This window comes from Semicossyphus pulcher, unplaced genomic scaffold, assembly GCF_022749685.1.
Source record: "Semicossyphus pulcher isolate SPU_LCO1_2020_fin unplaced genomic scaffold, fSemPul1.0.p SCAF_6, whole genome shotgun sequence".
Lineage (NCBI taxonomy): Eukaryota > Metazoa > Chordata > Actinopteri > Labriformes > Labridae > Semicossyphus > Semicossyphus pulcher.
Genome location: NW_027211737.1, coordinates 22,945,855 through 23,375,669, shown reverse-complemented (window position 1 = coordinate 23,375,669; position 429,815 = coordinate 22,945,855). Strand labels below are relative to the sequence as shown.

Here is a 429,815-nt window from a genome sequence, read left to right as displayed (position 1 = left end):
GCTTATGGTTTAGGGTCAATACCCTCTTTCAATGCACGCCACCCACTTTAGATGTGACTGACTCTGTATGAATATTAAACAGATCAGTGCTGGAGAAGAGCCAAACCAGAGTGCATTACTTTACTGCATCCCAGTCCAATTCCTGTACCAGACGTCTCCAACTCATACTGGAATTTGGTGCAATCAACAGGTCTTTTATCAGAAGTCTGGTGTTATATAAGCTTGTCTGTTTTAATTTATTGTTTCAGTGTTTTAATCAGGAGTTTAAGTCTAAGGATTACAAAGTAAGCGCTGAATGATTTATTAAATTAGGTCTGTCCGGCTCATTGGAAATCTTCTCAGACATGTAATTGGCTGAACTCTCAAGATAACTACTTCTAGTAGTTTTTTTAAATGTCTCTATTAAGAGTGGTTACAAGAATAAGATAAGTAATAATAAGGAGAGACAGAAAAAAGGGAATATCCGCATACATGTCTGCTACCATTTGCTGTATTGGTGACTCACCTTAAACACCTTTACTACTGAGCGAATAAACGGAGAAGAAGAGTAAATCGTGACCAAATCTATCCCACCAATATGACTCAGCTTGTCTTATAGCACATCCATCAAGTTTATTGTCTCCACTTGCATCACAGTATGTTTAATATAACAACAAACAACTTTAATTCTGCAGGACGTTATATATTTCAAGCTGAGGTAACTTAATCTCTCCTACAATGCAAAATGATGGCAGTGTAATGAGCTCCTGCAAGTCTCCTGTGGATAAACATGTGACTCTTACCTTCATAATTACCTCAGACGCACCCCCCCCCCTCTACTTGAGTGGGTAGGGGAAGCTCTCAGGTGCCGCGTTATGATGGCTGCTAAATGCAGGATTTGCCGCACTGTGCCAGCACGAGAGATAACCAGAGACATAAAAGTCTGTCAGACATGTTAACAGCTGTACAGTCAGTGTGCAGCACGGGTTTGCGGGGTGTGGAGGAAAAGGTCAGCCAGTGGTTAATAGTGTGGCGAGGCACAATGGATGAGGCGGGGGGGCTAAAGATTTCAGGAGACTGCATAATGCCATCACCCTCAGGACAAAGATACATACATACATAAATATATGCATACACAGATATACAGATACGTGGATGAGATATACGCAGTAGAAAAGAGGGCAACTCAGATGGACTTTTAATTTAGTCTCAAATAAAGCAGCTTAACTAAATCCTAAATACGTCAACATGTGCTCGCACTAGTTTTTCTAGTCCAATCTAATCCACGTTTGGTTAACGAAAATCCACAGTACAAATGTCAGTAATCTGCAGAGACAAGATTAATTTCACATCTGTCAAAGCCGAGGAGCTTGCATTGAACTTAGACATTGTTTTTCAGTCAAAGGACAGAAGATTCAAAATAATAGACTTGATTCATCAAAGTCAGAGGGAGCAATTCAGGCCAAAAAACAGCACAGCTGGAGGAGCAAAAACGTGACTTCTATCTGACTGAATAACAGGATTTCACCGTTATCTAATCTGTATTAGTGGAATAATACTCGATATTATTAAAAGCTAAGCATACCCAGGTGTCTTTGCATTGCAAAAATGTCGAGCAAACACTAAATCATATTAGGAAATATGCAAATGACAGTAGATGAGAGAATCAATACCACTCACAAATCTGTGGGTTGATCATTGAGCTAGAGCTAGCAGATTGTTAGCTTAACTTAACTTTGATCAAACTAGCCTGGCTCTGCCGAAAGTAAACACAATTTTTCTACTGACACTTTTAAAACACTGACACTTTTAAAACTCACTACACAAACAAAATAAACACATTTTATGTTGTTGTTTTTATCTTGTTGTAATAAAAATGAAGCTGAGCACGAGCAGGCAATTAGCTTACCTTAGCATAATGAAATCAGAGTGGAGCAGCTAGCCTGGCTCTGTCCAAAGGATAAAAAGATTTGCCTACCATCACCTAAACTCTCCCTAATTAAAATAATATTGTTTTGGTAATTTGTACAAAAAGCTGATTGTAAAACAATTTTGCATTTTACTGTTATAAGGGGAGTTAACCTGCTTTATCTGTATCTTGGCTAGGGATGGGCAGATTTTGTTAGCTTTGGACAGAGCCAGGCTAGGTGCCATTTCCCCGCGTTTACAGTGTTTATGCTAAGCTAAGCTAAGCTCATTCCCTGCTGACTTTAGCTTTATATTTAGTTTAGGAACATGAGACAATATTCATGCCAAGCTAAGCTCATTCCCTGCTCGCTATCAAAGAGCGAGTTAGCGTAATACTGAAAATGTCAAACTAGCTTCTCCTTTAAAACCATACAGGATTTAAGGCTCAATAATACTACACCTGTAGGTACACAACACACGTCGGTGAATGTCACACTTCTTATTGTTTTGACCTTTACTTATAATGTGATATAGATTTGTTTAGAGAAGGGATCACGAAGCAGGTCAGCCTTATGTCAGTGAAGCTCAGTTGTAGATCATGTAGCACCACAAAACGGCAATATGTGACTGTTTTAATTGAGTGATATGTGTCAGAGGATTCAGTAAAGCAGACAACTGGTCAGCCCTGGTATCAGTTTCTTAAGTCCGAGACCTCACATTGTGTTTGGTCGATAAGATGAATCTTTAGTCCCATCGATCTGGCAGCAACCATTGCTCAGACATTGTCTACTGTCTTGATAGATTTGAGCCGTGGTGAGACGGTAAAGAAAGAAAGCACAATAACGGAACAATAGACAGAACAAGGCTGAATGCTTTTGTGTTTTACTGTATGCGATGTATGTATGTCTCAATTGTCCCAAAGCATACTCTTCTGTCTCTCTTTTCACAGGCACTGGATAAATGTTGCTGCAGAAGAGCCCGGATGTTGATTACTGCTCACCTACCATCTTAACCGGAAAAGTGTCTCACTTCAAGAATAATTTAAGAAAAGCGTATTGACTTTTTGTTCCAAAAGCTCGGAGAATATGCGAACATTTATATAGATGTGAACACATAACCGTGTATCCCATCGAAAATGCATTTCAAACTGTGTTTTTATACCAGCTGCATAATGACATTTTCAAGATGGATTACCTGATTTCAGTGCAGTAGGATTTTTTTTTGCATATAATATACATATCTCTGAGTGATTCTGCATGCATCCCGTAGTTTTATTTTCCTTGATGCATTGCCAACATAATGGCACATTTGCCAGCAGCATCATCACTCAAATGATGTTGTGACAAGGCCGACTTAATGTGATCATTACTCTAATAGCTTCTATGAGAATGCCCTGATGTCCCTTTTCTCCTGTAGTGAACTTACACAGCCTGAGTGTGTGTTTCAGTCTGCGTTTGCTGCACTGGACAGTGTTGAGCATCAGCTAAGTATTTGAACAGATGGTTCCTGTGCCGGACAATATGACCCCAGCTCCTCCGACACAGAACTGCTCCAACTGCAGCCAAGTCTTAGTGCCAGAGCTCAACGTGGTCAAAGCCGTGGTTTTGGGCCCTGTGCTCGGGGTGCTTATTGTGTTTGGAGTCGTTGGAAACATCCTGGTGATCCTCTCAGTAGTTTGTCACAGACACCTGCGGACAGTTACACATTATTTTATAGTTAATCTGGCGGTGGCAGACTTGCTGATAAGCTCCACTGTACTACCTTTCTCTGCCATTTTGGAGATTGTGGACCGTTGGATGTTTGGACGGGTCTTTTGCAATGTTTGGGCAGCTGTGGACGTTTGCTGCTGCACTGCCTCCATCATGAGCCTCTGCGTGATCTCTGTTGACCGCTACATTGGAGTCAGTTACCCTCTGCGCTACCCAACTATAATGACTAAACGCAGAGCGCTGCTGGCAATATTGCTGCTCTGGGTGCTGTCCATCGTCATATCAATCGGACCACTGTTTGGCTGGAAAGAGCCGGCACCTGAGGACGAGACAATCTGCAAGATCACAGAGGAGCCGGGCTATGCTATCTTCTCCGCTGTGGGCTCTTTCTACCTCCCTCTGGCCATCATATTGGTCATGTACTGTCGGGTTTATGTGGTCGCTCACAGAGAGAGCCAAGGTCTGAGGGAAGGCCAGAAGACTGAGAAGTCAGATTCAGAGTGTGTGATACTGAGAATACACAGGGGAAACACAACTGTAACAGAAGACGAGGCCCTTCGCAGTCGAACACATTTCGCCCTGAGACTGCTTAAGTTCTCACGTGAGAAGAAGGCTGCAAAGACCTTGGGGATCGTGGTTGGATGCTTCGTGTTGTGCTGGCTGCCCTTTTTCCTGGTGCTACCCATTGGTGAGTATTGTTGAGTTCATCTTGTCTGTGTTCCTTCATTTTGTGAGCCAAATGATGCCCAGGAACTGTGTTTCACTTGTCTGAGAAAAGCAGTAGTTGGCAATGAAATCAACTAACATTATATAAACATGTCATTAAATATAATTTGCTGAAAAGATTATGGTTTTGGAAAAAAGATAGCACTAATACAGCACCTTTCTAGACCACTTAAAGACCTTTACTACATCTCACAGTTGTCCCATTTATACACTGATAACAGAGGCAGATAACCTCCCCATTGAGATCTAATCAAACTACTTCATTCACATACATCAATGGCTTTGCCTTCAGGTGCAATCTGCGGCTCAATATTATGCCCAAAGACACACTGACATGCATACAAGAGGAGGTGGGGATCGAACAGCCAATTTTCTGATTACTTGACGACCAGCTCTGCTTCCTGAGCCACAGACGTCAACATTTTGGGAAATACATGTATTCATGTTCTTGCTGAGAGTTAGACGAAAAGATTGATACCATTCATGTGAGCACTATAAAAATGAAGCTACAATAAGCAATTAGCTAGCTAGTGATTTGGATTAGCTTAGCATAAAGACAAGAAACAGGAGGGAACAGATAGCCTGATTATGTCCAAAGATAGAAAAAAACTTGCCCTCCCAAAAAAATCTCCTATGTGTAGTTGGTTTGTTCAATACTCACTAAAACCAACGAGTATACAACAAATTGTTGTTTTACCAGGGTTTATGTGCCTATGTGACTACAATATCCAAGTCTGTCGGCTTCAGACAGGCTGGTTGCCAGATTTTTTTTACCTTCTGACAAAGCCATGCTAGCTTCTTCCCCTTGTTTCCCGTCTGTATGCTAAGCTACATAAAGGTAACTTCCTAAAGTCTCCAGATTCAAATTAGCACGAGTGTGCATTAATGAGTGGTTTTCTCATCTTAACAAATTAAAAACAGGTGAATATATTTGATCACCTGCACTCACATATTTGAATCAAACCACTCTTACAAAGCTAATTCACCTCTGCATTAATTCATTTTACAGATACACTGGATGGTGGCCAGGTTTGTAAGTGCTTAGAAGCTTAATAGTTTGATCATGTTAATTGAATTGCTCCTCTGTGGGAGCGCACTGAGGTTACTATCATTCAGACGAACCTCCTGGTCTCTCGAGCAGCGTAGTAAATGCTTTGACTTGGCCGGCCAGGTAGACGCTCTAAAAATAGCATCTGTAAATCTTTTATCTCTCTTACAGCCTCCAGATCTCGCCTGTCTGTAAACAAAAGCCCAGAAATTCAGAGACAACCTCATGTTTCCAACACAGATCATTGAACGAAGTGTAGAGACAGTTCTCGGCTCCATTCTCTCGCTTGTGTATCTGTGATCTCTTCATCATAATACCAGTCTGCTGATGAAAAGTAAGCCTTCACATCGGTGTCAGACCTCATATCACTGTCCCTTCAAGAATCACTTAGCTTTATGAAGTAAAGGCTCGAAGGGAATACACCATGCTCGACACCCATGCTCTATTTTATGTGCTGATGCCGATATGGAGGGAATGTGAGTCGGAAATCCTAACCGCGTAGATAATATGAGATATGGCAAAGCCCACGAATTTCCCTTAGGGCTCTTATTTGTTCCATGGTCTCATGCTCGTAAATATAGCTGCTACCGTTTGTCTCAGGGCCTTTTCTGAGGGAGAAATGAGCAGAGCCTTAGTTTACCAACACTCCCTTTCAAATCCTGGAGTCAGGCTACATACCGCTGCCACACAAGTCTGTGGATAATGATAGATTTATCAATGAATCACTCAGCAGTTGTCTCATATCTCACTGTTTGATTTGGTTTTGGAATAAACATTATTTTGTCTTTAAAAATACATTGTAGAAATATGATCTTGTCAAACAAAAGGTGAGTTATTTCAGCTCTGTGTTTATATGTGGATTGTCCTCCTTTCTCCTTGACATTTAAAAAGTTATTCTTAGAGGCTACGAGGAAGTGTAAAGCAATCCACTGCTAATTTAAAGAATAACTTCACGGGGTACCGACAAGGTTCAAGTGCGGCTGTTTCATTTCTGCTTTTTTTAAGTTTAAAGTATGCAGATGGCAAGATGGGGTTACAACTTTGCTGCACCTGTAACCACACCCAATAGTAATGTTACTCCTCTTTAGAACAACAAAAGTCAGATTTTCATCTGTGTTAAGGTTCTCTTAAAGCTGCGTTTTTATGTGAACAATGGTTTAGATGACTGTGTGCAGCATGTGAAAGGTGTCGCTCATATTGCCAAACCCAAAGATAATAATCCCACATCTTTCCAGGTCCCCCTCAGCACTAAGCTTTTAAGATCATTATTGTAGTTTTCAGCTAAAAACCCTGAAATCCCACACTATGCTTTCTCACTAGCTGTAAACTGCAGAGAGAAAAAAATAGTTTGTTATCATACTGGAGCATTACAAAGCAGTTATTTGTTTGAAAAATTGGTGGAGACCAAAACATGCTTAAAAGCAGAGTGGAGATTAATTTGTCAGGTGGACAGAAAGACCATTCAAGTGAATGCTAATGCTAAAGCTAATACGTGCTAAAGTTGATGAAAATATGTCCATGCCGTGTTTTTAACTTGTTTTACTGACCCCAAAAGTCTCCTACTGCTACTTTACATTTAGGATATCTTAATATCAATGGCAATTATGTCATATTTCACAAATTGGCAGTAGTTGTTTCTGTAAAGTGTTTGCTATCTAAGCTAGCGAAGGCGGGACGCCAGTTTAGCTTTTTAACGGTTACATCGCGCGTCCCATGTACAGAGGCTCAGTCCTCAACGCAACGGCCCAAAGGATAAAAACATAATCTTCTAAAGCTAGGGAAGGCGATTTATTTTAGAAGCATGTTCTGTCATATTTGTCAATCAAAGGTTTGATCAGAAAAGAAAAACAATGTCTATCTGTGACGGTAAATGATTGAAAGACCTGCCTGCCTGTCTACCTGCCTATCTGAGTGAACTCTGCCCATGAACCCATTGTGCATAAGTGGATTATTTCACAAGCTAAAGCTAGCGTGCTAAAGCTAGCAAGCTAATTGCACAACAACAGTAGAGGAAGGTAGATGGATAAAGTTAGTGATGAATTCCATGTGCTGCGCTCCCCTGCCCAATGCTATCCTCTGCATCCTTCCTGCAATATAAGTGAAGCAGTGCACGAACATTTATGTATTTGGAAGAGTAGCTTTTCAAATTGTCTCAGTTAGATATGGCTAAAGCCAGCTCACTGTTGTTGGTTTCTATGGTGTTGCCTAACCCAGCTTTGAGGTCTTCTTTGCAAGGTGCCAAATTGTCACAGAATTTTGGTGTAAATTGCTACAGTTCATAACAGTTGGAGTTACACAACCATCAGATGACAACAGCCAGTGATGCATCATGATTTTGAACCCGACATTTAGCAAAAAGCTGCTATCAGAAATATGAATCTATCAATGGTACCAGCCACAATAGAATATTTCTTTTCAGCACAGCTGTGGATATAATGTGTGAGCTGTACAGCCAGGCTCAAAACAATTTGCTCACAGATTCTCTCCCCCTCGTCTCTCCATCCATCTCGATATCGCCGTCTCAGTTTTTGAAAGCCCACGTTTAGCTGTCGGCAACAGCTCACCCAATAAAGCATTTTTACAAGACAGCTTCCCCCTTCTACCTCTGAATAAAGCTGATAGCGACTGTAGATAGAAAGATTTACTGCAGACACACAATAGGTCAACCATTTAATTATTTGATTGTTGCACTGGCAGCTTCTGGATATGTGAGGAGTCACCCACACCTTCAGTGACAAACAGGCCTGCATGTAAATTGCCTGTTAAGCCATTTTCTGCTTCTACATTAACGATTCTCACTCACGCTCTCTGCTGTGAATCCTTCCTCTAATCAAAAGCTGCCTAATTCATGGCAGCAATTTTAATAAATCCTTAACCCTGATGGCAAGTACGGAGCTTTTTTTTAACGGAAACTGGATAAAACAATTAAACTAAATTGTCTCAGGGGCATGTAAATGACTTTAATGGGTTGTTCTCTTAGTAGCTGCAGATTTCAAATTAACACAATCTTTGATGCAACCGATACCGGAGCAAGGCTTCATAAAATGTAATCTAAATCATTTTAGCAGATTTTTTTTTCCTCTAGCAGATTGACAATTTCTATTTTTAATGCATCTCAATAACTTTTGCATGAAATGCCAGGAAATTTGGGAGACATCCATGTCCTCAGAGGATGATCCCAGCTCAAGTAATCTCCTGATATATATCCTCTAGTGCCACCTCATATTTTCTTATTTATAAGACATGGATTGGCATAAAATATTTTTTATATATATTGCCCGAAGCACTGTTTCTGTTTCTCTCCTGCTTCTTGGCAGGTAGCTGTGTACCAGTGAAAGGTAAACACAGTTGAAATCAGTTTGCATACGTTGCTAGCTAACTCAAAGAGCCAGATGGCAGAGAGGACAGCGTTTACCTCATGGAAATATTGCCATTATTTTTGGGGAAATGGACAAGAAAAACATCACGGTGAAATGTAAGTTGTGTCTGGAGGATAAGTGCTTGTCAGCTGTGAAGAGCTCAACTTCTGAAGTAACATCTGCAGCTCCGCAACACTGGTGGGACTAATCGCCTGTGTGGTATTGTTGTCTTTGAAACAGCTGTGCCTAATATGAGAGTTGACAAAAGGTCATATTAGTCAGTCAAATGTTAAGACTGCAAAAGCCCTCTGGAGTGAAACACTGTGATCCAGGGAAGGCGTGTTTTCATGTGGAGAGGCAGCTTAGTTTCGACATGAGAGCTGCAAATATTTCTCTGCACCTCCTCGTTGGCCCACAGAACAGGACTGGATAACACTTAGCTCTCAGAGTGCTACTTGGCTTAAACACCAAGCAGTCAACTTCTGCACTAATGAGGTGGTGCAACATCAGGGTTTCAGGGCTTGAGGGGTTTTTCCATTTCATTTATTTTATTCATAAGGCACATTTAATACTGCTGCAGGACACACAAGAAATATATAAAACAACAACACAGTCAATTTGCAACAGGAGAGCTTAAGCTGCAGATAAGAATGTTTCAAGGCAACCCAGTCTCTTAGATGTTATGAAAGTATAACATATAGACTTTGTTTACATGAACAAAAATATCAAAAACTGGTTGTAGTTTGGTCGGGTTTAGGCACCAGAACAACTTTTTTTAGGTATAGCAAAAAGCCAATCAATCACCCAAACAGTCAAATGACATCTACTCTGCTGTTTACACCCTTGATAGGCATCACCAGTGTCTAAGTATTAAAGGCCCCAGGTGATAATTCTCGGCCACCGGTGTTCAATGCCCACCGCAGTGTCTTTTTTTGGCTGCAGGGGTTTAGTACGAGCTGTTGATCATCTATTTTCAGCATCAGGTGTTGAGTGTCGCTGGAAGGTAGCACTTGCAAACACAGGGCCTTCATTTACCATTGCATTTATAGCTTTGAGAAGAAATGGGAGCGTCTCAGCTAACATAGCATGTGTATGCTAATTATGACAAGAATAGCAAACCATTTTGTAACTCACCATTAAGTTAGCGACTGAAATTAATAATTTTCAGATTGCAGTCACAATGCTTCCTCTGCTGATTCTGACTCAGAGGACTCAAAGTTATAAACTGGACCACGCTGATTGTCACGTGCGCTGTTTGTGTGTGCGTAGCCAAGGAGATGTCAATCAAAGCATTAACTGCCACGCCTACACGGTTTAGAGAAATGGTTTTAAAAAGGTATTCTAATTATTCTCACTCTGAATATTGTAGATAGCATATATGAATATGTACTATTTCAGGGGTGTGAATGATGATCCAAGGTGGCGTTGATGGCTGCCTCTGTGTATATTTTTATTCTACTTATTACTTCTTTTTATTCTACTAATGTGTTTATTGTTCTGCACCAAAACACCAGGTCAAATTCCTTGTATGTGTAAAGGTACTTGGCAATAGACTTGATTCTGATTCAAGCTGAAGTCACCATTCAACTTTGACACAGACACAAACACCTTCTCCTGGGTGAAAGGCCTGTGTTTGTTAGCAAGATGACGTTAGCAGTGTTTTTAATTTCCCTCTGCTTTACTTTAACATTCAACCGTACCAGTACCTGTGAATCTGTTTGTTTTTTTAAAATTATATTTATTGTACTTTTTTCAGTAATGACAACACAACAGATACACATTTAAAGGTCTACACACTTTAACAAAGTAAAGAGCAAAACCAAACAGAAAATAAGAAAACAAAATAACATGTCACGGGTCTTATGTAGCAATGATATATTATAAGATATCATCTTTATGTGTTAAATCATGTTCTCAAGTGTTCATACATCTTGGTTGCTGACTTTCAAGATATTTAATATATTTTCCCCATATTCCAAAAAAGTAATAAGTCAGTTCTCCATGGCTTAACAGTTGGAAAGACTTTTAAACCAATGTCCAACTGTAGGTATCTCAGTGCTTTACCAGGACGTTGCAATACAGTGTTTAGCCTGAAGTGAGTATAAAGTAACTACCTGAAAGTCTCACTCAGGTGGAAATAGTCCAATGATAAATGCCTGAGGGCGAACAGGCAACCCAACAGAGATAATATTAAAAAAGTTTGTGTGACCTTTTCCAAAAATTGCTTAATTTTCGCGCAGCTTAAAAGACTGTTGAATGATGTGCCTTCTTCTAGGCCACATTTAATACATTGATCAGGATTATCAAAGCCATGCTACAGTGGAAAAAAAGGCTGATTTGGCAGCCCGAAGTTAATTGCCTCGTCTGACACCTACCCCCCGCAGTGGTTACAGGCTATAAAAGTAACTATAAAGATATAATCCATCCTGCACTGATGGTCGTGTTTGCTTTTCTACCTCATACAGAGGCATCACTATTAATTTCAGTCCATTTCATAAGCAGCCAAAAACTCTTCACAGGAGCTTTAATATATCAATTCTCCGTTTGCTGTGTTGTTAATAACCCCTGTGTTTATCATGTCCCGACAGGCTCCATGTTTCCAGCATACAGACCTTCAGACACGGTCTTCAAGATCACCTTCTGGCTCGGTTACTTTAACAGCTGCATCAACCCCATCATCTACCCCTGCTCCAACCAGGAGTTTAAGAAAGCTTTCCAGAGTTTACTGGGAGTTCACTGTCTGAGAATAACTCCCAGATCACACCATCACAATCTGAGTGCAGGTCAGGGTCAAACGCAAGGTCACAGCCAGTCGCTGTCTCTGGGCCTGGACAGCAGGGGGGGTCCCTGTCGCCTCAGTCCCTCCTCCTCCATGGCCCTGTCCAGATCCCCCTCCTCCAGGGACAGCAGGGAGTGGAGGGTCTTCTCTGGAGGCCACGCAGGCGGGTCTGGACCGTCTGAGACGAGCAGGGACAAAGTGGCCAAACTCTGCAGTAAAAGCTTTCACCGGACCTGCTGCTGCATCAGCGGCGGGACTCCCCCGCAGGAATCAGACTGCCCCCAGCCCCCTCCCGTTCCCACCATTAAAATTCACCAACTGTCGCTGTCGGAAAAAGGAGAGCCCGTATAGCTACTGTAATCCTTCATCCATTAGTCATGGCTGCCCTTTCAAGGTCACGGATGAGAATATGTTTCCTTTTGCTCTGTTCACATCAGGAAGGATGAGCTTCGTTGGAACAGTGGCCGCTTTGAAATGTGTGAGCTTTAATATCATCCTGTGCTTTGTCCTGGATTTAAGAACTTATATATTGAAAAAGACTATTCTCAATCCTTTTAAAGATTTGGCTTGTGATAGAGGAAAGTAAAGAAAACGTTCATCGGACTTGTAGAAAAAAGACCCTGTTAAGACTCCCCTGAAGTGGACAGAAAGAAAGTTCTTCAAGAGACCAAAAGATGTTTAAATGTTTACATATTTTATATAACAGAAGAGCAGGACAAATGTGTACAAATGTATAAGGAAAGTTTTATATATTGCATGATTTTACCAAAATGCTGCTCAGTGGTGCTCCTGTTGTCCAAAGTTTGCCTATGATGCTGTTCCTGTTGTCAAAATATGGTTTGTGTACGCTCTGTACACATCAAAAAACAAGGGACCTTGTGTACTTCCATGTCACATTACAATAAATTTGTATGACATATTCCTAACAGGGGATTCATGGGGACATTTATGGACTCTAGTTGTTTCCTTTTGGTTGATTCACTAAATATATAGCCCCTGAAAACGTCTATTTCATCTCTGCACATTCCCACAATATCATGTACCTCCGAGCTGTGCCAGATGGATGTCTTAATATACTGCTGTGGAATTTTAACTGACCTTGTGGTTGCTGACCTCAATCCTGCCCGGCCCCCAAGCCTCTTAAAAAATCCACCAGATTTAGAGATGTCAGGCAAAGTCACACACATTCTTCTCTCAGGCCGTACGCTTTCTTCACTTGTTTTTAGTTGCCATCCACAAACAGAACCTTTATCTCTGCTTCTCTAAGATCCTCTGAGTGTGTGCTGTTACCAGTGCAAAGGTGAAAAACTGAGTGCGCTGAGTGCGAGTTCAAGACTGCAAAGTGTCTCTCTGTTTACGCAGAAGCATCAAAGGGCAAAAGGACAAACCTTTGCCAACTCTATTGATTTATTTTCCCCTTGCTACTCCTCCTGTAGCACCGAGATGTACTCTCCTAGTGATGGAGGGAAGAGATGCAGCGCGCATCCTCGAGCCAATCTTTGCGTTTTAAGTTCAGTCGTGGAAGTGAAGTGGACAGCTCACCCACAGGGGAGGCACCCGGCAGCGCAGTGAGAGTGCTCGTCTGCGTCCGCGTTGTCATTGACTAGCGTGTCTGTGAACCTGTAAATCACACCACCTCTGCACGGATGCCATTAGCGGAGGAGCTAGCAGCCGCAGCAATAAACTACAGATGGCACAAATGACCTAATTCACACCTCCCTTTCTATTGTCTCCCTCTATATAGAGAGTGGTTAGATTATGAGCACAACCACAGCCGATGAATACCTTTGTGCTGTGCTTTATAAAGACATATCATCCCTGAATGCAGCAGCATGTCATGCATACCATAATTAGATCTGCAGCAGTGCAGGAGTTAGATATAGACTGGAACAGAGCAAGAGCAGCCCCCATGTACTTCATCAACACGGCCCGGTTTTAAGTTTTGATGACGACATTTTGTTTGTTTAAAGATTACTCTTCTGAGCCACGAACTTTGACCCCACATGGGAATAAATACAATCATGAACGCTTAAGTTTCTAAATTTATGTTCATGATGATTTTGTGGTGACGAAAAATCAATTTGGGGATTGTGGTCTCATGGTAGTCTTGTCTGTGTTCCAGTGTGATGGAGGCATAGCAAGTACATCTGGTGACTCATGTTTGCACACTTTTCCCAGGAGGGCTTAGCTTTGTTAAGTCTTCCTGATGCTTTTTCACTTCTCTCTAAAGCTCTCATCAGCGAGAGAAGATGTTGACATTACAGGATTCCCCCTCTCCCGTTCAATCAGTGCGCTCATCTTGCTGCGTCCTAATTGGACGGCTGTCAAACAGCCAGGGGGCTTTGCTAATCACAGAGCTGTTGTTGATGTGTGCATCCACTGTGACTTTGTCTTGCTCAGTTCGTTTTACTGGGAGCGTCCCTGTGGGTGAAGAGTCCAAGGAGCTGGAACAACAAATGCTGAGCTGAAGCCGAAGTGGCGTGTCACGACTCTGTGCCTCCACCTAGTGTCTCACTGCCTCTCTGCATTAACTCTAAATACTGCTGGGATTTGAAGATAGGTTTAACTCAACAATGTAGTTAATTCCAACATTTGAAATTGATAATACTTACATTTATATATCAAATATAACCCAATATTTTCTGCAATTAGTACTACTGGAGAATTATGTGACCAATAGGATCTTTTAATAAAAGATTTTTGAAGTTTCAGAGCTTCCACTTTGGTAAAAGTAGACATACTATAAAGATTCTCCTCAGCAATTAAATACCTATAAAAATTAGCTTACAAAATCGTTAGAAAATTTTTCATGATGCAGAAACATCCATATAAAATATATATATTTGTGTGTCATATACTTCCTGCCCCCCTTAAAAGTTCAATTATCTCAATTAGTTTGAAATTACAGATACTTAATTGTTCTATTTGTTATTCAATTCCATCAATTATCTATACCGCTTATCATGTTCAGTCCTCTTTAAGGGGGGCTGGAGCCTATTCTAGCTGTCATTGGGCGAGAGGCACCCTGAACTGATCGCCAGTCAATCACAGGGCTGATACATAAAGAGAGAGACAACCTTTCACACTCACATTGAAACCTACAGGCAATTTTAGAGTCACTAATTACCCTAACGAGCATGTCTTTGCACTGTGGGAGGAAGCCGGAGTACCTGGAGGGAACCCACACATGCACGGGGAGAACATGCAAACTCCACACAGAAAGGATCGACGTCGTTAACCACTGTACCACGATGCCGCCCTATTTGAAAAATTTCAAAAGTTAAACTACTAAACGCAACGACACCAAAGCGTCAGGTAAAAGTCTATCCTGAGTGTGTCACATGTTGCATATTGAGCCTTGATTTGCTTCCAAACTAGTACTGATGTGACACATCCCCCTTATAGGTTCACGCCTTTAAATTAAGTTATGATAACGTAAGTTCATGAATAGGACCACGCCTCCCTCACTAACTCCATCACCTGTCTTGTTAGCTGTCACACCTGTGCCACCCAAATACAATTACCTGTGCATACACATACTGTGTAAGTCTGCCTAACCCTTTCTCTCCTGTTTCTCTCAGTTCTCAAAACCTTCCCTCCCAAACCCCTTTCCTCTCCTCTCTCCTATCCCAACACAGGAACCACTGGGAGATGCTGAATCAGAAAGCACGTAGAGACGTGCCCCCACCCTGAGTCTTGACTTCCAGGTTCCTGACAGCTCCAGCTGACTCGACCCCATTCGACCCCCTTTTCCTCCCGCACTACTTCAACCCCTTCTCTTCCTACCTTACCTCAACCCCCTCTTACCCCACCCAACCTCTACCCTTTAGCAGATTACAAATAAACTACTTTTATACCGTAACAATAGCGTGGTCTTGTTCGTGAACTCGTATTTAAGAAGTGAGCTTAAAGAAACTTCTACAGTCAAACTCTGCCCATGCTTCATTGTGCTCTGTGAAGCTGAAACAACCAAGAGAAAACAAGCTTTTTGAGAGTATGGTGACTATTTATATTGTTATAACAGATCCATTAGTGTGCACATTTTTGTAGCCTAATGTCTCATTAGTATTGTAACGATGCAACATATTAAAAAAAATGTTGTTTGTAAAACCTCAGTCTTAATGAAGCGTGTAACTCCAGCGATGAGAGTAGAGATAGTAGAAAATACACTAGTCATTGAGCAAATGTATTTAGTTACTGTACACCTCTGATTTTTACTCATTACAGTCGATCAGCTGATCAGGGAAAAATAATAATTTGTGCACATGAAAGAATACAATCAGTGTTCAACTGAAAGTTAAGTACACCTTTCATGGAAAATCTGCTTATGAGGGCACACAGGGAACACTAAAAACTCAACCTTTATAAACATGACTACTATGTTCCCCTTAATATTATAGAATGATTTTCATTAAAGACCAGCTCCAGTCATGTTTTAAGACATATAAAATGTTCTGCTTGAAATAATAAATTGTGTCTGATGTTTTTTCTACAAAATTCTAAAAACTTCTCCCAAGGCATCTCCTTGTTCTACCTCATTCAAAATTCATGAATCTGCATAGACCCCGCCCACTATGCAAATTTCCAACCTCAGTCACAAAAACAAAACACCTCTCTGCCATCGTTTAGTGGCAACTTGTTGACACTTAACTAGCTTGAAATGTAGTCATTAGTAGCAGCAACATTAACGTTAGTAGTCAATAGTGAGTTTGCAAAAATGACGACGACGGTTACAGCTGACTCGCACATCACCGAAGTGGTTGCCATAGGTTACACATAATAATATGCATAGCGTCAGCCTGTCCATTAACGGTATTGGCTCCTTAGGTTTGTGACATCACAAACCTGCCAATCTGAAAATGTGTTGTTCAGCCTGTCCATGGTACACCAGTTTAAAAGCAGACGATGGTGGTGACTGCTTATGTTGTCCCTGATATGTCTTGTAGCACATGAAAAACACCACATGGAGATGTTAACAAGGTTAAACACTGGATTTACACTGGAGGGGGTCTTTAAAGTTCAATATGGTTAATGTATTCATGCATAAGAAAGAGTTGATACCATACGCTTCATTTTTATTACTTTAATCCACTGAAGTCAACGCAGAAAGGGTCAAATGCTGACAGGACCGATGATTTCCCCCAAAACCCTGATATCCTACAAAACATACATGACTGAGAGAGTATCACACTTGCTGGGAGAGGGGCAACAACAGTGCTCAACATCACAACTCAATAACCATCAAGAAACTTCCCCCAATGTAAATCACTTCACATTATAGCTCGGCATACAAAAAAACCTACACTTGACAAGGCAATGAGGAAGAAATAACCCAGTGTTTTACAGTCAAACTGAAAACCCATTGCAGTTTGGTGAGTACAATAACTACCTCGAGTGTATCTGGTGTCGGGGCAGGTAGAGGGGTGAGGGGGTAAGAGAAGAAAAACTGGATATCTGGTAATTCATTCACAACACTAACACCGAGAACAGTGGACACATCATCAGCACGCTGTGACGGGTTTCATGTACATACCGAAGAGTTTTTCATCAGGTCTCAAAGATCACGATTTCACTTCTTTCAAGAGCCTTCATAGATACAGTGTGCTATCAATATCTTACAGAACAGGCAGGCAAGTAGTTCAATTCAACAAAACATACAGACATAGCCATTACAAAGGAAAGGTTGCAAGCTCACTAACATTTTTTTTTTACCATCTGGATTGTTACAGGTGCAAAACAAAGGATGTCAGAACTGGTGAATCTGCTCTGGCTGAGAGTGGACTTAGACATCACCTGCACATATACAGCAATGCGAATATAGCACCGGGTGCAGAGAGGTTGTCGGCAAATCTCCCGTCTAGCTTCTCCCTTGTCTGAATTCTGAACAATATACACCGGTCTGATTATTAGAAGCTTGTTGCCTCGACTTCCTCTTATAGACATGAGGAGAAAACAATGTGATGAAATGGAGGAGGAGGTGTTTTATGCGAGCCGATTCTCCCCTCATGTTCAGGGCGAATCTGAATAAATGGCGATGACATCCCTAAATACCTTTTTTTTCCCTTTCAGTACCTTTTCAACAATGTGATAAAAACATAAAACATCGATTTAAAAAAAGTGCAACTATAACACAAAAGGAAGACCAAGGTGAATTGTTCAGCTGCACCAAACACCTACACAAAAAATACTGCAAACTTGAGATAAAATAGCCGTTCTGTTTGTTTGTTTGTGGGAACAATGTAACCACAGAAATTCTGTATTAAAAACAACAATCTTGCAGTGTAACAGCGTTACATCATGGACGACTAAAGGTGGTACTGCGACGCAACCACCAGCACATTCAAACTTATATCTGATGGGAAAAATTGTGTGGTTTCTAAAAATGCCCGCTCATGAAACTTAAGCTTTCTGAGGGCAACTAAACAGCTCAAACATGTGCAGCAACAATTATACAAAAAAATGTAAACAATTAATTGAATCAATAATCAAACTGGGCTTAAAAACAGCAAACAAGCTGCTTCAATTCACTTGATCCTTCCTTGAAAATGGAATATGGCAGGAAAGATGAGTCAGAATGATATAGTGCCTCTTTTTCTTGCATGAGGTGACGTGGTGGTAGTGTGTGAATAAGAATGGATGGAGTGCTTGTGGGTGGGGTGCAGGCGGAGTCAGAGGTGACCAGATGTGATGTGACAGCAGTAAATGTGGCCTCTGGTCTCGTGTTGCCCTGCGTCCCCGGCTCCGTTTGACAAAAGAGCTCAGCCGAGGCTGGTGATGTTGGCTTTTCCACCGGGGGGAGCCACGATGCGCTGAGTGGTGCGACGAGGAATGTTGTCGTCAATTTGGGCACCTTAACAATGAAGGAACAATAAGCCTTTAATGTCTAGTTGTGAAAGAGGCCAGCTGCGATTAATTGAATGTGTGCTTTCACTCACCAGACAGACTGAAGCCGGACTGGTGGAGGTTGCGCACTGGCTGTGGAGCGTACTGCTGCTGCTGCTGCTGCTGCTGCTGCTGTTTGGCAGGAGACGTCTTCACTGAGGAGACCGTGGACATCACCTTAGGAGTCACGGCCACCTCACACACCGGCCCGTCATACTGGCCCCTGGGGACTCCTCGCAACTCTGTGAGCTAAGCATACAGAACAGTTCATCAGACGACAAGCTGTGTAGCACAAATGCTACACTATCTACTAAGAAATGTAAGTTGCACCCTCACCCTGCTGCGAGCCTTTATCCTCTTGTACACGTGGTCAGAGAAAGGTTTGCGGCTGATGTAGCGTCCACAGCCCTCCGTGGGGTGAAGGCTGCCCTCCTCCAACACAATCTTACCCTGGCTGATGACAACAACAGGACCTCCACGCACCTCAGTGCCCTCAAAGATGTTATACTCCACAGCCTGGGACAAGGGGAGACGGGATCAGGAGGCAGACATTTAGCTGTCTATAAAGTCTTAAAAAATGTCCTGAAAATGTCTAAGAAACATGTAGGAGTAAAGATATCTGACCAGGTTGTGGCTCTTGGCTGAGATGATCTTGGTGACATCGGGGTCCCACAACACGAGGTCGGCGTCAGAGCCCACAGCGATGCGGCCCTTGCGGGGGAACAGGTTGAAGATCTTGGCCGCGTTAGTGCTGGTCACCGCTACAAACTGGTTCTCGTCCATCTTGCCAGTCACCTTTTGGGAAAGGACAACAAATCTCACACTGGTATCTAAATCTACACAAAGGTTTACAGTTTGCTTTATGTAAGGAATTTTGGGAATGTGTGAAGAGTGGGACGCAACAAGCTCACCACACATTTGTCCCAGATTAGGGACATCCTCTCCTCAGTGCCATTGGTGCCCTCTGGGATCAGGGTGAAGTCATCTTTTCCTATTGCACGCTGGGAAGTCTGGAAAGTGCAGTGAGCACTACCAGTCACCTGCAGGTCCCCACTGGATAAGATAGACAGCAGGAAAGTTTATGATATGCTTCATATGTCAATAAGTGTCATCTTATTGTGAGAAAGATGACATTTATTAGCTAGAATTTAGAAAGTGCATGTATGAAAATGTCTCTGCAATGCCTTCCACAATGAATGTGCTCGCAGAAAGAGGTATAGCTGGGTAAAAATAAAATGCAGCACACCTCAGTATATAGCACATGTCAAATTATGTTCCAGCTATCTTTAGGCACAGAGGAGCACCCACCATGACAACAGAGAGTTGAGGTAGTCGGGGGTGGTGGGATCAGGACTGAGCGGCGGAGAAGTGACAAAGGCTGCAGCTTTGGCCCAGTTCTTGCTCCAGTAATGGGTACCGTCCGTGCCCAGGCTGGCAGATATGGGCTCCCCGTAAACCACAGCACCTACAGGAGCAGACAGGATGATGTTAGAGTGAATGTAGAAAGCCTATCTGCAAAAGTTTAAAGTAGGGTTGTCGTGACACCAACGTTTTTAGCTTCGATACAAGAGTAGTATACAAATGATGATGCTCGTTACCTCTAAAATGGCAAAAAGAAAGTTATGTTTTCGGCACCCAACATTTTTTTATTACCAACCTGTTCATGTAATAATAGAAGGAGAAATAAAAGGCATAATGAGTAGGATATTGCTGTCTGTCCACAAAATAGACGGCCCCTTGTGCATCGGTATAAGACGTGACAAAGCGTCTGTATCAAGCAGCAACCTCCGGTGGTGAAAAATGAAGCCGATGCAGTTCCTCGAGTGGCCACTTGAGGCTGGCTCCAGAAAACAATAAATAACATTACAGCAGGTGGGAAATTGCCCATTATCACAGCAGAAAAAAAACATGTTTACAGCCTGGTACAAAAAACGGTTTTGTTATAAATAGCTAATTCTATTGTTCAAGATAACTGTACAAGGGGTAACACACCCGTTTTAATTATATCAAGCCTTAAATAATATGGCCTGGGTCACTTGAGTGTCAGGTGCGTACTTCTGGATGTCTGCTAGATGTCAACACAAACACACAGTCACTAAACTTTGCTTCACCGTGTTTGCGTTGTTGGAGCCTTTTTGGGATTTAGCCTGTTCAGTGTTTATCAAACATGTATTTAATCGGTGGCCAGTGTATAAGAGTCAGGAGTTGTTTGCTTTTCCTCAGAGAGATTACGGAAGACGGTAGTGATGAGGAGACCGGTTATTTTAAGTTTCCTGGTATGTGTTGTTCATCCGCCGCTATCTCACCGGGCGTGTGAGCGGCTTCATTTACGCAGTCAAGAAACCAATGGATGACTTCATCGTGGCTCCATCCATTATTTATACAGTCTATGGTTTGTATTTGACGACTTGGGAGTGAGAAATGTCTGATGTGACATGGATGTATAAAGAAGGGAAGAGCAGAGAACCTACAATGTGTGCTACGGCTGCATTCAAACTCATTCCTGTGCTGAGGTTTGTTTATTTTTTTATTCAACCTTTATTTAACCAGGAAGTCCCTTGAGATAAAATCTCTTTTCTGAGGGAGACCTTGCCAAGACAGAATACCAGTTACAGTTCCAATAAAGATAAAACAATAACAAACAAGAAGTACAATCATCAAATACAAAAGGAAAGGACCAAGACCGGCTCAAATGAAGCAGTTACATTTTTCAGAAACATGGACTTTTAGCATGGCTTTAAATTGTTCCAAGGGGACTAGATTTTCAAGATGTAGTTTGCTCTGCAGATTGTTCCAAGTCCACGCAACAAAGTAGGAGAAAGCTAAAGCTAGCTAAAAATCGATAAATATAAGTGACGAGTCAATTCGAAAAGATGAAGAGATGAATCGCAATACTATTTTTTAAACAGCAGAGGGCGATATCTGCTTTTGGCTTCTCTTGTTCGACGTCATCATGTCTTTTGCGTCTGTAGCTGAATAGAGGAGTAAATAAATAGTTTAACCGTCACAATTGTGATGTGCGCCTGTGTAATTGGTTTTCTACGACTTCAAAGTCAGTCTGATATCTCTTTTGTGCAGCCCTTCATCAGTGCATCAGAGCCTGTAGATGTGTACCAAATTCCAGCGGCGGCATCCTGTTTTGTCATCTGCATTTAAACTTTTAGCACGCGATGCTGCTGCTGCTGCTGTCACACAATTTATTTTGTTTGAAGATAACAGACTTAAAAGTCCCAAATAGCCTAACAGAGCATATTTTTTCTCATGAATTGTACACATGAGCATTATGGCACACTGCATTTATCTTAAAGGCTATAATTTCCTGTTTTTTTAAATAAATAAACTATACAACCTCAAAATTAAAAATGATTATTTAAATTTATATTTCTTCATAAATATGAGAAAATTGTATCGTGAACCCAGTATCGGGATTTAACCGTGAGTTGATGAGTCGTTACATCCCTATTTGGCCGTGTTTATTTGTGCTTTAGAACGTAGCTACAGTGAAACAAATGTTTTGTTTTTTTACTGCTTTGTTCTCCCTCTACTCACTCCCTCTCTCTGTTGCTCGATCACTGCTGCTCTTGCTAACTTTTATTCACAACCTCTGTCTGAAAATCTGATTGTAGATCTGCATGTAAAAGCTTTGGAAGGCTACTTTATTAAAATTCACTTAACAGAGATTGTAACGTTTAAATACCTGGTATGGAATAAGTGTTGAAGTATTGATTGTTTTGACGACCCTTGTTCAAAATGCCTCCTCTTACCCTTTTTCCTGGCAAGGGCGATGACATCAGCAGCACTCTTGCTCATCACTTTGGTGACGTAGAGAGGACAGTTGGTCTGATTAGCAATGGTGACAGAGCGATTCACTGCCTCAGCCTCCACCTGTAGACACACACACAGCCAGATTAATCAGCAGCCTGGTTTCCATAGCAGCTTTCTGACAGCCTATGTTCTCATCTATACTGTACATTGGGCATTTTTTATCAAAAGTACATTATCACAACAGCCCTCCCTCTTACCTCCTCTGGGCGGCTGAGCACGTGACCTTCAGGCCCCGTGATCCCCAGCTCCAGAATGCGCCTCTGCTCCTAAAACAAAAAAGAAAAAAAACATCATCATCATCCAAAAGGCCAACAACTGCTGACAGCGGAGACATGACCTGCTTTATCAGTGGTTCTGTTACCTCTAAGATGATGTCTCCATTCTCAGCATGCACCTGTGCAATGGCCCCAAGGTCTCTGATGACGCTGAACACCTCATAGATCTGAAAGACAACATACCGGTCAGCTCGTAGGGCAGTCATGTTCTCAAAAGACATCTAACAGTCTAAAAAACATGTACTTTGATAGACAGCTCAGCAGAGCGTGCAGAGCATACCTGAGAGTCAGAAAGTTGGAAAACATCCTTATAAGCCAAATAGACCAGGAAAGAGTTGACACCTGAAGATAGAAAACTTATGAGAGAAAACAGCCAAAGGTGGAATAAAGAGAGCAAAGAGGGAAAAACGCAGAGCAGAGGCAAAAAGTAAAAACCAAAAGGGTAAAAATTACAACGCAGAAACATTTAGTGACTGTTTTATGGTCTGTGAAAAGTGTTTTTTCCCCATCAAAGGCTCAGAAACACTTTTTATTGAAGCGAAAGGGGGAAATGTTGTACCAGTAAAGTGGAAGTTCAGTTTGGACTGCGTGTGGAGACAAAATCTGAATATGTTGATGCATACCATGATCCTTCACCAGGGCCTCCATCTCCTCTTGAGTGCCTGTGTTCCACTCGGTGATGTCGACATGCAGAGAATAGTCGCAGCAGGACTTGCTGTCCGCCCACTCCCTCCACTGTTTAAAAGCTGCAACCAGGCCAACGCCTGGCTCTTGCACCACGTGGTCAACTGTAAAACACAAACAAGCAGGTTGGATTAAATGTGCATAAGCAAACAGCTTAATTAAATCATAAGCTCGATAGCACGCACATCTGCATTGGTATTATCCCTGCAACAGGATTACAGAGCTTTAAAACACATGTCTGAAATATATGACACATACTGATCATAGTCGTCCCCCCAGCCAGGGCCGCCTTGGTGCCCTGGTAGAAGTCATCTGCTGACACCATGCCTCGGTCGGGCATCTGGAACCGGGTGTGCACATCGATACCCCCGGGCATCACCATTCTCCCATGAGCCTCTATGATCTTAACTCCCCCAGGAACAATGAGGTTGTCTCCTATTTGCCTGAAGGAGACAAACAAAAGAGATGAAGTATAGAATGAATGACGGTAACAAATAAAACTAAGACAATCTAAATTCCAAGAATCATTTTAAAAGGCTTGTATGGCCTGTATTTCGCTGCAACAAATATTTTAAAAAAGTAGCCCTGTTAATCTTCAGATGATACTTACTTGATGACTCCATCCTCCATGTAGATATCAGCCAGGAATGACTGATCATCGTTCACTATCTTTGCTCCTTTGATGAGGAGACGGTCACTCTGAAATGAAGGGACAGAATTTTACATTATCCATAAAGCACAAAAAATTCCAGCTACCTACTAAGCATAGAAAAAGAGCGAGAAATCCTCTCTTAATCCCTTTCAGCTAATAGCCACTTCCATTATTCAAAAGTCAATTTAAACCATTATAAAGGACAGTTGGAGAAAAATAATGATTTTAATATATCGTTAAAGGGGGGTATTATGCTCATTTCAAGCTTCATATTTCACTCTGTGATACCTGTGGAGTAGATCAGCATAATTTACAGTTTTAAAAAAATTCATAATTTTTCTCACACTGGTGCTCTGTGCAGGCCCTCATACAGCCTCTGCCTGCACTCAGTCAGCACTGTCCCTTTAAGAAACCCCGCCCCTACAAGCCCGTTTTCCTCTGATTGGCCAGCTCTCTGAAGCCTGCTGACGTCACAAAGTGCAGCGTGTAGAAAAAACTGTTGTTCGAAACCTGGCGTTCACAGCAGCCTGCAGACTGAGCTGAGAAGCCTGGGGATTACTCCAACATACTTTTCCTACAGATTGGAAACTTCACCCGCATTTAGTCTGAACATCCAACATTTTAACATAATATATATGTCTTAAAATGTGAAACAGCACAATAGCCCCTCTTTAATCATTCATAAATATAGTGCAATGGAAATGTGTTGTACTAATTAATTAATCAAATGGTGGAACCCAGAGTCTAGACACTACCCTTTTGACAATCAGGGGATTGAGGCTGTAAGAGCTGAGCCAACAAATAGTCTACACTTCGTTTTTTGACCACTAAAATTTGTATTTTTTTGTCTTTATTTTCTTGCCTTGATATCAACCTATATAAGAAATCCGGCAAGATCCATATATTTGAAAGGAATCATTGGACTCTGAGTGATGTTTGTTTGATGTTATGTGTCGACCCAGGAGCATTTCAAAGGACAAGAAGAGAGAAATACAAGCCTTAAAAAGGTTGATATTTTAGAACAAAAAAGAACAATGTAAGTGATTCATTAGCTCATTATTTTTCCTGGTTTGCTTCCAGAACTTAACTTAGGGTTATCCTAACATGATTTTTTCACACATAAAAGTCACACATTTAAAGGGAGGTCTATTCCTCATCCAAACATTCAAGTAACAGCACGGACAACTGAGTGGCACAATTAACTAAACCTGTATGAGATGAAAGGAGAGCACAGAAGCCTGGCCTACTTCTCCTATAGGCTTACAGGGGTCTCTGAGGACAATACGGAGAGATAATGAAGACAAAAGTGGTTTACTGCTAACCTCACAGCAGGAAATACTCTGTTTATAATGTGTGGAGTAGGAGGGACAAGGACAGCCGGAGTGCATTAGGTATAGTAGTCCTGTGGCTGTATTGACATGATCTCCCAGGCCATTACCCCCCCCTTAACTGGGTCATATAACCCTTTTACCTAAGTGGTCAGCAGTGAGCGCAGGGTGATTGTACCCCAGCTCAAAATGGCTTTCATGGTGCATTGCTGTAGTCCTTACCTCCCTAAACGAATGCATCATTATGTTGAGGCTATGTGCAGCATGTGCACTTCTCTGCCATAAATAATCCTTCACTGTACGATCATGGAACTGAATTGATTATTTGAAGTAGTGAAGGTCTCAACATCCAGCAGTGTGAGCTACAATAAAATAAATTGAAGTGTATTTACAGTACAACACAAACAGTGCTACACAGAGTCGCTAGTTTTTTTGTTAGATACACCAAGCTAAAACTTTATCAGTCTAATGCATAAAGGCATGTGTCATTCAGCCTACCCTTAGCGGTAGAAACAGGGAGGACAAAATAATAGGGTCTTCAGTAAGTATAATGCTACACAATTCAACAGCATCACAAACTGCATCAGTTTTAGCTATGTGTCCCTGAAAAAATAGCAATTAAAGATATAATCCCGAAGATTGTCATGTAAATAAATGTCTGTTAAGTCACTATCTATGACCGAATGAGGTAACACAATGGTGATTGAGCCTATGGCCCACTGATGAAAGCCTTTTCATTTGCAGTATATAGCATTATTACAGACTGGGTGTCTGTGGTGACATTCGCAGATTAGTGACGCGTTTTCCATCACCCAGCAGTGGTTGGTCTGCCAGAGAGGGTAGGCGGAGCTAAGCGGCTGCTTCTCCGGTCTCTGCAAGTGTGAGTGAGTAAGCAGTAATCTACTATGGCTGAACAAACAAAGAAAAGATCGATGACTACAGATACAACTTCAAAAATAAGTGAAAATCCAAGAAACAGAAACAACTTTGACGCTCAGATGAAGGCAAACAGTCTGAAAAGGAAAGCGACCGTCAGCGAGGAAAATCAAGAGTTACAACCGTGACAAAGGGAGCCAACTGTAGACGTCTGGATATGTAGGAAGTGTACTCCCACAGTTACTGTTTATCACCAGAAGGTGCCGCCAAAGAGAACAAAACTGGAATCTTCGAGATTATATCTTTAAGTGCAACTTACTGCTGAAGGAAGAAATCTGCATGATTAAAATATTACATCCAATTTGTGCTTATTTCACATGAACAAAAGCCTTACAAGCAAGAACATATTATGCTTATAATTATGCTTCATAGAATATGTAAAATTTTCATCATTGTTACATCAAATTATGGCTGCAACATCAGTTAGTTAACATGTTTTTTTAATGTGCAGTGCATGCCATTGTCTCAATAGCCAAATATACTTCCAAAATAACGTGACCTACAAAGATTACAACCTTTGCACCACTGCTTTTATACCTGCTGAATTTGAACAAATTCAGTTGTATTCAGTTGCTCAATCTATGTATTTTGTTAAAAGCTGTGCAGGGTAAAACTATGTGCTTCGTTCCTAACTAACTAGTGGTGTGTGATGGTGTGTCTCTGAGAGCCTGGGGGGGGCTGCTGCAGATCTTCTGCTGTCTGCATGTTGTGTCTGGTATGTCATGGCTCTGTGTTCATAACCATGCAGTGACCTGTGAGAAGGACCTGACAACCACCAACAAAACAGAGGGAATACATTTAACTATGTAGCTTAGCTTTGTATGAATAAATAATCAAATGTAAAGCAGTCTATATGCTTCAGTGCTCTGGCACAGCTGCATGATGAAAGATTAGGGAAAAAAGGTTTGGTTGGGTGCTGTCCAATGACCTACTTTAAAAAGAGGGTTTACTTATTCCAACTATCACGGCATCCCTACTGTATGCCCTTAATACTGGGCTTCCTGGGTTCAAATATGCACCATAAAAAAAGACAGACATTATATTGTAAATAACGTATTTCTAACAGTATATCACACAATTAGGTTTAAATTATCAAAGCTTATCAATGCTGCAGCATAAGAATATTGTGCAAAAAAAAAGATGGAGACTGCAAAAGAGTGCAGACTAAGAGGATGTCAGAGGATGGAGGCTGAGATGATGACAGTAAAGGAAGATGTGTCTAAACCTGTTAACTACACCCTAAAGGCAGAGGATGCTGACAGGGAGAGCTAACGCTGCAGCCCTTAATGGCAGCTACAGAGCTGCTTCAAACGAGCTCTGAGTGTTCAGTAACTAACCTTATACATAATAATAATAATACTTGAGCACCAAAGCTGCAAAACCCCTCTTGCAGGTTATCATTACCCACCCTAGACTGTCAGTATGTTGAGCTGAAGCAGGGCTGTGTAAATGAAAGGCTAAGCGTTGCTAGCTTCTGGTCTAATCCTGAGGCTCACCGCACGTTAAAAGAAACACCACCACTGAAGGATAAATACATCTTTAATTAATAAAACAATACTCACTGTAATTCGGGGAATGTTCTTCTTTCCTTGGTAACCCGACATTTTGAAGATGCCTCTGTCACAGCTGCCCCCTGCCTCTCGGCTAACGCTAGCTAGCTCGACTGGAAAACCTCAGCTGCCAATGAAAGGATGAATGGATGCTCTGCTTGGTGGCCAGACGACGCCCTGGGATATCTGTGCGCTCCTGTCTGACAATTTCTGTCGCCACTGAGGAGAGTTTGCACAGTGCAGCCTAACAAACAATCTTAAATTAACGGATATATCTTTGTCTTGCAGTCCTATCCTTGGATTTACTGCTGAAAGAGGTCCCTGAAGACCAGACAAGCACCAAGAGGAGAAGGGCCACAAAGAGGTACCGCGCATGCGCACTGCCCCGCCCTGCTCAGCTACAGCTCCATGTTTCTGTAATGGTTTGTCATCAGTTTGGGGGAAACAGGGTCAGGATCACAATTATGGGGCAGGGACCTAAACAGGTTCTTGGGGAATAAAATCATTATATTGATTAACAATTATAATTAAAATTCCCAAGCGTAAAAATATTAATATTTAGCTTTATAGTGGCTGCAATAACATGGGAGCAGTCATATAAGATAACTCTTTGCCCTGGGCTACACAATTTTACCTAAAGGCTACCTTAAATGTTGTTTCTGGCTACACTGTACGTAATATCAATATGTATAGCTGGGAAGAATTAAAACACTTTATACAACTGTGAGAATTATTACACTTTGAGCCATGTTTTTACCATAATCAAGCTCCCAGAACCTGGTATAAATCATGGCATCTCACAGGTTCCTGCCATGCCTGCGAACAAGCAAGGCTGGGTCTGTTAATTGAAATAAAAATGTGGCAATAATATCATGCATGCAATCCAGAAAGGTACATCATCTGAGATTAAAATGAGTCAGTTATCTCCTTGTACAAATAGTATAGAGAAGGGACCCTTTGTAGAGGTATACATTGGGGTTTCTGCGACTCAAAAAATTGGGGCCTGTGACTGACAGGTTGACAATTTGATCCCTGAACCACCAGGATAAATCTGGGTGGGTAAAGAGAAAGAGTGGCACCTGCCCATCGATCATTAACACCACTGAGGAACCCAGGAGCAAGAGGCTTAACTCAGACTATGGAGCTCTTTAGTGGCCACTGTGTATGTACTAGGCAGCTTCTGGATGTGTATAACTGAGTGTGAATATGAGAAAAATAATGGTGTTAATTTTATTGTCTTTCCTGCATTTACCTACAAACACAAGCAAATACATAACAGAATGTATGGCTCATTCTCCTCCATTCAGATTTTACAATAAGCTTTACAGAAGCCCATAATGATGATATGTGCATTTTATTAGTTATTATGACTTAAATAAAGCATTAAGGTCTGTGCAGTTCTACCCACTCTCTTTGTATTTATATCTCAGCCACTGTATACAGTACAAACTTTATTCAAATTCCAAAATGCTCTGTATTGCACACTGATCAACTGTACATAAGCCTGTTATGGTGACAGTTTATTGGTTAGTATGAGTTATATAATGCATCAAAGCCCGTATGTATGATGGGTGCTGAAGCTGATGATACTGTACATTATGGTCAATGGTTTTTCATATGACTCTCTAATGTCGTTTACAAACATCCAGCCAGCATCAACATACAGAATCACATCTAGTTTCTGTAAGCTCTGCACACTCTGTACACTGTTTATTGTATTATATTATGTGAAATGATTGCACAGTGTAATCTAGATAAAGTCAGAAAACACTCGTAAATGAGGCCCCTGGAAATACCTTCCTCTTCGCTTGGCTTCGGCAATTAAACAACAGCAAGAACACATTACGCACACTGCCACAATGCTATGTAATAACAATGATATAATATGCATTAATATCAACGTATAAACAAATTATACAATGTCGCAAGGTGTACACGGGGCAGATCACAGCTTAGATTAATTTTCACACCTACATCTTTAAATACCTAAACATATCAGAAAATCAAAAAAAAAACAGTCTAAGATAAATCACCAATGTGCAGTGGTGAAAGGTACAAATTTGGCACTTTGCCATCGCTGCTATGCTATGTTAAAGAATACGATATGTTGGCAAAAAGAAAGAAAAACAGCATATGGCCTGGTAAATTGCCATTTAGCCTAGGTTTCACTAGCATAGGTAGTCAAACAACCTCATTGTGAAATTTTGCAGCTACATACTACATCAGTGTTTAAGCTTTCCAACCTTCAAAAAAACAAAGCTTTTATAAGAAACCCTCGGGAGTACAACTTCTATCCTCGGAAATGTGTGGAATTTAAAAAACAAATCCCACTGTGCAGCATCATTAGTTCCCCCCTCCCCCAATAACTGCACCTTGAATGTTTACTTGAAAAAAGTTAAGGCGATACAAGTCCCCACTGTTGCAAGAGCCAATTCAATTTGTTGGTATTGCATGTATGGCGCTTATTTTTTGGTTCATACACTCTGCCTACTGAGACACCAGAGGAGAGATGCAGCGCGGGAGAAAGGCCAGATTTCTCATGACAAAACAAAACAAGTAGAGAAACTTCAACCCTGAAGCCACCAGACATCAAATCCATGTCACAAAGTTTAAAAGGATGACTAATCATTTCCATCTGTTATCTACTGGATTCAAGTTGATGACTGACAATGACAATGTTGCCTGGTGTCAAAATGTGATGGAGTGCGGCAACATCACGTCATGTGTTTAACTCTATTACTAAATCTACAATGTGACAGAATTCAATGCTGATTGGAGGAGAAAGGTGGGTTTTACGATAGATGCAGAGAGACAGCTTGACTACAGGAGGATGGTTGGGAGACTTGGGAGACAGGAGAACATCCAGGCACTGCTTCAATTTCTATTCAGTAGGAGCTGGTGGAGGCTGTGGCAATTCTTTTCCCAATGTACACCCTAGAGAAAATAATACAGAAAAGATATGAGAACATAGCAGTCGGAAAAAGGGAAAACAGAAAACACATAACCGAGCAGACTGGAATCAAATGCATAAATTGCAGAGACTAAATAGAAGTGCACTGATAAACTGACAATCTCATGGCCCTTACTGACCCTCTCCAACAGCGAATGGTGAGTCACAAATTAAAAACAACTGGCACAACCAAGTAAAAAACCTTGAGGCAGGCAGGTAGGTAGAGCAAAGCAAAGCTATAAAGACAGAACTGTGTGAATTCAGACTTACCCGATGCCAAGAGCGAGGATGTGTGAGATGAGTAAGGAAGGGATGAAAACTTTGAGGAATTCAGCAGAGAAGATGCCGCCTTTCTTCATGACTCCGCTCTTTCTCATACTGAGAGACACCGAACGTCGAGGGTGCCTGAAGTGGAACTCCCTGAAAGAAATCAACCAATTAATTCAAAGTTGTTTCAATATACTGAAGAGATTGATTTACGAAGTAAGAGTCTGCTTACTTTGGTGGAATGTTTTCCGGTCTGCTCGACCAATCAGCGACCCAGTCTACTTCTTTGTTCATTAAGATGTCTTCCTCTCTGTCCTGCTCCGGACCCTCATCCTCTGACTGCAAATGCAGGGGTAAAATAGTTAAGTTTTAGGGGACAATAAAAAAGACTCGAAATATTTTGAAATAGTGTTTTTATTGTTGTTTTACCTGACTACCTCTTGGGCTGGGCATCTCCACATCAAAAGTTATCTGACCCTCGTCCTGATCTGGACTTGGTGGCCTTTGAGGACTGAGTCAACAAAATGGGATGTAAAACAAACTTGTACACAACAGTAATTGTCAGAGCTTTAAAGAACAAACAATGGCCTGTATTTCTACCTGTCACAGGAGGAGTTACTAGGGCTGGATTCATGCTGTGCATCCAGGAGGATCTTTTCCATGTCTCCATTGTGGATAGAGGAGGACGATGGCACATGCTCTAGTCCCCCGATAAGAGTTTCGTCGCTCTCAGGCACCACTTCCAGGGTCTCCAGAGTTTGACTCATGCCAGCATTCGCGTTTATTTCGTCTGCAGCCGGTGCCACTTCCAGGTTGGTCTGCGCAGCGCCCTGGGCTCCTGTGTTCCCATTCAGCTCCAGCTCTACCCAAGAGCCTTGGCATTACAAAAGGTCAAGAGGAGGAAAGGAAAGGAAATGAAGCTGGTCGTGCTTAAAGTGCAAACCAAACAACAGATTGAATACCACAAAGAAACACACCTCTATGTCCTTTCAAAGGAAAACAGCTGACCTACATTTCCTGCACCTCTGACACCATGCATTTAAATGAACTGTTTGTGCACTGCATCCATGCTAGCATGCATGTCTTGTTCCACTGCCCCACAAACAGCTTGAACATTTTTTTTCTAGGCAGGGGGAGGTTATGTAATATCTTACGGCTGGGGGGGCTTGGGTGAGCACAGAATGTTAACCTTATGATAGCACGAGATGCCTTTAGTTATTTTTGCTGGGAAAAAAAATGTTTATTTATTTCGACGACACGAGTCGTTTAACAGTGTTTGCACATTTAAAAACGGCTTTGCCATCCACGCTGCTCTCATGAGAGGGGTTGCATAACTGTGAAGGGCTGTGTGAGACTGTTTGCCCAGACATGTCGCTGTTCCAGCTGTGATATTGACACATATTTAGCGCACGTCCACATTTTCTGTCCGAGCCAATGTAATATTACTTGTAGATATTGTTGATCAATTCAAGTTTTAACATATCTAGCTTTTGCCAGTTTAGGGTTTTAGGAGCTGTTAGTCGGCAGGCACTTGAGCTAACATCCTACTATTGTCTTCCTTTAGAATGTATATACAATTTATAAGGCGGTGTTAATTAATAAAAAGGCAACTCGACTTCACAAGGAATGAGAATAATATAACCCATTATCAGACCATTTAAAAATAATTGTAATTAAAACCAACATATATTTCGTCTTTTGTCCCAAACTTGTTTTCATTTTAGCTAGGGCCCGCCCTACGCCAATTTGTGGACGTGATTGGTCGCCATTCCATCCATCATGCACTTAACACACCGCAATTGGCCAGTTTATGGTGACGTCAAACAACATCACCTCCACCCCTCCCAGAAGAAGAGGAAATACCAAACCCGATGTAACTTTTACAATAAAATCTCTATTAAACGAATAATCTCCGAAACAAACGCAATCATTTAGAATGTATTCAGTAGACTTTGTAACGTAGATACGAAAAAACTGACAGCAGTACGTACCTTGAAGCACGGGCTCTTCGTTATTGTTCCGTTGAGCAGCAGCGGTGGACATGTTGACTACCCAGTTTTAGCATTCATCAACATGACACGCAGACAAACCACAGTATGCGCATGCGCCGAACCTGTCCAGAGTCCAGACCACAGACCGGCAGATAAGAGACCAACTGCAGGCTCCAGATCAGTGATGGGCAACTTCTGCTATTTTCATTTTCAAAGTCACCACACGTAAAATATACAGAAAGATGCCCTTAAAATGTAATAAAGTTTTGACGTTTTTAAACGAAACAAAGTACTTTTGCCTCAATATGTTTTAACTAGTTCATGTGCTAGGTTGCAGGACCTGGATGGACTCTATCTGAGTCTGTGCAGGGTCTGAGGACTGATGATTGTAGTAAGGCTGGCCCCTATCATTCAATCTTCAAGTATGTGCAAGGTTGGCTGGACTTAATTATTAATGTGAGGGGGCAAGCAGTTGTTAATGGACATGCCATTAGCAATTTCCTTGCAGATTTCTTGATGATTGGCCCACCCCTCCTTCAATAAGTGTCTCTTGGTGGATTATAAATTGGATGCAGTTTGTGTGCGGACGTTGAATAAATGTCAAATGCTGTATTTTTGTAGTCATATTTGGACAAAAGGTTACACGTGGGTCTTATTCCCTTCTGATCTGTGCTGTAAGCCTAAGTCCTAAGGCTAGCCATTGACTGCAGGGAGGTGAGGTGCCGGGATTGTCGTAAAACTATATATAATGTTGAAAATTATTTGCAAAGGGTAAATAATTAGCAGCATCTCCCTGCTCTTAAGATCTGAAGCTATAGAACAAAAATCATATCTTGGTCATTTCAATTTAACATGGTGTGATCCTCCATACAAAATATGAAGCAGTGAAATCAGAATTCAGATTTTAAATTCTTTATTACTTTTCATCTAAATTGTACTTTATTTCATTTAACAAAGAAAAACAGCTGTACAATGAACCATTTGTTTCTTTTTCCCAAAACATACCACCAACACTCTTCTACCCTCTTTTAAGAGCCCATTGAAAGAAAGAAAAAACAAAACATACAAATTAATGAAATTCACAAAAATAAAAAAGTGCATTTTGTTTAAACTCCTGTGATACATTAGACATGTATATATAATGCTGCTTCTAGTGGAAAAACCTGGTAACTTCAACTTGGACAGTTTCCTTGAGATTTCATGATCATATGTGTGTTGGGAAAGTTTCATTGACCCAAAATTCATGTTCAAAGAAGAATTAGAACAACTCAAACTTCAAAAGGATAAAATCTACTTGTAAATAAGGCAGTTTTTAATAAAGTCCTGAAAAGCTGCTTTATTTTGAAGGTACAAGGTTTTGATCACAGAGCAGCAGTTCAATTCCCCTGAGCAGAAAGTTCAAGAAACGTACTTGATTATCTTATTTCTTCTTAATGCTATAAGAAAGGCATTAGGGTTTTTTTCTGAACGTCTTTGTTGTTTACATCATAGCCTCAAACAAAAGCTAAGAAGACAATGTGAGGGGGAAGTAAAGGAGATCATTGTTAGTTGTTAGATTTTAATGCATGTTGGGGCTGTTTTTAATGAATGCTGCTGAGCATTTCTGCAAAGATGGATGTTTTAGAAAGTTTTAAAAAAGAAAAATCTGATCCAATATGAATTTTATACAGATTTATACAGATCTATTTTCTAACAGGTTGTTAGAACAAAACATTTATTATTATTTAACAATGACTAACAATATGCACTAATCTCATAATAAATGGACATCTCTCCTTGTTGATTAGTGGCTAATTGTTTGGCTCATCCTTGACTGTGGAATGGGACAAAGGTGCCACATTATACAGGTTTATACACACATGACATGAGACCAATAAGCTGAACAACCCTCAAAACACCTTGCATTAGAAAATCAAGATAAAGGTTTTAAATGGTTGCAAAAAAGCAAATTTGCAAAGCTACTAATTTGGAGAGGACATTCCTCCGAGCCCTGAGAGAGTTGAACTCAACAGTAGCGTAACACCACCCTGTGGAGGAGGGTGTTTGTTCTGGTGGTTTCCTAGTTATTGGAAATCAGCTCTCTAAAGGTTGGAGTGACACATTAACTTACATAAATAGATCCAGTGGACCAATAAGCTGATTTCATGGCTTTATCTGTGATCAAAGAGGAATTTCAAATGAAGTGGAGATCTGTTTTTTTCAGCCACTCCAGAAGAGTATTGGCAGCATGTGACTGATGATTAGTGACGCAGAGAAACAGCATAGTTAACTTCTTAAAGTATTTTCCCAAATTCAACATCCATACAACACTCGTCTGCAAACCAAGTGCTTCACAAATTCTCCTTTTCAAATAAACAAGTCCGTTTTCTCAGGAGAGAGAAGACGTCGTCTAATCAACTGACCTGACTTGCTTTAGAGATAACTTGATCGAACAGTACTAAATCAACATCACATGTTGATTCAAATGTCTTTCCCATTTAGACCCACAAAAGGCCTAATCTTTCACAGCGAGTAAAAAGAAATCATCAACAAACCCATGGCACATAAACAGAACTTAAAAGATGAAAAATTAAGTCAAAATCGAAGTCTGAAGCATCAAAATAAGAAAAGTGAAAACATCAGTTACAGTCAGCCAAATTAAAAAAATAAAACTGTTATAGTGCTTAGGACTACAGAGGTACTGACACCTGAAAATACTTGTTCTTTGGACATCCCTAGTGAGAAACAACACTTCCTTGATGTCACAAAAAGCCTAGCTTTTAAAGAAATACCTGCCAGAATGAACAAAATGACAAAGAGGTCACCTGATCAGGCAGCCGTCCATCCACAGTCAGTCTGAGACAGACAGTTAAAGAAACTACAGTGATCAGACTGTAATCCTATTGCCTTAATTTATACAAAAATAAATCTATAGTGATTATTTCTCTTTTATCAGGTACAGTACAAAACATCATAAAAAAAAAAAAAAAACTAAATCCAGAGGGTAAAGCAATCCATCTATCAGAGACGGCACAACCAGCTGGCAGCCACATACCACGAGAGACTTAGTCTACACCTAAATGGCTTTCCACGTATATAAGCTTGTGTCCTGAGCTGTATATGGTGGTCCATGCATGTTAAAGGGCGACCAGCGTGACAGACGGAAAGCTTTGAATGAATATAACTTTGTACTGGTTACTTTGGCATGATGAGCCCCCACTACACTCCCAAAACCAGGAAACCTGACAAATGTGTGAGCACAATTTGTGTGTGATTAAAGGTCAACACTGGTGTTATTTAAGATGTTTCAGGACATTATCTAGAAATAACATTTACATTACTGCTGACACTTTTCCTTAATGTTGCCATTTCTATACACAATGAAAATAAACTTACAGTTTAAGTGCTTGTGATAAGTGATCCATCTCAGTGAACACTTAGTCAAATCATGCTAATGCAGCTGAGACCAGTAACTGTTTTAAACACCTTATGCTGTGTACTAATCAGGTTCAGCTGATCAAACACAATTACATTTATCATTAGGTAAGGTATTAGAGACCATGAAGAGAAAAACTGGTTGGATGTTGAAACGATTAGGTGAATGTCTTGTCTTGTTGTTTCCAACATAAGAAGGCAGATCTTTGGTGCCTTACTTTCAGTGTCAGATGTTGCTGTATGTTTGAGTTTTCCTGCTTGCCTGTGTTACCAAGAAGCAATAAGTTTGACTTAATCAAAGACAACAAAATGTTCACTGTGATGAAAAACAAGTCAGCTTCAAATAAGACGACTTTCTTAGACTATAGACTTTCAGTAGATAAATTAATGTAAACCAGTGGTCACCTTAAGGGCCTGTGCCCACTAACGGCGGTTTTTACGCAGGCAGCTCCCACGACCTCAATTTCAGAGTGCTTCTAGCTGCCGCTTACGGTTGCTAGGTTACGAAAGTTGTCTGGGGGCACTTCTGCTTCACGCGGTAGTGTTCGTTCAGTCTGTTTTCAATTGCTCTGTGTGCTGAATATTTGCTTGTATTTAAGTACATTTTACAAAGAAAACATAAAAACGAATCATGTCCCCGCATTAGCAGCAGCTCTACACCTGGAAATTGTTCCCTCAAAAAAAAGACAGAACACGCTTCTCCTCAACCATTATTGTTGACAACGTTGATATCTGAAGTCTCGCCCCTTCTTGATTTTGGTCGGTGAGGGAGAAGTGACATTGATGAGCGTGGCGACGTTCCATAAGTTGAACTATTTTTAACTGACAGCGTTGTGAGCGCAGCAACAAAAAACTGTTCTGGTTTTGTATAGAAAACAGGCGCTGCCAGTGCAAAAAACGACATTAGTGGACGCAGGCTAAAGCTATAAACGTCTCCTTAATAATGGATCACTGTGGTCAAAGTGTAGCAGTAATGCACATTCTACACCATTTGTCGAAAATAAGCTTAAACAAGATAAAACACCAGAACAGTCCTTTAACCTCATAACCGTACTGTAAGATTCGGACAGAAGTGGTGAGTTAACTTGGCAACTTGACAAATACTTGGGGCAAATCTGGAGTGTTGACGGCTTGTGTTAGCAGGCCAGTACCAAAATAAACTTGGTGACAACAACATAAACAGAAAGAATTTCCTATCCAAACTAAAAAAACATGGAAGCTACAAAACCTAATTGGCAGCTTTGACATTCAAGTTAATGATGTCATGTTGGCACAAAAGAAATAATGAGACAAGCTAGCTAAACATGTGTATTCAACACACTTTCCCTTTGGTTTGGGATGTAGTGGAATTGCAAACGGTAGCTGCATCCCGCTTGGATGTATTGTGTTGATGTTTGCTGTTGACAGAGTTAAGTCTTGTCAATTTCAATATTAAATTCAATGAGGGCAGACTTGGGATTTAGCCAAAGACGGACAGATATCGTTTGTAGTAGAGCAGTGGGGCTCAATCAGAAACTGGGGTCCGATCGGCTCAGCGAAAGCTAGTTCAGTTTTTCCTGGAATATGTACAGATTGTTGGTGGTGGCAACAGCAATGATGTTGTCCAGAGGATGCCAGGCAGTGTGCAGGATCTTCTTGTTAAAGTCCAGACTGTCTACACTGATCTCATCCTTTTTGCGCTTCCCACCTGTGCTCACTTTGCGAGGTTTCAGGATCGATCGGGGCTTGCTGTTCTCCCGCGACGCCTCCAGGGTAACGTCCTGGCGATAGCCTCGGTCGAACATCCTGAAGAAGTTGTTGTAGGAACCGGTCATCACAACGCTGCAGAAAGACAAAGTATGTGTGAGGGATGGTAAACCTCATTATACTCATGAAGGATTATGAATCAAAACGCCAAAAATGTTATTGTTTTCTTTCATGAAGAACTACCAGGATCATGTCAAGAAAACCCCTCTGGCACCAAAGCCAAATAGGGTGCAGCCTTAAGCTCTGCACAAAGCAGATAACCACAGAGGTTTGATAAGAGTTGCTCCCTTCAGTTGAGCCAAAAGAGCCAAAAACACTTGCTTGTGTCGTGTATTTTGAATGTTTGGAGAGTTCCCAAGGAATGATCAGGAAACCAATGATGGCTTCCTCAAAAAAAATTTTTCCTTTCACAACGCTGACATCTACAAGAAAATCAGCACGTGCACCTTTTTACCCTGAGAGAAACTCACCTGTCGTTCCCGTTCCAGCAGCACTCAAACTTGTCGAAGATGCAGTCATTCTCATAGAGTGAACACAACTTACTCCGGAGATATTCATGCACCTGTTAACAGAAAAAAAGATGTGTTGTTGTCATCATCAGTTGTGTAAAAGTCAAAATAACATCTCCTCATGACTTCTGCAAAACTCCGCCCCCTTGTGGAGACACGGTAGATTACCAGGTTTAACACTGGCACAAAAATAAACAGAAGCAACAACAAATGCTATCTTAGCATGGCAAAGGTTACACACCTGATATGTCTCTACTGGCCGGGTCTCCATGTTGAGATCCCAGATTTTGACAGACAGGTAGTCACGAGTCATCAGGTAGCGTCCACTGTGACTGAACTTTACATCAGAGATGGATGAGATGATTTCAGAGAAGAACGAACGATTGTTTGGGTCCTCTGGTTCTTCAAACACTTCAAAAAAGAGAGGGATACGTTCTTAGTATACCAGTCAGCATATCCATCATTAATAGTGTGGTCACTTCAGGGATGCTGTCATGTTGTACTTGTAGTCCCTAACTTTGGGATATCCATACAGAGTTTTTCTTTACTTTTTACAAGCGCCAGTTAAGTGCACATATTAAAGATTCACAAAACTCTTCCTGCTGTAACTCAGTTTGCAAACTTTCTCTGTCTGGACAGGGATCTGAAACAAAACTGTCCTTCTTCATGTCCCACTTTCTGGTTTCACAATAATATCGAGCTCACACAGGTGTACCGTGTTGAGCTAATGAGACTCTCTTCAAGAAAGTGTGGGTCAGAGGTCAGCTCCGTCGCCTCAGAACAAACACAAAAGTCGGCCTTAATGAGGCTCAAACCAGCGACCTCTTTCTTCAAAGATGTTTTTGTAGCCGAACCAAAACACGGCTAAGATAACAGATGTTCGACACAACCTTTCACCTTCCACAAGGCTTGCAAGCTCACACAGGTGTATGATGCTTCGCTAATTAAGACTTCTCAGGAAACTGTTGGCCTGGCTACAGCAGATTTCATGACAGGTGATGTCACTCAGCTGTTAGAAAAGCTAAGAAATGTCCTTGATTTGAACAACATTCTGGTTGTCATGCATGTTGATAGGATACCATTAGCCTCATTATTGGAGCTTGTCAAGAAGGAATATTAAGGCACTCTGTATGCATTAGAGTAATCCCTTTCTAATGAAGTGAGCACACAGACGGTGAAAGCAGAACAGGTAAAATTCTCTGCAGAACACTTCAATCACCCAGTCTCTTCAAACTCGAGCAGCTCCTCAAAGCAGAGATTAAATTGGCTTACGTTTGGCGTGCTGGTCGCACAGCGCTGACGCCCTCATGTCACACAGGCGGATGGTGCCTTTGCTGCTGCTGTAGACAAAAGTGTTGCATTGGTTGGGGTGGAACTCCGCTGCTGTGATCACTTCTGTCAGCTCCTCCATGTTGGCTGGCTTGATGTCAACAATATCTTAAAACGTGGGGTTAAGGACAAAAAGGCTTACAAGACACTTTCACAACTAAAAAAAGTTTCATAGGTTTTACCAGATCAAACCTCGCCTGTTATTTCTATTTCCCCAGTGGCCACAAGGGTTTAACATACCTTTACGGGTCTGCAAAGGGAGATGGTTATAAAAATGGCGTAATAGAATAATTCTAGGGTCAAAACTGCCCCCTATGAAGGAATGCCATCTACCGTAACTGGTCATCTGAACGATTAAGCTGTCAACATTACCATTGCCTTACTTTGTTATGCACATAACAAGTAGCAATTGGCACAGAATTGACAGATACCTTCAGAGAAACTTCATCAACAGAAAGTCCTTTAGCCAGCTCATTCAGGACTAAAACATTTCTTCACACTAAAACTACTTTGGGGTCAGACCAATATATAAACTAGTCAAACAGTATTTTTGAGCCGCTGAGTGTAGAAGTTCTGCTTACTTTGGGGACATCTTGTGGCAGAATCAAATATGGAATTGTTTTACACACCACTTATTATTTTACTCTGCCAAGAGGAGTACCACCTTTTTAAAGAGCCACATAATCAGTGTGTATATGGCCAATATAATAAATAGGCTTAATTAAGATACTGACTTAACATGGATTTAGTCTCCTAATATACAGTAGGTGTAAGTGTTTTTGCAGTGACAGAGTGAAACACAGTCTGGCTGTGTCAAATTTGACTGACGTGTGGTGGGCAGGTGAATAGGATGCATGCGGGGGATCATAATCTGACAGTGAGTAACAGCTACCTTGAGGCAAAGAACTACACTAACGAGGACATACCACTCAGTATTTAAAATAGGACATAAACTGAAAAGTACAATCATGTAAACTTATGTTCGCTAAAAATAAGGAGCAAGACACCTTTTTCCTCAATCTATTCCAACACCAACAGAAATGTTTTTCTCATGTGTGTTTGCCCAAAATGTTTTCCCTGTAAAGTTAGGCCCCGCGTCCACATAGCGCCTTTTTCTGAGCACCAGTCTTTTTTCAGTTGTTCCCAATCAGGGCAGAGTGTATGTGGTCGCCTGGAGAAAAAGAGCTGCACCCAGCTCCGCCTTTTTTGTGCGGCCACTCAGTGCTTCTTCTCAGAACTTCTCCGGAAGCCGCTGCTGTCATCACCGCCGCTTTTTTTTTTCAGGCAAGCAATCAGATGGGGCACCCCTCGTCACCCTGGTTACCACCAAACATGTAGGAGTAACTTGATTTGGCTGTCTCTGTCTACCCGGAGCTGTACGATATGACAAACGAACAGTATCAAATTGCTTGTGTGTTTCATTGCCCTACACGTTGCAAGCTTGTTGTTAAATGTGTAGTTAGTTAAACTTATTGTTGTCAATGAAACAAACCCTGTGTGCAGCATTTTTTCCTCTCACGGCGTGCAGCGTTATTTCTCTCACCGCACAATGTTTCATCCCAACGCTCCCCAGCGCCTTGCCAGCGCTTTTCCGCTATGTGGACACGGGGCCTAATTGGCCTTGCTAGACACTTCTTTCTTCCACAGGAGAGATAGTTTAAGTCTACGGGAATAACACTGATGAATTAAGTCAGGACTTATTGAGGATTCTAGTTACATATAATTAAATATATAAATCAAAAGGATACTGAAGCTGCGGTCAGTGATCTCCAGGTTCCACAGGTTAATGCGCAGGTCATCTGCAGACAGGTACGTCTCACAATCACTGTTGACTGAGATGGAGTTGATATGGTATGTGTGAGCATTTGCAAACACTCGTCTAGGGCTGGCTTCTACCATCAAGTCCATCGGCATGAACACTGGAACCTGAGGGGAGGAGAAGAGGCGCAATCACTTTATTTTCAATCATCAGGCACTTAAGAGTCTCAAACAGTTCTTGTAGCAAAACAACAGATGTAGACATCACAGCACATATTGGAAAACGCATCAGTCTGGTAATATTCTACATTTTCCCATTTCTTAGACTTGGTTATACACACCCGCAGTGTCGTGACTGTGTTGAAATCTCTGTATCGTCCATCTTCTTCCTTCAAATTGTATCCCTCTGGTCTCTTGTCACGCTCACTTATTTTCCACAGCTTTATGGTTTTATCTGGAAATGACAAAGAGCAAAGATTGTGGAAAACTCTTCAGCGATAGAAGGAACCGTTTATATTTAGATCATCTGTTGCTGGAGGCCGTCTCATGAGGACAGTCGGACTACAGTGACTCAGTTTAATGAGAATAAAGTGGTTTACTAACCGTTTGTTGACAAAAGGAACTGTGCTGCATTCTTCTGAGGCAACCATCGAATCTTGTTGATCTTCTCCTCGATCTCAAGGCTTTTCAGGTAGTCGAACTCGGGCTCGTGGCTCTGGAAGGTGCTGTAAACATTGTACTCTCCTCGACACTGTGGCTGATTCTTACTCTGAACAAGGACAGACCGCAAATCAGAGTACAAGTGTTATTATAGTTATTATTATAGTTGTTATAAAAAACACACATTGACTTCAGTCACCAGAACTTACCTCTGGCTCCTGCTGAAAGATGACAACACGTCCCCCCTTGTCCCCAGTGGCTAGCAGCTCCCCAGAGTGGTTGAATTCAACAGTGGATATGATGTCAGCTGTCAATAAGGTAGTGTTATTAGAATATCATCACATTTGTTATACTTTGTGTCCTTTATTAGAGTCTAATTTTCTACTGTAGTAGGGAGTCTGTTGTGTAAATTTGAGGTGTTTTAATGGGAAAATATTTTTGCTAAACTTTTCTGGTTCAACAATTTATTTCCTCCAAAGAGGCGCAGAGATATTAGACATTAGCTCCTGCTCTTTCCCCCTGTGAGGGTTTAAAACCATGTCAACCATGGTGAAAACACAACAGAGCAATGACGCACATGTACTGTTTAAATACACTACAATGTGCTAGTGCAATGGAACTTAAAGTCCACTAAACGCTTGCTAAGTGCAGCTATTCAGCACTTTAAAAAAGGAGAAGCATTCTCATCAAATCCGACAACACAACAATCAATCCCTGTTTACAGGCTGGCACTATTCTGAGCTGTAGCAATCCTTAATATAGACTGTGGTGTTGTTCCTCATCTAACAGTGCACACTCAGCGCCTGACACGACCTGGCTCCATACAAACTCTCCTGTAGAGCAAAAGTAGGCAGAGTGAAGGAGAGTCAAATAAAACTACAACACTGTTGTAGCGTTGAGTTTACAGCCCGAGTACTGCTATGTATTGACACAAGGAGAGGCTCACATTAATACTTGTTCCCAGGCAGAGCTTACTGTAAACAGCTGTGTAGTCTTTTACACACAAATACGTCCATCATGTACTGTAAACATACATGAAGACAGTTTTGAATTTGGTCATTGGACAATGGAAAAAGGGGCTGTTACAATCAACCATTAGGCTTCCTATTCTTATGGAGGTAAAAGCTTGATTTGTCACCTTGGCTGTGAGCTAATTTTGCACTTAATTTGTATTAATTATGTACTGTGTTAAAATCTATTTACGCACTGGACGATTCAGTTACTCAGTAGCCTCTTGTAATAAAAAAAACTTAAAAACTGCAACAGCAAAGCCTCTTTCCAAAAACAGACATCAGTCATCGGTGTCTTTATTCGACCAAAAATAGGTCAAATAAATATAACCTGAGTGTGGATTATCCTTACTCACTAAAACTGTAACAGACTGACCATTAGGTCTCAACATATAAGACCCTCTGCATGGCTAGATATGGATGGAGCAATGATGGAAAGTTTCTCTTTTGACTCAGACACTATAAAATGTAACACATGTGAAGTTGAAGCAAACTGATTGCTCAACAGAGTACACACACTTCTCCAAGGACTTCCTACATGTTTAATGTTGCTTAATGCCCTTGTACTGTAGAGATAACATCTTGAGACAGTGCAGTATCACCCTCAGCATGCAAACACTAGACAAATATACTGTGGTGAATTGAAATAGATGTGACTGCTGGCATCTTGCAGAAATAATGCCAAAAATATATTAATGCGATCCCCCAATTTTACCAGTATATGATGGGCCTTTTAAGACTATCAAACCACTTATCCTTTCACTTTAGTGTAAAGACGTTAATGCACTGAAACAGCTTTTACTCAACTATCTGTTCATTATCTAAATGGATACCAATATATACTATATATACTGAAAATACTACAACCATCTACCTCTTAAATATAACAACCTGATTCATAATATTTATCTCTGTACCTTTGCACTGTTCATTGCACTATTGTCTCCTGTCTATACGTGTTGTTGTGTTTTTAATAATGTATACACATATATATATATATATACATATATACATACTTTGTAATATATATTTGTATCCATAGGCCTGTATTGTAGTTTAAGTGTATAAGTGTCTCTGTTACCTTGTCTAATCTGTCCTTGTTTTTAAGTGTAGTATGTCAATTTGTGTGTCTGATTCTGATACCTTGCACAGAGAGTGCAACCTGAATTAGCATTGATGCTCATTTTAAAACTAGCATGCACAGGATGCCAATCAATGCAGGTTAGCCACGGTTTAGTGACCACCACATGAACTTACCTTCAGCGACATCATCGTCTATTGCTCCTTTGACTTGGGAAAAGCACCACTGCACATCACTGTTCCCACCACCGGCCCCTGCACGAGACACAAACCAGAGTTTTACCACACCTCCATCCAAGACAACTTTACACGCGTTAGCCTGGTGCTAACTTAGCTAAAACAAGTGTAATGGCAAAAAGACACATCGTGACTTGTTACTAATTATTTATTTAAGCTGGTGAAGCACATCCGCATTAACAGAATATAGTTAAAGCATGTTTGTTGTGTAAAGCGCTCACTTTCACTCTGTCAGTCACACTCATTAGCATAGCTTGCTAGCTCGCCTGCGTTAGTGATCCATAACAGTGATTCAAACCCATCATGCGTGATGCTCAGGATTGTGTTTGATAATAATTAAACTGCAGTCACTCTGACAGTGTTTTCTTGTTTAGTTTTACCTGCCATGGTGAGAGACTCGGAGAGAGGGTCTCTGTAGCGGGCTCAGGCCCTGGACTGGAGCAGAGCTGACCCGGGTCGGCTGGGTGGTTCTGACCGAGGAGCCGCGGAGGAACAAACCTGTGAGTTCTGCTAGTAACTCCAAAAACCGTATAATCCTCGTCCCAGATTATGTATTCTACATGAAACCGTCTTAAACCAAAGAAAGAATACAACAATCCTCTGCAATGGATTGTAGACTTTGCACTCTACTTTGAGATTTCCCTCGCCTCTGCCTCTCCCAGCAGCGTTACACTTTCAAAATGGCGCCGCACGGGCGGCGTTCAGCAGCGAGCATCACACGGAGAGCGTTGAGCGGTGCATCATACAATTTTAATCTGAATGAATCCTGAGCTGTCAGTGACCCGGGTCTTTTTCATGTCCTCTGAGACTACATAATTTATTTATTCAAAGCGCCTGTAATTTTCAATGAAAAGTAATAAAGACTTTGTAGAAAACCAGGTAGTGGCATAAACTCCGCCCGTGTGGCTTGTTACATCGATTAAAACGAACTAACCCGCACACACACGGTTATTTTTTGGCTTCACAGCATAAAGTTTACTATATTTTACATGAAGTTTTATTTAGAAAACAAGATTTAATTTTAAAAATTGTTATATCACACCCAAACCAAGTGATTCAGTTAACAGTCACTCAGATATAATTCATAGTATGTATGGTAGCTGTGGCAGAAATAATAGAATTGTTTTAATTAATTTTTGGGGTGCTGCAGATGACTCTTTAAAGCTCATATGAGGAGTTTTTATCTGGTTATGAAATAGACTGAATAAAAAAACTATGTATAGTTTTTGTGTATATATTTTTTTAAGGCTTGAAACCGCTGGCGGGGAGTAGGTGTCAGATGAAGCAATTAGCTGCACACTGCCTTTGTTTACATTTTCCAGTGCAGAAATTTAACGTGAGTGATACTTACGAAAAAAAAAATAGGAAAAGCAGGATGACTGTTTTTTGTTAAAAAACCACCACTTAAGCATGTACAGGACAAAATCATTAGAGATCAGAAGTACCACTTTGTCCACAAGGGGCGACAAAATCAACACAAACTGAAAGTTCCTCACAGGAGCTTTAATGTTTTGGGTTGCTGCTGATGACTCTTTAAACATCAAACTCTCCCATCTGCTCCTTGCTGGACATGTGTTTAAGGGGATGTCTCTCTGGAAAAAGCAGGCCTGTTTGCTGCCAAACTAAAGTTTAGGGCCCACAGCTGGATTTACCTGCCCAAGGGCCAACGGGACATAAATCAACAGCGGACCATGATAGGCCCTTTCATTATGTTTTGACTGGTCAAAATAGGACAGCTCAAGTGTTACTATTAAAATTTAAGATGGCTCTTTTTTATTCAAGTGTCCAACTTAGCTTGACACTATGACAGAGAGAAATCAAACACAACATGAAAACCCTGAAACTCAAGCAGCTGAATGGAATTCAGTCATCACTTTTACTATTATTTACACCTTTTCCATCTGTGATATGTCAGAAAGTCTTCAGATTGACACATCCCTCTCCCACTCTCTTTCAACTACGTTTGTTTTATTTAGTTTTTGATTTTAAAACAAACATATTTTGAGCATTTAACGGCTGCTTTAAGATGACTTAACTTTAAAACTACAAAATTGGACCTCAAGATTAACTGAGGTTTTGCCTTAAGGTTCAAATCATATCATGTATCATAAGTCATTGTGTTTGTCAGGGCATTCAGTATTGCCAACCAAATTTACACTTGTCAGTAAAGTCGTAACCCTTCCCCAAGATTAGATCCCACATTAAATTACCACAAATGAATTGCCATATAGTAAACCTTGAGCCCGAGGACAACAGGGCAGTTGCAGTCCTTGCCCGCCTGATGATGGGACAGCTTTGTTGCACTATTTCATTCAGGAGAAATTAGCACCACAACAAAAAAAAAGGACACAACTGCATAAATGCATTATTTACACAAACATTTTAGTTCAACTTTATGTGCTCCCCAAGAAGGAAAACAACTTTAAAGCCTTAATCTTTCAAGAATACACAATCTTTTTTTTGCAGCTACACAACCATAAAACATGTTTCATGGCTTCATTGTGGTCATTTTGCAACTCAGCAAATATCACAGTTTCTAAATTGCACATTTAAGCTCTGTTAACCAACACATTTTATGCAAACTGGCTTTTTGAAACAAGTTTCCCTGTAGAGTTGCTAGAGTTGCTGGATCTGAAACATCCTGTTAAAAAATGCAAAAGAGCGGTGATTTCTAAAGCAGTGTGTGGATCAAACGCAGAAACAAACACGATCAGCTGTTATATTCGAGTGTGGGGCACATCAATGATTTATACGAACTGCATAGACCACAAATCCAAGCAAGCTCTTCCTGATCATCATCCTTAATGAGCATCCAACAACAGGCTTATTCTCCACCAGTCTCTTCACTTTCCCACCATAAAATAAGTGGTCCATCTGGCGAGGAGCAGGGCGCCAAACAGCACCGTGTAGCTGAACAGAACAAATTTGAGGATTTCCCTGAAAGTCCGGAGGAAGCGGATAAACAAGGGCTCCATGTCCAGAGGCTCCTGCTGCGTCTTCTGCCTGCGACCAGGTTGAGTCAGGTGTCCCATGTTGTCGCCTCGGCCCATTCTGCAAACACACAAGCTCATTAAATCATACAGTGCACACAACAGCAAAGACAGTATGATTACTGACATGTTTTATATGTTTCTTGCTCCCATGCAGTAACATTATTTTTAGTGCTTAATGTATTATTAAACGCTTTTAAGTTTAGTTGTTAAAGTTCTGCGAATTAGAGTGCAGTTTTAAAAGAGCATTGTTAATAATTTATCTTTAAATTGCACTAAATGGGCTCAGTATTGATCCGTTTATATATAGTCACAAACAATATTGAACATTTTCCGCATTCACTTCACATCATGTCCAACTGTTGATGTTTAAAGGGACACTTGCTGAATACACTCATATATATACATACAATACATGCAGATTTTTTCTTTAGGAAGTTATTCGCCAGGTACAGAAGTTACAGCTAAGCTCATAAAGGAGCCATGTTAGACTCAGAATATATCGTGTTGATAAATATACAGTTTAAGATTTAAAATGTATTAATATCTTACCTAAAACTGACAGCATGCAAACATGCATGAATCACAAACAAGCAAAAAACATGCATGTAAACAAACCATACCTTGGTGTTATTGCAGCAGGGCAGGACGTGATCATGAAGAGCCTCCTGTGCTTCCAGGCTTGAAGTCCAAGTTGGTGTGTGCTTCCTTGAGCGTTTCCAGCCCTTGTGGCAGAGGAGGAGCCAAAAGCAATAACCGATCACAGGATCTGAATCCCCTGTGGATGATCTAATGGGAGTTTAAGTCTGCAGTGCACCTGCTCCTCATTCAGAGAACTTAAAGTGTTAGATTGTAAGCTACATTTACAGTGTTTAGTATTTTCTACTGAATCAAATCCTTATATTCCAGCAAATCAACATGTAGGAAATTAACATAGATTTACCCAACTAGTTTCCCAAAATATCCGAGTGCTGTCAGCAGGTCTCCCTGTGTTCAGAGTGTAAGGCACGGAGAAGATATTGACTGAAACAGAGATCAAACACCCTCCTGCAGCACTGTTATCCTCTACCGGAACATGGAGCAAATGGCCTCCTAATTCAATCAGTGTCATGCGCTGTCAAATCACGGGCCGCCGTGGGCTGAGCTCTCCAGACAGCACAGGGCCATTACCGGCTGACCAGGGGGCCTGTTACTGTGCTAATTGCTCCTTCAGAGCACTGGATCACTGCTGATGGATACACTCCCATCCCTGCTTTTCATCTGCTTTCCATGTCCACAATCAGCTTGCTTTTCTGAAAAATACTAAAATATAGGCAAAAGGGCTTCCAATGTGACCAAGTAATTCAACACTGATTTCTTTTACAGTAGTTAAGACTTTATTTACTTTCTTTAACCCAGCAAAAGCCTTACAAAACTTTCAAATCGTCTTGTACATGACATAGGCACAAACTTCCTTAATATTTCAATCATAAATACATATGTACAACTGCTGACCTCAGTGATGGACGTGTAGCCAGGAGACAAAGGGATGAAGCAGCAAACAAGCTTTGTGTTATATTACCTGGGTTGCAAATGAAGCACTGAATACAAAGTTATATATAAAGGTGCCCTGTGGATTTTGTGACCACTAGAAGCTGTATGGAGCAATGTTTTTACAAGAAGGTCAATGCTTTGCTTATACAGTATAATGCACATGCATGATGCTGCACGACACACATTTCTGCTTACACTATTATACTATTCTTAATATTCACAAGGCGGCCATTTTTGTCTGACGTCATGCTCAGGGTGGGACTCTTGAAAGCGGTTATGAAGGTATAATGTTGCACGGATGTGTTACAGGTTTCAAAACATTATTGTAGGGAATCTTTTTATTTCATTGCTTTACTGGCAACTGAAAAGACAACAAATAGTGAAAACACTAAATGTTTTATAACCCATTAGATAGTATAAGACACCAGCTTATGTTAGCATTTAACAACTTTCTAGCTGATATTGATGGTAGTGTTAGAGGACTGTTATGGATTACAGATATGGAAAGGCTTAAAAAGGTAATGTTAGCTAGAGGAGGGCTGAATGCTAATGTTAGCTTTTGTCTAATCTCTATTTACAGATTCCACATAGAAATGTAGAATCTGTAGGCAGGGACGTGGGTTATAGGGATGGCAAGTGTTCTGGTTTTGGTTTGTAGTCTGAGTAATATTGACCAATCACGTATCAGCAGGCTGCAGCGTATGCAGGAAAAATAGTCCGTGTGGAGAGCAAAAGCAGGTGGAACATAATCCGCCGTAATGACATCCCGGCTCCCATCAGCGTGATCTGACAACGCTTTGGCTTCTCATTAATCTCTTTAAACAGACATCTGCATGCTAACAGCTAACAATCTGAACTAACTTGAGATAAAGTCCCTTGACGCGGTGTCACGAAAGCCGTTCAGCGTTTAGATTTCCCGACTTCCTCAAATGCATCAGGAATTTTCAATCCGACCTCCGTTCAACAAACGAGCATTTTAAAAGTAGTTTTCTTCTCCTCTTGAGGACAGACCTGACAAAGCTTCATTTTTACAAATCTGCATCATGATGTTGAAATTTTGTCAAAGATAAGACCCGTCAATTAAATTCAATTTTGTTAAACAATGCAGCATGTGGAAAAGGAAGTCTTGACTGGACGTCGTTTATCGCTAACCACTGGCTACACGGCCGGCATGTTCACCGTTGTCTCCAGAGGCTATATCATCGTCAGACTATGCCCGATGGGACCTGAGATTGGCTTTTGTCTCACGGAAGCTAATGGGTTATATGTTTTACCGTGACATATGGCCCGATATCCCTTCAGATTTTCACTAGCAATTGTCTTTTTAGTTGCTGATCAGTTGTGAAGTGGTGAACTGACAACAATTTGTCAGAATTTCTCTGTTTGTACAACTTGCAGCCCTGAACACAGCAAGAACATTATAGCAGTATTTAAGCTTCCCACCATCAGCACATTTTTAGAAGAAATTGGCTGCTGTGTGAATATGGAGATATCCATTGATGCACAGTTGGTGGTACTGTACATAGAACTGAAGGAAAGTATCAGCAAAGGCAGAAAAATCAGTGTTTCAAATATTATAGAGAAGGAAAAGCTTTGGACATGTTTCTCAGGCCTTAAGGATACACAGAATTGGTTCTGTGAGTAACACTGAGTGTGTAAACATAACTAAGTGAGTCCACTGGGCACCTTTAAAGAGCCTCTTGTTGCTTAACAGGCACAGACATCAATGAAACACCTGCAGCCCACCGATACAGACATAAAAACAGCAGCTGAGGTTTTCTGATGGATGGCCTGTTTGATGTGTCCAGGTGTTCATGCAGGTGTCTCAGGGGGTCTGGGATTCAGGTCGATCCATGAGGGATTTAATCCAAGTTGTGCCGTTTATGAGTTTTGTGGTGGCTATAATATACTCCATGCCGCTGTCTTCCATCTGGGAGAGGAAGCGAAGAGCGGCGATCTCTGCATATGACACCCCACCGAGGAAGAACACAAGCGTCGTCCGGTTCTCCCCCTGTTGGCCTAAAAGGAGAAGCATGTCAGTCAAACTAAACTTACTAAAAGGGGAAGGTTTAATTTTCCTGTATGTCACTCTGACATCTATTAAATTTCTGCCCTCGTTCAATTAAACAAAACACAACTGACTTTTAAAGAGGGCCAAGTCCCGTCTGCTTAAGCACCTTATTTTGAAATGTGAAAACACTCATTTAGCCGTCACCCTCCCCCTGGATTAGTCCTCTATTATCACCTTTTCAAACTGAATTTAAGGCAGGCATGTAGAAACAAGTCAACCATCCCATGCCCAAACTCGGTTCTAATTAGCACATTTCAAATTGAGTGTATAATTAAATTCATCATTCACATCAGTGTAACACCTACTACTGCCAATATAAAGAGATGGAGGAAAGCTGAAGGGAAGAGCCGGGCACTGACAGAGAGTGTTTTATCTCGCTTTGTCTTCAACAGACAAATCACAAACACTCACTGCTTCTGTGGTATTGTCAGCTTTGTGTCATCAATCTGCTGCTGTTCAGCATTTGACTACACAGGAACAAAGCCCGTGCCTTATCTACATGCAGCAGCAGGAGCTCGTTTACTTTTATTCTGTTAATCCAGCAGCAGGGCAAACAGCAGTTTGTGTCGGTCCTTACGTTTCTTATGAAGCCCAGCAGGAAGCTGTTGTCTCTCCTCAAAGTGAGGACCTGGGAGCATCTTCAGCACCTCTTCGATGCTGCGCCACCCGGGTCTGGCCAAGACCTGGGTCAGTCGGATGCTCAGTGGAGCGTAGCCACTGTACACGTAGGAGATGTCGTTTGGGTTCTGTAAGGAATAAAAAAACAGACACAAAGATATCAAAGATCTACTCAGAAATCCTTTAAATGCACAAGTTTCTTCTTTAAAATGTGTCCTTCTTTTCATAAATCTCGTACCTGTTCATTGGCGTCCTCCATCCACAGTTTAAGGGTTTTTCTGATAGTGGGGTAGTTGTTCCTTGAGCTCGTCTGTGGCTTCAAAAGACCCCCCTTCTCTAGGTTGTTCAATGTCAGTATGTGTTCATAACCATAGGTCTTCAAAAGGCAACAAAGAGAAATTATTATTAACAAAATCAGTCACCTACCAGTTTCATTTAGTCATTCACATAACGATAAATCATTCTTGACATAAAGAACACAACAGTCCCTCATTATTTTTCTTTGTTGATACAGTAGAAAAGTATGGACACACAACCAAATCAAATCATTATGACTCTACCTGGAGAATCTCCCTCTTGTAGTAGTCGAACACCTTCTGCTTGAGGCCGTTGTTGCAGACTGACTGCATACACACCAGACGCAGAATCTTGATCAGCGGATCCTTCTGTGCGATGCAGTCTTCTATATAAGTGTTCACCTGGATAGTACAATATGTTTAATTTACAATATTTTATAAAAATCTGATTTAAATCAGAAAATTTGAGTAACAAATTATGTTATACGATATGTTATGTGATAATTCTGTAGGATTTTAGTAAGCTTAGTTAAATCATATGACATAGTAAGAAATTTCAGGGGCTGGAGTCTATCCCAGCTGTCACTGGGCGAAAGGCGGGGTAAACCCTGGACTGATCGGCAGTCAATCACAGGGCTGACACATAGAGACAGACAACCTTTCATGCTCACACTCATGGACTGTGGGAGTAAGCCGGAGTACCTGGAGGGAACCCATGCATGCACAGGGAGAACATATAAACTCCACACAGAAAGGATCCCTACGTCTGAACTGGGATTCAAACCAGGAACCTACTTATATTAATTCATGTAAGAATATTTTAGGTAGACACAATAATACCTTGTCTGTGTCGACTCCAGTCATGAACTCCTGCTCCACTGTTAGATTATCAAAGAAGGCCTCAGATGCTGAAACAAGAGACATGAGTTAGATTATATATGTTGTATAATAAGAGATTTTAAAAATCCTACACTCCTTAAAACCTGGAGAAATAACACATAAGAGGTACATTTTATAACTCATCCCAACCCCCCAAAAGTGAAACAGTTATTTGGGTCATTTATAGAAACAGAATTATATGATGGCCATTAAAAAAATAGTTATAGTTCAAACATGCAAATAGAGCACAAAGAAGCTTTGTTTAAGGGAAGAGTAATTAACGCACTGGTGATGTCCTTGATCAGCTCTGCTATAGAAGTGTGGTTAGCCAGCGAGCTTCGTGCTGCCTGCATGTGAGGCAGCTGAGACACAAACTGCTTTATTTCTCCCACTGTTTTGGCATTATGGCGCTCCTGAAAGATTAAACATATCACACAGTTACTCAGCTGTTGTTGATTCATATACCCTCAAAAAAAGGCATGTAAACAATGGATTACATTTTAGTTACCACACACATTTTATCAAACACAGTCAGTAAATTAAATCAAATGTTAAACAGCTTCAGACAGTGCAGACAATTACAATGTGTCAAGGTAAGGATGCTGTTTCTCCTTTAATTGTGTTAGTAGACAAATAGATAGCAAAACTGTGCTCATTATCAGTTTACTAATGTGTGTTTTACAATCTTGAGCTGTTAAAAGAAAGCCAATTTGTTTGGCCTCGTTTAGCATTCGGTTTGAACAATTATCTTATCTCTGGGTGATTGTCATCACTTCCCTCAACTCATGGATTTCTGTTGTGACCTTTGTGGTAAAATGCCACAGAGATTGAAATCAGATCAGATCAGCTGGGATGCCTGGATGTCTGGAAGTGATCTAATATAGCTCCCTTTAGGTTGTGGGCACTGCAACTGCACTGTTTTTGGCAGGCAAATATGCTAAAGTAACAAAGACCGGGAAGACCAACCTCAAAGGCAGCTGAAATTATTTTGGCCTTCTTGCTGAGCGCTGCTCCAACAGCGTTGAAATTTTTGTCACGTATTTCTGCGTACAGTTCCTCTGCTGAGTTGAGTTGTAACTTCTTGGGCTCTGTGGGTAGATCCTTACTCGCCTCTCCTTGTTTCTTCTGTGCAAACTTCTCAGGAGGCAACTTGACATAACCTGGGAGTCAGAGGGAGGAAAAACAAGGGCATTCAGAAACATATACGCAAGCTTTAGATAACTACAGTACAGTAGATTCACACATAATAAGAAGGAGTCAAAGTTTTTCATTACCATTAGTGATTCCATAGATCTCATCAATAAGACCCTCATATGTGAGCTGTGTGGCCAGAGGAGTGAGCAGGTCGACATTACGGTCCAGGAGGAGCAGAGTATCGAACACGGGGAGGATCTGATTCTGAATGCCGGCAAACTCCCTCTTCATCCTCAGCATCATGTTGGCAACATGCTGAGAACAAGCAGAGGATTTCTTTCCTAAACACATTCACTCTTCTTCTTCTGAGATTTTATACAAAATGAATGCACCGTACTCACCCGTGCACATTCTCCTTTCCCGTATATCTGTGGGATGGTGCCGTACAGTGCCTGTAAGGTCATGAGGCCTTTGGCCGTGTGGTAAAGGCTCGTTTGGTCATTTTCTAGATAGCACTCCTGTAAGAGACAAAAGGGGGTAAAAACACATCGTGACACTTAGAAATACAATATATCTCTAAATCTGGAGTAAGCATTAAACATAAAAATAGTTCCTTTTAAGAATCTTACAAATTTGAACAATTGTTATGTTTGCGGTTGATAAGAAATCTACTCTTCCATTCATAACAACACAGAGATGCTCCAGTCGACGAGCAGCAGAGTGAGAGATGTAAATGTTGTACTCACCCTGAAAGCACTTTCATACTCCATGGACAGCAGGTCACCATCATAAGGAATCAGATCCAGGATGTACTCATCAATGTTGATGAAAGAGGCCAACACGCCCTGCTCCTTCAACCGCTGTTCACACAGCATGCTCCGTCGCGGCACAAACAAGATGTGGAAGTCCCGTGCCGAGTGCATCTTGTCCTCACTAAAGGTGACAGGACACAAGTGTGAAATACTGTTTGCAGCTTTGCAATGGGACACAAATGCCATGAAAGTACAGCACTGTTCACACTGCAGGGCTTAAAAAATATGACACATAAACAGACCTGAAGACATTCTCAGCAATGATGTCCATGAGCTCCAGTCTGGGACGAACAAAGAAGATGATGTTTTTGACGTCAGCAGAAGGGAGCCTGCCACTCTTGAGGGTGAACATCTTCTCCACTTCATGTTCCTGAAATACAAAGCAATCGCAATATGGTTGATGTCTACAACCAACAATATCTTTGTACCTGGTAGATCACTCTGCCATTATTTTGCATGCAGACAAATGTGCACTGGAAGCACTTACCTTCAGTAGAGAGTACTGAGCTATAAGTCCAAATGGTCCCGTCAAATATTCATCCCAAACTATGGCCTAAACAGAAAGAACACAATTATCGGTATGCGGAAATGTTTGCTGTCAGTGCTACCTACGAGTCTTAGCTAATGTTTACCACAAAAATTGATATGCAGCCGCCCTTAAGGAATAATAAACCTCACATACAGAGAGTACTTAAGCTACAACATATAACTATCTCTTATCCAGCAACATTATGCATTTGTTGTGCCTAAATTGACAGCTCCATGATAACACTAATGCTGGAGAACTAGCTTAACTGTCACATCTATGGATGTGCATAACGGTCGCTGTTTCGGCCATGTTTTCATTACCTTACTTCCAGCACATTTGTCCAAAAACTCCCGAAGCTCTTTTCGTGCAGCTTCTCTCAAAATGTTTAAATTAACTCTACCGTACGATAGGTGTGCAGCCATCTTTCTCTTTCAGCTACATACACAACAAATCAGGTGACCACGGCGGTGCAAGGCAATCACGTGAATCACCAAAGAAGACACAGTATCAAGATAGTTAACACCACGATGTAGCCATCGACTGCATGATACAGCAAGCGGATTTCCTTCAAGCCTACATCAACTCTTGTCCGTTAGTCTGTATATCTGATATTGGTCCAAAAGTATCTTAAATAATGGGAACAAGCTTAGCTACTTAACAAGATATTAATTCGTTTTACGCATGCGTACTGGGTTCACGTTAGACAACTTCACTGACATCAGTTTGGGGAAACATCTACGCCTCACATACTGACTAGTATCGGTACATTGAATATATTTCAGTATTTTTTTGCCAAGGCCACTTTTATCAAACTGAATACATTTACCAAAATTGAGAATTGTTGATATGGGAACGAATACGGAAGTAGAAGAGGAGAAACCTCTTGCGTTACCAGCATTGTTTTCCTGGGTGTAGGTGTGGCAATATTTCGCTGTAACTGATAAAGATGTGCTTTTGGTCAGTAAATAAAAATAATGCTTACTGTCAGTATAGTTTTCTAATTTTTTGTACGTATTTTAATGATGTTACACGTAAATTTATTTTTTTTATTAAGCAAATGTTGCGCATTTCATCAATTCTTTGCCGCAATTAATACTGAATCCACTAGATGGCGCAGTGTCTCCACAGTACGAATCAAATTGGAGGCATTCTCTTATAATTGAGGCAATGGTAATAGAACTACGCTCGTTATTTTTGGAGACTAAATTGTTGCTGTTAAACAACATACTAATCAAACTCATGTGACTGGAAGGATAGTGCAAACTAATATTGTCATCATATAAAGAACGGGAAGGAAGGCTCATCAAGTATTATTTTTTTCTACCCAGTTTCTGAGGGTCCATAATTATGTGGGATAAAAATAACCAGAAAATAAAGAGCTAAAAGAAAAAACACACACAAAAAAAACATCTTGTTGATTATGTAAAAATACTATAGAGCGCAGTTAAAAATCACCACAGCCAATGCATAATCTTTGAAAAATGCTGCATGGATATCAATAAGGCTGCAATGATGATGAGCCAAATTTAGACACTACGCGCTTTTATAGAGACTATCGGATCAGGTGGTGACTATCCACTTAAGCATCAGCGTTATCACTTCAGATCCAGGGGTTTCCTTCCCAGGGTACCAAGGGCTTTCCATCCTCCACGCAGGATAGAAGACAAGTTCCCACGCATTGTGGAGGTCCGCTGTGCCTCTTGCAACAGACTACTCCTCCAGGCAAAAAAAAATAAAAGCATAGGTTTTTTGGTGACAGGCACCATGCGCAATGAATGACTCTGTGGTTGGATCCGAGCGCTGCACAGAAATTTAGTCCGCATCATTCCCTGACAGCTCCCCGAGAGAGAGAGAAGCAGGGCTGGATTCTCAGGTAGGATACTATATGATCTCCTTCGAAGGATTTTCCAACATTACATCATTTACATTAAATCATCGTCAGGTTATTGCGTTTGGAGAGTGACTTTGAGCAGTGATATTTCTCATTTCAAGTTGAATGACTGCAGCATTTCATTCACAAGACAGAGGGAGTGGAAATGATCTGTGATGAGGAAACACATTTTATTGCCTGTATTTATTAATTTGATTGCACATATTTTTATTGTCTTTATTAGCCTGAGTCATTTGCATGAGAAAACTGGTGTAGAGAAACTCAGTGTGCTGCTGCTGCTAATTAATCCATGAGAGGTAGACAATATGTAAATGAACATTTGATTGATTCCTTTGTTTAAGGGAAAATATGTCTCTGAAACATTGCTCTGCAGCATAATGTTAATGCAGAGGCGTTGATAGAGCTTCTGCTTTTGAATTGTTGCATTGATTTTACTACAGCATGCTTTGGTGTTGTGATTATGTCCTCAGTTTATTCATGAATGGCTGATAAATGTAACCCTTGAAGTAGCTCCAGAGGCTTTGCTAAATCCCCCTTTAGATTAATTAAAACATGACTGCTGGCTGGCTGTGTTCCTGCTTCCTTGTTGCAGATCTGATATGAGATAACAGACCTGGTAAGTCATGTGGGAGATTGTGTGGTTGCGGTCCCTGGGCGTTGCTGCAGGATTTTTAGGAGTGCACACTGGGGTTTGATGTGCCTGTAGACTAGGAGGAAAACACGAGTGATGCCTTCAAATGCTGATGTGGGCAGGGCAGCTCTCAACTCCAGCTGTGCCACAGGACAGGTGATACGATCGCCTACTTGTTGTGTTATTACCTCATCCTGCAGCCGTGGGTTATTACGCTTTGTGGGTCAGAGCGGTGTGTGTTGTAAACAGACTTATTGGACCAAACTGGGTTCGTTTCTTCTGGTTTTAATATGTAAGGAGGGCAGAAAAAAAAAAGAAGCTGCCTCTCGGTTCCACCATCTCCAACTCCTCCTACAGACCTGAAGCACGGGGGATTAAATGGGGGAGGGGAGAGAAAAGACTGAATGAACAGTCTGAGAGATATCTGCAGCTGCCTCCTCTCACATGAGCAACCACAGTAGTGATTGGACGACACCCTTCTGCTGGTACCTCTCTCTCTGGGTTTCTGTCTCTCTGCCAGCCCACTGTTTTTTTTCTGTCCAGAGAAAGGCAGGAATTAGACGAGAGGCAAAAGGGGAAAACTGACTCTTAGGACTTATTTCATAAAATAAGAGAGAATACGATATGAGGAGCAGTAGGAAACATGGGTGTTAGGGGAAAAGGTTAAAAAAGATGGAGGGATGAAGTAAGTGCTCTGCTCACTAACTGCATTATTTAAAGCTGAAGAAAACACGCCAACTGTACCCATAATCCCATGTCTTCATCTTGTCGTCCTCTCTAACCATGCTGTCTTTTCAACTGTGAATAACCATCCTGCATGCATCATCTCTCACAAATTGCAACCACGTTTATCAATACGAGAGGATCTTCTATCACACTATCGCTGCAACAATGGCCCGCTCCGCATGGGCTTTGAAATTTGGCACAGGTATCGTCGACTACAAACAAATACACACACGCTCACACACACACACACACACACACACACACACACACACACACACACGCAGCTTTTAATCATTGTGATTCTTCTGATCTTGCTGTTACCATGGCCACAGTTAGTAAAGGTGCATGACTCCATGTTCCTCTGTGCTCTTCACAATCCATATATGGAGCACATGTTTTTACTCTACATATCTGTCCGTTTCTCCTCCCCGTCTTAGAGCGTATTTCGACATTATTCCTCCGTTTGTGGCCGAGCTCCAGCAGGGAGTGGCTTCATCTTCAAATTCTCATCAGACCGCTGGATGTGAATCGATTCACAGGCCTCTCTAAAACCGGTGATTGGATTTGCCTAAATACTGTGGCATATTGGAAAAGACAGATGTAATCAATGCGGCCCCCGAGAGAGAGAAAGGAGTTAGACATCCAGAACAGAATTTTCATTTCTCTCCTCTTTCATTTATAATCTCAGACACTTATATCTATATTATAATCACCTCTGTGCATATGCTGCAGCTGCAGCTCAGAGTGACGTCTAGATAAACAAACTTTGCATTCATCCTGAAGCCTCCCATCAGGGTTCTGCGTCTCAGAAGTTGGGCCACAGTTTATTTTAAGTGCCGCAGTGTTTCAGACTACATCAGGCTCTCTTTCGCCAACGGAGGTTTTCTAAAAACACCCAGGGGTGTTGTACCTGCTAGTTGCTGGTGGGACCAGAGGGGGGGTCGGGTATCCAGCAGCTGAACCGTGCCAGATCTTAAAAGCAGAGCAGCACAGAGGCACAGCTGAGGGATTTATAGCTACTCTGATTTGTTTCTTTATATGTTCAGATCCATGTAGTTTATCTGCACTGACCACCAGCTGCAGGCCACTCCTGGTTAGCAGGGAATAGATGCTTAGTGTCTTTACGACAGACCTTTACAGCTCTGATTTAATGCCCCTGTCTGGTCGTTCTTGTTTTCTCGAGATAAGATGGGAGGAAATTGAAGGCGCATGACTGGTCAATGCATCAGTAGCCACTTCTCAAAGTCCCACCTCTTACCTCAGAGGCAAACAGGGATGAATCACCGTCAGAGAAGCAAATTTGAGAATTACTGCAGGCTCTAGCTGGAGTGCGGTTAATTGAGTGCTCCTTGTCTGATAGATGTTTTACTTCTGTTGTTCTAAAATAAGGCCTGGATGAAACACGCCTCTGAATTACATCAAAAAGAGACATACAGGATATGGACTGCGTTGTGTTAATTTAAGAATGAAAGACACACTGCCCAGCCCCGTTTAGGTCCGTTGGACTGGGCCAACAGTGGAAGCAGGATGACAGCGTGGTAGCTTGTTGGTCACTGGATGGTCTTTCCTGTTTGTTCTCCAGCCATGCGGGACCTGGAGGCATGCCTGCCGAGAGCATGTAGATGTGTGTATTTGAAACGGTGCAACCCTCGCACGTTGGAGAGGTGAAGAGTCCTCGCAGATGGTTCCACAGATGGTCCTTGTCAACGGCATTGTCTGACTGAAAACACGGATAATTTGTCGATGCCTCAGACCGCAACAACAACAAATATACTTCCAGTTTCCTTAAATAGACGTCAGTTATTTCTCTGTGATCTGTCTGTGATCTATTCATCCAAAGATCCTCTGTTCTGTACATAAATATCCGAGCATATAAAGCATGCACTAATGCCGTAAAGAGGGGACTTACAGGGAGTGAAAAGCAATGGGGGGGTGGGAGTTGTAAATAATTAAGAAATGCTGAGTGATGTGTTCCTCCTGCAGTGGAGGGTTTCTTGGTGCAGTGCTTTACAATCTTGCCCAGGTCCAGGCCTCGCTGTGCTGGCATCTCACAGTCCCTCTGTGGAGGCTGGATGGAGTTGTGCCATGCAACTGGGAGTGGGTGGCTACCTCTTGTTTCTTTGGTGCTTCCTACCCTGTCTCCCTGCTCGTCCTGCATGCCTGGTGTGTGAGCATTAGACATCAGCAGTTTGTTATAGGACCCAATGATCAGTATAGATTTTGTGACATCCATCCATTAAAAATTGGATTAACAATCATCATCTTTTTCAGGACCAATATGTCAGATTATGGCAGGATCTCTTAACGGAAACAGAATATATTATCCTCATGAATGTTTTCATTAGTGCATAATCATCTGAAAATAAGAATCCTTTTGTCTCTGTTACCTTATAACGAGGGAGTGGATCCTCTATGAGCCTGCCATGTTTCTAAACACTGGCATTAGGTCCTTCACATTTTTCCTTCATGCTTGGAAGGCACTCATTTTCTTCATTCCAAAGGGGTTGAAAACTAAATCATGTCGCGTCTAATGTCGTTGTATCATGTTGAACTAGAAGCCATGTGATTGGATGTTGGAATGAGCTACCTAGCCCAGCAGCCTACTCCTACATCATATGTTTGGTTGCGATAATTGGTAGCGTGCAGAGGCACTTTGGTCTGCGCTGTTGTTATCGCGCCTCGAAACTGCAAAACAACTTAGAGGTTCTAGATTGATTCACGTGTGCGATACCAGGCTATAGGTCGGGTTAGCTGCTAAGTGGACAAACACTGGACTTTCTCCCAGGACGACGCTGTTCATGGCCTGTTAGAAACCAAATGTCAGTGTTGTAGTATTATTCTAGCCCAAACCATGATCTTTTTCTTACTCTAGGGAAGTAGTTTTGGTGCCTTAACCTAACCATAGTAGTGCGACTGTTACTACTTGGTTATAGGTTTAGGAAAACATCATGGTTTGGAGACCGTAGATGTCTTCTGGTTGAAAAAGCCTTCTGGCAGAAAGCCCTGAAGACTAAAGTGGAAGGAACAAGTAGCCAATCACAGCACATTATTAATAACCAAGCGCAGTCGGGCAGAATCCCCTTGGGGGTAAATGCAATTGGAAGCAGAGGGTGAGGGGAGTAGCTGACAGTTGTTTGCAATCTGAACCCTCACCATTAGATGCCACTTAATCTTACACACTGGAAATTTAGGTTGCCAACACACAGATCATCTGTAATGCACTACAGGTGTTTATGGCCAGGTCCCAGCTGTGTGGTGGTACCTATTATAAGACTGGGAATTTTACTGTGTATGAAAACTGTTCTTGACATTACACACACAAACTAAGAGACCACATGTGTCGTCATGGAAAATCAAAAGCAACTGGTTGTCCTTTTCTTTCTTCATAAAGGAAACCATGTGTGACTCACATAATGATTTAACGTTTTGTGAGCTACGACATGCTTTGTTTTTGTGAAGGTCTGTAGATAGGTCATGACTCAACAATAACACTCTAACACTCATTAATTAAACATTTCTAAGCTTTAGTCCAATTGTAAATGATCATGATGACTTTGTCAGTGAGATTTATATTATTTTATATCATATATTTGACTCAAATAAATCTGTGTTTATAGAGATTTGTCTATGTAAGTAAAGAAGGGACGTGTTTCTTACCCGATCGTGAATGATGTTCCAGATCTCCACAGGAATTGAGCTGAAACTGTCGACAAGCCAAGCCTCTCCTGTCTGAGGAGCTCGGGCTGTGTTCGGTTTCATAACACATAAAATAATGTGGGTTACCGCCAGACCAGATGGTAGAGGAAGAAAATTTAGTAAAAATAACATGTTGTTTTCATTCTCTTCTTTAAACCTGATATTAAGAGGTTTTTGCAGCTTTAACTTAAAGACAGTTTAAATTGTCGACGATGTAAAAAAACACAATATAACATTAATTTTATATGACAACATGACTATTATTTCCAATAGATGAATCCTTTTAGTGTTGCTCGGTGTAGCCACATTGTTAATGGTTTCACAACATGATAAATTATGAATGGAGTCACACCAGGCAGCATGAGTCTTGTAATGGCTATGTTTAAAAAATGTTACAGCTGAACACTGTGAGAAATGTGTATGAGTTGCAAGGTAATTGGGCCCTTTTAATAGGAAAAAGCAGAGTGTGTTGGAGCTGATTAAACATTAATGGTCACAAACTTGGGGGAAAAAATGTGTATGGTTTCACCAGTATTATTAAATCACTGGTACGATGGATATCCAGTGCTGACATGAATATCAATTTGTCATCTAGTTAGCATCAGCACCTCGGAAAGTGGTTTTGGAACAAAGTGCTGATGTGAGGCCGCAGGGACTCTGCAGGGGCCCACGGTGAGGCTTGTTGGGGAACGAGTCGGTGGTTTGCTTCAGCAGAGCTCTAAGGCGACCTCCATTACACGTAAGTGAGTTTTAGCCTGAGGCAACAAAATATAAATGGAGGCCTGATTAAAGATAAATTAAAGTGAAACCAATTGTGGGTCTTTGCATTGATCTGTGCTTCTCATTAACCCATTTTGGAAACGACTTTCTTTGGAAGGAGGGCGAGGGAATTGTTGCCCTGGAATCCAACGTCTTTATGTTCAATACATTTACAAGTAGGACACAAAGAAAAATCAAATAGACAATTAATTTCCTGTTGGTTTACAAATTAACTTTACACAAAACACATTGCTTTTACACGTCGTTTTTTGCTGATCTCAGCGCATTGAAGACAACTCTCTTCCCTTTGTCCCCACCCCCCCTTAAGCTCTCACTCAGTGCCGTTTCCATAATGATCCATGTTGGCTCCATCCATCAATGCCCCATTGCCTTGTTGTCACTCCTCGCTTTATTCAGCTCTCGTTTCCTCGGGCAAGAAGCAGAGTCTCGAGAAGAAAAAAAAAACCTACATCAGGCTGTAACAAAGTGCTCTCATTCTAGTCTACTCCGTCTCCAGTCATATGTTCTGCAGTAATGACTCATGCACCTGCTATTCAAAGTCACACAACAACATAAATCTGTGCAAGTGCCTGATAATAAGACTTAGAAGCTAGTCACTCATGCTGAGCGCTCACTTCCAAGTATCCAAGGAGAATGCATCACCGTGTTTCTAAAAATGGATGGAAAGTGTGTAGGGTGTGCTCTGGGAGTTGTGTGCGCATACATCCCTGAAGATGTACAGATGCAGATTTGCACTGACTTTCCTTTCAGGCCCCCAGGAGGAGATACAGGCTTCTAAACTGGTCCTCTCCCACCCCCATATGAAACCCTATACAGTCGACTGTCTCCCTTTGGTCTTTCCTGTTGTCAAATCACACGTGCTCTTTTACTACTCATTCCCTAGACGTGATTGTGTTGTTGTTTGCACAGTTCTGGGCATCACTTTGCAGGCCGCCACGTCTGAAAGCTTCGTCACCAGCGCTCTGTGACATTTTGGAAAATATCTGCAGCTCCCTTGAGAAGGACCCACCACCTGACTGAGTCATTTTAGATGGGAGGAAAACACGCACAAGATGACTGTTGCACCAAATCAGAGCCCCAGATGACGCAGATTAGTTGCATTTATAAGATCAACAACATGGAGAATGACAGTGTGAGGATCACGATGATGTCATAACTGCAGAATAACAGGGCTCAATATGACATTTCGGGCGAGACAGTCCATTATAATTGGCCTCGGATACATTTTTGAAAAGCGTTTGAGATGTAAACCCCCCCTGACAGCGCAGTAGATGAAACCAAGCTGTTCTTTTCAATGTCGGACGCATCAAAGCCAGCGCTGGCAGCTCTTTATGCGAGAAGTGTGTGTACGATCCTTCAGACGATCTCCTGAATGCTAAGTGGATTGTCACCTCAGCAGAGTCCACTTCTGTGATGCGGTAACATCCAACCCCCCCCCACCCCCCCGGCAGCGGATCGTTCCGACTTGTCTGAGTCAGTGATTACCCAGCCCAAGTCTGACTGCCTCCTCCCATCTGTCTCTCCCCCATATCTACCTCTCTCCAGGACAATCATGTTAGACAAAAGTGGGATAATTCCTTTTGGCAAGTGAGGGCTGAGCGTATAGGATATATATCGCACAGTCAGAGCGATGACTGAAGCGTCAGACTGCTGCTGAAAAGTGGAAAAAGACAAACGCTCCCTGAGGACGGTGTTGCCACTGTTTGCTGGATGCAGAGTCAGAGGGAGAAGCCCACACCCAGAGTGTCTATTGTTAGCACAGTGAATTTGTTGTTATTCTGTGCATTCTGCAGGTTGTACAGCAACAATTTAGAGCTCAAAAGATATGTATCCTGACATACGCAGCATAATACAAGCAGCTGAATGAGGGAGGCAGTGGCGCACCCCTCCCTTTTGCTGCCTCTTTCACTTTCTCCGAGGTTTTATTGTGCTGCGAGAAGCTGACGACAAGTGAAACTTATTGATTTTCCATTTAGTCTTATCATAATGCTTTCCATACTGTATCTCTGCTGTTCTCCTCATCCTGCACCATCACAATTCTTGACGTTTCAGGCGCAAGAGAGGATTTTCTCTCCTCTTGTTGCTCCTTTCCGGGATCCCGCTGGTCCTCTCTGACTGCTGGTACTTCCCCTCAGGCCCCTTCGGGACATACACTGCTGTGTCCTCCGGCCTGTGGCAGCTGCAGCACTGTCGCCCTGTGTACTGTCTGGAAGGGACTCGGGCGCACACACACACACACACACACACACACACACAGACTCAAATCAGTGATCTCTGTTTGTATCATCTTTAGCATGTTAGTCTGGGATTAAACAACATTATTGTGTATGATATGGATACTGTTGACAAGCCCCTCTCAGCATCAGTGCCGGGCTCAGCTCCCAGCCTGTTTTTACACCATGTAGACAAACAAACAACGGCAAAAGCGTACCTCCTGTCATCATGTTCTTAAAATGCAATGACAACACAGCCATCCATGAAATTAAAAATCTAGTTCCAGTGACACGGCTTACTTGAGATCTTTCACTGATCTCTCTCTCTCTCTCTTTCTTCCCTCCTCGTAACACCTGACCACCCTCCCACTCCCACCCGTCCCTGGAGAAAGAATAAAAGTGTCTGAGAGTTGGAAAAAAAACTCTTAGCTTCAACCACCACACCATGAACAATCAGAAATGCTGGAGAAAAAGACTCTTAGTCATCCCTGTCAGCATAAACTCACCTCCTCCACCTCCTCCTCCTCCTCCTGTATGGTAGCATAATGGAGGCACTCCTGCTATATAGAACCATCTGTTTCTTTGAAATGTGTTGAGGCACAAACTGGAAGAAAATCCTTACTGCTGCTAAAATAATTGGCCACGACTCCCTCAATTTAGAAAGCCCATATAAATTTACACACTGCACCACCCAGTAAGCGTCATTTCATCAGTGACCGCACTGATGTCTAGGTTGGCTCGCTTTGTCATAAGCTTTCTTCTGTTTGTAATAATCTCACCGAGCAACGCTGTGCGCCATGGTTGTGTCTTTGTTTTTCCAGGTGTCCATTTTTAACTGTCCTTGGAAAGACTTTAAGAAACAAACTTGGGAAGAGATGATGGCCCTACTTTGGCTGTTAACTTGGATTTAGTTGCTATTTCAGGCTTGATATGTAAATTTATAGGAAGCAAGAAGAGGAAGGGGACAGAGAGATCATCACTTTTTCTGAAGCTTGATTTTTGTCCAGTCTTGTGGTTGTTGTCCTTAGATGGTCACCAACGTCAGGCCTTCTTCAATCTCGGATCTCTTCTTCTTCTTCTTCCTTCTTCTTCTTCTCTCGGTTTTTTTGGTGGATCGCAAACAACTTTACGGTGCATACCGCCTCCTACTGTACGAAAGTGTGTAGCATCATATCAATTACCTACTTCAGATTCTGGCTATGAGCCGTGTGTTATATAGGAAGGTAATAAGCGCCTTCCTGACATCTCTTATTCCCTCTTCCTCCCCCTCTGTTCCTATAATTCCTGTCAGGCTCCACTCCCGCCCTGTTGTTCTGACTATCTCATCGGCTATAGTCTGACGACGATATAATATCTCGGGACAGCGAACATGTCGGGCGTGTAGCCGGCGGTTAGCGATAAACAACTTCCGGTCAAGACTTCCTTTTCTGCGTGCTGCATTGTTTACAGAGAATAAACAGTTTGTCTTGTGATTTACTTTAATTCACGGGTGTTACCTTTGCCGAAATTTCAACATCATGATGCAGATTAGTAAAAAGTAAAATTGAAGCTTTGTCGGATCTGTCCTCAAGAGGAGAAGAAAACTACTTTTAAAATGCTCGTTTGTTGAACGGAGGTCGGATCGATCATTTCTGATGCATTCGAGGAAGTCGGGAAATCTAAACGCTGACCGGCTCTACACTTGCCATCCCTAAAATCCACGTCCCTGTCTACAGATTCTATGTAGAATCTGTAAATAGAGATTAGGCCTTCTTTAGCCCTACATCACTATGTTTCAAATGTAGCGAGTGATCAGTACCTAGAGACTGGTCAGCACTGTCTTGGCTCATAAATCTGTACAAAATGTCCTTTTTGATGAGATGGAACTAGTGTATAGTCAGCACTGCATCAGATAACGATCAAGAAGAGCGCAAATGTGGACTCAAGACTCATAACTTGCCAAAAGGTCAGAATCTAGTCATGACTTTAAGTGATTAATGACTAGACTTTACAAAACCATTCATTCCCAGCCAAATTAAAGATCTCAATTCAGAGTTGGCTTCTTTCCAGGAAATTAGTTTAAGACAGTTTGGGTATTTCATGCATCTCTGTCTGTCTGTGTTTGTGTCTACCTGCAGACTTTGAGACTGCGGCATGACGGACACGGTGATGAGCAGCAGCTCTGATCGCTGGGCGTCCAACGACAGGCAGAGAACAATGCACGCCAGGTAAGCATGATGCAAGATTTAAGTACTAATAACTTCCTCTATGAGTCTACCAACCTGACACTTTGTCTCCTTTGCTCCACCTGCATCCCTCTGTTGTGTGATCTGTGACACAGTGAGAAAGAGCAGTAAGCAGACAACTCATTCTTTCAGACATAACATTAATTTAAAGCAGGTATTCAGATGTGTGATTGGATATTAACTGGAGGATGTGTTTGGCTGACAGGGGTACCTGGAGCATGCAGCAGGGCCCTGGTCCTGGTCCAGACCTGACAGATGAAGAGAAGGAGATCATAAACAGCGTGATTGCCCGCGCTGAAAAAATGGAGGCCATGGAGCAGGAGAGAATCGGGTAAGACATTGTAAAACAGGTGTATAGAAAAGCAAAAACACCTAATGATGACGTGCATGCAACTTGACCTGTAATAATTAATGTTGACATTTTAAGTCATCATCCTGTGCTGCTGCAGGCGCTTAATAAACCGTCTGGACGACATGAAGAAGACTGTGGCTGGAGACGGACTGTCCCGCTGTTTGCTGTGTGGGGAGCAGCTGGGCACGCCAGGGGTCAGCTCAGTGGTGTGTGAGGACTGCAAAAAGGTAGCTAATGATGAGTCAGCCAATTATTACAAGGCAAAATAAAAAACACTGCAAATCACAGTAAAGTTGAGAATACATTATAGGTCATAGTGTACGAGCTGTGCACTTGTAATGACATCGTAAATGGCGATCAACTTGGTTTTTTTTACCCTGTCATGTAGAACATGTGTACCAAGTGTGGTACACAGTGTAGCAGTAAGCCCCGTGCTGTGTGGCTATGCAAGATCTGCAGAGAACAGCGAGAGGTGAGTGATTATCACCAGTGAACAAATGTAATAAATAGATGTGTTACAGGAAATCTTGTAACACATTTTATATCTGTTTTCTCAGGTGTGGAAGAGGTCTGGCGCCTGGTTCTTCAAAGGTTTTCCCAAGCATTTCCTGCCATCACCCATGCCATTATCCAAAGTGAAAGAGACAGGTGCCCAAGAGGCAGCAGAGCCCCAGGGGCAGCAAGCCTCCGAGGCCAGGGAGGCAAAGAGCCAACCAAAACCTCCAGGTAACACAACTAAGCATTTCCCCTTCAGCTTTAAATGTATTAATTTTTATTTGGGCAACTTTAGAGGTCCTCATCACCGTTTTGTTAGACGTCTGTCACAAACAGTTGGCTTACATTATGTCTCTTTTAGATCTGAGACAGAGTCAGGCTCCTGCCTCTGAACAGCAGGTTTCAGGCAAGTTTCTTATAACAAGGAATCTTTAAAAATGCATCAGCCAGACTACCCAAACGGCTTTGGGATTTCTATTTCTCAGCAGAGCTACCTGTTATTTTTAAAGTCAAATTGACATTTAGATTCCCCTCCCTGTTTGTGGAAGGAAGAAAACTAAATACTAGAGATGTTTTGCTTTTTTTTTAGGAAACTATTGCATATGGTTAACAAGGGAACCGGAACACAGAAGAGAGGACTTAAGAGCTAACTTTGACCTTAGGGCTAATGCATTTCTAAAACTTTCATACAAAAGAAACAGAAAAAATACAAGGCTTACGCTATATGATGAAGAACTGGGAAAGCAGTCCAATAAGGCAAACATATACAAAGAGGAGAAGAAAATTAAAAGTACAAGTACAAGTTCAAAATCCAAAAGGCTGAAACACTTGGCACAGGGATTAAAGACAAACCAAAACCTGATAAGGTTGGGCTAATAAACAGGCACAGGTGAAAACAATCAGAGTGGGGCTATCAATCACACAGGTGGGAACCATGCAACGTCAGGAAGCAAGTGTAGGAAAAGAGGAGAGGCAGGTAAGACAATATAAATTAGGACACGATATATGAACACTGAAATGAACAAAACATGTTACATAACCACAGGGAAACATGACAAACCGTGTTTTGACATGTCTATTTTCCCCATGGCAGACTGACATCTGATTTAATGTGCTGCTAGCAGACCTGCTCGCAAATACCCCGTTGTGTGACTGGAGAAATAGGCCTACTTTTTTTCCTCTTTCAACTAGTTCATAAGTGTTTGCTAGTAGCCATTTAAGCTAATTTGTTTTTTCACAACATTAAACATTTGGGAAAACCCATGTTTGCGCTCCACTCAGAAAGCTAGCATGGTTAGCTAACTAGCCTCCGTTGAAATTAGTAAGCTAGCTAACCCAGCTTGCACATATTAACCCTGTTTTTCATTGTTATTTCAAAATGTGCTGAGTCACTGGTAGCTCCAATACATTCAGTAATGTGTTGTCCCATGTTGAACAAAAAGGGGGGTTAGCTAGCAACAACCCAGCGCTAATACCTCAGTGTACTGCATGAATTCACAGAGTAATGTAGCTGAAATCGCAGATGTGACATTGCTCCCCATTATATGTTTGAATCTGAAGTGATACAAACTATTTAGGTGCCCTCCAACCCACATGCTACACAACTTTAATTACCGTTATCAACACTGGGATTTGGTTCCTAAAATTCACTCCCTTTGCAGACATTTATGCCTCTTGTTCATTACAACTTTGACCAGATAGGTACACTGTCAAACATCCACCAGGGGTACAGAATATATATACATTTGTCTCCTAGAAAAAAATAATTTTGAATTCAGTCCAACTTATAACTATTTTGCAGGTAGCCCCCCCTTTAGTTTCCGTAGATCAGCATCTGAGTACAGGTCGTCTTGCATCCCCGCCTCTCGTTGCTCTTTCTATCAGACCTTTTATCTGCTTCCCAAATTCTGCAGCACCGCCCACTGTTGCAGAGGAGGGGGGGATGAACAGCTCAATTAGTCTGTCGGAAGGTGCATGCTGTGACACGGGATGAGCCTCCAGGTGGTGCTGGCATGATGGGTTACAATGCATCACTTTCAGCGTGATTACCTGTGCAATGTGTTTTCACCACAATAGAGATTTTAAAGCTTGAGCAGACAGGAAGACTATATGGTTACCGCATGTACAGTAGTCGGCTGCCACAGCTTGTTGTAGTGTATGTAGGTCATTGCCTTTGCAACGAAAAAGCTGCAACATCAAAAGTATCCGGAGAGACTAGGGAGTATTACAGATTCCACTGCAGTAGGAGCCTGAAGTGCTGTGATTATTCTCTTCTCCCTCATGTATACTGTGTCTGTGTGTTTACTGTATTATGCTTTTCATGCTTATTTTTAGGACCAGAGCAGCAAGGCCGTGCTGGTTACCCACCTGTGGCTCCTAAACCATCAGTTGGGCGCATGGCCACGGGCGGGGCCGGCCCTGAGGAGGCGGGGCAGGGCAGCCCTGTGGTGATGAAGAAGATGGTGCCGGTCCAGAGCTCCAGACCTCAGCCAGCTGCATCAGCCAGCATGGCCCAGCAGGGTGAGGGACAGCTAGGACACATCTTCTGCTTTAGACCCCCAAGGTTTTCATAAATATTGTATCGCCCTAGTGCGGTAATTTTGTGCAGTCTCAGCTGATTTAATGTGGTTGTAGGTCCAGTAGCAGGAGATGGAGGGGCTTACTCTGCTGGTGCAGTTCCTCCAGAGCAGAGAGCGCCCCCTGCAGGAAGAGATGACAGGAGGCAGCCTGCAGCCTACAGTGCTCCTCCTGCCCGGCAGCAACCTCCCCCAGCTGAGGAGGAGGAGGAGACCAATGACTATGACTCTGATGAAGCCAGTAAGTGCACCATCTGCTCACTCTTCTCATAGAGTAAGGTGTCTGGTTTAATTTCAGCTCATGTTCAATTTGACACGAGTGATTTCTCTCCCCTCATTTCAGGTTAAATAACAACAGAAGGGATATTTTTTCTTACTGAATCAAAACATATTGTCATGCAGAATACAGTATTGGATGTTGATTGCCTTAATTTGGCAGCATCTCTCTTCCTCTTTGAGATTCTGAGTCATACCGTGTTGATGCTTGATTTGGGCCCTTTAGTCTGCTGGTAATAACTCATATCTATAAATCACCCAATAGTCTAAGCACGTATCATTGTGGCAGCATCTATTGATCAGGGTTGGAAATGACAAATGATAAGAACCATTTGTTATCTGAGCATTATGATCAATATGAGAGTAGGATGTGAATCAAGAAATCGATAGTGATTCACAAGCAGTGTAATCTTACACTTTTTTTCATACATCCCATTTCCCATTAATAAGAATGGTGCCGTGTCATTCATGTTCTCCGCCTGCAGCGTCAAACGGCCCTTTTTCTCTTTCTGGGGAATTGGCTGTTAATTTATTTTATTGAGGTCTGGGGACATGGAGCTGTGCAAATAATTTGAGATACAACACGGCTAACAGGATATAGATTCCCCTTGTGTTTGACCCAATCCCCCTGTGTCGGGAGTGAAAATGGCAGAAATAGCAATGATTTCATGAGCCTGTTCTCTGTGGAGATTTGATGGTGAGAACAGTAAAGTCCTGTGGTGCTTTCGGGAGCTCAACTGGTTGGAGCTGTATGTTCAACAGAATCTGGTTGGGCATGCTTAAATAGCATCCATCCATCCATTATATATACCAGTGGTTCTCAACTGTTCTAGCCTCAGGACCCACCACCCCCTCCTTAATGACAAATCACGACCCAAATTTCAGATGAATGAATTTTCAATTTAAAATGCAGTTTGGTCCTGAGATGGAAAGAAACATCACAGGATGTTGACAACACAAAAGACAAAATGGTGGCAGTGCATAAGAGGGGAATATTCCCTCTACAGAAATATGCTAAAAACTGCAGCATAAATGCAATATTTTGTAGGGCCCATTGAGTTTCAAGAGTCTTATTGTAGCTGGGGTTACCCAATCAGTGAACACATAGAGTGTGACTGAACTACACTACTACTGCACGCATGACATAGGAAACCCATGTCCTTCAAAATAAAAGCGCAGCATCGACTTTTTGTCACAACTTTTTTTATTCCAAGCACACATCTGCAACCCACCGAAAACAGCTCAGCAACCCACTTTTGGGTCCCGACCCACCAGTTGAGAACCACGGATCTATAATGCTTACCCTGATGAGGGTCGTGGTATATTAATATAAATTAATATAGCATTGGTCTCCCTTGTTTGTTGATGAAATATTGCAACATTATTGGATGTATTGCCATGAAATGTTGCACAAACATATATGAGCTCCTCAGGTTGAAATGCTAAAAAATATTTGCTCAGTTTTCATCTAGCGCCATCATCTATTCAAAATCCATCCATTCATTATCTATACAGCTAATCCTGTTCAGGGTCACAGGGGCTGAAGCCTATTTCAGCTGTCATTGGTTGAAAGGTGGGGTACACCCTGGACTGATCGCCAGTCAATCAGGCCTGACACACAGAGACAGACAACCTTTCACGCTCACACTCACACCTACGGGCAATTTTAGAGTCATAAATGAACCTAACGAGCATGTTTTTGGACTGTGGGAGGAAGCCGGCATACTCAGAGGGAACCTACCCATGCACGGGAAGAACATGCAAACTCCACGCACTTCATCCGCACTAGTTGTGAGGCAACAGCGCTAACCACTGCACCACCATGCAGCCCCGATTCAGAATCATTTAACTTTTTTCAGTGACGAAATTCCTGCAAAACTAATGACATTCAAATCAGCTTCAGCCATACTTTGTGTTAAGTGTCAAATGTTAGCATGCCAACACACACTAAACGTGAAACATTATACCTGCAGGGTGCTGGTTTAGCTCAGTTGGTAGAGCAGGCGCCCCTTGTAAAGAGGTTACAGGTCTGACGCACTGATCGCAGGCCCGACTCCCGGTCTGTGATCATTTGGTGCATGTTATCCCCCACTGTCTCCTCCCTATCTCTCTTCAGCTATGCAGTCCAATAAAGCCAAAACAACAACATTATACCTGCTTAGCATAAGCATGTTAGCTTTGTCTTTGTGAGCATGTTAGTATGCTTTCATTAGCACATTTAGCTCTTAGCACAGTGTAGCCCTGCAGAGCTGCTAACATGACCGTAGCCTCTTTAATGTTGTCAGAGGAACATTGTGTCCTTGGAGCAGCTAGTTAGTGGTGAATTTCAGCCCAGAAAAGTTTACATATAAAATTAACAAAATGACATTTGATCATTTTGTCCCCTAAGAGCTCTGCTAGGCGATGAAACTCCTCCAAAGAAAATGTGTGTGGGCAGTCTTTTTTCCGCCTTACCCAGAACATTATTTTCTGAATGTCTTCCTCTGAGACTCGAGTGTTTGTTTGATTTCTTTTATATTATACGCCCTGCTTTGTAATGCATCCTCTTTCTCCTGCTTACTGAAGGTAAACAAAAGGCTGTGAGTGTTTCAGGAGTGAAAGTCGAGACTTATTTGTACATTTGTTGCCCATCCTTTACATTCATTCAGATCACTGGTACTTATTCTCGCTCCTATTTGCACACTGAGTGTTTCTTGATTACAAGTGCATCGCTCCCTGTATTTATACTCTTAATTACTGAAGTGCAGACTTGCCGTCTCTCTGTAGTCTAATGTAACGACTGGTCTGGGTCTCTTTCAGCCACTCTGGGCTCTCTAGAGTTCAGTCTGCTCTATGAACAGGAGAGCAACAGCCTCATCTGTAGCATCCTCAAAGCAAAGGTACCACTCTCCTCCTCATTCTCACACACAAAGGGACAATTACAATCAAGTGCTTTATGTTAAAATGCTCCTGAATGGCACTTTAGCTTAATTGCTGTTCTCCATGATGTGATGGTGGTGCTGCTCTGTTTCTCCTCAGGGACTGAAGCCCATGGACTCAAATGGACTGGCAGATCCTTATGTCAAGCTTCATCTGCTGCCAGGGGCTAGTAAGGTAGAAGACATACCTTTCCTACATAAAGCTTTTACTTCTTTTGAAAGATTTATTACATTAATATCCTGCTACGCCGAGGAGGAAGGGTGGTGATTTTTAGATCCCTGTGGTTTGATGAGAGGCCTCTCTGCAAGCTCAAGCCTGACACCTTGTGGTTTGATGGAAAAAAGTTATCAAATGTGTAAAACGAGGATATCCAGAAATAGATATTTAGACATTTAAGACAAAGTAAAAGTTGCAGTGAAGCTACAGTGCCAGTGTAGTGTAGTAATACAGTGATTGGCTGGAAAGTAGGGCATGCCTGAAAAAATTAACTCTTTTTGAATGGAAGCAGCTCCATGAAGATGCATGCTGTAATAAATAACCCAATCCACAGATGTGTACGATCTTGTTTGGTAACTTGCCTCAAGATATTTCCATTCCCATGTCCTGATCTACCCTGCATCCAACAGTCTAACAAACTGCGCACAAAGACCCTGAGAAACACCCGCAACCCTGCGTGGAGTGAGACACTCACCTACCACGGCCTGACAGATGACGACATGCAGCGTAAAACCCTCAGGTGATGCACCTCAGACAGTCGAATCTAAATCCCTCACTTTTCTGCAGCAGCCCTGTATTTGCCTTTCAAAATGAATATGACCTCAATGAACTCTTTTAAAGTTGCAACAGGTAACTGTGATTAAGACCCTCTTTTGATTTCCGCAGGCTCTCCGTCTGTGATGAAGACAAGTTCGGGCATAATGAGTTTATCGGGGAAACCCGAGTGGCGCTGAAGAAACTGAAGATGAACCAGAAGAAAAACTTCAACGTGTGTCTCGAGAGAGTTGTCCCTGTGAGAGAAATTCAATTACATTCAAACGCTGTCTTGTTCTACTTGTCTGAATCTCTTATTGACCTGCTGTAATCTCGTTCCACCTCGCAGACGAAGAGGACTGCAACAGCCGGGGGAGCCAGAGGCATCGCTCTCTACGAGGATGAGGCAATATTTTTATTTCCAACATGTCCAAACATGACAGATTCTTACAGAAGTTCATACAAACCTTATCATTAAACCCACTGAACTGTTCTCCCCCCCTCTGCTCTGTGTCACTGTAGCCAGGGAAGGAGGGCGGGGAGGCGGAGGAGCGCGGTCGGATCCTGATGTCTCTCATGTACAGCACACAGACCAACCGTCTCGTCGTGGGTGTCGTGCGCTGTGTTCACCTGGCTGCCATGGATGCTAATGGCTACTCTGACCCATATGTCAAAATGTAGGTGTGGGGTGTAAGAAGTACATTTAAATGGTAAATTAAGACTAGAAATAACAGAAAATTAATTTTGTGTGTGTGCAATTCACAGCTGTCTGAAGCCTGACATGGGGAAGAAAGGAAAGTGCAAAACCCAAATCAAGAAGAGGACTTTAAACCCAGAGTTTAATGAGGTTTGTAAGAGAGGATGCAATTCATGAACACAAGAGTAATATAAATAATGTACTTCAAGTAATTATCTAGACGATTTTCATGTAAATAAATGTTTGTTAAGTCACTATCTATCGCCCAATGAGGTAACACAATGGTGATTGAGCCTGTGGCCCACTAATGAAAGCCTTTGCATTTGCAGTAAATAGCATTATTATGGACTGGGTGTCTGTGGCGACATTAGCGGTAAAATCAGAAGCGGCGCCCAGTTAGTGACACGCTTTCCATCACCCAGCAGTGGTTGGTCTGCCAGAGAGGTAGGCGGAGCTAAGCTGCTGCTTTTCCGGTCTCTGCAAGTGGTGCGAGTAAACAGTAATCTACTATGGCTGAACAAACAAAGAAAAGATGGATGACTACAGATACAACTTCAAAAATTAGTGAAAATCCAAAGAAAAAGAAACAAATTTGAAACTCAGATGAAGGCAAACAGTCCAAAAAGGAAAGCGACCGTCAGCGAGGAAAATCAAGAGTTACAACCGGAGACAACCCTGGACATCTGGTTAACTGTAATCTCTATTTACATAACGTGGGTTGCCAGGAAGGCAGGTGTTCTTGTTTCCATTTGCAATGCTTGTAGTCCGAGTAATGTTGACCAATCACCTATCAGCAGGCTGCGGCGTATGCAGGAACAGTCAAAGTTCCTGCAAAAGCAGGCAGAATGTAATCTGCGGTATTGACATCCCGGCTCCCATCAGCGGTGATCTGATGACAATTTGGCTTCTTATTAATCTCTATAAACAGACATCTGCATGCTAACAGCTAACAATCCGTGATAGACCTAAAATCGTAAGAAAAATTCCTGACGAGTCTATATCGTCGTCAGACTATAGCCGATGGGATCCGAGATTGGGTTAACTGGGAATTATGTGCCTGCAATCGCCTTTTATCTTCTTAAGGTGCCATCAAATAGAACAAAACTGAGAACTTTGACATTATAACTTTAGAAACATCAACAGGATACAACCTGATTTCAGAACCAATTATTTGCGCAGACTCTTTGGTTTGAATAAAGCTGGGTGTCAGATGTGAAAATTAATGATATACATAAATACAGTTACATAGATAAGCTTTTGTGTAACTTAAATGCAGCTAACTCAGAGTTTATCAGTGAATGAAAGAAGTAACTGTTAACATGCTTTTAATCTAGTAAAAGTGCACTAATGAAACACATTGTGCAACAAGAGTTCATGATAAATCCTACATTCATTCATGCATTTAATCATCATGAGCCATGAAGGTGAGTGTATCATTTGTACCCTACGCTTGGTTGTGTCTTTGGAAAGGATGACTCACTGTGCCAATTCAATTTCAGGAATTCAGCTACGACATCAAACACAGCGAATTGGCCAAGAAGACTTTAGACATCTCCGTGTGGGATTACGATATCGGGAAGTCCAACGACTACATCGGTAAATATTATGACAAGCTTAATAAAACAAACTGTCACCTGCCCACCACCTGCCTTTCACACCTGCCTTTCTTCCGCCCCGACAGGTGGCTGTCAGCTCGGTATCACTGCCAAAGGGGAGAGGCTGAAGCACTGGTACGAGTGTCTGAAGAACAAGGATAAGAGGATCGAGCGCTGGCACACCTTGTATAACGACAATCACACTGCTAGTGATTAACCCCACACAAAGCATGAGCTTAAACCTCCCTACTTGGTTTGCATTCATCTCTTAACGCACTTTTATTAAATTTAATCTATTCTTTCACTACCTGACCATCACACAGGCTTACTCACCTCCTCCCCCCCTGATGTTGTATACTCTTCTCTCCTGTCCTCTTATTAACACTTTCTCTGCCTGTGCTGACACTTAATCTGCCTCTCGGACAAATCACTAAAAGAATTAGAGATTACATCTGTCAATGAAGAGCTGCACAAGGACCATCATGCCTGTCCGTGATGTTGTGTAGCTGAACTTGACACACTTTTTGCTTGAGAAAACAACGTTTGAATAATTGCACTGGCACAGAACAAGAATAGCAATATGTTATGGCATATGAGGTCAAAACAATGGTTTAAATTCATAAAAACCTTGATTGAGCTCATGCTTAAAGTTTATTAAACTGTCAGGATATCCTTTTTTTTTACTTTGTCATGTGTCGACATCATGCTGTAGTGTGAACTGTAAGCGCATGCCAAGCCACAGATGTAAGGAAACATGCAGTTGCACCTTCAAATATTTCCCCTGTGCCCACCGTCCTCGGCATTTTGTATATTCCCATGAAGAAATGTTTACATACTGATACATTGCTCAGGTTAGGATAGACATCTGATGTACAGATGAGTCATACGTCAGTGGACCATGAAATAGAGGAATCTTTCATCAGTTGCTGTTAATTTGTGATTTAAACTTATAGCACACTTAGTTTAACATTAGAGATTTTAATGTAGGCTTAGTTAAGCTGTGAAATTTGATTTGTGGGAAGTATTAGCTGTGATCAGACTGAAAAAGTGAACTTTTTTTCTTAGTTATGGTAACAATTGGCAGGAAAAAGGCGTTTCCTCCTGCTACCTCTGCTCCTCAGAAGCTGGCAGTTCACTCTGACTTCTCAGAGGTTTTCTAATGTAGTGTTTACACAGAGCGCACACGGTCAGGTGTCTTACAGGTTCCCCCTTATCAATTTGGCTGCTCCTCTACCCAAGGAGAAAACATGGAATGGGGTATGTCATAAGTATGTGCAGCTTTACCTGCATGCACTGTGCTTGTGACTCTGGTGTGCCTGGGGCAGCCGTGGCCCGCTTTCACCCCAACGCACCCTCTTGCACAAAGCAGGGCTCTTTTCCTTCGTGCCGCACCCTTATCATCCGAGGCTTTACCGGTGTTAGCTCACCAATCACAGCAGATCAAGGAAAGCACACCTCAAAAAATGGAATGACCTCAATTTATACAGCTGTCTGCAAGTTATTCCAATGTCAAAAGAAAGACAAAACAAAAGATCCTATGCATGAAATGTCTTGTGGTTCAAGATATATATACTTTGTAAGAAATTAATGCTATTGTAATTCCATTAATGTTTACACTCTTGCCCATAACATTCCTGTTAATACTTTATATACAAGAGGCCATATTCTGCATGACTATGGTGTAATCTGAATAAACTGGTGTGATTGCATCCACAGGATAAACAGAAAATCAACTGAGCACATCAACAAAAGACTTAATGCAACTGAATCAGTAGCAGCAGTGAGAAGACTCTCGCTCTTTGAATGAGACTTCCTGTACATACACACTTTAATCTCTCCAGTGTCTTGTTTTCTCTGCACAGCCTCTATACCTGCCCTGTGGCAGTAATCCAAACACCCACCAGTAGCATCACACACGCTGTCCTATGTTGTGCTACTGCTGCAGTGATCGTCAGATGATGACAAACGTAAATTATAATCAATATTTTTTTTTTGAACAGGCTTCTCTCTGAGCTACACTCGCAGCTGTCTCCTACTTGATTCTGCCGGTTCAGTGGAATGTTTCTTGGTTTATCTCTGTATTTGTACATAGATAGTGCATGCACTGGAAATATGTATGTTTGCAAATAACTTTGCATGTAAAGATTTTGCAGAGAGTTTACACAGATCAATAAAATATAATGAAAGCTTCCAAGTCTCATGAGTGTAAGGACTTATTAGAGTCAAAGAATGTGTTTGCTAAGTGCTTTAAGATCGATATAGAAGATGAAATAAGAAGACACAGGAGAAGCCACACAGAGGGACTCATGCTGGTGATTTACCAAGAGCAGTCCAAAAAGCATCTAAACACACAGAGCCTTTCATAATTCTTCAAAGAGATGGACTATTTTGTGTTGGTCCAGTGCAAGCAAAAATATTATCTCAGGTCTGTTATTTCTATTATTTTGTAACGACTTTTCACACACCTATTCAACACCTGCACTATACTCCCACAGGTTAAGGCAGCTCTGCGGCTTCCATTAAATCAGGGTGGGGATATGACTAATATACTCTTATACGTTGATAAAAATGCACCAGATCAAATAGGCGTAACTCTGGGAACCGTGAGAACCCAGTAGTTGATTTACCTTAACTGAAAATACCGTTGTACTCTGAATGCCAGAGGAATTAATCACAAACTGAACCTGGGTCTGGGTCAGATTTCACACACACACACACACATACACACACACACACACACACACACACACACACACACACACACACACACTTTCAATAAACCTCAAAAGTGAGGAGTGTCTAAAATCTTACGAGCCTCCATGCGGACCAATAAGAACAGAGTTTATAATGGAGGCACACACGCCTTCTGCCAGCCCAGACAGATGCCGGCTGGTGCAGATGTGCATGCATCATGTGCAATGCTACAACTAATGTGGAATAATTCCTCCATACAGACAATCATTTTACGCTTCATCTGGTCTTAAACTGTACTGGTTATACCCCCATTTTACATTGAGATGCACAGCAGGTGTCTACTACAAGTTCTTCTCGCCTTATCATCGCTTATTTTATCAAAAGCGCGGGATGTGATTGGATCAGATCTCTCCTGTGTCAGATCCAGTCCTGCAGATGACGGACAGACGCGCGTCACGTTCCTGCGAGAAGACACAGCCGGCGCGCGCTCTCTGTACGTCACTCTCTGGTGCGAAGATGATCAACTAGTGACCTGTGAAGTGAATCCCAATCCTGTAGTCACGGAAAGATACCGCGCTTTGTGCGACAAAAGCAGCACGAATGGGCAAGAAGTCATCCAAAAGTTTAATTTAAGTGCTCTGTTGGCTCCGGATGCTCCGTGCGCCCTTGGCTCATCTGGTACGCAAAAGTTTTCCAGGCGTGCACGAACCGATGGGAAAGAGGTGAAAACTCGGAGGACACGCGCCGTGATATTTCCAGGGACGCTGTGGTGCGGCCATGGAAGTAGAGCGTCTGCATACGATCAGTTAGGTGAGGATGGTGAACACTTGTGAATTATTCATTGTGGTTCCCCACTGATGCATTTGGCTTTTGCGCTTTAAAGATGGCATAAGTGGCCAGAGATGACAGGAGGAATGATTAACGGGAGCTATCTCTTCATTTTGGTATGCATACATTACGCTAACAGCCATAGGAAGCGTTGGCTTTCTGAAGAATGTAAAATACACACCTGCACCGGAGGGGAATTTTAGGGGGCCTCTCCAGCTGTTCGACCCTAAAATCCACCTCAAGCAGTACTTCCTAGATTTACAGTAGATTCATATAATCAGAGCTCAATTTATTATTATTATAATTTAAAATACTACTATGTACATAGACATTTTAGAGTGACAATGTACTGTATCAAAAAATGGATAACTTTTGCTTTGAATTGAATTGAACAGATTCTCAACGTATAATTTGGCATTTTTGGGGACGTGATGAAAATAGAACAAGAAATTTTAAGAGAAATGTGAATAAAGTTAAAGATCTAGCTATATTTTTTATTATTATTATTATTTTATTTTACTTTCTTTATGTTTCTTGATCCTAAATCAGTGTAGTGATCTCTTCATGCTTTCATGCAAAGTGCCCTTTGATTAAATTCAAATCTCGCTCTCCTGCACAGGGATGTTCGAGAGTGCGGATAGATGCTGCCGTGAGCACGACCACTGTCCACACGTCATCCCAGCATTCACGGTGAATTATGGCGTCTTCAACTCCAAATTCTTCACCGTCTCAGGCTGTGACTGTGACCAAAGGTGAGCCTCAGAATTAACAACCGGGACATCTAACACTGAGTCTGGGGTTCCAAGTATTCACGCCTCTGGGGAAAGTCCTGCACTGCAGTAATTGACACCTTTCCCTGACCTGTACGGACGGTTATGTAGGGAAAGACCTGCTCCAAGACTGAACTTCTGTCATACTGTAAACCTCACAGTTGTTCCTAATGAAAGTGTGCTGCTCTCTGAAATGCTAGTTTCATATCCTTTTGTCACTTTGCCAACAAATACAGATTAAGTAGAGGAACCTGGGGCCGTGATATATTACTATTCATCCAGGAGTAATAAATACATCACTGCTTCAGCCCTGTGGATAAACTTTTGATGTCAGGCATGAACACGTTGCACAATATATATGTGTTTGCAGGACACTGCATTCCTCTGTCTATTATTTCAAAGCTGCTGAGTGTCTGTTTTTATCACCCTTCTTATACAGTGCTGACAGGTGCACGTGTAATATGAAGTAGTGAAGTGACTGCCACACATTTAACCTCTCATCTAAAATGTTATCTATTGTTATGAAGTGTTTGGACTACCCAAAATGTGTAGACAAAATGACACAACATTGAAGGACGTTTGCTTGACCTTGCTTTGTGCCTTTTTTTTCTATGTCTCTCCAGGTTCCGACAGTGCCTCCTCAGTGTGAATGATACCATTTCCACCATGGTGGGCTACAGCTTCTTCAGCATCATGCAGGTTCCCTGCTTTGAGCTCAGAGAGCAGAAGCGCTGTACTACCATGTCCTGGTGGGGAATGTAAGAGATGCATGTTACAACCATAAAACTTGATACCTGTTCAGTGGAAAGTGCAGGCACAGTTCAAATTGGTAGTTAGATCAGCAGATATGCCTGTGCTGCCTGTAATAACATGCCTGACACTCTTCCAAACCTCACAGGTTCTCACAGGGCATCGTGCCACACCTCTGCTCTGTTTCCAAAACTTAATCTAAACTTAGTTTACTACCAAGCTATCTCACTGACAAGAAATGATTGATGGTTAATCTTTTTAAGCCTTGATTTCATTGACAAACCTCACTATAATAACTATAATTCAAGAGTAAGTGATCGACTATGAATTTCCACTATTACTAGGTACAAACTACAAATTACAAATCCTTCAAATTACAGATCATATCCCTAATCGCAATAAGAAGTCTGCATCTTCTAACTTAATACATCTGCAAGAAATGAGGTGTGTGTATAGCGGAAAGTACAGTATGTACAGTTTCCTGGCTTTGTTTTGACTTGCATGTTTACTCTCCATAGGTGTAAAGCCGCCAATGTGGCTCCATATGCCGTCTACAAAAGCCCCCTCCCTTACAACAGCTCAGACACTCCGAGCAAATACGAGGACAACACTGACAGTAACAAGATGATAATTAATGTTACCGAAAGCCCTGTGATCAGCACAAAGTCACCGAGGAGTGAACATAGATGCAGCTCAAGAGAACCACCCAGAGGAGACACCTTTCACCGCAGAAGGAAGAAGGGGAAAGGATGTAAAAGACACAAGAAACTGTCTACAGCAACACCCACGCATTTGCCCCAAAAATCAAAGGCAGACACCACTACTCCTTCAATCTGTCTTTTTAATGCTTCTAGAAGTAGCACATTTGTGTCAAATAAAAAAAGAGCTGGAAAAAATAAGGGTACCAGAAAGAACATGTCCACTTCGGCCACACAGAAAAGCCAGGCTCATCTGCACGTGACCACAAACTCTTACCCACAAACATCTTCAACACAAAGCACCCCATCATTGACGCTGAAGCCTCTACTTCAGCCACTCGTACCAACAGTCACCTCAGCTGTGACCAAAACCACGAAGCGTCCCAAAAAACACGGTCGCTGCTGTGGATCCAGGATGCCTCTGATAGGTGACGCTTTGCAGTCTCGTTGTAAAACATGTCAAGATGGGAAACACAAAAGGACAACTCACACGACAACTGTTGCGCCCTCAACAACTACATATGTATTACCAATTAAAGCGACAATATGTACGAATCTCCAGCAGAAAAAGACAAAGGAAACAGCCAAACAAGAAACCTTGAAAGCACCCCGGAGTAGACACACATCTAAAGCCCCAAAGCCGGCGGCTTCTGCTCATACAGATGGCAAGCCACAAAGGCCGATAGATTCCCAGCTACTATCAAATCACACAAACCAGGAGTCAAAGGGCAGAGCCAAAACACAAATCACACCTGCAGGGGGAGGCCTGACAGGTGAGTGTAACACCTCTTCTGTGGCCTTTTTGCCGCAGAAGATATAACTTATCGTAGGTTGACAGGATTGCTCATTTTGAATGCAGCGAATTCTTAAAGTAAAATTAGACTGTTAACCTTTTGCAGAGCATCCGTAGGCGTTTAAGTTATATAAATAAATGTGGGTTTACTTAGATTAATCATGAAATACATCCTGTTTGTTTTTTCTCTAGCAGACAATCACTTCCTGTGTGAAAGCCTCAAACATCTTGACAAATGTAAATACAAAATCCCTCCTTTGGAGAAGAGGTATGACCTGCAGAACAAGGAGTCGAAGACGGCCTACCACTGTGATTGCACCAGCCGGTAATAGTATACAATTTATATATCCTTATATGCTAATCTCATGGCTGACAAAATAACTTGATATTAGGGTAACAATATATGAGAATTTCATACTATACACAAATCTGGGGAATTACTGTTGACAAGCGGCCATTATTGCAGTGGCGTCTCCCTACATCATCTGCACGTTTGATTTGAAACTGTCCTAAGAAGTGAACAATTTTATACTTTCACTGTAACTTTGCTTTTGACAACCATGTAAAAGACATCAGGAAGAACCTGTGAACTTAATCAGCTGCTCTAACAGTCGTGACAAACTTTAACTTAAGAAAAAAGTGCACAATACACATGCCTTTACGTCATGAAGAGTCTCCTGTATGAGACCTGACACCCAGACACTCACGGGCCCTGCAGAGGACTAAGATACTCTTTAGAAGTGGAGCAAATATTATAATCATTATATAATTATTATTATAATTATTACAGTCATTTTGGCTCTCTCACAGTGACCTGTAGATTGCATTTTGTTGTTCATCACCAGGTGATTAATGAAAATGATCTTGTATATAAGGTTCCTCAATAAGCAAGTTGGCATAATCAAGTAAAAGCTGCATGTAATCATTACAGACCAGTTGCATTAGCAACAAATGGAAAATACCTGCTTAATGAATATCTATAACCCTCCCAGAAAATATCACAGCTTCAAGCTATCAGCGTGTACAGATTTGTACAATTATTATTAGTTACAATTACCCTTAAAGGAATAAAAACAGAAGTGAAGCAGATACGGTAGAATTATGTTCCATAGATAAAGTAGATTCAAATAAAACATCTTCACGAAACGAACTTCACACCTTTGGACCTTTTTTCTTGTGTGTTTTGGCTACAATACCAATACTTCAGCACAACATTATTATCACCCCTGGAAACAGCTTTACAACGTAGTTGACTGACGCCAAGGACGTACACGCTCACACAGCTTTCGAACCAGTCCAAACTGAGAGCTTTTACCCCCATAATCCATTAAGAGAGTGTTTTGCATTCCTGCGCTGCTTCAAGGTTCAACCTGCAGGGTGCAGTGAGATGAGGTAACCACGGTAACTTTGAGCGAAATGAGAAGTCATGTAGACGGTTTAAATGAAGCACAGGAGTGATTTTGTTTGAAAGAATAAGGCTGTTATTGTGGTGGCACCATTGGAAGTAGCTGATTCCAGCAGGGTCCATAGCTTCTGCAATGATAGGGGAAGTAAAAAGGGTGGTAATAAATGAATACAGCTCCAAGGTTGTGAAATGCTGGATATTCTTTGAATAACTTGGATTTTCTGTTCTAATTTAGTTTAGTTTAGTTTAGGACAGGTGTTTCGAATAACACTAACAATTGCTCTGTGTAATTAAGTGTCCCAGTAAGCCGTGACAGATGTTTTGACATGACTTACTAGAACCATTAAAGGATTTTATCGTGAGTATGGTATGTAAAACAAACAGTCAGGTGCCAACAGTGAAACCAGTTTGGCTTGCTGGGAGCAGTCCTCCTGTTCATAGTGGTCACTGAGAGATCCCTTTTCCAATGTGCGTTCAGTGTAAGTGACAAGGTTTTTTAAAGATTATTTTTATGGCCTTTTATGTCTTTATTTTTAGAGAGGACAGTAGATTGTGTTGGAAACAGGGGAAGAGAGAATGGGGGATGACAGGCAGCAGAGGTTCCGAGGGTGGGAGTTGAGCCAGGGGCCGCCGCATCAAGGACTGTAGCCTGTGTATGTGGGCCGCTGATTTAACTGCTGAGCTAAACCGGCCCCCAAGTGGCAAGTTTTTATGTGGCCTTAGCAGTCTGAGATAGACAAATCAAGCACGTTTCTTGTTAAGTTAGTGTCATTTTTAGATCCCCTTCCCTTGCCTTCTTTGTGTTTCTCTGTAGCAGTGGAAAAGTCATAAAAATGTTGTTGTTCTAACTTAGACTGCTCAGTACAATACTTTGAATACATTTGCAATGGAAAAAAGACTGGATTTTGTCCCAAATCCCTTTATTGGAAGTGGGAAGGATCTCTTAGTGGCCAGTTTGAAAAGAAGGAAAGACTACAGCAAGCAAAACCTGTTTAACTAAACGTTAATAATTATCCGACTATTGTTTTAAAACTGTGGACCTACCCTTTAAATGAAACCGAGCCATCTGTCATTAGTTACACCTGCCTGCTTTGAAATGATAGCAGGCTATTTAAATGTGCTTATGTATTGTGACTCCTACTACTGTTTGCATCACACTCGCATAGGCTCCAGCAGCACATGTATGGTGTGACTATTATTCCTCATTCCTTTCTGCAGCATGCTATAATAAAGGAGGAGGGCCTGCCCCCTCAGGCTACTCTCTCTTCCTTTGTCTGTGTCCCTCTGACTCATTCATAAATACATCACCCTTTATATTGTGTCATTCCTACCCTGTTGTTCTCTGCTTTATCTCTGTATTTGCGTTTATAATATACTGTACTTGTCTTTTTATCTGTTTTACAGCTTGGCTCTGCAGATTGAAAGCTTCAGCCAACCAAGTGTTCTCCCCATGCTGATAATGGATTTTGTCTCTCAGTTCTGCTTTAAACTGCCAAAGGAGAAAAAATGCCACAGGAAAAAAAGGTTTTAAGCTCCTATACGCTTTTTTATGTCAATCTGAGACAACTTTTGGTTACAGCAGTGCCAGCCTACTGCCTTATGTGTTCACTCAGTTTGCTAGTGTAACAGATTATAAGGTCTGGTTCTGTTTCTGATACTCTTTATGTTTCTTTTCTAGCTGTTCTGGAGGCTTCACTAAAGCCTCTGACCTACTTCGAGCACTTAAGAAGATAGAGGAAAAAGACACTGCTGGGGTGCGAAATTCAGTCAATGTCAGAAAAAGAGGGATTCCTGTTCGCCTTTCTAAGCGATGCCTAAGGCTGCAAAGAGAAGCTCATATCATGGCACAACTCACAAGATTATAGAGTAAGCTGCAATGTGCTGCAACAATGAATTTAATAAGCTTTACGTTTCATGCAGCATTTTCTTTTTCTGTCTGATGGTGTAAAATAGCAGCGAGTTAAGAATCGTCATGGATTAAAACTCTTGAATATTGTAATATATTTGTAAGTATGCCATGGATGTACATTTAATATATTTATAAAGAAGGGTACGACCAAACTGCATCCATCAGATTGTGCATTTCAAATGTAATAAAATGGTTTATTTTTTCTTCCTGTTTGGATTTAGTGATTGATCTATAATCATGTGTCACGGACGTTTTCACAAAACATCACAAAGTGTCGTTCTGTTTTCTGCACCGATTGATTTAGTAATGAAAAAAATGATCATATGTACTCCGCCCTGCTTTCCAAAAATAAAACCGTATCCTGCCAGTAGTGATAATCCTAAATGTCATAAGCTCAACAACTTGGTTTATTACGACTATAGGAATAAGGAAACAATGGCTTGCCACACATCTACATTGATATCTATTCCTACCTCACAATCTGTAACATGACCAGTAGCCGATATTGTATTCTACAAAACATTCCCGAATATAAAACATGTTGTGAAGATTGCAAGAGGTTCTATATGCACCTCATCTGCCCTTTCATTTCATCAACTCCTGCTCTCTTACAATGTATTGCATCATTATTTTACTGTAGACATGTAGACTATTTCATTTAAAAGGTATGAGAAAAGGAATTCCACTAATTCTGTTGTTTGAAATTACTTCAAAGTCCCCCCTCCTGTTTAAATTCACAATCATCAGAACTTAACCCCCCTTAAAAATGCTACAAGACTCATATTTCAGGAAATAGGGGCACCAGTTTTGTGGAGTTTTTCTACAGGTTGCATAAGAATGTTATAGTCTGATGTTTGAGGATGTAAAATGTCTTTGCTTTTTTGGTTTCTCTTTTTTATTTCTGAAATGTATCACTCAAAAGAGCTGTTATAATATGTTTTTATTGGTTTATAATAGCCAAGTATGCTTGATGTAATCTCTATGTTTTTACTTCTCTGGCTCTCTCCTGCCGGTTCAGGTTCATTTATAATGAAATAATGGCAATTTAATTACATTTTATGGCTGTCATTATTAACTTTAAGGCTTATCTCCGTTAAAACTAGTGTTTTGTAAACATATAATAGATACAGGTGGCCATGATTCCCTAATCCAACCTGCTTCCTAACCGTAAAGTTTGTCATTATATTATAAAACTTAAGTATATGCTAATTGTCCATTGTCTTGTCATAACACTAGAAGGTTGTGTTGGGCACCTAAATGAACTCATGAATTCTTGACAGCTTTCATTCTGGGCCGCGGTGCATTGTGGGTGCAGCTAGTTGGCCTTGGAAACATGGCGTCGCACTGACAGCTGGGAGACGCTCATTATCTTCTCCAGGCACTGGCACACCGGCTGGGCCGTTAGCGGAGTTGTCTGCTTTGACATTTTACCTGCAAAATGTGCTTACTACAGATGCAGCCTTAGTCCTGAAAATGCTGTTGTTTTGACGGTGCGGCGCAATAACGGATTTAGTACGGGTGTCACGCCCACTCTGCTCCGTAACGTTATAACGATACCGTACGGTAAGTTAGCTCCGCTTTCAGCTAACTAAGCCAGACAGCTAGCAGCTACTGTTAGCACGACACAACACCACCCATGTTATGTGAAGAGGACCTGCCTGTACTGCCTGTTCACTGCTTGGCTGTCTTCCGTTAGCTGGCACCTTATTGCTACAGTCTGCCAGGTCAAACACCTCCGTCAGATAAAGCGGCGACAGTAACGGCAGTAATGTTATTGTAGCTCGCTAGCAGGCTAGCTAGGGCGTTTCTGTCATTCTGTCACTGAATTTTTAATGTTCGACCCCTTTGGCATCACTGTCGGAGGAGAGAGCGATGGGCTCCGGGGCTGTAGATTCGTCCCAGTGGCTTTCGGTAAAGGAGGAGACCATTTTCCTCCACGATGGACTCATTCGGGTTACAGATCTGGCCGAACTGCCCAGTGAAATTGGAGTGTCGGAGCAGGGGGACACCGAGCAAGAGGTGGGTGAAAGCCATCTCTCACACACACGCACAAACACACACAAAGGTTTATATATAGAAACAGTCGCTCATTTGTTTGATGTGTTTGTCTTTATGTTTATTATAATGTAAAACTGTGTTTTCACTATCAGCTGCCTCACAGCATCAGTGATAACGGAATCGCTAACGTTTGCAAGTTTCCAGCCCTACATGTTATTGACCCACTGTCAAGGAAACTTCCGTTATCAATCCACTTCCTGCCTTGCCTTTCAAAATAAAACTTATGCAACCCAGACGACCGTAATGTAAACACGGATGCAGCAATGTGTGATTCTAAGCAATACTACATTTGTTTAGTTGTTTTTTATTGTATTTAAAAACTGAATCTGCATAAGAGTTACAAGTGTTAAGTTTAACAAGTGTTAAGTTTACTAATTTATAAGTAGTGCCAGTGCAGCAGCTTTCCTATGAATTTTTCCTCAAATTGCACCGAACAGTACATTTTATTCAAGGTGTACAAATGGCAGTGTTGAGACCAGAGTATTCTGTAAGAATATGTGTTCACATGTAGCTGATAATTCATAGACTTTCCAATGTTGAGAAGATGACACAGCTATTGTGGCATTGAGTAATGGACCTATTTTCAGATGTTGTAGAATCAAAGTGTAACACACTGATAAGTAATGAAAATGCTTTTGCTAATTCCTGTTACCTGTTATTTTGTCATATAGGGAGAAATGGTTTTTAATTCAGAGCTTATTTATTTTATTTTTTAATATGGATGTATTTATTTTGATCGGGATTGCGGGCTTTTATTTTGAAGGCAACATCTCGAAATCGGGTTTGTACGTGTTGTTAAATCATGAAGACTTTACAGTGATGCAGATGGAAACTTCCACCTATCAATGTTGCATCCTCTCTAGCCTATGAAATAGAGCTAGAACTATATGTATCCATCATTCTGTGGAGTATATTTGCTGCAGTCCTCCTGTAACATGTCCATGAGCTGGTATCTAATGTCTATTTAGCAGTAGATAATGATTAATATCAGACATTGACTAAAAGTGATGACTAACTACTTTAATTAATGATAACTTATGTAAGCCTGTGTGAATAGTACTGGTATATGATTTGATATTATAATAGCTGTATCTTTGCTAGCTCTAAAAGTTATTTCAGTGTTTATGATATAACCTTTATATGTAATCAAACATGCTGTAAAGTGAGTCTCATGTATGTAACTTTACCTGTACAAGAGTTGACACCACCAATCAACAATCTTCCATTCCAATTCAATTTCAACATATTCATGCTTGTGAATTTCTGGCGTAACACAAGGTATTATATTATTTTAAATGTAATGTTACAACATATTGGCTTTATTTAGAGTTTGTCTGTATGGTGGTAGAATTGGCAGGATAGCGCAATTACATACATGGGGGGTACGCTGAGATTGGTGTAAGCTTTTGTGCTCATCAAAAGATACTGCCTGCTTGATTACATTTTCACAATGAGCGGCGTGGTGCATTCAACTGTACAAATTCAGCTGGTTGTATTACTGCAGCATAACCTCTCTTGTCCTAACCTATTGACCAAGATTTTAGATGGGGCAATAAATAACCAGCTTGTTATTTACCTTCTCCAGTTTAATAAAACATAATTAGCACTAGTAGTACTAGTGTTAGACACATAACAGCTGCCTGTGGCTCCTCTACTATTCAGATTAGCCACAGGCCATTTATTTTGGCTGATACATATGTCCAATTAGCTGCTGTGACAGATGACAAACCACTGGTTAATTCATGATTTTTTTTTCTTTCTTTCTTTTTTTAAGCACAACAACAGACATGCAGTGACACAGCCTCTAAACATTTTCTTTTTTAAGTCCGCTCTAAAACAAGAGCAAACAATGTGGACGTGCTGGTAAAGGCGTAAAAATACACAGGCTGTTTCTAAGTGTACCGCTACTTGGTTTATTGGGAATTGAGGGCTGTTTTGTATTGTATAGTGTGGTAACATTGGTCCAATGTTTGTTGCAAATATTACCTTTGTATGTGTATCACCTCTAAGGTTCTAAATTCTAGTCATATTCTAATATATGTGAGGCTCACTAGGTCGACACGCTAATTTAAGCTTTTTGGAAACAGGGTGATGCTTATCTTATTTAAAACATGTACATTTTAACTTAATATTATGTTGAATCAGCAACTTTTAACATGTTTAAAGCAAAGGTGAAATAGAAATAGAGTAGTCATGTTTGTTTGTATAAAGCGCCTGTGTATAGTAGGTGGTAACTCATACCAAAACACAGGTCTGTCTACTTGTTCTTGGTTAAATACTGATTATGTGCTCTCCTGGTCCTCTCTGAGTCCAGCTTTAGGACTGACTGTGTCATTCAGTGCTGTTTTCGTAGGTGTTGTGATGCCGACTATTTTTATCCAGTTGCAGCAGTGTTTTGCGGAGAAGCAAGGTGGAGAAGGCCCTGCATCCAGTAAAGGAGTGTTACTGTAACATTAGTAGCATTTCTGAAATTGAATCAATACAAATTGTGCCTGCTAAATGGTATAATGGATTTTTTTTTCTGGTCCATGATTCTGGGACCACAGAGTGTAATCAATATCTGAAATGCTGCCTAAGTGCACATGAAGCACATTGTTTCACTTGTGATAGGCTATCCCAAATGTGCTTTGCTGTCTCTGACCACTATTTTATAGTCCAAGGAACTGTACAAGGGTTTATTCTGTGGAAGTGATCCATTGTTAATGCTGTGGATAAGTTATACCGATAAAATACAGGCATAATAATAATGAGCTTAGCTTTAAACCAAGCTAACAATAACTTAGTGCGCCAAAATGTTGGATGTGTCTTAGCCTGTACTAAAATACACCTTGTTGACAAACCTGTTGTTTTTGACTGTGCTGAAATAGCCCAGATTTGTGTGTGTGCACCATGTGAGCAGATGGACTGTGGCTAAAGCCGAATTTTATGCTCAGGTAAAGTAAACACTGAGATGCCACAAATTCAAATCCATGACAGTAAAATTTGAATGCTCCACTGCTGTGCTCTTCTTCTATAACTTGATTGTATTTCTGAGGAAACATTCCCTCTGATGTGAAAAATTCAATTTGTATGAAGCCAGACCAGGCACAGAAATACAGGGTGTCCTCTGTCTACCATTCAAAATGTATTCTTTACCAGACCTTGCGGATAAATTGTCACTATTCCGGCTGCTGTTAATAGAAATTAATTTTTTCTTCTTTTCATGCTTGTCCTGCAGATTCTAACATTTGAGACGAAGAACCCGGTGGAGCTTGCTGAGCGTCTACGTGCCGTCTGTGGGAATCAGAGCAATGCATATGCACGGCTGCTGGAGTACCGTCTCAATGCTCTCCGTGGCCTGTGGGGGGCGCAGCGGCAGCTGGCCCTGGAGGAGCAGCAGGAGCGAGAGGGGACTGGAGGGGCTGATGAGGAGACCTTGGCCTTGCTCAAAAGACAAGGTCTGCTCCAGCAACCCGAGCAGGCGCCCTTCACCTCCCGTGTCGGTCTGCTGCTGGTCTTCCCCCTCTTGCAGTCCCAGACTCGCAGCGACCCGGCGCTCTGCGGCGTCACGGCAGAGGTACTGCTAGCCTGCCTCCGGGACTGCCAGCCGCTCAGCCTCAGCAAAGAGCCCGCTGACTGCCTCAACGGCCTGGAGGGGCTGCTCTGCTCCTGGCTGGAAGATGGTGCCCAGGAGTCCGGCCGACAGCAGGGGAAGGCTCAGATGCAGATTCTCCACACGCACAGACAAAGAGAAAATGCTGCGGCCGCACTGGTGGCACTCGCCTGTGCCAGGTGAGGCAATTCAGTCTTTCCTTGATGTCCCACCTTTCTTAGGATCCATCTGCTGGCTCTTGTAGACAACCAACAATATGCAGTAAAGGGCTACTAGAGTAGCCAAAACTGTAAAGAAGGCCTGTTGTTACTTTACGTTACAAGAATTCCCTATGAAATAAAATGATTGAGAAAGTATCTGAGTAAAACATTACTAAGTTACATCATTAGTAACTCAACTCACAAGCAGGTCATTTATTTCCAGCAGCCAGAGCTAAAATAGGAACACTACTGACCAAGTGATTACTTTCTCTCTTCTGTCTTCAGAGCACATGCTGAGTGGTCCCTCCTGATTCATAGCACAAATCTGTGCTTTGAATGTATTATAAAGCAGTCGCTGATTATTCAGTCATTGATATTTGTATATATGGTTTTATATGTGAGCATGAACAGACTTCCTGCTTTCTGCTAGCATATTGTCTATGCAGTACTTGGGTATTCAGACCTCAAACGAGTATTCATTTGAAGTCTACCCTGTGCTAGCGCATGAGCTGCTAGCGTTCTTTCTAAGTGATTCTTCTCCTGCTGTAGCTTGAGCCATTGTTCTTAAGTGTGTGAAATACATGGTGGTGCAGCAGCAGAGGGCCCTATAAACAGTTACACACATAATAGTAGCTTTCTCTAACCAATTTATTCCTCGTTCTTTGTCAAAACCCCCAAAAAAACTCAATTACAAATGAATAATTTGAAACTGAAATTGAATTTGATCGGTTTGATGTTCTTGTTGTTTTCCAGCCAGCCCACAGGAGAGCAGAATGCGCTTGTGTGTTTTTTGCTTTTGAGTTTTTTTTGCATTTGTGCTTGAACTCTGGCTTCTGCTGGTGACAACTGATCTTGACTTGTCAAAACCAGAACTCTCCGCTCTTTGTTCAGCCCCTGTTGAGCCTGAGAGCTCATTGTTGTGGGGAACCATCCAGCCCCGGGTGCCTTTTCACCGACAGTGGAAGCTAATTAAAGAGCTATGAGCTATACTCCCCCTCAACTCTGAATGCGGTCGGTTTGTAAATTCACTGTGTGAGAGGGGTTAGCCTGCAGAAAGACTGCGCTGCCATGTGCTTTGATATCAGTAGATGAAAAAATGTTTACATAAGGAGGCGTTAAAGGGGTCACAAACACATGACCCGTCAGTGTTTTTGGTTGCGTGTGGATCATGTAAACACTGAATCAAATATATATTTCTGTACAGCAGGAGGTTGACTGGAAAAAATAGCAGCTCAATAGAAATAAGTGGTAAAAATCAAGAGTGATCACGTTGTTTTCTATCCTACGGTTTATGCCAAGAAAAAGTCTCAAACTGCAGTTACAAACCTAATTTCTTCTGCATCAGAAAATGCCAGAAAAGCACTTCTGTAGACCCCTTCTTGCATAGACCATCCCCCTGAATATTGAATCACTTGAATGTGTTAGTTGATAGTTCAGTCTTGGATGAGGCGAAGCAGTAAATGAACACTGCACAAACCTAAGTAGGTTGCTCATTACACCCTGCAGAGAGTCGCAGTGTCAAACAATCTTTTTGCTGCATTCTAATGGAAAATACTCTTTTATTCAGATTCGACATTTTGATTCCCGTCAGATTACATCGGGTCCCCTCCATAATTCAAGCCAAGTATTATTCCACTTACAGTTCCAGAGCTGCTTAACAACGAGCTTTAACTTGTGTTTCGCGCTGAGGCCTCCTGATTAATCTGCCAAAACTCTTCTCCAGGGGATCTCTGAAGACCTTCATCCACACAGTTCACCTGCTGCAGAAGCAGACCGATCTGGGCCAGCTCCCTGTGTCAGATGTCCTTTACAGGTAAGAGCTTTACTTTAGTCCACCTAAAATATACTTCTTACTGACTTTCCAAACGTATAAAGCCTCTGTATCTCTCCTGCCCCAGACTTTTGCTTCTGGAAGGAGGCCCTGGCTCTCCATCCTGCCTCCTCGGGGGCAAACACAGTGTGTCCTGGGGTTTTGAGGACATGCTGCCAACACCTGATAATTCTGCTGGAGGAGCAGAGAGTAAAGGTAAAAAAAAAACCCTCATAAAACCTTTGTGTGATCAGCCTCCCTTTATGTAAACCAACAAATATGAATAATGGCTCACAGCAGATGCAGTCCTCTCGTGTGGTTTGGATGAGTTATGTCCTGTAAACATTTAGTTGTCTGGCTTGCGGGTTGTAGAGAGGACAGTGCTTGTCTTATTCCCTATCATTATACTGCCCTGCTCTCTGATTTATTTATTCACCTTTAGATTATTTATAATGCATTTTCTGTGAACTGTGAAAACCCCTATGAAAATGGAAGGAGGAGAGTACACACCCTGGTACAAGGCTCCTCTGGCCTACTTCTACTGTATACAGATGTACAGTGAAGAGATTAAAGCCTATGTTTAAACTAAAGAGAAGAGCTTTGACTGTGAGAGGAGGGGAGAGTGATGTTCACCCTCCAGCAATACATCATCTGACCTTGCACATGTACGGATCAGGTAGTAGAGCAGGTTTGCGTATTTACATTTAACGCTGACCGGACATGAGATCAGTTGTAACTCTTGAAGACAACCTGGCAATGAAACATTAAACAAGGCAAACACATTCCTTGACCTTGTTTAGCATCGTTCTTTTCCACACCGACTCTCCGCTTCTCCGTTCCCCTGTTGATACCGCTCCCCACTCTTCATTTCATTATTGTGTCATCTATCTGTCATTAAGCCTACATTGAATTCTTTTTGTCCCTGTGCCTCGCAGACACTGACCTCGGGCGCTGTCTCGCCACAGACGGGCTATATCTGTATACCACCAACTCCTCTGGGAGAGGACTCAGCAAGCTGGGCTCTGGTTTACATGGGACACTGAGGTAATGTGACACTCTTTCCCGCCTGCCTTTTCTGTATCTGCAGCATTCAGAGAATAAAAAGAGAGAATGACAGAAGGAAAGAGGGGAAACACTAAAAATATCCCTTATCAAGTACCTATCCCAAGGCAACAATGCTGCTGCTTTGTTTCCACTAATATCTGCAGTACACATTCACATCCTTCCTAACTGTATTTGATGGATTGGACAGAAGGGGGTCTGCTTAACGTCTACGGATAAATTCAATGTTAGTTAGCAAAATGACCCCTTTGGCAAGCAGGGGACATCCTTATTTCACGGTCTGTTTTAGAATTGAAACAACTCAGAGTTTTGTATGCTAGAAGTATGTCTGTTTTGTCTGTGGAGGTTCTCTGTCATTCAGGTCATAGTAATTTGAAGCTAAATCCAAAAGGGCAACTTTGTTGAAGTTCTTGAACACGTTTCACCTCTCATCCGAAAGGCTGCTTCAGTTCTAAACTGACTGGTGGACGGAGCTAGACATATAAGCCTCTGTAGGTCATTAATGCTAATAGATGTGTAATCAAGGATGAGTCGTTAACCTGAGATGTTTTGAATGCCAACCAGTGTTGTTTGTACCCTCTGGTGTTGATGGGTCCTCAGCTGTTTGGGCGGAGAATTCAACACTGCATTGTAAGTGTGTGATAGGTGGTGTCTTAGGTCACCACCTCTGTTTGGGGATGGTTTTTCCACCTTAACATAGATGGATTTCTGGACACCTCTTTCAAACCAGCAATCTCCTCTGGTCAGGATGTGTACCTCAATGTTTCCGCTACATACACTGCCGCTGTTTCAGATTTCTATAACGTGTCCTGAAGTCACACCTAGACAACTGCAGAGATTTCCGCTCTCCTCGTTGAGGAAGAGCACTGAAACAGTGACAGGAGTCACAGGACGTATGCAGAATCAGAATCATATGCAGTTCTATTACACAATGTAAACAATCCAGGTGCCTATATCAGCTCAGTATCAAACTTTGAGCTCCCTGGTGATGTCCCTCCCGCCAGCTGCCACAATATCGTAGCGAAATGAGGAGCTATTGTGTATTTAACTCTGTACGTCCCTTCTGTAAAGTCATTGATTGTCGCTGTTTATAAAGCTTATAAAAGGTGCAGATGTAATTTGCTAACGATCAATCGTTTTGATATGATGTACACGTACCTGGGTGGTACAACAAAACCCTCTACCCCCGCTGCTGAAAAAAATCCTAGAGGAAACACTGAACCTCACTGAACCTTTAGATGCAGGTGGACAGCTGAGTCCTGACCTGAGGAGCTGGCTCTCCTATGCTGGGCCATGCATTTGTGGAGGGGTTGTTGTCTTTCCCCGATGTACAGGTCCCTGCATTCCTCATTGCACTGAACTGCGTACACTACATTGCTCTGTTTATGTCAGGGTGTTTTGTCCTTTGGGTGGACAAGCTTCCGTCAGAGTGTGTGTTCGATGGTTTGAAGTGTACCGGAATATTGTGTTTGTTTCTCAGATACTCCAGACAGGCAGGGAATAACAGTGCTGTGGCGTTTGTCGTTCTCTTCTTTCCTGTTGGAGCCGTGTTTCTTCATGGTTTTCCTTTCAGATGAAACGTATTCGACCAAGTCCAGTTGCCTTTTGGATTTAGCTTTGTATGTCTGTTAACTTTATTCCATGTGAGAAAAGACTGTTTGGAAACTAAACATTTCTGCTAGAAATGGCACTCGTTAATAACAACTGTATCACTGTAACGTACAGCAATTAGCGCAATGCTTACAAATAACTGGATTTGTAGAACCAACAGAGTTGCATGCAAACACTTTTTTTGAGGACCAACTCTAGATGAATTGTCATTGTGAGCACTGAAAAGGCTCATGTGATGTGATAATGTGTTGCTACTTAATTCATTTTACATCTTAACAATGTAAAGTGGCTCAAGTGGGTCCATCATCAAGCAGAAGAATGAATACTACACAACACAGAACACAGAAATAGCTGCCCTGTCTCTGTGTTTGTGATTGTGCAGGGGTTTTGTGTACTGTCGAAATGAAGAGTTGGAGCCTGGCTGGGTGGTGTACAGCAGCGGGCGCCTCCTCCATCGTCCCTCCTCCTTTGATGCCAAGCCTCATCAGTTGTGCCAGGTCGTTGATCCCTTCACCCTCCAGGTACCGTGTGCTTTCTTTCAACTATTTTGAATTTAATATTTAACCATTGAGTAAATTCACATCATTAGTTCAGTGTGAGTCTCGCATAAAGCTTGTTTGTTTTCTGATCACACTTTTATTACATCGTTATGCAACATTTAATTAATGATTTGATCATACAAACAAGGCCAGAGGCTCACAAAGGGGCAGCCTTTCTCTCTATTCAGGATGCAATAAAGCGAAAATGCAAATACAAAAGATAAAGAGATAGAGTGGGGGGCTAATAAACAAACATGTTATAATTTATATTAAGACAGGGGCTATCAAAAAGCAATTTTAAGTCTTATTGCGGCCATTAAAACCCAACCAGTTCTCAAAAATGCAGTCGAAACTACAACTCTAAGCAAAGCTAATTTAATGTGCCATTTTCAGGTGTGCCAGATTGTGCCCATGCCAGCCCATCACTTCCCCGTGGGCAGCAGCATGACCACACTTCACCTCTGCTCAGACGGAACCTACCTGTACTGGGTCTGGTCTCCTGCCAGTCTCAATGAGAAGACGCAGAAAGGCCACTCTGTCTTCATGGATGTCTTTCACCTGTCTGTGAGTACTTCATGCCCTGCCGAGCAAAGTACTTTCAGTTTGTATATGCCCGTGTTCCATCTTTGATATCTTCTTTCCCTCTGTCCACCGTGCAGACACAGACAGGGTTGTGCGTTGCAGACATCTTGCAGGAGAGGGTAATTCTTACTCGCAAGGAAGGCGAGTCTTCAAAGTGCTTGAATGAGCTTCTCTTGAGTCGAATGTCACGCTTCCGGGCCTCCCATTCTGCCACATTGGCTGCTCTAACAGGCTCTGCAATCACCAACACTGTCAAAGAGGAGCAGTCCGGTAATCCATCACAAAAACTCATAAACCCAGTCTCCCTAAAATCTTATATGTGGCATTCATGTGGATCGTGTGGTTATTAAGATACATCTATATTTAACTCTTACAGCTGTGAACACGAGCTGCGGACTCCCTCTGAAGACCCTGAGAAGGACCCCTATGTATGTGTGTGGAACCTATCTGGTCATGCTAGTCTCACCTCCTGGTGTATCTGGGAGCTCTGCAACACGCTCCCTGTTTGGAGGAACCAGCAGCCTGTCGTCTCTCAAAAGTAAGAGCACACACTGACCATGACTTACCCCAGTAATGATGTGATTTAGCTTTTCTTAAAAAGGTTACGGAGATTGTGATGATTTATTCCATACAGTGTTGTCCGAAATGAGTTTATTCACCAAACGTAACTTTTCATTTTTGCTCAGTATTAGCCTCCAGCCTGGTTTTCAACCTTGCTGACGGGCAGTTCAGCAGCCGCGCAGACCTCATTGATGCTCCTGGCAGTTCTCTAGGCAGGGGAGCCCAGGTGGCTGGACTAGGTGAGTTTAACCTCTGTCACATTCTATTATAATAGCTATTAAAGTATTCTCACACAATGGATGCTATTGTCATTAAAGGAGAAATTCTCCCCTGGAAAAAGCCACTGTCAGTCAAAGCTGGTATTCTCTGTAATCGATAGAAGCAATAGTATTTGAAATTGGCGCCATAGCTGTGGAGAAAGTTGTACAAACAGCTCGTGGTTTCGCCCATTCTACATTCCTACAACACCCAGCGTTCATTGCGCCCCTCCCTCTGAAACGGCCCAGAGAGAGATGCTGGACTGAAATACTACAGTTTTTGCTGCAGGCAATGGCTCAGAGTGGTACAGAATCCGAAATACAATGAGAATATACCGGTGGGTGGTCTAAAAAAATTTGGGGTCTGCAGTCTACATTTCAAACCTGACGATTTTTAACAAGACATGACATCGGAGGCGGGCGTCCTAGATTGAGGAAGTGTAGTTCAGCGAGCTCCCTGGCCTCCGCCAGATGACACGTTTTACGTAGTCTAGCGGAGGTTTTCCGGGGCCCTTTGGAGAAGCAGATAGCGTCCTCCAAAGGCACAGAGTGAAATTGCATTTTTTTCCTACCATAGTGGCATTAGCTCCTCATAATAGCATTAAAGGACTGAGGTTGAAAATCAGCAAACTGGCCCTTTAAAGTGACATTTATTTATGTAATCTTTTGCTTTACAGGAGCATGTTATGATGCACTGAACAACTTGATCTGGACCTGCTCCAGTGATTACATAGATCAGTGGTGCAACCCTGGGAACCAAGCCTTTCATCATGTGTGCCATAGGCTCGGTGTCAGCCATGTCATTAAAGAACCCAAAGGTAGATTAAGATTGTGAAATCACCTGATGCTCTTTATGTAAAGTCCAATCAGAAATGTTAACTTCTAAAAAACGTGTCCTTTCACAGAGGAAACTGTGGCCACTGGTGAAGTGATCAACCAGCTACTTCATCACGTAGGTGCTATGTGTATCCACCAGCTCAACCTGCTGGCGGCCAGCAGCAACAGCCTGCCCCTGGGGGCGCTACTTGGTAAACAACACCCCATCGAGGCCCGTCACTTCAGCAGCATCTGTGACATCATGGAGAAGGCCATGGTCAATGGAGATACCTGCATCATCCGCTGTATCTTGGTGGTGTTCCAGGTCAGTATGAGATGCAGCTGGGGACGGTTTTGCTGAAAGCACTCAGTCATTTTCTGTGTTTTTGAATTTGTTTTATGTCTACCTTCTCCAGGTGGTTTTTAAGTTTTTTAATCCTCAGTCCGAGCAGAATAGGGAGAGCGTGCGTCGTGCAGGCCTGCTCCTATGGCAGCTCCTCATGGCTCCAGTGGATCAGATAGGAGCAGAGATTCAGAAAGAGGTGTGCCTGGCCATCAGGTAAGTCATAAATAAAACTGAAGTAACAGCTTACATGGTGTTTCTATTTGTCAGTTATCACATATATATTTAAATGGCCATTCTTTGTCTCTCTCTGTAGCTCAGGCCTGAACACTTTGTATCAGGGGGAGGCTGAACTCAACAAACTGCTGAAACTGGTTTTAACTGAAGGTTAATATAAAAAATGATTTTAATATAACTGGCACTTTACTGTTTTATGGTTATCCTAATACACTGTTTGTCACGCTCAGGTGAAAGGAACAGTGGCCTGTCTCAACTCCGTGATGTCATCCTCACCAACTTGTCAGACCAGCTTCAGAAGAACAGATTTGGGAGTGAGGAAGATGACCACTACAGGTAAGTGTCTGTCCTGTTACGAAACAGTGTAACATATTTTCCCACAACCTTTGTCAGTCACTCAGGACAATGTCATGTCTTAGCTCAATTAGCTCCCTGTCACTGTAAACTTGTGTTAAGTAAAGAAATCTGTCTCTTACAGATTGAGTGATGAGTTGCTGCACTGTATCCTCAAGACGGTAGTCCGGGAATCCTGCCTCCTGATTACCAAATGTCAGACTGTCGCCCGAGATGACTTCCAGAAGCTGCTCTCCACTGTGCCAGTATGAATATCAGCTCAGCAGAGCCAAATGCCATCTGTGATGACTCAGATCACATGTTTTGTGAGATTTTTGTGCAAACTTGATATGGTATTTCCTCCCTGTAGGTGGTCTCACCTAGTCTGCGCTACCTCATGGCCGTTCAGAACCACCTCCTCAGTAACACCATCCTTATCCGTCCGGATGATAACGACGACAGCGACAGCTCCCTACAAGGGGAAACAATGAAGGTACAGGTAAACATCCCCTTTAAATACCCCTACCTCTGTGCATGTGGAGACTGCTCATGTGACTGTCAATGAGAGACCAAGTCAAAGGGAGCAATGTGTTGTTTCTACATATCCCTAACTATGGATACTGACAAAAGAATTAAAATATAACAGGGTAACACTTTATATTAATGTCCTCGTAATAAGCGTTAGTTAACAGGTAATAAGACCCTTATAAGTCCTTATAAGATGCTCATAAACATAATAAGACTATATTATTATTACTATACTATATGTTTATGAGCATCTTATAAGGACTTATAAGGGTCTAATTACCTAATAACTAACGCTTATTACAAGGACCTTAATATTAAGCGTTACAAGTGTTTCATATCCGAGACATACAAATCAGGAAATGATTGGCGTAAACTTTGTCTATTGCATGAAAGAGATTTGATCCTTGGAAGCAGAGGTTACGTAAGTGTGGGCCTTCTCTGTGTGTGTCCTCAGGAGCTACAAAGCAGTATTCTGTCCCTAGCAACCAAGATTCTGGTGGGATGTGATGAGGTGTTAGAGACCCTGCAGCAGGTGACCACAGCTCTCATTAACAGCGACATCTCAGACAGAGAAACAAGGTAAACTTTTAACCTCATCTCTTTTAAATGTACGCTTCTACTGTGTGAAAATAAATCTGTATTCAGCTGGTTGCAGAAGCTGGGATGCCTTTTTAAATCTACAAACCACTTATTTTATTATATTGCATAAGCAGACCTTTAAAGTCAGTCTGTATTGTGTGTGTGTGTGTGTGTGTGTGTGTGTGTGTGTGTGTGTGTGTGTGTGTGTGTGTCTGTCTGTGTGTGTGTGTATTTAGTGTAACTGGCAGAAATAGAACCAGACATAATGTTCTCTTGGATAGCTCTTTTGCACTATTTCACCGTGAAAGAAGATTTAGTTAAACCTGAGTAGTGCCGGAGCCTCCTCTATAAAGAATAAAAGAGTGCATGAGAAATCGTTTATGGATGCAGGTTTTTCAAATCACAGTGGATTTGTTTTACACCTTCAAATTACATCATTCCTTTGCGGGAGGGGGGTTCTGAAGAGGCTCTAACACCGTAAAATTTAATATTTGCCTTTCCTCTCTTTGTCATTCAGGTTGAAAGGCTTGGAACAGGTAACCAAGGCCACCATGCTTGGGCATCTGCTGCCAGTGTTGCTCACCTCTCTGATGCACCCGAATCTGCAGACCCTCACTCTCGCTGACGCCCTCATGCCTCAGTTGGTGCAGCTGGTCCTCTACACAAGCCAGGTTGGAACCTGTCCAGTCCAAAAGCAATTCTTGCAATAAATAAAAAGCTTTTTTCCCCCATGAGTAGAAAAAGGAGTTATCATGATAGTATATATTTTTCTTTTTTTTCCTCAGACTGCCCTGTTACTAAAGACTCAGTCTCCACTCTTCACTGAAGAGCCTCCACTTATGGGTGGCTCTTTAGGGCCGGGGGCGAAGGCATGTGCTCCTGATGACAAGTATGTCCTCTTAATCTTGTATCCTGTTTTACAATGTCAATAAAGGAATTAATGTATATATATTTTGGATTGCTTTTATGAAAGCATTTTATTTGGAAAATCTGATAAGGGAGAAGCTTATGGTTACTTGGCAGAAGTTTTGTCTGTCATAAGCTCAGTTTTCTAAAACACTTTTATTCCTTACATTAGAATTCTTGACGAACGCGAGGAGCCCGGTTTTTTGACCGGACTGAAGATCCCTGCCCCATGGGCTGCTGGGAAAACTGTAGAGACGGTGCACCCTGTGAGGGACAACTACAAGTTCAAGGAGACGGTACACATCCCAGGAGCTCGCTGCCTGTACCTTCGCTTTGACTCTCGTTGCTCCTCACAGTATGACTATGACAAGGTGACTGACTCTCAAAACACACTAAGCTGCAGGCACAGTGGCCTCTGCTTCATCCTTTGTTGCTTTTACAATCATTGTGTGCATTATTTTTCCCTAAATGCATTCTCTGATATTTTAGTTGGTTATCTACGCTGGTCCCAACACCAACAGTCGTAAAGTGACAGAGTACGGAGGGAACACTCTGGGATATGGCAGTCGCAGCGTCTTGGGGACAGGATGGCCCAAGGACCTTGTGAAGGTAGAAGAAGCTGTTTAGTAAAAACATACACAGTGAACCCAAAGTGTTCATACAGTCTTGAGATGCTAAATTTTTTCTCTTCTCTGTTTTAGGTTGAAGGAGACACAGTGACGTTTTCCTTTGAGATGAGAAGTGGGCGTGAACACAACACCCCAGATAAAGCCATGTGGGGGTTCTCGTGTACTGTCAGAGCTCAGGTAAAACCAATACACCTGTCATTACAGTTGTTTAAAGGAGCAGTTCGCCCCTGGAAAAAGCCACTATCAAAGCTGTAGTTCTCTGTAATTGATAGAAGCAATAATAGTTGAAATTGGCGCCATAGCTGTGGAGAAAGTTGTACAAACAGCTTGTGGTTTCGCCCATTCTACATTCCTACAACACCCAGTGTGCATTGCGCCCCTCCCTCTGAAAGGAACGGTCCAGCGAGAGAGGCTGTAGTGAAATACTACCGTTTTCCAGTCAAGGACATTGATCACTGCAGGTAATGGCTCGGAGCGGTACAGAATCCTAAAAACGACGAGAATATACCGACGGACGTCAAAAAAATATCCGAGTCTGCAGTCTGCATTTCAAACCTTACGATTTTGAACAAGTCATGACATCGGAGGCGGACGTCCTAGATTGAGGAAGTGTAGTTTAGCGAGCTCCCTGGCCTCCGCCAGATGACGCATAGTCTGGCAGAGGTATTATAGGGCCCATCCTCCAAAGGCACAGAGCCAAATTGCATTTTTATTCTACCATAATGGCATTAGCTCCCCATAATAGCAGGACTGAGGTTGAAAATCGGCGAACTGGCCCTTTAATAGGACTGGCAGTGTAGAACAACAACTTATTCTGAAGGTGCTCTTTGTTTGTGTTTTCAGGAGTCCTCAGAGGATGTCTCTGGAGGCCTCCCCTTCCTGGCAGACCTTGCACTGGGTCTGTCGGTGCTGGCGTGCTCGATGCTCCGGATTCTGTATAACGGGCCGGAGGTGACAAGAGAGGAGGAGGCCTGCCACGATCTGCTCTGCTCGAAGCTGCTGCAGAGGTGACACAGCTAAATGAAAATGCCACAAAATGTCTCCCAGTGATATCGATTGCCAATGTGATAAATATAGTACAATGTAAGAATTAGCACATCTTGGCTGGCAGCCAAGATGACAGACCGGTTACAGGCTTTGATTTCTCTTTAGGTGTCAGTGGCAGGTAGAAGCAAACGGTGCAATCTCTCCTGCCCTCACGCCCAGCCCTTCACCGCTGCCCCTCACTATTGAGGAGGATCGGGAGTTCACCTACCCCTCAGACGTGCTTATCCCACCCCCAGGCCTCATGCCAGGGACCTACTTTGACTTGCCTCGTATCCGCCTCCCTCCAGGCATCATGGGTAGGCTACGAGAGGTGTCTGGAAGAGCTCGACCGCAATTCCGGCCTAGCATCAAGTAAGTCTGTTTTTTGTGTGGAGGATCTGGGAGGCTATACTGTTTGAAAAGAAAATGAATATCAATGCACAAATTGCTTTTAGGGAGGTGATCAGGCCTGATGTTATGGAGGAGGTTATAGTATCCTGTGTGATAAAACATCTAAGCCTGGTGGACGCCCTTCAGTCGCTTGTCAACTACCAGTACCGGGAGGATCACGTAGAGGAGTATGACCTGGTGTGTAAGATCATGGCTGAGACTTTCAAGAAGATCAATGCTATGGAGCGTCAGCTGCAGGTGAGCTTACGTTACACAGTCGAGGTTTTAAAAAGGTTCTTCTTGCCTTTCAAGAAAGTTCTTTGTCTTTGTTTTGCATGTTATTGCAAAGCTTTAAGTACGTGTAGCCAGGAATTTGCTTCTCTGGACATGCTTACACTACCTTGTAAGGTCTTTAATCACCTGGATCTTGCTGTTATGACAACAAATTTAAGAGATCTCTACCTGGGCAGTATATTAGAATATAACCTGGATACATGGACCCATGAGAGTGATATTAATAAGAACAGAATATGTTATCAATTGAAATAAGGTTAAGGGTGACTAGAAGACCTCAGTGAAGCTAAAAAAAGTAAATCAGATCACCAGCCCGAGCGGAAACACAAAGCATAAGTCTTATTCTGTGTCTAATTGTCTCCTGTGTGGCTTTCAGAGTGTCGCAGAATTGGAGCAGAAGTGGCAGAATGAGGTAGAGGAGGCCCATCAGGGGAAGCTGGAGAACAACACTCCTTTCTTTCATGACTACCATTTCTTTGAGGTACCCTGCTCCACATACACAATTTACAGCTTGTACCCTAGACATTATACTATACCATGTTCACTAACATTTGCTTTGTTAACTGATCATTTTTTTTGTTGTAGAACAAAATTAAGGAGCTTGAACTACTTTGCTCGCTGAAGGAAGTCCCCCTCGACTTCAGTGATTTGGAAAATGTCGTCCTTGCATTGAGGCAAGTAATTAAAAGTTACCCTGGTACTAGAAACTGTCTCAGATCTCTTGAGTCGTTAACATGAAGTTCCTCTACAAACAGGGAGAAGTTCTTTCAGGAGGTTAACACCATGCACCTCAGAAATATCACCTCACTGGCCAAAACTAAAGCACTGGTGAAGAGTCTGATGAACCGCACTGAGCTGCTGCTTCATGTTACCATCGCTCCACATTGCAGAAGCCTAACCAGCACACCTGCAGGCACACCAGGTCCAGGTAAATATCGACTTTTTATATGTCTCCTGGCGACTAATTAGATCTTACCCTTGTTGGGCAGCAGGGTTAAAAGTAGAGATTTGTTCTTTAAAACAGATGTTCAGGCCTCATGTTGTCAAACACTCACAGTATTAAAATGCCTTAGAGCTGCTGCTGTCCTTGTTAAATCTCTGGGTGCAGTATTGTGACTTACACAGGGGTCTGACTATTTTAATCTCTCAGTGTTTGTCAGTTTTTAAATCCTTATTATTAGTATCAGTTCTTGTTACACAGGGGACACAATGACCGTGAGTTTGAGCCAATCCTTGTTGTTTTTTGTGCCAGCCTCAAAGTCTGTGTCAGACGCCAAGACAGTGATCCCCATGGTGAAGCAGCCAGTATTTCTCCGCAGCATGTCTGCGCCCTCTGACTTGGAGATGATTGCTAACCAGGACTTGGAGTTCACACATGCGCCACAAAGGTTTGTCTATTTTTGAATGATCAATTTAATGTTCTAAAATCCAATAAGTGAACCAGGGATAAATGTATGCCTTTACTTGTTGCTTTACCTGTAGGAGGCGACACCACCCTACGAGTCATCGCAGCAGCTCTTTTACCCTGCTGCAGTCTCTGGCCATAGAGGACAGCCGGGACAAACCAACGTACAGTGTGCTGCTGGGACAGCTCTTCGCCTTCATCGGGACTACACCAGATCAGGCTGTGAGTCTCTTACTCATAACTCCTCATTTTATTTATTGACTTGACTTGTTCGTTACTGTAGCTGCATGAGAATCAGTAGGTGGAATCTGGTCTGACATTGAGATCTTTTGCACTGGTCATTTCCGTAGGTGTCAAGCAGCAGTTTCCTGTCTGCCGCGCAGACACGATGGAGACGTGGCAGCACACGGAAGCAGGCGCTTGTCCATATGAGGGAGTTGCTCACGGCTGCTGTCAGAGTGGGTGGGGTCACCCACCTGGTAGGCCCTGTCACTATGGTACTGCAAGGTGGCCCAAGGTAAGAGAAGAGGGCTTTAAACACTAGAAACAATCCCACCCTGCTCACACACATACATACACTCACTAACCTTCTAAAACATTATTTTTTTATGGTGCACTGTACGATCATATTAGACAATTTAAACTAGATTAATGGCACCCTGAAACAATCTTTGGATGTGCCTGATTGCTCTATATTTGTGTGCCATCTGTGCAGGATTGAGGAGCTGACCTGTGGGGGAATGGTAGAGCAGGTGCAGGAGGCCTTTGGGGAGACCATGACGTCTGTAGTCTCTCTATGTGCTCGCTACCCCATTGCTTGTGCCAACAGTATTGGCTTGCTTTGCACGATCCCCTACACAAGGCAAGAGAATTTATCTTCAATTATCTCTCTATTAAACTGCCTTTTTATACTGAACCCTCAGATTCCTTACCCTCCTTTATTATCTGTGTTGTGATAGGAGTGAGGAGCAGTGCCTAGTCCGGAGCGGTCTGGTCCAGCTCATGGACAGCCTGTGTAGTTTAAGCGGTCAGAGGGAATGCAGCTCAAACGAGAAGCAGACCAAAAAACAGAAGGTGGCAACCATGGCCTGGGCTGCTTTCCAGGTGCTGGCTAACCGCTGCATCGAGTGGGAGAAGGTGGAAGGTATGTTAATGCTTACTATCTATATTTGTATTGACCCAGAAAAGGTGATCATATGCTCCGAAAATTGCATATTGAGAATGTTTTTAAGTAATAACAGGTTGGTTAATCCTTCTTTTACTCTTTACAGGAGGGTCCACAGATGCAGTGCACTCTGGTCTGGCACGGCAGGTGTCCAGCCTGCTGACCAATCACCTGGCCCGGGCGACAGAGTGCTGTGGGAATCAAGCAGCTGGAAATGATGCCTTACAGGATGTGCTCAGTCTACTCAATGACCTTTCCAGGTAACATTTTCTGGTGTATTTGTTTACATAATGTATGTACAGCATATCATCGTGTTTTTGTGTAAATGTGTGTGTATTTTTACAATGCTTGTTTTATATTCCAGGAGCCACATAGGGAAGGCTATCCTGAGCCAGCCAGCCTGTGTTTCGAAGCTCTTGTCTCTGCTGCTCGACCAGAGACCTTCTCCAAAGCTGGTACTTATCATCCTGCAGCTATGCCGAGCTGCACTTCCTCTCATGAGCGTGGAGGACTGTGGTAACGTGGCTCTGCCCTCGTGGAGCTACTCTATAAATACGCTAGATGCTGAGCAACAAGATGCTAACGACCCTGCCTCACGGATCGCTGCCTTGCTTCTAGCAAAGCTGGCAGACTACGTTGTGCCAGGTTGGTCTCTCTTACCGAGAATAAACGTCCTTAAATACCTTCTCCTGCTATTTCTTAATATTTACAATGTTCCCTTTTTACCAGGCTGTCAGACCCTACTCTCCCCGAGCTCGTCAGAACCTGACACCAGTCTGTCTCGTGCCAGTTCCAAAGGAGCTCTGAAGTCTGATGATGTTGGGGAGGAGGGGGAGGCAGTTGATGGCAAGCTGTCCATCTTCATCCACAAGAGAGAGGACCAGTCATCTCATGAGGTTCTACAACCTCTTCTCAGGTACAGTTGTCCCCAATATCTTTACTTTGTGTTTTGCATTAGCAAGCTTTGTCTGTGCAGTCTAAGACATTATGTTTTTCCATCCTCTCCGAAATGCAGCAGCTCAGAGGGACGTCCCTTTCGGCTTGGCACTGGGGCAAACATGGAAAAGGTGGTAAAGATGGACAGAGACATGACAAAGGTAAAAAAAATAACTGAAACTGAAAAAATGAGAACTTGTATTTCTGTATCTTTTTTCTAAATGCCACCTTTACCTCTGCTCTCTTATTTCAAACCCTCCCTAGAGCGGAAGCTGTGAGGTCATCACAGAAGAGGCAGCTGCTGCCCTGAGAAAGGCCAACAAGTGGGCCCAGTCTGGTCTGATAGTGAGTGTTGGTCCACCTGTGGAGACTCTTGCCCAGGAGACTGCTGGAGGCATCACCACTGGTGACAAGAAGAAAACGGCTCAGACTGCTGTCTGTAGGGACAGGAATGCTGATCTGGCAAGGCAAGTAAACACAATAACTACATTAGTGTGATAATTGGATTTGTATGCTCCTGGTTTCCTGTGATTTCTTCATCATTCAGTTAAAGGCATCATTAGGGATAATGACTCTTCTGCATGTTCATGTGTGTGCTTCTCTAGTCAAACTGTACATGTGACAGATTTGTTCTGTATTCTATCTTTGCATTGAACAGGTCGGACCCTGTTAGGCCGTTTATCAGTGGCCATGTTGCCAACAGTATGGCGGCTGAGGTTATTGCTCTGCTGCACAGCCTGCTAACTGCCCCCGAGTCCAACACGGCTCAGATCTGGACCAGCACAGCTGAAAAAGTAAAGGAATATTACTAATGTTTGTGGTTATTTATGGTAACCAATAACTATTATTGTCAGTGTAGATCATTTCTTTCTACACTGAAATGAATGATTGTGTATGATGCTGTTTAGGTTCTCTCCCGGGCCCTGATGTTCATCCCTCAGCTGGGGAAGTATGCTGAGAGTATTCTGGAGAATGGGAGCAGCAGTGGCAGGAAACTGGCTAAACTGCAGGCCATTGGCAGACAAGCTGTTGCTGCACTCTGCGCCCTCGGGGGCTTCAAAGAAACCATTAAGATCGGCTCTGAGGTCCAGGTTAGTTAAGCGAAACTTATCAGAGAGAACGCCGTACTTTCTTTGAAATCGTCATATAAAAGCATTTTAACATGTTATCATATATTCCCTGAAAAGCTTTAAAATGTTCCTTGGCATGCTTCCTGTCGTTCCTTTACCGTGCAGGTGGTAGGTAAAGGAGTGCTGGGCAGTGTAGGAATAGTTATGTCCATCAACGAGCAGGAAGGCATCGCTACAGTCAAGTTTCCGTCTTGCGAGTACAGGAGAGCTTGCAAAGCCTCAGACATCCTCACAGTTCCTATATCACGCCTCTGCACACCCAGATCTGAGGTACAACCTTGAGCATCAAACCCAACACAGACCTTATATTTATGGAGCAATATCGGCTTCGATCTCACTCGTGCCTCCCTTTTACGCTCTGCAGGCTCTCCCTCTCTACAAGCTCTCAATCACAGAGAAGGTGGTACAGGCGGTGCAGTCCATGCTGCTGCCACAGGAGGGCAGTCTCTCTATTCACACCTCTCTACCAGCTACAGGAGACGGCTCCAGCCCAGTAATGGCTGCAGTGCGTCTGCTTGCTGAGATCAGAACCAGGTATGTTAATGTAAACGAATGCTTTGATTCTGAAAGGGGCAGCCTTTATTTTAGGCTTTTTCAAGCTTTTTTAATTTGTTTTTAAAGATGGTAAAATGTTAAGCAGTGCTGCTCTTTGGATTTTGGGAATTCAAAAATGTTTTATTTTCAAAAAAGTTATAGAAGTTTTAAAACGTATTTGTAGATTCCACAAAAATCACAAGGTCCTTCTGGTTTTCAGGGCGTGCCTGGTGATGGCACAGCTCCTGGAGGACAGCTCCTTCTGTGAGGAGTTCATCCAGCAGTGTCCTGCAGCTGTTGAGGTGCTCAACCTGGTTGCCCAAGAATGCAGCCCTGGTGAGCATAAACGCTGGCCTGTGTCATTTGTATTTGGTCTGTTGTACATAATCCACTGTTGGCAGCTGTGTGTCTGACAAAGTTCTGTCACCTTTGTGCAGGGGAGCGCCTCGGCATGGTCGAGGCTCAATGTGAAAGAGTGAGAATGCTGTACAGGGACTGTGCTCGTCCTCCTCCTCCACCACTGCAGACAGACAGACGCCAGGTGGGAGTTGCCGAATTAATACTATAGCTTCGTTTATCTCTTTTATCTTCCTTTTAGTACGAATTTGTACAGAATCCAGAATTAGAGAGAAGGTGTTTCAAACGATTCTTTGTTTGCAGAGACAGAAAAGATGATAACAGAGCCTCTCTATTTAGAGAGAGCCAAACTTAAGTCTGTGAAAAGTGTTTCAGGAAACCCACAAAAATCTGAACATGTTTTAATCAACTATCAGCAGAAGGAACGATAATTACAGGATGAAATAAAATATATTGATGCAAGCCTGAACTCATAATGCACTCAGAAATCTTCAAAGACATTTCGATAAGTTAAATAGTCAGATTTTTTTGGCCCCGCTTCTCCTGATCCCTTTGATGTTCTTTTCTCATCAGCCCAAGGAGATCACTTGGTGTCCATCCAGAGTGTTCCCTCCGGTCCGCGCCTGCATGTTCTCATCCCGCCTCACCTCTGTCACCTTCTTGGCTGATCCCAGTGCTGGAGGAGGGCTGCCCAGAGGCACCTTTATCTATGCCACCTGTCCTGTACCCATTCAGGTGGGTAGATCATAGTGAAGTGCACTCCTGGATTAATATCTGCCATCTCACTTTGTCTGAACTTTGCGATAAACCTCTTTGTCTCTGCAGGCCCCTTCCTTTTATTGGGAGATCGAGATTGTCTCCTATGGAGACTCTGAGGAGGACAGCGGCCCGATTGTGTCCTTTGGCTTTGCTACAGAGGCAGAGAAGAGAGACGGAGCCTGGACCAACCCTGTCGGCACATGTCTGTTTCACAAGTATGTTCACCTGCGTATACACTCACATAGACTTCATCCTTTTCCCACTGCTCTGTCTCTGACTTGAGTGCTGACTGCTATCCTTCTCTTTCATGTTGTTCCATTTTTGTTTGTCTGTCTCCTGTCTGTCTGTGTCAGTAATGGTAGGGCAGTGCATTATAATGGCTCCAGTCTGCTGCAGTGGAAGAGTGTCAGGCTGGATGTGGCTCTACTTCCTGGTGAGACAGGAGATAAATATTTTTCTTTATAAATAATGTACCGTCTCTTTTGTTTGATTGACTCAGCTCAGAAATCCATACGGCCATGTGTGTTATGGATTTGAACATTACTCCTTAAAAGCATTGTACCTTATCTGGCTGCTCTTTCTAATAGTCTGTTTACTCGCTATCTATCTTCTTTCAGCATGTTTTAACTTATATTCACTTATTTACATTTAGCCTTTCTAAGAATGTGACTTTACGTTTTAATGAACACAGGCGACGTGGCTGGAATAGGCTGGGAGAGATCTGAGGGCACTCCTCCACCCCCTGGTCAGGCCCCTAAAGGCAGGGTCTACTTCACCTACTGCGGACAGCGGCTCAGCCCCATCCTTGAGGATGTAGCTGGTGGAATGTGGCCCCTTGTGCACATTCAAAAAAAGGTGAGTTTCTATTGATTAAAGGGACCTTTATTAACCTCTAATTTGCTCCCTCACTGATATTTGATATTTATACTGTTTCATTGTCTTTGCTACTTTACTGAAACATGTTGTCTTTAGGAATAATGAAGTTTGTCCTCCTTTTTTCCTCCCTAGAACTCCAAGATCCGTGCCAACTTTGGAAGCCGCCCATTTGCATATGCAGAAGGCCAAGCGCACAGAAACGCGGCTGACCTTTGCGTAGACCTTGCAGAGGAAATAAGTGCTAATTTTGAAGCACTGCCATTTGCTATGGCCTCCGACAGCGACAATGATGCAGGTGCAAGTGTCACCTCTGACTCTGGCTCCCATGGACCGCCTTGTCGGATTGCAGCTGTGGCAGTCCCTCAGCAGCGTATGTTTATCATCTGACATTTTATCTCTTATCCTCATCCAAGGGTTGATGCTGTTCCTTCACCTGTTTGATTTTGTATAAATATCTTCCAAAGACGAGTAGAGGATGCAGCACACTGATACAGTTTACAGTGACGTTTGCTAAAGTTGCTTTTTGTCCTTCCCTGTTGTTACAGAGTACAACAGTGACCTGTCATGCCATTACAAAGTTGAGCTGAGCTACGAGAACCTGGTCACCTCTGGTCCTGACCCTCATCCTCCTCCTATCGCAGACGATGAGAGTGATGATGAGGATGATGATGATGTCCCAAGAGTGAGTTGAGCCTCCATTTTTAACATTTCTAATCCTCTGATAAGAATTTCAAATTTTTCATTATTGATTTTGTTCTGTGTCTGACCTTAGGAGGACCACTATGCCTTGCTGGTAAAGGCCTGGGAGACCAAAGTGTTCCCAACCATCCGGAGGCGGTTTCGTAATGAGGCAGAGAGGAAATCTGGTCTGGACCAAATCAAAGGAGCTCTGCAGCTAGGTGAGAGAGGAAGACTATTATTAAATCATACACTTAAAGTCCATTGCAGCATATATCAAATCACCATAACATTAACACTTTAACTTCTTATGCGCCTTCTCTGCATGTTTTCTCCTCTTAGAATCACTCCTCTGTTAAAATGCTTGTACATTATTGCTAATAATCCGTGTGTTCTCATGAGGGCACTGTTGTAAACATAATTGTACATTAATTATCTTGTAATAAAACAGAACAAGGTGAAGTAATTATGGTGCTCGGTGCTAATTTCTACATGAAATTAATTTACTCAAGCTAATAACTTATTTAATGAATGTAAAGCATGGGGTTGATGCCAACGTTTATTTAATGAGAGATTGGCTGAACCCTACCTGAAAAAAGTTTCGGATTCTTGCACAAAAACTGATTAATATGCAGTAGGTTAAACAATGACAGCTTTGACACTGTTTATCTCCATTGTGTATTTTTGTTGACAACAGGCATGGTTGACATCGCACGACAGACAGTGGAGTTCCTCTATGAAGAGAATGGCGGCATTCCTCGCGACCTCTACCTCCCTACAATCGAGGACATCAAGGATGAGGCAAACAAGTTCACTATTGACAAAGTTCGCAAAGGTACTTTCACTTATATTTTATTTTTATTTATTTATTTATTTATTTATTTATTCGAACAGGTTAAAACAAAATAAAATTTACAATGTGCTTTGGCAGAAAAACAATTAAAAAGACAGCTGTATAACAACGTAGAAAATCATACCTTGTTCGAAAGGGTGTAGGATGAAGTTAATAAAACGTATCTAGTCCTACCCCTTTATTGTTGTGTTTATATAATTTAATCAGACAGAGCATGTGTAGGAAAACTATCACTTCACCCATGCACTTTAGGCTAAATGGAGTACATTGTAATGATACACTGTATTAAAATTTGTTGATTTGACACATTGTACTTTGCTCATCAAACTCTCTGTTTAACTGACATGCATGATCATTTTCTTACTCAACACAGGCTTGACTGTGGTCATCCGCTGTCCGGACAGCAACAATACCAACAGCACCACAGGAGGGACAGCCCTGCCAAAGTTTGCTATCCGGGGAATGTTGAAAACATTTGGTTTGCACGGGGTAGTGCTCGATGTGGACTCTGTAAGTACAAAACTCGATACTTCAGTGCCTACATTCATTAATGGAAATGTATCGATAAACTTGCTTGTGTCTGATTGTATGAGTGAGTCAGAGTGTCGTGCTTTCACAGCCAGTATCTCCCTGGGTCCAAATCCCAGGCACATAAACAGGGCTTTGAATAACACCAGCTTCAAAGAGTTTAGCATATGTATAGAAACTAGAATCTTTGAATAACTCCCCCATGATGCCGTGCCTGCAGACTCTGAGAGTGATGATGTTTTCCAGGTGAATGAGCTGGTACAGGTGGAGACGTACCTGCGCAGTGAGGGGGTGCTGGTGAGGTATTGGTACCCTATTGAGATGCTGGAGCGCCCACCTGCTGGATCTCGACGCACTGCGGCTAACGGCTTAGTCTCATTAGACAGCAGCAACATTCAGATTCACAGGTGATGTATGAATCTCTCGGGGATGAGCAGAATGTAAATTTGTCCTGTGCTCAACATAATTGTGTTTTACCACTCTGCTGCAGGGAACTGCTTCGCTGTGAGAGTGCGCTGGCTAGGTTGTATTGCCGTATGGCCTTGCTCAACATCTTTGCCCCAAAGAGTCCGCACACCTTCACGCGTCTCTTTCACATACCTGCCATCCGTGACATCACCTTAGAACACCTGCAGCTGCTGTCCAACCAGCTGCTGGCTCCGCCCCTCCCTGGTGAGTGTTAATCTATTGTGTAAATAACTCAATGTCTCAGTGAGATGTAATGACCTTTAGTGTTTACTTGCTGAATGTTATGTTCTTGTTCGTCCTGCAGATGGCACTATCAGCTCCAATTCTATCCTCCTGGCCCAGTCGTTGCTTAACAACCTCCAGGGACAAAGCTGCTCTCCCTCAGAGCTCTTCTACCAGGGCAATGCCCAGCCGATCCGGGAGTGGCTGACTGTGGCCATCACCCGTGCCTTGCATCAAGGAGAGGAGAGCCTGCTGGAGCTCACAAAGCAGATCTGCTGCTTCTTACAGGTCAGCTGTGCATTCAGTGCTTGATTTGATAAACTCGTCCCGGCATACCTGTCCAGCTTTCAAAGTCGCTTATCTCTTATATTTCTCTTGACTCTGACAGAACGCACCAGAGCAGTTTACATCTGAGGAGTTCCCTGTGACTGAGTCAAAGGTCAGCATGGATGTCAGCTTTCCAGGTGCTGCCTTTGTGATTGTATCTTGCAAGGAGAGCCAGCTGGGCTGTCGCAAAGAGTAGGTTTCTTAGAAGAGTTCAACTTCAGCAAACCATGACAAACTTGTTTTTTTTAACATCTGTTTCCTCTGAAATGATATTCTCATTCTCCTCTCTCCTTTTCCATTAGCTCCAGCCTGTACAAGGCTCCCTGGGCTCGTGTCATGGTGTACGGCCTGGGTCACAAAGTGCGTAGAAATGGTCAGCTGAATCTGATGGAGGCTGTGTGCTATCCTCTGGATGCCTCACCTACCAACACAGGCCTTACTCCCCCTCCCACCACCAACCAGTACCCCTCAGTTATCATACCCACCGATAAGGTTCACATCAGACTGGGTGAGTATTCATCTGCCAAAAGGAAATTCAGACAGGCTGCTTAAACTTCTCATACAAAATAATGTCTTAGTGGATAAAATGTGATATGATATCCCCTGGTGTTGATTTTAGGAGTGTCACCCCCTCCTGGTGCTGTACTGGTGCTGCACTCCTTGCCGCTGGAGTTTCCTCTGGCCATGGCATTTGCAGAGCAGCTGTTGACGTGGAAGCTGGGAGAGAGCAGTGAGCGATCAGAGGACGAGTTGGACACAGTGCCCTCCTCTGTGCTGCTGCAGGTGGTAGAGCTACTGGGTGGGTTGAAGACCAGTTAAAGCAACACTTATATGAGCTTTATTTATTTGCCTGTTTATAGTTAAAGTTGTTTAAATAATTACTAATAAATCTTCTGTATTGGTATTGTTGTAGGTGGTTTGCTTTGGACAACTGATCTGGCTCCCTCCATCAAAGAGCTCACCTTTCATTTGCTGGCTGAGCTTTTGCGGAAGATCCATCACTTGGAGCAGCGCAAGAGCCCTGCTGGTCTTTCCAGCTCCATTGCTCTGCTGCTTAACCCCTGCCTCGCTGTTCTCATGGCCCTGCAGACGGAACTCCGTAAGCTCTACGACCGGGAGACTCAGGGATGGACTGCAGGGGGGGCTGGAGCAGGAGGGTCTTCCTCTGGAGGCATTGCATTGGCTCTGGGGGCGGAGCAGAGTCGGTTCTCCACCTACTTCCACGCTCTGATGGAGGTGTGTCTGGCTGTAGCAGAGGTGACGCTTCCCCTCAATGTTGGCGGTTCTTCAGTGGGAGCCCTGTCCTCCACCAGCGCCCCAAACCTTAGTGACTCTTCTTCATCCTCGTCATCGTCTCCAGGCCAGACACCTCAGAGCCCCAGTCTCCTTTCCAAACGTAAGAAGGTGAAGATGAAGCGCGAGAGGGCAGCGGCTGCAGTGGCAGCAGCGGTCTCTGGCAAACGAGGAAGCGGAGGTGCACGGCTGTCAGAGAGTGACAGCGCCCTGCTGAACATGGCGGGAAGCAAACCTGAGGACATGCTGTGGTTCCACCGCTGCCTCACTCTCCTCATGATCCTCAGACATCTGGCCAATAAAGACCCACAGGGCTTAAGTGTGACCAGCGATGCAGTGACAGATGCCTGCCAGGCCTTGGTGGGCCCCACTGCCCACAGCCGCCTGCTCGTGCTCTCAGGTATCCCCACGCACCTGGAGGAGGCTGTGGTCAGAAATGCTATTCGCAGGGCTTGCAACGCACACGGAGGGCTCTTCAAGGACGAAGTCTTCATCCCCTTACAGGAAGAGGACCCGAAGAAGCCCAAATCTGGAGCTGGGGTTTCCAGCCCCCAGGATGGCAAAGCTGGCCCTGAACCTGAACGCCCCTTCCCCACCAGCGGAGGTCCAGAAAGTCCTGACAGCTCCAGCAGCGTGACTCCAGCCATGAGTGTGAGCGCTTCAGCGTCTACCAGTCAGACATCCATCTGCAGCTCCTCTCAGGGAGTCTCCCGCACCGCCAGTGAACTTTCAGTGGATCAGGAGATGTTAGCGGTTCCACCTCTCAACCCAGCCGCTGCAGCCTCAGCTGTTTCATCCCCGCAGCAGGGACCCCAGGATCCCCACACTGTTTCTAGTCAGGAGAGTCCAGTCTCCCTGTGTAGCACAGGAAGCCTGGGGAGTCTCGGCAGCTTGGGCGAGCCTGTTGACAACGCAGAAACACCGTCAGTGTCTGATGGGGGCTCTATGAACACTGTCACCTCAGTGGAGAGTAATGCAGTCATGGCCAGGCCCATCAAGGGTTATGCTGTCATTGAGGTGAGTTGATTAAGAGCACCATAATAAATCTACGCTGATAGATTTTCATTGTTTTAAGGGAGTAAACATGTCTGTGTTTTGATAATCATAGGTTCGTTCTCGAGCCAAAGTGGAAAAAATCCGTGCCAGTCTTTTCAACAGCAGCGACCTGATTGGCTTGTCCAGTCTGGAAGGTGAAGAGGAGCTAATGGAGCTGACCAATGAGGAGATCCTCACAGCCTCCAGTGTTAACCAAAGCCTGTTTGACACACAGGGAAGCTCTGCCCTGGAAGACTACTTCCTGGACAAGTCGGTCAAAGGTTTGTGATACATATTTTCTGGTTTTACACAGTGACATAAATTCTGCAAGAGTAAAATCTAAACACATCTATCCTCATGTTTCAAGGTGACAAGCTGGTACCTGGAGCACGAGATGTCCTCACGGATATCTTTAAGAGCTGCGTGCACTCAGAGCAGATGCTCAGCCTCACACCGCCCAAGCCAGTAAAAGTGTCTGACATTTACCTCAGTAAGGAGCAGATCAACGCTCAGACCCCTGGAAACCTACTGCATACTTTCTTCACCAACGTTAGGCCTCCAAAGAAAGTACTGGAGGACCAGCTTACTCAGGTAGACACACACACACGTTGAAATGAATAAATGCTGTGATCATCCAATGATCATGTTTTACAATACAATTTTAAGTGTTTCATGTAAAAGCCACGACCTCCTTCCTTGTTTTGTACTGTATGTACATTAACGTGTCATTATCATTTGTTTGTATCAGATTCTAAGAAAGTACGGCACTCCCAAGCCCAACAAGAACAAATACAGCAAAGCAGGAAAGGAGCAGCATCAAGGCAAGGTCGTGAGCACCAAGAGGCCCATCACCAAACCTCCCACCAAGGAAAAGTCTGTGCTCAACAGTGTCAGGTCAGTAATTTACTATGCAATACTCAAATTGAATTTTTATGCACATTTACACTTTGACACTGAAATATAATTACAGTCTAATTAAAGTCTCTTGCCTCTGACAGGACGGCACTGAGTGAGAAGAAGACTGTCCTGAAGCCTAAATCTCCTGAGAAATCCAGACCTGAGGAGAAAGACGTGGAAAAATCTCCTGCAAAGAAAACAGAAGGTTTCAGTAATCACACAAACTTTAATCCATCCTTTAGTGATCCGTTACATTATTTGCATTGTATTAAGTCAATTCTTTATTCTAAAAATCCACTGATAGAAATGTGAAGATTTTCTATTTTCCATAACAAAATGATCACTGTAAAGATACCTCTTTGCACTCTGGTAACCTGTGGTGAGCCACACGTCGATGTTCTACTTCCCTACAAGAGTACATTTGGGTCCTATTTTGAAAACCAGGAGATGTGATCTGCCCTCACATACCACTTTGTTTTCTTTAGTCCCGGAGGAGAAATTCCTGACACTGGAAGGCTTCCATAAATTTGCTGTTGACCGTGCCAAGCAGGACATCCGGAGTGTCTGGAGGGCAATTTTGGCTTGTGGTTATGATCTCCACTTTGAAAGGTGAGACTTGGGGAGGTCAAACTCCAATGACTAGTGCTCAGACTGCTGTAAACACTGTCATATATACAAGCTGTCCTGGTAGCAAGCATGTTGTTGGGTCTCTTCTGAGTCATCATATTTTCCAGGCAGTTCTAGCTACTTGTTGTTTAGTTGGATTGCAGAATAATATTTGCCTGTTTTTGTGAAGATAAAACAACAAGGACAATTTCTTATATATATATCCTTTTTAACATACAAACACACTATGGTATAGATATTCGATTTGTGTACTAGTATTGTTTAAATATAAGTGGCTAAGCTTTATGGGAGGTCTCTATTTAACGGCTGTCATTCCCCGTTGTAGGTGCACCTGCATAGACACTCGTCACGCCCAGAAGGCCTGCAGGAAGTGGAGCCTGGAGATGGACGTGGCCTTGGTCCAGTACATCAACAGGCTCTGCCGTCACCTGGCTATCACACCAGCCAGACTACACCCCCACGAAGTCTACCTGGACTCCAGTGATACAGCTGATCCTCGTGTGGCCTGCCTGCTCAGTGAGTTAACCCGTTTGTTACTGTCTGTTCCTCTTCTTTCAGATATTCATTTATGGCTTTACTCTGTAAATCACACTTGTTTTGTCATCATACATATTTAACCTTTATTTACGTGTGTGTTTTCAGCTGTCCCAGTGGAGAGCCTGCGTCTGCGTTTCGCTCTCCTGCAGTCCCTCAACAACACCCTGGAGAGTTTCTTCCTGCCGCTGGTGGAGCTGAGACAGACACAGACCTATCAGAACAGCATCGCAGCACTGTTATGTGAAGCCAAAGGTGAGCAGGATCTCAACACAGATCCGGATTGTTCATTTACTCAGGAAACTTTCCTTGTTAGGACAAAAATGTGTGAACTGGACTCAAGGGGATCAGATCTTAATCATCTAATTGTCTGGTTACAGGTCTAATCTTCTACGACACTAAGGTCACTGTCATGAACAGAGTACTGAATGCAACAGTACAGCGGACAGCTGACCATGCCGCTCCAGAGATTACACTGGACCCTCTGGAGATTGTGGGAGGTAATCATTCCTTTCACCTGCTCACATGTATTGTTTTTAATTTTGTGTCACTTAATTAAGACCTTTGACCTTTCTTTCTTTGTCTTTTGCATTTGTTCTTCAGGTGAGATCAGATCATCAGAGAACACATATTTCTGCCAGGCGGCTCGTCAGCTGTCCTGCGTTCCATCATCACAGCTCTGTGTGAAACTGGCCAGTGGAGGAGACCCGACCTACGCCTTTAACATCCGCTTCACTGGAGAGGAAGTTCACGGCACAAGTTAGAATTTCTCCCTCACATCTTTTTTTCCATACTGCCTTGCATCCTTGTACCTGTCAAGATTTCTTTTTCCAAACCTAACTGCAGCTTTGATTTATCCGTCTCTCCAGGTGGCTCCTTCAGACATTTCCTCTGGCAGGTGTGTAAGGAGCTACAGAGCTCTGCTCTCTCCCTGCTGCTCCCTTGTCCCAGTGCTGCAGCCAACCGTAACAAGGTAAGGGTTTTTTCAGTGTCTGTTTCACTGCGTCCTGTTCTTGACACTTTTGTTCTTTCAAACAAATCATATAAAGTATATCCTTATCTGGATTGACCTGGTACCACATAAAATCTCAATGATGGGGAAACATAAGCTAAAGGGAGATTTTGTGGTGCCATGACTAAACAGAACTGCTGTTGAGACCAGGGACACAGTCAGAGCAAAGACAAGATGACTCATTGTTTTTTGCTCCTCAGGGCAAGTACATCCTGACGCCCTGCCCTATCAGCTATGCAGAGGAACAGTTGTTGCACTTCTTCGGTCAGCTCCTGGGAATAGCCATCCGCGCAGATGTGCCGCTTCCTTTGGACCTGCTGGGCTCCTTTTGGAAGGGTCTGGTGGGCGAGCCCCTCGACCCCGAGCAGGACCTGCAGGATGCTGATGTGCTCACCTACAACTATGTCAAGAAGTTTGAAAATGTAAGGAACCACTAAAGTCTTTCCCTGCTTATAACATGTGTACAGTGACTGTAACATGTCCTCTGTTCTCGCAGGTGAGTGATGAGACAGAGCTCGAGGCCCTGTGTGCTGAGATTTCCTCTCAGCATCATTCAGGAGAAAGCCCCGACTCCCCCAGCCGGCCCTGCTGCACCTTCACCTATGTCACCATGACCGGTGATGAGGTGGAGCTTTGTCAGGGAGGCCGCAGCCTCACAGTCAGGTACAGGAAAGTTGCCTAGATGATTGTTTTTATGTTATTATAGTCTGCAGTCCTCATGTTTTACGTATTGTTTTCTGTGTGTGCTAAGCTGGGAGAATAAGGATGTGTATGCGCGGGCGGTGCGGAGTCTTCGTCTGAGGGAGCTGCTGAACGTGGAGTGTATGACAGCGGTGCGTGCAGGACTTAGCTCCATCATTCCCCTGCAGCTGCTCACCATGCTCAGCCCCCTCCAGATGGAGCTGCGTACCTGCGGCCTGCCTTACATCAACCTCGAGTTTCTCAAGGTAATGCATACGTTTGTTTGGAATTGCATCAAATGAGCAAACCTGGATTGATCACTATAAACAAAATCAGTGTTAGCTGCGATTATTGCACCTTCCTCTGGCTAGTTTTTACTCTACACATGTGATTGATATATGAATAAAGAGAGGTTTTTTAAGGGCATACTTAATTAATTCTCGTATCTTTTCAAGTAAAGTATAAGGTCTCCTAAAGAATCACCTTTATTTCTCAAAGGTTAGCATTAATCAGATTTATTTAAAGTCGTCTCTCTCACTCTGTAGGCTCACACCATGTATCAGGTGGGTCTGATGGAGACAGACCAGCACATCGAGTTCTTCTGGGCCGCCCTGGAGATGTTCACTCAAGAGGAGCTTTGCAAGTTCATTAAGTTCGCCTGCAACCAGGAGCGCATACCGTTCACCTGCCCCTGCAAGGACGGGGGGCCCGACACCGCCCACGTTCCCCCGTACCCCATGAAGATCGCCCCTCCTGACGGAGCTGCAGGTAAAGGTTTCATCACGGCTGCTATCTGTGTGCGAAGTTCTGTTCGTGCAGAAAGTGCTGATAGTGATGGTCAAAGCAGCTTGTCTCGTCTGCAACCAACAGACTTTGAACATGTTGTCAGTGATAGCACAATTGTCTTTGTAAATTGATAGCCTTGCATAATGGACAAACAAAGCAGATCCATGTAAGAGGACAGACTGTTAGATTTCTAAAGTGCGTGCTTCACTATTCTGGTGTCCTGAGTCACTATTGAAAACCACAGACAGTCAGAGAGAGTTTCCCTCTGATAAGATAAGAAGGTTAACGCTCACTTTATCACCTAAACAAGCTTATTATCGCTAACACTTGCTACACAGCTTCAGCCTTCTGCAGTAAACCTACATAACACGGCTCATTATGTAAGATAAATACCAGGTGATTTTGTCGTAATGCACCTTTTTTGTCGCGCTTCTCGTCTCCAGGTCAGCCGGACTCGCGCTACATCCGGGTGGAGACGTGTATGTTCATGGTGAAACTGCCCCAGTACACGTCTCTGGATGTGATGCTGGAGAAACTGCGATACGCCATCCACTACCGCGAGGACCCTCTCAGCGGCTAAGAGGACTTGACAACCCCGACCTCTCCAAGCGTCCTAATACCTGCCCTCCCCTACCTGTTTTACTTTTGCCTCCCTTCATCCCCACTCTGCTGGACCTTCCTCTGAGACAGACCACAGTCCCTTCTGCTCTGCTGCTTCTTCAAAACCATAAATCTATTATTGAATTTATTTTGGGTGATGCTTTGCATGTTTATCCCTGCTTCTTTTTTATCCCACTTTACACAAATACTACATTTTATGATTATGTTTGACGCATCATTTTGTGTTGAATTCAGGGAAGATAATCTGAACTACCACTGACACAGGTAACACGTGTCCGTTCTGGTTGCACTGAGTTTGAGGATGGCATTTGAAGTGGAGCTACTGTGATTTCCCCCCCGACCTTTGACAGAGGGGTTTAAGTCGAGTTCTGTGAATTTAACAACCACATGGGATGACTTCAGATCAGCACTTTACAGCTGTAAGATCAATTTCATGATATCTGAAAGCGCTTTCGGCTGTAACATTGCGGTTGAAAGCGAGGTCTCAGCAAAAGCAGTTGCTGGACTCAGAACAAACTGTTACTCTCCTGAAGCTTAACCTCGCTGCCTCCCTCCGTCTCCCCTCTGTGGGGGTGATGTTCTGAAACATGCCTTTGCTGTATGAGTCTCTCTCTAGAGGCTGACGCTGGTTATGTGTGTGGAAAAGAAAGCCCAAATGATTTTCATAGAATAATCTCACGTTTGAGACAGAGGTACGAGAAAAAGGAAATCTGTGATGCTGCCTATTTTTGACCACTTCAGCGCTGAGCAGGCAGAAGATGTGAACAAGTGCTGTACAGGATATTATGTAGTTTACTGCCTGTTTTAAAAAAATATGAACTGCTAATGGACAAGCTAACTTATGCCTATATAAACTGAATACATTTTATCCGAGTCTCCGCAAAGAGAGGGTATTTAGGTCATGTAAAAAGTCATATTAATCTATAAGTTTATGAAATTGCTCTTTGATTTCTTGAAATATCCGAGTAGCTTCGGCGGCATGGCAGGTCAGGGATACGTAAGAGAGGTTCTGATTTCCTGCATTTCAGGTTTGTGAAGCCTGTGTTGCTTTGTGAAAATGGGAAGGAGATGATGTTCTCACGAGCTGCTCTCCCATGTTGTTTGCGTGCTACTGCTACTGAATGTGCAACAACCTCGCCCCTCCCTCCCTCGCTCCCCGACACACACACACACACACACTCAGACAGCGGGGGAGGGGCGGCGGATTATTTTGAGTTCTGCCTTTTCATGATTTTCTTTTTTTAAAACAGGAAGATCAGGACTCAGCTTCTTTTTTTTTTTGTTGATTTCATCCATAACCAAATGTTTAGCTGTGTAAAAAATTAAATAGTAAAAAAAATGTAAATAGGCTGAGTTTATGTTTGACGGCAGTTTTTATGAATTGCTAATTCACTTCACCTTCTAATTTTTGTTTGCACTACTCTTCCAAGAAAAAGATTCTAAAATGAGCAAACTGGGCGATGTCTGTTGGATATCCCGTTTGTTGTGTTGTTATTTTTTAATGAATTTTGGAAATACCAGTAATCTTATCACCTTTTTGTCTTGTACTCAGATGGATTCAATTTCTTCTACTCATGGTGAAACATGTTCTCTTCTTGTGTGAGTAAAATCGCCATTTTACTTGGATAGAACTGAAAAACAACAACAACAGCGTTACCGGATTGTTGAATTGCTTGCGAGTTTGGGTTCAGTTCTTTTTGAAGGGTGACGCACCGCTGCTAACGGGGACGCTCTCTCCTCTTCTTCCTCCTCCTCCTCGTGCGGAGGGGAGGAGATAAGGTGATTTAAAAAGGACATATCCATACAAAGAGGTGTTGCGATAAAATGTGTGCTGTACATTTACTTGATATTTATTACAATTATTTATGGTTGCATTAACTTAACTTTTACTGTCTTACCTCTGCACATCAGAAACTTAACATATCTAAAATGGATTATACAGATGTAAAGAATCAGATGGCATTTGTGTCACAATAAAGAAATGTCTTCATGTACAAACAATGTTCCTCTCTTTATTAAACATTGCTCAGATTTTCTCCTTCAATTGTAAATCAGACTGTATTTGTTTTGCACTTTTAATTCCAGTTATTGGAACACAAAGTTCCTCACACAGAGCAGTGATTGGATTTAAGGACCCTAATTACTAAAGCACTTCATCATAGCTGCATTAAAAAAAGGAACCCAATCATAAGTACATGAATCTATGGACAGAGAAATAAACAAGTAAAGCTTAATTAATAGCCTGGCAATAAACAGACAGATACATAAATAAAGTTTAGGTTGATGGAAATAAATACTTTCACTCTTTTATAAATAAAGGCCAGACTTAAAAGTAAAATCCCCCCAATTTGACCCTTTTGTACACTTGAGCCCTGTTGGCATGGTGTGTCCTACATGCCTGTTACACGCCTACACACACACAATGAGCACTGAACATCGTGAATGATGCCCGTGACGCATGTTTTGTCTCCTTTAGGACATGCTTTTTATGTAAGACCCCTGCCACCAGCTCTGGTTATGTCACCGCTGCCTGGTAAACCGGACACCTTTTCAGAGCAGCGAGCGCTGGGCCAGGCCAGTTCCAGCTGGATCTGCAGCCATGACTCACAGCAGTCCCTTCAGCTCCATTATGTGCTTTATTAAAAGGAGGCCATCTGCAACTATCAATGTCTGAAAACAACAAAACACTACCAGGAAAAATGTGGAGTAATTGACACACTGCAGAGTTTGTAGTAGAGTTGTGTAATGTGTTTATCTCCCCCTGACTGAGCTGTGTTGTGGAGTAATAGTGTTTGTGATTCTGTACGGCTGTCCTCACTCAATTATGAAGAAGGATCACTAGTCCAACACATTTATTCAATGACTTTTTCTCATATTTTTAAGTAAAATGTCCCAATTTTGTTCCCTGTCACACTGTTTACTGACACAGGAGGAATCCCAGGCATCTCCCAGTGTGTTGACTGGCTGGTGTCAGTGGAAACCAGTTGACTGTCCCCTTCACACAGCTGTCTCCCCTCTTCCTGACATGAGCCTTGTTTTAATGACCCCTCCGGACCAATGGGCAGCTTAGAAAAGAGCCACGTCCCTAAAATGCCGGCCAATTAAACGCTAGGAAGTTCAAGACCTCTGCTGTGGTCATGCGACATGTGGCTGACCCATAATAGCTTCTATAGCCCAACACACGCGCTCCTATGGGCCTTAAAGGCCGTGGGGCCAATTGACCTGACTGGAGGACAAAGTTGTAGGTCAAATTTAAAACTCTGTGATTTACTCATTCATTCATAAGAGATCCAAGCTGCTCAGGGATGTGATGCTGAATGCATCATGCCCACCAAAGCACTCACTGAGGAGAGAGGAGATTAATTAGAGAGTAAGCTTCTGAGAGTAGAGCTATTAATGATTGTTGTACAGTGAATAATGTGATGGTATGGGAGAGGCTAATTAAGCTGTAGCCCAAATAATAACTTTGTTCAAACATCCCTTTGTGGAAGATATACCAGAAATACCATATATTTAGTTTGTAGACATACAGTATGTACATTTTATTTTTATTATCATTAGGGCCCGAGCACCAACGGGTGCGAGGACCCTATTGTAACTGTAGGGATTATTATTCTTATTATTATTCTTTCTTTCATTGTCCTCGAATTTTGCATTTTTCGAGGCTTAATTATTTTTATAACCTTTTGTAACCAGGAAAAGTGCCACTGAGATTAACAATCTCTTTTTCAAGGGAGTCCTGGTCAAGACAGGCAGCAGCTGCTAGTTCAGATAGAAAAACACAAAGCACAAGAGAGCAAGACAAGCTTAAGCAACTCAAATTTTGAATGAGAGATTTGTAGCAGTCAGTTTTGCAAGCAGGTAAATTAAAATCAAATTAAAAACATCCGAAAGAGTCCACCTCTACTTCTTTCATTTTGTTTTTAAAAGCATTTAACAAGATTAATTAATTGAGTTTCAAGTTGTTTTGCATTTTTTCCATGTGGCATGTGCAGAATATACAAAGAGAGCGCAGAGAGTACTGCCCGGCATTTCTTTGTGTGATTAGGGCACATGGGTAGTCAGGAAGCAGACCAAGAACTCCCATATATATAAGTATACCAATGACAGAGCCTACAAGTGGCCAGAGCAGGCCATCCTACCCGAGAGTATAATTCACAGTGATGAGTCAGAGCTTTACAGTTGGTAATGAACGTCAAGCTGTGGTCAGCTGTGTTAACCATATGAAGACACTGAGCAGAGGTATGCATATATTAAAGATAACCATAGTCTAACACAGATTAAAAGAAGTAGCAGCAAGAAGTCTTTCTTACATTAAAAGAGAAACACAACTTATTTTGAAATTAAAAACCCAGCTTGATTCAGGATATGTGAACAACTGGTAGACGTACACATTTATGAAACACTCTTTGCATGTGTGATTTAAAGGGTGCAACATTTCCATTTCTATTTCCAAAATCCACTGGAGAATGATCCAATCATTAAACACTTTATGTTACGTCGACTCACTTTATGATACAAAACCTTACAGCTGTATCTTGACTGCTTTCTGAGGGTCAATACTGGTGTCAGTAATTGGGCGTTGTAAAAGTATGGTAATAAAGTAGCATAAACACAACCAAACCAAATCAACTTTTCAGTGTTCACTGGTCCACAACAAGCTCAGTTGATACGTATGCAATCAGCTAATAACGGCCTATTTATCACTCTAGATTTGGTGTAAAAACATAGCTCAAAGAAAACATGAAGCAAAGGCCACATACTGTTGCTCAAAGCTTGTGAGGAAGACGTTCAATCTCTATTTACATCAGCAGTCATGAATGAGAGGCTGTCAAGTCTAAGGCTGAATATTCAGAAATATAATTTATTTATTTTTAAATACATTTCAAAGTACAAAAGCAGAAGAACAAAATACAACAACTTTAACAAAGTAAGCACCCTAAATACAAACACAACTTAAGTGTGTCTGTGTACATTTTATATTTAAATTATTCTGAAAGAGGTCTCTTTAGTCAAGAACTACCAGCAGAGCTGCATCAAACATACAAAAATCCCTCCAGCAGCTCCCTGTCACATTATCAATCAGTCTCAGTGCTCAGGAGAGTGTCACAGTCTGGAATGATTCGGTCTATGGAGCACATGAATAATGTTTGTTTATGGATTGAGACCAGCTGATGGAGGAACAGAGGAAAAGGTCAGAGGGACCTGAGCCATGCTAGATAACACCCAGCTGTTTTTTCAGCCTCCTCAGCTGCTCCATGCTGATGTTGTTGCCGCCGCACACCACGATGACCACCGGGCCGAGGCTTCGTGCCAGCTTCCCCTCGTCCTGCAGCCTTTTGATAATGCCGCTGTACACGGCCGCCAGGGCCGCGCCGCAGGCCGGCTCCACCAGGACCTTCTCATCATCTGCAGAAAGAGCAGAAACCAGAGCAGGTCAGTCACAAAGCTGTTTTCCTGGCTTTTTAAACCTGCTGTGCATGCTCGGGTGCAGGTTGTACTCACCTACAAAGTGTTCGACAGCTTTTACAGCCTCCTGATCTGTGACTACTTCTGAGAAAACTGTGTGCTCGTTCACCAGTTTAAGAGTCTGTGCAGACACCCTCGTCAGGCCCAGCGTGGTTGCAACACTAGAAAGCAAAAAGAAAAGTAAGTAAGTGAGAAAATGTGGGATTATGTTTAAATTTGCTATAAAACACGAGGTTGTGTCTGTACCTGGTAATTTCAGGTAGAGTAACCAGCTCCCCGGCCTTCATTGCTGCACTGAGGCTGTGTGCTCCCATGGTTTCCATCGCTACGATGGGCACGTCAGCCCAGCCGGCACGACGCAGTCCCTCCACCACTCCGTTCAGCAGACCCCCACCTCCAACAGACAACACTATCGCTCCTGGCTTCTCCATCATGTCCTGCTCCAGCTCCTTCACCAGGGACGTGTGGCCTTCCCTGGAAACACAAACACAACCATATCCTCTCATTTTTCGTCAGAATTCAACCTACATTTTTGCATCGTTAAGATCAATCTGTGCATGCTGCAGAACATTAATACTGCAAGTAGCCCATAATTTCTGTAATTAATTGTTGTGTTTAACACCTCAACAGTGACATCCAATGTGTAAATGAATCATGAATGAGTTAGCAGTGTGATAAGATATCGCATATCTGACATAACACCTCATCCAGCCCCTGCAACAGCTCTATGCAAGACCATGCATGATGAGGCAGGTGTTACTATCAGTCATTCACACATTTTATTACATTTTCTTATCACTTCTCCCTCTCTATCTCCTGATGACTTATAGATTACTATGCAAGAATGTCTGCACACAGAAATTTGCTGTAACAATTCCTGCAAGACGAGTCTTACCAGATGAGAGGGTCATCAAAGGGAGAGATGAAAATCCAGCCGGGGTTATTCGCCACAAGCTGCTGTCCGTATTCAATGCTTTCATTTAGAGCCTGAAAAAGATACAACTTTATTTCTTCTGATGGATTTATTTTCCGTTTTCTTTCTATGTATGCTGACAAACATGTACTAGGTAAAGAGTTTAGTTAACACCATACTTGAAACACATGATTATCTAACCTTTCCATGGATAACCACAGTGGCTCCCTCGTCCTTCAGCCTCTCCACTGTTGGGTTCGGTGTAACACTTGGAACTACGATGGTTGCAGGCACACCCATCTGACGGGCAGAATAAGCTGCTGCCATCCCAGCGTTTCCACCTGTTGGTCCAAAAGCAAAAGATTACACACTCAAGCACACCAATAGAGGAAAAGGGAAGTCTCAAATTAACTTCGTATTGGCTCAGTGCTTACCTGAGCAGCAGACAAAGCGCTCACATCCTCGCTCTGCCCACTACAAGAACATAAGAGAGATAACAGTCAAAAAATCACAAGGAATTAGCTGACACACTTTATGGTCCAGACTCAATCACACAAACCTCAAACACAGGACAAATCACATCATCGCAGCACAGAAGAGATTTAAATTACTCACAGTTTTGCACAGGTGCCCGATGCCCCTGATCTTGAAGGATCCTGTGGGCTGAGATGAATCCAGCTTGAGGTAAACAGAGGTCCCTGCTACTTTAGTGAGGGCCAGGCTCTGCCTCACTGGGGTGGCCACATGAAGAGGCTGCTGGGTCTTCATCTTACTGTGGAATTAAAATGCAAAGAAATGTGTTCAAGAGAGAAATCTAAATTTGTTCCCAAAGATCCTTGATGACCCATTTCTTCCAACTCACCAGTCTCAGATGGATGGATGGCAGGGTAACAGCTTCTTCTGGATATTGATGAGCCCAAACTTCCTTATTTCTTGTCTCTTGAGTCTGAAGTGCATATATAGGTGCTTGTGCTGTGGGCTTGGCAAAGGAGGCCCACTTGTGGACCAATCAGCGTGAGGCATTCTGCAACAAGACCCTCCCACTGACCGTGAGAAGAAACAGGCCGAGGATGAGTGAAATTTGTCCCATTGAATTTCATCACCAATTTCTTTTCCTTTTCTTTCTGGGATGTTTTTTGGGGGTCTGATAAGCCGAGATAGTTCCCCGGACTGCACTGGGATGACCGGAAGTATACACTTACAAATTAAAAGTAAAAAAATCAATAAAATAAAACCAAGATTCCACTTTGTACAGTCCTGATAAAGAGATTAAATTTTAATTTCTAGTTAAAGTGACAGTTAAAGCGGGTAAAAGTGAGTTTTCCACAAGCTACCGTTACATAATTTGTGACCCCCCATGACATTTCTCCCGCACCGTCCTTCGCGTGCTCTCTCCCCTCTAAAGGAGTTGCTCACCCCGCCGGCATTACCAAAAGAGTCGCTACTATTTTGGCTCCGATGGAGAACTACCAAAAGCGGGTCCGCGCGCGAGCAGCCTCCATGCGGACGGTGCAAACCTGAAAAATCCGGCTGCTGTCTCAGGACGAGACGAATCAAACGCTTCAAAATTAGATTAATGTAAAGCGGAAATATCTTTAAAATGGGCTTAGATAAAATGTACCTAAGTAGGCCTTTGTTGTACCTCAAATGAAAGTGCACTTAGTAGCTTACACTTATGGGTATTTCCGTTTTTCCTGCTTTTAATTTCTAGGAAAATATTGCTTACTTACTTTTTTAAAACCCAATTATTAATCTGACATCTATGTGCAGTTATTTTTCAGAATAAGAGTCAACATTAAAAACAAAGATTTACATAGAAAATATCACATTATTATTTAAAACAATGTGATTAATTTTAGTATTAAATGTCCGATAAAGTATTGATATACCCCCTGCAGCTATCATATTAATATGCTGCACTCAAGTTTTTGCATCAGCAATATCATTGCACTGGAGTAGCCTACCTCCTCCACTGAATGTAGGTCAGTCTGTCAAATCAGGCTGCTCATTATGTCATGTAGGAAAAAAACAAAAACAAACGAGCTGCATTGATTTATAGTACTGGTACTCTTTTCTGGACCTTTAAACAACCTGCTTAAATTAAATTTGGTCACATTAGTAGAGTTCATTTGAGTTTGAGAGAGTGAAAAGATAAATATTGTGGATAAAGTGAAAAAAAGAATGGCCCTTGCAACCAAATGGGGAGTCTAGTCCATAACTCGTACTGTAGTGGACCTACATGATATTTCAGCCTGCATTAAGTCAGACCAAAAAGACCTGTTATAGTAATAAAATGACATAGGTGTGAGGAGCACTGTCAGAGGTCAATATTGTAAACTTCTTTATGATTAAATAGTGGCTCGATCCCTTTCATTCCAGCGATTACCATGTCACAATTTTACTCTTAAGTTTGGATGCAATTTTAGAAACCAACCGCCTCGTGTTCACAATACATGACACACATCCGAAGTACAAAATGAATGTTCTTAGAGATTCTGTGCTCTCAAAACTTTCCATAGAGTCATCAGAAATCAAACTCAGTTAACTCAACAGATATAATAAGTTGAGCTGAGTCACTCAAGTGATTTTGTCTTGGTTTGCATGATTTATTTACATTAACTACTGGTGTCAGGGCCAACATGTGCTCTGTTTAGGACTGTTGCACCATCTGCTGGTGAAGAGCTGCATGTACAAGAGCTGTGTTGCTTGAAAGCATGATGCGGTTACATCAGTCTGCCTCATTTCCTGGTTTTTATGGGTTTTTATGAAGCATACTTTGAACTGCAAAATCCCTGCAGACTCATGCTGAAGTCTTAAGGGATAGGAATAATCATTTATTGATACATATCTGGAGTAACCATAGATTTTTGTCGAAGCCCTGCTTACTTAATTTATTGTATGTAAGTTATCCATAAACAGTTCTTTCTTGTCTCTGTGACACAAAAAAGAAGAATAGATTGATGCTGATAATGACAGGACAAAACAATATTTATTTTTTGAAGGGAAATACACATTTATTTATATTTTCCCAAACATATTATACATTTTATAAGCTGAAGCATGAAGCATTTTGTCCTCGCCACAGCTCACAAAATCATTTCAATCCCTTCTTTTCATGCAAAACAGAGTCCTCATCGCTCTGCCAAAGGATTTCCGGCATCTCTTCAGCCGGCTCTTCTTTTCTTTGACAGGTGGGACACTCTCAGTGGCTGACGTCTCCTCAGCTGGACTGGCTGCACTTTGGCAGACAGCTGTTTCTTCTTCAGCCGTGCCAGTAGTGTCTGTAACTCCAGCAGCAGCTGCTGCGTCATCCGAGGGAGGTGTGTTCGCGCTGCCATCACAGGAGGAGGGAGGAGATGCAGGAGGAGATGAGGGAGGAGACAAGGGAGGAGGGGCTAAGGCTTTGTCTTTAAGAGGAAGAACAACGGCCTCTTCATCGACCTTGTCTACAGGAGGTGCTACATCTTCATCGTTTGGGACGACCAGCATTAAAGTAAAGGCTTTATCCACACTAAAAAAAACATGAATGAATGAATGAATTAGCCAATCACAATACAAATCTGCCCATTAATCCAATCATGCCTCATCCAACCTTACTGATAGTGGTCACACAGTAACTTACTACGTGCTGGTGTCTCTCTGAGCCTCCATGTGGGCCATGCTGACAAAGGGATGCTTGAGAGCCTCCTCAGGAGTGATCCTCTTCTCACGGTCCATCTCCAGAAAACATTTCATGAGTCTCACAAAAGCTGTCTTATCATCCAGCTCAATGGACTCCTGCATCACTGGGTACAACTAGATATTAAAAAATAGATACAGGTTCAGTTAATCTGACACACAAAAGTGGTATTAATTCATTCTGTACAGATGAAATGGACCACGTACTGTAATCAGGCCATCCAGACTTTCAAAAGACCTTTCACATTTTTGGGGCATTTCACTGCAAGCGTCGAGCTGGTATTCCCTTGGTGTCTACAGGAGCAACATATATGAGTCAGATACTTCTTCCTTACTGTCTTTAATATTTTAAAGTGTTGTCTTAAATATGACAAAGAGCACAGGGAGGAACAAGGTTGAAATACCTTCAGCCACCACCTGGGTCTAATCCAGTAATGGTTCCTCTTAAAATACTTGTGGGTGAAGTCACCAGCGTCGAGGAGGCGGTCAGCTGGCTGGCCCAGGCTTTTAACAATATCTCTCATCTGGAGAGAGAATACAAAGAATCACATGAAGTCTCTTGTTTGGTTTGAACCCTGTATGTAAATGCCATTGCTTTAAAATCTGGATATATTTGGTTACTTACCATCTCGTACTTGCCGGTTATTGCAAACGGGTGTTTCCCGAGGTACAAGAAGGCGAGCACACAGCCGAGACCCCACATGTCTATGGCCTCAGCGATGGGGAGACCCAGGGCTACTTCAGGAGCCCTGTGTGAAGCGAAGGAGAATCAAAAGAGGTGTTAGGCACGTTGTCAAATTCAGCATGTGTACTGAAGCTTGGCACCACCTCTGTTAGATAATTTGAGGCAAAGTAACATTGAACCTACGCATAACCAACAGCCTGAGTGGTCATTCCTCGTTTGTATTCAGAGAGAGTGAAGGCCCGACTGAAGTCTACTAGTTTGACTCTGAAAGGCTCATGCACGTGGTTAACCAGCATTATATTTTCTGGCTTCACGTCAGCGTGGATGACACCAATGGCCTTCAGGGCGTCATAAGCCGTCAGCAACTGCAGAGACAAAGAAGGAAATGTAGACGGTTTATGATAATATCCAGCAGGGTGCACGCTTACGTGGATCAGGAAGAAATACATTTATAATTTTTATAAATTATCTTATTCATCTGGCTGTGTATGTTCATGCAGGCTTTACCTGCTTTGCGATCGGCCGTATCTCGCTGAGAGACAGTGGCTCCATGTGTCTGTCCATGACCAGCTGAGCGAGACTCCTGTCTAGCAGTTCGAATGCCAGACACGTGTGTCCTTGGTGCTGAAACTGGTCAAGGAACGAGACCACGTTCTTCCCGACTGGGTCAAGAACGCTCACTTTCTCGAGCATTCTGATCTGTGGAGAAATTAAATAGTTACTCAACATGGTCTCATTCAGTCAAAAACATCATCATCGTCGAAAAGAGATAATCTACCTCTCTGGTAGCGATCTTGCTGTCCTTGGTTTTCAGGATCTTGAGGGCCACTTCCTGTGATGTGATTAAGTTCACACACTTGGCAACTTTGCCAAATTGCCCTTCGCCGGTGAAATCGCAGACGAGGTAATGACTGGTGCTGCTGCACAGGATGTCGCTCTTTTTCACCACAAAGTCCTCCGATTTCCTCTTTTCGTCTGTGACTGCTGATGAAGACGCTGGACATGGAGAGAAAAGGGGGTCACAGCACAGGGTCATTGAGGGTCATTCAGCCAACACAATGCGTGCAAATACACAACTCAAGTTTAGTTATCATTTTACAGCCACATCAAGAAGACTAAAGTGGAGAATACTGAATAAAGCGTCATGACTTTTTAAAAATAAGTGGTTTTCTCAAGTAGGAAGAGCAAATGCACAAAGATCAAAAAACACTTAATTACAAGTAAAAGTCTTGCAGTAAAAATGTTATTTATTATCAGCAAAATGTACTTCAGTTAAAGAAAGTAAAAGTACTGATTATAAAGCATTATGTTAGTGTTATATTACAACATATTACACAATTTATTAACTAGTAAGCAGCATTTTGATGTAGATGTAGTTTCTATATTTGAGATTATGGTACTTTAATTTAGTACAAAATAATGCCTTTTCAAAATCTGCAAAATAACTTGTAGTTTCAGCTGTCACATCAATGCATGAAGCAAAAAACATTGAGTACACTTAAAAAGGAGTATAATATGTAGCAAGTATAAATTCTTTGCCATTACTGTGTGTTTTCATTTGTTCTTACGTGCTGTATCTGCCGCCGAAGAGCTGGATGAACTTGGATCAGGTGGCAATTCGCCAAAGAAAAGGTTTTTAAAAAAGGTCAACATTGTAACCTCTCCAACAAACAAACTATCTCAGAAGGTGTGTGCCGGGCTGAAGGCAAACTGAGCATCTGACGTGTTTTCGGTTAAATATATAAACTGTGGAGCGTTGCTGCACAGTTGGTTGTGACGACGTTTCCATTCAAAAGAAGAGCTACATTCTAAACAACACGCTGCAAGATTCTAGTGATGCTAACAGGCTTCATCATGATCTGATTGTATGTTTTTTTATGGACAATGATTATATATTTGCAGATTTCACAAATTATTTTAATTCAATTATATTCAGGAGTCAAGTATTGTCATGTCTTAAACTGAATCAACGCACATTATTGAAAATGTGACTGGGTTACATTTAAAGTGATGTTGATATATTGAAGCAATGATACCCAAGCAAAGGAAACAAGACCTTTTTATGACATATCTTTTATTTTGTATTATTTTATCTCCATCCCATAAACACAGCTTTGGCTAAATCCCTCAACATACCGTTTTAATTGAATAGAGTAGCTTGCATCGACAACCATTACCATCTCTGCTGTTGTGGTGTTGACCGGTCTTGAATAAAAATTCCAAGTCCTCCTTGTCCAGGACCCTGTTTACATTTGCTTTTAACCATGTGTGCTGGTGGACAGCTCTAAGCACCGCTGTTCACACCTGACATTAACAAGCCTCTCCGAATGCATCTTCAGTAACTAATTGTGATTGGATTTAAATTTCCTGCTTTATATGCAAATGAGACAAGACGGAGAGCAAGATTTTCTAAGTGTTTTTTAAAGCAGTCAAGAACTATCTCAACTACTTCAACACTAATAACAAAACAGCTTGCCTGAAAACTAGTGAAATACTTGACTTATTGTTAACATAGTAGTTTAAATTAGTCTTCATTATGCATTTGCAAAGTTACTGTTACATAGATGGGATTTATTTAGCTCAATTCATGTGACAAAGATTGATTCTCATGCACATCAACCATTCAATTTCTAGAAATTCTAGTAGTGATGCTCTAGTTGCAGAACAAACTGAAACCAAATAAATGAACTAAACTTTAGCGCCCCTAGTGGTAGCATTAAAAAGACACTGTGGCAGATGTCATTGCCAAACATTAACATATGTATTTCTCCTTTATGATGGCATGTTGCACTGGTATGTTGTTGTTTTTATTGCTATAGAGACAGATTTCTTGAAGCACAAGTGTAATTTATATCATTAATGATTGCTCAGCTCCATTTAAATGCACCAGCATAAACATCAGCTGGCATATATAATACCAAGGCCTCGGAAATGATACAAATAAATGGACTACAGGCATGTTCCTAACTACACCTGTGTTAATCTTTATATGACAGGAAATGTCTGCAAAACAAGGTTTAAATGTGTGTTTAAATGTTTCAGAATCCATCTGAAATGGTGTCATCACATGGTTAATGTAAGGCCATTTCACTCATTTCAACTCTGTCTTCCTCTGTTAACTGAGGTAAATACCAGACTTTGCAGCTTCTAAATGATCAATTATGTGAACCAGTTTGTCGCTAACCTTGTCTGCCTGTTGTTTGTGAACAGATAGTTTGCCCTTGGTTTACAGCTTCAGAGCTTTTAAATAAGTAACAAGAGTGAGGTTTGAGCTGGAAACAAAACTGAGCTTTAAGATGCTAAGACCGAGACTTCTTCTGCAATCGCCCCCTGCTGGCCCATAGAAGGATGCAGGTTTAAGGCCACACTGGGTACTTGCTTTGACTTCACTTCAGAAACCAAGAGGCTATGTCCAGTCGAACTAAAGCTATTGCATTGGTGTTTATATGGGATTTTATAACTGCCTTATAACTGCCAGAAATGGGTGGGTTTGCAGCCACATTCACAATGTTTGTGGAAACTTGTTAAAACCATTTTTTAGTCGCAGTCAGAAATTCCTGATACCTCTAACTGGCAATTACAACTAACGAGGCTGGAATGAAAGGCTCTTTACACTTTGCTGCTCATAATTACGATTTAACAATTGGACTTGAATGCAGCATCACTCAGCCCAGGTGGAGCACTAATTGGTCTGTGCACGCGAGAGAAGTGCTCTTTTCTCATCTTCACCTCTGCCCTTACAGTGTCTGTGAAAGCCTACGACCTTAATGTGAGCTAAATATGCATTTAATTTCACCTTATAATAGATTTGAAACACTTCTAAAATAAAAACAAACAATTCCTACTTAACTTTAAGTCCTTTTATTGTACTTCTTTTCCTGACTCAGGCTCCCACAGACCTTCATGCCTCCCTCTGCACAGCGCTCAGAAATCCGCTATGGCAACAGGGGGAAAAACGACAAGAAAAAAAGGAAAAGATTTGACAACATGGCGCACTTTCCTTGAGAAAAGTTTCTCCTGAACGCCACACAGCTCAGTCTTCGTGGATTTTCCTCGCAGTTTGTCGACACTTGCACAACAACGTGGACTTTGTGGCTAACTTTTGAACACCCCTTGAAGCAGAAACAGTGGATACAAAGCGGGGAAGGAGTGTGATGGGATGAGAGCGATAATCCGTCGCACAAACCAAAGCAGTGAGACAGGATGGAGAAGCAAACGACTCTGAAAGAAAAGGTAAATAGATAAAAATACAACTACTTTATAGACTGTCAAGCGAGCTGCCATTTTTTGCAGTTGTTGGCATGCTATTGCCTCCTGAAAAACACTTTTTAACCTCGCGTCCTGGACAGGAAATACCAAATGACCATTCCTGCGAAAACCTCGTAAAAGTTCTCTATCGATTTTCCAGTCATGCATACTGTACTGTACTGCACAGTGGATGTGTGGGCTCTCCTGCAACACACAATAGTCTACATGTAATTTAAATGTCAGTAGAAGAGAGTACGGATTATAAATAGGCTGAAATACCACAATTATTTTGCTATTGCATGAACAGCAGCTGCCAAGATCCCACAGTGGCAGTAAGTTCTTGTGAGTAAATCTACATAACAACCCATAATACAGAAAATATGTGCAGTCCAGGCTATATTTCCCCTTTGTGTTCATCTCTGTCTCTTTGTCTGCCTTTGATTTACTTAGTTAGGTGTCCCAATATTGGGGTGGGCTTTTATTATCTTTCTCTCCACCCTTCCTGCACACATGCAGTAGTCAGCCCCCTGTTTGTTGTAGCAGATGAGACAGCAGCACCCACAGTAGTCCTTCCCCTCCTTTCATCCTGCTAATCAGCTGGCTTATAGTGTCTGTTTAAAGGGAAAACCTGCATGCCTTTAGGCCCTGGAACCACTAACATAATGGATGCATCTCCTGATATTTCTTTGGGTGCAAGCCTTTTGATGCCAGCTTTAGTGACCGGTGCTGTACGTTGTGGTGAGGATCTCTCGATCAGCCTGTTTGTGTATTTCTGAGAGGTGGGATGCCTTTTTATGTGACTTACAGCTACAAATGCAGCAGTAAACCCTTCCTTTTAAGCCACTGTGAAACCCCCCCACTGGTTTATCTTGGTTATTTTGCAGCCTAACTGATCTGCAGGTGTTAAATTGGCCATTAGAGGTAGAAACAAAACACTGGACCCTTTAAAGTCCAGCCAAAGTAAAGCAGGAAGTCAATCCTATTCGTGTTGTTATGTCATAGAAAAAATAATTTAACTATAAAACAGAGAAGAGCACAAAAATGTGGAAAAGACGGAGGTCAAAAGGTGCAAAGAAGAAACTGATTGGTGCTACGATGTAAGTTGAAGTTGAATCCACTCTACAAAAGCCCTCATGTCTGCCGCTTCTACTCCCCGGGCTTCTGGAAGTAATTACCCAGCCTGCCCTATCCCAGAATTCAGTCTGAGGAGGTGTGGTGAGAAAGAGGTAGCCTATAATGGAAGCTGGCCTTAAAAACACGCAACCCGAGATGGATTTCATGATTCAGTAACACTCAGCAAACCGTCCCTGCTAACTGGACACGGCGCTCCTCTACCTAATCAATCAGGCTGCGTTGGTTGGAGTCGATATGATAATTAACTTTGCATTGAAATGGTTTAGCTGTTAGTTTGTTCAGCAGTGTAACAAGTTCAAAATGAATGTGAACAATAATATATTCAATTCCACATTAGGCATTAGGCAGTTTTAATTTGTGTTTGTAGATTTATCACTGTTATGAAGATGTCTTTATTAGTTATATTGTCAATGTGTGAACTTCTAGAGAAGAATAACCGGTAACAGGCTGTGAACATCAGAATACATATGGGCTTTAATCTTTGCTAACAGGACGCTAAAGAGGGCTGCACGGTGGTGCATTGGTTAGCGCTGTTGCCTCACAGCTAGAAGGTTCCTAGTTCCCAGTTCAAGGGTCTTCCTGTGTGGAGTTTGCATGTTCTCCCCGTGCACGCGTTGGTTCCCTCCAGGTACTCCGGCTTGGAGTGTCCAAAGACATGCTTGTTAGGTTAATTGGTAAATTGCCCGTAGGTGTGAGAGTCAGCATGAAAGGTTGTGTGTCTCTGTGTGTCAGCCCTGTCATTGACTGCTGATCAGTCCAGGTTGTACCCCGCCTCTCGCCCAATGACAGCTGGGATGGGCTCCAGCCCCCTGCAACCCTGAACAGGAAATGCGGTAAGAGATAGATAATGGATGGAGGATGCAAAAGATAAAGTCTAGTGTGCCAAAGCCTCCAGCGATTTTAACAAGTCTTATTTAATAGACAATGGTGTGGAAAAAATATCTCAATTCCAGCAACATTTGAATGTAACTTTTGATTGAATGGGTCACAAAGAACCCCGAAGACAATTTAGTCTTTTATTATTAAATTCTAACCTTTCAAGTAGACAGTGTTATTGTTTGACCTTCATCTTTTCCACCTTTTCTTCTCAATAGAGACACAACCTTCATACAGCTATGTGAGGTCAAACGATGTGTTCTATCCTCCTTGGTTTTTATAAAACTTTTTAAAAGCAGACTTTAACTTGTCAAAACAGGCAGAACAGAAAACACTAACATTGCCTTAATTTATTTATTTTTGTTCCGTGTCCCAGTAAGCCACTGAGGCAGCTTGCAGGATACCAGCATTACAGAGCTGGCCAAACTACATCCAATTCAGACATCATTAATGTTCAAGTATAATGGGAATATTAAATCGTTTTTTCTTCTTATATAATAAGTATATGTTAGTTTTGGTTCCATGGGAGAAGATGAGTAGGTTTCACTTATACTCACACATTATCAATCACATTTTAGCTGCATGTTGTAACTACTCTATCGGGCAACAATCCTGTTGGTTAAGTGATAACCTGACACTCCTCTGTCCATTTCTCCAGTTTTCAATCTTCAGTTCTCGGACATCAGGCAGATCTATCCGGTGTGTTTCCGGAGACACAGGGGCCAGGTATGGGCTCAGCAAAGCGGAGTTCATGGAGAAAGTGCAGCAGAGCAACGAGGCGTGCCAGCGCGGTGACTTTCAGACGGCCGTTCATCTGTACACTAATGCCCTGCAAGCGGACCCACAGAACTGCATCCTGTACAGCAACCGCTCGGCAGCGCTCCTCAAACTGGGACAACATCAGGCGGCGCTGGATGATGCTGAAAAAGCTTGTGTTCTCAATCCCAAATGGCCAAAGGTAAGTGTTGCTAAACAGCTTAAACTATTGCAGGCACTAAAGCTGAGGTCTTTTGTTGGAAGAAGGAAGAAAATGGAGAGTTTCCCACCCTGGAAAACAGAAAATATTGACTTTTCTGAAATGCACCAAGAAGTATAATTACAAAGAACTGTAAATCTCAACATTAAATCACGTATATCATTAATCAACAATTCTAAATGTATTGATCAGGACTTTACTGTATAGATTCAAAAGGGCAAACACTTAAAATATAACATAAACTATAAAATATAAAATCAGACTTTTCGTCTTTTCTTCAAATTTGACCAAGCATCCTATTTCCCCATGAACCTAAAGTCATTTACGTACCAAACTCACTTCTTTGATGTTCAAAATATCGTTCACCTTAGGTCAGTAATGTTGTTCAAAAATCAGAGGACATCTTTTACTGTTTTATAAATATGTTTGGAACGGTTCATGCTAGAGTTGTACTTTTTTTGCTGTAAAGCAGACAGCTGATCCGTGTCATCATCTCACTTTCATGAGCTTCCTAATCCAGCCTCGAACTCTACTTACGGAGAGTTTATACAGTGAATAAATAATAAATCCATCCCTCGATATCTTCTTATAATCATTGATCCACGCTTCTGTGCAGCAGTCCACTAAGCCACGTCCTGATGCCTTGTGTTAAGGCGATTGATCGATCAGTTACCCCTTTCCCACCAAAATTAGCACGTTGATACGGGTTTTTCAGACCCGAGAAGGCCCGCTAATAAATGCCGATTGTCTCTTTTGCCATTGCCATTGGAGTATACTCCTTTCGGCCTCTTTTCTGCTGCGTAACTATCTGACGTCACAAATGCGCCGGAAACAGGGTCGCCTTATTTCTTCTTCCCCTCGGATCTGAAGAAGCTCTCTCACCTCGCTGTCTTGCCAGTGTTGCTGCATGTTGCACGTAAAAAAGAACACATTTGCTGTTGTATGTTGTTCTTTTGTATTTACGTGGCAGCGGCCGGAACTTCAATGCGTGTCATAGCATCGTGCTGGAAAGGGGGCGGAGATTAGCGTATCGATTCGGGTTTTTGTGTTCCCATTGTTGCCGATCGGAGCCGAGGCGATAATTACCCGGGTCTCCTGCAGAGTCATTTGACCCGGGTCTAAATGCTGATTGTAGCCTTTCCCATTAGGCTAAAAAAACGGGTGTTTTTTGATCAGTGGGAAAGGGGCTAGAGGCTGTGTTTCTCATCTGGTCACAGAAAATGACCAGGAGTGATGTCAGATAAAACATTTCCCTCAGCCAATACAGGGCTTTATCCGAGTGTTTGTCCCAGTTGCTCACAGTGGATGTGTAATGTGTTACACCGAAAAGTAAAGCCTCAAAACATCGCAACTTGCATTGCAACTTTTTAGAAAAGCTGCTGTGAAATCCTGGAGGGACTGTTTTATGTGAAAGTGTTTTAAAACGGGAAATTTGGTCAATCTAGAAGTTAATAATAGCAAGAAAGAGAACAAGGAAGCACCTTATTACCTTCACTTAAAAGGACAAATGTTTTAAAATGTGTAATCTTTAAATTTTGCCTCATAAAATTGTTTAAAGTAAAATGAGGCAGTACTGGAGATAATTAAAGTATAGAAGGTAAAAAGGTAGTACCGCAGCTGTGTTGTTGTTCTGCTTGAAATTGTTTAACTGTATCAACACAAATTATTTTTCCTCTCACACATTTGAGTTAATTCATCTTCGGACAAAGTGTTTCAAATTCCGCTCACAGTTTTACTCCTCGGTTGCTTCCCTGCAGCTGCTGATCAATACAAAGTTTTTCTGGGGTCTTGTCTTTGATCTTGTCCAGGCCGCGCGTACTAACCTGCGATAGATTTCACATTACTCAGCCGCAGAGATCACTGGGCGACCAATTCCTCTCGGTGATAGAAATGCATCGATTTCATGATTTAGCATGGAGAGACACTTTTGTCTTTGAAGAGAGAGATTGATGATAATGTGGTGGAGTGATATTGATGATAATTTGTCGCTACCAATGATGCATCAGCGGCCACCTCTTCTTTGATCTGAGGTCGTGTGTCTTCCGATGCTCAGGTAGGTTTCCCCCCTCTGTAAAAATGTGTCAGATTTTATCTCATAGATGATGTTGCGTGCTTAGCTTTTCCAATACTATATTGACTTTTTAATAGTGGAAGAACCGTAAAACTCTCATGAGTGAATGTCTGTCACAAATGTTCGCTTGTTAGCATCCACTGTTTCCTATAGTTTTATTGTGTTGTGACTGATCTACAGTTGTTTTCCATTTTATTTTGTTTCACTACAAAGCATTGTCTATATAATTTAAGATCAGTGCTTCTGCAACAATAGTCTCCCCTCCACGCTGTCACTCCTCATTCTGTAGCATCTTAGCATTAGCATCGGGAGAGATTTCATAACCCTCTGAGGCCACAGAGCCCAAACTATAATTGAAAATCACTGCCAAAATCATTCTCCTTTCTGCTCTTTATATGCTATCCAAGTACAATGAGCTCTTTGTGGTCTGACTGGGGGATGGTTGGCTTAATCTCTGCAGTGCAGCTCCGCTTATTCTTGGATTTACAGCCTGACAGGTTTGATTCTGATACTGTTAGCGGAGTCTGTGTCGACGTGTAGCCTGACCTGTGTGTTTTGCCTTGTAACAGGAGACAACGGGATTAATACGTCTGTGGCATTGACAGTTACAGAGTGTACATGCTCATGGTTGAGATGAAGTTCCTTGGATGACCACTAGGGGTCAGTGTTGTCAAACGGGAAGGCTGTTGGAAGCGTTTTTTGTCTGTGCAGGACAAAAAGACATTCAAGCTATTTAATATCAAAGATTCTCTTTTAACATATAGTCAGTCCTAGGAAAGGTACATGTTCACCATGACTTCCTTTTGTGTAAATGAAGAAATGTACTTAAAGATGTATCAACACAGCCATCGTGGAGGATTGTGTGGGAGGTGTTTTTCTACTTGATTAATGTACAAGTGGAGGCCAAGGTCACAACAAATCCATCTTCCAGTTTTTCTCTCTGATATGTCAGGAAAAAAAATGCCCTAGTCTCAAACTGAAGTCTGATCTTCTCATCACATTTGATCATTCTACATCAATGTGCTACAGTGGCTATGAATGAACAGTGATGTGTATTACACCTCCTGTATTCAGGTCCTGCTGCCTGAAAGAATTGATTAGTAATGGTGGTCTTGACACTTATGGCGTCGGCCTCGGGGAGAGAGGGGGTTTGGCGTCGTACAGTCCATCTGCTGCGCCCGGATGTGTGATGAAGGAACAGGGATTAAATCACAGGAGTGTGCTGGCATTCAGATCCTGTGTGAGTACATAATATCATCAATCATACCTCTCTATGACTGCACTCCTGGATTGGCCCGTCAAACACTGACAGGCGTGGTTTTTTGCTGCCCCAAGCACCAGCGAGCAGCCCACCCTCCTGAAGCCCACAGGCAGCCTGTGAACGAAGCCCCCTGTCTAATCTGTCAGCTCTCCCTGCTGTAAGTGCCAGAAAACACATTCTGAAAGAAGAAAGAAAATGTGGGGTTTAATGACCCAAGACAGCTTCAGGCCCTTTGTACCTCACCCTCTTACTGAATATAAAAAGCTTAAATGAGAACAAAATAGGGTGTCATTTCACAGACAAGGTGTGCACACTTGTGTGCGTCTGTTGGCATTTTGTCTCGATGAGCCAGACTGGGAGGAAGAAGATGTGTGGTGTCTTATCGGGCTTCTTTTTGTGTGCATGATTAATAATTTTGAAGTACAAAAGGAACTCTTAAACTTCAGCTAACACATATTTCAGAGATTTTCCGATACAATTTTTTCCTTCCTCGTTCCGGTTCATTCTTGGACTTGAGAATTTGCTGATACCAAGTGCATATCAGTGGAAAGACACTGATAGCTAACATGATGCTTGCTTTGACTGACATTACGCTCTCTGCTGGCACCACGCTGTTGGTGTTTGTTATTGTCACACAATAATTGACCTAAAACCATTTGATATTTGATTGGAGTTGGGCTGCACGACATAAAAAAACATACATTGCGATATCTTTTTGTTCTATCTCTATTAATGCGATTTATTGTGATTTTAAAAATACAGGAAATAATACCAGATGAATGCTGTGTGTTTTCATTTCATTAAATACAAATAGACTTGTGGGCTGCAGTTGTGTTATTTATATGGTATGTCATCTACCATTTCTAACAATGTTCTAGTTTAATCACCGTGATCAGCCCGGTGACGGTAACTTATGGAACCAAAATCTCACGTCTCCTGCTGTGTGCGCGCTGCAGGTGTAGCCGCTAAAAGTAAACACTCTGAGGCACGTCTGCTCCATGAACAGTGAGTTTATATAGAAACGCTGCTGTCACAGGTAATGTCGGCGAGATTATTGAGGTTCCGTTACGCATAAGGTTGTGTGTGCGGACAGGAAGCAGGAGACGTGAGTTTTTTCGTGCTTGGTTACAGCTTACAGGCAGGTGACACACAGACTCTGCAGCTCAGCAGTCAGTTCACTCTCTGTGCTCCGGTGAAGAGCTGCACTGAAGTGAAATCAGACTTTTCTTGTAGACTAGTCATTGAAAACAAGAAACTGGAGTTTTGCACCGAGCAACAACAAAGTGGCAGTTTGACGTGTTGCTTCACTATCGCATGTTTCTGCGATGTGACTATTGCACATGCGCACATCGCAATTGTGATCGCTAAACGAAATTTCGTGCAGCCTCAGATTGGAGGCTAACTGGTTATGGTATCAGATCAGTGCATTGACTGACACACTGATATCCGACACCGTGTTTTTGTCAGTATCTGAGGCCGATACCGATGGGACGAATCGGATCAACTTCAGTACATCGTGATAGATAGACACAGAATTGTGCAAAATGGAAATTGAGTGTTTTGTCATTCTGTGTTGCTCCACAAGTGTGTTTGAGTCGTACACCAGCAGTGACTGAGGGGACAATACCCTCTGAAGATGTATTCCCTGCCTCCTCTGCTCCTCCATCTGGTCCCACCCTCTCCACACGGCTGTTCCTGTGACATGTTAAACAAACAGCCCTCTCTGCCATCACTCCCATTCTCCTGCCTGAGCGCTGACGGGAGAGCTCCCAGGGCACATAAAGACGACTGGCACTGCAGTGTCAGGGGAAGCATCTCTGCCATTTGCATATCTTCGGATTATAGGTTATGATGGTGCCTATCAAGGGTATTCTGTCTCTTCAAGTGTTTATTGCCAAAGTTCCTGCGACACCCTCATAATGACGGTTAAAACCCATCAAGCCTCGATTCCCAGATGAAGCTATAACACATGCCAGTACTTGCATACATTTTTTTTTCTTTCACCAACACGGTTAACATCCTGATAGAGGGGCCTTGGGTTTAACCAGGACAATGAGTGTTTGCATTGTGAAAGGTCACGGTGTGTGCAGTGCTGAAAGGGGACTTTAATTACAGCAGCAGCATATAATGTGTAAGGAGTGGATGCTGACACCCCAGTGAGACATAAAGCTCCTTTTTCCTGCTGTACTTGGTGACGACACTGGCTTCAGCTGCTACTGTACACGAACAAGGGAGAAAAGAATTATGTGAGTGATTCGAGGACCTCATCCTTTGCCACTCTCAGCGCCGCTCTGCTTTTCATGTGGATGAAAACCACTGGGGTGTAATGCTCCCCTGTTGGTGTGACAGTCCGTTAAACCAGCTCTCATCTGATCTCGCCGGGTGTGGAGAATAAAGAAGCTGGCTTTTGATCTCACAGGGAGAGTGGTTTCAGCTTGTGTACCTTTCTTCTGGCTTTCAAACCAACCATTTGAAATATTTATCTTGTAACATCTTGGTGACCTGTCCTATTAGTTTGATACAGGCTGAATTACTACCTGAAGCCTCACAGTGAAGCTACAGTGAAGGCGCTACAATACGTGTGTTTATATTTGTGGAGCAGAGAGCATGTATTAGGTGGCCTGTTTTTGTAAAGAATCTATTATGTTAGCACTGAATTACATTATCATTTGTGGGTATTCAGTTGTTTTCTACAACTATCCTGCAATGTTTGATGCAGGATACTAGCCATGCTAGTTAAGCAGCTTAACTAAAACTTCAATCCAGATTAAAACATCTTTAAAACTGTGAATTTTTCTTAAACAATGTTTGTGATCCGCCTACTTTTCCTATTCCGCCATAATTTGTTTTGTCCAGTTTTGCAGGTATTTAATCAAAAACTCAACTAATGGCATTCTCATCAGCCTCGGCTTTGCTTTGTTTTTATTGTCAACATCAGCATGTGAGCCTTCTCATTTAGAGCAGTGGTTCTCAACTGGTCTCGCCTCAGGACCCACCACCACCTCCTTAATGACGAATCACGACCAAAATTCCTGAAATTTCTCAACCTCTTAAATTAATTTAATAAAAAATGGTGCAGTTTGGACCTGAGATGGAGCAAAACATCACAGTATGTCAACATCACAAAACACAACAGTCAACGGTCAACAAAAATGGCCAGCAGGTAGCAGGGCGAGGAAAATATTCCCTTTACAAATCATTCAATGAACAACCTTTTTTCAACAGAAATAAAGTGTTTCATAAATGCAACTACTGTACATCTCATCAGGTTTCAAGAATGTAACTGTAGCTGGGATTATCCAATCAGTGGATACATGGAGTGTGAATAAACTACACTACTACTGCAGGCATGTCAAAGGATACCCATGTCCTTCAGAATAAAAGCGCAGCATTGGCTTTTTGCCACAACTTCTTTCTTTTAAGCACACATCTGCCACCTACTGAAAACAGCTCCGCGACCCACTTTTGGGTCCTGACCCACCAGTTGAGAACCATGGATTTAGTGCTTCTTAGCACGCTTATGTTAGCATTTAGCTTGAAGCACCACTGTGCCCAAATACAACTCAATGCTAGCCTAGCGTAGCTGTCTTTCAGTCTTCCATCCATTCATTATCTATACTGCTTATCCCGTTCAGGGTCACGGGGGTAGGGTGGAGCCTATCCCAGTTGTCATTCACAGGGCACCTGTCAATCACAGGGCTGACACATAGAGACAGACAATGCTCACACTCACGCCAACGGGCAGTTTTAGAGTCACCAATGAACCTAACGAGCATGTCTTTGGACTGTGGGAGGAAGCCGGAGTACCTGAAGGGAACCCTACGTCTGAACCGGGATTCGCCCCAGGAACCATTGCACCACCATGTAGCCGTCTCTCAGTCTTACTTAAGCTAAATATTAAAACTACAAAAATATTTTCCCTCTCTAACTTCTTGAAAAAATCTACTGTAAAATATAAATGACACAAAGAACAAAACAGCTTGATTTCTTAACTCATGTATGTTAAGGCCTCGCTATGAATCAATGAATATTTATAATCCCCCTTGATGCATATTCATGATTTGCATGATTTGGTTTGATTTGAAAGAAGTGAATGTAACTGACATCAACCTGCATACCTGCCTGTAGATATGAATAAATACTTATAAAATATGAATGCCTCTAGTTAGTCATGAGCATACTGATAGACGGCAGAGCCTCATTATAATAACGTGCAGAGAAAGTTGCTCACCGCGTTCTTAAATCAGATGTGTTGCTTCTCGCCTTCGCTTGCTTGCATGTTATTGGCTTATAGTGGGAAAATGGGGCATCTACAACCGCACGCCTTCACAGGATCCTACTTCACATATGAGGCATATTCATGATTGTAATTGTCGGAAGTAATGGCTGATGAGTGTCTGAAGTTTTCCGAGAAGCTCAAACTATTTAAAATTGAATGATGAAGCTGTCAGAGATACGAGAGGACGTCCATACGTGTTAAAATCCTAGAAAACCGAATGCGTTGAAATGATTTCTGCAGGAAAAAGAGCTTTGTTGCCAAAAACTTCTTCAGTTTTGTTATCCATAATCTCTCTGTTTGTTATCATGGCTTGTTTGACCCTCTCTGCACCACAGCAGTGTTTTTGTGAGAGAGGTTGTACAGATGCCCTTATTTTGACAGTATACGATCCCTGCTGTCTCTCTTCATGAAGACGTGTGCTTTGGGTTAAAACAAGGTCTCCCCGCCAGTTTCCCCTCTCCCACATATCGGCTGCTGTTTTCCATCGTAGCTCCGGCGCTCGCCATGGAGAGAGCAGAGTCATGAACCACTAATGAGAGGGTTCCGTTTTGCTTCTACCCAGCCGAGGCTTGAACTAATGAACAAATCAAATGAGTGGCATGTAATTATAGGCCAGAGAGAGCAGGACGGACAGAGGGCTGGCGCTATAGCGGGCACAAACCTGAAATTATTTGTCTGGAAAATCTGTGAAATGAGCGGGAGCAGTTAAAGTCTGCCTTTTTTTTCCTTTGGAAGGCCGTTGTGGCCGAGCAGGGCTGCACATATGCACGGGCCATGATGGCGGGAAAGTGACCACACGCACACACGAGTCCGCTGTTTGGATTTCAGCAGCACTCACTTGGCAGCTTTGTCATTCTTTACTCAGATGAGATGAAACTAATCCTGTGCTGCTGTTGTCTGTTTTTGATACTGCTCTCCCTCTTCTTTGTGGACAGGAGATTTCAGTGTTTCCTATCCCTTGTGGTTCTACTGCTCCTCTGGTCCCCACCGGGAACGGCACGCTGCAGGCGTAGTAACACTGCAGTGCCCATACAAAGTAGTGCCAAATAAAGAGGTGTTCTTAGTGAAACGCTGTGAAATATTCAAATATAGTGTACAATCAATACCACTATTGATTTTTAGGTGGGACGGCCTTATAAGTGGATAAATTACATATGAAATTGACCCTATCTGCAGCGGCATATAGCCTAGCTTCCGCACCAGCACTCCGGCCGGTTTCTAAACAGCGGTGCCGTGCTGACCGGCATCCCCACTGTATGTAGTATACTTACTATCTCATACAACCCCACTACAAACAGACCAAACTATCCCTTTAATATGCAATACGCTTTTATATGAGCATCTTTATGAACCTCATGTATTCAGTTTGCATCTTAAAATTTCTTTAAGTCTAATTACTCGCTCAGAATTGAACGCATCAACGCCCGACACATGCTTTTAGAATCATTTCCTACAAGCTTCTGTATCTGTCGATTTGCCAGCGACTAATGCAGCTCATGCAAAACACGTGAATTATGCCAGTAATATGGCTGATGGAATTTATGTTCAGAATTGCTCTGCTATTTTCAGTCCTCAATATGCTGTTGATGTTTTCAGCGCTTTTTCCTTTTTTGTTTCTCTTTCAATTTGGAACGCTTGATTCCAAATCCTGCTTACCCCGGTCGCTGTGACGGTGGCCAAGCGGTTTTCCTCTCTGCCACCCAGGCGCCCCACCAAATTGTAGTGTTTAGTAAAATTTAATCTGCTTTCAAGAAACACCAGACCTGCACACACAGAAAGGCGGAAAGCTGGCTGGTAGAAAGCTCTGTACAGTATATATCGTCAGTGTTCTGCAGGATCCCACAAAAAAACCCTGCTTTTCAGGGCCAGATGATGTAACGTAGTTTGATGTGTGTGTGATGACCTCCCTCTCACCTCGTGGATGTCTGACTCCAGACTGTCCCGGGGGCACGGATGAGTCAGAGCTGGGAGCTGATGTCACCCTCGTTATAAACAGTCAGGCCTATCAACACCTTAACCGGCCGTGATGTCTGATTTTAGACCATCTTCTCCACAAAAATATTGGATCCAAATTCACTCTCTTAGTGTGTGGATATTATTATTCTGGCTAATTCAGTCAGTACAGAACTTTTTCTTCTTCTTTTTATGTCTGCAGATAAGCTATTCAGAAAATTAAATGCAGCAGCTGCTTTGTCCCAAAAGAAATAAAGTGTGTCAAAGCCAAGGTAAGCACCACAAACAAGAAACTTTCAATCATGTTAGTGAATGTCTGCGCCTTCAGAATGCTTTTCCCCTCCGGATACATCAATTGATTACCGGCTTAATAGCTTTTTGCTTGCTATTACAAGGCAAGAAATGTCAAAAGGCCCAGAGAAAGCGAGCTCATTGCCATGCTCGTGGCATAACACCGTGCTGCTGATAGTGGATCAGCTTTACAAGCCCGAGGAAATGAGGAAAACAATTGCACCCTGCACCTAGCGCATAAACCCTTGGGTTATACAGATTTTTTCTTCCAGGGGTTCATCTTGTTGTCAGCCTCATATTGTGGTGGCCCCTCCCACCGGGGAGTTTGGCAATGCTCAGGCCCTGAGACTTCTCCAGAATTAGCACAACCTGGCTCTGCTGCAGGGAGGAAGCGCTCCCACTGGGGAAATGGGGTAGAGCAGAGAGCAACCTGCAAGAAGCCCATTAGTATACACTGCATAAGCATGGCAAGATGAAGGCAGAGCTGAGAGGTTTCTCCTCCGCTCTGATCTGCTTCCTGATCCGCTTGTCTTCACCTCTGAACTTCTGGTGACTAGCAGATTCTCTTTTTAACTCTTGTGTCAGTGCCAGCAGCACCGTCATATGCATACCAATATAACAATGCTAGATTAGCATCAAGTTCACCCTGCTGATGCATAAATATCACAGATGTATTTTTATATCTTTCACCTCTTTAAGGAGGTGCAAGGTTTGGTCTATGCTCGAGCCTGTGAGGAAAGTGTTCCTCTCTTAGCTTGTGGTCTGTTTCATACAGCACCTATTCATGATGTAACCCCCTTCCCAGAATGAGTCATATGCCCTGGTTCCTCCCAGAGAAATAAATTGAGGGGGATAAAGGTGCCACTAATTTTGTTTCCAGGTGGCTGACTGCCATTTTTGGAAAGAAGCCTAGCAGTAGTTTGAGAAAATCAGCATCAAATCAGTTGTTACTTTAAATCAGCAGAAAAAAAGTGGGTCTAGACCTGAATTTGAGCGTGTCGCAAACACCTTTCTGTTCCACTTCCTGTTTTTAATTTAGAGTCTTGTTATTGTCATCCAGTCAGCTTGGTGTTTCTCATTTGAATACAACTAAAACAGACACGAACCAGTTATTCTTGTTAAACCTATAATTACAATGCAGTGCTAAGAGATTCTTTTTATATATTTAATTGGGCTGAAATAAGGAAGTAAAGTTGGTTTGTTTGTATCTTTAAATGGATGAATTGGTTTTAAAATTATATTGTTGGTATAATTCTTAAACCTTGGAATAAATGATGGCTGTGAAAAGTTTGATTTTTTGTCATTATTGAAGACAATTAGCTGTCTTGTATTTTTTCAATGGTGAAGAAAAGTTTTAACAAGACAAAAAAATTATTTAGTTTAACTTCTGAGCTCTGTATGTGTTAAAGAGAGGGTATTATGCTGTTTCACAATTTAAGACATATATATAATGTTATAATGTGGGTGACGTTTTAAATCTGTCGGTAAAGTTATGTTGGAGTAATCCCCAGGCTTCTCAGCTCTGCAGGCTGCTGTGAACGCCAGGTTTCACAGTTTTTTTTCTACATGCTGCACTTTGTGATGTCACAAAGTGCAGCATCAGCAGGCTTCGGAGAGCTGACCAATCAGAAGAAAGCAAGCTTGTAGGGGCGGGGTTTCTTAAAGGGACAGCGCTGACTCAGTCGTTTCAGGCAGAGGCTGTATGAGGGCCGGCACAGAGCGATTAAAAATGAGTTAAACTGTAAATTATGCTAAGCTACTCCATCGGTATCACAGAGTCAAATATGAAGCTTCAAATTAGCATGATACGCCCCCCTTTAAACTGTCCTAGTTTCACCCAAATAGAGCTTAAGACAATGCTTAGAGTTTGCTGCACTTTGGGTGTTGTAGTTGTACTAGGTGTTGTAGTTCCTTAAAGTCCTGCTAGAAATCACAGATTAATGTCTAGTGTGCATGCTAGTGAAGAAAGGATATACAATATGGGGAGCGACATCTCTTCACAATGAGATTAGTGGGCAAAACTCCACATCACTGAAATAAGAGTGATAAGCACATCTTTTCTTGTTATTGTAAATAGAAACCGGCTACATTACTCTGCAAATGACAGTCTTCACCAGTGTAAAATGTCAGTGCACATTAATAAAACACATTTACTCAATAATACGTCACTTTAAGTCTGTCACTGTTTCATCTGGAAGCAATCAATTGATGCATCTGCAGAAAAACAAAGTGCTATTTGTCAACGTCGCTCATGTGGAACCAGAACATGAATGTAATCAGGCTTTTGTTTAAGTACGACATAATTTCGTCCATTAAGTGAGTGCTGCATGGTCACAATGTTTCTGTAATTACTGACTTAACTGGCATGTCGTACATGATTAATGATAGATGATTTCTAATAAATAATGTATGTTTGGACGACATTTTGGAACAAAGAATGTAATATGCACAACATGATGTGAACATGAGTCTGTGGTAATCTCAGATCTCTTAAGATATTAAGCAGGACCATTTAATATTCAAATCCAGCCCACTGAAAGATGGATCTCCTCTTTCTGTCTGAATGTCTCGGTGTGTAATGGCCTCCAGCCTAATCCATTCTGCTAAAGTGCTCCTACTGGATCTCAGGGCTCGTTTTTAGGCAGCTAAATTACTCACTTGTGTCAGGTTATTACAATTAGCTGTTTGAGTGCCTACGCTGTTGTCTCTTACCTTGATACGTCCCTCTAATTCTTTTTTCTCTTTAATGGGTTTTACAGCGAAACTCACCAGCAACAACAACAACAGCAGCAGCAGAATAGAAATGCCTGGGGAGATGTATTAGCTAAAAGAAAAACATGGCATGCAGGTGGTGTATTTATGTGTGCAAAGCTGACAAATGACTTCCTTGGTTATGGATATAATCTCAGCATTTGACCAGAGGCTGAGCTGTTCCAGTCAGGCGTTAAAAATCATACACTCACATATTCACAATAAGAACGCGAGTGGGTTTCTGTTTTAATGAGCCGGACAATCAAATATGCACCCAGTGACCAGAAACGCATAATTGTCTGCACAGATGAACAATCTTTGTCCTGAAGCTCCCCTTGTTGAGACAGGACCTGCTATAAACAGACTATGCAGGGATTAGTGCTTTGATGTGCTTTTGGCATATACCTCATCTGACTTCACCTGTAAAGTGTTCAAAGGGCTTGATATCAGCGGAATGTTGACATGGGATCATAATATAATTTCATCTTAACATTCCTTAAGCCATTCCTGGGTAATTCTTGCACCTTGACAAGAAGACTATCTTGCTACAAGTACCAACATCTTGGAATAAATTTGGTCCAGTAAAATAACACAGGACGCTTTGAAGAAAAGGTGTTGACTCATACAATAATGAAGCCAGAGTATGACACACACATCCTGCTCTGACTTGTGCATCATTAAAGGTTTGTATTAGAGCTCAATCGATAGAGCATTCGACTGATATGGGTATATCAAAGATATATCTGTATCTGAGAAATGTTTGATAAGTGAAGATATGAAAACTATTTTTTTTTTAAATGCGTACATTGAGTTGGATCTGGCACTTACACCTTATTATGACAGCCGTCGATGAGATCTGTTCCTGCACGCTCTTAACCTTACTGTGCTCCAGCTCTGAACTTGGCTGCTGAGCTCTGAATCGGACATTCGGGGGGTTCGATCCCGGACTGCTACAGTCACATGTCCAAGTGTCCTTTGGCAAGACGCTGAACTGCTCCCGAAAGCATAGCCCTCGGTGTATGAATGGGCACAGATCCTGATTGGAGATTGGCACTTAGGCCTTTGCCATCAGTGTGTAAAAGGGTGAATGTGACATGTAGTGTTAAAGCGCTTTGATTGGTTGGAGGACTAGAAAAGCGGTACAGTCCATGTACCATTTAACTCTTTGTTGGCACGGTGTGATGGTCAAACAGCTGTGATTGGCTGGATCGCCTTTGAATCAATCTGACTTGTCAAATTGGTTGTCCTCAATGACTTCCTCATTAGAAAGTGTGGGGGATGGATTTATGATTCAGTGAAAGTGCAGGTCTCGCAACACCCATAACAGTGGGACACGCCTGATGGGGTCATCATGTTGTTTGTCTAGCAGAGCATGCTAAGTCTCCATACAGCAACTGTAGTAGAGCATCGCAGCCGATAGTCGTCCGCACTAGAATCGGCTGACAATGTATAATAAAATTAGACCTTCTTATATAAATATATCTCTTTTGCACAGCAGCTTCCTACATAGTCCACATTGAAGCAGCTCAAAAATTCCTTTCATTAGCTGCTATATCGCGAATCAGCGATTTCTTCCCGTCTAAAATCTCTGAGTATCAGTCTCAAAGATTGCACATCAGTGGTCTCTAATATGCATGGTAAACCCATCAACTCTTGTAGGTTTCACCCTGGAGTGCTGGTCAGACCTAGCAGTTGTGCTGATGTTTTATTAGCCCACAATAAATGCCTTCAGCTTACCATGAACCTCTCTGATCATCTGCTTGAATACTTTGTTCAAGAGCTCAATACATTGTGGTCTTGATGTTGACTCTTAAATACTTGCAGCCCAAACTATCTAACATCCCAAACATTAATCTACCAGGATTTTCCTCTTATGTAGCAAATATTTTGAAGTATGTAGCAAATATTTTTAGATTGCCGCCTTTGAAAAGTTCTGAAGAACTGAAGGACCTGAAGGACCCCCCAATCAAGCTTCTTTTAAGTCTGTACAATCATAATCATTTTTGTTGACCCATTCACATGCAAAGTGAGTTTGGATAGTCGCTGATGTATGCACCTGTTTATGTTGCAATTCATATGCAAATGGTAACTTCTTCTTCTACTGTCTTAGAAGGGTTTTTATCATTCTGAACACCTTAACGTAATGTAACCGTCATGTAATCTCACATTATTTCAGGACCATATCAGTCTCATAATACTTCACAAACACCTTAAGTTCAGTTTAGAAATAATGAAATGATGAAATAGAATAAATGAAAAAGAAAAACATAAAACATTTACACAGAGATAAAAGAAAAAAAAGAATCCTTGATGATTTAAAAGCATTGACAGATTTTGTCAACAGGATTTCAGCCTTCAACTGAAGCAGCATGACTGAACTTTTTTACCTGGATATCCAAACAAAGGACAGAATCAAATACAACACGACAATACAACAATACAATTCTTGTAGTTAATGTTTTGTAACAGGGCTCAAAGATGACATATTATTTCACTTAAAGAACTGGGTGTGGCAAACAAGATAATTTCTGTTTTATGGTCAACTTTGAGGAAGTTTTGAGAAGTACAATTGATATCAGAAAGGCAGAGGGTAAGTTGGGTTAGACTCTTATGATCGTTTGATTGCAGAGGGGTGTAACAGTGGTAATCCATTTGTCTTGGGTTGGAGGTTTTCTCTGTCTTCATTTTACCATAGTTTTAGTATAGTTACCATAGCAATGTAAAGGAACTCCTGCTGGTCTACAGGGTGTTGTGTAGGCTGCTCTGCCTTTGCTTCCTTTTTGGTCCTGTATTCTTATCACCATGTTTAATCCATTCACTGGACGTACCCCAAGGCAGTTCTAAAAGGCTCAGCTCCCCAAATAAAAATAAACGTATTTCATCACTCAACTGGGAAATTACAAAGCAAAAACAGTGAAATCAAGATGCTAAGTTGGGTGGGCATTATTGTTTTGGCATGAAGAAGTCGGCACAAACACAATGCAAATGAGCTCACTATTTGTCTACCCCAATACAATGGATAGTTAGACTCACCACTTAGTCACAGCAGCTCCTTAACCATAATGACTATCCAATCTTCATCACTATCGATTGTCCAGTCGCTCTGGGGAACCACATTTGGGCGACCGTTTGCCACTTCATTTGGTCTGGTTGCACCCATTGGCAACCATGTGTCTCTGTTGTCTGGGCATAATATTCCACTTAAGACTAAAGGTTAAGCAAACAGAAAAACCTTACTAGTAAAATCCATATTGTCAGGTATTTTGAAGGTAAACAGATTTAATGTGCATCAATGAAACAGAACCAAATGAGACCAGAGAACCAAAATCATGAATAAGTAATGAGGTACTTGTGATTCTTTCTCCACTCTATAAATACACTATATCATGCTTAAGTTGTGGCTGAAAGTACAGACATGGTTAAGCAACAGTACCAAAGAAATTAAGACTGAATTGTCTTCACACATCTAATTGTTACAACGCCACTGGACTGTTGGAGCAGGTAGAGAGTCAACAGTCGATTCATTGATGATCAGCAGATGCCATTGATGCTATTTGACTTTCAAAAACCAGGTGGAATCCCGCAGGTGCAGAAAGGCCTCTTTGTCTTGATTAAGTAACACTTCATTCAAAACGTCATCTTCTACACAGTCTGGTGCTTATCTTGGTTTGTGCACATCTAAAGTGCTCAACTTCCTAATGTTGTTCAAATCACATTCTAACCAAGTCATCAGTCCAAACAAACGGTTTTGTGATTTATATTGATTTTAGTCATTCAAAACTTGTAGCTTCTTAATTTGAAGGAATCTAATTGTTGAATTAAGCTGGGAAAATTGTTCCAACCTTAATTGGGGTATGGTGTGCTCCAGCGTTCCTGTTTATTATTGATTAATGCTACCTAATTAGCGCTTGGCACCTAACTACGTTGGTTATATGATGTAAGATTGTGAAAGACAATCTGAAAGCTGTATAAAAGAATATACAGCTTGCCTTGCCTAAAAGAATATTATTAAAGAAACATGATTTGCTTGATCGAGACTTTGTAGCTCTACAAGACCTCCACACAGATGTAATTGGAGTAAAACCATGTTGACAATGGTTGTATAAATTGTAGGATCAATCAGATGCTTTCTCCAATTCACCATATTCACATGGTGGCCCTTTTCCTCTGACGCAGAGCTCAGAGTGAGAGACTCGATGCTGGTATTATATTGTCCTGTTGTATTCCAGCTGTACAAGTCATTTAAACATTTAACATTTAACAGGGAAGTTTACAATTTAGTATTTCACCTTTCCACAATTAATATGCAACTGAAAAGACAATGGTTAGTTAGGATATTTCAAGGCACAACAACATATGATAAAGCATTTGTTACCAACAAAGAAGTCACAACAGCAAACATGTTTTAGCTACGTGACATGTTAGCTAGCTTACATTAAAGGGGGGGTATTATGCCAATTTCAAGCTTGATTTTTCACTCTGTGATACCTGTGGAGTAGCTTAGCATAATTTACAGTTTACAAAAAATTTACAACAAAACAATTTTTCTCACACTGGTGCTCTGTCCCTTTAAGAAACCCCCGCCCCTACAAGCCCACTTTCTTCTGATTGGCCAGCTCTCCGGAGCCTGCTGAGGCTTAACATTAGCTAAGAACTGGTTGAATGTTAATGTTAGCTGTTGCCTAATGGTAGCTAATGTGTTTTCAAATATGTCCTTTCTTTGCTGATCAATCCTGAAGCAGGGAAATTGTAGCGATCAATCAGATTTCTTAGAGGAAAATGGCCGCTGCATGAATGTGGTGAATTATGTTTAGGTTGCCCTCTAGTTTAAAGTGAATACTTACAATCACTGAAAACTTTGTCTAACAAATTAACCCACCAGGTGTCGTGAAGAGAGCAGTGCTATGCAGTTATTTTTACTCTGGGAGAGCAGAGGTGAATCCGCCTAATCAATCACTTTAATTGTGACTGTGCAGCCGTGTGGATTTATCCACTGCCCTTTCTATCAAATGTTTCCACAAAACATTGTTCTGCAACACTGTTCTCCATTTGTCATTTGACACAATTACCTCAGGTGATGTGAGAAGAGGAAGAATTTTGTACCTGTGATTTTTCACTTTCTGCCGGCATTAACGCTTTGCTTCTTGTTGCATTGAGCTTCATTCTGTTGAGACTTTGGTTGAAAATATACAGTGCGATGGTCGAATCTTCAGCAACACGATATTCTCTCCTCTGTTGCGTCACGCGTGAATTGATCCATATGAAAATGAGGTCGGAGCCTTCGTAGTGCGCACAGTCCTTGAGAAAATCATATTTAACAATGAGCTGCAGACAGGAAGCTGTTTGGGAAACTTGTCAACAAAGGTCGGAAATGACCTCCTTGGTTTGTCAGGGTCACAGTTGTAGCTGCAAAAATGAAAACACTTAAAGGAAAATCTGACTTTTCACTTGTTAATCTCAGACTGAGGTAAACACAGACTATAATGGTTAAAGAATCGGCATCTAACACGGCACAGGAAAATAATGAGTGTTTATTTCAAGACACGCAGTTGTTAGTGAAGCCTGTCAAAACATGATTCCCTCCTGCACACAGCTGTATCCTCATTTCACTTGAAGAACATATGGGAGATATTACGTAGACTCATCCTGCTGTAGAACTCTGATCTGTTTAAAGGGCTGATATGCATTCATTGCAAAGTTGATATTCAGTGAGCGTACTGGAATGTAAAACTATTTATCTGATATTATCATAGTTTATGTCCCGGCCCTCACAAACTTTGTTTACAGATACACATGCTCAGAGTATCATTATGAAATATTGATGCATCACGGATCAGAATGTTTCTAATTACTTCCACAGTTTTCATTGACTCATAAATAGAATAAATTACGCCTTTACCCTAAGCATTGGCATGTTTATTTATGATGCAGTCTCCTTTCGATTTCATCTGCGTACTTCATGTAATTGCATATTTGCATCCGCAGTACAGCCACAGCTCTCGTTTCCCCAAGCAACACTTATGGCAAGAACATATTCATTCATGCCACATGGGATTTTACCATTACAAAGTCCCTGGTTAAACACGAACATATTATTGGCGTCTCATTGTGGAAGCATTCGGTTTTCATTTCAGGCAAAATAGGGCAACTAATGTATGTCATTCGCGCTATATATAACGCTCAATATGTGATATATCAGGCTGCAAAAAGCACCTTTGTTTGAAATTATACATCAAAGCTAATGTGTGTATATATGCTAGTTGGCATTTTGTGTGATTATATACGTGTGAGTGTGTCTTTTTGCTCACCTGGCTGTCAGCCGTCTGGCTCCTGAAAAAAAGCGGCATTTTAATGCCTCTGTAAGTCCTTGGCACAGTTATTGTACCAAAGCATAATTAAACAAGATGCTCATGTGACCGTGCAGAGCCCTCAAGGGAATTAAAATGTCTTTGGTCTGACACCCCTGATGAATAAATGGGCACGTTTGGTCAGTGAGGGCGGGAGGGAGGACGGCCTAATAGTCTGCAGAGGTCAACACAGCCACACAGCTGGACAGTACAGGCAATAAACAGATACAGTATGTGTTTGAGTATTGCCCTTTATATACTGTGCTACATTGTTTTTGGCCTTTAGATGTTGTATGAGTGTATGTCTTACAATAAATATACCCCATACTGATTTAATGTACTTATCTCATCCTTGGTGAATTTTCAAAGGTTTCAACTGTGTGGCCTTAATCCTGCAGGCATAATTCACAACAGGCTATGTTCACAGTCTCCCCTTTCATTTCACCGCCGTTCACTCCATAAAGAAGTGATGCTGGCAGAATGTGTTGAAACTGTATAGTGTCAAAACTCTCTCTGTTTCATACAATAATGAACCTGTCTCCTTCGCAGAGACCCTACATTATCTGACCTGTAATTACAAGCAGAAGTGTCTTCTGAATTGATTTTGTATTTGTGTTCGGTATTAAATGACTCACATTATTTCTACCACATGTATTGAAAATATATTTTTCAGACGTGACGTACTTTCTTTTAAAGTCTCAGAGATATTGTGATACAAAACTGATGTGCACATAATTGAATTAAACAGCTTTGCTGCCGCTAAAGACGGCTCGTTCTCCGCCTGTGCTGACAATAACAGGGATAAAGGCTCTGGCCGCATAGCTCTCATTCTGATCACTGCTGATCTCATCCCTTGATGAATCGTAACTCATTGTTTGATTGCTCTGCCGTTTCTCATCTTTATCTTTGCTGCTCTGTTATGGTCAATACCCTGGACCATTCGGTGCCATTTCACAGAGATGGTTCCATTATGACGAGCGAAATGTAATCCATCTGTGTGAGTGTGTGTGTGTGTTAGTCTGCAAATGTTGCACAGAAACCCATGCGGACATTAAACCAACAGACTGTGCTTCCAATGGAGTACAATCAAAGCACAAATGCACTTGTCCTTTATTGGTTAGAAACACTCTTTATACTTTAAACATTTAAGGGTTTAGTTGAAGTGTCTCAGCATTGATTGAATAAAAGGCCTTGAAATTAGGTCCAAATGTTTATGCCCCCCTGGAGATGAATTGTGGTATCTGTAGTGATCCTCCAATACTTTGATTCACGACGATACACCCCCCAAAACTAATAACATTCCAATCAGCCCCAGCTGTGTGCTCAATAGCAGATGTTAGCATGCTAGCATGTGAACTACAGTGGTCAACATGGTAACAATTGTCCTGCTAAACATCAGCATGTTAGCACTGTCAACGTGTTTCCATGCTAGCATTAGAATATAGCCACACAGAGCCTGAAGCATGTCTGTAGAGTGATGAGAGAGTACTTTTTAATATTTATGGCATCTTTAGTCTGATTTTGATCAAATTCCTGATCAGGATCCCACATTTTTGACAATATATTAAGTATGGGTGCTGAAAAGAATCAATTCATGTCGAAATTGCAATTCTTAATTTCTAGAATTCTGAATCGATTTGAAACGGCCAAAAAACGATTTATATAAACGTTTTTTGTTCCTATTCTAAGTAAATTTTCACCAGCAGTCAGTCTGCACAAAGCAAACCCGCTGCATGAGCTGTTTGTCTGGCTTTCTTTTTGGCTTTCGTTGTACACAGTTCCAGTTGCTAATGTTCGCTAGCTCTCAGCATTGGTAATGTACGGGGAAAGCCTTGACCAACGGCCACAGAATAGCTCTTAACTGCGATGCGTGGGCCTCTCGAGCCACCCAGTCATTCGTGACATTCTCCGCTCACTGTATTACGGGAGGCCTGGCAGCTTGAGCTTCGAAGACAAACGTGAGTGATGCTCGAATGACACACAGCTGTGAACGTGAATCTGCAGCTGCCTACACACAAGCCGAAAATCTATTTCTCAAAGAGCTGTCGAACATTATTGTGTGATTGCTTTGAAAAAAAAAAAAAAAATAGGAGTTTAACAATGTTATTTGTGTACAAATGTTTTAAATGGCAAGTTTCTGATAAATACAGAGTAAGTTAAAGTATTTTGTATTTCGTTTAACTTGAACTAATTTTTCTTCAAATGTTAAAGTTTAAGTCATTAAAAATGACAAGTACTAAATGTTTTATGTTTGCAAGTTAAAATAAAATAAATAGTTTTGCCTCTTTGTATTTCCCTTAATATTTCAAATATTAAAGCTGTTGGGTTTGAAATCAAGAATCGTTTTTGGATCGAATCGTGAGTTTAAGATATCGAAACTAAACCCGCTTCCTCACTTGTCAAAAAACCTGCTAACACTCTGCTAACACTTTGCTAAGTGGGAAAGGCTACAATCGGCATTCAGACCCGGGTCAAATGACTCTGCAGTAGACCCAGGGAATTATCGCCTCGGCTCCGATCGGCATTGATGGGAACACAAAACCCCGGGTTGACACGTTAATCTCCGCCCCCTCTCCGGCGCGATGCTATGCTCCGTCGGTAACTTCTGTGACTCCTTGTCATCTCAGTAAAAAATTCCGCCCGTCTCCATCTAAGCAGCCCCCGAACATCGTTCCAAATTTGTTGCCGCCGAGTTTGATAAACAGACTGAATGAGTAAAACAATAAAGACCTAACCACCAGAAAAGAGACAGACAGGAGCATACTCCACTGGCAATCAGCATTTATTAGCGGGTCTTCCCGGGGCTGAAAAAACCTGCGTCAACACGGTCATTTTGGTGGGAAAGGTGAAATTGTGAGATATTGAAAGATTCACACTCCCAAATGTTAGTGTTACATTATGACCACAGGGCAGGGATAGTTTTTCTGCTGGGTGTTTGGCGTCTCAAGGACACCTCAGCATAGCAGATAATGTGAATCTCTTTGCATTGAATTCTTCTGTACATGGGCATTCAAGCTGTTAGATAGGAAAGACAGATACAAATCACAGATATTACCAGTGTTAGAGAATGAATTACAACCTTGGTACTCAGAGTATCTTTTGTTACTGGCTGGTTGATTGGCTTCACTCTTTCAGTGCGTCTTGATTGGCTGTAATGTGCCTGAAGAACGTGTGATACAGCTGTCCCAACCTTTGCTCTGATCCCTCAACAGCAGGAAGGAAGGCCGGGTTTCATTCTGTTCTATAAGGGAGCTTTTATTGGATGTGGCAGACTAATAAAGAGTCTCACTTCAGAGTTGAGGTGAGGGGTCAAAGCTGGTGATAAGGGTATAGATGAGGAGGGATGGGATTTTTCGTGTGCTTGTGCGTCTTTTGGGCCCCGGCTCATATTCCACAAATCCTCATGGGGACAGAGGGGAGAACTGGACCGGGATTACAGCGCCTCGACACCGTGTTCCCGTCACTCACAGAGAAACACTTCCTGCGCTGAAAGAGTCTGAGACGGATGTGAGAGGTATTCAGGAGGGCCGTGGTGATGATGAAAGAGATACTGCACTGTGTGGAAAGATTACATTTTGCAGATGACACATTATTAGAAAGATGGACGTACCCATCAGTTTGTATAGAGCGACATCACTCAGACATCATTCTCTTTGTTGTATGCAGATAATGTACACAGACTCACATCTAACAAAAGCTATATTTTAAGAGAGAAAGTAAAGCCCCAAATTGCAGGCTGACATGTTATTGTGTTGTATAACTCTGGTTTTAGAGTCACACTCTGCTTTCTTTTGTCCTAATGTTTACAGTAGATTTCCACATTAGAGGTTATCAAGCTGTCATATTGCTTTTAGTAAATCCATTCAGTCTTGTGGCGTAGGAAAATATTATTCTGGGTAAACAACTGAAAGCTCAGTTGACCACAGGGGTAATTTTCCTCCTAATGAAACGGTAAATGAATCATTGTGTAGCCGTAATGTGCAGCAAGCCGCATTTTCTGTTTTCATTTTCTTTGTGTTTTTATGAGCCTCGTGTGCCTGTGTGCACATCTATATGCAACATATTGTACATATTTTAGTGTTTGGTGTGGCGCGGGCACATGGGGCTTATTAGCTTCATGGCTGTGTCGCGAACATTTTTAACGCCATAGATTGTGCTCCTCGGCCCCTAATGGAGGCGGTGATACATGCTCCGTATCTACGTCCTGCGGTGTGAGTGCTGCTGTTGTTGTTGTGGGGGCTACAGGCGTGTAAAGGGGGGTTGCACTAATTAGGACCTCTCTGCAGCTTTTGTGGCATTTTCATTCTGGCGGTTCCCTCGGCGGCCTTTTTTATTAAAGAAAATACACGGTCATGCATTATTCACAACACAGGTGTCAATCTGACCCTTGGCGACATCAGCCTACAACACGGCAAGCTCCGCCCACTCACAGCCGTGCAAAGGCACGAAGGTAGCTTTGCAGACAGATGCCTGCGGATTATGAGCTTTCTCATATTTGTGGGGTTTTTTTGGGGACTAATTTTCTCTCCTTGATTTAATTATTTTTCTGGTTTCTCAAACGAAAGTACAGGCTAACAATATTTGTCTGTTAATCAGTAGATCTGCAGGTGGAAGCAACACAGGGACCCGGCTGTAGTTTCCTGTTTTATAGAAACTCCCACTGAGAGCTGTGGTCATCACTGCGACAGCTGGCCTCACTGTTACCTTTCATTTGCTCTGTAATTGCTTTTTTCTAATGGAATAGAGAATAAAAGGTAAAAGCGACATAATTTTGTCTCTTCATGCTTTTTCACACGTTGTGTCCCTTACACTCTTCTGTCTGACTCTCCATGTGATTATGCAGACGGTCCTGGCCCTATTATTCCTCCTGTGAGGTCTCATGGGGCATGTTTTTTTGCGAGTAAACAGCTCTCTGTGTTTGTCTAATTTCTCCTTATTAATGTGCTTGTGTCTGGTGCAGAACTGCACCACGCTTTAATATAAGGAGGCCCTAATATGCCTTGCAGAGACTTTGCTGTATGAGCATAGGGGCGTCATCATTAATGTTTCATAATTTAATCATGCTTCCTGCTCTAGTTTGCCTATAAGGGATATTGGTTATGTGCAACTCGACGAGAGCGTGAGGCAGTCATTGATACACGACAACAGATAAATTCAAGAGAAGATTGTTTATCATATTTTTCAGAGGGATAAAGTCACCTCCCTCTGCCCTGAGTGACACTGAATCAGTACCGGAGGACGATCAATCACCTGGCTGTGGCGGCCTGGTCAATGGGGGTCACTTTGGAGCAGCTACCTGTTCACACAGCTAATGGAGGTCCATATTTGCATAAGCCGGAGTAAAGAGTTGACTGGAGCTTGGTAGCAGACAAGCTGGGCGGGGCCTTTCTCATAGCGCAAATGAGACCATTCATCACAGCTTTGTTTGCCTGTATGCACCTTCTCATGAACAATTAATGTGCTGCAGACATTATAGTGCTTCTCTGCTCCTTTCTTTATCCCTCCTTCCCTCTCTTTGTCTCATTTTCGGGAACTGTCACTGCAGCACTAACCCCTCCCGCTGATTGTAACTTTGAGTCCATTTATTAATTTTGTCTTTCCAGGCTGGAGGCTGCTATTGTTTTTCCTCGACAGCCAAGGGGCCTCGGCGCATACAGCCTTTTGATTTTCCCTCTGTGGCTTACTGGTTTTAATGTTAACTGGCTTCTGCGTCTTGCCGGTGATGCGCTCCAGGCATTTTCCTGATACCTCAGACAACATAGCAAGCTGTGTGCAATGCTGCAAAGATTCAAGCACAGGATTAGATCCTGCACTCTGCTGAGCATGATTCATCATCGAGATAATACACACGACAGACATCTGCAATGTTTTGATGCTCCACACGGTTTTTAGGCGTTTTTCTAACACACTGAACGTTGTAATCGCCCTCTGTGGTATCTTGTGTTACTTAATTGACCCACATCTTTTATGTGTGATCAATATATATTGTTGGATATTTACTTAAGCAATTTAGTTAAAGTGCCTGGTTTCCTGAGAGGTTATAGAGACCGAGGCCCACCTGGGAATAGATGCCAATATACCCCGGACAAGAGTTGTCAGCATAAATCAGCCGCCACTTACCAGTAACAAAACACATCCATTAGAACATTTCACTTTTTTGTTTAAGCAGACTACTTAATGTTGTTTATCGGTTTGCTCACTGGGGAACGATTTGTCTCAGCTTCTTCCTCAAATATTAAAGAGCAGACATGAGTTATTTCTGTGTATATGCCGGCCATGTTTTGTTCGCAGCCTTGGCTAACAGCATCATAAAAAGAGAAGTATGAATAATAGATGATAACAGCGATAGTCAATGGTTTTGGTTTCGTGCTCTTCATTTCTCACTGCTTCCATTTCCACGCATGGTGTAGCTCCACTATCGGCCATATTTCAATAAAAGTGGTAATAAGGTTAAGCTGTTTGCTCACTACAGGCTTTTGGTATCTGTCATTCAGCGTCCTATTGCCCTGAATAAACCAATGAACAGGATATAATGATTTCATCTCACAAGCTACTAAGCTTTCCAACGAATAATGAGTGTGTGTCGAACAGATTTGTACACTTCATCTTATACCTCCAAAGTCACGTATCCAAAAAAGTATTGGTTTAGAATAATAGTATTACGAATACAGCGTTGTATTGACACCAGTGCTGGGAAGTTAACATCCTTCTTTTTGCATGTAGACGTCGACAGTTCTTCATGTCTCACTGCTCTGTGTGAATCTTTCTGGATGTGAAAGATCAGACCTGAATTATGTTGTCTGATCTGGTGGGATTAGCGGACGTGTCAGTAATCCATGGTGAAACTACTGAAGTCAAATACAGACACTATCTCCTTTTTCAATCAGGGGAGACTTCACTTTCATTGAGCACATTTTTGATTGACAGGTGCATAATTAAGATGAGACATGTGAAAAGTCTTCTGCGATTAGACCCCAACGTGACATCTCCATGTATTTTTAAAGGGGTAGAGAGGCTGGGAGTATCATAGCATATCCTCCCAAGGTTAATACTGAGAGAGTAAACAACAATGATCTGCTAATTAAAGCAGCAGGAAAAGAGAGAAAGACACGGAGAGTAACAGAGAGATTAAGAGTGATCTTAATGAATAAGGCATTAAGCAGTTTTCCTGTCTGAACTTGCGCTGAGCTTCATTTGGTAAGATTTCAGACAAAAGTCCATTCTTACATGGGGGCCAATTTCCCTCGCTCGTCACGCTCAGGGTGTGAATCCAAAAATTCTGTTATAATGTTCTCCTGCTGTGTTTTTGGTAAGTCACTGAAACGTATAGAATCTGACCAATAATGATCATTTCCCTGTTTGCCTTTTGAACTAAGAAGACAACAGATAGTGAAACTTTTGAGGGACAAAGGGCCATATTTCAAAGTAAAACAACATATTTCAGCTACGGTGAGACATTAGCTAACGTTGGAATCAACCAGTATAGCTGATATTACTATTTGATAAAATTACCGTACTCATTACGATACAATTTCTAGCTTCCTACTATCAATGAATGCCTTTCCTCTTAGCTTTTTGTCAAGCTTATTTGTTAGCATAGCTGACCTTGTTAACAAGCTAGTTGGCCAACCCTGCTGTAGCTAACGGTAAAGTAAGCTACTAATTAAAACCTTTACTTTTATACTGTGTAACAAGGCCGCCAACAAGGGAGGAAAGCTATCTGGGGCCCAGCTGCTAAGGGGGCCCATGGAGGCCAGCAATAACCTTCTTCATCCTAATTATAAGCAATGATATTAGGGTTGTCGATCAATTAAAAAAAATTAACTAATTAATGGCACAATTTGCTGTAATTAATCGCAATTCATCTTTTTTTTCTTCTTAAGACTGAAGCTATATATAGCTGAAGAAACATATTTAAGTTAAAATACTGTTGTTTAATAGCATCTTTTTTTAATAGCAACAGATTCTCTCCTGTGAACCACAGATTTCCAATAAAACCCTCAAGGCCATCAAAATTGACTGTCAGCTTGAAAGCAATTTTTCTTATGTAGTAAAGGAATAATAACAAAACCATCATCCATCTTTAGCCAGGATGGATTGTTGTTGCGGTTGTCACAGCACTGCTGCGGCGAGCGAGCTGCCTGATAGGCCGCTGTCCTGTCACAATGTCAAAACGTCATTGCATCGTAGACGGGCCACACATGACGTCAACAGCTGGGTTTGCTACACTTGAGTAAATCTTTCACATAACAGAACCGGCGAAAAATCAGGATAGTAAAAAGGAAGAGGAAGAATGAAAGGAAGCTAGCAAGGGCTCAGATCCAAACAGTAATGTAGTTATAACAGGGAAGACATTTTTCATTTAACACCAAAACTAGAATTTGATCTTTCGGCTTCGTCTGTGGACAATAACGATGAGATGAGACTGACATGTTTGGGGTCATGGTGAGAGAGAAGACACTTGTGTTTAGATGAATAACTCAGGTTTGGGATGGGCCTGTTCATTCAGGGAACCAGCCATATCTGTGGACGAGCCTGCTGGGTAACACTATCAAACAGAAATGTTTGCTAGTATTTGGTTGAATGCTAACATCAGTAGCTTATGGGTTATTGAATATGTTGATTTAGCTTGAAATATGGCCTGGATTTTGACTGTTCTGTCTTTTCTGCATAACAATTGAAACGTGGAACACGGTGGAGTGATATTATGATAGTATTTAAACTTCCTGCACCAAGCTAACGTCAGTCAAAAATGACCGCCATGTATGTGATGTCACTTGGCTAATGTGATGCAAAAAAAAAATCACAGTATAAATCCAATACACTCGTAGCTACGCCACATTTTAATTACAGTTAAATATATCTGGCATAAATCTCACGCTTGCTATGTTTCTGTCGTAGGTTTTCTCTCTCTACATGCAGCAGCAGCAGTGACTGTCGTTTCCTACTCGGGGTGGCAGGACCCCCCCTCCACAACCTCTCTGAGGCAGAGTGATAAAACACGCATTCAGAGACCTTGGGAATTCATTCACATCTGTGCCTTTTCTTCGGCACACACTGTTAAACACACTGTTTGCAGACAGAGATCTCAGGATGAAACATTAACAAACAACGGAGCTAGATCTCCGTGTTTGAATTTCAACACAAGGAGCATTACCGCATTAAGCTATATTGATATTGAGACGCCATTTTTGCCATCTGTGCTAAAATACCAGAACAGAGAAAGAGTTGTTGCTGTTTCCCTCTACTGTGCTCGAGACAGATCTGTTCCTGTAGGTTTTGCGGGGAGGATAGTAATAAAGATGGATTAAGAATCATAGAGTTGTTCTAAGAAAGCAATTGATTTAAATGTCAGGGTGCATCTTGCCCCTCCCCCTTTGCTGTGCTTTATTGGATATTGTCACAGGGATTGTGTGCAGCCTGTTCTTAGGAGGCTCAGTCAAGCTTGGAGATCCTTGCAGAGGGCTGGTGTGTAAGGGACTGTGGGAGGAAGGGAGGGAGGGAAGGAGACATGGTGGTAACATCAATAATTTACAGCAGTATTGCTAGGGAAACAGGATGTGAAGGTACAGGGGGAGTCGGACCAATACGAGTAGCACATCTCTCCGAGCACGGTGCAAACGAACCAAACCTGAGCTCCGCCATTTATTTTCATAGCATTTCACAGCTATATAAATATATTGAGCCCATAAAAAAGCCTAATGATCGCATTGATTTCAAAGAAGCTGTTTTTTGTATGTCCCACAAGCAGAGAGTTTAATTTACTGGTGTGTCGGGGGGCTTCTGGTTTTATAAACCCCCTAGTTGAGAGGAAGAGAAAGGTATTGGGAACCCCAATAGAGCACAGGGCTATTTCCCAGGCCTGCTTATTAAATATCCAATCATAGCCTGTGGTGTAACGGCATTACCGCCATAAAACACCTCTTGGCTATGTAGCCGTCTGGGCAGAAATTGCTTTTGCTCGGTGGAAACTTGAGTGTTTCCTTTTCATTGATTTCTGTTGCGATGGGAGGGAGGGAAATAGAGTTTAGGCCATCATTAAAACAGAAAACACAGAGGGATTCCTATGTGCGGCACACATTAGCTGCTGCTCCGGTAGCCTCTGTGCAGGTGCTGAGCGGCCTTTATGAAGCACTCCCTCTTGCGTTTTTTGCCCGCTCATTTTCGCTGCTCGGAGCTCGTCCCTGTTATGGATAAAGGCTTAATCCATTACTGCACTGATTGCCAGTGTGATTTCTGTCACACCCCTTTCCCCGAGCTTGGGTCAATTACAAAGCGGGCAGTAAATGCATCAGTTATTCATGGGGAGATCATGATCAGATGAAGAGTAATACGTTGGATGATTACCTTTTTGATAAGCAGCGAGTCAGATTATGATTTGGATCGATGATATGATGATGAAAGTGAGATTAAGTTCTTATTTTATCATCTAACACGACTCTACCTTTATCAAACAGCTCACTGTACTAGCTGCTTTCTCGTCCTATCCCACTCCCCAGTGACTCCCTCCCTCTCTTTTGCCCCTCCACAATTTTCTCATTAGTGATTAGAGCAGAGTTTCCATTTCCAGGCTATTGACTGTGCTGTTGGAAGCAGAGAGCCCATTACATACGTTGCTCCTACTAATTGTTTCCAGTCATAATGAAGTTCCTCACAGTGGAGGAATGGTAGTTAAAGCACATTAGGTCATAGGCACGTACAATGCATTAATGTGAATACAACCTGTGTGCTGTTTCTTTACTCACTCAATCCATGATTGTTTATTAATACAGAAGTGATTCTGGTAGCCATTAATGAGGGCGTTCATTGGGCATACGTGCTGAGTGAGGTCTGATCTGATTAGTTGTCTTATTTCTCCTAAATAACAGAGCTGCGTCTACAGCCGACAGTGTGGTGTATTGTATCTGTGCAGGTTGCTGGTCAAGCATGTGCCGTGGGAGTTGAGGATTGTGTGACAGAAGTCCAATTCTCTGCCTATTCTTTTAAAGGGAGTTAACAGTCAATTCTCGCTTTGGGTCGCTCTTTGACCCAGAAAAGCACCAACGTTTCACTGATGGCCAAACAATCCATCCAGCCATTTTCAGATCACTAGTCTTGGATTTGTTCGATCTAGCAAAAGGGCAGCAGCCTTTTTTTTTTCTGCCAGTGACTTCCCCCAGCTCTTGGGGAACACCAACATATCACTGTGTGTTGGACCTGCTGTGGGATCTCCTCCTCGTCAGTCGTGTTGGGAACATCTCCAAAGCGATGCAGCCAAAAGCCTTCTTGCTTGGTGCCCACATAACCTCTGCTGAGCTAAGTCAGTGGGAAGGGTCAGGAGCCAATTTATTGGTCGTCCAAAAATCGTTGTGCTCCTTTTTGTGTTCCGTTCAGTTAGACAAGCTACCATGTAGAAATCTGTTTCATCTGTTTTTATTCTTTCAGTTGCCACAAAACAAGTAACTTAGCATTAGCAACCCCTTGGCTCAAATGTCAGCAATGTGGAAATTTTTAAAACTAGAAAGCGAAAACAGTCCAACAGCCATGCAAAATATGCAACACATTGTTTCGCATATTGTTTCAAGGCGGTAGCAGTAGGGCAGCGTTCAATACCACCAATTTGATACGACATCTTAAAACTACACAACAGAGGAAAAAGCTGCTGCGCTGAAGCAACAAACTCTGGACTTTAAAAAGAAGGATAGATATCCTTGAGAGAGCGAAAAGGCCACAAAGATGAACAATGACGGAAGTCATCGCTTTGGACAGCCAGCCCATCTCCGTGGTAGAGATAGCAGGTTTTTGCCGTCTTTTGGAGCTTTTGGATCCACGGTGTGTCCTGCCGTATCGGCACTACGTTTCAGACACCGCCTTGCCAGAGGGGTACAGCAAAGTTTGTGACAACATATGCGGTGATTAAAAACATGGTGTGACTGCTGTTAGTTTTACAACTGACATTTGAAACACTGACTTTTGTCTTTTAAGTGGATCTAAGATTTCTATTTGAGTATACTCTTTTTTTTATTTTCTTTTTATTATAATACAGCACTAAGTGGATTTGTGATTTATTTTTGTGACTGAATATTGAAGTTAAACTAAGCTGTTACATAATTCTGAGTAGACTTTTGATTTTATATGTGAGTTTTACAACAATGCCAGCTGGACTAAGTTAAATGGAATAAACTGAAGACATCTTTTATTATTGTTAATGCTTACTTTAGTTATTTTTGTAAACCAAAAAAACCCCCATTACTATTATAATATTATCTAGGCAAATACAAGTATCGGCTCGGGACTCGGTATCGACAGATACTTCATATTAAAAACATCAGATTGGGATCGGGAGCCAACAAAGGGGATCGGGACATCCCGAGAGAAGACAAAGGAGACCCTCGTCGAAGAGTAATGCATGAATTGATGCAGGGATCAATGCACAGCTCCTCATGAGTGTAAGGATTGAAGGGCAATTTTAAATTCATTTGACTCAACATTGTAATTTGTTGTTCTCAAAAGCCTAAAGGCCGTCGACATGGTGAAGTGGTCTTGGCTGCCAATTTTGTTTTTTTAGTTCACAAAAAGTTAATTTGTCATATATGAGGCATTATGTTGGATTCCAAAGAGAAATAATACCAAGGAAACTAAATGTCTAAAGGTTAAAATCCAGTTGAAAAGATGTTCCTGTGGGCCCTAGGATTTTACGACAGTCTCTGTGAGAGGAAATGGAGGCAGAATTTTATGCCAATTTTAAGCCAAAATTACATTTTGCCAAGCTCGCTGCATAAATGCATCTCTAGCTGTGCCACTCCACTCAGAGGTGCAGGCCAAAAAAGCCTTGTTCCCAACAGCTGGCAGGAGTCATCCTGCCTTATGCCAGCGTGGAAATGCAGCCCAATAACTCCACAATATAAAGTTCAGTTTTTAAACTCAGCTCTTTCCCCATTCCTCTCCTGCCTGCATAATAAGTATATATACATGCAGTTTCACGCGCGTATTTCTCAGACATTTAGCTTTTCGACTGTCTGTATATTCGGTCAGGCACGAGAACATCATGTTCACCCAGTCGGATCATGAGCCTCTGTGTTGTTCAAACACTGAGTCAAAGGGTGCCAGAGTGACAGGCAGTGTGAAATGGAGAGTGATGACACCCGTACAAAGAAGGGGTCTGGTTGAGATGACCCTTAAACATGGCACATCACACTCGGCTCCAGTCAAGTGTTTAAAAAAAGCTTTTCCTACTCCATCTCAGCCTGCTGGGGGATGACTCTCCCCCACGCTGCTCTGCACGCTCCCCTACCTGCCTTTTCAATATACTGCCGTGGCTTCAGACCGTGTCACATCTCTCTTCTGCCACTACACTGTGGAACAAGACGCATAATATGTCTTCTGTGCTGCAGCATCATGCATCATATCATGGCATATGGACCTCATAATTTCAGCATGCCATTACAAAGCATGGCGTGGCCCCAGGCAGGCAGCTTGAGTCTGCTTAGAAGTATCTGTGCCTCAGTGATCCTTCAGAGTGATTAAATGGAGTATTTTATCTTCCAAATGGTCACTGTCTTATTCTTATTCAGCTCGCACTGCACCTCTGCTTTTTCCTCCTGGTTCTCTCTTCTTTTTAAATACAGCCGTAGCCATTTCTGTTGGAGCGATGAAGTGGTGCAAGAACACTAACAAAAAGTAAATAACCAAGCCTATGAATTATAGATGGAGGGCTGGACCTCTGTGCAGGAAAGCCATACTGATTCCCTAACTTAAAGCCCTCAGTTTCAGGCCTGCTCCCTTGCTCTGTGTGTGTTTGCTGGTGTTTGAACTTGGAGCTCATCTGAAGTATCTGTATTTAGTTCGTGCTTTTTGGAAGGATGCAAAAGTAATCCCTGTATTTAGATTGCATCTTATTTTAAACTACTCTCTCTACACACACGCTCAAACACGTATGCATACACCAAAGACCGTTTCTCGACTACGCAAATGAAGCCAAAATATGGCTGCCGCCGCCGCCATGTTGGTTTACTGGAGCCTGAACTGACCAAATTTTGATGTGAGGGTGGTGCTGGAGCAGAGCGAGGGGTTGACAAACACCAAGTTAACAGAGCTTAACAGTCTGTCTCTGTGGCTAATCCATTAGCTTGTGAAAGAGCTAGTTTAACTTCGTGTTTCCCACGGAGTAGATTATTTTTCTGGTGGTGACTGACTGCAGGTGTTTTATTTATCAGACTAAAGAAGTAGCGGACTCCCTTCACTCCTGGTGAGATAGTGGCAGGTGAACTACACGTACCGGGAAGCTTAAAATACTCGGTCTTCTCATCACTACGGCCCGCTGTAATCTCTCTAAGGGAAAAGCCAACAACTTCCGACTCCTATTTACTGGCTGACGATTAAATAAATTTTTGATAAACACTGAATAGGCTAACAAGACAGGTATGGCCTGCTACTTAGTGCAAAATATATATTGATACATAATCATTAAACTCACTGAAAAGCTGCAGCTCAGACTTCTTGCACGGCAAGAAAGTTCCATAAATCACAGTAAAACAGATTATTTGTCCATTTTATTTGAGCATTTTCCCACCTGCTGTAATGTTATTTCTTGTTTTCTGGAGCCAGCCCCAAGTGGCCACTCGAGGAACTGCAGTTTTTTGCACTTGCGCATTGCCTTCATCTTTCCACATGGTTGCCACTTTGCCTACACTGACTTGAACCTTAAGTTTTTTGTCAACTAGTAGCACTGTGTTTCATGTGTCCATAAACATTGTTATGCGCAAGCACGCCTCTGACGCACTACACATCTGCCAATGATTTGGCATCATTCCACTGATCTACAGGTGGCGATAACTCACCAAGAAAGGCTGAAGTGTGCCAGCTAAGGCAGAGAAGAAGGAAGTAAACATTAAACCTAAAAATGTCTTTGCAGTAGGTGGGAGGAAGTGCGTTCAAAATGTTTGTAAGATCTCCAGGATACACAGAGTTTTGGTGAGTAACTCTGAATGTAAACGGAAACTTGTGTTTGTTTGCAAGAAAACTTTAGAGGAAACTTTTTTGTGTTGCCAAACCTTTTATTTTTATTATTTTTATTTGTTTCTCTTGATAGTGAGGGGGCTTTGTCTCAGCTACAAAAATATATACATGGCTTGAAGGTGGCCGGTTCAAGTCCTGGTACGTACCAAGTATGGAATTGGGGCAAGAGAGCTGACAGTTCCTTTCCTGGGCACTGTCGACGTGCCCTTGAGCAAGGCTCTGAATCCCCAACTGCTCGGTGCCGATTTTCTGTGTGCAGCCCCCTCACTCTGACATCTCTCCATTGATGCATGTCCATAGGGTCCTGTCAGTGCAAGCGTGTATTTCGGGCCTATGTTCGTGTAACATGGTTGTAATGAATGCAAACATTGAATTTCCCCTCGGGGATATATAAAGTACGTCTTCTTCTTCTGCTTCTGGTTCTTCTTCTATATTTTGTGTTTTTTTAAAGCTGTTACAGAAAGGTAACACATAAAGCTGATGCAGCAAACTAGTCCCATATGAATTGTGTTATTCAGCAACAGCAGCATTGATTCTCATAAGCTGAGCTTGAATAATGCAACAATAACCCCCCTAAAACACCCGTCACAATCACTTACAAGATGTTAAACAATTTAAATATTCTTTCCAACATGTTCCGTTTTTTTTTTTTACAACAGCTTATTGTTGTGTGTCCGCGGCCTCTGCCCTTCTCACGCTGGAGGCAGGATAATGCAGGAGATGGCAACATGCTGAGAAGGATGATCAAAAAGCTGATGCAAACACAGAGAGTAATTTAGAGTCACTGAAAGAAGCGTACAGTAAGAGAAGAATTCTCTGCGGCTACGGACAATTTTGCTCACTTGATGATGCAACATAAGAATTGTTTCGGCAATAAGTTTAAACTCCCCGGCATGAGGAGGGAAGATGATGTGGACAGTTCTTCTCAGTGTTAAGATGAACACGCTGGAGTCATTTGGGACTAGATTTTACCTCTTTTTATGACTCCAATATATAATGTAGTATAAGAGTCATACTGAGGTAAATGGACCTGTTTGTATAAACCGAGGTTCTTCTTATAAAAATAATAGAATCACATTTCCCCACTCTCCACATTTGTGCCATCCATATTCCTAATTGAATTCCATTACTCTGTCAATAACGCATTTCACAGTAACACAATGTGACCCCATCTGAAAATTCATTATCTGTGCACTAAACATTTTTTTGCATACATATTAAACTCTTTTGCAGCAAACAGCGTGCCGCCTACCTCGGGTCCTTCCAGCGTCTTGCTTCATTTGCATGTGCCTCATATTTGTTTTAGCCCGAGAGACTGTTGACGTGGAGAAATGCACACGCAAGACAGACACTCTCGCACGCCTGCCAGCCGCCATATCCATCCGTCTGTCATGTTAACGGCTTTAAACGCTGGCGCTTTGCATCTCTGTCATGGAGGCTAAAGGGTCATGTGGTGCCGCCCCGTCGTGCTGCCGCCCTAAAGCGATGTAGCACCAGAGAGGCTGCTTAATTATTGAAAGTATCAATGAATTAAATAGTAACTGAGCTTTGGATTTTTTATTATCCAACTTGTGATTTTTATTGGTCAGCGATGTAATGTATCGGCCCCTTCGCCCCACAGACTACAGCAGTTTGATTAGCCACATTAGACTGGATTACAATGATGAATAATTCAAGCTTTCAGTCCGTCTACTTTCTGAATGTTCTCCACATTTCTTTCATTTCTACCACAAACTCGCCCTTTGTTTTCAGCTTCCTCTAACTGGATGGAAGGATCTCAGCGTGTTTGCTACCGGCTCCACACTCGGCCTTTTCTCTCTCTCTCTTTCACACCAATTCTCACCTTCCTGCCCTTTTCCACTTATTGTTCCGCTCTTGAATGCCTTGGCTACCTTTTCCCAGCCTCCCGTTCCTTTACCAGCTGGTTGTAGAAATAAACAGGGCAGTAGTTTCTGCGTTGGCAGTGCCACTCTGATCTGTTGGGTTGTAGGCGGCATAGCTCTGCCTGCTGCTCCAGATGCTCAAAATTACGCCGTCCACACTGCAGCCCCCCCTCCCTCGGCCCCCCCAGACTGCTCGCAGCTGCCACTGAAAGGCTGGGATTTCATAGACGCTCAGTCGGCGTTTCTTCACGGGCGGCGTGCACAAAATTATTCTACATTACTGCAGTTTCAGCACACCGCGCTCTCTTTTAAAGACTATTCTCGACACATTTGAATAAGATAATGAACGGAGCAAATGTTGGAGCACAGATGGGGGTTTTAATGTTTCAGTGCCTCGTGAACACGGCCCAATTACTTAAACACAGATAAGATGTAAAAGATCCGTCACTTTTCTGTCTTACCTCGACATTCGCTGGCACATGAAGTCGTAGCTTTTGGTCCAGTGAGAGCTCCACTGAGGGGGTCATCCGAGCTTAGGGCGCCAATTAATCCTGCCACTCATCAGGAGCCTGCTTGAGAATGGCAGCGGTTTATAGTGGAATTATGCTCTGTGCTAATTAGCGGTTAGCATTGTCAGTGTCAAGGAGAAATAGTGAACTGGAGCGTTATCATGTGACAGCGCGGACAGAGGAGACTGGCTGTTAATTCTGTCTTTTACACCCTTAACGCTCAGGGGGAGTCGACCCCGTCAACATCCTCCCTCTCGTTCCTTCATTCATATTTCTTTACAAACCTCCCGCTTCCTGTTCCCCTCTCTCCATCCTTTTTCTCCACCACCCTTTTCTTTTCTTGTCACCCAGCCAGCCCTCTGGCTGTGCGCCTCTACAGTTGCCATGGTAATGATATAGTTTCTCATCTCTGTAATGTGATGTCTTATTAGGTTTCATTGGGGCGTGTGTCACTATTTTATTTCACGCACCATTTGGTGAGCTTCGGTCTCCTGTTAAAAAACCTCGCGCCCGAGAGGTGAGCAGCGAGTGCACCGACAGCCAAGTGTAAAAGCTTCTGTGTGCGTGTGCGAGGGTCCTGATGGAGAGCAAGAGGACGACAAGATTGAGTGAGACGGAGCGAGAGATATGTGGGGCAGTGGCTGCTGTAGCTACATTATATTTCTTTCTTGGTTCGCAGTTTTAACTTGCAGAACAGATACATGAATGGTAATGTGAACGGCGTGCTCGTCCCCTGGTATCTCTGTGTTTCTCTGTGTGCTGTGAGGCTGCTACACCAGGGAGGGGTTTCAGCTGCTACCCAGCAGGAGGCACTGTGTGTGTGCGCTTTCAAGCATCCTCTGAGAAAGCACTTTATTTGCAGTATAGTGTGCTTACTGTATCTCCGTATGTCTTTAGAGGGATTTGTAGATGGGTTAGCTGATGTGCACCATTGATGATGGTGATCCAGTGGTGAGAGGACTGCTGCTGCTGCCACTGCTGCAGAGACATTCCCCTCTTTATGTGTGCGCTCCCGCAGATATGCACAGTGTCTGAATAATCAATGTTTGTATTTGCAGTGGAGGACTGTGTTGTTGAGAAGACGTCCTTTAGGGTTGTCAGCAGGCCTTGTATTGTTCTCATCTGTGTGTGTGTGTGTGCAATTATAACCAGTGCTTTGAAAGGCTGTGAATAAAACAGTGGGAAGGGGGCTGCAGTCAATAGCTGATCAATATTAACCCAGATGCCACTGTCAAACACGTCAATAGAGTTTCTCCAACGGTGGTTTTATCCCCCCCTCTGTGTATTAACTGCCTTATGTCAGCCCGCGGGGCTTTTAAAATGACCCTCCTCGCCTTATCTGCCCCGTCTTTGCAGATGTGGACTTGCAGCGTCTGTTGAGCGGTGACAGCGCGGGCGGTCTGATTGAACTGGCTATTGGGGCGATAATTGCACATCACCACTTCTCTAAATTTGCACAGGATTGCGGCGGCTGAATGAAGCTGTTCTGTTTCTCACTATTTCCAAGTGCTCAACATTTCAGTGGGGGCGGGGGGCCGAGTGTGAAAAAGAGTTTCTGCAGCCTGGATGACGACGTGTGGTTTTTTTTTACACTTAAAAACTGCCGATTCTGTGGTGGAGGTGCTGAAGCTGGCACCCTATTATACTGTTTTTGTTGCAAGACCAGAAATCTTTGAATGGAAAAATTAGACCACATATTAAGACCCTTTTAAATTAAGTGTGCCGAATAATAATGAAGGAAGGGCATCGCATCGCATCTGTGTTTGATTGCCCTCTTGTCTTTTCGCTGAGGTCTATTAACATATGGTTTAATTTACTCAGTCTCCACCCACCAAACTGTGCTGAAATGCAGCTTTGAAGCCCCCTCGTAGCCCCTCTTAATAACGCTCTCAGAAACCTTCTCTTGGCTCTCTGGGCGGTGAGGCAGGTGACAGAACATACCAAATAATACCATCTCCCTGTTTGTGTTTGTGTTGAGACCCAGCATCGTAATCCCTTGTGTACAGGAAGCATTTGTGCCTGTGTGTGTAGAGCTTTAGCTAAACCATGGCTAACTAGGTAAAGCATGGTTTGTTTTTGTTCTCTTGGGATGCACTTGTTTTTTTTTTTATGTAACGTAGCCGGCCCCAAAGAGGAGGGATGTGTGCTCCGGATGGCATCTGTTGTCTTTCCTTCTGAGCTGGGCTCGGTGCCAGGCGTGTGTTTGTCAGATGGCAGCTCGGGTAAGATGCAGGCTTCTAATATATCTTGACACATTCGTTCTGCATTCTCCTTGACTGGGTCATTCGTAGTATTTTGTGACCTTGCTGCACTACAACTTGAATCTACATTCATCACCACTCAAATTAAGATGCTGCCCTCTGTGCACAAAATGTACAAACGTCCCAGCAGGAGCCGGGTCTGTTTAATCAAGCATTTCACCCATAATATGCCTTAACCTTTTAAGCAAACCTGGCTGTCCTTGAAATGATTTTTTCCCCTTTGTCTTTTAAAAATCAAGCAAATCACTTAATTTGCCCCTTTAAAAGTGAAGAAAGTTAAGTAACTTATAACTGAATATAACTTAAGATTGTGTTATGGGACATGTCGTGGAGAAATTAAGTAGTGTTTTTATTATTTAGGGTCTCACTTTAATAATTTGTGTGCACAAATAACACATTTTCTTTCGACATGCTCTCGATGCATTACCATATTTGGTGCGGCACATTCAGTCAGCCAGAAGTTTGAAGAAGCTGATGAAGGCGGCGTTCATGAAACGCTCCAGGACCCTAAAGGGGCAGGCCTGTGTGATGTGACAAAAGTCTTATATCCTGATTTAGATCGTTTCACACACAGACAATACATGCCACGAAAAACAACATTTTCTGAAAATACAATAAATGAACAGTTTTTTTATAAAGTAACTTATAAGATGGAAAGGCCTAGATGAGCTTTGGTTCAGGAGATTGAGCGGGTCAGCCACTCCCTGGATCCTCCAGTCCACATTCAAAGTGTTCACAGTGGACACATTTGTCTGTGGGTTAAAGAGAAACAGGTTTACAGTCTTGGTCATGGAGCATGTACTGCTTCATCCTGCAAAACCTAATCTCTATGTACAGAATCTACATAGAAATGTAGAATCTGTAGGCAGGGACGTGGATTTTAGGGACGGCTAGTGTTCTCGTTTCTGGTTGTACTACTTTTGTAGTCCGAGGAATATTGACCAAGCACGCATGCTGTGGCGTCTGCAGGAAAGACCGTCCGTGTGGAGAGCAAAAGCAGGTGGAACGTTATCCGCCGTAATGACATCCCTGCTCATCTGACCATGATTTAGCTTCTTATTAATCTCTTTAAACAGACATCTGCATGCTAACAGCTAACAATCCATTTTAGATCTAAAATTCTACTTGAGATAAATTCTCTGACGCTGTGTCACTAAAGCCGTTCAGCGTTCAGATTTCCCGACTTCCTGGAATGCATCAGAAATGATCAATCCGACCTCCGTTCAACAAACAAGCATTCTAAAAGTAGTTTTCTTCTCCTGTTAAGGACAGACCTGACAAAGCTTCATTGTTGTCAGACGCACTCATTAAAGTAAATCACAAGAAAAACGGTTTCTTTTCCTGTAAACATTGCAGCACGTTGAAAAGGGAGTCTTGAATTGAAGTCGTTCATCGCTAACTGCTGGCTACACGCCCGGCGTGTTCACCGTGTGCACCCCAGAGGCTGCATCGTCTCAGACTTTAGCCGATGGGATCTAAGATTGTGCAAAACTACTCCAGACTAAATAGATTGTTTATAGGGAGTCCCTTGATCAATTTCAAGGTTTCCTCCAAATGAAGATGCAACACTGTCGAGCATATCATGATCATTAGTATTTTAGTAAAGCACCATACCTCAAAACTGCTGCGTCGGAGCTGCACCAACACAAACATTGTCGACTGCTGTCACACAGCATGGAGGAAGGTTTTGATGTAGGTCACCATGACAGTGTGAAGTAGGAACATCTAAAGTTTATAAAGGTAAAAAGCACACCAATCACATTATTCTGAAGCTTCACTCCCGTTATCAGTAAATTGATGGTAAGTGAGGGAGCTGATACATTCATGTAAAAGACCACGTTGTAAACATTGCAGCATCAGCATCATTTCTGATTGTTTGATGCCAGACTGGATTCAACCTTTGTCAGAGAGAAAGAGTAAATCACTCTGTGTGAAATATGAAATTTGAAGGTGTCCATTCTCCGGCTCTCTCCTCGGCTCGGGAGAAGCAGATTTAGGTCAGGGAGATTTGGGGGTGGCAGAGCAGCTGGGGAGCTTGTTCTGGACTGTCACAGCTGCCCTGTATACCATCTGGATGGGCTGATAGTGCTGCAAAGCCTCTTTGGAGAAATGTATGGATCTGCATAGCAAGGAGCCTCTGATGCAACTCTACCTATGGAGTACATAAACCGAACTTTGGGTGACAATGGCGTGCGTATCACTTTCCTGCTTTCATCCCCTTTTGTATGCACGCACGCTAACAGGCCGACACAAATGTAACCAAAGTTAAACAGTCGGTACTTTGGGAGAGATTTCCTCCTCACCTTCAGCCCTCCCTGTCAGCTCGGTCATGCTCAGGATATCCAGCCTGCTCCTAAAAAGTCATCCCAGCGCTCCTAACTTTCATGCTCACAAGCAGCCCTTCATGCCTCAGTAATAATCTGTAGGGCCTGATGAAGACTGAACACCTCACACTGAAAGCTTTTACAGCCAGGATTCACCTGTCAGAAGTGTAATGCAAGTTTGCCTCCTCAGATATCAGCGTGTGACAGGCAGTTTTTAGCGTTGGTGTGTAAGCATCAGTTTGCCTCCTTCTTCTGCCTCTATGCAGCTAAAAAAAACTCCTCTCCGGTTCAGAGGGTTTTCGGATAAAGCGTGCCGAACAGAAATGCCTGAATAGTGAATTGAGTTGATGAGAAAATCCACTTTTTATCCCTAAATCCACTTCTTGTTGAGATGCCATTTACTGTAGTAATCTCTCCTCGAGCACCACTTGTGCTCAGCCTGTTGTGGAGCTCTCTGCCTAAGTGGAAGGTGAGAACGAACATTGCACCTCTCAATTGAGGTGGTGACGCCTGTTATCATACCTTTGATTGCACCCCTGAGTGTTAATACATTTTGTGTTAATGTTAATGAGCACATAATTCGCTCTTAATGCGGTCTACTTTTCAGTCGACGTGGGTTGTGAAGCCCACACAGTCATTTACACAATGTTATACAGCTGGTAGTTTTAGTTGGTCGTGTAATTGATCAAAGATGCTTAAATCCTGATGTTAAACTCCGGCTTCCTGTGCTGTATCAGAGGCAGATCTTATGTTTTTTCCTTTATCAATTATTTATGTTTTCTACCATTTGAAAAAAACCTTCACAGATGGTCCTTGGAGAACTTACCTCATGATTCTGTATGTTTGAATGCTATATATAGCTCACAAAGTATGGGAGTATAGCTCTACTGCATTACGTCTCTGTGCTTATCTCCACGCGGACCACACACTGTGTGTAACGAGTGTGATGAAAGACAACAAATGATTGATGCTCACAAAGCATCGACACATCTGTTGTGCTCCTCAGGGGGGATTTTTGAGGGATGCCCAGCCCCTCTGAGCGGTGCTGGGGTGTGGGAAGCTGCATTTGGGACGCAGCGTGGAAAACTCCACAACTCTCATACTCGGCTTACAGCGGCATTACATCATCTCTTGGCCTTTTTCTCCAACCACTTCAAACGGCCCTGAGGCGAGGCCTGTTTACAGGGAAGGGCGGTAGATGGGCTCCACTGGGCTTTTGGTTGACCTGAACCTGGTCTCCTTTAATTCCTGTTTTCTGGCACCTGTGCTCGAAATCTGACCCAAAATAGAAGCGACGTTTGAAGTTTAAGACGTTCAGCGATTTCAGTGTACCGTCAGTGTAAGTCAACAGCTGTTTGCAGTGTAAGAACAAGGGATGGGCTTTTACAGTGTCATCCATATTCTTTTCTTGCATCAGATTGCTTCGCTTTGTGCAGGTAAATGCTACAGTAGCTCCACAATTTTGGTGATCGCATGTTACCTGTCTACACTGTTTCCTCCTTGTGCTATTAAAATTGAGTTATTTCATTGTAGTGTGAGTTTATTGATCATGCCCTTATCACATTAGAGGATTGTCTGACTAAAGACATGGAACGTTAGCAGCAGGTGTGTAGATACATTCTTCCTGACCTGTGCATTAAGATGTTGACGTCACTAGTTAATGACTCCTCGCAGCGGCGCTTCTGACATGAATGAGGGTAACGCAAACGGACATTAATTGGCCGAAGAACTTAATCAGATATCGTGATGTATACGATTGTTTTGCAATATATCAATTATCGCAATTATCGCAGAGTCGCTGTATTGTGATATTAGAGTTATCGTGGGCCGTGTATCGCGTATCATATCGTGAGTTACCCTGAAAAAACCTGAAAAAAATCTAATGTAATCCACACCAGCTCAGCCATAAGATTTGCTTTTGTGTTGCCTGTACAGGCTTCTCCTAAGCTGTCATAGAGGTGTTAATTCAATGATAGTTCAGTGTCAAAGGTCATAATTGGTGGTGGGGCTGTACTGAGCTGCATTATATTCAGAGGTGTTTCTAATTCTCTGGCCCCCTCATGTATATATGCAGAGACGCATCTCAATATGATGTAGTTCAGTACACCACCTTTAACTCTGGCCTCAGTAATAGACATAACTGACTTTACACACTTCAGACTCTCAACAAAACAGAAGTAAATAAAAAACTAAACTTCATAAAAGCAGAATCCATGGCAGTGCTGTTACATTGAACTGCATTAGATTGTACAGGTGTACCTAATGAAGTGGCCAGTGAGTGTATATTCATTCTTATTAGTCACATCACTTTGTCCCGTCCAAACACGTATAGAACAGGGTCAATATAAGTTAACAATTATCATGTAAAATATGTGATTACTCTGTACATCTGACGTCCAAAATGAGTAACTGTGCCCTCCTTGCATTGACACCACAGAAGAAGAAATGCCATCTTCCTGTATCACAGAACCCTTAACGCAGCCTCTTGTGTTGATTTTAAAGCAGTGCTGTTTTTTATTCTGAGCACCTTCAAAGATGTTTGTAGTTACTGCTCATCTCGCTGGATCATAATTCATCCCCTTTGTGCCATGAAGCGATTCAATTCAGCTAATAATAAATGCCGCAGATAAGCCATTGTCACATTAAGTGCCACCGCATGCATCTTAATATCGCGTAGCCTTTAGTAACGAGTCGCCACAAATGTGAATTAAGTGCTCGGACAGAAGGGCATGACACAGTTATGAAATAAAATATGGTTGATTGAAGTGGCTGTTTTCCTGATGTGTTGCAGTCGGATGGTGATAGAGATGCTGTGATGTGATGAATGGCAAACAGAATGGGATGAAGTGATGAGTCACAGAGGAGTGTGTCAGCACTGAGGCCCACTGAAGGCTGGATCTGGCCGGGCTGGATACTGGAGGGGACAGAGAGGAGGGGTGATGCAGCCCAGTGTGCGGGTGGTGATGGATGAGGAGCGAGCAGGAGAAGGACGAGGCATGAAATAGAATGAGGATGAAGGACAGAGAAGTCCTGGCCGGATGGGGAGGGGGAAGGAGAGTGTGAGACAGAGATGGAGAGACTGAGAGTGGAGAAAGAATGAGGGTCACAGAGAGACTAACCTACTCTCAAAACTGCTGATGTTTGCTCCTCTCAGCTGCAGCGCGGCTTCACGCTTAAATCTGCATTTACTCAGACAATATCAGGTCAGTGTATCAGGGAAGTATTCTTCTCAGCTGCAAGACCTGTGAAGGTCAACATGACAATGAGGAAGACACTGGAAGGTCAAAATCCTCTGCTTACGCTATTAATAACTGAACGTATGCCCTGAACATTTGGAAGCAGGTTTCTACTTAATTAACTGAATCACAATGGCTACAAACTGGAGATGTTCAGATACCATTTTTTTCTTCCCGAGAAGGAATAACATTTAAAAAAAATGCTTTTGCCTTTATTGATAGGACAGCTGAGGAGCGACAGGAAGTAAGGGGAGGAGAAAGCGTGGGATGTCATGCACCAAATGTCATAGACCAGGAGTCTAAAGGCGGAGATATTCTTGCTTTTAACTACACGTATGCATGATGGCTGCTGCACGTTCCCTGCGTCTGTTCGGCGCGTCGGCTGTGCATGTCCTCAAAAACTACGCGGACGCAAGATGCACATGACCGGTAGGGGCAGTGTAGCGGCAGAGGGGATGTGACAAGGTCAACACAGCAGCAGGGACAACAGTGTCAGAAAGTTCTGAAGAACAGCTGATAGACCCGTGATTATCCACATCTGTACGATGTGTTATTACCGCTACACAGCCCCAAACATGCCTGTCAAAACAGCTGGAGACCAAGATCATTTTAGAAAGCTGCGAAACTAAATCGAAACTAGTCTGGGACTGTTCACGGAGGAACATGTTGTAGAAACGAAGTGGGGGCGGTGCCGACAGTGAGTTCTGTCCATCGAACACACAGAAGCTGTCACTTATTCTGCCGTGATCTCGGAATTAACATCATAGTAACGTCCTTGGGTGTCTCCATGTCTGTTGTTTACATCCTGCACATATGGTTGTTGTATACGGCCTGAGCTCTCTGGTGTGCCCTCTAGAGGTATCCTCCAGTAACACGCGTAGTGCAAAGACAAGTATGTGAACAATTACGTTCACGACGCTGCCGGTTGTGTACGCAAATTCAAGTATATCCCCAGGATAACCTGCGAGCAGTGCATCGAGGGCTGTAGCCTCTGTATATGGGACGCCTGCTCTACCAACTGAGCTAAACCAGCGCTGCAGAATGACATATTGGGATGTGTGAATAATTTGAGTGTGCAGTGCCAATCAGAGACAAGTGTGATAAAAAAATACAAATGCTACCGTATACCACAGGTCCTTATTAAGAGGATTTTTAGACACATCTTTCCCTCTAGTGTCCAACAGACTGTTTGAAAAGTGGATTTTTTTAAAAAAATTTTTAGCTGATTTAAGCACAAAGTCCATTTGTTTTGATGGAAAGAAGATCTCTGTCCATAATTTGGCTCCTGTTAAAATCCTAACCTAGAAACAAGCCGAGCAACTAAAGTTACAGAACAAATTTAGATAGAAATGTACAATCTGTAGGCAGACGTGGAATTTAGAGATGCCAAGTGTTCTGGTTTCCGTTTGTAGTATGCTTGTAGTCTGAGTAATATTGACCAATCACGTATAAGGAGGCTGCGATATATGCATGAAAAAACAGTCCGTGTGGAGAGCAAAAGCAGGTGGAACGTAATGTGCCGTAATGACATCCCGGCTCCCATCAGCGGCTATCTGATGATGATTTAGCTTCTTATTGATCTCTATAAACAGACATCTGCAGCAAGTTCAGCTAAAAATCCGTTCTAGATGAAAAATTAAACATGAGATCAGAATCAGAAATTCTTTATTTATCTCCAAGGGGAAATTTGTGCATTATTTCCCCCAGGATTAAATAAAAAACAGAAAGAAACAGATAAATTCCCTGACGTTGTGTCAAGAAAGACATTGAGCGTTTATATTTCCCGACTTCCTTGAATGCATCACGATCACTCCGACCTCCGTTCAACAAACGAGCATTTTAAAAGTAGTTTTCTTCTCCTCTTGATGACAGACCTGACAAAGCTTCAGTTTTACTTTTGACTCATCTGCATCATGATGTTGAAATTTCGACAAACTTAAGACCCGTGAATTAAAGTAAATCACAAGGTTTGTTTTTCTGTAAACAATGCAGCACGCGGAAAAGGAAGTCTTGACTGGAAGTCGTTTATCGCTAACTGTTGGCTACACGCCCGGCATGTTCACCGTTGTCCAAGATTGGCGGCAGCTTGACTTCCAGCTAATTTGTTTTAAGTGCTAAAAGCCCAGCACCAGATCGATGCATAGATGAGTGCATAGGTGACTTACTAATAAAGGATCCCTCATTTAGGCTGTATCTGAGACGTGTAGGATATTGTTTTTGATTGTTTTAATGATAAAAGCCACAGGTGCCTAAAACAGCCATATGAATCAATCTAGCCACAGAAATTTGTCTGAATTACTGTATTTTTTCTAGATTTCCTTTCTTCCTACAGGAGTGCAAAACAGACGGATAAGAGGCACTTTCCTTCTTTGACTGAAGATACGGATCTCTCACAGCTTTTAGGAATAATGAAGTCCATTTGAGCTGATTGAAATCATGTTTTTTGTTATAAATACTTAAAGCTTAGTTCAAAGCTACATTTGATTTCCCCCCTCAGAGACCTCTGCAACATACTTGTATGAGTATTAACATTTTATCCCTGATCGATATATAGCGATGAAACATTTTGTGCATTAACGAGGAATAATTCAAATGCTCTGCACATTATTTTCATGCATGATGAGATCTTTTCTTCCGACAAATACAGTACTCTAAAAAGGGCAGGAAGTGTTTCTGCACAGTATTTTACATATAGAGAAAGTATGTCTTACCTTCCCCAACTGACACCAAATGAATCCTTCCCTGCATGCTTCACTCTCTCCCTGGCTGCATGAGTGAACAAAAGAAGTGGGATTCAAACGAAGAGAAATACATCACACTGCGATGGGAAATCTCAGCTGCTGGTTTGATTCACAATTTTTCTCTCCACACTATCCCGAGGACGATCCAAGATTAAGCACATTCATAATCTCTACAGTGTCATAGTAATTTACATGTAATGACTTCACTGTTTCACACTGAAAATAGAAACGTCTCCTGTGTGCTTTCTAAACCGCATTTCTAATGACCTTCCAAATGGTCATCTACACTGGGAGTCCTGCTGTGGCTCTGCGCATTACTGCTGAATTGTGGGTAAATGAAGCTTTGGTTCCGGCTGTGAGCTGTCATGATGTGTTTGAGGAAAGCGGGATTGTAGTCATGCGTGCACACATGCTCACATACAGTACGCTCGCTCTCTCTCTCTCTCACACACACACACACACACACACACACACACGGATACATAGACTGTGGAGGCAAAGACAGACACATTCATCAGTCATTGAGTCACGCTGAGGGTGGCAGCTTAAAGGAAACAGTGTCCTTTCTGTCTCTTACTTTCTCTCTCATCCATTAGTTTATCTGTCACTCCTTCTCCTCCTCACTACATCCACCTCCCTCTCTCTCTCCCTCTCTCTTTTCCTGGCCATCCTAGTGTGGCCTGACCTTCCTCGGCTTGCCTTCCTGTCTTCAGCCGGCCAGCAGGGGAGAGGGCCCGGCTGTTACCAGACCAGCCAGATGGCGAGGTCTAGCCTGAGACTGGAGACTCGAACTGGGGCAGACCCACTGGCCAAACTGGTGACTGTGGCAGCAGACAGGAGCTCTGTGGGAAGCAGTTTCTGCCACCACTGCAACCCCCCCTCTGGTCAGAAATGCTAATTAGCTGTCGTTAGCGCTCAGACAGGTGAGCAGACAGTCCTGATTGTTAGCTACACCTGCACAAGTTTGTTGCAGGTGAAGGTTTGTTGCAGTTGTTTCATTGCCGACTCCCAGCTGACAGGAGGCAGAGCTGCAGCGGGATGAGGATGATTGGAGTAGAAAAGTCAAACCGATGACAAGGAGGTTTGACAGCAGGGGAGGAAGCTGGCGGGGGTGAGAGGCAGCATGTGTTGAAGAGTTTGATAGGAAAGGACTGGAGTGTTCCTGTCCTTGGAGCTGAGTCAAACCTCCCCCACTACGACTTCCATCTTCTTCTGCTACATCAGCTCCTGAGCCGCTACATGATGCGTTTCAATAGCTTAGGCCTGTTTTATTTCCGGTGGAGTGTTCCCCGCACCTTGCCCGAGGATATCCGTAAGCCTACCGTTAGCATCGCAACGCTGCGTAACCCTTGTTTCAAAGAAAGCAGAGAGCACAGCTGTTTGACTCAGCCGCTCTCAAAGCACCCGCTGCATGCAAATGAAGTCATCTTGCTGATACATTAGAGGCGCGCCTGTTATCATAGCGGTCAGGGTTAACAACAGCCCTTATTCCCTGTAACTGAGTTCTCTGCATTCAGAGCCCATAAATCAGGTGTTGAGATGAAAGAGAGGCCTGCCTGTGCTACATGGCTAATTTAAGGGATTAACACCTGTTCTACTAAGGCAGATTAATCCTAATCCTGCTTTAACCCCTTTGATCTGAAGTCAGACTGATTTAAGGAGTCGACTGATGGCCTTATCCCTTCACAACAGTGACCAACACTACAGGTACGCGATGAATCAGTGGCTCGACGCTACTGTATATATACTGTACTCACATACTGCATTTGTGCTCATTTACTTTCCTTTCTCACCCTCTGAGGGAGTCATTACTCGATCCTTTTGTGTGTAACTCCCTCCACTTCAGAAGGGTTAATTCACATTTGATGCGCTCTCGCTGGGTTAGATTAGCGAGGGCAGGAAGAGCTGTCATTGGCATAATAATCCTCGAGTGTTAAGGTATTATAGCCTGATCATTGAAGAAAAAAAAACTGTCTCGTCGAAGCCACAGTATCTGGTCTGGCTTTGGCTCAGCCGCACTTTATAAATCTACATTTTAACAACCGCATTAACCAAACGAGAAGCTACAAAGGATCTAAGAAGCAGCTAAATATTTGCACAGTTATTTGCTATTAATTGTACTCTGTTCAAGAGATCATCAGTCATAAATCACGGCTTTAATGCTGTAATGTGCGTATTATGATTACCAGATTGCGGTGTGTGCGACTGCGTGTGTGCGTGGGTGTGTGTTTGTGATGGTGACACATGGATACTTTTGATATGAGAGAAAGGAAAAAAAGAAAAAGAGACTGTGGGAGAATTTAGATAGACGTGGTGTGGTGACGATGGTGGGAAGAAAGGTAATTGAAAAAAGAGACGCATGAGTTTGGTTTTGGGGTTTTTCTAAATGAGGGGCTGGAGATGGGCGGGTCCGACCGCAGCACGGTTTTCGTGTGTTTTCATGTGAGTGTGTGCGTGTGTGTGTTTGTATTCGTGGAAGCAGATAAACACATTCGGATTCATTGTCCTGCTCCGTCTCTATGTTTAGTATATGGCCCGAGGAGGACCACACACAGGATCTCTGTGTCATGCGTCGGAGTATGTGGCAACGCTGTTATTATTGATCCTGCCACAGACGTCAAACCCCAGCGCCGGTTTAACTGCCGGCCTGATTTAAACAATATGCTGCAGCCCGTTTCATCCATGTCCAAAAGCACTGAATTATTAAACACACTCTCAAGCGAAGGTCCTTCTCTTTGCATATTGTCTTCACACAAGCGCAGTGTTGGAGCGTCTCCGGGGGATAAACAAGCCCTTCTTCATTAGTGTAATTGGGAGAAGAAAAAAGAAAAGAAGACAAAAATTAGGGGATGGATTTAAAGAGAATAAAAAGATCATAATCACATGTCTTTATCACGCTGTGTGAAGAATCCTTGATTAAACACTGTAATGTGTGAGAAGAAAGAGAGCTTTCAATGGCATTTCTATTATCACACACTTCACAGCAGACAGATAAGGGTGTTTGTGTTTTCTCTGTGGGGCTAAAGTAGAGCTTTATGGTGCATTACTATGTACACATTGAAAATATTTACTATCAGGAGGCCTTAGTTAAAGTGCTTGTGAACTGTATGCACGGCTATGTATTTAATATTTCTGTAGATGCAACCACAAATCATCAAAACTCCTACCACACGATACCTGCCAAGTTTTGCCTCCTAATTAGCACTCGGTTACACTTGTACCAGCCAAATCCATCCCATCACTCCATTAGCTATACAGGTGCTCCTCCATTAGAGCATCCCGGCTGACATTGGGCCTATACGAATGACACAAATGTTCACATAGGCAAACAATTTAGAAACACTAATGTGCATGTTTGTAGACTGTGGGAGGAAGCTGGAGAAAACCCACGCAGGCACACAGAGAACATCCACACAGGAAGGCGCAAACTAGCCGGTGGGTTTAACCACAGATCCTACTTGCATGTGAGGCTATAATGCCAACCATTCTCCACTATTGTGACCCTATAATACTTGTTTTGACTTAGCAGGGGCATTCAAATCTGCAAGTGGGAGACAAACTGAATGACAGTTGTAGACAGAAAAAGAAAAATTAAGTTTTGCAAGTAGTTTAAAGCTACAGTAGGCGACATTATTTCATAAGGATGTGGTTAAAATAACACATTTTGATCTTTGCATTTCCCCAACAACATTAAATTGAAATGATGTTGATTGCTGATCTGTGACTGTGAGTGCCTGCGCCTTTGTTTGTCAAAAAATAAGTCCGGTCTGAATCAAACAACCAATCAGGGTTAGCGTTCCACGTAACTGGCCAATCACAGCGACACTGTACAAATTAGCGTCATCCGCCTTCTACCTGACTTGTGTCAGCAGCACGCATGCAGAGGTTGAGTCAGTCAGGAGCTATGGCAACTTGCGGTGAATTTCCTGTACCTTCTTTGCTGACAGCGGCATATACTGCTAAAGAAGCAAAGAGAAGGAAGAGCTTGGAGGAGAAAAAAGCTACAAAGAGAGCCCTCAATAAAAAGAGGGATCAGAGGAGTGGGAGTGTAAGGGGCTGAAGAGCGATGCAGAGGTTGCCCTGTTCCTTCTTGACAGGTAACGGTAGCTCTTATGCTAACAGCTAGCAGTAGCACTAAGCTCCAACACCGACAGGTAAAAAGGTGGTCCACACCAAGAGTCATAACTATCATGATAACTTTAGTATTATTTGAACATTTTGCCAGCAATAAAGTGTACTTATTGGAATATCTCGTCTCTCTCTCCTTGCCTCGGTGCTGCAGAGAGACACACCGCACAACGCCTGTTTTCTAGTTGCAAAATGCGCGTGCATGTTTGCTGTAGCGGAGATGTACAGAGAACCAGGAAGTCCGGGATCTTGAGGAAAATCTAACTCAAGTTACAAATAACAAAATGCTGTATTATAAATTCTGACCCGAAGTCCAACTTTACACCGAACGTCACTAAAACCTATAAAGTAGTTAATATGTAAATAATAGCGTAGTTGGTAGAGCCCGCGACCCATGTACAGAGGCAAAGTCCCTGATGCATCGGCCGCAAGCTCCAACTTGCAGCCCTTTGGTGCACCTCATCCCCACTCTCCTCCCCATATTTCCTGTCACTCTTCATTGTCCAATCAAATCAAGGCAATGCTTACTTTCCAAACCAACTGACCAAACAAATTTGACATGAAAAATCTTGTGAGTAGAGATGAAGCAGAATAAGCTCAGATGATAATGTTATTTGAATAAGGTGCTAACTTATGCAGCGTTACTAGCATGAACAACAAAAACGTATAAAGAGGTGATAGTGAAGTGTGACACTGACATATTTAGTTTTTAACACTGAAAGATTTCTGCTATGTTGTTGTTCTAGTTGTACAACCATGTTCAGGCAATTCATCATAATAGTATCTTTATAAATATAGCACCTTTAAAAACAGATGTTTACAAGTTCTTTGACGGACAAAGCAAAGGCAGGAACTCAGAAAGATAACAGAGTAAATGTTTCTCTTCCCCCTTTACTTGCTATTTGTCAGTCCAGTTCTCCTGTACTGCAGGCCTTGTGACTGCTGTCATCTTTTCTGTCTTATAGAGAAGGGGTTTAGACATCCATGTTCATCGTTTGATACACATTTAGACCATTATTTTAATGGGCATCTCCTCGGGCAACTACTAGCAGAAATCACTGGTGCGGCAACTTAAACTGCTAAAACTGCCGATTGTATTTGCCAGCCTCTACCAGGATTGCACCCAGCTCTGTGCCCCTCACTGCAGCGTGTGAATTGGTGCTTCTAGATAGTTTAAGTGTGACATTGAACTGAGAAGATCTGCCTGCAGTGCACATCACTGAGCCGTGCAACCTGCTGATGCTGAATTGAGGCCATGGAAGAAGGAAATGTGTGTTTTCACTCTCACCTTTGAACTGTTTATGAAACTGCATCGTAAGTAGGGCTGCCTGACTGGTTCATCCCGGTTCGATTAAGTGTGTGAGTGTTTTACCTTCACTCATTTCTGCCATCAGTCCACCCTCGAGATGATCCACTCTGCTCCCCGTGGACGAAACCCAGCAAACAAATCAGATTGGCGATGGTTTTCAGGCTCCGTAACGTCAGCCTTTGCCCGGGGCCCGTTGGGTGGTCAGTGTGAGTGACCTTCTCATAGCAGGGCACCCTAACCCCCATCCATCCCTATTAGAGGACACTTATCAGGGACAGCAGCCAGAGTGACACAGTCCCAGCTGGGCTTCCCTGGAGAAAACGCTGTGCAGTGCGGGGAACGATCCCCATGGTGCACTGAGATGTGTGTGTGTGTGCGTGTGTTCTGAGTATGTGTGTGTGTGTGTTGTTCTGTGCAGATAGGACCCTGTGACTCTGAGATATGCACAGGCTCATTAATTAGAGGCTCTCATTATCCCCCCTCAGGCTCCAGACACTTAATCAACACCAAGCTCTAAGTCAGACACACGCATGCATGCGCACACACACACATGCTCTCGTGCACACACATAGTCCGACTGACACAACATCATCCGAGAATAGAGCACTTTAAAATAGGTGAATGAATGAATGCTGATGAGGGTTATTTGTTCTCAGTGATGTACGGCACAACAGAGTGGGTGGTGTCATCGCTGTTTAACACTTTTATTATTATAATGTTGTTAAGCATTTCAAAGCACATTCATCCTTCTGCCATGTCTCACTGTGGACGCAATACGTCAAACACTGCAAATTGTATTCTGAGGTTACAAATTTCCACACTAGAAATATAATAAATTAGTTTCCAGCGGCCTCGCCTTTATGAATCTTACATTTCGGTCATGGCTTTTGTAATATCTTTTCTTCCCTATTGCGTGTGCCTGTGCATGTAACATTAGGCTGCACATCTTTGTTCTTGCTGGGAAATTTATTGCCTTGAAACTCCAGCCCTTGTAATTAAAAGGCCTCTGTTTATTTAAACAGGGGACAGATAGCGCGCAGCGACCCTCCAGTGCTGTGACTTAAGAGAGAAACTGAGTGTGGGAATAAATTAGCTTCAGACATTCAGGAGAGCTTCTGGAGTGTTTCTCCTCTGTGGGGCTTTTTTAAAAAACATCTCTGTCACTTCTTGTTTTCTCCAAAGAGCCGCTGTTACCATCATGTGGCTGACGCACTTTTTACATCATGTGGACTCATAAACAGGCCGACGAGACGCAGGCAAACATTCAGCTGTGTACAAAACTGTATTATCCCACAATGCATAGGATGTTTTCATGATGATTGAGTTCCCCATTTTCAACCTCAGTCTATCATGCTATCATAGGGAGCTAATGCCTTTGGAGGACGCTATCTGCTTCTCCAATGGGCCTTGGAAAACCTCCGCCAGACTACATAAAACGCGTCATCTAGCGGAGGCCAGGGAGCTCGCTGAACTACACTTCCTCAATCTAGGACGCCCTCCTCCGATTTCTGCAGTGTTTAGCTGAAAAAAGAACATACTGTAAAAAATGTAATCATTTGTTCTGTGAGGTGCCATGAAACGCTGCCTTCTCATTCCACATTTATAACTGAGCCGTGTCTCGTTCAGAATCGTCAGGTTTGAAATGTAGACTGCAGACCCGAAGATTTTTTAGACGATCCACCGGTATATTCTCATTCGGATTCTGCACCGCTCTGAGCCATTGCCTGCACCGAAACGGTAGTATTTCACTCCAGCGTCTCTCGCTGGGCCGCAATGCACGCTGGGTGTTGTAGGAATGTAGAATGGGCGAAACCACAAGCTGTTTGGACAACTTTCTCCACAGCTATGGCGCTGATTTCAAATATTATTGCTTCTATTGACTACAAAGAACACCAGCACTGACTGACAGTGGCTTTCTCCTTTAAACATTAAACTTCACAGTTTCCAGTCTGATTTCTGACTGGTGGAACTGATTTGCTATGTGTGGGCAAATTAAGACTCTTAAAAATGAAAATGTGGCTGACTGAGCTGAAACTTGAAGCTCCTAACCAGTGTTCATTCCAGCAGAAAACAGTTACAAGGACATTTTACTAGAGAGAAATTGCCATTAAATGAAGCAATGGCTGTAGCATTCCTAATGGGTTACTATTTCCATTCTCAGTGCTCATGCAGGACTATTGTTTGCAGCCATAAATCAGCCATGTTTTCACTGTGTTTGTCAGTTGTAGGTAACATCAGTGACACTGCGTGTGACATGTGAAACAGGTTTTAGTTCTGAGATAGCCTGCGGTGTGTGCACTGTCTACAGCTAAAAACAGTTGTTATTTTTGTGCAGCTGTCTAGTTTGCTGCTCCATCGGCCAGTTTAACTCATATTTCTGAAACCGCCCCCCCATAGGAAACTGCTACGGAGGCATTTTTGAGGGCATGATTGGCAAGAACAAGAAAAGGAAGCACAAACTTTTTAAACAGCTCCAAGTTGTGGAAGAATGAATGAGTGGAGGGAGGGGGGGCGGTTGTTTCCCTCTCAGGGCTGGAGTCTGATTTCCTGTGCGGGCTCTGATTGGGAAAGCAGAGGCACGCACGGGGAGCCTGCTTCTGTATGGAGATGCCAGATGACAGACTTCACTACCAACAGACTGTTGCTGAACAGCACGCTGAAGTGGCCTCTGATTGATCTTCAAACGTGACTTTTATGAAACAATCTCTTGTGTAAAGCTGTTTTTAGATGGTGGGACTTCAGCGTGTGAGCATGTGGATAAAAGGGAACATAAAAGTAAACAGCATCTTAGTGTTTTGTTTCTGTTCTGGATGGAAGAGAGCCAACAGGAGTCTGATGCTGGCTGGACATATAGTAGGTAAGTAAGTAAGCACTTCATGGCAGAGTCGTGATTGCAACAATTAACACAAATTCAATCAATCCCTGTGCATTCTGGGTAATTTTCTTAGATTGCAAATTTGACCACTCACAAGGTCATTGTACATATCCCAAACTCACTGTTTTGTTTTGTTGCCTTTAACGGTTAGCCATCCACTTAGCCATCCCATGAGACCTTGGGTTAAGTTTGTTGACCAATCAGAGGCTGCGTTCCTTATAGGGGTGGGACAGAATATCGATAGGGCAATATATCGTCGTCCTGAGTCGTGCAAAACAATTATCTGTAGGCTGTCGCAAAATATCAATACTTTAATTTCCAGATATATGGAACTCTAAACAGATTTCTCAGCTATTTTGACTCACTGCATCACTACTTCATGACTCCTCACGGTGGTGCTTATGGCAAGAATGACGGTAACATGAACGGAAATGAATTGGCCGAAGAAGTTGACAACGGGATAAAAGAAGAAAAGAAGACAGCGGGGTAATGTCGGACAGAAAATAAGAGATGCGCCCGCCACTTTCAAACCGAAAGTCCTCATTTGTTTTCACAGTTGTTCTATAGTTCTGTAAACTTACTTTACAGACTGAAACACGTACATTGTTTCATCTCAGTTTGTGTCCAATTCTATGAAACTGACAACAAATTGCAGTGAATAATACATTAATCCTGCATCCCTTTTTAGGGGCAATATATCAATTATAGCAGAATCGCTGTATCGTGATATAACAATAATAATAATGCATTTTATTTATATAGCACTTTTCATGATACTCAAAGGCACTTTATATTTTAAAACAACTAAAGAAACACAATAACAACAAAAGCAACAAGAGGAAACACTTAAAACAATCCGCATCAGAGGTTAAAAGCAGTTCTAAAAGGTGGGTCTTGATCAATGATTTTAAGGAGGTCAGGTCGGTACAGTCTCGGATGTGTTTGGATAGAGAGTTTCAGAGGGAGGGGGCAGCTATGGAGAAAGCTCTATCACCCCAGGTTCGGTGCTGCGTTCTGAGAGGCGGAGAGAGGAGGTTTGCATCGTTGTTGTGGGCCACGTATCGTATCGTGAGTTACCCTGCGATTTCCACCAACCCACATCTCAAAGAGGCATTGTACAGTGAGACAGTAATCCCCCCAGTAGTCTCTCATCATTGAGTTTTATTAGCATAGCAGCCAAAATAAAGAGCAGAACAGCTTAACAGACAACGTGTAGATTGTCCCTTGCACATTTGGACTTTAAGAAATATTATGGGTGCTTTGAGGAATACCTGCAGGTGCACAACTTCATCCACAAATAAAGTATATTTTGTTAGAATTGTTGTAATCCAGAGCCTTTTTTTTAACTTTGCTAAAAACACTCCCCACAGTTGCAACCATTTTTTGGTATATTCATGTTCTCCAGAAATTTACTTGCAAAAAAGATTCAAAACAACACAACTTGCATTGCAGTTTTTAAAAAAGAAAATAATCCTAAAATAATCGCGGAGGGACTGAGTAATATATGATCAAATAAACCGAAATATAGTTATTGTCACACATAAGCACACAAACGCCCCTCCTCCCTGACTGCAGACCGTGCTCGACCACAGTGTCATCCTGCTTTGGATGCCAGCTGTGGCTGTGGAGGAAGTGTCCAGCATTTTGTTCATGTTCATCCATGTGGATTACTCAGTGTCTCATGGACTCCCTGTGCCCAGCAGGAGTTTGTCCATGAGGCCATATGTCACCTTCCCCTCCTCCTCCTACTGATCTTTTGTTATCGGAGTGGCCCTTAGGTGCACCGCGGACCCCGCTGACCCTGAACAGACACAGTTTATTGACCAGCTCACAGCTCCATAGAGTCCATTACCTAAAACCAATTTAAATCACAGGCTTATTGTTTAAACTGATTTCGCCTCACTTCAGTATCGACATTACTTTAATTCGAGACGACTCCTCTTGAATACACAGTAATGTAGTTACTGTAATAATGCTGTCACACATGCAGTGATGAATGTGTGGGTTTTGTGCTGCTTTAAAACTGTTTTTACTTCATGGCTGTGGCTGTGATTGTGGTCAGAGGTCTGTTGCCAGAATAACCATGTCCTGTTTCAAATTTTATTCAGCCAACTTCCACAATTAACGCTAAAAAGTCATTTCTTAGAGCCGCAGATATTTTCTCTCCCCGGCCAAGTAATGCCACACAAATATTTTTGGCAGCGTTCTGCATCTAATCGCTGTTTTCAATGAAATATTGCTCAGTGCACTCTCTGTGACCGCTGCTCTCAGGAGGAGGAAGCAGGAAAAGTGTTTATAAACACGTCTTTAGTCGTCTCCAGAGTCCAAGGCTCTCCGTCCTTTGTGAATCTTCGCTTTTATGCAAGAATTTATTTTACCATTGACATAAAAATAACCAAGGACAATGGCTTCTACTGATCGGGGAGCAAATATTCCGACAGCAGAGTGTGAGAATATTTGACTTTAGCTCATCACCTTTTCAAGTTGTGATTAGAGAGCTGATGAGTAGATGGGCGGCACTTTGTCACCTGTTTTGATGTGCCAGACAAGATTGGTGTGAAAAACATGTGAAGTTAAGATCTTAATTAATCCAGTGAGAGACTTTAGAAAGGAAATATACAGTAATATTTTACCAAAAGTTAAATTCTCAAAGGGATTACATCATTAAAATGTGATAACACAGGAGATCATTTTAAAGCTGCTTTGAGGAACTTTTGGTTTGTGTTGATTTTGGCGCCCCCTGTGGACAAAGCCGTACCTCTTATCTCTTTGCTGATTTTGTCCTGTTCATGCTTAAGTGGTGTTTTTAACAGAAAGTCACATCCTGCTTTCTTTAACAGTCATATGTATAACTATACATTTTTGCCCTGGAAAACGTCAACAAAGGCAGCGTGCAGTTACTTGCTTCGTCTGACACCTACCCCCCGCCAGCAGTTTCAGGCGTTAAATATAACTATATAGAAACAATCAATCTTGTCGCTGATGGTCTGGTTTGCTTTTGTAGGTCATAGAGAGTCATCAGAATTAATTTCAGTTTGTTTCATAACCAGTGAAAAACTCCTCACAGGAGCTTTAAGCATGGGAAGTTAATGTTCTATAACTGATATCTCAAGAGCCTTTGGTTGCCAACATAGCACGTCTATGCTGTATGGTGCATTATGTCAAATTAAATGTCGTCGAAAAATAGTAATATCTTTGAAAAACCTATGACATTTTTTACAATGTAATCAAATTTAGTTTTGACTTTTTTTTGGGATCATGTTTCATCCGCAAAACGCCGGACCATAGGTCACTTATAAAATGACTAGCACTCAGCCTTGTGGCGCGTGCCTAGAGAGAGAAGGTTTTGAAGTAGTACCTGGAAAACTGTCCTTGAACACCTCACCAAACCACAGCCCGCTTCCTGTCTGGACTGCAGCGTCACTTTTGGTGCGTAAATGGAAAGCGCACTTTTTTGCATCCGGCGGCGCTATGACCCTGCAGCCTCCTGCCTGCTCAGCTGCTCCGCTCCAAGTCTGCTAACTGCAAAGCTGGAGGAGCGCAGGGAGGGAAGTCATCTGAGAGCTGGAGTCCAGTTTGTTGCTGTTGCAGGAATCAGGATATCCTTCCAGCTCCTCACAGAAATTCCAGGAATTTTTTTTTGGAGGTTGTACCCCCACCTCCCCCTGAAAGTAATCTCGCTGCTTGTCGCGCTGTCTCCGCTGGGTTTGACTGTTTCTCCACGAATACTTCCAAAAGTGTGTTTCGGTCGCTGGAAAAACGGGATTTGACCACTGTGATGAATATAACGGCGTTTTGGCACACATTCCGCTTTCTTACCCTTTCCTCTGGATCAACGAGCGCTGGACCGACGGTGTAGACTACTTACAAGGACGACTTTGTTACGAAAAGTTTACGAATTAATTTTCCCTCATACACGGTCAGGATTGGTCCTGGAGGCGCCGACCGTGCGTGCCGAGTGAGGAGGGAGTGGGTTCATAACGGACTCGTACTTTGGATTTACGCACAGGAACCTTTCCTCCAAACACTGTCAGTCGACACCATGTGTCTCTGATTTATTCTCCGAGCTCAACTGTGGATTTAACCGGTGTGTGATTTGTGTGGACTGCGCTGTCTCTCCCCAAAATTGCCGCAAAGCTGAGACTCGCACATCACCATGCATCGCTTCTTGGAGAAAATCTGCTGCAAAATTGTGGGAAGTCGCGAGGCAGCATGACTTGCGCCCTGGATTTCTTTGAATCTACATTCCTTTCTCGTATAATATCTTAATGCTGTTCTATTTTGGTTTACAAATATGATGAAATGGCAGCCCCGGAAGAAGGTGAGTCTGGCTGATTTTTTTTTCTTCCAATTATGGCGATAAATAACGTTTGGGGGGGTTGATCACAAGTTGGAGAGAAGGGGCTCGGTCACCGACTGCTGCTCTCCCTTTCCGTGATGGCTACAAATGATAGAACATATAGATAGTAATAAACCACATCAGCACTGCACTGTACACAACTGTAGCCAGAAAAGACTTTATAACGATACACTAGTTTGTGTTCCCTTTAAACTTATCTCGCTCGCTATTTATACGTTTTCTCTACTCTTCATGGCTATAAGAGACACAGCAATCAGCTGTTGTGCTCTGCACACATACGATCTATAATGTTCTGCATATTAATGGTGCACACAGAGGAGTGTGTATGTTCTGACTTCTGTTTTGTATGTTCGGCACCTCTTAACATCAGACAGGCCTATATTCTTCATCCTGACTAATCAAGACATCAGTGCTTTATGTATCTTAAATTGAGCATCTTGAGTTGTGGGCTCAAACTGTGTTGAACCCTGACTCTCGGGTCTAAATAGAAGATGAGCTTTAGACATTAAAAGTGAAACACCTCAGTCAGATTTGTAGCCTACTTAAAAGTTTCAGAATGACCCGGCAGCCCCTCTTTCAACATCTCCATCCTTCAGAGAAGTCTTTAAAAGGACTGAAACGTGTCTTGGGTTCTTGTTTTAAGATTACACACGCGTTCCGTGCACTGATTTGCATTCCTCGTGCTTTCTCTTAATGCTCCATTTTCGTAGCCTTGGAATATTACAACATGGAAAATGTCTGAAAATCATCTGGGGTCCATAAAAAATGGTAGCACTGAAATGCCTATGGTGAGGACTTTAACCAGCAGGGGGCACTTGTCTGACAAGAAGCAGCCTTGCTTTGCAGAAGTGAGCTTTACACTGGTCTTGAGTCAAAGGAAGAAAATGAAAGGATGAGCAACTCTCCCTTTGTAGACTGTTTTGCATCACTCTGAACTTTCTTTTACCCAAAATACTTTTTTCTGGTGACCCAAATAGTCTTCTGTGTTAGAACTTGACACTTCCTTGCCTTATAACTACCCATGATAAGAGCACTGGTTACCAGTACTGTAAGTAGTTTAACCCCTACTACTGGCACGTGTGGTTGTGGTGGAAACCAACTTCAGTGTATTATCTCAGTAACATGCCATTAGTTTGTCAAAATTAATTCCTGTATGTCTTTTCTTCAACATCAAGTGTCATTAATGTGATAATCTCATCCTGTAAGATGACGTGTAAGAAAATGATCAAAACCAAGCTTCTTAATGTGGAATTATTAACACCGAAAATGAAAGCTGTGAGAATACCCCGATGATTTCCACAGCTGTGCCGTCTATCTGCCAAAAACATCCACGAGACCCCCCTTTGAGGATTAAAAGCCTTCCCTCACTGCAGGAATTGATTCGCAGCCTCACTGCAGTCGTATGTGCTCAACCTGAACAAATCATAAGGGTAACACAGTCATTCATATGTAGATTCTCTTTTCATCATGCTTTTTACCAAGGTTTTCACACCACAGCACTTCTGAGTCTCTCATCAAGGGAGAAAATAGTACCTCTGTTTTGTGTGATGTTGATTAATTAACCTTTAGGTGATGTTGGATGCTAGATGCATGATTATGAACACAAGCACTTAGAGCAGAAAACATTACAACATTGCCCCTCCACCCTTGACTGTAGTTTATGGCAAGTCCTCTGCTGTGTTCAGATATTGACCATAGCAGGACGGCGGAATAGAAACGGCTTTTGTGCGCCATATTGCACTCCTTAGAAAGTTCTCGCACAATCATGCAACAAAGGAGTGTTTGAATTTCCCATTCTGGCTTTTTGTTTATCAGCTTTTCATTCTGTCTGTTCACTGCACTTGTAGAGGAGTCGGATCAATAGAAAGTGTAGGAGAATCAAATTGATTCGGGCTGAGTGTCCTGTCCACCTCTTCATAATGGATTACACTAATGAGTCAAAATTCCACATCTGTGATGTTGCAGAGAGGAGAAAGCAATTCCCTTAATGTTGCTGGCGCAAAGCTTATCTCTTCTGGAAAGAGAAAGAGAGTAAAATCTTTTCTCTCGGGGGATTTGTGTGATTAACTTTCTTCTCCTGCAATTTTGGTGGAGTTGTTCGGACTGCCTTAGCCAATTCAGAAAAGGTGTCTGTTACACAATGTTAAAATGTTGCAGCGGAGACATTGACTCAAGGCTGGGTTTCTGATAATGGTTAGATAAGACTGTCTGCCCAGTGGTAATCATTGTTTTTGTAGAGATAGCTTTTTGGATGGGCATAAAAGCAGAGTGAAACAAAGCACAGGACGCTCCTTTCAGTTTAAAATATAGAGACGTATTTGTGAGGCTTATGAATGCTAACACGTTTCCTGTTGTTCCTGATACAAGGGGACAGGCTGGGCCTACACCAAAGGCCACTGCAGTCCAGGTTGTATTATACCCCTTTCCCACTGAAATTAGCACGTTGACGCAGGTTTTTCAGAGCAGGGAAGACCTCCTTATAGATACTGATTGTCTCTTTTCCTATTGCAAGTGGAGTACATGCCTTCCCATCTCTTTTCTGCTGTGTCACCTTCCGACGTCACAAATCAGCCGGAAACATGGTTAGTAAACAGTGAAGATGTTACCGTGGTTACGTCATTATTATATCTATTACTCATTCAGTATATTTATAAAACTCAGCGACAACAAATTTAGAACGATGTTCGAGCACTGCTCGGACGGAAACGGCCGGAATTTGGTGCTGAGATGACAAGGAGCCGCAGAAGTTACCGATGGAGGTAAGGGGCTGGACTCAGACCCGAGTGATAATTTCCCAGGTCTACTGCAGAGTTATTTGCCCCGGGTCTGAATGGCGATTGTAACCTTTCTCACTAAGGGAAAAAGCCGGGTGTTAATGGGTTTTTGACCAGTGGGAAAGCAGCTTTAGAGGAAGGTAAGCATTAAAAGATATGGACAGTAACAGGCCTGAGGGGAAGCCTTCAGGTGTATTCAAAGACTGAATAACCTACCTGTGGGATTGTTGAGAAGCTGGGTCACAGAAACACTGCTTTTTGTGTCTTTGTATGTTTGTGCACAAGTCCAGAGTGGTTTGGACATGAATTATGGATTCAAGTTTGGCTTGCCAGGTTTTGTGACTTATACAAGTCTGTATCAGACATTGAGTTTAACTGTGGTTTTTCCCTGTCCATGAATTTCTTTGTGTTACATCTGAAAAACATTCTTTTAACTGCCAGATGTGTTTTCAAGTCGTCATCGTCACCACATGTTATCTTCAGCGGAATATTCACAACCTGTTAATATGTTGGGTGGTCTCATGTTACGAAGCCCTGCTCTGAATTTAGAGTCCACATTATGCCTTGTGGCAGTCTGATCAAGTCAGAAGGAAGCGACTGTTTGTTTTTGTGGTTGTGCCAGATGTGTCTGTGGGTCCCACACAGTTGACTAGAAGCCTTCTCACCTGAGTCGGACAGGATGCCCTGCTCATGTTTCTGTGGCCAGACTCACCAGGAGCTTTGGCTTTTACCATCAGCAGGCGCTCTCTTACATCTTTGACCAAGTTCATTGGCTTTTCACCTCGGGGAGTTTCTCATGCGGCTTTTCCTCTTTGATTCAGTATTATTTATGAGCTCTCCGGTAGGGCAAAAGACCTATCTCTCCCCCCAGAGCTCCAACAGTCCATGTGACGTCCCCTGGCTGGCGGTGGCACAGCAGTTTTGGAATACATTTACAGCAAGGGAAAACCCGTCAGAAAGTGAGGAGAAACGCTGGAAGGCACACATCTGAGCCTAGAAAAACACGGGCAAGGCTGTCAGTAGGGGAAGGAATCACTTGGGAGAAGCTTAGAGTGCTGGACAAAGATTGAGCCACGTCAGGGAACAAATGAATGGAGGGTAGATTGTAGGATTGTTGGAAATAAGGAGATAGTTGGGTATTGAGGAGATGAAATGGAATTGCTGTAGACATGGTCGGAATTTGAGAAAGCGAGGGTAAATGGGAAATCGTCGGAGGCTCGAGAATAAGATGGCGCAGGAGATAGAGATTTGGAGTTCAGGAGTGAGAGGCCCTAGAGTGATGCAGCAGGGATAATTAATGATAGGGAGTGATAGCACCTGCTGTTCCTGATGCTGCGCAGTATTTACGGCCCAGCATGCCGAGTGGAACAGAATGCGGCTTCATGGCCGGCCCCCTGGCCCATCCTCCTGGGGCGTGAAAAGATACAGGATGGGGGCGGGGGGATTGGGTCAGGTAAGGAGGGGGGTTGTGTAAGGGAACAGCGACTCAGCAATACAGCTGAAATTTATGTGCTGTACTCGCTCTGTTAATCCCAGTCCGCCGCCTCCCATTGGGAGAGCCGGACAGAGATGGAGGACAGCAAGAAGAGCCTCCTGGAATGCAAGGCCTCTCCTTGCTCTTATTGTGACGCAGTGGTTTGCATTACACCCAAGCTGCAGGCAGATGCCCAGTAAGGCACTCTTGGGAATCCACTGTCAAAATTCAACAGGAGAAACAATAGGGACAATAGTGACTGGGCCATCCTGCTCTCATTAATCCTCATTTCTGGGACCTGCACATTTTACTGTGAGCAGGAGATGGATTTTTGGATAGCAAGTGGTAAATGCAGAGATTGATTTATGTGTACAACAGTCCATTTGTAATGTTTCCCTCCGAGCCTCGGAGCACTCATTTCTGATCTGCTATGGCTTTCCTTTACCCCCCAGTGCTTCTGTTTGAGCAAATGGATCTCTGTTTGAGTTTATTGAGGTCATTGTTCCAGGGGTGTGGTCAGCTGCTCTCAGGGCTCAGTAGGTGCCTGCCTCCGGGTGCCTCCGCGGGGAATAAAGTGGACCTGACTTGATGGACCACATCAATAGGAACAAATTTCCTTGTTCTATGAGGTGGAACAGTCCCCTGCAAGACTTAAGCTCTATTCTTTTCATTCTTTTCATCGGCTAAGCTTCTGTATTATGCACTAAGTCTTGCATGTACTGAAGAGAGCCAGTGTTTCAGACTTAAGCTGGCTCAAACATGTTTTGAATAAGGACTGTCAAAAGGCACCAGCGACACATCCCTTCAGCATATGGCCTGAAAAACACGAATACTTTTCTCTGTTTCACAACATTTTATCTGAGCACAGCTGCCAAAACCGCAGTCCCTACATTCCTCTATAACTCCACACTGGACTGGTTCCAGTGGGCCGGGCATAGTATCAGCTCAGTCTTCAGGCCCTGCAGCTGTCTCCATCCATGCAGTGCTGTTTGTTGTGACAGACATTTGCTGCTAGTGGGTTCTAAAGAGGGCCTGCGATCCAGTCTGGATGGAGACGTGTAAAGAGCAACGCTAATACCCCCCTGCCTCTTGCTGACGCCCCTAAATCCCACTAATTCCATCTCTTCTTTTGTCAGAGATGGGATTCATAAGCCCTTCTTTGAAGGCTCAATTTTCCAGGAGTGTGTCCATGGCTTAGCTTGAGCCTGGACTAGGCATCCCATTCCTCGGATTGATGGCCTGGTCTGGCACCCGAGTGGTCAGTATCTGGTCCTTGAGTAGATTATTGATGATTATTGAGCGTGCAAAAAAACTGAGTCAATTAACCCCTGAATCTTCATGGCCACTGATGGCACAAGAGAGAGGGAAACAGGATTAGTTTGAGCCTTTCTCTCGCCTTCAGCCTTAAAGGAGAAGGTGCTGTGTGCTTTTACAGTCCAACCGTGTAGCGGACACACACACAAACGGCCTCAGCAGAGTGCTTCTCCAGGGGTCACAGAAACAACCAAGCCCAAAGCAGATTGTTTCAGCTCCCCTCACCGTCACTCTGGTTGTCTGGCACCCCCCTCCCTTTACTTTCCTGCCATGCTGAATGTGGCGAGGGTAGCTAAGAAAGGTTTTTACTGCTGGCTGTAAAATCCTGCAGGAAGGAAGGAGAAATGGTGCCGAGCAAGACACACTGAGGGTTTTCCGTCTCTGCCTCTCAGGGCTCAGTTTAGCTGCCGTTCCCTCTTGTGAGTTCGGATTTATTTATATGAGGCTTATAGTTGGATACTGATGTCGGGCATATGTTTATAGTTGCTAAGATATGTGGGCTAGGAGCTCCTCCATACACACCGTGGGCTTGCCTCCTTGGGGAGATTTATGATTCCTGCACCCTTAACAAGGCAGACAGACAGGTGGTGACTGACAGGCACGCTGAGATACATTCAGTAATGAGGACTAGAGAACAAACCGCAGTGGTCCAAACCCCCCACACACACACCCCATCACAAATGATCTCATGCCTCATAGATTTAATATTTGAAACTATGGGTGCTGTTGCAGCCTAATTGAGCCATATCTACGTCCAGTGTAATGCTGCTTTAGCCTCCTCCCCCCTCACTATGCCTCGCTCTCGTTGTCCACGTCTTGAACTAAAAAGTGTTGTTGTTTGTGCCTTTCTGCCGCTCTTTTTCGCCTGCATTTGTGGATGTGACTTGAACTTCAATGCGTACCCAACCCTCCCGGCTCCCGTAAATTTCATTTCCCCCTTCCTTTAAAGGCGCTGCGTACAAAAACAAGATGTGAAAGATCTGTTTGTGTGGCCATGGAGTTATTTGACAACTTGTTTATCCCACAAACTGTATATTTGTCCATTTTAAAATGCTCTTTTCTGTGTTTGTCTTGGAGTCTCTTGGAAAACGGTTGTCTTGACAAGTGAGCGATATCCTTGTGTCAGATAGGACATGATTTATGGAACCTGTGCAATATTATCATCCATCAGAGATAGAGAAATACTGCACTTTCTCCTTCTTGCTTCCAGCCTGTTTTCCCCCTCCTCCAGTCCACCAGTCCTCTCTCTTGATCTATATTCCTGCGACCGGGGTCAGAGGCCACATTAGAGCTCGTATTGTTCAGCAGTCTGGAGAGTGCTCCAGTTACCACTGTGAAATCTCAAGCATCAGCGGCTTCTTAACTGTTTAAATATCCCGTACGAGGCTGAACACTGCTTCAGGGGCCCTCCAGACGCTACACAATGTCTACGGTGTGACGTTACATTACTTTAAGTAATAGCCGCCTTTATAGCCATGTAAAATGTGTTTGCCTGCTTTGCCACCTGTCTGGGTGTTCTGCGGGATGAAATCATGCTGAACAGAACATGTTAAATGCCATGAATGCTACTCTGTCTTCTGCAATAAAAACTGGTTATATGCACTCGTTCCAGCTGCTCCAATGAGGGCTGGAGAAAAGATACATAATCACTCATTGGAACCAAACACCATAACTTGGCACACAACAGTTGGTGTAACGCTTCAGGTGTGAAATTACCCTCCCAATTTACGTTTTGGATTATGTGTTAGCCTGCTCCTTTTTGTCTTCCTATGAAACATGTTTTGTACATGCAGAGAAGGCTGCTACTGCTGTTACAGTGTTTGCAGGCGTAATGCTGCAGCAGTCGGCTATCTTTGACGGAGAAGTATAGTTCAGCTGCACCATTAGGTGTGAGTGAAGCTGAGGTACAGTTCAGGTGCTGAGGTGCTGACTCAAACTGCTGAGCCTTGTGCTATAATGAACGGATATATTATACTTTACAGACACTGAATGCTCCTCGTTTGTTGCTGCAGGGCAGTGCACAGTCTTACAACAGTGCCCTGGGGACATTATTGTAACATCGCTATGCGGGCTGGCATTTGGACATGTGAAATTATCCATGCCTGAGACTGTCAGTGAACACAACTGCATGTGTCCATCAGAGTCTGACCAGCGGCAGAAGCCCTGACACAGGCTAAGCTGTCGGCCTTTAGCAGCTCCATGTAAGGCTGAAGTTGCACATGAACTTCTTCCCTGGAATCATCGGGCTTTATTTTCTCCCACACAACCGGGATATTTTATTATTTATAGCATTGCTGCGCGCACAAGCTCAACTGCGATCCTTGAAACTCATATGAATTCATATTAGGTCCTCATATGCACTCTAGTTGGTGTGAGCTAAGCTGTTGACATTTACCAACAAATCTATTTCCCTCAGCTTTCTATCACTGCGTCCCCTCATTCCTCCATCACTGCATCGAGCCGCTGTTCCTCGCTAACAGAGCGGGGCCTCAGGCGGAGCAGGTGCAGGCTGCTGTGATGGTGGCTCTTCTGACGCGCGCGCACGCATGCACGGGTACACTCAGGGGAGACGGGTTGGCTGCGGTACCACTCTCAGTGAAATGGCAGACCAGGATTGTTTGTTGGGGAGGAGGAGGGAATGCGGCTCTGTGCTGCTTGTGTTTTGCGGCGTAAGTGGAGAGCGAGCAGGTGTTTCGAAATTAAAGCAGTCCTGCATGTGCCAACGGGCTCTTGATCCCAAAGGAACCATTTTGATTTGGAAAAATCCTCTTTGCTGCAAATGTGCGGACAATGCTGGGTGTTTTTCTGCCAGTCGGTGTTTTGAAGTGTGGCTTTTTGGCGCCGTGTTGAGAAGCTAATTTAATATGTTGGTTTGGCCATGTTGCTGTGATTCTTTCGTTGATGTTATTACATGGTTCAAGACATAGAAATTACCACATGCTTCTGTTCTTGGTACGAAATAAAGAAACCTTTGTTTTATCTGAAGAGGCTCTGATAATACGTACAGACTTATAGTTGTTTTCCAAGAGTGAAACTGTGGATATCTTAATGTTGAAGTAACAGTGTGGAGAAACAGTTTGACATGTAATCTCCCGCTCTTCTTGTTTCACTGGTGTCTGTCCTCTTTTTTTCTTGTTTCATGCTGCGCTATCGTCTGGAAAATAAAACCGTCTTGACATTTGAAATGGATTTCTAATCAAAGTGAGAGACAAATATAATGGCTGCGTGATTGAGCTGTCAGTCTGATGACTGTCTGCCAGACGGTTTGGATAAAATACTTTGAAAATCTTTACTCCTGCTACAGGAGGTGTAATTAGGAACTTGTGAAAGATGTCGAACAAAAGCGAAAATCGCTGATCATTGTGCCACATTTAGGGTGCTGCTTTCTCTCATTGCACGGTGCGTGTGACACGTGTTTCCTTTGTAAATGCAGTTTGTCAGTCTTCTGAGCACCGTATGGCAAACAAACAGATGGACTGGCAGGTTGACAGATAATGGAGACGCGAATGTGGCGGGCGACACTCCTTCTGAGACACCTCTTTGACTGTTATCACAGCCACTTGTCCCCATTCCCATAAAGAGAGCCTCATTTAATTCCCCGTCCTCGTTTCCTGCCACGACGGAAACCGTCGCGCTGGCGCAGGAAGCGCTCGTCTCAGGAAACGAACGCAAAACAACACGAGACAGAGACATGTTTTTCAATCTTTCTGCTGTGTTTTTTTTCCCCTCATCAGCTATTGATGCAGAGGGCTTAGTTGTCTCAATCAGAGCTCATCTTTAAGTGCTTTCCTGTTTGGGAAATTAGCGTCAAATGATCTTGTTTGAGTGCCCGTCTCTTCTTGGCTTGCGTGATGGTGAGTCCCGGGGGGTCTGTGAGAGGATTCAGATCGGAGGTTGTCGAGGGGAGGGGGAGTTATGAAACCTGATTAGAATATGGTTTGAGTTAATTAACTAAGATTTTTTTCTCATTCCGTCTATCTACTTGTAATCTAATTACAGATGGTGGTTTCCAGTTCCTATCAAATGAAAATGTAACTGGTCCCCGGAGGAAGGGAGTGAGTGTTTGGGGAGGGGTTGCTAGAAACGATACCCCTCCCATCAGCCCACCCACCTCCTCCTCCTCCTCCTCCTCCTCCACCTCCTGGTCCCATCCTCTTGAAGCTGCTTTGAGGAGTTAACAGATGTGATGTCAGAGCAATCAGAAATCTTTGTCTCCGTCAGTCTGCGGTGCTTCCACCCGGCGCCCTGAAACTGCTGCTAAGTCTGTCGAAGACGCCGGAGGTGTCTCAACATTTAATCAATTTAGACTAAAAATGTCGTTACAGAAAACAGTGACCTGGTTTCTGCACGCGGCTCCAGACAGCTAACACCTCCTCCATGTGTTACGCTGCCGTCTGAATATAAATCACATCAAGTTTTCGCTATAAAGTATCGTGTGAATAGCAACAAAGCTACCCTTGGAAATGGTGGGCTGTAGAGCATTTCAGCTGCAGTTTGGACCCCAGACATAATTACGAACAGATGGCGGAGGACCTCTCATGTTCGTTTGTGTGTCGTCCTTCTTTCCACCGCCTTTGTTCCGCCCACTTCTCCCAACTTCTCTCTATCTCTCAAACTTCTCCGAGGGAAACTTCTTCATGCTGACATCCGCTTTTGTTTCTGCTTGTTGAATATCTGAGCAGCTCTTGTCATGCTAGCTGATTGGAAAGATCAAGAGGCGCTCTTCGGCTGCAGTCTCTTTGTATAAGACGAGTTAAAGGCCAAAAAATGCAATTCAAGCACTTCTGTCTACCCTCAGAGATGACACTCATATTAGTGCGAACGTCTTGCTTTCCTGTCTCACATCTTTTCCCTTCCTTTTTTCTTCTCCGTCTAAATTCAAACCCCTCATCTCACGCCGTCTTCCCCTGCATATCATCTGTACTCCATCTTTATGTCGGTGTCTCTGAGGAAGAAACAGCCTTTAGCTGTAAATTGGCCCATTTCTCACATTTCATTTCCGAAAGTTGAGGCAGGTAGAGATGAGTGTGTGAGAGGGGGGGAGAACCTGCAAGCCCAGCACATTGGAAGAGCTGTGAATTCATTAGCGTCCCTGGATCTTTGAAACAAGAGAAAAGGAGTTTTCTTTCTCATCAGCTAGAAATGGAGCTCTTTCTGTATTGTATTTCACTGTAAGCTGTAATCACGAGCATCTTTTTAACCGGTCCTGAAATGAAACAGAAGCAGGCACTTAACACGGAGCACTTCCGCAGCACACCAGGCTCGCTGCTTTCCTAAGTGAAGAAAAATACTCCGACTCTTCCATTATTCTGCGAATGTGTAAGTCCGTAAAAGCATAAAATTAGATATCTGTGGAGCATAAAATTAATTCTGAGACCTCTACAAAAGGTCAAAGGATATTTCCAAACTAAACCCACGATTAGCTTCTTGTATGACATACAATGTTAATGCTCAGTAAGAAGTTACCCACTGTGGAATTGGTATGTCCAGTCACACTTTAATCCAGCTTTGAAGTCCTTTAAGTCTTTTGTGACCTACTAAGGATTACGGCTGAATTTCCCATATTGTTCAGATGCATGTACATAACATTTCAGACGTCTGTGGTTGTGAAGCATTCTGCTGTGGTGCGAGTCTGTTCGTGCCTGCTGCCCCATTTTCTCCAGCCGCCCCCTTTCTGTGGTCGGAGATTAGGGGACGGGGACTGAAGCAGCCAATTACATTTATATCTTTGTCCTGCCGGAGACTCCCCACAGTCTGCAGCCCTCTCCTCAGTCTAAAAGAGCATCCTCTCTCTCTCCTCCAGCAGCCCAATTTGTCAAGATCACTCATTCAGATTGGTGTCATTTCGAGTGGGGGGCTGGTGCCTGCCTTTGGAGAGGAATGATTACGGCGAAGACGGATGAAAAGCCAAAATGCAGATGATCCTTAATCTCTTTTGAGGAGTCGCACCTCCTCTTGCTTTTCCTCACCTCTTTATCTCATGATCCCATTTCCTTTTCGTTCAAGGTCTTCCCGCTGTCCCGTTGACCTCCCATTTTTCCTCCTTGATTTCCCTCTCTCTCTTGATCTCCTTTCTGCTCTTCATTATCTCCTCTCTGTCTGATTCGGCTCCCAAACCCACCGTCCTCCCCTCATAGTCTTTCTCCCGCTCTCCTCTTTGCAGACGACTCCTTTTTAATGTGTGGACGACGCAGCAGCGACCCCATGTAAATATGTAGGCTAATCTGGGCTTTCATTAGTTTGTGTACATGAATATTGCATGACTGGTTCTCCTGTGCTAGCTAAGATTAGCTCTCAGTCTTTTCCCTTGGCTAATTGAAAACCATTATAAGTGACTGCAGTCAGGAGTCGTGCTCCAAAAAGCTCCTTTTTTTTCTTCTTCTCCGGCTGCTCTGATCTCCCCTTCGCTCCGCGCCCCGCCCGTCAAACCCAAAGCCCGCTTTTCAAATGGACACCAATCAAAGGGCTCTTCTGGGAGAGGCAGAGCAGCGTGATGGGAAATGAGGTTAAGTGCGCAGACTGACCGACCTTCAATATTGCAACGCCCTCCATATCAGAATCTGACAGGCCGTGAGAGTGAGGAAAGAGAGGGATTGGCGGGACGAGTTGTAATTGGACCAGAGAGTGGATGAAGCGTTTAAGGCTCGGACCTGTCTAGTGCGTGAAGGGTGTGGGATCACGGGTTCACCTCTGTGTTTCCCTTTCACTCCAACAGACACCCAAACAATGTGTACATTCACAATCCATAATTCATTTGGCCGATAGAAACCTAAAACAGACCGAGCATGTCGGGAAATGTCAGCGCCAGTTAATAATTTTCCGCTCTGCATTTTCTTTTTTTTTGCTGCTATAGTTGAAATCTTCAGAAGAGTGTCTGTGGGGTGCTATTTTAAACAGGCCTCTCTCTCCTCTCTATCTGATCTTGCGATGTAACTCGGGGACATGAGGAGGGGGTTGAGCAGAGTGTGTCGAGACTCTTTGGAAACAAGGTCCTCCGTGTTGCCCCCAGACACGTTCCCCTTGTCAAGCAGCTAATTTTATGCAACCCTCATCATGCCTTTGGAAGGAAAAAAAGAGACGGGAGAGAGATAGTATCTTCAGGACTGTGCCGAAATAAGAGGAGGAAATTGAGTGGAAACTCTTGCTATGAATAAAAACAAGCGGCACATCACCATGGGAGCATGTTTTTCCTGCCTCCTTCCTCTTTTCTCGTTTATTACTTTTTTCCAAAAGAGGTGATCCTGCTGTCGTCTGTTTGCCGCTCTGTTTTAATTTTTAGGTGCTGGGAGGTTGGGAGGTGTGCGCTTGTGTGTGTGTAAGGCGTTAACACATTAGCGGAGACAGATATGTATTAAAAAAATATATGTGTGTTTGTCCCAGAGCATGTTAAGAATGCCAATACCTGCGGTGAGTGTTTACCCAAAACGCAAGACCCTAACTACAATTTTCCACAGCATCATTTCTCTGTCAAATATTTGTGCTTCTTTCTGCACTTTCCTGCACCTGTGCCGTTTTTTCTACACAGTATTCTATTTTCTACCTTGACCTTGATGATGTTCTGCTGACACATTTGCGTGTACGAGCCACAATATTTTTCAAGCTGAATACTCGAGCGTTTTCTTCTTGCAGGAATAAAAAAAAAAACATGTCACTCGCGTCCGCCTTCCTTTTCCTCTTCGCCCAATTTGCCTCATTTTCCCTCCCTATTCCCACCACATGCCTGCAATGCTGCCTTCAGGAATGGAAATGAGCTGCCTGGTGGCACTGTGTCAAAGAGCAGCAGCTTGAACATTAGCCTGAATGGTCCAGCAAATGTTTGCAGATTTTTTTTATTCAAATTAGACGAGAATATTGGCTCGGGAGCCAAGGGTGCAGGGGGAGCTCTGCAGTGGACACCTGCTCTATTAACCCCGCATGATGTGTTCATGTTTGGGTGTGATTGCATGAATTATCACAAGAAGGAGATGGTATTCAGTGTGTGTGCTTGTTTGTGTTTGCCTCAGTGTGGCCCAGGAGAGCGTGAAAACAGAGAACAGAAAGTTAGATTTAGCCGCCTTTAGCATCTTATTAGTTGTTATATCTGGAGTAAGTGTGCTTTGTGTTTGTTTTCCCCAAAGCAAAGTTTCCCACTTTTTGTCTTACATTTAGTCGAACAATGAAAGTAAACCTGAGCAGAGGGAGGGCCGCTCCAGCCTGACATCAGACAGCATTATTTATGGTGTACGTGGCTGTCGCTGGTGTTTGACTTATTGCGGGGTCACAGGATGTGGGTGGATTTAGATGCTACTTTATCACTCTTACCTCGCCATTCTTAATCAAGTCACGTCCCAGCCTGTCACTGCGCTGGGTCACCTCCAGTATCTGCATCTGTATCTGTGTGTGTGTCTGTATGTGTAGTATATACTGTATACTAACAGCAATTGATAGTATTGACTTGGACCACACACACCATCTACCACCGGACAACGACTGCATCATCAAACAAACCAATCAAACTCAAGTGCTATCACAATAACCCAACAATTTTAATCCCAGCTTATGTTCAGTAAATTCCTGAAAGTTGATTCAAAGCAGAATAAATTGAAACCATCGGCCTTTGATGGCTTTTTAGTTCCTTTCATGCATCTGCTCCTCTGAAAATGAACCACCAGGCTACTGCAAGCAAGTCAACTCAAATTCTCTATTGATCTCTGCTAGTAAATGTATGTCTCAAACACTTACTGCACTCTACGAGATGCTTTAAAACAGAGTGAACCATTGAGCTTCATATTCATTAAAGGAGCTCTTCATTAATTGTGCACTGAAATCATAAAACATTGTCGGACTCACAACTGACAGGTTAAAAAGGGTCAAAATCAATGCAGCAGAACCACATAGATCGACTCTGCAATTATTCTTCCTTGACAAAAAGCTTGTGCCTACATTACCCATGATGCAATCTCTATTTACAGATTCTACATGGAAATGTAGAATCTGTAGGCAGGGACGTGGATTTTAGGGATGGCAAATGCTTGTAGTCGGAGTAATATTGACCAATCACGTTTCAGCAGGTGGAACGTAATGTGCCGTAATGACATCCCAGCTCCCATAAGCGGTCATCCGACAGCGACTTAGCTTTACATCTGCAGCAAGTTCAGCTAACAATCCGTTCTAGATCAAAAATTCAACTTTAGATAAATTCACCTGGTGCTGTTTCGTGAAAGCTGTTCAGCGCTTAGATTTCCAGACTTCCTCAAATGCATCAGAAATGATCGATCCAACCTCAATTAAACAAACAAGCATTTTAAAATTAGTTTTCTTCTCCTCTTGAGGACAGACCTGACAAAGAGAACAGAAAGTTAGATTCAGCCGCCTTTAGCATCTTGTTAGTTGTTATATCTGGAGTACGTGTGCTTTGTGTTTGTTTTCCCAAAAGCAAAGTTTCCCATTTTAAAATTAGTTTTCTTCTCCTCTTGAGGACAGACCTGACAAAGCTTCATTTGTACTTTTTACAAATCTGCATCATGATGTTATTTCTGTAAAGGCAAGACTTGTTAATTAAAGTCAATCACAAGAAAAGCAGTTTCTTTTTCAGGTTCATACCGCAGTAGTTAGCCAGAGTGAAGCCTCTGTGCAACTTACTATTTACAGTGAAACTGAGACTCACTACAAACAGATGAAGGGGCGCTCCTCCGGGGAATTTAATGAACCAAGAAATGACGGCATTTATTCTGAAGTCGTTTATCGCTAACTGCTGGCTAAACCGGACACGCCTGCTGTCCCCAGGGGCTATATCGTCTCAGACCGTAGCTGATGGTTCTGCCCATGATGCAGCCTAACAACAAACACTTTGACATTTGGGTGTGATCTACTGGTAAACAGGCTTATGCAGCATCCACCTGCTAGCATGAGATGACGTAGGAGCTGCAGCCGCTTTGTAAACTCATTTCACCACATCCCTTTTTCCATTTTTCAAACTTGTAGTCTTGAGCCCAAATTTCACTCGAGACATTTCATCAGCTATTGTGCAGCTCGGTCTGGAAAGCCTTTAAACAACTTTTCACTACTCTGCAGTCGTACCGTCCAAAAGCTGTAAACAGACTTTGATGTGTTATACTCGAGAAGTTCCCCTTTACCTGGAACAGACTTGCTCCGTGTGGTCTGGTCTATCGATGAATGTAAAATAACAATGTCATAACAAGCTGCCCTTGTGTGGATTTGTGTTGTTATGTTTTCAGAGTATCCAGCACGTCGCCCTCAGCCCTCCCTCTCTGTCCTTGGCTGGTTTGTGCTCGCTGACAGCCGCTGCCCTGTCTCGCTTTTAACCTTAGTCTAAAGCCATGACTGATGGGATTCGCAAGCCTCCTCCCTGCCTCACCTCTCACCGATGATATATGTTTGTAGCGAAATTTACCTTTGCCAGTTTGTGTGTGTGAGCGCGTTTTCTTTTTGTGTGGGTGTGAGAGATCCTTGACATTGACCTATTCTCGGCAGAATGTTGCGTTCCGTGTTTCTCCGTGCGAGGTTTGTCTTTTAATTTAACCAGAAAGAGGACGAGTGTCTGCAGCTCTCCATCACACGCGTCTCTTGAGGAAGTCTCGGCTGACTAGATATCATGTCAGGGGGGTATTAAATGTTTAATGCTAGTGGATGTAGTAGATTGCCTTCTACTTGTCCTGATTAAATATTTAGGGCCGTCTGAATGGTGCATTTGACATTGGTAGGTGCTGAGGGACCCTGTTTGAGTGTGAAGTGTGGGAACATAACTGACTGCCAGCTGTCTATTTGGTTCTGACTAGGATGCAACTGGGACCTCGGCTGAGTAAAACTGGTGGCAGACACCGAATGGGAGGTGAGAGGGGAGGTTATATTTAGCCATGTCCTTCATAACACAGCCCTGTTTCCTCTCCATACAGCACAACCCTGCCTCTGTATGTCCTTTTGAATATAGGGGACACTAGGCGAAGGTAGAACTATGGCTGGCATACAGACCCAATTTGTGTCAGCGGACGACTCCGAGCCATGAATTTCTCAGTGTAACTTGATGAAGGCGGCTAATGCTGCCAATTTAAGACCACTCTGAGACGGAGTTTACATTAACTTAAAAAATAGCGTTTCCAACTCCAGTAAAAGATCTGAAAAGGAAAGAGATTAAGGTTATTTCAGTTTCCATCTGGAAAAAGCAGCAAAGCACAAGTACAAAGACAGGCTGGGAATAAATATGTTAAAATCAAAAGAGCTGCTCGCACAGCAAATGGCATGATCCATTTACCTGACGTCTTTGTCCACACTCGGGGAGGAAGGCGGGCAAAGCAGCTCATAACGCCTCAGAGTGGATGCTGACAACAACAGTTTGGTCTTCATGAATTATCGTCGATTCTTTTTCAGATACATTATCAGATCTTTGGCTGCTTGAGATCAAGAGTGTTCAGTTCTTCAGTGGAGACGACAGACATGATGCGCTAATTGGATTTCTAGCATTGGAAACAGAACATGAAATAGCATCTACAGTACATAGATGCTCTGAGCTCGAGTTGAAAACAGCACAACAATCTTGTTATCATTAAAAGAGTTAACTTCAAAGCTACATGAAAACAGATGGGTTGATGTGATCACAGTAGCCGGTTGAAATAAATGAAGATGTGCCCAGAAAAAGAGTGTTCTGTGTGACGAACGTAATCAGCTCTCTGTTAGAGTCTGTCTAGAATATGCGCTTCTGTAGACGCTTTGACGCCACAGTGTCTGAAAACCGGACAGATGACTTTCTGTGTGTTCAGCACGCTCCCGATCTTCAGGGGCCTCTCAAGTTGCTCCCAGATCTGCTTACCACATCCTCCTCCCGTGGAAGCAGTAAGACGTGTTAAGATATCAGAAGCATATCGTGACCCTCGGGATCAACTCAGGAGACACCTGGTCGCACCGCTTTACGGCTCTGGCTCACACTGGCCGCATTGTTCAGGGAAGCTCACAATGGAGATGCATGCACACGGAGAGTGCAGAGAGACACGATGCATTCCTCTGAGGTTTTAATGTACTGAACGCTCCAGTGCTTCTTATAGCGCACGCATACATATTCACATCCACATGGGCGAAGACAAGCAAGTGGTGTGTCAACCCCGAAAAGTCTGCAACTGTGCAGATAAAGAGAAGGGAGGCAAACCTAGTCCAGCTGGAGAGAATCGCCTCTGGTCGACCGAGGGAGACGAAAGTAAGCGTAAAGCATGTCTGACTTAGCCTGTCTGCTCGGACGGCCTGTTGGACGACCCACAAAGGGACACCGGGGACTGATCAGAGGAGGAGAAGACCTCCACAGGAACCGCCTGGAGGCAGGAGGAACCTTCTGCTCCACAGTCAAACCTACTTCTGAGGAGACAAATGCTCAAAGGATGAAAGTCCTCTCCATTGATGTGAACACTGCCTGAGCTCAATAATGCCGCATGATGTACGTAGACGCTTAGATCACAGTTTGGCACGCGCTCTAGCAGTCTCTTCTTCTGTGGTGGCTGGCTTGTGTGTCGTATTTGCTGGCCACACCTTAAATGATAGCTCCAGATAGCTGCAGTACATACAGAAAATCAAACCAGCCAAACTCTGACGATCACAGAGCAGATGTTGCTCTTATGTTTTTACAAAAAAAGCTTTAGAACTCTGTGAGAGCTAAACTAATGATTTAAAGTGTGCGTTGTTGTGGTTCCACACAAAACAAGCAAATTTCATGACTGTCTGCACCCACTGTCTATTCTCCCCTATATCCCAGAGGTCTGTGGTCGCCCTATAATGCTATTTTCATTGTGTGGTTGTGTGTTTGCGCTGGTATCTGCTTGTTTGTTGTACCATTCTTGTCAGGAATGTTGTTGGGTCTCTGCTTTTCATTAGCCGAACTACGTCAGGAGAATCTGACCCATGATTTAAGGAGGAGCGGGGAGGGGGCTGGGTGGGGGGGGGGGGGGGGGGGGGGGGAATTATGTTGGCTATTGTAATCCTGTCGTGCATCTCGCTCGTAACATCGGCCTGCATCACAGTTCATTAGTGTTTCTGTGATCCCAAGGCCTCGGCTGTAGTCAGCACAAAGCACGACTGGATGTTATAAGCAGATTCTCTTAAGAGCTGCTTGTTTATATGCTAATGTGCTAACATGACTGAGTGCTTTACACATAGGATGATGCTAATCTTTTAATATCTCTAATTTAGTGTCCGATAAAGCTCTAAGTTGGCTTTATTTTCGGTGGTCACACTTTTCCTCTGCCCGCACAAGCACACACGCGCAGTCCTCAAGGCAAACAGGGACGTTGTGCCCGGTGTTTAGGGAACCTTGCTGGCGGGATCAAGGCAGGATAAGTGGTTAAGGTTTGAAGGCGGCCTTATAGGCCCTGTTATGGCTGGATGGTTTAGCTTTAATCCGATTGAGCACGCCTGGGAGACCTGATGCGGGCGGCATCAGGTCCTCACAGCCAGACAACCAGTCACACCTGCTACTCCATTTTATCTCAGTGTTCTCGCTGATTACTGACAGTAATTAAAAATTCTAATTATATCTGATTCTCTATCAAGGAGGATTTGTAGAAATACAGATTATTAGCTGGTTTTTGTTTTGGCTCAATTACCCACTTACCTCTCAGGGGAGATGTAGTGCGTAAGCCCGATGCGAGCTCTGCCAGCTCGATGACTCCACCGCGGCTCCCCCCGCCGTAACACCTGCAAGCGTTTACAACAGGTCCGCCTGTTGGTCAGTGGGACCGTGTAACGTTCAAGGGTCACATCGGTGGTTCCTTTTGAAGAGAGCTAATGAATATTCAGAAGCTACCGCCCATGTTAGGAAACAGATGAGCAGAGGAAAGTATTCAGAGCGGCATGTCATTGGGGTCGCTGAAGTTTAACCAATCAAAGCTGCAGAAAACATGAGCAGGATTCCCAAAGACGGAGAAGACTTCCTCAGAGTGAAAGCAGCGAATGGAAAACATGAGTGGCAGAAGCAATCCTCTAAAGCAATCTATAGCAGCCCATCCAACCTTGAAGGAGCTTACAATAGCCCGAGCCGTTTCCTCGGCATTAGCAGTCTTGTGTGGGATGCTGTATAATCTACCTGCCAGATTAAGATGACATGGTCATTGTCTAGAAGAGAGAATTGAATTATGGTGTGTGAAGGGGGTTTAAATGAGATTATAGGGAAAGAACTCATCCAGCATGCGTGAGATGTGCAAAGTCAGGGGCTCGGCGTACACCGACTACACTTTCTCTCTCACACGCGCGCAACACATGCTCGCACTTGTGCTCATGCGGTGTAAGCTATTTTGCATACACTCGAGCACCGACACGAGTGTGATTGCACACTTGCACATGCAGATGCACATGTGCACACATACACTTGGCCTATATTTGTCGTCCACGCTGCATGAGGCTCGTTCCCCTCCAGTTTTGCTGCTTCCTCCTGAGCAGAGATGATGATTTTCTTTCTTTTCTGGTGTTGACAGTGCATCCTCTGTGAGCGTCTCTCTGTTATCTGCTCACTAATGTGTTTACTCTTTGGTTCGCCAGGCTCTCCCTAACACAAGTATTTGGGCTAATCCCTAGGATGTGTGCGATTAGGTTAACAACTCTGCAGCACATTAAGTACATGTATCTGCTCTGTTTAAGCGCAGCTAATCTCCTAGCACCCCAAACTGCTAAGTTCCCATGATCCTCTCTCTCTATGTTTACACTTAAACTCTATCTCTTTTCATGTTTTTCCCCGGGCTCCATGTGCGTGCGTGTGTGGATTTATTTTGCACGCTCACGTTGAAACGATCATGTAATTGTGTGCATTTATATTGCATGTTTGCCTACCTGTGTGTGCACAGTCGGTCTACTCTGTGATGCAGTTTAGTTCCTGCGGATGCTGTTATCTCAGAGGCCGTTGCCGTGCATGCATCTACCCTGCAGGACAAGAATATGTTTAGAGATTCTGCAACAGCAGCTTGCCATTTATTTTATCAGCGCTGATCATCAGTTGATAGCACGCACAAAGGCTTCATAACAAGACTGATGGTATCAATTAATCACATTTGCTGTATTGTGCTCCGTCAGATAGAAAGTGATCTCATCCCTCAGAACTTTGTTGACGCCACACAGACGCAAATGCATGTGTCTGTACATCAATGGAGGCTAAATGGATTAGAATTAGCAGATGGGCTGTGTTTGCATTAGCCACCAGGGTGCTAACACAGACGGAGTCAATCTGGTGTGCAGAGCTGAGACCAGGTTGCGGCTCACTGGGGTAGAGCCAGGCCAGGACACCCTGTCTGGGACTCTTTAGCAGCAGGGGGTCTGGGAGGAGCCACAGCGCAGTCTGTCTGCATGTGTGGCTAATCTTAAAGCGGTCACTAGCACAGGTGGGTGTAGTGGAAACTTTCGTTTTAGTAGCTGCGGTTGTGTAAAGATCAAAACAGGCTGCAAAAATTGGACATTTAATTTTGTTGCTACTCCACAGAAGTGAAGAAAGGGATTATAGCAGGAACATAAAAGGGGAGGAAGAGCAGAAGGTTAAAAGTTGAGGAATGTAAGAGGAGGGAGCGGGAGGGGAGGGCATGTGAGGGGAGCCCACAATCCCGAAAAAACACTCTCAAGTGTTTTGGAGTCAATTAGCTTTCTCCCACTTATATTCCGCTTTTTCATTTCCCTTTGTTCTCCGTTCTCTCGCTTGGTTATCGCAGTCCCAAGCTCTCTGCAGGGTGCTGGTTGCAGTGTTTTGCTAGACGAGGCTCGTGTTTGTGTCAACCAACCATCACGTTCCCTGCAGAGACGGCCAAATCTGTCTTCTTTCTCGCTGTGTTCCTCGTATCTATTTCTCTCCCGATTTTCCCGTTGAAAATATATATACAGTCTGCTTTTTTCAAGGCAAATTTAGAAGCAGCCAAAAGTTTCCTTTCTCTCTATTTCAGTTAGTTCCTCTCCTCCTCCTCCAAAGCTCTGCTCTTAATCTTAATGTCCGATTTGAAAATCCATACATCCCTGTTGACGGCACGGGCTGTAAAACTTGCCCTTTAGAATAACAAGTTCTGTTATTGTTGTCTAAATGCTAACAAATGAATCTCTGATAGGTCAGACTCCAGACTGTGATTATTGCTCATCAGGATCCAGACGAATCGATGTGGACCGGCTTTCCTTGCAGAAAAGAGCAAATGAGCGGCATGATGATGTCGCCGAGCTGGTGCCACCAGCAGCCACAAAGCTGTGCGCGGTGAAAAATAATGGCCATCATTTCCCTCCTTCTTTTATGAGCAGCTCTTGAGTGAAGAATTAAGGAGCGATAGCAACTTGGCTGCAACTTCTCAAGGGTGTTTTGCAGAGAGCTACCCGGAGATGCTGACAGATACTTAGTGGGTTGTTTTAGCAGCGGTTTACAAGCGTGGCAGTTGTGGAACAAGAGGAGAGATGAAGGCTTCCTGTCCCCGGAGTTTTAAGGCTTTAGTGCAGGCTTCTATTTTAGGACGAATGATTCTTTGAGAGTGCGAGAAACAACCCTTTTTTTTATTGCACCCATTACGTGTCATCACTCCAAACTAATCATGTCCTGGAAATTGAGCCTGAGGAAGACTGCTGAGCTTGGATTTTACTCTACACTCCTTCCCCCTCCCTCTTTCCTTCCCTCCGTCTCTCCCCCCTTCTTTCTCCCACGCTCACATCGTTTTGCCTCTTCATCTCAGTCCAATCTGTAATCCCCCCCTTCCTCTTTCCATATCTGTACCCTCCTTTATTACTTTCCTTCTCCCACTTTTCACTCCTCCTGCTCTCTTTTTCTCTCCTTCCTCTCTCTCTCTCTCTGTCTTTCACTGTTAACTACTGAGCCAGGGAAAAGTGCCCCAGCCTCTCTACACTGGATTGTTTGCTCTCAGACAAAGAAGTGGATTTTCAATTAAACTGGCTGTCATTAGAAAGATGGCGACACGCTGCCGCTCCAGGACCGTCTGACTTCACACATGCTTTGATGATGGCTCATTTTCCTCAACGCTGTTCCCTTTTTTCTCCCTGATCCCGTCTGAGACACTCGAGCTGCACGTCTACGTCACTGCATCCCAGACTCCTTATAGTGGTGCTCTGGACTCTTCACTTCCACAGTCACAGGGGTGGAAGTCTGATATGTGCTAACATGCTGACTGCACCAGAGACCTGCAGTCTGGTAATTGCGTCGGCTTAATAGTGGCAAGAATGCTATCTGCACATGACAGGTGGTCACGAGATGTGGCGTGATAAATCGCCGCATAAATTACCCAGAGTGGTGGAATTGCACTTTTTGCAGAAAGGGGAAGTACAGGCATGTGAAGGGGGAGCGGTGATAAGCAACTGGATGGGATGTGTGATGTGAAGCTGGAGGAGGGGACTTAACCATGACACAGGGGGGAGCAGGGGCTTTGAGTGGTTGAATCCTGAATGCTCTGTGGGCACTTGTTATCTTTCCATACAACAGCACAAATAATTCAGGTCTGTGTGAATGAGATTGAAGAGCAGGAACACAGGAGGCCGTCGGACACACGGCTCCAGATTACACGCGTGGTCTATCCTCCAGGGGGAGGACAACACTCTTTTCTCTTTATCATGCTATTTTCATACATATTTGATCCTCTCCTGGCTGTGATTATCACTCACCACATTGTCATTCTCCATTTCTCACCACTTCCTGCATGCCCTCCCGTATGTGTGTGTGTGCGCGCTGGGCTTGTTTGTGTGTGTGTGTAGATATGCACACATCGCTGGGAAAAAAGAGGGGGGGGTAGTTATATTAGATTTGGCAGAGGCAGCACAATTTGTCTGACATGTTGAGGGAGAAGATTAGAGGGGGGAAACACAAAATGTATTCAGTATTACACTCTCATCTCACAGCTGTAGCAATTGATTTTTTAAAAGTACACATCGGAGCGCCTGGACCGCCGATAGCTGAGAGGGAGGTGTGGAGAACTGCCATTATCAGGCCAAAGACTCCAATTCACACATGTAAAAATTCCGAATGAAAAGAGGATAAACAGCCGTAATCTGTTTCCGCGGACGGAAGCGTGTCTAAAGTCATTTAGGAGGGGAGGGGGGAGACGCTGTGTATGAGTTTCTCCACCGCTCTGGCTCATTGTCCTTTACTACGCGGCCCGGCCTAAGCCTGCCCTCTGGGTCAGATTACTCACAAAATGCCTCATAGCCTTCCCAGGATTCCCCTAGTCTGAGCTTATCGTTCGTGCACACATTCAGTGACTCCGCTAGAAAGCGAGGGGTGGTGTCTCAGCGCGAGGCCACATTATGTCCGGAGCAAACACTGAACAACAAAACAGGGAGGAAAATGAGTTCATCAGGAGCGGCTAATACGGGACCAGAACCAGCATCAAAGCATCTCCAGTGAGACGGAGTTCTGCAGTCGTCTGCTAAACAAACAGAGTACAACTTCACACCTTTGACCACTGACGAGGCTGAACTTAAATTCAAGGCGCCAATCAATGTCAGCCGCTTAATGCCGTCCTTTGGCAATAAGCGCTTTCTTAATGGTTAGTCAGGATCGCGCGTACTCTCATATGAAATGATTAGTGACGCATGGCTGTGTAAGGAGAGGGAACATCAATCAAGCCTGAGAGAAAGGATGGCTAATGACACATGTGTCTGAGAGGGAGGCCCGAGGGGGCGGTGGGAGGGGATGCTAGTGGAGTAGCTGCCTTCCACTCTCAAAGATGTATTTCCTTTGTTCTCTTTGTCTCTTCTTATCTCACAACTTGTAATTATTCGTAGCTCGCACCAACCTTGCTTGAAGAGTTCACTTCCCCTTGTTCCTCTTATGAAGTCTAAAAGAAGTTGACAGGAAACTTTGGGCTTGCGTGCAGTTAAAACGTTCCCCCCGCACAGCCGAATCCCCCTGGTTCTATGATATCACAGCTCAGAGAGGTAAACATGTGTGTTTCAGAGTGTGCGTTTGTCCTGCAGTTGTGTTTTTATGAGTTCCCTCTGCTCCATGTGTGGATCCTCTCTGACGTCACCAAGAGGCGCGCTTTGAACCGTGAAGCCCCACGTATCATGTGAGCGTAGGAACAGAAGAGACTCCTCTCAAACTCTCTCTTTGATCAGTCCGGAAAACTCAAAGCAGCTCCCATCACACCGAGCCAGCGTGTGGGAACGTTTTCACACAGTATTTACCTTGATGAGGAATTGAAACTGACTTGGTGGAGGAGCGTGACCCTCCTGGGGTTGAGAACAAAGTGCTTGTGTTAGTAAACAGACGCATAAATTGCATTCTTCTGAGTAACAGCTCGCACAGCCTGTGAGCGGGGGTGTATAATTTCAGCATCTCTCCAGCTTCCCAAAGCTTCAGTTGAACATTCCGGAAATACCATCCTGGCAATCCGTCTTTGGCCACCAGGCCGAGGAGTGGCTTCCTGCTCCTCCTCTTGAGGTCTGGTGATGTGTGTACAGTTTTCTTTATGGAGCGATCAGCTGGCACTTTGTGCTGCATCCATCTGCTGACACCGTCTACGCTTGTCCTATTTAAAGCTGTCACTCAATCTACACAATACATGTGTTCCTTTGTTTGGAGGAAGCAGCGGAGGACCAGTTTGTGAGGTTTTATTGTGTTTTGAAACTGACAGTTTGATATAAGATTGGACTTTTGATTTGCTGTGGTTTCAGTGGATACTTCATGCTACTTCCTTAAAGTTATAATCTTGAAGATCTCAGTTTCGTTCTCTTTGGCGACGTATGGTGATAAACCGTAATTGCGGGAGCACACTTCCTAGATATCCAGACACACTTGTTTCATCCAGGGTTGGCTCCGGTTGTAACTCTTGATTTTCCTCGCTGACGGTCGCTTTCCTTTTTAGACTGTTTGCCTTCATGGTAAATGGTAAATGGACTGTACTTATATAGCGCTTTTCTAGTCTTTGCGACCACTCAAAGCTGCTTTTACACTACATGTCACATGTTCACCCATTCACGCACTGATGGCAGAGGCTGCTACGTAAAGTGCCCAACTGTCAATCAGATAACACATTCATACCCGTTGGCTAGGCAATTTGGGGTTAAGTGTCTTGCCCAAGGACACTTCGACATGTAGCCTGAGGGAGCTGGGGATCGAACCTCCGACCTTCCAATTGAAAGACGACCGACTCTACCACTGAGCCACAGCCGCCCATTCATCTGAGCGTCCAATTTGTTTCTTTTTCTTTGGATTTTCACTTATTTTTGAAGTTGTATCTGTAGTCATCAATCTTTTCTTTATTTGTTCAGCCATAGTAGATTACTGTTTACTCACACCGGAAAAGCAGCCGCTTAGCTCCGCCTACCCTCTCTGGCGGACCAATCACTGCTGGCTGATGGAAAATGCGTCACTAACTGGGCACCGCTTGTGATTTTTTACGCAAAAGGTCGCACCAGGCAACCAGTCCATAATAATACTATATACTGCAAATGCAAAGTCTTTCATCAGTGGCCCATAGGCTCAGTCACTATTGTGTTACCTCATTCGGTGATACACAGTGACTTAACAGACATTTATTTACATGAAAATCTTTGAGATTATCATATTAAGAGATTTCATACCCAAAAAAGTGGATACCAGCTTGTCATTTTAACAGGTTTGGTCTAATATGCGTCTTTTTTTTAATTCTTCAAGTTAATTACTACAAAAATAAGGGCTGCACTAAGGATTATATTTATATAGATTAACTTTCTTGATTAATTGATGAATCTTTTAGTCTATAAAATGTTTTAAAAGATAGTGAAAAAGCCCTAATCACAATTTTCAGAGAGCCGAAAGCAGCAACTTAACATCTTCTTTCGTCCAACCAACAGCCCCAAACAAAAAGACTCTTCACTTACTGTCATAAGTGACAAAGAGAAGCTGCAAATCCTTAAAGAAGCTGGAACCAGCAGATGTTCAACATTTCTGCCTGAAAAATAACCGAAACGATTCCTTGATTATCAACTTAGTTGGCAATTATTTTTCCTCTTTTTGTCGTTGCAGCTCTAAAATATATTTCAATTAATATCTTAATACACATTTAGATTTAGAATTTCCGACTGGCTGTTATTACAAAACATCAGGTAATGGACTAACGACCCATTGCAAAGTGTCCTCAAGCTACATGTCACACTTTATATAAGTTGGTAGAAATCATTGCATGCTACACCCTAATGCTAACTTAATTATGCCCCTCTCCTCCTCTGAGCCCGAAGCTTAACCTCATCTTAGATGGCCATGAACCATAACTGATATAATCACAGCCGTCCCTGTGTGGATGTGTTACCAGCACATTATCAGATGTAGTAAATCAGTTTATGGATTAATCAAATTTGGGCCCCACGTCTTTAAATAGCAGTCTCTCCTCCCTCCCGTTCTTCCTCCCTCCTGCCGTGGAAGCAGCTGAGCGCTCTGCCCATTTCCAAAGCATTCAGGTGTGGCTCCACCTCCGCACTCTGTTAATAAGGACGTAATGGCTCCATATCTCCTCCCAGGCCAAATTGAATTGAATCAGTTCCACCGCATGATTAAGATTGTGGAGCTGGTGGCCCTGGTTGTCCTGCGCGGGAGCACTAGCGCGGGCTAAGCCGTCCAAGTTCAGCGGAGGTCAGGGGGAGAGGTCTCGGCCCAGATCACTGGATGCCTGAAGCACCTGCCTCCGCTCAAACACACATGATCAAAGCGGCTCCGTGGGAGACCTGACTGCTGCAGGGGTAGTCGAGCTAGGAGGGAAATACTTCTGCTGCAGTCTCTTTAATACGGAAAGTTTCTTTGAAGCATGACACTGCCATTCAGTGCGGTAATTACACCCATATTGTCTTATGAGGGAATTTATAATAGGAAACATAAATCATTCACATGGCTTGTATGTATTTTTCACACAGACATAAATAGAAGTCAGAGCAAATCCCTTTCAGTATAAAAGCGGCCATCACCTCTCATCTTTCTGTGTTTTAATGATAAAGCATATATACATATAAAGAACAAAGGAGGCAGACGAAGCAATAGCACACAACCAGCCGTCTAATTAAGTATTTCTGTAGCCACCAGCCACAGATAATGAAGGAAGCGGGGGTTGCTGGGAATTGGTTTGACAGCCCTTTCTCTGTGTTTCTCCCTCCCGCAGCACCGTCCTCTCGGCCCTCTGTAAATACCATTGAGATAAATTAGCGTCACTGATAAAAACAGGCCTGCCTCACAAAAGACACCATAAGTGACGGTAATTGTCTTTCTCAGATTACATTTCTAACCTTTGTGCCTCATTCCCTCCTCCTCTTAGCCGGCCTCAGTTCTCTGAGGCGCAGCGGCATTGAGCTGACAGGTTGTGTTATTCAGATGCACCGTTACTTTGTGGAACTTAAGCGGCACTTTCTCTCCAATTTCTGTGACTGCTTGTCATACACTCCGGCGCCGCTGATGGAGAGAGTCGTCACTCGCTGTCAGAGCGGCCCCGCGCGGTGGACAAATGTGACAAACACCTTTTGGTGCTTTGATCCTCTTTGAGTCGCAGACGTCTCGGCTCACTTCTGACAGTTTTTTCACAACATTTCTGCACTTCTGAGATTTACTATGTTTGTATTTCCTTGTGTGTCTTTTGGGTGTGGTTCTCATACAAGCCATTTACAGGATTCTACCCGCACATGTGCTTTTATATTTTCGTCAACGGTTGTATTTTTGCGTGAAACAAATAAACTAAACTGTCTCAACTGGCATAATTTCCTATACTGTCTTCAGCATTCACAGCAAGCTCCATCCATTATTGTGTTCTTTTTTTTTGAGGGAAACAAAGCTGTAGAAATGCTCACAAAGACAAAGTAAAGTGATGGATACAATAAGGCGCAGAGATGTAGGGCTGGGTGAAAAGATAAAGCAAATGTGAGGGAGGGAGGGACCGGGAGAGAGGAGAGAGAGGGAGACATGAATAACAGTTTGACAGGTGGAATGAAAAAGCCGCAGAGGGTGTTTGGAGCAGTGTGGTGTAGGAGTGTGTGCGGCGCGGTGTGGCGCAGCACAGCGTTTGGGTCATACATCACACTAATACAGCAGGAGGACATAGCCTAGCACAGCGCTATGCAGAGCAGGAGGAGAGTAATGTGCTGCGCTTGCACCCGCTCCATCTGATTGAAACGCACAGCACTGAGGCTACATTTACTCACCCCCCACATGCACACTTTATAAATCTATTCGTGGCCTGTATATTCTCCCAGATAATCCCCCAAAACAGAAACAGAAAGCAGACACACGGGTTCTCCATCATGGTGGGAGGAGGGTCTACCGCATTGTGTGTGTCAACTACCTACATGTTGCTGTGTGCAGCGGCTTTGCCGGCATCAGAAACATTAAAATACTCAGACATGCTGATGGAACTGCAAAGGGTGCAATTAAAAAAGCATTAGGTCGCCGTTAGGAATGAGTTTGGCTTGCTTAAAGTCATTGATCAGGATTGTTTATTAATTTATAAAGAACGATAATGGGGTAATACTAACAACAGAGACATTCCTCTTCTATTAGCGCTCATGCTACGTGTCAGGCTAATTAATCATCTCTGTTTGGCTTTATTATTCCCTATATGAGGCTTCACACGTGGATATAAGGGCCCCACATTTGGGGTGGAGTTTAAAAGCCGCTAAAACCGTACAAAAAGTAATTATTATAGATGACTTTTCGTATAAATGTTTCAGCTTTCTCATAGTATGAAATAATCTAACCTTCATTTAACTGGGCCCAGCTCTGTGCCTCTCTGTCTGCCTGCCTTTGATCACTGAAGCAAGATTCAAAGCAATTCAGATGAGAGCTCAGAGCCTCTTTCTCATACCACTGACATTTACATTATCCAGCCTGTTCTTTCTCCTGCCCTGATAATTAGCTCCATCACTGCAGCGCTGCACAAAAAAGTACGACGGTATCTCCTCCGTAAGGATGCTATCACTGCTACGTGCTATCAGGCGGCCTGTCACACAAACTCCTGAGCTCGGCAGGTGATGGAGCTCATACCAATCACACCTAACGACATGCAGCAGCCTGACGACCGTGATGTAGTATTCATGCAACGAGTGCGACATCGCAACGCCGTCTGTGGGTGGATCTAATTGGCCGAGGGTTCAGGTCTCGGAGCCAGCCACCTGCTTACCCCGTCATTAGCATGGATAACTGTGCTGCTTTGCATTCGCTGCCTCTCACCTCCTTCAGGGAGCTCTAGTGTGAGCGTGGACCCCTTTGCTGTTGGGCCACTGTGACCTCAGGAGGCGATTAATTAAGGTTAAGGTCGAGCAAGATGATAACACCTACGGAAAACCCACGCAGAGGTGATGATGAGGAGCGTTTAGAGACCCCCCCGTCCAGCCCGCCGTGTTCTCTCACCTCCCGGCCGTGGCGCTGATTGAATAGAGTCGTCACTGATGGCAACCTCGTCCTCAGATGTGTGTGGGCTACTGGGGACCTCAAGGTCTGCCCTGGAAGGAGAATTGGATTCCCAACACTAATAAGGATCTGTCCACCAGGGAGTTAAAAAATGGATGGAGGATGTCTTTGAACGCGGTGCCTGTAGGGGTTTGAGGCGTTTGTGGTTGTGTGAGGGGTTGATAGGTTGAAGTATAGAGGTGCATCCCACTGTTGACTAGGATGCTATTTTCATTATTGTCCTGGACTCATCTTGGGCTGTGTTCATTAGAGTTCAAGGGTTGGCGTGCACCAACTTTCAGAGGGGTTGAAATTGGGGCTTCAAGGGGTATGAGAGGGCCCCTCAGGCGGTGAACTGGTCCTTTGGAGCGTTGTGGTATTTGACAGGGCAGCTGTAATTGCTCCTCAGAGACCGAGAAGAGTCAGCATCTTCAAAACGAGCACTTCTGAAAGGGATTCACTCCCCATAGGAAAGAAATGCTGCACGGGGGGAGGGAGACCCTGAGAGAGCGAGGCAGGAAGAGACGTTTATTCATTTTGTGTTAATAACTTTTATATCGTGGAGAAATGACCTCAGATGTCTTCCTTAGGTCCTTCTGCGGCATTGAAAATCTCCTGCCCCTTAACTGCTGCGTCCTTTTCCTCTTTGCAATCTTTTTCATTCCTCAAATTTATTTTCCTTTCATTTATGTCGATGGTTGTGTATTGAAAAACATGAGAGAGGAAGGCCAAGGCTCGGCGTCCCCCAGGGCCCGCATCGAGGCTCTCTCTTTTCTTTTTTTTTGCGGCTTGATGTTCAAAGGCTCCTGCAGTTTTCAGCCAAGTGTTTAGGGTGATTCTCAGTAATGGCCGTATCCTTTGCTGTGCTGGGTCATGAGAGAGGCTTGGGTCATGGGCGGATGAGGGGTTTTGGACTGTGCTGTTTGAGGATAACTAGCTTGTAATAGCCATATTCTCGTCTGCTGCAAGGAGATAGTGGTCGTTGTGGTGTAGCACTTGGGCTGAGCCTTTCTGTGTGAGGTTTGTCTGGAGGCTGTGATAGATATCCCTCTGAAATTGACCGGGGTGTCAGAAAGCACTCACTTTTGTTTGTCTGGATTCACTGAGTGTTGGTTTATAGCTGAAGGGCAGAGACAGCTGCGAAAACGGTGCGGCAGCATCTGCTGTTGTATAAACGTGTACGTGTGTGTGTGTGTATGTGTGGTGCTGGGGGTCAGGTGGGTCACTGCTGGAGTGATGGGTGTGTTTTTGATGTGTGACCTAACTTCCTCACCCTTTCACCTGCCGCCTCTCGCCTCCATCTTTCACTCTCGTACTGTTACTGAACATGATGTATCGCCTTCTAGCCCGAGAGAAGATATACGACGGTTTCATCACATCAATGGGTAATTAGTCCTCCATCTCCGCCCTGTGTAATGCAGATATATTTCCATTAATAAGAGCAGACCTTCATGGCTGACTGCCTGCAGCATAAGAAACCTGTCCATAAACAATAGCCGGCGTCCCCCTTGGGTGGGACCTGGTTGTTGACCCATGATGAACTCCTGACCAGAGCTGCCATGTCGTCCTGACTGGGCGCAGTGACGCTCTGGATTATGACAGACAGACAGCGAGAGCGGGAGACAGACTGACAGTTTGACCCAGACACAGTGGAATGCAAATAGGGGGATCTATAGAGATTATACTGCCTGCCTTTTAAAATAGCCTGGGTCCTTTACTGTGCAAGTCAGCCCCCCTAGAGAGGCCTGGTCAAAGAGATAGGTGCCTTCTTTCTTTTCATGACGCCAAATGTAGTTTCACTGGAACTGATTTGTTGTCACAAGCAAATAATTTCTCCTTTTTTTTTACAGTTTTTTAGGCACTGCTTTTTGCAGGGCTCAAACCGAGTGCAGTGGTGAAAGATATACTGTTGGCCCTAATCTTATCCTCTCTTTTGTGCGCATGCAGTCCTAAACCGACTGCCTCTTAACTACCTTTGCCCCTTATCTCATTCATTCTCTCCCACCAACCCACCCTCTCTCTCTCTCTCTCTCTCTTGCTCTCGCTCTTCCTCCTCTCTCCCTCACCTCCACCGCTGCCACATTGAAATGGTTTAATGGAAATTATTCAGAAATGGAAAGAAACGAGAAGTCCAGGGTTCACTGGTTCTTTGTCAAAGCGTGTCTGTTCAAGTCAGCGAAGGCACAGTAGCAACTGGGGCACACGTTTCTTAACTTCGCTGAAAGGCCGTTTGTTATTTGGGCAGTGTAAGCACTCTACTTCTCCTTCTTGCAGTGGAGTGTTTTATGGCTCTAGTGCTTTCTTTCCCTTTAACAATAAGGGACAGTGCCCTAAGTTCATATACTTTATTCCTTCTTTTAAAACCTCTCTCTGACTCGGGGACCTTTGGGGAAATGTATTTCCTCTGCAGCCCATCTATTAAAGGGTAGAGAGCATCACGAGACTCAGCACGACCAGATTCCCAAAATCCATTAATCACCGGGGGAGGATCAAAAAGCCTCAGGGCTACATGACATTTTATCACGCGCTGCCTTTGCTTCTCTGTTTGTTCTTTAAGTGCTTTTGAAAGTTTATTGAAGTTCTAGACTTTCGCCTTCTGTTTTTATTATAAACTCAGAGATGTTGGGGTCTTCGATATAGGGGTCCAACAATTATTCCACAATATTAGTTACCAACGAATGTAATTGTCGATAATAGTCATCACGCGTGTTTTTCATGCTGTGCGCGGACATAACGTCGTTTTCCAGAGCTGAATTTGCTGAGGGGTGAGCCATCTCGCATCCTTACTATCTCTGCTGAGAGTTACGCATGCAAAACAGCAACCAGGAAGCGACAGGTAAACAAAACAACACCATCGCGTCCTCGAGCTTCTAAAGTCTGGGAGCATTTCACCCTTAATGCTGCAAAGAAAAGCATTGCATGCAAGATTTTAAAAGCGGACCCTGCTTATCACGTTGGAGCACGTTGGTAATATTTTGAAGAGAACGCACGTTGGACTAGTTGATGATGCAGACTCGCACAGATAGTATTGTTAGCTACTCAGCTGGTTAACGTTAGCTAGACGGAGTTGGATTGTTTTTTGACATTAATAGCTATAGCAGTGTAGTGCTATAGAAAAGGATCTGACACACCTCTCTTTTAAATATCATTCAACTTAACAGTCCAAAACCACGCTGTGTGATTTTTCTCTCATTTACACTTTCAGTCCCTCACCTAAGACACTTTTTCTCTCCCTCTCATCTCTTCTTCTTCCTCCTTTTATTTAGCTGATAGCTAAATAAGAGCCATTAAGTCATTGTGCAATTAATTACCCTACTAGTCGTTTCAATAATCGACTTAAAAAAACGTACATTGAATTTTGACTAATAACTGATATGCAGAAGTACGTCTGTATGTATGTAGCAGTGAGTAAACTGAGTCGTAACCGTATCAGGATAGATATTTTGCCACGTTCTAAGCATAGCACAGCGCTTCTGTTTTTCAGCATTATTGATCTTAAATTGAATAAATGAAGAGGTCAAAGCTTTAACAATTCAGTGTACACACTTAATTGTGCAAATATTAGTCCTCTATGACCATTTACCCTCTTTTAAATGGATATGAGAGAGATTCTCGTGCATGTGCCTTGCCTATCCTCAGTGGCACAGGACATTAGAATGTCCTTCTGAAAATCTTCCTCTCCTGCTCTGTGTTGTCCCTGTTCAATCACAGGTAGCTGTGCAGCATGGGACTTTTTCTGTAAGCCTGGTGTCACTCTCCCAGAGCCGCAAGACAGCAAAGAGAGGAGGGGGATTTGTCTTGCCTTTCCCCTTCACTTATCTCTTTTGTTTGTCCCGGTTTCCATAGATGAGCAGCAGCCCTCCATTTTCTTCTCAAGCGAAACTAAGTGCTGCCTCTACTCTCGACCTGCCAGCTCCAAATTGGCAGCCTGACCTTCTTTTTCTTCCTCGGGGCGTCTGCACAAAGCCATACCTCTACCATGGGGGAAAAATGCAATTAAGAGGTGACATAAACACTGAGCACCCGTTGTAGCTGTGCCCAGGAAGGAGGAGGGGGAGGCAGCTGCCTTGGTGACACGCATGCATAGATACTGGTCTATTAATTGGACTTTACGCATCGCGGAGTGACACCGGGGTGAGCAGAATAGATGGAGAACAGCGGATGTGACGCACTGAATGAGCCTTGACAGGAGAGTGGTGTCAAACGCTGACCCGGCTGGTGTATTCATTAAACGAGGCTGCGCTCTGACCTTGTGTTTTGATTCCTTGTTGGTAATTATCGCCTAATGTTTCTGCTGTCACGACAAAGAGAATATGCAAAGTAGGGATCCTCATTTCGAGCCGTGCTCTAAATAATTGATTTGATAACCCAGAGAAATCTGCAAAAGATTTCAGCTTTGTAAAAACTGTGGACATATTTTGTAAAAGCGTAAACTTCCAACACATTTAAAAAGATTAGACGTAAATGTTTTGTGCAACTTACAGGCTTCGCTGTGCACCATCAGTGACATGATACTAATGATGCAAAACAAAACCTCCTCCATACTAACAGTGTTGAAGCTCACAAATGCCAATCAAGTAGAAAATACAACCGGCTGCCCACATCTCCTGCTGAATGATATCATGTCACTCTAATTGAGCTTAATAACTTGCGAATATCTGCAAACAAGATAGTAATTATACTCTATAAAAACACAATACCCTTTATTGTAATGTGATATGAGAATACCTTGCAGCTCTAATTTCTAGTAGAGGAAGCCCATTAAAAGAGGCACCGAGGGAGAGTGCTGTTTAATTGCCAGCTAAGGTGTGTGACATTTGGAGCAGCATATCGAATGTGGCCCAAAGTCCAAAAGGTGTGCGTGAGGGAGTGAGTAATTGCTCTGGTCTCTCCAGGCAACAGGTTTAATAAGACAATTCACGCGATGAAAGAAGGGGAGCACACACACACACACACACACACACACACACGTGCCACACACACAAACAATGAAATACTTTCACCCAAGTTTGGTGTCATGCTTTGTTTGCTTCTGTTTGTTTTTTTAATCTAATTGAGAGGATTTTGGCAGATGTGAAGCTTTAATCATTTTCATACTGTTACTTGAGAGTGGGCTTGAGACTGTTATTAAAGGAAGTGGGTAAGACGCAACATAATCTAAAAGTAATGTTAGTTTAAAGGGGGGGTATTATGCTAATTTCAAGCTTCATATTTCCTTCTGTAATACCGCTGGAGTAGCTTAGCATCATTTACAGTTCTCACACTGGTGCTCTGTGCAGGCCCTCATACAGCCTGTGCCTGAAACAACTCAGTCACCTCTGTCCCTTTAAGCCCACTGTCCTCTGATTGGCCAGCTCTCTGAAGCCTGCTGAGGCTGCACTTTGTGATGTCACAAAGTGCAGCGTGTAGAAAAACATTGTGTGAAACCTGGCATTCACAGCAGCCTGCAGACTGAGCTGAAAAGATTTGAAACTTCACCGCCTTAGACATTATATATATGTCTTTTATTGTGAAGCAGCACAACCCCCTTTTAAGACAGTGTTGTTTTCTTAAACAGTAAGACCATAGCCCCAAGCTTGAATGTATTTTAATCTGTATGAACCTGTTTGTCTCTGCTGTAAATGAACATATCCTCGTCTGAGCTCTTCAGAGAGTCATCAGGAGTGATCTCTCTGCTTGGCCGTCCTTGTAAACAGCCTGCCGCTCCACCACGTCTGTGCTTACCATGTTTGTACAGTAGATGAGTGGCTCCCTGGCCCTCTCCTCAGGGTTGTTTAGCTTTCAGACCCCTGACAGAGGCAGAGGAAACTCCCTCGGGGGAACATGAAGCACTACAGGTTGAATGAAATTCTCTGTGAACACTCCAAAGCTGTCTTCATCTCCACAGGCTCTGGAGGGAGAAAAAGCAGAGAGCAGAAACATTTTTAAAACAGGATACTTAATCCAGCAGCACAGAAAAAGCATAGCAGCATGTGGAGGTTTTTTTTTTTTTACCCAAGAGAGAAAACACTTAAAAAGAGGCGCAACATGATAGGCCGGCATAATGAGCCATCACTGGCTGATATTAGGAAGTTTATTCATAGAGCAGCACTCGGAGATGGCTCAGTGCAGGATGTTATCTTAATGCCACAACATGATAAATGATGCAGGAGGCATAGTAGCAGGAAATAGTTAGGGAATATGTTGTAGCATATATTCCCAGCACACATAGCAGTTACATATATTGCAGTAAAGAAAATATAAGCTAAGAATGAAAGTGCGTGCTCTTGTTTTGTTCTGACATCCAAAGACTAATACGGGACAATTACAAACTGCAAGTAAACACAGAACCGAATGAAACTGGTGTTAGTGTGAGGCCCTATGCTCATCTGTTCTAATTACATCAGTAAGCATGATATAATATGCTTCAATATCTGTATTGTAGTTAAGTAATAGAACATCACTCATACACAGAGCCACCTAATGATAAGTTATGAGAGTGAGTCCTGCGTAAATGGTCCAGAGGGTGTGTGTGTGTGTGTGTAAGTTATTGCAGGGCCTCAAACAGGGGCTAGTGGCTCAGTAAATGATGGCGCTGAGGTTGGCTACATCGACTGGGGTCATCACTCCCTGGGCAGCCTGATAGGTAATTCATACACCTTTGCGATATAGAGGGGGTCGGCGCCTTTTCACCATTTATCACGCCACATCTCTTCCTAAAACCCCCCCAACCCTGCTGGTCTGTGCTCAGGCGAACTGTTGCGTTAACACAGAGAAGTGGGGAGAAACTAAGCCGTCTGTATTTAGCTTTAGCCTGAGAATCAGTCCTCTTATTAGCCAAACTGTGTCCTCCAGGTATAGCCGTGGTTGAGGTCCCGGACAATGTGCTAATTTGAATGTGCAGGTTTTTGCTGATGTTCATTTGCAAAGTGGTGTTGCGGACCTGCACCTTGCTCCGGGTAATCATTAGCACGAGAGCAGAGTTTAGTATTCTGCTCAGCCGGGGCTCTGACACAGAGGCGTCCCTGGCTTCTGTTTCTATTAGTGTCCAGGCCTGCGGCTGCCCGGCACACACTTCAATGAGTGCTTTCTCAACACACGGCCATTCCTCGGCTGCAGCTGCTGCCCTCCTAACTCTCTAGCTTAGGGATAGAAATATGACACCACAGAACACCCATAGTATTCTCGTGCCCTGCCGCTGTCTTTTCTTCTCTACCCCACTCACGATTTCACATCCAATTTTCCCATCGCCCAGTGACGCCCATTCCCCTAAGACCCCCAGCTACTGCGGGATCACTGGACTCCCCTGAGTGTAAGTATGTGTGTGTGTGCTCGTATTGATCATGGTTGAGTCTCTGGGCTCCTGCTGCTGTTATCACTGCAGTGTGAAGGGCGGGGAGGAGGGAGTCTGGTAGCTTCTGGGCTGTGTGTTTGTGTGTGTGTGTATGTGTGTGATCTTACAGGATTTACAGTATGCACAACATGTTTTCACTGTGAGCTTTTTTCTCTCAGCTTTTATATCAGTAACAAGCACAACAATTTACACAATTGCACTAACCATAATTACGGTCTATTTGTCTGACAGCTAGATAACTGTCTAGCAGGAGACAGGTAACAGGAAAATATAGGAGGCATTAGCAGTGAGTGTACTCAGGATCTCCTGACTTCAATCACAAGTAAGAGCAGGGTGTCTAACGTGGTGCAAATGATGCTTATGTCACATTAAGGAAGAGTGAGTTACCTGCAGCAGACGATGTAACTCCTTCATTTCACTTAAAGCAAAGTGAAAGTGAAAGAAGCCGAGTTCTTCCCTCCCATTTCTCCCTCCTTTATCCACAGTTCCCCTTTACTGTAGCTCCCTGCTCAGTGGGTGTGGATAGGACTCTTATGATGGATTGCACCGCTGCTCCTCTTGAGTGCATGCATGTGAATAAATGGGCGCAGCGTGCACATGTTCAACCATTCCTTCCCCCTTTCCTCCACCAGCCTGTTCTTTTCCCCAAAGTTCTCCTCTCCAACCCGCTCCATCCTTTTTCACTTCGGCCGTTTCGGATACACGGAGCAGAAACGTATGCTGCGACACGCGCATGTACTTATATTCACATATGGCTGCTCACACGGACACACTCAGCAGAAAGGCGTAACACTCAAGGCCCCGTTCCTCCGTGGCCTCTGTGATTAATTACTTTTAACAAAGCAAACAGGGTCTTGCTTGTCCGGATCAATCTTTTCCCCGTCTTGGTGCGAGGTGCTGTCACCAGTAATTGCCAAACTCTGTGTAGTATGAAATGAGGGCCACTTTCACCTCTCCCTGGTCCGAAGCTAACCATAGCCTCAATTTTCTACGCTTGTGCGCCAGGCTCCCCTGTCCTCTTCCTCTCCATCCTCTATCCTTCTTCATTGTAATGCATCCCCGTCCTCGGAGCCGCAGTGCTTTTGAATAGAGCTGTGAGATGTGTAGTCATGTCTTGTCATTTTAACTCCATCGATTTAAGTGTTTCAGTAGCTGCCGTACGCTGAGAGCATGAACGGCACATAAAAAAATCAAACATCATGCCTGTTGCCATTCATGCATCCTAATTGGCACCGCTCTGCCAGGCTGATCAAACACCATTAATCTATTTGTAGTATATATTTGTTTCTAAATGAGAAAATTAATACATTCCGCTACTACAGCCAGCTGGGTGCGGTGAGCCCCATTGATTGTTGGCATCCACAGTATGACTCATAGCTCTGAGCAAGTGGTTTTATTTGGCTTGCAGCGTGTGTGTGTATGTCTTTGGACGAGTGTGTACGCGCGTGTTTTCTGGCGGTGGATCGCTTTTACGTTGGTACCGGTTGCCAGAGGAGTTTCAATTAACATATTCACTGTTTTTTTCTTCTTCCTATAAAGTGTCCACAGGTGGAAAGCCTGTGCACTTCCTCGTTTTACTGGACAGGCCATCGAGTCACGCAGCGTGCACAGAGACGGATATCAAAGCCGGAGAAGTACGGCTAACGTGATTAGCAGGCGGACACAATTAATGATGCATGGTGATGGCCAAAGAACGCGGAGGGAACTTGCTGTTTAATGAGCTTACACAGACTGTGCAGATGTGTTACAGGACCACTCAGTATTATCAGAGGCAGACACCTCCTCTCAGTAGAACTCTGCCAATTAGCCCTCTTATGGGAGTTGACTGTCAGGACTCGGGTCTAAAATAGTGACTACTTGTTGCTAAAATGTAGCATTAGCCGCATTGTGCTTGTTAAAATTTGCAGCAGTGCATGTTTTATCCCTCTGTGGGTGTGACATTTCCCGTGGAAATGGTTCTGCTGCTCAGCTCAACTACACCGGGATTGACCGATAATTCTCAAAAGGACAGCAGGCCTGAAAACGACTCTCCTCATTAATAATGAAAAATCCACACTGGTCCGACCATAATCTCGCCTTTTTTCTGCTTCTAATATTTTCCCCGGCCCTGCAATGTGCCGGAGCATGTCATATATATGATAAGTAGAGGAGCCTGTCGGCGCGGGACTCATCACACACTTAAATTGGTGCAGCATGGACTTCATATTGCAGTGTGGCCGAGGGGGAATTAGCGAGTCTATATATAAACCCGCGCCGCGTGTGTTGTGAATTAAAGTGCATTTATCTGGTAATCGCTGGGGAGATGGCTGCGTGCACCAGCATGGCAAAGCAGTGGGGCTGCAGCCACAACAGCCCAGTTTAGTGATGCTGCTGCTGCACTGGGAGACGGGAAGGAGAAACAGGTCACACACAATAAAGAGCTGTGAGCGCCTGGATGCCGCCGGACATGTGCAGAAAGAACAAGAGGGAGTCAAGATGTTCCTTCCCGATCTCGATACCAAGACTTGATTATGGCCAATAATAGTTCCCTTCTGATACCAGGGCAAATCTGCTAGCATCCAGCATTGTTGGTTGTTATAGTAACTGGAGGGGTTAATAATCGCATCAGATCGATGCACTGGAGCACTTGCCGATACCTGCATTTTTGGCGTTTCAGAGGCCAATACCGACACTGGTATCTGTATCCGAACACCTCTATCTCTGAGCCCCCTTCATGAGCGACCCTTTATCTCCCTCTCTCACCCCCTTCCTCAGTATTTCCACCTCCTCCCTGTTTTAAGTAACGTCTAACCCTTTGAGCCACATCACCATTGTCTCTCCTCACCCGGCCCTCTTCTTTCTCCGGTCCTCTCAGCCTCTTAGCGTCTTATCTGCGATTCAGCTCGCCTTTACTCAATCATGTATGACTCCTTACTTGCAGAATCAAAAAGCAGTGGGGCTCATGCCATGCTTTTCATTAGAGCCCTCCATAAAGGCTGACTGTGAGTCTTTTGAAGTGTTGCAGGACAGCTCTGGAGGAGCCACGCTGTCAGGCAGCCTGACTCCTGTTTGATGAAGCAACTTCCCAGTAAGGCCAGAGCAACCTAATGAACCCAACACAAGTGCTGACACTGACAAGGAGCTGTACCCACTGTGTGACAGTGTGAGGGGGGTAATGACTTGGTGGACTTTGTGTCTCTTTGGGGTCTTCAAACTAAGCAAGCAATCATAACCAACTCCATAAAACACCTCAGGCTGAGAAAAGCTTCTTCTGCTTGGCAGCGGATTTTTTCACACCTCAGAAAATGCCAGCTGAAACAGATTTCATTGTGCGCAGGCTTAAAGGAAGTTGCGCTCTGTACGACTTCAGCCTTTGTCGATACATCCGTTGAGATTGGCAGCAGCGTTTGGATATGAAGCTACGAGCGTCCTGCTTTGTTGTCGAGAGAAGGTCAGCTGGACATGACTTCACATCCTAATGGCTACTGGAGATGCCCGCTTTCCCATGTTGAGAACATGTGTCTCTCAGCAAGTGTTTACCGAGAGGAGGGTATTTTTCCGCCATGCTTGAATTCACTGTCAAAGCCAATTAAGTAAGTACAAATGAAGATGGAGGATGTGGAGCCTGGGGCCAGCAGAGTACAGCAGCGGGGCCAAGTAGCCTCTTCTGTCGGCACTGTGGGGCTGCACACATCAGGGACACATATGGTCAGAGCCGCTTATTCAATTGGCATTGGCTTTGCATAATCAGAACCTCAAATTTGTATAACAAAAAGTCAGTTTTAGTCGTATCACTAGCTTGTTGTTGCACTTTTGAATGAGACAGCTGTTAGCTAATTGGTAAGAATTTCCATCGTGAAAATCAAATGACATTTGAAATATTCAGCCGCTTCTTGGTTGCTAAAACACGCTCTCTGTAACATGTTGGCCTTGTAGGTTTTATGGCCACCTTTAGCTCTGTCCGGATGGAAAGCCCTTCTGTGGCCTAGAGTTTGCTCTCTTTTTCAGGTCCACCATCTGGCCTTGATTGATTAAAGCTCCTTTAAGTAATTAATGCCCACTTTAATTGAGAGTCAGCCCCTGTGGCTGTTGGGTTCGTGCGCAATGCTCAGCCAGAGCCGAGCCAAGGATATCGTCGAGAGGGGCGCGGAAATCTGTTTAGCACCCTGACCCTCTCAGCCTCACATCTCAACACTCTTAAGATGCTAATACGAATGCAAGTATGCTAGCTGCATCCATGTGACAAATCAGGCTATAAATCATCAGCGGAAGTGTGTGACGTGCTTTTTCTAACATAGGAATTAATGCGCTTGGAATGGGCCACAGGCATGTTGCCATTTTATCTGCTGCTTTATCACTTTCCATTGCTCCGTTTCCTTTGTGAAAACCGTCAGTTGTGGTGGACGTGCACGCAGCGGAAAGAAAATTGAATTCCCTCTGCCAAACAGTGTATTGTGACAGCATGTCACTGCACGACCCCACAGCATGCCACTATTGTGCTGTTTCATCTGTTTGTGATAAACGAGCAATATCAGTTTTTCCCTTCTGTTTGGCTTCGACTGTCACAAAGGATGTGCACCGCATGACACCTCCTAGATCTCCAGCCCTGACCTTCTTTATTGAAGCTTCTCTTTGACTTGTAATTGTTTTTAGAAATCGTGAAGCCCCCCCCTCCCCCCCCCCCGGCCTGATAATGGGAGACACAGTGAATACAGAGAGCTCGGCATTGATTCCACATACCTGACTATGACCTTTTCCAATCTGAAGTCCTGCGCCGGCTGCCAGTTTGATGTGAGCGGGATAATCGATTCCTCGTAGCCATGAGAGAGTACTACAATGCCTCTCACACTGAAGCATCTACAAGGCAACCTGGTTCTTACTGTTGCCACTTACTGAATAATGAAACATTTACCCTTTAATTGCCGGCTCCACAAAGAATGATCAGTTTAATTTGCTCTCATTAAAGCCATCTCATCTAATGGGCTAATTAAGGACGGAACAGCAATCACCAGAGTCTACAACGCCCTCAGGGAGGAATACATCAATGCATCATAAATATTTTACTGCGTCTACCTACATGCAGATTGTAAGGTGCCTCAGTTTGACTTGAATAAGTGCTTAACACGCACCTTTGATGTGCCTTATGTTGTTAACATAAACTCACTGTCGGCTTGACCACGGCTGTTCTACGAAAGCTCGCCGAGTCAGCACATCGGGCAAAACAAAAAAGCCCAGTTCTTCATCGATTAGCTGGATTAGTGCAGAAATCCTTCAGTCAGTGTGAGGAAAAATTATACTGTCAGTGTTTTTTCTCACCAACAACACACACACACTCTGATCGATGTAGGTCAGGGGTGCTTGCTGGTTTAGGGTTTGGGCTTATTAGATTTGGGAGATGGTAATAGACAGGCAGCTGTGTCATGATTCCATCCCAGTGACCTCAGGGCCAGAGGTTCATGTTCGGCCTGAGGCAAGGGGTGTAATGCCCCCACCTCCACCTCTGTGAGGACCGACCTCAGACCTTTTCAGTCCTGGGGGAAAGAGATCTGTGCATGCAGGGGGAAGAAGATGAAGATGGGTAGAAACTCCGTGAGTTGACTTCAGGAGTAGATTTAATTATCCTCCATTGTGCTCTGCTGTGGCTTCCAGCTCGTCATGTTGAAGGGCAGAAGGCTCAAAGCAGCAATCATTCCGTTTTACTTTTTTTTCTTCAGCCGCACTCCTAGCTAATTTGTCATGGCCGACAGTTATCCCTGGATATTAAATTAAGCAGTTGACATTTTGTGTACCCTGCGAATCGGCTGTGTCACCTTGAAAGTGTAGTGGCAGAGATTTGCAATGTTTGGCGGAGGCACATGTCTGAAACCGCGGTCGACACATGACATTTCTGGGTCACATTGAAAACCAGGCAACGACACCTATGAGCCAAGAAACAGGGCAAGGAAAGGCAGAAATCCCTTTGTTCCTGTCACACCATTAGTGCTAATCTGATCCCAGCTTTCTGGCCTGTGTGGAAAGCTGATTTCAAGTAATACATGTTTGTTGAAGACAGATGGGTGGTTTTCTTGGGGATTTATTGATGTATTTTTCCTCCGTTTGTATTTGTGTGTGTGTGTGTGCATTGTATTTGCTGCCTGCTGTCCCTTTTTGATGGTCTGATTTGGGTTCCATTATGTCGCCAGCGGGAGCTCTGTTCAGAGTCGTCGCTTGGCACCAAGCGCCCTGTGGGTGATCACAGAAACCATCTGCAGCAGGCGCCCTAAACACACTACAGCGGTGAAGGGTGTGGCACGGTTTAAACGGAGCTTACACGGCTTCTATTGATTTCCACATTTAAGAGGATCTCTATTACTGCTGATCACTGATCAGGGCACAGCAAGGCTCACAAGGCCTTAGGCTGCTGGAGCTCAGCTGGAGCATGCCGCTCAGTGAGTGCATGGTGGGCGAGGTGTAATGCTGTTTGTTTAGAGAGACAAACAGTTTAGATTTTACTGCTCTGAATGGGTGGAAGAAAACAGCTTCTACTGTCTGTAAATTACCAGACTACACGGGCAGATCTCCAGTTCCAGTACACAAAACATTTCACACATTACTTTGGCAGTTTCATTTCTTGCTAAAAATTACAGATTCAGGACAGGGTGGAAAAAGATTGGCTATGTTTAGCAAGCATTTTGTCTTGGAAGCCCTGCATACAGTACATCTCATGGAAGTGACAGCCCGTTCTCACTCGGCTTGGTCAGTAGCCCAACATGTCAAAGTATGAGGCTGGGCCTCTCGTATCATTTCAGGACACTGTCTCCTACTTTATGTAGCGCTAAAGTCGGGTTACATTGTATGAAGAGCAGGAAAGTCTGTTTTATATTATCAGTATTCTTGAGATATGGACGGGTCAAACAAAGATCAGACTTTCATCCAGTAAAAGAGGGTTCTGTTCCCGCCTTAAACAAACAGTAAATTCTTTAAGAAGTATTCATTAGTTACGCCACTCATTGGGCGTTATTTACATTATAAGTTATGTAGAAGGTTCCTGCTTCGCATCCTGTTTGGGCGTAGTGGGCCTTTCTGTGTGGAGTTTGCATGTTCTCCATGTGCGTGCGTTTGTTCTCTCCAGGTACTCCAGCTTCCTCCGACAGTCCAAAGACATGCTCGTTAGTTTCATTGGCGACTTGTAGGTGTGAGTAAGAGCGTAAAAGGTTGTGTCTCTGTGTGTCAGACCTGTGATTGTCTGGCATTCAGTCCAGGGTGTACCCTGCCTCTCGCCCATTGACAGCTGGGATAGGCTCCAGCCCCCCTGCGACCCTGAACAGGATAAGCGGTATAGATAATGGATGGATGGATGTTACATAACTAGTGCACGTACCTATTTATTTATTTACACTCAAACCATCGTCTTTTATCGAGATCTAACCAAGTCACAAACAAACTTGCACATGTTGATGCTTGTTGTTCGTCTAAAAGTCATAAGATATGAAAAGTTTATCACAATCTTCATATTGAAAATGTTACCGACTGTTGCTTGTTTATTAAGGCTTTCGTGACTGCTTTATTTTGGAAGTCTAACTGGACGTTGCATATTTATAGCAGCTAACTTGCCTGTGGAGCCTTGCATGAGCCAAACTGACGCTGGAGGGTAACTTTGATCATCGTATTTTGAAGATTAGGGCCACAGCTGGGAGTGAGAACGTGTTAGAAACAAACTGAGATACAGTCTATACTATACATTACAAATGCAACCATCTATTGAGCAAGATTTTCCCTTTCTGTGGGTTTATGTCAACGTGCATCGTATTTTAAGATGCTGGATGAGGACTGTAGTCCTCCTTAGTGTGTCGATACAGTATCTACCTCGCCATCCATTTCCTTGTTCAAATCCATTTGGTACATCTTTCCAGAGAATTCTTCCTTTAAGCCTGTTAGGCCCAGATCCTGAGTGCAAACACAGACATGCTCCCGGGGGCTGACGACACCCCTGAGGTTACAGCGTGCTGAAGAGGAGCCTAAGAGGGGGGCAAGGGCGTAAGAAGGGGCATTAATCTGCTAATAGAAAAAGAACAGCTGCTCTTGCGCCAAACTCACATCTTAATCTTGTCAACTTTCAGTTCAGCTGCTCCGACTGTGAGCCTTATTGTGAACAACAGAGCTGTCACTGACAGAAAACTGTCCATGTTTCATTGTAAGTGTCTTGTTAGAGAAGAAAGAGCATATGTGACTGAGCTGTGCATTAGCTTGTTGCTAGCGTGTGATGAATCTCAGTTCCCCTCAGTGTGGAGCGCAGCGTACCAGAGTGAATAACTTTTTTTTTTTTTGCATCATTTCCCTCTTCCGCCTAAGCATAAAAACATGAATATTTAAAGCTACATCAAACAAGCATTCATGAAATATTAAAAAGTTGGAGAAACAAGAGAAGCTTTTATCCTCTCTCTTATTCGTATGTGTTTTCCAGCCTCTCTCTTTCTCCTCGCTCTCTTTTGCACACACACATTAACACACATGCACTGACACACATGCGCGTTAGAACTCCCAGAGTTTTACCCACGGGTAGAAACGACAAACCCCTCCGCTCGATCCACTCTTCTGCGGCATCAGCACATTGCTGCATTAAGTAGAGGAGGCAGAGATGCAGGTCGGTTCAATAATTTACCTCTGGATTGAATTTCAGGCAAAAACACATGATTAGAAGTTTTGTGGGTGTCATGTTGAACAGGATGCCAGAGAGATGCGTCACATTTCAGGAGGGCCTGTTCGCAGTGAGACCTTTGCCTTTGGAGGAGTCCCACTCACATACGCGTCATGCTTTTGGCTGAAAGATGAAGCGCTGACTTGTTTCATTCTGCTGCGTATGTAATGCACGTTAATCTGTGGAGCCTCTCTCTTTCTTTCCCCCCTCTACTCCATCTCTTTCTCTTAATTTCTCTCTCTGTCTGGGTAAGAGCTGGAGGCTGTGCTAATCACTGGAGCAGCAGCTCTGAGCAGATGCGGCTGTGTTTTTAGAAAAGATCCTGTTAAGCGTGAATTAAAAAAATGTTGTGTAGGGGTAAAATTTTCTTTCCCCCATAATCACTCACGGCTATATCTTAATCAACCAGTCGGTGTTATTCCCACCGCTTTGTCCTCTGTTGGGGCCATCCTGAGCTCGCACTCAGATACTGTCATGTAAATTCGAGTGGACCTTCTGTTTTATTAGCAGCACTGGCTGAATTGACTTGTTGGATTATGCAAAGGCTGAGGTTATATCATGAGTATGTCTTTGTGCAGCTACATGATGGGTTTTGAAGGCACTAGGAGATTAATGCAAGAAAAAAAATCCTTTAAGGCTCTACGGCTCATTGATTCTGTCATTTTTGCCGTGCCTCTTTCGTTTATGCATTTATTCTCCTGCTTGTGTTTGCAGTATTTTAATGCACTCCCAGTCTATTCCTCAATGTAGGACAGGACAGGGTAAAATAAAAGGATTAAAGGAGATGGCAATTTTTTCTATGAAGGGAGCCTTCTTTTATCAATCTGTCCTCTTTTCTTTGCGGCCTCAGTCAGGGGCCGCCGCTTAAAAACATGAAAGAAAGATCTCTGGTCATATTGTAGGCTAAATCAAATCACAGGGAGAAGTGCTTTTAAATGTCTTTTGTTCCCGCGGGCGAAACGTTTGTGGGCCTCTCCACTCTCGCCCAAGCGTCCTGCCCGAACTCCACCGCCACAAGATGCGATTAATATTGAGCGGCTAGCCTGGCCTGCTCTGCCCTCATATAATAACAGTGTTAGAACAAAGGTTAATGCTTTGAATCTAATCTCTGTCCTCGTCATTTTCTATGATGTTGTGATGCAAGCGGCGGGAGGCAGCGACGTGGAGGTGGGGAGAGATTGGTAGTCAGTGGGGGTGCTCGGACAGAGGCAAAATTAATTACTGGTCTCTATAAATTCGATGTCATGTCTCATTTTCCCTAATCCTCCCCGCCTTTTTCACTTCCTCGCCGTGCTAACAGAGAAGCTTGGGAAGACTAATGAAAAGGCCTCTTAGATGCTAATGGCAAATTAGCCCTCGTGTCACATTTGGAAGCTGTGAGTGGAGTGACTGCCAACTAAGTGTGGTGGTGGACCTCCGCTGCCTCACATGTACACACATAAACACACAAAGACACCAGAAAAGAAAGGACAGGACTGATGGCTTTAATGTTTTTGCCACGCATATTGCTCATCCCTCCTGATTCCAAAGCTTTGCTGCTGTAATTGTGCGTTTCCTGCCCAGATATGACTGCTCGGAGAGACACTTTGCTCCCTCATGGGGGGGATTTAGTGGTTTGGATGGGCGAATAATGAGCTGCATCTACTTCCATCTCTCTCGCTGCTGCAAAGTCTAGACCGGAGTCACGTTTAACAACTCCCTAGGATTATTGTCTGATGAGACACAAACATACTGAGTCACAAACTTGCTTGGATAAAACATGTTTTTTTCTCTGGTGGGTCCAAACAGACATGCTGAAGAAGAGAAAAAAAAACATATTGATGGCGCTTTGGATCCCCGAGTCAGCGTCTGTTTTAGTTTTCAATCTGAGGAATGTTCCAAAATATTTTAGTCTCTTGCAGAAAGAAACAGTATGTCAGCAGCACGCAGTTTATGTCTCAGAGGAACAATGTGACTTGGATGACAAATGCAGTTAATTTTTTGTCTGCTTGAAGAGCGAGTCACGTATCCAAAACACGGCACAACTACACGTCTGATGTAGAAAAGATGGCAAAAACAGACTGCGGCCAGTTGTGTTATTGTTTTATAAGTGCGCCCTGACAAAGGGAATGCACAATCTCAAGTATTTATGGGTTTGCTTTCATTCAGCTACAGACTGACTTCAGTAAGTAGCTCTCTCTCTCTCTCTCTCTCTCTCTTGTCTTTCTCCTTGCTTATTTTCCAACACAGCCAAAAAAGAAATCCCAGCGCTCTCCTCGTGTGCAGCTCGCTCCCACAGCAAACACAAGAAAAAAACTATCAAGTAGAAAAACAATAGTTGCTCCTGAGAAGGCAGCCAGCCAGAGTGTAACATGTGCATTTATGTAAAACTTATAATCCAATTAACAAGTACAAAAAACCCAGTGATCACTCTATTATGGGAATACAATGGAGAGAGGTGCCATGTTCAGGAAACTACTCAAGTGGAAAAAATGCAAATGGCGTGAAATGAGTGTGTCTGTTAAAGTGTTTGTATAAAGCCCCATGCTGTGGCACTAGACTACAGCGCTGATGACTCTTTATTTTACCCCTCTCTCTCTCTCTCTCTCTGCAGGCATACTTCCGACAGGGTGTTGCCCTTCAGTACCTTGGACGCCATGCGGACGCACTGGCCGCCTTCGCCTCCGGGCTGGCCCAGGACCCCAAGAGCCTGCAGCTACTGGTGGGCATGGTGGAAGCTGCCATGAAGTCGCCATTACGAGGTAAGATGTGAAGTCGGCGCTTATGATCATATGTGTGATTTTACAGTAGGGATGCACAGTATTATCGGCATGTTATCGGTATTTGCAGATAATGGCTTTAAAATGACATATCGGCATCAGCAGACATATCATTTTTCTGCCGATATTTTCCACCGATAAAGCAATGCTTTAATTCTGCCTAAATGCTCCTAAAAAAGCTTGACATAGTCCCACATAAACTCTGCCTGCGCAAAGTTATCAACAATATATAAATGAAGACTAAAAAGTCACAGAAACTCGAGCCAATGAACAGAAGTTAAACAATTTTCACAACTCTTAACTAGCTAACAGTTAGCTCACATTTCACCAGACTTAACAACATCAAACACGCCCAAAATACACTCACGGAAAAGCCGGCGCTAACAGAGTGTAACATAAACATCAGTGCAGAACTAACCTACACATTCATGGACGCACACATGATAAAAAGAGCCGGTTGGCGATCACTGATGTCTCCCTAGTAGGTGTAGTAAACAAGTCCGGGCATGTCTCCCTTACTGCCATGTTTCGGGGGGATGCTGCATTCAGGTGCGCTCAGAAACGTGAGTGATCAGACCTTTTTTATAACGTGTCAAGAAGGGTGCAAGATGTCTGTGGTATGGCAGTTTTTGGCCACTACAATAAGAGTAGGCATGATGTCAGTTCCACTACAGGGGAGACTTTGTGTTCTCTGCAATTAGTTGGGAAACAGACATGTGGCTAATGTATCGGTAACGAAATCAGCAAAAAAGGTTGGAAAATATAGCATATCGGATATCGGAAGAAATCAAGTATCGTGCATCCCGAGTTGACAGGTTTTCATGTGTCACCATCTCTACATGTTTTGTCCCGCATCTGCTTGGTCGCCTGTCTCTGAGATAATCCCCACACTCTGTCAGTCAATAAGCACGTTCAGGTGACTTTACCTGTCAGATTTTTACCCGTTCAGCAGGCAGGCCATCTCTCCATGCGTCTGTCTTTCTGTCTCTGTGACTGACTGCTGGTGTCAAGTACGTACCTCCGGACTCCGAGGCCTGACGCCTGCAGCTTCAGCGTATCTTATTGTCAGTCGGGCTGATCACGCGCACAGATATCTCGTTATCTTAATGAGCATCCAACACTAATGCCATTGTTTGCGCCTGCCCCTGTGTAAGCCTTTTTTTCCAAAGCTGAGTGGATTTATAAGTAGTGCATTCAAGCCAAGATTGTTACTCAAATGTGTTCTGCCTGTTGTGCATTATAATCGGTTGTGTCGGCCAACTGCAGTGACCTGATTGCCCATGAGTAATCAGCGTGAGCCGGCCTAATGAGCCTCAAAACAAACCTGGCAGCAGTTTTTCTCCACATGACCACTGCAGAGGATTGAATATTCTTCAGATCTGAGTGGCACTGACCTGCCAACGCGGTCTTAGTCATCCCGCAGTCTTGCTTTGTCATCATGTCTTTTCAAAGAGGAGCTAAAACCTGAGCCTGTGAAAAAATGTGGCCTTGTTTTATAATCCCAAATTCACTGAACTGTACAATGAGATCAGCGGCTCCGAGGGGCTTTGTTCGCTGAGGAATCAGTCTTTCTTTGATTGAATCCAGCGCTCCTCTGAATTTTTGTGTGCAAATGCAGACGAAAAAAAAAAAATGTTGCAAAGAGACTAAAGAATGGAGAGCCCATCTGAGCGACATTGAGTATATAAGCCTGTCGCTGCAGCCAAAACTAAGAGGTTTTGGGTGCGAGCCCAGAACCGAGCATCACGGACCAGAATGGTTCCTCTCAGTAGGGAAGAACCAACATTTAGCCCAAGCCATTTAATCCCTTAATTGTTTACCTTATTTCCCACAGTGCCAGGCAACCAGCGGAGAACCTAATCTGAGGTGTGTTGAGGAGAGGTAGCTGGGTCAAAGGATTAGGGGCAATGATCCTCTCAGAGGGGCTGCTGGCACAGGGGGACGATAATCAATGTTACGCCGGCAAACAGGGAGGATAATCAGTGTTACTCAGCCTAAGTCCCCTGATAAGAGAAAGGTAGGCAAGTGCTTTCTTTCCTTCAAGGAGGAAGAGCTCCAACGTTGACGCCAGACGTGTTTATCTGCCTCATAGCACACTCGGCTTGTTGATTGGCTCACCTGCCAATTTAATCTCAGTTCAGCGATGCGGAAGGTTTCAGAAAATCACTCAGACACCCAGATATGTCTCGCCAACCGCTATAAACGTATACATACAGGAAGTCATTGTCCTCACCTGATTGTAACAACATTGTAATTACACAAGCCAATGTAATCCTGCTGTAATTAGACTTAAATCTCTTCTTCAGTTCTGTAAATACTACATTATTCCCAACTGCTGCCATGTTGCCAAGAAAGAGCTGATCGTATCTCGCTGTGATTGCAGCGCTCACTTATCTCAGTCATTTATCTCACCACAGACATCTCGACACGCTGTGATGTTTGCAGTCCTCCCAAAGCACCTTTATGATCATTTTTCACCCTAGAGCAAAGAAATCCGTCTGACGACATCCAGCATAAGCAAATAAATAAATGAGGATAGAGGAAGACAAATAATGAGCCTCAGAGAACAATATCAAGGCGTGCGCCTTCAAGGATTCACTGTGCTGTGAATTCATCAAAGCTTGCTCCGTTTCCGCTGTTAATTTAATATTATATGTAATACTCTAAATCTGAGTGTGTCATTTACAATGCAGCGCTCTCCCTGACACACACTCCCACTCCCCCTCTCACAGATCAAGGTTTCTTCTCATTATGCCGGAGTCAAGCAGCTGTTGTGCTCTCGTGTGACTCGTACAGTATTTCCCACAACAAAAGGCTCTCACACAGGCAGGAACGTGTGCAATCTCACCCCTCTCTCCTTACTGTATCTCTCTCCCTCTCTCCGTCTGCCACTTCCGATCATCCTGGAAGCAATTTCTCCTCCGCAACCATCATAGTCCATCTGTGGCGTTGAACGAGCTGTGGGAAATCAGCCTCTCACAGTTTTATCTACATGAGGCTGTGTTTTAGTATGTATGTAATCACATGGGTAATATCCCGGCTATTCATCCCCCGCTCCAGTTCTGTCTCTCGTTCAGCTGATTGGGTCCAGAGAGAGTGCAAAGGGTCCATTAGCCGTTAATTATTGGATTGTTTCCCACGTATGCTAACTCATAAGGGGGTTCTGACTTGAAGATCCCTCCTGATGAACCACAGAGGAGATGGATTCTCAGTGTGACAGTTATTGACCCAGGCGGGATCATTCGCCATTAAAAAGCTTGTCCTTTAACTGGAGGATTTGGAGCTTTGTTCAGAGTCGTCTGTCATGCTGAGGAGCCTTTGAGCAAAAGGCTTTTGATTCTGTGAGCGCCGGAGCGGCAGCTACGCCTGACATCAGACCTCCCTGAAAGGAGAGAATTATTCTGACAGAGATCAATAGAGCATCACATTATTAGTGCAAGAAGAAGAGAGGTTTTATTCTGAATTTCTATTTTTTGTCAATAAGTCCAAAAAAAAAAAGAAGATTTAAGAATTTAAAAATGAAAGGAGCATTTTAGGACTCATTTTCAAAGATTCACGTCTTCAGTCACAACCAACCGTCTTGGTGCTGAGTGCTATAGAAAGTGGAAAAGTTGTATGCAAATATATTTTATGTATTTATCCTTTATGTTAGCAGGGAGGACCCACTGAGACTCTTTTCCAGGGGTGCCCTGCAGCAATACAAGTAAAGTTAAAGATCAAATTATACACATATAAACACATTTAAAAAAAGTTATATATACAATCATAAACACATATTCATACTTGCAACCAATGACTTTATATATAGATGGACGACGTGTCTCCATCTACTCTCATTGTACGAAAATTGATGCCAAAATAGCCTCCCTGACAGGCGCTGCCATCTTGCAAAGGTGACGTCATTTAGAGCTAGAGCTGCGCAGTAGAGATCAGCAGATGAAGCTGCCGTAGCCCTTCCGCTAACCAAAACACACGCTTAACTTGCAGAAAATAACAGATCCCGCACGTCGGCGTGTTTAACAGCTGAACAGCTTTTTGTGTCGGTCTGAAGCAAACATTCACAGATATGGAAACTTGAATGACTGTTGTGATTGTTTTAGTTACATTTCTTCTCGCCGTTCCTCCTCTACTCTGCTAATCAGGAACAGATTGGCTGCAGGAGCCGGATTTTTCAACAGAGATGTCAATCATCCTTTTTACAGCAACAAATAACTAATTAAAAGTTAACTTTTGGAAATTGGATGTAACTATAATGACAGAAACCATGTTTGAACATTTATTTGCCATGTATTTTGATTTTATAGTTTGACTCATGTCCCATCTGTTAACATGGAGGAGGCGGGCTTTATGACCTATACTGCAGCCAGTCAGCAGGGGGCGCTAGAGATGATTTGGCTTCACTTTTAGGGAGCTGTCACGTCGTCCATCTTTTTATACAGTCTATGCTCGCAACCCATGCCCCTTCCAAGATTTTCACACTTTAAAACAGTTGCAATTACCTTCCTTCGATAGTTCAGACACTAGCCCTTGAAAAGCGTTACAGTGGTACCAGACGGGGCAGCCTACCTGTCATTTGATTTGATTGGTGCAGCAATACTTAAAGCCGTCTTCCCCCATTCTGTCCTACACCTTGGTATTTTTAAAGGGGCCCAATTTTGAGATCTGGTTGTGTGGCTTGAAATGTCTGTAGACAAGAGATCGCTCAAGTAAGGAGGGAGTTTGCCAATGAGTGCCCTATAAATAAACCTTATAAGTCATATACACAAACATTTACAATATCACCTGCCCTATTCTGTCGAAGTTATGCAGAGTAGTTTCATCTCATGCATATACTGGTATACTGGTTACTGCATTGTGTATTAATTTGAATAAGAAAGCATGGTAATAATCGTTTTATCATATGATTTTGTTTGGCCGTAGGGGCTCACTATAAACGCTAAGAATAACATTATTAACATATTGAAGCTTTTACTGTATTTCCTGTTTTTACCCACTGAGTATGCATCTTCAAAAACAGGACAGAGAGTACAAAGCATCCTTATTTATTCCCCCGAGGTTGCAGGCAGAATAATTCTTTGGTCCATTGCAGATATGTATCCGCTCACAAATATACTGATATGATATTAAGGTGTGGCTCTGGCTGCAAAAACAACATTAAAAAAAGCTTCTCTTAAAAGAAAAAGAGGCGGATCAATGGGGGCCAAATTGCTCTCTGTTATGACTGTTTTTTGGGTGCATGTCAATGAGGACGAGGATTTTATTCCTGCTTCATATCTCAATACGAGACTCAGTAAACACTTTAGAATTTGACTTTGTGTGCGCGTGTGAGACAACACACTCTGATGTTGTCATAACTCCCTGTTTATGAATGCAGCAGCCATGACTCCTTTTTAAAAACGCTCCTCTCTTTGTTTGATTTATGACTCAGCTCTCGGTGTCACTCTGAAGGCAATTACAAGCTATGAATGGATATTATATGCACGCACCGTCTCTGTGAGCACGACATTCTGCCAAGTGCTGGAACACAAGCTCTGCTCTTGAAAGAGCATCATCAGTTATGCTTTTGAGAGCCTGTACGGGGAAGCGTCTCGTATCGTGTGTGAGCGTGTGCGTGTGGGTGTGTCTAGGTGAATTAGCATCTGTGTGTGTTTCCAAGAACTATTGAGTTTGTTCACATACTGCGATGCTTAAATGTTTGTCTAAACAAATGAAAGAAGCGTTTTATGAAAGTGTGCGCCTTATTTTGAAAAGACACATCGCACAGTATCACCATGCAGGCTCCTGTACAGCGCTTTGACCTAATTAGTAGCATCTCAGCTCAAAATATTTGCAGATACAGAGCCATGAGGATAAAGAATCCCCCTGATACCCTCCTGTACATGCATGCAAATAGACACTGACACACACAAACACATCAATACACACAAAGACGCCAACACACACACTTGGGCGTGCCTCCCTTGCCCCCCTTCCTGTTGTTCGATGTTGGTGTCTGCCAGAGGGCTTTGTAATCTGGAGGGGCTGTGGATCCCGAATCCCGCGTGGCCCACCATTGATTTATGTCATTGTGTGCATTTTCAGCCTCTTCAAAGGTCACCTTGTGTGTCTCCTTTGCTCTGCATTCATCTGCTGCTGCGACTGTTGTGCATGAGCTGCATTAGTTTCCCCGTCACTCTTTAAACTCTATCTCAAAACCCGCTCAGCCATCTGTATTCTCTTAAGCGGCCGAATCACCCGACACAAAGAGGAGGCAGAAATATCATTTTGCCGTGTGGTTTGTAAAAACAGTTGCCCACAGTGGTTTAAAGTTGTGCTACTTTTGTAAAGCGCTGTTGGAAATTGCCAGAGATTACCCCAGTCAGAGGAGAGTGAGCAGAAAAATGGCTCATGTGTTGACTTTTTGTCAAATAGTCAGTAAAAGCCGTCACTCAGCCCGGCTACAGGCTATGCTTACCCAAGCAGACAAAGCACAACCACTACTGGAGAGAGGCAGAATCTGAATTCAGACAGCAGTCACGCTTGTCAGGGTCGGTAAACACACTTACTGCAATCAACGTCAGATAATGTTGTCAGTCACTGTGTCAGCACAAGGTTATGTTTTGGCATATTTTAGAGTCTGTTTCTGATCTCTGTCTTACTCATGTCCTTCCTGCACAGAGTCTCTGGAGCCCACCTATCAGCAGCTGCAAAAGATGAAGCTGGACAAAAGTCCCTTTGTGGTGGTGTCTGTGATTGGCCAGGAGCTGCTGACAGCGAGCCACCACACAGCCTCTGTTGTGGTGCTGGAAGCCGCTTTGAAGATCGGCACGTGCAGCCTCAAGCTACGAGGCTCCGTCTTCTCCGCCCTCAGCAGCGCCCACTGGTCCCTGGGCAACACGGAGAAGAGCACCGGATACATGCAGCAGGACTTGGAGGTGGCCAAGACCTTAGGTAAGAGGCCTGAACTGGGCAAAGAAGGAATAGAAACGTAGATTAACTAATCATAATAACAACCCACAGAGAACAGAGAACAACCCACTCTGAATCACACAGCAGACTCCTATTTTACTGGTTGATGATAGATTCAAACATACAAATAAATAAAAAACAGCTGATCTGTGGTAACCTGTAGACACAAGCTGTGTCCCAATTCAGGCGCTGCATCCTTAGAAGTCCACATTTGAAGGCGGATTGCGTCACAGCTGCACGTCAAAGGCTGTCCCATTTAGAAGGCTCCTTCAGATGGGACCAACATATGCGTCGTCCTTTTCCCGAGCCACGAAGGATCCATCGGGTGCATCCATTGTGGCCCAAAGTATCCCTAGATTCTTTTCACGCCAATTCAGACGAGATGGCGGACTCTTAAACATCAGAGGAATACACTTATGAATGTAAAGTTTTTGGTTTTAACTCAATCAAATGATTGAGCTGACGATACAAATGCTAAAAAACAAAACAAAGGAGCCTTGAAACTTTCAATTATCTTTAAAATAATAGGTGAAGTTACATGATGTTAGCTAGTTAGCCAGCTAGCTACCTGTTGCTAGGTAACAGGAGCAGCTCTATGTGATGCAAGGGTAAGGGCGGGAACAGCTGGTGACACAAACAGGTCCTGCTCTCGTAGGCAAGACTGTCTCATTTCAGTTCGGCCTTCGCCTGCGGCCTCGTGCCTACGACCAAATCACAGCAGTGCTGATATTCAGTACATCACTCCCTGTGATGTGATATTGCTAAATCACTCTATGCACAATTTTTCCTTTATTGCACATGTTTGACCTTCAAGTGCCTGACTGAGCTGCTCCACTGTAACTGTAGTTTGAAAAAGATTTTAAAAATGTATTTTATAACACAATCATTGTTGGGCCCTGGTGAGTGTTAATCAGCCCCGGGCAGCCATCAGGCTTACAACACACTCACCAGAAACTCTTAATAATTTAAGATTAATCGGCCAGCATGGAAATGTCTGAAAGTGACATATAGATCACAATGACTGTTTTTGTCCAACCAACAGTCCAAATATTGTCATATATTGACTTTTTAATGAAACCGAGAAAGGCACAAATGTTTTGGCGTATTTGCTTGATAAATTACAAAAGGTCGAATACATTATCTAAGTTGTGGGCAGTTAATTTTAGCAGTGATCAATACAATTGCACATATTTTAAACAGCATATTTTTGGCACTATCAATGGCAACGTCTTTCTGAACCATTAGATGAATCACCATCAAATTTTATTAAAACTTTTATGTTCCCCAGAGATTAATCCTGCTGCTTGTCCAATTCTTTGTTTTCATGACTAAATATGATTGACACATCAGCCCCTGCTGTACCATCTGTTTTAAGCTCATTAGCAAATGATAGTATGCTAACATCCTCAGCTAAAGGTTTAGATATGATAAACTTTATGTGTACTCATCAGTGTGATAACACAACATACTCATGTTACTGAGGCTAATAAAGCCTTTTCCTCATTCTGGCATCTTGCACCAAAATCTGAGATCATTCAAATCTGCAACAAAAAAAAAATACGAAAAGGAATGACCCATTTCTGTTCTCAAAATAGATATTACTTACTGTGAGTATGAATACTCTGCGTGGGTGTTAATATAGGAGGAAGAGAGGGTTTGAGAGGGAGACAGTGAGGGGAAGAAAAATCTTAAGATGGTGAGATAAGGATGAAAAAAAGAAAACAGAGAGAAGCGCAGACTGGCTCCAGTCCACTCACCCCCACACAGTTTGACACATGACTGGGCAGAGCAGCTGGAGATAAGGAGCTGAGGTTCTCAGGTGCAGCACAGAGACTCACGCTTTACTTTGGCCCTGTCTGTGGGGCCTCTCTGTCAGGCAGAAATAATAAGGCTTTCCCCTTTCACCCTCTGGAGCACCGAGATCAACAGAACCAGCTGTCAGGGAAGCCGCTCTACTGTGGAGAACCGAGAACGACCACTTTCCCTTTTAAGGCTGCAGCTGCATAGATGTGGTTCATCACATCCCTGTTCAACAGTGGCCGTGGGATGATGTGAAATAAACACCGGTTGCTTTGTAATCATGTAGGCTGTATTGTAAATATGCTTTGTTGGCCTCTCATCACTGCTGGTTTTCCCCCTTCAGGTGACCAAACAGGGGAATGCCGTGCTCATGGGAATCTGGGCTCGGCATTCTTCTCCAAGGGGAACTACCGCGAGGCGCTGACCAACCACCGCAACCAGCTGGTTCTGGCCATGAAACTAAAGGACAGAGAGGTAAGAGGCACACACCGAGAAATGGAAAGGATAACTATAATCGCAGAGGACGGTGAACCAAGGTTGAAAAGTGATTTTTTTTCTTTATCATGAATGTAGGAGTGGGATTCTGCTGTGCCCAGCATTCCTGTTGTCTGGCTGTTTAGAGGGTATGTGAAGGAGGAGTCTGAAGGACGGAGGGATGCTGCTGCTCTTTGTCTATTTAAAAACATGGGTGACAAGTTGGTGCGGAAAACAGAACAGATGAAGGTGACAGGAGAGGAGAGAGAGTGAGGCAGCTGAAGGAAAGGCCAATAGGAGAGCCTCGGCAGCTGCTTCACCTGATTATCAATGCGAAATGCAGATGTTTATCTGGGCCTGTTTTGGAACGTAATTCAGTTGTTTGAATATGGGGCAGAGAGAGTGAGGAGAGTGGGAGGGATAGAGGAAAAGAAAGGAGAGGGAGGGAAATTAGTTGGACAGACTGATCCACTTTCCTCTACAGTTTGGTGCCCTCTTTCCCTCATCACTCCGTCTCCTTCTCCTGTCTCTCCCTCTGCCCGGACCCTCTGCGGTCATTGTTGGGAGGTGACAGGTGCTTGTTCCAACACAATTCCTGTCACACGAGGAGAAGAATGGCCTCCGTTTCCTCCTTCATTCCTTATCCTCCCCAGCAGGCCGGTAGCCCTGCTTGTTTGTGTTCCCCGATATCAGGAAACGTTTAAACAGTCCAGTCAAACGCAGCAGCACAATGCACCGGGATGAAACTAACGGGTGACAAATGCGGCCAGAGGTCTCTTTAACACCTCCCCCTCCGCACAGTTTGAAGATGTGTGCAGAGCAGAAGTATGATGATGAGTCTACAGACACCAATGCCAAAAACCTCTGTCATGTAATGAGGGTAAAGAGAGAGATGGGTGAGAGACATGCACTGCCCTTAGTGTGTGCTCTGAGGGTTTGACTGCTGTGCTCATGGTCAGATGTGGCAGTAATTGGCTGGCCAAATGATGATGAAATGTTTTAACTTGTTAATGTATACATAAGAGTTGTTATACCCACTTTCACATCCAATGTGCAGACTAGTTTGAGCCTGCTTTTCGCCATACTTAAAGACCTAACAGTGCGATACAGGTAAAATCTGGAATATACCGTAAAATTTGGTGTATAAGACGCACTTTTAATAAATTTTTTCATCTTAAAAGTGGGCTGCGTCCTGTATACCGGTGCGACCAATTTACCAGTATAAAATGCAGAGAGAGGTTTGTTATTGTGTTACGGTATTTTACTCAGACGATGGCGCTATCTGGTTGTTAAGTGGTGAAGTCACATCTCAGCATTAAACTGTTTCCGGATCTGAGCTGCTACAACGTCTCCTACGTCTCACAGTGCTGTTTAAAAACTAACTTGATTGTTGCTAACGCTTCGTCATTGACATGCACCGTCATGATCGCCATTGCAGCCGCCACCCTCACAACAATCAACATTACTGTAGGCTGCTAGCTACCGCTAGGTACAGCACCAGGAGTTAACAGGATTGCAAACTCGACATGGTGAAAACAGATGGTAGGCTGTAATTTGTGTCTTTTTTGAATGTGTTCTAAATGAGAATACATTGAAATAGTGTTGAAAAAACTTGTATACACACGTTTTTATTAATAAATAGCTACAGAAAACATTTTACCCTCTGGGATACCCCCAAAAACAGACTGTGTTTTATATTCCTGAGGCTTACCGTAAAATATGGAATATAAGTCGCACCAGAAATACATTCAAAACACACAAATTGTCAAGTTTGCGAACCTGCTAGCGGTGCTGTAGTTGAACTACGGTAACGCTGATTGTTGTGAGGATGGCGACTACACTAGCGATTATGACGGCACATGTCCGTGACAAAGCTTTAGCTAGATTATAGCTCCATCGTCTGGGTAAAATACCGTAACAGAATAAAATACCTCTCTCTGCATTTTATACTGGTGTATTGGTCGCACCGTCATGAAGGACACAGTCCACTTTTTAGATGGGAAAAAATGTATTAAAAGTGCGTCTTATACACTGAATGTTACGATATATCATACAGTGGCCCTGAGAGGTCAGTGTGCTGCAACTTAAGAAAACACATGCAAATAGACAAAACACATGCAAAGGATTAAAAAGTGAGACGCTCAACCTGAAACATGCTGCAAATAAACATAAAATGCAACCAAACCCTGCAGGAAACACAGGTGACAGAAAAACTACACAAAAACTGCTGAGCACAGTTGGGAAATGCCTGGTGTATCACCAAAATCACCTCTAATTGTAGCTAATTTCCCCCACCACTTACTGATAGCTAACCTCATTTAGGTCATGAGTAACGAACCATGGTGACAACAGGTGTTCTGCTCTGTGCTGCGTGCAGGGTATTCGGTTCTGTTCTCAAGGAGCCCTTTCTCTTCTAAATGCTGCACACATGTCGTCAAATAAGTGAAGATGTTTTTGTGTTTCGTCTATTTGCATGTGTTTTCTTAAGCTTGAGCTCTCAGGGCCACCGTGATATCACTATGGGGCTGCTTTAATCCATTGTGACCCAAATCTTCAGGAGTCCTGTGCTGCTCACTGATGCTTCTTAGAGGAAAGCTCCCCAAACTGCACCCCATAGCTTCCACACAAACGGGCCACTCGTGAGGTGGAGGTCATTGAACACCACTAATAGTTGCATCACACTGTACACAAGAAGCCCCGATTGGCCCTGCGTGGCCCTGCCTGCTGCCCTCCCCTTCTCCCCTCTTGTTCCTCTGAAGGCCCCTTAATCAGAGTCATATGTGTGTCACACCACCTGGTCTCCCTCAGAACACACGGGGGCCTGGTGGATCGCTCATTACGGCCCGGCCTGTTGTTTTTGTTTCTGATGTGGACGTTTTATCTGGCCTTTCTGAGGCTGAGGTCACTTCCTAGAGGGCCGGGGACAGGATGTTGTTTCGCACTGGATTTCCAGTGTTTGGCCTCCAGTCTGGGAGCGTGTAGAGGAGAAAGGCTTAGACTGAATCTGTGGCATCGCTTCCAGGCCTGAGTGATAAAGGAATAAGTGCCATATGTGGATTTAAACAGCTTTAATTAGAGAATATTGCAGAATTTCCTGGAGACTTTAATAAAATGATATAGAGATGTTTGATGTGATAAAAGGACCAGGAGGAGCATGTGGCTCTGATATGACGTGGGATGTGGGTTTCGATTGTGTTGAGCTTCAGGTTTTGATCGTATGAATAAGAGCCTGAAAAGATGAAAACACATTTAAATGAACTCCGTGAACTTGTTACAGTTGGAGCTGGTGTGTGGTTTTGTGTCTGTGTGTGTTTATATCCAACTGTAGTCAGTTGGCCTCAGGCTCTTCTCTCTTTTCTGTTAGTTTGCAACATTTAGAGGAAAATCCTGCTCATTGCAAGAGTTTTTTTTCATTGTTTTGGACATCATTCCTCTCAGTTACTATGAGATTGTACTCACTGAGTTTATTGTGGACATCTGGGCATGCAGTGTTATTACTGGCAGTGCAAATACTACGATTTGTACAAACATCCATCACAGTAAACAGATCAACTTCCTGGTCCAACTTTGAGCTCCTAAGTACCGCTTACTGACCCATCATCACTCCCGGTCCCTGCGTGCCTCAGCTCAGTGAAAAGACAGTGAGAGGGAGGGGGGTTAAGGGCGCACCGGCAAAACACACATTTTCCAAACGACTTTCTTGTTGTACATAAAAGATATGAGAGCAAGCCTTCTAACTGCTTTGTATTAAGCTTTTAAATTCATTATTCATTAGCTTCACGTCTGTTTGACACAACCGGAGCTGCAGCAGAAGGAATATGTTAAACACTATCAGACAGGCAATGAGAATACATCTGAGCAACACATTGTCTTAAAGGAAAATACATATGTAATTGTAGTCAGATATTTCATGCACTTATACTGGAGCTGTAATATTAAAGGACTCAAATCTAAACCAGCTGTTCTTCCTGCAACTGGAAGCTGCAGCTTTGATACTTTGAGCCTTGATTACGTGTTAACTTCTTCATATTGTTCTAATATCATAGTTTGCTCTGAGTAGATGTGCTGCTCTGCTGACGGTACACTTGTTCATACCCGTGATCGGTCACATGCTGCAAACACAGCTGCTTTTCTGCTAACCTCTCATGGAAACTCTGTGTTGACTTAGAGCCTTTGTTCGGGTAAGCAAAGCCAGATAACTAAAAGAGACCCCGGATAGGTTGAACTTGCTTCGTGGTACAGGCCTCTGTAGTTGTTTTTATACAACCTTTTGATGATTGTATGCTCCTGTTAGCATCGTCACTATGTTCCCAGATCTCATTATTTACATGGGTGAGTAAAACCTTATCATAACAGATAGAGATGATCACTTAACTAAGAAAGTCAGACACAGTTTTAATAAAATGGAATAATCACCTAATTCCCCTAAAGGTGGCAAACACACTGTCTGTCACTAGGAAGCATAAACTGTATGCTAATGTCTTCTTATGCTTGTACTGAATTATGGCTGTGACTAACGCCCCCTGGTGGTTTGGCAGTCGCCTTAGCCCGCTGCCGGAGTATGTTTAGGTTTGTTCGCTACACAGTGTCCCCAAGACTCTCGGTGGGCGATATGGCCTAAAGATTATATCATGATATTTCACAAAAATGATATTCATGACGATAGGAAAAAAGAAAACTGAATAATGTTTTGTGTAATTTCAGGCAGCAGCATTTATTCATGCAAACAAAATAAAGTGCTTTGACAATTTCCCTTCTTTTCCAATAAACAAAGGGGGTCTGGGGGAACATTTTGGCCGGGAAAGCCCAAACTCGGTTGTTTCTGGCACATTTACAAAGGAGAATTAGGCCTTAATACCTTTTAGCCCACTCTGTACCCACCGAGTCAGTGTTCACGTTTGGCTCTACATGACAACATAGAAATACTGCTGTAGCTGCTACTACAAGCTGTGATATGCTTAGACTCTCTTCTTACTTATTGATAAGAGGTTTTTGATCTGCCACTGCATCAACCGTCCCTGTATGTTTATTTTTAAAGCGGTAAATAGTGACGCTGCCTGCTTTATTACTCTATATATGGCTATGCTACAAATTTCAATTAGGTGGTAATCTGAAGAGAAATAAAGAAGAAAAGCAAAATTTAAAAAAAGCTTTATTAAAAGTAATTAATTGATTTGTTCATTCGTTAAGCCCATTAACGTCTGCGTGGTGTGTTAGGAAACCTTTTTAATGCTTACTGTACAGGCGTCACGTCACTGCCACCGGTGTTTTCTGAAGCAGCTCGTCATGATGATGACCCGTTCTTCTTGTCTTAAATTCTTTTGCTAACATCTATCAAACACTGAAGTCTGCTCTGCGCCCCGCCTCCCCACACTCACACACTCCCGGCATGCAGGGGCGGGGCTTACACGGACAGACAGGCATCTCTCATGCTCGTATTGATTTAAAGCAGAGGCGAGTGCCTCTAAAATGAACAGGAAAAGCAATACACAACATGTTAGCCGTAACAATTGTCTTGCAAATTTACATCTTCGATATCGCAATACGACACTTTCTTATCGCGTAAAAAAGTATACCGGTATAATCTGAACAATATGATATGGCACAGCTCTACCCCAGACGGTAAAACATCATTGACCTGAGTTAACACAGCAGAGTGGTGGAAACACAAGTTTATCATCACTACTAAGTTTGTATCCATAATTAAATGAAACGGTGGTGAGTTGTAGTTGTAGTTGTGGTGACAAAACAAGCATGTCTCGAGACAGGTGCGGATTAGATGAGGGTTGAAACAGCGGTGCTCTGACAGCAAGGTTTCTTTGCTTACTGTGATTTTTCAACGACTTTGTTCACAATGTATCGTTCTGTACAGGAAAGATGAGGTGCGTAAAAATAAAAAAGTAGTGATGGCTGACACCTGGTCCTGCAGTATTGCGGTCATGCGGTCACCGTCACAGCCCTCGTACTGATACCACAACTAATACAAAGTAGTAGTGTAACTTAACTCTGTCTCTAGTCTGTACATCAGGCTGAGCAGTGGCCTGTGTGTGATGAAGGAGCAGAGGGAGACAAAAGACAGATGAGTGTTCTCCATAAATCCAGAGGCAGTACAGTACCTGGGTCCTGTTTTATCAGTGAGAGGAGCCATGCATGGGATCTCTTTTCATCCTCTCATAAAAAAGAGGGAAAAAACTCTTGTTATGGCTATGCAGCAAAAAAACAGCGAGCCTGCCTGTTTCGCTGACCAGCAGACTGTGTGACACCAATAAATCATCCTGGATCTGACCAGGAAACTCATCTGTAAAGACGGAGGAAAAAAGAAAACAAAACAGAAAGAAGGCCGAGCTTGGGAAAGACTCAAAGAGTGAGCGCTCTGTCATCCGCGACTGGGACTGGGAGCTGCGATCCAAACCAGTGAGGTCATAGGCTAGCGTGAAGTTAGTGTTTTTCTTGAGCTCTCTGCCTTTTTGGAAATATCTTTAGCAGATTTTCAGCTGTCATATATACTGCAGATAGAACATAAACACGCTGCCTCGTCTTTGTAGTTGTGTGTGATGTTTCCAACTTTTGTTTTTGTCCCAGTTTCCACACCTGGCTCTATCTAAGGCCTGCCAGTAACCATCTCTAACAAAGGCCTCCTCTGTCATTGTGAGACAAAGATGCTAAACTAGGTCTTTCCTCTCCAAACTGCCTGTGCCGTCCCCCCCTTTGTCTGTGACGTTTTCGTCTTAAATAGCAGGTTTATCCAGAGGGAGGTAACCCCTAATTTGGGGTGTGAGTATTTGGGAGAAACTGAGGCGGCTGGCGGGGATGCACTCTGTAATTATGTCTTCTGTGATGTTGAAAAGAGTCTCCGCCGCTCGATACCCCAACCCTACTTTAAAATGGAAATCAAGATCAGGGAAAAGTCAAAGAAATACACACAGTGGTTTTTCTTCTGTAGGCTCTGCTTTTCTTCTCTCCCCTACAACCACTCTCTGTCTTTAACTTTGTTTATCTTTGCTCTCTCTCCTCCGCTCGCTCCATCTGCCGAAAGGAATTTACTCAAACTTCGCCCCTCGCTCTGAAAGTGACGCAGACTATTTCATCACGGGTGTTTGTCTTGCAGCTGGTTTGGGGGGGCTGTACGGATTCTTCTGGACCATAGCTGGTGTAATGAGGCTGAGGGGCTGAGAGATGAGCCTCCGCACAAGGGCCGAGGAAGAGGGATAAGTGTGGGTGTTCCTCTTGTCAGGGTCAGGGTTTGTCAGTGTTTGTCAGCACTCCAGCAGAGGAGGGGATCATTAAGGAGTCATTAGGGTATAGACGTGTGCCTCCACCGCCTTTCTTGGGGCTCACGCTAATAGAGGATGGCAGAGGGGGGACTTGGCACCCACGTCTCTTCTCTTTAGTCTCTACAGCTTTGCTGATTAAGAAGGAGGATTTGGGGATGATTAGAGGGGCTAATTTAGCTGAAATGCTGGGCGGGGGCAGGAGGATGTGTCCGGCTAAATAAAAGGCAACACCTCTCTTTCTTACTGTGCACACTTCATAGAGCAAGGCAGTCTGTGAGTGCACTCAGCTGTTGATATTACCTTTCCAGTAAAACCACTATGAGCAGTACAGAAGTACCTGCCTCCTCATCTCCTGTTGTGCTCGACCGAGGTGCGGGGCCGGCCGTGGTGCAGCGGCTCGAACAGCACGTCCAGCCTGCTGTGCCTTAATGACACACAGGCTCTCCTCGGCCCAGTGGTTCAGAACTGCTCTACAGCAGCTCGCTTAGCCATGAATCATGGGAGATGGACGGCAGGCATCGAGCAATGGGCCATGACCAGAACTGGGAAACAAGGATTTGTGTGTGCCTGCGTGTGTGCGGGTGTTTTAATGGGCGCACACATCTGTGTTCCCATATTCCAATGTCATGTGAATGTGTCATGTTCTGTCCATGTGCATATCTGTCTCAGAAGGTTTCAGGGTGAGATGTAAAACGCATTCCTCTGAAGAATGTCGGATTTGCGTGTAAAATTTAAGAAGGATTTCCACGTTAAAGGTTTGTTTGAAGTGCCCTTGAGATTCATTGCTTTTGATTTGATTGCACACACACACACACACAGATATTCTTATGTGTGCGAGAGAAAGCACGTGTGAACCTCGGACGCCTGTGGCTCTGATTTGTGCTTGTACAGGTTGCAGTGTAATGGTGTATGCACTGACTTCCCATGCCCTGCAACATGCAGCTGACCCGGAACACTGAGCTCTGTGTGTTCATAAACATGTACCTCCTCTGTGTGTGTGTGTGTGTGTGTGTGTGTGTATGCACATATATGCAAATGTGTGTGCGCGCTCTGTGCGTTTGCTGCATTCGAGGTGACGCAGCTTTGTGTCTCCCCCAGTGGAGCATTTGGAAGGCTGTCAGAGAGATGAATGACTGCCGTTATATCGACTACTGCTCTCTGCCTCTCTGCTGCCCCCTCCCTCCCTCTCTCCCTCCTCGCCGCCCCATGCTCCACTTCTCCTTCCCACCGCCCTTCCAGCTCACCTCCACTTCCTTCCTTTACTTTTCTTCCAGCTCACCTCACCAACATGCCTCCCCCCCCCCCCCCCATCTAATTTTTCTCACTGTTTGTCTCTATTTTACAGAATCCCACACCATGTTGCCATATAATGTAGGAGAGTAGACAGAGCCGACACTCTGTGAAAGGATTCTTCTTTTAAATTGGCTGCACAGAGCTGAATGCTGTGTGGACTCCTGCATGGACTGATTAAAGCATCAATACTTCCGAAGCTCCACTGCTGATGCGACTCTAACAGGACCTTAATCTAAACACTGCAGTGCCTTGTGTAGATTGAAGCGCTCACAGTTGGGAAGTTGAGTAATTTGTCTTGAATATTACACCTTGTCTGTCTTTTACTCCCTTGCTGCTCCAATCAAGGGCAATACAGAGGGACAGATTAGATCACAAATAAACAGTGACATGGTCACAGGAGACTCCTTGGCTCTGTGATACGCTGCTGTGGTGCACTATATGATTATAGATGACAACCAACAGACACGTAGATACTGCTCATCAGAGGGAGGAGGGGATCCAAAGGGCTCCTTTGGGGTTTCCACTGCGCCACAGGACAGCGTGTGTGCAATAGAGATTTTAATCATTAAGAAAATCAAACGTCCGATCATTAATCTTGGCAGAGGGGTTTGATGTCACACAGCGAGAGGGATGAAGACTGAATGTGCCAACTCATCTTCCCCAGATAATGGCTGACGATAAGGGATGGAGCCCGATTAAAGGCGTCAGCCAGCGGAACGTTAGTTCGCACGGCTTTGATTGAAATGAATTGCGTGTCAGCGTAGCCAACTGAAACCCTCCCACCGCCGTGTCTTCCCACTGCGCGGAGTCGCCCCATTATGGTTCACACTTTGTGGAGAGTCTGCGAGTGGCCCGAAGAAAGAGGCTGCGTTGGTTTCAACCTGCGTGATTAATTCATTATCTGATCTCATCAGACTAATCCTTTTTACAGAGATGGTGAGTCCTTTTCTTGTAAATTCTGATCTCTGCCATCAGGGAAATCTAGGTGTGATTCACAGGCGACCAAATATGTATCAGAGTCCAGACTCGGGGCAGACCTCCCGGCTCTCCCTCCTCTTCCTCCCCTCCAGCCTCAGTCCAGCCTCAGCCTTCATCCAGGCTGGCCAGAGAGCCATTTAAAGCTCAGGAACTGCATCCCTTTCTCCGGGCCGATCGATAGTGGAGCTGTCAGCAAGACGAATGGAGGCTTTAGGAAGTCCATTTTAATGAAGGAGAAGGAGCGAGGGAAAGAGAGGTACTTGGAAAAGGAGGAGGGAGAGTAACTGAGGGTAGTTATGAAGGGAAGGAAGGAAAAGGGGAGAGAAAGGGAAAGAAAGGCGCAGAGGAGGAATGTGTGTATGTGTTTATTGAGCGTGTGTGTAGAACTGTGTGTGTACTGTGTAGCGCCGTCTCCAGTGACAAGGGTTGGGGAGGGCTGGACGGGGTTGATTTAGCTACAGTAAGACCTATTTCTAGCTCAGCAGTGTGAAATGGCTCCTTAGCTACAGTAACTTGTAAAGCACAGCCCAACACAGAAACCTACATTAGTGGACTGAGGGGATTTCATCTGGCCGGCACACCAACACCACATCAAGTCCTCTGGCTCATGAATCATGTCAGTAGCTCTGTGGTAAAAAAAGATATTGTTGTGACAGGGGAGGGCCACAAATCCAAGGCAACTCCCTGCACAGCTGCCCTCAACCAACACACTGGCCCGCATCAAAGATCTGTGTACGTTCGCATTAGTAGATGTCTGCTGGAGACGACGTCTAACTTGGGATTGTTGGCGTCGACTGTTTGTTCGGCATTCTGAGCTGATACTCTTATATCAATATGCAGAAAAGGCTGCATGCTAATAGGTGATTAGGAGCTGAGGTCAAAGGTCGGGCACAGCCAGTGATGAAGACCAACCATCTCCTCCGGGCAATGGCCCAACCGAACTCACTCATTGGAGCAATTACTGGCCCTGATTAGTCAGTGTGAGTGAAACGATTTATGCATAGAGCCAAACACCTCCTCCAGTCAGCTCGAGATCTACACTTCAAGAGTACTCAGTGTAATAGATGGGTATTTAAAGTTATATAAATATTCCAGTAGTCATATTGAATTATTAAAGAGTACTCAAGTACATGCAAAAGGAGGCACTGGTTTGAGATACCATACTGCAACACTGCTCCTCAGCAACAGCTCTGAGGTTGTGACTCTGCTATTTGCCCACTTCCAATCATCATGTCTGTAACCGCATGTCTGTAGGACAGCAATCTGACTTTCACCTCAGTTATAAGCTCCATCCGCAAGTAAGAAGTAACAGCGACCTTGATGTTACTTTGCAGCCCTCACTCTCAGCTTATTCGCAGCGATGGCAGCTTACTCCGTCTCAACAAACAGGATCAGCTCAGCCTTCTCCTTCCACTGACTTAAAGGGAGGACATATAGAGTCACAATTTTGGTGATGACCTGGTTCATCTTCTCTGCCGTGGTGGCGTCACAACGGTGCGTACCAACCCTGCTAAAAAATGAGGTGATGAGCGATTGATATCATTTTGAACAGTTTTCTCCCTGTGCTTAATAAATGGTTAATCATCATCTGTTACAGAGCATGCACAGCTGATCATTTTTAGTTACTTTGTCAAAGTTGTCTGTTCACCATATTGCTTGTCACATTAGATCGAGTGATGTTTGACTGGAAACACATTTTTACTTAATGGAGGTATTCAAATATTCATAGAAAAGGTCTATATTTATTATATAAAAATTGCAAGTACTCTATACAACAAATGCTGATATCCAAAACCAGTACTCAAGAATTGGAGTACTCCTGCCTACCTCTACTTATTACGCTAACAGAAAGTTCAACTGGTCCAGGCACCTGCAGACAAACACTTTATAAAGATGAGTGTAGAAGACACTACATTTAATGCCATGTCTTCTTCTTGTTTAACTGTCTGCTCACCACTTTCTGTCCCTAGTAAGGAAAAGTGGCACTGTGTTACTTGAGCTATATTGAGTAGGTGTCCTTTCAGTGGCTGTTGACAGTGAGCGATACATGACTGAACTATAGATTCAGTCCTGAGATGATCTGAGAATGTGTGTGTGATTGATTGTCCTTATATCCTGAATCACGATACCAATCATGAGGTATTTACATGAAAACATTCAGCACGATGACCAAGGAAGTTGCTACTCCAAGTTAATTCTCATGGTGCAGTATATGATGAACATCCTCCTCTCTCCTTTCCCTCAAACTGGACGCGTTGTAAAGAAATGCTGCTCCTATATGTCTGTACTTTCTCTTCCTCAGATCTTTAAAGAGTGAAGTCAGAGACAGGAACCAGATTAGCCCTCACCACTCACTCATCTGTAAAATAGAGATGAGCTTGTCCTTAGAGATAAGGTGAAATTCAGATGGTGCAGTTCAGTCTGGAACCAGTCCGTGTGTGTGTGTGTGTGTGTGTGTGTGTGTGTGTGTGTGTGTGTGTGTGTGTGTGTGTGTGTGTGTGTGTGTGTGTGTGTGTGTGTGTGTGTGTGTGTGTGTGTGTGTGTGTGTGTGTGTGTGTGTGTGTTTGGGGGAATGGTTTCTGTATTACAAGGAGCGAGGGGTCTCTCAGGGAGAGAGAGGTCAGCGCGGCTACAAGCGTTTGATGTTTGCATTATATATAGCTGCTGCACACACTGGGATGTAGGAGACAGCATTTTTGCAGAGTGAGGAAATGCTCTTCTGCAAGACTCCTTGACATCACGCCAGAATCGGGGATTATAGCTCCTCATTTTGGCTCTGCACTAGCCCCCTAACAACTCCTATACACTGAGACTTACTCTCTTTCTCTTTCTCAATCTGTCTTCCCCACTCTCATCTCCAGCTTTTGTCCCGAGTTAGAGCAGTGTCAGCATTCTTGTCCCTGTGGCGCTGTATCCAGACCTTCCTCTCTCTCTCTCTGCTGGACGGGAGCCCTGCGTCTGCATGAGGAGGTGGAATGTGTCTTTGTGGAAGGCGCTCAGAGAAAGCAATAAAATGGAGAGAAAATACGAGGCCCCAAGTGAGTGAAATGAAAGTACTCCATCTTAGGAGGGGACAGAGGCCTACGGGTTCTGCTTATGCTTGACCTTGCAGCACACACAGTATGCTCTCTAAATAACAGTCCAGACGGGCCTGAGCTGGCTACACATCAAGCTAAAGAAACCCTCTTGAATGTGCTGTCTTAAATCGAGAAAGGGACCAAGTGGAATCAAGGTTGTAAAATATTCAGGAGTGGGCCCAGAGGTGGGGACTGCTCTGCTGTTTTATTGTAGCCAGACTCAATTTCGTAAAGTTAGTAGCTAACGCCGGTGCTGTCAGCAGATTTAATTGCAGGCATTGGCTTTCGCCTGTGGCAAGGTGTGGCCATATATGGTCGGAGGGATGTGGTTCTCTTGTGTAACCTCATGCAAACATTACACACATGCAAATACACAAACACATATTTATGAGATTAGTGCTGTTTATTGACCATGGACAAGGTTTTGATTTAAAGTGCATTAATACTGTGTGTATATCCTGCATTATGAATGCGTAAATCCAGCTAAGAACTATATTTACTTTCCTTGAGACCTTGTACTTGACAAATTATGTTGTAATTTCATCTTAAATACAAAGAGCTGTTCTTAAAGGAGCAGTACGCCCCTGGAAAAAGCCACTGTCAGTCAAAGCTGGTGTTCTCTGTAATCGATACAAGCAATAAAATTTGTAGTTTGCACCGTAGTTATGGAGAAAGTTGTACAAACAGCTTGTGGTTTTGCCTATTCTACATTCCTACAACACCCAGCGTGCATTGCGCCCCTCCCTCTGAAAGGAACAGCCCAGTGAGAGATGCTGGAGTGAGATACTACCGTTTTGGCTGCAGGCAATGGCTAAGAGCGGTACAGAATCTGAAATATGATGAGAATATACCGGTGGATCGTCTAAAACATCTTCAGGTCTGCAGTCTACATGTCAAACCTGACGATTTTGAATGAGACATGACATCAGAGGCGGGCGTCCTACATTGAGGAAGTGTAGTTTAGCAAGCTCCCTGACCTCCGCCAGATGACGCATTTTACATAGTCTGGCGGAGGTTTCCAGGGCTCACTGGAGAAGCAGATAGCGTCCTCCAAAGGCACAGAGCAAAACCACATTTTTGTTTCCTTCCATAATGGCATAAGCTCCCCACGATAGCATGATAGCATTGAAGTTGAAGTGGTAACTTCATTGGTGTTTAATTCTAGCATCGTGTTAGGACAAAATGAACTCTTACCTAACAGACTGTATTTTTAGGGTTGCTATTTTGGAGGTGGATTAGTGCCTGCAGTCATCTCCTCAGGTTGCATAAAACCCAAACAACTCGGACACGTCTTCTCCAATTCAGTGGAAATTAAGCCCCTCGACCCGTAAGAGGTCAATTTTACTTCATAATGCTCCTGCAAAAAGGCCATAATTTGTTCTTACAGTGTTTGCTACGCAGATGCTGGTGTGTACTCCGTTTCGTTCTGGTGCTGATAAAGACAGCATTTGCCCGTATTTGTGTGTTGGTGTGTTTAATGAGTCGGGCATCCGTGAATATGTGCATGGGCACGTTTCTGACTTCATCGCCATTCAGGGAGGCTTAGCGTGATTAGAGCAGTGTGATCCTCTGAAGAGTTAATGATGAGAGAAGCAGTAGCTCAACAGAGGCCAATCACACACCATCCTCTGACAGCATGTGAGGGCTTATCTTTGCTCTATGTATTGTGTGCGTCTGTGTGTGTGTGTGTTGCTGTATGTACACAGCATGGGTTTCAGCGTGCGGGAACATATATGATGGGATTTCAGCTATCATTCTTCCATGATGGTGTTTGTTATCATCCACCCTGAACACCATTAGAATATGCATGATTCCTTTGTCTGCATGTTTGACATTTGGGGTTTTACGGACATACAAAGCTGAATTTATAATCATACAGCTTCATTATGCTGGTGTGAGACACGGCTCCAGCACAGGAGGAGCTCTCAGTACCTCAGGGTCTAGTTCAGGGCTGCACGGCGCACTGAAGAAGGCCGAAGGCTGCTTCCCCCTCCCCAAACTCCAGGGGACTGACTGACAGGCTTAATGACACAGTCGGGGTTACGGCGCGTCCCCGACTCATTTTCGAATGTGATTGAAGTTCGCAGTGGGTAGCTTTTCATCAGTGTTGAGCAGACAAAAGGGACCTTTTCCGTGTTGTCTTTGTACGTGTGTGCAGTTTGTGTTTGCACATGTACGCCTGCAGTTCTAAAGGGATGCAGAAGGGAAAAAAGCGCTTTATGGTTATTATCCGGGCTGTGTTGGAATCTCACGTTCCTGGAGATGATGAGTTTTGTATGGGCTTGTCTCTGGTGTGTACTCCCCTTGTTTATTGCGTGCCATATATACACAATGATGTACTTTACGACTACGAGGCTGCAAAAATAGGATTCCGTGTCTGGGTCAGTGTGTCATGAAACCAGGTTGCCTTTGTGCAGCACCCAAATTTAAAGAAGACTTCCTATCAACACACACAAAATCCAAAGAGAACATTGTCAGGGATCTTATTGGACGGCTATGACAGTTATGCAATATATCAGAAGAGTTATGTAAAGGTTAGAATGTAAATAACCCAACTTTTTTTATCACGTCACATGTTTTAAACGATATAATCTCCATTATTTTTACGTTCAAATGTACCGAAACAAAAAAACACATCCATGATCAGTTTTCAACCTAAATCTGCCACGAGAGAGAGAGAGAGAGAGAGAGAGAGAGAGAGAGAGAGAGAGAGAGAGAGAGAGCTGTTGTTGAGTGACATAGACAGGAAGCGGACAGATTGAGCTCCGTTTATGAAAACAAAGCTGTGAAATGGAAAAATAAGACATAATTTCTGATAATTTGTTGTTTAAAGCTTAACCGCTGTGAAACAAACACGCTCACACTTCAGAACAACCCCGCATTAAGGTACAGAATGTTGTTTGTCTGCAGCTGAAGTCGTGCTTCATCCTGCCGACTGTATGTCTCTCTAGTCCGACCTCCGTCACCTGCAGCTCTTATAAAGCAACGACGCAAAAAATGAATCTCATTCACAGGTCGGCAAATACAGACATTTTGTAAAGTCCTCTTGGCGTCTCATAAAGATGCACAACTAAGGTTAGTGTCTGTTGCACACATACAGAGAACACTGCAGAGAGACAGCGAGGTCACCTGGTCTCTACATTTTCATTTAGTCCCGACCTGCAGACTGTTGGCTGTGAGCTGAACACCTTAGCACAATTACTGACGCCCAGAAACGTCCCAAACAGAGTTAGAAGAAAATTCAAAAATACAGATAAAGGGCGGATTCTCTGCAGATACAAACACAACTTAACACGTCTTTTGTTTATGACTGATAATTGAGATGGTAGGCAGTATTTAAATGTCTAAACAATATTAAAGTAACAATCTCGAACTTTTTCATTTAAATAAATGTCTGTTAAGTCACACATCTATCGCCGAATGAGGTAACACAATGGTGATTGAACCTATGGCCTACTGATGAAAGCCTTTGTATTTGCAATATATAGTATTATTATGGACTGGGTGTCTGGTGCGACAAAATCACAAGCGGCGGCCAGTTAGTGACGCGTTTTCCGTCACCCAGCAGTGGTTGGTCTGCCAGAGAGGGTAGGCGGAGCTAAGCGGCTGCTTTTCTGGTCTCTGCAAGTGTTGCGAGTAAATAGTAATCTACTATGGCTGAACAAACAAAGAAAAGATCGATGACTACAGATACAACTTAAAAAATAAGTGAAAATCCAAAGAAAAAGAAACAAATTGGACGCTCAGTGTAAAAAGGAAAGTGAGGATAATCAAGATTAACAACAAAGGGAGCCAGCTGTAGACGTCTGGTTAAATTGGGAAGACTCTCATTATTACCCATTAGTGCCGATGGGAGGCGCTCAAGAGCACACAAATTGAAATCTAGTTACTTTAAATAATACTTAACATTATTTTGTGGGAAATCCTGCTCATTAAGCCTTTCAATACCGTAAACAGGAAGTCAAATGAGCTGCTTTTGTGTTCAGTGACTTCTTTTGTACCAGCGCTGTGTGCAGGAAGAAGATTAAACAACTCTTGGTACCTAACAGGTCTTCTTTTGTTGCCATGGTATCGTTTTCTTCACTCGTATTGTATCAAAGTTAAAACTTTCTGGTATCGTGACAACCGTATTACAAACTGTAATTCTTGCCGCTTTAATCATGTCCTTTTTGCTGCCTTAAGCCGTTATCATCTCATTTCTAGTTTGCTGAGAAGGGCTTTTATTTTGAAACAACTCTTGGAAAAGAGAGAGTTCCTGAGAGAGGAATGTTTCATGTCTTAGCACCTCTTAAAGAGGCACAGGGTTAGTTTCTGCTGGAATACCGTAATGTTTGGATGTTTTAAATAAAACTACATTACACAGTGAAGGTGTCAGACCATCTCTCTGCTACATCTCGTCTTATTTAGTCTCCAGCGTACATGGCAGCGTGTCCATTGGCTGCACCGCTCAGCTGACCCTTACTCGGCTCTGGTTACAGTCCACCTCAGTTTAGGCTCGAGCCGTTCGCCCCTGCAGATGTGGGATGACTCATGTAATAGTTGTTGATGTTGGCTCGGCTGTACTTGTAACCCCCTCCTCCTTCTCACCCTTCTCTTCTCATTTCCGCCCCCTTTCCTCGCTCCTTTCTTCCTAGCTCCTCTAAACTAGCCTGCCTGCCTTTGTTAAGCAGCAGTTAGGCATATGTTATGGCTGAGGAGTCTGCATCCTGTCACTAAATGGCAGCGCAAAAGTGGCCTGTGATTGCTCCATCACTCCAGTGTGAAGAGGCCAATCTAACACAGACAGAAATCCACTTTGTTTGAAGCCACAGCGGTGTTTTTCCTATCATTCTTCCTCTTGACTGCAAGGAGTAGATTTCGATTGGTGCTTATGTGTCTGCTTTGAGTCCGCTGACACTTTTCGGCTCTTTCTCGGCATACAAAGTTTCCCCCCACCTCGAGCACCTTCTTTTAGCTACATACTTGTCCTCAGTGGGGATTTTAGCAGAGCCAAATATTCCTCCTACGCTGGCAAATCCCCCTTCTTACATTGCGTGACCTGAACACAAGAGGCATTCCAGAAAAATCAGGCCTTCAAATTCCAATACAGTCCCTGCAGAGTGTTTGGTAAACATATTCCCCTCTCCGCTCTCTGCCTCTTCCAGCTCTACCTCCTGATTCCCTGAACACCTCTTTTCCCTCCATGTCTCTTTATCCACTTGGCTGTATTTTTCCTCTGAAGGATTTTCCTAAAGTAGCAGAGATGGACGTGTGTTTGTGTGTTTTTTTGCAGGCACAGGGCGGGTTGGAGGAGCGGCAAACGTGCATCTCAAATGGCTCGGGCCGAGATGCCAACTTAATTTGTGGCTGAAGGGCTGTAACAAAAGCCAATCACCCTTCCACCGTGGCTTCTTATTCTGCCAGAGGTGAGAGATACAATCAGGGCCCCTGCTAGCGACTATTTACCCTCCCTGTCAATCAGAGTCCTGTGGCGTGTGCTCACAGCTGGAGGCATCGCTGGCAGGTGGCCCAGAATATCCCGGAAAACATGCCTTAAAAGCAGCCATTATTTCCTGATCGTCCCTTCCTGTCTCATCCGCAACAAACCCCACGATACAAACTTAGCCCGCCCTTGATCTCTCATCCGCCATCATCCTTATCTCTCTGTCTGTCTGCTTCTTTGCAGTCCATATGACCTGCAATATCTGCTGTGCTGTCCTGGAAAATATCGGACTTAAGGAAAGTAATTAGGAAATTCTGTTTTTGATCCTTTTGCATTTACACACACGCACACTCACACAGGCACAGACACAGTCGCCCAGGAGGCAGACGTGTCCTGCATGGGACATGGACAGGAATGTTCCTGGGATTTGGTTTCCATCATGCTGCACTAAGGGAGCTTACCATCCTCATGCTTTTAAACCTCTGTCACGGTGGGAGGTAGTGTGTGCACACATGTGTTTCTAAGCATGTGTGTGTACGTGTGCATACGTGCATAATGTGTTTATGGATGTAATAATACAGCCCAGTAGTGAGATCCTCTTTTTACTGTTTATCAGTGGGACCAGTTCTCTCCGCCTGGGGCTAAAGCGCAGCACCCAGTGGTGCTGAAAGCATGGGGTTAGTCTGCTGTAGCCTGGGGGAGCCACAGTCTGTGGAGCGGTGAGCTGTGGAGGCGCTTTGGAGGGACAGTCCGGCCTTTTGATGCCACCGAGTGCTGGTGTTGATGCCGTGTTCTGCAGGCTGCCCAGGCCACAGCAGCCGCCCTCACCAGGATTGTAATTACATTTGGGGAATAAAGGCACAGAGGGAGGAAGGGATTTAAATGGTCTGTGTGCGCGCTGGAGGTAGAGCGAGGTGCTTGCGCTCTTTCAGTGGCATGTCATTGCAGATTTATTTGCCCAACAGAATCGGAGCATGTTCACAAGTACTACGAGGCATGATTGAGCTCACTATTGAAGTTAGAAGAGAGAGATGAGAGCCTGTTTTGATGGGGGTGGTGGTTTTTTAATTGATATTGACGTTCCTTTATTGTAAAGGAGATTGAACAGAAGAAAACATTGAGCTGGACTCAGTGGGGTACACGATTCATTAGGTTTACCTTGAACAGAACGTTTTCACACACTTGTTCCCTCACACAGGCTGTGAAGGTTATTTTCCCTTTTTCAGCTTCGACTTTCTTTAAGTAAAACATTAATAAGTCCAGATCCTCAGCTTCAAAACACCTGACACAAAATATGTGCCTGTTGGCACTGAGGCTGTCGAAATAGATACTTTCGATTCTTTTGTGATACGTGTTTTAAAACGATAAAATCTCTGTTATTTTTATGTTTGATAGTACAGAAAGGTACCAAAGCTTTACAGGCAGATTTTCAACCCAAAGCTGCCACGAGCAAAACAGAGAGAGCAGCCACCGTCGAGCAACATAGACAGGAAGTGAAGAGAGCAAGCACCATTAATGTAAATACAGCAGTTTGTTTTACAGCAACAAACTAACACGCCTACATCTCCGCACAGCCCCGCAGGAAGGCACAAGGTTTTGTTTTTTATACATCAATGTTGCGCTTCATCCTGCAGACTTTGTGTGTCTGTCTGCTCCGCCCTCCGTCAGACCTGGAGCCAGGGTTTCAGTTTAAAAAATCTGTGCTGGTCCACGTGTCCCGGAAGCTTTCGGACAAATGGGTGAAATTCCGGTCAAATATTAACTGCATTTATTTGGCTTAAAAACAATTGATAGGCAGGATATATTAAGGCGTAGAATTGGGTAGGGAAATACCTGAATCGTCCCTACCAATAATTTTGTCCAAAAATAAATACATGATACGCGAAACTGTTGCTCTTTCAACCTGGGGAGGAGTCGTGCATATGAGAGAGTTCAATCTGTCTCTGTAAACAAGGACTCCAGTCTACAGTTAAGTTCATACACTTCACTACACTGAAATTTTTTTCTAATATTAATTCATATAGCCGATTTTATCGGGATATATTTCACTGAGAAGTGTAAGCCTCCATAGCCGCATAGCGCTGTCATCACAGCGATGGCATCTCGTGCGCTCGTGGCATCGATGAGCGGGGCTGTCTGGTGATGCTAACTCGTCCTTGCCGGTAATTCCTTTGCCAAAATGACCAATAATGGTTCGGATGGCTACCGGATTTTTACCGGATAACGGAAACCCTGCCTGGATCTCTTATACAGCAACAACACAGCAGACACAGAACGGCAAATGAAGACGTTTTGTGAAGCCACTTTCACATATCATAAAGGTGCACAAGATACAGACAGACAGAGAAAAGAGAGACATTGTCACCTTGGCGCTACATTTTCATGTAGTCCCGACCTGCGGACTGTTGGCTGAGCTCCAGACCACTGCCCAGCGACAGACGTCCAGAAATGTCCCATTTTGTTGTTGATTTTAAATATTGAATACTGTATCTTTAACTTGATTAAAATGGGACGTTTTGCAGATTTGATTTCCTCTCTCATGTTCAGCACAAAGGCTGTCATCTGTGTCTCCAAACTGTCAAACTGTTCATTATTCCAGTTCACTCACAGGACAAGAAGTGTTTCTAACTCATAATTAAAGCAGAAACTCAGAGAGTCTTCTCGCCTGTGGCAGTCATCACTCCATTATGCTCTCCAGGAAACAGGAAAGCAACTTCACCTCTGTGTCACTGCAGTTGACCTCATACGGACATGGCAGAGGTGTGAATACATCAATCTGAATCAGACACGATGAGCAGTTCTCTCTCCTCCTGTAGGTCAGCACAGTTGGGACTTACACATAAAAAGAAAGGAGTAAGAAGGTAACTCATATCCATTTTGAGAATCTCACCTTTACATATCACAGAAGAAAACCACTTTAATACAAAGCATTTGAAAGCAGCCTTGCATCCTTCTATTTCACAGAGATCTGATTTGGTCCAAAGCCATTAGGCATGAGGAACATGCTGTTGCAGATGGATTAGAGGAGAGCGCCGCAAAAGCTCCGTCTGCCCTCTCGGAGAGGACGGCGAGGTGCTGAGAGTCTGGACGTTCGGTTGTCACTCTTCATTTCCGTCATTGTGTCGGGCTGCTGCAGGCAACAGCTCCGGTCAGCTCATATTGATCCGGGTCCTCAGACCTTAACCCGTGTTCTCTTATCTCTCCTCTTCTTCGCCCCTATGCCACCTTACAAATGGAATTTTTCGTGTTGCACCAAAAAGGTTGGACTGTGTAGTTTAATATGTCAGGCCTGATTTGTCCAGCTGTGTGGGCTGACAGGGACAGCGCCTCCCATCTCTGGGCCTCCCAAACGCCCTTGAATAACCCTGCCGTCCTGCGTCCTTGGATTGACTGGCCGGCTTCCTGCTGAACGCTCTCAGATGCGAGATGAGCCCTGGAAGCTCTGCTATATTTGGCACTGAGTCCTCAGACCCAGCAGGGAACCATAACAACGGCAAATTAGCTTATAATGGATAGACTTTGAAAATGACATTGTATTATCAGATTTAATTTCCTCTTTAATCCAACTCTTTGTACTGATCCCACCTGCAGGAATCTCTTTTTTTTTAAACTTTTGCTGCCAACAGGTCGTTTCTGATCACATCCAGCAGTGTCACTTTAACCGCTCCTAACCCGCATTAGTGTTGATAGAATCTGCTCTTCACATTATGCGCCTCTCCTTACTTTGTCCCTAGCTTGAGGCCTTGCAAAATGGCACACCTTGATGTTTACCTCAAACCCCCTCCTGGAATGACTTTCAAACACCACTGTGATTTCCCCTTCTGTCACCACAAGGCCCCTCAAGAATTGATTCCCCGCACCAGCAGGCATCACACAGCTTCGCCCGTGGAGATTTGACTTTAGCACAGAAATAAACAGCAGCCCTGTGCAGCCCCTTCAAGGCTTCGCTCTGATTTAGAGTACATTAAGATTCATTCACAGTGCCCCGCTTCCCCCGGCGTGCCACCTCTTCTATTTCCTCCTCAACCAGACTTAACATTCATGTGTTTATATCAGAAGGCAGGAGGGTTGTTTTTGCGTCTGAACAATGCTGACATCCTGTCACAAGGGACGGGCGCGGGGACCGAGGCGGGGGCTGGAGAGGTGGAGCCAAGCTACTGCTCAGTTACCGTTCCGCCCTCTCTCTTTTCTTCCTCGCTTAACATTTGGCCGTTTCAGTAAACCTTGTTTTGTCTAGCGTATTGTCAGAGAGAGGGTGCTGAAATATCAAAACCCCCACACCACTTGAAGGGAACAGTCAAATTTTCCACCGACACCAGTGGAGACTGGATCCAATTTCATTCGGTGCCTCTTGTGTTTCTTCCTCTCGGCTGCCTGTTTGCCACCAACTTGCACAATATAGCCTCGAACAAACACACAAGCGCATCGTGGAGCGACGACGCCCGAGTGCAAACGCACAAACACCAGAAAATGCAAAAATATGGCCACACAGAGAAGTATACAGACCCCGTGAGAAACCACACAGCTGTGGGATACATTTGGTATATTTGTGTCTCTGTGTCGGGATGTGTGAGTGAATGCACGCTGGGTCTCTGGAGTAACCACAAATGATCCACCATTTGCCTGGAGCCACAGCACTGACAAAAAAAGCTTTTTCATTAGCATTGCTTGCACTGCAGCTCGTCTGTGTCTTTAGCTCCCTTCATGTAATCCTGCATGGATGTTTCTGAGCGCGCAGTGCGTGTGGATGTGTGACCGTTTGAGCAGCAGACTGTCTCCGAGTCGCCGTAGTAGCTGTCACGAGTGCCCTTACCCGTAGCCTGACCTTTAGTGACAATCAATCCTTTGTGAACGTGTCCTGCGAAGGCTAAAGGAATTATCAAGCTGCAGGCCCTGTGGCGTCATTTATCTACATGCCGGAGGTCACGCAGGTCGCGGAAAAACAAGTGGCTCCACTGGTATCTCATCACTGTTAATAGATCGGATTAGCTCTGATGATTGATTAGAGAATCTGGTTAACAGGAAGGCAACTCATAATATCTGTGTTTGTCTTCTTCTTGAGCACATAAACAGGAGCTTTTTTTATGAGCAGGCCTCCCAAAACACCGTGAGGATGACGCCCGTGACTTTCATGAATATCATTTCAGAAGTTGGAACGGCAGAGAGAAAGGGGTCGCAATTTGGCTCCAGTTGTATTCAACTTGGCTTCACACCTATAGTGGCCCACTGAATCCTCCTGTGTGCGACTGTGTGTGTGTGTGTGTGTCCATGTATGCTCGGGATTGTGTGTGTGAAAGAGAGCAATCAGGCACAGCTGTACCTGCCCTCGCTTGGCAGAGCACTGCATTTGTCTGCTTAGAAAAGCAGAAGGTTTTGATATGGCAGAGAGGCAGTCATTTGGCTGATCTAATGGAGGCTCCCATAGGATCCGTATCTGTGTGCAAACAGCGAGCCAGAGAAGAGAGTGCAGTATACACCCATAAAACCATCTGAATATTTTATCATATCCCACCCCGCCCCCAGCCTCCACACCGACATCACCAGCCTCCTCCTCCGTGCTCCCTCTTCTCCCTCTCATTTGCACACATGCACATATATGTTTTCCTGTACATGCTCACACAGAAGACATCACACACCTCTAGAAAGCATCTTTCAGGCTTCTTTGAGAGCCTCTCTGACTGGTCTGTTCTGCCTCTGAAGTTGAGATGTTCCCTTTTTTGTCAAAATGCATCCCTGCAGGTGAATTCAGATCTAAAGACGCTCTCGCCCTGGGGATGTCTCCTGCATTCTCTTCTCTCATCCTTCAAACACAATCTTCCCCGTACCCTTTTATCTGTCCCCCTTCTCCCACCCCGCTCCCCTCCAGTGTGCGGTTCTGTTCCCTGCCAGCCAGCTCCTGTTGCTGCCTGAGCCCAGCTCGTTAAAGGAAACACTGGAGCATGGTCCTCCTCACCTTCCCTCTGCACTGCCTTTTAATTAGACAGCTGTGCATGTGTGCGCGCGTGTGTGCGTGCATGAGTGTGTGCGTGCAGTGGAATAAATTGATGATGTGTGTGTGTTTGTGTTTGTACGGTGGGCTGGAGTGTTTTTCGTCACATGAGTCATCTTTTTGAAGTGATTGGTATCACAGCGGCTTGTTTGTTTCTCTGATGTTCAACCTGGGCGTCTAATAGCAGTGTGCTCTCACACATACTGCATGTAGCTTTTGGATCTTCCTTTGATCATATTCGATCTATTTAGCTGGTTTTAGTGCTCATATAGTTGATTAATGAATTAGTCAGTCGACAGTAAACTATTTGAATAACCAGTTAAGTGTTTGATAAATCATTGAAGTTAATTATTTAGGAGAAGTTGCCAAACATTTGTGCTGAAGAAGAAGTTTGGCTGCATTTCTTTGTTATTTTCCTGTAAATTCAAGCGACTGGGTTGCTGACAGATGGTCAGACAACAAACCAGCAATATGAAGATATTAAATTTGGCTCTGGCAAGTTGCAATGAACATTTTTCACTTTTTTCTGACTAAGAGATTACTTAGAAAAAGAAATCCTGAGTCATTTTAAATAGTTAGTTGTGCTTCTTAATTTGCATTCTTTTAGTTTTTGGCCACATTCAGCTTCATTTATAATGTGTTTCAATAGGGCCTGTTGCTCGCTTACAAAACAGCAACAAGAACGGCTCCTGCCGACCTGAACGCCCTCATCCAGGTCTACCCTCCCTCCCGCCCACTACGCTCTGCCAATGAAAGGCGCCTGGTACTCCCATCACAACGGGGCCCTAAGTCGCTAACTAGACTCTTCTCCTCAGTAGTTCCCCGGTGGTTGAACGAGTTACCAAACTCCATTCGGTCAGCAGAGTCCCTTTCACCTTTAAGAAGAAGCTAAAGACCCAGCTCTTTCATGAACACCTCTGACCTTAAGATTTTCACGTAAATAAATGTCTGTTAAGTCACTATCTGTCGCCGAATGAGGTAACACAATGGTGATTGAGTCTATGGCCCACTGCCCATTTGCAGTTTATAGTATTATTACAGACCGGGTGTCTGTGGCGACATTCACGGAAAAAATCACAGGCGGCGCCCAGTTAGTGAGGCGTTTTCCATCACCCAGCTGTGGTTGGTCTGTCAGAGAGGGTAGGCGGAGCTAAGCGGCTGCTTTTTAAAAGAAACAAATTTGATGCTCAGATGAAGGCAAACAGTCAGCGAGGAAAATCTAGAGTTACAACCATGACACAGGGAGCCAACCGCAGACGTCTGGTGATTTGGGACGTATGCGTCCGCCTTAAGGTGCTGCCAAAATAGAACAAAACTGAGAACTTCGAGGTTATTGCTTTAATGATATTGATGATATAGTTAATTTTGATGTTGTTGATTATGAAAAAAAAATTGCTTTTTTATGCCCTGTGCACTGCCTGTCTGCACCTGTGTCCAATCACACTTGAAGCTGTTTGTTTGCAATGACTTTGCTCCCTCATGTCTTGATCGTTGCTTGCGTTGTATTAACTCTCAGATGTACGTCGCCTTGGACAAAAGTGTCTGCTAAATGAAATTGTAACATTGTGTAAACAAATGTGTTTTTAACCACGGTAATGAAGTTATTATATATTTCTTATTGACTGCAGTTAGTGTGTGTGTCTGCATTCCTGTAACCAACCTTTTCCCGGCTAACAGCTTAACATGTGTATTGGCACAGTGAAAGACGGGGTTGTTCCCGCCTCTGTGCTAATGAAATCAAACCTGTTTTTAGTCCCCTCTTCTCAAGGCAGAGTGACTCCTCTGCTCTCCTGTATAATCCTGTTAATGGCACTTTACTGAAGTAGGGGCTGCCCTGCCCGGCTGCAGGACATGCTGTTTGGACGGAGGGCAAAACTGTGGGCTCTTTAACACCTTACACCTCCCAGAGCCAGCCTCAGCCTCGCTCTCTCGCTCTCTCTTTCTCATCCTCTCTTACCTTTTTCTTCTTTATCTCGATATCCGAAATACACATATTTTTGGTAGTCTGGATTTATCTCAGTTTAGTTTGCTTGTGGCCATCAGAAAATTTGTAATCATACATCAGCATAAGATAGAGAGGTAGAAAGATGTACTTTATTGATCCCAGAGTCAGTGGAGAGTGAGTGGAGACAAGACAAGTGTTTCTCTTAATGATGCTTATTCGTACACATGTCCAGGTCTTTCTTTGCCTCTTTCCGTCCACTCGTACGCAGATTTCTCTCCAGTGTTTCTGAGCACAGCACTGGTCGCCTCTCCTGCAAGGACTGTCGGCCCTAATCCAGCCATTCACATCTCCATGACAACCGGGCTTGTCCCATAAGCCTCGCCGGTCTGTGATGATAGCCTTGGTTGTTTTGAGGAATATCAGAGCTCGTGGGTCCAAAGTGAAATATGTTTTTTTGATTTTCAAAGGCGTCTTCACACAGCTGCGAGGCCCGGCAGAACCGCACAGCAGCGCGGTGTTTGGCAGGACTCTAAGAAATAAAACACACCAGGGGCTCAGAGTCACAGATCTCGCTCTGCTGCGTGACATAAGGGGCTAATTATGCTAAGTACAATACATTACCTCTAGCATGTGCTATGAAAGCAGCCATTTCTCTAATGCGCTGCAGAATATAAACATACTTAGCAGAGGAGGCTGACAGAGGAGAATCAGCGAGGAATCCTAAACCGGTGTCCTTGTCAGAGGAAAGAGATGGAATAATGTTATTGGAGCCAACATTTCTGATTAACATGTCATCACACTGCCACCCCCCCCCTCCTCTGCTCGTTCTCTCCCAGGCAGAACTAGTTTACCTTTCATTAGGAGACCCTCGGTGCAAAATGTGTTTGCTGATAAGAGCCAGCGGTTTATCAACAGTTTATAAAGCACGGCGTAAGGATTAATCAAATCAGCACACATCCGGAGAAGGGCCGGACTCTGTAAACACAATCAGATCTGACTCTGCAGACGGATTGAGAGAAGTGTGGGAGAGGGAGCAGGAACAGGGAGAGGAGGGGAGAGAAGATAAGTGCGGAAAAGAAATGGAATCAAATTAGAACGAAGTCAATTCGGCAGAAATTATGAATTTCAGGCAATTATTTCTCTCCCAGAAGGAATGTTATTTTGTGATACTGGTGGGGAGTCGAAATGAGCAGCGGTGGGAGAGGGCTGCAGTCAGAAATGAGAGAGATACGGTGCCAGTGTCTGTCCCTGAGCCAAACACAGTGCCTCCTCTGTGCCTGGCAAGGCTGGCTCCTCATTATCTGCCTATCTTGGCTCCCATCTGAGGAGAAAATGCAGCGTTGCAGTCTCACTTTAGAGGGACACTGATCACAAGAGCAACTCATCTCAACTGGAGAAAGATTGCGCTTCCCTTTCTCCCTTTCCTCTCCCCGTGTTTCCCTCTGCAGCAGACCGAGATGAGGAATCCTCTCTGTTTTCAGCTCCGAAAAAGTGGAAGTTTGAGTCAGAGAGATGGAGCGAAGCTTCAAAAGGCACATGTAATTGAGCAGCTCTAGATAGGCTATCTGGGAACATGAAACAGCAACAGTTGTGACGGAGGGTAATTGCCTCCCTGGGCCTGTATAATGCCTTGTCGAGTCTTTAAACTTGAGCAAACTGCTGGAAGTCCTTATGTCAGCAGGTAATTGGTTCCAGGCATCAGCAGCGTTTTGAAAGGAAGGATAGGTAGGTGTGTGTGCTGAGAAAAAAGAAAGTATGAAAGATTCACAGCAAAGTGTCTTTATGAGCGTCTTCAGGAGTGTTCTGTTGTATTGATTTTTCCCCTCAACAATGTGCTTTGTTGTTCATTTATACAGAGGGCTCGATATTTGTATCATGTGGCGCTGGAGCAAAGAGAAAACAGCTTCTGCTCTCTGAGGGCGCATTTCTTCAAATTACATCTTCATGTATTTATAGAACATCAATGTTTTAATTTAACATGGCGTAAATCCTGCTTCCTCTGAATCCTGAAGTATCAGTGGCCAGCATTGTAACACAGAGCCATGAAAGCTGCCCCCAATATGACCCGGGTCATAAAGGGCAGCACTGTGGCCTTCCTTGTCAGTGCGTCCGTCCTACCTCTTGGCCTGCATCCAGCCCGCTTCCTGGCTGTGGGATGCAGAGTGGGACCTCAGGAAGGAGATGCTTTATTAGCTGGCCCTGCATGATTAATTGAACATCTGTTCACACAAAGACAGCTGACCCCAATTCCCAGCTGTTTACCCTCTGTATAAACAGCTAATAAGCCTGCAGTGAACGTGTCACATAAGAGGTCAAGACGGCATTTTTGTGAAGCCTCTCCATTTAACTGCTGTAACGTCTCCTTTGCAGCTGAAGGAGGTGTCCAGCGCAGTTTGTTTTCACAGGTGGACACTGTTGGGAGAATGGAAGATGAGGAGAGACAGAGTATTGTTCTCTCCGTTTCTAGCTTGAGAGGTCTTGTCAGCAGCAAGTCAGTCAGCCAGTTTGCCCCCCGCAGCTCTGGTGTGAAGCTAACCCCCCTCTCCTCTCCCTCCTGATTAGCAGTGTCTTTGTTCCGTTGGTGGTGGCACGCCATGAAGCGTGATTGCAGCGGGCAAACTGAGGGCTTTAAAACAAGCCTGCTGCTGCGCCGATCTGCATCACACTTTACCCCCCTCGTTACTTAGCGAGGATGAAATCAAATCAGGTTTTGTTTGTTGTTTGCTCTCTGAGCAGTAAGCCTCCTAAGAGATTTGGGAAATGGATTTTTTTCCCTTGTTTTTTCTCCATTTGATGTACAGTAATTCAGGCTAAAGGGACATCTAAGTGTGGGTGGGAAATCTGTGATACAAAGGCAACAAAATGACACACTGTTGATGGGATGTGGGTATAATTAAAGGGGCCATTTGAATACAGTTTGTTACCTTTCTGTTTTACTTACTTTTTGTCCATCTTTTCTCTGTCTTTCCATCCATAGGCTGCTTCAATGGCGCTGAGCAGCTTGGGCCATGTATACACAGCCATAGGGGACTATCCAAACGCCCTAGCCAGCCACAAACAGTGTGTCCTGCTGGCCAAGCAATCCAAGGATCAGCTGTCCGAGGCCCGCGAGCTGGGAAACATGGGAGCCGTCTACATCGCCATGGGAGACTTTGAAAATGCTGTCCAATGCCACGAGCAGCACCTGGGCATCGCCAAGGCCCTGGAGAATAAACGTGAGGAAGCTCGGGCCTACAGCAACCTGGGCAGTGCCTACCACTACCACCGTAACTTTGACAAGGCCATGTCCTACCACACTCACGTACTGGAGCTGGCCCAGGAGCTGGAGGAAAAGTCCATCGAGATGAGAGCCTACGCGGGGCTGGGTCACGCCGCTCGCTGCATGCAGGACTTGGAGAGGGCCAAGCAGTACCACGAGCAGCAGCTGTCTATAGCTGAGGGTTTGAAGGACAGAGCCGCAGAGGGGAGGGCCTCCTCCAATCTGGGTATGTATGCAAAACTAAGATAACTACGCTGGTTAAGGTCACCAAATCCTTGCCATGTGGTCCTAGTAAACTGTTTGATTTCTATAGTAAACACACAGCATACTGAATTATAATGTATCAATATCACTGTCTCAAAACAGAGGAAAAGATAGGCTAACTGCTGGTTGTTCAGACTGGTTAATCAGAAATATTAATCCAGAGCAATCTGCAATATTGTCGGATTACATTAAAGATAATAATAAGTAGGATTTTTCCCTGCATTTTGTCAACAACACATTCAAACTTGGCCCCTCCTCCTGGGCTCTTCGTCACCAGAAACTCACTCTCACTCTCTCTCTCTCTCTCATTCTCTGCAACAACACGCCCACCTGCCGAGTTAACACTGACAGCATCACGGTAACCTTTGTGGCAACATGCTAACCGCTGGTTACCTTTGCGCTAGCATGCTAACCGTGGTTACCGTTGCGGTAGCATACTAACCGCTGGTTACCTTTGAGCTAACATGCTAACCGCCAGTTAGCTTGTCCTACCCAGTTTGAGGCACCTGCCTGTCCAACAGAAAGAAGACCAACTCTGCATCGCTCTTTCGCCATGTTCAACGGTCTGAATGGGGCCCAGTTGCTAATTTGAACTACTCCCACACTCACCTATATGCTGTGACTGGCTCAGGGAACCACAACAGCGCCCCTCCTGAAAACGTCCCCTTTCAAAGCAAAACAACAGAATAGATGCAGAGGGAAGGGTCTCACAAGGGTCTGCACACACACTCACCAACACACATGTATAGAGGCCCATAAGTGATGATTTATATTATATTATATTTGTACTATATTTTATTTTTCTAGGACAATCCTACTTATTATACCTTTAATGTTTGATTTGCAGGATCAAAAACAGTCCTCTGTAAAGTACCAGCCTGTTCTGACTCTCCACTTTTCAAATATGGCTGCTCGGCCGGACGACCTGAGCTTCAGTCTAAGACACTGTTGGTTCCCCTCTAGCATAATCTCTGGACTCTCTCCTCTGGCATATTTTTTTTATAGTCTGTCATAGCCTGCTGAAGAAGTATAAAGAGCAAAAAAACAGAACAAAACACATGACTTTGACCCAGGGGACCAGGGTTTGAAGGGGTAATTAAGGGGGCGGGTAGTGTACTTAACTATAGTTATGTATGTGAACACATACCAAAGGCAAGTCTATAGGGCCAAAATGTATGTCAAATCAACATACAGTGACTATAACTTAAAATGTATTAATGTATTATGACAGAACAAAGAGAAAGCAGGAGAAGAGTTGGAAGCTTGTTTACATTGTTGCATTGCCTCAGGCTTGTTAAAATGCAGGACTTAAGCGCTTTGTCTGACATTCAGAATAGGATAAAAGCAGTTGGATGCCATATAAGGCCTCAGGATATTCACTCAGTAGCTTCTCTGGTGTTTTTTATGTATTGGAACAGGGACATATTCAGCACTGTTTTCTCTGCATTAAGTTAGATATGCGTTTACACAAAGACATGGTTAAGCAGGTGTTCAGGTGTCTGTACCAAAACTCACCAGGAGACACCAATAGCGACACGGAATAAGGTTTGTTACAGCAAAAACAGTAAAGTCACAGTTACAGTGTAAAGGTTTGAAGCGTGTGGCCGCTGACCAAGCTCCTGTTTGACGAGTTGGGAGAGAGAAAGTGTAAGTAATGTGTGTCTGTGCTGTTTCAGTGATAGAATCAAGAATAGGATAAGATAGGATTTTACAACTTCTGAAATGATTATAGCAACAATCATTCACATTCACATAAACTGTAGAAAGAGGCTGTACATAGTACAAAGGTTATCCTCCTGGAATTTATAATTGCATTCACTAATTGGCCAACTAGTCCATCAGTCAGGGTATAATAATGAGTTTTAATCACTGGAGAGAATCCCCTGAAGACTTGAGACCACCTTTGGTAGTAGTGTTCTCCTTAGAAGTGATAAGTGGCCGTCACAAAATACTGGAACCCTTTCACAACAATCCCAGTTTGATCTCATCACCTCTGATGGAAATCTTCTCACAGCATGTACCTGTGTATGTGTGGAGGGTATTTTTTCCTTTAAGATTCCTTGTTGACCTTTTCAGTTTAGGACAATGAAAAGTTAGTGTCCATGAGCACAGACTTTATAGTACGTGTCTTAGCACGTCCTCTGAGACAAGGAAGCACCTGGTAGTTAGCATGAACTAGTTCAGACTGGAGGTAGTATTTACTAGGTCTGCATGATATATCGTTTAACGATCACAATTGCGATGTGCACATGTGCAATAGTCACATCACAGGACGTGTGTTGGGGAAGCAAATTCAGTGAAACACCTAAAGCTGTTACTTTATTGTTGCTCGGTGCAAAACAAAAACTCCAATTTCTCATTTGCCATCACTAATCTACAGGAAAAGTCCATCTGATATCACATCAGTACAGCTCTTCATCAGAGCACAGAGTGAACTGACCGCTTAGCTGCACAGTCTGCGTGTCACCTGCCTGTTAACTGTAAACAAGCACACAACGCTGCATCATGTCGGCTCTGTTATGCGAGGTGGCTTATAAGTGAGAGTCTTGTTTATACAGACATGAAAACACTGCATTCATCTGGTATTATTTTCTGTATTTTTTTAAATCGCAATAAATATCGCAGAACAAAGTAACAGTGTTCTAACAGTTTTTTCCAATATCGTGCCGCCCTAGTATTTACTGATTGTTTTCTCAACATGGGAGTTAAGGAAAGTTTCTTTTAACTGTATTTGACCTCGCCGAACTGGATGGGGAAGGCTGTAGCTCAGAGAAAAAGCAGGTTTTCAATGATTCAGAAAATCAGATGTTCGATTCGGTGTCCTCCATTCTGCAGCTTTCTTCGGGCAAGATACTGAACCCCAAATTCCTCCTGAAGGCATCGTCAGCAGTGTGAGAGTGTGTGTGAATAGCTTACATTAGATTCTGATGGGCAATTTGGCACCTTGCATGGCATCTTCCGCCATCAGTGTGTGAAAGTGTCACGTGTGCACAGTACTTTGGGTGGTCGGAGACTATAAAGGGGCTTTAAACAAAATGTAAATGCAGTCCATTTGTCGTGAGGGATGAGAAGGAAAAGAGTGAAATGCGTCTTTCCCGCCTTTTTATCATTTGAGTCAAACAGTGTGAGAGCTTCCTGCTAATGTTCCCCTCTCTGCTGCTGGCTACATTCCTGTGTTTGTCTTCATTTAAATGAGCTGTTTACTTATTGTTGTTGATATTTATTGTTAATAAGGCCGCAGTGTTTTTATCACTTTAGAAGCAAAGGCCTGCAGTATGTGACTGTATCACCACTGGTTTATGTAAAGTGTTTTTAAGCCGCAGTATTGAAGCGTACAGTGCGTAGTGCCCCGTAGATTATGGAAGCATAAGGAGTGTCGGCCGTCTGCGTGTGAGCCAGGGAGGAAGATGGTGCGTGTTAGAGCCAGCAGTAATTTGTGAGCCCAGGAAGATCTGCGGTGATACATTGCCAACATATAGCGCACGCTGTCAGAGTATAAATAAAAAGTGTGATTTTTCGTGGGAAATCTTCACGTTTATCTGCGCTGCTCTCACCTTCACACTGGCTTGGACTTAATCACACCTTGAAATGAAAAGTGGCGTGAAGATTGATATAATAGCAATGAGGAAAATCAAATATACGATCAGGGTCTTTTGGTAATGTAATTATTATCGCCTTTACAATCCAATATTTTCTAACAAAATCCCGCTAGGATGAAATTATCGCCACGGTAACCTTGTGGAGTCTGCTCATACAATGATGAAAGGATCCTTGGGGATAAAGGTGTCCCTTTGGATATTAAAGACCCGGTGAGATACATATTACGGCCAATTCTCTTCTGTTTAATCCAGCAATTACAACCTATGCTGGATGACTTATGATAGCCATCGAGACTGTAGTAAACCTGACTCTAATGGACAACTAAAAGGCATAATAGGACCTCCCTTATGATTTATTCTTTAACCTAACGTGTAAAAGTGTGCGAGCAGAGAGCGGGGTTAATCAGCCAAACATAAATTGAAGGCGTCCTTTGACCGGCCTAATGGTTGCACTTCCTGGAAAGCTCTCAGCACAGGCACACACCTGATCTTAAAGGAGAGCTGCTTGTTATAAATTAGGGGCTGTAGTGAGAACATTTTTATGATCTCACAGCACATGAGTGCTTTTTTATGACATGTGAGGCCGCACATGTAGTCCTATCTGTCGTATGATGGCTGGTATTTATTATTAGTTGCAACATTACAGCTCTTAGAGTCCATGACGGAGTAATGATAGTGTAGTTGATGCGGTGTCAAAGACCTCCTGGAGCTGAATGAGTGGGTGGTAGCAGCCTGTTGCTCTTTGGAGACAGCCGGGACACGCTGGAGCATCATGTGGATGCTGAACCTCCTGAAGCTTCCTGCCCGTCTCAGAGCCGCCCGAACTGTTGTTACTCTCCTCTTTTCTGTTACTTTTTGATGCCTTCCTCTCTCACGCTCTATCCGTCTCTCCCCTCACCCCTACTGATTGTAATCTGCAGCTGTCAAGCTCCCAGTAATTGAAACTGACTTGATGAATCGCTTAATTACCTTTAATAGCTGATTCAAGAGGAGCTGAATAATGAAGATAACAGAGAATGAAGTGGAGGTTGTGCAGCGTCGGTCTGTAATTGCCCCATTGTTGTTGTTGTTGTTTTTGTTTGCAGCAGCGGGGTGTGCGTTGTTATTCCGTCATCGACGCCCCAAAACCTGCTTTAGCACAAGGAGATAATGCGGGCTAAAACTAACAGGATGTTGTTCGAGACTTCAAATAATGCTGCCGCACAAAGAGGGGACGCGTGATGGAGCGAAGATTAACGAGCAGCGATAAAAGGAGGAAAACACTGCGAGAGATGGGAACAAGAAGTCGCAGAAACGGGGAAGAAGAAACTTTTATTATGCCCTCTCAGCTTGTCGTTAATGGTGCGTGCAGTGTGGGTGGAGCAGCAGCTGACATGGCTCTGAGGTACAGTTGCATCGAGATGGCCCTGCTTTAATATCTAACCATGATGCCCAGCGGTACCAGCGGCCCTGGCTCAGCACACTCTGACCTATAAAGGATATGAAAATGTTGCATTCCAGCCCCATTTATTATTCATTAATTGGCTAACTTACCCCCTAGTCAGCAATATTTAATATCTGAGAGAGGGCTAAAGTGGTGGGTTCCCGTGTAGTTCACATTTCTGCTATTCATGAAACAGAATCTAAATTGTATTATTTCCTCTTGCATTGCACTTCAAAGAGACTTTGTCGGATGGCGTTTGTGTGGAAGCCTGGTCTTTGTTGTGCTCGATTCACACCTCCTCGTTTGACCGTACGTCCCAAAGAAGTCACAGAACTGTCGCCTCCATCAGCGAGAAGAGCCGGAGGTAACGCTCCTAATTAAGCATTTTTTTTCCCTCCTTCTTCTTATCCAGCGTCCCTCTGGGAATATTTCCTGCTGATGCTCACAAAAACAAGGCAACAGAAAAGAGGAAAACAGGAAGAAGAGTTCACAGAACCGCAAAGATTCACACAATGCTCCGATGCTCAAATCTCATCAGCGGTAGTGAAAGAAAGAGGGCAGAACTTCTGTGATGAATTAGCTTCAGCCCTTTTATGCTAAACTCGTTTCACACTTGCAGCTTTTTCCGTTTAAGGGTCATGTGGGAACGAGCGCTGGAATTTACATTCCAGAAAATCAGTTGTGGAAATCTGCTTTGACCAGACATCTGATTACCAGGTTTTGTAACATGTCTGACAGAAACATTGTTACACAAGATGATTCATGGTTTCTATTTTAAATGGGCCATGTGGGCCGGCTGTTGTGTTGAAATATTGTAACACTGACCCTGAGATTGGGAGCAATAAAGCGTCTTATCTTGACGGGGATTATGTCATTGTTGCGTTTTAAATAACGGCGTGTAAACAGGCTGAATCATCACGCAATTAGAAGATAAGATAAACATCCTTTATCATGACATGGTTTTATAACTACTTCATCATCATTATCATCTTCATAATAACAACAAGGATTGCACAAGCATAAATCCCTAAATTCACATTGCCCTCAGCAGGAACAGACAGGGACCAGACTCGCCCGGGGCTGCGAGGCACACAGATTATTCCGTTTTCTACCTAAGCCTAGGGAAATAGCAGTGATGTAGATATATTATTAGTCTGACCAGGAAAGCGAGCAGGCGAGTGCAGAATTTACAGAGGAATTTAGCCAGCCTAATGGCCCAGACAGGATGAATGAAAGCACGCTGTAAGGAGGAAGACGGGGAAGGAGCCTAACAAACACAAAGAAAGTGAATTCGTCTGTGATTGGGGACATCTTCAATGTCTACTTAATAGAAGAAGCGAGGTGGTGGTGGGAGTTTGAGGATGCCTGTCTTATGTCACTCCCCCCTGTAGAGGTCTTTGCTATCTAGCTGATCTGTGCAGCCTGGCCTCGAATGTCTGTTTGTTGGAAAAGCAGCAGACGCTCCCTGCCTCCCCCTGCATGGCCTCCTTCAATCTCCTGACTGAGGACGCTGCCAGCAACTGGACTCAGAGCCCTGCAAAACACTCTCTCCTCGTCTCTGTGCTTACACTTACATTTCGCTCACTGTATGCAGTTTTTATTCCGCTCAATGTGGAGCTATTAAATGAAACAAAAGAGCCATAACATTTTTTAACATTAAGCAACAGTGGTCGCATTTCAGCGACGTCAGCATGAAATGTTATCTGTCTCTAAACGGTGTGTAATGCAAAAAGAATATTGCTGAATATCGTGAGGAGGAATCAGTGTAATGTTCATGTACACTAAAGCGACAGTTGTTTTGATGAGCTAAAGGAGCGCTAAGGACGACTCGCACAGCACCCTCTCTGTGTTTCTGTTGGCAGACCACCCATTCAACACGCATCCATCCATCCATACCATGTCCCTTTTTTTATCTCCCCCCTTCCTGTCTCTCTGTCAGTCAGACTGGAGAGGATGTCTGTGTCTGCGCGCGAGGATTTGCTACCTTAAGCCCAGACTCCTCCAGCTCCGCCTCTTCCCTCCCCCTGCAGACCCCGGCAGGATCCAGTGTCTGCCTCGGCTCACTGCTTCCCCCCGCAGATCGTAACATACACTGTTCTATAATGTACAACTCGCACAGCTCAGTTAAGACACTTTGCATATTATAATGGAGTCTTTCAACTTCCATTCACCCTTTCATTTTCATCGACATGATTACACGGGAAGTCTCTGGGAAAGTAATCCTGCATATTATGGTGTAGTCATCCACTCATCATCTGTAGATGCTGCATGTACTCGCTATGAACCTTTTCAATCAGGTGCTCCCTCTGGGTCTGCCTGATGGGGGCTAACATGATGCTAGTGAAGGGCAGATATAGCTTTAGGAACCCTGGGGTGCTGCTTTGGCTCGGCTGGTGGAGGGGTGCCCCATGTGTCGACACACTGATCGCAGGTTCGACTCCCGGCCTGCCGATCATTTGGTGCATGTCATCCCCCATACTTCCTGTCTCTCTTCAGCCGTCCTATAAATAAAAAGCCAAACATAAGGAAGACAACCCTAAAGAAGAAACAAAACTTTGGCACTAGCAGCTTTTTAAATATGTTCACAGTTTCAAGATTATCTAGAAAGCGTTAAAAATTCAGAAGTTCTGAACTAAATCTTTGAGCTCTGGTAGGATGGAGTATTCTTTTTGCATATTTCCAGCCTCATTGGAACTTCCTTCAAAGACCGACTTCCCCCTTTGGTATTTTAAACACGCCAATCTCCCTGAGCTGAGGCCTGAATCGTCATCAACATTTCCACCACAATTCCAACATCCTGTTTTCTGGTTTTGTACTTCTCAAACATGGAATCTAAATTATAACGTTGACCTCATTCTATAACGTAAATGAGGAAAACAACCGAGCTATTATTTTTGGCTCCGGCTGGTCATCTCTGCTTCTATTTCTAGTTTCACCCAGCAGCATTGTTGGTGAAATCCTCTTAGCGGAGTGAAGGCGGCGGCGGCGCTCAGGACCTCCGTGGCTCCTGGAAGAATGACACAGTGATTTACTCCGAACACGACGCTATCCCTCAAAGTCATCACTGCAGCGTATCCCTCTTTGTACAGCCGGCTGTGTAATGAAAAGTGACAACACATTGCCATGCTTTTAATGTCTTTGGTTATGGGGGGATGGAGGGTGCGCTGGATGGATAGGGCCCTGTATAAATATATTTGACTGATGTGGTGTGTGCTGTATCCTGGTTCTTTGCTGTCATTATCTGGAGCTGTGTGCAAAAAGGGAATAATTGAGCCATATTATTTGATACGTTACAGTCAGGAGCATTTAGTATGGAACACTTTGAGAGATACTTTGTTGGGGTCGTTTTGATTTGGCCGGAGAGACCTGTACTGATTCCACATTTTTGTGCTTCATCAGTATTTACCAGCATGTTTGCTATGGTTTTATTTACTATCATTCTGGATACTTCTCCCAGAGGCTTCCATAATCCTCTTACCATATGGAGGGGGGCAGAAAATATTTTCTTGCCTCAAGTGCGGCTCCAGGCATAGCCCGAGGCTTATGGCAATTTTGGCTGCAGCTTCCAAGCCCAACCTCAAACCTTCGCCATTCAGCACCAGCCTCTGTCCCGGCTGCCTCATCTACCCCTGCGTCCATCGCCCGAGCCCCAGATCCATTTTTAGCCTGCAGCATGGAACATGTTTGCTGGTAATACATCAGTAGGCATTATATCCGCGGCGAGATCAGCCTCCGTTGGGGAAAACATAACCTTGGGAGTGACTTTGTGGCGAGGGCTGTCGGTGCTCTTCCAAGTTGCCTGCTGTGAATCTTAACGTGGTAACACTCTTAGGAGAGACGACAAGGAACGGCAGACCTGATGGGTTTAGGAAATATCCAAAAATTCCCAGATTTCCAAGCTTTATTTATTTATGTTGGCTGTATTTGTGCTGTACATAGATTTCAATCATTTCCAGCCCTGTATTATAGGCATTACAGCTTCTCTCTGTTCTGCTCTATAACACTGCTTGCATACCAACTCCTCAGGGCGGTGACCTGATGATTACAAGGTCAGTACAGGTTGTATTGCTCTGACCCGAGAACACAAGCAAGCAAACAAACAGCAAATCAGTTCTGGTTCTTCAGGAGGCGCTTGCTGCACGCTGCATCATGGTCTGAATTAAGTAGGCCGACGATCTTTGATGATGTTTTCCCAGAAAAATCTGTCTGCAGAAAAAGCTGTTTTTCTCTGCGTGAAACTCTCAGACTCTCAGTTCAGGTTACTCTGAGACTAATCACCTCATTTAGACGTGATGCGGAGTCAAATATTGATGATGCAGATGTCACTCTTACGGCTCGAGTGAATATCAACCTTCAAAAGTATGCGTCCACTTGTCTATGAATATGCAAACCTGGTAATGTGTCAAACCTAAATGAAGTCCAGTGGCACTTCCTGTAGAGGTGCCAAAGTGTTTTCCATTCTCATTGGCCTCATGTGCTGCTTTCTAATTGGGCCAAAAACCTGAAAGCAGCTTCCCATCAATCATTTAACCTCTGCAGTCATTTGAGCCGTCTGTTTAGTTTCACTCCCTCTGTTTATGTAGCCAGCGTTCAGGCCCATAATGTGGCAGGTTTCGGATGAAATAAATGGGAAAACACACATGGCGGTAACTAATCCCGGCGGCACCATCACAAACTCACCACAAGCCACAGAGCCCCTCTCCTTCCCTGGTTCCCACCCACTCTGGCTCCAGAGCCGTTTCCATCCCGGGTGTCCCATCAGAGGCTGCTGCACCCCCTCTTCTGTCCTAGTGGCACATTAGTCTCCATGCTGATGCAGCAGAGCAATGGTGGCGGATGGAGCTTTATGCCCTGCAGCTGGTTTCTCTGTCTCCATCCGCCAGCCTGAAAGCATCCTGTCTTCTCTCTAAGTGAGCTTTAATATTATCAATGCAATTATTATCCTTGAAAGCTGGGTGACAATGCAAAAAGAAAGAGCTGAGATTAGTAGTGAGTCTCAGAGGGAAGGAGGAGAGATACGGTAGATACGCTGTGATGTCTCTTTACTCTCTGCTGTGTATTTGTCAGTGTGGATGCACATTTGTTTGGATGTATGTGTGTGTGTGTGTGTGTGTGCCAGATGGCTGCCTGGCTTTGGGGTAGAGCTATTTTTCAGAGGATGGTATTTTATCAGAGATAATACGCTCAATGCACCGGGTTCTCCATTATTTATTGTTTCTCTGCACTTATCTCATTTTTCTGAAGTTGTTTGCTGAGCTTTCCATCAGCTCTTCAAACTCTCCCCCCACACTTTCACTTCCTCTGGCTTGCTTTCTCTTCTCTCAGAACCGTTTCCAACCCTGTGGAAAAGTTGTTGATTTTGGTGAAATCCCTCTAAGACCAAGATCATCAAAGAGCGCTTAGACAATCAAAAGATTCTATTTTAGTGTTATAATAACTGTGTCTGATTGCACTACAGTTTAATGACCATAATTCTGTGGGGGAGCCTGTTGTGTAAGCAGAGAGCAGATGGCTCAGAGAGCATATTTTAACAACCAAATGACTTGTTTTGTACATGAAGAGCTGACGAGGCACTTGAATTTACTCATTTACAATTTCCCCCTGAATGGGTCTTTAACTTTATCCTCCTCCCTCCTCTCTCCACAGGCATCATCCACCAGATGAAGGGGGACTATGAGACTGCACTGAAACTCCACAAAACACACCTGGCCATCGTTCAGGAGCTGAATGACTATGCTGCTCAGGGCCGGGCGTACGGTAACATGGGTAATGCCTACAATGCCCTCGGAGCCTTCGACCAGGCTGTTCGCTACCACCGCCAGGAGCTGCAGATCTCCATGGAGGTCAACGACCGGGCCTCGCAGGCCTCCACTCATGGAAACCTGGCTGTGGCTTACCAAGCTCTGGGAGCCCACGACCGCGCTCTGCAACACTACCAGAACCACCTCAACATCGCTCGCGAGCTCAGAGACGTCCAGAGCGAGGCCCGGGCTCTGGGCAACCTCGGCAACTTCCACTGCTCTCGAGGAGAGTTCCCTCAGGCCGTGCCCTACTACGAGCAGTACCTCCGCCTGTCCCCCGACCTCCAAGACATGGAGAGTGAAGGAAAAGTTTGTCACAATCTGGGTTATGCCCACTACTGTCTGGGCAACTACCAGGATGCTGTTAAATACTATGAGCAGGACCTGGCTCTGGCCAAGGACCTTCATGACAAACTGAGCCAGGCTAAAGCGTACTGTAACCTGGGTTTGGCTTTCAAGGCCCTGGGAGACTTCACTAAGGCAGAGGAGTGTCAGAAATATCTGCTGTCGCTGGCCCAGTCCCTGAACAATGCACAGGCTCGCTTCAGAGCCCTGGGAAACCTCGGGGACATATTTGTCTGTAAAAAAGATGTAGCTGGAGCCATTCAGTTTTACGAGCAGCAGCTGGCCTTAGCTCACCAGGTACGGCCACACATAATGGATGTAGTACTTTCATATACTATTACAATCCATCATAAAAATAGGAAATGTCATGTGGAATGTCATTTTCATATCATTCATTCACGTCCCTCATGCTGATTTTATGGTTTCGGTCTTGTTTCAGGTTAAGGAGCGTCGGATGGAGGCCTGCGCCTATGCCGCCCTGGGGGCGACCTACAGACTCGTGCAGAAATATGACAAAGCTCTGGGCTACCACACCCAGGAGCTGGAGGTGTATCAAGAGCTGGGCGACGTGCCGGGAGAGTGCAAAGCCCACGGTCACCTGGCGGCGGTCTACATGGCTCTGGGGAAGTACGCTATGGCCTTCAAGAGCTACGAAGAGCAGCTGGAGCTCGGTCGGAGGCTGAAGGATCCGGTCGTGGAGGCTCAGGTGTACGGAAATATGGGCATCACTAAAATGAATGTAGGCGTGATGGAGGAAGCTATCGGCTACCTGGAGCAGCAGCTGGCCACTTTACAGCAGCTGAGCGGCAACGAGGCAGTAATGGACCGAGGCAGGGCCTATGGGAACCTGGGAGACTGCTATGAGGCTCTGGGAGACTTTGAGGAAGCCATCAAGTACTATGACCAGTATCTGTCTGTGGCCCAGAGCCTCAACCGCATGCAGGACCAGGAGAAGGCCTACAGAGGCTTGGGCAATGGACACAGGTGAGTCTGCTTTGAATGAAAGGCGTCATGTTTCAAATTCACTTTCACACTGCAGGAAAAATACTTTCCAGTCTTTGCAAAACACACCGTATCAATTTTCCCGAGCTCTAGAAGATAATTGTATTGGCTGGGTATTACAAATAATCACCGTAATCCCACTTTGCATATTATTTTTCTCCTCGCGCTCACTATCAGGGACCACTGTAGTTTAGAGACACCTTGCCGGTGAGCGAGGCTTGGATAAGAGCCTGGTGCTAGCTGTCTCAGCAGCAGCCTAGTGGCCCTGCGCTTATCTGTATGCAAAGAAGCTTTGGCACGCAGACGTCTGAAACTGAGGGAAGCGCAGTTATTTCGAGGCAACCTCTTACATCTTGTGTCTCCTTCGCTTCTATTTCTCCTCATGCGACAAAGAGCTGATAGCATCCTGGGAGACTACGCTGCAAAATAAAACACGAAAGGCTTGCTGAAATCCTCATTTCAGAGATGATTTTCCTCTTATTGTGTATCATCAGCATGGCACCACAGCAATCACACACAGCGGTATTAGCCATGCATGAGTTCAGAGGGGAATAATAGACATCAGACACAAACCCCTTCTCCTTTTCTAACGGCTCTTAGTCAAGCACATACATTATCACACAGCATTAATTAAGCCGAGGGCCTTTATTCTTATAACGCTCCATTTGAAACGGCATCATGCATTGTGTGAAGTGCCTGAGAGTGAATAAAAGTCTGTTTGAAGACTGTGAAGGCGAATGAAATGGGATGAATGCCACTCTGTCAACACGAGCACAAGAGGAGGGAAGAGAGGATCCTTTGACAGGTGACCCATCTCGCATTGAAGGATGGTAAACAGCGCTACCCTTTAAGAACACTTTCAATTTCATATCAGCTTTGAGACATTTTCCACAGGCTACATCTAAAATCTGTATTTTATTTCAACCAAAACTGAATTTATCTGCTGCTTTGCGGACAAAAATGTTCCTGCAAAGGCCCTCCTTCTAACAGTGTTACTACAGAACAGAAAGGTATCAGACTCGATGAATCTATCACATTTTTTCCCAGCGATATGAGATAAATGTTAAAGCTTAGCTTGTCTAAAAATGTGAGGAGCCACACTCCTTCTATGCTTCACTCACTCGTTTTCTGTCTTTCCCTGCAGGGCTATGGGAAACCTTCAGCAGTCGCTCGTGTGTTTCGAGAAGCGTTTAGTCGTTGCTCATGAGCTGGGCGAGTGTGGGGGCAAGGCTCAGGCCTATGGCGAACTGGGCGCCCTGCACAGCCAGCTGGGGAACTACGAGCAGGCTATCTCCTGCCTGGAGCGTCAGCTGGGCATCGCGCGGGACACCCAGGACAGACTACTGGAGGGCGATGCCAGCTGCGGCCTGGGCGTCGTATATCAGTCTATGGGAGAGTATGAGACGGCCCTGCGATGCCACCAAAGTGACCTGGAGATCGCGGAGGAAGCTGGAAGCCCCGCACGACAAGCCCGCGCCTACGGGAACCTGGGCCTCACCTACGAGTCGCTGGGAAACTACGAGCGGGCGGTCGTGTTCCAGGAACAGCACCTAAGTGTGGCAGCTCAGACGAACGACTTGGCTGCCAAGACTCTGGCCTATGGCAGCCTGGGGAGGACACACCACGCACTGCAAAACTACTCACAGGCTGTCATGTACCTGCAGGAAGGTGAGTGAGTCAGGGGGAACAGCAGAGAGGATTGCCTTTGTTGCCTGAGCTGATAGGCTTAGAGTTTGTGAATTCATGAATATGAAATTCAGAGCCTATTTGTTGCTAAGCCATTGCCATTTTTATTAGGCTGTGTGCATGTGCGGGTGCATGCGTATGTGTGTGTTGGAGCCTTTGTGCTTATTTGTTATAAGTGCACAGGGGGATTTTGTGTGCGTATTATTCGTCTGTGTCGGCTTCTGCGCTGTAAAGGTATACTAGCATCCTTGTGTGTATGCCTGTGCAAACCTATCAGGATGCATGCCAAGGCACTTTCCCTGTTTACTGCTCGCTCTTCTTCACACCTCTATATCTACTTTCCTCAGAGGGTTCTTTGCACAGAGCTGCCAAAGGATCTTTTCACACGCTGGCTGACACACTCCTGCCTCTCACGCTTCATTGTCCCCTGCAGATTATGGTGAAATAAAAACCTGCAGCTATGCCCCTCGGAAATTCATTATGTCAGTGACAGTGCAGGGAGGGTTTGTCACCGAGAAGGTGATAAGTGGAAGCATCCGTATATATGTGAGCTGGATGTTCACACCATCAGCCTCGCCTGTGCCCGTTGACAGACCTCTCTCTCAGGCTCACCCACGGCGCTACGGCCCAAACTCTGTTTGAAATCCAGGTAATGCTCCTGGAAGAGGACAGATGTATATTTCACCCTGCAGGAAGTAAATGCAAAGGAGCAGGAATACATCTCCTCTATCTCTCCTCCGTCTGCTATATTAGAGTTAGCCGGGCCTGCAGTGACCCGCACACCCTCTGCTGGCCTGCTTGTTGAGGTTTAATGGAAACAAAGGCGACAGGCCATTCTGTCTCCACCCTGTCCTCCTGTTGTCCCCTGCACTGTCCTTGTATTGTTCCTGGGCCTGGCTGTGAAAAAGAACAGTCCCTTCACTATCCTTGACAGCCAATTATTTCTGGCCAACCTACCCAGACCGAAAAGTTGGCGAGCTTTTTTTCCCCTTCAGTTTTACTATTTTTTTCTGCTCCCACTGCTAGTTTTTTTTTATTCTTCATGCTGCTCGGCTTGTTTTTTGTTTTTGTTCGCCCAAAAAAGATTAATTGGAAGGAGGGACAGAAGCAGCTCCAGACTGGTGCAGATACTGTTGACAACATGTGACCTCCACATCTATAATATTTATAAGTGTGTGTGTCTAATGGCTAGTCTGTGGTGCACAGTAATACAGTCTGACAAAGCTGCAGTGGAGAACACATGAAGACACCAATTAGCTGCTGATGGGCAGACATAATTTCTGTCACTTCAAGTGTTCACACTACTTTTACATTACAGGACGATGCACACAGCTGTCCCAGTCTTACACAAAAGAGGCTTTTCACACCAACATGCTCTTTTCAACAAGCAACGCTACACTGTCATTAAATCAATGCCGTCATTGTAGCGACTAATGGAGGTATTAAAAGTTCTCCACGCTTCGTTAGTGGAACAACAACTAATGGGATTACAATATTAACCTGAGAAGACACTTCTGGTTTAAATGCTGCTGATGATTCATATTTGAACCTGGAAACATTAGCGGTGTATCAATCAGATAAAAAGGAGGTTGTATAAAAGGGAGGTATAATCTGAAGACAGGTTCAGCTTAATAGCAAACATGATTTTATACGGTTTGCACAGTGGTGCAGTGGTTAGCGCTGTTGCCTCACAGCTAGAAGGTTCCTGGTTCGAATCCCTGTTCGGATGTAGGGGGGCTTTCTGTGTTTGTTTGCATGTTCTCCCTGTGCATGTGTGGGTTTGCTCCAGGAACTCCAGCTTCCTCCCACAGCCCAAAGACATGCTTGTTAGGTTCATTGGTAATCTCTATTTACATTCTACATAGAAATGTAGAATCTGTGGGCAGGGACGTGGATTTTAGGGAGGGTCTTCTGGTTTCTGTTTGTGCTACGCTTGTTGTCCAAGTAATATTGACCAATCAGGTATCAGCAGGCTGCAGCGTATGCAGGAGAAACAGTCCGTGTGAAGGGCAAAAGCAGGCAGAACGTAATGCGCTGTATTGACATCCCATCAGCGGCTATCTAAGATGATTTCGCCTCTTGTTCTCTATAAACAGACATCTGCATGCTAACAGCTAAAAATCTGTTCCAAATCTAAAATTCAACTTGAGATGAATTCCCTTGATGCTGTGTCACGAAAGCTGTCAGCGTTCAGATTTCCTGACTTCCACGAATGCATCAGAAATGATCGATCCAACCTCTGTTCAACAAACGAGCATTTTAAAAGTAGTTTTCTTTTCCTCTGGAGGACAGACCTGACAAACCTGACACCATGATGTTGAAGTTTCGGCAAATGTGAGACCCGTTAATTAAAGTCAATCACAAGAAAAACGCTTTCTTTTTCTGTAAACAATGCAGCACGTGGAAAAGGAAGTCTTGACTGGAAGTTTGAGTTAATTGGTGACTCTAAATTGCCCGTAGGCGTGAGCGTGAAAGGTTGTGATCAGTCCAGGGTGTACACCGCCTCTCGCCCAATGACAGCTGGGATAGACTCCAGCCCCCTGCAACCCTGAACAGGATAAGCGCTGTAGATATGGATGGATGGATCATCTTATAAGTTTATAAAATGAAGGAGTTTTTTATATAAATGTTAAATTATACTACAGATGATTTTATATAGTGTTTAAAATGTTAGACTCTGTAATAAAACTGATTTCTGTCAAAACACATTTGTGATGCTCGGCCTTTCATCCACCTGTCAGACGGGACATAAAACTGAATGTGTCTGACTGTGACATGCCGGGACCTGTCATCATTAATGGACCCCTCACAGTGTTCAGTGTCTCTATTTTACGCCATACCTCAAACGCTGGTTCACTTAAAGTGGCAGCAGGGCTTTGCCTGGTGAGATACTGATACATCTAGAGCTCAGTCTGTGTTTGATTTCTTTGCTTTTCAGGCTCTAAACAGACAAAGTCTCGCTCCTCTACATGTGTTTAAGTGATTAACATCTGAAAAACGTGGAGGGAATTAGCCTTGCTTTCAATTATCATTAAAAATTAAACAGGCTTTCGCAAAAACAAACAGCAAGTACTCAGCTCAATTCAAATGTCAACTCTGTCTTATATCCTGTGTGCATAATCGTAGAAATGTGTTTATGTAGGATAAATTTGGTGTCTCTGTCACAATCCCTTTAATCCTCAGTATTTAGGCTACATAGCAGAGGTGTGGGGAAGACTCTCTTCACACTGAATACGTTGGGTGTTAGCACTGTAGTGGAGAAAGAGGAGACACAGCAGGAGGAGTTGAAATATCTCAGGTTCACTTCCTGTATATGACACACTCTGCTTTTCCACATGTGGTCATGATCAAAGGCTGCTGAGTTGTCATGTGCCAGGGTATTTTGTCTGCAGGACTACAGGACTTGTGCTTCTACAGTGCATGAGATTTTCTGCCTTTTTTTAACGCATGTGTATTTGATGTCTGCACGTGAAGCCAGTGTCTGAAGCCAGAGGTGCGTGGGCCTCGGGGGCTGCAGAGAATCTCTCACCCAGCTGTCAACCAGCCTTTAAAGTGTTCTCTAGTTGCTCTTCAGGGTGCAGCCAGCCACGGCCACATCCTCATGTCAGCCGCTGCTACGTGACTGTGCCTGCGGGGCGCACCAAAGGCACGCACGGTGACAGTGACAGACACTGAATGATACAGCGCGCGAGTACAGAGGGAATGAGAGAGTTAGGGAGGAGAGGAGGGATGGAGGGAGAGAAGGAGAACGGCGGGCGGGCGGATGGGAAAGACAGGGATCGGCATGAGTCATAATTCACATGTATTATTTCACTGTCAACTGGAGAATAAAGAAAACATAGAGTTGGTTGACATTCAGGCTTGATCATAAAGAACTATCACAGAGCAGCTCAGAGAAAGAAAGGTTTGTGTGTGTGTGTGTGTGTGTGTGCGCGTGTGTGCGTGCAGATGAAAGGCTCAGAGCTGGAGTTGAGATGAGTGAGGGGTGAGGCTGTCAGAGAATGAAAAGGATAATTTAGATCTGTTTCCTCTCTCTTGCTCCAGCGCCTAATGAGCCCTAAGCAGTGCAGAGTCCCCCGCAAGCACTGCCACCACAGTCAAGATGAAACAGGTAGAGAAAGAGAGCAGAGGGGGGTTGGGGGGGGGGGGGGGCAGAGACACAGGCGGCGAGATGAGAAAATGAATACAGGGAGGCAGAGGGAGAGAGGAGCACAGCAGATGCAATGGGGGAAGAGGGCAGGCAGGCAGGGAGGCAGAGGGAGGGTGTGTGGAAAGATAAGGCGAGAGGGGAGACTGTTGCAGGCTTCAAAGGCTGCCGGCGAGCGTGGCCGTGGAGGAGCCATGAAGTCTATGGCAGCGTGGTGTGCTGGGTCTTGCGGAAAAAGGCTGCCTGTTTTCGGGTCATGCGCTCTGTTCTTGGCTTATCTGGTCCGGCCACAGACTGTTTTCCAGGAATGCAGAGGAAAGCAGACTTGGACGACGGCGGCTTGACCCATTTTTTTTTTCTCGAAAAGCGTGTTCAGACCCCTCTGTCACACAAGCGAGCGTAGAGAATAGACAAATATGCAGCCTGTGTTAAGTGAGACTGTGCATTAGCAAAAGGCTATTGCAGAGTACAGACTGCCGGCTGTGCATTTAGCACCTTGTGGGTGATATGTGGCCCAGCAGCTGTCATTGTCCTCTGCGGAGTGGCATTTTCATCTCAGTAATTGGGCAGAACCAAGAACTCTGCAGGCAGACTGAGGACACATGCAAAGACGTGACATACGCCTCGCTGCTTGAGGGATTGAAAGTGAAAAACAAACTGCGCGCTCTGACACAGGCACACCGAACATACACACACACGTGTACTCGCACATTCCGACCTCCGCTGGTTTCCAACGCAACTCTGAAGTCTCTCAAACAAAACATCAACACTTCGCTCTTCTGGGACTCTATTATTAGCTCATTGGTGTGTTTGCAAATATTTGTAGACGTCTTCATGATATCGCGCAGGTTCTTTTATGCAAGCATTAAGCGTGTTTGTGTTTGCTCAGCCGGTCGATCCCGAGCATTGATTACTATGCAGTCCGATTAGTGCTATAACAGCTTCCCTCTATGGCAGAAGTGTGTGTGTGTGTGTGTGTTCAGCCCCAGTTGGAGCAGTTTCTTACAACCGAGGCCAAATATCCAAACCTGTTCGCTGTCAGAACATCAGTACCACGCTATGCTTACATCTGTTACTCTGAAAGATACCTAAGAGTCTGCCTGCTCTGAATAATTTTTACTCTCCTCTCCTTTTCTCTCATCTGCTCCCGTTTCCTCCCCCCCTCGTGACAGGCCTGCGGCTTGCAGAGCAGCTTGCTCGGCGTGAGGACGAGGCGAAGATCCGCCATCGTCTGGGGCTCTCTCTTTGGGCCAGTGGGAATCTGGAGGAGGCCCAACATCAGGTAAAGTTCCTCCTGCTCCTTCTTCCTCTTGACTAGACTCACCTTGACTCAATTCTCTTCTCCTTTCCTCTCCTCCATCTGGACTCCCTTGTAGTTAAAACTGACCTCTAATAGCCACACATCTGTTGGCTTGCAGAAATTACAAATTATGGAGGGAGGTGTGTTATAAACATTTTCAGCGATGCCCCTGTGATGTAGGAGAGAGCCCAGTGGAGAGAGAACAACAGGAGAAATAAAAAGAGTCTATCGAGCTTGAACATGGCTGCTGGCAATATTCATGGCGAGTCTGTCGGGCTTGTAAATTCTGTCATCTCTGCAGACAGACGACAGACGACTGAAGATTTTTCTGTGTGCGCGCTCTCAGGAGTCCCAAGCCTCCGCATCGTACACGCACACTCCGTCCTCTTCAGCCCACTGCCCACCTGGCAAGCATGGAATATCCCCTTAACGTCTCTCTTTTTACAGTCTGTCCACACACCGCAGCTCGAGATTTTTCCTAGCTTGTGAATCCACATGCGAGCGTGCCAGCAGCAGTGGCTGTCACGTGTGTCTGCAGGGATGTTATTCAGCTGCTTTCATTTCCAAAATCTAGTCCAAAAACATTTCTGGTATGTTTCACGCACACTACGAACATCTATGTGACCCACATAGCTTTGTGTTTCTTTTCAGTCCTGCCTCGTACTTTTCGGAGAAGTAACTTTGTCTGTTTGCAATTAACTGTAACAAGAGTTTGGAGAAGACGGACTGAACAAAGGTGGTGACTGGAGCAGTGAGTCATGCTGTGGAATTTGTGTTCAATTAAAGCAAAATATTATTCTAACAAACACATGCAACATATTTTCCGCTGCGTGTTTCCCTTCCAGTTTAACACTCAACCTCATGACCATAGTAGTGCATATTATTTGTGACTTCCTTCCAGTGCTTTTCCCACATGCACCACAGATATGTTTAAGATTTCTGCCCCTGTGCCGGCTTGTTGCCCTCGGGGTGAATTGGTGGTTGGAAAGGACGCTGTTCTCCTCAGAGCATACATGAATGGTTATTCATGAGCTGGCCTGTTGCTACAGATGACCTTGGTAAATACCCTGACCCACTTCAAACCTCATTTGTATAGGCTTGTATTGGATTTCATGAAGCCTCCATAGGTGCTGAAGGAGAGCACTTGACCTCATCTCCCTCATTCTCTTTATATTAAACCCAATTTCAGGTCAACACCCGAGCTGTGATCCCAGTGCTCGCCGTGACACACAGATTGACGTGCTCTGATTCTAATCAGCTCTGCGACGCACTCACATTCATATCTAAAAAGCACATGAATCTAACATGAATCAATAAAGGTTTTCTTATACATCACTCATGTATTGTAGATTAGCTTTTTTACCTCTGATACAATCTGAGTTCCCAAGAGAGTTGTTTTTTTTTACAAAAATCATTAGAGGTGCGTGTGCATCAAGCTCTGCTCGCGTTCGCGCTTCAGCGTGACATTGACATTCACTTAACATGTCAGATAAAAGCCATGTTAGTGTCAGTGACGCTAAAACATGAGAGTGCTATCTGAATGCATAGCAGCAGAAGAACGGAGCAGATTGTACCTGCGCCACAGCCAAGCGAGTCACTGCAGACGCAGCACATTCGGGATTGTTCCCCCCTTTCATCTGTGCCAGGAGGGGTCAGGCCGGAGGAAAGGCGCTGTGAGAAATTAGTTTCACTCTTAAAGGGGATGTCTGCAAGCCTAACAGATTAAACTAGCACTGCAGCAATCCGCCCATGGCCCTATCAGCAAAATCAGCGAGACTAGCAGCTCCGTCTAGTAGCACTAATGCAGCAGAGCTCCCAGATTCTCTGCTGATCTCCCCGTTCACTCCCTCTGACACACTTTTCCTGCATGACCTTGGGATATGCCAGACGAGCTACAGCGTATGCATATATGTATGCTCGCAAGAAGCGCACATGCTATTCTCTCCCTCTTTCTTTCTCTTTCCAAACAGTGTTAATAGAATCCATTATACCCACACCAACAACCTTTTCTCCACTGCAGCTCTTTGTCTCGTATGAATTCATGGTCAAGCAGTGCGTGCAGAGTGCTTCACCCTCTCCGCCGGCCCCGGACTCCTGGAGAGTGGCTCTAAAGCAGTCCCAGTCACCCTACAGGGCTGCAATAGGCGCAGAAATAGGAAATCAATAAAGGCTCCCATGAATCAGCACTCCTGGCTAGCTTCGCTTGGCCAGCGTGCAACACCGCCTGCCGCCCCACCTCTCCATTGTCTCACTCCCTCTCTCAATCCAGTGTCTGGCACTGAATAGAAAGGTCCAATAACACAGACAGGACTATTGAGTTCACAAAGCATTTATTCCCTTGGATTCCATCTGGACGCTGATGCTCAGGTAATGGTTTAGCTTCTCATTGCCCTTTCAAGTGTTGAGGCAAATAAGAGCTGAAGAGGGGTTCACTTTTTGGATGGTGATTCATCGAGCTACATTACAGTACTTTTCTCTGCTGAGAAAGAAGCTGAATTGGGAGGCAGCAGGTCTCATCGGGGGTGACCAGAGAGGTGGAATGCTACCATCTAGTGGCCACAGTCACTCTCCTTTCACAATCAAGTCGCACATGCCCAGTGGTATACAAATTGCTGGACATTTATTATCCGCTCTACCCTGACTCGCGTTTGCGTTGGTTACCCTGGTAGGGATCAAACCTTTCATTGATCTTCCTAGGACCAGCCTAGAATCCAAGTGTGTATTTATAGTGTAATATAAAATGTGTAAATGTTGTTTTCTCCTCAGCTCTACCGAGCATCTGCACTGTTTGAGACCATCCGCCATGAAGCCCAGCACAGCACAGACTACAAACTCTCCCTGTTTGACCTGCAAACCTCCTGCTACCAGGCGCTCCAAAGGGTCCTCGTCAGCTTAGGTAAGCTCTCCACCCCTCTCGTACCCTCACTACTTCATGCTGTTTAAGCTTTACTTATTAATCAGCATTGACCTCTGACTACTACAGGCCACCATGATGAGGCCCTGGCAGTAGCGGAGCGCGGTCGCACACGAGCCTTCGCTGACCTGCTAGTGGAGCGGCAGACTGGACAGCAGGACTCGGACCCCTACACCCCCGTCACAGTGGAGCACATCCTGGACACGGTCAACAGCCAGAGGGCCTTGGTGCTTTACTTCTCCATGGCTGCTGGTTACCTGTACAGCTGGCTGCTGGCTCCAGGAGCAGGTGAGGACTAAGTCTGTGATTTCAAATTGTGGTGCAGGAATCCTCATCATGTCTGTCTGCTACTTTACCGTTTTCTGCCGCTGACAAAGAGCATACGGCGGATAGATTTTAAACTATTAGCCGTGGTCATGCTATGTCTAGCAACATTACGCTCTGACAATTGCATCCTGAATCCATTCGTTTATGCGATTTAAAACTTTATGCAAATCTTATTTTTCCCCTTTTCTGCTTCAAAGTATTTCTCGACAAAATGCAGCGTTAGAATACTGTAATACACTTATGCAAACCCAACAGTTCTTTGATAATGCTAAATGCTAAAGCTATCAAATGTCACTTGTTTTTAGGAATGGCAAAACATGTATTAAATGGGGCGCCGTCTTAGCTCCCACATACAGAAGTCCGACATACAGAGGCTACAGTCCTCGATGCGGTGGCCCCGGGCTCCACTCCCACCCTCGGCCCTTTGCCTCATGTCATCCCCACTCTCTCTTCCCCTGTTTACGTCACTATCTACTGTCCTCTCACTGTAAAAAATAAAGCTATAAAAGGCCAAAAAAAATGCATTTTTTGAGCCAACAGCAGTGTGACAGACTGGTAGAGAGCATGCCGAGATGCATGAAAGCTGTAATTAAAATATTAAATATTTGGTGGAATAACCTGAGTCGCTACATTAGTATTCTGTTGTTTCAACATGAACATGAACTTGTTTTCTTTGCGTTATTCTGAAAAACATATTTTGGTTTTCTTAACCAGTCGTCATTTTCTGCAAATAAAAGACCTAAATGAGAATATTTTATTTTAAGTTCACAAACACAAACCAGAGAAAAACATATTTTTGCAGTGGTCTCTTATGTTTTTCCGGAGCTGTTTATATATTAAAACCGTACACATACATTTATGAACAGAAAAAAAGCCGCTTTGTCAAAGCTGCTTTCTTGTATGTTGTGCAAAATTGTACCAAACCACACAGGTGAAACAACACACACACACACACATAGACAAACTCTTGCTTGTTCAAATTAAAGCAGATAAAAGGTCTGGAGGCTGTCGCTTGTTTTCAGCTGCAGGGGTAAGAAGGCAAGCTTTAACACCAAGCCACGTTGCCACCTGCCACTCTGCTGTTAGGATTTGCCCCCTGCTTCGCCTCTCGCCCCAGAAGGCGTCTGCCAACGGACCGTGCTAATTGAAAGTGACACGGCCAAACAACACCGGCAACATCTTCGCACATGCCAAGAGGAAACACTTAGCCTTTGCACAAAGGCAGAACATAATTCCTCTGTCTCTTTTCATCCTGTCTCCTGTTGCCTTTGAGCTTTTCTGTTTTTATGGTGTTGCTGTACTTTAGTGTACCTCTTCATTTCTGTCCCCTTTTGTTGACTCGCTGAGCAACACCAGCATAGGCAGAGGGATTAAGATGCAGCTTGTTCCTCTGACTCGTGAAATTCCAGTTTCACAAAGAGAATAGGCAAAGCCTCGGGTGAATTACAGTGCGTCTCGCACGACTCCTGCGGCTGCCGTACTGTTAGTAGTTCTCCGGCTCTCTTCTGCTCTCTGCTGTAAAGAGAGGAAATGAGAGCCGTGACCTGCGTCCCATGCCACTGAAAGCCCCAACATTTGATCAAACCCAGCTCCTAGGCAACCGTATGAACTTGAACCCCCCAGCACTCGTCATACGGAGGGGGGGGGGGACTCTACAGGGACCAGTGGAGATCTTCAAAGCGCTGAATATTGCCCCAGGCTAAGAGGGAGCCACTTGCTCACTAATCGCCTGTCTGTCACTTCCTGGCATTCCCTGGCATCCAGCTGGCACAGCCTGCTCTAAAGAGTCTGCCATCACTAAAAAGGCCTACAAAGGTCCTAATTACTTCAGTGGTGTAAATTATGTTACATTATAAAGACATGAATGTGCAGCCACGCAGATACAAACCTGAATCACATACTATACTATCCATTCAAACACATTAAATACAAAACATCCATGCAAGCACACCATTTATACAGCTGACACTTGCACAAACTCACACACACACACACATCCTGTACTCCATCTCCCAGTGTGCTCACGCCCCCGCCCCCCCCTCTGATGTTCCTGCTCAGAACTCAGCTGAGCTCTCATGTCGGGCAGCAGATGGCACAGGCAGCCTTCTCTTATCTTTTATTGAACGTTATTTGTTTTATTCATTTTGCTGCACAGATGCACTACTGCACGTGGCCTCGCTCACAGCTCTCTGTCGAAATGATCCAATGTTTGCTCCTGTAAGAACGACTAATAAAAACTTATTAGAAGAACAGGCGCGCAAAATAGTCTTTTCTTCATGAACACCTTAAAGCACTCAGTCATCTGTGTCCTCGCTTCTCTGTCTCTCCACAGGCATCCTGAAGTTTCATGAGGTGTACCTGGGCGAGGGCGTGTCGGAAGGAGGGTCAGAGTTCCAGGAGGGAGGCGGCAGCGGCGTGGTCAGCGGATCCTCGTTGGAGCAGCACATAGCCAGCGCCCGAGAGGCTCTGGGAGTCGAGTCTTATTACAGCAGGTGAGATTTTTACAGCTGTCATCTTTCTATTCTAGTCGCTCATTATTCATGTCATCGGGAGTAATGAAAAGAATAGATGTTAGCACAAGCTTGTCACTGGTATTTCTCTATCAAATGAGTAACTTTGTGGATTGTGTTAAAAGTATTATGCTAATTTCAAGGTTCATATTTCACTCTGCGATACCTGTGGAGTAGCTTAGCATAATTTACAGTAAAAAAAACTTCTCATTTTTCTCACACTGGTGCTCTGTGCAGGTCCTCTTACAGCCTCTGCCTGAAACCACTCAGTCAGCTCTGTCCCTTTAAGAAACCCCACCCTGACAGGCCCCCTTTCTCCTGATTGGCCAGCTCCCCGAAGCCTGCTGAGGCTGCACTTTGTGACGTCACAAAGTGCAGCATGTAGAAAAAACAGTCTGAGAAGCCTGGGGATTACTCCAACATACTTTTACCTACAGATTTGAAAGTTCACCCACGTTTAGTCTGAACATCCAACATTGTAACATTATAAATATGTCTTAAAATGTGAGACAGGGGCGCTGGTTTGGCTCGGTTGGTAGAGCAGGCGTCCCATGTATAGAGGCTACAGTCCTCGTCGCACTGATCGCAGGTTCGACTCCCGGTCTGCCGATCCATTTGGTGCATGTCATCCCCCACTCTCTGCTCCCCACATTTCCTGTCTGTCTTCAGCTATCCTATGAATAAAGGCAAAAAAAGCCAAAAAAATAATCTTTAAAAAAAAAAAAATGTGAGACAGCATAATACCCCCTCTTTAAAGTCTGCACAAGGTTTGCAAACAGTACTAACACCACTTGCTTTCTCTATTCTGTCCCACATGGGATATAAATAATGTAGTAAGCAGCATGTTGTGATTTTTTTATTTAGATTTTTGGGTTCTTTTATGGTGTTTTGACCAAACAAATGTCCCATGTCTACTGTTACTACATGCTTGCATCTTGACATCTGCTTTTAAAAACTAAGATGAGTAAGAATTTTGCAATAGCGCTATTGCATTTTTTATCTTTGCATGCAAAAGACTAGTCTAGTACTTTTATGATCATGGTCAACATTTGACTTAAACTTAATACACATTAAATACATAGCAAATATCACATCATGCTTTCAGTCAGACAACTCACATTGTGATAGTTTGAAATGTTTAGCAGCAGAACATTGCTTGTGTTTGGTGTCCAGGCTCCGACTTCATCACTCCTGGCAGATTTATTTAACATGCAGAAATTTGAGGAGTGAGCTTCAGGTGGATGCTGCGGTGGTGGTGAGGCTGAAAGTAAGAGCGCAGTACTGGTGCAGGGCAGCAGTGGCAATGACAGAGCAGAGGGAGAGACCAGAAATCTTGCAGTCAGAAAGCTTAAGTAGACCGCCGAATTGGGAGGAAGTGTTTCTCAGGAGAGTGGCGCATGTCAGGTGTGAAATCAGTGCTCAAGCTGCCTGCCTGAACGAACTCGCAGGCGTCGCTGTCAAGTGTTTTTTAGCCGTAACCCTGATCCAAGTCTTTAACTTTGGGTATATGCTGATACCAAATCTGATCCAATAATTAAATATATGTCTGACACACTGAGATAAAAACGTTGCTTTCTGAGTTTGGAACACCATATTTTTCATGAGCTATGTGATCCAAATAAAGGAGGTCCTGCTTCAAAACTATTCGGAAGATAAACTGTAATCATAGATATGCTTAATGAATTGGGAGAACAAGACTCCTCACGCGCTTCACTTTTACTCTTATACGCAGTGAAATGCTTGCCGTGAAGAGCCTGGCTGTCATTAAAGAGAACAGAGTGTCAACGCTTGCACGCTGAGGTAGACTCAGGCTTTGATCGTCTTCATTGTAGCCGTAACCAATTTATTTAAATACTCTGAGATCGGCCCTGAGGGCGATCCTTAGGGTGGCCTCGGGACATCTATCCATGACGTTAAAGTGCTACCCTTCAACATACTAATAAGAAATTATGTCATCACTATTTTGTGGAAGCCATTTATCCTCTTTCAACCTGTTACACGCTGCTATTTCATGAGCAGAGACATAAAACAAACCCAAATCAACTTTATTGACAAAAAAGAAACACTACAGGCCACATTGTTTCAATAACAAGTGTTCTGTGGAAAGCCTCTTGTTAACCACTCTTTAGAAAGGAGCCTAAAAGCAACACGACACGCCATTAAAAGTGTTGCACAAACACAAAACAAAGGTCAACACTTAGCTGTGGAGGGGTTATTTTATCATTCGGAAAGTGTGTGTGTAGAGAGGTGTTATTCTGCCCCATTGAACCCTGTGATGACAGGCCTCCTCTACCTTCCTAAAGCACTCCCCTCTCTCCCTAGTGGGACTAAATGAGACGGAATAATGGCTCTTTGTAGAGCCAGATTGTTGAACTCACCTAACAAACACAGGACCTGACATGTAAAGGAAGAGAGAACGGTATACGGAGAGTAAGAGGAAGAATGGGCAGGAGGTTAAGATGCAATGGGGAAATCAATTGAGTCAGAATGTGGTGGTTAAAGACCAAACAAGAAGTGTAGCCAGAGGGACTCTGCAGGAGAAGAAGAGAGATGTATTGACATCCCATTGACATCCATGGGTCTACATTGTGTTTGACGTTAGCTTCGTTCCCTCTGGTTGGTGTTTGATCCATAGTGCCCAGCTGGTGCGCCCAGTGCCATCCTCCGCCACCCCGGCAGCCTGGTCCTCCTGCCCCATTACCAGCTCATTTACTACTCCAATGGGAAGCTGCACACACGCCACTGCGCCTGGATGGGCACAATATGGCACCACTTACCAGGCCATTCATTCTCCAGAGGGGAAAGAAAGGAAGGCTGCAGTCTGAAATGAGTGGAGAGAAAATGAATAGCACGGGGAAGAATGGGGCAAATGTGTAAAAGAAAGGAAGATGCGGCATTTGTGACTGTGAAAATACATATTTAAGTCTGCATCCAACATGTCTTCAATATGTCAATATGTACATCCCTGGAGAATGAATCTCAGTGGAGGCAAGGAGCTTAAAAATAGTGATGGTAGTAGTGGGAACATGAGATGATGAGAGATCCCGAGTTCACACACTGCTGCTGTGAGAGAAAGAAGCTGACATAAGAGTTACATGATATGGGTGCATAAGAGGAGCGGTCCAGGCATGATACGGGAGATGGAGGAGAAGTGGTAGTGAGTGAGGTAGTGATTGTGGGGGTTTGGGGGGTGGTTGACTCCCTACTGACTGGATCAGCATCAGCTGCATTATAATGAAAGGATTTAACTCTGCTTACCATCACAGGGTTGGACCAAGCCTGGGAAATTAGGCCAAGTGTGTGTGTGTGTGTGTGTGTGTGTGTGTGTAGGAGCAGTCAGATCAGGAGTGTGTGTAGCTGATTAATCCTCTGAGAAACAATGTAAGTCTGTGTATTGTCTTACTTTGCTGAAGTGCCTTTTTCTTGCCAAAATGTCTCTGACTCCATCTCTATCGCTCTCTCTCTTCCAGAGGATGTTCGAGCAGCGAGACGGAGAGCGAGGCGGGAGATTTGTTGGACCAACAATTTGAGGAGCTCAACAACAAGCTTAACTCGGTCACTGATCCAACAGGCTTCCTGCGCATGGTGTCCAGAAACAACCTGTTCAACAGGTACGACTTTCTTCCAAATCACCTCAACAACCTTCATCAACGAGCTCTACTTAGACCCACTTTTCCACATGAAAACAGAAAGATTAAAAATATCTGCTTGGGTAAGGAGATTCGCGGGTATTGTGGCTCATGTGTGAAAGGAGTCTTTTCTCCATTGTTTAGCCAGCGCAGAGGCAGCATGTGAATCCGTCTTATTAAATAGACTGAGTAGAGCCAAGCTGCTAAAGCCCTTATCGCTGCCTACTCTGATGGGGCCCTGCGTGTGTGCGCGTGTGTGTTTGTGTGCCAGACACAGACGTCGATGTGGTTTTAAGATGTTTGCCCTGTTTGTGTTTGCTGTGCAGATTTATGGCTGTGGGTTTTTCAGCGATTCAGATTGAAAACCACTATGCAAAGTATTCATTTACATTGCGCTGATTGGAAATGCACACCGATAGAATGTGTGCATGTGCGTGCACACACGTGTGTGTGTGTCTGGGTCATACTTCCCTGTCCTCGTCCACAGTTGAGCTGCTCTTTGATGAGAGGGTAATTCCAGCTTTAATTGAGTCTCGGTGCTCATTAAGCTCCTTTAATGGGCTGCCGGTAATAATCCGCTCATTCTTTCGGCCCCTCAAAAAACTCTGAATCATAAAGCTCCTCGTGCTTAGGAGCCTATCTTCTATCACAATGTTGGAGCGAGAGAAAATGAAGAAAACCTCATTGTCATTTCGAGTCAGACATCTTGGGGGTTGATATCAGATAATGTAAATATAGTATGTGCTATTAAACATGGTAATATTTAAGCTATTAGTGGTAAGAAGACTGTTGTATTTCCCAGATTACTCTAATTTAAGATGAATGACAAAATATAATCGACTCCAACTGAGTGAAATTTAAATATAAATAGGTGAAAGTACAATATGCAGCAAATGTGCTGTGATATCTTCATTTGGTGTTATAATCGATGCCCTATTTTAACACTGAGATCTAATCTTCAGCAGGGAGCTCTGAAGGATTACCATGGGAAGGTGGTAATGAACATCTCCTCGTGTCTAATCCCCTCTGTGTGTAATTGAATACGCTTTGAATGAATGAAAGCATAACAGGATTGATCTCTATGAAGTTATCAGTTTAAAAGAGGGAAACTCTGCTCCAATAGGACACCTGGATCTAGAAATCTGAAGCTTTTTAGTATCAAAGCTATAAACTGGGTTTAAATGTGTTCTAGAGGCGAGCTTCTCTTCCTTCTACCACCTCTCAGATCACTCTTAACTCCAGCCTCAACCTCACCCACTGAATCCAATCTTCACCTTCAGCCTCACTGCGTTTACTCTTTTCTTTTACTGTTTCCCTCCACACTTGACACTCACCTTCTCTTGGCTGATCCCGCGCCCACTCTCTCATTCTTTCTGTCAGGCTAACAAACGATTGTTTGCTTTCCCATGGAGGCTCATGCCAAGGCCTGGGAGAGAGACAGAGTGTTGGGAGTCTGGAGGGGAGCCAGTGGCCGGGGGCTACCAGAAGGGCAGGATAGATGTCTGTTGGCTGCTGCCCGGAAGAAGCTCTGGCTGGTGGAACAGATGGAGACTAGTGACAAGTGTGGCTATAAAAGTCGGCCCTGTGCGCCTACAGCACCAGAGGCTGCTAACCCCACGGCTACTATTAGCACAGTTCTCAGTATGTCATGTGTCTCTGTCTGAGCCGGGTGCTGTCACTCCTGCCACACAGCAGACATGCCCCCGACACACAGGGCTGCTACCTTCTTTCTGTTTGTTTTAGAGACATAGTCACAGGCAGCACATTAAAGAAAGTCTCCTCTTTTCTTTACATGAAGAGTGTGAGTACATGTGGAGTAAGAGCCTGTAAAAACAGGAGGAAAACAGCTCCCCTCCGCCTCTGTTGGCAAGCTGATCACATTCAACACTACTCCATGTTACTGTAAGCCTCAGACTACAACAGTGCAATACTACCATCTAGTGGATCTTTACATATTGACACAATATTCTTAGTGCCATCTGAATTCAAACGTGCGCTCACTAAAGGATTACAGCACATCACAATGGGGATCCTTTGTGGCCTGCCTTCATCTGCCTCCTACTCAGTGTGACTTATATCTGACTGTGAGCATGAAAAGAGAAAGATGGGCCTCTGTGATGGAGAGTGTTGGATCAGTCTCTTTCTCTGCTGCTTTGTGCTGCTGCTACGCACTAACTCAGAGAAATTACAGTGCCTGAGTTTGCATCTTCACAGAGCCGTATCTGATGTAACACTCTGCAGCAAGTGAGACACGACGCTCGTCAGCCGCATTCCCTGCACATCTGCAAAGCTCATTTATTGCAGCAGGATGAGTTGGTTGACACATGAGAGATCTGCCTTTGCAAGATTATAAAGTTGTTTTCTAATTGTTTTTTTCTAATTGCTAATTTATATATCTTCAAATTACCTATTGACCTCAAAGGGGCCATATCTTTTGAATGGATATTCTCATATTTTGGGTTTCACATTTTTGGATCTTTATTGTTCACAGTGAAAAAGTGAAAACTGCATAATTCCCTGTTTTTCCAGAATTACATGTTTAAAAAGGTCGCCTCTGAAGTGGGTCGTTCAGAACAGCTCCAGGTTTCTACACAGATCCTTGCTTTTGCTGAAATCGACCAATCGTCATTCACCATTGTTCACCTCAGGCTGCCTTCTTGCACTGGCCTGTAGTCTAGTCGTTGTCAAGATTTCAACTTACCATTCAGATACGTCCTGGTGATTCTGGCTCATTCATATAAGGCAGAATAACTGATCCTATAGCAGCCATGTTTTCTGCAACTTTGGAGTGACAGCGCAGTGCGGTCGCTACACGGCCACTTCAAATACTGTCAGCCAATCATGGCTCTATCAAGGTCAATCAAGGTCTGACCTTTGAATGGCAAAACGGCTTGTTTGTTTCAGGAGGAAGGAGAGACTCTGAAAAATAATTTGATTAAAATATGTATGCAATTTTTAAAATGGCACAAACCTTACCAACGTGATTCAAACACTACAACAATGATCTCACATTACACCTGATACTGTTATTGGCACTCGAAGGGACCGAAGAATGGCCTATTACTTGTGATATTTGTTGTTCTGGAGGAAAAGAAAGAGCTATGCATGCATATTTATGCAGTTTCCCAGCAGTGCATGATAAAGCTAACTGCCTGAAGCTGTTTTGGTTCTGCCGCCTGAAAAGTATGATTTACAAAATGAGAACATCATTATTTTGTGTTGTGTTTGTGCAGGAGCTGCCAGAGTATGACCAGCCTGTTCAGTAACACCATGTCACCTGCCAAAGATGGAAACTCTTCCCTGCCTCGTCGCTCCAGCAACCTCGGAAAGCCTCCACTGCGGGCACTTTATGATTTGCTAATCGCACCTATGGAAGGGGTGAGAACTACCTGTGTGGGTCATTGCCTGCCTGTCGATGCAGTTTGGTGTAGAGGGAGGAGAGAAATAGAGGCACAAATTGAATGTTGTTTTGTATTTGTTTTATTGTGGTACTAATCCTTTGGTCTGACAGGGCTTGATGCACTCCAGCGGGCCTGTTGGCCGACACAGACAACTGGTGATGGTGCTGGAGGGAGAGCTGTACCTCATCCCCTTCGCCCTGCTGAAAGGAAGCTCTTCCAATGAATACCTGTATGAGCGCTTCAGCCTCATCGCTGTGCCATCAATCCATGGCCTTGGAACCAGCGCAAAGGTTGAACCTCTCAGTACTTTTCAAGATACTATGAAGTCATCTCTAACAAGTAGCTGAACTGTGTTGTCAAGCTGCTAACGTCTTCTGTTGTTCTCCAAAGGCTCACACCCGGCGCCCCGGACCTGCTCCCTGTGGTGGTGTTTCAATGGCAGCAGTGGTAGGGAACCCTCGGCTGCCCTCCCCTGTCATGGACCGCTGGCTGTGGGGGCCCATGCCCTCTGCGGAGGAGGAGGCCCTAATGGTGGCTGAGCTCCTCGGCTGCCAACCTCTGGCCGGCTCTGCTGCCACCAAGGAGAGAGTGATGAGTGCCCTCACTCAGGCTGAGTGCGCCCACTTCGCCACCCACATTTCCTGGAAACTGGCGGCCCTGGTGCTCACCCCAAACCCTGAGAGCGTGCCTGGTGGGGCAAGTGCCAGTGTGGGAGTGGGAACAGTGGGCAGAGGTGCAGGCGGAAGGAGGGGAAGCAGTGGTCGAGGCAGGAAGGGCTCCATTGGAAGCGGCTACACCATCCCGGAGTCTCTCCACATGCAGGATGACAGCAGCGACGTGGAGAGCATCTGTGACAGTCCGCCCCTGCAGGAGTTCCTGCTCACAGCTGCAGATATTTTGGACTTGAGGTTGCCGGTCAAGCTTGTGGTGCTCGGGTAGGTTGGCTGGTTAAGAGGAACACATTTAAATAATGTTGTGATTTAGACGCTAAAATATTTTTTAATTCAAGTTTACGGCCTTAATTAGTTTGTTTTAGGTCATAAAAAGGAACATTATAGTTAAAACAAACTGGGGAAGGGGAGGTAAAAGAAAAACATCAGAAATTTTGAGATTGTAGAAAAAAATGTAAAGCTGTTTCAGCTAATTCACCTGTGTGTCATTGTGACTACAGGTCGTACCAGGAGTCCAGCAGCAAAGTGACAGCAGATGGTGTGGTTGGGTTGACCAGGGCCTTCCTGGCTGCTGGGGCTCAGTGTGCTCTCGTGTCCTTGTGGCCTGTCCCCGTCGCAGCCTCCAAAGTATTCGTCCATGCCTTCTACACTGCTCTGCTTAATGGGACCAAGGCGAGTGCCGCTCTGGCAGATGCTATGAAAACTGTCCAGAGCAGCAAGCAGTACTCACACCCCTCCAACTGGGCAGGTTAGACCTGTATTCACTTTATTGTGAATTCTACATTCCTTTAATAAAAAAGATGACCTTGTGAAGACTTGTTTTAATGCATTTTTGTCTGTGCAGGATACATGCTGATCGGCAATGACGTCAAGCTTAACAGCCCCTCGTCCCTCATTGGCCAAGCCTTGGCAGAGATTCTACAGTATCCAGAGCGAGCGCGTGATGCTCTGAGAGTTTTACTCCACCTGGTGAGACATGGAGACATTAAAAATGTCAAAATAACAGACACATACAGGTGCTCATGCTGTGCTCCCCCGGTCCTTGCAGGTGGAGAAGTCTCTGCAGAGGATACAGAACGGCCAGCGTAACTCCATGTATACATCCCAGCAAAGCGTGGAGAACAAGGTGGGGGGCGTCCCTGGCTGGCAGGCCCTTTTGACAGCTGTGGGCTTCCGTCTGGACTCTGCAGGCCCTGGTATCCCTGCTGCGGTCTTCTTTCCCACTGCTGATCCAGGAGACAGGCTCCAGCAGTGCAGCACCACTTTACAATCACTACTGGGTATGCACCTTACACAACCTCCACACCCCAGTGAATAAGACTTGCAACCTTTCAAATGTTTATTCATTTGTTGGTTATGTATTCCATGTGACAACTGTTACATATAGCAGTTCTGTCCTGTTATAACACGCCATATATTATCTGTTTAGTCATAGTGCTTCTCAGTTTGAAGTATAAAGGACGTGCCTTGTGTGTGAATGATGAAGAACTTCCTTTGATCCCATCCCTCAGGTCTGCCCCCGCCAGCTCTCCAGGCTTTGTGCAAACTCATCACTGCTTCAGAGGCAGGAGAGCAGCTCATCAACCGGGTAGGCGCCTGCAGCTCTGAATGAACACTGCTGGATTTTCAAAATCTAATGCACCACAAACAAATTGGTCATTGGCTCAAATTATAAATACCTTAGCTATTATTTAGTGTTAAGACCTATTAAGGCAGTACCACTTCCTCTGAAACCTGTTATACTTCGTACCATGAGATTCTTCCTGCACGAGAGTACCAGGGTTATATCATGACATAACTTCGTTACGTCAGGACTGGATACAAACAAACACAGCAGCAGCTCAAACTGCAGATTAAAATGCTGCAGAGAAGCCTAACTACAAGTCTTTCAAGTACAAAGTCTTAGCTACAATCTGAGTCCTGTTCTTTTGCACCAAAGCTCGTGACACCAGGGAATTAATCTTGCACTCAGTGTTTATGTGTGACATGTGACGATCACATGCTTACATTGGAGGACTAACCACTTAGTTGGGGATCAGTAGTTTTTGATGCCTCACACTGTGAATATTAGCCTCAAGGCACGCAACCTGAAAAATGCTCAGTCTAATCTATGTTTGCTCAATGCATTAAACTCTATAATGTCTTAAACATGTGTTACTTGTTGCTGTTATCCTTCTTGTTTACCTGAACCCTTGTACCCCTTTTGAATGGCCTGTGTGCATGCAATTAAAAGCCTATTCTCTCTCCCCTTCCTCTTAACGTGCGGTCTGAAGGCTGTTAAAAATATGGTGGCAATGGTAAGTGTGCCTTCACCTACCTGCACTCCTTCCCCTTCTACCCTGCTCATCCATTCTGTCCTGATACCCTTTCACAAATGTTTGTTTATGTGTTAAAGCTGCATGGCAAATTAATAATCATTCTTTTAGCACTTTCATTCATAACTTTTTAGTCGAGCAAACACTAACTGTTTTGTCTTATTCAAAATGTTCCCATTGCTGCTTCCTGCAGGCAGGTCTTAGGGAGTATTTAAGGATTTACAACCTGGTTCATTACAGGTCAAAGAAATGTTTCACGGTGGTAGAGGGGATAAAGCTATGATGTAAAAGCAGACCTTTCATAATCCAGGAGAGTTAAGTGAGAGAAAGAGACACGTTTTATACCTTGTGCACTGTTATGTCAAGTTGACAAAGGTGTCTCTGTTCCAAGCTAAGTAATCCATGGCAAAACAGGCGGGTGTGCTCCCAGCAGGGCGCGTGTAAACCCGACAAAGCTGAAACCCTTAGTGTTGCTTTTCTCTGCACATGCTCTGTTGAAGCTAACGTGAAGAAACAGCTTGATAAGATGTGGTTGACTTTATATCAGGGAACGTAAATGACAAAAGGGAATCATTTATGACAAGCAAGGAAGTATATAACTTGGATGATTTAAGATCTTGATTTGTTTTTATCTCACAAATTAATTTTAACCATAAATCACATCTCCGGTAGAATTCACCAGTTTGTTTCATTTCATTCTCCTTCTTAACCACTGCCTCTGTCTTCTCCCTCTTCTTCTCCAGCTCCACCAGGTGCTAGTCCAACTCCAAACAGGAGAGAAAGAGCAGGATTTCTCTCTCCTGCCCATTCAGGTGTCCATATCTGTGCAGCTATGGCGGCTGCCAGGATGCCATGAGTTTCTTGCTGCTCTTGGTGAGTCAAATGTTCCCGAAGAAAACTCTCCATCCCTGTAACTTCTAGAGTCCCACCCATCTGTTTTTCATATGTGTCTGTTGACTCACACAGGCATTGTCAAATTTCTATGTCCTTTTGTGTGTGTGTGTGCAGGATTTGACTTATGTGAGGTTGGCCAAGAAGAAGTGGTTCTGAAGACAGGCAAACTAGCCAACCGCCGCACCTTGCACTTTGCTCTCCAGGCTCTGCTGGCGCTGTTTGGTAAGGTCTTAGGTCTGTTGTATAGTTTCTGATCTTCTTGATATTTTTCATGCTTAACTTACTTTACTCATCTTCTCTTTCTACAGACTCCACAGAACTGCCCAAGCGTCTGAGCCTGGACAGCTCATCTTCCCTCGAGTCTCTAGCTTCAGCCCAGTCTGTGTCCAACCCGCTGCCCATGGGATACTCGAGCCTTCCTTTCTCTCCTCCTTGCCTGGACAATCAGGCGTCTGATGCCATCTCTGTCTACAGCCTCAGCTCTGTAGCGTCCTCTATGAGCTTTGCTTCCAAGTCAGAATGTGATTTCCTCGGTCATCGGCAACGCAGCGGGGCCACCGCACACTATTCCATCCACAAACATCCTCATGTTCCCCGTAGTCGCTCCTCTCCTCATGGGGCAGCTGCTGCAGTGGCAGCAGGAGCTCGAGGGGATGAGGAGGAATATGAGGGCTTTTCTATAATCAGCAGCGAGCCGCTGGGAAGTCACTGTGATTCCCTGCCTTTGCCACCAGGCCACAGCCAGCGGCACCACCGCGGAGGCAGGGGGGTCGTTGGTGGGTCCAGCACAGGAGCAGGGAGAGGCTACACTGTATCAGTATCATCAAGGGGCAGTGTCAGCACCCCCACATCTCCGGTCAAAACCAGCCTGGTACCCAGCCCAAACTCACCTTTCCAGAAGGTGGGTAAGGTAAGCAGTTCAGATACAGGGGAATCAGACCAGTCCAGTACCGAGACGGACAGTACTGTCAAGTCTCAGGAAGAAAAAACTGTCCCTCTGGACCCTCAGGAGCTGGCCCAGAAGATTCTGGAGGAGACTCAGAGCCATCTACGAGCCGTGGGGAGTCTTCAGCGGGCCGGGGCAGAGGGAGGGACAGCTGGAGGAACCTCAGCTCGGAGCAGCGCCTTCCGCTCCTCAGAAACCAGCGCATTCAGCCGTCCTAACAGCAGCGCCAGCGGCCGAGCTCAGTCCTCCCCAAGACCCAAACCCCCCTCGCGTTCCTCTTCATTGCAGAAGATAAGCTCTGGCTACAACAGCCCTGCAGTCTCTGAGTCTTCCCAAAAGGAGGGTAGCCATCCTTCGCCCACTCTGGACAGCCATGCACAGTTCAAATTAAAGTACCCAAGCTCCCCGTACAGCGGGCACATCTCTCGTTCCCCGAGCAATGTGTCTCCCAGTTCTGGTCACCAGTCCCCAGCTGGTAGTGCTCCTTCCCCAGCTCTGTCCTACTCCTCCACGGGTTCGGCCTGCTCTACATCCGCTGAAGTCCCAGACTTGGACCGGCTGAGGAGAGGAGTTATTGATGAAAAAGTCCAAGCTATACACAATCTGAAGACCTTTTGGGCTAATGCTGCAGCCCAGCAACAACAACATCTAGGTCCTGTCAAAGCCGTCCACGGCTCGTCCGGACACCTTGCCTCTGCCAGCAGGGATGTACTGAGCCTTCTGAACCTCTCTCCTCGCCATTGCTCCCCTAATGACACCCAAGACAGCCTGGAGCTGCGGGAGCTAGGGCTGCAGTCATTAGACAGGGGCAGCAAGAACTCTTCCAATGGACACCACTGCTCCAACCCAAGAAAAGTGGCCCCATCACCTACTATTTCCACAAGCAGTAGCCCTGGTGCTCGTTCTATCCGACTACCGGCTGGCAATGGATACAAGTTCCTGTCGCCTGGAAGATTTTTCCCTTCTTCTAAATGCTGAGACACTTAAAACGGTCCTATACTTTAATCTATTATTTGCTATCCTGTGTGCTGGAGGAGTAGGGCACTTTTTGAGGACCACTGTCGCTCCACCATGCTTGACTGACAGTAAGAAGGATTTGATTGGTCAGTGAGTGTGATCCTGCAGAGGCACATGAATGCTTTAGAGTCTTGTCTTTGTGCCCATAACACTGTAAATGGCAATGAGAAATACTCAACGACCTGATACTGTGTTTGTGTGTAACTGTGTGTCAGGTAGATGTAAATGCCATTTGGTATTTCCCCCCCAAAACTTTGCTGTTTGTACGGGCCAAGATGCAACAGCTATGACTGATTTCCTCCATTTAATTTTTTGTTTTTAAATTTAATGGTTATTGTTATTATTGTTTGTTATTGTTATTAATATTATAATAATTATTATTATGTTTTGTAAATTAATTCCAGTGTTTCACAATCAGTATTAAGCGTTTTTATATTATTAAAAAGTGAACAAACCTGTACCATGTAAAGATGGATAGAGTGGGAAAAAAAGATTTAATATTTTTTATTGAAATCAAAAGGGCATTTTGCCTGATTTCTTTGTGAATTGAGTGTCTGCTCTGAAGCATGGATTCTCTTGCTATTCAATGTTAAGTACCATGTATGACTTTTTAGCCCATGATTTTTTGAGATTAAACATGGAAGTTTCATGACAACCATCTGTCATTTATCAGTAAACTGTTTCAATAAAAAAAACATCATGTTTGCTTTCTTGTATTCCTAATATTTATATAGATATATAATTTCATATAGATTTATAAAGACGGATTTTGATAGATGGTAGGTAGGTCGGTAAATGTTAGAAGACCTTTTCGCCAATGCTACAGTAGATGTACAGTAGATGACAGTAAATGCTGGCAATTCCAGGCAACAGGTGTAAGGACACGTCATTATTAGACTAATGACATGAGCTCCAGGCTGGGCAGCGGATAATAAAAATCTCAAAATCTGTATTATAAAAGGGATTTTTCCAATAGCTTCGGAAATGCATTCATACAGAAGCTTAATAACGCTTGTAGTCTTAATGTGATGTAGTGAGTAATTGTTTCTGCTTGATCAAAATAGATTTAGGAAGGCGGGTTAAAAGACACCAGGAAGAGATTTTATTGGTTAGTACTAGGGCGTAGGTCCGTCAATGCTTCCTTCTACAAATCACCGCGCAGGAGGGCGGGACCACGCGCCGCGCTCAGTAGCTCATGACGTCAGCAGCAATCAGCGGTCGCTGGGCAGTACAAGCAGTATCGAAAAGAGCGAGCTACGATGGTCCTCATCAAGGAGTAGTAAGTGCTATGTTCCTTTTTAAACTGTTCTTTTTATTAACTTTCAAACACTTGTATCGTGTAAGAAAGGATTCAGTTAGACAGGGCAGTTTTTTCCGTGTTTGGACACAAGTGAAAACTTTTCATTTGTCTCTGTCAGACACACGAGGGAAGGGTGGGATTGCTCGAGAGCTTCTCTGGCCTACCGGCTTTGACAGCAGTAACGCTCAGGTGTGACAGCTGCTGTTATCACACAGCTTCTCTTATGCTCGCATTAAGTATCTCGACTCTGAACAATTCAGTTTATAGTTGATCTTTTTTGTGCGTCTAAATGACAACCGTATTGTTGCTTTTAAGCAGCAAAACTTTGAATAACTTTGTCTACGAGTTAGCTAGCTCACGATATGCTAAAGCTAGCTAACTTAACTGTATGGCATGAGAGGGTTATCTCACAGCGCTGCTAATGTAATCATCACAACATTTACATAGAAAGTCGCGGCGGATCCAGCGAAAGCCTACTCATGATTAGATACTTTGATTTGCAAGCATAATTAAGACGCTTGTTGATTTCTGTGTTCAAACCAAGCTACTAACAGACTAGCTTGCTAGCGGTAGTAGTATTTATGTTACGATAACGTTAGCCAGCTGTTAGCAGACTGAGTCAAGAAGTTGAATTGAAATTTATATCGAACATGTAAATAGAGAAATGAACTACACAAAAGTAGACTGACAGAACTAAGTAATATGTACAAACAATGAAAAGTATAATGTAAAGTCATTGTTTATTATAAACAAGGAAGCTGACTGGATAATTAGCAAACCTATACATTAATTAATTTAAAGCTTGTTTAAATATATAACATCTATTACCAATAGACCAACTATTTTCTTACAAAATACAAACTCATTAATTATTTTGGCTATTTATCATAACCATATTGACTAGTTATCTTTTTATATATATGATGTATATGTATAAGGTAGAAGATAAAATTAAAAAAGACACTAACTAACAAAATGAATAAGTAAACTGTAACCCCTGTGAACACCTGGTGATAATCAAGCTCTCCTTATCCTTGTACCTCGTGAAAATCATTTCTTTATACCTCTTTTTAAACTGGTTCATGTTTGGACATTGCTTTAGCTCCACATTCAGACTGTTTAATAGTTTCACTCCACAGATTGAAATACAAAAACTTTTCATGGTCCCCCATGAATTATTACCCCCTTCTCGATCAATGAACCCTTTTTGAATATATCCTGGTAGCAGGTTGTTTTTTGCTTTGAACATTATGTGTGCTGTAGGAAATTCCCCAAGTCAATACATTTGAATAATTTTGACTTTTAGAATAATGAGTTTGTGTATTACCGATATCTGACATTATGAATTATCTGTTGGATCAAACGAGGCTTGTAAATCCACTATCAGTGAGAAATAACATCTAAAATCACTTCAGTAAACCCGTCATAACCTTACACATACACATGTCTCAATATTGCTAGTTGCTAGACTTTTGTCATCTGTGTCTGATTGGAAATGTCAGGTCAGGATGGTGCGTTTGGATAAAGGAAAAGGTCTGTCTATTACCTCATGAACACGCATAAGTCCAACAAAGGAATGTGCCACTGGTTTAACAGATTAAAAGTTTCTTTGGTTTTGTAACACAAACATCAGCTTTAAAGCTTAAATAAAAGCGACACGATTTAACACTAGAATGAAGACAAACCCCAGCACACTTGGTAAGATCAGCAAAGGCTCAAAACAAGTCTCAATGATTTATTGAATGTTTGAAATATCTGTGCTATCTTGCTGATTATGTTTACGTACTTAGTTCTTTCATCATGCCCTGGAAGATGTTAAATCTATACTGTGTTTCTGCTCAGGTACAGGGCTACCTTTCCTGACATGTGACCAAAACATTTCACTGTATTTATGTATTGTGCAACTACTTAGTTGTGCTCCAGTGAATGTGGATTAGGCCGCATTGCCCTGTAACACCCTGTTGTTTTTGTGGATAACAGGAGTGGATTCTGGTTTAAGGTTGCTTTCTACTGAAATTCAGATTCACTGATTAGAGTTATGTAAAACCATGTTGGCAAAAGTATTGCACCTAAATACTTCTTGCATGTTTAAAAATACACCTGCATTTCAACAGAGCATTGCATTACTTACATTAATCTGTATGGTAGGCAGACAATGACATTCTGACAGTAGCATAACCTTTACTAATGGAAGAAGTCACTCACCAGCCGACCTTTATATCTACATCCATGCAGGCGTGATGGTCTTCAAAAGTGGTCTTCAGAAGTGCTGAAGTTGTGCATCCTCTCCCGTCTTTAACTTACTCTGCTCCTGTCTAGCTAAGTTTTCAAACTCTGAAACCGTCATGATGTGCGCCTTGTGCCCCTCATTGTGTTGACAAAGACGTATGGATAAATGCGTCTCAGACCACCTCCGTACGTGGCCTGAGTGATCTGATCCGAATGGGTCTTCAATCCGTCCTGGGTGTGTTGTGATTCGTTCACGAAAACCACATGTTAATACCAGGTCTGAACACCCTCAAAGTCTCACTTTGAAGTTGTCAGTGGCCTTGTAGCATCCTGTTACAACATAACATCATCTGTTACTGGGTGTCATTGTGAAAATTAACCTTAAAAGTTTATCCTTTGTCAAAGTTTGCTGTAGCTCATTATCAACATCAAGAGCACATGGGAGAAAAAGTGCAGTCAAAAAAATATATATATTAAAGCTTCGTATAGGGGTTCATGTGTCAGGTTGGAATACAGCCCTGCTATGGTTTTGTGCATTGAGAGAACTTCCTGCCTTCGGCCCCCTTTTTTCCTCTTTTGCACGGTGTGGTTAGCGGTCATTGCTTATAGCCTCATGTTCATCGGACTAAATGATGCAATTGCTTTGGTTAGAGCATGCCACTCCCTGAAACAGAGGTCTGTTGAGACATGAAGAAAGAAGTTGGAGAGTATACTTTGCATATACACGCACAAGCAATCTTATGTAATGAAGTTTCAGACACTATGTTTTCATGTTTTTTTTCAAACAGCTGTAACCTCTGTCATCAGTCTGTGTGGCACATTTGATGTGCAAATCATTGAAGCTTTCGTCACCTCTTTCCCTGCAGTCTGCAGTGTGTCGAACTCAGGACGCAAGTCCAAAACTGTCTTGTTGTTCTTTAGCAATGAGAAGATCTCATTGTGGAGGTTATTCTTAAAGCCATGGTGGAACATGTGTGCCTCTGCTTCTTCTGCAGTGGATCCATTTGGCTTCATAAATTATCTTGTTTAATAACTTTGAATGTTTTTATCCATTTCTCACAATGTAAACAGAATTTTTCTGTGCCCACCTGCATTTAAAGTTACTTTTGGAGCTTATGTTCTACTTAAGCTTGCTGTTTCCTAAAGTGTGATTATAGTCTCAGGTGAAGTTTTGCTTGTATCTAACCGCACTCTTCTCTCTTTTGCAGCCGTGTGGTTTTACCCTGTAGCGTTGAGGAGGTGAGTAAGCAGATTTGTCCTACTTATAATCGAATTGAAAAAATGAGTAATGCTGTTTGTTTATGTTCATTTTAGAGCGTCTGGGTTCTACCTAAGTTCTTATGCTTTTCACCTACGCCTTTGCTCATTATAAATACTATACTAAGCCTCAACTCCACTACAGTATCAACAACACACCTTTCTAAGTTATGCACTTTTTCTGCTAGTAGACTCTTAATCCCTTATTTGGACTTCACAGAGTCGTGGCTTACAGTAATTACAAGAAGTCTCTGTAATGCACCCTTTTTAAAAAAACACAACATGCATTATCTTCACAATGACTAATGAATGCACCATTACCTCATCATTTTGAGTGTTTGGCTTCTGGTTGCAAGTTAAGGCAACGCAGTCCCATGCAGAAAGGCGTCATTTGTAGTTGCTGTGAATGTTTTACAGGAGCAGGATTTGTTCCTTGTGTATAAAAGGCTTATGTCATCAATCCCCGACTTGCACCCTGCTGCCTTACAAGGGGATAAAAATGTCTTGGCAATAATTGCTGCATTTTAAAGCTCCTTCCAAATAATTTAAAAATAAGTGTTCTCTTTATGGGAGAAACGCTAATGAGAGCTCTGGTAGCTGAAATATAAGCAAACATCTATCCCTCTGTTGCTGTCTGCTGTTCAAACATAATAACGAGAGACACTAGTGCGTTTGGCCTGCAGACTAACAGTCTGAAATGCAAATAGACTGTCCGGTTTGTTGCTGCTCTTCTTTGTATTTTAATTTGGAAAGACAGCAGCATAATTAACAAAAATTGGGTTCCCACACAACAGGCCACACAAGTGTGCTTGCCTGAGTTCTGCAGTAGTTTTCTTTGCATGTTACATAAAAACATCAGAAATCTATCACAGTTACAGCAGGATGGCAACAAATCCTACTAAGTTTAAGTCACATTATTTCCATAATTAGGCTATAAAACACAAATCAAGTGAGAATGCTGCATCTCTTTAATTGAGACACAATCATACGTCACCAAACTGTGTTTCTCAACCTGGGTTGGACCCCACCAGAGGTCCAAAGGTAACTCTTGGGAGGTCACAAGTTTGTGTTACAGAAACGTGCAGACTTTTCTTTAGTTTTTGGCTTTTATTTTCTCAAATAGCATACATGGGCCTCAAAAAATCTTTAAAAATCCCTTCAAATGAAATGGGCTGACAGAGAACATTACTATAGGTCTTGATGAGGTACACGTTGCTTCATTTTAAGGTGCTAACAAGGGTTGGAAACTGATGTTTTTTTGTATTTTATCACATATTGTTTACCTCATAGAACCTCGAGCAGCAGGAAGTTCGTCCAGCTTTATAAGTAAGCAACTGTCTGTTTACACTAAGGTTGTGTTTTGTGTTGCAGTATCAAGTGGGACAGCTGTTCTCGGTGGCAGAAGCCAGTAAAAAAGAGACGGGTGGTGGTGAGGGCATCGAGGTACTCAAGAATGAGCCCTATGAAAAAGATGGTGAGAAAGGACAGTATACGCACAAAATCTACCACCTAAAGAGGTAAGTGCCCTTTTGTACAATCAGATTATTTATTAGTCTTTTTGTAGTGTAATAGCAGCATGCTACCAGGCGGTGGCAGCATTGCCTTGTCTTTGTTGTGAAGCATTCCAAGTTGTGCTCCTCCATCTACTCATGCTTTCCTCTAGAGCCTCTGATAACTGAGACAATATGTCTTCCTTCTCCTTTCTCTCCACTTGTATCCCCCTGTCCCCACCCTCTCTCCCCTCCGTACAGTAAAGTCCCAGCGTTTGTCAAGATGCTAGCCCCTGAAGGCTGCCTGGTATTCCATGAAAAAGCCTGGAATGCTTACCCCTACTGCAAAACCAGTGAGTCCCCACTCCCATATCACTTTACCTTTGCTCTACCCTGAAATCCTTTGTCCTCTCCATAGTTAGACGCTCTTGTTGATGCACATATGTATCATGGCCATGTGTTTTCTGTTGGTGTAAATTTATAGTGTTATTTATATGTATATGTAATGGTGATTTTTCCTCTTTCTCCATACGCCTAACCTTGATCCAGTTGTGGAGGTAGGTGCCCTTTAAATGGATTGTGCTACATTGTATTCTTTAATCATAAAAATATTCCTTTAAGTGTTTCCGTATACTCCATTTCCTTTCTTTATATTCCTGTCTTTAACGTCCAATCCTCTCCTAACTCTTTGTCCAGAACGAGTTTATGAAAGATAATTTCTTCATTAAGATCGAGACGTGGCACAAACCAGACCTTGGAACACAAGAAAATGTGAGTACCTCTGCATCTAATCAGGCTAATGCTCAGCTGGAACATCAGTTTTGAGTTTTGATACTCACTTCAAAATCACTTACAGGGATGTTTTTGTTTCTTTGTTTTCTTTGATCAGGTTCACAAACTAGACTACGGCATGTGGCAGAATGTTGCGGTTGTCCCCATTGACATTGCTGACAGAAGTCAAGTGTCCAACGCTGTAAGTAGAAACTCCTCTGTCACATTTCCAGTGCAAGATAAAAACATGTGGCGCCTTCATGTGGGGAAGCCTGGTACTTACAAAGCTGCCAAACCTAATCTGAGTTACACAAGTGGTGTTAAAACGAGGGTTATTGATTTATTTATTAGTAATAAAGGAGTTACTTTCAAACACAAAGCCTGAGGAAGGCTGTGCCGGTACATGTAGGTTGTTACTGTTTTAACATGGCCTGTCGATGTTTTCATTTTTCTTTTTCTTTTTTAATTTTTAACATATTTCAGAGGTTCGGGTTACAAGACAGCTGGAGCAATAAGACAATTTGGAGAATCAATAAATAGCAAAGTAATTACTGCTAAATAAATATTGTTACATTTAAAATTGTATGTTTTTAACAGATCTGCACTACGTTGTCTAAGATAATAATTTATTTTTACAGTCTATAGAAAACATCAGAAAATTTAAAAAAAATGTCAAGAGGATGAAGACATTCGTTCCAACTATTTAAAAACCCCAAAATAATTTGTTCAGAATTATGTGAAATTAAAAAAATGCACACTGGAGAAGCTAGAATCTACAAATGTTTAAATTGTAAATAATTGACAAGCTGTTGATGACAAAGTTGATCAGCTGATTAAATGAGTTTTAAAAAAATGATTACCGTAAAATCCAGAATATAAGTCATATCAATCCGAGAGGGAAAAAGGTTTTCTTGAGCTATTTATTAATGAAAACATGTAAACAAAATATTTAAACACAATTTCAATTAATTTTCATTTGAAACACATTCAAATTATAGCCTTCCATCTGTTTCAGCCATGTCGAGTTTTCAATGCGGTAGCTAGCAGCCTACATTAACGTTGCTTGTTGTGAGGATGGCGGCTGCACTGGCGATCATGACGTCGCATGTCCGTGACAAAGCATTAGCTAGCTTATAGCGCCATCGTCTGGGTAAAATACCATAACACAATAACACTCCGCTCTCTGCATTTTATACTGGTACATTGGTCGCACAGGTATATAGGATGCAGCCCACTTTTTAGATGAAAAATTTGTATTAAAAGTGCATCTGACACTTATTTTACGGTAATATTCCAGCTCTACTTTTAACCTATTACTCACTACTGCAGAAAAGACCTGATTAACTTGTTAGGCAATGATGAATATTTTGTATCTAGCTTGTGAACCCACAAATTGAACAGTGCTGTAATACTTGTAGGTGCTTATTGTATCTAGTGGAACTACTGGATCCGAGGCTTGAAACAGATTCTAGTATGTGTTTTATATTCTGTATTAGCTGGAGATGAAATAACCTGCTACACAGTCTCTTTCTTTCTAACAGTGGGGAGAAAGATCCAGCATTTTTCTAACTTGCGTTGATGGATTTAATTATGTCATTGTTTTCTAATTGGATATGAATATCTACCATTTGACATAAAAACCACCCACTTGAAATGTGTGCATTTAGAAAAGAAATGCACCATTTCAGCATCGCCTCAATTATGTAGCAAAATCTAAACATGACTTTTTAATGCTCCAGTTGGAATCTCAGAAATCTTATTTGAAGATGTTACACATTATTGCTGTTATTTGACAACACATTGCCTCATTTCACTCTGGCTCTGTGTGCGCACGTGTGTGTGTGTGTGTGTGTGTGTGTGTGTGTGTGTGTGTGTGCGTGGCTATTTGGCTGAGAAGCGTTAGCTTGTGTGTGTGCGTGTTTGTTTGCAGTGGGTGGTTAACGAGGCGGAGGTGTTTGCCTTGCTGGAGGAGTGTGTTGTGTCTGAGGACCCTATCAGCCCTCAGCCTCGGGCATGGCTGCAGGGCCTGGGGCGTACCTCCAGCACAGATGAGTTTGTTAGTGTAATTAAGGCTCACAGTGCTTCGTATGCCGGAACTAGACCAACACACACATGACACAGACACACTCGCTCTTATACACACACACACACTCTTTCACTTGAAGAGTTGGTCCTTTTCGTCTACCACGGCATATCGATTCACAGACCTCATTAGTGCAGCACAGTGTATTGTTATGGTGACGGAGCTCTTAGCATTAAAACAACCAAATTATATTGTGTCAGTGTGTCAGTGTGTGTGTGTGTGTGTGTGTAGGGGCTTGTATCTCTTTCCACACGTTTGGCACCCTCCTGTTGGCCGATAGCCCTGAAAAGTAGCTTTTTAGCTGCAGGCGTATCATGATTTATTTAAAATTGCTGGGCCCTTGAGCTGCTGATAATTTGAAAGCCATTTCATTTATTTGTATTACTCTTTCTCGTGCCTGCTTTATGAAGCCAGGTCTGTCATGTGTGTCATGTGCTCCTGTGCTCGGGCGTATGCACTCAGTATTGCTCAGTATTTTTCTATATGCTTTAAACATGCTTTGGGGAATAAGTGTCCACTGAAATGGGTTTTGCAGGCCGTGACTCTATGTAATACACACTGTAGGATAGGACAGGGAGTGCCTTGTTGTGTTCAGGGGAAAACACACATGTGCTTGTAAGTGTAAATGTAGGTAGATGCAGGGACATTAACTTATATGAACTGGCACCAGTGCCACCCTAATTGTACAGATGTCTACGGGGCGTTGATGCCACTAGCAGCAGTCTTTTATCTCCGAGCCACTTAAGGCTGAGTTGTGCTCTGGTCTGGCTGTCTGACATGTTCTCCAGGGGGTGGCGAATAAGAGAATAAGTGTGCTACCCTTTGGCCTTTCAGTGGCAGTGACTGCTGTGCTGCTCAGGACAAACACACCTCTGTTTCTGTAACCTACTGAATGCTCTAATTAACATGCTTTTGCTTAGTGCTTTAGTATTATTATTATTTATAATTAAAATGATACAAATACAAATGGTACCAAATGAAACAAAAAAACATGTTACTGCTCAATAAATGGTGTTGCTACAGTATATTTATGAACATTTAAATTGATAATACAGCTCAGCTTGGTGAATACTTTGTGCTATATACGTATGCTGTGTATGGTATTAATCATATTCATTGTTCTCACTGTAGGACTACAAGCCGGATGAGGACCCTGCCAACTTCAAGTCAGTGAAGACCGGCAGAGGACCCCTTGGGCCCAGATGGAAGGTGAGTCTCTTTCTGCCCTTTGTCGTGATGCTTTTGATGTCTTGTGTGAAGCACTTTAATTTGCTTTGTTGCTAAATTGTGCTATATGAATAAACTCACCTCGCCTAAGCTGTGGGAGTTAGTTCACATTCACATACAAATTAAGGGTGTAAGAAAATATCGATACACTTAAATATCCCCATATTATGTTTTGTGATACTGTGTCAATTTTTAATTAACAGTTTACTTTTTTATGTTGTGCTGTTTAAATCCCTGACAGCTAGGTGGCAGTTCAGTCATTTGACTCTTAAAGGAGCAGTTCTCCCCTGGAAAAAGCCACTGTCAAAGCTGGTGTTCTCTGTAATCGATAGAAGCAATAATATATGAAATTGGCGCCATAGCTGTAGAGAAAGTTGTACAAACAGCTCGTGGTTTCACCCATTCTACATTCCTACAACACCCAGCGTGCATTGCGCCCCTCCCGTTGAAAGGAATGGTCCAGCGAGAGACACTGGAGCGAAATACTACTGTTTTTGCAACAGGCAATGGCTCAGAGCGGTACAGAATCCGAATACGACGAGAATACACCGGTGGATCGTCTCAAACATCTTCGAGTCTGCAGTCTACATTTCAGACCTGACTATTTTGAACGAGACATGACATCCGAAGCGGGCGTCCTAGATTGAGGAAGTGTACTTTAGCAAGCTCCCTGGCCTCCACCAGATGACGTGTTTTACGTAGTCTGGCGGAGGTTTTCCAGGGCCCTCTGGAGAAGCAGATAGCGTCCTCCAATTGAATTTTTTTTTCTACCATAATAGCTCCCCATAATAGCATTATAGGACTGAGATTAAAAACTGGCCCTTTATCACTCTAACGTAACAACATCAACGGAGAGAGGAAAATGTTTGGTCCACATCCCTAGCGTACCACTAGCATTAGCGAAAATTACCACAGATGGCTGAACACGAAAGAATTAGACCGGCTCCCGCGGCGTAAGGAGCTGAAGTGTGGGCTCATTTTGGCTTCCACAACAAAGAAGGCACTGAAGAGTTAGACAATAGCCATGACGTTTGCAAAATGTGCCGTGCCAAAGTCAAATACTTGGGGAACACAACGCCCTTCACAAGATACCATCCTAATGATACCACTAATGGAACAGCAAACGGCTAACTGTTTAATGACTCGTTTACCGTTAGCCACTTGCTGTTCCATTTCCGGGGGTATATCGCAATATATTGAATACAATATATTGCGATATTCCCCCCCGGAATTGTGATACATATCGTATCGCCAGATTCTTGCTAGTACACAGCCCTAATACAAAAGCTATTAATGTCACAGGAGGCTTCGCAAAGATTCGACCCATGTTCGACCTGGTTGACTCTACAATTAGAAGAGGGTTTATACGCCGCTGTTGTCAGTCACAAAGGACCTGGGTCACAGATATAGTTTCACATATTTTTCTGCTCTAATTACACAAATAATGAATAATTTTTCCAAGGCACCGAACAAAGTACAGTACGGTCATAATAAAGTGGAACATCTGTAAATCTGTCTGGAGCAGACTGTCGTCCCCACACAGAGAGGCCAATGCCAGCTCTGAAGAAGCTACAGATTTCAATGGCAGGGACGGGAGATACTGTGCATACAACAGTTGTCGGAAAAACCCACAACAAACAAAAAGCCTCGTTGGAAATCAAAACCCATGACGTTTTTGAAAAGTGTTGGCGGGGAGCTGCTACTTGGGGGATTTATTTTCCAGCGAGACCACAACTCCCCCAAAAAAAGCCAGATCTACACAGGAAATACCTAAACACAACAATATTCATGTCCTGCAGTTACAGAATCACAGTCCAGACCTCAATCCAATCGAGAAAATGTGGCTGCACTTGAAAAGTGTTTTTCACATATAGTCGCTGTGTAACCTGACAGTGTGTAAGCAGAAGAAAGGAGAGTATCTGTGTCCTGATGTGTCCAGATGTGCAGATGCAGACCTAGTCACAAAGGGCCATGGCTGTAGACTTGAAACAGATATCAGGACTTTATTATATATTTTTATTTAATTTTCATATAGACATTAGTCTTTTCCCTCACAGCACCATCACCCGTAATAATCAGAGTAGCTCCGAGTGGCTGGAAGAGGGCTGCAGCGGGGTTGGCAGAACTGTAAGGCTGCAGTTTGATGAAGACAAATCACCTCTTTCTCAGCTCTAATTGGCTGTGATAGAAATTTCTCGTCACCAGGTCAGATACTTTGTGTGTGACGAAGACGAAGACAGAAATGGGAAAGAGACATTGATTCTAAATTTGACAAGCAGCCGTACTGTATAAAGACTGATGTCATTTTGATAGAAAGTAATAAGTTGATGAGCCGGAGCTCATCCACGCAGAGAAACTTTGTCAGGAGTTTGGTTGCTTTCCCCTGTAAACGCGCCGTACCCCGCAGCCTCACAAACGGGTCCTGCTCGCTGTGTCAGAGCACTGAGGATTTCTATTCTGCAGTGGAGCCCTCAAAGTTCACCATGGGAAACTTTCCTTAGCTTCAAGGATTTTCAAAGAACAAAGGCAGCCAAACAGCTTTAAAAAGTCTGAATAAAGAAGCACAACTTTCTATTTTGTGTTTTTAATTAGATCACTTTCCCGTCCGCTGTGGACACGGAAAAAGACTGTTTTTGAAAAGGTGAAAAAAAGAGAAAGTAGTTACGTGACAACAGAGGCACAATTTCTGCCAGCTTCTCAGAGCAATAAAACTCTTGTCTATCTCTGCATGCACACATGCTTGCATATCGGTATCCTTTGTATTTCTGAAAACTTCTGCTCCTTTGAGTGGGGCACAGAGAGGGAGAGAAGAAATGTCACCGTAAGTGTTTTGATGTAGAATCCGTTTCATGTGAAGTTCTCCTTTAGCGATGACAACTTTTCTAAACCCACTGCAAATTTAGAAATGTTTCTCATTTCCCCTCTCTCGCTCTCCTCCATGATCGCAGCATCAAACGGCAGTGGGATGAGGGTGATTGAGGCGGGTCTGTGGCATTTTCTCATGGAATGCCGAGCCAGAATGAAGTGATTAATTAAACAGGTGTTTCAGAGGGAGTGTGTGTGTGTGTTCTGGGGGCGAGCAGGTCCTAGGTGTTAATAATGTAACCAGCTTTGCACCGCGGCGCCCTTATCGCTTCACTAGCACCGTTTTATCTGCCTTCCGTGGCCACAAAGGCATGCCTGTCGGGAGCGGTGTCGCTGTCAGGGCGGAGGCAGAGAAATGGTCCCTTCATCTGGAGTTTATCCACTTTGCTCTGCCCCAACCCCCCTCCGCCTTCCTCTCTGTTCTTCTCAGGGAGGCAGAGTGCAAGCAGCGGATGGATTTAGAAAGTGTGTTGTAGATTAGGGCGCTTTTATCTGCGCACAGCACATCTTCATATTGATAATTATTTCAGCAAGCTCCATACCCAAAGCATTATGTATTAATGATTTTAAGCTTTGAATGCAGCCAAGATTAGTCTAAAATCGTATTCTGTCAGCCTTCTGCTGTTTGTACGATTATTCTCTCATTGCAAAGTTTTCACTCCGTTTTATCTTCTGCTGCTGCGTTTGAAAAAGTGACGGCTTGTAATTCTCGTCATTCTTTTGCTTTTCTTCCGCTGACAGAAAGAGCTGGTTAGTAAGACCGACTGCCCGAGGATGTGCGCCTACAAACTGGTCACAGTCAAGTTCAAGTGGTGGGGCCTGCAGACCAAAGTGGAGAGCTTCATTCACGAGGTTAGAGCGACATGTTTACACGGTGCAGCTTCACACACTCGCAGATCTCCGCTCACAAGTTGTAATCAGACTCTGACAGTTTACAGAAACAATACTATGCCTTTGTACTGTTACTGACCACAGGCAGCTTACTGTTGTTTTTGACTTTCAATGCAAATTCTGGTAAATAAATTATTAAGAGTTTTCTCACATAATTTTACATTTTCCTTATTGTAAATATACATCTCTAAAAACAACGCACTTATGAATATTGCAGTATTGATAACCGAGACCGCCATTGTCTCCCTCAGCAAGAGAAAAGGATCTTCAATAACTTCCACCGCCAGCTCTTCTGCTGGATTGATGAGTGGGTGGAGCTGAACATGGATGACATCCGGAGGATGGAGGCAGAGACACAGAAGGAGTTGGATGAGGTGAGTGCATGATTTAAAAGTAAACCTGGTGCACGATATGTGCTTATAGGTCGGTGATGGGTTAGGTACGCATAACTGTCTCCAGCCTCAGGAGTTTGCCTTCCCTGCCGTTATATTTATTATACTTCTACCAACCAAATCATTCTGAGCTTAATACCTGCATATGCCATTTTCTGCGCTGCATTTGCATGAGATTTGCGGTCTAAAGAAAATGTATCTTTTTAATGGCTTAAAAAACATTTAATTCATTCTTTTAAAGCTCCTGTGAGGAACTTTGGGTTTGTGTTGATTCTGGCGCCCCCTGTGGACAAAGCCGTACCTCTGATCTACTTGCTGATTTTGTCCTGTTCATGTGGTGATTTTAAACAAAAAAAATCACACCCTGCTTTCTTTAACAGTCATATGCATCACTCACTTTAAATTTCTGCCATGTAAAATGTAAACAAAGGCAGCGTGCAGTTAACCGCGTTGCCTGACACCTACCCCCCCGCTTCAGGCATTAAAAATAACCATATAGAAAAAAATCAATGTTGTCGCTGATGGTCTGGTTTGCATTTTTTAGGTCATAGAGAGTCATCAAAATTAATTTCAGTCTGTTTCATAACCAGAGAGAAATTCCTCACAGGAGCATTAAATTACAATTGATTGTATTTACCATTCTAGTACTGCCCATAATATTCTTCATTATTCAATATAGATTCATTTTGTTTCTTTCTTTGCAATCCAATCCAGTCAAATCATCAATTTTGTACATTTCCATGCTTACTCAGTCCGAGCTGGCCCTTAAAGCCGCACTAATCCCAATGCTGTCTGTGATTTACTGTATTTTCGTCCTAGATGCGTAAGAACGGCTCTGTGCGAGGTACAAAGGCTGCAGACCAGTAGCCAGGCCAGGTATAGGTCTGAGTGTTGCTGTGTAAGTTCTCACTGGTGGAGAGGCCAGTCTCTCAGATGCTTTCTCTGCTCCCTGTGGGTTTTCTGTTTGCTGCACGCCTTGTCTGCTGCTTTCACTCTGTCCTCTCTGGTGTTATGGAGGGGCTGTTAGTCCACTATGTTGATTGTGCACGTGTGTGCACGTGTGTGCACGTGTGTGCACGTGTGTGCACGTGTGTGCATGCTTTCACATGCAACTCCATCGCTCACTCTGAATTAGTAAATCAATAACACGAGAAATGTGTCGTATGCGTTCAGTCGTTAGGTGTTTTTGCTGACCCAGTGAAAATCCTAACGTGTAAGTGTTGTCATGTGGGTATATCCAAGACATCTGGGTAAACTTTTCTCTTCAGATGTTATTTTTGTAAGAGGTGGCTGGTAGTTAAAAACATGCACAGAGGGTCGGCTCAAGATGAGTACCTGCAATCCAGATCCTCCTCACAGAGGAACACAAGGTAAAGAGGAAAACAGTCCTTCTCTTAAATCACAGGCTTTAATTTCTGTGAATCACATTCTATGTTAAAACCTCCCCACTGTAAATATCAGTCTGGGAGCGTTTGGCCGTACAAGGAGAGAAAGGGAGGAATCTGGGCTGGACGGTCCAAAGTGGACCAGGCTCAAACATTCCTGGCTTCCTACCAACATACAGCATTTTGTTCTGAGCCCCCCTCTCTCTGATCTCGCCCAATTCAGCATGTGTTTCCCATTTTCTCTTGGAGTAAGTAAACAGGCGGGTGCCATCAAAGAGGGCTGTGGTGAGGAGGCCGACAAGTTCTGAACCTCTGGGCTCGAGGGTGAGCAGGGTCACGCTAGGACTGTACGGGACGAGTGTGATGGGCAGACGGGGGCGTTTAGGTTCTTCTCAAGACAGTACTGGTGTTTTTGTATGTGCTGGTCTGGTGCTGTAGATGTGGAAGGGGGAGGCAGGAGAGAGGGACAGGGCAAAAAAGGAAGGGGGGGGGGGGGGGAAGCTTCAAGATGGCTCCTTTTTCCTCATTAACATACAAATGGAATTCTGCAGTTGAGAAGAAGTCTGTGCTGTGATTGAGAAAACAGGGAGGGAGGATGGGGGGGAAAGGATGGAGGAGTGGGAGGGCGAATCCTCGTGCCATTTCATCAGATCTGTCTATTCCTCTGTTTAGAGCCACTGTTGGTTTGAACTGTTCCATTAAGGTGTTCGGCTATCAGATTCTAACACTAATTGACTTTCCAAAGCCATCAGCCTCAAGGTGGGAGAATTTGAAAGTGATGCTTTTATCTACCTGGAAGACAAACAAGGGGCTGGATAAGGACTGTTGGAGCAGATTTTTTAAGGAAAAGGCGAAAGATTTCAGTTCGCAAAGGGAATTATTGTATATTTAATGCACATCATGGACAAAAACTAACCTGAACTAGGGATGCACGATATTATCGGCACGCTATCGGTATCTGCAGATAACGGCTTGAAAAATGGCATCGGCAGATATGTCATTTTTCTGCCAATATTTTCCCCCTAACTCATTCCTTAATGCTCGATAATTCCGTCAAAAAGCTTGACGTAATGCTACGACATTAACTTGGCATGAGTGTGCACACACTGCCTGCACAAAGTTATGAACAATGTACAAATAAAGACTAAAAAGTCACAGAAACTCAAGCCAGTGAATAGAAGTTAAACAACGCTCACAACTCTTAACTAGCTAACAGTTAGCTCACTCATTTACTGGACTTAACAACATCAAACACCCCAAAAATATAGGGGGGTATGCTGCATTCAGATGCATTCAGGTGCACTCAGAAACGTCAGTGATCAGACACGTGACCTTTGTAAACAAGGGTGCAAGATGTCTGCTTTATGGCAGTTTTTGGCCACTACAATAAGAGTAGGCATGATATCAGTTCCACTACAGGGGAGACTTTGTGTTCTTCGTGTTGAGGTGGAAAAAAAACATGTGCCTAAGATGTCGGTATCAAAACCGGCAAAAAGGGTTGGAAAATATCAGATATCGGCAAAAAATCCAATATCGTGCATCCCTAACCTGAACCTGTCCATGAAGGGTTCCACTGAGTTCAAGCATCCACTGAACCTGCTCTCACCTGTTTAACTTCCATAAATCTGACATGCTGTTTATTTTCCTTTGTTTCCCCACAGCTTCGCAAACGGGGCGAAATAAGAGGAACCAGTGCTGCCGACGATTGAAACAGCAGACTTTAAACACCCACGATGACAGCAGCGACGGAGACTGCTAAGAGGGTTCCTTTGGTGCCACTGTCTTTTTTTTACCTGAACTGATTCAGGCTGTGGAGGAGGAGGAGGAGGGGGAGGGGGGGGCTCTGCTACCTGCAATCAATAGAGCAGATCCCTGACTTTCACCCAATCATAGACACTGAATACACTGAGGATTGATTTCTAGAACCCAACACGATCCTAGCTGATAAGATAATTTTGATCTCCTGGGCAGAGGAAGACCAGCGATCAGCATCATGTTATTGACGAGCCCATAGCCTTCTGGAGAGATATGAAGAGGAGCCACTTGCAGTACAGAGAGATATTTTTGTGTTGATTCCACAGTGACAGGTGTTGGACCAAATATTTCCTCTCATATTATTTTGATTTCCCTTTTTTTTTTTTTAGTTCATGTTCTCCAAAACATTCCTGTGCAGACGATGCCCTGTCTGACCCCTCTTTGTCTCCGTCTTGGTTTTAACTGTACACACTGCGGCTCGGTGGTTTGCATTCCCCGGCATGAGTCTGTCTGTTTGTCATACTCATGTTCCTTCCTGCCGCAGCCTCCATTAAGAGATTACTAACACCCTTGGCGCCTTGGCCCATTGTAATCCTTCCCCCATCACCCCACCTCACTCAAAGCACTGCATCTTATTAACGCTGACAATCATGCCCGTACAGGTATTCACTCTCACTCTCGCACTGTTTTTATAGAAACCCACTTAGACACACGCATGCATGTGCCACACATGAGGATATACACGTAAATCACTCTCACAGGTTTGGATACCTTTTACAGTGACTGATCACTTAAAAGCTCAACCTGGGTGGATCCACGCAAGCTGGCTCTGCTAAAGGATGTTACTTTAGACGTGTTTACACCCCCCCCCTCCTCTCACACACACTCCCTACTCTGAAAACACTCACACATAACATACAACACAACATTCACCTCCCTAGCAGATGTCCCCAGAGAAGAACCTGCACTGAAAAACAGCCACAGATGGTGCTACACCCCTCCAGCCTCTGTCACAAGCCAAACTGCAGCGCTCTGCTCGCCCCACCTCACCCAGCCCACCCCAGAGGCCCGGCTCGCTCATCTGGTCCTCCGAAAAAAGGCCTCTTCTTCTGCTGCTTCACTCTAGGTGTGTTTACAGCCTCCTAACAGCCTTACCAGAGCTCAGTCGACACCAGCACCACGCACCGCTTGCCTTAATCTTTGTACCTATCGGACCTATTACACCTACTATACCTCTGCTGCCAGCTGTTGCTCTAGCTACCTCCTTTGTTTCTGACTCTCAGTTTTCCTGACACACAAAGGTTAGCACTAGCTTTTAGCTGCTACTTGTCGGGAGAAAATCGTGGCAGACAGAGCTTTATGAGCAAACTTGTTTGAGATGATTCTTAATTTCTTTGTCGTGTAGCGTCGCGTGTCGTTCCCTCTGTTTCCTGAGCAAGTGCAATTCTTTCAGCAAGCAAAAATGTGTAAATGCAGCCTGTACGTGTTGCTGCTGCAGGTTTACATCCTCGCCTCACATCAACTGTTTGGATATGCCATATTAATGACTTTACAACAGTGCACTTTCTCCCCCAGAATCATGCCTACAGTGTTCATAACTAGTGTTACATACATTTATAGTACAGGTGGTTTCCTCATTTCATCCTTGGAGTTGTTTGTGTCTTTGCGGCGCTTCAGTGTCTTAAATTGTGCAACAGGAACTTTGGGTTTGTTTTTAGAGATCTGTTTTCCCGTCTTTCCTCACGAGTCATGACGCATGTTATAAAATCCTGTGGGTTCAATGATCCTAATGTTTTTATTTTCTGTAAACTGTAAGAGGAAATGCGATCACTTCCTCCTGAATGGTTATTGGCTTGTCCAAAGAGTGTGAATGGATTTCTGATATGTTTACATGGATTCAGCAGTTGTAGGAAAAATCGGGGAGAAATTGTCTGACGAAACGTTTTTCATAACAAAATCGTCTCAGGTGACCAAAAAGACACGAGGATCTTTTTCATATTGTTACTCATCAGTTGCCTAAAACTATTTGCTTCCTGTCACGAACCTTATCCTCTTTTGTGGTGTGATATGGTATTGTAACGTCGCCTGTTATGTCACACTTGATGAGACAGCCAGTCGGCCTTTGTTACTACACTGGGATCGTATGCGTTTGTCTCAAAGAGCAAAAGTGTGAAACAACTGCTCGTCAGTAAAATCAATGTGTTCTATCGTAATGATTCCTGCTGTCTGCTGAATAGAGCACCCAGTGACTAAAGAGAACAACCTGAATCAATGATCTGCCAACACAGCGATACAGGGGAGAGGAGGTATCCTCAAAGCAACTGTACAGTCTAATCCTAATTTATGAAATCTACAGCTGTTTAATTCCTGAACCGTTTGCTTTTAAATGTTTCTGATCAGCTTTTGAAATTCAGGGGACGTGGTGGTGAATGTATGATACATGTGCCTTTTCTGTCTGTAGATCTGTTAGTGCCATTAAGTCTACATGTTGTATCTAAATATCAAATAAATTTTGTCCAGAAAATACATTTTAGATTCAGTTGTTTGAATGTATTCAGGGAATTCTGGGAGATTTAAACCTTATGGGGAGGTGGTTAAAACGTTTACTATAGACAAAGACTGTTCAATTTCCTGATGGGGCCAAAGTGCCAAGAGGGCTGGACACGTATCATTACAGGTCAGACAAAGGAAATGTAATTTATTTTACCTTTATTGATAGGACAGCTGAAGACAGACAGGAAAGGAGAAGAGAGTGGTGGACGACATGCAGCTAAGGGCCGAGTGTGGGGATCAACCTGCGGCCACTGCGTTGAGCACTGTAGCCTCTGTATATGGGGCGCCTGCTAAACCAGCACCCTGCACCTTTTCAATCTTAAAAGAGAAGTATGTTGTGGTTTAAATAACATCATGTTGCATTTAACCTAATTTTTATTTAGTGTGAGTCTTCTAAATTCCCTCTGCTTAAAATAGAAATAACTAATGAATGGGCTAGATAGCAAACAAATAAAATGACAATCCTTAAATCAGACAGTTTAATCACCCATTAAGTTAATTAGATTGTTGTTTAAATATAGATGATTTTGCGTCTAAAATATATTTCGATTCAATTTTTACAAGTGTTGTGAGTAAACAGTAATCTACTATGGCTGAACAAACAAAGAAAAGATCGATGACTACAGATACAACTTCAAAAATAAGTGAAAATCCAAAGAAAAAGAAACAAATTCAACGCTCAGATGAAGCAAACAGTCTGAAAAGGAAAGTGAGAAAATCAAGAGTTACAACCGGAGCCAACCGTGGACGTCTGCTTATGTGGGAAGTGTGCTCCCGCAATTCAGGTTTATCGCCATTCGAGGCGCCAAAGAGAACGAAATGGAAACCTTTGAGATTGAATCTTTAAATAGAGTTAATTTTGCATCTCAAATACTTTTTATTCAGTTTGACCCTAATTTGATTAAATTTACTCGACCTAAACTACCTGTGAAGTTAAACCTTTTAATAAAAGATTTCCCAGTTTGGGATCAGTACAGTACATCTCTTTATCGCTTTATGTTATCAATGTTCAAAGTGCCAGATTGAGATTGTTAAAAGGCCAGACTCGGCCCGCGCGCTGCTAGTTGAACAGACCTGCTTTAGAGCAATGTGCATTCTAAAGAGAGAGATCTGTAGGCATCCCATTCCTTCCTTTTTTAAAACCTTGGAGCAGCTGACATTAACAAACCTAAAGATGTGCATTCTACAAGTCTTCATGATAAATAAATATAACTATCAACAACTGCATGAATAATATGCAAATTCTTATTAAACATGTAGCTGCAGCTCGATTAGCCTGAACATGTGCTGAGGCTTGACTAAAAAGTATCACGTCCCTCCTGTAAAAAGCACATCAGATGGCATAAAGAGGCCCTCAGAAGAGTTTCTGGTGACTCTAGCATGGACTCCACTCTCAGTGACCTGCAGGTCACAAGAGTCACACAATAACAGCGGAATCGGTGCTAAAGAGCAGGAAGAGCCGCCAGTCTGCCGGCTGAGATATCCGCCTTTTTTATTGTTTGCAGAGGAACGGTCACATGTGCCTGCTGCAAGGAAACCAGTCATATCTGCCCCAGAACAAGCAAATAATGCTGTTTCTAAAAGCGGAGATGGGCAGGCTCGCCCACGCACCTCCTGTTCAGTGGCAGCTCGCAGTCGTCTACAGTAGGCATGTATCCATCCGTCCATGTGTCTCCCTCCCAGAGAAGATGAAGGGACGTGTCATGAGTGAGCCCTTGTCATTTAAATAGATGAGGCAACAGATGAAGAGAAGAAACCAATCTCAAAGGGAGGCTTAAGACGTGACACAGCAGGACATGCAGGCGTGTTGCCGAGGAGTGACTCGATGCTGAGAGCTGAAAAACACTCTGCGGTTGCCAGAAGGACCAGCTCACTGCTTCAGTACACAAGCAGAAGAAACAGCATTCTTGAATGTGTCAGAATGATGTGTAAAGGTCTCCAGCACTGAGAAAAAAGGCAGCACCACTGTTTGTTTCTGCATTTCCTGCCACAAGATGACAAACAAGCGTCAGACTCGAGCTTCTCTTTTCGGAGGAAGAGGCACAGTGAACATTTAGCCCGGTTTAGCACCATGTTTATGTACAGTATGTGACCCTCCCCTGGGGGCCCCGGTGTGTTCAGGGGCTGCACGATTTCTGGGAGAGGAAAGTTATTTTTGGCGTACCCGGGACGGCAGTGATGTCACAAGTGCTTCCTCATCCTCCGGGCTCGGGTCAAAGTTAGCCGCAGAGATTCTCCTGAGTTTTCCTGTTGTTCTGAGAGAGGTGGAAGAGGTGTGGAGCCGACCGGGGGCTCTCTCTGTCGCATCCCTCCTCTTAATACAATGGTGCTTCTCTGGATGACAGATGCTGCTTAACCCAGCATGACCCATGGAGCTGTGATGGCTCGGCTGAGTGACAGGCCCATAGAGGACGCACAGAGGCTCCGCTCCACACTGCTCCAACTGCAGGACGCTGTCCCCTCAACAAGGGAAGCGACTGTCTCTTTGGGCAGCCCTCCATGTAATATATGTCCATGTGAGGAAGAGCTTAACACTATGAATTAAGGCTGGAGGAGGGCACCCTCTTCTGCTATCTTGTCCAATTGAGTAAAATATAGAGACAAATTGAGTGCTAAATCACTGCAGAGGAGAGTGGTATTGTGACAGTGCTCGAGTGCCTGTAGACTGTCCATTGTCATGGAGTCGCCTCAGCAGCAGCTCGGAGCTGCATTTATCATCACTGGGGACTCAGGGGGAGAGAGACCATGCCATCGGTTTGTCATACTTAACTTGTCTGTCTCCACTTGAGAGGACTGTAGACAGAGCCAAGAGGAGCTGGATCACAGGGGGATTAGTATTACAGTCAGAACAATATCTTGATTTCCCCCCTTTTTCTTGCTGTAGAGCTGCAGACTACTTGTTTTTAGTGCTGTTGAATATTTCTTAAGATACAATTGGCCTTTATCGGCTGAAAAATGAACACAAATCATGTTATTCTTACAGCTTGATCTGCACATATTCTTTGTTTCTCAGGGTAAATCTCTAATGATGCTACACCCAGCTGACTCCAAGATATGAAGGCGCTTATCTTGCAATGTGATACTGAGAAAAAGTGTGTTTTTTTTATAGTAACACACCACACAAGCACAGCAGCCTTCAGAACATCTCAACATGCTCCTCTCTCCTTCTCTAAGAGACAGGTACTCTGCACCGCGTCTGCTTCAAAACGCAACCACCGTCGAGCCCTGTCTCCTCGCTCTGAGGCTGCTGTCCCCTCAGCAGCAATGATTGCACATCCTCACCCCCAAATTTCCAAATATACACACATTGAATTACTCCTTCCTACAGCCTCTCAGTGCCTTGTCCTGACCTGTCTCCTGCCCTGACATACAGCCTGCTCCTCCAGGTGCACGGCCTAAGGGTAAAACAATTTCCTGTTTTACACTTCCAATTATTTCTATCATTTATAAACCACATTTAATATGTTTTTATCATACTTTCAAATAATAGATTTCAACAATTGCATTGATGATTTGTCCCAGTTTACAACTCTGAGCCTCATGTAATCTAAAACTGTTCTCTGAAAGCTTCAGCATGAAAGTGGGAAATGATCCTCCACTCGTTCCGACGCCGGCCGCTAGGTGGCACTGTGTCTGTTTGGTAAAAGTCCTCTTGGTTCCCCCCATAAATGTACACAGAGCGGTCTGACACCGAATTCTCCACATGCCCACTGTCCACAATGAAGAAAAGGGATAATATGTTGTTCTCCTTTCGCCAAAGGAAATATTCACAGTGGTGAATGGAAGTACATTTTGTTCAGTATTCCCAAATGTTTATTTTATTAAAAACAATCAGACTCTTAATATTTCTTAGGGAAACACGCATCCCTGGGTTTATTCATAATAAAAGCTTTCTTGTTGTGAAGTGGTTACAACATTCCGCACAGGAATATAAAAGTGAGCTATGAATCCATGAAAAAATCCGCGAGAAAAATTAGATCCAAGGTATCCCAAAAATTCACAACTGGCCAAATAAATCCACCCGAAGACAAACAGATGTGAGATTTACAGACAGCATAAAGACACACTCTGAATTACATAACAATCAATAACATTTCGTGATGCCTGTACAAAAAAATAAATTAACATGTATCAGAAAGTTGGTTATTTGTCACATCTGGAGCCACACAAATTATTGAGTCCTTATAATTGAGCTTACATCTCAAAGTGAAAACATATACTATTTGCAATAAGTCGTATCTCAGGCTATCGCACCATTTAACCTCACAGATAGCATGCAGGCCTACAGCTAATTAACCTATACAGTGAATTACGACATTTCAGCTGTGGAAAAATGTCCTTTTTGACAGACTATCATACTAAGAGAAAGATATTGATTATCGGAACCGAAGCCCACTATCATCCACATGATTTAGTTCAGATGGTCTTTTAAGGAGGATTTTTTTTTACCCCCGTTGGGAGTCTGATTCACACACAGGAGCTGGTGATTGTGTGTGAGAGACTCACTCCATGCAATTAGTAAAATGTATAACTTTATTCCAACGTCAATATCAGCTGAGGTATTACGCTTTCATTTCTCAGTCACCTGCTATAAATATATGTAGAGGCCAATGTTGGACTGTTGCATCGTTCAGCATAGATTTAGATTAGACGCTGTGACTGTTCATTTAGAGTTGTTAAAACAAGTCGTTCAATCGTTGAACTACAGCATTCTTCCTTGTCTCAGTAATTGCGTTACATTTTCTAGAAAAGATGTTGCAATGGCGTTAACACAGGTCCACTGAAGTGCTGTATACTGCATGGATCGATGTTGCAAGAGGTTTTTTCTTAGGAGAAAAGGTCTAAAGCAAAAACAGCGATGTGCCGAATTTCACTTTGTTTTTCCAGTGGAGGATATGAGAGTTGCAGGGATGTTTTTCCCTCATCCACACTGTTGTGGACTACAACTCTGTTGTAAATAAACAAAAAAGATCAGGGGGAGGATAAACAGACAGCATTATCTGCAATACTGCATGCAGCTCAAATCTGATTGTGGGTTCTAATGTGAAAATACTACGCCAGATGTTTTGGTCAGAACATTACATTTTAAGTGAAAGCCATTTCTATGATCTGATTTACACACAAGGCTTTACAATCCCATTGACTCAGTGGACCACCTTAAAAGCTTTTGTCCCGCCCTCGCAGCTTGCTTTGGTCGCTCTGATTGGCTGAGACCTCCTGCATGGAAGCGGCTGTAGAAATGCAAAACTTGTTGCTGGTTCCTGTGGACGCGTTGATCTCACACAGCGCCAAGCGGCAGAGCGGAGTGTGAGTGTATCTGTGAATCGCTCCCCAGTGCACTCAGACCACAGCAGACAGGACTCGGTAAACGGAGGGACGCACACGTTAGGAGCGAGACGCATTGAAAGGAACTTTAGGAAAGGCGCTTCTCTGCAAGGCGCATGACCGGCAGCGGGTGGAGGATGCTGTCAAGCCGCTCCGTGGTTGTGGAGTGCGGGTAGTGCACGCGGCGCTGCTCCGGGTTCGGGTCGCGTAAACGGACGCTCCGGTTCTCCGGTGCCTGGGTTGGAAATCCGTGATTGTGGACTTTTTATCACACTGGACTTTTGGCGGCATGCCTGTTCAGCAGTTGTCGAGATTTTAAAGGACATTTATTTCAAGAGATTTTTTTCCTGAAAGCAACAGAGGTAGTTTTAACCAAACGGCTCCAATTGGACTTTCCTTGTTTTCAGTATGGGACCTTACACAAAAAAATCGCTTTGGGACATTTGACGTCGGACTGGAATCATGAATTAGCTGACACAATTTTTTCCAAATTCTTCCAATTCTTCTGCGCTCTCCTTTTAGTTTGTTAGTGAGGTGTTTTTTCCGGCATGTTCACCCTGAAGAAACGCGCACAGGAAAAACTTTGGAATACGATAGATCACTCGTTCAGCAGAAACGGTGTTTTATATTTGTTTGCTTAATCAAAGACAAAAACAAGAACAAGCAAGTGCACGTATAAATACGGGAGCAGGAACGCAGTTTACGTGCGTAATTGGACACAGTCTGTCCTCTCCTCTCTGCGTCCTTGGATAAGTTGAAAAACAAAAACTGTTTATCCACGACAATAAGAACTTATTTGGTGAGTTATAACATCTTAAGTAATAGAAAAATCAGCTTGATCAGTAGTGTCATACAAACATTTGAATATTTTTTGTATATCTTTTTTTTTCTGCCTTTCTGGTTTTGTGGACAGACGGAAAAACAGACAGTGTGCCGATGTCTGGCAAACTGGCCGTCATGTGGGATTGATTGCAGGGGAGTATGTTTGGGCTGGAGCAGTTTGGATCTCAGATTAATAGCAGAAACCCTGGCCAGTCAGAGAGAAACATAAACCAACCGAGACTGAACATGGGCTCTCATTATAAAAGCCCGGGTTTTCACGCTGGAGGCCCGCCGGGAGCTGTGGAGCCCGGCATGGGCCCTCTGAGTGAGCCGCAAATGCTCGGGCTCAATATGAACATGAACGGGGAGCAGTATGGAGGCTTTCACCCGCGGGGCCACTCGGACATGCATGCAGGAGGAGGACTTCAGCAGCAGCAGCAGCAAGGACCCATGCATGGATTTTTTAACAACCAGCAACCTCATCAAGGGCATCCTCACGGCCACCAACCTCACCCCCACCAACCTCACCCTCATTTCAGTGGGAATTTTGGAGGCCCAGAGCCAGGCTCATCATGCCTGCATGGTGGCAGGCTAATGGGCTACAACAACAATGGCATGGGACCACAGCAGGGCTTTGGAGAAGGATTCGATCCTCTCGCTGAGGGACAGGCAGGGGACGGCTTCCCCCAGCAGCAGCAGCAGCAACAGCAGCAGCGGCCTGGTAACATGCCTGACTTTCAACATCACGGGCCTCCCAGTGGCAGCCATGCTGTCCCTGCCCCCTGTTTACCCCTGGACCAGTCACCTAACAGAGCAGCATCCTTCCATGGACTCCCTTCCTCCTCATCCTCATCCTCTGAGGCTCATGGCCTGGAGCCTCGGCGGATGCCCAACCAGGGAGCTGTAGAGGGATTAGAGTATAACTTCCCAAGTGAGCCTCCATCTGGACATTTTGATGTTCACGTATTTTCACCATCAGAATCAGATTCTCAGTTACCCCATTTTGGGCCAGGAAGGCCAGTTCCCGGTGGCAATTTCCCAGGGAACCCTGGCATGCCACGGACACCAGGTATGCAGGGCATCTCTAAGGGACACCAGCCGCCGCCACCACAGCCCCAGCAGCCTCAGCATGGAGTGTTTTTTGAGCGTTTTGGAAACGGCCGGAAGGTGCCCGTGGGAATGGAGCCGGGGGTCAATGCGAGACATCCTCTCATGCAGCAGCAACAACAGGCTGGCTTGATAGCCAGACAGAACTCATGTCCCCCTGGCCTCCCCAGACCCCCTCAGGCTGAGCCCGGCTCGACTAACCCTAACATTCTGGACGGAGGGGTCATGATGCCTGGCCAACACAACCAGTTTGAATATCCCATTCACAGACTGGAAAATAGGGGTCTGCACCCCTATGGGGACCCCATGTTTAATATGCAACAGCCCGCTCCTCCTCCCTCCCAGCAGCCCCCAAATCAGAGGCTGCAACACTTTGACTCTCCTTATATGAACATGGCCAAAAGGCCTAGATTTGACTTTCCCAATGCACATGGTGGTGAAGGCTGGTGTGGTGGGATGGATAACCACCTCTCCCCGTCCGCCTATCCTGGCCTGCCTGGAGAATTCACCCCCCCTGTGAGTGAAGGTTTCCCACCAGGTCCCCTGCAGCATCCGGGGCCAGAGCAGCAGTCTCTTCAGCAGCGCCAGAATGCAGCCATGATGATCAAACAGATGGCCTCTCGCAACCAACAGCAGAGGATGAGGCAGCCCAGCCTGCAGCAGCTGGGTCACCACGGCGATGTACCTCCTGGTCCAATGGCTCACGGTGGCCCAGTTGGGAACATGCCCCAGCCCAACTTTGACAGGGAGAATGCTGGCAGGATGCCCAACATTGATGGACAAAATCCTCATGTAACTCAGGAGAACTCCTGGTTCCAAGGGTCCCACCCACCAGGGGAGATGATGTCACGGCGTATGGGTGGAGCAGGGAATGAATCAGGGCCCCATGACATGGGGCTGCAGCAGAACGGGGCTGGTATGATGTTTAGGCCAGGCATGGGCATGCAGGAGCCCATGAGAATACCAGGAGATGGCCATGTGCAGGCCCTCCATTCCCCAGGCATGCACTCACAGTTCAGCGGCAACATGGGCAACCTCTCACAGATGCAGAGTCCAGGAGCAGGAGCGGGGCATCCGAACGCACCAGCAGAGAGGCGGCCGGCTGACTTCCCCGCACCACCAATGGGAGCACAGCCAACGTTTCCCTATGGAGGGGGTAACCGTCAAGGGCCACCCCACAGTGCTCCCCAGGGGGTGAGCACCTCACCAGGGACATATCCTCCTCAGTCAGAGTTCCCCTCAGGCCAGCGGTCGTCTGTTAGTAAGCTTGGAGCTCTGTCCCTCGGGAACTTCAGCAAAACCAGCTCTAAAGACAGTGTTTTTGGCCAGAGCTGCCTTGCGGCCCTTTCTACGGCCTGCCAGAACATGATAGCAAGCCTAGGGGCCCCCAATCTTAACGTAACATTCAACAAGAAGAACCAAAATGAGGGCAAGCGAAAACTGAGTCAGACAGAGCAGGACATTAATAGCAGCACATCTAATGGGACTGGCAGTGCTGGTCCTGAATATTTTCAGAGCAGCACTTCCCAGAACAGCCAGATGCCTGGCACCGGGAATAGCAACTCTAAGCCTGCAAGTCAAAGCCAGACGGTGCAGGGGGAAGCCAGTGCCCTCTCCCCAAATTTCAACATGGACGCTACCCCGTGCAGTGAGGGGAAGGCAACAACAGGGAGTGGGAGAGGGAGAGGGAGGAGAAAAAGAGACAGTGGACATGTGAGCCCTGGAATTTTTTTTTCCTCTGACAATGGTAACCCTGTTGTAAGTCCAGGCCAGCAGACCCCCTCGGCTGGCGTTGGGGAGAGGGGTGGGGGCACGCCCCATGAGAAACACCTCCAATCACCCTCTTGGGGGAAAGGAGGTGACCTAATGTTGGGGGACCAGGCTGATCTGATGTCGTCTTTGGACAGTGGCATTCAAAGTGTCGCCAAGTCTGACAGCAGCTCACCTCGAGTGGACTTTCCTGACGATGTCAGCACACATTACGGCAACGAGGACGAGGTGTCCTCCAGCTCAGATGCAGGAGGGGCCTCAGCCACAAAGCCTAACCGCAGCCCTATGATCACCGGCTCACCAAAAATGCAGAGGAGTGACCATGGGTTGATAAATGGACAGAAGCCCCTTGGCATGGGCATTAACAATCATACTACCTCGACACCAGACAGCTATGGACTGAATGCTGGTGGGGGCACAGGGGCCAGCGGGGTGAGCCACCCAGGCACTCCTGGGGTGGAGCAGGTACGCACCCCATCCAGCACCTCTGGCCAGGACGAAATCCATCCTCTGGAGATTCTGCAGGCCCAGATCCAGCTGCAGCGGCAGCAGTTCAGTATCTCTGAGGACCAGCCCCTGGCCATGAAGAACGGCAAGAAGAATGGCGACTGTCCCTCGCAGAACGGAGACAATGAGCTGGCAGGCTGCAGCCCGGATGCTGGGAAGGGCTCAATGGGCACTATTGACCTTGACACCCTCATGGCAGAGCAGCACGCCACCTGGTACGTGCCCAGTGACAAGGCCATGATGGACGGGTCAGAGGATGACAAGGCCATGGGACCATGGGAAAAGAACAAGAGCCAAACCAACAGTAAAGAAGGTAAATGAAAACAGTTTCATCCCTTATCCACATTTCTTCTATCTTTCTCTCCCTCACTCTCTCTCACTCTCACTCTCACACATGCAACACAGACTGCTGCAGAAACTGACCCATTTTTTCCCCAGAACTTTAATTTTTTTTTTCTCCTTAAAATGCTATTTATCTTAATGTAAAACACTGTGCAACATTACATACATAACAGGTGAAAAGCTATGCTTACGCTGGACCTTTTGTTCATATTGTGCGGAAAGCAGCCGTCTCTGTTTAACTACAGTCTTTGTATTTTAGAGGTTACGCCTGTGGGAAGATAATAAATTTAATGGTGGCAGCATTTACGTCTTTACAAAGAAAAATGCGATTTATGCGGCATTATTCTCGTTAGATTAGGTCCGTATTGAAGCATGAAAAATGATTATCAGAATGGTGCTGTTTGAAAAGCCATCTGACTTAACAAAGTAAACCTTATATTTTCTGCATTGTATTTTTAAAAGGTTCCTCATTGTTAACGCACTTCAAAAGACCAGCTCAAGAAAAGTAAACATTTCCTGTGGTTCTTTATCTCGGTTTTCAGGGTGAACAACTACATTGAGAAGATTAATAGCTTTTTGAGGATATGCGTTTGCGCAGCGGGGTTTCCCTCGCCTTGTTACGTGTTTGTTTTTGTTATTATCAGGGGATAATACAGAGCTGGAGAAAGTGGATGGATTTTAGATTGGCAGGGCAGGATTTCAAGGATTACATATCATAGTGAAATTAATACAGCCATTCAGTTTAACATTTATTTTCAGTGGAAAAAAGTTGGAAGAAAATAGATTTTTTCTATCTTATACTATCTAGTATTTAGTTTTAAAATGTAGTTGCTTATTTTTAAACGATTCTATTTTTTAAATGTTATTGCCATTTCTGTTATTTTAAACGATCCTGTAATAATATAGACCTCAACTAGCGTAAAATATTTTTGTTAATTTAGTTCTTTACTAAAAAAAAAGTTTCTTAACGTAAATGTAAAATCTTCATGATTCAAGATTTTACTGTCTGTTTTTACAAAAATCGGTGAATGGTCACATTATCATTTTATTAGTATTTTTATTTTAATGTTTTTATGGTGGTAGCTCTAAATCAAAGTGCAGTTAAATAATTTAAGTGTTACGTTGTTCAGCTGCGGATTTATTTCTCCTTCTATTTCTTCTTCTTATAATGATAATTATTATTATTATTATTATTAATAATAATGATAATCATCATCATAATAAATGGCATTTAAACTGATAATATTTGTTCATCATAAAAAAATTGTTGTATTAATGATATTTGGTGTGCCTCAATCGTAAGAAAAACAAACTGTATGCATTAATGTGCATTTTAATTGCAGAATAAGGCAAGTTTTAGCATGTGCAGATAATACAAATTAGTCGGTTATATGTATTTATTCATAAATTATTTTTTATTTTCTACGTTTCTTTCCCTTCGTTTCTACGTTGTCATTAAGAAATAATGTTACACAAAAACAGTGGGCAGAGGTGATAAAAATGTGAAAGTGCTATACCCAGTGTATGTATGGATATATAATAATGTGGGGATGCATATGTGTCGATAGCGCTCGGCGCGTCTCGAGCGCCTCTTTGTTCTGATCGGTGCGGGTGCAGAGAGGGGCGGGGGCGCGCGCGCGGAGTCTGGAGTCCAGGCGTATTGTTTATATGAGACTGAGCACAGGGAGTCGGGTAGCAACACTAATGCCATTACTTCGACAGAGCTCTGTAACTTACCTTTTCGACTGATTGTTTGCTAATATAACCTGTCACCCCAGTTATACACCAACAAACAAACAAACAAACAAACAGTGTGAATATTAATTTGTGCCATAATTATCAAAAGGTACATTCTACGTCATTAAGCTAGTTGTTTTCTATTGCTAAATTGACAAATGACAAGATCACTGAACTTTGTGGCTTTTTTGCTCCAGTGATTGTTTACTCTGATTATTTACACAAGATGTAAGATTTCTACTCTGTTATGTTTTTCAAAACAATAGAAAAACATAGAAACAAATAAATAACAGAGAATAGGGTTTAAGAAAAAAAGGAAAAGCCTCTGATGCCAGGGAGTGATGGGTCACATCATCACTTTTGATATTGATTAATGAGTAGTCAGAGCCAGCACTGATAAGAAGGCGGCCACTCTCACCCTGTTGCTCTTTTAGGTTTAATTACTCTGGAGCTGACGGCACATTTAACAAGATAGATTCATAAAAATCAGCAGAAGCAGAATAGTCTAATTTCTGCTCTCTTTTCCTCTCTTTTTCTGTCTTCTCTCCTCCTCTCCTTTCCTCCTCTCCTCTTGTCTCCCCTCGTCTCTCAGCCCTCCCTGCATGGACGCGAGGCATGCAGCTCTGGAGCGATCGATAGCTAGTTAGCACAAATCACGGCTCCTGACAGTTTCTCATTTGAGTGCTTCAGACAGCAAAGATGAAAAAAAGGGTGGAGGTGTATTTGGGAGGGGAGGGGGATTTTGAGATTGAATCTGATGCTTAGGCTACACAGAAGGGAGCAAAATAACATAATAATTTAAGATAAGTCATAGCCCACAGTGCAGTTCCATAAGAGCCAACATCCCACAGGCTTTTCACACTGCAAAAAATATCCACCCGAGCCAGTCAGTCGAGTCCTCAGCCCTGTGAACAAAACTCTTGCCTTTGGGGAGATAATGTCACTGACACTAATGTGAAACACATCAGGCCAATTCATTAGTCCATTAGCATTAACTAGATGTAGCTTTGGAAAATCTTAAAAGATCATCATGTTCATTAGGCTGAAATTATTTATGTAATTTCAGTGACAATGGAAAGAATTTTTTTCCAACTTAGAATAAGTTAAAATAACATTAGAATAATCAGCACATGATGATGTAACCTGATGAGATTTATTTTGCGGTGGAAATATTCTAAATGGTTACATAATCCTGAATTGTATACATTTTAGAGTTTATTTTTTCCAACTGAGGTGAACATGATGTATTTTTTTCTTTTGTCATCATAATATTATTTGTATATATATAAGTTATTTTGCTCTCTCAGGACTGTTGTTGATTTATGCACAGATTTTTGTCCTTTATAATCAATTAGCATTCTATGAGGTTATTCAATACGTTTATGATAAACGGTAATTAGCACATTACAGGCATGCCTTCTTTAAAACTGAAAATCCTACTGAAATGCATTTAAATTAAAATAATTATAATTATAAGTAGAACTTCAGTAGAAACAAGTTTAGAGTTTAGTTTTCAGTCGGTATCTTTACCCAGAATGCATCTGGGAACTCGTCCTCATAGTTGTGTATTTGTTGTTTTAACTGTAACAGCTTAAGAATTTAAAAAGTTGGACTATGCTGTGATCTGTGTTTTAGGTTGACTTCAGGTTGCAGTAGATTTCAGTGAAAGTAAAAGAGCTGGGGGTCAAAGGTCAGTTGGTCGTATAAGGTGAACGTTTCCATCGGCCCGTGCAGCTCCACTAAAGGTGCTCATTGTGACGTAGTGTGAACCTTCAGAGGGACCTCACATCATTTTCTTGCTAGGTGTGTTTGTGTTAGCGCTGTTTGCAAGGGAGAATTAATGAACCACAAGTCTTTAAAGATGAAGCTGCAGAAATGTAATATACATGTTCCACTAAATGTTTGACTTTTCAGACAAGAAGGTAATAAACTCTCCTGTCAGTTCACCCAGTGCATCCTCTCTGTGCTCCCTGTGCCTGTGCTGCAGTAATGGCCCCCTTTGGACCCCGTATGTAGCCTCCTCTGTCTGTGACAACATGTAGTCAACACAGTTTTACCTGCCCCGGTTAGATTCTTCTGTGCAACACATCAACATCTTACTCTCCCAGGGAGGCACACAAGCAGCAGCTCTCCTTGTGTGGTGTCAGTTAATATTATTTCCCCTTTTTAGAAAAAAAAAGAGTGACGCTCTTCCTTCTTCTCTTCTCTTCTGTCTATCTTAGCCAGAAGCTGACCGTTCGTTTGGAAACTCATGCAGAGTCTTGATAACAGGCCACCAGCAGGCGTAGGAAGTGATTCAGTTATTTTTATGTTTCTCTGTTTTTTCGCCACATACACTTGTTTTTATCAGCTCAGTTAAAACACTTCACAGCTGACCCCGTGGAATAGTTTCACTCCTCACACTCAGTAATCAGCCCATAAACAGCTCCAATAATGATCAAATCTCTCTCGCTCTGACTTTGACAGGTTTGAAAAAAAGGGAACTTGCATCTTATCACCGACTAGAAAGCACTTAAATCTGCAGAAAGAGCCGTATTGATATTCCACCATGGAGCACGCGGCCCTGTGAGACTACCTGCCTTTGACATTTCAGCGCGACAACAACCCCACAAATCACACCCGTAATTTCTATTTCTAAAAAAAGACGAAAGTGATTGGCACGTGCTTGAATGTGGAAAAAACAGCTCGGGGCAGTCTGTGTTCTTTACCTGTCATTACAAGGTGTTTCATATTGACGTTTTCGACAACACACCAAGCCTGCCGCACACTCCTGTACTACAGTAATGATAATCATCAGGATAATCATAGCAATTAGCCTTGCTAATGTTGTTTCCAAAAGTGGCAATTTTTCCTCAGGCAACTCCTGTGAGCTCACCTGGTTATTGACGGGTTCATCAGGGCCCAGGAAACAGCTAGCGTGGGTCTATAGAGCAGATTTCTGCAGATTATAACGTCAGAGCAATGATTTAGAAACGTGTGTCGTCCTGAGCAAATGTTCAAAGAGGTAAATAATGCATATGTGTGATTGTGTGTGACGTAAGAATGTGACGGCGTGCAGCTTTTGTACACACTGCAACTTGATCGTGTGGATTTGTCAGCTGCAGACGTAAAGTTTGATTTATTTCGACTCGGTGTCAGGCTCTCGGCTTCAGCCTCCGATCTCAGGTGTCTCGCTCGGCAAAACAAGCTCCCTTAATTCTAATGTGTTGAAAATATTTAAGAGCATTTACTTGACTTGTAAATAGTGCGGGACTGAAAAACGCCCATCATGCATTTAAAGTGCCTGGAATTTAAGACGGATGTTTGTGAGTGTTTGTTTACTTGCTGCGTGTGTGTGCATGCGTGTGTGTGTGAGTGTGCTCTCTGTTCCTGGGCTTTTGCACGACATTGAGCACTGGTGACAGTTAAAGGAAGCCTGTTAAAGCAGCATGTTTGTGACTGATGAAGAGAGAAAAAGATGAACAAAGGTGTCAGGCCTTTTTTGCTTTGCTGGATTTTCAACTCTTCAAAATAGCAGCTCATCCGGTGTTTTGTTTTCCCTGGGGAAGGGTGTTAGAATAAAATAAAACTTGTCTCAGCGTGTGGTAAATGTTCTCCTTGGATGCAGCAGGGAATGGAAAGCTGAATGTGTCTGGAAGATGCACAGAGTGAGGAGTCTCAAACCTTCCATCGTGGATGTATGTGACATGCATCTGAATGTCCACTCTCTTGTTGAACGACTGCACGAAGTAGACATGAGAAAGCCTCAGTTTGATATGGAAGGTGTTCCAGGTTCATATGTTGCACCTGATACAAGTGCAGCTTTTAAAAGGTGTGTGTGTGTGTGTGGTGTAGATGTTGTCACGCTGCCAGCAGCGGTTATGTTATTAGGCATACAGGTAGTCGTCAGGCACCTTTAATTTGTATTGAGGAATTGACAAATGAGTTATGACACTGGAGCAGTTTCTCCTGGGAGACAGAAGCAGGGAGTGATGGAGTGAAGGAGAAAGTCAGAGAGATGGTGAGAAGTTGCTTTTTTTTCAGAGAACATGTGTAGTTTCGCTCACGAGGTGGGTGCCTGGGTAATAGCTTCCATTTGCATTTGAGAAAGAGAAGAATTCAATTCAGCATCAGGCTTTTTTCCCATCAGTTTCATGCTCCATGACTATTGTTCATTCTCCATGTCAAGTATCCATACATCTACATCTGTTTTTAAAATGTGCCCCCCGCCCTTAATAATGTATTTAACTCATATAATAAAAGACGCAATATCAAAATAACAAATGACCTATTTAATGACACAAGTTAAAATAATCTGTTTACACATTTTCTTGGTTTTTTCCAGGAACAGAATTCACAATAACCTCATTTTTCAAAATAAAAGCCTCCGTCATACAGGTGCCTTTAATCTGAAAATTGCCACACTTTAAATGTGAGCGTGACCTTTTCCGAAAAGGTGAAAAAAACTGAAAACAAAGTGTGCCGCAGCGTGCTGAAACAAAATAGAGACAGCGAAGTAGATCAATATGTCACCGACTTGGATGACATGCTGGACAGGTCCTGGACATGCTTCTGAGTTATGAAGGAGGCACTAAATCACTTCCCATGTTCTGATTTGTGTCTGGTTTCCTAAGCACTTCTCGTGGCCAGAGGGGGAGGTGTGTTAGTGTATGTGTGTGTGTGTGTGGGGATGAGTTTGAGGGGATGGAATGGGTGTGTTAGTGGAGAGAAGGTAACGAATGCTGGGGGCAATGCCTGCCTGGGCAGGTTTTTTTCTTTTTTCCTTTATGTTGCAGGCCGGAGAACAGAGAGGAAATTCAAACCAAAATAACCCCCGTGCCCTTCCCTGAGAAATGTGCCCCCCCCTCACTCTCCTCCCTGCTCTGAGGGAAAGGTCTCACTACGGCAGTTTGGTGGTGCGGGGGTTGCAGCGAGCCTCACTTGCCCTCGGCCTCTACCCACCTTAGGGCAGAGGTACCTGGGATGATTCCTCTGTTAGCCCCAAAATACATGATGTCGACTGCTCTTCACATTAATGTACTGACGAGATGTTTTGGTGTCATAATTATTCAGGAACGACCTGCATGTCATTGTAATTCCTCAGACAGTGATGCTACAATATAAGGAACCTTGTAAGCTTTAAGGTAGCTAAAAGAGGAAGATTTTTTTTTGCTCCTTTAGCTCTCTAGTTAAAATCCGCCTTTTTTTTTGCCCCCTTACTTTGAAATCCCACTTTCCCTCCGTGGCTTGTGAAGGCTGATTTGTGCTGACAAAGACAGAAGCGCTCACACCAGGCCATAGTGCTAGTTGTTATGCTAAAGGAATCTGACCTGATGTCACACACTGTCATAGGAGCGCAGGCCTTTGGGTGTTTTTGTCAGCGAGCCGGGCCTTCTGATTGGACTGGTTTGTGTTCAGAGAGGAAGGGGTCGTGCCCTCGGGAGCACGAGGTCAAAGGTGAAGTGTCGTCATGGAAGTATAGAGCTTGGGATAGAAAGGGCAGAGGCCTGCCACATGGGATTGTGGGGCCTGGGAAATCAATGTGACGGCTCTGAGGGAAGTTGCACCATGAAGGATCTTTGAGGAGTCAAAGCGTCTCCTACACACTTTATTTTATTCTGTCATTAAAAAATACATTTAATTCAGCTTATTTTCCACTATACAAAGGTAGCTGTTTTTTAACTGTATGTTGGCTTTTACGGCTAATTGGAAAAAATAATTGCACATTCAAACTCTTATTATTAAATACTGAGAAAACATAGTCCCCCAGCAGCCATTGTTTACCTCCCTGCGTTGCTGCGTGCGTGTCGAGCGTGTGTGGTTTGACATGTAAACCCGTGTCAGGCCGTCAGCTCGCAGACACATTGGTGTCATCCAGACAAGCAGAGCTGTGCGTTGTGCTCCCAGCCTTCATGGCATTCGAAGCTCCGCTCATCTCTGTAAATCGTCTCTGGCTGTGTGTGTGTGTGTGTGTGAGACGGCTGCAAAGCCCCGCTGCTATGTGTGCGTGTGTGTGTGTGTGTATGTGTGTAAGCATCATCACCAGGCACTAAATAACAAAGTACAGCACTTGGGGCGAGAGATATAGCGATATAAGAGCATCACATTAAATTCAGTATTTACTTAACACATGACTGTGGTAATCTTTCCTGGCTGTAATGTGGTTAAGGATATTTAGGTGTGTTTGTGGCTCGGCGCAGCTGCTCGTGCTGCTACTGTTCCCTCTTTTTATGAGGTATTTTCCCCCTCGCTTGTTGATGCTAAGCACTTGTTCCCCTCAGATGAATAGGCTATTATTGAGATATTACCGTGGATATGAATTCTGCGTTAGTCAATGAACAGCCATAACAAGATAGATCTTATTATATATATATAAAAAAGATTTCCCTGCTTGTAAAATGTCACGCCGATTTGGGATTTAGACTTGTGTGATGTAGAATTTCACACTGCCGTTTCCACTCTGCAGCGAATACGCCGCCATGGATAATGGTTACAATTTAAGGCTAGTGTCTTGATTTTTCCATAAAAATCACATCCCTTGAATCCCCCGTGGCTACGCTGTAATACTGGCTGATATTTAGATCCTTTGGTGGTCAACTGCTTATTTTACAAGTGATGCATTTTTGCATAGGGTCTTAATTAAAGAGTGCATTCTAACAAACAGCAATCAGCCCATTTAGAAACACTTCAGGCTTTAACGTGCAGAAATTATTCAAAAATATGCATTTATTTTTTGATGCATTTCTTAAAACATATGAATACTTTTTTTAGTCTTTATATAATCTCATACTTGAATTATAAAATAAGTGATTGCAGCAGACTGATTTGTCTAGCTGAGATGTGTGTGTGTGTTCCTGCATGCACGTCCATATGTATCTGGGCATATGTGTGTGTGTGTGCATGTGGAGCAGCAGCTGAGAGCTGGTGTGAGCACGGCAGCAGCGGCGGCGCTGGTTGGCGTGTTGTGTGTTTTTGGCCGTGCGTGTTGTCAGTTCTCTGTGTGTCAGCAGCGAGCCAGGGGAACGCTTGGCTGCCTATTCAGGCCGGTGCGGACCCTGCTGTGCCCAGCTAGCATGAGCTGCCGGCGGGTGCTGGAGGGCACACAGCGCTCCGAAGAGGGAGTGTGAGTGGGTTTAGGAGCGAGGTGGGGCGGTGGGGGGTGTGTGTGTGTGGGGGGGGTGATACTGGCAGGGGGTGGGGGATCCGCCATGCTGAGGTGTATGACTGGACCCTCTGGCAAATGTTAGATCTTGTCACCGCCGCCACCAACGCTGCTCTAAATCCTCATTTCTCCCTCTTACACCCCCCGCGCTCTCAGCCCCCACTTACACCACGTCTCCACTCCTTCAGAGGGAGATGGAGTGAGAGAGAGAAATTCACAGAGACCGGCAGTCAGAGAGACGAAGCAGGGAACAACGGGAGGCTTGGCTGCCTGACCTTTTACCAAATCCCCCCACTTTTCCATTCCAGTGGTCGCAGCCCAGACAGGCTGGGGGGCAAGCCTGCCTCACTGCCTGCATGTCTGCCTCTCTTGGTTGTCCGAGCTGCCTGATCTGGTCTGGATCGGCCTGGGCTGGCGTCCCTGGATGTGTTTTGTTGACACTGTTTCCCTGCTGCCCCAGGGTTTGAGAAATCAAAGATGGAGTACGCAAAATTAAAAGAGTAAGTAGCAGGATGAGGAAAAGATCAGGAAAGATGAGCTTAAAAGGGGAGATGTTGCTGTGGATGATTTGGCGGTCCGCGCTGTGCTTGTCTTTCCTCTCAGGTGAGCAGCAGACTGACTGCAGTGTTGTGATCTGCAGCCTCTGTGCCGTCGACTGTGTCGTCTATCACAGCCTCTCCTTTCTCTGACACATGTAACTCAGCTTGTCAGAGCTGTTTCCTACCTGTCTCTACACTCAGCCTCCTAGTTTCCCTGCACCTTAAAGCTCTCTGATCTGTTCGCCATCCACACGGAGCAGGGCTGCGCTGTGTTTCAGTGCGGTGAGGAGGTGGGAGAATAATCGGGATGATTTTAGCGAAGGATCCATAACATCTTCACATAAACTTTCTCAGCGCTGTGGGCTTCCTTGGAGGCAAAACCCAAAGCTCACGATGCAACACCGCAGTCGTAACACGCAGCTTTCCCAGTTACTGTCGCTCTCTTTCCTCTCTTGTATTTTGTGTCTCCATCAGAACTTTTCTTCATCTCTGCCCTCCTCTCCCTCTGTACGCTGCAGTCTGTATCCCAGCAGATGAAGTGTGACGCCGCTCTTTTATGTATAGTTTAGCCAAGCACTTCCTGTCCTCGTCAATCTTCCCCTCCACTAATTTTTTCGTTACACGGCACAGGGTGATTTTTCTCCATATGTGAAGCATGCGTCTGAGCTGTCAGCATTCACTCTGTGGCACAGCACATTTTTTATTTGACTTGTAATCAACCTGTGTATGGATTTTTTTGTAAGATTGGTGCAACCATTTAATATGAAGCGCCACACCTTGGTGACACAGGGTCGATACCGTGGCACGGTCATTATGCCAGTAAATTGGGTCAAGCAGGGTTAAAGGCCAGTATTCTCTGCGCCCTTTGACCCTCTGACCGCGGGTCATGCTTTAGATTTGCACGCCTGGCTGGGAGAAAACGTGTGTGATTGTGTGTGTGTGTGTGTGTTTTCACGTGTGTATATCAGGCATGAAGAGGAGGAGTGTGAGCAGAGGAAGCTTTGCTTACAGCCTCTTTTTCAGGTCGTACTGACGGGGGGGTGGAGGAGTGTTGAATTAATTTCACAGTGCAGATTTAGAGTGGGATGTGAAAATGACACTGGTTTAATTAAAAGTGTGTATTTTAAAATGCTTCATCTGCATCAGAGAATGCCAATAGCTTGAAGTTGTTTTTCATGTTTGCACGGTCTTAATAAACCTTCTCCTCTCTGTGCTTGTCTGCAGAGTCGGAGCTGACCCAGAGTAAGGCTGCAGGCGGGGGCCCAGGAGCCGGAGGAGGAGGAGGAGGAGGAGGAGGAGGAGGAGGGAGCAGCGGAGGGAACCACCTGCAGTGCCTGTCCGTCCACTGCACAGACGAGCTGGGGGACAGTAAGGGCCGAGGGGGGCCCGTCTCGTCCTGGCGCTCTCTCCACTCTGATATCTCCAACCGATTCGGGACATTCGTGGCCGCACTGACTTGAACACAAAGCAGGAAGAAGATCACAAAATGAGACGAAGAAAAAGCTTCAGAGACAATTTACGATGATGATGATGATGACAAGGTGTCGCAAGCAGCTCCTGCCTGTTCAGGGACAGAAAGACATTTACACTCATAAAAGCAAACATGACCACACAAACACACTCGCTCACACACACGCACACATGCTAATACCATGTCTTTTCTGATACATGCAGTCACACTTTAGGACTCTCTCACACACTGCTGGACTCGACAGCGCGGGCTCTACTCGACAATGCCCACATCTGGAAAACCTCAAATCAATATTTTTTTTTGTTATTTTATTTTCTTTGTTGAAGAAAAATAAAGAAATGTCAAAGGTGGAGAACACGGAAGAAGAGGGAGCGGAAGAAGAGACGTTCTGTTGTCAGTGGCTTTGATTGTATAGCAGTGTTGAGTCCTGTGATGATGTCACAGCCTGCCTGCTCTCACCTCGGTTGTGCTAACAGCTCTAATGTGTACACTAACCTTCCGATAAATGCAACCGTTCTGCTTTCTGCCCCTCCCACATCTACAAACAGATTTCTCTCCCCGACACTCAAACGAGGCCGATTGTTTCTTTAGTAGTGGCCCAAACACTGAGGAGCAGAACCGGAGGGATTATCAGAGATAATGCATGAATGTAACTCAAACTTTTTCCAGCTAAATTTGAACCTTTATCGCTTTTAATCATTTCATCCTCTATTCTTCGTCTCACCTCTAACATCAACCTTTCGAGCTCAACCACTTCTATACAATTCAGCCACAGGGAACTGAAAACCCGCGGAGGTCAGGGGATTGTTTAATAAGGGATTGAAAAAAAAGACTATTGGTATTGCACATGTATAATAAGAGAAAATTTGCTGTGTGTTAGGCAATCTTGTAATCTTTAAATAAAGCTTCTGTTGAATTTGAATTTCTGAAACAATAGATGGAGGACTGTGACGGCAATTTACGAACTGATTTTTTTTTTGTTTTCTTTTTTTAATAATATGTAAAGTGCAGTCGTCTGTTTTCCTGCATATTGTATATATCTGTATATGTTTTATTGAGTAACTAAATAACAATAAATATGACGTTAAAGGTGCTATTTGTGTTTCCTTTGTCACTAAAAATGAGGCAAAGCAACAAATAAAAGCATGTATAGTCAAGGAATATTCATTACAGTAGAGGTGTGTGTGTGTGTGTGTGTGTGTGTGTGTGTATCCTGAGGATCATCGGTGTATTACAGAGGTGCACACGGTAGACTCAAAGTGACAGATATGACAGGGGAGTTGTGGGCTGATGCACAATACCTGACAAGCATGCAGGAGCCTGCGCAATATTAAAGCCAGAAGCAGCAACATGAGGAATAGTAGTAAACGCGGCTTCCTGGTGGATTAGGAAGCCGGCAGGATTAATTCTATGTACACCTGCTCACAACTTGTGTCACATTAATCCACAAATTATACTCGCATAATTATCGTACAGATAACAAATCAGTATTACAAAACAATTTATGCATGAATCCAAAACCATAAATTCTGCAGAATTTTATTTTCCACATGATTAAAACTGCTCGTATTTTCTGTTTTGCTCATCGTCTCTGTTGTTTGTAGCGACCCTACACCATTCTACAACCCCCTCCATCCCCCTCAACCACACACACACACATCCCTCCTCCCACTCCCCAGGCCCTCTTTGGCTCACCTGCTCTTTATTGGCCATCTGCATGGATGCTTAATGCTAATCAATAACTCCCCTGTGTGCCAGCTCTGAGGTGGAGACGTCAATGCTACCTAACAGGGCCAGTGATCAACCTGCATCACTGCTGTCTAGGATACACACACACACGCACACACACACAGAAACCAGAGCTCCCTGCAGGACCCTGTCTGTGTTATTCAGGTGTGTTTGTGCTTGCTGCTGTACCCGCCGCCTGCTGTGTAGGATTGCAGAGCCTGTTGTGAAAGAGATGCGCGCAGAGCTGCAGCGTTAGCAAACAGCAGAGACTGGTTATGTGAGAGGCTGTCATGTCACCTGGGAGGGCCTGTTTAGGGAGGGAGAGAAGGGGGGAGAGAGTGGGAGACGGCTGGGGAATAAATGCTGATTACACTGCTCACTTTGAAACCGGAGCTGGAGATTCTCTGTTAGCTTTAGTCACAGAATCACACAAATACTGCGAGTATACTGCGGGCGTTTTACGCTTGTGTGTTTTATTTTTAGACAGCTAAATTCAGCAAACATGTAAGGCACTTGGTCACAATTATATCAAGTAATTAGTCTGTCACCTCTCTATTGTTAACAAAGGACACATTGTACAAAGAGGAAGTTCACAAACACTGATGACACTGGTTTAACTGGTGTTTGGCAATAGTGCCGACTGACTTACAGGTTTAATACATCAGAAGGAATCTTATTTTCACGGGGGGCTCGGGTTTACGGATCAGAAAGGGTTCAAGTGCTCCTCTATTGTCGTCTAAACCTCAAACTGAGCTCTGTGCTTTTGTTTTGCTCATGCCAAGCTTCTAAATTTCATTGGAATCGCCACAGTGTGTGTGTGCCAGGAGACTCATGTGGCGACACACTACCTGCCTGACCTGTTTCATGGCAGGACAGGGACCCGTGCTCACAGCTCTCTGGGGTAAAATGACAGTTGGTGACTAGTTTTGTCTTCGTTTGAGACCAAACGAGTGTGACAAATAGATCCAAACTAGCGCATGACTTGGTACGCGTCATACAAAACTACAAGTAGAAAATAAAGAGTTCCCCTGTTTTCCCGAACATGCCTGCAGCCGAGCCACAGCCGTGTGGGACCTGGCGACAAAGAGGCCTTGGGATGTTGGCTCCGGTCAAGATGTATGGCGCTGGACCTCGTCCTTCAATGGGCTCCTCTGCGTGGCAGCCATATTGGGAGGGAGAGTACTGTGTGGTCGCCTGAGAACTTATGTGTTTCCCAGCCAACGCGCATCTAAAGAATAACAATTTCACTAGCCATGAAGACCATCCATGGAGCCGTGGGGGCCGCAGCCAGAAAGCTCGGCCAAACACTCTCCTCTCATGCAGCTTTCTATGTACTCCTATAAATACATCTCCTATTTGTATAGAGGCGATATGCATCTTTGGGAAAATACCACAATGTTGACATAAGAGCACCCTCTACACCCCCCTCCTTCTTTACTGCCCCCTCCCCTCTCCTCCCTCTCTCTCCAAACTCTTTCTACCCCTCGCTGAACCTTTCACTGCCTGAGAGAGAGAGAAGAGAAAGAGAGAGCGAGAAGGAGAGAGAAATGAAGGGAGACTGGGAGTAAAAGAAGTGTCTCTTAGAGGCCTCCACGGTCTTTAAGCCACTATGGTATCCACCAGAGCCCTCACATACACTCGGCCTCTAAAGGGCTTTTGTCCTGTAAAGAGGGGGTTTGGCTAAATTGGGGGTGCTTGTGGATTGGCGGGTGGGATTGGGCTTGGTGTAGTATATTTGGCTCCCACGTCTCCATCACTGGAATGGTGAACTTTTTTTTTTTTAAGCTAAGGAATTGAGGGGTGAGATGTGGAGGGGCAAAGGGGTTGGGTGGGGTGGTGGTGGGGGGGTTGGAAATCTTCCAAACAGTGCCTTTTTGCTTTCAAAGAAGGCTCCACTTGTGTAAATGTGCTCTTTGTCCCTTGGCCTATTGTTTGAATAGCATTGTGGACTTTTTGTGGGAAGCTCACGGGGGCCTGGGGGGCCTCGGAGGCCAAAGAGGGACCAAGGGGGGCTCTGGCTGAATGACTTGGACCCAGGACGATAGGGCCGTGAAGGTAGAATTAAGAAATGTTCAAACATGCTCACACTTGCATCTACACAGTGTGCTACTTTAATACATGACACTGACACATGACTGACAGTGTTTCCTCCTAACATGTAAAAGTGACTTAATTCTGATCACTCATCTAAAGTTAGGCGAGGTAAATGTTAACAGGGACCCGACAGGACTGCAGCCTGTCAGAGGACTCTCCCATTGTAGCCCCCTCCCTCTGCGCTGATAGAAACAATATGAAAACAGTCTGCCTCCCTCCCCCTATAAAGGGATTTCTTGATAGAGCTGAGTGTCTGGAGTCCCTCGCTGCAGCCAATTCATGACTTCCATCTGTCCTCGCTCTCAAAAGATGCCGGCAGGTGGAAGAGAGGCACAAAGCATTTGCATCATGGGGCTTTTTCTTCTCTATTCTGCCTTTACAGAGTCCTCGGGTCAGTCTGGTAAACTGTTTACTCGTGTTGTAAAATCATACAGTTAGAGTATATTAAAAACACAGAGGATTTAAAGGACCTGCATATGGTGCAGCATGGACGGATTCTTTTAATTTGTGTTGATAAATCCCAGATACTTTTGCATTAAAAAACACCAGCATGCAATTGAACAATGCGGTTGTAATGATACAATAATGCTGCAACAGGTGCATGTAGTTTCACAGAGCAGAAGCAGACTTAAATTCAAATCCAATGAGGATAATCCAGTGAGGATAAAGTAAGGCCTAGTAAATCTCTCCCTACCATGTAAGGACAGTCTTCCTCAACAGTTTCTGTTACTCTGCCTTTTCTGTTTGTCTTTGTGCAAATCCCCGTCAAACCACGACATCCCCTTTACTTCCCACAGCTGGTTCGATTCCTCAATTCCCTCCCGAGCTCCCCTCCACTGTCATCCACAGATATCCTGTGACCTCTCTTTCCTCCGAAGCCCCCCAGAGCAGCACTCAGGCTTTCTGCTGGAAGGTGATTGAGCATGGCACCCTGCTCCAGCCCTGTCCTGCTTTGTCTGGGGACGTGTGCCTGTGTCAGGAACCACAATTAGTGGGGCGCGTCCCCTACCATTAATCACAGAACAGTCCTGGATCTCAGCGCGGGCTGAGGACCCCAAAGCTGCGCTCACTGACAGTTTGCTCAGCATCGCCATTCGCATGTTGGCGGCCATGGATAACTCAACACGATCATATAAGATTCAACATGTTATGTTGTCATCAATGATTTTTTCGGATACGTTTAAGCACTCATTAATGGTATATTATTTTACTCAGAGGTGTCACAAGACGAGCCACTTAAAGGAGCAGATCTCCCCTGGGAAAAACCACTGTCAATCAAAGCTGCTGTTCTCTGTAATCGATTGAAATTGGCGCCATAGCTGTGGAGAAAGTTGTACAAACAGCTTGTGATTTCGACCATTCTACATTCCTACAACACCCAGCGTGCATTGCGCCCCTCCCTCTGCAGTCTACATTTCAAACCTGATGATTTTGAACGAGACATGACATCGGAGGCGGGCGTCCAAGATTGAGGAAGTGTAGTTTAGCGAGCTCCCTGGCCTCCGCCATATGATGCGTTTTACGTAGTCTGACGGAGAAGCGCCATAATGGCATTAGCTCCCCATAATAGCATGATAGGACTGAAGTTGAATATTGGTGAACTGGCCCTTTAAGTGTAGAGATTTGTCTTTTAATTTGAAAAACTACAAATGCTTTCCCATCTTAACACATCAACCTTAAACACTCCAGAGGTTTTTATACCTTTTGTCTTGGGGGGGATTTTTAGCACTTCTCAATTAGAACCACTTTACATCCTTAGACGATGCATGCAGTCCATATATACACAATGCTTTACAGTGAAGACATGCAAACACTACATGCATCAGGCAGAAAGTACCACAGATAGAGAGAGCAAATACAAGCCTGACCTTGTAAGAGAGAAAAACATCTTCAATTCCCCTTTCACTCCGAGTATTCAGATCGATACTGTGGCAGGATGTTAAATATTTGTCATCAGACGATCACACATTGATGAAACAAATCAATAGATGATAGGAGGGGATGAGACGGTGCTGTTGCTTACCTAGCTCCTGTGGGATGGGGAGGGAAAGATGGAGATTTGTGGCTCTTTGGGGGCTGACATTTGTCTCAAGGGGACTATTTTTTTGTCCTTTATTGTAAATGGGGGACTACCGCAAGGAAAAGGATGGGGGGATTTAGCATTGGGTGTGTGTGTGTGTGAAGAGATTCCCCATGTGAAAATGTGAAGGGTAGCACTGTAAAATAGAACTTTTTGTACTTGTGAAATATGCTTTTCTGTCTGTTTGCCCTCCGTCCCGTCTTTGCCCATAACACACACATAACGCTCGCAAACGTAAACATATGTGCTCGAGCACAGACACACTCTACCTCTTTCTTACGCACACATATACACACACACTACTCTGTATTCTCCCCTCTCTCTCACTGTCTTTATTTAACGCATAATGAATTTTGTGCCCGGTCTCTTTCGATCTCTCTCTCTCTATGTCTCTCTCTTTCTCTGTTCCCCTTGCTTTATAGAAACAGAGGAATGAAAAGCAGCCAGATGGTAGCTCAGGCCTAATATAAAATCAATACGCTGCCTCCAAGAGAACTGAAGAGGGGAAAAAAGAAGAAGAAGAAGAAGAGGAGTTGGTGAAAAAAAGAAACTCAAACACCACCAATGCCAAAATAGAGTTCTTTGGTCTCTCCTTTTTTCTCCACCCTCTCTCTCTTTTTCTCTCTTCTCCTATTTCTCTCTCGCTATGTCTTTTTCTCTGACACAAATGTGCGCTCAGACACACACACACTCGCACTCTTCCTCAGTGTGCTTCAACCACGCTCTCCAGCTTTGAGTGGATCTGGACCTCCGAACTTCCCCACCTATGCTGCCTCACAATACACCTTTAGGGAAGACAAGAGGTGCTCCTCATGTGTGCGTGTGTGTGTGTGTGTGTCACTGTGAGCACACAAGAATGTCAGGACATCTCATTGGGCCGCAAATTGAGAGAGAGGAGGAGGACATGGTAGAGATAGCCTTTGAAGAGGGCCATTGAGAAGTCATTAGGGTAATGATAATTGGCGCGGTGAATAAGCAAAGGGAGAAAAGGGGGAGGAGAGTGTGTGCGTGTGTGTATGTGTGTGTGTGTGTGTGTGGGGGGGGGGGTTAACAGATGCAAAGAGGTGATACGTTACAAGTTAATTTGATTGACAGCCACATGTTAGAGGCTGATATGCGTGAACAGAGATGCATTAGTGAAGTTTTAGTTGAGTCCTTGCTTTTTTAATGTGTATGTGAGAAAAATAAAGATTATAACTGATAGAAGGAGAGGAATAGAGATAGTGTGTGTGTTGTGTGTGTGTGTGTTAACAGCTCCTCTGTGTGTGTGAGGAGCAGTAAAGCCTGTCCCCTGGTGACTGGGCCTGCTTGCTGGGTGACAGATAGCCCAGGGAGAGAGGGGACACCAGGCTGTTTAGCTGATAATTAAGGGGGTTTTATCTTAATTTGAGCTGTTACTCTCTATCCTCTGCTGTGATTTATGAGTTGCTGGCCCAGCCCTGCTCCCCTGCTCTGCCCCTTAGCATTGGGAACAAGACAAAAGGAACCTCCTTCTGCTGTACACACAGAACACACACTCATACACAGTGATGGAAGATGTATCCTTTATCCAGGTGAAAGTACAACAACCAAACAGGCAAAATACTCTGGTCCAAGTAAAATCTTAAGTTAAAATATATAATTGAAAAAAACACTGAAAGTATTAAAAATGTAAGTGCTCAATTCTGCTATTATATGATGTATCATGTTTTTTTTCTACTCACACATTATTTTTTAGTGGAAAGGGAGAGCAAGAGGGCTCGAAGACCCCCCTCACCATAGTAAATCTGCCATGAAAATATTTATGGTATAATAAGTGTAATGTAAATATATGGAGACATCGATCTAACTTTTATTTTATTAATTTAGAACTAAATATAATCATGTTTTTAAATTACGTGATGACGTTGTCATGACGCAAGGGATGATAACCTTCAACCTTTCCTCTTATTTGCTTTAATTTGGGGGATCTGTAGTTGCAAGTGTTATTAAACGTGTGGGACAGCATAAACATCAGTTACTCCAACCGTGTCTAGGTGTTACTACAAGTGTCGAATCATTTCAGTGAAATTCATTAAGTTCGAGCTAAATATGGACCGCGTTACTTTAGTTATACTTTAGAGATAGTGGATGATGTTTAAGGCAACCATAATAACAGACTGCCAACTCAAGCAATGAGGATGCTAACTACTGACGTGGTGAAGACATTGTGTTGCAACAAGCTCCGGAAAATGGGGGACGACGAGCATGACGTTGAAGAAGCTACATTAATAATGTGAGTAAGCATTGTGTGCTGAAAGTGAGCTACTTATCTGTCTCGTACTGTGTGCGTCGGGCTAACGTTAGCTACAGCTAGCGGGCCGCTGCTAGCTAGCTTGAGCTGTGTGTACTGCTGTTTCCATTGAAAGTATAATGAATGTGCTTTAAGTGTTAAGCGCGAGCGGTGCTGCAGTCGTTTCTGCTCACTGCTGAAATATTTTGTAAATCAGCAGATGCTTTTTGTGGTGACTTTGGTTTGAGTCGGGATTGTTTGTGCTGGTTAAATTAGCCTACCTTCTGTATGCATTTTACAGAATTAGTTGTGCTTGTTTTGTATATTCAGTAACGTGCATTTCACTTATTCACCCCAGATAATTGAATATCGGTTTTCTGGAGTAATAATACTTGTTGTTGTTTGTTTTGTCAGAAATAATAAGCACCTGCCCACAATCCAGCCCCCCCATAGCTCCCCCAATTCCCCGGTGCAACTGCTGCTTTGTATAGGACTGTAAATAATCATTTTTATTTTGGTTTAATCTGCTGATATTTTGAAAATGACATTGATTGTTTGGTTTTTATAAATGCCTAAATTGTGGTAAATGCTGCCACAATTACCCAGAGCACAAATCAACAACTGTTGTTTTTTGCTTATTTTTGCCAAACAACACTGTAAACCTCAAAATCTTTGAAAAGAAATAAAAATAATCAGAAGGAAAAGCAACAAATCATCACATTTGAGATGCTTGCACAGCAGAGTTTAGTATTTTTGTAGTAAAAATTATCATCATTGTCATTTAAGGTGTAGCATTATTTAATTTAACTATCCATTTAAACCGTACCTGTAGCCTACGTCTTGTTGTGTAGTTTATAATCTTGCAAACAGAATCATAATATTTAATAAACTTTTCATATGTTTTGTATTTTTGGTACAATATTTTCCTCTGATTTTTAGTTTGAAATGAGAAGACATACATTTTTTACTGAAGTTCAGTACTTGAGTAAATGTATTTAGTTACATTCCACTACTGCTCGTACATTACACACGTACAAATAGGGATACATTAATGCTGTTCAAACTCTGAAGCACTAACACAAACAGCTAATTAAATAAGGCCCATGGAATAGCTTACATTTGCACATACGTCCTCAAAGGAGTACAAAGGCACAGAGCGCACAATATCAGCACACTGACTGATTGATATCTGCCTGCAGTGGTGCAGCAGCTCTCACTTATGGCCTTTATTCTCCGCAGCCGGCTTTGGTGGTAATGAATCATATGAGAAAAGGAGCTGAAGCTTTAACCTCTCACCGGCTGGCCCAGGAGAGAGACACATACAGAGCGGAGCAGGATTGAGTTCCTGCGAGGTGGAGTGACCGCAGGCAAGAGTTAACTCGATCTTCAGCTGGGTGGGGTACCGGGTGAAGAGGAGGCAGAGCGGAGGAGTGGGGGGGGGGTGGTAGTACAGGCAAACAATGCGAGCCACTGTTCTCAACCTATCACCCCCCGGGGTCACAGAGGAGAAGACATGCTAGTGCAACCTCATCTCTTCCAGTCACCTCGCACATAAAGACCGGGGATTTCTCCAGCGCCCCGTCTCGGATGTTGTTTTTACCCAGATTGTGGGTTGGTCTTTTGGCCAGGCGTGTTTCAGGCTGCGCGGTAATAATCCCACAGGTATTTAGCTGCAGGGAGGGACCTTCACACCTCTGTCAAAACGGTGGAGGACAAGAGGAGAAGAAGAATAAGTAGGCATTGTTGTGGGTTTGTGAGCCAAGACGTCATTCTCTCGGTCTTTCCCGTTGAGTTGCGCTTGTGTAAAGCTTTCCTGTTAGTCTACATTCAGGAGATATTTCTACAACTATTAACACTGTCAGAGTTTTTCTAGGACTTCACCTTGTGGCTGTGATGTCCTTAAACGTGTCGAAACAACTCTGAAAGTAGTTTCACACAAGTAAACAATCTAGAAAGCGGTTTCCATTCACGTCTTGCTCAGTAAATTCAACAAAGGGCAAGAAATAGGCCTAGCTAAAGCCCACTTCAGTCAGAGGACATGTATGTGCATGTGTATGAGACTCTGTGAGGAGATGCACAATAGGGATAGGTGTTCACCGCTGGAAGTCCTCCCATTGACCCTTGACCCCTGTGAGTCAGAAACCTGTTTGTGTTTCCAGAAGAACCCTCCTCCTCTGCTCTTATCTCTCTCCTGGCGGGGTGGAGGGAGGGCTGCAGGGGAAGTCAGGGTTTCAGCCAGGGGGCACGGAGTCTTCTCAGGGCATGAAACCTCATCTGCCCCCTCCTCCTCCATCCATCTAGGCTCTTAACTTTCACCCCTGACCCTGTCACACCCTCCTCTGGGCTCCAGCAACAACAAAAGGAGGAGATTAGGGAAATCGACAGGCTAGAGGGGATTACTGTAGGCCTTTTCATCTCGGGCTGCGCTCACAGTTGACACAGTCTGTTAGCAGTACTTCAACTTAATCTGAGTGCAGTTTACTTTATAGTTTGTGTACTTACGTTATCCAGGGTTTGTACATAGGCTTAACTGTAGCAATACCCACAGAAATAACAGAAGCCATCAGTTTCATGTGCGTGCAGCGTCCGTGCGCATCACTTGCATTAGCAGAACCACATGCAGCACACGTGTGATGGAATAGCTGAGCTGAAGGAAAAGCTGACATGTATTTGCTACTTTCTGTCATCATCAAATGCTGTTTTTAATGAGTAGTGTGTTGTATCAGCTAAGAGATGAAACCCAGACAGGAAGTGGAGAGCCCAAACAGGAAGTTAGACACCAAAAAGAGTGCATCTTTACAGCCATGTTAATGTAAGGTAAGATAGATAATTAGTAGGTAAGTTAAATATAATCCAAGATAAAGTTTTGCTGCCTGCTGAGAGTATCTTGTTTGTGCATACCTGTGCCTTCTAATTATAGTGTACTCCTTCTTCTGCCCGTGTCTCCTTCTTAGCCCTCTCTTCCTTTCCCCCTCTTAGCCCGGTGAAGCCCCTGATTTGCCCCGGTTCTCAGAATCTGGCAGCAAGTCAAAACTGTGTGCTCGACCCTCAAGAAGCACGTCTGCTAACCGTTAAGCCGTTTAGCTCCTAATACCAACAACAAACACTCTTTCTGTGCCGTCTCTGGGCATGGAGCACAGTGCGCTGCCTGTGAGAGAGGTCAGACAACTCTATAATCGGACTCTACCCATCTGCCCTCTGCTCTCCCACACTGAGCAGCAGGTTGGGCTCCTCCGCGGGGGACTAAGTGGGACACGGGGACACAGATGCCCATTTGACACCGCACCATTCATGGAGCTTAAGCCCCGGCGTAGCCACCCAATGATCTCACAATGAGCAAATCATTTAATGATGTGCTGTATGTGCGCGCTCTGCTCCTGTGTGTGTGCGCGCTGTATGTGAGTGGGAGTGAATGTGTGGATGTGTGAGAGCCGGTGTTATGAACATGCATAATTGTGTGTGGAGAGGTGTGTGTGTGCCTGTATATTTATGAAGTGCTAGTTCAGACATTTAATTTGCCACAGCCTAGTGAGTGTGCAGAGAGGCGTCTCAGTAGATGTGTGCTGTCACCACCCTCTCTGCCCTCCTCTGCCTCCCAGCATTCCTTCTCCCACCCTCATTCTCTCAGCTCTTCCTCCTCCCTCTCTCCCTCTACTCTGCCCCCGCTCCCCTGCTCCTGCACCCCATGCTGGGGCTAATTTTAGAGCTTCTTCCCTGGATCCCAGCATCCAGCTGGAGGTGTCTCTCCACCCCTGCCTAGCTAAGGAGCATCTCTCGTGGACGTGCTCCACCGAGCGCTCCGACGCTCCTCCGAGGCATGTAAAAGGTGTGCTGGAGGGGAGGGAAGGTGGAGCAATGGGGGAGGTGGGAGGGTGGAGGCAGGTTAGCTGAGAGCTCTGTGCTCTTTAACCATACTAAGGTGCCATGGAAACAGGAATCTACCTTTCTGATGGGTGATTTTCTCACTCTTTTCCAATTGTTTTTTGTTTTATTTCTCTCTCTACCGTTCACCTTACTCACCGGAAGAGCGCTGTTCGCTCCACTCAGGAGTGTACGCTCGCAGGTGATTGGCTCAGCCGAATCCCTGGTGGTCTATTAGCAGTAAGAAAGTACACCAAATAGTGCGGGCGAACACAGTCAGAGGCAGCTTTCTGTCAGACCAGCTGAAATGGGACACAGACAGCTGCACAGTCACACACACACATTTACACACATGCATGTGTCTGCGTTAAATGTGTCTTAACTGGGATAGTTTTACTGGGTTGAGTGCTGTAATGTCATATTACCCTCTATGTGTGTCATTCTGGGGGATGATTAATGTGGGAAAAAGGAGCTCTGTGACTTCCCTCCAACTGCAATTACCAGCCCGATTGTAAAGCGTTAGCTGTCAGTGAATAAAACGGAGTAAGACTGAACCAGAGAGTCTTCTCATCAAAGCTTCCAAAACCAGATTCTGCTGGTCGTCTGGAAGTTTGAAGTTGGAGGGGTCAAAAAGTAGAGATTGCATTTTAACATTTTGTCTGTTGAAAAATAATTTTGGCCCATATTTTAAATATGTTGTAAACACATGGACCTTGGCGATCATATAACGGTTAATATAATCAGACATTTTGTAGGTTATTTACTTTCAGGGAGTTTGCTTGTTTCCTGTCTGATGTCAGTAAACACAGAAAGGCTTTGCCCCTGCAAAGTGGAAAGGAAAAAAATGTGCCGGGTAAATTTGACGCTTTCCTCAAATAGAGTTTCCTGTATACCATCCCTGTTCTTTTGTATCACAAACTGTAATTGAAATTGGAAGAGCTTCACCAGCAGACAACAATGATCTCAGTGACCGCTGCGCTGCCTATAAAAAGCAGCGGCAGAAAGTTACAAAACAAACTGGGCAATGTCTCACTTTGTCGTCTGTCCGCCCGGATTTGCTTTCTTGTTGTTGTTTTTGTCCTAGCTTTTGGGCCAAATCCTTACATGTAGGCGTTCATTCAACTGCTCTAACAAGCCTACTGGGGCATGAGCTGAGCTATCTGTGGGACATGAATCGGACCTGGCCAAGGGCACAAATCACAGAGTGAGAAGCAGAGAGACCCTGACAGCGGAGGGCTGCGGCTCAGCTTTCTCCCTCCTCCCCTTTGCTCCTTGGTGGATTTTCTGCTTTTCCTGCTCTCTGTGCTGCTGTTGAGAGCTCCGCTGGCTTGTTAAAATTAATCTCCATGCACGACGAGGGGAGAGGACAGTTGTTTCTCTTGCCGGGACCGCTCTGAGCCGTGCTTGGATCTGGTGGGTCTGTGTGTTTGTGTGTGTGTGTGTGTGTCATTTTTGGACGGAGCAGGGATGTGATTCATCATGTGGTGGTCAGGCGGACTCAACAGGCGTAACCACAGCCAGCCACACCAGGCCATCTGAGACCATGCAGCGCTGAGGCATGGCTGCTCTCTGCACACAGCATCACTCTGAGCACCCCGGGGAGGCAGCAGAGGTGGCGTGTGAAACACACACCAGGGAAAGACTGCAGGGAGCATGAGCTCACATGTGTGTGTGGTAATGTGCGTGTTAGCGTTGCGTGAATGTATACGATTTCCACAAACATGCATTCTTGGGGAAATGGGCGGTTGTGGAGGGATAGAAGAGGGAAATGTTGTCGTGTCTGTTTTTATGTCTTTCTTTCCATGGCTCGCCTGTGGAGAAAGTTTCCAGCCGAGGCCTCGGGTTCCTGAGACAGAGCAGTGGTGGGGGGGCTCGGAGTGAGGAGATGGGAGGGGGGTTGTATTTCCATCCTCCTCTCTTCCCTTCCATTGCTCCATCCCTCTCTCCCTTTTTCTCTGTCTCTCTTCCTCCCTATGGATTGAGCTGAAGGACATGTCACCACAACAGGGCGCTGGATGAGACAAGCCCACATCTCTCCCTCCCTCCTCCCCTCCTCTGCCTCCCAACCTCCTCCCTCCACACACTTTCTCTCTCTCTCTTTTTTTTTTTCTTTTTTTAAACTGTCCCTGCAAACACAAACACATAAACAAACTCAATTAGCTAATGACACTGGCCTGGCCATTGGGTGGTCCTAATTAACGTTTACTGGCTGCCTGATGTCAGCTCTCAGGCAGTGATTAATAACTAGCCCCCTACCAGTACAAACACACACACACACACACACAGGCGCACAGGCAGTAAGCACAGAGGTGAGAGGTGCTGCTTTCCTCACATTATGATATTACCATGCGACTGTTTAAGGCTCTGACGACTCAACATGTGTCAGTTGGCCGCAAACCAAACCTGTTTTTTTTGTTTTTTTTAATAGCGCACACGGACTCCTGAGAGCTGGAGGCTGTAATATGATCATTAAATCCTCCGTGCTGTAAAACAGATTAGAGCCTGAGGGGAGCACGGCGGAGTAGTAAGAGGCTCAGTCCAAACATAGCGGACCCTGCAGACGGTGTGCGTGAACAGGCCCTGTGGAGCTCTCCTCAGGAAGAGGCTGCCGCGTAGCCTGCAAAGGGTTAACATCTGCCGGGCTCGCAGACTCCCTGCGTGTGACGCACTGTCTCGATGAGGGAAAGTCTAACAGGAAAGGCAGTCTAAAAAAGGTCCCTGTGCAGCGAGGGCCCAAGGTACGTTTTCTTTGGCCCTCTCTGCACATTTTTTTGCTCTTGTTTTTCCAATTTGCTTAACTGCAGTTCAATGGTTTTCGGATTTGCAGATTGCCGCACGGTTCCTCTCTTAATTCCGGTGCTGGAAGCTTTGTCTTTTATCGCTATTATGGGGCTCATTCAGGTTTTTTTTTCTAATCTACGTTTTTGGCATGCGTCCCGCTCGCCCGCCCCCGGCCTCGCTCACCCTCTGCCACTCTTGTGTCCCTGTTGCCCCTAAGTTCACCCCACTGTCGGTTTCACAATCCCTCTAAGCCGTTCAGAGATTTCTGGTGATAAAACGGCATCGCACCTGACCCACAGGCTCCCTGTGTGTGTGTGTGTGTGTTTGTGTGTTTGTTTGTGTGTGAATGTGAATGAGGTCGGTTGGGAGGGTGGACACAGCAGTGACAAGGCTTCATATGTTAATATGCTGCACATGTGGCTCCGGCATTGGAGGGCTGCAGTGGTCAGAATTACCCCCTACCCTTTTCCAACCCCATCCCATTCATCCCCACTGAATGTGGCTCTCCATTCACGCTGCTTTCACAGAGGAGGGAGGGAAGGAGGGGGGAGGCAGAGGGAGGAGGAGTGGGAGGAGGAGGGACGGTGGTCTCAGAGGGAGAGAGGTGGTCTTTCTCTTCTCCCTGGCTCAGAGAGAAGGAAAAACAATTGGTGTGCAAATGGATGCCTCTCCCTTATTCCTTAATGACCCGCCCCTCCCTCACTCCCTCTCTCCTTCCCTCGCTCCCTCCTTTCCTCCTTCCATCCCTCCTTTCTGTGGTCTCAGGATGTTTAGAAAGAGGAGCACAGCGGAGAAGACGACTATTGGCGGAGCATCTGTGTAAAATCTGAATAAATAAAATAGCGGATGGTGTATCTTGTGGGTGTGTGTTTATACTGTTTGTGTGTTTTATATGTGTGTGTATGTGTGTGTGCTAGCCAGCCTGTCAAAAGAGAAAAGGCCCCCAGTGTCCTCTGTAATTTTCATAGGTCAGAACTGACAATGGCCACTTTGATAGAGAAGCTGTGGAGATGTAAATCAGCCAATGGAGGGAGACAAAACAACTGTCCTCCCACTGGCCCCCACACCCCACACCAAAAAAAAAGGGGAATTTAGATTTAAAAGAGTGAGAGAGGGAGCAAGAGAAGAAAGAGAGGGAGCAAGAAGGACATCCCTTCTGCTTTTATTTTGAATATAGTCTCCCTTAAAGACTCTCAGTGACGGTGGTGGAAGAGAAGGAGGTGGGGGGAGAAGCGAAAATGAACTATTTTAGTCAGTCCTCCTCATTCCTGGGAAAGTTTGGAGCATCTTCTCTATCGCCTGGCACCTGGAGTGGGTCGCTGGGAAGCGGGACAATAGCATCGAGGTTGGTGGGTCGCCGGAGCACGGTCCTGCTCGGCTCCAGACGTGGACACGCTCCAGGCCTCCCCTTAATCCCATCACTACAGCAGCCCCGGGGCTGAAAAGACCCTCTGGAGAGGGCGGGAAAGCCTCCAGCAGCAGTCACATTGAGAATATGCCTCTGTAGGATATGTAAATAAGCCTATATGAGAAGTAATGAAAGAGAGAAAGATAGAGAGTGTTTGCGGGAGACAGCGAGGTCAGGAGCTTTCGGTTTGTGAGTGTTGCGTCTAAGTGGGAGCGGGTACAAGATAAAGTCGTGAGCAAACTCATAGAAACAAATTAGAGATGAAACAAACACGCTTACAATGTGATGAGTGCAGATTAAAGTCATAAAGATGCCATAAATAATGGATGTGTGCCCGTGTGCCCTGCAGGCTCGGGAGCATGGAATCCGCCCAATTTCCGCAGCAGGATGACAAATTGCTGATACATGTATGACTCTCGCTCTCGACATGAATGGGCTTGAGGGAGGCCCAGCTACAGCAGTGAGTAGTAGGTTAGCAGGGCATGCTTACGTACACGTCTTCATACCACATAGGTTGCACACAGAAAGAGTGTGAAGACTTGCAAGCACGCCCCTGCTAATGGTTGTGGTCATTGAGTTTGGTATGTGGAGGTTTTTTTTTCTTAAAGCTGCGGGGCTGTGAGGACGCCTCAGAGTGTGAATGAGCAGTGAGGCGGTCAGTCAGACAGACAGTGGTCAGAGATAAGCAGATGAAAGCCCCGGGGATGGCTGGTGGGAGAGAGATTGATCCATCAAACAGTTCACAGACAGCCTATGTGACATTTGATGCCAAACGTATGAAAACAGAGCGCTGATGGTTAAAGAGTTTACAAAGCAAAGTGTGAAAAGCAACGCTGGAAATAAATCATTGCAGGCACTTTGAGAACAATCCCTGATGATCCCATAGAGGAAAAATACTCTTTGTTTGAAGCTAGTTTTACTTAAGCCGACAATATTGAAACATATTTGGCACCCTAGTTTAATAGAATCAGAATCAATATCAGAAATACTTATCCCTTGGGGGAAATTTGGGAAGTATGACTGATATGTATACTGAATGGCGGATTCTCTCTAGGAGTTATGCAATGGCCTCAAGAGGCTTTTTTGTCGACCGTCACAAGCTGCAGCTGTCTACTGAATTTCATAACTCCAGGTGAAATGTACTTTTGGGGCTGTTCCGTTAAACCATGCATGGTGGCGCTATGGAGCAAAGTCACCACGCCCCATTTCTGAAGGACATATCAATTATTCATGTGTGCGCCAACTTACATGACTTTTTGACCACGGCAAACGCACCAAAAATGGCTTCAAATGACAAAAACATAAATAATAATAATAACAAAAAAAACAGCGATTAAACAGGGTCATTAGAAACAATATATTAATTCTATCAAATTATTTCATTAAGCAACTTTTGTAACCTTAAGTGAAAGTTTTGAGGATGAAGCTGCTGTCGGGGAACTCCTTTGTAACTTTTGGTGAGTTTAATGTATTTTACCTGTGCTGCATATTTACACGCTTCATTATATATGGAGCATATGTCATGACTCTGGGGATCATGAAATCTACTCAAAGCCCCCCCAAAAGTCCCACTCGGATTGGCAATCCCTATACCTGCTACCAGAGATATATTACTAGTAGTGAAGATGAAATATCCAGATGCAGGTAATTTGTCTTTTCTGCGCCTGTGTGTGTTGGTATCCTGTCTGTTTATTGTTTGCATGCAGGAACACAGTCTGAAAGCCACCAGTGGAAATTGCTATTAGATAATGAACTCAGTTCACCTCCAGTAGGTGCCAAACAGCCCGAGGGTTCAGAGCAGTCAAGTAACAACAACTCCTGGGTATACAGTGCCGCTGACAACAAGTACAGGCCATCTCCGGAAAAAGGGCAACATACCTCATTAAAATGTACATCATGATTGTGCAGAGTGATGAATCAGCCGTGGAAGTGTTCTGTAAATGGTACAAATCCTTAAAAGGGATATCATTTTCTACTATTGATTCCATTTTTATGAGCAAAAACTTTACGGGCTGCTGTAAAATGTTGATTTCAGCCATTGGGTATTATGAGGGAGCTTTTTTGGTCATTTAATGGCCCGCATATTCACTCTGTGGGACCCTGTGAGAGAGCCTCTCGTCTCTCGCTCCTGGCTTGTGTCTGTTGAGCAGCCGTGTAGTTTTACTACATGATGTGAGCCTGGCTACGGGGAGCAGTGTGAGAGAGTTTGCTCCGAGCTCCTGCGCTGTGGGAGCGACACATCAAGACACAGAGAGCGCTCTGTTCCACATATCTGAAGAAGAGGAGCAGGAAAACGATGGCACCGAGGAGTCATGAAAAAGTGTCTTTGTGTCAGAGGGTTGAAAAACAGCCCATTTAGAGTGGTCTGCCTATTAGCTGAACAAAGACAAGGGTCTGTCTCTGAAATCTGCTGCAAAGACTATTTAGTGTGTATACTGTATCAAGGGACAGCAAACAGGATCTTCTTTTTGCGCCCGGCTCTGGCCGTCCCCCATCTTCTTAGAAAGGACTCATCCTTTCTTTGCATTCCTCCTCTGGGCCCTGAGATCCTCTCTGGCCCCCTTTTTACTCTCCATTCATCTTCCCATCTAAGCCTCTCTGAAAAACACCAGCTTTCCTTGAGCAAAAACTGCAGCATAGTCGTGTCTTTAAGTTGCACAAGCAGCGAGCCAAATCCAGTAACCTAAATGTGCTGTGTGATCTCTGCTGTCTGACTAAACTCTTATGACAGGGCCAGTGGTTCTTCGTCCCCCCCCTGACCTCTTCTCTTCATTTTTCCTCTCTCTTTTCCCCTCTCTTCCACCCATCTTAAAGTCACTTTAACATCTCTCAAGATTCCTCCATCTCCTCGCTCCAGCATGTAGCCACATATGACACTGCTTTGTCATTTTTTGACACGGACGTGTTGTCTCCGAGGCCTGTAGTCAACATGATCGTGTGGGACGCAGCTGTGGCTCGGCGCCTGCTTGTTCACCACGGGGCAGTCGGGTTGTGTCGCAAGTTGTTTATCTGTGCCTACGTGTGAGGAAAAGCAACGTAACTGTTCTATCGGGCATGGTAGTTATTTTGTAGGCATGTTGGGTGTGTCAAAACTCGTTAAGTCACATGTTCGTGTGTGAAGGGGTTTAAAAATGGATCACTGTCACTTGTCAGGAGGTAACATTAGGTATTATAAGGTTGTTAAAACATGCTTGTAATGTGGAGGCGTACATACAGTTTTGTACGTTGAAAGTCATCGATTTACCTCGGGCTGTTGATGATGGAGCTTCCTGTTTTGGAGGGGGAATGTGACCTCACCTGTCCTGCTGCTGCTGCCTCCACTGACTCACTGACAACAGTGTAACTGACAAATTCCTGTTAAAAAATTAAGCTAAGCTAACTGTCTAGTTCGAACTTCAGTACAGATAGGAGAGTGGTATTGATTTTCTCATCTGACTGCTGGCAAGAAAATAAATGAATGTTTTAAATACTGCGCCCCCCCTCAAAAAACGCAACAATAAAAAAAATCAAACCCCCTTAAAAAATGGTTGATATTAAGCTTTCATGTTCACAGCTTGAAGGCATTGGAGGTGAATTTTGAAATTAAGAACTTAATGTAAAGGATTGCATATGCATCTAAGCCCCTTTCACACATGCACTGCACTCCTGAAAATGTCCTATTTTGTCCGGGTGGGCTGCATGTGTGAATGCAAACGGACAAATTTTGCAGGTAATTGTCAGGAACATTAACTGCGAGAAAGTGGGCGGGGTGACGACGTTTACATCAAGCGACCAGAAGAGCGGCACATGACACGATGATTAAAAATATCCGAGGTTGAAGAAGACGGATAATTACAACAGAAAAGGTGTCTTATGCTAATTGGAGAGATGAAGAGATTTAGGAGCTTCTGGTTTTGAGGGCCGAAACCGAAATTGGTCGCTAGTTGCTGGGACTGCAGTGTACTTTTTACTCTGGAAAATTTCAGGGGCAGACTGTGTTGAAACTTTCTGGAAATTGTCAGGAGTGCATGTTGTTACACCCCACCCTAAGGCGGCTCTATGGGGCTAAGAACTATTCACAGTCAGACCCAGAAATAAGCATGTGAAACACCTTAAAACACTCATATATGTAGGATTTATTAAAAGGACAATAAAACAACCAAAACATTCACTGAAGTCAACCGAAAATCAACCTAAACACAACAACAGAAAATCCCTGCTGAGAGGCAGAAGCACAGCAGTCCCCACTCTAGAAGCCTCTCTCTTCAGATCTCACGACTGGGGCTTTTAAGCATCTAAGACCAGGTGGACCTCGTTGAGCAATCACCTGGGAAGGGCTGGGAAGACACAACAGAAGGGGAAAAGGGACAAACAGAACAGGGAAACATGTAGCCGTAACTATAGCTGTGTACCAATCCAGGGGCTTCGAAGGAGGTGGTCCACAGAGGACGCTCCATTCATAGCCTGCATAGACTGTTAAAGAGACGGTCTGGTCTACCCTTGCGTCACCAAACCACACTCCTGTCGCCTAGCAACAGGTAGCTAGCGGGCTAACGAGCTAGTATAACGATTGTCACGTAAGTTAACCTATTATTTTAAAGATAATTTGTTTCAAGGGCCCTGTTGTTTTCTTAGACGTGTAACATTAGCTATTCCATTGAGTGGGCCGCCAAGGATCCATCGGGTGCATCCTTCGCGGCCAGGGAAACGGAGGATGCATTTATCGGCCGCATCTGAAGGAGCCCTCGAATGCCTTCGAAGTGCTTCTGTGACGCAATCGGCCTTCAAATACGGCCTGCAGCCCCTGGATTGGGACACAGCTTATGTGTTAAAAAGGCAATTTCTTGACATGCCGAGCATTGCTGAGGTTTTCTACCAATATCGGACTAACTCATGAATCTTTAAGTACTCTTTATGCTTTCACCATAACACCTTACAGGGAGCCTGCAGGCAGGAAATAATCATCACCATGTATAGACAATCGATAGCTTTGACTCTTATTGACACGTTTCTGAAATCCTCCAAACACTTTCCCAGCTTTGACAATTTTCCAGGATTTCTGAACGCACCCCCTCACTCTCGCCCCCTCGCTCTCTCTCCTATCTTCACACTGAACTATTCGCCTCAAGACCGTGTTATGGAAAGGTTGTGTTATGCTCAGCAGCAGCTCTAAACCATACAGTACAATGTGTATCTCTTCACAGTCTAATTTTAAATCCTTGGCAAGCGTTTGGAGGAGGAGGAACCGGGTAGCCTACTCCCGGTCTAAGCGCTGAGCTGTTTGGCACGGACTCCATCTGCTCGAGTGTGTGTAGGACAGTATGGATCCGTCCAAGGAATGTTGTACCGATGCCATGATCATATTCTCAGGGCTTAGGTCTAGACTTGGTATCTTAACAGAAAAGGAGCACACTTACAGTATATCTGCTCTGTGTTCAGAGTCAGGAAGTGTGCACACAGAAAAGAAGACAACACATTTCTAAAGTATAATAAAGAACAATGAGCTGGTTTTAAAGCTGTGATATCGTGCAGGAGTTATTCCACAGAAAATCACAACCTGCGCACAATAATCCATCCAGTCTTTCCCTCTTATTCACCTCCACCGTTCTTCCCCTCTTCTGTCTGGATCCATTCTTCCCGGGACCCCTGCTGTTTTAGGGCGAGAATAAAGGGAAGAAGAAGCAGGAAGACGAGAATCAGAGGAGGTGAGAGTGAGGGGTTTCCTCCTACAGTGACCGTATAGAAAACATGATGTGCACTTATGTGCTTTGTACTTTGCGGAGCTGCCCTTTATGCTCATAGATTTTCAGATGATGTTGGGAGGGAATCAATGGGACACCGCCAGTACCAGGAATGCAAGTCCATCGAAGGAAAGCTGCAGTTAGATAGTATTGGGAAATAGATTTTCCTCAGTCCGCTCCCCCCGCCTCCTCTCCACCACCTCCACAAGCTTTCTCTTCAATACTCACTGCAATTACTTCACAGTCAACGGAGAGAGATGGAGACTTGGCAGAGTAAATGTGTGTCTCTGTCTGTGTCTGTGTGTGTGTGTGTGTGTGGATGACGGGTGATTTAGGTGGCTGTGTAGGTGTATACGTCCAGGTGTTCACCCTGGGAAAGGTGTGGACCGCTCATTCAACATTTACATGCGTAACAACACAAAAAATCTCCCAGAATCCTCTGTTGTCAAATTCCATACTTGTGCAGGCTTGTGTAAACGGACACACATACACACACACACACACACTTGCATGCACACGCACACACACATACACACACACACACACTTGCATGCACACGCACACACACACACACACACACACACACACACACTGCTTGTGTTTTATCCCCTCAGGAATCTGGAGGAAGGTGTCAGGTCTGTCTCTGGTCTATCTCTGGCTCTGCACACAAGCTTCCCTCTCCCCTCTCTCCCTCTGTCTCTCCTCCTCCTCTTCCTCCTTCAGGCTTCACCATTATCTCTCTCCTTCCTCATCCTCCCTGTCTTCTTCTTTCTCCCCCCCTTCCACTTCTCTTGGCCTCCCTATCTCCTCTCTCCTACTCATTTCTCTCACTCTCTCATTCCCTGCCTCTCTTCTCTCCTCCCCCAGACCTCTCTATCTTCCCCCTTCCCTCTCTCTTTTCCCTCTCCCTCTCCTGTCCTCCTCCAGGTCTCTCTATCTTCCCTCTCTGCCTCTAATTCTCTCAGCCTCGCTCGCCTCACTCTGCAACAATAAATTACACACAAACTCAATGTACATCTCTTTGTTCTCCCCGCCAGATAATTCAATTCATTTTAGCCAGGCTCTGCATTCTGAATGATGAATGCATTGACTATGCAATTAAACAGGGCCATGCATTAAAGCGCTCGCAGTGAGCTCCCATACATGCACTGCACATACACTCCCTAAGACCAATATTCAAATGCAGCCACAAAAGCGCATGCAGAGAAATAATTCACACGTCTTCACATGTTCTATCCTCATTACAGCGCTTCATAGCCTCCTGTTTTCACCTTTTTTCACGCGTTCATTGATATTCTGTATTCTGTATTCTGAGTGTCAAAGTCATCGCAAGAGTGAAGAAAGGGGGCTGAGGGTCTTGAATTCCCGAACCTAAGAGAAGAAATAGACCCTCTGGAACACGGATGACAATGTGGTGGCCTCCATCCTACACGGAGGCAGATGGAGAACCGTCTGCATTGGGGTTTACGCCACTTCACGGAGAGGCGTCCTTCCAGAGGTGACCCTGCAGTCCTTGGAGCCATTGGCGGGCGGTTTCTCCTCCGTCCTCCATCTTCCTCTCTGCCTGTGGCGTCCTGCGGTGTGATTAATGTTTGCTCAACAGCATCCTGTCTGCATACGCTCACGCTCGGCTGTCAAGTCATGAGGGCGGTGTCAGTCAGCTGTCGGGACTGGATTAAACGGCACAGGGTGGCGTTGGTGGGCCAGACGGACTCGTGCCCAGGTGTGAATGTTTGGTAATCAGAACTCTCCGGGGCCGAGGCGGAGCGATATGTCGAGATAGTGATCAAGGCCAAGGGCGGAGTAAAGAAGAGATAATAGAGAAACCTGAGAGCACAGGGTGACCAGAGGTCTGGGGATCTTCGTTTCCTTTTCTTAAGAGGAGAAGAAAGAGAGATTTACTCTGGCACCTGAGCTGCACATTGTCCCCGGGACTAGCACCCACTTTAAATGCTGCGGGTTTGTGGGAAGGCAGAAGGTGATTAATGGGGCGTGTGTAAACAAAGCCCTTGAAACAAAAGCGAGAGTGTAAAGAATAGAGATAAGGCTCGACTCCAGTCAAGTTTGGCATCATCCCTCTTCCACTAACGACCTCTACTGTCGCCCAGTGATGGCGGGGGCAGCGCGGATGGGGGGGGTGCTCAGAATGGGAAGAAAGAGAGTAAAAGAAGCCCTGACATGCACATTCATTCTTTAAATGAAAAGAGATAATTGTGAGAGGAACCGACCTGTCTTCATTCTTTGAATAAATAAAAACGCATGACCTGCCTGAAATATGGACAATGCCATTACTGATTTAATTTGAATAGACCACTTGTTATTGTGCCGCGCCGTGGCTCGCCGTGAATGCTAAAACGGTTGACGTGACTTAAAAAACAGAGGAGAGGAAGATAAACTCGGCTTGCTTTGTTGAAAAAAAGGATCATATGCAAAAGAGGTCAGGTAGATATGTGCGTCACACCCAGGTCTTTTGCTGCATTATACAATAGTCTTTTTATATGCAGTTCATCCAGTGTTGCCACACTCAGTTGATCTTGCATCATTATTACCGCAATCATGAAATGAACCACTTTGAAGATGAGTTGCACCGGCCCTTACACCTTTTACTTCTCATCTTTTCTCCCTCCGTCAGCCTCGGCGTGGTCAAGCGAGCGAAAACATGTTTAGTAAGCACGATAAATCACAACAACAAGCCGCTGAAAGCATATTCATTTACACTCTTCAATATAATGGTCTCATACAGGTCCTAAGCTAATATATTTGACAAAAGCCGACCAATTAAACAGATTGATTTCTCACAATGATGTAAGCACGCCTTAATCAAGACAGGCTTGTTCTGCGCCGATTTATGAAATACAGCCCGTCAACCTGTGGCGCAGCCCTGTGTTTACATAATGATATAATGGAGGAGAAGGCGTCCATGTCCTCCCCTCCAAATAGTTTAGATAAGGCGAGTTAGCCTCCCCCCCAGCTCCATCCCAAACCCCTATCTGTGGGCAGGCGGGCTCATTCCACAGAGCATCCCTCACCACATAGTGAGGCGGCTAAATCATTGGAAACGCATCACGTCATGTCTAATCCCCAGGACGCTCTCCTCACAGGAACTAACGTGTCGGATTGAGGGGAAAGGAATTCTGGGTCAGAGGAAGAAGATTGAAATTAAGAGGTTGAATAAGTCAGGAGCTGCAGCTTTCTTGTTGACTGAACACGGTCAGGTGTAGTTGCTTGATTTTTGCCGTCCCCCATCCCTCTAGCGGAGTCGTGTCAACTCTGGCAGGTTCAGCAGCGGGTCAAGGAGAGAGGCAAGCTGCCATCTTATTACCGACAACCATAAAACACATACTACTGTAAAGACTGTGTGTGCATCCATGCAGCGTTAGGGACAGTGCTGATCAACAATCTGGGCTCTTTGGGATTACTTCAGATGCGTATAACAAGGTGGAATTGATTTGGTATGGTGTCTGATGTAAAACTGTCCTTCTATTGAGTGAATTCAGGAAAAAAACTTAAAAGGAATATGCTTTTCCCATTTTTTATTCCATGTCATATTCTGTCCTTCTGTCATCCGCCTCTTTCCTTCATGTCTTACTGTGTTTACGTTTAGCTGTACGTTGTCAGTGTGTCTGTACGTGTCAGCGAGCTCCATCTGAGCGAACACACCAGCCATCCGCTCATCCCATCGACCATACACTGCTTCCCTGTCTCCTAGCAACTCGCCCAGCGCCCGGGGCCGGCTGTTACCTTTCCGTCAGGGCCCCGTGATTTCTCCCGGTTGGAGCGAGGTGACTTTCATGTGTGATGTGTATTTGAGAGGCGTCCTCCTCCTTCTCGTTCGCTCCCCCCTTCTCCTCCGCTGGTGCTGTTGGGCTGTAACGTGCAGGAGAGGCCCCCGCTGTCGAAAAGCATTGGTTCAGATTTGTGTTCACTCCCCCCCCCCCCCCAACGGCAAAGGCTCTTTGAAACAGGGAAGACTTGAAAGAGTTGGAATCACAGTGACTGATCATCGGGTGTGCTGTAACAAGAGGAAATTCTGAGGATCCTGTGTGAAGAGAAGAGGCAGAAAGAAGAAGAAATGGTAGCAGAAGGAAATGAAATGTTTTGACAGGAAGAGAGGGAAGTGCAGATTAATAAAAGGAAGGAACAGAAGGCATCCACTTTTCTTGCATTTTGTTAATGGTGCCAGAGAACGGTAGTCATCGGAACTAACACATGCATTTTAACACATGCTATTGAAAGCCGTGTGCAGGAACGTCAGAGTGCTCCGTGGCAATGGACATTTTCAACACTTCATTCACACCAAAGAGCCACTTCAATAATTCATCACTCATTCTCTGCACTGTGCCTCTCCGCAGCAGGCTAATAGTTTTCAACACCTTTTAAACTCTACTTTCACACACACACACACACACACACACACACACACACACACACACATACAGACACACGTCATGTAGTTCAGAGAAACGGAGAGCGAACGGAAACTCATTATCTGAAACAAAAAGCATAAATGGTCGGTTTATGTCACAAAGGGAGGCTATTTTTATACGTTCCACACTACAGTGAACACGTCAAAGCTGCTGTTTTAATGTAACGCTATTACCACAAATGCGATGCACATTTTATATGCTTGAATTGCAGGGATAGCTTCAATCTAATAGCAGCCTTTCTGACCCCATAATGACCCTTGATATGGCTACTCAGCAGTACAGTGCTTACAGTCTGAAAGGGAGGCCTTAGAGGGATTTCTGGCCTGGCAGCGTTCACCACGGTTAGGGAAAGTGAGGTCATTGGTGTGTTTTTTTTTTGTGTGTGTGTGTGTCTATGCATGTGTGTGCTTGTAATGTGAGTGTGTGGTCTTATATGTATGTGTGGGATTTTTCATTGTGCCAGGGGGATATGGGTTTGGAAAGGCTAATTTGGGTTTAAGGGCACTGGGCCCTTGCCAGGCGCACCAACCAATCTTGTATGCCATTCGTTATAGGACAGACACAGCCTACATGCACACATGCGCAAACATGCCCCCCCTCCCCCCTTTCCCCTTTCCCTTCCCTCAGCACAGTCATTCATTCATCAGTGACTTGAGCTATGAAGCATACTGTACGTTGAAACCAGTCGCAGCTTGTGTGTGTCGTATGATTCCCATAACCAAAGTGCTGATTTACTGTACATATCCATTACTCAACTCAGTTCACGTAAATAGGCTCAACATTTGACATGTTTGACATGTGTTGCCAAAGCACAACTACAGTGTTGATGACAGTTTGAAGACATAGAAACAAGTAAAATAATGTTCATACAAATATTAGTTAAAGGGCCAGTTCACCGATTTTCAGCCTCAGTCCTATCGTGCTGTTACGGGGAGCTAATGCCGTTATGGTAGGAAAAAAAATGCTATTTTGCTATCGGCTTCTCAAGTGGGCCCTGGAAAACCTCCTCAACTACACTTCCTCAATCTAGGACGCCCGCCTCCGATGTCATGTCTCGTTCAAAATCATCAGGTTTGAAATGTAGACTGCAGACATGAAGACTTTTTAGACGCTCCACCTCTATATTCTCATCGTATTTCGAGTTCTGTACCGCTCTGAGCCAATGCGTCTCTCGCTGGGCCGTTCCTTTCAGAGGGAGGGGCGCAATGCACACTGGGTATTGTAGGAATATAGAATGGGCGAAACCGCAAGCTGTTTGTACAACTTTCTCCACAGCTATGGCGCCAATTTCAAATATTATTGCTTCCATCGATTACAGAGAACACCAGCTTTGACTGACAGTGGCTTTTTCCAGGGGCGAACTGCTCCTTTAATAGAATAAAAGTCTTAAAAGGAAACTTCCTCTTTTACAAAGACCTATTGATTACATTTGTGAATGTTGTCTTAAAGAGTCATCAGAACTAGAAAAAAACTTTTACTTTCCTACATGGCAGATGTTTTGCTCATTGAAACTGACCCCAACTCGTCTTTTTCAGGAGGAAAAGGGAATGTTTGCTCTCTTTGTTTTCCCTGTTTTAACTGATCAGAAGGCCATTTTTAACTCTCGCTGCCCCTCGCTCTTTGTTGTTGAAACAGTTGCTCCTGATTAGGCTTCAGTCAGAAGCCTTGAAAAGGATGGAGGGTCGGCGGTGGAGGGGCTACAGAGGCATCAATGACACAAATAGCTTTTCACCGTTCTTCCCCCCTTTTCTCTTTCTTTCCCTCTTACTTAGACTCTGCCGTTTCCACCCCTCTCCATCTGCAGTCTGACCTCTGCTATTCTTCACTATGATTCCTGTGTGTTCAAAGGCGGCAGGATGTCAGTAATTGGAAGGGATGTGATGGAGCGGGGGGCCCCTCCTTGGGGCTGGGAGGCCCCCAGCGCTGGAGAGGTCAGGGAGAGCCTGTCTCACACTGACATGCAGGCTTGGACGGCAGCATCCAGTCACAACAGGCCTGAGGCAGCGCGATCAGCAGCAGCTCTGTCAGGAGAGGAGCAAGCGGGCAGGGAGGGATCTGCGGCTGCTGCTGCTGCTGTTTTTGGAGGAAAATGTCCAAAGATTTCCTCACTGGATGTCTGTTTTTACAAACATGGGCCCTGACTTTAACTCTGCGCTGCTCTGATAGCCACCTCACGCTGCGAAATCTTTTAAAATACTTTGTTACCTTTGAGCTAACAACTAATGCCCTATCTTTGTAGCACTAATCTGCCCTCTACCTGCTCGCCTTGTGGGCAACGGTTGCGTCTCTAATCAGCTGTGATCAAATTGCCGGGCTACAGGGAAAGCTCCGGCTGGGCTCGCATGCAGACATGGCAGAGCGATTAGCACACCTCTTCACACTAGCTTAGACCACAGAGGCGTGGAGAGGGCGGCTTAAGAGGCTACTTTAACCACATCAGCTTTAAATAAAGATGTCTGGACTGCATCAACATCAGTGAGACCCCCACTAACATCAGTCTGGGTCCACACACACACCCTCAGTCATACACGTGCACTGTATACCCTCAAACATGTACTGACAGGCAGACAGGCAGATACTTACACACACCTTCATGAATGCATGCGTATGTTTGTGAGAAGTCCCGCCAGCATGCCTATGTGTGTGTATGTGTGTGAAGCTGCACATTATACACACACACACACTCAGAGTCAGTCTCTGCCTACAGCATATGTCATCTTCAGCAGCCCGTTGTGGTTGAGGGCCGCCCCGGTGTAGGACGAGGCTGATTTGGGGAAACACCCAGCTGACACATTAACCCTGGCCAGCCATGACACAGAGCTGCCTCCGCTCTCCTAAACACTACCTGGGGCTTTGCCTGTGCCATGTGGGATTACCACTGGACCACGTTAGCACCACACTACCCACCCACCGCCATCCCAAAAACCAATCCCACCACACCCAAAGGTCTGGCATTTCTACAAGGACGTAGGAATGAGAGCAGGCGACGCTGATGCCTGCCGCTGTTACCATCATGTTAACCCTGTGTGGCTCTGTCTGTCTGTCTTGCCCCTGGGGTGTGCCCATAATCGGAAACCCCTCCCTAGGGGGACATGGCCTCCTGCTGGGCTCACGGCTCAGCACCCATCCAATGTGCTACCCCCCTCCCAATTTCTTCATACCCCTCCAAAATTCACCCAAATCTGAGTGACTCCTCCTCTCTGTCTGTCTCCTCAAATATTCGGAGGTCAAGAATAACACAAGGAGATGACATCTTCATGCACACAAAGAAATTGTTGTGGTTGATGTTGCCTTGGTGTGAAACTGGAGTTGTTATCGTGCAGTATGTCATGTTATACATTAGAAGACATGGAAGCGACAGTATATTGTAGTTCAGTGGTTCTTTACCTTTTTAGCTGCTGTTGCTTACGACCACTGATCATTAATTCCATATCTATCAGTTATTACCAGGTCGACCAAACAGGGCTTTTTTTACTCTGTCTTTATGCAAAAATGTTGGGACATGAAAATAAGTAAATTGATCCAGTTATTCACAAAAAGATAAGAGACATCAATATATTTAGTTTTGTGTCGAATGTTATTTTCCCTTCCAACCCCGTCATCATCTTACCTTCAGATCGAACATGGGCCCCCTTAAACAAAAGTCCAGCTTGTACACCTTGTTCTGCGTCGTGTTTAGACAATTATTACAAGCAGCCGAGTGAAAAAACTTTTCCTGCAGCATTTGAATTGTCGGATATATTCTAAATATATAGCACAGACAATAGCTGTGTCTCAATTCGGGGGCTGCATTCTTCAAAGGATGCGACTTACGGAAGATGAGTCTTTCGTAGCCTGCATAGACCCCTAAGGCCGAACTGAAATGAAACGGTCTGGTCTATGGAGGATTTCCTGTTTGCGTCACCAGCTGTTCCCGCCCTTAAATCCGAATCAGAAGTACTTTATTTATCCCCTGGGGGAAATTTGTTAAAGCTTGCATTGCCAAACTAACTTAACTAACTTAATATTTGAAAGATAATTTGTTTCAAGGCCCCTTTCGTTTTTCTCAGTGAATCTCAGGATACATTGGAGCACAAAGGATGCATGAAGGATCCTTCGTTGCCTAGGAAAAAGATGACACATTTGTCGGCAGCATTTGAAGGAGCCTTCGAAATTGGACAGCCTTCAATGTGCCGCTGTGACGCAAGCCCCTGGATTGGGACACAGATAATATCTACAACTTGGTGAGAATACATTTGCAGATTGGAGATTCAACCTACTTATTTTAACACCAGTACAGTCATTTCGGACATTTTTTTGAGCTATACACTATTTGTTGTATCACTTGGTTACTAACTACTTCAGATAACAGTGAACACATAATGCATCAAAAGTAACTTATTAAGTTGTTGATCGGGTGTCACTACAAGGTTAGCACTAAAGCTAATGCGTAAGGTAATATGCCTCTAGTCTTTCCCCTCCATGACTACTACAGAGCATGCAGCCCAAACAGGTTGGATTAGAGGAGCAGAGTGAAACTTCTCACGTAAGAGGGAGCTGACAGTATTAGCTGTCCTTTGGAGAAAATCTAGAAGTGCCGTAGTGTAATTCAGCTTCTGCTGAAGCTCTCGTTAAGAACATTTTGTTGTGTGCATTTAATCTGTGATTGTAAATCTAATGTTAAACACAAAAAAAGGTTAAAGGACAGATACGTATGTGCTTTATTCACAAATTGATTTAACAAAAGAGAGAGAGAAAGACAATTAAGATAAAACATTTTATTACATTTAATTTAAGGGTTATTTATGTACATTCAAACATGTTGAACAGTTATACAATTCCGACCATGTATCTGTTCTGCACACTTGTGCATACGTTGAATTTGGAGAGGTCATTCTAATGCACAAAATCAATGTAGCAAGATGTTTTGTCTAAGATATATTCGAGAACCCCAGATATTGATACCTTAAATCCTAAAAAGATCAGCAGCTTAGATCCCACGTATAGAAATGCTAGATATTAGCAGTTACAGACTTCGTTGGTCTGCTGATGGTGGAGGAGAGAAATACCATAACTTGGAAAAATAATGGCCATATACTCTCTGAGGAACAAAGATTTAAAAAGCTCAGTGCTTTGTTATTCAGTCTCATTGGTGACCAGGTAGGCTGCAAACGTCTTGGAGAGGTACGAGCGTGAATGAGCAGAAAAGACAGTTTGAGCCGGGTAGTGAAGGTTAAATCACAGTATATTTCCACCTGCCAGTCTCTCTGGAAGCACACTCCCAGGCTACGTCCTCCTGCACTGTCAGTCCCGCTTTCTGGCCAACGTGCAGCAGCCTGACTGTGAAGCTCTCCCCTTACACTGTAATGAACTGAACCTGGAAATCAATCCGCTGCCTCCTGTTCAAGCAATATCATCTATTTGATCTTGATTGCGCATCAGTGTACCCAAACATACAAGTGAATGAGCAGCACTGCATCTGTTTGCCATCCCTCTTTGTCATCCTGATGAAGACTCGAGGGGTGAATAGTATAGATGACCTGAGCGAAAGGAGGTATGTTACAGGAGGTGAAACAGGAGGAGAGAGACCGGGGGGAATCCAGGACACCTGATCGCGCAACTTGAGCCCAGGAGAAAGAGAAAACCTCATCCCAGGGGAGAGTGGAGGAGCTGGAGTCGGAGAGGGTTTGAGTCGTGGCCCAGGTACGAGGACGAGCCAACAGGGTGCTCAGGCCGTAGGATGAGGTTTCACTTCAATGGGATTAACAGGTGAGCCAGGTTTGATGTACAGTACACTCCATCTCATTAGCAGGTCTGTCAGTGACATCTCTGTACGGGATGGACGAGATAAAGTGTGACCAGAGGATCAGTAAGACAGATTTCTGAGTCCACACTGCAGGCTCAATGCCGGCCCAGTCCTTTGTTATCTCTCCTTGGCTGTAAAGCAGTCAGTGAAGTGGAAGGAATGTGAGGTATTTCCAGGGTCTGACAGGGGAGTGTGTGTGTTTGTGTGTGTGTGTGTGGGGTGAGGGGGGGTTCAGTAGGGTGGTCAGTCACTGCCCACCCAAAGCAGTGCAGCAGCATGATGCCTCCAAACACACATAAAGGAAGCCTTGTCCAACGCTCTACCTTCGTTCACTCAAAGACGTCGCTTTTCCTCCAGCTTTCCTCCAGCTTCTTCTTCTATGGTTCGTCTCCTTTTCCCACTCCTTCAGTCTTCACACACAAGCAGAATCCACACACACGCACACAGAGTGACTAAACGAAACTGGCGAAAATGATAATTATATAAATCTTAATTAGTTTCCAGGGATTAAAAGTGTGCAGATTTGCTGTGTGAAGAAAACACTAACAGCTTGAAACCATGATTATCTCACTGCGTAGGTATAAAATTGGGGTTAATACCTGAGATGAAACAAACGGCTTAAAAGTCCCAAACCTCCTCGTGCCTGCCAGGGGATTCTGGCAGCATCATAATGACAGGGATTGAAATACTGTTCCATCACAGACAGAAAACACAGAATATTCACAATTTATTCAACAGACATATTTCATCTCACTCGGCTTTACGGGTCTCGGTACATCTTCTAAATAAAAGATGATGAATTGCAAGCGCTGCCGAGTCTCGTACAACAGGAAAAAAAATCACAGTGTTCAATGATAGATAAGGTTTTCTTATTTTCTTTCATTCTCAGTCTTACAGCCTCTCTCTCTCTCTCCCTCCCTCCCTCCCTCGCGCCGCCCTTTCTCCTCCTCTCTGTGTTAATGCGGTTAATGTACACAGCATTATTGAGAGTGTCTGTGCTTGCAGCAGGATTCAGATATTAGGTGGCTCATTTGGTTAGCTCATTGACTGCTATCAGATTTCAGGTCAATGACCTTAATGATCAGACAGCAGCACAGAGCAGGGATGGAAAGTGGAGAAATGAACACCAGCATGGATGGGCTGTTGGTCGGCTTGAATAGGGTTGATTAAATACCACACTGTTCAGTGTGGGCAAACAAGGAGCAGAGGGGCAACAACTAGCAGTTTATGGTGAGAGCAGAATGACAAAATATTGGTGTGATGCTAATCTCAGAGGTACTGCTGAGAAGATGTTGGCTTGGATTGGTTTAAAAGAAAAAGATTTGCAGACATAATGACCTTAGTTCTGAATAAGTCATACACAGTATCTTGTTTATTCCTCAGCTTTGCTCTGCCTTGTTTAAACAGACGACAGCACTGCAAGAGAATTGCCCCCTTCTTACTTTGAATGGAGCAAGTTTGGGGTGCCGGTTTAGCTCAGTCGGTAGAGCAGACGCCCCGCGTGCAGAGGCAAGGTCCTTGATGCGTCGGCCACAGGTTTGACTCCGACTTGCAGCCCTTTTTCCTGCTCTCTCCTTCACATATTTCCTGTCACTCTTCACTGTCCTAAAGGGCAAAAGGCCAACAAAAAAAAAAAAATAGGGCAAGTTTGCACAGCAATGGCACCAACACAGGGGGCTCTGGCAAACCATGTAGGGTCGACAATGACCAATCAAAGATGTGCAAGCAGAGATTCATGGGAGTTTACTTGGTACTGTTAATGCAATTTTCACATCTTCGGATGATTGACACTGTGATGAGTTTCCAGGATGGTAACATCAGTTTTCATAGTACTATAAATGTCTGCTCAGTCTGATAACTGTGAAATCCTGGATCTTTTACTCCAAGTGGACTTCTTGCATCGTTACATGCCCGAACCAACACAGCCCCTTGTGTTTCTTTAACACAGGGCTCCTTTTCTCTGTTTAATTACCTTGAGAGGAAGAACTACAGTCACATGGCATTAGCTTGGATACAAGTATAGAAAACATTTTAGAGATCAGACTTCCATCCTGGAATAAAACTTTATGACAAAAGACATTGTTGTGGCAGAAATCAAATTCAAATGTACATTGAATATATGGATTTTTGTGAAAGTATGTTCTGATTTCACATGAGGGAAACATTTATAAAGAATGGGCTGTGGTATTTTTACACTTAAGACCTTGATGTCAACATCCAGTGTTGCCATAAGTACTTTGGGCTCAGCGGTAATTACATCTACAGGAGAAGTGTGACAAAGTTCACCTACATGAAGCTTTTTCTTTGTTCTATTTGTAGATGTGAGGATCAGAGTGATTAAAGGAGGACGTGGAGGAGATGGTTCTCTAAGATGGCTCCACGTTTTGATGCTAATGGACAGTAATGTCATCCTGGCAGCATTAAGAGAGACGTTAATTAAAAAACATGGATACCTTTAAGCATGCTGCTGTGAGTGTGGCTGTAAATGAAAGCAAAGCAATTGACCTTGGTTCCTTTACAATGAAGCATTGTGATAGGTGTTAGTGTTAACTTTCGCTACAGATATCTTGACCCCAGTAATATAACATGTTGGAACAAAAAGTGAATTGTATTCTTTTAGTGTTATAAACATTTTTTTTTTTCTATTCTCATTTTGCACAGACAAGGCTGAGCTCAAAGCTCCTGTGTTGACTTGCCCATGAGAGGAAAACCCCTATCAGATTTGATTAATCCCTTAAATCTCTACATTTATAGTTTCACATATCACAACACAAGTTGACCTTTGAACTGGGATAATTTAATCAGTTTGCGCATGCTTCTGAACCCATTTTTACACATGGAAAATGTTTTACTCACTACAGTCTTTTGAAATTTGACTGATCTTTTAAAGAGCTGTAAATGCTGTAGGCACGACTGCATGATGTTGGCATTGCAAGATTGTTTTGTTCTGCGATATTTATTGCAATTTTAAATAATACAGGAAATTATACCAGATGTGTTTTCATGTTCGTATCAACAATTGGTAAATGTACTTATATAGCGCTTTTCTAGTCTTTGCGACCACTCAAAGCTGCTTTTACACTACGTATCACATTCACACATTCATACACTGATGGCAGAGGCTGCTACATAAAGTGCCCAACTGTCAATCAGTTATCACATTCATACCTGTTGGCTGTGCCGCCGGAAACAATTTGGGGTTCAATGTCTTGCCCAAGGACACTTCGACATGTAGCCTGAGAGAGCTGGGGATCGAACCACCGACCTTCCAATTGAAAGACGACCGACTACCACTGAGCCACAGGTTTAGAGACTCTTGACAGCCTTATGAAAAAGAGAGAGTTCAGGTGGAATGAGGGCGGCTGTAGCTCAGTGGTAGAGTCGGTCGTCTCTCAATTGGAAGGTCGGGGGTTTGATCCCTGACTGCTACAGTCACACGTCGAAGTGTCCTTGGGCAAGACACTGAACCCCAAATAGCTCCCGGTGGCATAGCCATGAACGGTCCGTTTATGTAGCCACAGCGTTGACCAACATCGGGACGAGGTGCGGCTGATAACAGGAATAGTCTCACTTATAAGCCACCTCATGTAACAGAGCGTCTGCCTCGATCATCCCGCCGGCGTGATCTGTGACGGCAGCAGCACCGTGTGCTCGTGTACAATTTAAAGGCAGGTGACGCACAGACTCTGCAGCTCAGCTGTTAGTAAACTTTGTGCTCTGATGAAGAGCTGCACTAATGTGATGTCAGACGGACTTGTTTTAGTGATAGGAAACGAGAAAGAGGGTTTTTCTTTTGCCTTGAGCAACAAAGTAGCAGCTCGACATGTTTCACTTACTTTGCTTCACTATCGCACGCCCTGCGATGTGAATCAACGTCCATTTTTCTACTTTTATTGTAGTGTTTTGCAACATTTCTATACCTAAAACACAAGAAATCCTGACAGGTCAAACAGAGATGGGTTTCTGCCTGCTAGCTGTGGCCTGATAAAATCAATTGTTTGTAAAATGGGAACAGTTCCACCTCTTTTTTTTCTTCTTTTCCTGTTTCTCTCTTCTCTCTTTCTACATGCCTCCATCCATTCCTCATCCCCACATCCCTCCCTTCTCCCCACCTTCTCCCGCTCTTTGGGTCATTAGCATGTTGCTGATGGGGGCCGGTCATCCATTGAGCGGTGCGGGGAGGTTTGGCCGCGGCTGCAGCAGGCCTGTCAGGGCAGGTCATTAAGAAAACGACGGGTCGGGGAATACACAGACAAGGTTGATTGGTTTCCTGCAGCCGTCAGCAGAGCCCTGCAGCATCTCCTGACCCTGTGAGCCCCATCTAACCTGCACACACAAACACACACAAAAACCTATACACTACATACACCTGCAGAAGAACACAGACACATTTGTATACACATGGACACAGAGAAAACGTGGCAAGGAAGCTGAATGCATAAGACTGACAGACACACTCTGATACACGCGCCTTACTTTCCCGTTGACCGAAGGCTAAAGACTGGACGAGGACAGGGAGCCACATCGAGGCGATTACCCTGATCTTGATCCGCACAACTCAGCCTGTTGCCAGTTTTTAGATCTGCTTGTTGTAGTGTGCAGCTTGGCACTAATCCAGACCGCACGCCTGCTGCTCCTACTCTCAAGACATGTCCAGGGTGGAGCCAGAGGAGCAAAGACCCACTGAAAGGAGATCTGAGAACCTGTTTTGATATTGTTGTCCCGCCTTTGGAGTGAGCCCTGCCGAATCAGAAAAAAAAGCCCCTGAAGTTGACCCTAGTTTTCTTGAAAGGTCACATGTGGGATTGAATGCGGCGGCTGTGCGCAGGGAGGGGCTCTGTCATGCGTGCATAGATGGAATGCTACCCAGCATCCATCTCTGCTGTCTGTTGTGCTGTGAATGTCAAACCCAGAGGCTGTGACACCCACCACCCTCACAATCCTCTCCTCTTTACGCCCCCCTACCCTACCTGACCCTGCAGTCTCAAGCAGCCCCGGCCTACCTGATGAACAGAGCCACCTGCCCGGGGCTTCTGTGCTCCAAATGAGCCCTATAATAATGTTACTTCAAATGTCAAAGGCTGGGTTATTAGCGCATGTGTGCGTGTGTGTGTGTGTGTGTGTGTGTGCGTTTAGGGGTGTGGTACATGGTGTTGTTTGGGGGGGGGTAGAGTGTCTTGTGTAGCTCCCGTCCATCCCTCAGTGTAATCAAATGCATTAATGTGTAAAAATGCCATTTAGCCCAACACATCCAAAGGCGGGCTGCTTAGTAGACGCTGATAGACAGATAGCGTTTGACTGACAGTCCCCGGCTGTGGCCTGTCTGCGGGTGTCAATGACACACGAGCCATTCTTCATGCTAAGGCTCGGTCGTGGAGCCAGCTTTCTACTTGTGGAACAGTTATGCGGCGATAACATACACACAAAAGGACACACACACACACACACACATGTGAGACAATGCACAAACGCTAACATTAACCCACCCATGGTGATTGTTAATGCACAATATAATTGCTAATGGGAGCTGTCTGAGGGGTGAAGTGGTGTTAACCTCTGATCAACCCTAGGTCAACCACTTATGGGCAAGATAGAATTCATTACATTTTACCCACTTCATCATCAGCATCTGACTGACCAATTTCACACCCATGACAATGACAAACACACGAGCAGAGGGACGACAGAGGCACGAGGAATTTCTGCTCTCTTAATGTTTTTGTTTTTGTTTGTGTTTATGATTTAGCCAAGCTGTTCCCTTAGCCTGCTGAATATTTTATCCATTTATTTTATTGTATTTCATGTTTTTTTCCTCCACTTTTTTATACTTCTTGTTTCAAACGAGAAAGCAAAGGAAGAGTTTTAATTCTTTGTAACTGTGCAAAAGACAAGAAAAACTTTTTTCTTTTACTTTTTTATCCAGCCATGCAGCTACCTACTCAGCCACCGTCCAAAACTGGATGTCAGGTATGCTGTGTTAAACTCACAGTGGCTGCCACTGAGCAACGCAGCCGACCAGGCGGCAATTAAGATGTTAATAGATAGCTTCATAAGGACGACAAACGGGAGGGAGGGGAGGGAGGAAAAGACCCAAACCGCAACAGATTTCCGAGACTTCTAATTAATAGCGATGGCAATTAAAGTGTAATTCAGCCCATTTCCCTCTTTAGCGTTCCCTCTCCCTCGCCTCCGATTGCCTTTTCTCACTCGCCAAAAAGCACTGGAGGGTTGTGACGCATCCTCTTTTAAATGCTAAATTTCCTCATGTAGCGTGTTGTCGGCAGTTTTGATAAAGCGCGTGTCGAAGACTGCGCAAATATTCCCGAGTCATCTCCTCAGGGCTAATCCTCTGCTTAAGATATCGTGCTATGGTGGGATTCTGCTGGACAAACAGGTGTTTTGCATTTATATACCATATGCATGTAGTTGTGTGTGTCTGTGTGTCTGTGTGTGTAACAATAGGGCCACGCAGCGAGACAGGGGCAGGTGAATGATAGCGACTCTAATTAGCAGGGTTGTGGCTCCTGTGCCGCGCCGCTCCAGAGACGAGTCGTCGGGGACTACGAGGTGCCAGGCTCAGTGGGGAGGACTCAGAAAAACAGCTTTAATTGGTGGAAGTTATTTATAGACAAAGCACCTCTTTCAAGGTTAGTGGGTTAAGTCTGTTCAGTCCTCTGTGGGGATCGCCGTGTTTGGTGGCAACAAACAGACCGCTGCCAAAAAAACCTGCCACACCTCTCCATCTCTCTGGAGTACACACACATCGACGATCCTGCGCCACACACACACACATACAGCTGAATACTGCACCTTTCCCGTGCACGTACACACGCTGTTGACACTCCTGGATTTGTGCAGAGCAAAAGAAAGTGTGAGATAGGAAGAGAATAATGGAGAAAAGGAGCAAGAAAGAGAGAGAGAGAGAGATAGTGAGACGTGGATGGAAAAGACAAGGTGTGGAGGTTGCTCCTGGGTTGAATCCCTCATTGGAGGCGTCTTCATCTGCCGCCAAATCCTCCCGGGGGCCCCTACTTCTCCATTTCATTAGTTTGTCAGCCTGCACGAAGGATTGTGCATTAGGCCTTTAATTTAGTGGATAGCCAGAGGCTGGCCGTGCTGCCTGGTGCGACTCTCAGCTCCAACAGGCTGGAATCTAACTAGGATCAGCTTAGCTCGACTTAATGCAGCCACACACACACGCACACAAGAGAACACACTACGCTGAGAGAGAGAGAGAGAGAGACATGGTGGGAGGTCTATTTATATACGGAGTCTCTGCATGTATGTATCTGTCTGTGGATCTATCATGGAGGCTGAGATTCTTTGACACGCTGCAACAAAATGTTCCAACAGACAAAGCACAGGAGAATGAATAAAACGCCTTCATCATTTTGACAACATTTACATCACATTAAATATATAATTTGCTAATTCACATGTGGAAGAAATAAGCACACTGCAACTACCAAAAAACACAGTGATTTAAAGGAACAGTTCTCGCCTGGAAAAAGCCACTTTCAGTCAAAGCTGGAGTTCTCTGTAATCGATAGAAGCAATAATATTTGAAATTGGCGCCATAGCTGTGGAGAAAGTTCAAACAGCTCGTGGTTTTACCCATTCTATATTCCTACAATACCCAGCGTGCATTGCGCCCCTTTCTCTGAAAGGAACGGCCCAGCGAGACACGCAAAGGCTCAGAGCGGTACAGAACTCGAAATACGATGAGAATATATCGTTTTACATAGTCTGGATGTTTTCCGGGGCCCATTGGAGAAGCAGATAGCGTCCTCCAAAGGCACAGAGCAAAATTGCATTTTTTTGTCCTACCATAACGGCATTAGCTCCACATAATGGCATGATATGACTGAGGCTGAAAATTAGCGAACTGGCCCTTTAAGTTGTGCATGACGGAGCAGAAATTACTTCTAATGTAACACACATTCATCACTAAAAACCTCAAATGCCCAGATTCGATCACTTGTCAATGGTGTTAAAAAACACACTGTTCATTTAGGTTTCACACTGATGTCATGATATTGGCTATTTGACTAGCATTACTGTTTTACGAACTACTCAGGTCTGTATCAGTTTTCATTGTCTCCTACATGTCTGCTGTTATGTAACACTCGGAGCATTACATCTACCCGTGTATCCATCTACGTGCATCTGTCCTGTAATCTTCTGTCTTCTATCTATCCACAGTATCAGTTTGTAATCTGCCATTATATAATTAGTCACACCCAGTGGAGGGTCTATCCAGCAGTCCAAGCTGATAGCAGCTTCCCTCAGTGAGTGTGAAGTGATGCCGGGAGTGATACCCGAAGCATCAAAGGCTTTTCTCTTTCAGACTGAAGGAGCTGCACTTTGAGGGCCTGTCTCTCAATGTCACTCAACATATCTATTCAGAAAGCTGACATGCAACGAGGGCTGCTGAGGACTGGGTGGGATGTGGGTGGACTTCCAACGGAACAACAACTATACGTCACAAAGCAGTAAAACAACAAGCGCACATGTACACGCTCTGAGACGCCCAATTATACACACACTCGTGTGCGATGGCGTGAAAGCCGTGCACCCACACAGCGGCAGGGACACAGTTACACGGAACAAAGAGCAAAAGACAAAAGAGCGACGTCGTCCATCTGACACCGCAGCTGAAAATGTCCCCTCACATCTTCTCTTGTTTTCTGCTTTAAGTGCTGCGACCCACCACCCCCTCCGACTTTTAACCCTCCAGCACCGCTCTCACTCGCTCTGCCTTCCCTGGCTAGCATCACAGCTTTCGCCCCTGTGTTTTTTGGGGATGGGAGAGGAGGCTAAAGGGCGTGCTGTGGCTGTTGGTGGGGACGGGGGCCCTTCTTTTGTTTCCTGTTACAACATGCATTTCATGGGTAGGCCTGGCTTCTGACCCCGCCGAGCACACACTGCGCCGAGGCTGGGAGCTCCAAGGGAAAGGCCCATCTGTGGCATCCATCAGGGCTGCGCTCTCCCGCTGAGGTACTGTCAGAAGCCGGAGGGGGTGGCGGTGGTGGTGGAGGGGAGGCTTGGGGGGGGCACGATGGGGAGGGGCCTGGGGGGGTGAGGTTTGTTGAAGAATGGGGACAAGGGGGGTAAAATCAGGCCGAAAAAACAGACTTGAGGAACACAGGGTCCTCCTGAATTCTGCGAGTGTAATTGGAGCGAAGAATGTAGGATAAACAGTGAAACATATGGAGAACAAGAAGAGGGGGAACATGGACAACAAGGACTGCCATGATTAATGACGATGCCCTAGCTAGTTGCATCATATTTATATAATATATATATATACATTAAGTTATATAGTTTTTTTTTTTTGAATGATACAATAGTGTCCAAGATCGTGGATAAATCATGCTTTGAATTCAGCAGCACTGGATCGAAAAAAAAATCGAACAGGATCAAGCGAATATTTGAGTAGCACTAGTTCACACACAAGAGCTGACACACATACAAATGGATGCAGATGAAACAATGGTTTTATTTTCTGAGGGCATACCAGAGGCCGAGGTTTTTCAAATACCAGGAGCCCAGGTAGAAGCTGCTGAGGGTGGAACTGAAAGACACCAGATGTTCCTCTCTCTCTATGAAGACTCTCTCATGTTGTTGCACATACCTGAGGCACAACAGAGGGAGAAAAGTGGATTGGTTTGAAGGTCAGTTTAAATAAAAATACTTCAGCAAGTATGACAGGCAGGGTGTGCTCGGGATAAATGCAGTGCTCTCATGCCAGCTCGCTGAAACTGATTGATTGACTTGTAAGATGTCATGGACAGGCTGGGGAGGCAGGGCGAGCGAGAGAGGCAGAGAGATGGCGAGAAGGATACGGCTACTGCTGGATGGAAGATGACGGAATAAGACGTATATATGAGTGTGTGTGTTGTGGTGGGGTTGCAGGGGTTTAAGATACACACACAAACACACACGCACATGCACGAACACACACAGCTGGCCAGCTCTGGCCTGGTTCTGGTCAGTTGCCCGTGGCCACGGCGGGCACAGGAGTCAGCTGTCAGCCTGTGACGGATTGATACAGACACCCCCCACCCCTCTACTTCCCGCCCCAGACACTCCCAAACCTCCACCTCCATCCCTCACTCCCTCCAGCCTTCTACCTCCCTCCTCCTCTTCGGCGGCCGGCCCGTGCCTGGTGGGCATGTTTGAGACGAGACGTATTGAGGAGGGGGGGGTGGGAGAGGGGGGGAGCCAGCCTCCATCTTGACTGTGGTCTGTATTAGAACATGCCCTCCTGTCACCCTCACTCAGCCACTCTGCTGGCTTCATATCTGTTAGCCGTGTTAGCTGCTCGGCTGTGGTCTTTCTATCACTTCATCTGGCCGGCTGACAGCAGCCTGCTGGAGGTCCCTCTGTGCCTGTTGTCCCGTCCTGTGAGGACCGGATGTCTTACTCTCCTCCAGCGTTTTGACGCCCATGTGGAGGATGTAGAAGCATATTGGACCACGGGGACCACATTTCCATCAGTGTTGTAACAAGATACATTTATATTGAAATTCCCAGATATATGTTTTAAAGGGGCACATCACTGATTTCAACATGAAGATACGTTAACGAGTCAGCATGTGAAAAAACGTTTAAACTGGGGTGCAAAGACGTCGGTGTTTACTTGTCCAAGGAAAGAGGCAATTAAGCTGCACTGTGGGAAATGTAGGATTTGCTGTTCCTTCCTCACACCACAGAGTAAGAGTCCGGATAATGCAGTCTCTATCTCACTAAATTTGACCATTTATGTGTTTAAATCTGCCTTTTGGAGGCTCCTGATTATTATGGAGATGCAGTACAAAATCACTAGAGCGCCCCATAAAGTACAGGAATTACAGGACCTCTGATGGTGCCACTGCTTGTGCAACTGGACTTTTTTGTTTTGGCTTTTTGCCTGCTGAAGTAACAAGTCCACCTAACAAAGAGAAGTTGAACAAAAATAAGTCGATCAAAGGTTCATGGATCTTTTCTTTGTCAGTCTGAATAAGATTTTAATTGCCCTTCCAAAACATGAAGAGAAGCATTTTATGAGCTAGTGCCCCAATTGGCAAGAACCAATCAGAACCCACATAAGAGCTGTTACAAAACACTTCATATCACTGTCCTCTGATCCGCGACAGCTGTGGTTAGCTTTAGGCACAAACACTGTGTGGTAAATGTCAGGGAACGTCACAGCCATGGTTAGATGAAAATATTGACTGTTGGTAGGAAGAAGACAACAGACAACAGTCCCACCTGTCATATTTTAATGCACCTTCTAACCTAAGTTTATTTTACTTAGCCACTTCTTCTGCCTTTCTTCCTGTCAGGCACTTTGCATGGCCACTTGAGGTCATTTCCGGTTACGTGGAAACAGTGCGTAGGGATCTGAACAAATTACTCAATTATTTCCCTTGTCAGAACTTTCCAGACACTTCTTCATCAGTGCTAACTAATCAACAAACACAGAAGTATGTGTATGTCACAGTATGACACATTTGGACCCACTGTTTTTCACTGTATCCGAGGCTTACTGTCTGTATCTACATTGAGATCTATCTCTGTGCCTATATCTGTCTCTGTCTTTCCCTCCATATCTTACCTTCTCTGTCTGTCTGTCTGTCTGTCTGTCTGTCTGTCTGTCTCTCCCTGACCGGTGTGAAATGTAATTGAAGGAGCAGTCTTCACATGGCCCACAGGCATGGAGGGGACATTGTGTGCGCTGTGGCGGCAAATTGCTCTCCTTGCTCCTCCGAGCCCCATACCTCTCCTTCACTTCTCTCCTTCTCCTCCTCCTCCTCCTCCCTTCATAGTCTGCCCATCCTCTCACTACTTTATTAGTCAGTCCTCTCTATCACCACTCTCTCCTTTCCCATCCCATCCTCGCTGTCATACTCAAGTAATCCATCATCTTATGCAGTCCTTCAACAGGTTTAAAATAGTAACTTCTTATGAGTTAAAAGCCTCTGCAAATGTGGCTTCAAATAGTGGAAATTCAGACATGATATCAAAGTTGAAGGTCTCATTAGGAAGCCACAAAATGTGAGTGAAAATAAAACTTCATAACTATTATAAAACCTTGTTCAAAAGCGGCTCATTCTGTTGTTTGGACCAAGACTGTGATGGAGGGGCCAGTCACTTTTTGATTGACATCTCCCTGGCTTTGGACACAACAATGGCGCATGTGACAGTCAGCGAAGTGCAGCCATGAACTGTTTGTTTGCCAGGAAGCTGAAAATATTCAATTCATTTGGTCAATTACAAAATGACAGTTAGCATACACATGCAACGTTAGCTGAGATGCCCCTCTTTGTTCTCAGAGCTATGAATGCAATGCGTAATTATAGCTCTGTAGCGTTAGCTAGTGCTTTATTAGTGCAGAGCTGAACCCCCATCCACCGGTGCTTCAAACCTGCTGCAGAAAATAGATCATCAACGGCCTGCGCTGAACTCTGGCAGCCAAAAACAGACAATCATGGTCGACACTCAACACCTACTTGGCTCAATAAATATGCTAGTGTGAGCTGTAAACAATGGGAGAAGAACGAATAGCTGCCGTGGGAATTTTTCCTTTGACTGGTTGGCAGAATTTCGTTATAAATACCTGGGCGTTAGTGCTGGGCGGTATGACTAAAAATCTGTATCACGGTATTATTTAATATTCTGATGGTTTCACAGTATATCACAGAATTTTCTTTTTCATGTCTGGGTCTTTTATAAAGGTATATAGCAGGGGTGGCCGATATGACCTAAAATTTATATCACTGTATTTCTTTTCCTATTGGCGATATTTGTATTATATAGCGGTATTACAAAATGAAAAGGTACTCTACTCAAAACATGATTCTAGCTCTTTTTGCTCGAATCTCCTCCTACTTTTACCAAACTTGATTCAGCGACTACAAATAGACTTGTGGGCTGCAGCTGGGTTACTTGTCATCTATCATTTCTAACTTTTGGAAACTTAGGCATACTACTTCCTGTTGCCAAACACACAACCGCATATGCAGCGGAAGAAGCCGCTAAAAAAACACCCTGCGGCACCTCTGCTCTGTGAACAGTCCATTCATGTGGCCACAGCACTGGGACGAGGCTCCGCTAATAACGGGGACACATTCACAGAAAAGCCGACTAGCGTAACTGCGCGTCTGACTCAGTCATCCTGCCGACATCGTATATGACGGCTGCAGCGTCGCACGCATGTTTACAGGCAAGTGACACACACACACACACACACACTGCGTGCAGAGCATCAGGTCTCTGTGTGCTCTGCTGAAGAGATGCACTATGTGATATCAGACGGACTTTTCCTGTAGATAAGTTTTGGAAAACGAATACAAAAACAACATTTGTGTTTATCACGGTATTGACGGTATTGCAAAATCCATGTCATGGCAGAACGTTACACCGGTGACGGTGTGAAACCGGTATACCGCCCACCCCTACTGGCAGTTACTTTGTGCAATTCAAATCACATAAACCAATATCATAAAGACTTGAAGGAACTTTATTGACAATATATTACTATATGAACACTAGATAAAATAGTTAGAAGGCTTTTCTTGATTTGGATTTCCAGGTGCTTTAAGATAGTGTAGCGCATTTTCACTTTATTGGAAAGAATAAAGTGAAAAGTTTCAAGAAAGATGAGAACAGGAAAACAAAACTCGTGAGGCAAATTGCCGCTGTAGATGCTTCTGGTGCCGTCACCTGCCATAAAATCGGAGAGTAGCAGCCATCTTTCTTTAGCTTAAACTCACATCACATCATTGCAATGCAGCTTCTGAAGAACCACGCAATTAATTGTCTGCTCAGACTTGTTGTGTTGGCCTGTCAATCAAATAGTCAAAAAACAAACCAAGAGGTCCACGCATGGTGCCTGGGCACTGGTCTGAGTCAAATAATTTAAGTCTGCGCTGTAATTGAGGAAGAATTGAGGATGCATGAAGAAGAAAGAGAGTAGATGGGGGAGTGAACACACACCCACTTGGGTTAGTGGAAGTGACAGAGCATCTATGATAGGGGATGCTAGAAGTCCTAATATGAAGAGCGATTTGAGCAGCGTGCCTGGAGAGAAGCACACAGAGCAGGAAAGAGCCACAGAGAACGAGTGAGGGAGATAGACGGAGGAGAAAACCTGAGGGAGGGAGAGTGGGGAGAGGGGAGAGTAGTACTCGGTCCGAGACGAAGCAGCGCATGCTTCATTAAGTGAGGAAGTAATCCTGGCTAATTAAGGCTCTCCATGACAGCACTGTCAAGGATGACTGATCCTTCAAATGGCACCTCCCTCTCCTGACTGACAGCCCGCCTGCTCTCACCGCTTTGAAGGTGAGAACTTTCTTACTTATTCCCACAGCTTTTTTTCCTCCGTCGCCTCTTATCCCCAATTCAAAGTGTTTTTCTTTGTTTTTTGTGTCTCATTATCATTTTGTAGTCGAGTGTGTGTGAGTGTAAAGGAGGGAAAAGTGTGTGATGGCTTGTCTGTGTATTCGTGTGTCTGTATGTATGCCTCTTTGCATAGAGCATGCATTTGTGTGTGTGTGTGTGTGTGCAGTAATTGCAGCAGTACCTGGGCAAAATACTAGAGGAAATCAGTGGATGGAAGGCACAGCTCATTGATTGCTTGACTAATTAATCAGCTGCATTGGCTCCATGTGGATCCAGGTTTATTGAGTGGAGGCTTGGCGCAGGGCCCTTTATGAGCCCATAATGATTCCTCAGCCCGCGGAGTCAGGGCCTCATCTGGCCTTTAGCACAGCTGTGGTAATACTACACAATATCAGAGCTTAGAAAGCAACCGTGCCTCGGCTAAATGGCCATCCTGCCCTTAAATGTAAAACCACAGTGTGATTGCGACATCGCCGGGTTCACGTTTTCTCTTGTAAAGCTGCATGTTTAGCTCTTATTTATAGGGTTCATTCCCACAGCGGGGTGCTTTCTCTACATGATCCATCGTGAGCACCAACTAGACACCCTACAACCACATGTGTGCACTGACCTATGCCATTCACAGAGGAGCTATGTTGACAGTTAGTGTCCCCCTGCAGGAGAGCCCACATGAAACAGCAACCTGAGCTGAAACCAGAGAGAGCAGAGGCCGTGGTATATGACCCAGACGCCCAGACGGGGTTGTACTGTCCTGCCTGACATCAATCCTTGCCTGCCCCCCTCCGTCCAGCGCGGCTCAGCCTCGCTCAACCCAGCCTGTCCCAAAACGGGGGCTACGACGACCCGCTCGTAAACATGCCTATAAAAGTCCTGTTTGTATTGCAGCAGAAGGCGGCTCAGTCCCAACCCCCAGGAGCTCACGTGAGCGAGCGCTCGGAGATGACCGACTATCTTGGGGCCACGGCAATCTGAGTGTCACAACAGGTGCTTCTGCAGGTTTGTGTTGCACAGCCTCTGTGCATATTTACAGTGCATAATTTCATTTGAACATATTGTGTAATGTATTCTTTGTATATCACATGTTAAGAAAGAAAATAAACCATGCATGCATGTGTTTGTGATTGCATGTTTTCGTGAGCCTGTTGGTATGTGTTCAGATACTTAAAGTGTATCAGTCCACTTTCCTCGGCTCCGTGGGGATGTTTTAATGGGTGGCTGCATTAACACAGCCGGGCTCTAATAGCCTCCTTGAGTTTTTTCCCCCCTCAGAGTGCCAGAAACTCATGAAATAGATGATTTAACAGCAAGAAGCCTCTCCATCACATGCAGAGTTGGAGATAAAAGCCAGCTCGAGTTGGAGAGGCAGCAAGCGCTCAGTCGAGGGGAATGGGCGTCAGTTTATGCATATCCTCTAACTATGGGTAAAATACAATATACAAATTACAGTTAGCGGTCTCATGTACAGGTGGGGTTGCAATCACACAGCCTGTTTGCAGTAAATATAGCCGTAAGTGCTAGTGTAGACTATATTTCACCCCGTGGCTTTATGGTAGGCCTTGAAATATAAATAAAACAATAACATGTAGACATGTATGTCTATTTTTACGCTTTAAGCAACACTGCATCTTCATGGCTACATGTTGGTGTCAGAACAGCTGGCTTTGTGCTGTCATGCTGCTGAGATGGACAACAGTAGCTTTCCTCCGTTCAATCCCGTAAGCTCCCTCCATAAGCTCCCTGGTTCCCTCGGGTGGCTGGACTGGAGTTAAAGCACTAAGACCCAGGCAGTTAAAGTTTACAGTGTCGTAAAGAGGTCTCACGCGGGCCAGCTCTCTAAAGATAACGCTAAATACACAGTGATTACAGTGTATGGTCAGTGGGCTGGAACATGGAACTGCAGATGGACACAAAGATGATTTGCAGATTGTAGCAGTTCATGTTCCAGCATATTTTTTGTTCCACATGTATCTGTTGCATTACAATCTTAACACTTAAACATATGCTGACTTAGCTTCACTGTAGCGTGCATGCTATCATCATCTAACTTTTTACCCAGTGAACATTTGCCTCTAATGACGGCTGTGACTAACACTGCAGAAATGTAAAAGAAGCTCAAATTAGAGAACACAGGACCACATGAGGTTTCTGTGGCTTCACATCCCCTCTTTTCAAATTTGCAGCTCCCAGTGAGTCCTTGTGTGTGTGAGCATGAAAGAGAGAGAGAGAGATACGGAGGGAAAGAGAGAGCGAGTGATTGTGTTTTTAGAGCCAGTGAGCGCATAGGGCCGTTTTTAACCACAGTCACAAGACGCCAGTATAGGGTTAGAACAGAGATGAGCTCCTGCGCTCAGAATAGTCCCTAGGAGGCCATGAGGCCCCCGCCGCTGACCCTGGCCCGCATTCCAGTTGGCAGACACGCAGTTGTTGGGTCAGACATGGTTCCTGTGCTGGCGAGGGACGAGATGACATGGGAGGGGGGGAGAGAGTGATGCAATGTGGCCCATTTTACAGCTGGCACTGCTCTGTATTTGGTGCTCACCGATAAGGCGACAGACTGAATGTGTTGTAGTGTTTCATTTCTCCTTTCTGGGGTCTGCTACTGTATCTGAGTAAACTATGTTGCATCACTCCGGCAGCGTCACGGCTCCCCAAATATTACATCCCTTCCCCTTTCCATGCAGCAACCTCCTCCCTCCTTGAATCCCACCCCCTGAATCTGGACCGTAAAAATATCCCTCTATTGCTTGCATGATGCATGCCTGGAATAGCTTCCATTGGGAATAAAAAGAACTAAACACGGCAGGACAGTTCTGATTGGAGGATCGAGGGGTCGGGCGAAGGTGAAGGGGTACAAGCACAGGGGTTTTAGTCAACCTTACACAGCTGACTGTATTGTATTATGTCAGGGGATAGGACTGTTGTGCAAAGGATTCATTGCACAATGGTGCCCTCGGCATTGAATATGTCATGACCCAACTTGTGAGACATGACAAGAAACAGGAGATGCATGGTTTTTTATCTGAATGGTGTAAAAGTTTATGAATAAATTTACCAAAACAAGTATGTCAGCAGGAAACAGACAGCAGGTGCTGCTCAGCCAAAGGCCGTCACAAATGTATGATCCTGATACTGGACGTAACCAATGTGAAAGTGCCTTAAACCTGCAGTCCTCTAGTGGCCAGCAGGGGGCGACTGCACTGGTTGGAGGAAGGAGTCTGATTATAAGAAATAGAACCTACTCTCACTTAATTCATTACCTCAGTAAACATTTTCCAATTGAGCTTATCGTCTCAGTTGTTACTTTCTTCAGTGCAGCCTGATGTAAGTTTTGTAAGTAATGCTCCTAAAGTTGCGACCGCGACAGCCAGTTAACTAGGAAAGAGACATAATAATGTGTATCCATCCCATTGTATATAAAGATGGACGACACGTCTCCATGTACTCTCATTGTACAAAATTGAGGCGCTGCCATCTTGTGCTGGTGACGTCATTTTGAGCCAGAGAAGTTGCAGAAGAGATCGGTGCGTGGAGCCGCTGTAGCCACGTCCACGAACCAAAACACACACTTAAATTACCGGGAAAGAAAAACCCGGCAAAGATGCTACACGTCGGCAAATTTAACAGCAGAACAGCTTCTTGTGTTGGTCTGAAGCAGATATTCACATATATGGAAAATTCAATGACGTAGTGATTGTTTTAGTTACGTCTCCTCTCGCTGTTCATCCTCTACTCTGCTGATCAGGAACAGATCGGCTGCATTTGTCAACAGAGCTGTCAATCATCCTTTTAACAGCATCAAATAACTTTTTAGAAAAATGGATGTAAATCCGCATGATAAGAACTAACTATAATGACAGAAACCATGTTTGTGAAACATTTATTTAACGTGTATTTAGATTTTATAGTCTGACTCATGTCCCATCTGTTAACATGGAGGAGGCGGGCTTTATGACCTATACTGCAGCCAGTCAGCAGGGGGCGCTCGAAATGTTTTGGCTTCACTTTTAGGGAGCTGTCATGTCGTCCATCTTTTTATACAATCTCTGATCCATCGGCTCATCCACATATTGCTCTTCTGGCTCCAGATCACCAAGATGCCAAGATGCCAACTCGAGGCTTCAAAAGGGGGTTCAAAAACCAATCAGTGACACCAAGGTGGCAACACTGTGCTCCATCTTAGAGAAGTAACAAACAATCATATCTGCAGGAGCCCCATTACAACATCAGCACTCCTCTGTCAGCCAGATAGAAGTCAGAGCCTTGATCAGGCATGTTGTGATCACTGCTGTTTCTTTCTCCAGCCAGTCTGGCAATTCAAACCGCCGGCTTCTGTGACCTCTGCGCTACCTCCGCCCCTGAGCACCAGCGTTACACACATTCAGTTTGGAGACTAGCTGTGTATATGGAGATTGAGCACTGATCTGTGTCTCCCCGGTGGGACAAGTATATGGAGTGGTATGGAAGAGTTGTATGGACTCTGTCTTTTATTTTCAACACCCTACTCCCAGGTGGTGACAGCCCAGTGCTAAGTGCGGTAATAGCCAATTGATTTTGTTCTCTTTTTTTTGTTGGTGGCTAGACATAAATCAAAGTGTCTGTCAGGACCTCGATGTAGTAGGGAGGGTGTGTGTGTGTGTGTGCGTGTGCGTGTGTGCGTGTGTGTGTGTGATGGGGGGGAGAAAGGGTTCTGTTTGGACTAGGAGAGTGTCAACAATTAATCCAGCCTCTGATCTGCAGGCCAGCGCTCTCCTGACCCTCAGTCACAATCCAATTGGGACACGATTGGTCTAAAATCAACACAGTGGAGCCTCCTGCAAGATGCAGTCCATTTTTACAGCTTCATCTTACATCGTCGCTGAATGGTTTGAAATCTCTTTTTACAGAAACATTTTTATATTAGCTTTTAAAGGCCGATAATGAGCATTTAGTTTGTATCTTGAAAGTGAGAGTGTACAAGCACGTTTAACTTTTCTTGCACCTTTTAAAAAGGCTTAAATTGTGTAAAAATCTTGCATTTATTTCACATAAAATATTTTCTAAGAAGCTCACCCCCCCGTCCCCCTCCCCCAAGCATCCAAGACGCAAGCAAAGAGGTGGAATCATAGAGAACACAGATGTGAGGAACACTGGAACCATGTTAATCCTTTTAATTCAATTATGGTAAATAGGGACGGAGCTTCCTTCTAAACAAAACCCAGTATGCAGGAGTTCAGCAGGCAGTGGCAGGGGGAGCCTCTGATGTAGGCAGGCCGCCCAGTGGGAGGCCTGGTGGTCTCCTGGGATACCCCCCCAGCTCCTGAACCCCCTACTGGGGCTCTCCCACCAGAGGCTCTCCCCGGCTCGGCACTAGCCTGAGGAACAGTGCGGCAGGGCCGGACAATATGCCTGAGACAATGGGCTTTGAACCACACACACAGAGCCGATGTGGCCATGCAGCTGTGTTCATTCCTACACAGAGCGAGCAGCATGAGGAGGAAGAGGGAGAGCTGAGTGTTGGATGGCGTGTAATGCGTCAGGATTGAGTATTAAATGGGATCTGCCAAAGTGCTTTGGGGCCTGGCTAGCTCATTCCTCTTGAAATGGTTCTTTGCAGGAGTAACCTGCTAACCCGGGCCAGACTGACACCAGCACCTCCTCCGCTATGAAAGAGAGTGTCTGTTCCCCGGGATGAACGCAGGACAGAGAGAGGGGGGGCTGAGAAAGGGAGTATGTTTTTGAAACAGTTAGACAATCTGTTTGGATTAGGCCCACTGCTGAAGAGACGTGGAAATGATGGGCAGCCGGGACGAGGGGAGGAGAGGAAGAGGAGAGAGGGGGGGGCAGATGGAGAGGAAAGGTGGTGTAGGGGTTCAGGAGAGGCGAGGAGGGGGAGGTGAGGAGAGGAGAGGGGTCGGAGACTGGAATCTCAGGATCTAAGGCTGTTTTGGCTTGATGGTTCCCAGATGTTGTAGGCTCCCCCTCGCCCATCACCCCTCCTCCTCCTCCTCCTCCTCCTCCTCCTCATTCTCCTCCTCGGTGTTTCTGCTGTGGTGAATACACAGGAGTCCAGTTAGCCATGCGGGACAGATGGGTCAGCGGCTGCGCGGAGATGGGCCTCCTGCGGAACAGGGGAAATGGGAGGCGAGAGGCATCCTCTCCTCCCAACAGCCACGGGCCAGAGGGGGCAGACCCGGCGGTGTTTTCTTATCCTCTCCTAAGACATTGCAATCCCACGAGGCTGGAGATACGTGTGCATGTGTGCCTATGAAAGTATGCATGTACCTGTGTGCTTGTGTTTGGTGCAGGGACCATAACCTGCTGCAATATCTGCAATGCATGATAATAGTATTGATTAAGGATAACGTGACTAATCGTATATGAAGTAGTGTGTTTTTGCAGAACGCAGGTGCTTGGTCACACTGTAAGCTCGTGCTGAAACTCTGTCGCTGCGAGATTTACAACCTCTGGCTGCAGCCGGCCGTGTTTCAGGATGACGCCGTGTTCTCGTGCACCTCTCTGCTAAACCGCTTACAGCTCTGCAGCGCGCCGCTTCCTCTGCCTCAGTCCTCCTCAGCAGCACAAAGTGTCGTGGCTGTGTTTTAGCAGGTTGTTGACTGGCTACTGAAGCATGCATTTGTCAACATATTCGAAGGAGTCAACACGTGAACAACAGTTTGTGAGCCCACCCACGAAAGTGTAGGTCCACTTGCATCGTTGCATCTTTATTAAGTCAAGATTAACAGGAAGGGGGACTCGTTAGCGCAGGTGTTAACGACTCAAACATTTAACTCTTCTCAAAGTTGACTCTTAGAGGAAACATTCAGAGTTGCTCCGTGTGGAGATCTGGACCCCAAATGTTCCTAATCTGACTTTGCGAGTCAGAGCTGGCCGCCTCTCAGGCTGTAAGCCCTCTAGTTACAGAGGGCTTGAAAGGCTGTTGTATCACTTAATTGTGAATTGATGTTCAAGTGTTCGCACATTTGCTTGAGAAGTTTCTGTATCCTTCTGGGCGCTTTTAAACCCAGAGCCACACGAAGGGAATAATTCACAGAAGCCCTCACTTAATTTGCGGTCATGGTTGCCAGATATGGAGAGAGACATTCTATCTCCCCTGAGAAGGGTGGATATCCTCTTCTCTGGACGGGGTGGGGGTATTTTTGGAGCATCTCATGGCTATTACAGGAGACTTGGGGATGGGAATATGCTTGTGTTTGAGAGAGAGAGAGAGACAGGAGGGAAAGAATTGGGGGAGCCGCTGTGATCAGGATTCCACAGCTGGCTCATGTCACTCCTTTGACCCTTCCTCCCCCCCCACATATCCCCCACAAAATAAAGAGTCTAGACTGCTCTCTGCGTCTCGCCACTTCACAGGAACAGACAAAACGGCACATGGAAGGGAAAGACAAGATAAACGAAGCCGTAACTTTCTCTTTCCCCTTAAGGACTCGGTTCAAGAGACTGCTCTTCATAGCAAGACACGGTGTCTATTAAGCCCATTAATAAGTAAAGAAAGGCAATAGCGCCACCAAAGAAATAGATATCACACTATTACTTATTTAACCGCTCTGCTGAATTATTTATTGTTTATTCCAAATGATCTTTTTTTTTTCTTTCTCGAGTGTACACTTTCAGCTTGGGTATCCCATGTGAGCCTACCAGCAGCGGATGATTTGGACAGCCAAGTTCAACTTGGATGAGTTTGTGAGGAGGGGGAGGGGGGGGTGGTACGCGCGGCTGCCGGTGCAAAACTACAGCAGGGGGTTGGGGAAAAGATCCTTGATGATCGTGTTACTGACATCAAAGAATAAGTACACCAAAGTCAACAGCCAGGCGGTATTAAACACCCACTGAAAGACAGACAGAGACAAACACTCGCTCTCTTCCTCTCCCTCACACTCATTTACTCTCTATGTCTTCCTGAAACACTCACAGGGTCCGTGGAGAGAGATAAATTATGGGCCCAGTGGCTTTTTGAAGTCTGCTCGGCATCAACACCAATAAACGCCAAGCATGGCCCGCCTCCCCGCTCCTAAATTAAGTACTTATTACCTCTGGTGTGACTGGGCCATGTGGACCGTAGCAACAGTGCGGCTGGGCAGGGCCGGAGGCCCGGGGTCGGGCATGATGACAGGCAGGGGGAACAAGCGGAGCATATGTCCTCTAATGAAATAAAGACCTCTGGTATATACAAGCTGAATGATTTACGCTCGGGCGCCGTGACCTCCGAGACTTCACGAGTCAAAGCTTGTGCGTGACTTCTTCTCTACCTGGCACACATGTCCTAATGGATTCTAATAACTCAGCCCTTCTATGGTGTTTTTGTTGAGAGTTTTCATACCTTGGCAAACATTTCAGATTAATCAACATTGCTAAAATATTCCCATCAAGCTGATGATCGAAACCACACAAAAGGCCCTCAGTTATTTGGGTAAGACAAAGCTATGATTTGAGGCCTGGGTCAGTTATGTAAGATCACTTTGTACAGAGCTATAAACTAATAACAGTGGCTGGCACTTTTATCAAATTAAATGACACAGCGCACAGAAAAAAATCTGCAGCTTCAAACAAAAGGATGGAGACGAGCCAAAACACGCTGGAGAGAGGAGAGCGAAGTTGAGGGAGAGCGGCTCATTCTCCTGGAGCACCCTTTAAAGTAGTGCCAAGGCCCTTTCTGGTGCCACTGCACTGCATCTGCCTCTAGGGAGAGAGGAGGTGCAGAGCCCACTCCTCCTCTCCTCTCCTCTGACACACGCCTGTCTGGGCACTGCAGCAGGGAGATTGTATAATCTAAGTGTGTAAAACAGTCTTTTACGGCATTGTAAAGATTTACTATTGGAGTAAATAACGGTGGGAGAACAGGGCTTTTAAATGGAACCCAATCAATATGTCAGAGGAGGCTGCAGCAGAGGACAGGGCTGTGTCTGACGCCGCACACAGGTGGACGGGGCCGATCAGTGCGCCGTACACGTACCAACGCCAGGACGAGCAGCTTAGCTCAGCAGAAAACCACCAAACCAGACTTCAGCGTGATCAATAATTTTGCATTTTGGATTGTAAACTGCATCCAAAACTACTGCACAGGATCAGACGCGGTTACAGTGAAACCGGACACTTTGGGAAATAAACTTGTAACGTTGTCAAACATGAATTATGTCCGCACACACACATGCATGCACACTGACACAAGCTGGTATAAATTCAACACTTTGCTCTCTCGCACGGACGCGCACATGCACGGCTCTACAGAGAAATGCAGACATGCAATAAATTTTCCACCCTGTGAAAGCAGCGTCGGCTCACACACACACACACACACACACACAGACAGCCCCTATAGACACTCACACATTCACACGGAGACACCCCGGCCTCATGAGCAATAAATCGCACAGCCCATCTAACAAGTTCATTTCCGGAGGCCAGAGAGGATGGGTCCTCTGACTTTGGAGTCAGCAGCCTTGTGAGGATCAATGGCGAGAGACGGAGAGCGAGGGGCAAGGAATCGAGCCGAGATACAAAAATCAATCAGCAATTTAATCGCTTCGGGAGGGGAAGACAGAAAAAAGAGGACGGGGGAGAATTCCACCGCTTTTTTTACTTAAAAAAGCATCGCTTTGATTTAACCCTTTGACATATAGTATACATCTCTCAGTTTTATTGAAGCTTTTCGCTATGACAGGAGAGGCTCCAATGGGAGCAGATCTATTTTCAGACTTTAGATCACACAACTACTGTGTGTCTGCGCAGTCTTAGATAAGACTTGGTTAATGTGTCAGGAATAGAGGAAGGCATAAATGAGAAATTCCACTGTAGAGCTTTTCTCTTTTAACTATGTGCATGCGTTTGTCAGAGCGTGCACACAGTGATTATGTGCAATCTGGGAGTGTCAGCAGATAAAGAAATAGCTTCTTCCTCTATAGCTGGAGCTGCGAGGTCAGAGGTGAGCTGCTCGGGAGGAGTTTCAGGGCATTTGACTGTTGATGGTGAAAGTGCTGGGTGGAGGAAAATGTCTGTGGTTGATTCGGTGCTGGGTGTTGAGGAGGAACTCCTTTAGGTCAATGTCCGAGGCTTGGAATTGACACTATTGAGCGAGCAAGCTTTAGACTAATAAAATGAGTGACAGGCTCTGGCTGCAGAATCGAAGATATAGATCCTCGGAGGAGGAAAAAAGCAAGCTGGAAAAAGGGAAACATAGAATCACTCCTCAAATCAGCTTGGCTAGAGGAAGAGCCTTAATAGAAAGGGAGAGAGTTAATTGAAAGTGTTGCGGTCGTTCGGTAAAAGCCTGGGTGTCTGAGTGTGTATGTTTTCTATCTGTGGCCTTATGTGTGTATATAGCCCTGTATATAAATCAATATATGTGTCCTAACTTTGCAAGTGGACGTTCTTTGTGCGAATGTTTGCTGTTGCTTTTGTGAATTTGCACGAGGTGATTGTGTGCCCAAGTCACAGTGGGTGCTCTTGTGTTTACATGTATGTGCCCGCATGTACATTTGTGTGTGTGTGTGTGTGTGTGTGTTGTAGATTGGTGGGGCGTTACAGGCTGATTCCTCCAGAACTCAGGCATTGCTGAAACTTAGCAACAGGAGCCAGGGGCCTCCCTCCCCAGAGAGGCTGGCTGCCGAGACACATTCATTACCAGCCCAGAATCTTGGGCTGGATTAAAAATTCATGCTGTTTACAACAACAAAAGGCCCCCCGTTAAAGAATATGAGCCCTTCTGAACAATGGCTCCACCAAACCGTGAGCAGATCGCTGACATCTCAAAGGAGACCAGCGGTTGTGTGCGAGTGTGTGTTTGAATTTGTGTGCTGCTAACAGCTAGCGGTGGGCTTCCTCTGTGTATGTACACACCCTCATAGGCACTGCTGGTATAAATAATGATGCTGTTTACTGCAGCAGGGAGTGAAAACAGCTTAAGGGCGCTTGAATAAGGACGCGATTCCCTCAAAGTCTTGTGCCTTGTCATGCTGTTTACGCCCATAATAAAGGAAGCATGTATCCTCAATGTGCTGCACATGTGTCTGTAGGTGCCAGAGCGCTCTCCTTGGAATGAGCCGGATTTCTGTGCCGAGCGTGTGACCCCGTCTCTGCTCGGCTCATTGACAAACGCCTGTGTGCTGTGCTGTCGGCTGATTTGTTGGCAAAGGGACTGCGCTTATGAGCTCTATTCAGTGTTAATTAGCACACTCCACAGCGATCATTATATCAGGTTCCTGTGGTGGCGTCTGATTGCATTGTCACCGTGGGTGGGGTGTGGGGGTGAAACTTTACCGACAGGGGAGCACCACACACAGATTTCTGTCACAAGACCACACACGCAAGAGAGGACGCACATGCATATTAAAAAACATACTGTACCGCATGAGTGCTCTGAAAAACACAACGCGGAGACGCACGGATGTGAAATACACAAGGATATAAAAGGGGAGAGCAGGGGCAGGCGCTCTCATGAACAGCTACCCCCCCATTCCATTAATGCCACAGCGAACAGGTGCAAGGTCAAACCACTACGCCAATAATAGATGCTCCTCATCATTCTCAGAAACAGTCCTCTCATAGCCACTAAATGTTTCAGTAAGCTTGTGTGCTGTTTGTATTACCGTGACGCGCATGAGGTGAGAGGCCATGTGTGCACAGGTCAGGGAGATCTCCTCTGTGTGTGCCCGGCCCTGACCTTTGACCTCTCCTCTCCATCACAGAGCTGAAAACAGCAGAGGGGCTGACAGAGCATTGTTGTCTTATACTTACTGGGCTGCTGTTCCCTCTTATCCCTGCTTGTGTGTAGCAGGTTAGCATGCTTAAATCAGCTTCAGTATCAGCACTTAAACGGGGGCAATACTTTTCTGACACTATATAAAAAGTGTGGCCTTCAAATGCTACCATTTAAAAAGGATTGTCACCGTGGCTCTCTGTTGGGACCGGGGTTCACGGAGTTGATACGATGGTGTTATTTCATCAGGACACTGTGTCCTAACAACTCAGAGCTCGGCTCATCAGCCCGGTGACATTGTGTGATGAGGAGGATCGGGGGTGATTGTCGCCCCCCAAACCAACGAGGGTTGCGTCATGTTCGGGGCACCTGTTTTTCTCTGTGGGCTGCTCTCCAGGGGGGCCTGGTTCAGGTTTCAGTATGATTTTCCAAAGTTCAACAACTGCCATCTCGCAGCCCTGGCATCCCGCTGTAACACTGCCTGAGTGACAGGACGCTACCTTTGACTGTCATGTGCTCTACAGCACTGAGCCTTTCTCATCATGGGGCTGTCATCAGGGGAGCACATCTACTGGAATAGCAGGCCACTTGGTATGAGTATGTCTGTGGTGTGTGTGTGTGTGTGTGTGTGTGTGTGTGTGTGTGTGTGTGGGAACGCGTGTTTGTGTGTGTCGAGTGCACAAGCATTCATTATGTTCGTTGTTGTTTTTTCCATATATGCAGCATGAGTGTGTTTCTTACAGTTCAGCTGGCAGTATGCTACACTTCATGAGTTTAGATTCTTTCTCAGGAAGTTTTGACCCCGACTGTGCAGTGATTAAAGATCTACTTCATTTGTTCACTTATTTTGATTTAACATTTCACAATCCAAACTCCCAGACTCAATATTATTTCAAGTTTGTTTGTATAAACAAATGCAAGAATCAGAATCTGGGTTTGTTGCCAGCAGGTTTGAACATATTAAGGCTGCACGATGTCGGAAAAAACTGACATTGCGATAACTGTTCGTCCATATTTATTGAGATTAAAAAAATACAGGAAATTATATTATAGTGTGTTTTCATGTTCGTATGAACAAATAACATCATCATGTTTATTATTTGGGACTTTTCAGTCTATTTTCTTCTAACTAAACAAAACCTGTTACCCTACTTTTCACACACTGTCTTTATTGATTTTCATTGTACAATCATCAGCATTGTAATGCAATATATTATACTGCAAATTTTTATTTATCAGACAAACATACCGCCCTCGAACTAACCACCCTCTCCCATATACCCACTCATTCTCTCTCTTAACATCACCCTTACATGTGCAGCCAAAATCAATATAAAATTTGACATTAACGTGCGATCAGTTGTACCTCTAAAACATATACATATGTAGACATATGAAGATGTGTAAATTCAAAAAGTTACACTTTTAACACTTTTTGGTTCAGCGACTCTGACACCGCCCATGAATAAGTAGAGAGTGTTCAGGTTTTCAGTTGGAGCGACATGTTTCTGTATAAAATAAATACAAATACGCTTGTGGGCTGCAGTTGTGTTATTTATACAATATGTCATCTACCATTCTTAAAAGTTAGTTTCTGACGGTAACTTTTTAAAACAAAAGCTCACAGTATTCTACTTCCTGTCGGCATGTCCGCTCTGTGAACGGCCCGTATATGTGGCCACAGCATTAACGAGCATGGAGACGAGGTGCTGTTAATAATAGGAATACTCTCACTCATAAGCCACCTCACGTAACAGAGCATCCGCCTCGATTGTCCCGCTGACATCACGTGTGACGGCACGGGCATTGCGTACTAGTTTACAGTTTACAGACAGACAGCATCAGTTCACTCTGTGCTCTGATGAAGAGCTGCACTGATGTGATATCAGACGGACTTTTCCTGTGGACCAGTGATGGAAAACTTGAAACTGGCCAGTTTTCATTTTGCACCGAGCGACAATAAAGAAGCAGCTTGACCTGTTTCACTTAACTTGCTTCCCTATCTCACGTTCGGTGATGTGAATATTGCGCATGTGCACATCGCTATTGCGAATGTTAAACAATACATCGTGCAGCCCAAAAACATAAAAGGAATTTATCTCGGTGTAGTTGGTACATAACAGTGAAAATATAAACTCCTACTGATGAGAAACTTAAATAAAAGTCATAAATATAAAAGGATATGATATAAAATCATGGGTTCAAACTGTGTGTTTAGAAGCTAATGAGTGACCTCACGTCAGCTTTCAGACAATTTAACATGAAACATCAACATATACATTAGAGGTGATGATATAAAAATAGCAGTTGAAGTCTAATCAGAATCATGAAAGCTCTCCCGTTTAGTATAAACATTAATTAACTCTTTATTCCTTATGTTTCATATTTAATTATCTTTGCATGCCACTTTGCACAGTTGTAATAAACGTGATATAATAAATCAAATTTCTATGTTCCATAATTAGGTTTGGTTTGAGAAGCAGCGCCTAATGAAAGTGAACCGCAGCCCTGAAAAGGCCATTGTTTTAATTGACCTCAGCCGAACATGTGAATTCATGTTGCTTATAAGTTATGAGTCTCTGTGAGACTCTGGCCTCAGGCAAAAGCAGAGAACTCATTGGTTAGACTAAATTGAAGCCCTGGGTCGGTGTTTGAGTAAATGAGAGAAAACAGTGTGAGGTAGCACCAATCATTTTAAATTAATGTGTGTTTGTGTTAATCCCATTAAAGGTTGATGAGTGGCCTAAAGAAAAACTTTGTAGTCACTTGGCTCCTTGATGAAGAGTTCTGGGTTTGGACCCATCGTGTGATCTGTTTCCTCCTTCATCAGATGTAAAACTAAAGGTTCCCCCAGCAGCAGCTTCGGCAGCACTGACGGCTCATCCTCACTCAGAGCTTCAGTCTTCGAGAGGCGCCGAAGAGGCCACTCGATAGCAGCGGCTGAATAAACCCAGAGGAATACGATCCTCATGCTTAGCAGGTAAATGCGAAAGAATGAGCTGGCCTCTTTGTCACCTAGCAAAGAGCAAGTGGCTTTTGTATTTGTGAATGAGGCCGAGATCATTCTCTGAATACTCTCCTCGCTCGCCTCTCGGTGGAATTGAAATGCCAACTATCTCTCCGCTCCACCCCTCGTTGCTCTCAGCCGTTGCTCCCTAAATGCAAGGCCCTAACTTACACAACCTGAGAGAGAGACAGAGAGAGACAACACACAATTTTACACTTGTGTGCACACAAACAAATAAGGCGATATTGATTGGAGCCGAGGCCGCATTCACACTGATGCTCCTCTCAATAGATCAGTCATGCTCGTGCAGCTTGCCCTGCTGCAGCCCTGCAGTTTAACACCGCGAGCCTGCTCCAAAGGACACATTCAATCCACCTGACACCTAAATAGCCCCGCTAACGGCACATACATGCATACTGTGCTCCTCAGAGCGTGAACAAGCTCTGAGAGTCTAAATGTGATTGTTTACCTAAATGATGGCAATTCTAGTTCTAATATTACAATAAGAAGACTCCATTGATCTCTGTGGGGACAGTGTGTCTTCACTTCCTTGGTTAAAGGATGGCCTTAGCGAAGAAGAGAGAGAAGAAGGGATAGCAAAGTAAAAGACAGAAGACACTCAAAAGGACTGGAAGCTTCCTTTGTGTGTTACTTAAGATATTACATCGTCTTCTCACTTCAGGGTTTATTTACAAGTGGTGTTATTCTGTTTTTCCGAAATGTGTTTGTGTTGCCACATTGAGGTCACACGAAATAAACTCCACTTCAGAGCTGAAGCCTCGATAGTCACACTTCTAATCCAACAGACACATTTTCAGCCTCAAAGCGTGGGAGTGGGAGTTGCAACAGTCCTGATTCACACTGCCACCAACCCACAGATTGGCTGACGCCTCTGAGGGAGTGAAAGCTGAATCATAATGTGACTCTTTCTGCTGCAGAAAGGGCCGGGAGCATCCTTCCTCTGCCGGTCCTCGGGGTGGAGTTGGTGGATGTGGAGAATGTCAACCAGAAATGGCGTTACACACACACACAAACACACACACACACACACACACGCTTACCACTTGGTTCCATGCTTTACAAATCTGCTGTGATACGCTTGCACGCTTCTGAGAGAGACAGATGCATGCGTGTAAACATGTGCATGATACAAGCAGGAAAAAGTGATAGCAATTTCTGTTTGACCTTTCACAGATCAAATTCCCCTTAGCACTGCTGCTGTCTTTGCATGTCCACTGTTTCTCCAGCACTGACAACCATAGGACAGGACTAATCTAATCTCTAATCCATATGTCATTTTTTTAATGTATTTCTGAACTTCCTCTCAGGCCCAGCCTCTCTGTCTCACCTGTGCAGTTTTCATAGAAGTTGCCTCTGTCGCCTGAGTGGTTCGTGGTGGGTGCTCTATAATCAGCCATAACATTATGACCACTGACTGACAAGTGAATATTATTGATTATCTCGTTACAATGGGACCTGTCAGTGGGTTTGGCAGCAAGTGATCATTATTTTTCTTCCTCAAAGTTGATGTGTTGGAAGCAGGAAACAAAGGCAAGTGTAAGAATATGGGCGACTTTGTCTGT

The 429,815-nt window shown here is 44.0% G+C and overlaps 12 protein-coding genes across 13 annotated transcripts; 7 read left to right on the top strand and 5 right to left on the bottom strand.

Moving 5' to 3' along the window:
- Positions 1-3,386: 3,386 nt before the first annotated feature.
- adra1aa (adrenoceptor alpha 1Aa) lies at positions 3,387-11,859 on the top strand. The gene is made up of 2 exons (XM_069683431.1): positions 3,387-4,284; positions 11,318-11,859. The coding sequence occupies exons 1-2, from the start codon at positions 3,387-3,389 to the stop codon at positions 11,857-11,859; spliced, it is 1,440 nt and encodes a 479-aa protein (XP_069539532.1).
- A 4,721-nt stretch (positions 11,860-16,580) lies between these two features.
- dpysl2a (dihydropyrimidinase like 2a) lies at positions 16,581-27,986 on the bottom strand. The gene is made up of 14 exons (XM_069682598.1): positions 27,653-27,986; positions 23,785-23,873; positions 23,433-23,617; positions 23,114-23,278; positions 22,771-22,832; positions 22,577-22,657; positions 22,413-22,481; positions 22,155-22,275; positions 19,699-19,855; positions 19,302-19,443; positions 19,015-19,185; positions 18,727-18,906; positions 18,444-18,639; positions 16,581-18,358 (listed from the first exon to the last, which is right to left on the bottom strand). Exons 1-14 carry the CDS (start codon positions 27,692-27,694, stop codon positions 18,267-18,269), a joined length of 1,752 nt encoding a protein of 583 aa, XP_069538699.1. The 5' UTR covers positions 27,695-27,986; the 3' UTR covers positions 16,581-18,266.
- An 870-nt stretch (positions 27,987-28,856) lies between these two features.
- On the bottom strand, positions 28,857-32,930 carry bnip3la (BCL2 interacting protein 3 like a). The gene is made up of 6 exons (XM_069683485.1): positions 32,849-32,930; positions 31,458-31,731; positions 31,287-31,368; positions 31,090-31,196; positions 30,861-31,010; positions 28,857-30,574 (listed from the first exon to the last, which is right to left on the bottom strand). Exons 1-6 carry the CDS (start codon positions 32,898-32,900, stop codon positions 30,526-30,528), a joined length of 714 nt encoding a protein of 237 aa, XP_069539586.1. The 5' UTR covers positions 32,901-32,930; the 3' UTR covers positions 28,857-30,525.
- An 827-nt stretch (positions 32,931-33,757) lies between these two features.
- On the bottom strand, positions 33,758-45,238 carry ppp2r2aa (protein phosphatase 2, regulatory subunit B, alpha a). Its single transcript, XM_069682402.1, has 10 exons — positions 44,972-45,238; positions 44,532-44,609; positions 42,474-42,571; positions 42,208-42,373; positions 41,946-42,058; positions 41,595-41,772; positions 39,790-39,954; positions 38,759-38,928; positions 38,479-38,570; positions 33,758-38,083 (listed from the first exon to the last, which is right to left on the bottom strand). Exons 1-10 carry the CDS (start codon positions 44,976-44,978, stop codon positions 37,804-37,806), a joined length of 1,347 nt encoding a protein of 448 aa, XP_069538503.1. The 5' UTR covers positions 44,979-45,238; the 3' UTR covers positions 33,758-37,803.
- A 3,716-nt stretch (positions 45,239-48,954) lies between these two features.
- vps33a (VPS33A core subunit of CORVET and HOPS complexes) lies at positions 48,955-55,876 on the bottom strand. The gene is made up of 13 exons (XM_069682401.1): positions 55,774-55,876; positions 55,412-55,477; positions 55,167-55,294; positions 54,859-55,045; positions 54,514-54,630; positions 54,253-54,427; positions 53,945-54,138; positions 53,265-53,391; positions 52,940-53,007; positions 52,364-52,501; positions 52,042-52,179; positions 51,763-51,931; positions 48,955-51,133 (listed from the first exon to the last, which is right to left on the bottom strand). Exons 1-13 carry the CDS (start codon positions 55,873-55,875, stop codon positions 50,940-50,942), a joined length of 1,803 nt encoding a protein of 600 aa, XP_069538502.1. The 5' UTR covers position 55,876; the 3' UTR covers positions 48,955-50,939.
- Positions 55,877-67,826: 11,950 nt separating this feature from the next.
- On the top strand, positions 67,827-79,465 carry LOC138610404 (rabphilin-3A-like). The gene is made up of 15 exons (XM_069683158.1): positions 67,827-67,946; positions 68,065-68,194; positions 68,356-68,439; positions 68,525-68,693; positions 70,797-70,982; positions 71,097-71,279; positions 74,114-74,193; positions 74,333-74,407; positions 74,860-74,969; positions 75,116-75,242; positions 75,333-75,389; positions 75,506-75,660; positions 75,749-75,830; positions 77,180-77,276; positions 77,362-79,465. Exons 1-15 carry the CDS (start codon positions 67,834-67,836, stop codon positions 77,490-77,492), a joined length of 1,779 nt encoding a protein of 592 aa, XP_069539259.1. The 5' UTR covers positions 67,827-67,833; the 3' UTR covers positions 77,493-79,465.
- A 905-nt stretch (positions 79,466-80,370) lies between these two features.
- On the top strand, positions 80,371-87,629 carry LOC138610509 (mucin-2-like). The gene is made up of 7 exons (XM_069683272.1): positions 80,371-80,779; positions 81,417-81,549; positions 82,191-82,325; positions 82,836-83,788; positions 84,001-84,133; positions 86,618-86,737; positions 86,892-87,629. The coding sequence occupies exons 2-7, from the start codon at positions 81,419-81,421 to the stop codon at positions 87,076-87,078; spliced, it is 1,659 nt and encodes a 552-aa protein (XP_069539373.1). The 5' UTR covers positions 80,371-80,779; positions 81,417-81,418; the 3' UTR covers positions 87,079-87,629.
- A 1,248-nt stretch (positions 87,630-88,877) lies between these two features.
- LOC138610300 (probable E3 ubiquitin-protein ligase HECTD4) lies at positions 88,878-125,190 on the top strand. Its single transcript, XM_069683038.1, has 76 exons — positions 88,878-89,141; positions 92,398-92,951; positions 94,696-94,785; positions 94,871-94,998; positions 95,718-95,826; positions 97,838-97,976; positions 98,388-98,558; positions 98,654-98,846; positions 98,953-99,114; positions 99,263-99,376; positions 100,072-100,212; positions 100,300-100,535; positions 100,627-100,769; positions 100,870-100,940; positions 101,021-101,126; positions 101,269-101,389; positions 101,494-101,622; positions 102,106-102,230; positions 102,748-102,901; positions 103,016-103,119; positions 103,309-103,507; positions 103,626-103,745; positions 103,838-103,942; positions 104,609-104,772; positions 104,918-105,163; positions 105,247-105,439; positions 105,852-105,956; positions 106,061-106,149; positions 106,231-106,403; positions 106,728-106,863; positions 106,958-107,102; positions 107,231-107,397; positions 107,596-107,742; positions 107,840-108,024; positions 108,152-108,305; positions 108,410-108,690; positions 108,775-108,961; positions 109,061-109,142; positions 109,246-109,448; positions 109,640-109,775; positions 109,890-110,072; positions 110,217-110,381; positions 110,476-110,645; positions 110,866-110,981; positions 111,083-111,186; positions 111,576-111,737; positions 111,828-111,976; positions 112,115-112,194; positions 112,453-112,616; positions 112,770-113,007; positions 113,183-113,319; positions 113,410-113,536; positions 114,013-114,150; positions 114,542-114,678; positions 114,943-115,103; positions 115,187-115,368; positions 115,469-115,674; positions 115,775-115,905; positions 116,016-116,221; positions 116,333-116,512; positions 116,627-118,023; positions 118,115-118,322; positions 118,409-118,632; positions 118,790-118,935; positions 119,040-119,143; positions 119,424-119,547; positions 119,891-120,081; positions 120,208-120,354; positions 120,480-120,599; positions 120,703-120,858; positions 120,969-121,072; positions 121,312-121,533; positions 121,608-121,774; positions 121,863-122,058; positions 122,338-122,560; positions 123,022-125,190. The coding sequence occupies exons 1-76, from the start codon at positions 88,995-88,997 to the stop codon at positions 123,156-123,158; spliced, it is 13,356 nt and encodes a 4,451-aa protein (XP_069539139.1). The 5' UTR covers positions 88,878-88,994; the 3' UTR covers positions 123,159-125,190.
- A 3,224-nt stretch (positions 125,191-128,414) lies between these two features.
- Positions 128,415-137,428, bottom strand: LOC138610299 (L-serine dehydratase/L-threonine deaminase-like). Its single transcript, XM_069683037.1, has 8 exons — positions 137,409-137,428; positions 130,197-130,353; positions 130,016-130,055; positions 129,783-129,922; positions 129,564-129,655; positions 128,915-129,142; positions 128,705-128,829; positions 128,415-128,608 (listed from the first exon to the last, which is right to left on the bottom strand). The coding sequence occupies exons 2-8, from the start codon at positions 130,347-130,349 to the stop codon at positions 128,415-128,417; spliced, it is 972 nt and encodes a 323-aa protein (XP_069539138.1). The 5' UTR covers positions 130,350-130,353; positions 137,409-137,428.
- A 3,501-nt stretch (positions 137,429-140,929) lies between these two features.
- On the top strand, positions 140,930-326,749 carry LOC138610013 (tetratricopeptide repeat protein 28-like; the record flags this gene model as incomplete). The annotated part of the gene is made up of 24 exons (XM_069682715.1): positions 140,930-141,160; positions 249,239-249,386; positions 256,062-256,334; positions 258,496-258,626; positions 287,582-288,089; positions 298,796-299,592; positions 299,735-300,279; positions 301,442-301,965; positions 307,303-307,412; positions 310,197-310,326; positions 310,414-310,632; positions 313,004-313,163; positions 316,652-316,792; positions 320,044-320,188; positions 320,322-320,501; positions 320,602-321,146; positions 321,383-321,630; positions 321,727-321,851; positions 321,931-322,162; positions 322,394-322,470; positions 323,156-323,179; positions 323,941-324,070; positions 324,206-324,313; positions 324,400-326,749. Coding segments are annotated over 24 exons (7,347 nt in total), but the record flags the coding sequence as incomplete, so codon positions are not given.
- Positions 326,750-327,281: 532 nt separating this feature from the next.
- On the top strand, positions 327,282-343,737 carry LOC138610157 (phosphatidylinositol transfer protein beta isoform-like). Of its 2 annotated transcripts, XM_069682865.1 has the most exons (12): positions 327,282-327,333; positions 330,792-330,822; positions 332,212-332,357; positions 332,592-332,683; positions 332,880-332,887; positions 333,027-333,101; positions 333,220-333,303; positions 336,316-336,393; positions 340,018-340,128; positions 340,419-340,541; positions 341,379-341,457; positions 343,606-343,717. In XM_069682865.1, the coding sequence occupies exons 1-11, from the start codon at positions 327,314-327,316 to the stop codon at positions 341,424-341,426; spliced, it is 816 nt and encodes a 271-aa protein (XP_069538966.1). In that variant the 5' UTR covers positions 327,282-327,313; the 3' UTR covers positions 341,427-341,457; positions 343,606-343,717. The 2 variants fall into 2 exon arrangements, with proteins under 2 accessions (XP_069538966.1, XP_069538965.1); XM_069682864.1 differs by lacking the exon at positions 341,379-341,457 and having other exon boundaries at positions 343,606-343,737.
- Positions 343,738-351,556: 7,819 nt separating this feature from the next.
- On the top strand, positions 351,557-368,106 carry mn1b (meningioma 1b). The gene is made up of 2 exons (XM_069683265.1): positions 351,557-356,096; positions 366,767-368,106. The coding sequence occupies exons 1-2, from the start codon at positions 352,559-352,561 to the stop codon at positions 367,000-367,002; spliced, it is 3,774 nt and encodes a 1,257-aa protein (XP_069539366.1). The 5' UTR covers positions 351,557-352,558; the 3' UTR covers positions 367,003-368,106.
- The last annotated feature ends 61,709 nt before the right edge of the window (positions 368,107-429,815 follow it).

Coding starts and splice junctions, on each gene's coding strand:
- adra1aa (XM_069683431.1), top strand. CDS start 3,387: ATGGTTCCTGTGCCGGACAATATGACCCCAGCTCCTCCGACACAGAAC. Junction 4,285..11,317: donor TTTCCTGGTGCTACCCATTG/GTGAGTATTGTT, acceptor ATGTCCCGACAG/GCTCCATGTTTCCAGCATAC.
- dpysl2a (XM_069682598.1), bottom strand. CDS start 27,694: ATGTCGGGTTACCAAGGAAAGAAGAACATTCCCCGAATTACA. Junction 22,833..23,113: donor GGCCCTGGTGAAGGATCATG/GTATGCATCAAC, acceptor TTCTATCTTCAG/GTGTCAACTCTTTCCTGGTC. Junction 22,276..22,412: donor TGCTCAGCCGCCCAGAGGAG/GTAAGAGGGAGG, acceptor GTGTGTCTACAG/GTGGAGGCTGAGGCAGTGAA.
- bnip3la (XM_069683485.1), bottom strand. CDS start 32,900: ATGTCCACCGCTGCTGCTCAACGGAACAATAACGAAGAGCCCGTGCTT. Junction 31,732..32,848: donor CGAAGAGCCCGTGCTTCAAG/GTACGTACTGCT, acceptor TGTAATGCCAAG/GCTCTTGGGTAGAGCTGGAG. Junction 31,197..31,286: donor CCAGCCCAAGAGGTAGTCAG/GTAAAACAACAA, acceptor CTGCATTTGCAG/TCAGAGGATGAGGGTCCGGA.
- ppp2r2aa (XM_069682402.1), bottom strand. Junction 42,059..42,207: donor GTTCCTTTTGTCAACAAACG/GTTAGTAAACCA, acceptor TGTCATTTCCAG/ATAAAACCATAAAGCTGTGG. Junction 38,084..38,478: donor TGCTGGAACGGGAACGACAG/GTGAGTTTCTCT, acceptor GTCTTTCTGCAG/CGTTGTGATGACCGGTTCCT.
- vps33a (XM_069682401.1), bottom strand. CDS start 55,875: ATGGCTGCACACCTATCGTACGGTAGAGTTAATTTAAACATTTTGAGA. Junction 52,502..52,939: donor CTGGAGTCGACACAGACAAG/GTATTATTGTGT, acceptor TGTACTATCCAG/GTGAACACTTATATAGAAGA. Junction 51,932..52,041: donor TGGAGGACGCCAATGAACAG/GTACGAGATTTA, acceptor TATTCCTTACAG/AACCCAAACGACATCTCCTA.
- LOC138610404 (XM_069683158.1), top strand. CDS start 67,834: ATGCAGCAGGGCCCTGGTCCTGGTCCAGACCTGACAGATGAAGAGAAG. Junction 70,983..71,096: donor AGCCAGCATGGCCCAGCAGG/GTGAGGGACAGC, acceptor ATGTGGTTGTAG/GTCCAGTAGCAGGAGATGGA. Junction 75,831..77,179: donor TAAACCCAGAGTTTAATGAG/GTTTGTAAGAGA, acceptor ATTCAATTTCAG/GAATTCAGCTACGACATCAA.
- LOC138610509 (XM_069683272.1), top strand. CDS start 81,419: ATGTTCGAGAGTGCGGATAGATGCTGCCGTGAGCACGACCACTGTCCA. Junction 83,789..84,000: donor TGCAGGGGGAGGCCTGACAG/GTGAGTGTAACA, acceptor TTTTTTCTCTAG/CAGACAATCACTTCCTGTGT. Junction 84,134..86,617: donor CACTGTGATTGCACCAGCCG/GTAATAGTATAC, acceptor TCTGTTTTACAG/CTTGGCTCTGCAGATTGAAA.
- LOC138610300 (XM_069683038.1), top strand. CDS start 88,995: ATGGGCTCCGGGGCTGTAGATTCGTCCCAGTGGCTTTCGGTAAAGGAG. Junction 100,941..101,020: donor GAAACTGGTTTTAACTGAAG/GTTAATATAAAA, acceptor TGTCACGCTCAG/GTGAAAGGAACAGTGGCCTG. Junction 105,957..106,060: donor ATGACTACCATTTCTTTGAG/GTACCCTGCTCC, acceptor TTTTTGTTGTAG/AACAAAATTAAGGAGCTTGA.
- LOC138610299 (XM_069683037.1), bottom strand. CDS start 130,349: ATGAAGACCCAGCAGCCTCTTCATGTGGCCACCCCAGTGAGGCAGAGC. Junction 129,143..129,563: donor TTTGATGACCCTCTCATCTG/GTAAGACTCGTC, acceptor TTGTGTTTCCAG/GGAAGGCCACACGTCCCTGG. Junction 128,609..128,704: donor AGCTGTCGAACACTTTGTAG/GTGAGTACAACC, acceptor CTCTTTCTGCAG/ATGATGAGAAGGTCCTGGTG.
- LOC138610157 (XM_069682864.1), top strand. CDS start 327,314: ATGGTCCTCATCAAGGAGTA. Junction 332,358..332,591: donor AAAATCTACCACCTAAAGAG/GTAAGTGCCCTT, acceptor CCCTCCGTACAG/TAAAGTCCCAGCGTTTGTCA. Junction 333,304..336,315: donor GAAGTCAAGTGTCCAACGCT/GTAAGTAGAAAC, acceptor TTCTCACTGTAG/GACTACAAGCCGGATGAGGA.
- mn1b (XM_069683265.1), top strand. CDS start 352,559: ATGTTTGGGCTGGAGCAGTTTGGATCTCAGATTAATAGCAGAAACCCT. Junction 356,097..366,766: donor CCAAACCAACAGTAAAGAAG/GTAAATGAAAAC, acceptor GCTTGTCTGCAG/AGTCGGAGCTGACCCAGAGT.